This window comes from Grampus griseus, assembly GCF_964374135.1.
Source record: "Grampus griseus genome assembly, chromosome: 2".
In the NCBI taxonomy this organism is placed as follows: Eukaryota; Metazoa; Chordata; class Mammalia; order Artiodactyla; family Delphinidae; genus Grampus; species Grampus griseus.
In genome coordinates this window covers 14,243,839-14,820,554 of record NC_139018.1, presented here as the reverse complement: position 1 = coordinate 14,820,554, position 576,716 = coordinate 14,243,839, and the positions used below count along the sequence as shown (strand labels likewise).

Genomic DNA, 576,716 nt, shown 5'->3' with positions numbered 1-576,716 from the left:
AAGGATGCTGAGCGACAGAGGAGACGATGACACCAGCACTTAGATCAGACAAGACACTGAGACGCAGAGCACTGGGGCGACCTGAGTCACTGGTTTCTGCTATCCCTGTGTGCCCCAGAGCTTCCTGTGCACACCATGATGGGGGGGGTTGAATGAGTGAACTGACTGTGGTGTCAAAACAGAAGAAACAGCGCCATGCCAACATTCCTTCAAAACTCCATGAGAAAAGTAAGGCTGATAAAAGAGACTTTGTCAGTGTCTGATGTCACAATGCAGATCATTCCACAGAGCACTGCCTGTCACTCCCTGCTGCTGCTTGAAAAGAGATATTGACAAAGCATGGCATGATGGTCATTAAATGTCAGTGCCATACATACTCCCCAAGAAGTGACAAATGCCACCCTCGGCTCAGAGAAGCTGCTGCGCCAGGAGTCTTCTTAGCAGTGACGATAACACGACAGAGCTTTTGAGTTAAGACATCCTATTCTCTCCTCCAAACCTCCCCGGAAAATTCCGATTTGCACATTCACTAACGTAAAAACCAGAGCACCTAGCTCACCGAACAAAGAAAAGCAATAGTTCACTCTGTTTGCAAAAATTAAATCCATGTATGTCACTTAGCACAGTCCCTGGCACATGCTAAATGCCCAATACACATTCACTCTTTTTTTTTTTTTTTTTTTTTTTGCGGTACGCGGGCCTCTCACTGTTGTGGCCTCTCCCGCTGCGGGACATAGGCTCCGGACGCGCAGGCTCAGCGGCCATGGCTCACGGGCCCAGCCGCTCCGCGGCATGTGGGATCTTCCCGGACCGGGGCACGAACCCGTGTCCCCTGCATCGGCAGGCGGACTCTCAACCTCTGTGCCACCAGGGAAGCCCCACATTCACTCTTGTTCTATTATTATTATTTTTATGGAGTTTTCAGGGTAGCCATCGTCTAAATTCTCAAGGTGGGCAATCCTTTGGGCTGGATTTCTTTGGTAAAGATGAGTGGGGATTTTTATTGTTTGTTTTCGAAGGCTGGGAGCCATTTGCACAAACTACGCCCTGTGCACACAGCAGAAGTGAATTGCTCACCTGAGTTCATGGGCATGTATGTTGCTCAGGGACTGAGCAGGGCAGGTGCTAATCAATATTCATTTCTGAAAAGATTAGGCGCCCATAATGCATCGGGGCCATTCTAGATGCTGGGAATACAAATGTGCACAAGCCAGTCTCTGCCTTTGAGGAGCTCGGCCACTAGCAGAGGAGAAGGCAGGCTATAAACAGCCTTCCGTGGGGGTGTGGTGTGGACTGTGTGGACAGGAGGAGGGCTTCCCAGACAGAGGGCCATCGCTGTGGCTCTAGGAGGATGAGTAATTCATTAGACAGGCAGGGAGGGAAACTCTCAGAATCTGTTTCCTTAACTGTAATTTGAGAATGAAAAGAACAGCTTTCCCGCAGGAGGCAGTACCGTCTAATGGCCAAAGTTGTGGACTCTGAACAGGCCTGAGGTTGACTCTTGCTCTGCCACCAAGATTTTGGGAGATAATAACAACAACAACAATGATAATAAGTAACCTTTAAGCCAAAGTGGGTTTCTTTGTCTGCAAAAGAGGGACGACAACAACAGAACCTACTTTTTTTTTTTTTTTTACGGTACGCAGGCCTCTCACTGTTGTGGCCTCTCCCCTTGCGGAACACAGGCTCTGGACACGCAGGCTCAGCGGCCATGGCTCACGGGCCCAGCCGCTCCGCGGCATGTGGGATCTTCCCAGACCGGGGCATGAACCCGTGTCCCCTGCATTGGCAGGCGGACTCTCAACCACTGCACCACCAGGAAAGCCCCAGAACCTACTTTTAAAAAGACACACGTAAAGCATTTGACACCATACGTAGCATATATAGCTCACCCAGTAAATGATACTATTATTACTGTTACAGGGAGCAGATAAGGATCAAATGAGACACGGGAGAATAATTTGTGAAGCGAAATCTCTGGGATTATTATTCCAGGCAGAGGGACGATCTCAGGCAAAGGCAGGGAAATTAAAGGAGCACTGATTGTTTCTTAACAGCAGGTCTGTGAGTATGGCCAGGATGAAGGGTGTGTGGTAGGGAGGATGTGGTATTTGCATTGAACTACCAGCCCGTCAAAGGCCAAAGGTCTTGCTTTAATCAAGCAGGGATGTGATCAAACAAATGAAACAGAAAATCACAAGGGACAAAATTACTGTGACATAATTTTATTTGAGTTGAGATTTTTAAATAATAAAATATTTGCACAATTATAAATAACTTAATATCAATACATAACACATTTAAGAAATGTAAATAAAAAATGTAAATTACGATACCCATATATCCCCACACCCAGATTTAACAGGTGTTAGCATTGTAGTATTTGCTTCAGACCTTCAGGTTTCTTTTTTAAAGAAATAGAATCTTACGGATTCTGCTGTAGGGTTTGCCACCTCAAAATATGTCTCTTTGGCATGAGGATTAATTTGATTATTTTTAAGGCCCAAAAGACTTAGGAAGAAACTTTGTTCGACCTTCTCCCTAACTGCCTAAAAAAAATGTAGATAGAGGGCCTGCTTCCAGAATAGAGCTATCACCAGAGAAATCTGCAAAAAGTATGGGTAATGTGTATTGTGGGAAACTCTTAGAGATCAGAGTCCATCCTGTAGCCCATTGTCTCTGCAGGGCTCTGCAAACATTTATGTACCCAACATTTGCTTTTCCACCTTCATGTGAATTGCCTTTCTCCCCTCTGAAGTCCCAAACCACTACCAACATCCTCTTTTGTCTTTAGCTGAAGGTGAGGGCTTCAGCCATTTTGGTGATTTCCTAAGTCTTCCGGGATCTCTCCCATATATACATGTTATTATACTTTGATTTTCCTCCTGTGAATCTGTCTCAAGTCAACTTAACTCTTAGACCAGCCAGAAGAACCTAGCATTGTAGAGGAAAACCTCTTCCTCCCTGACACTCATCCTTTATGTGTATGTTTCACGCCGATTTCAGCCCATCAATAACCAATGTCATCACATTGGGCCAACCACTGGCCCTCAGTGGTTCTTATTCTGATTGCAAGACGCCCTTCAGCAATAACCATCAGGAAACTTTGAAAAAAATAAAGTTTTACTACTTGCAGGACCTGGAAATTACACAACACACCGGGAACAACACGGAGAAGTCCCAGGTGGGGGTGGCTTGGGCCTGGGGTTTCAAGGGCTCCCTCCTTCTGGGTGAATTTAGAACATAAGAGCAGGACTTTAAAGCACAGGAAGAGAGAAAACAAGTTCCCCAAATGGTTAGTTATCAAAATCAACCAAAAGAAAACTAAATCAACTAAAACAGAAGAGCTTCAGTAGGGGGAGGCGGGCTGGCTCTTTACCTAGCCGTGTGGCTGGCAATGTGTTGATTCGAGGTCGCCGTCTTTGAAGCGGATGCCTCAGCAATCAAAGCTTAAGTCAGACACTTGTGTTACAAGAAAAGAAAACCCAGTGTCAGGGCTTACACTACAGTGGATCACTCCCCTGTATGCTTTCACACTTTCACTACATGTGCGGTCCCATAAACAAAATATTCTTTGGCCCAGGAATGCTGCTTCTAGATGTTTCCCTAGGGAAAACTTCAGGTATGTGCAGAAAGTGATAGGTCTAAAGAAGTCCACTGCAGAACAGTTCATAACAGGGCAAAATGGGTAGAGGACCTGGTCCAGGCATTTACTGCTATCTAACAAACGTCTCCGGCTTAATGGCTTAGAACAACAATAATCACTTATTCTACTCATGAATCTTCAACTTGGGCAGAATTTGGTAGAGTCAGCTTATCTTTGCTCCATCAGCTGGGGGAGGCTGGAAAACTGGGGCTAGAGGCAGCAAGTTGCAGAATCACGTGTCCCGAGGCGGCAAGGCAGACGCGCATGGCGTTTTTCTGGTCCAGCCTCGAAAAACGTATATCGTCACTTTTGCCACAATTAATTGGTCAAGGTAATCACAAAAGTCCACTCAGGTTCAAGAGCAGGGGAGATAGAGAAGTTGGCCCAGGTCTACCCAGATTCAAGTGGAGTGCCCAGTTACATTTTAAGACCATGTGTGAGGGGAGGTATTGGGGTGACCACTTTTGGAAAGTCCAGTCTGCCACCCACCCTAACTGTTCCTGGTGTGGTACACAGAAATACACAGAAATTCTGGCTTATTTGATGTTGTTTAAAAAGCTATGAAAGTGTGGGTATTTTTTTTTTTTAATCAGGACAGCAACATAACTCCATGCAGAATAAAAAGACTGAAGTGTTTGGGAGGTTATAGTAGGAGACTTTGCGTTGGTCTCTTACATGATGTAGGATGAAAAGATATTACTTCCAGGCACAGAGAATATCTTCCTTCCATAGAGAAATCTCAGGAACAGACACAAGGGAGAATTCATTTTTAAGGTTCTCGTTTTTTTTTTCTCTTGAATGGTATGAACAGAGTCTCTTGGCTCTACAAACGGAGGACTTTGACAGAACATTTGCAGAAACCGTATTACCTTGAAGGCACAGTTTTGGTTTTTCTGGCTCCAGAAAATCCCTACCAGAGGCTCTGGATGTCTTCCACAGCAGCACGGTGGTTGAAGGCGCCAGGAACCAGGAAGGCTGGGTTTGAATTCTGACTCTGCTACTTGCTCTCGGTATGACCCTAGGCAAGAGAGTTAACTTCTCTGGGCCTCAATTTCCTCCTATGGACAACGAGGCTAATAATACCACTTATAATGTTGTCAACACTGCGATAATTCGCGGATTCTGTTTAGATTTGACAGGTGCTTTAGAAGCATTCGCTGTTACTAGTAGTCACAAGGGAGAGCAGATTCAGAAAGTTAAGTACATAACTTGCACCAAGTGCAGAGTTCATCACGATCACTATGCCCATGAGTAACCTCCAGAGTCCTTCCAGCAGGCCAAATAATTAACCTCAGGCTTTCAGTGGAAACATCTCTGCTCTACTCCTTCACGTGTGAGAGTTGAAATGGTCAAGATGGACAGCTGTAGGACAGAAGACAGACAGGTGGCAAGACCCCTCCTGTATTTGCATTTTGCAGAAGAAGCAGCTGCTCCAGGAGCTTCTGCAGGGGGCATGGGGGCTGAGGGAGTGACAGGAAGACCATTTCTTTCATTAGATGTGAGCTCTCTTCCCAACTCCCCAGGTTTCCCTGATTCGGCTCAATAAAAAGCCCCTCGCCCGCACCCAGGCTGAGGGTGCAGAAGCGAAAGGTGTCTCCTTCGAATGGTGATGGGCTTGGGAGAAAGGTGGACCGACCTGGCGTTTCTTGTCTGTTACTTACGAACAGGGTGACCTTGGGTAAATGACTCAGTCTCTTTTGGCCTCAAATGCCTCAGCTGTACTTTGTCAAACACCCACGAAAGATTACTTTCGGAGGGGAATTTAGCACAAGGGCTACGCCCAGGGTGAACCTCGATAAATAAGAGCTTAAAGTGGACGTGGGGGAGAGGGAGCCTCCCCACAGTGGCGAGGGGAGCTCGTCGCTGAATTATCTTCCTCTTGCGTCATCTCTGAGCTCAAAGGGCAAAGCGCTTGAAAACTCCGCTGTCTGGAGAGTGCGAGTGCTGGGGCGGAGACCCCTGGATCATTCCTGGAATCGCGGGTCCTGGGACAAGGTGGCACTTGGGACCTGGGAGGCCGTTGTTGCCCAAGGCGAGGCCCGGGTCCCCTCAGCTCAGGACGCTCGGGGCTGCCCTTCTCTAACCACATCCATCTGGGCACCCTCCTCGGGAGCTGCCCGTTATGCTTCTTTCCCCTGTGGGATCCAAGAGGAAAAGCAGAACCTGAGCCCCGGGGAAGGGGTGATCTGATGCCAGGGAGGGGGAAAGGCAGACGCGTGGCTGGGCCACGAACCCTTGACCCTCGCTTTACAAGACCAGTGCGCTCGAACCATGAGATACTGAGCTGGCAGCTAGATGCTAGCCTGTGCCGCCAGAATCCACATCCTTCTTCAGCTGACCCCGGTCTGGAGCGGGACCGTGTCTTCCCGAGGTGCCCTTTGCACTGGCGCCCGCCCCGCCGTACAAGCGCAGGGAGGGGTCACAGCCCCAGCTCCGGCCACTCTGCATGTGGTGGCGCGAACATTTCCGCAAGGGGGGTGGTGGGATGTGCAAGAAAACTGGGGTGGGGTGTGCAAGACCAGATGCTCTCCCCTTCGCCCTCGCTCGCACCAAGTCTCCCCGGCGGGGCTCCAGCTGGCAGAGCAGCGGCGCTTTGATGCAGCACGACCACACGGTGGCGCTGCCGCACCGCCCGCTGGCGGAGGAGCGGGACCAAGGGCTCCCCGGCGAGGGGATGCTCCCTTCTACCCCTCCCTAGGGTCTAGTCTGGGAACTCCGGCACCTGCAGGGTCCGAAGGCAAAGGGAGGGTCATTCCACCACCTCACCTCCCACGCCACATGCACGTGCTTTCTGGACATACTCGCTTACGTGGACCACGGGGCTGAGCCCCTTAGAAGTCTTCCAGGCTAAGGTGCCTTCCTTCACAAATAGGGAAACTGAGACCCAAAGAATCAGGAATCCTGGCTAACTTGGTCTCAGCGTAGAAGCCCCAGGCGAGCCACTCTCCCGTCCTAAAAACAAAGAGGATACGACTAAGGGGAAAGAAGGGCCCGCGAGGGATTTATTCCCGGCCCTGCCCTGGTAACTGCCACAGCCCAGGAGGTTGAAGTTAACCCGTTTTACATATGAGGAAATGAGGTTCAATACCGGCCAAAGACACGCTCTTCAGAGGTGGTTTCAACCTCAGGACTGTTTACCACCAAGTCTGTGAACTTCCTGCCACAGACCCTTGCTCCTACATCTGTGACTTTCAAATACCTTTGTATTTCTCGGCGACGACCTACCGCTACGCATCTATAGGTAGCTATGACTGAAAACAACTCTCACCCTCGATTAGAGTGATGCACTTTATTTTCTTTTTTTACTGTATGTCTTTTCTGCCTTTCTTTCAATGCTGGTTATGATCTGCTAAAATGATATCACTAGTGGGTCCTTAGTTACAGTTTGAAAAACAGTCATGGGTGCTGCCTGGGCTCTTCCAGCTGTAAAAATCAATGGAAAACTATCTACGTAAGAGGCCAAACTCAAGACCAGGTGCAGGGAGACTGTGCTTCTCCAGGAACTACCTGGGGGTGTTGTTAAAGGGCAACTTCTGACTTAGTGGGTCTGGGATGGGACCTGAGTCCTGCATTTCTAACAAGCTCCCAGGTGATGCTGGTCACCCCACGCTCAGAGCAGCCGGGTTGTCTCCACAACTTCACCATCAAGTATGTTACAATGAAAGGAATTCTGAGACCAAATCCTGCCACACATACAAACATTTATTTATAAGTAGACACCAAAACTAGTCAGCCTGTTCTTGTGAGGTCCCAAACCTCTGCCCTTTTTTTTGTTTTTGCGGTACGCGAGCCTCGCGCTATTGTGGCCTCTCCCATTGCGGAGCACAGGCTCCGGACGCGCAGGCCCAGCGGCCATGGCTCACGGGCCCAGCCGCTCTGCGGCATGTGGGATTTTCCCGGACCGGGGCACGAACCCGCATCCCCTGCATCGGCAGGCGGACTCCCAACCACTGCGCCACCAGGGAAGCCCCCCAAGCCTCTGCCCTTTTAAGCCCTTCAATGAGAGCCTTGAGGGAGGGTTCTGTGGCAGAGAGGCCAAAATCCGCTCTCCCTCCTTTCATGGTCATAGAACTGAAAGTACGCAGACGCTGTCGAGCCAAGGACCTCCCTTCTTCTCTCTAGTCCTTCTCTACCCAGGGTGAGCCAACGGGATGTGAGCACAAGGGATGTGTTCTACTATCTCCTGCGAGACAGCCCAACTCATCCAACTTAAAAGACAACCTAAAACTTCTACTCCAACTTAAAAGTCAACCAACATGCACCGAGTTTCCTTCTTTTCCCTTTCTACAAGTAAGAAAATGGAGATCCCACAACTCAGGTCTGACCCTGCAAGGCAATACCCTAGGGGATGACAGAGCACCAAGATGGAAGGAACCTGGATCCCTGAATCATTTCATGTAGCAGAGCTGCCCTGTCAACCTGGATCTCTCACCTTGATAGAGGTGTTTATTTGAGAGAGCAATCAAATTCTTTAAGCCACTGCATTTGGGGGTGGAGGGAGGGAGCTCTTGGTTACAACAGCGTACCCTAATTAGCTCAGGTTCATCTGAGGCAAACGCAAGAATATTCGCATGGCAGAACCAACTTTTTCATCTGATTAGGTGACAGAATCCTCTATGTGTGTTTGGGGATGGTGGGAAGGGGACGGGGATAGACCAAAGTTCTAGACCTAAAGCAATAGATTCTAATGCGACCTTCCTACAGGCATGGAGACATGCCTGTACGTATCTTTCTAGCCATCCACATACCATTAACACTGCTTATTTAGCCAAAAAACTTTTTTTTACTATTTCTTAATTAAACTCTGAGGAAGATTTAGGAAGCAATATTTGAAACTTGGGGTCCTTCACATGTTTACTAATTTCTTCCCTCCGCCTTGGTTAACTTGGTGGAGAAGTTAACTTGCGTGCACATATACTTCCTATATCCATACTGAGGTGTTTTAAAGAAAATATAGACAATATTTGACCTGTATTTTCTTATTCAAAGTGTTGTTACAGCCTAAGTGGCTATCACCTTCCTGGTCATCATTTTCTTTATTACATTAACGAAATTTGCCTCAAGCCCCATTTCACACTTGATGAAATCCAGCTTCCCCCTGCCCAGGATCTCCAGTAATCCTCTGTAGGGGAACTATCTTTAACCTCATCACCTCATACACCCATTTCTTGCTTCTCCTGACTTCTCTGGATCCTCTCTGGATCTCATGCCATGTGGTGGTGCCATGTCTCCGACCCACGTCCACACAGAAGTCATTTTGGTGAGGATTGGTGGGTGACAGGGTTGGCCTGGGGTTACACTGAGGTTTGGTGCTGCTAACTGCTTAAACATTTAACATTGGACTCCCTACTTGCAGAAGTGCTTCAGCCGTCCTCACTCCAGGCTATTCCTCACCTCCGTGCCTCCCCCTAGCTGCCCTCTCTCCTCCTAGATGGCTTCTGTCACTTCCTAGCTGCCTTCTCTCTGCCTTTGGCTGCTTACGTCTCATGGGGTCTCTCTCTCCACCATTCCACCCCTCCCACTGTTCCCCGGCCCCTTATCCAGAATAAAACCAAGCACCTCCAATTTTTAAAAAAATCTTCTATCACCCCGCTGCCCTCCTGCCCCATTCTGTACTCTGCCCCGGGGCCTATCTTTTCATATCACCTGTGCCGGGGGCAGTTTTGCTTAACACAATTAAACACACAAACACACAAATAAACCCACAAAAAAAGGTCTCTTCCTATCTGGCCAGCTCACAAAATAACTCTTTTTTCCTCCCAACTACACACAAATCTGATCAATGTTTTCCTTTGCTTAAATCTCTGCAGTAGCTCTTCGCTAACCTGTGCTCATCACCATTGCCATGGTTACGGGCCCCTTGGTGACCAGGTCCTGCCCCCTCCATCTCAGTCGCATGTTTTACTGCTTGCCCACAAGGCCCCCTGTGCCACTCGCGCCCAGCCGCTGAGCGTTCTCTGAATGGCCCAGCTCAGCACTCTCTCGCCTTCACTCCTTTGCTCCTGTGCGCTTCCTGCTGCCTGTGCCTGGACGGCATCTCCCTTAACTCTGCCCAACAGCTGCTGTCTCACCTCCGCTGAGAAGCCCTCCCTGACTTCTCGGGCTGGGGACAGAGCTGCTCCTCTGTGGTCCCTGAAACCCCCTCTGGATGGTCTATGCTAGTACTTAAAACTCGTCTAGGGAAGGTTAGCCTTACTTGTCTCTCCCCCACCAGACGGAACTCCTTAAGGGCAGGAATACATGGGCACAGTTGTGCATCCTGAAGACAAGCCCACTGATGTCTTCAATGCCTGTTTGTTAAATGACTGACTGAACACGTGAGACCCGTCGCTAAAGGACAGTCTGGAAGGGGTGATCAAGGGAAGGAGGGCTTGAGAAGCAGCATGGGGGTGCAGTGCTGCAGAAGGGGGGACCTTCTGGGCAGCAGGTCCTCCACGACCCTCTCTGGCTTTAATCCCTTTGTTTTCTTCAACCCCAGTAGGCCAGAGCCCTGTCCTCTTCTTCTTTTTCTTTGTCTGGGGCAGATCTGGGTGTCTCCTCCCCCACCCCCCGCCCCATATACCCATCATTGAGGCCGACTATGCCTGTCCTCTGTGGGAGGGGCCAGACTATGCCTGTCCTCCGTGGGAGGGGCCAGACAATGGTTGGGCACTGGAGGTGGGTTTGTCTTGATCCTGAGCCTCAGTTCCCTGGAGGGAGACCCCTAAGGTCTTAGGGGACCATGGAGGGGGTCCCCCTCAGCAGAGACGGCAGGGCCTTGCAAGGGTTTTGAATGTACATTTAGAGACATTGCTCTCCTGGCCCCTCTTCCAAACCATGCACCCCAAGAAGACTGTCCTCTCTCAGTGTGGGGCTGTATCACTCAGGACAGGCTAGGTCGAGTTGTGGCAACAACATCTACGGAATGGAACTGAAAGCCCGCTCAGTGTACTGCTGTCTCCCATGGCGTGACCATTAGGAGTCAGCAGAAAGGCCTGAATCATTCTAGTTACTGACGGCACAGCCACCACCTCAAGCCAGTCCTTCAAAGAATGTTCTGGAGAGCCCCACACTGGCAGTGAAATGCTGTGGCCTGGGAGTGACTCCCTTCACTTCTACTCACAGCTCATTGGCCAGAGTTGGTCACACGGCTGCACCCAACCACATGGGAGCCCGGAAGCACAGTCCTCGCAGAAGATGGGGAACAAGAAATCCCTAGTCCACTGTGCTAATGGCTACATAGAGGGTGAGGAAAGGAGTCTAAAATAGAGGACAAAAAGGGAAATGGAGGCTTTCAGAGAAGTAGGCATATCTGATTGCCCTAGAAGCACAACAACTCCAATTTTTGGCTGACCTTGAATAGAGCAAGGCAGCTGCAGGCATGAGTCCAGGTTTGATGAACATGGAGGGGGCAGGATGCTCATTGGGCCTCCATAGTATATTTCCCCTTCCCCAAATGCCTTTCTTCTGGGCCTGCTGGAAACCTAGTCAGCCTTGAAGGACCCTGCCGTTCCCTAGAAATTATACCTACTGAATGCAGCCACCCTCTCAGCTCCCATCCACTTTTCACTTTGGCATTTAATCGTATCTAACCTGACATCAAACTCTATACTGTCTGATGGGATTCTCCCATCATTTTTTTAACATCTTTATTGGAGTATAATTGCTTTACAATGGTGTGTTAGTTTCTGCTTTATAACAAAGTGAATCAGTTATACATATACATATGTTCCCATATCTCTTCCCTCTTGCGTCTCCCTCCCTCCCTCCCTCCCTACCCCACCCCTCTAGGCGGTCACAAAGCACCGAGCTGATCTCCCTGTGCTGTGCAGCTGCTTCCCACTAGCTATCTATTTTACGTTTGGTAGTGCATATATGTCCATGCCACGCTCTCACCTTGTCCCAGCTTACCCTTCCCCCTCCCCGTATCCTTAAGTCCATTCTCTAGTAGGTCTGCATCTTTATTCCCTTCTTGCCCCTAGGTTCTTCTGACCATTTTTTTTTCTTTTTATTCTTTTTTTTTAGATTCCATATATATATGTTATCATATGGTATTTGTTTTTCTCTTTCTGACGTACTTCACTCTGTATGACAGTCTCTAGGTCCATCCACCTCATTACAAATAACTCAGTTTCATTCCTTTTTATGGCTGAGTAATATTCCATTGTATATATGTGCCACATCTTCTTTATCCATTCATCTGTTGATGGACACTTAGGTTGCTTCCATGTCCTGGCTATTGTAAATAGAGCTGCAATGAACATTTTGGTACATGACTCTTTTTGAATTATGGTTTTCTCAGGGTATATGCCCAGTAGTGGGATTGCTGTGTTGTATGGTAGTTCTATTTTTAGCTTTTTAAGGAACCTCCATTACTGTTTTCCATAGTGGCTGTATCAATTTACATTCCCACAAACAGTGCAAGAGGGTTCCCTTTTCTCCACACCCTCTCCAGCATTTATTGTTTGTAGTTTTTAATAATGGCCATTCTGACCGGTGTGAGATGATATCTCATTGTAGTTTTGATTTGCATTTCTCTAATGATTAATGATGTTAAGCATTCTTTCATGTGTTTGTTGGCAATCTGTGTGTCTTCTTTGGAGAAATGTCTATTTAGGTCTTCTGCCCATTTTTGGACTGGATTGTTTGTTCTTTTGATATTGAGCTGCATGAGTTGCTTGTATGTTTTGGAGATTAATCCTTTGTCAGTTGCTTCATTTGCAAATATTTTCTCCCATTCTGAGGGTTGTCTTTTCGTCTTGTTTATGGTTTCATCTGCTGTGCAAAAGCTTTTAACTTTCATTAGATCCCATTTGTTTATTTTTGGTTTTATTTCCATTTCTCTAGGAGGTGGGTCAAAAAGGATCTTGCTGTGATTTATGTCATACAGTGTTCTGCCTATGTTTTCCTCTAAGAGTTTGATGGTGTCTGGCCTTACATTTAGGTCTAATCCATTTTGAGTTTATTTTTGTGTATGGTGTTAGGGAGTGATCTAATTTCATTCTTTTACATGTAGCTGTCCAGTTTTCCCAGCACCACTTATTGAAAAGGCTGTCTTTTCTCCATTGTATATTCTTGCCTCCTTTATCAAAGATAAGGTGACCATATGTGCATGGGTTTATCTCTGGGCTTTCTATCCTGTTCCATTGATCTATATTTCTGTTTTTGTGCCCGTACCATACTGTCTTGATTACTGTAGCTTTGTAGTATAGTCTGAAGTCAGGGAGCCTGATTCCTCCATATTTCTTTCTCAAGATTGCTTTGGCTATTCGGGGTCTTTTGTGTTTTCATACAAATTGTGAAATTTTTTGTTCTAGTTCTGCGAAAAATGCCAGTGGTAGTTTGATAGGAATTGTATTGAATCTGTAGATTGCTTTGGGTAGTAGAGTCATTTTCACAATGTTGATTCTTCCAATCCAAGGACATGGCATATTTCTCCATCTATTTGTATCATCTTTAATTTCTTTCATCAGTGACTTATAATTTTCTGCATACAGGTCTTTTGTCTCCTTAGGTAGGTTTTTCCTAGATATTTTATTCTTCGTTGCAATGGTAAATGGGAGTGTTTTCTTAATTTCACTTTCAGATTTTTCATCATTAGTGTATAGGAATGCAAAAGATTTCTGTGCATTAATTTTGTATCCTGCTACTTTACCAAATTCATTGATGAGCTCTAGTAGTTTTCTGGTAGCATCTTTAGGATTCTCTATGCATAGTATCATGTCATCTGCAAACAATGACAGCTTTACTTCTTCTTTTCCAATTTGGATTCCTTTTATTTCTTTTTCTTCTCTGCTTGCTGTGGCTAAAACTTCCAAAACTATGTTGAATAATAGTGGTGACAGTGGGCAACCTTGTCTTGTTCCTGATCTTAGTGGAAATGGTTTCAGTTTTTCACCATTGAGGACGATGTTGGCTGTGGGTTTGTCACATATGGCCTTTATTATGTTGAGGAAAGTTCCCTCTATGCCTACTTTCTGGAGGGTTTTTATCATAAATGGGTGTTGAATTTTGTCAAAAGGTTTTTCTGCATCTATTGAGATGATCATATGGTTTTTCTCCTTCAATTTCTTAATATGGTGTATCACGTTGATTGATTTGCATATATTGAAGAATCCTTGCATTCCTGGGATAAACCCCACTTGATCATAGTGTATGATCCTTTTAATGTGCTGTTGGATTCTGTTTGCTACTGTTTTGTTGAGGATTTTTGCATCTATGTTCATCAATGATTTCAATTTTCTTAAATTTACCAAGGCTTGATTTGTGACCCAAGATATGCTCTATCCTGGAGAATGTTCCATGAGCACTTGAGAAGAATGTGTATTCTGTTATTTTTGGATGGAATGTCCTGTAAATATCAATTAAGTCCATCTTGTTTAATGTATCATTTAAAGCTTGTGTTTCGTTGTTTATTTTCATTTTGGATGATCTGTCCATTGGTGAAACTGGGGTGTTAAAGTCCCCTACTATGATTGTGTTACTGTCAATTTCCCCTTTTATGGCTGTTAGCATTTGCCTTATGTATTGAGGTGCTCCTGTGTTGTGTGCATAAATATTTACAATTTTTATATCTTCTTGTTGGATTGATCCCTTGCTCATTATGTAGTGTCCTTCTTTGTCTCTTCTAATAGTCTTGTTTTAAAGTCCATTTTGTCTGATATGAGAATTGCTACTCCAGCTTTCTTTTGATTTCCATTTGCATGGAATATCTTTTTCCATCCCCTCACTTTCAGTCTGTATGTGTCCCTAGGTCTGAAGTGGGTCTCTTGTAGACAGCATATATACGGGTCTAGTTTTTGTATCCATTCAGCCAGTCTATGTCTTTTGGTTGGAGCATTTAATCCATTTACATTTAAGCTAATTATCGATATGTATGTTCCTATTACCATTTTCTTAATTGTTTTGGGTGTATTATTGTAGGTCTTTTCCTTCTCTCGTGTTTCCTGCCTAGAGCAGTTCCTTTAGCATTTGTTGTAAAGCTGGTTTGGTGGTGCTGAATTCTCTTAGCTTTTGCTTGTCTGTAAAGCTTTTAATTTCTCTGTCAAATCTGAATGAGATCCTTGCTGTGTTGAGTAATCTTGGCTGTAGGTTTTTCTCCTTCATCACTTTAAATATGTCCTGCCACTCCCTTCTGGCTTGCAGAGTTTCTGCTGAAAGATCAGCTGTTAACCTTATGGGGATTCCCTTATGAGTTATTTGTTGATTTTCCCTTGCTGCTTTTAATATTTTTTCTTTGTATTTAATTTTTGATAGTTTGATTAATATGTGTCTTGGCATGTTTCTCCTTGAATTTGTCCTGTATGAGGCTCTCTGTGCTTCCTGGACTTGATTAACTATTTCCTTTCCCATATTAGAGAAGTTTTCAACTATAATCTCTTCAAATATTTTCTCAGTCCCTTTCTTTTTCTCTTCTTCTTCTGGGACCGCTATAATTCGAATGTTGGTGTGCTTAATGTTGTCCCAGAGGTCTCTGAGACTGTCCTCATTTCTTTTCATTCTTTTTTCTTTATTCTGCTCTGCAGTAGTTATTTCCACTATTTTATCTTCCAGGTCACTTAACCGTTCTTCTGCCTCAGTTATTCTGCTATTGATCCCTTCTAGAGAATTTTTAATTTCATTTATTGTGTTGTTCATCACTGTTTGTTTCCTCTTTAGTTCTTCTAGGTCCTTGCTAAATGTTTCTTGTATTTGTCCATTCTATTTCCAAGATTTTGGATCATCTTTACTATCATTATTCTGAAATCTTTTTCAGGTAGACTGCCTATTTCCTCTTCATTTGTTAGGTCTGGTGGGTGTTTATCTTGCTCCTTCAACTGCTGTGTGTTTTTCTGTCTTCTCATTTTGCTTTACTTACTGTGTTTGGGGTCTCCTTTTTGCAGGCTGCAGGTTCGTAGTTCCCATTGTTTTTGGTGTTTGTCCCCAGTGGCTAAGGTTGGTTCAGTGGGTTGTGTAGGCTTCCTGGTGGAGGGGACTAGTGCCTGTGTTCTGGTGGTTGAGGCTGGATCTTGTCTTTCTGGTGGGCAGGACCGAGTCCAGAGGTGTGTTTTGGGGTGTCTGTGGCCTTATTATGATTTTAGGCAGCCTCTGTGCTAATGGATGGGGTTGTGTTCCTGTCTTGCTAGTTGTTCGGCATAGTGTGTCCAGCACTGGAGCTTGCTGGTCGTTGAATGGAGCTGGGTCTTGGCGTTGAGATGGAGATCTCTGGGAGATTTTCGCAGTTTGATATTACGTGGAGCTGGGAAGTCTCTTGTGGACCAGTGTCCTGAACTTGGCTCTCCCACCTCAGTGGCACAGCCCTGACGCCTGGCTGGAACACCAAGAGCCTGTCATCCACATGGCTCAGAATAAAAGGGAGAATAAAAAAGAAAGAAAGGAAGAAAGAAAAATAAAATAAAAGTTATTAAAATAAAAAATAATTAATAAGAAAAACACGGACAGACGGAACCCTAAGACAAATGGTAAAAGCAAAGCTATACAGACAAAATCACACACAGAAGCATACACATACACACTCACAAAAAGAGAAAAAGGGGGAAAATATATATATATATCGTTGCTCCCAAAATCCACCTCCTCAATTTGGGATGGTTCGTTGTCTACTCAGGTATTCCACAGATGCAGGGTACATCAAGTTGATTGTGGAGATTTAATCCGCTGCTTCTGAGGCTGCTGGGAGAGATTTCCCTTTCTCTTTTTTGTTCTCACAGCTCCCAGGGGCTCAGCTTTGGATTTGGTCCCGCCTCTGTGTGTAGATCGCCGGAGGGCGTCTGTTTTTCGCTCAGACAGGACAGGGTTAAAGGAGCCGCTGATTCGGGGGCTCTGGTGCACTCAGGCCGGGGGGGAGGGAGGGGCACGGAGTGCAGGGCGAGCCTGCGGCGGCAGAGGCCAACGTGACGTTGCACCAGCCTGAGGCGCGCCGTAAGTTCTCCCGGGGAAGTTGTCCTGGATCCTGGGACCCTGGCAGTGGCGGGCTGCACAGGCTCCCGGGAGGGGAGGTGTGGAGAGTGACCTGTGCTCGCACACAGGCTTCTTGGTGGCAGCAGCAGCAGCCTTAGCGTCCCATGCCCGTCTCTGGGGTCCGCGCTGATAGCCGCGGCTCACGCCCGTCTCTGGAGCTCCTTTAGGCAGCGCTCTTAATCTCCTCCGCGGCTCTGAAGCTTCCCCCCTCCGCCACCCGCAGTCTCTGCTCGCAAAGGGGCTTCTAGTGTGTGGAAACCTTTCCTCCTTCACAGCTCCCTCCCCGAGGTGCAGGTCCCATCCCTATTCTTTTGTCTCTGTTTTTTCTTTCTTTCTTTCTTTCTTTTTTTTTTGCCCTACCCAGGTACGTGGGGAGTTTCTTGCCTTTTGGGAGGTCTGAGGTCTTCTGCCAGCGTTCAGTAGGTGTTCTGTAGGTGTTGTTGCACACGTAGATGTAATTCTGATGTATTTGTGGGGAGGAAGGTGATCTCAGCGCCTTACTCTTCCGCCGTCTTGAAGCTCCTCCCATCATTTTGTTTTGATGCAGCCTCTCCTTCCGAATGGCAAATCCCTTGAGTTCAGAGTCAATTTCAATTCTTTTTCTCTACCTGCCCCCCTTGCATGGGGCGAGGCATTCACTCAACGTTCCTGGGTCCTCACAAGGTGCTCCACCCTGGGTAGACGAAAATGGACACAAAATGAATGTAAAGAGGAGGTTTAAAGATAAGAAAGATATGAACCCTACCTCAGTCTTATCAAGGTGCCCAAGAACAGTTTAAATTGAATCAGATCATCCTTGACACACGAAACAACATTTTCCATTATACATTTCTGTATCAGTGATGGCTTCATAGAGGTGACTCTGTCCAGCACCCTGTGTCTCCGTGTTGGCCAATAGAGCGGACTGGTCACATGTAGCTGTTGGGTATTTGAAACATGGCTAGTGAGACTGAGAAACAGAATTTTGAACTAAAGTGAGATATGCTACAAGTGTAAAAAGCACATCAGATTTCAAAGACTTTGTATGAAAAAAAGAATGTAATATATCCCATTAATATTTTGTTCTATTGATTATATTTTTAAATGGTAGTATTTCAAATCTAGTGCATTAAGTAAAATTTATTTAAAAAAATAATTTCATTATCTTTTTGCACTTTAAAGAAATGTGGCTCCTAGAAAAGTTAAAATTACATCTGTGTCCTGCAGGATATTTCTGCTGAGCATGATGGCTCAGGGTAGCCCAGGGCAGGATTTGTGAAAGATTAACCACTTTCATGTTGCCATTTCCAAATCTGCAAATTGTAACATTTGATCAAACCCTACTTTGCAAAAGTTCTCACAAGGATGGCATTTGAAATTTGGGACATTTATTTTTTTCTCTTTATTTACCTTCCTCCTTTTCTTTCAAACCTATGACTGCAAAGCCAAACTAAAATCATCTTATTTATTCCACAAAGAGATCTCCAGATCTTAGCAAAATAGCAATTACTGATCTGTATTTTACACACACACACACACACACACACACACACACACACCCCTGTCTACAGGGACCGACATTTTCCCATGTGTAAAGCGACATGCCTGTTTGCTGGATTAAGCAACGGAAATTAATTATTACAGTAATTATTCGGCCACTAAATATTTGAATGCCAGACCTGACATAGCCGTCCTGGGAGCCACCCTCAGCTTCCTGAATGCATTAGTATCGACAGGGCAGCTCAAGCCAATGTATTTTAAGAATTCTTTCTTCTGCTGTTCTTTGCAGTGTGCTCCAGGAGCATTTGTTTGGGGGAATAGGAGGCTAGACACATTAGATCAAAGAAAAAAAGAAAGACAGCTGGCTTCTGGCACCCATCTTTCCAGGCCAGGAGAATATCAAATGCTTGAAAATGAGAACTTCAGTCTTCACGGTGGCCATTCAGTAGGGTGTGGACACGTGCAGTGTGAAAACACTAGCAGGGCAATGGGAGAAACTGCAGTGTAGCTGCCAGGACGGCTCATACCCAAGCCACCATCCCTGGAGGAAGGGTCTGTCTCGCCTGAGAATTCTAAAGCTTCCGGGAGGAATTCCCTGGTGGTCCAGTGATTAGGACTCCATGCTTTCACTGCCAAGGGCCAGGGTTCAATCCTTGGTCAGGGAACTAAGATCCCGCAAGCCGTGCAGTGCAGCCAAAAAAAAAAAAAAACCCTGCAGGAAGCCACGCCCAGGTGCCTGTGGACAGTCCCCCTGAATTCCTTCCAAACAATCCTTTTTGTTCTCTCTCTCCATGGTATCCTGGACACACCAGCCATCCAGGGGGCCTCATCTGCCTTCTTCCCTGAGGCCAACTTTGTTCAGGGTGGAGAAGAGATTTCCTTTAGGGAACAGATCCAGGTCAGCATGGAAGCTTGCAAAAGCGGCTCTTCAGAATGCGGCATCTCTGGCAGTAAAATAAGAAATTCCACCTGTCCCTCCATTTCCTTCTGCCTCGGGGCGCTGCCTTCATTCAGGAGGTGTGTGATGGTTGACGCAGCTGAAGCTGGTCCAGAAGGTTCAAAGCATGGATTTACGGGGTAAAAACACTTCAGCCGCTTGCACCTTGGGGTAGGGTTTGAGTTCAATGGCGTGAGGGTGTCTGCCCAAGTTTTTGTATTTTTTTTCCACAAGGCATCCATCCAGTTAAACCACGATTTAGTACATCCGGGGTCACGAGGTAATTCTTCCTGACACTATCCTATGATTCCTGCTTTACAACTGTCAGTTTAACTCAGAAAACTATTAGGCCACACATCAGAGAGTATTAAAGGTGGTGTCTTCACTAAAAGCCAGATGAGAAACTCCAGTGTGCCCCGATCCCTGAAAGGTTGGCCTCACTCCTCCAGAGCTTTCATTCCGTAGGTCAAGGCCAAAACCGTTTCCATCTTCTCCAAAACAGTGAGTCCCCCAAGTAAACACTCAAGCCCAAATGTTACAGCGTGACCCCAAAAGATTCCCATTCCCCTTGGAAAGTATCACTGTCTATTAAGAAAAAGAAATGAATAATAACAATAATAGCAACTGGATGCAGCACTTGATTTTTGGGTACCGTGTTGAATATTTGAGAATACTATTTCATTTAATTCTTATATATTAATTCAAAATACATGTATTGAATGACTGTAGTCTTGACAAGTCCCTCTCTCATGGAACTCTCATTCCATCCTATAACCATGGAAATATTTGTCCACCTCTGACTGCAGCTGCGGCTGGATAGATGGTTCCCCACCTCCAGTGGCTTCCAATTTGGGGAAAGACGAAGGTAGGCCAGTCTTGGAGAGCAGGGGAGTTTTCCTGGAAGTCTGGAGATGGGATGTGGTGGAGAGATGGCAGGCCTTCTGAGGCAGGAGATAGATGGGTCCCAGGCTGAGCAGCTGGAGTTTGTCCCCTGTAGACAGATACTCCAAGATAAAGAGGAGGAGAAGCTAAGCCCTGCCCAGATAAGAGACCACATATTTCTCATTCTCAAGGTTGAGGAGACCTTCCCAACTACACACGCACAGAAAGGCTCCTCGGAGGTCAAAAAGGGAGGGACGCACCTCATAGTAAGTGACGTCAACCTACCCATAGCCCTCTTCGCTAGAATCCATCTTGGCTAAGAGATGCATGTACACACACGGGAGGACCCTGAGATAAACCAAATATGGACTTGGAACCAGGCAAAGCAAGATGATTGGCTAAAGGAAACCTGGAAGAAATGCCCCATATAAATGATTCAAACTACCACGAGGGTGTGACTCTCTCTCTGTACTCTTTTTCCTCCTAATAAACACTTTACTTGTTTCACTACTTCCTGTTTCTTTGTGGAAATTCATTTTCTGCAAAGCCGTAGGGGCCAGGGTCTTGTCCCTGGCCACTGGTCTAGCGGCTAGGATTCAGTGCTCTCACTGCTGTGGCCCGACCTCAATCTCTGGCTGGGAACTGAAATCCTGCTTCAAGCTGCTGCAGGCTGAGGCCACCCAAGATCATTTTCACCCGTCAGAGAAATGCATTCCACATAATTCCTCCAAGACTTCCCAGTGGGAGTGAGCCCCGCCTGCCGGGCAGGGCTTAACATGGCCCTCTTGGTAGGCTTTACCTGCTTCTCTGTCTGCCTCTCACTGCTGCCTCTCCTGGGTTTCCTAGATCACCTCCCATATAAATGCCCTGCGCTCATACCTTTGTCTCAGGCTCTTCTTTAAGGGAACCCAAAGTGGGTTATTACCCCCATTTTACAGATGAGGACATTGAAGGCACACTGCCTTCAAGTCTCACACAGCCACACGTAGCAGAGCCAGGACTCGCACCAGATGTGTCTGACCCCAGAGCCCATGACTCAACATCGGTCTCCCATCACCAAATGCCTTTCGGCTGCTGCAGCCTAACTAGAATTTGTACCAATGAGTTGCTGATCCTGACTGGTGCTCTCCAAGGCAGTCAGTTCCATCATGGGCAGTTCTAATGACTAGAAAGTTCTGATTGATACTCAGCCCATGTCTACATCCGTGAAACTTCATTCACGTATTTATTCTTCATCAGCAAACATGTCCTCATCCATGTCCAGGGCCGGGCATGGTGCTAGGCACTGGGGCACAGCTCCAGCGAGCCCCTTGTGGTCCCTTTGGCCCCAGAGATTTCGGCCCATGAATGATGAGCACCAAGGGGAGATCCTGGCGGGGTACTGTGGGAGCATGGAGTGAGCAAGGGGAGATCCTGGCGGGGTACTGTGGGAGCATGGAGTGAGCGCCTCACCAAGCCAAACTGCCCTCTGCCGCATCCTAGGGAAGGATGCTCCCTCGTCCACACAACAGTCCTGCAGGGCATGGCTGCAGATATCACATGCCCTGAGACTTGCCCATGCTGTTTGTCTCCATCAGCCCACCTTTGGATGGGCCTTGATGGCAGAATGGAGCCCACACCCCTGATACAATCAAAGAAAACCTCAGTGCAACATGCCCTCCCACAAGGGGAGAAGAGTCCCCGCCACTGGCAGGGACTGTGGTAACCATGGCTGAATCCTTGAACTTGTCCCCAGGTGTAGTCTTTGGAAGACCCATTGGGGTTTTCCTGTTGTTGAGTCATTCACGCCCCATTCCCTAGCTCTCCTGCTACCAAAAAGTTGGCAGCGCAGGCCTAAGATACCTGATTAGATTCTAGAGAGCCAAAAACAATATTATATTCCATTTTCCCTTGTGTTGCAATTGACACGCGAAGTAGCAATTTACATGGCCAGTTAGAGGGTAGACGTCTTTGGAGTCTGCCACGTGTATGTAAAACTAGGCTGTGAAACTGCTAGGCTCGCCTGCCTGCTTGGACTTCAGAAGGTCCCAGGGCAAAGCAACATATCGTTTGGCAGTTAGGTTGAGTGGTGCGCTGGAATGGTGCAAAAGCAGCCGCACAAGAGCTCTGCTTTCATCTGGCTTTCCCTGCAACATGAATGAATGCTCAGAGTATGATTGCCTTCCCTCTGATCTATTAGGTTCTCACTTGGATTTTTCCTTTTTTAAATAACATTTTAAGGAATGGAACTTTAGAAATTCACTTCTGGAGTCTTGGAGAGGCGAAGCTCAGATTGCTGGGAAATGAAGCTACAACCTAGGACTCCCCAACCATCTATCCATCCATCCTCTTCTCCCCACACTCACCTTTTCCTGATGATATGAAATCCACAGGCTTTATCTCTTCCATTATGATTAGTAAGCGGTTAAAATCAACTTTAATCTCAGAAAGTCCCAGCCAGCCATCTATCCATACATACATCCATGCGTCACTCTCCCCTTCCATTTATTAATTTATTCAATATGTATTAAGCACCTACTACAGGCCAAGAGCTGTGTTAGGGACTGTGCTAAGACCTTGAGACACTGCAACATATATGTGTCAGATCTCTTCTCTCAGGGCTTACAATCTAGCAAGGAGTAGACATTATGCAAATAATTTTACAAATAACTAGTTACAATTATGATCTATGTCCCTAAGGAGAGTATAAGGTGATTTGTGAAACTATAACAAGTAGGACCTAATCTTGCCTGGGTTCCCCGGGAGGTGATATTCAAGCTGAGAAGGGGTAGGAGGTAGGTGTTAGCAAAGTAAAGAAGGAAAGGAGAGGAAAGGCGGGTGATTTAGGGGAGAAGGGTCTGCATGAGGGCCCCAGGGCAGAAGTAGTACTTCAAGGGGCCACATAAAGGCCAGTGTGGCTACAGGGTAAGAGTAAAGGGGAGAGGAGCATAGAGAATATGGGACAGAGAGGGAAGTGTGGCTCCAAGTGTGGGATTCAGGAGAAAAATGGGAAGCCCCAAGGGAAGAATTAAGAATTAAGAATTAAGCCCCAAGGGAAGAATTAAGTGATGATGGAGTCAGAATTGTATATTAAAAGATCACTCCACTAACTATTGTTTGGAGAGGGGACTCCAGAGGAGAGGGGTGGGAGTGGGAGGGTAGGGGGACAGATGCAAGGAGAGCTGTTAGGAGGCTAGTGCACTGTCCAGGGAGAGGTGACCATGGTCAGGACTAGAACAGGGGCAGTGGCGATGAAGAGAAGTGGGAAGTTCAAGGTACATTTTGGGAGGAGCCCACTAGGACTCCGTGGTGCTCCGTGGCCATGTGTGGGGGCCCTCAGGACAGGGTGCATGGCTTCGGGGCTGAGCCAGACTCTCAGCAGCTCTCCTCCTGATCCATGGCTGCACGAGGGTCTACAGGGCTGGAGGGAGATGACCCTGGCTGCTCCACCTTCTGCCCACCTCCCCTTCTTCTGAGATTGTGGTGTGCAGCCAACAGCACTGCTCTCTAATTCCTCTTGTGGGTCAAGTAAATAAGGAGAGTGTAAACTTGGAATATTTTTGTACCCATCTCTCTTTCTCTGCATACCCCTAGCACTTACCAGCCTAGAGGGTAGCTAGTCAACATTCAGTTAGCACTTGGGAACTAAGCCTACACTCTATAATCTCAGGAAAGGTGAGAATCAGATGCCTTCTCACCTCCATCCTGTTATTATTCCACATCAACCTTCAAGTCAGCTGAGACATTAGGCAAACCAAGCAGGGAGAAGATGGGAGCAGTAAGTACCCTGCCTCCTAGTACAGCAAGTTAGAAAAACCACACCGTCCTGACAATCCCTGAATAGAAGAATGACCAAAAACAGCACAAAAACTGAGATGGCTTAGACTTCTTAATAATTAATATAATTATAGTTTGTATAGTACATTCTCTCTTCTTCTTGCCTAGCTGCCATGCATACCACCACTCCGTCCTGTGCTCATGGCAGACATCACTAATTAATCATGATACTTTTCCTCCAATTGAACCTTCAGGATCACTCTCAATGTAGTGTGTCAGGCTCTTCAGTCGATAAAAATTAGTACATAATGTTAAACCTATTTCCCATTCCTGTTCTTGACTTTTTAATCAAACTAGTCAACCTGGAAAGATTCTTTAAGCAACCATTTTCTTAAAGCTTCTAGGTAGGTAAGCCTCTTAGTTACCCCAGGGTAGGTGATGGTCAATTCTTCTTTTAATGAATGGTTCTTGATACCCACATCATATTCCAGGGCCCCCCTGGGTTGGCTGAGAACAGATTCTTTTTCACATTTACCAAACTCTCTGCTGCAACTTTCAGGGAAAGATCTACGGAATTATGAGGTAAAATGAACCTGTTGTTCAGATCTCCTCAACCTTCCACAGCTGGTCTGTTGTTTGGGAATCATGGTCTTAGGGTGTCCCTGTACCCAACAGAATGAGTACATATTTTAACAACTGTAGCAAAACATATGACTTTGGACTTTCAGAGTTTCTTAGAGAAACTATTACATTACTTTCTAATCTTACAACGATTAGGCTTCTGCACATATTAACCACAAGCCAAGGCCACTCTATAGCTTCTCAAGGAGACAAAAGTACTTTGACTGCTTGGTCCTCACTTCCCCTCAGTAATGGAGGCACAAAGAGCCTCTGGCTTCATAGCCAACAGAAGAGAGATGAGAATAAGAAGAAAACATGGGAGAGAACTCAAGAAGGACAATTTGCTGGGTCATGAACTGAATCAAGAGTGTAAACGTGGTTCCCTCTTACCTGACCCAGATCTCATGGAATTAGACTCTCCTGTCCCAATCACTCATAAATCTCTACCATCCCATTTGCCAGGCCTGGCCTCACCCAGACGCAACTTTGAATGGTGTTGGGCTCCTGTGTACACTAGGGGGTGCAAGCGGGCTTGTTTTCCAGCTCGGTCCTCAGAAATTTTCACCAGCGGAGAGGAGAAAAGGTGATGGCGGCCAGGAACAACTCTTCCGCTCTGGAAAGTGCTGAGAGTGGAAGGGGGTTTGGAATAGGGTCGAGGAGGAGCACAACACCCTCGTTAATTGCTGCAAGTTGTTTTCTGGTTTTATTTTCAGAGCAGACCTGACTCCTGAGGACTGGGGACGAAGGGAAGGTTACGTAAGGTGGCAGGCGGGCTCCTCGGCGGGGGCTGGCAGCCTTTCAGCTGCCCGGGGTGAGTCGACACCTGGGAAATGGCATCCAAGTGTGGCTCTTTCAAGCTGGCTGGAACTTTCTACCATTACACTGAGGCCACTGTTTGACCCATTCCCAGGGCAGGGAGGCAGGAGCTGATAGGTCCCTAGGTAGTGCCTCTTTCTGGTGCTAGTCCATGAAGGAGGCTCACAAGTTTCTTTCTAAACTTTAGTGCTGGCTCTGGGGCAGTGGCGCAGCCCCGGCCCATTTCACGTAATAGACTTCTGCTCCACTGGCCTACTTTTATCGTGGAGTGGACAGAAGCCAGCTCAAGGAGCGAGGAGCCTTCCTCTCTGCCCTGTTCTCCGCCCCACTCTTCCAGAACCTTCAACAGAGGCCTTGTTCTCCAGGGCTGGGGAACTACTTCTGGTGACCATAGTTTCCCAGCCTATCAAGGGGAGATGAGTTGAGGAAATCAGCACAGGGTTTTTATTGCCAAATATTTCTTTCCCTAGGAGGACAACGCACTCAACTCGCCAAGTGGAGACTGGAGTTGGTCCAGCCATAAACCAACTTAATGAACACTAATAGAGAACTGCAATTATTGTCGACTTCAAAATGCAAACAAGAACTTTAGACACTGATTCCTATCAGCTGGTCAGACCGGCACAGATGCTGCACACTGTTTTTGCTGTTGCTTAGCAATGGGAAATGAACTGTTCCTGTCTCTTATCACTGGAGGTAGAGGTGGGAGAAAGCTTTTTATTGGACTGAATAGGTATGAAATCAGTTTATTCTTTCTCACTTGGAGAAGGCAATTGGCAGCAAAGAGAGTCACTCGGACAATGGGCAGTTTCAAGGTTAGGATGCGGCCTTCCTTTCCTGTTATCTCAGTAAATCCTAACCGTTGTGTTTTTCTCTAGAGATAAAGTTTGATCTTTTGCCGGGAGTGTCCGTCCAAAACTATCATTAAAGAAAATAGCTTCACGTAGAGACCCACAGACTAGAGTGAGAATTAGGGCGAGGACAGTGAAGTCGAGGGTGCACAATTTAAGGGGGTGCGCCTCCAATCAGTAATCAAGATGAATCACATTTTAATGCAATATTTTTGCTTAGAATTTTTTTTTTTGGCTGCGCAGTGCGACTTGCAGGATCTTCCCTGACCGGGGATTGAAGCCCGGGCCCCTGCAGTGAAAATGCCAAATCCTGAACACTGGACCACCAGGGAATTCCCTTAATGCAATGTCTTTAAAAAGCCAAGTTAATGAATAAAGTTCCGTGGTGAATAAAATATCAAAATTTTAAATAAAGACAGAACCAGCATCCCTGATTTTTCCCTTTGGCCTCAAGTTCAAGTTCCACCATGGCGTGGCTTGGCACTGCCACAGACTTCGGCCCTTCCTCACACATATTTACGACATGGAAGCCTTTGGGAGCTGCTTTTTCCTCAAAAGAATGATTGTGCTGTGCGGTAGAGGATTGTGTAGCCGGGGAGAGGGCTTCCCTTGCTCTGTGGGAAGAGGACCTTTCTGCAGTCCTTTATCAAGCCCTCTTCCAAGAGAGTGGGGAAGCAAGTGGCCTTGGGGAGGGGGACCTACCTGTGCTTCCAGGGCAGTGACACAGTGACTAAAGATCCAGGGCCCTGCTGCAAGTTGTCCAACTATTCCTAAGACAACAGGGACAGGCCTGGAGCTGACAGTTTATGGTAAAATCATCTCCCCTTTTGTTTTTAGTATTAACAGTAACTCCTTTATATTGGGAGACTTTAGGTTTAATCACATGGAATTACCAATATTCAACTTTTTTTTTCCACCTCAAACACATATGGTTTGGGCTTCCCTGGAGGCTCAGTGGTTAAGAATCCACCTGCCGACGCAGGGGACACGGGTTCCAGCCCTGGTCCGGGAAGATTCCACATGCCGCAGAGCAACTAAGCCCGTGTGCCACAACTACTGAGCTTGTACTCTAGAGCCCGCAAGCCACAACTACTGAGCCCACGTGCCACAACTACTGAAGCCCGTGCACCTAGAGCCCGTGCTCCAAAACAAGAGAAGCCACCGCAATGAGAAGACTGAGCACCGCAACGAAGAGTAGCCCCCACTCACCGCAACTAGAGAAAGCCCGCATACAGCAATGAAGACCCAATGCAGCCAAAAATCAAATAATTTAAAAAAACACATATGGTTTAATCAAATACATGCCAAGAACGGTAACTGAAGAATGGACCCCAAAGATGTCCTAGTACTAATCTTTGGAACCCATGAATGTTACTTTATATGGCAAAAGGGTCTTTGCAGATGAGAACATGCTCAAGAGAGCGCCACCCTGGGACTTTTCTGGTGGTCCAGTGGTTAAAACTCAGCACTTCCAAGGCAGGGGGCGTGGGTTCGAGCCCACCCTGGTCAGCGATCCTGCATGCTGTGTGGTGCAGCCAAAAAAATATATATATATATATATGTATATATATATACATACATACATATACACACATATATGTATATATAAAGAGAGCACCAGCCAGGAGCAGCTCTAACAAAAGATGTGTAAGTCTTTTGTGGAAAAATTATAAAATTTTATTGAAAGTTATAACAAAATAGTCTACAGACTCAATACATTTCCTATCAACGTCCCAATAGGCTTTTTCATGGAATTTGTCAAGATGCTTCTAAAATTTACATAGAAAAGCAAGGGACCAAGACAAGTCAACACACAAAAGGGGAGACTTGCCTTACTAGATGCCAGACTTACTTCAAAGTTATAGCAATTAAGACAATGTGGTGTTTTCATAGATCAACAACTAGATCAGTAGCAGGGAATAAAGAGTCTAGAAACAGATAGACCCATTCTAAAGATGAGGGATTTAAACCCAGCACTGACATTGCTGATCAAACGGGAAGGAATAAATGAATCAATAAGGAAATATTGTATACAATATAAATAAACACGCATTGGTTGATAAAAGACAAAAATGTGAAAGATAAAATTTTGGAAAATTTTAGAAAATCTAGAAAAACCTAGTTTTCTAACCTAGGTTCTACAGACCCCCCAATGCACCTGTAGAATTCAGTATGTTCATGAACATAGATGGGAAAATAATTGATATTTCTTTTCACTAAATCTAACTAAAATTTAGAGATTCAACTGTGAATGTAAACAACAGACCACAGTAGTCTTTTTGTACCTGTAACTTTGTCACTAATAAGAATACAGGTATTTTCATGTTATACTACAGTTGTTGCAAGTATCTGAGAATATTACTTACGCTCATCACTACTTGGAAATGTATAGCAGCTATTAGATTTCGTGCTAACTCTTGTTATTTTATTCATTAAAAAGATGCACATTTATTACATATCATAATATATCATAAATTTTAATTGATAACTGAATTTTAGTATAATTGATTTTCTTTGTAATTTATAATTTTTATCTTATCTATTTAAAACCATGCCAAAGGGACGATAGCATAACAATGGTTAGAAACTCATACTCTAGAAGTATATCTGTATGACTTCAGTGTGAAGAAGGATTTCTTAAACAAGACAAAAGTGCAAGCCATGAAGAAAAAGAATGATAAATTTGGCTAGACTAGAAATGTAAACTTTTCCCATCGAATATACTAAAGATGGTCCTTGAATTACTGACTTATGGTTTTTTTACTTTATGATGTCGTCATCTTCACTTTCCAGGAGACTCAGAGAAGGCCACAACATTGCTTATTCACAGAGGCTGGATTTGAACCACATTTTTAATATCACATCTGCCCATTTAATGATAGCAATCAAAGTAATAATATTCAGAACACTCACTAAGATTTATGGAGGGCTGACCACATGCCACCCACTTAACATTCAGGTCCTTATTTAAATGTCACCTTTTCAGAGAGGCCTTCCCCTGACCAGCCAATTTTAAAATAACACGTAGCCCCTGCTCTCCAGCCCTCTCTATCCCCTTATTCCATCTTATTTTTCTTCGTAGCACTAATCACTACCTGATCCCACATTACATTTACATATATTATTAGATTACTGTCAGAGTCTCTCACCAGAATATAGGCCTGCTGACCCATGAGGCTGGACCCCACGTCAGCCAGCTCTGCGTGCCACAGTGCTGTTCTAGGCCTTTCAGCTACTGTGTGCGTGCCCACTGTGTGTAAAGGCAGCACACGTGCCAGTTTCTCTTCTTCAATTTATACATGAAGATGTATCATATACATTAGTTTCCCAGGGCTGCTGTAACAAGTTATCACCAACATGGTGACTTAAAACAACAGAAATTTATTCTCTCACGATGTTGGAAGCTAGAGTCTGAAATCAAAGTGTTGGCAGGGCCATGCTCCCTCTGAAGGTAGGATCCCTCTCCAGGGGAGAATCCCCGCTTGCCTCTTCCGGGTTCCATTGGGAGCCTGAAATCTGTCATGTTCCTTGGCTTGTAGTTGCGTCCCTCCAAGCTCTGCCGCCTCCATGGTCAAAGGCCTTCTCCCCTGTATGTCGCTGTATCTGAATTTCCCTCTCCTTTCTCTTGTAAAGACACAAACCATGAATTTAGGGCCCACCCCAATCCAAGATCTGCAAAGACCCCATTTCCAATTAAGGTCATGTGCTGAGGTTCGAGTGGACGTGAATTTGGGGAGGACATTATTCATTCCACTCCAGATACTAAGGTGGGAGGAGTAACTTCTCAAGGTCATGGAGTAAGGAGAGGGACTGGGACTCAAGCCCAGGTCCGCTCTGCCTCCAAGCCGAAGCTCTCAATTTCCACCCTTTACTGCCTCTCAGTTGTCTCCATTTGTGGAATTGAATCAGAGTTTTATTACCTTCACATTGTTGGGTACAAGCATCCTAACAGCATTTCAGGGACCAGGGCCCCGGAAATCTCATTTCTGCTAGTCCGGGCCCTCCAGGGAGCACTGTTTTTTCACACTCTTCAGATCCTTGGAAATGTGCTTCCAGAGGTGACTCACTGGCCGGCAGGTCTTTCCAGGTCATACCCTCAGTCACTTTCCCTAATTAAACTTCCAGAGCCTGGTGTCTATCTTAAACCCCCAAATATGAACAGTTGTTTATCACTGGTGTCTAATAGGGAAGTTGGGAACAGGGTCCCGAGGCTCAATTACAAAATACTGAAAACAAACACACACAAAAATCCGACAAAATGTCCAACCAACCACATCCCACTGCTTTTATCGGGTCAATTCATTACCCCTTCACATTTGCTTAAAAACCCACCCCGTTTTATTCTGTTCCCCAAGCAAGCCAAACTCGCTTCTCTCCAGACTTTTGCACTAGCTTTTTCTTCTGCTGGGAACTCCTTTCCCTAGTGGATATATATTTTTTTTAATTGCAGTAACATTGGTTTATTAACATTATGTAAGGTACATGTGTACAACATTATATTTCTACCTCTATATACCCTACGGTGTGGACGCCACCACAAAGTTGGTTTCCACCCATCTCCATGCAGCTGATCCCCTTTACGCATTTCTCACCACCCTCCACTCCCCACACTCCTTCCCCTCTGGGAACCATTATTCTGTTCTCTGTATCTAAGTATTTGTTTTTGCTTGGTTTGTTCATTTATCTTGTTTTTTTGTTTGTTTATTTGTTTTTCGTATTCCACATATGAGTGAAGGCTTACGGTTGGTGAGGGTATGGGGAAAGGAGAACCCTCCTGCACCGTTGGTGGGAATGTAAATTGGTGCAGCCACTGTGGAGATTCCTGAAAAAAGTTAAGAATAGAGCTACCATGCGATCCAGCAATTCTGGGTATTTATCTGAAGAATATGAAAACACTAACTTGAAAAGACATACGCACTCTTACGTTCATTAGTTACAATAGCCAAGATCTGGAAACTACCTAAGTGCCCATCAATAGATGAATGGATAAAGAATATGTGAGATACACATATAGTGGAATACTACTCAGCCATAAAACGATGAGAGCTTGCCATTTGCAACACATGGATAAAGCTTGAGGATATCATGCCAAGGGAAATGAGTCAGAAGGAGAAAGATAAATATCCTTGTGGACTGTTATGGCTCATTCCCTCACCTCCTTCAGGTCTCTGTGCCCATGTCACCTTCACAGAGTCCCGCCCCTACTCTCTCTAAATGAAGCATGCCCCAGTGCCCACCACCAGCTTCTAGCCCCTTAGCCTCCCACTTAATGTCTCCTGAGTCATCGTATGTTGATTTGTTTTTGTGTCTGCTCCTCCCAACTAGAATATCAGCTTCATGAGAGCAGGACTGTTCTGATTTGTTTTGTGCTCCCACTGTGTCCCAGGGCTGAGAGTAGCAACAGGATCTAAGCTGTTTTAAGTGCTCACTTTAAGCAGAGTGCTCAGTACATATTTGCATAAATAAGTGATCTCAAATTTTAATATAAACAATAAGAGTCAACATTCAAATTTCTATCTTTTTATCTATTCTCCTAAGGGAGGCAAAGGATGCACTTTGCTTTTTTTGTCCTCAAGGTCTCGGGGTGGGGGAAGTCATTTAGCCGAGGAAGGAATTTTGACCGTCAACATCTACAGTAAAGCTTTCTTAATTTGGGGGTGGCATGAACCCCTTTCAGAGCCTGACACAAAGGATAAAACTTCTCTTTGGAAAAATGTGCACATTGGAGCATTTTGCACTTGACCGAGGGGGGTGGGATGAATCATGAGCATCCGCTAGCCCTCTCCCGCCTGCCTCTCTGGTTCAAATGTGCCTGCACCATAGCTAATATTTGTTGAATACATGAATAATATATATTATCAGTTCTCAGCTATATACCAAATGTATTCATTTCCTAAGGCTGTAACAAATTACCACAAATCTGATGGCTTAAAACACAGAAATTTATTCTCTTGCAATTCTGCAGGGTGGAAGTCCAAAGTCAGTATCGTTGGACTGGAACCTGGGTGTTAGCAGGACGCGCTCCCTCTGAAGGCCCTGGGTGAAAATCTGTTCCTTGCTTCTCCAGCTTCTGGGGCCTCCCGGCATTCCTCGGTTTGTGGTTGCATCACCCAGATCTTTCGTCCATGGTCAGGTGACCTTCTCTTCTGTGGGAGTCAAACCTCTCTCTGCCTCCCTCTTATAAAAATACATGTTACTGCACTTAGGGTTCACCCTGAAAATGTGGGGTGATAATCGTGCCATCTCAAGATCATTAGCTTGATCACTTTAAAAAAACAAAACAAAATTATATAAGGTAACATGTGCAGGTTCCAGGGATTATTACCGGATATCCATAATTATTATTCATTAAGGGGATCATTCTTCAGCCTACTACACCAAATAAAGAGAATCATAGCATAAATGAAAACACACACAGAGTTATTTGGGGATTTTCACTGTGTTCTGAGTGTGACTAAATTTCCAGTGTTCACGGTACTTAAAATAAGGAAGCCAGAGGGTGAAAGACAGACTTCATCCCCATCCACTGCTGGCCCCTGCTTCCTTCACCACCCCACCCCATGAGGCTTTCTTTAAAAGTCACAGGAGGAAATTCACTTGCCTGGGGACCAAACACAAGAGAGCGCAGTCAGAGTTGTTTAAACCGATCTATAACAGAGTGTGTCCACTACTGTCGATAGGAAGGTGAAAGCCAGTTTGTCTTAATGCACCAGTGCCCAATTCTATTGCGAGTTAACAACATGTAGAGGGTTCCCCACCTTCCAAGTGCCCCAAAGGCAGCACCGAAAATAATCTACTTGCAGTAAACCTTGTGACTGTTTAGGAGGAAAAATAGGATTTAAAGCCATAGCTCTGAGACAGTACCAGGAGCCCAGGCAGACTCATCCGGACTGAGTGGCAAAACTTTTCCGTGAAGGGCAGCTGGAGTTCCCTCAGCTGCCCTCCTGCACTGGTGTGTTAATTAAAATAACCAAGAGAGAATCATCAAGCTGGAGGGTCACAAGTCCCTTTTCCTTCTCGGCAAGTTAATGGGGCCTAATGTTTGTCTAACACCTACCTGGTTTCTTAAATAAGTGTATTATGACATTTTATTCTGCAGAGTTCTGACAACTGTCATTTATCCCTGATTCCTCTATGCAATCAAGCAAACTCTTTTCTTCTCTTCTGTCATACACGGAAAAGACTTTTCCAGAAGGCTCGCTGGATCTAGGCACTGTGCCTGGCACCAATATTTGACAAATGAGAAGCAGACCCTGTCCTCAAGGATCTCATAGGCTGCAGCGGGAGGAAAAGCACACACAGCTTTCCCTGTGTCTGGAATGTGACCTTTCCAGATGATTGGAATTCCGGTTAGAGCCTTGAAGTTGAGGGCAACAGGCAACCTGTACCCCGTATCCTAGGGAGAGGTGTCTCTACACAAAGTACTGAAATGTGGCAAAACCCATCCTATGACTGTAAATCCCCACTGCCCTTCTCCAGCCTATGTAAGATAAGACTGGAAATTTGAAGGAGGGTTCATGGAAACCATGAGATATGGTAGAGCAATGCTCCCCCAAAGATGTCCATGTCCTAAATCCCCAGAACCTATGCCTATGTTACCTTACGTGGCAAAAAGCACTTGGCAGAGGTGATTAAGGTTAAAGACCTTGGAGTGACGTTATCCTGGATCATTTAGGCGGGCCCAATCTAACACAAAAGTCCTTAAAATCAGAGAACCTTCCCCCGCTGTGTTCAGAGAGGGAGACGTGACTTTGGATGAAGGTCAAAGAGGCAATGTTGCTGGCCTCAAAGATAGATGAGGGGACATGTCCATCACCAAGGAATGTGGAGGCCTCTAGAAGCTGGAAAAAGCAAGGAAATGGATTTTCCCCTCAAGCCTAAAGAAAAGCAGCTCTGCTCACACCTTGATGTCAGCCCCACGAGACCTGTGTCAGATGTCTCCCCTCCAGAACTCTAAGAGAATAACTGCGTGTTGTTCTAAGCTACTAAGTGCAACTGTAATTTGTTACAGCAGCCATAGAAAACCAGCACAGGGGACTGGTGGGAGAAAAGAGCACTTTAGATTTCTGGGGGAACCCCTATCCTCAGCCAGGTGGGGACCCCGGGAGAGCTGCTCCTGGAGACTAGGAAAGGCTTCGAGGAAGAACTGAGCCCTCACTCCTTGGCCAGAGGCAGCTCACCGAGCCACAGACATGAAGGCCTGTGTCAGAGAGGCCACGGGGTTCAGGAAGATAATTCTTTGGAGAAGGCAACATGTCCCCAGGCATCTGGGAGGCATGAATGTGGAGTCGGCTGCCTCTCTATCGGCTGCAGGACAGTGAAGGCAGGAAGCTGTCTGGAAGAGGGAAGGCGGCAGTGGGAGCAGGGCCCAGAGAACTCCATGGAAGAACCTTCTCAAGGGCTGCTGCCGAGTCCAGAACCCTCACCCTAAATATCCTGTGGGTACAGCAGGAGAGGTGAGCATAAGAACTGCAGGGGGCTGCTGGGGGTCAGAGAGAGGGTGTATCACTCTAGCTGGGGAGGTCTCAAGACATTGACCAATGAACGCTTTGAGGGAGGGCCTGCCAGGCAGATCTCAAGAGCACGAACCCGGTCCCTGGAGTCCCCTCTCCCCTTCCCAACTCTGGAGGAACCAGCAGGAGGGAGGGAAGGAGTAGAAGAGCTACCTGGAGGAAGTGATCCCAGCCCTGTTCCCATCCATTCCCTTCATCCTCCAGCCACTGGCCTGAGCTGGGAGGGATGCTCCATGGAAGTGGATGTGAGATGGACGTTTTGATCTCTGCTGGGCTGGCCTTTCCACTACCCCCCAAATAAAACTGTCCTCATAGCTGCAGGTGACTGAAAAGCTATGGGGCAGGATAGGGAGAGACCACAGAGCATGTCAGGAGGCAGTGTGCAGAGAAAGTAGAGCTGTTTGCTCTGGTACCCACTGGGCTCAGGCTGCGGGATAACCTGGGTTTGCTGCAACCTAACGCAGTAAATCACAACAAATGTATCTCGACTTCTGCAGGAGACCAAGCAGAGACTTACATAGACTTCTCTGCTCTTGGTATATTAAAAAAAAAAAAAAGACAAAAATGCCAAAAAAGAGTTATACAATTTGTGAGATGTTTCAAATATTTGCAATTAAGAAATTAATGATTTTAACAAAAAATACAATGTAGTATAATTGTATCAGTCATTACATAATCACAGTTGGATATTTGAAAATTACCATGAATTTACAGTGCCCAATGGCCAGTGTGGTTGGGTAATGAGACACGTTTGAAGGCAAATGGTGAAGCTTCTTGTTCTTCAATGTGGTCCATGTATCATCCTGTGTATGTATGTGCGGACACATGCATCTTTTTGAAGATAACATCAAAAGTCCAAGTTTGAGACCATTCCTGAACGTGTGGCCCAGGTCAGATGACCCTCCTGCCCCCCCCGCCCAACCTCCTCCTCTGTGATTGGCCCTGGGAGGGAAAAGGTCCCCAAACATGTGATATCTAAACTAGGTCTTGAGAGATCAGGATGACTTCTCCAGGTAGAAAAGGGCATTCTGAGACAAGGGATCAGCCCTGCAAATCCCGAAGCTTGCAAGAGCCTGGCATGTTTGAAGAGCAGCTGGCATGTTGGCAGTGTCGTGGAGAGCAGCCAGAAGTGAGAGTGAAGCAATGAAGAACGAAATGACTCTTGACTGTAAAAGGCCTTCACCATCCAGCTTTGACTTGACCCTGGAACCAGAGGAAGCCAAGTGAGGTTTGAAACAGGGAAGGAGCAGGACCAGACCAGTTTTAGAAAGGAACTCAAGAGTGGGAGGAGGAGGGTGGAGGGAGGAGGCCTGACCCCACAGAGCGCTGGCGGCTGGAAGAGGAGCAGCCAGATAAGAAAAAGATTTCTGGAATGGGGCTTCCCTGGTGGCGCAGTGGTTGAGAGTCCGCCTGCCGATGCAGGGGACACGGGTTCGTGCCCCGGTCCGGGAAGATCCCACATGCCGCGGAGCGGCTGGGCCCGTGAGCCATGGCCGCTGAGCCTGTGTGTCCGGAGCCTGTGCTCCGCAACGGGAGAGGCCACAAGAGTGAGAGGCCCGCGTACCGCAAAAAAAAAAAAAAAAAAAAAAAGATTTCTGGAATGGAATCAGTCAGGGCACAATGGCCAGGCTGTGCTTAGGGACCAAGAAGGGCCAAGTATGACCATGAGCTCTCATTTAGGGGCCTGAACACCACCACTGAGCAAGACCTGGACCAGGAATCAAGATGGGATAGGTAGAGAATTCGACCGTAGATGTTTTAGATGTTTATAATCAGCGTGAGTTTCCTGAAGAGAACAGCTACCCAGGAGGTCCTCAGCGCCCTAGTCCCTTCTTGTGTCTTGAAATTCCACAACCTTGGGAGCAGGTGGAGGGTTAACCATTTTCTTTTCTACTTAGTCCTGGTGAAGTGTAACTGTGGGTCAGAGATGGTAAGGGGGGAGGAGGGAGAAACAGGCTGGAGCTGTTTTCCTCCAAAACATCTAAAATAAAACCAAATTTTATTTTCAAAGAGCACTCAGTTGAATCTGTAAGAAAAAATTGTGCGTGTGTGTCTGTTTAACGTATATGGGTATATGTTTATTGTGAAGTGATTCTATTCTTAGTTCTTCAATAATAATAGTGATCATGGCACCAGGCTCCGGCTAATTCTCCTGACCACAGTGGACCAGGAGGAGGAGGTGGACAGGAAGGAAGATGCTGTGGTCCATCTCACCACCTGCATGTTATATATATCTGTACGTAACCTGAGATGGTGAGGTGAGAACATGTTGTCTAGGTGGTAGAACTTCAGGTGGTTTTAACTTTCTCCTTAATGTTTCATATGAAATTAGGAGTTTTCTAATGAACACATTTTTCTTAAAAAAAAAAAAAAAGTTAGGGTAGGTAGCAAGGCTAAAGAGCACGAGGCTCACTCTGCTAGCACTGGGGACCCTAGTGAGCAATTCAGCAGTACCAGAGCCCAAAGGTAAAACATCCATTTGAACCGCAATATTTTTAGTCACTCCCAATGCCCCACCCCCTCCAAATCCCTGGCAACAACTCATCTACTTTACGTCTCTACAGATTTGCCTCTTCTGGACATTTCATATAAATGGACTACAATATGTGCCCTTGTGTACGTATCTAGCTTCTTCCTCTTAGCATAATGCTCTCGAGTGATCCAACAATTTTACTTCCAAGGATGCATTCTAAGCAAATGCTCTCCATCTTACTACAAAACAATAATCACATTCCTGAGTTTACAAAAATTGCTTTATTCACAACATTGTAAATCAACTATACTTCAATTTAAAATATAAATGTAGGGCTTCCTTCGTGGCGCAGTGGTTGAGAGTCCGCCTGCCAATGCAGGGGACACGGGTTCGTGCCCCGGTCCGGGAAGATCCCACATGACGCGGAGCGGCTGGGCCCGTGAGCCATGGCCGCTGAGCCTGCGCGTCTGGAGCCTGTGCTCCGCAACGGGAGAGGCCACAACAGTGGGAGGCCCGCGTACCGCAAAAAAATAAAAAATAATAAATGTAAAAAATTTGCTTGATTGAAGTTGTTGCAATGATTTAAAAGGAGGTGTGTCGGTAATAAATTCATGTTCACAGGTAAAAAGTGATTTTTTTTCCTGCAGGAATTTGGGTAATAAAATATATTTAACTATATGTGCATTTTTATTATTGCAAAATGAAGCAGTTGATCTAAACTGACCCAAAAAATCTGAAATCATTGAGTAAATCTAAACAGAACACAGTTGATCAGAATAATTCCTTTCCTAGACTACTTCTGCTTGAAACTGACTGCACACTAGAATCGCTGGGGAGGTTTGTAAAAATACTGATGGTTGAGCCCCGCCTGCAGAGGTTCTGATTTAGCTGATCTGGAGAGGGACTTACAGCAGTACTTTAAAAACATGTCCGCAGATGATTCTAATGTGCAACCAGAGTTGAGAACCACCAGACCATTGAAATAAATTGCCACACAGCACATAATTCATAACTGTCTTTAAACAATGCAGTGCCCACCGAGCAACCAGTACTCAGATTTACTGTGTTCTTCTCCTGCTGGCTTACCAAGTTCTCTCTCTTTTACTTTTTATTGAAATGCACTATCCATACAGAGATGTGCATATATCATAAGCTCAATGCATTTTCACCAACTGGACACAACCCTGTTACCAGCACCAATATCAAGAAACAGAACATTACCAGCACTCCAGAAGGACCCTTGTTCATTCCAGATTGTCCCATAGTTTTTTCCTTTCCATGTTTGGTGCTAATTCTCACTAGGTATTTGAGTTGTAATCAACAGAGTTCTCTACAATGCAAATAATTTTCCTTAATTCATCTATCACATTCTATCTCATTTGAATTAAGGAAACTTGTGTAAGAGGAAATAATTATGAACACATATTTAGCCACAAGAAGTTTACCACCCAGACTGTTTATAATAGAAAGGACTGGGGGAAAAGTACAACTAAATATCTAATCACAGGATTCAATTAAAAACCTTAACATCCACGAGACTGTCCAGTTTGTATGTTATGGAATAAAGTAGATAGGATAAAGAGCGGTCTTGTGCAAGAAAGAGATAATTTTTCCTAGCAGAACCCTAGAGTAACTCTGTTATGGGTGAATTTTGTCTACACCCCCTCCCAAATTCCTATGTTGGAGTCCTAGCCCCAGTACCTCAGAATGTTTGGAGATAAGATCTTTCAAGAGGTGATTAAGTTAAAATGAGGCTGTTAGGGTGGACCTTAAGCCAATATGACAGGTGTCCTTTTTTTTTTTGCGGTACGCGGGTCTCTCACTGCTGTGGTCTCTCCCGTTGCGGAGCACAGGCTCCGGACGCGCAGGCTCAGCGGCCATGACTCACGGGCCCAGCAGCTCCGCGGCATGTGGGATCTTCCCGGACCGGGGCATGAACCCGTGTTCCCTGCATTGGCAGGCAGACTCTCAACCACTGCGCCACCAGGGAAGCTCGACTGGTGTCCTTTTAAGAAGAGGAGATTAGGACACAAACGTGCATAAAGGGAAGACCGCGTGAAGACACAGGGAGAAGGTGGCCATCTATAAATCAAGGAGAGAGGTTATAGAAGAAACCAACCCCTGGCACTTTGATCTTGGACTTCTAGCCTCCAGAACTATGAGAAAATAAATTTCTGTTGTGTAAGCCACCCAGTCTGTTGTATTTGTGTGTATCATTTGACTCAGCAGTTCTCTCTCCAGGTATCAACTTTAGAGAAACTCTCACACATGCACAAGCAGACAAGCACATTGTGTTCTCTGCAGTGGTGTTTCTCACAGCACAAAACTTAGATACAACTTAAATATCCACCATGAGTGGAATGAATAAATGCATTGCATGTATACAAAGGTCTGTCACACTGTGGTTAAAATGAATGAACTAGATATGCAACAACCTAAATATATTTCCCAAAACTTATTGCTGAGTGAAAAATGGCTAATTACAGAAAGGTAACTCCAGTGTGATACTATTTATCTTAAAAAGCTAAAAAACAGACAGCGGGATGGTGGAATTACTGTGGGGAAGATGGAGAGAAACAGTAAAGAGGAGAATAAATTTAGTAAGGAGAGGAAGAAACTGCAATTTTATCAGTAATATTTAATGTATTTTATCAGAAAGGAACCAAAGCAAGTATGACAAAATGTTAATGTTTGTTATTTCTGAGTGATGGATACATGGATGTTGTTATGTTATCCTCTGCAATCTTCTATGGTTTATAAATTTGCCAAATGAAAAAAATCCCACAGTAGATGGATTGATGAATAAAATGCATACAATGGAAGAGTGCATTACGAAACTGGAATACAGAGAAGAGCAATCCACCCAGATATTAAGCAAAATTCCAGGTGTTGAAAAGAGGGAGATAAAAAAGTGAATTAAAAAAAAACAAAACAGAACCATGAGTTCCAACCTCTGTCTCAGAGAATATCCAGAAGGAGAATGGATAGAGAAAATAATAAAATAAATTATACCTCCAAATTTCAAAGCTAAAGGAGTCTCAAGTCTTCCTACTTTAGTATGAAGCCAAAAACTATTGAAAAGAAACATGAGAGAGGGGTGTGGAGGATTCAGCACTAGACATATTGGTAATATTTCCAAGAATAAAGGAAAAAAATTGCAGACAGGAAAAAAAATCCAAATAGTTTAACTCAAAGGAAGAAGAAACAGATGAAAATTAGACTTCTCAAGCGCAATGAGTATAAAATTCTGTAAGATATAGTGTCATAGAGTTCTGAAGGCAAAAAATTATTTAATAAATTAGTTTTGGGTGGACAAGGACTCAGAAGATTTCTCTCCATGAATGCTTTCTGAAAGATTCTTTACAGGATATGCTCCAACAATAGGAAAAATGAATCCACGAAAGAGAGAGATAGGATACAAGCAACAGCGGTGTACAAAGAAACTAATAAAACTAGTAAAGCCCAGATGATCATCAACAATATGGCTACGAAGTTTAATGAATTGTTGAGAAAAAAGTCCAACTGTTAAATTCCAAAAGATTTCAGCAAAACTTGGGAATGGGTGAACAGAGAGTTCATGGAGACGGAAGAAGACATGATAAAATGTTGAGGTCTAGCCTTCTTAATTGGGGGTAGATAATAAATATTGATTATTTTTCAACATCAGTGGAAATATATACATTCAAATATGCTGAGTAAAATGTAAAAAATAAATGCTTGAAGAGAAAAATGAAAACAGAATGTATATTTAGCAAACTACTAATGGATAAAAAGGAAAAAAAAGAAACCAGTCAATCTATTACAGTTTGACTCCTTCTACCCTCTGTCCTCAAAGTGAAAAAGCAAAAACAAATGCTCAAAACCAGAGTGATTCTGCAAAGGTAACTCAGGTTTGATTTTAATCACCCAGCAGCAGTGTCTGTAGTAACTGAGTAAGAGGAAACCCCTACGCCAGTGGTTCCCAGAGTTTATAAAAATAGAGATTGCTGGGCCCCACCCTCAGAGTTTCTGATTCAGTGAGTCTGGGTTGGGGGCCAAGAATTTGCATTTCTAACAAGTTCCCAGGTGATGTTGGTGTTGTGGTCCAGAGACCACACTTTGAGAACCACTGCCCACAGTGAACCAATCTGCCCCCATCACACATATCAATTGTCAATGTTTGCTCATTTTCCTCTTTCCTTTCATGCTTATCGAAGAGCACAGTTCTGGGACCCAGTGAAAGGAAGGCTGGTCCTACCAATTCCTGATTACCAAGAAGAGGTAATTTTTGATTCAGAAGAATATCTTTCAAGAAAGCCTGCTGCTGATGAAAGAACCCCCTAAAGTAATTGTTTTAAATTAAATAAAAGGAAGAGGAGAGCAGTTGCTGAAGCCAGGTCATTCAAGTGGAAATACTGGTTGACCATGCCTGGGAACAACCTTCTCTTACTCCACTTGGGCATAAAACAAACATTCTCTGAGATCATATGTATATTTCCTAAACCACTTAAAAATTTCTGAGATTGCCAAGTGTATTAGACAAAATTCTTTGTTTCAATTTTTTAAAACCCTAAATTAATAGACTCAAGCAAAAAAAAAAAAAAAAAGGGAGTTATTGATTCCGGTAACTTAAATCTGAAGGGTTAAGTTGGCTTTAGGCCTAATTGGATACAGGTGTTCAAATGATGCTATCAGAGTACCATCTCTCTCTCTCTGCTCTGTTTTCTTCTATGATGTTTCACTCTTGGTGGGCATTTACCTTTCAGTAGCCCCTGGGAGCTGGAAACTTATAATTGCCTTTATAGCCAAGAATCCTAGTAGGAAGAGAGCTCCTCCTTTCCACATCACCAGCCAGAATCCCAGGTTTGACTCCCATTGGCCTGTCTGCAATCAGGTGCTCATCATCATTGAACCAATCAGTGCCCAGAAGAAGGACTGCTCTGATTGGCTAGACCAGCTCAAAGAGGTGTGGCCAGCCCCACCCAAATCAGAAATACTGAGAGTGTGGGAGGGGTGGCTCAACAAAGGAATGTTGATATAATAAACAAGGGAGGATCCTGAGTAGACAAAAGTAATTTGTGAACCCAGAGCCGTTTTTATCTTGTCAGATTAACAATATGTTAAATAAAATAAGATAAATAAAATTACTATGTAATTTCATGATCATTTCCTGAAGGAAAGCCCATTTTAACCATGAAACAAAAACAAAAACAGAAAAGAAAGTATCCGAACAAAGAGTTCTCTTTTATTTAAATAAAGGTAGCTTTATACAAAACTCAATACATTTTCCCATTTTTATAAAAATGTCACTTAAGTAGAAAATGCATTTACTTTCCATAGCCCCAACTCCCACCCACCAACAGGCAGTGTGTCTAGAGGCCACAAAAATGTTTTAATTAATTTCTTTTAAAATCAGAATTAAATTAATGATAATTACTATTAATATAGAATAATGAATCCAAGTTATATTATATTCATCATTATACCAATGCAGTCATACAATAAAATTTAATTTTCTTTTTGGAAGAAAAGGCCCATGAAGGCAAATGTGCCTTGAGTCCAGGGAAGTTATAATGTGGTCTTACCGGCACCTCTTTCCCTCAAACCCATTTCTTAAATTTCTGAAGGTGAGTGTCATGTTCTGCCATCTCCAGAAAAAGTCAGTTCTGCACCTGCATTAGCACCCACTGTGCAACCCTCCCTGAGGAACAACTGATTCTTTAAAAGGCTTAATGGGGGGGACTTCCCTGGTGGTCCAGTGGTTGACTCCGTGCTTCCACTGCAGGGGGCATGGGTTCAATCTCTGGTCGGGGACCTAAGACCAGAGATTGGTGTGTGCCCACAAGCTGGCACAGTGCAGCCAAACAAACAAATGACAAACGAACGAATAAGGCTTAACAGGGACACTGGGGCAGCTACCGGGAGGTGAGGCAGGTGCAAGACATGCTTAGTGTGTGCTGGGAGGAATTCCTTCCCCCAGATCCACAACCCTGTTCATCGCATTCATTTCTCCTAATGCCTATATCTCATTCAGTGATATTGCCCTCTATGCCTGATACAGGCAAGCTAAGAGCTTGTCCATGCCTCTTGAGTTGGATCTCCCTCAACACCCAAAGACCAGCTGAGGCACTGGGCAGTGAGCTAACTCTCATGGTCACATAAGAGAGAAGGGAAGCTTGAACCCAGACTTGAGCCCAGGACTAACCAAATCCAAAGCCAGGATTTTAAATGCTGCACCACATTGCTTCTGACTTTTCTGAAGTCCTGGCTTCCGTGTTCTTCCTAGATTGGAAGGAGAGGCAATGGTAGGTGGGGTGCAGTGGGGTGGGATGGAAGACCACACTTCCCATGCCCACTGTCCTCTGCCCTCTACCAGATCAATGCATTTCATGGGGAAGAACAAACGTTTTCATAAAGCAATTACTCATAAAGTCGAAATTTCCTACGTTCACAGCCATATGATTTCCAGCCATATTTTTTATCCTTTCACCTGTGATTTAATTTTTCTGTCTAGCGACTCTACAGCAAGCTCCCATTAGCTCTGAAAGCCACCTACCCACTCAGTTGAGCTTGATTCACGCACCATATGTTTATCCACGTGGCTCCAGGCACTCACATTTTCCCCAAGATCTCATCGCAGGCCTCTAGGACACCGGCAACGGTATCCTGAATTCCCCTCCCATCAGCACTCCCGCCGCCACCGCCCCCTTTCCTGCTCACAGCACTCAGCCTGCTATAATTAAACAAACAGGGTTATTTGTGACATCCTGGTTTACACATCAACAAGCTATTTTCTCTGATTTTGCTATGGATGGATTTGCTCTGCTTACATCAAACAAAAACAGCTCACCCAAAAATGCAGAATGAGCAAGGGGGAGGAGACGTGGCCAGCAGCTGCCTCTTTCCCTCGAGGCCAGGCTGATCCTTCCCTTTCCCAGACTCCCTGCCTCAAAGGAGCCAAGCCAGGCGACTCTGGAGCAAACAGCCATCAAGCGTCAGAATTCTGAACAGGAAGAGAGGGCTCCGGAAACACGGAAAGGTCAGGTGGGAGTTTACTGTGGAGGATTCCAGACTAAGCAGCATAGGAGAGTAGTAGATGTATGTGGGATTCCCTAGACAAGTGTGTGCTAGGAAGGACCCCTCGATCTTGGTTTCTGGCAAATTGCTTTGTAGCTTGCGCTGTGAGGTCCATATCAGCTGGCAGGTTTGCGGGTGGGGTTCTGGTCCACGATCCACCACCTCTTCCATCTGCCTCCAGGATTGCTCCATCCCATCCCCCGCACAGCAGCCAGGAGGGGCTTCTGAAAGGTTAAGTAATTCATGCCACTTGTGTATTTAGATGGAGCCTCTTTGTCCCCAAGAAAGTCCTTAAATGGCTCCTTGGTTCTGCAAACTCCAGCCCCTGTCTACCTCTGCCCTAGATCTCACCACATTCTCTCGGCCCCAAGAACAGGAACACTGAAGCTTTGCAAATGCACGGTTTGCACAAATCCCTCCTTCTCCCTTGAACAGACTCTCTCCAGCCCCCTTTGCTTGCTTCCCCTCAAGCCCTTCCTTTGCTGGGCTCCTCTCCACCCTTGACCAAGCTCTAGCCTCTCTGTGTTCTGTCTGTCCACACACCCATCTGCCTGATAGACGGTCAGCTCCATGAGGACCTCGCTCTCTGTCGGGTCCCAGTGCTTTGTCCACATGCTGGCACGCTGGGGGCAGTCCTCCAAGATGTCGGCTGAATGAATGAATGACTCTCTTTTGTGTTCAGCGTCTCCTTCAGAGTAACTGGCCTTTTGCAAAGATCTGGTACAAAAGCAGAGGCCACATTGTTGCTCCATGTTGGAAACAACCCAAATGTCCATCAACAATAGAATTGATAAATAAATTGTGGCAAACTCACAACTAGAAAGGGGATGAGATACACATGACTGCATCCCCAAGTGTGGATGCATTTCACAAAGGAAATGTTGAACAAAAGATACCAAACACTAAGGAGGATAGCGTACGGGATCCTATTTACATAAAATACAAAAACAGGTAAAAGAAATGTATGCCGATAACAGTCAGGAGAGTGCTTCACCGGGAGGGGAGTGACGGGAAAGGGGGCTTCTGAGGGCTGGCATGGTCTGATTCTGGGTCTGGGTGCTGGGTACTCAGGCACATTCAGCTGTGAGAATTCACTGAGCTGTGCCCTATGAGGTGTACATTTCTCTCTCATATATATAGGAATACATATAACATATATATTGCATATCGTTCAATGAATATATTATAGATAATACTTGTGTATATGGATAAGTATTATATGATACATATACACCTATATTTACATATACATAAAACATTTGAATAAAAATTAAGCAAACAACTAGAGGTCCCTCTGGTGCTGGAGCAGTAGAACTGGGTTCTGCTTCACTCTGTCCTTCCTGGGGGGCCAACTTGGGTCTGTCCCTTCTCTTACTGGCTACTTCATTGGTGGTCAGAGGGTATGTCCCCTGCTCTCTCAGTCCCCGTCTCCTCCTCCCAGGACCACTGCTACTAGAATCTGCTTCCATCCTGCCCCTGAAGGCCCCAGCCCCGAGTAACACAGTCGACCTCCTGAAGGCCCTTTTGTCCCACCTGCCCCCTGATGCGTTTGAGCTGCAGAGGGGACTCTGGAACCAAGTACAGGAAGAGATGTGGGAGAAAGAGATGGCTCTGTAGAAGGAGGGTGAGGCCTCTGGATCCCAAGTGACGCTGGATCCCAGGTGACACAGAAAAGGAATCAAGATTGAGTGAGATGGGATGCGGCCAGGGAACCATGTGGTGACACCCGCAGACTCAGAGTGGCTGGGAGACTTTGATGCAAACATTCAATTTGACATTGTTGAAGTTTTGCAATGGAAACCCTTCCTGCCCCCTTCCTCCCAAGCCTCCAATAAAGTCTACTACTACTACTACACACACACACACACACACACACACACACACACACACACACACACACACACACGAGACTTGTCTGAGTGGGATTTTGGGGGAATCCAGGAAGAGACTGGGCTCCATGTCTGATTCACTGAGATAGTGAAGAGAGACACGTAGGTGGTCCTTAAACTGACCCACAGTTGGAGGCAGCGGGGACACAAAGCCGGCTGGGTGACTGAGAGGCTGTGATCCACCTCCAGGTTCTCACAAACCCTGGGATGACTTTGGAGTCACATGGAATACAGACTGAGAGCTTTAAGCAAATCTTATTTAGATTTTTTAAAGCTACGAGATCACAGCTGACATCGGAGTCAGATATTAGTATATTTAAGTAGCTATGAGAGGTCTTAGCTCCCTTACATAATTGCAAATCCCTCGAAGGCAGAAACTGCATTTATCTTTGTGTCTCCCAAGAACCCGAGGGCCAGGTCTGGAATGGATACATCCCTTGATGTCCCTAAGAGGGGTGGGTTGACTACACACTCACAATAGTTTACGCTGTATCCTTAGAACACACCCTCAAGCTGGTGCTGCCTTGTCACAGGGTTGCCCCCAAAGAAACAGCAGCCACAGCTCCTTCCTGTGACTTGAGAGCCCCAGTATTTTCATACCTGTGATTCCACCCGGTCTTCACAACAAGCCAGGGAGGGGGGTATGTGGTGATGCCCTTTTTATTATTGAGGAATCAAATTTCAGGGAGGGGATGGAACTTCTTCCAGGCACCCTGTTAGTAAATGGGGCAAATGGGATTCGAATTCAGAGCATCTGAGACCTTCCTTTTCATGTCATTCAGGACTGCAGGGCTGGGCTCCTTCTCCCAGGAATTAGTCTTTCTGTTGGCAATATCACGTTTCTAAATTACTTCCCAATCACTGAAACACCTTTGAGATGAGTGCACCCACCCCCATCCGTGGCAGGGCTTAACTCAGTGACAAGGGCAGCCGACAGCGGGAGGCATGCCCCTGCTCTTCCCCCCCATCACCTGGCTGGGGGTCAGCAGGCCCGAGAAGGGACAACCAGCCCGCCGCTCTCTTAGGGTGTGACTGTCCCCACAATGACCCTGTTGGGGAGCACCCTGTAGGCCCCCATTCATCCATTCATTGAGTAAGTGTTGTAGAATGAGAGAAACCCTGTAGAGGGTTCTGAGGGGAAGAGGTGAACTAAAGTCTCACTTCGGGAGTTCTTGGGCTGAACTGGGAAGGCTCGAGTCCTTGTGAGCCCAGGAGGGAAAACCGACTCGGCTTTTGGGATCCCAGGGAAAGTGCTACCTCAACCCGTGCTGCAGGGCTGGTTTGGGTTGGCCGGGAGAAGGGGTGAGGCAGGGTGTTCTAGGCTGGTTGCAGCTCCCCTACGAACAGCAGTGTGGGGGGCAGAGAGAACCCAGTGCACTTAGTGAGTTACAACTAGTTCAATCTGACTGCACTCGGAGTGAGGAGACGGGAGAGTGGAGAGCACGGCCCACCTCAGGTGGCCCACCTGTGTGGTCCATGGGCCACCTGCACCTTGGTCAGATGAGAACACAGCTACTTCCCTCTTACTCCTTAGCTCACTTCACCCACTGTGTCCCCCCAGTTCCAAGAGGCACATCCCAAGCCCTCCCAGCACACATTGGAGCCTCTTTCACCATATGGGAGATACGGGTAGAAACCTCCATGGGGACAGTGCTCTCCGAAGAAATCCTATCCCTAAAGCCAGCCAGCCCCTCTTTTGCCAGCGAAGGTCATCAAAGTGTCGCAAACTGGTTTCTCATCAGCCTGTAGGAATCCTCTGTAGTGGTCCTGGGATGTGGTATCTGTTGTCTGTGGTACGATTTCCATGTAAGACTGTCCAGGGGGAACCACAGAAAAGATGGGTAAGAGCTGATGGGACCAGGCGGCCAAGGGATGAGCCTGAGCTAGGGGAGGCCCGGCAGGCAGGGCATCCTAGGGCTCTGGGTGGGACTGCGTTGTGTGGTGGGAACATACCAGCCTGTGGAGCCTGCAGGGCTGGTTCAAATCCCCACCCCCATCAACTTACACGATCTCTTGACTCTCAGTTTTCTCACCTGTGATACGGGAATAGTAAGACTTAACTCATAGAGCAGGACCAATGACAAAAGGCATGTTTAGCTCTTTGCATGGGGCTTGGCACACAGTAGTGCCCCATAAATGGTAGTTCCCACTGTAGATGTCCAGGGAGAAATGCTCCAGTATTTCAAACCTTCAATATGTTTTAGCTTCCCTTCTGAGTTGGGTATCCCAAGTTGGTTTGAGAATTAGAAATATAAGCCCCTTATAAAGATAATGTGATGCAAACCCAGCAGCCAGCCCTCTGTGCAAACTGAGGCTCCCAGGGCCTGTGGTTTAGGCCTCAAACGTGAAAATCTCCCTTTGTACAGCACAACGAGGCTCTGAGATTACATCTCAAGGCTGACATTACAGCCAGCCAGGACTCCAATCCTTCCTCTCCTGAAAAGGTTTCAGCCATTTCCAGGCCAGGAGCATTCATTTTCTACTTACTGCTCCCGATTTACCAGGAATCCGAGAAGCTGGCTCAGAACACTCTGAAATTTGAGTGATGAAGAGAAGAATCATGATATAGTGCAGGAAAGAGCACAGAAGGACCTGCCTCTGCCCCAAACTACCTAGCTGTGCAGCCTTGGGCAGGACAGACTAACCTCTGGGCCTCAGCCTCCTCCTGTTAGAAAGCCAAGAGGAACACTGGGTTGTCAGGCAGGCTGTATCTTAACTAATTACATCTTCAAGGACCCTCTTTGTAAGTAAGGTCACAATCTGAGATGACCAGGAATTCAACGTATGAATTTGGAGGGGACACGATTCAACCTGGGACAAGGTAATCAACCCCTCTGACCTCAGTTTCTTTGCCTCTAAAATTGTTGATAATCTTGAGGGATAAATGGGACAAGGTGTGTGAAAGCCCCTAACACAGCAGAGGTGGCCAAAGCCCAATCCTTGTTCCTTTCCTCCACCTTTCCTCCCTCCCCACCTTCTTCTTGCCCGGTGGAGCTGACAAAGTGATTAAGCTTAAACTTGAGTTGAATCTATTCTCTAAAAGGAAGTTGGCTGCTGAAGTTTGTTTGGGGCATCGCTTTTGTACTTCTGAAACCGTGACACACGTGTGGCCCGCAAAGCCCTGCCTCGCCATAAAGATAAAGGATGTGACAGCTGCGTGGAGTGTGACCGCTCTTCAGGCACCTATCAGGACCATCGGCAGTGTACAGTGTGAATAACGGCACCCACCTTTCTCCCCTGCCGTCCCCCTCTTGTCGGCTTCGATTCACACGCTGTATAATTCAAGTCATTAATTTTTTACATTCAGCACGCTGCCAATTTCTTCTCATTTTGGAAATCTCTTGTGTGTGTCTTCTAAATTTAAAATAAATACACTGTACATAATTGGACGCTAACCAGACAACACTGAGGCAATCATACGTTTTCATTGATTCCGCAGATGTATTTGCCTCAAACTTGAGTGGGAAAGGTCTCTGTGTGTTCCGATGGGAATATTAAATGGGACAAGTTGCTCTTCTGTTCTTCGATATCAGTATCAGCCTTTAGAATGTTTCCTGTCGTGATCTTTCATGAGCAGTGAAAGGTTCTTGCACCAAAAATAGACATCCAAATTGCTCCAGTTGCTACCATTTTCGTGCTCACAGGGTGGAGTGGAAAGGGCTTAAGTACAGGCCTCAAGAGACCAGAGATCTGGCTGCAGGTCCACCACGAGGAAGGTATGGAATAGCAAATTAACCCTTACATTGTGGACTTCAGTTATGCAATGAAGAGATTGGCCCAGATAGTTTATTTTTTTCCAAAGCATGGAATGTACCCTTGAGATACTCTCAGGATGATTTTTTAAGCACAGGAAGATGACATTAAGTAGCATCAGATCTTGTGGAAGAGACAGAAAGACACTCTAAAGAATCCATTTGCTTACCCATGTTTCCCGGCCCTCTTGCTCTTGGGTGGGGCCATGTGACTAGTCCTGGCCAATGAGATGTGAGCAGGAATGATGATGTGTGTCACTTCACACGTGAGAAGTTCGAGAAGCCCATGCACAAGTCTCCAAACTCTCTTCCCCACACGTGGTGGGAGGCCACTGTGTATCCAGGTGATGCAGCTCCAAGATGGCGGAGCCTTCATCAGCCCAAGGCCCTGAGTGACTCGGTGGAGGAGAGCCCCTGGGGACCTGTGTGGGACATGGAGCGTGAGTGAGAAGTTAACCTTCATTATATTAAGACACTGAGATTAAAAAAAAAAAAAAGCACAGCATATTCCAGCCTGACTGATATAAATCTTATGGTGAAAATGTCATTTCCTTTTCAAGTCTACTTAATTCTTCTGATTTGTTGTCAAGGAGAAAGTCTCTGCTGGGGATCATAGGTCTTTAATACTCCTCTTACTCTTATAATCTCAGTTTTCAACTAAACGAGAGGAGACTTTGGGCTCAGCATCTTTAGCCAGCAATAATACCCAGTATATTAGTCTGCTCGGGCTGCCATAACGAAACACCATAGGCTGGGGGGCTTAAACAACTGAAATATATTTTCTCATAGTTCTGGAGGCTGGAAGTCCAAGATCAAGGAGTTGGCAGTGTTGGTTTCTTCTGAGGCCTCTCTAGTGGCTTGTAGGTGACTTGTCTTCTCGCTGTGTGTTCAGTTGGTCATCTCTTTGTGTGTCTGCTGTTTCTCTCTCAGTCCTAACCTCTTCTTCTTCTAAGGACAACAGTCAGATTGGATTAGGGCTGAATTTATTTAATTACCTCTAAGCTCCTGTCTCAAAATACAGTCACATTCTGAAGTACTGGGGGGTTAAGGCCTCAACATAGGAAAATGGAAGGGGGACACAATTCAGCAAATAATACTCAGCTAGATTTTAAAGATACTATTTAGTATTAACTGGTTTTTGGAAGGGTGGGGATTGCTTTTTTACTTAGAGCAAGCCATGCCAGTTTCCCATTTATGATTATATACACATTTTTCTTAAAAGATAAACATAGTAGAAAGGCTGATTTAAAGAAACCTGTAAGAATTAGTAGTATGCTAAAACTTGTGATGAGAGATACAAATGACTGAATTTTGAACATTCAGTCAATGTTTTTTGAACATTGCCTAGGTGATTTCTAAAGCCTGTCCCAATTCTGACAGTTTTTTTTTTTCTTGTATAATTTGGATTGTAATCATTTATGCATCGATTTAATTGAGTGCCTATTGTGTCTCATTGGTGTTGGACACCAGGGTGATTAGAGAGTCAAATGAATAGTGATATGAGAGCAGAGAAAGATAAAATTCAATTCTGCCTGGAAGAATCAGAAAGGCTTCCCAGAGGTGGTGACAAACATTATATTTTGGATTTTTCAGCCACACCCAAACCCACAGGTTGCAAACACCTTCTCCTCAACCTTGATCTGTATTTTCTGAATTTTGAAAGTGTGCATAACCCTGTGATAGACCCTATCAAGAAGATACTGTAACTTTAAGAAGAGGGGAAAAGCTAATTAGTAGCAGAGAAGACCATGCATAAAATTCATGACTTGCATTTCAGGTTATAATTCCCCCAGAGGTGATTTTAAACATATTTGGGTTTTTTCCCCCCTCGATTAAGAACCTTACATTTTCCTAGAGTCTAGCTGTCTGATATGAAATACAGATTGGAAAAATTCAGTCATAATTGTGAAAATACATTTCTTAATCAAATATAACCACAGGGGGAAAAATATTTCTTTGAATAACCTCTTCTGAGGACAGAGAATGTATCTGGGGGGTAATTCATTCAATGTTTTCATCATTGGTCCCTGATTTGGTCATCCAATGAAGTATAAATATTTATTGAGCGCCTACTAAATGGAAGACCGTTCTAGATGCTGCAGACACTGTGGGGAATCAGACTGGCTGGGTACTCTCTCAGGGGGCTTACATTCTAGCAGGAGAGACTGACAATAAGCAAACAAGTAGAAAAAGGAGAGGACAGCAGATAGAAATAAATGCTCTGACAGGATTACAATTACAGGGACAATGGGTGGGGGAGGTGTCTGCTTTGGATTGGGTTGTCGGGAAATCCTCTCCAAGGGGCAATTTAAGGTGAAATGTAAATGGCAAGAAAAAGCCAGTGGGAAGAGTGTTCCAGATCTAGAGGAGGGGTGGCTAAGGAAGCTAAGGTAGGGATGCGCATGTGCGTTTGAGGAACGGAAAGCAGACTTGTTTCTGCAGTGGGCAGGGCAGAGTGGTGGTAGCAGAGGTCAGGGAGGAGGATGGGGCCAGGATTCAGTCTGGTTGTTACTCCCGCAAAACGCATACAGATGCTACTTTCCAAAGGCCCCAAAAAACATTTTCAGGTATTCTCTCTCCTCTCATGCTAATCTCCTAGCCTTTAGCTTGTTTCCTTTTCCTTAAAAATGCGTTTACAGGGGCTTCCCTGGTGGCGCTGTGGTTGAGAGTCCGCCTGCCGATGCAGGGGACGCAGGTTCGTGCCCCAGTCTGGGAAGATCCCACATGCCGTGGAGCGGCTGGGCCCGTGAGCCATGGCCGCTGAGCCTGCGCGTCCGGAGCCTGTTCTCTGCAACGGGAGAGGCCACAACAGTGAGAGGCCCGCGTATCGCAAAAAAAAAAAAAAAAAGCGTTTACATAATTTTCCCTTCCAACTAAAATGTGCAATCCTTTCCTCTCTAGAGAGTAGTCAGCTACTAAACATGAGTTTGGAAAATGGTTCATTTGTCTCATTTCTGTTAGTGAAGCAGTTACTCCTTTTTCCTTATGACCACTCTTTAAAAAACAGTACCATAACCTTAATGTCTGTATTGTTATTTTTGCAGGGAAGATGGTGCCGAGGGAACCATAGCAGTGAACTGGTATATGGGACTGCTGAGATTTGGTAAGAGCAACTGATGAGCTGGGAACAGTGGTTGAGTGTTGCTCTTTTATTTCTTCAGCCTCACCTAGTCGCCTGTTTCTCTCCATTCCTACTGGCACCATCCCAAGCCAGGCCTCTTTATTTCACAACCGCATTATTGTAAGAGCTGGCCCCTATGCCTCTAAGCTATTTTCTTTCTCATTTCTTCTCTGTGCTACAATCGGATTCATCTTTCTACAACAGCTCTTCAGGGATATCATTCCCCTGCTAGCCAACCTAAAATGGTTCTCCACTGGCTCCCAAATCAGGCTTCTCTGTCTGGCACCCACCATTGCAAATATGGCCTTTTAGATTTATGTGAGTAAATATGATATTTCTTTCAAGGCAATGTGTCTCAGGTTCCAACAGAACACCTCTGATTTGTGTAAAACATTCCCCATCCTGAAAATGACAGCAGCACCCATAAGAATCCATGAAAGTGCAGAAGCAAACAAAATTAATAGTACATAAAATCAGGCTGTTCCGCTAAACTCACCAATCAGTTGAGACGCGCAGGACCCACACAACAAAGGTCCTACCAGGTGGATGGGGGTGGAGGTGGAGGGATGAAACTTGAACCTAAAGTTCAATTCACACAAAGCAAATATTCCACCCAGTTAAAAGGTTAACTGTGTGCATGTGTGAATCAGGAAAATACTGAATTCACTTTAAAAATATATGTTCTATTAATCAGCGTAACACAGTTGTTATAACAAATATATCTCCAGATTTCAGCAGCTTCACCTGATAGTTTATTTTATGTTCACGTAACAGTGAGCGGTTGTCCCAAGGCAGGTGATTTTGGTTGGTGGACAGCTTTCTTCCACAGGGCCATTCAGGGTCCCATCGTTGTCAGCTTCATCTGCTGGGGGAGAGGAAAGAGCCAGTGGGGGGAAGGCATATCTGCTTCTTAACAGTCCTGGCCCAGAAGTGATACCCATCATTTGGGCTCAATCCCACTGGCAAGAACTATGGCAACTGAACACAGCTGGGAGGCTGGGAAATGATTCCCTGGCAAGGTGGCCACATCCTAACAACAGCCCAAACTATGAGAGGGGATCAGGGTTTTTTGATGGACAGCTAGGTGCTCCTGCATATAGCTCTAGGCTGTTAATATTAAGCTCAATGGTAATTTGGTCCTCAGGCTAAATATTACCTTTCATTGTAATGGCAGTCAGGCAGAACCAGAAAAAAATTTTTAAAGTTATTATTACTAAAAGTTTTTTATTTTCTTATCACACTCCTTCATCTAGTTAACTCTTACTTATTCTCCAGATCTCAGCTCAATTGTCTCATCCTCTGTGAAGTCTGTCCTGGCATTTCTTTTTTTTTTTTTTTGGTATATCTTTTTTTTCATTTTGTACTCTTTTTTAACTTTTAAACTACGTCAGTATAGTACAATTCAAATTTTTTAATTAGAAATCAAATGAAGCTAGAAAATGTTTTTTTAATTGTTTTTAATTGGGGTATAGTTGTTTTACAATGTTGTGTTAGTTTCTACTGTACAACGAAATGGAGTTCCCTGTGCTATACAGCAGGTTCTTATTAGTTATCTATTTTATACATATTAGTGTATATATGTCAATCCCAATCTCCCAGTTCATTCCCCCACCCCCTGCTTTCCTCCTTTGGTGTCCATACATTTTTTTCTCTACATCTGTGTCTCTATTTCTGCCTTGCAAACTGGTTCATCTGTACCATTTTTCTGGATTCTACATATATTAGTTAATATACGTATTTGTTTTTCTCTTTCTGACTTACTTCACTCTGTATGACAGTCTCTAGGTCCATCCACATCTCTACAGATGACCCGATTTTGTTCCTTTTTATGGCTGAGTAATATTCCATTGTATATATGTACCATGTCATCTTTATCTATTCATCTGTCGATGGACATTTAAGTGGCTTCCATGACCTGGCTATTGTAAATAGTGCTGCCATGAACATTGGGGTGCATGTATCTTTTTGAATTATGGTTTTCTCTGGGTATATGCCCAGTAGAGGGCTTGCTAGGTCATATGAGAATTCTATTTTTTGTTTTTTAAGGAAACTCCATACTGTTCTCCATAGTGGTTGTATCAATTTACATTCCCACCAACAGTGCAAGAGGGTTCCCTTTTCTCCACACACTCTCCAGCATTTATTGTTTGTAGATTTTCTGTTGATGCCCATTCTAACAGGTGTGAGGTGATACCTCATTGTACTTTTGATTTGCATTTCTCTAATAATTAGTGATGTTGAGCAGCTTTTCATGTGCCTCCTGGCCATCTGTATGTCTTCTTTGGAGAAATGCCTATTTAGGTCTTCCACCCATTTTTGGATTGGGTTGTTTATTTTTTTGATATTGAGCTACATAAGCTGTTTATATATTTTGGAGATTAATCCTTTGTCAGTTGATTTGTTTACAAATATTTTCTCGCATTCTGAGGGTTGTCTTTTTGTCTTGTTTATGGTTTCCCTTGCTGTGCAAAAGCTTTTAAGTTTCACTAGGTCCCATTTGTTTATTTTTGTTTTTATTTCCATTACTCTAGGAGGTGTGTCAATAAAAGATCTTGCTGTGATGTATGTCAAAGAGTGTTCTTCCTATGTTTTCCTCTAAGAGTTTTATAGTGTCCAGTCTTACATTTAGATCTCTAATCAATTTTGAGTTTATTTTTGTGTATGGTGTTAGGGAGTGTTCTAATTTCATTCTTTTACATGTAGCTGTCTAGTTTTCTCAGCACCACTTATTGAAGAGACTGTCTTTTCTCCACTGTATATCCTTGCCTCCTTTGTCATAGATTAGTTGACCATAGGTGTGTGGGTCTATCTCGGGGCTTTCTATCCTGTTCCATTGATCTACATTTCTGTGTTTGTGCCAGCACCATATTGTCTTGAGTACTGTAGCTTTGTAGTATAGCCTGAAGTCAGGGAGTCTGATTCCTCCACCTCCTTTTTTTTTTTTTTTTTTCTCAAGATTGCTTTTGCTATTTGGGGTCTTTTGTGTCTCCAAACACATTTTAAGATTTTTTGTTCTACTTTTGTAAAATATGCCATTGGTAGTTTGATAGGATTGCATTGAATCTGTAGATTGCTTTGGGTAGTACAATGATTTTCACAATATTGATTCTTCCAAGCCAAGAACATGGTATACCTCTCCATCTGTTTGTGTCATCTTCGATTTCTTTCATCAGTGTCTTAGAGTTTTCTGAGTACAGGTCTTTTATCTCCTCAGGTTGGTTTATTCCTAGGTATTTTATTTTTTTTGTTGCAGTGGTGAATGGGATTGTTTTCTTAATTTCTCTTTCTGATCTTTCATCGTTAGTGTATAGGAAAGCAAGTGATTTCTGTGCATTAATTTTGTATCCTGCAACTTTACCAAATTCATTGATTAGCTCTAGTAGTTTTCTGGTGGCATCTTTAGGATCTTCTATGTATAGTGTCATGTCATCAAGTAAAACAGTGACAGTTTTACCTCTTCTTTTCCAATTTGTATTACTTTTATTTCTTTTTCTTCTCTGGTTTCTGTAGCTAGGACTTCCAAAACTATGTTGAATAATAGTGGCAAGAGTGGACATCCTTGTCTTGTTCCTGATCTTAGAGGAAATGTTTTCAGTTTTTCACCATTGAGAGCAATGTTTGCTGTGGGTTTGTCGTATATGACCTTTATTATGTTGAGGTATGTTCCCTCTATGCCCATTTTCTGGAGAGTTTTTATCATAAATGTGTGTTGAATTTTGTCAAAAACGTTTCCTGCATCTATTGAGATGATCATATGGCTTTTATTCTTCAGTTTGTTAATATGGTGTATCACATTGATTGATTTGTGTATATTAAAGAATCCTTGCATACCTGGGATAAATCCCACTTGATCATGGTGTATGATCCTTTTAATGTGTTGTTGGATTCTGTTTGGTAGTATTTTGTTGAGGATTTTTGCATCCATATTCATCAGTCATATTGGTCTGTAATTTTCATTTTTTGTGATATCTTTTTCTGGTTTTGGTATCAGGGTGATGGTGGCCTCGTGGAATGAGTTTGGGAGTGTTCCTTCCTATGCAATTTTTTGGAAGAGTTTGAAAAGGATACGTGTTAGCTCTTCTCTAAATGTTTGAGAGAATTCACCCGTGAAGCCATCTGGTCCTGGACTTTTGTTTGTTGGAAGATTTTTAATCACAGTTTCAATTTCATTCCTTGTGATTTGTCTGTTCATATTTTCTATTTCTTCCTGGTTCAGTCTTGGAAGATTATACCTTTCTAAGAATTTGTCCATTTCATCCAGGTTGTCCACTTTATTGAAATATAGTTGCTTGTAATAGTCTCTTATGATGCTTTGTACTTCTGAGGTATGCTTTGTAACTTCTCCTTTTTCACTTCTAATTTCACTGATATGAGTCCTCTCCCTCTTTTTCTTGATGAGTCTGGCTAAAGGTTTATCAATTTTGTTTATCTTCTCAAAGACCCAGCTTTTAGTTTTATTGATCTTTGCTACTGTTTTCTTTGTTTCTATTTCATTTATTTCTGCTCTGATCTTTATGATTTCTTTCCTTCTACTAACTGTGGGTTTTGTTTGTTCTTCTTTCTCTCGTTCCTTTAGGTGTAGGGTTAAATTGTTTATTTGAAATTTTTCTTGTTTCTTGTGGTAGGCTTGTATTGCTATAAACTTCCCTCTTAGAACAGCTTTTGTTGCATCCCATAGGTTTTGGGTCATTGTATTTTCATTGTCATTTATCTCTAGGTATTTTTTGATTTCCTCTTTGATTTCTTCAGTGATCTCTTGGTTATTTAGCAGCATATTGTTTAACATCCATGTGTTTGTGTTTTTACGGGTTTTTTCCTGTAATTTATTTCTAATCTCATAGTGTTATGGTCAGAAAAGATGCTTGACATGATTTCAGTTTTCTTAAATTTACCAAGGCTTGATTTGTGACCCAAGAGGTGATCTATCCTGGAGAATGTTCCATGTGCACTTGAGAAGAAAGTATAATCTGCTGTTTTCAGATGGAATGTCCTATGAATATCAATTAAGTCCATCTGGTCTATTGTGTCATTTAAAGCTTGTGTTTCCTTATTGATTTTCTCTCTGGATGATCTGTCCATTGGCATAAGTGAGGTGTTAAAGTCCCCCACCATTGTTGTGTTACTGTCAATTTCCTCTTTTATAGCTGTTAGCATTTGCCTTATGTATTGAGGTGTTCCTATGTTGGGTGCATATATATTTATAATTGTTATATCTTCTTCTTGGATTAATTCCTTGATCATTACGTAGTGTCCTTCCTTGTCTCTTGTAACATCCTTTATTTTAAAGTCTATTTTATCTGATATGAGTATTGCTACTCCAGCTTTCTTGTGATTTCCATTTGCATGGAATATCTTTTTCCATCCCCTCACTTTCAGTCTCTATGTGTCCCTAGGTCTGAAGTGGGTCTCTTGTGGACAGCATATATATGAGTCTTGCTTTTGTATCCATTCAGCAAGACTGTGTCTTTTGGTTGGAGCATTTAATCCATTCACATTTAAGGTAATTATCGATATGTATGTTCCTATTATCATTTTCTTAATTGTTTGGGTTTGTTTTTGTAGGTCCTTTTCTTCTCTTGTTTTCCCACTTAGAGAAGTCCCTTTAGCATTTGTTGTAGAGCTGATTTAGTGGTGCTGAATTCTCTTAGCTTTTGCTTGTCTGTAAAGCTTTTGACATCTCCATTGAATCTGAATGAGATCCTTGCTGGGTTGAGTACTCTTAGCTGTAGGTTCCTTCCCATTCCTCACTTTAAATATATTGTGCCACTCCCTTGTGGCTTGCAGAGTTTTGCTGAGAAATCAGCTATTAACATTATGGGAGTCCCCTTGTATGTTATTTTTTGTTTTTCCCTTGTTGCTTTTAATAGTTTTTCTTTGTCTTTAATTTTTGTCACTTTGATTACTATGTGTCTCAGCATGTTTCTCCTTGGGTTTATCCTGTATGGGACTCTCTGTGCTTCCTGGACTTCAGCAACTATTTCCTTTCCCATGTTAGGGAAGTTTTCTACTATAATCTCTTCAAATATTTTCTCTGGTCCTTTCTCTCTCTCTTCTCCTTCTGGGACCCCTATAATGCGAATGTTGGTGCTTTTAATGTTGTCCCAGAGGTCTCTTAGGCTGTCTTCATTTCTTTTCATTCTTTTTTCTTTATTCTGTTCTGCAGCTGTGAATTCCACCTTTCTGTCTTCCAGGTCACTTACCCGTTCTTCTGCCTCAGTTATTCTGCTATTGATTCATTCTAGTGTATTTTTCATTTCAGTTATTGTATTCTTCATTTCTATTCATTTGTTCTTTAATTCTTCTAGGTCTTTGTTAAACATTTCTTGCATCTTCTCAACCTTTGCCTCCATTCTTTTTCCGAGGTCCTGGATCATCTTCACTATCATTATTCTGAATTCTTTTTCTGGAAAGTTGTCTATCTCCACTTCATTTAGTTGTTTTTCTGGGGTTTTATCTTGTTCCTTCATCTGGGACATAGTCCTCTGCCTTTTCATTTTGTCTGTCTTTCTGTGATTGTAGTTTTCGTCCTGCAGGCTGCAGGACTGTAGTTCTTCTTGCTTCTGCTGTCTTTTCCTGGCATTTCTGCCTGTCACATTTCTATTTTCTATGTGGTTCTAACCCCACACACTTCCCATTTGTAGCACTTATCACATTGCCATTTTAAATTTATGTGTGTGATGATTAGATGAATACCTGTCTCCCCCATTAGACTATAAGTTCTTTGAGCACAAGTATATCAACTGTTTTTTCATCACTTGTTTTTTTCCCAGTATCTAGCACCAGGGCAGCACACAGTAGGTGATCAAAATATAACCATTGACTGAATGAATTAAATAACTTTTTTTTCATTGTAGAAAATGTGGAACTACAGATATATAACAAGAAAACACTTTTTTTTTTTTTTTTTTTTTTTTTGCGGTATGTGGGCCTCTCACTGTTGTGGCCTCTCTCGTTGTGTAGCACAGGCTCTGGACACGCAGGCCCAGTGGCCATGGCTCACGGGCTTAGCCGCTCCGCGGCATGTGGGATCTTCCCGGACCGGGGCACGAACACGTGTCCCCTGCATTGGCAGGCAGACTCTCAACCACTGCGCCACCAGGGAAGCCCCAAGAAAACACATTTTAAAAATCATCTGACACCTCCTATTTTAGTTAGCTATTGCTGAGGTAATGCTGTGTAAGAAACAATTCCAAAAATCTCAGTGACTTGCAACAACAAATATTTATTTCCTACTCAGAGGTTTGTGGGTTGGCTGTTGTGGCTTGGCTCAGGCTTCATGTCAAATCCAAGCCTAAGATTAGCCACTACCTGGCCACTTCTCACAGTGCCAGATCCACATAAGCAACATTTAAAACTTTTTGTTTGGTGTGGTCTGTGTTTTGACTTCACATTTTATCAGCCAAAGCAATATGGCCATGTGTGAAAAGGAAAGACTGCTTCAGGGAACTTTGGCAAGAATGGGGAGAAATGGAAGAATTATTAAAAAATAGGGTAATCTACCACATCCACCTCTTGACTTTTTTCTCCATATATATTTAAATATTATGTATATATATATATATATTTCAGACCAACATACTTTCTTCTAAAGAGAGAATATTTAAAGTTAGAGATATCCTGAGGGGAGGGGCATTATCAACATAAAAACTCCAGTAAATAAAAAGTATTTTATTAATTGCTCTAGTGATTTTCCCCAAAAATTTGCAAAAAAAAGGACAGAAAAAAAAAAAAACAAACCAAACCTTTCAATCTAAACAGTACTGGAACCATGCCCCGGCTTTATTTATAGCTCCTTTTAAAAATAAATGGAATGTGACTTGTTAATAAGTGTAGCAGGAATAAGAAAGCTGTGACTGACTTCCCACCTTCAAATATTGCTATTTCCGAACCATTCTAGAAAACATGCATACACAAAAGCATTTCATCACCACTCAAGCCGGTTCTGGTGATGAGAAGTCCTTTCATCTCTCAGCAGTTAGTCTTTTTCAGTAGACACGGAAAACAACAGGTCATCCCTACCATGAACCCTTCTTTCGACTCACCTTTATGTGCCTCGTGAGTGACAGTAGCTGAGTTCTTCCACAGATCAACAATAACCGAGTACTTAAAAGTCACTCTGTCTCTCTGCAAGCTCTTGGTGTATTCAAATACAATTGATGCCTTAATTCCTGACTTATTAAATAAGAAGGAAATGGTTTGCTGTGATGTTATGTTGAAGCTGCTCAGATGTCGGGGTGAAATGTGAATTACAAAATCAAGGAGGAAGGACGTTTTAAATACCTCTTGACATGTTTATATTTGAAGGGGGAAGATGTACTCGTTCAAACATTTATGTTGCTACATTTCCACTTCTATCAAAGGTAATAAATACTGCAAGTGGGTTCTTCGCTCCTAAGTTGCCTTTGTATTATTTTGGGCCATATTCTTTCTATCTTTAATTAAAAAGGCGCTAAGTTAAAATAAATATAACAAAAGACTCAAGGCTCAAGTTGATAACTATATATATAAATTACGGATTTCAAGCAACCAAAGGCCAGCCTGGGTGACCCAGTCTCTGTAGAAATGTGGGATGTGGTGTGTGGGAGAGTGCCTGGCCCAGTGCTTAGCATTTAAGTCCCTGCTCCATAAATGTTAGTCCAAACCATTCCCCTTTCCTGCCAGAGAGGGACTGGGGTTAGGGTCACATAATTCTGTTTGGAGACACTGACCAAAATGATGATGTAAAGACAATAACAATCACCTGTCTTCTCAGACACTCTTTGGGCCGTCTTTAATCCCACCAGAGGTAAGATTTGGAAGGACTCATTTTTAATACAGTTCCTCAGTGAATTTCACCTAGTCCTGGCCCTTTGTGCTTGGGCACCACTTTCTTGAGTGTACTCTTATTCTTGGCGTGATATTCTTCAGTATGTCGACATCACTGAGCACTTGGCCTCGTTAACCATCTTCACTACTCCATGCTTTCAGTTCATCAGCTGATGTTTCTTTTCCTTGAAAGATGGCAAGACCATGTGCACGTGTGAGTGTGTACACATGCTGGTGCATGCATGTGCGTGTGTGCTCATGTGTGTGTACAGTCACTAGGGAACAAACATCATAAATATATCAGGAGAGCAAAGCAGTTAGGTGGCACGTGGTCCTATTTGATGCTGCAGACTCTGGGATTTCAAGCTGTTTTCAGAGGTGATGTTTGTTAGGCCCATAAGAAAGAAACAACAACTTGAGAGATATACTGGGGCATTTTAGTCAGTAACTAACATGGCCCACTGTTTTCAGGAACTGTTTTGAGTGGAGAACATATTGCAAGAGGAAATTCCCATCTTGCCACTCTTTTCATCAAGCCTATTAAGCTAATGATTTTATTTTAACAACGGCTTTCCCCACAGCCAGCCTGTCTGGGGTATAGACTCTGCCAGACACGGTTACTAAACACCCAGAGACTCAAGCAATTAGAGAAGATGCTATTTTTAAGTTCTGTTGTAGAGTCTCCTGGGCAATAAGCCGGCTGACATCAGCCCCAAGTGTTCTGGAAGCTTCTGCTCTCACCATTGTGAGCTTTGACTTCCTTCAGGTACCTCTGGTCATTTCTGCCCAGGACTTATCCAAGAACTGGATGCCTGGGGGGCAAGGGGCATTGCTAATCCAGGTAGGACTCTCAAGGATCTGCAATAATGCAATAGTGCTCATAAGAGATGCTGTTTCTTTTCCCCAGTAGCTGTTGGGCTATTTACCGACATTCCCTTCCCTTGCCTGGTCCTGCTTGTGACCAAAGGTACACGTGTGTGAAGAATCTGAGTTTAAAGCTTCCATCTGAGCCAGGTGGCAGCCAATGCCCTTGGGCACATTTTCAGAGTAGATCAGCATAGTCGTTGGTAGCATCGCCCCCCTTTTGGAGGTCTTTTCTCCTCTGGACCTTCTCTCCCCAGAACCCTACTCGTTACCCCCAAACCTCCCCCACCCCCATTTTACTATGAGGCACAGCCCTCAAATGCTGTCTGATCATTTTGTCACAGTACAACCCCTTCCCTGTCCTTGTACCCTATCCCTGCTTCTCTGCCCTCTGTGGGCATTTGAATATGCAACCGGAGTTCAAGGTCAGCCTTCCTGCCATCCTTCTTGAATCCTACTTATACACAGGTCATTGGCTGGTTACAAGATTCCAGGGACAGACTTACAGGGTGAAAATTTTAAAGGGGGCAATCTTGGTAGGAGGAGAGAATGCTCCACCTGCTTCCCTGACCCTGGGACCAGCCCCACCTGGCTTCCACCCTAGGAACACTGACCACAATTCCAGTGGTAGGTAGTTATCCCAATCAACCCCATCTTAGCAAAAGGTGATGGGGAAATTCCCCTTGGGAAGGAGTCAGATCCACCTTCTCTCCGTCACACACTGAGACAGATGCTGGAACTTATTTCTTACAGAATTTGAATTCTCTACACCTCCTTGCTCCCACCCAAAAATACAGTGTTTATAAGGGCAGCTACTAGTCCAAAGGATGTCTTTCTTCGACATCTTCGAGATGAAGGCGTTTCTTTGGGGCAGACTCACCCCAAACCCAGGAGCATGAGCTCCAACCATCAGCACACCTCCAACCTGCCAGTGGTACCCTCTTACAGAGAGTATTCTCGCCGCTGAAATCACACAGCTCTGGCCTGATTGTTATATGGTTTGAACACAAGTTTATCACTTTTGTCTACATTCTATCTTGTTCCAGAGAGGACTTGTGGCAATTTACAGACACACGAAATCAAATTGAAAAATTACACATAAATAAAAATCAAATCCAAGGACAGTGTCGATAAATGTAAGCAATTTTTTTAACAAGGGAAAATCAGAATTCAGACATACAAGCTGGGGCAGGGTTCTTAAGCACAGCTGCACATTCTTTAAAAATAGGATGTCTGGGCCCCACCCCCAGAGATTCTGACTTAATTGCTCTGGGAAGTGACCTGGGCATTGGAATTATTTTTTAACCTTTTTTTGAAAATCAAATTTTTAAAAATACACCTTTATTTTATTTTTTGGCTGTGCCGTGCAGCATGCAGGATCTTAGTTCCCTGACCAGTGATCGAACCCACGCCCCCTGCAATGGGAGCATGGAGTCTTAACCACGGGACCACCAGGGAAGTCCTGGGCATTGGAATTTTTTAAAGCTGCCCAAGTGAGTCTAAGTGCAGCCAAGGTTGTGAATCACTGCTCTCAAGTGGAGCCTACCATGATTAAAATGAGAATACAAGCTTAAATCTGAGCTCCCCGGGAGCTGAAGCCAAAAGGGAAATCTGATAAGTTTCACAATACACATTATCTCAAAGATAAGAGAGCTTTTTCTGCCTCTGAAGTCTGAAGGAAATCGCTGAAATGAGAGTTCTTCCAACATTTGCTGCACAGTTGCGTGTGTGTGTGCACATATTCCTTGTGCGGTTTATATGCATTTGTACGTACCTTCCTTTTTATGCAAATGGGTCATATGCTCTCCTGCAACCTGCTCTCCTGTTTACAAGCCTGTGGGAACATTCGGATGTTCAGGAAACGTTTGGCAAACTTGATCTAAGAGTAACCCAGAAGAGCATAGATGGCATCTATCCTCCCCTTTGGTAATTAAAATAATAATAATAATAGTAATGGTAATAATAATGCTTCTATCTTTGTAAATGGTAAACTGCACTCTCACTCTCTCTTGGCTTTTCTCTGCATTTCTGCCTTCTCGGTAGCATTTGCAATCCTCGGAAGAGAGGGTGCCCAGACCAAGGGCGATGAATGGATGATGCTAGCAAAACCCCTTTTTATGGACAAGGGATGCCAACAGTGACCATGTTACAGTTCTTCCTTTCCAGAGACAAAACTGGACACATAATCTGTGACCATAATTCCAAAGTAGGAACCAGACCAGAAAGAGATCTAGTAGAAAAAAACAGCCCCTCAGTGTGCAAATTATGTCAGGCAGTTGGAGTTAGGGCTACCATAGCCCATGATTTTGGCCCTAAGAGAGGTAGCAAGAGGGGACAGAACCCGTCTCCTCTTAAGCGGTTGCCTGTGTACCTGGATACGTGGGCAGGCTTCGCTCACCTCTTTGGGTGTGGCGCCTATGACAGCGGTCTAGATGCGCCTCTAGCAGAAACAGTGAGGACACATTCCAGTGTCACTCAGTCTTGCCTTAAAGCCTGAGTGGCCCTGCTGAGCAACCCCTGTGTCTTCGTGACCTGAAACTTTTACCTCATCATTTTAAGAAGAGTCTCCTTGTGCCTGGCACAGAAAACGGAGCTGCCCCGACTTTGGGCAAGATTTTAAAACAACATCCCGGCAGTAAGTGTGGAAAAGACAAGCTAACTGCTTCTTGATGCTTGTAAGAAAGTAAACTCCATATGGGGGAGATTGTTGTGTTTTTGTTTTTTCAGCTGCCACTTACGGGTGGGACTATGACAATTGGAAGATGTTGAAATACTTCCAGACCAATTGACAGTCCCTGTTCTGAGACTCAAGTGCCCCCTACTGCCTAGTATTCAACACCTAAGGGTGAGTGCCTGGCCCACCAGGCCTCCAGGACCCTGTTCCAGACCCTGTTCTGGTTGGTCATCACTGGGGCTTTGCCAGCTGTTACTATGCTGCAGACCTTCCCTGTAGCAACTCCAGCATCTGGAGCCATGCTTGGCACCTGGTAGACCCTCCACAAGTATTTGTTGAGTGAATAAATGAAGGTACAACTGTATTCTGCCTGCCTTTTAGTAAATGGACCACAAGTATGAGCATGGGCCCTGGCTGAAGAACTGGGTCTTCTGCGGAGTGAAGGAGCTGAACTGAGAAGGGTCATTTACTCGTGAAGACATCGTTCGGGACCAATGGGCAGACCAGGCATGACCCACCCCAAAAGGATACAGCGCTCTGCCTGTGCTATATCTCAGGGTCCAGGGGCAGCCCAGATGCATCTCCAAGTTGCCCTCACCCACAACTCCAGGCTGAGCTCAGGATAAAAGGTGGGCACTGACAATGCGCAAATAACCACAAACACGCTGATATTAAAATCCCGTCCGGTTAAAGTTCACTCTGTGAACATTGATTTTTGCAAGGAAATAGGGAGGACTCCTGTCCCTCCCCCTCCCTTTCTCTCTTCTTTTTCTTTTTTAAAACACATTTAGAAGTGTTTTAATGGCTGTTGAAGGAAATTATTGCTGCCGCAATCACCGCTCTCTGTGTGAAACGCCTTCAATAGTCCGCAGCCTCCCTCCTGAGGGTGGGGGGGACATTTGTATATGAAAATGCCACTGAGCTACATCTGCCGACAAGCAGCCACTAATCATCTCTTAAGGCAGCGGGGGCAGCCAGATGGTGGTTTCTAAGGCAAGGACAGCAGAGAACAAGGAATAAAGAGGTGAAAAAGGACCTGGCAAGAGGCCAGCACAGAAAGAATCATGTGCTCATCCTTTTTGCTAGAGGTGAGAACAGACCTGCACGCCTGGTGTCTGGGAGGTCCAATTTTCAGTTAAGGGGTGCCTCGGAAGAAGCATGAGGACTTCTCGTTTGCAGTTACATCTACAGACTGTAAATTTTTTCTTTCTTTCTTTTCTTTTTTTTTTTTTTTTTTGGTGCTGCTGTAAGTTATGCAGCTTCATCCACTGGATTGGGGGCATATAGTCACTGGACCCATGGGCTCCCCTCTCCTGCATCAAAGGCCCTCTTTTCCTCTGTCTTCCTCTGGAGTCTGGAAGTGGGAGGCCACAGCAGGAGTTAGGAGGGTGGGAAGAGAGTAGGGTCGGAATCTATATTACCCAACTCACTGCCTGCAGAGACTCCACTGGTCCACGTCATCTGTCTGAGAACTGGCCGCCATTCCTGTTGGATGGCCCTCTCCGTCATGCCTCCTGGATGTAGCATGGCTTCTGGATTCTGATAACGGCTCCCTTCTCTCCCCTTTAGGCCTGGGGGCAATAACGGCTACTCCCCAACCCTGTACACACCATTGCTGCCCCGGGACTCGCTGCCCCGGGACTCACTGCCCCTTGTTAGTCTCCCCGTCCCAGCCACACCTTTGTAAATTGCCCTTTATTACACTCTTCCAAATCACCCGGCTTGACGTGCCATCTGTCTCCTGCCAGGCCCTGGCTGGCACTTGGTGCACTCAAGTCTTTATGTACCTTCTCACAGACCTTCATACCAATCCCACAATGTCATCATAACAATCTTTCCTCACAGAGAGGATGCTTCGTGACTCCCCCAAGGCCACTCAGCTGGAATTTGTGACTCTAGGCATCAAACGCATTTTGGTCTCACTTCCAGGTTTAGGTCTTACTCACTGCCCCATAGGGTCCCTCAGACTTCATGGGGCTCTGCCTGTGGCTCCCTAAACCCTTCCCTCAGTCTCCTCTCATCTCCAGTTGCTTTAGGAACTAAAATTTGCTTACCATCTTTTTTTCAAAGCACTTGAACACCTATACTTTCGTTTGAGTCTCAGAACATGGGCTTTCTTGGGTCCAGATCATTCCAAGGCATATGAAGAACCTACACGTTATAAGGTATCCAGCAAGGGAGGCCCTTGTATCATCTTTCAGTATCTGGTCCACAGTGGGTGCTCAGGAATGTCATGTGGAGGTGTGGCACTGTCCCAGCAAGCGGAGTTGACGCATCTACACAGGTAGTTTGAGAAGGACTGCACTAGGCCTCTGCCACCCTGTCTGATCAATTCTTCAAGCAAGAAATGGGAAAAGAGCATGGAAGAGGCACATCCCAAGTTTTAAGATGTCAGCCAGGGAAGGGAACACTTTTTTCTACTCACATTCCATTGATGAGGACTTTCCAATATGGCTGCCACCCTTGGCAACAAGGCAAGTTGGGAAATGTAGTCCCTAACTGGGTAGCATGTGTCCAGCTACAACAGTATCACCATGCAGGATGAGGAGAGTGGATTTGGGTGGACTATTAGTTTTCTTGTTTTTGGGGTTTTTTTTTAATCACATCAGCTTTCCTAAATACAATCTACTCCATCTCAAATCAGTCCCACCTTTTCTATAAGCTTGCCTAGTAGGCTTTCCTGCCCTCTCAAGTCTCAGTTGGAACATATGGGAACAATACCAGACCAGCATCCAAAGACCTGCATTCTATCCCTGCCTCTGCCAAAAATAGCTCATGATGTGGAAAAGGCTGCTTCAACTTCCTCCCCTGTCAACAAGGGATAGTGATATTTATCAAAGAAAATCATTGCTGGCCAAGCACACCATGCCTTATTTAACAGCCATAGCTAACGTTTATTGAGTGTTTGCTGTGTGCCAGGTGCTGTTCTAAGTATGTTACGTGTATTAGTTCATTTAACTTTCAGTAAGCCTATACAGAAGGTGCTATTATTATCTTCATTTTGCAACTGAAAAACAAATGAGGCACAGAGCAGGTAAGTAACTTGACAGGGGTTCATAATCAAGTTCATAACGACTGCTATCCTGCTTCTTTAATAGACAGGTAAAGGATTTTTGGAGTATTTTATCCTGTTTTCCTTGAACCTCCTGAATTTCCACTTTAATTCATGGGCCATCTGGCTTATCTCCCTGTGAGATGAAGAATTACTTTTATGAAGGAATCATTTATTCTTCATCCTCATGCCCCCCCATCAACTTTCCCAGCCTGGTGCTTTCACAGAGGAAACACTCTGTGAATGTGTGTGGATAATCTAGGTAAATATAACAATGCAGTTTTTATTGAACTCATGATCCCCTAGTGGAAATGGTATAAATTTGCCATCATCACACCTGGATTCAAATCCCTTCTCTCCTGGGTACTAGCTGTGCTAGATTGGGATAGTTCTTTAACCACCTAACCTCACATAGCAACCATTTTCTCGCCATTAAAATGGGTGTAATAAAGAGAAGTTTAGTTCTTGAAACCGAGGCTGGCTGTGGTAGCTTCTGTCTCCTGTGTGTGGTAGAATCATTCATAATAACACTGGGGAATAGATCATTAATCCATGCTTCCCCCAGCAGAGATGGGCGTGGCTGGGAGAAGGGCAAGACAAAGTGGAAAGCCAAGCTTGTTCCTCAGTGCCGCTCAAAAGAGGGACCCAGAGTGACTGTCCCGCTGATGACAAAGACGTTCACCAGCCTTCGGTTAAGCCCAGAACTTGGGTAGGGGTGAAAAACACTCCTTTGTTTTTGCAGAGTGACTGGAAATCGAGTTGGAAAGGGGAGAAAGAGAATGAGAGGGAAAGGTAGAAAGGGGGATGAACCTGAAGAAGTGAGTAATGAGGGATTTGGAAGAAGAGAGAGGGCTTAGCAACATGGCTGGGATGAGAAACGACACAAAGGAGAGAGTCTTCTTGTTGGAAATGGCCAAACAAGTAAGTGCAGAAGGAGGCATATTTGATTTCTTTTCTTACCCAGTCTATAATGTAATCCCCCTCCATCTCTCTAAACCTTCAGTAAAGTCTTCTACATACAAATGCCTTGTGTTAATATGAATTGTTAATAATATGGGGTGGGGGGGTCCACACCTGGGCAAGGTGATCAGTAACTCATAGGAGCTTGAAGCTGGGGAGAATAAGAAAACTGTGTAAGCCGCCATTTCCGCTCTCCACAAAATCCCAGAGAGAATAACACTGGCTGGCTGTGACCACACACAGAGTAGCATTGAATCAATTTAATTTGAATCTTAAAGGGCAGGGAGACTCTGCTGACACCTGGGATACAAGGAGATGATAATATCCAAGAGTCAGATCTAAAAACTTTAGCAGCCTTTATGGCATGGGCACCAGCCATCAGAATAGGATGCTGGTCTGTGCACCATCGTGGTAATACTGGGTGAATAGCAGAACTCACAGAGATGCAATAACATATGTAAAAATGGAGCATATGTAAAATGCGGCACATAGTAGGTCCTTAATTAATGCTAATGTCCTCTCCTACTTTAGGAAGGAAAGGGTCAACAGGGTCAAACAATCTGGGGGAGATGGAGTGGGAGGGAGCAGAATGGAATTTGGAAAAAGGGGTTCAGAGTTCTGCCACTTCTAATCCCGGTTAGCCCAGGTGGATTCTAGAGGCAGAGAGAGGAAAAAGAAGCAAGCGGGACAAGGCCTTAGGGATAGGAGGTGTCCTTTCTTAGTCCCATGGCAAGGAGTCACAAAGGACCTTCTAAGAAGAGACGAGAGTCAGACCAGGCCTCCAGCATGATACAGAGAGAAAATGATGCTTGGGTTATACGTTCTCCCTTTGAAGTTAGTATCAAGAAGCAGGACCCTTACGGCTGCAAGATTTATTTAGAAAAAAACATTCAAAACAATTTAAGCAAAAGGGAGGATTTACTGGCTCCCATAAACTGAAAAATCTAGGTGTTGTGAAGTTTTCCGGCTCAGTAGGATTAAGAGACTCAAACAATGTCACCTATCTCTGGGCCTCACTGGGCCCCATTTTGGCTTTATGCTCCAGCTCCATGAGGGGACAGGATGGCTGCTGACTACTCAGCCCATATCTTTATAGTCCATCCCTGAACCAATAACTGTGCCAAGGGAACTAAATATACTGGTTGACTTTGCCTTGCATCTGGCCCTTGACCTCATGGCATCCTACCTTTCCCCTTGCCTACTCTGTTTCAGCCACATTGGTCTCCATGTTGCCACTCAGACGCTTCAGATATGCTCTACCTCAGGGCTTTTTTACGTGCTCTTTCTTCTGCCTGAAGCACCCTCCCCCCAGAAGTCTATAGTGGCTCCCTCCTACATGTCCTTCAGGTCTTTACACAAACGTCACCTTCCCAATTAGGACCACTGGATTTCAAATTCACACTGTTACACCACCTACGCCTACATACTCCCTGTCCCTGTTTCCTGCACTATTTTCCCTAGGGTACGTTTTCACATCAGCCTATCACCAAATCAGTAAGTAAAAAGACATGTCAGTTTTCTCCCACCCACCCCAGTGGAAAGTGAATTCCATGAAGCCATGGATTTTTGTGCATCCCATTCATGGCTGTGTCCCCAGGACCTAGAATAATGTCGGGCACATAGCAAGTTCTCAATAAATTGTTGAATGAATGAGTAACAAGGTCAGAAACTCCAGATCTGAAGGCAGGATTGAGGTCAGGAGAAGTAGTTCCCTGACTAAATTGGTGGGAGGGGTATCTACTAGCAGGAGGGTGACTGGCAGCTTGGCCTCCAGCACAGCAGATGTCCAGTTTCCCTCTCTCTCCGCAATACACACGCGCACGCGCACGCACGCGCGCGCACACACACACAGGTGCGCACCATACCTCTGGCTTCCACTCAGTCACAGCTGGAGCATCCTTCAGCAATCCCACCTGTTAATGTAGCAACTCTGCACACAGACCCTGGCTGCTCTCAATCCCGTCCCAGAAACTAACCCTGGGAGCCAGGGGCAGAGCCATGAGGGCCCTCAGATGGCAGGGACAGGGATGTTTCAGCCCTACTCAATCAAATTCAATCCCTTTGTTCCCTCTTCCCCTGCACCCCACTCCCCTTTGTGTCTTTTTACATGACAATCAATAGACGCTGGGCTTTGGGGATATTATCAGAGCCCTGATTGCAACCTCTAACATTATAATCCACAGGGTTGCGGGGTGCATTAGTACATCGTGGATAAATTAATTCAGTGTAAGTAAGCACTTTGAAGCCGGGCACATCATTCGGCTTTTGCAGCTTAAGCCCTGTTTAGATTACTTGATTAAAGTGGGTCCAGAGCTTTGGCGATCAATATATTTTGCTTAAGAGCAGTGTTGCTACAGAAGCAGATTTAATTGCATCCGCGGTGCCCTGCTTTGTGCATAGCTCTTTAGAATATAATGAGATATCACCGAGCAAAAAATCAGGGTTGAGAGGGAGCAGAGAGGGACACTCATTCAATTCACCACCCTGAGAATGCACAGGGACACATATTTGCAGGACATGAGCATAAATAATCCCTGAAAATGAGAAGCTGGAAAAAATAACGATGATAATCACAGCTCCTAAAATCTTGGTGCACGAGACACACGAGGAAAAGCTTGGTTAGCTGGCTCTTTTGAGGATGGTTTTCTGGATTGTGATTGGGGATTCTATTAGGTCTCAATAATGGGACATTGTTAGGATTACAGGCTGACACTTAATCAAAGTCATTGTGGTTGATGAGGGGGTGGGCCTACCCCACCCCCGCAAGGGAGGAGACGGAAGGTGTCTCGAAGATCGGGGACAGTCACGCCAAATCAGCAGCAAGACGCGATGGGAAGAGAGGAACTAGCGCGTACTACGTGCCTGCCGTGTGCTAGCTACCGCTCTAGGGTTTCACGTTTTTATTTCATTCAACTGCTAAGGCAATGCTACGAAATGGAGGGGACTGTGCCCATTTTACAGGGGTGGGCCGTGTCAACGACGAATTGTCACTTGCCACCTACCTCCACAGAGATTAAACCATGAGCTACTGCAGCTGCTGACTTTCAACACCCCCTGAAAGGAGTTCAGGTGGAGAGCAGAAATGAAGCACTCTGTGCTCTGGGAAAAACTAGCAGAACAGGTCTTCAGATAGTTAGATACTTTCAGGAGCCAATTTCATGAGCCCAATTCTTATATGTCCTCATATCTAGAAAAGCACTAAAGTCCTACCTGGTGACGTCTGCTTCTTGTGACTAGCAGTAATCTGCACGAGACTAGCAGAAACCTTCTGTAAAAAATATGTGCTTGACTGCATGTATTCCCCCTTCACCAAGATCACATATATACTGACCTTCCCCCCTGCCTCTTTGGAGCAGTTTCTCAGAGCTCTCTGGGATGCTGTCTCCCGGGCTGTAGTCCTCATTTTGCCCCAAATAAAACTTAACTCACAACTCTCACGTTGTGCTTTTTTTTTTTTTAAGTCGACAGCTGGTTGGCAATGAAGCAAAGGCAGAATTTGAACCTGGTTTGTTTGATTCTCAAAGCCATAGTCTGTGCCAGTTCTGGTCTCCACTGGGCCACTAACCAGCTGTGCCAATGTTTACCAAGTCATTTAACCAACCTTGGCCATGGTGTTCTCACCTATAAAATGAGAGGGATTCTAAGATTCCTTCTGACTCAAAGTCTTTGGTCTAGGGCTTCCCTGGTGGCGCAGTGGTTGAGAGTCCGCCTGCTGATGCAGGGGACACGGGTTTGTGCCCCAGTCCGGGAAGATCCCACATGCCGCGGAGCGGCTGGGCCCGTGAGCCGTGGCCGCTGAGCCTGTGCGTCCGGAGCCTGTGCTCCACAACGGGAGAGGCCACAACAGTGAGAGGCCCGTGTACCGCAAAAAAAAAAAAAAAACCAAAAAACAAAGTCTTTGGTCTAGAATAACTCTGGCTTGGGAGGCAGGAAACTTGGGCACCAGTCTTTGACCATCAAGAACTAGCCACGTGATGGGCCAGTGGTCATTTCCCCACTTTGCTGAGTTTACCCATTTACGATTCAGGGTAATAACTTGGTGACAATGAGATGTCAGATGAAGGAGGCCTCTGACACATCATAAATACTACACAAGTGAACCTGTTTAAAATGTTGAACTCAGATACCCAAAAGCCCATCTCTTTAATGGAGCAGGAAACTCCCTGTGCTATCACAGACTGTCAACCCAGGACGTGAGTCACGGCAGAGTCAATAGAGCCATCGACCAACCAACCAACTAACCAACAGGTGTGGTTTTCTCCATCCTAAGTGTTCTCTCTCCTACTAGATTCCTGGAAAAGTCACACCTCAAACCAGGTGTTACCGAACCAAACTTGGGTCTGCTTGGCCTCGCACAGTAAACCCAGTCTACTGACAGCAGGCTGTGGTGAAGGAAAGTGCAGCATTTATTTCAGGCGCCAAGCAAGGGGGCCAGGCAGCGAGCGTTCAGAAGACCTGAACTCCCCGATGACTTTCAGGGAAAGGTTTTTAAAGACAAGGGGTGAGGGAGGGGGCTTGTGGGATGCATGATTGGCTCATGGACATTCTTCTGATTGGTTGGTGGTGAGGTGGTTGGGAGTCGACATCATCAGCCTTCTGGTTCCATCCAGTCTGGGGTCTAAGTGCTCGTGGTCAGCATGTAGTTAACCTCTGCCCCCTGGTGTGGGTTTCAGCATCTGCAAAACAACCCAAAGGACGTGGCTCAGGATGTTATCTATAGCCCTTGAGGAGGAACTAAAAGTCCTTGACTTTGTTTAATGGCTAAACCATTGTTATTTTGTCTTGCCTGACTGTTTTCCTTCCTGCATTTTCTCACTTCTCCGATTCAATTTTTTTGGAAATTCTTTTCTGGATTTTTTGAAACTCAGGGAAGGCATAGGAGGCTAAAGTTTTTCTACAGACAAGAGGCAGGCGGAGAACATGGGGTGGGAGTGGGGGGTTCCTGTCTTGGGAAGGCCCCATAGGGTCCTGCTCAGTTACACAGGGAGCCTCTGCCTTTCCAAGCCATGCCCAGTTAATTAATTGCCTTGGGGGTCAGGGCAGGGGAGGAGAAGGAAGACATGAGGAGAAAGATTCAAAACAGGCAGCAGGAGAGAGGCAGCCTGCCCCCAGCATCTTCCCACGGAGGCAGTGTGGACACCAAACCCACTCTTCCCTTTATAGCTTGAGGTCACTAATAGAGCGTGGGGCTCCAAGAGGCCTCCATCCCTTAAGTTTTTATGTAAAACCTTTTAATTTATGTTACAACAACATGATACAGTGCCATATGCCCGTGAAGCAGACCCAGTATAGAGGCTGCTGGGAGCTGAGAACGGCAGGCTTCGGAAAGCTCAGTAGAGGGCACAAGCTCTCAGAAGCAGGAAAGGGGGACAGATGGTATTTGCTTTTGTCTCCCAGGGTGAGGACTGGGGAACAAGTCAACAGTTCCTGAGGCAGCATTTACTCCCATTCAGAATTTCAAAAACACTAGCTCTGGCCATCAAATACTTGAATCCCCTTTTGAGGTCTGGGCAACTCACCACCTTTTCGAGTATTGGTGGGTGGCACGAGCGCTTCTCACTCGAAAAGCTAAAGTTGCCAGATCCTTACTTTCAGCCTCCCTTGCAGCTAGGACATGGGTGCATGACATAGGCTCCATCAATCACATGTACCCAACCAGACTTTGAACGCAGGCTTAGCAAGATAAGGAGGCAGGAACCATAGCACGTGTAGGAAAATGGAGTTACAGTGTGTGCGTGCACACGTGTGTGCATGTGACATCGGCCAGTGGCTAGGGGTGGCATCTGGTGCTGGTAGTTTTGGTGGTGCCAACTGCTGTGTCTGGTGCTGGGCAGTGGTGGAGGGGGTGTCCTGCCAGCCAGTTCTGCAGCAGTTCGTGCATTGCTCTTACCACATAACCCCCGCCTGGTTCTCCAGCCTCTCCAGAAATTCTGTAAGCTCTCCTTTCATTCATTCCTTTGGTTTGCATTTCTGTGGCTTCCTCTTAGAAGCTCTAGCAGGTGCAGAATGGAAATCAGAAGGCTGGGGCTTAGTCTTGGCTCCACTGGGCCTCAGTAAGATGGGGGCAGTGCGGGCTTCCCTGGTGGCGCAGTGGTTGAGAGTCCGCCTGCCGATGCAGGGGACGCGGGTTCGTGCCCCGGTCCGGGGAGATCCCACATGCCGCGGAGCGGCTGGGTCCGTGAGCCATGGCCGCTGAGCCTGCGCGTCCGGAGCCTGTGCTCCGCAACGGGAGAGGCCACAACAGTGAGAGGCCCGCGTGCCGCAAAAAAAAAAAAAAAAAAAAAAAGGGGGCAGTGGGACCCTACACTTTCTGAGTCCCATCCAGCTCTACCACGTCATGAGAGGCAAGGAGAACATGGAGAACAGAAGCAGCATCCCCAGGTGTGACACATGCAGGATGTTCAGACAGACCTGAGTATTAACCTCCTGCCTCCGTTACCTACTATCTGTGTTCTTTGGCAGAGTAACTTGCATGCCTGAAGCCTCAGTTTCCTCACCTTTAAAATGGAACTAATAGTAGTGCCTACCACCTAGAGTTAGGTAATAATTAAATAAGATAATCCATGTAAAGTACTCAATAAATTCTAGATATAAGTCAGCACAGGAATAGACTTACTTAAAGAGGTGTCTGGAACACGCTTTGAAAAACGAATTCCTGCAAAATAAATTAGGCTTGTATGTTTACTTAAACCAAAGATAATATACATGCCACTCAACTTGCATTTAAATTACTTTTTAAGGCTAGCAGAAACTTTCACATTCTTACCTCTTTTGAGCTTTTCAATCACCCTATGCAGAGCAAATATTCTCATCTCCCTCTTAGAGAGTTGAAAGCCAGGACTTAGAAAAAAGTGATTCACCCGAGGTCAATTACCTTGGAAGGGGAGGGCAGGATGAGAAATCCAGGTGTCTTTTGACACAGAAACTTACTTCCTTTCTGTGCCTGCAGAGGTGTGGACCCCAAACAAGAAAAATAATTTTTTGCTCCAGTGGTTTATGCTCTCATGGTTTCCTAGAGACCCTGGAATCTAGTCATGGCTAAAACCAACTCCACCACTGGACTTCTGGGTTATATGAGCTAGAAACTCCCTGTGTTTGCTTAAACTAGTTTGACTTGGTTTCTGTTGTTTGCCACCAAGTGTTCCCACTGGTACAGAAGTATCACCACTAATGTTTCCTTTTATCTCTTCCATTTGACAGCTCTTCCCTGAGTTTTTGTGATGTGTCAGGGACTATGTTGGGCTCTGGGGATGCAACGATGAATAGGGTACAGTTCCTGACCTCAAAATACAACCACCCTATGAGCTATAGGGGTTGTCAGATGCTTCTGCTTCTGTTTTCTAGAACAAGAAACCTAGTCTCAGAGAGATGGAAGGACTTTGCTCACAGTCATAGTTTTTTTGGGGCAGAGCCAAGGAAAGAACCCCAGCAGAGAATTTTCTACAGAGAACATTACTTCACAATTGGAGTCCACAGCTGATGGATGAGGGCACAACTCAACCACAAGTCTCAGGGGTCGCCTCTATCATTTGGAATCCAATAAAAGCTGAAAGAATAAATAAGTTTCAGCAGGGCTTAGAGGAGCTCACATGAATGATAGAGCCAGAATGAGTTATTAAGGGCAAGTCAAAGAGGCTCACATCCCTAACCTTAGGAAATTGACTTCACTGAAGGCAACTACTGTGTCTTTCCCATAAAGCATCTCTTGCTACTACTGCCAGAGACAGAACAAAGGGACAGAGCAAACTTTATTCTGTTCTTGCTTAGTGGTTTTTTTTTTTTTTTTTGCGGTACGCGGGCCTCTCACTGTTGTGGCCTCTCCCGTTGCGGAGCACAGGCTCCGGACGTGCAGGCTCAGCGGCCATGGCTCACAGTCCTAGCCGCTCCGCGGCATGTGGGATCCTTCCGGACCGGGGCATGAACCCGCGTCCCCTGCATCGGCAGGCGGACTCTCAACCACTGCACCACCAGGGAAGCCCGCTTAGTGGGTTTTATATTTCAGATTTTGTCCTCTGCTTCCCTCAAGAAATAGGATCCAAGTGCCTCAGAACTATTAATCAGGAAATGGAATTCCTTGGAGGAGAGAAGCAATGGCAGGAGAGAAATAGATTTGCTCCTGAGGTGAGGCAAACAGGCACAGAAATTCCCTACTTGGGCCCTTTCTTAGAGCCCCAGAGGTGGTACCTACAGTCGGGATGAGAACAAAGAAGCAAGTGGTCACAGCACAAAGCTACACATCGCACTGCCTAGCTATCACCATGGTAAAAGCAAGTCCCCTCCGAGCTGGGAAGAGGAAGCGGGTACTGCGGCCATTTTCTGCCTCATGGTCTGAGTGGTAGCCTCTAGGTCATGGGGAAAAATGGGGACAGAGCTACCAAGAACCCAGGCTCACTTCTGTCTCGAGGTCCCTGATTTCCCTAAGTGTCATCTGACCTCCCCTGTTCCCTCTCCAAATCCTCCCAAGGATTATTCCCTCAATTGGGATCTCCTTACTTCTCCCTCCCAGCAGCCAATCAGCAAGCTACTTTTCAAAGGTATCATTTCCCAGACTATCTGAGCTGGATGGAGCCTCAGGCATCATCTATTTCAGAACGCTTCCCCATTTTTCATGGGAGGAGATGAAAGTCACCACATCATGTCCTACTCCATCTTGTTGCTGGAGAGCCATGACCGGGGCACACTTCCTGGCTTCTGTCACTGTGATCAGGACCTGTAACCTACATGCCTCCCTTTTTCACACCCCCATAGCTTCCTGTCTGCAGAGTTATCCTTTTCCTTCTTCCCCCAGCAGGTCTCCTTAATGAGCAAAGCCGAGAACGATGGTCCAACGACCTCGTCCTCCCACACATGTCCCTGTGCCCTGCACCTGCCCTGAGGGACCTGACTCCTGCTTCCTTCCCAGGTTTCTCCATGGCAGTGATTTTAGAAAAGAAGCCCCCTGAGGGGAGTCAGCTGGACCACAGCACAGAATCACATTTTCAGAGTCTCTAAAAGAACTCTCTAAAAAGAAATGCAACTGTGAATTTTTAAATGTTGATTTACTAGAATCAACTTTAAAGTATTTCAACATTTAAAAACTCTCCCTATATTCTCCTCTGTTTAACAGAACAACTATTTATTTTAATTTCATCTCTTCTGCATTATCCATAGAAGGCCCTGTAAGCAGATGATGTGGCAACTGCGAGCGTAATAATCTCAGTCGTGTGACAAGCCCTCTCCACTGAAGGATCCTAAGCACAGAGAGATGGGCCCCCACGGCCCCTTGCGAAGGAGGGGCCCCTCCCTTACTTATAATTTGTGATGATAAACACCTGTCAGAGCTTGAGGCTGAGTGTGCCCTGGACCAGTGGTTCTCCACCTTGATGGCACCTGTGAATCAGCTGGACATTAGTATTTTTTTAAAGTTCCCCAGGTGATCCCATGTGCAGCTGAGGTTGAGTGCTCCAGGGGTTAAAAATGGTTCCACCAGTTCCCGATCCTCAGGTGATGGGGGAACTTGAGGGCCACCCCTCGCTTGTCAGACACAGCCCCCCTTGTCTGCTACTCAACCCTTGCTTAGACTCTGCCTGCAGCGGGAAGGATGTTTATGAATACAACTTGTTATGTGGGAAGATTACAATGTGGCATATGCTTTTATTAGTTTTTAAAGTATATTCTATTTTCTAATAAAGATTTTTTAAATTAAATTATTTTATTTTATTTATTTTTGGCTGTGTCAGGTCTTCCTTGCTGCGCGCAGGCTTTCTCTAGTTGTGGCGAGCGGGGGCTATTCTTCGTTGCGGTGCGCAGGCTTCTCATTGCGGTGGCTTCTCTTGTTGTGGAGCACGGGCTCTAGGCGCGTGGGCTTCAGTAGTTGTGGCACGTGGGCTCAATAGTTGTGGTGCACGGGTTTAGTTGCTCCGCGGCATGTGTGATCTTCCCGGACCAGGGCTTGAACCCGTGTCCCCTGCATGGGCAGGTGGATTCTTAACCACTGCGCCACCAGGAAAGACCCTATGTTCTATTGTTATAGAGTACAATAAATTTATATTTTAAAGTATAACAAATAAATTATAAAATAAATACATTTATTGTATTTTAAATTTTTATGTTTTTGTTATTCTTTTTCCTTTATTACACCCACATCTATAAATAAGTTCGTGTTTGTAAGCTGCCCCCCTACAGGCCCTGCTATTTAAAATGTTGGCACGAGGCCCTGTCCTGACATTTGAGTTGCTGCGTGAGACTCCTGTGTGTCCTGCAAATCGTGATAATCGGCACAGAACTGTTGTCTGAGAAGACTCAGGATGTTAGCTGGAGCCCTACTGACTTTGGTGTTCCACTGGAAGTTTCCTTTCTTTTCCCACATCTCATACATCTGCATACTTTGTTACGTATGTCCTTCGCTTGAAAGAAGAAGACTGAGGGAAATGTTTGTAGCTGAAAGTTCAGGTGCAATCTGTCTTTGCACCAAAGACACAGAGATGAATCATGGTCCACACACTCAGTCTAGAGGGAAGAACAGACATGTTCATTCAACCTTCAACACATAATTATTGAGCACATATTAGCTCACTTTATTCACACAGCAGTAAGTAGTAGTATTATCCCTATTTAATAGAGAAGGAAGCTGAGGCAGAGGAATTTAATAATTTGCCCAAGGTTACAAAGATGGTAAGTGGAGAAGCTGGGAGAAACGTGGAGGTCAGGCAGCCTTGGTGATGCCTCACAGAAACAGTGTTTTGAGCTAACAGGGTGAGTGATCCAATGGCTTCCAAGGTGGCATTTTGAGGGGAGGAGGACACAGAGTCTCGAGTTTGGAAGGAGCCTTTGAGAACATCTGATCCAATTTCCCACTGAGGCTCAAAGTTCCCGTTCAGATGCCTTTACAAGTCAGGAAGTTCTGCTTTCTATTGAGTGAAAAGAGCATCTCCCACAGAGGGATATATTCTTGGGACCAAAAACTCTGCCAAAGCAGGAAGGCACCCAGGGTAGCAGGCCCAAGGCCAACCTCCCAATGAAAGCTTTGTATTTTTCTATTCCTCTTTTCTCACCCCTGCGGGGAGGGCAGGTGTCTCTGGGTCAAGGTTCCATACTCTCTGGCATGGGGGAGTCTAATCCAACACCAGTTACCACACATTGAAGGGATTCTATCACCACCAACAGCTCGCCCATTCCCCCATCCCTAAACTTTTGCCTTTCATGCCGGTCTAAGACTAGAGAGGACCCAGCAAGGCAGCCAATGTTCATCCCGATGCACAACCAGGGCTCCTCCGCCAGCCTGGAAAGCTCGGATGCAGGCAAGTGGGACAGGTGAGGCACAACCGCACTGCATGCAGGATGGGCTGGGAGCCAGTTACACAGTCAGCCGGTGTGCCTCCCTCCTCTGCATGGTGATCTTTCTTTCCATTGCTCCTGGGGCCCTGCATCCCTGTCTTTTTCCTTTGGATGAACTCCTTAGCCATCACTAGGCTGAGTCACCTTTACAAGCCAAGAAAAAATTTCCGTGAAATGTAGTCCTGGACTCCGTTCTCCAGCATCCCTAAAATCGGGGGTTCCTCGAGAGCATGGACCAAAACCTATTTACATTTACATTTCCTACAGCAAATTAAATATCTGATTTTCTTTAAAAAAGTGAGGCATTTAAAAAGGGAAAAGTTAACTTGGAAAGGCAAGATGAATGAAGAAGCACAAGAAAGTAGAATTTAAGACTCGGAAGGGGTCTTAGAGATGCTTGTTCCGGGTACAGCAACTAAGTTGCAAGAGACTGGAGGATTTGGACTCTTATTCCTACGGCAGACATCAGTAGTCAATCACTGCATTTCTTCCCATGGTAGACATTACTAGTCAATCACAGAAGTCTTTCCAACATTTCAGATTCAATTTTGAATTAAGATTCCAACATTTTCTCAACACAGTTCCCCAGTCCAGCAAAGTTAATACTTGAGTTGAAATCTAATGCCATCTCTGATTTCTCATTACAAAAATGAGCAAACGGGAACCCAGAGATTTGCTTCAGATGGTTAGTTGCAGACTGATCCCAGGACTTGCCTCATCCAATGATTGAGCTCCCGACTCCCCACCCTGGTTTTCAAATGTAACGACCATGTGGGGTGAAAGGAATGGTTGGACGATAGCAGGACAATACATATTGGCCAGAACACCAGGATGAATTTTGTTTGCTTAGAAAAAAATTTATTGTTTGGGTGTGTGTGTGTTTAAAAGTAATGGATGATTCTTGCAGAAAATTTGAAAACATCATAGGTAAAAGGAAAAATAGTAAAAGTCATCTATAATCCCACCTCTCAAAGGTAACTGCTATTAACATTTTGGTTTATAATTGTTATGTCTTATGGGAGCATGTATGTATGAGTATATAAACATTAAATATTTTAACAAAATTGGGCTGTAGTTATACATGTATATGTATATGTGTGTGTGTATATACAGGTATATATCTTTGTTATCTGGCTTCTTTTGCTGTTATCCCAGCAACCCTGCTGTTCAAACAGTGGTAGAGTGAGATGCAGGATAGGGACCCAGCTTCAAGCGTCAGGGAACAAGATAGATGCATGCTACTGCCTTGTACTTTGGTAGTGTTCTAATTCCCCATTCTAGGACTGTTGAGTCAGAACCACATATTAACATATCAGTGTTTTAGCCCATTAGCCAAAGACATTTTAAAATATTGGCATCCGAATATAGGGGTGTGTGAGGTGGGGGGAAGCCAGTGCTCTCACATTTGGCTTGAAGAAGTATACATTAGTACAACTTGTCCAGGTGGGTATTAGTCAATATGTATCAAAAAACTTGAAAATTCAGCACACTTCCTTCGCTTTAGAAATTCCACTTTAAGAAAAATCATTTAGAGGAAACAGGGAATATACAACTGAATATTAAATACATAAATATACATGAACATAAAATATATAAATGTACACTGAAGCAGTCATTCTGATAACAAAGAGTTAGAAATAATTTAAATATCCAACATACGCTAGAGTACAATGCAGCCATTAGGAAGATATTAACTACTAACAAATGCAGCAGAAATTAGCACAACATTGTAAATCAACTATACTTCAATAAAAAATAAATAAAATTTTTAAAAAATAAAATAAATTACTAACAAATGTTGGAGAGGATGTGAAGAAAAGGGGACCCTCGTGCACAGTGGGTGGAAATGTAAATTGGTGCAGCCACTGTGGAGAACAGTATGGTGGTTTCTCAAGAAACTAAAAATAGAACCACCATACGACCCAGTGATTCCACTCCTAGGTATTTATCCCAAAAAAACCCCAAAACACTAATTCAAAAAAGATACATGCACCCAATGTTCATAGCGGCATTGTTTACAATTGCCAAGATATGGAAGCAGCCTAAGTGTCCATCGACAGATCAATGAATAAAGAAAATGTGGCACATATATACAATGGACTGCTACTCAGCCATAAAAAAGAATGAAATTTTGCCATTTGCAACATGGGTGGACTTGGAGGGTAGTATGTTACGTGACATAAGTCAGAGAAAGACAAATACTTTCTTTGATATCATTTATATGTGGAATCTAAAAAATAAAACAAACTAGAAATATAACAGAAAAGAAACAGACCCACAGATATAGAGAACAAACTAGTGGTTACCAGTGGTGAGAGGAAAGAGGAGAGGGGCAAGATAGGGGTAGGGAATTAAGAGGTACAAACTATTATATATAAAATAAGCTACAAGGGTATATTGTACAACACAGGGAATACAGTCAATATTTGATAATAACTATAAATGGATAGTTTATCCATTTAAACCTCTAAAAATTGTGAATCACTATGTCATACACCTGAAACATAAAATATTGTACAACAACTATACCTAAATGAAAAAAAACAATGAAAAGACATTAGCTAAGAATATCTAAAGAACATCTAAAGTGTTTATAACATATTGCTGAGTTATGGCAGGCAGATTATAAAGCAGTGTGCGCAGGCTGAGCCTGTTACTGTATACATGTGAATGTGTCTGGGTAGGTGTGTTCACATGTAATTATGTCTGTATGTCTGTATGTGTATATGTGTGTGTGTGTGTGTGTGTTAGGCTGGAAGTAAATACCTCAAATGAGCAGCTTTTTCACGAACAGCATGGCAAAATGATGGATGATTGTTTTCTTTGGGCTCTTCTGTATTTATCATATTTTCATCAATGAATATGTATTACTTTGGTAATTTGAAATAAAAAAGTGTTTAAAAAAGCACCAGCCCATTTGCCACCTGACAGATGGGAAACTGTTCAAGCACAGAGAAAAAACAATTGCTTTAAAGTTTTAAAATTAATATTTTTTTAAAAAATCAGATTTGAGTCCAAAGAGTGAGCCACAGACAAGATAATCGAGGTGCCCCGTGGTTTCCAAACTCGTGTAGTTTTAGATAAACATCAGACTCATTTCAACTCACTATTTGCTAAAATGAATGTTTTTTGAAACAAACTCTTCCGATTCCAAATCACATTGATTTAAATGAACATCTTTGCTTTTCAGTCTGTTCTCTTTACCAGGCTCTCCTCTGTGATCAGATGGGCCCCATCTGCCATTCTGCATCAGGCCAGCTTAGGACAATTGCCTACAAAACTTGTAAAATACCTAATAAAATCTGATGAACTGAAAACCTTAATTAATTAGACCTGTGGGGCTTTGTTTTTAGGAGAAAGATCAAGGGAAGAGAAAATAAAATATTAGGGCCTTAAAACCAACAAAAAGCCCCTAAAGCCCAGCTTTGCACATGTGCTTTTTACCTTCCCCACTTTCAGACGAATCTTAAAATCCAAGCAGAAAGAAACCCCCAAAAGCAAATAAAATTAACATAGCCTACAATCTCTTCACTTTGATCCAGCCACCATTTGTGATTCTGCACGTTACCCATGTTACCAGTCTTCAATGCATACGCAAAACACATGCGTGCACACGCAAACTGTCGACTGAAGAGAAATGCACAACATGAGAGTTGTGAGTTAAGTTTTATTTGGGGCAAAATGAGGACTACAGCCCAGGAGACAGCGACTCAGATAGCTCTGGGGAACTGCTCCAAAGAGGTGGGGGGAAGGTCAGTATTATCTATGATTTTAGTGAAGGGGGTATGTTCAGTCAAGCACACATGTTGGCAGAGGCTTGGGGCCAGACACAAGGAGCAGACGTCACCGTTAATGATTTTAGTGCTCTTCTAGATACGAGGAGGTGCAAGAATTTGGGCTCATAAAGTCTCCTGAAAATATCTGTCTGGAGGGCCTGTCCTGACAGTTTTTCCCTGAGCACAGAGCACCTCATTCCTGATCTCCGCCCTGAACTTCTTTCAGGGTGTGTTGAAGGTCAGCTGCTGCAGTGTCTAGTGACCTAATCCTCACAGAGGCAGATGGCAAGTGCTAATTTTTAGTTGGCAACACACACACACACACACACACACACTCACACATCTGGTAGTAGGGTGATGGCTGGGGGTGCTCCCTTCCTGGTGGAAGTTTGTAACTGGAGTATTATATTTGAAATGTGTCTGGAGGTGGACACATAGTTTCTCCTTTGGAGTAGACTTCTAATATTTTCAGAAGATGTCCCAGTCTGGGCTCTTCAGTTACACAGATGTAAAGAACTTACCCAGGATACTGAGAGAAAATGGCAAGGTCACCATATGTGACTGCAGCTGTGTAGTGTGACATGGCTACTGATGGAAACAAGACCATTCTTTAGCCCTTAATGCATCGGAGAAACGATTTTTATTTAAATGACAGTTTGGGTTGGACTGTTGGTGTTCCTTTCTCTGTGTTATTTATAGTTATATAGCTGGCTTTAGGAGTTGTGCTGACAACCGCTGTTCTTGTTTTTTCTGGGTCAGAGAGGTCAGAACAAACCCTGTGTGCCCATAGACATGTGGGGTGTGAGTGCGCGGGTGGGTATGTGCGTGTGGGGTGGAAGCCCAGAAGGAAAGAGATCCCTTCTCTCAGTCATCTGGGGTGGGCGTGAGAGTCAGCTCTAGCACCAGGGAGGGGCCGCCTTACCTCATTAGGGCTGGAGGAGGGCTGGGCTGGTGGCTGCCCTGGGCTGGTGCCTGTGGGGCCTCCCAGGCTCTAAGCACAGACCCTGAGGCGGGCTTTGGGCCAGTGAATCCCAGTGGGCTGTAGCGCCCTTAGCTGCCAAGGCTTTTGCTGCGCTTGTCTCTGGGTTATTCCCCCAAGCATTCAGCAAAGACTTGCTGAACACCTGAGCTTGGATTTAGGCAGATGGAGCAGCTAAGGGAGGGGCCCTGCTTGGAGCTAGTGGCTTAGAAAAGAGAGCCACTTCCCAAAACAGCTGCCAGAGGTGACCTACAGGGCTTCGAAGCTGTACTTAGTGCAGCAAAGCAGGGCTGCCACAGGAAGAGCAGGCAGGTCGGATTTGTGACCTGCCAATCATTCCCTAGCTCTTGAGAATGACCTTGGAAGGGAACAGGAAAGAGAATGGATTTCCTGTGATCTTTGGGGTGGGGAGTCTGGGATCATTATAATTTGGATATAAAAGGAAATGTAAACGACTTCTGTGCTCCAGCTGGGAAGTGGGTGGCATGTACTAATAATATGCATATTCTTATAAAAAAAAAAAAGAGGGAAACACATTACATTGTATTTTATAACCTGATTGTTTTGCTTAAGACTATGTTATAAAAAATTTCCCATAACATTAAATATTTTTACATGACATTTTATAAAATGGCTGCCACGTATTCAAATGCACGGAGGTACCATGATTTATTCAAACAATTTATTTCGTGTCATTATTATAAGTGATACTGCGATGAATATCTTTACTGCTAAATCTTTAAATACACCCAGGCCAAGCTATTTAGATTAAAACCTTTGAAGCAAAAGTTTTAGGCCAAAGGATAGGCACTTTCAACATTTGGCCACGTTGTCCTGCGCAAAGACTGTATTTCCACCGGCAGCCCTGAACCCTTAGCAATTCTGACTATTGCTTCATTAAAAAATTTTGTGACTTTTGATGGCAAAATTAAAAGGGCATCTCCTGGCAGTGGTGTATGTCTTCCCAGATGCAGGCAATTGGCGGTGCATCCTCTGTGGAGAATTTAAAAACAATAATGCAATATGCTTTTTATTAGCACCATACGTCAGCAATACTAAACATTATCATGGATAAATACTCCTCAAAGAGTTTTTTGGGTTCTACTTTCTAAACAATTGCTATGGTTATTGTTGTTTCAATACCTTATATGTTACCTTAAAATTAGTGCATTTTTATTACTTATCCTTTAATATAACTTGTATTCTATATGGGAGTTAATTTGGAGAACTCCTGGTTATGTGATTGTTCCCAGTTTGGGACACATGTCGGGCAGCTACTCAGGTTCCTTTCAAGATTAAATTCATGATGGCTTGCAGTCCTTCGAGTGTACTTGGGGCACAGTTCCTATCCCCAGCCAGATGGCTGGGTTTGAACAGAAGTTTGAAATAATGATTTGAAATAAATAATGATAGCACAGAACTTGAATGATTTCATTCTGCTGTGACCACTTGGAATTTGCATTTGTGTCTAAATTTAAAAGGAAACAAAGTACAGTGTAGTAATTTAATTTTGAAAGTGCAAATTTTAGTTCGTGCTTGAACTATTTCACTGAATTTAAATACGATCTTTAAAATCTTTGAAATCTGTTCTCCTTTGTACATTGTTCATTGTTTAGAAATGAAAAAACAGGTCAAGAAAATAAAACATTACTTAACAATTAGTTACTGGACACTTATTTTCATAAAACATTATTAGTTCAAACTGTTAGGTAAATATAAAAACTGTTGAATAAACAGTTGAGCTTTTATCCATTTTTGTGTTGTAACACTTTAAAAAATTTTATTTATATATTATACGTACAAAGTTCAATAAAAGAAAAATGTCAATGTCTGCATTTCTCTTCTGGCCATTGTTATTATTCATTTTATTTCATGACTGTTACTGAAAAGAATTTTGCCCTGTAAAGGGGGTTTAAGTAGTGGCCTGCTTCAAGCAGGACTGGCTATACCACTTCAACGGCCTAGTGCAAGATCCTTTGCTCAAAAAATGATTAAGAATTTCAAGATGGAAACAGTAGTACAGCATTAAACCAAGTTTGGAGCCCTTCTGAACATGGGCTGTGTGACTCAAAGACCACACACCCACGAAGCTGGCCCTGACTCTTGATTGTCCAGTATGCTGGGAATGCCATTGCCCCCAGGTTGGTTCCCCTCCTTGACTACAGGTGAGGCCCCCATATTTGCTACCCCTCCTCCCAGCCATCAGAGCAGAGCTGCAGCTCAGCAGGATGGCTCCAGCACCCTTCACATTCTCCATCATCCTGAACTTGAACGGGACTCTGGGGGGCTCCTAGGCATGGACTCGTTGCTGTGTTCCCTGTTTCTTATTTGTAGGGAATAGACTCCAGCCTCCATGACCTTCCCTGAATTCCAAAGGGCAAGTTCGAACAGTTGCTAATCAGGGAAGGGAGGGGATGCACAGACAAGGGAGGAGCAGTCAAGAAACAATAGTGCACCATATGGTCACCTAATTTATGACAAAGGAGGCAAGAACATGCAATGGGGAAAAGACAGCCTCTTCAATAAGTGGTGCTGGGAAAACTGGACAGCTACATGTAAAGAATGAAATTAGAACACTCCCTAACACCATACACAAAAATAAACTCAAAATGGATTAGAGACCTAAATGTAAGACCAGGCACTATAAAACTCTTAGAGGAAAACACAGGAAAAACAGTCTTTGACATAAACCACAGCAAGATCTTTTTTGACCAACCTCCTAGAGTAATGAAAATAAAAGCAAAAATAAACAAATGGGACCTAATTAAACTTAAAAGCTTTTGCACAGCAAAGGAAACCATAAACAAGACAAAAAGATAACCCTCAGAATGGGAGAAAATATTTGCAAATGAAACAATGGACAAAGGATTAATCTCCAATATATACAAACAGCTCATGGAGCTTAATATCAAAAAAACAAACAATCCAATTAAAAAATGGACAAAAGGGGCTTCCCTGGTGGCACAGTGGTTGAGAGTCCACCTGCCGATGCAGGGGACACGGGTTTGTGCCCCGGCCTGGGAAGATCCCACATGCCGCGGAGCAGCTGGGCCCGTGAGCCATGGCCGCTGAGCCTGCGCGTCCGGAGCCTGTGCTCCGCAATGGGAGAGGCACAACAGTGAGAGGCCCGCATACCGGAAAAAAAAAAAAAAAAAAATGGACAGAAGACCTAAATAGACATTTCACCAAAGAAGACATAGAGATGACCAACAAACACATGAAAGGATGCTCAACATCACTAATTATTAGAGCAATGCAAATCAAAACTACAATGAGGTATCAACTCACACCTATCAGAATGGTCATTAACAAAAAATCTACAAATAATAAATGCTGGAAACGGTGTGGTGAAAAGGGAGCCCTCCTGCACTGTTGATGGGAATGTAAATTGATACAACCACTATGGGGAACAGTTTGGAGGTTCCTTAAAAAACTAAAAATAGAACTACCATATGACCCAAAAACCCACTACTGGGCATATACCCTGAGAAAACCACAATTCAAAAAGAGTCATGTACCACAATGTTCATTGCAGCTCTATTTACAATAACCAGGACATGGAAGCAACCTAAGTGTCCATCAACGATGAATGGATAAAGAAGATGTGGCACATATATACAATGGAACATTACTCAGCCATAAAAAGAAACGAAATTGAGTTCTTTGTAGTGAGGTGGATGGACCTAGAGTCTGTCATAGAGAGTGAAGTCAGAAAGAGAAAAACAAATACCGTCTGCTAATGCATATGTATGGAATCTAAAAAGAAAAAGTGGTGCTGATGAACCTAGTGGCAGGGCAGGAATAAAGACGTAGACATAGAGAATGGTCTTGAGAACACGGGGGGAGGGGGAAGCTGGGGTGAAGTGAGAGTAGCATCAACACATATACACTACCAAATGTAAGATAGATAGCTAGTGGGCAGCTGCTGCATAGCACAGGGAGATCAGCTCGGTGCTTTGCGACGACCTAGAGGGGTGGGATAGGGAGAGTGGGAGGGAGGCTCAAGAGGGAGGGGATATGGGGATATATGTATGCATATGGGTGATTCACTTTGTTGTACAATAGAAACTAACACAGTATTGTGCAATTATACTCCAGTAAAGATCTATTAAAAAGAAAAGAAAAGAAAAGAAACAATAGTGCAGCCTTGGGACAGGATCCTGGTTCTACCTCAAGGGATACACATAACAATATCTTTGACCTCTTCTGCAGAACTAAAACCCCCAACAAATGGAAGATGTCAGCATTCTTCATTCCAGAGAAGACCACCTGAGGCCAGATTAAAGGAGCCAGAGAAACTCAACAAGAGAACCTGAGGGACTTCCCAGGTGGTCCAGTGGTTAAGACTCTATGCTTCTACTGCAGCGGGCATGGGTTCGATCCCTTGTTGGGGAACTAAGATCTTGCATGCTATGCAGTGTGGCCAAGAAAAAAAAAAAAAAGAGAGAGAGAGAGAGTACCTGAGACCAGATTAAGGAGTGCAGGCCCTGCACATACCTTAATCTTATCAGCAACTCTGCCCTTGAACTATTGCTATAAAACTCCTCAGCAAATCCTCCCAGGTTTGGACACACAGATTTCGAGGGCAGAAGCCCACTCTGTCTCCCTTTGCCAAGCAAAGCAATAAAGCTCTTCTTTTCTACTTCACCCAAAACTCTGTCTCTGAGATTTGATTCGGCACCAGTGCACAGAGGCCAAGTTTTCGGAACCAATCCCCCACTGATGAAATCAGCGCATCCTTCCCACCCCAGCTGCAACCAAAGTGCAGAGACAACCATGAAACTTTTGAAAAGTTGATTTCCCAGAACTGCCCACTCCCAGATCTTCTTGAAAAAAAAATTATTATTTTACCAAATGAATAGTTCTTACTCTATTGCATCTCTGGAAAAACTGTTGGGTAGTTGTTTCCTTGTCTGTGATCTCTTTGGGGATGAGTTTTATGCCAAATCTGTGCTGGGTAGAGAGAGGTAAAATTTGACCTACTCATTTCCTTGCACACCATAGTAAGAAAACACTAACGACGGTTTGGATGTCACAAAACTGCGACTGTTTGAAGATAAAGCAATGGTGATGAAGGTAAGAAATTTTTATTTCAGTGCATATTGAGGTCCAATTCCCAGACATAGGAGGGAAACAAAGACAAATTAGCACAGTCCAGCCTTCCAAGGCACAGAGGGCTCCTTACACAGTGGAGGGATAGCCCTCCTCAGAAGCAAGCAGAGACTCACTGGAGAAGGGGCAAGGGGGAGGTGGTGGCTTCTCTGCTGCCCCGATTTGATGGAAGAGGCCGTGAGACAGTAAATGTCTCTTGGCCTTGATATTCCTGTCTGTAAAAAAAGCATCTATAAAATACTCCAAACTTCATAGGTTGCTAGCGAGAAATAACTAATAAAAACCCACTTGTGATTCTTAAAGTGCATTTGACACAAACAGAAACTATACAAAGGAATGTGCTTCTTGGGTTTTCTTGTGAAAGGCTGGGAGTAAGTGAACCGTAGCCTTTGCAAAGAGGCCACAAGAGTATTTCTGAGACAAGAGTCTTGTTTTCATGTACGTAAAGGGATCATCTCCTTGAAGTCAAGAATCCCTGATGTGCTGGATCAAGTGCTGCCGATATGCCCATTTGGAGCTGGTAAGACTCTGCCACTCAGACATTGGTCTGTCCCCGAGCCCAGTGTGCCTCTGGTATATGCGTGAATGGGCCCCTGCAGCCATGCAGTGGGAGTTGATTTCAGGGATGTCTGCTCCAGGCCAAGAAATACCCTTCTAGTGGAAGCCCTTACAGAGAGGTGAAGTCTGTGTGATTTGGGGACGCTTCATCAATGAAGCTCAGAGCCTGGCCCCATAGGACTAAATCCTGAGCTCACCACCATACTACCCTGAGACCATGGGCAAGTTACCTTCTAAATTTCACATTCCTTGCCTGCAAAATGGGTGTAATCATAATATCTACTTCAACACCTGACATGTAGTAAGTGCTTAATAATTATTAGAAGAAAAGTAAAGCTTTTTTTCACTTAAAACTAAGGCAGAGGAAGTGCACTTAATGCCACTGAACTGTACACTTAAAAAATAAGTAAAGTGATAAATGTTATGTACATGTTACCACAATAAAAATTGTTTTTAATTAAAATTTTATGGGAACTGATGCTTTCAGCTATGATACTGTAACAAGGATTGGATTTGCTCTCCTTCCTTAACTAAAAATATGGATAAAACATATGAAAAAACACTTTTCAGATGTTAGACAATAGGCAGTACAGAAAGTGATTCCTGAGAGAAGAGAAATAAATAAGGAGAATGAATTTCAAGGTACAGCCAGGGAGGGAAGCCCAAACAGAGCCTGATGGTCTTTCTGAGTTGGGAGACAGAGTTGAGAATTCAAGGCTATTATAGCCTCTAGAACTCACAGGGCAGAATACCTGAGAGAAGAGAGCTGCATGGAGAGGAGAGAGCTACAAAGAGAAGGAGTGTTGAGGACCTGCAGTGGTTCTCCTTGAATGGCTGCTGATCATTGTATGATGTGAGGAGACTACCTGAGGCTGGAAAAAGAACCAGCAAACAGAGCAGACCAAACACTCCATGGGGCTCACTCAGGGCTAAGTAGTGCATGTTCCCACGAGCCAGAATGGAAAACAATGTCACAACACACAGGGCGAAGATAGAGGTGCTCAGAGGGTCTGTTTCAGTAGTGGGAAAAAATTTCCCTAGTCTAAAGCATGTTCTGGTCTCACCTAACAAAGCTTAAAAGCAAGACTCAAAAGGGTTAAAGTAACTTAACTACAGCCCAGAGCAAAGTTTGAGAATATTTAAGGAGACATAAAAATATCCTGCACTCAACAACGTAGCATCTGGCATTCAATTAAAAAGAAAATTACTAGACATGTAGAGAAGCAGGAAAATGTATATAACCCAAAATGAGATGAAAAATAATTCAATAGAAACAGACATGACACAGATGATATAACTAGTAAACAAGGACATTAAAACAGTCATTTAAACTGTATTTCATATGTTTAAGAAGGTAGAGGAAAGCATGAGCATGCCAAGGAGAGACACAGAAGATGGAAAAAAAAAGACCCAAATAGAGCTACAAGAGATGAAAAATACAATGTCAGCAATAAGAAATACACTGGGTGAGAGTTACAACAGATGAAACACTGCAGAGTAAGATATTAATAAACTTGAAGACATAGCAATAGAAATCATCCAAAATGAAACAGAAAAAAAGCAAATGGGAAAAAGCCAGCAGAGCATCAGTGATCAATGGAACAATTTCGAGCAGTGTAATATGCATGTAATTGAAGCCTCTGAAGGAGGGTGGGAGGAATGGAAAGAAATATTTGAAGAAATGATGACTAAAATTTTTCCAAATTTGAAGAAAAGTATAAACTCATACATCCAAGAAGCTCAGTGACTCCCAAGCACAAGAAACATGAAGAAAACTATACCAATGTAAACAAAAATGGAATTGTTTAGAACCAGTGATAAAGAGAAAACCTTAAAAGCAGCCAAAGGAAAAAAGCACACATTACATACAGAGGAAGAAAGATAAGGATGACCGAAGTTTTCTCACCAGAAATAATGTAAGTCAGGAGACCACAGAGACATATTTTTAAAATAGTGAAGGAAAAAAAAAAACCTGTCAACCTAGAATTCTATACCCAGCAGAAGTACCTTTCAAGAAACAGAAGCTGACATACTAAAGCTGAAAGAATTTATTCCAAGCAGACCTGCACTACAAGAAATGTTAAAGGAAGTCCTTTGGAAATTCGCTAACAGTTCAGTGGTTACGGCTCGGCACTCTCACTGCCGGAGCCCAGGTTCGATCCCTGGTCAGGAAACTAAGATCCCGCAAGCTGTGTGGCTCAGCCAAAAAATAAAGGAAGGAAGGAAGGAAGGAAGGAAGGATGGATGGAAGGAAGGAAGGAAGGAAGTCCTTTGGGCAGAAGGAAAATGAGACAAGATGGAAATATGTATATTCACACAAAGGAATGAAGAGCACTGGAAATGGCATCTGTGTGAGTGAATATAAAAGACTTTCCCCCTTACTTTGAAAATATGTTTAAACATTAGAGCAGATGCTCTCCTCTTGCCATTTAAATTGTCCGTTTTCTGGAGCAGATAATTCACAGGATTGGGACACACAACATGAGACTCTTCCTGCTTTTTCCTCTAGCAAATGAGGTGACAATTGGCCTCTTCGGACCTTAGTTTCCCTCACTTGTCAAGTAGGGGATCCTTTGTCTCAGCCTGTTTTACAGGTGGTTGTGAAGATAAAATAAGCTAATAAATCACAAACTTTTGTAAAATTAAAGCAGCCTACAACATGACTGGTCTTGTTTGAATTTTGCAGCCCCTTCCAAGAAAACAGCTTCTCACGGTGAATCTGCCCAACTGATGCTGAAACCCATTTCTAGGGCAGCAGATCTGTGTCTCCTCTCTCTCTCCATGGAGATTCCTCCTCCATTGTTTGGGGTAGGTGAGATCCCTCGAGAACACACCTTCCCTCATTCTGGTCAAGCCCACCCAAGAGTCCCGCCCAGTCCACTCACAAAGAACAGCAGCGCCCTAGTGGTTCCTGCTGGCCCTGCCTGGTCAGGCTCATGGAATAATACTGTTTCCAGGCTGGGCACGGTGCAAGGAATGGAGCCTCACTGGAGTGGCAAGAAGCCAGGTCTTTCTGACTGTGGACTCTTCCTGCTTGCTCAGGCCAAGGTGGCACTGGGGTGACCTATGCAGGGGCTGCACCAGTGGGCAACGGATCAGACCCATGCTGAGGTTTAAGAGCGATGAGTCATGCTGGGATGGTGCCCTGGGCAGGGAGAGTTTCCTCTACTCCAGAAGATTGTTCAGAACGCTGTTCCTCCTGCTTTTGCTTCAACAAGCATTTGCCGAACACCCACCACGTACCGGATTCACGGCCACAGGCAGTCTACACGCCATTTAATTTCTTCACAACAGCCCTGGGAGGTTGGTATTTACATCCCCATTTCACAGATGAGCCAACTAAGGTTCATTTTCCTTAGCTGGTGGTACAGCTGAATCCAACCCTTTTCTCCTATCTCAAGTCCAAAGCTCTGGTCACCTTCCTGCATGACCTGTATGTTGGGGGCTCGCAGAGCACAGGGGACTGAGCAGGCTTCAGAAGAAGGAGCACGAGAGTAATATTGGCTAACATTTATGAAAAGGCTAGTCTGGGCGAGCCACTGTGCAAACTCTTCACAAGAACCATCTCATTTAATCCTCACAGGCATTCTAAGAACTAAATACTAGTTTTCTCCCCATTTCACTTGCCCAGCTTGGAAGGGGTCGACTGCTCTTTGCAGCACTTCCATTATTTTGCTCCAAAGAGGCCATGGGCCTTAGGTTGGTTCCGGCAGGAGCAGATCTGGAGACAACATAGTTTACTTGGCAGGGGGTCCCAGGAAGCAGTGGGGGCAGGGAGAGTGAGACATGACAGTGTAGGAAACCATAAAGGTATGGTATGGAGAAGGCAAACTCTATGGGCAACCAGGCCTTCCTCCCTAGGGAGAACTTTGAAACAGCAAAGGACAGTGCTTTCCAAACTTTAAGAAGCACACAGATCTCCTGGGACCCAGAAAAAATGCGGATTCTGACACAGACGTTTGGGGTGGGGCCCGAGAGCCTGCACGGCTCACAAGCTGCCAGCGATGTGGATGCCGCTGGGCCCCGGACCACACTTTGAGTAGCAAGGGTGTAGCACACACATTAGAATGACCCCAAACCGGAAGGCGGAGAATGCTGGGATGTTTAACTCCACTTCCCATCCAGCATCAGCTGAGGGCTGCCGGGGCCCTTCTGACCAGCCCTGGAAGGGCGCTTTGCTGCTTGAGGCCCTGTTGGTGGGGACAGGAGCCTGCATGCTAAGGGGGCCGGGGTAGGGGACACAGACAGCTTCATGACATCCTGGGATTGTCCTGATCACACGTCCTCCCCGCCCAGGTTCCTGCCTGCTGTCTGTGGGAGGGAAGCCTAATTGTGCCCATGTGTGTAGATGCCGGGAGCAGCTGAGGCATCAGACAGAGCCACCCTCCAGCAGGGGCCCTGGGCTGCTTCCTAGCCAGTCCAGACCCCAGAATTCCTTATGGGGGCTCCTCCCCACTCCCTCAGTCACTCTGGGGCTCCAAAATACGGGGCCAGCTTTAAAAGACCCTCCACTGATGAGTGGGGGGCTTGGGAGGGACTCAGGCCAGGATCCCTGAACGCAGTCCTGCTCCGCCTGGCCTTTGTCTTGGGCCTGGCCCCCCTGCTTCTGGTAACATTGTGACCCCAGGGACTGGGCATGGTGGCCCCTCCCCACAGGGACCCAAGACCAGTCCCAGATGGGCACAGCACACGGTGTTAATGGGAATGCCGGGGACGGAAGCTGGCTACTTGTAGAGCTCCTGGAGCAGGCTTGCTGTTTATTCCAGATGCAGAAAGGAGTACGTAAGATGATTAAACTGGGTCGTTGCAGAACTACTTGGTTCCCCATTTAGCAGAGACGTGAAACAATTGTAGAAAAGTTGTAGGGCAGCAGGCTCCGGCGTCAGCTCGCAGCTCTTGATGGGTTACTGAGAACATTCCCCTCCATTCTCTAATTCATCTCCACCTTCTGCCACATGCCTGCAGTGCATGTCAGGGGGCTGAGGATTGTTCTTTTGTTTTGCTCGTGTTTGGGTGTTTTAAGACTGGGCTCCTGGTATAACTACCCCTCCTCCTCATCTCCCCAAACGTCATCGCTTTGGGTCTTTTATCTTAATTGCAATGTGTTGATTCATATCTTGCTTGGTTCCAAAAGGGAATTGAGGTCGTTTATTTTCATACTAAAGGAACAATAAAACAAGCCATCGTGAGGCATAAGAGAAGAGGAAAATGTAACAAAGAGAAAGGAGAAAAAGTACCAAAAACCCTCGGCCGAGGGAAGTTACAGTAGTGAAACCCAAGCTTCCTTGCTGCCTGAAAAACAGGGAAGGAAAATATATACCATGTATATTTCATTGTATACAAGTTCATGGTGGGGGGAATAAACAAACACTCAACTGATTCTTGGCTCTGAGCTTTGAGAAGATTTTATCATCGTGGGGGTTTTGGCCGGGGTCCTTGAGTAACTTAAGGAACAATACCTTAAATGTCATTCTCAAACACAGAAGAGTTCCTTTTATTGACAGTTTCTTATATCACTTCTTAAAACAAGATGACTGCACAATAAAGTAAGGTTTCCTTAAAGAAATTTATGAAGCTATCTTATAATAAATAAAGCCAAGAATTTAAATGTTTTATTTATAAAGATTTTGTTCATAATACTAATAATGTGATTAGTACATATGTGTGATAGCCAGATAATCCCCAAAGCCTTATTAAGTTTTTTTTTCAAGAGTGAAATTAGGAAGCGTTTCCACACAGTGGCAGCAAGATGGGCCACCAGTAAAGAGGCAGCCCAAGTGGTTGATGGCTGTGTTGGTTTCCTAGGGCTGCCACTACAAAGCACCAGTGACTTAAACAACAGAAGTGTATTGTCTCACAATTTCAGAGGCTAGAAGTTCAAGATCAAGGTGTCACTAGGGCCATGCTCCCTCTGAAGGCTCTAGGGAAGGATGTGCTCCAGGCCTCTCCCCAGTTTTTGGTACTTCCTTGGCTTATGGCAACATAACTCCAGTCTCCACATGCTGTTCTCCCTCTGGGTCTGTCTCCACATTTTCCCTTTTTATAAAGACACCAGTCATGTTGGATTAGGGGCCCACCCTACTCCAGTAGGACTTCACCTTAACGAATTCCATCTGCAATGACCCTATGTCCAAACAAGGTCACATTCTGAAGTGCTGGGAGTTAGGACTGCAACATATGAATTTTCGTAACTGTGGCCAAGGACATGGGTGACCCTGAAATCAAGTCACAGGGACCAGGCTGTTCTCTTGGATGGAAAAGCTGACATGTTACTGAGCTGAAACCGAACTGAACGTCTCATGTCGAGGCTGGAGGGAAACCTTATAATCGAAACTGCAAGATTTCTCCTGGAGCCTGGAAAAAGAGAAAGCCAAACAGCAAGAATCTGTCCGTGTTTATCCAGCCCCAGCCGAGAGGGAGAGTCAGCAAACCTGGGGACTCTAGCAACCTGGCCTCCAGAGTGCCCACCAGGCTTTTCCTTGGTTTTGATGAAATCTCTCTCAAGATCTTCTTGGTTCTAGTTTTGAGCTCATCAAATTCACTACTTCACTTTCTCAGGGACCCTAATACACGACCTACAATATGGATCTGGGGTCAGGGTTCTTTGGACTGCAGAGGGAGTATACAGTCTCCCCCCTCCCCCCACCCCCAAAACGACTCTGTTGTCAATTCACTTTTTTTTTTTTTTTTTTTTTTTTTTGCGGTACGCGGGCCTCTCACTGCTGTGGCCTCTCCCGCCACAGAGCACAGGCTCCGGACGACAGGCCCAGTGGCCATGGCCCACGGGCCCAGCCGCTCTGCAGCATGTGGGATCTTCCCGGACCGGGGCACGAACCCGTGTCCCCTGCATCGGCAGGCGGACTCTCAACTACTGCACCACCAGGGAAGCCCTCAATTCAGCTTTTGACAGTATGGTTTATCCATCAGTCTTTTGTGACCTTAGTTAATGTTAGTCTGTCCTGCCCCACCTCTCCCCTGGGAGCAGCTACCAAATCCAGAGACCAATTCCCTGGAGATGCTAATTCAGAGAATAGAAAGGAAAAAGCAAGGCTTGAGAGGAGGGGGGAGGAGTGGAAGGACAGAGAGAGAGGGCACTGGAGTAGAGCTGGTGGAACAGGTGGAGAGAAAACAAACGTCCTGTGGGCTGAAGTGGAGAGATTGTTCATGTGTACGTGGCAGTGGGGGGCAGGGACGTGGCAAATTAAAGGCTTTAAAACAGCACTGGTTGCAAGAAAATTGGGGGGAGAGGAAAGGTGTTATGAAAAGCATTAATGCCGCATATATTTTGCTTGTTTGTTGTTGTTTTTTAAAGAGATACAAATTAAAAATTGGAATTCCTAGGGGTTTTGTTCGTCGCTTGCTTTTCGTTGTTGTTACTGTTGATGACTTTTGGCTATTTGACAGGACTTCTTTGAAAGCAACTCATAGGACAGCACTGTGCAAGAGAAATAGAACCTGAGCCACATGTGAAATTTAAAATTTTCTAGTAATAGCCACTTAAAAAAAAGGTGCAAGGAATTTTAATAATATATTTTATTTAATACAGTATATCCAAATATTACTGCAAAATGTAATCAATATTTTATAAGATATTAATGAGATATTTTTACATCCTCTTTTTCATATTGAGTCTTTGAAATCCAGTGTACTTCGAGCACATCTCAATTTGGATTCCACATTTCAACTGCTCTAGAGTGGCCATATATGGCTTGTGGCTCCTATATTTGTCAGTGCTAGCACAGATATAGAGGCTAGACTGTGTAGTTCTGGGATTCCTATAATAATAGCAATAATAATAGTCACTTCTTGAGCCTCTTAGATGTGACACATGCTATATTAATCCTCTTTGTCATTCATCATCTCACGTAATCCTTTTAACAGCCCTACATGGTGGTACTGTTATCATCCCATTCTACAGATGCAGAAACAGAGCCTCAGAGAGGGTGAGTGATTTGCCTAAAGTCACGCAGCTGGTAAACAGCAGAGCTGGAATGGGAAACCTAGTTGGCTTGACACCAGCCACTTTACCTCATTTGCTCAGGGTCAACAAAGAGGCCAACCAGCGGCCAGGTTGCCCCAGCCCTTCCTTTAGAGCCTGGGCACAAGGGTTGACTTTCTTTTCAGATTAGTGGAGCTGCCACGTTGACTAAAAAAAGACCAGTAAGAACATTAATTGTACAGCAGAGTGTTCTGTGTGACTGAGAACAGAGCAGTAACAAGATGTCCTCACTCTCATCAGCTGGAGGAAGCTGCAACTTCAAGGCCTGTGACCAGGTTCCCACAATGCAATTGTTCTCAATGACACTTACTTAGCAAAGAGCCAGAGAGACAATTGATCGTCATTAAAAGTTGGACAAGAGCGTTGATTGTCCCCCAGTGATGATTTGAGGATTCTGACTTAGCGATGCCAAAAGCATCGGTGCAGAGACATTTGTGACGTGATTTCCCCCATGGAAACGGGATCCGATGTGGCCAGTCAGTGTAAAAGAAGCAGGAAACTGAGGCCAGGACAAAGGACGGGTGTCCACGTCTCCCTCCTCCATCCCATCCCCCACAGGCAGCAGGAGATGACTGGCACGTCTGGTCTGGGAGGTGGGTGATCCTATGGGGCCTGGGAGAGGGACCGTCCCTTTCCCACTGGTCCTGTTTGCCTGGATGCTCTAGGAGCCCTTCGAGATGTGACATTTCTGGGTCTGGGGCTCCATGGGAAGAGAATGGTCCCCTCATCCTGTTGGCCACAGGGGCAGCACGATCTGAAGATGGAGGACCTGGCCATGGATGTGGTCAGGACAAGCCAAGCCAAAGCACCATCTATTTACTCCCTGAAACCCCAGGCAGGGTGGTCTCACGCCCAGGAGCTCTCTTAGGCGGGAGGCGATACTGTGTTCTCAAGGGCTCCTGAATGCATTTCCAGCTCTCCTTCGTTCTGCTTCTTGCTGCAGTTGGAAGAGCACATGCAAGGCTCTCCCACAGAGCATCTGGGCTAAGATCCCAGTGACATGTGCTCCTCCACCCATCCACCCATCCATCCATCCACCCACCCATCCACCCATCCATCCACCCATCCATCCATCCATCCATCCACCCACCCATCCATCCATCCATCCATCCATCCATCCACCCATCCATCCATCCATCCATCCACCCATCCATCGATCCATCCATCCATCCATCCACCCATCCACCCACCCACCCATCCATCCATCCACCCATCCATCCATCCATCCATCCACCCATCCGTCCATCCATCCACCCATCCATCGATCCATCCATCCATCCATCCACCCATCCACCCACCCATCCATCCATCCATCCATCCATCCATCCATCCACCCACCCATCCATCCATCCATCCACCCATCCATCCATCCATCCACCCACCCACCCATCCATCCATCCACCCATCCATCCATCCATCCATCCATCCATCCATCCATCCATCCATCCACCCACCCATCCATCCATCCATCCACCCATCCATCCATCCATCCACCCACCCACCCATCCATCCATCCACCCATCCATCCATCCATCCATCCATCCATCCATCCATCCATCCACCCATCCACCCATCCATCCATCCATCCATCCATCCATCCATCCACCCATCCGTCCATCCATCCACCCATCCACCCATCCATCCATCCATCCACCCACCCACCCATCCATCCATCCATCCATCCATCCATCCAAGAAACACTGACCAAGTGACCACTGCATGCCAGATGATTTGGTAGACCCTGGGGATAAAGAAATGTGCAGGGTGAAAGGCTTGTCCTTTAGGAGAACATGGCACAGACAGACCTGGAAATCAATAGCTACAAGGAAACATGGCAAGTGCTAGAATACAGGAATTTTCACCACAAACACCTTGGTTGCAGAGACTATGGAGGTTGAATGCTTAGAGAAGACAGGGGAAGGGAGTTTTGCAGGATGATAGGCCATCCCAGAAAGGCAGCGAAGACAGTCTGTGCAAAGGGACAGGGGACACCAGGAGGCATTCTAGAAATTGCAACTTACTGAGCAGCAGCTGGAGCTCAGAGTGGGCATGGGAGGGGTCGGGAGATCAGGCTGGGGGTCGGTAGGGGCCAGGCATGCAGGGCTCACATGCCATATTCGGAATCCGGACCTTAGTCAGAGCTCAGGGTACATGGGGGGATTTTAGGCAGGTGAAGTGTCAGATGGGTGATCAGGACGGTCAGCCTGCCTGTTGTAGTGCAGGGGACACACAAGAGGGGCAGGACCAGAGTGCGGCCAGGGGCCTGTTGCCCCCAGTTTCATTGCTTGACCTTCTTCTGCTTGGCTCTGCTCAGCTCGGCTAGGCATTGCCGCAGGGCTCACCCTGGAGGCTGTGTTTCCTGCTCTTGTGCCACTTGGCTTCCCTCAGGGTTTGTCCAGTGGGAAGCAGTGACAGGTGGGTGGAGGAAAGGGCTTTTCTTTCCAAACTTCTCTACCCAGGTGGTCTGTCCGTGGCTTCGACTCCACGGCCGCTTCCAGCTAGACAGGCCTGTGCAGCTGTGCTTTCTAGTAACCCTGCCTCCCGCCGGCCCCTCTCAATTCTGGGGTGGTGACGGCTCTCTGCTCTTGCTGGGCCGCCCCACTGCCCCCTCAGAGGGCCCAGCAGCCCCCTCAGCTCCTCCATCACCAGCACAGCCAGCTCCCCCCGGGGTCTCTCCCTGCTTGGACTTGACTGACACAGTGAGGAAGGGGGCTGGTGGGTGCCAATTATACAAATTCTCTCACCACAAAAGTCCGAAGGAGTGATGACAAAGGTCTGAACAGAGGTTACGACTGTAGTTGGAATGGAACTTAGAGACACCTGATAGGGCTTGTTGACACAATGCGGGAAGCGAGGGCTAAAAGAAATTGTGGACCGCTTCAGGGTAATACAGGGGTCAGCAAACTTTTTCTGTAAAAGGCCGGATAGTAAATATTTTAGACATCGTAAGTCATTGGTCTCTGTCTCAAACACACAATTTTTGCTGTTATTGTGCAAAAGTAGCCATAGACAATGTATAAAAGAATGGGTAAGGCTGTGTCTCCCAAAAACTTCATTTATAAAAACAGAGGGAGGCTGCAATTGGCTCGTGGGATGTAGTTTGCCGACTCCTAAGCTCGGGCCTTAGGTGGCTGACGGAAGGACTGTAGTGTTGGGAACACAATAGGGCATCCAGGAAGAAACACTGATGTGGGACAGGAGTCAGGAGGAGAGCTGGGAGAGGTATAATGGTGTGTCCTGCATCCATTAGGAATTGTATTTCACTGCAAGTAACGGATCTGAAATAATCATGTTTTAAAGAAGACTGGGTTTTATTTTCTCTCATGGAAAAGAAGCCTGGAGGTTGGGAGTACAGGGCTGCTATGACAATTCCATGGCACCAGTGTTGTCCCAGGCTCCTTATAACTTTCTTCTCCACCATCCTTAGCACCTGGTTTTCATTTTCAAGGTCATCTCAGAGTTGCCTCGTGGTCAACAAATGACCTCTGCTCTCCGGCTATCACATTATTTTTTTTTTTTAAGATTTATTATTTATTTATTTATGGCTGCATCAGGTCTTAGCTGTGGTACACGGGATATTCATTGTGTTATGTGGGCTTCTCTCTAGTTGTGGCGTGCAGGTTTTCTCTCTCTAGTTGTGGCGCACAGGCTCCAGGCACGTGGGCTCCGTAGTTTGTGGCACACGAGCTCTAGCTGAGGTGTGCAAGCTCAGTAGATGTGGCTCGCGGGCTTATTTGCCCTGCGGTATGTGGGATCTTAGTTCCCTCACCAGAAATTGAAATCACTCTCAAATGGTTGGAGCCAAATGTGAAGATGGAAGCTCCCTGGGAAGGGGCTTACTCTTCCCTCTGTGGACCCCAGTGTCCCACCTGGAGAGATTTGGTGCAATGACACACAGGCGGTTTCCCATTTGGGAATTCTATCTTACTATACTGCGGCATTGCAATGCCTTGCAAGCTTCCTATGGGCGTGCATCTTGTCTTAGTCATTCTGTATGCCCAGGGCCTAGCATGCATCTGACCCTAGAGTCCATGCTTAGTATGTGTTCGCTGAATGAATAAATGAGCCTTTTTAAGCTCATGCAGACCCTTGGGGATGGGAGGTCTTAGAGGACCCAGGGGAGAGAATTTTCAAACGTAGATGGTAATCTAGTTTGCAGATCTAGGGTCAAGAACATACCTTATCCCAATTTCTGGTCTGGAAATGACACAACACCTGCTTTGGATCCCTGACTACACTGACTACAGAACCACTTTCCCTCAGACTCATTCTACCTTTGCTTAACAGCTTGGCTAAGGATGAATATTAGGCAACTTTCTTGTGGAAAAGAGACAGAGATGCAGCATTGGCTCAGGATCAAAGGAAAATTTGGGTGGACTGACATATCATTGCCAACTATCAGCTTAGTCAAATGAGGACATTAAAAACTAACATCTCCATCTATGATCACCATAATTTTATAGAAGACAGGACATTCTAACACCAAGAGAGCAGAAGAGATGTAATCTTAGACTAAAGGATAGTCTTTTGAATGGAATAATTTGACCTTTTTGAAAAATTCCCTCCATCATTCAACTATTCTTGTCTTGCCAACCGCCAAGAACTTTGTCAGGAGCTGTTGCTGGTTCACCAACCAGCCATCAGAACTGATGAACAAGGCCACCCTACACAAGTTAAGTGACGTTCGCAAAGCTGGTGGAGATGGAATCAAAACTTCGTTTCCTGCCTCACTGAGTAAGACACTCTCACAAAATAAACTGGCTGAACGTCAGTGAGTTCTCAGCTTACTAATCAGCATATGGCAAAATATCGTGACAGAGTTTACCTTTTGATTTTAAATAGATCCTTGTAGACCAGCAAATAAGAGCTTCCAGCTATTCCGGTGGTCTCAAGTGGGGAGAAGTTATCCTCATTCCGGGTCCAAAATTCCCTTGAATGGAGTGTGCCAAGTGAATTTACCGACCTGTAAGTTCTTTTGAGAGCAGTGGGACACTGGAACCATCAAGTAGATAAAATGGGATGAGGCTGAATTAAATAAAAATGTTTAAAGTATCCAAGTGGCAGCGACTGTCTTGGGGGTTCAGTGTAGAACAAGATCTGATGCGTACCTTCATCCAAGGAGCTCCCCTCTAGGGAAGGGAGCTGACAGGTAGATGACGAATCTTACTTTCGTGTGATGGAAGCCACCATACAGGCAGGACTTTGGTGCTATGGGGACATGGGGAGAGAATAATTTGACTTAGGTCTTAAAGGATTGACAGGGATTTTTCTGGAGGAAAGAGGTAGGGAGGGGGGAGAGCATACATTCCAGGGAGAGAGAAAGAACATGAGGAAGCCCAAGCCAGGAAAAACCTGAGGAATTTGGAGGCTGGGGTCACCGAGGGTGGCCACAGTCCACGTGGGTGGAGGGGCTCAAGATTAAGTTGGAAATTTGGGCTGGGGCTCCTTTCGAAGGGCCACCTTGTGGGATTTGGCCGTTCTCCTGCAGGCAATGAAGCCAGGTGTGAAGATCTGAAGCAGATGATACAATCAGAAGTGACTGGGAGGGACTTCCCGGGCGGTCCAGTGGTTAGCACTCGGCGCTTCCACTGCAGGGGGCACGGATTCGATCCCTGGTGGGATAACTAAGATCCCACATGTCGTGAGGTACAACAACAACAACAAAAAAGTGACTGGGAAAGATGATCCTCGTGGCTCTGTGGGGAACGTGTGGTCAGGGGAGGCTCATGGTTATGGCTGACGTCCAGACGAGAAGCAACGGAGATTGACCAGGAAGGTGGTCATGAAGGTGGAGGACCAGAAAAAAGCAAAGGTGAGTTTGAGGTGCAATTGACCAAATATGGTGCTGGATTCCCTGGAGGAGCTGCCAGAGCAGAAGGGATTCAGGATGACTCGGGGGCTCTTAGAGAGGTTGGTTTGGGATGGGTGGGTTGCGTTCTTGATGGCACCTTGTAAACACTAAGGACCAATTTCATGTGCAGCGTGTTTATGTTATTATTAGGTTATGAGTTCTTAGATATATGAAACGAGTTCCATCCTCAAAGTGTAAGAATGTTAACTTAAGCGTGAGTATAACCTCCTTCTGAATTTTCTTAATTGGCACTTGAACTTTTCACTCCGAAGGGGCAAGTTATTGCCAATAAAGATGAGAAAATACCGAGTAGTTTCCCTGCCAATGGGTCAGGATGGGTTAGATGACATTTTCAGTCTGAAAGAAATGGTCTAGTAGAAAGGATTAAGCATCAAAAAGTCATGGCTTTTGTATTGTGTGACTAGAGCCCCTGATAATCAGTGTGCATGGCATGCCCCCTCTGAGCTCCGAGTGGAGTTTGCTGCCATGGTCCACCTGTGGGCAGGAGGCTGAACACAATGAACCTTCTCAGGTCTATGGGTCCATGTTCAGTGAGGAAGAGTTTCAGGGAAAGGACTAGACTGATAATCAACTGAATGCTTCATGCATCTTTCTGCACATCCTTGATCGCCCATAATGGTGGCAGAATTACTAAAATAAAGCAAGAGGATGCTGTGCCGCTTGGATTCTCCAATCTTCGCTCTTACAGCAATTTTGAGAAGGGAGTGATGATGGCTAGGTAGTGGGGAGAGAAAGCAGGGAGGGGGGCAGGGTGAGGTTGACTGCTTGCTTATAAATCGAGAACTTGAAGCATTGTGTGGAAGAGAAGGACACACCCAATTATTTTATCATAGAGCTGGTAACCAGTAGCAAGGATCAATTCAGTAAGAAATCATTCTCCCACGGGAGGGATGGCCATGTCTGCAAATGGCAAACAGGCTCTTATCTAATTCCTCACCAGCCAACAGAGGTGAGAAGAGGAGACATGAGAGGAAGAGGAAGACAAAAGCTGTATTGATCTTCGCAACAAGTATTTTTACGTCTTGAAAAGGCCACCCACTACTGAGAAGTTTGGGGAACGATATATCAGCCACCAGTGAGATACCCATTACTTGATACAGCTGCATTTTTGGAGGTGATCATATTTGAAGGTAGGAACCAGATTTTTCGTCTTCATCCCCAGAGCCATCAGGATTGGCAAAAAGTTGCTGAAAAACACGGGTGGGTTGACTATGACTGTAAAGGAGAGAATCTATTTTAAAATTTCCTTAACCTATTTCTTCTGTATCCTTTCATGTTTCGGGCAGCCTTCTCAGACTACTGAAGTTCTGCGTGCTTAACTATATATGCCATGCCGGATAGTATTTAAAAAGAAATAGGTGCCAGAAGTAACCAAACTCAAGTTCTGAGTTTTGTTTTAAGAAGGAAGACCATTATTTTAGATGCATTTGACTATGTTTAGAGACTCACTACCGGCTAGATATGGCAGTGCTCTAAACGGGCTTGCACAAGGAGTGAAGAAATACCACCAGCATTATGCTGAAACTTCTTGATTGTAAACAGGAGAAGACTGTCTGCAAACTTCAGATCTATAGTCTCAATGCTGTCCTTGGGCAAAATTCTGGGACGGATTATTACAAGAATGGTTTGTAAGCTCTTGGCAAGGAAGCTAACTTGAGCTCACTAAGATATAGTAAGTGAACGGACGGATGAAGATGTGGATGAATAAATTGGGGCTGCTTTTCATATGAGGGGTATGTTCCTTAAAATCTCATATTATTTAATACATGCATAAATCAAGACTAATTCCCCCCGTAGGAATAAAGTAGGATTTACATTATTTCAAGGTTTGTACATTAGGTGAAACTTTATTCTTCTCCGTTGCCTTATTTCAAATTTGCATAATTCACATTAGCATAGAGTAGGACTTTATTTCTTTTTTTATAAAGGAAGACTATGGACTTATACTTGGAGATCAAGGGTGTGCTTGACAAACTTTTGACTGGATGGAGACATGTAGGCTTCATATATCTTCATAAAGCCAGGTATACGTATAACTAGTTGAATGATTGCCCTCTAAGGGGGATGACAAGGGGGTCTCCAGAACCATGCTACATGGCTCCAGCTTTGTCCTAATCAGCAAACAAAAGACATTTTCAAATTTGTGATCCAATGATGCCTGGAGGGAAAGCAAGTTTTTCCGATGGCCCCTCATACCCCCACCCCACTGCTAATCTCAACTGGCCTTGAACAATGGACCAAATCTAAGGAGGTGACATTTAATAGAGATAAATATAAAGTCCAGCACTTTGATCCAAAATGAACAACTAGAGAAGCACACCAACAGCTGGGACTTAGTTGTTTTAATTAATAGCAAGTTCAACGTGAATCCGCGGTGTGATACTTCTGAAAAAAAAAAGAGTTTAGCCTTTGGTTACATTAATAGAGGATCTAGAATGAAGAAAGTGATAGTTTCTCATCATCAAACTGTACTCAGTTCTGACTACAAACTGGAACATGTCCAGAAGAGAGAAAGAATAGACAGAACTTGGAATATTTATTCTGGAAAAGACTTTGGGAAGAAATTATTCAAACATATAAATGGTTGCCATGTAGAAGATGAGTTAGGTTTGCATCTTTGTGGCTTTCCAGGCTAGTCCATGGAACTTCAGCCAAACGTTTTAGGGGGTGGAATTTGTCTCAATATAAGGACAATTAGTGTCTGAAGAAAAGAGGGCCATCTGGGGACAGCTGACGTGTTTGGTCATCATGGCGCCATTTAATGGCTAATCAGGAGCACTGCTAGAAAAGAGACTATGAATCTCATTTCTTTCTCCTCTACTCTTGAAGAGTCAGTTACAGATGATTCAGAAAGAAGAAAATAAATGGCCAGTAAATGATGGGAAATCATGTAACTTTGCTAGTAATTAAATGAAAACTCACACAGTAATAAATTGTCAATTAAACCTCAATTTTTAAAAAACAGCAATTTAAAAAAACAGCAATTGTCTGGTAGCAAAAATTAAGGAGAAAAATAAATTCCAACGTTGGTAAGGGTGCAATGAAATTGGGGTTTTCATTCATTGCTGTTGGCACTGATGCCTTTTGGAAAGCTGGTATATAAAGTGCTGTAACATTGGTAATACTTTTGTTCCAATAGTACAACAGGCTATCTACAAAAGACAAGTTGAAAATATGCAAATAGCCACTTGCCTGAAGATCTTCATTGTGGTATTACTTAAAATAGAAAGAAACTGTAAGCAATTTAAACAATGAAAAGGAAGGTAACAGTTGAAGGTGACAGGCCACCTACTCGATAGAGTGTTATATATCATTTACAAAGATAGTCATTTTCACTACAGCTGTAGGCAAAATGCATAGGACATGATATTAAGTGTGTATGTGTGGGGAATTGTCAGCTATGAAATTCTAGAGATGTGATGATTATAATTACATACCAAATAGATGGATATAGCAAAAGATAAGAAGGAAAATTTCCTCTTGAGTCCAGGTCTGCCACTAGACAGCTGTGTCATCTTGGGTAAATCCCTTAACTTTTTTGTGCTTCAGCTGCCAGGTCTATAAAACAGGGTGTTTGGACTCAACGGTCCCCAATGTCCCTTCCAGTTTTATGATGTGACTAGAATGGACCCATTTAATGAAGAAACTGCATCCCAGTGGGATTAAGACATCAGCCACTGTCTTGTTTTCAGACTTCCCTCATCATACAGTGCTTCATCCATATTACATTTTTAGAAATCAGTTTTGAGATGAGTAACAGATGAGAAAAAATAGAATTCCTTGATTCTTCTCAAATAAATTGCTGCATTTTGAAGGAGATTTAGCCATATGTTCTGTAAGTACTTTACTATGGAGTAACATAAAACATTAGGAAACTCTATCCCAAAATGCCCCAGAATGACTGCAACTCAAGATACCGTTGTTTGAGTATTATTTAAAGCACCGTTCTGGGTTTATTCACACGAAACAACGGGAAGAGGTGGACGTCCAATAAGCTGGTTTATTCACTTATACTTGAGTATCTTAAAAAAAGGTCCTTTAGGTGGTCACAAAGCACCTAGCTGATCTCCCTGTGCTATGCGGCTGCTTCACTTTGTTATAAAGCAGAAACTAACACACCATTGTAAAGCAATTATACTCCAATAAAAATGTTAAAAAAAAAAAAAAGCGGTCCTTACCAAGTTCCTGAACCCCTGGTTTTGTATCCCAATCGACGTTATAATGGTCAGAACACATTTATGTTTGTGTACTTACAAGACCATTTGATTCCTAGGGGATCTGAGAAGCAGGGTGACAGACATGAGCTTTCAGGTGATAAACAAAAGCCTCCTAGTCATGCCAGACTCCCTCTGAAATTGCCCTCATCTGTTCAGAACTTTCTAGAAGGATGGTGACTTCTTAGTTCAGAACACTTCCTTTCATCAGGCAGAGCAGGCAAGAGGCGAAGAGAAACTGGTCAGGGGCAGCAGCACCGCTCACCTTCACTCATCCCACCGGTGCAGCAGCAACACGCCAAATGGCCTTTGTGGTCCCTGAGGTACTGGGGCGCAGGTGGTGGGTGGGTAGTTTCACTGCTCTGAGGATTCATACAACTTTGCAGACAGTGCTGTCTGATCTTTTCAGAAAATATTCCATTTTCAATTGTCCAGGAAGAATTTTTAAGTAGCAGAGAGAGCCCACATCTAGATTACCTAAACATTAGAGGAGAGCTTGCGTTTTACTTAAATATGCAAATGAGGCATCTATCCAGCGCATAATTACATCCTCAAGGCAGAGTCCAGAATCTTGTAGTTTTGCTCAAAGGAAACACAAAACGTTAGACATACAGTTCCGCAGCGAAATGCACAGCACAGATCGCAAACGCGGAATACAAGTCACTGAGGAGTGTGTTTTATTAGTACTTTTGATTTCCTCTTTCTTTGCATTTATACCAGGCTGCTTTTAATAAAATGAAGACACTGGTCATTCCTTTGTTTACTTCTTTTGGAGGAACTGGAGAGTGAGTTGAAGAGGGAGGCTGTGGCCCCATTTTGATGAGCGCAGAGGACACAGACGGAGAGGCACGTGAATACAAGGGAAGGAAGTAAAACTGCTTGAACACACGTAGAAGCAGCTCAGAGACATGCGAGTGCTGTCCTTTCAAATCAGTCGCCTGACAATACTCTGAACTTATATTTGAGTCTTTTAAAAAACGGTCTTCACTGCAGGTTACGAACAACTACCAGATTTTTTTCCCTCTCTTCTGTGGAATGGTCAATGTCCCCCGGAGGTCAGATCAGAATTTTGGAGGTGTTATCATCTTGACAGAGTTCCCTCAGATATTCTGATAATCTAACTGGCTGTCTTGTCTTCAGACACCTTGAGAATCACTTACGAAATGTTTGATATGGGCTTTTTATGGTGGGTGGCCACACTTTATGTTTGGTATTGTCATACCCAACTTGGTCAACTACCCGATTCATCAGATTTGACCCAAATGACTTTCTGCTATTCCTCCCAATCAATTCCCCTGAAATACTGAAGATCTGTCAACCAGGAGGGAGCACCACAGCTTTGAAGGTGATTCCAACAGTGCAAATGGACATGGCTGCAACCCTGGCAAACATACTGGATCCTGGAGCGACCACTCTGAGAAGCCTTGCTGGGAATCCATTCCAGCAGGCCCACTAGAAGTGATTTTGCAGTAACACCTTGACCGCAGGAGGTACAGCCTGGGCACCTAGAAGACACCCATGAGTATGAGGGTCCAGCAGAAGGGTATCGGTGGAGACCAGATCTACGAGGGCTGCTGCTGCCACTGTGAGATCTACAGATGGACATAGTACACTAGAACAACCATCACAAAAGGAACCAGAACTCCGAAAGAACAGCCTTTCTACTCCTCCAGCACGGTGACTGGTGCCCTGGGACCTATTACTTGTCCCAACCACTCCTCTCCCAACCAGCTCCTTCGTGCCTCTTAGGGCGTGTGTGTGGCCCTTGAGTGGTGATGGATTAAATCCTGGAAGGTCAGAGTCTCAGGGTTAGGAAAGTTATCCTAAGAAGCCCTCGGGACCTGGGATAGGCTGGCAGGCTCCAGTCCCATTGTATAATTTTAATATATCGTTTGACAATTTCCAAATGAAAGGCACACTCTTTCTTAACCATAAGCTCTAAGGTTCGTGGCAGGAGGCCTGCTGTCCAACAATTCTTCAGGTCAGAGTTGGAATTCTCCGGGGTTCCACAGGTGAGCCCACCCTTAGGCTGTGAATCTGTGTATTTGCAAAAGATGTGTGATTTTCTACTGAAAAACAAGCATGCGTGAGGATAGGCACAGATAAGTACAGTGGAGACTCTAACACCAGACCGTAAAAAACAGAACACATACCCTAGTGCAGGTAAGAAATAGAAATGATTTTACTGCTCAGCATTTGCACGTGGAGACGCAGTGCACACAATACTACGTGGCATTTTTCTTCAATTGATGCAACTCAGTAATTTTTATTGCAACTGGAAGACAATACATCACAGAAACTTTATGGTAGGTCTGGGGAAAAGTGTTATTTACAATAAATGATGAAATAGTTTGTCTTTGGCAATATGATTACATACGAAGAATGCGAAATGCAAGTATGAATGCCTCCAAAGCAACACCATCAGGTCCCTAAACTTCGGCGGACTGTGCCTGCTTCCACACCGCTCCTCTAGGTAACACAAACGCAACTGAACGTCACTGTCTCCTCTATGGTTCTCCCTTTCTAGTCATGATATTGGCAGTTTCATACAGAAAAAAATACCGAAAAAAATTGGCTTTTGAAACCTTATTACTCTAGTAAATGAATTTGGCCATCGAGGTCTATTGGCCAGAGGTCACATGACCCTAAGTATTGAGAGTAAACCTCTTGTCTTCTGATTGCTTTATCACTGTTATTTATTTATTTTTCTGTAAAACAAAAGCAGAACTCAGAAATGTTACAGAATCAGAGTATAAAAAAAATGTACAAGTGTATAATGCTTCCCAGACATACACGGATACTTGTTTCTTCCACATTGTTACCATGGCAGTATAAGTAGTGAGTGTGAATGACAGCAGGAAACTGGTTACTGAATCAGCTGTGAGCGTCGATGTCTCAACATACATACTCAAGAAATGCTGAGTGTTTAAATAACTGAAATTGTGCTAAGGGTTTCATCTAAAAAAAAGGGAGGGGTTGGGAACTCAGGCCACAGTCATGAAAGGATGAAAGACAATTTCTAGGTTTGATAGATTCACCATATCGAAGTCTTTGAGAATCCAATATGGAATATTAACTCTTTGCAAAAAGTAGGGAAGGCTATTCTCAACTTTTGCAAATGAAATACAGTGGACAACACTGTTGCATCTATTCCAAATAAATAGTCTTGATTTCAACACTAACAAAACGAACAGGAAGGGTACTTGTGAGCATGATCACAGTAAGTCAGAAGTGATCTTTCACCCAAGTCTGATTTCAAAAGTAGGACAGACAGCAAAATGCAGCACCATAGACACATTGGTTTCGGCTGTTAAAAGATGGATCGTTTTAAAAATCGGATTTTCCTTCCTTAATTTTTGGTCAGTGAAGCTAGCACTTGTTTGCTGAACTGTGGAAGAATTGCAAGGTCACACGCTATATTCATGATAAAGCAACGGAGCTGATGAGTCTGTGCTTAATTCAAGACTAACCAGTAGGGGAGAGAGAGAGAGAACAGGAGTTGACCACCATCACCGGCTCTCTCTCAAAGGAAGAGGGGTTGACAGATGAATTCACAAAGGCAGGCAGGACTATACAGAACACTGAATGCCACGTGTAAATCCTCATGGGATTCCAGAAGGGGGAACACCACACAACGTATATACTTTGATTTACACATTCCGTTACGAAGAAAAGAAAAAAAAAGACACCATTACAACTTTGTAACTGTGTTAACTGCAATATAAACCAAAGTCCCGGAGTTTTGGCAGGTAACTAAAAAGAGGGTTATCACTTAGGTTATATAGCAAAAGTGTTGATGTATATTATATATAGTAGTATAAATAATAAAAAAGTATTATTTAAATTAGATCACAGTGCTGCATTATGTGCATAACAGTGTTTGATATAGTATTCGAGCTGGGACCTACGACACAAAGGATTTAACTGTCAACACTGGTTAAGTCACAATCAAGAGGGGACACGGAGTTCAAATGTGTTCTTTTGGTGGCAAAAAAAAAAAAAAAAAAATCCTGAAGATGAAAGAAAAGTACTCCTCTACAGAAACATAAAAAAGAAAAAGGCAACATCTGGGCAGCTGTGATCCACCAGAAAGAAACGAGTCCCAACCTGAATCAAGTTTAAAAGGGAAAGAGAAGTCACATTGAGTTGAATCCAATCCCATATGGAAAACCCTCCCATGTAGGTCACTTGTACATAACTCTGATTCCTTCTCCGAGAGCCCTTTGATGACAGAGGCCAAGGGCCCACACACGTGGAGTGGCGGTCACTGAAAGGAGGAACTGGTAGCGCTTGGTGCCGAGCAGTCCTGCCGCGTCCCAGGACTGAGTTGGGCGCAAAAGCCATCCGGACGGTTTTCACTCTACAGAGCCCACAGCCTGAAGCCGTCCCGGGTGAGACCAACATTCAGTGCGATGGCCTTCTCCAGTGGCCCCGTGGTATTCACAGCTATGCCTAGCAAGGGCTAGACATGCTGAAAATCAGCTCTTAGGAAAAGCCTCCCACACATCCCTTCTAAAAACTCAGCCCCAAGACTAAAACCTGCTACAGTTGTCTTGGCCAGGGTTTTCTCACACCACCATCTCGATGTGGGTTGGGTTCATTTTAGTTTCAGATAGACAGTTTTACCAAAGAACTCTTGAACGTATATGTACTGCTTAGAGAGGGGGAAGGGAAGTAGGAGCTTAGGGTATATCATAAGGCTGGGAAAAATCTATGATGCAAACTTTTTCCACATAATACTAGGTGAAGATAAAAGACAACTGTAGAAGCATAAAAATAACTGTCTACGTGTATATCATTTAAGAAAAAAGAGCTTACAATCTCCTTCTCTTAAATGTGTCCGAGGACCAACAGCAAGTAACTGTAGATGTCATGGTGCCGACGGATGTGTTCACGTTTGTTTTCCAAAAGCATCTTCAAATATTGCTATAGTTCCCCATTTTCCCCTCCCCCCTGCCCCACGTGAGTATGTGAGATACTGGAATGACACATGAAACGCCACTTCTCCCAGCAGGAGAAATGAAAGCAAAAACACCACACCCCTTGAACGGTGCTCAGGCAATTTTTGTCAGACTAATGAGTACATAGGCTAGTTTGGAAGCTAAAAGAACACCTGACGTTTGGGAAGAAATTCCAAGACTAAAGTGATTACACTTGAGCAAAATATTCTTTCACAAATAGGCTTGTGCTTAAATTCTCTACTGCTCTTGGAGGAGGGGGTGAGAGAGGGTGCCTCCTGCCCCTTGGCTTGGCAAGGACATGGACAACCTCATTCTGCAATGAATTCACTACAAACGGCCACATACACATCGATACTTTTTTTTTTTTTCTCAACAATCAAAATACAAAGTTAAACACAATTGAGCCATTGTTTTGGTTATGCATAATGTGTATGCCTCCAAAAACAGAAGAAAAATAGAAGAAAGTACCCTCACTAAAGTTTCCCCCAGGTCTCCCAGCGGCTCCTACGGAGGGACTGAGGGAGACTCGGGAAAAATAACACTTAGAAAGCTGCCCGATGAGGTATTTATGCAAAAAGAGTGGTTCTGGAGTTAAGAACACACTTTTATAAGATACTTATCTATTTCTCAAAGAGATCAGAAAAGTAAATCACACACATTGCATTTTATTATTTTCTAAAAGAGGCCTTTGCTCCTTTAGAAAAAGGAAATGAGGGGAGACAGCCCACGGTGGGGTTTGAATTGGAAGAAATCCCCTGCCAGAAACAGTCCTGGATGTTTACCTCTGTCTTTCAGAAGGGAAGTCTGAATTTGACCTTGGGGGTGGGGTGAGGGTGGGGGACTGAGGTGGGCTCAGTCAGCTGACAACACAGAAAGTGTCACCCAGGTTCCACAGCTGTGGATGGCTTTTGGGGTGTCAGATGTTTGGGGAGACAGAGGGAACAGAGCACTTCAAAAAGACATCCTTATTCCCATCTACACCCTGAACAAGTATGCTGGAAGTTTTCAGGTTCAGGTAATGAATCTGACCTGTGTAGGGGCGTAGATCTTTTTTTTTTTCCCCTCAGGTTCTCTCAGCAGCAACCCAGAGGAATACAATGCACCAGTTAATTTTCACCGTCCTGGCTGATGGAGCTTCTGACAGTGCCTGATGCTGGCAGATGGGCTCCACAATGGCCCACCCTGTCCTATCTTAAAAATCAAGATCACCCCAGTTCCCTCCCTCTCCCTCACCATCATATCTTGAGCCATGGGAGTGGGCATTTTTGTTTATGTTTTAAAATTCCCTTCCATGTGGGTGGAAGATCAAATTCTTTTAGAGGGTTCTCTGGATCTCCCCAGATCATTTCTTTTAGGCAAAGATAACAGGAGTTTCTGGTCTGCGTGGCATCATCTGGTTGTCTAGATTCAGCGCTCACAATCTAGGTGGGCTTCATTCCAGGTTGGCTCGTGTGCCCAGGTGGTAGAGACGGCCAGCCCCTCCTTCCCACCATGAGATGGCGTCACGGGAAAACATCTGGGGCTGGTCCTTCCAACACCCGTGTCACTTCCTCCTTCACGTGTACCCTAACTCACACCCTCATCCAATAAGGCCCATTAGTGTGTTTCCCCTTCTCCTGGTGAATTTGCATAATTATTCACTGCCTTTTTCCTCGAAACCAAATCATGGTCATGGTTTTCTCAAGTCAGCGTCCCATAATTCTCTTGATTCTATCATACACACTCACTACTAAGTTTGCCCTCAAATTATTGCGTCATGGTAAACATGTACAGACAAAGAGAAAGGACACACTTTTCAACAGAGAATCAGAGGGGGTCGGGGCTGAAGTGCAGACAAGGCAGTGCAGAGCTCCACCATCCAGGCCCTACCAGAACATGAAGAGATTTTGTATTGCAGAGTAAGCTCCCCAACAGTCAGAATTTGTCCCTGAAGAAGGTTAAACCTTAAACACCTGCTTCAAAAAACAAAAACAAAATAATTGGAAAAAAGGGGGGAAAAAAAACAACGAAAAAAATTAAAGGAAAGGAAAATAAAAGGAAAAAAAGAAGAAAACCAAAAGAACCTCTAAGCCTAAGGGCTTAAAAATTAGAGGCATAGCCTTTTCTCTATTTTCTATATTTATATGAAAATAATTCATGCTTCATGCTAAATACATTGTTTACCTTACAAGAACTTTATTTTTGAATAAAAAAAGTTTGTGTTTTTGTGATTTTTTTTTCTTTTTTTTTTCTTTTTTCAAAGGAATTCCATGCATTGTGGATCAGAAATTTCTGCTGGCTACACTGGCTGAATGTGGAAATCATTGATTTTCGCAAAGATGAACCTTGACTGACATTAATTGCAAACTCCATTTTGAGGGCAGTATAGGAATTTGTTTTCCTTTCTTTTTTGCCATGTTTTACTTTAGTTGTCCATCAATGTGCCTTTCATCTTTTAAAAATACACCACAATACTAATGGCAGGTTCTGTAGCTTTTTGTTTTGTTTTGCTTTCACTTGGATCAAATGGTTTTGACAGACAGAAAAAGATTTGTACCATGATTTCCTTTGTTAACAGCTACTGTAATTTTTTGGAACTTGATTTTCACTTGGGCAGTTAAGAAGACATAGCTTGTTTTTTGCATCAGTTTTTTTCTTTTTCTCTCGTGTGTGTGTGTGTGTGTGTGTGGTGTGTCTGTGTGTGTGTGTGCACACGCGTGTGTGCAGGACCAACCTTCAGGCTTATGGCTTGTGGAACCTTCTCTTCATTTAATGTAGAACAGAATTCAGTGATTAGCAACATCACTAAAAACTGACCCAGTTTCTTCTCATGAGTCACTGACACCTGTTGAACATGAATGGTCCAGTGTCCACCCCGGAAGATGCTACTAGGCTTCACGGTTAAGAAGCACAGAGGACTGGTGACCGCCTACCCACCCCTGCATCGCACGCTTGGGGCAATGCCAAGGGTTTTCTGGCACAATTTGATGCCCAGCGCCACGAACTTGGGTCTGCTCCTTCCTTCTCCTCAGTTGCCTTACGTGCATTCACTCAGCGAACCCAACTGGGTGCACATCCTGACCTTTTAAACCTAAAGGTTGGGCCTGATCGATGGTTACTCTGCACACGTGCCTTCTAAGTGCCAGATGTGTATCCCCGTGGCATTATTGTTGCCATCCCTGTGGATTCAGCCACGGGTTTCTGACAAGCTGGAGGAAGCAATGGTAATTTTGGCTTTTTCGGTTTTGTCTTCAGATAATGAAAAGCTTTTGTAAAACAGCTGAGTGTCAATATGAGTTCTATGGCTTCAATCTCCTTTAAACATAAAATTCTTAAGGGTCCAAAACAAAGGAGGGGGGCAAATTAAAAAAAAAGAAAGAAAGAAAGAAAGAAAACCAAACCAAAAAAAAAAAAAGAAAAAAGAAAAAATAATAATAAATTGCTGATATTGCCACAAATCATTAGAAATCTCCTGACATGCTGAAACCAAATGGCCGTAAGTTCAAAACAAATCAGTGACTTGTTTTTAATTTTTTGTGGTTTCCTTTTGTTCTTTCTGCCCCTTTGCCGTCCGATTGGTGATGTTATTCAAACAGGACCGAATCCCCGCCAAGTGCAGGAGTGACCCCGCCGCCTCTTTCATCTCCTCGTCATCGCTCTCGGGGGGCTTTTCCGTGCGTCTCTTTTTGAGGGGCAGCGTGTCGCTGGGGACCTTCCTTGCCTTGGCGAGGTGCTGGCGCTTCTTGTGCTGGGACGCGTAGCCGCTGTCCCCCAGAGCATCCTTGGCCTCCTTCGGGCTGCGTTTCCTGTCATCATCCTCCGTCTCGCTGTGGCTCTCGTGGCTCTGGAAGCTGCCCTCGCTGCCCTCGCTGCCCTCCTGGCTCCCCTTGGTGGCAAACTCGTAGTGGTCGTCGGCCGAGGAGGAGGAGACGGAGTCGCTGGCGGGCGAGGTGCTCCTGGCGTTGGAGGACTTGGCACTGCTGTAGTTGTGATCCTCCTTGGGGTCTCCACTGACCACCGGGGAGCCACACGAAGGCTCGCTCTCAGTCCGCATCCGGCAGCTGGTGAGGCCATTCCTGCGGGGCGGGGACAGCGGCGGGGAGAGGGGCGGGGAACGGGAGACAAGAGAGGACACGGATTAAACCCCTGTGACGAGACACCCAGCAGCCCACTGAGTTGCCACAGCAGACGCTTTGACATCCAATCCGGCGATGCCCCAACAGGTGGGTCCGCTTTGAAGACAGGGTCCTAAATCCTGACACCTCCGTCTTCCCTGCTTATCTCCTATCACTGACATTTTCACTCAAGTTGTGCAGCTCAGACATCAAAACTACACTCTTTTGAAGTGACAGCGGTGGAAGCGCCATCTCTTCTATTAAACCATAAAAATCAAGCTGTGCTTGGTTTCACATACCCATCAACACCGCGGAGGAGACACCACCGGGCGATGCTGGCTGGGTACTTCAGAGAAAAAAGCCCGCTCTGTTCTAAAGCGGCTCTGGTAGGAGCCTTTTGTTGGAGGACTAAATCTGATGTTCAGGAAAAAGAGATATCTGTCATGTGGTGACAGCTACTCACTCCTGCGTCCCTTCCCTCATTCATTCATTCCACAAATATTCACTGCACACCTAATAGAAATGCACGGCCTTAGGGAGGGTGCCGGGGGGAGGCATCCGAGGTGGAATCAAATCCAGACTGTCACAAAAATGTGCACAGATGAACAGAGAAGCAAGTCATGGTTAGATCACAGACGAGACAGCAATAAGCTACCATCTACTAAACTTACCACCTGCCAGGCGCCCTGCTGCGTCTGCACAGATGATTGCGTTTAACTCTATAAAGTGGTTATATTAGCATCCTTATTTTACGGATGCTGGAAGTGAGGTCTGGAGATGTCTGGTAATTTACTTAAAGCCACACAGCTAATGAGTAGCAGAGCTGGGATGAGAACCAAAGTCTTAAGCTTGAGCTCTTCGTAACATCATCAGACCGACTCTCACTCTTTTCTGATTTCCCTACAACTAGGTCACCTGCTATATATTCCCATTGGGACCCGACAGCACCCATCACACCTCTGATCATGTTATTGTGTCCACATGTCTGAGCAGTGAACGGACCTCCCTTGTGCTTCCTTACTGGCAAAGTGGGTATAGTACCTGCCCCCTGCTTCACGGGGTTGTTGGGCTGAGGATGTGGGCGAACGCCTGCCGGCACCTGGACCAGCGCCTGGCATAGCGGCAAGGACGGTGATGCTTATTCCTGGTTCGGCCATACACTCTGTGGAATGAGCACCAATCCTGTCTGCACGGCAGCTGTGGTTCTGATGGTGCCTGGCACACAGAAGGTGTTCATAAGAGGCAGTGATCAGAGATGAAGACACACAGGTGGGGAGGGTTACTTACAGCTGGAGGGGGCAGAGGGAGGGCACAAGGAGGTTTGTGGAAGACATGGCCTCCCTGGCCTTGGATGGGAGGGCCGGAGGTTTTGGGCAGGGAGGAGGATGTTCCACTGTACCATGTTGGCCCCATTTCCCGTAGACTCATCCACGGGTAATATATTTCTAGATCTTGGGAAGATGGGCACACTTTTCCTTCCTACACAGCCCCAACTGTAAGCACCCTACGTTCCCTCCATAGACAGCACTTCCCACCATAACTATGATCGTGTGGTGATGTCCAGTGTCGGTGGTTCCTGTTAAAGAGTTAGCACCACAAGGCAGGGCCCAGTGGTGCTAGGCCCTGTCCTCAGGGGCTAGCACTGTGCCAGGCACGGAGTGGACCCACAACAGATACACCGAGCAAGTGTCGGAGCAGATGGGATTCTTTGGCAGAGAGTAGGAAGTCTGGGGAGATGGCTGTGGGTCTCCACCAGCACGTCTTCCCAGACACTCCCTGAGGAAGCGGCCCCGGCAGAAAGGCTGTGGGGTGGGCCCTCCAATGAGAGTCAGTCTGGAGCCCCTTCCCTTTCTCTCCTGCCACCCCTGTGGGCCTCGAGGCTCAGGGAGATCCTGTTGCAGGCCAAAGAGAAAGGAAGAGGCGAGGAGAGTCCTTGGTGTAAACGGTGTAGCAGGCATCTCCTTCCTGCTGGTGCTCCGTTAAATTTAAGCTGGTGGAACTTGAGGATACGGGGAGGGGGAAGGGTAAGCTGTGACAAAGCGAGAGAGAGGCATGGACATATATACACTACCAAACGTAAGGCAGATAGCTAGTGGGAAGCAGCCGCATAGCACAGGATGATCAGCTGGGTGCTTTGTGACCACCTAGAGGGGTGGGATAGGGAGGGTGGGAGGGAGGGAGACCCAAGAGGGAGGAGATATGGGAACATATGTATATGTATAACTGATTCACTTTGTTATAAAGCAGAAACTAACACACCATTGTAAAGCAATTATACTCCAATAAAGATGAAAAATTAAAAAATAAATAAATTAAAAAAAATAAAGAGCCCAATGTTCAATTTTAGATTATCTGACCAAAAAAAAAAAATTTAAGCTGGTGGTGAGGAACCCCCCGCCCCCATAATGTGCACCAGCAAAATTCATGAGGGCCGTTATCAAAATTCCATCCTTGCCAGATGCCTTACGATCATCACGATAAACCGTGACAATGACAATGTGTGCATCTGTATGATAAAGTCCTAGCAGGCTCCGGAAGGATCCCAGCAGCTGCCTTGCACTCTGTGATCCCAGACCGACACCCCCTCCCCAAAGTCCTTATAGAAACAGCCTGCCTTTCAAGACAGACAGACTTTGGGGTTCACATCCCAACACTGTTTATTAGTGAGACCTTCTACAGGCCCCTCATCTGCCTTACGGGGCTATGTGACGATAAAATGAAAAGTTCCAAGCACAGAAGACGGCTCTTAGGGGTGCCTGAGAATTCTGACACCGTCCCCTCTCTTGCTGTCTGCCTGCCCAGAGCTCTCTCTGCTGCCCCAAGCAGTCCCATTTTCCTTCTAGGCCAGGTCAGCAGGCTGATGGGAATGCAGCATAAAGTAAGAGGGAAGAGGCTCGGAGACAGAAGTTCCTCACGGGCTTGCCTGTACAGACAGCCCCTGTGCTTTGGGGTATGGTCTCTGCGATACGTTTTCTGCAGACTTCCTGTTTTTTGGCTGTGTTTTGGATGCACAAAAGTGGCCAGGGAAAGATTCCTGTGAGGTGTTACCAAACATGAAACTGGGTAAATGTCATAAACTGTACAGGTAGCTATGAAGAGGTATTAAAGTGAATGAAAATGAAAGTCCCGTACAATGGTTCTCAGGATTGCTGCTGTTGCCGGTTAACTCTTGTGAAATCCCCAAATAATTAGTCTACTGAACTAACCTAAGAGGGTTCTGAATGAACCCAGCTATACTTGGATGAGTTGACTGGGCTATGGTTGGCTTTTAGAAAATCAATTCAGTTCTGAATCCTTATTTTTTTTTTTAACAACATGGGCCTTATGATTCACTTCACTACCACAGTTAAGCAGAATTTGATACATCTCTGAGCACGTATGAAGAGGGAGACGGAGCGGGAGAGGAGAGGGAGAGAATTCCGGGAGCAAAAGAGTAAGAAAAAGGCAAGTGTTGCAAAAATCTAATTCTTAGTGAATCTGGGTGAAAGGTATATATGGTGTTCATTGTGCTTCTCTTTCTTTTTTTTCCACAGGTGAAACATATTTTTAAGTAAAACGTTTGGGGTGCAGGGTAGAGGAGTGGGAGAAATACACCAGAATGAAAGCAACGGTACATTTCAGTGCCTTGCTGTCATAAGAGGGAACGTTCTGAGCCTGAGAGCTTCTTTTTGTCTCTTTCTCTTTCAAGGATATAAGCAAGCATAAACCATAATGGAAAAGAATATTTAAAAATATGTATATATGAGTATAACCGAATCACGTTGCTGTACAGCAGTAATTAACACAACATTGTGAATCAACTATACTTTAAAAAAAAAAACCACAAGGATATAAGCAAGCATGAGAGAAGCACTCAAGACACACCAGAATCACACTGAGACCTTCTTCTTAAAGGCATCATAGAAGTGAAGGATAAGAGAGAAGCAAATCACTTCCCTAGCTCATGAATTCAAGGCTGTGCAGTGCAGGGTCTCTGGTTCCTCCTGGAAACACACTGCACGTCAACAGGGATTCCACAACCCACACCTTGCAGCGCCGGCCCCACACAACCACTTCACAGACAGACAAAGAGAATAAACTCAGGGAGCCCCGTGACTCATCCGAGGTGGCCCTGCTAGATCTCAAAGACGGCTCAGGCAGGAAACTGAAATGTCTCCGTCCCCCCCAGGAAGCAAGCTTACTGTGATGAAGACAGGAAACAACTTACCATTTGACAATATTTCTGGGTGAAAACAGGTACACAGACGTAACTTCACGGAGTCAGAATTACAATATAAATACATCTCTCTCACACTCGATATTGATACAATTAGCTTTCCCTGAGATTTTAGCATGGGCTCCTGATCCATAAATTACACACAAGCTCAGCAGGAAGAGACAAGCTCCTTCAATTATTAATCACTCGATGCAATGTTGTTCATGGTGGGACATGCTGGCTGCACTGACTTGGTGTCAGAGACCTCCTGCTGCAGGGGCTGTCATTCCGGGGAACCAATTACTTTAAAAGAAGAAACCGGGCAACCTGGACATGTTGGAAGGGGGATTTCTAACCACCTCCTTAAAAATCATTCATTAAAATGAGCACTCGATACATCTGAAATGCCTGCCATTTTTCAGTTTCAGCTGAGTTTCTATGTAACAGTACTCACAACACTCATGTGAGCATAAATTAAAGCCACCTGATTCTACTAGGATGACACAGAACCGCATGTTATTCATCTCAAATAAAAACCTGGTATTCATTCTCTTGTCAAATTGGCCGGGGGGGTGGGGGTGGGTGGGCAGGAAATACTGAACATAAAAGGTGAGAAATCACATTAGTTCAGGCCGACAATGAGCAACGCTTGCAACTAACAAGTTAAGGTATAGCTTCTGGTCAGACATGGCCATTTTGCTCGTTTTTTTTACGGGTTCATGATTTGTTCCATTATCGTATCATCAGTATTGATTTCATCAGTGTTGTCTCCACCTTTCACTTGTGTACTAGGGTTCTCTCTCTGGAGCTGGTGGTTTTAAACCTAGCTAGCATTGAGGGTGAAGTTGTCCTCCTTAGGGATTTACTTGAGAATACTGGTCTTTTGCCAACTGTGAAAAGAAGGTGCAATTAATGGGATTATAGAAGCAGCACTCGAAGTGCGGCGCTTCTGTCCAAAACCGACTGTAGGTAGAAAGACACAGAGGACAAGAGATGACCTGAAGCTTCCATTTCCAGCCAGTTGGCAGAGGAGATATTTAGAAGGCATTCTTCCAACTATCATACAAAAGATACTGGATAAAGGGCAGCAACATATTTCTGAGTCATTGTTGGGTTCCCTGGAAAATAAGGGTACTCTTAAAGCTCTACATAAATGCACATGTACCAAAAGGACTTCACACACACACCGACGAAAATCTAAAAAAAAACGGGACAGAATCTGAAACGTGAGCAGTAGGCAACCAAGAAAGGCAGGGTTTTCATGAAGCAAATGCCTCCTCTAGCCCTGGGACAAGAGCCCAATCTTAGGGGGAGGGAGCGGCAGGAGGATTGATTTTGGCAGCTCCCGGGTTTCTGTGGCCCCTTGAGGGGGTTAAAGTGGCCTTGGATGCATTGGTCCCCAGGCTACCAGCAGAAATTTTAAAAGCAAATGCTCTCTTGAAGAAAGCAAGCCACATTGAGGCCATCAGGATTCCTGTATATCAAGTTTAATCAAACATTCAAGTAGAAGCTCATAACCTAAAATCACCAAAAAGGCCACTAGGAACGTATAAATGTAAAAATGCCACATAAAAAGCTAGGACCCTTGAATGATGACGCCTTCAATGAGATCCTAGGGAAAAATAACTGCCCCTCACAGGCAGACAATGGGGATAAAAGCCAGCCTTGACCTCAGCTCCAGATGGAACTGGAGACAAGAAAAGCCTCCCTTGAGAATTTTTAACCACAAGCCTGAAGTCTTGCGGGTATGAGGCCAGAATTCTACTGTGTGGACCAAAAGACCTTAAGCTAAATTTAGTTTCAAGTGCCCAATTGTGCCTACTAGAAGAAAATACAAACCCTTTTTGGAAGAACATACTTTAAACCCAGGCCACAAAGAATTCCCACAGATAAGATTTTAAGGAACATATGTTCACAATTAAAAAAAAAATCATTAAACACAGAAGAAATACACCAACATAAAGAGACAACAGAAAAAACATCCTATAGAATCTGAACTGCAAAGTCTGAAAATATTGCAATAATTAGGCACAGAATGTAAACTATGTATAAAAAAATAAAAGAAGGAATTGACAAATATTAGAAAGAAAGACTGGATTATTAAAACCAAGCAGACAGGTTTTGGAATGCATCAAATAGAATTTCTAGAGCTGAAAAAATATAATCCCTGAAATTAAAAAACTCAATGTAATTGAGTTGTAAAACAAAAAAAGTAAAAAAAAAATTGGTGAATTGAAAGATGGAGCTAAAGATATGATAGAAAATGCAGCAGAGAGAGATGAAGAGATTGAAAATATGGAAGAGAGATTGGGTAATAACGGCACACAGTAAGAAGATCCAATATAAATCTAACTGGAGTTCCAGGGTGAAAGGAAAAATGGGGAAGATCCAATCCCAGAATAGAAAATGGCTGAGAATTTTCTAGTTTTGATGGAAGTTACCAATCTTCAGATTCAGAAAGCCAACAAATCCCATGGAGGATAAATAAAAAGAAATGCATATCTAGAGACATCATAGTCATCACAGACAATACAAAGAAAAAAAAAGGAGTAGAAAGGAAACACATTACCTAAGGAGAAGTAGCAATTAAGATAAAACCAGTGACACAGATGAAAGCGGAACAATATTCTCAAAGTGAAAGAGAAAAAAAATAACTGTCAAACTACAATACTATTGTCTAAGAATGAAGGCAAAATAAATATGTTTTCAGACAAAAATTTAAGACTTTAATTAAAAGCAGATACTCATCTATAGGACCTTCTTAAGAATATTTTTCAGGAAAAAAAAGAAAATGATCCAAAAAGAAAGGTCTGACTTAGAAAACAAACTTATGGTTACAAAAGAGGAAAGGTGGAGGGGAGAGATAAATTAGGAGGCTGGGATTAACATATACATACTACTATATATAAAATAGATAATCAACAAGGACCTGCTATATAGCATAGGGAACTTTACTCAGTACTCTGTAATAACCTACATGGGGAAAGAATCTGAAAAACAATAGATATATGTGTATGTATAACTGAATCACCTTGCTGTACACCTGAAACTAACAACATTGTAAATCTACTATACTCCACTGTAAAATAAAAATGAAAAATAAAAACAAGAAGAAAGGTCTCAGATGCAAGAAAAAAAATGATAAGCAAAGAAAATGTATTCAGGTATTGACCAGACAATACAATAGAGTCGTCCCTTGGTGTCTGTGGGGTTTTGGTTCCAGGACCCCCACAGGTACCCAAATCTGCAAACGCTCAAGTCCCTTATATAAAATGGTATAGTATTTGCTTATAACCTACGCACATCCTCCCATATACTGTAAATCATCTCTAGATTACTGATAATGCCTAATTCAATGTAAATGCAATGTAAATAGTTGCTGGTGCACAGGGCAAACAAATTTTCATTTTTGGAACTTTCTGGAATTCTTTTTTTTCCCCGAATATTTTGATTGAATCTATGGATGCAGAATCTGTGGATACGGAGGGCTGACTATAATAACAACTGACTTAAAAAAAACAAACAAACGAGAAACTGAAATAGAACTAAAGTCCTCGACAAATGTAGCATATCATTTGGGAGGTGAAGAGAACAGAAGTTAAAGCATTCCAGGGGCCTTGTATCGATCAGGAGGTTAAAGATACTGATTAACTCTACACATTTTAAAATATTCATGTTAAAAGTTCAAGGATCAACACTAAAAGAAGAGAAAAATATATATAATTTCTAAACCATCAGAAGAGGGGTAAAAGGAATGAGGAGTGGAAGAATCATGATCAATTTAAAACAATGTTAGAAAGGAATCTGGAAAAGGGGGGACAAACAAATGCAAACTAAGATGGTAGAAATAAATCCAAATATGTCATTTAAAATGGGCTAAAAATCTTCATTAAAAGGTAAAGATCATTAACACAGACTTTTTAAAAAGCCATATGCTGCTTATAAGAGATGAACCCAAAACATAAGGATTAAGAAAGGTTAAAAGTAAAAGGAGGAAAAACATCGTGCCATGCTGGTGTAGCTACATTAAAACCAGATAAGATAGATTTTTAAGGCAAAAATCATTATTACAGATAAAGAGAGTCATTAAACATTCATAAAGGTTCAATTCACCAGGAAGATATAACTGTTCTAAACATGGAGACCTCCAATAAGATAGCTTCAAAATACACTCCAAATTGGAAGAGCTATAAGGAGAAATGATCAAACCCACATCTCCTTCCTTCCCTCCACCAGCCCCCTCCCAAAACACACACAGACATGGTTAATAGGTAGATTTGATCTAATGGACATACATAGAACATGTGCTCATAATGGAGAAGGTATATTATTTTGAAGCACACACAAAATATTTATAAAAACTGATATACACTACTAGACCACATAGCAAGTCTCCACAAATATCAAAAAAGCAGTATCTTACAGGTCAATTCTCTGACCACAATGTATTATAATTAATAATCAATGTTGAAGAGGTAACTAAAAGCAAAAATAAGAAATAACCATCTCCTCCTAGGTTTGAAAATTTAAAGACACACTTTTAAAAACATGTATGGGTCAAAGAAGGAATCAAAATGGAAATTAGAAAATACTTTGAACCTGTAACAATAATAAAAATAAAAGATATCAAAACTTACAGATGCAACTAAGCAGTAGTTTGAAGGAAATTATAACCTTAAACTTTTATATAAAAAGAAGAAAAGTTTAAAATAAAAGTATCCAATCCAGACCAAACAACAAAAAAGAATAAGCTCAAAGAAAGAAAGGAAATTATAAAGTAGCAGAAATCAATGAAATAGAGAATAGATACAACCTTATGCCAACATATTTGAAAACAGGTGAAATGGACAAATCCCTACAGTTACCAAAATGAATTTTAAAAGAAATAAAAAATAAATTATACTATAATCATTAAAGAAATTAAATCAATAGTTAAAAATCACCCCACAGGGGCTTCCCTGGTGGTGCAGTGGTTGAGAGTCCGCCTGCCCATGCAGGGGACACGGGTTCGTGCCCCGGCCCGGGAAGATCCCACATGCCGCGGAGCGGCTGGGCCCGTGAGCCATGGCCGCTGAGCCTGCGCGTCCGGAGCCTGTGCTCCGCAACGGGAGAGGCCACGGCAGTGAGAGGCGCGCGTACCGCAAAAAAAAAAAAAAAAAAAAAAAAATCACCCCACAAAGAAAACACCAGCTCCACAGTGTCTTGCAAGTAAGTTCCATCAAACATTAAGCAATAGATAATTCCAATCTTACCTAATCTCAGAGAATCTAACAGCGAATACTCTTTAATTCATTATATGAGAATAATGTAATCCTGACATGAAAACTAGATAAAAATAGCACTAGAGGAACATGGACATGGACAAATATGCAAAATTCATACCTAAGATGTTAGCGTACCAACACTAGCAATATGTAAAAAATATAATGTATCATAAGCATATCAGAAATGCAGATTTTACTCAAAATTGGGAATTTATAATGTAATTCACCAAGTAAAAAACAATGAGAGGGTTGATCGACTTCCCTGGTGGCGCAGTGGTTGAGAGTCCGCCTGCCGATGCAGCGGACACAGGTTCGTGCCCCGGTCTGGGAAGATCCCACATGCCGCGGAGCGGCTGGGCCCGTGAGCCATGGCCGCTGAGCCTGCGCATCTGGAACCTGTGCTCCGCAACGGGAGAGGCCACAGCAGTGACAGGCCCATGTACCGCAAAAAACCCCCAAAAACAAAAAAAACCAATGAGAGAAAAAATTTATAGTTATCTTAAATGATGTAAACATTTCGTTGATGAAATTCAACAACCATTTATGATAAAGTATCATAGCAAGCCAAAAATAGAAGGAATTTTTTTTGTTATGATAAAGTATATTTCCTAAAAAAACCTATAACATTCTATCAATTGTTCAATAACATAGCTCCCTTTAAAATAAGACACAATATAAAGATGTCTATTACCATTACTTTTACTCAGAGGTCCTAACTGCAATAGGACAGGAAAAATAAAAGATATAAGAATTAGAAAAATCCACACCATTATTTATATAAGATATAATTTTATACATAGAAGAATCTACAGATAAATTATTAAAGTTACTAAGCCGGTTTATTTTATTTAGCAAGGTTGCTGGAAAAAATCAATATACAAATAATTAACTCCACATGGATTATAGATTTAAATGAGTAGGAAAAACTTTTTAAATCTTTTAGAAAAAAACTATAGAAGACCATACGATCTTGGAACAGGGGCTTTTTAAAGACACTAGATTTCATTACAAAATGATTACTAAGCATGAAAATTAAGAGTTTCTATTCATCAAAAGACATTACTATGGACCGTGAAATGACCATCCACAAACTTAGAAAAGTTATTAGTAACACATATAGTCAATAAAGGATTAATATCCAGAATATACAAAGAACTCCTACAAAGATAAGAAAAACAGAAACAACCTGATAGAAAAATGAATAAAAACGTTGAGCAGGCAATCCATCAAAGAGCACATTCAAGCAGCCAATTAAATATATGAAGAACTGTGCAATATCTTTAGTAAGAAGGGAAATGGAAATTAAAATGCAATGAGATACTGTCACATATTCACTAGATTGGTTGAAATTGCAAAGTATGACAATTCCGAATGTTTGTGAAGATGAAGAGGAATGGGAAGCATCATACTCTGTTGGTAGGAGTGTAAATGGATACAAGCACTTTAGAAAACAATTTGTCATCATCTGGTAAAGCTGAGCATGTTCATACCTTACAAACCAACAATTCCCACACCTGGACATGCATCTTAAATGAAACTGGAGCCATGTATAGGAATTTCCATAGCGGCTTTGCTTGTAACAGCAAAGAACTATAAACAATTCAAATGTCTTAAAAAAAATTGTGGTATAGCCACAGAGTGGAATATTATACAGCCATGAAAATCATCATCAGTTACAACTATATGCAGCAAACCAAATAAACTTAATAATGAATAAAAAGAGCAAGTTGGAAAGAAGACATATAGTATCATTCTAGTTATATAAAACTCAAAACCAAGCAAAACTAAATACAGTATTTACAGATATCAAAAATACTTTTAGAAACCTAGGAACAGTAAATACAAAATTTGGGATTATGGTTATCTTTCAGATAGTGGGTGCAGGGGCCTCTGATGCTTGCTCCAGCTGGGTAGCCCTTGCCAGGAAGCATATGGGTCCAACAACTCCAGGACTTCTGTCTCAGTGGTCACCGCCAGGGCGGGGGCAGGAAGGAGCATAATTTTCTCCCATGAGCTGCAAATCGTCCCCTTAAAAGACTGAGGTAAATGTGACTCCCTCTCTGTACTAGATCGCAGAACACAACAGGAGTGATCCTAAAACTCTCCTCTATGAACCGTTTTGCATTTGGCACAGGTCTGCATACCGGGAGAGCAGAGGATTTTTAGATACAATAGGAAAAGCCCCCTGGACTTTCAAACCAATGCCATTGATTTGAAACACGAGGAGCAGCTCCAGAACGCTGATCAAATTTTACACAGGGAACTTGCAGGTCATTGTTTAGATTTCTGGACCAGAAGAGACAGAAGTCAAGACAAAAAGCCGAGCTGGCAGCCGAGCAGGAACTCTTGTGCATCCTTTGTCCTCCTGGTACTGTTTTTTCCTTTTCCCTTTAACCGCTCCCTTTAGTAATATTTCCTCCTCTCCTTCCCACCACTAAGCATAACCTCATACTGAGTTTTAGAATTGCCTTCAAAGACCATGGTTTCAGAAGATAAAATCTGACAGGTACTTGGCTTTTAAAAAACAAAACAAAATACAATACAAAAGAAAGAGATCAGTGGCAAACTTTCCCTCCAGTTGTATAACTGGTCCCCACCTTATCTTAAAACTGAAGGTTGCAGGCTTCCTAAACTCCTGTGACAAACACCTTCTCCAAGGGAAAGACAAAGAGAATGACAAGGAGTAGATCTAAAGCTGATACGTAGGTTTTCCTGGTGACTCTATATGGACAGGACCTTACGTATTAATCTTTTGTATGTATAGAACCATTAATTTCTGACTTGCTTCCTGTTCCACGGGAAGTACAGTTTTCACTTGAGGTTCTTAGAGATCCAAATGAAATTAAGCAGCCTTAGGTGGTGATCAAATGGAGCTTCCTTATAATTTTACAACAGGCTATGGTTTAGACTACTGTCATGACTCCTCAAAACCATGGCTTTGCCACAAATGTGCACTGTCCTCAAGGTGGCACAGAAGCCCAATCTAAAGCCTTTTCTGGCGGTTGGGACTGAGCTTCAGATACCCAGAAAGGGGGCCTGGGAAGGTCTGTGGAGGGCAGGTTGGATGAATCCATAAGGCTCTCCCCATTACTCATTTTTTTTTCCTTTTTAAAAGTTTGTGATAAAATACACAAACAAAAAACCTTACCATCTTAACCCTTTTGAAGCATACAGTTCAGTGGCATTAAATACATTCATAACATTGTGCAGGCATCCCCACCATTCATCTCCAGAACCCTTCATCTTGTAAAATTGTAACTCTGTCCCCATTAAACAATTTACCTCCCCATTCCCTCTCTCCATAGTTACTGGCAACTACCACTCTACGTTCTCTCTCTGTGAATCGGACTACTCTAGGTACCTCATATAAGTGGAATCATACAGTATTTGTCTTTGTGAGTGTCTTATTTCACTCAACATAAATGTCCTCAAGGTTCATCCATATTGTAGCATGTATCAGAACTTCCTTCCATCTTAAGGCTGAATATTCTATTGTGTGTATATATACCACATTTTGCTTGTTTGTTCATCTGCTGATGGACCCTTGAGTTGCTTACACGTTTTAGCTACTGTGTGAATAATGCTGCTATGAACATGGATGTACAAATATCTCTTTGAGAACCTGCTTTCAATTCTTTTGGGTATATACCCAGGAGTGGAATTGATGGCTCATATGTCAGTTACTATTTTTAATTTTTGGAGGACTGCCATCCTGTTTTCCACAGTGGCTTCACCATTTTACAACCCTACCAACAGTGCTCAAGGGTTCCAATTTTTCCACACCCTTGGCAACTCTTGTTATTTCCTGTTTTCTTGACAGTGCCATCCTAATGGGGGTTAAGTGGTATCTCACTGTAGTTTTGATTTGCATTTCCCTAATGATTAGTGATGTTGAGCATTTTTCTATGTGCTTATTGATTACTTGTGTATCTTCTTTGGACATAAGTCTGTTCAAGTCCTTTCCCATTTATGAATAGGGTTGTTTGTTTTTCTAATTATTTATTTATTGAACACCTGTATAATGTTTACTGTGCGCCAGGCATGTAACTGTGTGTTAATCCTAATAACTCATGAGGCAGGTGCTGGTTTTCTCTTGAGAAGCCCAGGCACACCTGGCCCAAGGTCACACAGCTGCAGGCTATGGACCCAGGAAACTTGGTTCCCAAGTTCATGCATGCAATTTCTGGGCTCTCTTGACATACGAAGGATGGCCCTTCCACCAGTTCTCTCTCAATCCTCTGGCAAGCCCTGGACATTTAATTTTCCTCTGCCACCTGAGAGGTCACTTGGGGTCAAAAAGCCTTAAGAGTTGAAAACAAGGTGGCTCAGACCCAGGAGAGTGCTACGGCCTGTACCTGGGAAGCAGCCCATAATTCTATGAATGTAAGAAGTCTTATGCTCCCATTTGCCAAGAGTTCCAGAAACAGTTCTTCTTGGACTAGAATTGTTTGTCCCATTCAGTGTATTCTCTGCAAGAAATTTCACTGGAGAAGCAGCAGAAGACACGGGCATAAAACTATGAGACGTGGGAGCAGTTATTTTGAGGAAAATGTGTCTTGAGGACTCTCTGCCCAAGCAAATTTAAAAATAAGCAGGTTTCCGATGTCTAAGGATGGGCCGATCCCTGAGGTTATTGAGTAAAAAGTCAACACTGTAAAGTCAATTATGCTATTGACAGATACTCTTACAAGGAGATTACACATCATAATTATATGCAAAGGAACCCAGCAAATACAAGCTGTGTAATGATCAGCTAATAAAAGTAACACTTCATCTATGTCAATAACAGTTTCAGAGTTAAGACAAACAAACATGGCCTTTGCCACTCAGTGGAGGAAAAAAAAATCCCTGAAAGACAAATATTTTCACTTAAGGAGAAGTTGCTTAGACTCACACAGAAAACCTGTCACACAAAGCAGGGCAGGAAACAGGTCTTCAGGGGGTGCTAACGACTTTCTGGCCCTCCTGCCAGCCCCAGCTGAACTGATGGGGACAGCAACCCCTGTAAACATGTGAACACCCCCAGGGACCCTTGGTCACTGCCACGTGGTCTGGCGGACGACGTTTGCTGTTGTTCTATTCTCTGCTGGACTGTTTTCCCTATAACCTTAGTTGAATTTAGGTTCAACTGACAAATGGCCAAATTTAAAACAATTGCAATTGCAATGAATGTGAAAAAGCAAAACAAGATCCCCCCCTCCCCTCCAAACACTTCTTAATGGGTTTTACACAGTCTCTCCCGCAAATACCCACCTAGCTATGTTTATATTCATTTTTCCTGAAAGTGTCGCACTGCCTCCTATTTGGGCCATAAAGAGGGCAAAGGTATTATAAGCAAGGGTCCCTGATCTTCCAGAGCCTGTGACATTCCTCTCCCTAATGTCTCTTAAACTGAGGTGGAAAGTGCAGAATTGGTATTTGGATAATGGACTGCTAAGGCACAATGGTTTTCTTTATCTCTATTTATGCAAATGGGAACTTGTTTAGTTTCTGCAAACTGCGGTTGTACATTTCACTGAAATGATTCTGCTTAAACCTCCTGTGATGTTGAGGAAGGTCACTCTTCGACTATGAGTGCTTTTGTAGGGGGACAGGCGTTATGAAGCTACTGTCACTCAGCCCCAACCCCAGACTACTGTAGTGTTTCGTAAGCTGGAGCAGGCTGGGCTGGGGCAAGCCACATTTCTGCAGCACTCCTGGCTCTGCCTTCGAGAGACTGGGAAGGGGGTGGAGGAAGAGGGGACACGCTCCTTCCTGTGTGCTTCCTGTTCCTGCGTCACCCCAGCAATGCCTCTTCCCCTCTGCAGCGCCAGTTCATTCCTATAGTAGGTGCTGAATCCAGTTTGTGATTTTTCCAATACTGGAGACCCAACTTCTTCACGTTCCCTGAGAGGTACGTGCCCTAGCAGGAGGAGCTTTCTCCTTAGAGATACCTCTGGTCCTTCCACGGGTCCCTCCTCTGAGCTCAGAGATTCCAGCCCAGCTCAGTGGTACCTCCTAAGAGGTCTGGATCCCAGCCGCAGCCCCTCCTCTGAGCTCTGAGGTCCAGCTTTGAGAGGCAGTCATTCCAACCTCACCCGAGGGGATGTGGCTACTTCCTACAACTGTTTCCTCCGTGATACCCTGAGTTCTCTGTTACCCTTCCAGTTGCCTGGTTAATAACGTTCTACCTGGTTAATGGTTCTTTATTTTGAAGTCTCTCTGTTCGAGTACCTAGTGTGGCTTCTGTCTCCCAACTGGATCTGACTGATGCACAGGTCTAGCCCTGAACCTGTTTTGTGGCCTTTTACCGTGGAAGGAGCCTGGGTGAGGCACTGGCTGGACTGCATGAGTAGCAACTCTTTTACCAGAAAGAAGACATCATTGTTTTGCTGTAGTGCTATGTTATCTTCTAACCAGAACATAACCAGTTAAAAAAAATTATATTTTACATAATGCTTCTAGAGGCTAATCAGTAAATTTTTGCAATAATATATGCCATGAGGGTAATACTTAAAATTAGGAATTAAAATTAGGAGCAGCTCCTGCTGAAGGCCAGCCCGGTCTCAGGCCTCCCTTCGCTCTGCCTGGCTCTTCCCTTCTCTGAGGGAATGGCTGGAGCCACGTGGAGAGCTTCGTTCGCTTTCAAAGGCACTGAAAAGATGCTGAAGACGACAAACTGGAAGTCTGTACCTAGCTTCCGCCCAGAAAAGCAGATCGTTGCTCCCCGTAAGAATAGTCTACGGTCTCAAAGTCTTCTCAACCAAAAAGGCAAACTAGGAGGTTAGGCAGAAACAATTTTAAGAAAGAACGGAAAACAGAATGTCTCTCTCATAATGTGAGGTCAAGGCATGGATATATCGGCTTCATGGAAGAGGCTTACCATTTATGAATTCAATTACTGATGTCAGGATATCTAAGAAAAATATGGGAGAAGTACAAGAAAAAGAACCTTCCCATACACTTTTGGAAAGTGTCACCATGTCTGGGTAATAGAAATGATAAGTGGTTTTTATCATTCTATGACTCTTCTAATTCCTACCAACTTTCCTCCTTAGCAGGTTCCAAATGCCAGCGCCTGCCCTGAAGATTAAGGACTTCCATCCTGGCAGAAGTAGTTGGTTTGCTGGGAGGATTAAAAGACACAAGTGAGTGGAGAATCTCCACATGGTTGATTCACATCAGGGAGCTCGACCCTACGTGTCCCTCAGGGCCCAGTTAACAGACTTCCTGGGATGGTTTCCTTTGGGACATGAAACACTATGAAAGCAAAATCGCCATTAGGTGTGAACTTGATCCAAAAGTGCAGGAAAGAAGCTGGAAGGTGATGCTGTGAAGGGATGCAGCTCAGCATGGCAGGCCTTTTCTAAACAAGGAGCTGTGCAACATGCAATGAGACATCAGCCAAGTGAGTGAGACCCAGCCCCCGTCCTCAGCGAGCAAACCACAGAGGACAGAGGGACACACACACATAGGGTCACTCATCAAAGGGTCACAACCAAAGCATGGGCTTATGGGTTCCAAGAAAAGAGAAATTAATCTGATGTTGGCTCAGAGGCCTGTGCAGAAAAGCTTTGTGAAGGAATCATTTTTGTGATGGGCCATGAAGGATATGCTGCCTTGTATATGGAGTCTGAGGGAAATTGACAGAGAGGAAACTGTATGAATAAGATGGGCAAACATTGGATGTATGCGGAGAACAAATTTGGCTCAAGGAGATGGGAGGACCAGGGGGACATCAGGGTGGTGTGGTGGGAGCCAAGGAGGATGCTTTTGCAGACAGCTGGAGAGGCACATTTTAGGAAATCAGTCTGGCGATGGTTGATGGATGGGCGAGGGTGGGCAGAGAAGCAGCAAGGAATAGGAGGAAGGCATTCAAACTGGTGCGTGTGAGGCTTCCAAGCTAGCGACAGACCCTACTCTGGGGCTGGCAGAGGAGGTGAGAAGGATGGAGGAAAGAAATTTCCCAAGGAAGAGTTCATGTGGTTTGGCAACTGACTGGAGTCTCAGAAGCAGGAGACTGATGCCACCTGGTATTTATACATCACTTACCAAAGCACTTTTCACACACGATTTTTTGCATGTGAGTTTCATCGCAACCCTTCCCAGGACTAGAGGATTTCGTGGATGAGGGAACTGAGGCCCAGAGAGGTCAGACATCCACCCAAAGTCAAAGGACTGGGAAGTGACAGGGCTAAGTCTAGAGGTCGACCAGCTAGAGGTCGACCAGCCTAGAATCTAATGACTAACTTGCCCACCATTTCCTTCTGTTCACCTTACCCCACCTTTTTAGCACAAAGCAACTTAGTTTCATCTGTCTTCATTTAATCTGCAAAGAGACCAGGATAATTTGATGGCCCAAGAAGGAGTAGTTGGCACTTGGATTGGGGTCCCTGGGAGCTACTGTAACTTTTTTGAACACCCGTACTATTTCTGTCTTTACTACTTGAGGCTGGTCTTCTCCATCCCCTCGAGTAGCCCCGTGGGACACACAATGTCCTTCCCACTCCTCAGGTGGGCTTTGCCCAGCAAGCTTCTCCCTTACCTCACGGCTGCTGTCATTCCAATGGGAGTGATTGGCAACGGCCGGACTCCGGGAAACAGGCCTCGGCTCAGAACCCGCGTTCCGTTTTGTATCACTCCTGGAGGAACTGAAAGAGCAAAAAGGGAAAAGACACCACACATGAACCCAACTGTGAAGATTTCTGCTCTGAGTCAGAAATTTTGGATACACCAGAGAACGAGAGAGAGAGAGAGACAGAGAGATAGAGAGAAGGGAGAAAGAGATAGTCATAGGTACATAGAGCAAGCAGAGACAGAGAAACACACACAGACACACACACACAGACAGACACACACAGACACACACACACACACACACACACACACACACACAGGGAGACAGATACAGAAAAAAATACCATGAGAGCGAGACAGAAAGAGAGAAAGATACCACACCTCAAGAAAGGGACTAGTCAGCCAAGTCAGACCAATAGCTTATTATTGATGCCTTGGTGGGAAAAAAAAAAAAAAAAAGATGAGTTTTAAAAAGTGGGCTTCAAATATTATTTTCTTGCATTTATTAAATATAATCTTTTATCTCTAGTCAGACCCTAAAACGATCTTAAGAACCTGACACCACCTGACAGCAGATGACCAAACAAAAGCATTTCCTCATGCTTCGCTGTTCATGGTCAGAATTGGGAACATCTTTCTAAGCGTCCTTAATCCAACAAGGGAAAAAGACAGCCAAGAGAACAGCAGAGCTGATGTTACAAACTACTCAGCACCTCAGCGCTCACAGCATCATCTCATCATCTCAGAATCCTCACAACCATCTCTGTTGGGAGTGAAGGGTTGTCAGCGGCGTGGATCTGGCTCCAGCCTCAGAATCACACAGCCCGCTCTGGAGGGCCGCCTTCCTCGTTCCCAGAAGCTTCCTCTAAGCAAATCTCCTGAGAGCTCTCTCATCATCCCATGGTCCCCTATACACACTCACCCCTGGATTAATCCTGAGCCAACCTTTCACGCCAGTGACCATCAGATACTGCCCATGCTGCATATAAACTCACGGTGGCCTTACATGAATCTGAGGATGTGCAGAAGAGGGGAACCACAGGAAATCCCCGATATTCGATCTTTTTTGACCTCCCAAACAGCAGTTTCTTCTGGTTCAAGCTAATATTCTTACTGCACCATCAACACCCCTCCATGTGTGTGTATATGGGGTCAGGCATGCATCCTGTGTGAGCACACTGACACAGGGCTTGTACACCTGGGTTTTAATCTTAGTTCTTCTGGTAGGACTTCACGCAAGCTCACGGAATCTCTGTGTCCCTCTTTGAACGGTGTTCTCTAAGACCCCTTCCGCTGCCAGCATCCGAAAGAGTCCCCAGAGCCCTGGCTGTGTTCATGCAGCCCCTGGCACAGTCTCATCCGGGGGCAAGGTGGACAAATTGTGCTTTCTCAAACAAACACCTTACCAAAAAGACTCTAGAAAATCATACCTTCAAAAATAAAAACCACTCTGGATATCAAGTTTTTAAAGCTGACATTATTTGTGTAGAATAACTACTTTTCCCAAAATACACAGCATATACTTTTTACTCCTATCATTTTCAGGTCTCTAAGAGCACATTTACTTATATATTCTGAACCTTTAGTCAGGTCCTTCACGTAGGATGAATGTCCACTCTGGAACATGGGATTAAGTTACAGACCGATTCCTTGGGCGTTCTGTAGCTCCTGCTAATATTTTTTTGCCATTTCTCATCCAGGTTTGTGTAAGGCCCTAGTTACTAGGCTTTATAAAAGGTGGGATGGGAGACAAAATTGAAACCAGTGCCTGAAGTCAGTACTACCAGTGCAGTCAGGGTTCCAGAATCCCCTGTCTCTTCCCATATTTAATTATGAAGGTAGTTTGAACTAGATCAGGAATTCCTACCCATCCCATACTATCAGCCTGATTTCAGATCATCTGAGGCAGGTATCTTAAAAGCATGAAACCTGTTATGATGTGATATTGCAGCTAATTATCATAGTTTGCCCAGTTGATGAGTTTTCTAGAACTCTAGAAGAGTGTCTAGAATTTATATTTACCTGAATTATTCCTATAAAGCTACAAGACAGTGTGGTATTGGTGTAAGTGCAGAAATATAGATCAATGGAACAAAATAGAGTCCAGAAACAGACTCATGTGTGTGGTCAACTGATTTTTTGACAAAAAATATGCAGACAACACAATGGGGGAAAAGAGAGAACAATCAGAGATCCATTTGGAAAACAATGAACCTCGGTCCTAACCTCATACCATTAGGAAAATTAATTAGAAATGGATCATAGACCTAAATGTAAGCACTAAAACTACGCAACTTCTAGAAGAAAATACCAATAGCTTCTGCGGACAGACATATGTAAAAACCAGTAGAACTATGCAGTTCGTAGACAGATGCTTCAGGTTGCTTGAAAAGAGAGGTGTTTTTGGTTTGTCTCTGTTTTGGGGATAGTGGGAAAGGGTTTTTCAATTATTTTGCTGTAGGGTACTCTCCTCAAAATGGTCAGATGACCACAGGTTCAGTTTAATTCTGATAATACTATTTAATATACCAGGCACTAGGGATCTCATCTAGAACAGCAGGCAAATCTCACAGAATGGTACCCCCCCAAAAAAACTTAAATATTTAAAATTTATACCATGGTTATAATTCTCACCAGTAAAAATTATTACAGTCCCATATACAGATTGTATCAATTAATGGATTAAACTACCAACTGCCTGCCAATGTATGAGACGAAGGGGACACAGGGTCCCCACAGCTAAGTGGGACAGACAGAAAACTGAAGAGGCAATGAAAATATACTATGGCGAGTGCTAGGGCAGGGGGCCTATAGGCATGAAAGATGGAGACACCGAACCCCCAAAAAAAAGCTATCTGGGAAGCCTTCCTGTAGGAAGTGCCGTCGAAGTTGGGATTCAAAGGCACAAACCAGGCCTAGAAGTGATAAAAATCACAATGTGCACACGAACTAAAAAGTAATTTTGATAAAGCACATAATCCTAGCAGGCATGAGATGCCTTTGGACTTCATCCCACGGATATTGGGAAAACCATTAAAGGGTTTTGAGCAAGGAAGTGGTCTGCAGCATAGCGGCTGAGAGCCAGACTCTGGTGTTTCCCATGCGTGTCCTTTACTGCCTGTGTCCCCTGACAAGCTACTTAAGTAAGAAGGAGACAAATGGTATTTATCAGAGTATTTAGAGATTTAACTGAATTAATAAAGGCATTGCTATTTTGAAAATACCTGTTAGCCATCAATCATCATCATCATCGTCATCATCACCAACATGCTCAACATTCCCAGAGCAATCCTGGGATGGCCTGTGTTGTCTCCAGTCCAGCTAAGATGAAAGCCCGTAAGAATGCGTAAAGACAAAACCAGACCGCATTGGAAGACCTTGACCATCTTTCTGGTCACAGACTTAGCCGGAAGAGCAACCACTGCTCTCACGGTGCTTCTGTTCTCCTTGAACAAATCATGTCAGAGTCACCATTTTGGCAAAAACACCGGAACCACCTAAAATCCTGGGACAAAGACTAGGGAGCCCTGGAAAGTGAAGAGGGCGGATGAGAGTCATGGAGCGTGCATTCCCCTGGCCTCTAGTACGGCCACAGAATCACCTGCCAGTCAAAGGAGAAATGCAGCCCCACTTTTTCTTTTGCCCAGAGTCCTCTGCCCAAGTGCCTAGAACCTCTAAGCACCAGGGGCGCACCTGGCGTGAAAGGAAACAGAGAAAGGAAGCCAGCCCTCACTGAGCACCTACTGGAGACTGGGTTCTTTTGACCCTCTTGTCGCATTTAAGTTTCAGGGAAGAAGCCTCCTGCATGGTTACAAGTCATGGGGTCACATGGCCTCCATTCAAAGTCTTGCCCCACCGCTAGCTCTGTGGCTTTGGGCAAGTGCCTTACTCTTTCTGTGCCTCAGTTTCCCCACCTGTAAAGTAGGCATAAACGTACCTCAGAGGATCATTTTGAAGATTAAACAAGACAAAGTACACAAATTGCTAGCTCAGTGGCTGGCCCATTATATAAGCTCATCATCACCGTCACCACCATGTTCATCCTTCCACCATGCCATCTCACCGCAACGGCATCTTCTTACTAGTTATCTCTGAGGCATAGGACCTAACGGGGTCAGGACACAGGGAAATTCTTTCAGCCTATTATGCTTCTTGTAGCTCTCCCTAACTCTGCACTCACCCCCGAAAACATCTTCCTGGTTAATGAACTGTATTCCCTTCAAAGACAATCTCACGGACGGAGCTATCCCTCAGCATTAAAAGGTTTTCCCTGAGCTATTTTCTGAACCTCGCAAGACTTCTGGCGTGCAGACTAGGCTCTTCTTCTGAATCCTGGAGCTCGTTCTCAAATGAGCTGCCACTGAACGCTGCCTCGGCCAAGCCCGGCATTTCTCAGTCCTCAGCACTGGCAGTGCGCCTCACGTGCGGCGGGCGGGTGTGCCCCTCTCTGCTCACAGGCTGCCAGGAGCCCGGCTGTGACACTTAACTGTCCTCCCATCTTTTCTCCTTTCTGTCTCCACCCCCAAGTTTCAAGAATGTGGCTTCTGAAAGATGAATCACAGCCAGTCTAAAATGTCTGAGAAAGGCATTCTGAGGTCCCTATTGCATGGCTTTTTTGACTCTGGGCTCTGGAGGAACCCGAGTCCACCACTCCTCAGTCCTTCTCCTATCAGCAGGTCGACGTCCTTTCATTTCCTTTGCATTTCCCTCAACGTATTTCAAAGCACGTGAACCCCAGTGCACCCCACCCAATGTGCTGAAATTATACCTAGGCTCCAGCTAGAGAAGAGATGTCATAAGAAACTGGACATTCAAAATCAACCTTAAACTCAGATTTGTGGCTCTCACTAAATCAACTATACTCCAACAAAAATTAAAAAAAAAAAAAAAGCACGGGCCTCCAGCATCATCCCCTTCTGTTAGATCAGTTAAATATCTGGTTCTTCACAGGGAACTCTGCCCAATACTCTGTAATAACCTAAACGGGAAAAGAATTAGAAAAAGAATAGACACATGTATATGTATAACGGAACCACTTTGCTGTACACCTGAAACTAGCACAACATTGTTCATCAACCTACTCCAATATAAAATAAAAATTTTTTAAAATGGCTTTTATAGGAGAGAAGACATACTTCGGAGACTCTCAAATCCTGGGATGAGGTCCTAAGGACATCAGCACCAGGGCTCCCAGCTGATCGACCACTTTACCGTAAGTTATACGGTGACCCTAAACTTTCTTACTTTTAACCAGCAAGAAAGCAACACACACACACACACACACACACACACACAGTCCAATCAAGCAGCACCGCTCACTGTGATCTAAATGTGATCGTCTCCAGAACCTAAAAAAAAAAAAGTTGAAGGCACAAGAGAAACCTTCCTGCAGCTCCGCCCCCCTCAGCTCCGCCCCATCCTGGCTTCCCCAGCTTCCCTCCTGATGCTCAGTTTCCTTGATTTTCACAGCTTGTGAAAGTAACCCCTGCGCTCCTGCTGCCGCCTTTGGAGAGCAGCCCTGGCTAAGCTACCAGAGGCCATAAGCTGAGCAGCAGGTGATTCCGCTAATCCTTCCCTTTCCTAAAATTGGCCTTTCCACCTGCTTCCTTGGAAACATGCTGGGGAGGGGGCTGAGAGAGGGGAGCCTGCTTCCTGGTTGCCCTTCTTCGCCGGTGGCTGGTGCATCTATACACAGCCTAGTTCTGGGGAGGGGGATGCAGAACTCCGCCTCCCCCCTCCGTCCCATTTTGTTGTTTTGTTTATTACCTAGAGTTCCTCTCTGGAACATTCCAACCAGGGATCATGCAAGCCTTTGAAGATGAGTAATGGTGATCTGACTTCTCCGGACTTAATAACAATTCCTCCACTGGGGTTAAAGATGACTCACAGGGCTTGTCGAAGGGGAACTGCAAAGCAGGTATTTAAGTAGACTCTAGAAGCTGGAATTAGTCTACACAGACACTTTTTATTGGGGGGGGGGGTAGGTGGATGGACTTGACCAGAAGCATAATCCAAAGTTAAGAGATAAGGAGGAAGCAGTGTCCTGCTTGGATTTTTCTGGAAGTAGTGTTTTTCAGAGCACCTGAGACACGATGGCACACCTTGTAGAATGTTCCCCATAAGGCAATCTGGGAAAGTCTGAGAAAGATCACATTACCGCTGGTGCTACCAGAGGAGACAAAATGCTGTGGCCTGAGGTTTTGATTAGATGTGCACTGCTGCCTCACAGAAAGAGAAGCATCAGAGCACAGGGAGGGGCTGAGGGGACCCACAGGGAGTCCAGCTCAAGCAACACATAGTGCAGCGAGCACCCTTGGGGCAGGATCAGGTCCCCCCAAGATAAGCGTCTTGGCTGACTGGGGTTCTTGTCAACTTCTGGAGAAGTTTCCTTTCTATGAACTACTCAGCTCAGAGCCAGACTGAGGCCAGTCTGCACCGAGCTAGCTGTGCAGATGCTGAGCAGGGAGGATGAGTGGAAAAGACCTAAGTGGCTGCCATCTGGTGACCTGAAGTGAACTGGCTACGAAGGGCAATGACAAAGGAAAAGGCTTTCAAACCATCCAGGACAGCCTCCGACTGCTGGGAGTGCCAGTGGCAGACAGACTAGGTTGGTGGCCGGTGGCCCCCATTCAAAGAGGGGCATCACACAGCCTGGGAGGTGAAAACAAGGGGCTATAAATAGCAGCACACGAGGAAGCTCTATAAACAGAGCCCAGCCACAGAGCAACACGGGGGAGAACACAGGCAGGCGCCGTGCAGACAGGAACCCACGCTCCCCACGCGTGGGCAGTGGCAGGACCCCCGAACCTGGGTGATGCACACACACATCCTCACCGGGACACAGGCACACAAACACCCCTCGGGAGGCTGCCCACACCCCATCACTGCCTGGGCGTCTGCTGCCTTTGAACCTTTTGGTCGAGGGGTCACCTCTCACTTTTTCCAGGCTTTGCACAAAGCCGGCAGTGTAGGGCACGGTGGCTTCACCACCGTATGTATGGAATGCGTCTCCCTTCAGGAGGCGAGGTACTGCATCACTTCCCAGGACAAGAAACATCAGGCAGGGAGGGGAAGGGAGAGTGAGGCAAAGAAGAGCTAAGTGAAAAGAGAGGCCTGGCGTCGGAGACACAAACCTCGGACTGCGTTTCTCAGAAGGCTGAGGAGGGACCCCCTGGCTCCCCTAAGTGCCTGGAGCGGACGCTCAACAGACACTCACTTCCTTCCGATGGTACTGGTCCAATTTTGGGGGGCTTTACATCCGGCCCACTGAGTATGCCCTAGCTTGGCCTCAAGGGGATTTTACAAGGCTTGGGGTCAGACAGGAAGGTGAATATGAAGGTGATGTTCTACCCTCTGCCCAGTCCTTAAATTTACTTCTCTGCTGCTCCTGCCAATGCGTCTCCTTCCACGACTTTTATGGGCTTCCTTGTTCCTTCCTTCCAGGACCCTGGGACCCCCTCTTGGCGGGGGCCTTCACGAAGGCTACAGCCAGGTTTCTCACAGTGGTGAGAGCGCGGTAGGAAAGCCCTACATGACTCTACAGTTGAAGACGTGAACGCGCTTTGAAAACTCAAATTCAGCATTTCAATGTAAATAAGACTATGGATGCCTTGAAAAAAATAATTATTACAGTTTGTGTTACAGTAAGGGAGAGAAGAAGTTCATTTAGCCATGAGAACATTAAAACAATTCACTTCTCAGCTAATCAGGATCAACCCTTTTCCTCTTCTATCTGTGGTCAAGAATCTAGTGATAATGGATTTTTATAAAGCTGCTGTCAATGACCAATCCCTTTGCCTTTTCCTGCTTAACTCCATTATTCCAGTTCATCAAGTTATTTCTTTTTTTGTGGTATGCGGGCCTCTCACTGTTGCAGCCTATCCTGTTGCGGAGCATGAGCTCCGGACGCGCAGGCTCAGCGGCCATGGCTCACGGGCCCAGCCGCTCCGCGGCATGTGGGATCTTCCCGGCCCGGGGCACGAACCCGTGTCCCCTGCATCGGCAGGCGGACTCTCAACCACTGCGCCACCAGGGAAGCCCCAAGTTATTTCTTTAAACCAATGATCACTGCGGGCGGCGGCTGGGTGCAAAGGAAGGTGCCTGAACCATACACAGCTCTGATAAAATCAGTACGCCTGCCTCATGATGAATTACGCAACTCGATTTCAGAAACCATTTCAGACCGTAACTGAATTACAGTCTGGTCTATACTCTTCCTGCAAGAGTCATCTGAGAATGGAGGGTTTTTTTTTATTTTTTCTGATTTTGCTTTTTTCATTTCCTTTTAACTTCAAACATCATTTGAAACCCACACTACAGGTTAGCCGCTAGTGAGAGGACTGCACCGGTACACATCTGCTTACGGTGGTGTTTCCTTCTCGGAGGTGTGGGCAGCCGTTATGTCAACTGCCGGCAAGCTGAGTTTAGCAAAGAGAGAATGAGAATTCTGCGCCTTCAGGATCAGGTAATGGCAGCCCGCGGCACAGGGGTGAGTCTCTCCCGAGAACGCCTGGCTGCATCTCTTGGGTCCTTTAAAAAATGGACCAGGTAAGGAAGGAGCCAAGTTTCCTAAAGCTGTTGGAAGGCTGTGACGAGTAGAAGGCTAGGAGGGATGGTCTGGAACTCCGCATCAAAAGACACCTGGGTAGGGTCTGGGAACAGATGTTCTCCTGTGGGAAACCCTATCAGCTCCAGAAGCGGGGGATTCCCTTCGCTCGGGAGGCCATGCAGCGCTCAGAATGAGGCAGGCGGGCGCCAGCCCTGGTGGGCGTCGCGGCGGGGTGTGCCGCTTCACGCCGCCGTCTCCACGCCGTGAGTTTCATGCACAGGAGGCGGCGATGCAATTGTCCTGCCAGCGAGCTGAGCGGCCCGTGGTGGCTATCTGCTCAACAGGCTTCTGGTGGGGGGTGGAATGTGCCAGAGAAACTAGCCTCAAGTTGGGAGGAGGAGGGGACAGATGTCTGCGTTTGGGTCATTTGTCATCACTTGGGAAGGAGACCTTTCTAACAATGTTGTACCGCCAGAGGTGGGGAGAAACATCCGATGGTGGAGAGAAGAGAGTTCAAGTTAGGAAAAGAGTTGTCTCAAGCTTGACATTGCTCAAGGGCCAACAGAAGATGAAGACAGGAGCCCTGCTTACGCTAAACCAGCCCTGCCCTTCTGTCTGTGGCACCCTGGAAAGCTGGTGGGGAAGACGCAGGGTGGGGGGCACCACAGTGTTTCCATTTTAAGGCTGTTCCAAACTCCTGCATCCCCGCCTCGCCATATTTTCCTCTCCTCTCTCTTAAATGGTAGCCTGTTATTAATGAGGTCCCTAAGGGGAGAGGAATGTCTAAAAACGGACACTGCTGAGTTCCATGACTGTCAGGCTGGCCCCCTGTAGCCTCTTCTAGCAGAAACTACAAACTCACGGGAACAATTCCTGCAGGACAAAGGGTCTCTCCTCTGGGACTCATTACAGGGTCCACTTCCCTGCCCCCAAGTCTTAAGCCCTGAAATTATATTAGAACTTTCTCATCTTGGAAACACACCTATGCATTCATTCATACATATGCGTAGCTGCATCTCTATGCGCACATGTATGTAGTCATGCACTGAGGTAGTTTAAAGTGATTCTATAAGGGAAGGTTGGCTTGAGCATTAGTTCTTCCTATGGCCTGGTATATAAAGGAGAAGGTTAAGTTCACAAACTATGGTGCTGTAGGCTATAGAAATATCTACTCACAACCTGCTTGTATCTCAGGGGGAGTATTCAAAAGCATCATGGCACTGGCAGCATCAATGTCAGGATCTGGAAAAATCAACCAATAAACAACATTATTTACAACGGGGCCGGTGTGTGTGGGTGTTTTTCCCCCTGCACGTTACAGTTTATGAATGCAACAGAGAAAAAAAATTCCAGGAACTAGAGGAGCTATCCCAAAGGTGACTTTTCTTCCCATTTGGATTTGCAAGGAAGAATGTTATTCTAGAGTGAGACTTAAGGGGCATGTTAGCAAGTTTTTCAGATAAAGCACGGCTTTTTTTTCGCAGTTTGCTAATTTCATAATTTGCACTGTATGTTCCTGATAAGTTGCTGATCTTTTCACCCGCACAGCTTTGTCCCCGGGGGTGGAGGAGAGGAGAGTGGGGTGACAATAGAAAGTTCAGCCACCGGAATCTTTAATGAACCAGGGAAGCTCACAGCACCAAGAAAAGAAAGCACTAAATACACCTGCATCTAGTGAGATACAAACAAGATATTCGGTCATTTCCATTTGTCAGCAGAATGTAAACTGTATTTTATGAGGTTGTCGCAGCAGTGGTGGAGGCGGTGAAGGCATTAAACACACACATACATCAATATAAAGAAAAAAATTAAAGTTCTGATGTTGAGGGGACAACATTTGTTTCCACATCTATTATTGCTTTTAATATGGGACAAAAAAAAAAAAAAACAACTCATCACTTCATTGCTATCAGTCTTAATAGGTTTCTGAATCCTTTCTGATCCACCGGTTGACAGATGGCAGGTTATATACAGACAGAAAAATATTATCCTTTTATAACTAAATTCATTTTCCTCTGAGAAACAGCAGCTCTGCTGCTATGGAAATGAAAGTCACCATGGCAACAGTAAACAACCCCCAAGAATGGTCACTGAATAGGCTGAAAAGAACATCTGCCCCAGCCCAGCGTCCCAGCTGCCCTGGGGTAAAATTCGCTAATAGTGCAGCGAGGCCGAGTGACAGGAGCTGCCGCTTGAGCCCGGTCCAAATAAAGGAAGTCTACATCCAAATGCCTGCCCTTGAAGATTACTACCTCCGCGTCCACTAAACCGATGACTAATGACAGGGTGCGGGGTGGCGGGGTCGCACTTGTCAGTTTTCGTATAAATTACATACCAAAAAATTCGATTTACTGCTAATGGCTCCATGGCACTTTATCTGGGGTTTTATGTTAGAAAATAACTTTTTTACCGTTTAAAAAAGTACATGTTTCATAACTTTATATGTGCAGTTTAATTCCAGGGGAGTAACGTGATACAGTATAAAGCCCTACCAGTGATTAATAATACGGTTGACTCTGGTTTCAGAAGACAGTGTCTCAAAACAGAAAAAAAACCCAAAAAACAAACAAAGGCAAAGGAACTTGACTCCTCAGGTCTTTTTCTATTTTGCCTGCAGGAGGTCCATTACTTACACTTCATAATGGAGTGAAATTTTATTTTAAGAAGTATATTGTAGGAGAAACAGGTAGATTAACTTATTTGACAACTCCTGGGGTGAAACTCCTAAAACAGTCATCGATTCCCACTGATGTTAAAATATATATATATTAGTTGAACGATGAACCAAAAAACTTAAAGTTCCACTCAGTGCTCCCAGGGTTGCCGCTGTCCCTGCCCTCTCATGTCCCCACCAGGACAAAGGGCTCGCAGTGTCAGGGTACTGCTGGTACCCCACAAGCCATGGGCAGCAAGGCTGAGGCCTTCCTCTCCTAGTCCCTCTCTTTGGAAAGGGCCTTTCCTTTCTCAGGAATGAGAAAACGTGCCTGTTTCCCCTCGCCAAGCAAAGGTTCTTTGCCATCTTCGAGAATGCAAGTGCTGCAGGCAACCCAGGTTTGGCCTGGCTGGATGGTCCCCACCTCCCCGGGCCACTCTCATTGGAGTTTTCCTGAGTGACCAGGAGGTTTGATGCGGGCAGAACGAGAGGAAATATAGTTAAGAAGTCTGGAGTCTTTTCCTACTTATTTTGCCAGAAAACTAAAGAAAGTAGTTCCGTACTCTTCAAAAACACATTCGACCTCAGGAGGAAGGTGTAAAGGGCCACAGATAGAAAGATGTAATGAAAGAAGGAAAAAGAAGGGAGAGAAAGAGAACTTTAAAGGGCAAGAGTATTAACATCACGTGGATTTCACCGAACCTAAGTGGGGCAGCCCCAAGGGCAACATGGGAACATCCACCCATGACCCCTACCCCCACCCCACCCAGCCAAGCCAAAGAAACATATAATCTAAGTAAAAATAGGATGCTTTAGGACAAGCCCTCCAATCCTTCCTTCCAACCAGATCTGCCATGCCTGAGGCCTCCACAGATAAGAATTCTGTTGCTACCTTGGCACTCCTGCTGGTCTCCAGGCAACTGGGGCAAATGTAACACCCAGTCTTCTCATTATTTCATTCATAATCAATTCCTAAGCCCCACTCTCCATTCTGAACGGGTCAGTTCCTGCTCATGAAGCCCCAGGAGCAGAATGGAATGGAGGGCAAGGCACGGGATTCCTCCCTCATGCTATCTTGGTAGGTGAATCGGCAAACATGAGAACTGTAAATGGTATGAGAAAACGTGATCACGAGTTTGTGCAGGTGTGTACACCCTGGCACGACAGTGCCAGCCCTTCCCTGGGGGATACAGTGAGTGTCATCCCTGGCGTACTGGTTGATGAGTCTGACAAATTTTATACCAGCGCTACCACCACCGTAATCAAGGTAAAGAGGAGAGTGAAGATACAGATTTCCATCACCCCGAAGTTTCCTTGTGCCCCTTTGCTGTCATCCCTACCCTTGCTCTGGGCAACTACTGGCTCGCTTTCTGTTATTCATCCAGGCTGTGGTGTCAGCAGTTCATTCCTATTACCGTCACTGTCAAGTAGTACCCCACTGTATGGATACACTACAATTTGTTCATCCATCTACCCGTAGAGGGACATTTGGGTTGATTCCAGTTTGGGAACTTACAGAAAAAGCTGCTGTGAACTTTTCTACCAGTCTTCTGAGAACAGCTTTTCATTCCCTTGGGTAACCGCTGGTAAGTGTACGTTTAACTTTACAGAGGATTGATTCTCTTTTCCAAAGAGGCTGTACCACGTATGAGTTCCAGTTACTCCACATTTTTGTCAATCTTTTAAAACTTGAGCCTTTCTAGATGTGTCGTGGTATTTCCTGGTGGTTTTAACTTGTATTTCCCTACTGACAAACGATGCTGAACATCTTTTCATGTGCATAATGGCCATGTGTAGATCTTCTCTTGTGGAAAGCCTGTTCAAGTTTGTGCCTGTTTTTTCATTGGGTTGTTAAATTTCTTACGATTGAATTGTAAGGTTTCTTTAAACATTCTAGATAGAAGTCCTTTGCAAGATATATTTTTCTGAGTCCACGGCCTGTCTGTTCAGCTTCTTAATAGTGTCTTTTAATAAGCAGAAGTTTGAAATTTTTGTAAAATCCAATCTATTGATTTCTTTTACAGCTCAATGCTTTTTGTGTCCCAACTAAGAAATCTCTGCCTACCCCAAAACTGCACAGAATTGTCTCCTGAGTGGCATCTTTTTGTCTCATTTGTTAGTGTATCATATGTAACATTATCTGGGTTCAATACTCAGATACAGATAAATGAAAATGGAAGTAATCAACCAGACCTCTTTCTTGATCCAGTAAGCTGCTTAAGCACAGATCTCCCAGAACTGTACAGATCAATGCTAGAAGGGCCAGCTTTGGCTCCAGGTGTGTTGAAGAAACACCAGACAGCCCGAAAGAAGCCTCAGTCAGCCTTGTTTCTATGTCAAAAAGTCTCTCGGATCCTCTACTAAACATCTGACACACCTTTACACTTGTCACACCCAGGCATCCTGTGCGTGCTTCAGTCTTCAGAGCCGAAAACCACCCATCCCTCCTCTCTAAAGAGATGCTACAATATTATTAAAATGTCTAAGATTTTTTCCCTTAAAAAAAAATCAAGAAAGTAATGCATGCCCACTGTGAACAAAAAATATACACTGGGGGGCTTCCCTGGTGGCGCAGTGGTTGAGAGTCCGCCTGCCGATGCAGGGAACATGGATTCGTGCCCTGGTCTGGGAAGATCCCACATGCCGCGGAGCGGCTGGGCCTGTGAGCCATGGCCGCTGAGCCTGCGCGTCCGGAGCCTGTGCTCCGCAACGGGAGAGGCCACAACAGTGAGAGGCCCGCGTACCGCAAAAAAAAAAAATAAATAAATAAAAATAAAATAAAAAAATATATATATATACACTAGGTGGATATAATTTGAGAAATAAATGCCTTCCCCATAGACCCACTCCCAGATTCACATTTTCTTGTACATATGTCCAGAAACTGTCTATACAAATACAGGTGTTTATATATATTCACTGAAATACCAGCACACATACGCTTACACATGCACACATACCTATTCTTTAAAAATTGGTTCATGTGGAAAATACTCTTCTGAAGATAACTTTGTCCCCCTATTTTTCACTTAATGACAGATCTTGGCACACTGTCATATTAGTATACATAAGCCGAAGTTTTTTTGTGGTGACTTTTTCATGCATAAAAACACACCACAGTGTTCGTACCGACATTCCCTCGCCTTTAGACTGCAGACTCTCAGAAGGCAGACACAAAGCGTTTGCAACAGGAAACCTGCGCCCAGCACACTGCTTTCTCCCTACAAATCCTGAGCCCCTGAAGACACCGCCTTAGCACAGCAATCCCCTCCTTCTCTCCCGGCCCCCATCTCTCCCTCCTCTGCCATGCACAGCTCTTACTTCTCAACCTCTCTCTGGGGCTCACCCCCAGCTGCCACCTTGGTGACGTGTTAGTTTTCATGAGCACACTTTGGGTGTCCCTAAAAGCCTCTCAATCCCTGTGCTCAGGAGAGAGCTGGCAGTGGCCTGTGTCCTTAGGCAGCCAAGGGGCTTTCTGATGGAAGCACATCTTCCTGGTGGGATGCTTTTGACCAAGGATGCTTGTTCTGGAGCTCTTTGGCTGGGGCTGTTTTAGGGGACTGGGCAGCTGGTCTGGAGCCAGGGATGCTCTGCTTCGGAGGCATGGTTGATTCCGACAGATGAAAGGTCCAGGACCAGATTCGGGAAGGAAGAGCTGCATGTTGGCTGCGTCAAATTTTTCCCTGGGCTTAAAAAAAAGGAATTCTACCCCCAAGATGGTTCAATCCAGCTTACCAGCATAAGAAAAGAGGAAGAAGATATTTTGGCCAGGAACTCTTTTTAGGAAAGAAGATCCACCTGGCAGAAGTATCCTTTATGTTGTATCTCTAGGGAATGTGCGTGAGGCAGAGGGGGACAGGAGAACAGAGCAGCACAACCCTCTTTACTTTTGGAGGGGGTGGGGGCGTGTTTCACAGCAGTACCGAGTTCAGCGCCCTAATACCAGAGGCCGTATCATTTACCACTCGGTTAATTCAGTAAAACATCAAGAGTGCCATCACGGATGCTTAATGACCATCCTTAAAACCCAGCGAATCTCAAATCCCGTATTTAAAAAAATTCCTCCTTTCTCATGCTTCAGTAACAAATGTTACTTCTCCTCTGGCCTGGCTCCCAGCGGCCCATTTCAATTTTCATCTTTAATACAGTTGTCTTATCACATTGCCTCTTCTCTGTACTATGAGACTGAAAAACGGTCACACATCTTAAAGAGGTTTTCAAATCCTCTTTCTCCTGAAGGTATATAGACAATTATGTTATCCTGCAGTGAAATAACAGGTAACACAGTTTCCAGAACCAACGGTTCAGCTGTTTGGATTTAAAAAAAAAAAAAAAAGATTGTGCTTCATTTTACCAAAATGTGGAGACAGTTCCTTCTGGGCACCGGGAGGAGGCTTTTCCTGTGCGAGTATCACGGGAAGAGCACAAGGCGAGGCGTGAGTGTTCTGGGGTTTGAGTCTTGGGGCTGCTGCTAATCAACATGTGACTTTCACTTTGCTGGGTCTGAGCTCATTCCTTTTAAAAGGGTGATGGGTGGCTACAGACATGGGAGGGGCTGAACTGGTTTTAAATCTCATTCCACAGAGTTCCTGGCTCCACCCATAAGGCCCCATAAAGTCCCCTGACTTTTTCCTCCCTTTCCAGCTCACAGCTGCCAGAACTATGGACTCCAAGGAGTATCTACCAAATGGGGCATCTGCTCCAAGGCCTCTGGAGGCAGTTAACACTCTTAGCAAGGCTGGAAGACTATCCTAGTGTCCCTGGAGTGTGGTGGGCGTCTGCTGGGTCCACTTCAGAGCAATCCATTCGGCCTGGCATGGGTATGTTGTGGGTTCTTGGTGCGGCTTCTGTTTATATCCATGCCCCTTCCTCTAGGATCTGGGGTCATAGGGAAGTGACTGCAGAGACCATCTGTTTTAACAAACTAAGAATACAAAAGATGGCCAGAAACCCCTGGTTCAATCCTCACTGCTACAGAAAGGCTGCAAAAATGTGAGTACCACCCTTAGCATCTCTGAGTTGACCAACCTAACAAAACAGTGGTAATGAAACTTTTCCCATAGATAAAGCCTGAGAACAACCAACAATCATAGCTCTCTTAGAAATCACGGTTTCTCTATTTCTCCCTGCTCCCTTTCATATCTGAAATGTTTTACGGGATGATAAAAGGTCTTTATGTAACTGAATAAAAGAGATTTAAGAAGCATTAAAAAAAAGCCAAACAATGGATGACAAACACTCGGCCAAAAAATTACTGGACATATGGACACAGTACACATTCAATCAGATACACACACCAAGGTGCTCATATTCTCTCTGACATTCTTCACAAGAAAGTGAGCCCTGCTACAAGGGCTCCTCCCTCTCTGCCTTTTCACTGCTGTACCCCCAGCACCTAGAACAGTGCCTGGAGCACAGGGGGTGCTAGAAAAATAGATGTTGAACATTTGAATGCACACCTCATCCAATCCAACTGTCTGATGCTCCCAGGGCATAAGCCTCTGGATGTGCAGTGGAATCCCCAGGAAACTCCAGAAAACTAAATGTCAGGCCCCATCCCAGATGTTTTGTAAAAATTTATCAGGGGGTTCTGATGTGCAGGAAAGGGAAAGAGCCTCCTTTAGTAGGGGATTTGAATTCCATCCAAAGCACTTGAGGATGGCAAGTGCTCCCTAGAGATCCTTTATCATCTATAACTTTCCTAGATCTCTTTGCTTTGAAATATCTTTATCCATTTTCCTGTAACTCTGCATGAGAGTGACATCTGAAAGTATTTAATGAATCCCTGAAAATGGAGGAAAAAAATACTTGGATAACTTTTAGGGCTAAGGGAACAAGAAATAGATGAAAGCAAATACACAAGCAAGAAAAGAAAGAAAAATCTCAATAAGGTGTCCACTTCCTGGGGCATTCTGAGTAGATACGCATGGTTTCATTATGCACATTCCGTAAACTCCATGAGTCAGTGGTTCTCAGTCAGGGATGATTTTACACCCCTTCCCTCTTACGGCAATGCTGTCTGCCCCTTGTATGGCAACGTCTGGAGGTGGCTTTCATTGTCATGACTGGGTGGGACGGGGAGGGTGCTACTGGCACCTAGCGGCAACACTTAACCCAGGGATGCTATCCAGCATTCTACAGTGTACTGACAGTCCCCCACAACAAAGAATTATTGGATTCAGAATGGGAATAGTGCTGAGGTTGAGAAACTCTGTATTAAGCTTACATGTACATGTGCTATGGTCAGGAAAAACAGTTCTTCGAGCCAAATTATCTCAAATAGAATACATCAAAAGTCAACAAATAGACATGAAATTCACTCTGTTGTTGATGTCTCTTTTTCTCCCCTTTTTGCAAAATCCCTAGGTGTCGGTTAACAGAGATGGGATATCTACATTTGTGGCTTTGAAACCACTGAAGTAGGAGTCACACGCTTTGGCTGCTGTTGCAATCGATCAAGAGATCTGCACCAGCCGCCTCTGATCTCAAAGGCAACAGAACGGGCTGGGGCGGGCCGGGGGCGGGCGGCGGTGCTGTCAGATCTACTGAGGTCATTTACCAGGAATATTTTTTCCACCTCCCTTCTGGCTGGAGGTGATTAAGATGGTATTCACCACGGCTACATATCTGCGAGGCTCTCACAGCCAGACGAGGGAAAGTGACACCAATGAGCCCGGTGGACGATCTTCACGATGGATGGGGTTTTAGGGAATAACAGCCTCACACAAAAACTGACTCCAAGTTGTGACTTTTAAAAAACTATCTTTAGGGGCTTCCCTGGTGGCGCAGTGGTTGAGAGTCCGCTTGCCAATGCAGGAGACACGGTTTCGTGCCCCGGTCCGGGAAGATCCCACATGCCGCGGAGCAGCTGGGCCCGTGAGCCATGGCCGCTGAGCCTGCGCATCCGGAGCCTGTGCTCCGCAACGGGAGAGGCCACAGCAGTGAGAGGCCCGCGTACCGCAAAAAACAAACAAACAAACAAAAACTATCTTTAGGATGAGAGTTGGAGCTAGAGAACACCAAGAGTAGTCCTGCTTCTCCAAAAGATTAAGTGAAAAAACAAACAAACAAACAAACAAAAAAAAACAACCTCCAAACTTGCTACACTGAAGAAATGAATTGAGTTAAAACTAACAATTAAACAAGTTGAAACTAACAGTTGTTTGTTGTCACAAAAGAGAATCTAAATGAGGTCGGGGCGAACTACAGGATGGATAAATTCTACTTGCATTTTAGGATTATTAGGCTCCCATTCACACAGCTTCTTCCTCAGCTTAAACCCAGTGACTGGTGAGCTCTAAATGAGGGATTTACTGGCTCTGAGGGGCAGCATCATGGTCAACTCTGCAAATCAGGACCACAGTTCTACAAGCCAGCTTCCCAACCAGGGACATCCTTCTAACGCCTGTAAATTGCCCATTGATTACGCTGATTCTATTTCATGCAGAAGGGATTGGAGGGAAAGCACCTGGAAGGTTAAGTGCTGAGCTCAGGGTGCACCCTGGGCTGGGAGTCAGGTGACACGGGCTGTCACCTCTGTAAGTCTCAGACGCCCTGCTTCTAATGTGATGTTAGGGAGGCTGAGCTGCCGGCCCTCTGGGGCCTCGAACTCTCTGCGAGTCACTCACTTTTGCTGCTGCTTCCCTCCCTGCTTGAGAAGTAAAAGCAAGCTCCTTGACACTCCTCAGGCCAGACGCTTCCATCCTTCTGCTTTTCTCTGGAGAACAAGAAACACTTTAACTTTGTTGTGTTCTGAGTCGCTTAATTCTAAAGTCTCCTTTGCTTCTTCAGAGGTCCGCGTTTCATTCCCTACTTTTCCAAGTCTGTGCTTCCAATGAAAGCAATGCCACCACCCTCTCCTGGCTCACTTCAGGTTCACCCCTCTCCTCTCAGCCAAGACACTGTCACACCAACACCTCACATCGGCGCTCTGAATTTTCCCCACGATGAATGTCTGCCTCTTTAATATCTTTGACGAGTTGATGGAACTCTTTCTAGCAGCTGCCTGGGAGCGAAGGGAAAGGAACCACGCGGACCAAGGTGGACAGTACAAAGGGTTCAAAATTCTAGAACTGGAGCATGTGGGCAAAGGTGACAGGAAACCCAGAACGGGTTATGACTTCTGTCCTGTGAGATGTAACCACTACTTAAGAGGCAAGGAGTTCTGGTTTGGTTCTGTTTGGCTTGTTCAACTGTTCTACAGCTGCTTGTCTGCTGGGAGTTTCTAAAAAAAACTCTTTTTAAACTTCTTGTAGGTGAATGAGAAACTACACATTCCTCGGAAGTGCCTTCCCCTTTGCGCCTCATTCAGCTGTAGATCTCTGCTTACTGCATGCTCTGACTTTTGCCTCTCTGGGGATGCTGTACATGACAACCATGAGCACAGGAGACATCCGGGGATTCTGTAGAGGGGCTTCTGATGCTGGGAGGGAGGACTGAAGGGGATACATGCTGCAGCCTTTTAGACTCTGGAATTCTTTGCTTTGAAAACCTTGTGTTTGCTCCTGGCTTCTTCAACCAGGGATAGAGCAAAAGCCCACCACCCAGCTGGGACCAGGAAGACAGCCCTTGGGTATGGAAGGCTTCCAGGGGCAGGAACGGGAATGGGGTGCTCCCAAAAGAGCCCTGAGAACCGGAAGGCCTGGCCACACTGATGTCTCGGAGGAAGGAGGCACCAAGTCCAGAAACCAGAGGCAGAACCAGGCTGGGGATCCCTGAGACAGGAGCTAAAGGCCCAGTGGGACAACAGGAGCCCCAGAGGGCTGGACGCATAACAGGCGGGAGGTGGCAGGGGAACTCCAGGGCATCTAGCTTAGCCGGTTTCCCCCCTCCCCATGCTGCGAGCTTGTCTTCCCCAGCTATCACTTCTTCCCACCTACTGGAAAATCAGCTCCTGCACAGTCCCCACCCTAGAAACCACTTCCACCTCTAGGAAAGGTCACAGGATTTCTGGCAGCTCCTGCACAAACTCTTCCACGGCTCCAGCCGTTCTCATGGTGGCCCGGTCCCCACCAGGCATGCAATGCTTGTTGTTGCTGACAATTGAATATTTCCATTTGCACGGCATCTCCAATTAGCTGTGTCTTAAACTGGGTAGATGTGCAAAGCCCCTTTTCCAGAAGCAGAGATTCCATCTCAGAGTGACACCGGCAGGTGTGTTAGTGAAAGTAAACATCACACAGAAGGCTGACATCAGTGTTCCAAGGCACAAAGCGACTGCTTGCCCAGCTTTCAACTGTCTTCCTCCCTAATGTTCAAGGGATGAAGAACCGGAGGAAGTTAACTCTAAACACAAGGCTTACTTTGTCTGGGAATGTATGTATTATGCTGACTCAAAAGAATTTCAAAAGGAACAGGGAACCATTGATTTTCCCAGATCTGACAGGCGACTGTCATCAGATAGGACATGTCAGAACTAAACCTTACCCCTCAGGAATTCCCTGGTGGTTCAGTGGTTAGGACTCCGTGCTTTCACTGCCGAGGGCATGGGTTCAATCACTGGTCGGGGAACTAAGATCCCACAAGCAGTGCGGCACGGCCAAAAAATAAAATAGAATAGAATAGAATAAAATAAAATAAATAAACCTTGCCCCGTGCTTTCCACATCAAGTCTACCATATTGAGTCGCACACACCATCCCATGCAATGCGTTACCATCTGTGTGTTCCTGTGCCATAAACCAGTGGTCCCCAACCTTTTTGGCACCAGGGACGGGTTTCATGGAAGACAATTTTTCCACGGACTGGGGGGTGGGGGGATGGTTCAGGAGGTAATGCGAGCGATGGGGGGCGGCACATGAAGCTTTGCTCGTTCGCTCGCCTGCCGCTTACCTCCTGCTGTGCAGCCCGGTTCCTAATAGGCACTGGTCCGTGGCCCGGGGGTTGGGGACCCCTGCCATAAACGATCATTCAGTTGAGTTGAAAAAGGGTTTTCCCATGCTGAAATCAACTTCCTTACCAGAGAGCTGCTCCTCAAGAACCTGGAAGAGGAGACCACTGCCACTCTGGACCCTAATCTCCACCATCAGGTTAACTCCACAGCTGGGCAACGGTTATGCCCTGGGAGCGATGCCCAGCATTTCCCTTTCTTTTACTTCAAGACAAGTCGGAGGGTGTTCTAAGAACCCATCTGCAGTCAGAGGATGTGGGTAGGGGCGAGGGGAACAAATTAAAAATAAAATAATTCACCTGCCACAGCCCATTGGTTACACCATCCTCAGAGAGGGATTCCCTGGGAGGCTGGAACAGAGCCTGCGGTAAGTAGTGATGGGTGGCTGGACGAATGTGGTGGCGAAGGGCCTTCAGAGGGACACGCAGTCCCCCACCGTGACTCTCTGCGTCTGCACCCCAGGGGTTGAGTTCAAGTGCACATCGTAGAATTCTCTCACTTTGGTACAGTGGATTTCCAGATGAACGTTTAGGGTATTCTCTGGGGAGAGGCCTAGCTATCCACCAAGGCCGGAGCACTCTCCCTTCCACCGTGCCCTGTGTCCACGGCAACTGAGGGAGGCCAGCCTGCCAGGCCCGGGTGTGTAGGAGTACTTGCCCTCTTCTGGGGGGAGGATGGAGGGCAGGAGAGCCAGCACCCGGCCCACAACCTCAAGTGAGAAAACTGAGCAGACAAAGCCAACCGACAGGAAGTCAGGCAGTGGGGAGGCGGAGTGAGATTGGGAAGGGCTACCGAGCGTGGTTCAGACACTGGGATCTCAGCACGGGGCAGGCAGACAGCAGACACGCGGATGCGGACAGGGCTGGGCTGCAGGGGGCGGGACAGGTCAGTGGAGGGCAAGCAGAATCACCGCAGGCTCGTGTAACCGTCTATGGTTTTCTCCTAGCTAGTCTGGAGGGCTCCGTCCATCCACAGTGCCCCAGAGCTGGGCAGCTGACCAGGAGTGGGCCAGCAAAGCAGGGACTTCTGCACGCTTTCAGCTCCAAGAAAGGAAATATGTTAGTACTCTTTGGCCACCCTGTTTCCAGATGGAAAGTCATAAGAATTTACTACTAAAACCCAGTTACTTAAATCCTATTTGGGGCATCTTAATAAAAGACGTGAAGGAAGCAAACAGGCTCCCTCCCTGACACACACATACCCACACAACAATCACCGGCTGACACCATCCTGCTTCCACTGGGGAGGGGGTCCTGGGAAACCCGTCTCTTTCTCCCTTAGAGACCTGAGTTTCAGAAACAAAGAGGAACCAGAACAGGGGAAGCACATTTCCCATCAAAGACCTTGAAGTCCTTATTCCTGCTTTCGTCTGTACACACCAACCTAAAGACTCCACATCGCTCTTGGGGGACTGGAGCGCGTTCTTCACCAGGACTGATGCTGAACGCTGCCCAACCGTCTCCTCCGCTATTTTCCCAAAGTGAATCAAGGCTGCTGATTCTTGCAACAGGATTACTGGTCACTGAGCTCTGTCTGGGCCTCAGTTTTAATGCTTCGCCTTTTATGCTTTCTGGTCTAATCCTTACCCCCAAATACATTATAAAAAAAAAGATAAAAGCACATCTGTTGCTTGGTATTTTGTGTGTGTGTAGTTCTCTGAAACATGTTTATTCAGAAACAACTTACACTATGAAATATACTGATTGAAAAATAAAAACAACGCACTTGTTTTCCTTTATCCTACAGGGGAACTTTACCTAATGTGTCTCTCAAAGCTGGCTCCTGGGATGTCCTGCACCTTTTAGGGGTTGCAGAGAAGGTGGATACAATGAGGGGGCTATAATAATGTAATTGTCATTGATTCCATTTTCACTGCATAGTGTCTACTCAACTGCATACAAAGAGACTGGCCCCATCCATTCATTACTGAGAACAAGAAATAGCGTGAGGCTGTTAAGAAGTAATTCATTTTAGACACAACTAAATATGGAAATATATGGAAATGCAGATTCAAGATTAAGACTACAAATGAAAGTATCATGGAAATAAAAGGATTAAGTTTTCTACCCAACAAGATTTACATATAACGCTATGCTACTGGGAGAGAAATCCTGAAGGAGATACCAACCAGCTGAGAAGGCTACAGACCCTAAAAGGGTGGAAGATCCCTGCACTCTGAGAGACCATGGGTGGGGAGGGTGGGAATGACTGGCGTGGGTTTAGACTTTAGTCTAACCATGAAGCAATGAGCTGATCTTCTGGTGGGAAAATGGGAAACTGGCTCTCAAGACAACCTCCACAGAAGTTTCCAGAACAATTTTTGGGAATGTCTTCATCCCTGGAACAAGTATTTTGCCTTGAGTCTACTTTGAAGGACCTTTTTTGGATGTGCTTGAAAGAAAAAATTGAGCTCCTTACTTCCCAGCCACATAGCGTACATGAGTAAAACAACCAGCACATAAAAACACTAAGTAAATATACTGTGGAATAAGGTAGACCAAGTGCTGAGGGCAAGAGCTTGGTTAGGGAAGCATGCTTTTAAAGGAGGTGAGTTCAGGCCAGAGCTGATTTCCTTTTGCAGATGCTATGTATTCATTCCAGAACTATAAATGCTACGCCAAGAAAGGTTTTCAGCTTGTGTCTGGGGCGCACTTGTCTTCGGAAAAACCAAGAGAGAGGACGGTCATCAGACAATATGATGAACAGACCCAGGTAGACTCTGAAGGTAAAATGGACAAAAGGTGACAGTGCGGGTGGGGTAAGGTCTGTTCCCACTGGGGCTGCGTAAGGGCAAAACCATATGGAGACGGCTTTGCAGGCCAGCGCAGCAAGCAGGTGGATCAGGTGACTTCACGACAGCAACTGCGTTCCTTCTCTTACCGTGAAAGGCACATTTCATCTTTCAAAAGGAAAAAAAAGTTACAGCAAGTATTCTATGAGCAAAACCAAAGAATACTGGAAAACAGAGATGGGAAAACCAGAGCAACTGTCTCCATGCTGGCACCTGTGGTTTTCTCTTCCCTTTCAAGATTCTTCTAGGAAGGCTTTTGGTATATTTTTCACTGAGCTGGAGCCCTCAGACCTGCCTGTGCCTCAGGTCAGTGTGGCAGCGGACCCCCAAAACCCTGCTGCTGCCAGCTCTGCCCACCAAGGTGCTTGGTGACAGGCATTCAGCCCATCCTGCGAGGCCTCCTGTCCCCACCAATGATTACTGCTTCAGAGAACGTGCATGTGTGTGATGGGGCACGTCGGGTGTGGGAGGGAGAGGTAAGGACAAAACTCACACTCTAGCAATCTGGGCTTTGGCTTGGCTTACGACGGAGAGAAAATGCTGAGCAGCCGAAGTGTTCCCTCCTTCCCTCCCCCACTTAGTATTTAGGTCTTACTGTTTCTATTTTTTTTTTTTGGCCGCACCTCACGGCTTGCAGGAACCTAGTTCCCTGACCAGGGATCGAACCCAGAGCCTTGGCAGTGAAAGTGCCAAGCCCTAACCATTGGACAGCCAGGGAAGTTCGACTGTTTCTCTCTAGATAAGACAAAGAATTTGTTTAAAAAAGGTGTTTCTGCTTTTTATTTAAAAAAGTACTTCACAGAGCCAATCTCACCTAAAATTGAACCCACATATTCAACACGGTATTCCCTGAATCCTGCCGACTAAGCCGATAAAAGGAAACATCAAAAAACCCAATGAAACAAAAACAAACAAAATACACGGTAGTCCCTCAAAGTTACGTTTCACCCAGTCTGCTGTAATGTGTGTGTAGACTGATGGAATTGATGGCGAAAATGGAATGAATGAACCCAGATACCAGTGCATCCACCTTCTGAGCAATGCTCCTCTGAGATCACCAACCTGTTGTCTCCTGCCAAAGAAGGCTCCCGAGTCACTTTTAGAACTTGTCACCTGGTGCCTTCATAGCCAGGTGAGGGTTCATGGGATGCTAGCAGCAGAGGGATGACAGGCCATGTCTGAACGCACGGAGGCAAGGAGTACCTGGAACTGCCAAGTACAGCTCTGCCACTAAGCCTCCTCTGAAACTCCCACCCACAGCGGTCTCTCCCTTCCTAGACACCTAGAGCTCTCCTTACTATTTCCTGTCATCTGTCTCGGGTTATCTTCTAATCATGTCTTGTACGCTACATGCCTAGGGTCTTACCAAAAAGATGCAGAGAGGGTCTTCCCAAAGCTAGTGAGCATTCATTCACCTTCTGGACAATATCTCACTTCTAACACACTTGCCTTATTTGCATTATGGGAAAAACAAGGAATTCTTTTTGCCACGGAATTCTTGGGAAGGATGCTTGCTTCCAAAGCAGAAGACATGCTGAGGCACACAGGTAGCCAGCCCATACCTTCTGACAGTGAGCCACAACTTCAGGTGTCTGAGTAGCATGAAGCGGAACCAGGAAGAACCTGTTCTTGAAGTTCCAGGCAGGGTGTGCAAATTGCAAAGACCGTGACCCTCCTAGGTTGCTAAGACCTGATCAAGAGCTTGCAATCAAGGGTCTTCTGGTCCTCAAGAGACGGACTTTTAAGGATGTCCCATTCATTCCTAAGTAACTGATCAGTTTCTAGGCTCTGCTACTTCTAGAACCTACTACGTGACTCAACCACAAAGGCCTCCTTGGGCTTGACCTTTCCATATACTGTGATCTCACCCTGTAACACTGATTTCAAAGGCAAAAGAAACATTAGTCTTATTGGTCTCAGAGGGGCTTATATGCAAACAAGAGGTGCTTCTAAGCAGTTTATAACCACTCATCCAAAGAAGCTATACAGATTATCAAGGTGCTGAGAACTTAATTGGGTAGAGTCCGAGATCCATAACAAACAGAAGAACTACATGGTTAGAATTACCGGTGGCAACAGACTGTAGTCTCCACCATTTCCTGGGAAAAGAAACCAGGGCTTCTTAGAGAAATGGCTGACTCCTGGTCTGGAGCAGGAAATATACACAATGAGCTCAGAGTGCCCTGTCATATCAGAAGAAGACACTATTGAAGTCTATGGTCTTCATGTCAAAAAGACTCAGAAACCTACCTGAAGCCTCTCCCATTGGCCAAAGATGGGACAATTTGAGCTCCCATAAAGCTAATAACTGCGTTAAACTGAAACACATCAAATACGCTTAAAGCCAATAGTTCATAATGATATTTTTAAAAAACTGAAACTCACTGGTCGACTTTGGGAAGTGCTGTGGAACTGACTCATTCTTTGAGAGCTAATAAAAGAATCAAGCGACTGCTCCTTTCTTATAGGCAGCGTACCCAGATTAGCTAAGGGATTGATGAGGAGACGTTTCTCTTTAAAGAAATATTCAAGATTATACATGCAGAAGGCAAGATGAGAGTTTGCATCTACAAAATTTTGCAAGCCTCTGATGAATAACTTTATCTAAGCAGTGATAATCAACAGCTGCTAACAACACAGAAAAGAAACAACCAGACACAATATATTACCTGACAGAGGAATAACACTCCACTTAGAAGTCGTCCTACCAAAACAAATCAGGGTTCAGTCTGAATCTCTTCAAGCCTCCATAAGCGGTGGTTCTCAACCAGGGAGTGCCTGTGGCCCCCTAGGGATACTTGGCAATGTCTGGAGACATTTCGATTGTTGTAACTGGTGTGTGTCTGTGTGTCTGTGTGTACTGACATCTAGTGTGTGGAGCCCAGGGACGCTGCTAAACATCCTACAATGCAAAGGATGGCCCCTCACAGCAAAGAATGATCTGGCCCCAAACATCAAGTGCCAAGGTTGAAAAATCCAGCTCTCAACTGAGCCACCCATTTATAGAAAATTCAGGGGACAAAGGAACAAGTAAAAAGACAACCCAAAATGAATCTGTAGAATCCAGACTGTGGAAGACAAACAACCCAACCTCTTAAACAACAACAGCTGCAGCAAGAAAAAGAGACAGATAATTATGGAAGGGAACCTACAGATTGAAAGAGACTTAATCGATTACAATGTATGACCTTTATTTGCTTCCTGATTTGAAAAACAAACGGTTAAATAAAAACCTACAAGCAATTGGGGAAAAGTAACACTGATAAATTACTAAGGAATTATCCTTTCCCCTGGTTTTACTGAGATATAATTGACATACAACACTGTGTAAATTTAAGGTGTACAACATGATTTGAGATATGTATATACTGCAAAATGACAATTAAAAATAAACTTACCAAAATAAATTTAGTTAAATCCACCACTTCACACAGTTACAACTGTTTTTCCTCATGTTGAGAACTTTTAAGATCAAAGGAATTATCATTAAAAATTTTAAGGTGTATTATTGATATTGTGGTTGTGCTTTAAACGTTTCTACATTTTTGAGACAGACATAGAAGAAGTTACATGATATCCAGGGATTTGCTCCAGAATTCCCATTACTTGGGGATGGAAGTGGGAGAGGCACAGATGGAACAAACCTGGCCAGGATTTGAGGATCACTGGGTGAAAGGTAATAGGAGTTTATTATTCTATTCTTTGCAATATATCGAAATATTCTCTAATAAAAATTTCTAATAGTTAGAAAAAAAAGGTGGCAAAATACACCAGCCCAACTGTACCAGATGTGGAATATGCTCTTAATGAACAAAAACAGGACCCACGACATGAAGCTCCAGGTGAAGCTGGATTCTGAGAAGGCCATCATGGAAGACAGACTAAGGTCTAGACTCAACTGAAGCTTTAGATCCCTCTTGAACACGAGTTAAATTTGAACTTCCACTAGAATAACTGTTAAACAGTGGTTAAACCCAACACTTAAACAGCATGATAAAGCACAGCAGGCCCAATTTAGTTTTGTCTTATGGTGTATGCCTGGTTGAGGCTGGGGGGAAGAGAGAGGGGTCAGCACCCTCCTGACCCCTGTAGGCAATTAGCTTATACTTCCAAGCAGGAGGTGCTATTATCTTTAACTCAGCAGGCATAACTGTACATAATTAGAGGTCATAATTACGGTTCTCTTTTTAAAATGTGACCATAGTATCCAAATTGACCTCCCGTGGCAGCGCTGCCTACATGCTGGGAAGTACATAAAAGGAGGGTACAGGCGGCCTAGTGACGGGCAGCCAGAGTCCCCGCGCAGTTTCTGAGGTCAGGAGACCGTACTTATTCCCCATGGAACTTCGATCTGTTTGGGGTTTACGAATTACCATTTTTCACCGAGACACATTTTATTTCTTTAAATAGACACAGACGAGCCAGAGCATTCCACTGTCTTTTTGACCATGGGAAAAACGCAAAAGCAACCATGCAAATTAATATTCCAGTAATTATGTGCCTCGGCTGTCTAATTATCCATGTAACGACAAAGTTGAAAAGATCAATTCTGGATCATTTTTCCACTGTAGTGTTTTGTGAAGTTGCTACAGAGACCCCACTTCACTTTAAAAATTCTGATTTATTGTTATTTTATTACATCTGATAATCGGCCACACCTAGCAATATTTCTGGCTTATGTAGCCTGAATCATCATCGAGAACAAACCATTTTGTGGAGAAATAAAACCTACCTGGATTTTCATATAGCCAGACTTCTCTCAGTTCTAAGCAGAGAATGACAGAATTTTTGAGCTCAAAGAGACCCTGTGAAATCACCTAGGGTCTTCAGATTTCTGGATAAAAAGCCCGAGGCAGGTCCAGAAAGAAGGGGGAGCAAATGTGACGGCAGAAAATGATGGGCTGAGGAACTCACAGGAACATTTCAGGACCAACCGGTGGTCAGCATCTTATTTAGTGGTCAAGTTAATTCCAATTCCCGCTTCCAACACAACATCTAAGCAGCTATTCTGTCTCCTATTCCTTTCCTCAGGAGCATCTGATTCTTCACCCTTTACCAGAAGCCACTAAATAACCCTGACAAATAGCTGACTTCTTACCAACAGTATTTGAAATGCTCAGTCAGTGCCTGAAAAATTGGAAAGAGAGACGCAGTAGCACCAGCTAATCTCTTGCTGGCTGAAAAAAAGGGATCAAAAAATTCCCAAGTTTGATACCACTGGTTTCAAAAAGGATAAGACAATGTCAATTCACAACATTTACAGCCAAGTGACAATTCCCGCTTGGAGGCCTGAGAAGTGTACTTTTCCACCAATATATTTTTCTTGAATAGAACAGCCTGAGAGTGAATGATGGTTCTCTATATTTGTAGAAGCTCCTCTATGCAGAAAAGAAAAACTTAACTGCTATTCAGAAGTGTCCCAAACTAGAGTTTAAATAAAAGAACGATTGCCTGGGCTTCCCTGGTGGCGCAGTGGTTGAGAGTCCGCCTGCCGATGCAGGGGACACGGGTTCGTTCCCCGGTCTGGGAAGATCCCACATGTCGCGGAGCGGCTGGCCCCGTGAGCCATGGCCATTGAGCCTGCGCGTCCGGAGCCTGCGCTCCGCAACGGGAGAGGCCACAACAGTGAGAGGCCCGCATACCGCAAAAAAAAAAAAAAAAAAGAACGATTGCCTTACTGCTTTTATAGGCACGTCACTATGAAGAAATACTACTTTACTATTTTCTCTTGGTGCAGTAAAAGAAGTCAAAGGAACAAGTCTAAATACATCACAACAAAGGTATTTAATTGAGACTAGTTCATTTGCATCTCAGTGTAAAATCAATGCATGATATACTAATGCAAACACATTGATAAGGTGCATCCTACCATTGCAATGAAAAAGGGGAAATGGTTCAGTGGTAAATTCTTCAAGTTTACATTATTTACTGGAACATTTCATGTAGTTATTCGGCCCAGAAACTCCACTTCCATGCTTCACAAGGATTCTGCAAATTACGCGCCCTCGTGTCACAGTTCCAGAACTGTGGTTTGTCACAGTACCCAGTATACTGTTGTCACTCAAACATCCTATGAAAATAAAAGGCTTGGTTCCTTAGAGCTTTGCTTTACTGCCTAGTAAATCAGCATCCACCGTACTTATCCCTAAGTGCTATTTGCTGCATTAATTTACACATACAAGCGTCAAATTAAATACCATCATTTCCTATTTCAATTAAATTTTGAATCTGGACTGCACACTTCATTTAGCTATTTGTTGGCCCCGACAGTGGGGCAGCCTCAGCACCTAGTGACTGAAAGGGTTAAAAACATGGCCTGGTTAGGTCAGCCCCTTCCTGTGGGGGTCATCAGACTGCGCATGTTTCAAAGCAAAACATTCCTTCCACACTGTAAAATCCTGGCATCTGCTGAGTAGCAAATCCAGCTCATTCCGTTTTGCTTTATTTTATTCTCAAAAGAAACTATACAGTTTGGACTACAGAACACAATTTCTACATTTCTTCCCACTCTCTAGCTGCCTATTTTCTCCATCTAAGGACTCTGCAAAAACCCAAATAGACTAGCTAATGAATCCAAAGTGGATTTAATTTTATTGATTCCATTTCACATAAAATTGTTCATTTTTCTGATTCTTTTTTTTATTTCATTACCTCTCATCTGGAATATACTGTGTCCCTCCAAACCAGCTGATGTCATTCTATATGCTTCTCTCTGCGGTTTTCAGAGCTAGAGGGAGGAGAACCCAAACTTGAAGCAATTTTGGAGATTAAGCTTCCCAAGTAAATTCATTTTTATCACAATCTTCATGTTCCAAAGTGGCCAAGTCATCCTGGTCGTGTTTATTAACTAAAGGTAATAGCAAAGATCCTAATCAGAGCCTCAGTGTATGCAGCTGCACAAACTAATTCTCTCTCTGTGAATGTGAACAGATGGTTCTCAACTCCAACCACTGGATCCCATTAGTGCCCTGGGACTGAACGGCAGCACCTCGGATTCTTGATGACCACCCAAAGAAAAGCAGTTTGCAAGGAAGGAAAGAGATGCTTGCCCTGAAGACAGAGCAGGAAACCCCAGGGGGAGGGGCGAGGGTAGGTGGCCCTTCCATAGGAAGACTTATGTGGAACCTGCAGAAAGTGCATACAAACACTGGGATTCTGTGCATGTTTCTGGAGAGGGTCCATAGCTTTTATGCAGTTGTCTCAGGGATGGACTATCCAGAAAAGGGTAAGAATCATCAGCTCTACACTCGCTCATCAGAGATTTGAGTCTCACCCTGGAGTGCATCATTAGGACAGGACTAAATGCTCCCCTCTTGCTGAAAGGAAGCATTACGAGTCTTTGCTCCGGAATGATCCTGAAATATCTGCAATGCCAACAAAGATGTATTCTGTTAAGAACTGAACATTTGTGTCCCCCCCAAGATTCATATATTGAAGCCCTTACCCTCAATGTGATGGTATCTGGACATGGGGCCTTTGGGAAGGAATTAGGGTTAGATTTAGGCATGAGGGTGGCACCCTCATGATGGGATTAGTGGCCTTATAAGAATAAGAAGAGAGAGAAAAATCTCCCTCTCTCTCTCTCTCTCTCTCTCTCTCAAGAATGCAGGGAGAAGGTGGCCATCTGCAAGCCAGTAAGTAAGCTCTGACTAGACACCAAATCCTGCTGGACCTTGATCTTGGACTTTCCAGTTTCCAGACTGAGAAAATATATTTCTGTTAAAGCCACCCGATCTATGGGTTTTGTTATGGCAGCTGGAGTAGACTAAGACATGTTCCTTGGGGGTGTTGTATTATCAGAATTCAACAATTCACAAAGATTGTGTGCAGCCGACACTGGATTGCTCAGCCTGTAGCCCATTAGCCTTCTAGCTGGAGAGGTTGGGAAGCTCAACTTCTTCATTTTTCAGAGCGAAGCTTCATCTGCTGCTCCCCATTGCTCGCGTTACTGCCTGAACCATCCCTCCCCCTCCCTCCATGGAAAAATTGTCTTCCCCGAAACCAGTCCCTGGTGCCAAAAAGGTTGGGGACCGTTGGTTTCAGGCACTATTTCTTACCCCTGTCATAAAAAGCCATTACAGATCACCCTTGTTCTCAGAGTCAGGCACCTCACTGGTACGTGTGCTTGTCCTAGAAATGAGAGCTGTGTGTACCACATTTCGCTCTTTGCTCTTGCTGTTGTCAGAGCTGGGTTTTGAATCAATTGTTGTCATTTTCGTGGCCTAGGCTCTTGAAGTACAACCTCTAGGAGTGACCCTCCCTCCCTTTCCTTCCCATACAGCTACTCTTAAAAAAATCCTACATTAGGGACTGCTGGTATTATTGCTTTTTTGTGCTTTTATGATCATAAGTCACCTCCCTTCTTTTTTTGGAGATAGGTGAGGTATAGATAACTAAAATATTTGCTTTGGGCAAGCCACTGGTCTGAGGATATGACCCTGCCGGCTGACCTAAGTGAGGAATACTGAAGAAGGATAATAAATGAGACCCTTTCCCTTTTGCTCTGGAGGAGACGGGAAGACTGCCACCCAGAGGAAACTGGACAACTAACTGTGTTTCTAGAAAGAAGCAGGCAATTACCAAAACTTGTGATGCAGCTGCTCAAGGGCACACCTAATAATTTATTAGGCCATCGCTTCCAATTTTATACTCGCTTCGACAGTATTGAAGAAGATGCTACTATCGCTGCACTTTCCTAACTTACGGGTCTTTCCTCAATGAGCTTTCTCACGGATCCTTGAAGGCTGAAAAAACTAAGCGTTTCGGGGCAACAGGCAAGCACAAAAGGATTAAAACATTCTGGAAGAATTTAGAAAATCCCTAAAGATAACAAGTCAGCGTGGATGCGCTCCCAACTCTGATGAGGTGTCTTCTCTTTATTCTGTCCCAACCAGTCTGGGCGCAGGTTACTTAGCACAAATGGCTTCTGTCTTCTTATCTGTTAACGAGGGAGTTTCCTTATCTGTGAGCTAAGGAGGTTGGACTCAATCTCTAATTTCTATCACCGGTGAAGCAGGCTCAATCCTATTTTCCCCACTGGGATGTTGAGAAAGGACAAGGTTTGTCTGCGAAAGTCTCGACCAGAGCCCAGGCCCTGTGCCTTTTCCACCCCTCGGCCGGCCCCGCTGGCTGCACTTTCCAGGCTGGACAGAAAGGGCCGCCCGTGCTGGGCTTTCTTGTTTGGTTAATCTCTTCACATCTATTTGCTCGGCTGCCCGGACAACTCAACAGCAAACAAAGGCCTGGGCTTCATGCCGCTGGCTCCAAATTGGGAACCTGCCTATTTTGTTTGCTTTGGGGCACAAGGAGGGAGCAAGCGGCAGCTTTTGTATATCAAGCTGGTGATATTCTTCACTCAATTACGGCTGTGAAAAGATGGAGAGATGCAAAGGCCCCCTTCCAGGGCAGGCGCTTCACAGTGACCCCCACCCCCTCCCCGCAGCTCCTTCCCTGGACTCGCCCCTGAAGGTGGTTCAACTCTGATGGCAACCGACCATAGTTTCTGCATTTTGTCAGACTTTTTTTTTTCTTTCTTCTCAGCCCAGTGGGGATCAAGAAATGTGAACGCCTTCTAGCTAAGCAGAATATTTTCTTAAAAGAAAAAACACAGGCTACAACCAGCTTGGGAGTAACACGATTCCATCTTCTGATCTGTATCAGAGGGCCAGACGCTGCTTCTGACTGTTAAACTGTTTATCGGGTAAGGTGAGCCCGGCCAAGCCCTTTAAAAAAGCAAGAGAATTAAAAGAATTTGCCTTCAGATGGTTAACAAAAACGGGAGACAAGAACGTGAGGTTGAAGGTTAGTGGGGCATATGGAAAATTATTTTGCAAGGCGTCTACACCAGAGAAAAACAGGATTGGTTGGTTAATTATGTAATTAAACTGCAGTCAGCAATGGGCTGGGTCTTCTATCTTTCAAAATCCAAACCAGTTATTCAAGCTTTCATTGGGCACAGTTTAGAGATTCTATCTGGGGAAGGCACCCAATTTTTCTTGTCTGGATTAGAGTTAAAAAAAAAAAGTGCTGCTTTGCAAATCTGGCTTCCAGTCTCCAGGATAAAACAATCACAACCCCCTCCCCATTCCTCAAATACCTTTTTTTTTTGCTTCATTTCTTCAGAGTTAGAAAAATAGAGGTTTGTTTTGTTTTTTTTTTGGCAGAAAGCCAAAGTAATATCCCAGCAAGATATCTGACTTCTTCACAGAGACACATACTGTTTAATGTTTGATTTTGGTTTTCAAAAGCAGAACAATTTTCACATCACTATATAAAAGGCTTCCACTATTTAAAATGTCGGTTCTAAATTAATTTTATACTCCCGAGGCAGAATGCATCTGACCACATTGAATTCTATCCATTTAATAAGGTGAGAAAAGTTCGCGGACACGAATTTAGTGAAAGCGACAGTAAAAACTTTCAGTTTAGAACAAGAAGTTAAAGTCAATTGTTTCTGGAAGCTTGGTTTTGTTTTTTCATAGGGCATGCCGCCAGCTGTTTACCCCTGTCAGCCCAAATGCAGAAGGGAGGTAGCTTCTGTTGCAGGACAGTAAAGAGAATTTGCTGGACCAAGAGATCTATAGTGACATCCGATACATGGGTTGGGTGGTGGTGGTGGGACAGCTGAAAAATTCGATGACTTGCTGTCTTAAAATTTTAACAGCTGGGCAGATGCTGAGGGCATAATGAAATGGGTCCCTGTATCTAAAACTCTTCATTCACCTTGAAGACAGACCAGGATCTTCTTAAGAAAGTAACCTCAGTTCCTCTTGAAAAAGTTTACTCACTTGCTGAGAGTTGCAAAGGTGAGAAGTTGCAAAGGTGAGAAGTGGGACATTTTTGACAATGAGCAAAAAGATTAGGTGGGCAGCACAATGCCTTACTGGCTGGGGCACTAGGAACGGGTCGGGCTCACATCACCAGAGGCACCTAGGCTGACACACTTCCATTGATACGAAAGTTGGTTAACAGGCATTTACATAGGACTTAGTGTGAACAGACGCACAAGCAGTTTGTAAGTGATGTGTGTTTATTGAGGTGTTGTGTGTGGGTAGAACACTTGAGTCATAAAAGGCATTATGTCTTGATGGGGTATAAACTTTTCATCCTCCTTACTGGAAAAAAAAACAAAACCCAAATCTTTAAAACCCCAGCATTTTACCCAAGGCAAAATAATCTATGAGATAGGTCAAGGGTGGGGGGGGAATGTCTTGGCAGATAAGGCGTTTCTAACGTAGTCATATTGCAAATGCATTTAGAATGCACGCAGGCCACCACCCCACACCCCTAACCCAGTGTTCACCAGCTTGTGCCAGAACCCCAGGAACCACCTTCAACCAGGTCTTGCCGCCTCGAGCTCTCCCCTTGCTAAACCACTGTCCACGTGGCACCAGTCTCAAGAACCCCTTTCCTTCTAAACCTCCGCCAGCTCTTCTCCAACCTGTAAGACATGGTCCAACCCTCCTGCCTGGTACTCAAAGCCAAGTGAATTGCCACTCTCACGGAGCAGCCCTGTCCCTCCAGCCAGCCTTGGCACTCCTCGTGGGTGTTCTTATTCATGTCGCCGCCAACCTGAGAACCCTTCCCCATCCTTTCTTCCTAGGAAAACTGTACCCACCCCTTAATGAACATCCAACTTCTGCACATTTATTCCCTGTCGTGTAGAACGGTCAGTAAGGACTTCTACCCATTTGCTTTTCAATCTTCATGACCCTGCAACCAAGCTAGATGCTTTTTGGGGGCCAGGACTGTTGAAGTAGCATCTTACCATCCTTCGTATCTATCCTTCTCCAGCTTGGACCTTTTCTGTGCTGGTTTTGTTTATGAGAACACCTTCATTTATCTTTTATGAGGCTCCTGAGAAAATAAGATGTAAACGTCCTGGAAACTGCTCAAAGGGAGATCTCTAGATGCGTTCTCTTCCTTAGCCCCAGTTGCTAGTGAGAAGGGCACCCAGAAGTCTGAGTTCTGGAGCCAGACACACGTGGGTTCTAATATATCACTTCGTTGCTGTGTGACTTTGGGCAATTCACTTCACCTCTCTGCGCCTCACTTTCCTTTCCAAAGGGAATCATATACCCTAGGTTCATAGGGTGGTTGTTAAGAATTAAATGAAAAAAATATATAATAAAAAAATACTAAAATTTTTTGCTTAGTTGCTTTAGAAATCTTAGTTTCCCTCTTCTACTAATCAGTCCCAACAAATTATTGCTGGAAACAAAGCCCAGCCCTGTAAGCTCCGAAGTGACCTGTATCCCCTCCCATCTGCAGACCCCTCCCCTGCGCCGGGCCGGCAGCAGCACTGTGGGTCTGGCTCACTAAGCTGGTGGCTCCCCAAGGTGCCAATGCACTCAGGCAAAATGAAGCTAACATCTGTATTCTATTTGCTAATGAGCAATCATCATTTGTACCTTTCTCCAGCCTGGGATTCAGCTGACTGGAATACTAATGCCATTAAAAATTGGAGTCTTTTTTTGAAACACACACACTCATTTAGCAAAACCCGGTTTAACCCATTGACATGTGTATGGTTCCTGGGATTCGTAAACAATATCTGGCTGGTTACGAAGCTCTGGATTCCCCTCTACCCCACCTCTCCATGCTTGAATATTTGGGTGTTTGAGTGGGGTTTGGAAGCCAGGAAACTTGAGTGGTCCTAGACTTGCCTTTTCAACTAACTCAACATATGCAATCAGACAAGTCAATAGACCTTTCTTTTTTGACTTAATTTTTAATCACACGATTAATACAAGAATATAGTTGCTTATTTTTAAAATTAGGCCACTACTAAAAAGATCACCTAATCCTATGGCCTTGCCCCTTCACTGAAGGTGACATTCCCTCGGTGTGTATCTGACCAGAGCTTTTCCTTTGCAGACAAGCAGACAAGAATCTGTATCTTTCACAACAATATAGTGTTGCTGTCTTAGATGAATGGAGACAGACTTACACATCGCTTTGCAATGTGTTTCTTTCATTCATTCAACAGTAAGTGTTGGCCTCTCTCCATCTGGGGTACAGAGGGATGGAGCGCGTGTCTTTCATTGCTGCGTGGTTTATTTCAACATCTCCCTGGACATGGACATTTATTTAGGTTGTTTCTAATTTTTGGCTTTTATAAAGAAAGCTGCAGCAGAAACATGTGGACAGCTCTTCTAGGGAATTTGTCCTAAAGAAATTTTCTGGGCCTCACTTTCCTGTCTGCAAAACGAGAAGGTTGGACTGAACAGTCTGTTGTGACTGTACTTCCAATCAATGTTGTGTGTCATTAGAGGCAACTGTAAGAAGGCTGCGTTTCTACACACAACTCAATCCAGCCCCCAGCTAAGACTCTCCTATGCCTCTCCAAGGTCTTCCATAATCTGAACTCATTTATCCTTATTTTCTGCTTTTATCTAACACATCCAGTTGCTCCTGACCCATCTTTGTAAAGTCCTTCTCACTCCTAAGAAATTCCTGCCCTTCCTTAATACTCGACAGGCATCATTGGAGGTGCTCAGAGCTTATGACGCATGTGTGTGTGTGCACGTCTGCGTGAAGGCCAGCCCCTCGGGGAAAGGTCTCGTCTGCTTGCTCCTCACCGCGCCCCAGGAGTCAGGAGCAGTGCCCCTTACCCAGTGGGCTCTCATCAAATATCTGGTGAATGGATGACTGTTATCAATACCTTGGCCGTGAGCTAGGAGTGAAGTCTGGGGCAAGTTGACTTAACCTCTCTTTGCCTTTGTTTCCTCACCTGGAAAACGCAAAATAGCACCTCCCTCCCTTACAGGGCTGCTGGGCGGATCAAACAAGTTGATACATGCAAAGCCCTAAGAACAATGCCTGGTACAGAGACACAGTCAAGTAATATTAGCTGTTATTACAGTTATCACTGTAACTTGGGTAAGTGTGATATTCCACTTGATCAATGGGATATTGTATTCGGGCCACCCCTGAAATTGTGGGGATGCAGTGCTAGGATATCTGAGCCAGATATGCCAGAGCTGTGAGTGAGACAGAAGTATGGGGTAGCGTCCCTGTCACTCATGGTACTCGTATCCTGCTTACAGTTTACTATCCTTTTCTTTACAATGATGTATAATTCCATATTGATAACAGTTTAATGAACAGAACTTTGTGTTTTATTGTGCTTTTTGCAAGCGAGGCTTTCTCATCTATGTTTCAAAGTCCCCTCCTCTTCCTTGCTTATCACCACGTTTTTCTTCTTCATTTTACACCATTGATTCCAGTGGTTCCCCCAGGAGGTGCCCAGTTCTCTGGATGTATTTAGGGCCTTCCTTGGTTCCACTTTGGATCACAGAAGAGGCAGCACAGTTGGGAACACAGGCTCTGGGGCCAGCCCCAGCATTTACTAGCAGTGTGATCTCAGTCACGATACTTAACCTCTCTGTGCGTCAGGTTCCTTATCTGTCAATCGGGCTGTGGTTCTAGATGAGCTGATGTGCACAAATTGTGTAGGAGAGAACCTGGCACTCGGGAGTGCTGTATCATCATCATCAGACTAAAATGATGCAACCCAAGTACCATCATCTCGAGGTCCTGCTGCGCGAGCTGTGCTTGCGGGTGGTGTAATGGATTCTTCTGGACTGTGAACACACACACAACTCTTTCCACACTACCTACTCCATACCTCCCTGGGTGAAGAATGTGGATTCATGGGCTGGATGATGAAGAGGATACAGCCATGATGTGGCAAAGACGACCGAACTGGACTCACTGGTTCTCTTGGCCTTGGCTCCCTTTGAAACCCACCCAGGCAACTGAACATCAGTAGTTGTATCAGAGGAATTTCCATCAATTTCATCCAATATACACTTTGAAAGATGGGACAGACACATCAGAGACTCTGCCCTGAGAACCACCAGAAAGCAAAGATTAGCTTCAGTTCAGATGCTTCTTTCAGAGGGCTGTTCACTCAGGGTCTAACAAAATATAACAATGACTGAAATGTGACCAAGGAGAGGCAATCCTGACAGCAAGGAGAACCACTGACATTTATTACAGGCGCTACAGAGAAGGTATTCAAACTCTGAAGCTTAGTGAGTTGGGCCAGTGGCTGGAAGTGAGTTCAGGGAGGCATTCATAACGTAACCTATTTTTACACCAGCAATAGGCATAAAACTCTCAAGTGAAGGCAGAAGCCTGTGTGTGTAATACAAGCCCCTGGGATGGTATCAGGGCTACTCAGCATTATCACGAAGAAAGAAAAAGACTAGCATGGATTTTACTATTTGACAACAAATACGGAGCTAACAATGATGGTTTTGTTAGAACTGTAGTTCTATTCCAGCGAAGCGTCTTATGCCAGCATTTCCTCCCTTCTCCAGGATGGTGTTCTACTGCTATGACAACCAGTAACACTTTGCACACCACAGAGCACTATATCATGTATCACCATGGCAGGAAGGAAATGCCATACTGTACTTAAAAGCCACCTTCTCTCTCTCTCTCTCTTTTAAAGTCCGTTATCACTCCCTATGCATTATTCACCGCACCACATTATATATAACCTTTGGTTACAGTCAGGTTCGTGATACATGTAGCAAAAGCCAGGAAGCCTCGCAAATCCCTTCACACTTTAAATGATAACCAAACTGTATTATTCTGGTTTTTCTTCAACATAGTTATAAAGAACTTGCTTTTACCAACTTTCTCATTGGCTCAAGAACCTTTGTCAGACTTTTACAAATGTTTTTTTCATGAAGCAAGAACTCACTTAGCCACATTGTCGGGAAATACAGCACTCTCTTTAAGACAATTTTCCAATACATGAAGCACTGCCTCTGGGTGAAATATCTTTTTTTTTTTTTCCATTTTAACTATTTTAACAAAATTTAAGAATTATATTGTATACTTCCCTGTCTACACAATATTTTCTTGAGGACTGAGTTGTCACCATGGAAACCCATCACTGGGCACTGCTATAACACATGATGCTCTCCAGGACTGATGTCACTTGTGGAGTGGCCGGCTGGGGGGCTGGCCGCCAAAGATGAGGCTCCACAGGCCCACATTAGCATTTAGCATTACAGGCATACTTCATTTTATTGCTCTCCGCAGATGCTGCATTCTTCACAAATTGAAGGTTTGTGGCGACCCTGCATCAAGCAAGTCTATCAGCACCGTTTTTTTCCGAAAGCATTTGCTCACTTCATGTCCCCTTGTCACAGTCTGGTAACTCTTACAATATTTCAAACTTTGTCATTATTATTATATTTGTTATGGTGATCTGTGATCTTGGATGCTACTGCTACAACTCCCTGCAGGCTCAGATGATGGTTAGCATTTTTTAGCAATAAAGTATTTTTAAATTAAAATATGTACATTGGTTTCTTTAGACACAATGCTACTGCACACTTAACAGACTACAGTATAGTGTAAACATAAATTTCATATGCACCAGGAAACCAAATGTGACTCACTTTATAGCAATATTCACTTTACTGCGGTGGTCTGGAACCAAACCCATGATACTATATATATCTCAGATATGCCTGTATATGAAGATCGTGCACAATCCCACAGAGTTTCAAGGTCTCTGGACACTCATGGAAAGACATCTGCATATATTAAAATTTAGAAAATGTAAAATCCTTTCTGGTGACAACCAGAGGGTAGGGGATATAGATCTCGGTGAGTGGACAGAAGAATCCGTAATGTTTGCCTTTAATGTAAGGGATGGAGGACAAGTGAAACTTACCTCTTTAAGTTGCGGTCTCATTTACAGAGTGACTGTAAGAAGGGGCTCACCCAGCTGTCAGGGGCATATATATCCAACTGAGTGCTGGTTGATACCCACTGCTCATTAAGAAATCCCAGCAAGCTGAGAAGGCAGCTCCTCCCTCACCACTGCCCTGCCCCTGAAATTCAGTTAGGAAGGTGATGCTCAAAATTATTTGAGATGACCTCAAAGAACAATTAACTGTTTTTAAGTGAAGTAAGCATCTTCCCTCCCTTCCTTCTTCTTCTTTTTTTTTCCATAAATTTATTTATTTATTTATTTATTGGCTGAGTTGGGTCTTTGTTGCTGTGCACGGGCTTTCTCTAGTTGCAGCAAGTGGGGGCTACTCTTCGTTGCGGTGGCTTCTCTTGTTGCGGAGCACGGGCTCTAGAGCGCACGCTCAGTAGTTGCGGCGCATGGGCTTAGTTGCTCTGTAGCATGTGTGATCTTCCCAGACCAGGGCTCGAACCCGTGTCCCCTGCATTGGCAGGTGGATTCTTAACTGCTGCGCCACCAGTGAAGCCCTTTTTCTTCTTCTTCTTTTTTTTTTTTAAAGATGTAGACAACTGCTTATTTTTTATAACTTGTTATCTGGGGGCAAAAAAAGTTCTGTCGACAATATCTGAACAACGGAATGTGGTCTTATTATTTCTGCAGGGTGAGAAACTATTTGGGCTCAAATTTTTAAAAATGTGCACAGGGAGCCAGATTTGGTTTGCTACTTTCAGTAATTTGAATGATCATCATGGTTCTGACCCAGGCCCACACTCTGAATTCAACCTTTTACCACTGTGCAGATTTCTGCATGAGGAGAGAATGCAGGACTGAGGTGGGAAGGGAAGCTGCGGTGTGTGGTCCTGACGGCCAGCCTCCCTCGGGAAGAGCTCTGGACCGGGGCAGGGTACAGACCATTGACGTTGGTGCCATGGCCAGACCCTCGCTGCCTCCTGGCCCACTACGAAGGCGGCCGTGAGGACGATGGGCAGGACCTCTCGGGGACATCCAAGCACCGGCAGCTGATGGCTCCCCAAGAGTTTGGGTGGGGCTTGTCTGCCCATCTTTGGAAACCTCTTTGGGGTAAAGGAAGTGCAGACAGCCTGAGGATGGCGCGGTGCTCCCGAGCAGCTTCCGGGAGCCTCAGATTGCTCAGACTTTCTCTCTCAAAGCTGCCAGAAGGGGGCTTCCTTGGTGGCGCAGTGGTTGAGAGTCCGCCTGCCGATACAGGGGACGCAGGTTCGTGCCCCGGTCCGGGAAGATCCCTCATGCCGCTGGGCCCGTGAGCCATGGCCGCTGAGCCTGCGCGTCCGGAGCCTGTGCTCCGCAACGGGAGAAGCCACAACAGTGAGAGGCCCGCGTACCGCAAAAAAAAAAAAAAGCTGCCAGAAGTACATGGGAGGTCCCTCCAAGGAGCACCTGATGGGGATTTGTGGTAGTTCTTCCCCTGGACAGTCATGGATGGGAGGGGAGGCACTGCTGGTGAACAGAAGTTTCCAAAGATCCCTGACGTGCGGAAGGTTCTGGAAGGCAGAGGGGAGGGTGTCCTTCTTTTCCTTCTTGGACAATGTGAGTGAGCACTTTTTAACCCAAAGAAGATTTAGAATAAGGTACAAACATGGTTAAGAAAATGAGATCTGTCAAATTAATTATTTTTAAAAAGAAATCAATGTAGATCTAGTATTTTAAATATTTGCTACAACTAAGAGAACTGGCCCGTAAGAATAACGACCAGCCTTGAAACATCAACTTAAACTGTGGAATTAAATAACCAATTGAGACTTTGATTTTAAATCAAAATCTCACTGAAGTCACATACAGTAGAAGAAAACTTAAAAGCCCGTAGGGTGTAACATACTTATAAGCTTAATTAGATTTATAAGAATTGCTTAAGTGCTCTGGGCGGCTTGTTTGTTGAGTCAGGCAATTGAGTACTTATACATTTAATATGTTCGATTTCCTTTACAAATGTAGTTTAAAATGTTTAAAGGAGTTTAATTAACTAAGTTTGCAAATCAGACCGAGCATTAATAAAAGGTCCCCTTAAAAGTGATTGTTAAAAATTGCTAGAATAAATAAATTGAGATCTTCTGACCACCTCTTAAAAGCCTAATGAAAGGTAAGGTTTCAAATTTTGTAACTTTAATAAAAATTAATTTTAAAAAGGAAATATCAGAGGAATCTTTTTTGCTCAAAATGCTTTGAAACTCCACCCTGCCTAAAATTATTAGGCACCTAAATTATTATCTTACCTAATTACTGTCCACCTAAAAATATATCCTTTCCGGTTTTTCAGTCTTCAATACGAATTTGTTGGTGTACCTACTGTGTGTCAGGTATTGTGTTAGGCACAACTGGGTATGTCCCAGCTCTTACAAGCATCTGGTAGGGGAGATTAAGATATGTAAACAAAGTAGAATATGGATACAAATTGTTAGAAAACAGGTGACAAGTGACTAATGAAGGTATAAAATAATACTGGAATTCAGAGGAAGATATTGATGAAGGCATCATAACGGAAGTAATATTTAAACTGAATTTAGTTTGGAATTTTCCCTGAGTCTGTCATTCACATATTGATGCTTCCACTGTCCTGTGAACTTTAAAAGTCTGTTAGAATTATGTGCAGAGTAAAGGTTAATAGGATGTGAGCAAAAGTCTACAGGGTTCTCTTAAAAGGGTTTATTTTGTGACTGTTGTGACATCTTTGCTCATCATTTTTTCTGTTTTCTCTGTGACCTTGGTTTTCTATTCCCCACCTACCTTATAGGTGAGGTTGCCAGATAACTGACCTCTGGATAAGCATCCTACTACCAGAAATAGGGTTATGACTGATCAATTTTAGACGCAGAATGAGAGCTGTTTTATTTCTAAAATTAAGTCCAAAAGGCAAGGATGCCATTCTAGTGAGAAAATAGTAAACTCCCAAATGAGAGGGTGGAGGGAGAGAGGGGAATCTAATGATCTCTGACCATCGATCCACCAGGGAGACTTTGATTTACTTGCCAGAACAACATGACTATCAGGAAAATTTAAAATTATTCTTCATTAAGTGTTATGGGTTGAATTGTGTCCACTTCCCCCACCCTCACCCACCCAATTAATTAGCGTGTTGAAGTCCTACCCAGCATCTCAGAACATAATCTTATTTGGAAACAGGGTCATCACAGATAGAATTAGTTAAGATGAGGTCATACTAGAGTAGCTTGGGCCCTTAATACGATATGACTGGTGTCCTTATAAAAAAGGGAAATTTGGACGCCGACACAACAGAAGCACAGGGGAAATGCCATGTGAAAAGGGGAGTGATGCCCCCGAAGTAAAGGAAGTACCAGAAGCTAGGAGGGAGGCCTGGAGCACATCCTTCCCCAGCGCCTTCAGAGGGAGCACGGCCCTGCTGACACCCTGATCTCAGACTTCCAGCCGCAGAACCGTGTGAGCATAAGCGGCTGCTCTTTAAGCCACCCGGTTTGTGGTACTTTTGCTACAGCAGCCCGAGGAAACGAATACACTAAGAAAACAGAGCTAGAAGGAAGAGCAACTCTGGGAATTTCCCATTAAGTTCTACCACAGACCAACTCACATTCAATTTTGAACTTCTTTATTAACGCTGAATTAGACTCGAAATAAACCAAGAATCATCTCAGTCAACATGCAGCTACCCCCTCAGCACCCAGGAATGAGGAGTCTGAAGTTATTTTGGGGTCTGGCTGCCTCTCATTTGTCCAAACCATGATCTTTTTGTCTCAAAAAATAGAGCAAGCGTGGCCACGATGTTGACATAGGCCGTAATACATGTTTGCTGTGGGTCTTCTCCCACACAGCCTAGAATCAGCTCTTTTCTCTCACTTAATACTCCCTTCATGGCGCTGACTCGGTCTAGATAAAATAAGACTGATCAATTTTTCCCCATTCAGTCATGTCGGGTTTCTTCCCACGGATATGATGCGACTCCTCAGTGAACTAACGACGTGTTTGTAGGATGTCAACTGTGTCTTTTTTCAAAGATTCCAGAGCAGAGGTTCTTTTGAGTTTTCAGGAGGTGACTATGTCAGACAAAGACCAAGGAGACCCCCGGTGGGTCATGATCTTGTATAATCTCCTTCCCTTTGAGTACAGATGGAAGGTGTTACTTGCTTCTAGTGATAAAATACGGCAAAGTGATGGGTAGTCACTTCCTGGGTCACGTCACATCAGGTAGGACTGTGTCGCAGCAGACCCGAATAAGAGATTCTCTTGCTGGCCTTGAAGCAGCTGCCTGATTGTGAGAGTCTGGGAGGGGGCCACGTGGCAGAGACTATGTGGGTATCTACCCCTGCCTGAGAGCCAGCAAGAAAAGGGGACCTCCACCCTGCAACCACAAGGATCTGAATTCTGAATTCAGAATTCTTGAAGGAGGACTCAACTCCAGAAAGGACCACAGCCCTAAGACACTTGTTTGCTGCCTGGTGAGACCCTGGGCAGAGGACTTAGTTAAGTTGGGCCTGGATTCCTGACCCAGGGCAACTGTGAGATTACAAGTATGTGCTGTTTGAAGATGCTGATGTGGTGACCACGTCCTTTGAGGGTCTGATGAAAAAGAAGGCTTCTTTAATTAGAAAAGCTCAGGAAGGCACATGTTTTGAACACAATTTCAGGAATTTGTCTAGACCCCCTAAACCTCATCAATGAGCCCCAAGATGTTCTTGATCGCACGGTTATGAACCTATCTTTCTGTCTGATCAATACTATTTACTGCAAAACGCGGTAATGTCTGAGAAAATAACAAGGTCACAGTACGTAAGGATCACCTGTTAGTCTATTTCTACAGCTTAAAACGTGAATTTAAATAATCTGTGTCTCACTGTTAATCTGTAAGACAGAGCTATTCTTTTAATATCATCTTCAACTTGTTGGAGAGATAGAAAAGCACAGATTTGAAGAGAGAAGGCAATTTCTTATTTTACCAGGAAAAAAATCTTCATTCCTGCCTCTTCTAGCTTAATAATAGGAACCAAAAAAACAACCAACCAGCCAACCAGCAGACAAAAAACCTCGCAAACAAACAAACTCAGAAGCATGGCTTGCGGGAAGAAGGAAGTGTTTTTAAGTGTTTAAAAAAAGGACACTTTTTAGGAAGACAGGCTCAGTTCATTTCCCCACAGAAGAGTACTTGGAGTAGAAAGAGTATTGGAAAGAAAACACACAGAAATTTAAAAGTCTGCGTTTAAGTCTTGTTCTACTTGCTTGCGTGCTCTGTGCCTGGGAAGAAGTTACTTTATTTCTCCGAGCCTGGGTTTTCTCCACCCTAACGTGGGTTGTTTTGAGAACGAGGTGAAGTAACAGTCATACGTGCCAGGACTTCTCATAAGCAAGCAAAACAACCACCATGGGCCTAACGGAGGGAAATCCTTCAGCTGCCCTGAAGAGGGGAGGGCAGTCCCGATCTATGATGGATGTTCAATGTTAATGATCTCATCCTCCTGCACTGATGTCTATGAGAAAAGAGGTTAAGTGTGGTTGCCCCGGGGAAAGATAAGGGGGAACTTCCCCACGACAATACTCATCTCTTGAATCCAGAGCAAAAGCAAAAACAATTCACCTCTTCAGAAGACTTTGTCAAACAAAAGAAGTAAAGAAGCAAATATAACCTCAAACCAACAGAAACCCTACAGCACCAGAGCATGTATTAAGTCCTTGTGACTTTCAGCTCTGGGAATAAATAGGCTGTATTCGCTACTGACCCCTCACTAGCAGGAAATAAACTTGCAATGGCTTATCCTCAGTAGGCATGAGGTCTCCCTGGCCCACCTCTGCCAATGATGGGATGGAGGACCGTGGGCAGGGCTGGGAACAGGCAGGGGATGCAAAGGGTTGTCCCTCCGTGTGACACTCTCTGAGGTCAATGAGAGATGAAAGGAGGGACGGGTGACATTCAAAAGAGTGAACAACGGCTATACCACAGACACCAACTAAACAGACAGACATCAAGGGGAACTGAACTGGCCCTCCTGGTGCAGACAGGAGGGATCAGCTCAGGAAGGCCAAGGGCCTTGGCTTTGCGGCCTAGAGTCTAACCAAAGTAGCTATTGGCTTGATCAGCCTCTCATGCCTAGAAGTTCTGCAGGGAAAGAGAGAGTACGACACCACGATCAATGGTCTTTGGACAAAGGTAAGGCCGCTGATGCCATGAAATCACTAGGTGATCTGGGTCTGCTCAAATAGAATGCTTTTCCAGTATGGTACCTCTGCTGCCCTAGGTAACCAAGGAGGAAGGTATATCACACCACATGGTTTGCTCATATGTCTGTGTACCCCTAATCTCCCCTAAGAAACTGTGAACCTCTCCAGGGCAGGGATAATGCCCCTTGCATTTCTATATCCCAGGCATCCAACACAGTGCCAGGCACAGAGCACTCAGAAAATGTCTGCTGAATGGATAACCCCTTACCCCGTTCCGTTTCTTTCTCCACTGGCTTCTCACCCACGAACTTCCTCTGTGAAACTGATTTCCAGTGCCAGCATTACTAGCTGCGTGACCTTGGGCAAGTCACTTCACCTCTCTGTGGGTCATTTCCCCCCACCATGGGGTTGAAAATAGTACCTACTTCATAGAGTATTTGGGATTAAATATATTACATACATGCCTGGCACAAAATAAGCACTATTGGAGTGTTACTTACTGTTGTTATTTTGATGACCACTTCTTTTTAATTTATTAGATGTTTTTGTTTCTCATCTGTTTCCCTCACGAGGCTCCACGAGGCAGGGATTTGTGTCTGTTTTCTTCACTGATGAATCCCAAACACCAAGAACTGTTCCAGGCCCCCAATAAATATTTATCAAATGAATAGATGAACTTAAGTTCTTAGATCGTAACGGCCACATCTTCCCCTATGTTAAATTGTATAAACATCCTTACAGTGTTCTGCCTTGTCTCCCAATGTAGATGAAAGTTCTCTACTTTTTGTTGAAAATAATAGCTTCCATTTATAAAGTACTTTCACATCTATTTTCTCATTTGAGCCTCCCAACAACCCTGTAATAAATTCCCATGGTGTCTACTGGAGTAGGACATGCCCAGCATCTCTGCAGAAGTATCAGGACTGGAGGTTGATGGTAATGACGGTAACGTCCCACCTCATCTCACCTGTGAAAGGCCATTTATTACTTGATGAGGAGGAGCAAGGCTGCCTCATATTTTTGCACTGATTTACTTTGGGGTGATTTTACTGTTGTTGTTATTCTACTGAACAAAAAAGACTACTTGTTTTTATCTGCCATCTTCCCAACGGCTATTTTACAATACATATATTTTCTTTCCAGTTAAAAAACTAGTACATGTTCATTGTAGAAAATTTGATTTAAAGCAAGAAGGGTTGGGAATTCCCTGGTGGTTCAGTGGTTAGGACTCTGCGCTTTCACTGCAGGGGGCGTGGGTTCGATCCCTGGTCGGGGAACTAAGATCCTGCATACTGTGTGGCACAGCCAAAAAAAAAAGAAAGAAGGGTATGAAGAAGAAAACTGAAACTACCCACAACCCAATTTGATGTTAGTACTTGCTTCTTAGGAAGTATCTGAAGCAAAATATTACTGTTTTGTAGAAAGATGTTAGCGTGGCTTCTTGGCCACAGTGAATTCTGGGAGTCAAGAGCAGTCAGGCCTGGGGAGGGGGTGGCAGGGAGGTGGCAGGAGCTCAGAAGCCTGAGAGGGAGGGTGGCTGAGGATGAAAAGGAGTAGAGTGGGTCCAGGTCCAAGTGGTGGGGAAGGGCAAAGGTGGGGGTCGGATCTGATCTGCTGGCAGCGTGGAAGGTGTGTCCTTCACGGTTCACGGTTCCGACGACTAGAGTCTTGTTAGAGCAGGATGTGAGCACCACTCCCTGAGGACCAAGAGCTCTTGAGAAGGTCCCAGCCAGACAGTCAGGGTGCTGGGGCCCTGGAAGGGGCAGACACAGAACCCTCACATCTGGAGTCAGACGTACGTGAAGTAATAGCATGGCTGCCCCATGTGGTACTGTTTTCTGATCCGTGTCGCCTATTTAGGGGTGCCTCTGAGCTGGGGCATGGGACAGATGTGCTTGTTCTACAATCTTCCCAGGCTGGGTAGGTGGGAGTAGGGGGACAGTGGTGTAATTGATTTCTAGGTCTGCTCAAATCAATTGGCTGGGGGTCGCGAATTATTGGCTACTAAATTTATATTTGAAATAACTGGGAGGAGGCCAAGATAGAAACAGGTGATAGCAGTCACTTCAGAGATAGGTGAGCTCAGTGTTGCAGGAAAGTGTGAACCGAAGTCTCAAGAATCCTACCTGCCCTTAGGTTGTAACATCTCCTAATTGTATCTGGGCCAGGTCTGGAAAAAGTCACAGGGGTCACTCACGGCAGCCACAAAAAGTCCCTACCGTATTGTATGTTTCCATATCTAGGCTGGCTTCTAGTTTCTGACCCGCTAGAGACATGGGCTGAGACCAGAAGGTTCGTATAAGCCAGAATCTGAAAGTCAGTTCTTTTAAACTGCTCATCTGTAGGATATGTCTGAAACTCATTTTATATTTTTCATACACAAACTGTTCACATACACATAGTTCATCCTGTATATAGTATTACTGACAACCAATAGATCCCATGTGCTTTAATCAATAACATTACTGCCTCCGCTATTACAGGAAACTATGAACTGTTGTGATCTTCTATCCTTGTTTCAATCTTTATAAACCAGGGCAAGAAAAAACAGGACCCCAAATTATATAACCGGGAAGGATTATATAACAAAGGTCCTGATGCCACTTTAACTGTATCCGTGCCAACCAGGGCTGAAAGACCAACCACATCTTTTCAGAAGTAACGTGAGCTGCCGAGAGTTGTGCAAACCACCTTTCAATATTGGTTTAACAAATCCCACTTGCTCACTATCAACAAAAGCCTCTGCTCTTCTAACCTTGTTTTTCCACAGCACTGGATGAAGCAACCCTATTTCAGGGTGACAGTTTGTTAAAGTGACAGCGCACCAGCACTTAGAATGCGTACACGAAGATGGAAGATGAGAGTGTCAATTTCTCTGAGAGGTTGGTCTCCAGCTCCCGGCAATGATTATGTCATAAGGGCTGCTAAAGCCACTTCTGGATTTCAAAATGGCAGGACGCTGATCACTGGTGACGGGAAGCATTTGCACGGGGAGACTTTTGAAAGCCACACGGCATTTCTTTGTTGGAGGAACCCAAGAAACAATCAAAGTAACAACAAAAAATAACAATAACAAACTCCCCTTCCTTTCAAAGTGTGCTGTCAAGCAAAATGATTCCTCCCCGTGTCTCCTTTACGTCTTCCTGATAGAAATTACATTCCAGGGCACCCAACACAAAGGACACTCATGCAAGCAATGTGCCTTGTAAGTGACATTCCTCGGAACCTTTAGGAGAGAGATTGATTTAAAGCTACCACGATGGCGTGTGTGCATTGCTACTGCCATAATGAATCTACCTGGCAACCTGCACTCGAGATTTAAACCAAGCCTGGAAAGATGAGATCCATGGAAACAACATTAGTGGCTCTACTCCACCCTGCAGAGGGACAGGAAACTCAGAATGACGCTGAAAGTGCAACTTGTGGTGTTTGAGGTCATATAACAGTTGCTGATTTTATAAATTCTACCCTCTGCAACACGTGGGTCGGACGGTCAGTGAATGAACCTGTGAGCTGGAACTTCCCATCCACTTGAGGCTGGGGTGGATTTTATTTTTCAATGACACAGAGTAAAACTAAATACCCTTGGGTCTTTTATTTTAAAGATGCATAAACTTATTCTTTCAAATCCCTTTCCTGAAGGTCAACATGTTCCCCTTTTTTGCTTTTTCTTTTTTAAAGTGCCTCTTCTTTCTTCCCCCCACCAGCCTCTAAAGGCGTAAGTTAAAATTCTGTGACCCCCAAAAAACTTTCCGAAATCAGAACCACAGACTTTAGAGTCCCTGTAGAAATCTTAGAAGTCTGGATATGAGATTTAAGATCTGAATTCAAGTCCTTACTCTGTTACTAGCAGAGTGGCTCTTGGATGGGTCACGTGATACTTCTTTCCAGGGAGAGGCAGGAGGAAGAGTTGGTGTAAATGAACTCTGAAGTCTTTTGCCCTAGAACCCTTTAATTCCCATCTACTCCAATTTTCTAATGGGAACCACGTCACAGTGCCTGCTCACTCCACGCTCTGTCACCAGCTCACTGTCCTCCACGGAGATCCCAGAGACCTCAGCCTAAAGACCAGAAAGCCGAGGAGCCCCTCTGATGATCAAATTCCCCCTGCAAAGACCACCTATTAGCCACCGATGTGACCTCAACAGGCACAACTGAACCTCCCTGACAGACTGTAGAATCCAAGTCGAATTCCACGAGTAGAGGGCCGGGTATAAACTAGGTATGTTAGTTCCTAGGGCTGCCATAACAAAGAGCCACAAACTGGGTAGCTTAAAACAACGAGGTCCAAAATCAAGGTGCTGGCAGGGCCATGTTCTCTCTGAAACTCGTAGGAGAGAACGCTTCCTTGCCTCTTCCAGTGCTGGTCACCCATCCTGGCACCCCTTGTCTTGCAGCTCCAATCTCTGCTTCCATCATCTCGTGGAGTTCTTCCCGTGTGTGTCTGTGTCTAAATTTCCCTCTTCTAATAAGGACGCCAATCACAGTGGATCAGGGCCCACCCTAGTGACCTCATCTTGATTACAAGACATAAACAGATTCCATCTGCAAAGACCCTATTTCCAAATAAGGTCACATTCCCAGGTACCGAAGGGTGGGTTAGGACTTCCAACATATCTTGGGGTGGGTGGAGGGTGCAATTCAACCCCTAACGCTAGGTAGGTAAGCACACTTTGAAGTCTTAACTCAAGTGCACAAATGAATGAGGGGATGACAAAAGCCCACTTTAGGTAAAGTGGAAGGAAAAACATAAGTGGAAAGACATTACGGTTCTAACGGTCATATGGGGAAAAGATGTTTATTTTCAATGGTTGGGCAGGTGAGCGCTGGAGAGGAAAGTGCTGTTCTCTCTTCAGTCCAGCCCTACGTGCTCTGTGCTATGTTCCCTGGACGTGCCTATGCTTTCACCTCCTGGCCCACCCATTGCCAGCAGTGCCACCCTACCCCCAGCTGCTGAAATCCTCCTAACTCTGGAAGCACCAGCTCAAATTTCACCAGCAGAAAGCCAGGTTACCTGCCTCTGACCTTTGAAGGCATTTTGTCTGCTCCTTGGTGACCCCTGAACTACGGTCATTTGCACCCTCTCTGCCTACCACTCCTTGAGAGCAGGGATCATTTCTTACTCAATCACTGCACTCACAGGAGGTGCGTGCAAATATATGCTAAAGTAAACCAGCAGGAAGATAAGAGGAGAATGGAAAATATCTGCTGTTTTGAAAACTTCACCATGGAGAGGGACCTTTGAAACCAGGGGCTGTTAGAACTCCGTGGCTTATTGATTCCCCCACTGAATCTCTGTGACCTCTGCTACCGTGCCATATTTCTTGGAAATCATAAGAAAGGCAGAAAAATAAGCCAACCAATGAAAGCAAAGAATGGGCGCTCTTTTGATGCAGAAGAGATTCTCGCTGACCCTCTGAGAACTCATCTCCTTGACCAGTCATCATCTGTCTACAACAGAAGAAAAGTCCCCCTTGGCCTAAGTTTCAGGCCCCCCAACACACAATTATTTGGCAAATAACTGTTGATAGGCAACTGAGAGCATGCGGCAGTGCCTACAGCACCTTTTTGTAAATATCTGGTATTACCAACAGCTTGAAGAAAATGCAATTTTATTTTTTATAAATATTTATTTATTTGGTTGCAACAGGTCTTAATTGCGGCACACGAACTCTTAGTTGCGGCATGCACGTGGGATCTAGTTCCCTGACCGGGGATCAAACCCAGGCCCCCTGCATTGGGAGCGTGGAGTCTTAATCACTGCACCACCAGGGAAGTCCCGGAAATGCAATTTAAGTGAATGCTGTCGGCACGACAGTGGATTGAAGTTCATCAAAAGGCTTCTATCGGTGCGTGCCAATCTGCTGGGGTAAAAGCCTGTATAGTGTCCCTGACGCTTTGATGACCCTAACAGGTCTTTCTTCTGCTGGGAAGTACAGGAGTGATACTGAAGATCTGATATGTTTACACCTTTTTGCTCAGCCTAAATCTCTTTGTTCAGCTTCTTTAGAATCAAGCAAGTCAAACCAGTAACTTGGTCGAACATCTTTATTCATCAAGACCTGAATTCAGGATTTTCTTTTCTTCCGGTAGTAAATTATACAGCTGCTTAAAAGTATACCTAAAAATTGACCATCTGAAGGGACTTCTGCTTCCAGGAAATGGAATAGACATACTTTTCCCTATTCTTCCCACCAAACACAACAAAAAATGATGGACATTAAATATAAGACAAACATAAGAAGATTCTGAAAGGTAGAGAGAAGAAAGCAGAACAACTAAGGACCGTATAAAAAAGGCAAGGTACAGACTAAATTAACAAAATATTAATAAATATAATTCAGGAATATTTAAATAGAATTATATACTGTGACTAAGTGGGGTTTATTCCAGGGATGGAAGACTGGTTCAGTATTCAAAAATCAATCAAAGTAATCTACCATGTCAACAGGCTACAGAAGAAAAATCATATGATCATATCAACTGATGTAGAAAAGGCATATGAAAAATACATCTAATCATGATAAAAATGCCCAGCACACTAGGAATAGAAGGGGTCTTACCCAACTTGTCAAGGAGCATCTGTTAAAAAACCCTACAGCTAACATTATGCTTAATAAGGGAAGACTGAATGCTTTCCTCCCTATGATTGAGAACAAGGTGAAGATGTCTGCTCTCACCACTCTTATTTAACATAGTGTTCGAAGTTCTAACCAGTGAAATAAGGCAAGAAAGTGAAATAAAGGCATCGAAAGGGAAGAGATAAAACTGTCTTTATTTGCAGACTGTCTACATAGAACTTCCTACGGAATATACAAAAAACCTCCTAGAACTAAAATGTACCTTCAGCAAGGTCTCAGAATATAAGATAAGCATACAAAATCAACTATAGTCCTAGATGCTAGCAATAAATGAATGGATACCAAAAATTTAAAAATAATATCATTTACAATTGTTCAAGAAAAATGAAATATTTGGGTGTAAATATAACATGTATAGGACTTATATGTTGAAAACTACAAAAATGCTCATAAAAGAAATCAAAGAAGATCTAAACAAACAGAGAGGTATACCATGTTCATGGATTAGAAGACTCAACATAGTAAAGATGTCATTTGTCCTCAAACTGATACACAGGCTTAATGCAATTCCTATCAAAACCCCAGCAAGATTCTTTTGTAGATACAGATGAGATTATATATATTATACTATAGTTTTGCAAGATGTTACCATTGGGAGAAACAGAATTTCTCTGAATTACAATTGTTTTACAGCTCCATATGAATCTACAATTATCTCACAAGGTTTGTTAAAAATAAAAACTGTTCTTTGCTGCATCTACTATGAGAATGAAGACCATTCTCAGCAATCAGACTGCAGATATTCCAGAAAATTCTGACATCACACAATTACTGTGTGAAGGGCCACACAATTACTGTGAAGGGAACCAGAAAAGCCTTTTGGAGGGGCTTCAATCATATCAATGTAGAACTCAGTTTCCTTGGAAAGAAAAGAAAGAGGCTCCAGGTTGACAAATGGCGGGGATACAGAAAGAAACTGGCCACTTTTCGACTATCTGTATCACGAACAGAACATGATCAAGGGTGTTATGTTGGGTTTCCATTACAAAATGAGGTCTCTATATGCTCATCTCCCCATCAATGTTGTTATTCAGAACAGGTTTCTTGTTGAAATCTGAAATTTCTTGGGCAAAAAATAGATGCTCCGGGTTCAGGTGAGGCCAGACATCGCTTGTTCAGTACCTCAAGCCCAGAAAGGTGAGTTAATTCTCAAAGAAAATGACATTGAAACTGCATCAAATTCAGCTGCTTTGATTCAGCAAGCCACAACAGTTGAAAACAAGAATATTAGAAAAATTTTAGAGGGTATCTACATCTCTGCAGAAGGACCAGTTCGGCAGGTGATGAATAAGATTTAAGTTATCCAGCTACAGAAACAACAAGATGCCAGATGATTCCTAAGACCTCTCTGTGATATTTTAAAGAGTCACTAAAAGCCCTGTATTGATTTGGGGGAAGACAGACAAAACCAAAACACCCCAAAGGAACAAACTGTGACCACCCCTCCCCTTAATGTCTTCTTCTCATACTGAGAACTAGTGAAGTGCAAAAAACGACTAATAGAGTAGGATACCTTGATCACTCTATTCCTTTATCCCATTTATAATTCTTTGTAGCACTCACAACTGTACAACATTATATTATATTATATCACATTTGGTTATCTGTCCATCTGTCTGTCCTATTTGTCTGTCTTGCTTCCCCCAGTGAAATGGAAGCTCTGTGTGGGCAGGACCTCTGTATTGTTCACACTCTACCACATTCTATAAGTACTAAAAAAAAGTTGCTGAATGACTATGGGGAACTCAAGTCATATGCCTTTTTTTTTTTTTTTTTTTTTGCGATACGCGGGCCTCTCACTGCTGTGGTCTCTAGCGCAGGCTCAGCGGCCATGGCTCACGGGCCCAGCCGCTGCGCGGCATGTAGGATCTTCCCGGACCAGGGCACGAACCCGTGTCCCCTGCATCGGCAGGCGGACTCTCAACCACTGCGCCACCAGGGAAGCCCCATATGCCTTTTTTAGATAGAGCATTTCCAACTGCCTAACTTCCCCCAGATCCCTTCTCCTGTAAGCACCTGCTCTTCAGCATTACCCACCAGCAGGACCATCTCTTAAATCAGTTTCACTGAACCTTTAGTCTTCCGCTCCACTCTAGACCCTTCCCAAGTCCCCACCTTCTGTACTCATAGCACCAGAACAGCCCAGTCTTGGGAATCATTTCCAGGGGTCAGTTTCAATCTAGGGTGCTGGAACTTCCTGTGAGGCATGTGGCTTTAGGCAGTATCAACGGTCACTCTGTTTACCTGGTCCATACAGCAAGAACATGCCCCCTAATCCCAGACCTGTTTCTTGATTGGATCGATTGGATGTACCTCTAATTTAATTTGCACCCAGATCCTGGGGATGTCTGGAACTAATCTGATGATCTTTAAACTATTATGTTTTCCATGTATGTCTCAGCTGCCAATATCATATCGGGGGACTTTAATGTGAAATAATAACTTTAATCGCCAGTGGCTTCTAACTTCTTACCATGTTCCTCATTATTACAGTGCTGGGAACAGACAAGTGTTTGGCAGCCTAGGGGACACATAGCCATGGCCGCCAGCCAGACAGTGGCTTTAGGGGTCAGCTGGGCAGGCCTGTTACACAGAGAACTACAGAATATTTTATTTTGTCTGTTCTATTCAGAGAATATATCCCAAGCACCTAGTGTGCAGTGGGTGCTCAATAAGTGGCTGTGGAGTGAATGAATACACCAAAATCTTGGGAATCTCTAAGTTAGAGTACAGCGGCATTTCTTTTTTTTTTTTTTTTTAAGAGACGGGGTCTCGCTATGTTGCCCAGGCTGGAGTGCAGTGGCTATTCACAGGCGCGATCCCACTACTGATCAGCACGGGAGTTTTGACCTGCTCCGTTTCCGACCTGGGCCGGTTCACCCCTCCTTAGGCAACCTGGTGGTCCCCCGCTCCCGGGAGGTCACCATATTGATGCCGAACTTAGTGCGGACACCCGATCGGCATAGCGCACTACAGCCCAGAACTCCTGGGCTCAAGCGATCCTCCTGCCTCAGCCTCCCGAGTAGCTGGGACTACAGGCACGCGCCACCGCGCCCGGCTACAGCGGCATTTCTTAGCTTAAAACCTGATAATGAACATCAATAACATGGCATTTACTGAACTACATCTAGAATGTGAGTGAAACGTATCAATTTCTAAATGGTTTGGGGGGAGGGAATTATAAATTAAAATTCTTGCTATTGGAAGAGTTCTAGCTTACTACCCTTGCTGCCATGGAAATGACAAATAGACAACATAATTACAGACTGCCAGTAATTAACATACACCCAGCTAGAGCAAACATGAAAATTTAAAATGAACAATTATATACTAAAAAAGAGACTGCGAATGATCCACTGGGGGAAAAGGCAGAAATCTATGAATGAGATGGTGTTAAACAGTCAGATGTGGGCTTCCCTGGTGGTGCAGTGGTTGAGAGTCTGCCTGCCAATGCAGGGGACACGGGTTCAAGCCCTGGTCTGGGGGGATCCCACTTGCCACGGAGCAACTGGGCCCGTGAGCCACAGCTACTGAGCCTGCGTGTCTGGAGCCTGTGCTCCGCAGCAAGAGAGGCCACGGCAGTAAGAGGCCCGCACACTGCGATGAAGAGTGACCCCCACTCGCCGCAACTGGAGAAGGCCCTCGCACAGAAACGAAGACCCAACACAGCCAAATAAATAAATTAATTAATTAATAAAAAAAAAAGAACAGTTAAAAAAAAATAAGAAATAGTCATAAAAAAAAGAAAAACAGTCAGATGTAATTCATTCTACTTTCCTCCTCCCTAAGAGCTTTTCCAGCCAGGCGCAGTGACTTTTTCCTGTCAAACCAGTGAAACCAGAGCGCTGAACTGGTATCTCCAAGCAGGCAATTTTCCTAGTTGTAAATAACCAGCAGCTCTGTGGGAATCAATTAGGAGGCTCCCATTTCTTCTCGATGAGTCTTATTTCACTCTATCCATCTTCCTTCGTTAATTTCTTAAGTTGGGTTTAAGGGATGCAGAGAGAAAGATTATTTGTTTTGATCTCTCAGACTTCTTGGGGGAGGCAAGGGGAGGAGCAGAGTTTTCAGATCTTTCTCACTAAGAATTCAAGTAGAATACTTTCAAATCACTCTCCCTTTTCAAGGCCTGAAAACTGGATGGGCATTGAAACTACACGGGCATTATGTACTATGTCTAGCAACAGAGGCTTAAAGCCTGTAAGAAAATGATGGTCACAAGACAAATGAAATCAATGTAGGTGCAAATAAACTTTTATTGCAAAGACGCAGATGGTCTGCAAAAGTCACAATCTCATATAACATGGTCATCTCGTGAATCAATTGTTTAGTCTTAGCCCATGGCCCTACTGTCACTCGTTGGGTTTATGGTGATGGCAATAATAGTCCTGATCAGAACAATGACACTAATACAAGAAGCTGTCAATTACTGAAAACCTGTCATGTGCTCGATACTTTATTATGTTCTTTCTATTGCTCAGAACAGCCTGGCAACATCAGTATTATTATTCCCATATTACAGACGAGGAAACTGTGGTCCAGAGAGGTTTGCATGGCTTGCAAATTCTGGAGCCAAGAAGATTTGAACCCAGATCAATGTCTAGAGAACTAGTTGATCCCAAAGATAATCTCGTCCCACAATGCCATGTTCTCTCTTTTGTTCAACCGGCAAAAACTGGTCAAGCCCCACTATTGGGCAGGTATTCCCCCTACTAAGTCTGAGGCTTGTTGAGGAACTCGGCATGACCTCACCTCAACAACAATGGGGAGGAAGAAAGGGACCGGGTAAACGAAGTCGGCCTCCGCAGCTGACGCGGGGCCTTTTCCCAGGTACCCGGGCTTCTCAGTAAACATCCATCAGATCTCTCCCCTGGCTAAAATATTCCTAATTGTAGAAATGACGTACTTGGATCATTACCTCTTTGGAAAATGAGGTGCAGTAGGAAAAGAAAAATTCAGTGGGGGAAAAAAAATGAGCAGCGGGCACAAGGAGGGAACATACAGAAAAAAATATACATGGCCTTCAACCTCGCTCAATTAAGGAAATGAACCAACAAAACGCCACTTTGCAACCCTATCTGTAGAATGTCAAAGACCAGAGGATACTTTAATCCAGCCACACAGTGAAAAACTCCGGAGTCCCAAAAAAGGATAGCTCTATATGCATTGATACAGAAAGATCTTTATGGTCAGAATAATGCATATGGTATGTCCCCGTCTGCATACATGTGCACACTTACTCAGGTGTGTAAAGGCATCGGCTATCAAACGGCACGTAAGAAACTGATCGTGCCGGTTACCTCTGGGGAGGGGGACTAGAGCTGTATTTCTTTCACAGGAGGATGACAGTTTTCACTATATATCTTTTTGTACTTTATGATTTTTTTTTTTTTACAACATATTAAAAAGAAAGGGAGAAACAAAGCGGAGTGGTGAAGAGCAGGCAGTGACTCGCCTGGGGTCTCACAGATGGTCAGTGGCTGGCCCGGCCCCCAGAACCCTGACTGTCAGCCCAGTGCTCTTTCCATGGCAGCAGCATCTATATAGACAGTTTGATTCTCTACACCTCACTCAATACTCACCACCCACAATGATCACTCTTGGAGAAACTGCTCCAACCTCCCTGGCTCCATGATCTTGTTAGTTAGCACTGATAGATAAGCCACAGTTTTCCAATTAGCGCCGTCCCCCATATTACAGACAATGCAATCCTTTGAGCGATGAGTAGGGGATGACACTGGCTGGACCAGTCAGAACTCTATCCCTGTGACACGCTCTACTCAAAGTGATGCCCTATGGCTTGAAGTCCAACTAAAACATTTACATGGATTTTAGGTTTCTATATAGAAAGTTCATGCTGAGGTTAAGTCCTCACGATGTGCACAAATATTACTCAATATGGATTATTCCCAGCAAATTTTCCACTTCAGGCCAACGTGTAACCAGCCACTTCCCTATTAACCACCTACTGTCCTCCCTACATACCCATGAGGCATCGGCTGTCAGCTTGTAGAGATAAAGCCCAAACCTAGTACCATGGTTGGCTCTGCATTTTGGAGTCAGCCAGAACAAGTGACATGACAACAGGTGACACATTGTCCTTCCAGCCTCAGTTTCCCCATCTATAAAGTGGAGACATCAGTGGTTCTGTGGAAACAGTAACTGGAGCTACTCATACTGTTGATTCCTTTCGCCCAGCTAAGCAATAGGCAGTTGACTAGAAATTGCTTTTGGGGGTTCCCCTCAGAAACCCAAGCTCTGGAATATGCATTCAGATTCCTGCAGAAGTGTGTGGGGCATCCCTGAAGGCTGCATGAGGAGTCAGGGTCGCCGTCCTTCTCACAAAAATATACAAACACAGCCCTACTGCAGGTGTCAGGTCCATTCACACCGAGCCTCTTTCTCTGGAGCTGCGCCTTCCCTCGCCAACGGGGAGAGCCCCTGGTTGCCGTGATTCACGTCATGAGACGGCGCTCCTGGACCAGCTGACTGGACTGGGGTGGGGGGGTGTCACATGACTACAGTTGTTCCAGTCAGAATTCCCATTGCTCCTGGGAATTGGGAACTGAGACCAAAAGATGGCTGGTCCACCTGGGCTGCTCTCGTCTACAGAGGATATTTAGCTTGAAAGCTACCGATGACCACTGACCAATTCACACACAACGTTAGAGAAAACACAGAGGACGCGCAGAAAGAAGCAGCGAGGAGGCGAGCGCTGCCTGCGTTCTTGGCAGCCGTCTGGTTCCCGGTCCTGGTGCCTCCCAGCTACAAGCCTGGCCTTGGGGTCCTGAGACCCTTGGTACTGCCTCCAATAGGTCTCTATCTTTATATATATTTCTTCTTGAGCTAGCTGCTTTCTGTTACTTGCGACCAAAAGAGGCCTAAGGCATTCCTAATTCCATCTTTGCAGACCCCAATCAGCATTTCAGAACAGCCAGCAGGTGGCGCTTTCCATTCTGAGACAAAGAATTCTTACTCTAGAAGTGCTGAATTTGTGCTGTTACCTTTATTTTGCCTGATTACATTACTCAAACAGAAAGAGCTATGAAGAATAATAACAATAAAGATACCATTAAAGTAAAATATTTGACACTTATAAGATTAAAAGCTGAATACAATAATCTTCTCATAATCGTTGCAGGATATGCAGCACTTAATCAACAATTACACTGGGAAAATGCCCGAGACTTGATGCTTAAGTAGCAGGGAAAAGCAAAGGAAAAAGTCAGGAAATCACCATAAAAAGAGAAGGGAGTATTATCCAATCTAAATACTGCATGTATTAGTATAAGAGTTCTATCTTTTCCTATCAATGCTATACAAAAAAATAATAATAAAAAACAATCCAAGAATACACACCCTCAACCGAAACACTCTAGTGAAAGAGCTATTTTTAAAAACCACGCACAGTATTCACATAGTGATGGCACAGTCCATTAATCAGGGTGCTTGCGTGTGTGTGTTTTTTAATAGCTTTATTGAGGTATGATTTACACTTTCTCTATACAAGAGTTTCTTCAACCAGTCTTGCCCCCTGATGGGAGAGAGAAATGAAATGGTCCAAGCTGGAAACCAGAACCTGGTGGGGCAAGAAGCTGGGGTGAGGCCAATTCCGAAACAGGAGGAGACAAACCCTCCCTCCTAGGAGGTTTGGGGTTCACATCCCCGAAGAGTCATACAAGTGATTGTGAGGAAGTATGTATGTATTTTCACAGACAGAACATCGTTTTTAAAAGGCAAAGTACAGATGCCATGTCAAAATATCTCACGACCAAGAGGAAACCTCTGAGCCACCTTGGGAAACGAGTAGCCATTTAAGACACCCACAATCTCTTTGGGCTAAGTCAGATTTCTACAACATGGGTTTTATTTTTAACGTTCTTTTTAAAGAGCTGATTCTTCATTCAGGATGCATACAATGAAAGCAGCACGAATACCCGCACTGTACCTTAAACAGCCTCTGTTGAGGAGGGCTGGGAGTCTCACAACATATTTTAACCCAGATATAGCTTTGACAACCCCTGTATGTTCTTTCATAACCTCTAAGCATCAGCTCTGCTGTGTTATTTTATATGAATACATCCTTGATGGCCGCAGCGAGAGACAATGAGGCCATATTATGACTCCATGAACACATAATAATGCTGCCCTTTTCTTCTCTGAGAGGGTTTATTTTCCTTCTTCTACAGGTAAATGCAGTAAACCTGACATCATGGAATGCAACTGAAGTAGTAAGTGATCAATGTCAACCACAATAACAGTGCTTCAAAAAATTACCTCAACGATCCTACTTTTGCCATTTTCCATGACCTACGGAGGTGAGGGAGCGGCGCGAATGGGCTCCTGCAACTCTGAGGGAGGATCTAAACACAGCCGTGTTTGCCTTGCATCCGCCAATGGACCCATGTGAGCGCTCTCCCTGACACGCCTCAGTTCACATAAGAGCTCCCCTAAGTCCATCTCGCAGGAGAATGAAAACAGTAAAAAGCTATATGCAGCCCTGGCTACACAAGAAAATCTCTCTGCACTGATGCTATAACGGAGATGCTCAGAGAAAAAAGTTACAACAAACCAACCTGCAAAACCCAACTCATTGTCAACGAGTAGAGACATGCAGTTTATCTTCGCACCAAGTATCTAGAAATCCTATTTGTACAGAATTGAGGCAAAATCACCCTGAGAAACCAAGCAAAATGAAATCAAGTTTCAGCAAAAGCCGAAGTATTTTCTTAGGCAGAAACGTATAGTCTTGGTACTCGTCTTTCCTGACCTTAAATCTGACCTTATAATACAAAGGCAACCCAAGGCAAGGTCCCCAAATAATCCAGGAGTCTTGAAATATTTTCCCTTGTCTACCCCATACCTACAAATGCCATCTACAAGTCCTTCTACGAGTCCTACCTTCAGGAAGCAAAGACACACAGGAATCTGCCTATGGCCAAATATGTTCAGAGCTCACCTACCAGTTTCATGAAAATCTCATCAAGTGTGAAGGGTATGAAAAGGCAAATTTACTAGACTTGTTTTAGGTTTGTTGTCTGATTTCCCATTAGGCTCTGGGCATGTGCTAATATGTAAGCTGACATATACATACACAAAAAGAAATCTGCCCTTCAGGATATGATGTGTGTAAGCATTTCACTTCAAAGGAGACCATAGAGAAAAACACTTACCTTGTCTTCTTATAGCTACAAGAGTGAAGATGCCCCAGACTTAACTTTCTCCTTAAGATTACAGAAAAGGGAAACACACAAGAAGTTCAGATCAGGGCATGTGAAAATCCCGTTATCCTTCATACACATACAAAAATGTGTCAGAACAGCTTCCGGAGAGGGCTTTTGGCATGGATGATCAAATGTTAAAAACCAGAGGGGCCCTTCCGAATCATCTAAGTCCAACTTCCTGACTTCAGGTAGGAAGTCAGGAAGCGCTGAAGCACGTGCTTCCTAAATGAGCACATGTGTGCTCATTTCCTTTAACTCATATTAACGGAGCACCTAACGGAGCACCTACCATATGCCAAGTACTGTTCTAAATGCTGGGAATACAGCAATGAACAAAGAAGAAAGTCCCGGCCTTAAGGAGCTGATATTCTAGGGGTGTGAGGAGGAGATGGAAAATAATCAAGACTTAAATTGTCAGGTGGATGGAAGTGCTATGGGATACACAGTAGGGGTTGCTGAATGAACTTCACAGATGGGCAAACTGAAGCTTCAAAAGTTGCAAAGCTAGTCTGAATTCAAAGCAGCAGCAGAACTGGATAACCTAAGTTCTGGGCTTTTTATGTTTTTATGCAGCAAAGGAATACCAAAACGCTAATAAATACAAAGGAAAAATTAAGTGTAATGCACACACATCCTATTTTTGGAAGCACATGCAAAAGAGACGCAGGTGGGCATCGGTCACGTTCTTCCTGTTTCCGTCTTTAGGATGCTGCACTGATCTATCGACTGAGAGCTGACAATTTTCACCCTGCAGCTCGAAATATCAAAGAAGTGTTCTGGGGCATAAAATACTCCAGGGCAAGAAATGTTTTCTTGTTTGAAAGCAAGAAACAATAGTCACTACAGGTTTCTCATTTTAAAATTTTTTGGGCTTTTAGTGCTTGAAAAAGGCGCTGGAAGGAAAAAAAAGAGAGAGAGAAACAGGAGCTTGGTCTTTCTCGTCCCCGTCTCTTGAACTGGATATTTCTTGCGGTATACGTTTTTCCGCCATTTGGAGCGCCTAGCCTCAAGATTACAAATCACTTGTGAAATAAAGTAAAGAAGACTGTCTCATCCACTAGGGCCCTCTTCTGGAAAAGCAGTTCCGTGAGAAAGAAGCAATTTTCAGGGAAAAGAGACATAAGAGAATGCTTCAAAATTCACATTTCTCCCTCCTTCTCCCCCAAAAGTGGAGCTTTTCCCTGTGTGTGCTCTGTAAGTGGCCTGGTTAAACACACATGCGTGCGTGTGTGCGCATGCACGCACACACACACACACACACACACACACACACACACAAATTCTGGAGGACCCCAGCAGGGAAGGGGGCCCCCTGAGACACATGGTAAGCAGCAAGGGGACAGAGCCCCACCTGCCCTACCCATTCCGCATGCTGCAAGCCTACAGGCGCCCTCTCTGAGAGCTCACGATCAGAGCGCAAATTCCACCAGGCCAAGGACTTACAAATTTGATATAAAAAATGATCATTTTGGGGGTGTGGTGGCGGAGCGATGGCTAAAGGGTATGGGCTTTTTTTTGTTTTGAGGTGATAAGAATATTCTGAAATTAATGGTGGTGGCGATTGCACAACTCTGTGACTACACTAAAACCCAGTGAATTGTATGGTATGTGAATTACACTTGAATAAAGCTGTTATCAAAAAAAAGGTCGACATTTTCATCAACCCCAAAATATCAACAGTCTTTCCCATTACATTACCCTAATGGTAAGAGGCCACCGCTGACAGCTGCTGTTCACATTTTAATTGTTTTACATCTTTAAATGAAAAGATGTACTTTCCCAGGGCATGATTTCCTCCAGGCCTGGGTGTCTGCACTACAGCAGATCAGAGGCCCATGAGGAACATAGCCCAGGGCTGAGGTCCTTTACCCTGAAACGGTGGGTTTCACATATTCCTATGCTCAGTGCTCTGAAGGCCCCAGTGAAGGGCAATTAGAGAGAGTGGGGAGAATCTTGGCTTAGTCCCTATCCCTAACTCACATTGTTTGGGGAATGGAGCTGCATAGCTGAAGAAAAGAGAAGGCAGGACATGGTTGAAAAAGCTCAAATCTGGATTACTGAGAAAATCAAATTAAATGAATATTATCTCCTCTCCCTCCAATTTCAGGGTGTAGACTATAGGGAGAGACTTTATTTCCTTCCTTCCTTCCACTCGTCAAATATCCATCCGCCCAACTGTCCATCCATCCATCCACCCATCCTTTATCAAGAGTCTCCGCTGCAAAAACAGAGATACAAATAAGATAACTTCTGTAAATTGAAAAGTATATATAGAACTTAAGTATGATTATTGTAATCAAACCTGAAGGATATCCTTTTTACCTCTTTGCCCTCATATCCACGCCTGGGAACTAAGAAAACTTCGATGAGTAAAACCAAAGAAACTGGGTTATTAGTGGAGCTTTACGGAATCCAGGAGAGCTAGGAGAGGGCAGAGAAGAATTACTAGAAGATGTCAAATTAGATCGTACTTCCAGGTTCAATTAAACAGACAATTCAGTAAGTTTACACCTTAGGCTTGAATTATGTTAAGGAGAGAGAAAAAGTTGTATAGTTCAAGGCCTCTGCTAAGAGATTACGGTAAACAGCCATGTCTGACCACCTCTACTGCCAGCACCCTGGTCAAACTGCCGTCATCCTCACCTGGGTTATGAGAGTAGACTCTTAACTGAATTCCACTTCCACAGACCCCGCCACTTGCCCAGCTATTCTGTCCTCCACTCTCCAGGGTGATCTTTTGTTTGTTTGTTTGTTTTACAGTTTTTTTTAAAACTTTTTATTTTATATTGGAGTATAGCCGATTAACAATGTTGTGATAGTTTCAGGTGCACAGCAAAGCGACTCAGCCATACATATACATGTATCCATTCTCCCCCAAACTCCCTTCCGATCCAGGCTGCCACGTAACATTGAGCAGAGTTCCCTGTGCTATACAGTAGGTCCTTGTTGGCTATCCATTTTAAATACAGCAGTGTGTACACGTCAATCCCAAACTCCCTAATTTTTTTTTTTTAATTGGGGTATAGTTGTTTTACAATGTTGTGTTAGTTTCTGCTGTACAGAGAAGTGCATCGGCTATACGTGTACATATATCCCCTCATTTTTGGATTTCCTTCCCATTTAGGTCACTACAGGGTACTGAGTAGAGTTCCCTGTGCTATAAAGTAGGTTCTCACGTGGAATCTAGAAAAATGGTTCAGATGAACCTATCTGCAAAGCAGAAATAGAGACACAGATGTAGAGAACTAACATATGGACACCAAGTGGGGAAAGGGGGGTGGGATGAACTGGGAGATTGGGATTGACATATATCCAGGGTGATCTTTACAAAAAGCGTACCAGATTAAGTCTTGCCCCTCCTCAAAACCCTCTAACAGTTTCTCATCATAATTAGAATAAAACCCCAGTCTCTATTTCATGATTTATGATGATCTGGCCTCTGCTTGCTACTCCCAATCCCTTTCCTACAACCTTCTGTCTTGTTCATACCTCTCCAGCCACATTGATATTGCCGTTCTTTCAACAAGCCATGATTGTTCCTGCCACAGGGCCTTTGCACTTGCCCTCTGCCTAAAAAGCTCTTCCCCTACATGCTGACATGACTGGTACCTTCTCATCATTTTGGTTCCTACATCAATTATTCAGAAAGGCCTTTCCTGCCTACCTTCCCTGAAATAGCACCCTAAGACCACCACTCTATCCTTGCCTTGCTTTATTCTTATTTATGGCAAGTATCCCCACCTGAGATCACAGTACATATTCATTTCTCCATTTGTTTGCTTTCTGTCTTCCCACTAAAATATATATGTCACAGGGTAGAGACCTTAGTACTTATTCACTGCTGGTTTCCTGCGGGTCTAAGACTGTCACTAACATACAATAGGCATTTTATAAATGTGCAAATAGATGATTCTGATCTTAGTTCTACCCTCCACACTTCTGCATTTTAGTATTGTTTTGCTTTTCGTCAACAGAAGCAAATGATCTATAATCGGTGTCTAGAACAATTTTATAACTTCATTATTGATATTTTTCCCATCCCTATCTTCTCCCTTCCCTGATGGCTGGTTTTAATCAAAGGCAGCTTTCAGCTGATACGGGCCTAAGACCCTGAAAATGTAGCAACCATTGTATTTACAGATATGATGCCCATGGGGAAGAAAGTCAAAGCTGAAACCCTCAGCGTGTATCTGTGTATAGTGCGCTATGTGAAACTTGTGGAAAACTGCCTGCTTTTACCTGTTGGGGAACTGGCAGAAGTGTGAAACCTACTCTACCCAGAGGAATAAAATGAAAACTTCCTTAACTGTAGAACTCATTTTGGTTTGAAGGAAAATGAAAAGGCAAAAACTTCAATTAAGTAAATCTCGAGAGCAAATAATCCAAGAAACTGGTGAATTTTTTAAAAAGCCATTCTAATGGTTTAAACAGCTTATTCAAGTGGTCTACTTTAAAATGCCAGGAATCCAACCTCTTGATTTAAGAGCTCTGGAATTCAAGTGCTTCAAATTGAGAAAATAATACACAAGTAAATGGTCATAATTTCTTCTTTGTGCTTCCTGGCATTATATCCTCCAGATATACAGCTCTGTGCAAGAGTCATCTTCCCTAAGTGCCTCGCGTCTCTCACGGGCAAGTGGAAGCCAGGACAAACACCACCTTGCTTGAATACTGAACACCATTCCTTAAAGCTCTTGCCTTAAAATTACAAACAAGCGATAAAATAAATATTTCAGGGGCTCATTTAAATGAGCCTCTTGGGAGTCTGGACTCAACAGATGGGCTGTATTCTCAAAAGCTTGCCAAGGTGGAGAGGAAGGTATCTAGAAATTCCTGTGGACCCACATGGTGTATTTATAGAAGACCTGGGGCGGTCAAGGCCTCTGTTGCTGTCTTCCCTGTCACTGCTCCATCCTCCTTTCCCAAGCCCTTTCCCCTTTCATCTGACAGCATCTTCACTTAGTTGGAATCACAGACACAGAGCTCCTCAGCTGAGTAATTCTTAGAACAGAGGCTGTCAGGTAAGGAGAATTTATTTACAAGCATTGCAGCCTTTGAAATGCTAGGAGAGCCACTCAGCGATGCAGACAGACAATAAACACCTTCCAGTATGGATCTATCCAAACAGATGCTGCATTCTAGGAATGAAACAATAATTTCCCAATGTTTCATGTAGACAGAGTCATCCTGCAAGTGGGACAATGACTACACCATTCATTTGGAAAGCATTCGGCAAGCACCTACTATCCGCCAGGGACTGTGGCTGTGGAGAAAGGTCTCACAGTCCCTGAATAAGATGCTTGGGAGAAACACATGACGGTACAACGCCATAGAGGCCCAGAGGTGTGCGGGACTACAGCAGGGACTTGGATAAAATCCGACAGCTGCCGAGGAGGGGCAGACTAATTCGGAAGTCAGCCAGCTACAGACAGCCCATGGGCCAAATGTGTCTCTTTCTGTATGGGTGCCCTACGAGCTGACGATGGCTTATATATTTTTTAATTATTGAAAAAAAAATGAATATTTTGTGACATGAAGATTATATGAAATTCAAATTTCAGTGTCAGTAAATAAAACTTTACAGGACACAGCCAGAGTTTAGAAGCTGTAAAACCTAACTGTGTGATCTGCAGAGTTTACAATATTTACTATCTGCTCTTTATAGAAAAAGTGAGCTGACTCCTCCAGTCCACTGGACTAATGCCACTGAGCAGGACTGAGGTTTTTTGTTTTTAAAAGATATAAATGTATAACTAACTCCAGTGTACTGTGTGATGGTTAGCAATGAGACACTTTTGAGAGAATCCACAAAGACATCTGTTAGTTACAATGTAAAACAGCCTTTGATGTCTCCTAGACCAACACTCACATTTTTCAGGTGAGGAACTGGACCCCAAGAAGCCAAGTTACTCTGCCAGGCCCATAGGGAACGGCACAGTCAAGAAAGTGTCCTTGCTGTCCCCAAACTCATATATGTCCCATCCTGCTAACTGAAAGAAAAAAACAAAAGATCTTTACCGAGAACTATCTAAAAAAATAAAATTAGGCTTTGAAAGATTTATAGAAATATATAGATTTATATTTTTCCTAACTAAGCGCCCCTACTTGAGAACCTCCTTAGAACGCACCACCTCCTCCTTCTCTAACCTCTGATCTTCTTCCCACTGTACTCTCCACTTCCCAGATGCTTCCTGCAGCCCCGTCACACCTGATAAAGGCACCGTCCCGAAATACGTCCTAGGCCATCCAACCTCACTCACAAAACCACCCTTCTGCCTGGGATCCTTTTCTTAGTTGTCTGATCCATCAGGTCCCCTAATTCTAATGCTTTTGGGGTCCCCAAGCTTTCCAAGGCCTACAAAAATGAGACCTGAAAAGCAAACTCACTGCAAAAGCACCTTGTAAATTTAAAGAAAGAAAAAATCACTTAAATGTCTCTAAAAGTAACATTATACTAACCAGTCAAGAGCATAGTTTATATATAATGATATTTAATGTGGGAGGAGGTAGGTGTACCTTGTTAGTTTAGTAGGATAGAGGGGGCTGACTTGAGCTAAACAAACACTTAAGATGCCCTGCTGTCCTTCTCTATAAAGACCCCACCCAACTGCCATGTCCTTTATGAAATGTTTCTTCATTTTCAAGTTATTTTCTTTGTGTTCTAATAGAATGTGCTATTTTTGATCCATAAAATCATTTCTAGGCACAAATAATAGAATATACCTACAGAATACTACTGATATGCTATGAGAAGCATGAAGTCGTCTGAATATATGGTCTTTGACCTTGAAGCATTTACAAATGAGGGGACAGAGTCATAAAACAACTCAAAGGCATAAAGTAGTTTTGTGATACACTAGCTAAGAATTCACAGGTTTGGTTGAAAATGCTGGGGAAAAGTTCTTTGGAAGTACTGTATGTTGAACAGCAACCATTTACTGAGTATCTACTAGGCGTCATTTACATGCTTAGTCATTTGAATCGTCTCCTTTGCTCTTTGTAACAACCTAACAAAGCAGTGATCCTTATACCCACTTAGCAGATGAGGAAATGGAGGTTAAGCAACTTGACAAAGGACACTCAGCCAATAACCTGGTGAACTACAAGCCAAACCCAGGCTACAGAGCTTAGGATTACTTTTATGACATGAGCTTCTCAAACTGGGTCATGTGCTACCACCCACACTGCACCCCTGACACGTGATGGTATTTGAAAAGCCGAGATGAAAATGATACCTTTTACCTGAGCCTCATTTTATATGCAACTTTAGGGAGAGTTAAAAGTAAACAAAAACACTGTTACTCGACTAAATACACAGATACGGCATGAACAGAATATAAAATTTGCGGAGGTTTTCCATGAAAGAAATGGAAAATACAGCAGTGAATGTATTGCCCCAAAGCGTGGGGAGGTTTAGGACTGTGGAAACCATCCGATTTACCTGAAGAGGGCATCTCTTTATGGAGAGACAGGCGACAAGGTCAGGCAGAGCTTGGAAGGGAGCTGTCAAGGGCACTGAGTGTCTGTGTCTTGTCTCCGCATGGGTCTTGGTGGGCCATGCCAGCGAGAAGAGCGTGCCGCAGCGCGTTGGGCACCTGGGCCGCCACAGTTCAGCTATAAATGGCTTTGTTGCTGCCCCCGCTTGTCAGTGCTCATCGAGGCATAACACGAGATGGCCCAGGCCTGGGGGGACCAAAAACGGAGGGCACACGCGTGCGTGTGCAGGCATCCTCTTGCCTTACTCTCGTAAGGGTTCATGGGCATCGTGGAAAAGGGCCTGCAGCAGGAACCTGACATTCACGCTAGGGCTTGAAGGTTCTGGAAGACTGAATCCAAGGAGCTCCCCAGGGAGCGCTGCCCAGGGCTGCTACATGTTTATGCTGCCTCGGGGTGGAGAGGCGATTCCAGTTTTCATCACTGCATTAGGCCCGGTCCCTCCTGTTGGCCCTGAAATGCTGTCCGCGGGGGAGATCAAATGGTTCTTTCCCATGAAATAGACTGGGCTGCAGAAATCTCAACTGAGAGCACAGAAAAGATCAGATCTGATTTCACTCCCAGAGTCGTTTCTTAAGGTAAAAGTCTGGCTGGTGGGAGCTAATGCCTTTGGGCTGGAGCACCCAGAAACATGACAAATTACCAGAAGGGAACCGCAGTTCAACCTTGCTCCAAATGAAAGAGACTAAACAGAAACGTCTGTCAAGATCCTTCCTTATAAATCTTTTGCCTCCTCTTCCCTCTTTCCAGTTCCTCTGTTCCCTCTCATTAGCCATCGTTGTGTTTGTTGAGTCCCTCACTGCCTTCTTTTTTTTTTTTTTTTTTTGCAGTACGCGGGCCTCTCACTGTTGTGGGCTCTCCCGTTGTGGAGCACAGGCTCTGGGCGTGCAGGCTCAGCGGCCATGGCCCACGGGCCCATCCACTCCACGGCACGTGGGTTCTTCCCGGACCGGGGCACGAACCCGCATCCCCTGCGTCGGTAGGCGGACTCCCAACCACTGCACCACCAGGGAAGCCCCCTCACTGCCTTCTTGAAATCCTCTAGGATTTCCTCATTCTCCGGTCCTCATTCAAGACTCCAGCTGTATCCCTGAGGAAGTCCCTTATCCTCTCCAAGTCTCCACTCCCTCATCTGTATGTGTCCCAGAGGCTGTGCCAGACTCTGTGGCAATGGGCCACACAAAGCCCTGGGCACCAGTGCTACCCACACCAGACTCAATGATGGTCAATTTCCTTGATCCGTCAAGAGCGGCCCCAGGACCCAGCTTGTTTGGGTGGAAATCCCAGCTTTGTCACAGAAGAACTGCTTGCACCTGAGCAGCTAATTCCAATTATGAAACTTGTGCTCTGGTCTCGCCATCTGTCAGAACAGGTTATAACAGTACCTGCCTGCATGGGTTTCCATGGGGTTGAGTGAATCAAAGCCAGCGCAACGCTTAGAAGAGAGTCCACTCATAGCGAGCAGTTAGTTCCAAATGTTTTAGCGGCCATCGCCACCATCCTATCCTCCCTTTAGCAGGGCTGCGTTAATTGCCCAAACCTGGACTATTTCCCCAGTAGAACTGGGAAGCTTGCTCTCTAACCAGTGACTCAGAGGCAAGAGCCCGAGTGAAGCAGGGTGTATGGTGCTAAGAACCATGAACCCGGACATCACGGAGCACGGCCACTCAGGTCCAGCCAGCTCCTGGCCCGAGGCAGGGTGGGCCCCGTGCTGCTGTATCTCCAAGTTGTCAAGAGGAGCCAGAAATCTGAACACTGCTGGGAAAACTCCTAATTTTAAGCATTGACGATGAATTTATATGTTCAAAGTCACTCTGTCTGACAAACAAAACCCATCTGTGTGCCAGACCTGCCCTCCGCCCACCCCTCCCCGGCCCATCAGTCTGTGCCCTCCGCTGGGTGGGGTCATTGACAAATTGTGCTTCTGAACATACGTCTCTTCCTAAGGGGCCCCAGCAGAGCTTCTTGTCCTCACCTCCTCAGACCCAGAGCCCTCAAGGCCACCTTCTTTGGCCACACCCTCCCAGCTGCCGCCCAAAGTGGACCTTCTGTTGATCCCCCCCCCCCACACACACAGTGCATTAGAGGCACTTAGCGGGGATCCGCAGGAGAGCTAAGTGCTTTAATGACACTCCTATATCGATTTAGAGCTTTTTTTATTCCTCCACTTGGATTTCCTGAACACAGTACATCTGTGCAGTGAACTGTCCTGGAGGCTAGGTTCCCAGAGGCCAGGGGCCCCTCCATCAGGTTCTCCCCCAGCATCCCACCCCCTACCCCGCACACAGGGAGTGCGTGACTCTGTGCCGCCGAATCCTTCTCCTGATGAAGCCCAGAAGGCTAAGGGCACAGTGCGTTGTCCAGTGTCTTTGGAGAAATTCACACAGTCACGCCAACGCTTCTGTCTCCACAAGCCACCTGCCCACGTTGCCACTTTCTGTTCTCCTTTCTACAAATGCACAGTTTCAAGTGATGCCCGAATCTCCAACTGTGTGGACTCAAGTCAAACCCAAGGAGCCTGAGCTCTCCATATTTATATCAGGCACAGGCGGTCTACTCAGATGAGTACTGCTGGTCTGCGTTCATTCATTCATCTACTCATTCACCAAGCATCGACTCACTCCAGGTCAGACACAGCACTGAGCACGAGAAGAGCCAGAAAAATTAAGTACAAAAAGTCCTACGGCTGGGCTTCCCTGGTGGCGCAGTGGTTGAGAGTCCGCCTGCCGACGCAGGAGACACGGGTTCGTGCCCCAGTCCGGGAAGATCCCACATGCCGCGGAGCGGCTGGGCCCGTGAGCCATGGCCGCTGAGCCTGCGCGTCCGGAGCCTGTGCTCCGCAATGGGAGGGGCCACAGCAGTGAGAGGCCCGCGTACCGCAAAAATAAATAAATAAATAAATCCTATGGCAAAAGTCTATTCCTGTAAACAGAGGTTAGATGGGACCTTAGGAAATGATGCCACCCAACACTCCCATCCGGATGAGGTGCAGAGTTGAACACAAACTCTACACGTTTGGCTCTGAAGGAGTGGTACAAAGATCAAATCAGAAGTCCTTGTTCCCGGTCCAACACTCTTTTCAAAACAACTTACAGAATATTCTAAACGGAATTCGAACAGAACCATTAATAAGGCCTGGTGTCCAAACTCAGATGTCAGCAAACTGGGATCTTCAGGGAAACATGACCCTCATCAAGGTCCTCAAGAATTCATCAGCGAGATTCCATCAGTGCCTTCTGCATAGTAAGCCCTCCCTACACATTCTAAAACCATATCGAGTGGTCCTCATGCTTTTTTGGGTTAATGTTCCAATGCACCGAAGGCACAAAACCCGTCCATGGGTGATGGAGATTCACAAGGAGTCTGAAGGGTGTGTGTGTGTGTGTGTGTGTGTGTGTGTGTGTGTGTGCGTGTGTGTGTGTGTGTGTGTGTGTGTGTGTGTCTGAACACTTATCCAACGGGCACACCTGATATGCCTTTAATGAAAGGATTAAGTCTGGTTACCTGCCAGGCAACTAAGTAGAATTAGCTGGCACAGCCCTGCCCTTCCTGCCAGCCATCCCCACATCCTCCCGAAGGATGCCTGCTATCATTTTCAAAGGGGAGATCGAGTAGTCTTTCATGAACAACTGGCATTGAAAAAGGCTCTCCACACCACGAGTTTCAATCTCCCTCAAACTAAAATCAGTCCATCAGCAAGACAGTGCCTCCTGTGATCCAAGCCTGTTTTTGTGCGCCCCTCCTGGGGTGGGGCGGGGGGCTGCACCTGAGCAGACGGTTGATGGGCAGCTCAGCACCAAGGGAAGCAGGGGCAGGGATCAAGGATGTCTCTGCAGACCTCGCGGTCTTGCCACGTTCCTCGCAGCCAGGACAAACAGGCCGTGTGTGGGTCTATTTTGGTCACACAGCTGCACACATGGGATTTATGAAGATGTCTGGTGCTTGGCTCCCGGGAGATCTGCGCACCAAGCTGCTGCTCTATCGGCAGGAAAGAAGCTGAGCTCTGGACCGTCTGCTCACGTTTCCTCATTCCCACTGAGCAAGGTACATCCCAAGTTCTGATCCCTTACGACTCTTCCCAGGTCACGAGCCTTCTGTTTTCTCTTTCCCCAGCTCGCAAGAGGGCAAAGCTGTGCATTACTGTGTTTGGCACCCAATGGCCTCAGTGTTCTCTATCAGTCCACTGCCGGGCTGCCTCTTCTTGGTGGGATTTAGCTCTATTGATTTCTATGTCTGACTTGCTCGACACTGCCTCATTCATTATTCAGGGAAAACCTGGCGATGAGGCCACAGTTGATATCCTGCCAACAGAAGCCTGAGCAGGTGGGACCTCTGTGAATCTTCAAAGAATCAGAACCTATAAAAAGCAGTGTAGTTTAGACTCCTCGAGTTATTCATTTAAGACCTGGTCAATCTGAAAACTAGATTGTTTTCTGTGTGAGTAGCAGGTTAGGTGAGTAGGAAAACACACGGGGTTAACCACTGAGGCCAAAGGTTCGAACCCTGTATAAACCAATATAAATCAGTTATCTTCGAGCCGAGAAAAACTCCACTGTTTAGTCGGAAAATGAAGCACTCCTTGGCCACCCATACTGCAGGTATGTGGTGGGGGTAACTGGGGCAGGGGCTGGAGGTTCCCATTAATCACCATCATCAATTCCTCTGCTGACTCACGGGCACACGGACACGTAAGGATACACACCCACCCTACTGCTAGAGGCTGAGTCCCGCCATCTTCCCACAGGGTTGATGGGTGTTGATGGTGAGGGCAACACTTCCAAGGTGTTATAATAATAAGAGGCAGGGGACCAACCCATTTTGTTGTTTTGTTATTTGTTTTCTTCTTCACAGAGCACAGAAGGAAATTATATTTAAACCATAAGAAGAGAATTTCAAATTAAAGAGTGGGAAGAAGTTCCTTCCAGAAATTCAGGCTGAAACGTACTATTGAAGAAAGTAGTAAAATTATCCTCTAGAGAAATCTTTTAAGAACAGAACTAATTACCACCTGTAAGTACCAATTTGTGCGTAATCCGATTCTGGGGGAGGAGGCTAGATGAGAAAATCTCTCAAAATCCCCTCTGGGCTTCCCCATCAGGTTGAATTTTCACCACAAAAAGTTTGAAACGCTGGAGCCAATTTCCGTTTGCGGCCCTGGTGTGAGATGCTCTCTGGTCACATGTCTTCGGCCGATTTGAACCTCAGCGTTACACAGTGTGCACAGCCTGGGTACCAGTGAGAACTCTCCAAGGGGCAGGGTTTCTTCAGAACACACAGATGAAAAGACAGTGGTGTGTGCACTTGTGCCAAACTTTGGGCATCGTATCCTAATACCATGATAGAGACTCTGTCTATTTATTCTTCTAATTTGTAAAAGTAAACGAGACTTCATAAAGAATGAAATAGGAAATAACCATCTGTCCTTTGGCTGAAAATTGGAATGTCTTTGAACACACACACACACTAGAGCCATGACAAATGGGGCTTAGAGTCACATTACAAAAGCGCTGCAGGCCACAGCTTGGGATGCCAGTGAGATCCTGGCCCAGTGGCGCTCTATGGCCTTTCTGAGAGGGTGACACTGGGGTTGTGAGAGAGGCTGAGGCAGGGGACTCTTGGCCCCTAACCCCTTAGTTCAACCAGACACTTCTGATTTCATGTTTGACCTTATTTCAGCAAGGGGGTCAGGGGGAAGTGAGGGGAGGGGGAGGAGAAGGAAGAAGAAGGAAAAGAAGAAAGGAAAAGAAAAAAGAACACTTAACCACAAATGGAGTGCCAAGTTTCTGGATTCTCCTGGAATGGGCAAATTTGGAGCAGATCCCAGTTCCTCTGTTTCCTTCCTTAGTTGCTCGCCAGTGACTGGGAGATGACTATGATGCCTCTTCCTCACAGGGCTACGGTGAGGTCTAGCAAGGGGGGGGAGCAGGTATGGCCCAAGCTCGATGCCGAGCACATAAGAGGCAAGTTTAGTAAGTGGCAGCCCCTGTGACAAAGCCAATACCACTGGAGCCCTGTTTACTGGTAAATATTTTCTAAACCTTATTATATTTTCTAATTTAAAGAATTCATATTCAATAATGATAAGTATAACTAATAATTCAAGTGATCCAATTTAAAGATATATTCAATGTGCCTTACCTTCAAACGTCTTTATTCACATTACAGTATACCTTCCCAACCTGTATCGCTTCCCTTCTAAACTCTACCTCGAAAAGGGGTGGAGAAAATGTGAAGAGAGGTCTGCCATGGGAATGCGCCCCGTTCTCCCCTCCCTGTGTCCCTTCAGCTCCTTCGCTCTCCCCTCCTTCCTCTCTAGACTTACTTCCACAGGTGAATTTGGGCCTCTCACATGATTGGTCACTAGCAACTCATCAACCCAGTATTTCTAGCTCTGGACACTTACCTGGTTTAGTTACCTTTTTCTCAGTACCTAAAACAGAAGCTATCAAGTCTGTATGAACATGAGCATCACCTGGAAGCTTTTAAAAGTACAGATTCCATGGCCCTACCCCAGCCTAAAGATGGCAACATCCCTGGGCTATCACTGAAGAACTGGCTTCTAAACGCCTCGTTGCCATTGCCCTGCCTGAAGAGATGTTACAGAAAACTGCCCGTGAAACTAGGCATAATCTTCAGGATGCATCTTGCTACATAACTAAGGATTTCTCTCAGTCTGATGATCTAAAGGACAAATTAGTACCAGGGACTTCTGCATTCCTCTTTGGTAACAAGCTGATTTTAATCTGAACATTTAAACTATACAAGTGATTGTGTTTCTGTCGTTGCCCTGGCTACCGGGAAGCTTAGAGCCACATTCATGACTGACCGCTCTATCCTTTAAACCAATACATAGAACCTAGGATATTAATTTTATATATTAATGTTATCTCCTAACTTTACCTTGGGTATCCTACCCTTCCTTTCCCTTTATTTTGATTGTTGCATGTCCTTTAAAAAAAATTCTAGTTGCACTGCATTTTCATAAGCTATTGCAAATTCTTTTTGGAACAAGGTAGGATATGTTAGACAAATTAATTAAATATAGTCATTGACATGCAGCCCTTTTCATCACAACAGCCCTAAAGCAGATGGTAACAAGCACCAGAAGTAGAGACTAGGGCTCCGAGGAAACCTTTTGGCTTTGGGGTCACTACCCCCAACAGAAACCTTCCAATGGCCCCAGTTGTCCCAGAACACCTGCAAACATTTCTAAACTGCATATTAAATATGTTTTAAGATTATGAATATTTTCAACAGCTATACACATTCAAAATCGGGAATCCTGATGTTCAATTCTGAACCTACTGTCTCTCAATCCCACTGAGCAGATCCACACATGGAATTTCTGGTCCTCATCGAAATGTACCAGGTTGGTCTGCAAAATTACAGGCAAGTAATAGATCCTGGAAGTCTGTGGCACTGTGTATCAGACAAGAAGAGATCATTCAGAAGACCGGAACATTATTCCAGTTGTTTAAAAACACGTAATAGTTTTTAAAAGTCCTGGATACAGCAAACAGCCTGCACCCGATGTCCCCACATCACCCTCCTTCATGCTTTCAACTGAGCTAACTACCCAAATACTACCTGTTCTCCAACGTGATCAAAAAGATTATTATCTGCCACTGAAGTGCTTTCCTGTATCGGTTAGAGACTCTGTTCTCCCGAGCACAGAGCCAGGAGCACTTCTGATGTGGCCAAGAATCTCGGGGTGGGGGGGTGCTCAGCCTGTGGGGCAGCCTGGACCAGAGCTCTGGGCTGCAGGGAAGACCTCCCCTGTGCTTGTGGTGATTGCCATGTACCGTTAAAATACAGAGGGGCTGCGGGTCCTTCTTAGCCCTAACTCTGCCCATCTGCATCAAAAGGGTGGACCAGAAAAGGTCTCCTGGCTGGCATGGTCTGGGTGCATTCCAGCTTTGCCCCGGGTCTCACGTGTATGGGCAACGAGACCTGTTTCTGTCATTCTGCTAGTTGTTATTTCTCTCACGTAACAATGTGAGGATATGGTTCATGTTTATTAAAAAGAAAAGAAGTCTCAGGTACATATATCAGGCACAAGGAGGGGATGAGATCTAAAGCTTCCCTATTCTCTAAGATTTAAGTAGCCCAGAATGCCTTAAACACTCCGCCATTTTACATTATTGCAAACATTGCTCGATTTTTGAAGATGTAAACTAACCACTAACGATAACCTAATGAACATAAACTAGCAGTTGTACAATTTATTTTATTCTTCTATATACTTTAGTTGTCTAACCAACACAACCTGATGGCAGCCAGTAGAAAGTGAATAAAAAACTACCCATGATCCCATGGCTCAAAGTAACTACAATGAAAATTTCAGTAGATGCCCCCTCAATCCTCACTTATGTATGTATCTTGGGCTCAGTCTGGGCCATACACAGAAGCAGTGCGCTGGATTCAAAGCCAGGGGCGTGCAATTTCTTTCTTTCTTTTTTGGCGGGGTATGGGGGGAGTAGAAAAGAAGAGCTTTATTGCTTTGCCAGGCAAACGGTGCCACAGCGGGCTCACGCCCTCAGAACTGCACGTTCTGACCTGCAGGGATAGCGAGGAGGTTTACGGTAATGGTTCAAAGAGGGCGTGGTCAGCTCGTGGACATTCTTCTGATTGGTTGGTGGGGAGGTAAGTGGGAGTCCACATGATCAACCTTCTGGTTCTAACCAGTCTGGGGTCTACATGCCTGTGGGCAGCAGACAGTTAACTTCTCCCACCTGGTGGGGGGTTTAAGTATCTGCAAAACAGCTCAAAGTTATTGTTATGTGTATTCCTTGAGGGGGAATCAGGACCCTGGCCGGAAGGCTGAACTATATTGTTTCTTTTTTGTTGTTGTTTATTGTTTGTTTTAAATTTTTATTGGGGTGGGGCGTGCAATTTCTAATTGCACCTAAGGAAACCCACCAAGCCCTCATGGTTGTAGTCGTTTCTAATTACGGACTGCTTACTGCATCCCAGGCATTGAGGTGACCCCATGTAAATCTTCCCTGTGACTTCGCCTGGTGGGTCTTACTTCGCATTTCACAGATGGAGGAACTGAGACTTGAAAAGATACAATACTGCTAGTGGGTAAAAAAGCTGGGATTCTCAACATCGCTAATTATTAGAGGAATGCAAATCAAAACTACTAGGTACTACCTCACACTGGTCAGAATGGCCATCATTAAGAAGTCTACAGATCACAAATGTTGGAGAGGATGTAGAGAAAAGAGAACCCTCCTACACTGTTGGTCGGAATGTAAATTGGTGCAGCCACTATGGAAAACAGTATGGAGGTTCCTTAAAAACTGAAAACAGAACTACCATACAATCCAGCAATCCCACTCCTGGGCATATATCCGGAGAAAACTCTTAATTCAAAAAGATACATGCACCCCTATGTTCATAGCAGCACTATTCACAATAGCCAAGACATGGAAACAACCTAAATGTCCATCAACAGATGAATGGATAAAGAAGACGTGATACCTATATACAATGGAATATTACTCAGCCATAAAAAAGAATGAAATAATGCCTTTTGGAGCAACATGGATGGACCTAGAGATGGTCATACTCCGTGAACTAAGTCAGACAGAGAAATATGATATCGCTTATATGTGGAATCTAAAATATGACACAAATGAATTTATCTATGAAACAGAAACAAAGTCACAGACATGGAGAACAGACTTGTGGTTGCCAAGGGGGTGGGGTGAGGGAGGGATGGAATGGGAGCTTGGTATTAGCAGATGCAAACTATTATATATAGGATGGATAAACAACAAGGTCCTACTGTGTAGCACAGGGAGCTATATTCAATATCCTGTGATAAAGCATAATGGAAAAGAATATGAAAAAGAATGTGTGTGTGTGCGTGTGTGCGTGTGTGTGTATAATATATATAACTGAATCACTTTGCTGTACAGCAGAAATTAATACAACATTGTAAATCAACTATACTACAATAAAATAAATTTAGAAAAAAAATAAGAAAAGCTGGGATCCGAGGCCAGGACTGGTGCCAGTGTGATAAGGAAGAAGCATCCGTTTTATATTACTGCTTTCGATTATGCAATGCCCTTTGGGATTTCTTTCCTTCCTTTCCATACCTCTGAGCATACCAGGAAGAGAAGGGGAGTTTACTCCAATTTGCAAGGATGGCAGAAAAGGAGAGCTGGCCTGGCCTGGAGAGGGCTGCTTTTTCCACCAATCTGCCCTGTGACCCAGAGATCCTGGACTCCCTGGGCCCAGCTTACCTGTCTGCTCACTGAGGGTGTGGCCAGCTGGGTGTCTAGGAAACCTTCCAGCTCCGAAATTCCATGACTCTAGTTGGTTCCTGCATAAACGCACCAAGTGCAAACTGGAGGCCTGTGTGATCTGTGGCACTCCGCTGCTATCGCCAAAACAACAGTCCCGAATACAAAATTACCTTGTTCCGAACAAGGAAGCAAGTACTTTTTAATTAGACAAGAGGGGAGGATGAGGACAAATTCGGACAGAAAACATATGCTAAGTCACGTAAGAGACACACGCAGACACTCCCACAACTTAATTTTGTACTGTGATGCGACCCCAAAACTAAGGGTGTGTACTTTCTTGCACTATCACTGAGATAAAAATAGCAGAACACCTGATGTAGGGTATGAATATAAGCCACACTACTGATACTTCAAAGCCTGGCATAAATGACTACAGGAGTGAAGAAAGTCCTTCAGAAATATTTATAGGCAGACGTCAGAGATACTGCGGGTTCGGTTCCAGACCACCGCAAAAAAGCTGATATCGCAATAAAGCTCAGTCACAAGAAGTTTTTGGTCTCCCAGTGCAGATAAAAGTTATGTTTACATTCTACTGTTGTCTCTTAAGTATGCAATATGTTAACTAAGAAATACTTTATTGCTAAAAAATGCTAACCATCATCTGGGCCTTCAGCAAGTCGGAGGAATAACATCAAAGATTACTGTTCACAGATCATCATAACATATATAATAATAATGACAAAGTCTGAAGTATTGCAAGAATTACCAAAACACAGAGACGTGAAGTGAACAAATGCTACTGGAAACAACTGTGTCAATAAAACTGCTTGATGCAGGTCTGCCACAGACCTTCAATTTGTAAAAAACACCATATTTGCGAAGCACAACAAAGCAAAGTATACTTGTAACGTGCAGACTCTCGACAGTTAAACTAATCACAATCAGAACGTGCAGGTACTTAAGCTTTGATGGAAAACAGAAAGCATACTGTAGTATTGCCTTAACTCTTTGGGGAAAGACAAATACAGACATATCTGAGATTCCCTCTGTCCCTGAAATAGGGGAGTATCACAGCCTTTGGCTTGGGAACACACAAGACAAAATCTAGGTCTGAGTAGTAACATAAAAATGACGCTATGGTTTATTATTATTATTACAACACATTCTTAGAAGATTTGAAAATTTAAGAGGCAGCAGTAGCCACTTAGACAGTATTTACAAAAGGGCCGATGTAAAGACTTAGAGTTTAATTGAAGATAACAAATGGTTCAGTGGTCTGACAGGCTTTCCTGAACACCTTAATCATTTCAACAAATGCTCCAGAGGAAGGGTCCTCTCTTCTAAGTCAGCCTTCAAGGTACAACCACAATTCTACGTGCTATCAGTTGAAAAAGATCTTGGTTATTTCCTATTCCACTGGAAGCTTACAAATCTCAGTGTAACTGGCCTGGCTTGTTTTTATTTTTCTTTTTAATTGAGATATAATAGATGTGTAACATTATATTCGTTTCGGGCGTACAATGTAATGATTTGATATTTGTATATATTGTGAGATAATCACCACAGTAAGTATAGTTAATCTCCATCACCACACAGTTACAGTTGTTTTTCTTGTGATAAGAACTTAAGATCTACTCTCTTAGCAGCTTTCAAACATACAATGCAGTATTATTAAATAGTCGCCACGCCGTACACTACACCCCAAGGCTTTTTAATTTTATAACTGGAAGTCTGTACCTTTTGACCCTTTCACCCATTTTGCACCCCTACCACCCTGACCCTGGCCTGCTTGTTTTTAAATCTCAAAAGTTTTCAAACACGTTTTCTCCACTAGCAAAATGCTTGCTAGGAAGTTTCAAGGTTTAAATAATGATTTCTAGATCAATTACTTTACCGACGTATTTATCCATCAAGACACTATGATGGAAAGAAAAACCACTTTTGTTTAGGTAAACTTTTACACTTTTACATGAGTCTCCTATGTGTTTTGGCAAAGACCTACTCAAAGTTTTTGATAAAGAGCTTTCATTTATTTTTCTAATGTCACTTATAGTCACATAGATTCATCTTAATCTACATTTAAGAACCTAACTCTCTGGTTATGAGTGTTAAAAAATAACAACCCAGTCTCGGAAAAGATGGACATTACAGTAATCTTTGCCAGCTGGCACGTTCAAAATGGAATCTAAATATTGTATTAACGATATCAATAAAAAGCAGGTTCAGTGGGCCTTAATAAAACACGCCTGAATTGTGAGAGAAATTCTCATTATTTTGTTTCACCCAGCTTTAATTTAATACATTGATTTAATAAAATCTATGACAATCTCATTTTTTGAATCATGTAAGAATTCTGAGGTTCACTACATATGCATAAAAAATAATCTGAAGTCAAGCAGGTGTAATGAAATTTTTGTTGCCGAATCATCTTTGAAACTTTTGACTGAAGTAACATATACCCAGCAAAGTCCACATCTGTGTCCAGCTCAGTGAATTTTTACAAACAATTTTCCCTGGTAACCAGCACCCAGGTAACCAAACTGGCACCTCAGGAGCCCCCTTCTACCCCCTCCAGTCACTACCTCACACCCCAAGGAGAACCGTAACTTGATTTCTCTCTGCCCACCTTCCCTGTGAGCTCTGGCTGGGGCAACACTGAGCCCAGGTGACCACACCGTCAGGACCACAAAGCACACTGGCTTGCACGTGATTTCATTTACTTCTTGAGAGCTAGGTGGTAACCTCCTGATCTTACAGATGGAGAAACAGAAGCTCAAGGCTGAGTATCTCAGCAAGCCAAGAAGAACATATGCAAATGAACGTGCAGCTGTGTGTGTGTGTGTGTGTGTGTGTGTGTGTGTGAGAGAGAGAGAGAGAGAGAGAGAGAGAAAGAGACAGAGAGCGAGCGAGCGAGAGATTGATTATGAGGGGCTGTCAGAGTCAGTATTCAAAGTCAGGTCCCTCCAATGCCAAGCTCAGTTTTGCAGTATAAAAGCTATTCTAGACGATCCCATTTTTCTCCCAATTCATTGATTCACATGTCCAACAAATGCCATTTGTAGTTAATGTCCTTATACAGAGAAGAACTATCCCACCCCTGAGCGCCCCCCTTACCCTCAACACACACACACACACACACACACACACACACACACAGTATGGCGGGTTTTGACATGAATCCATTTTCTCACTCAGCATCTTATCTTCCCCTCACTATATTTTGGATTTTGAACAATTTTGAGACTCGTTAGAGGTATCTTAATTTTAAAAATTAAGTTGCAAACCAGCAAGTGAAATGGAAGAGGCTCCATCTCTGGCTCCGAACTGGATTTTCATTACCCAATTACTCTTCAAATTATACCAATTTAAGATGCGATTATCATTATTTTTCCTAAGTAGACTGGGTAATGAGAGAAAATGCAAAGCATCCCAGCCTAATGGTATGTGAGGTTCTAACACCTCCCTCACCTGCCCAGTCGCCCCGCACACCTCACCTCCACCCAAGCTACTTCTGGGTCTGCCACTCTCCTCTCACCTCTTCAGCAAAGCTGCTTGCATCTTTTTCTGGCTTCAGCCCAGCGATGACCACTACGACCCAAGTCACCCTGACCACCTTCTGCTGTGATCGTGTGATATGATGGGTACCATCCTGCAGGAGCTTCCGGTGTTTATGACTGTTGGCTCTTAGTTCTTGACCCCTCCTTATACGGCTGGTTTCCAGATTTAAATTGCACCATCCAGCCCAATGCCACTATCTAGCCACTCCCTTCACCTCAGAGTCAAACCGATCTTCTACTACCTTTCTAAGAATCTCCCCACAATTCTGCCCGGAACACCTTTCTTTCACCTCCCCATCTTCTTTCCTGCAAGGAATTAGGAAAGCTACCTGAAACGGACATGGTGACTTTCCCATCTCCATCCTGGATCATCGTATCTCGCCACTGCTTTCGAAGCCACGCACGTCACATATGACTGTCTGTGCACTTGTTAATGACTTGTGCCTTTGGGGTGGGTTTCATGACTTTGTAAGCTTGGCTAAGTGAGCGTTTCCGCCATTGATGTAATGTGACGCATCTTTGGTACTGAGGCCCGGAGCAACACTGTGATGGAGAAGGGCACAGTTAACCGTGTCAAGGAGTCCATATGGGCAGATTTAGGAGCTGCAGGGCCAAGAGCCTTGCACTGCACGAGCAGCACCCCTCAGCGAAGTGTTCCCTGACTCCTGACTTCCTCCTCCCAGAATCTGAGCCCTTCTGCAGTGGCACAAACCACCCAGGCTTCTTAGTGGTTCTGTCTCCCAGCTAGACTGCGATGTCACAGCTAGGGTAGCTGGCACCCTACCCTAGAAAATCAAGGAATGTTCGTGAAATATATGCGTGTAATCACGCACAGAAAATCAAGGAATGTTCGTGAAATATATGCGTGTAATTCACTATTATGGGCTGAACTGTGTCTCCCTCCCCAAATTCTTATGTTGAAACTCTAACCCCCAATATGACTGAATTTGGATACAGAGCCTTTAAAGAGGTAATTAAGATTAAACGGGAAGTAAGGGTGAGGCTCTAAGGCAACAGGACCCTAACAGGGCCCAAATCCGACAGGACTGGTGTCCTTCTAAGACGAGGGAGAGACCAGAGGAAGCACACGTACAAAGAAGAGGCCATGTGAGGACACAGTGAGAGGGTGGCCACCTGCAAGCCACGGAGAGGGCCGGGAAAAATCAAGCCTGCCGACTCCCAGCCTCCAGAACGGTGAGAAAATGAATCTGCGTGGCAGAAGCCCCTCGGTCTGAGGTATTTTGTTGTGGCCGTCCTAGCTGATGAATACATGAACTGTCCAAGCATCTTGTATTCTGAAGTGAGGACCCTGGGGATCAACTCTGGCTGCTAAGAGAACTTCTCAGACATCCCGAGGTTGGTTGCTCAAGGTTAATCCTCAACAAAGGGAAGTTGTATCCCATCTTCTTCCTCTCCTTTATCACCAATGAGGCAAGTCTGGTTAAAGTAATGCATTCCACCGACCCCCACTTTGCCAGGAAAGGTGAATGTCATCATTGCCCAAGATCCTGGGCCTCTGTGAAATTACTTAACTTGACCGACACCACCATATGCCCTGAGACCTTGGCACCTGTACACCCGTGGATGATGGCCCTTCTCGTGCAAAGAAAGCTGGAAGAGTCTCAAATGGGAAGATGTGCACTCAGCCTTTGACCTTCCACTGGATGGCCACGAATACTTGCATATGTGACCTAACGCTTTCTTGTCCATTGCCTCGTTTTTTAAAATGGTTGTGCTGTTGTCATGGACAGTTCCTTTCCCCCTCTTTGGGAACTGACCCTGACTTGCAATCTGGAGACCCTTCCATCTCCCCATCCGTCCATGTGCTTCCAAGTGATGCTTCCACCCCCCGTGTAACCCAACCCGCGCCTCCCATTCCTCGGATTACAGTGCTGGTTCCAGGTGGTCATGTGATCCAAGCTGGTCTAATTACAGTGCTGTTCGTAACTTCTTCTGGGAACACTGGGAAAACGCTAGAGTCAAAGTTTGTAGCCCAAGAGGCTGCAGGCAGCCACTTTGTAAATTCAGTCTGAGCCTCTCTGAGCCTATTCCCACCAAAGGCAACGCTGAGTTGGGGGACAGAGAGAATAGGTATTATTATTACCACGATCCTACTTTGTTTGTTTAACTCAAGTCACCATCTCCGGAAAGCTCTCCAAGCTCATCTGCTTTCAAATGACAGCCAAACCACTAAGTGGGCCTCCCAGGACAATGGGGAGGTTGGAATTTCACTGACACACAGAAATCATCAGTGATATACATTTAGCTGAATGGATGCTATTCACTTATCGAGATTCTTTATTAGTTAGGACTCTTGGATGTACACATACACACACAGACAAAAACACCCACGTCAAGCTGGGTCAAGTAAAAGGGAGAATTTATGAGCTCATCTAATCGAACCACAGGAAGGACCATAGTAGAGTGGTCCCTTGTCTCTGCTTCTTTGCGCTGGTGCCATTTCTTGTACACTGGTCAATTCTATTGATACATGGAAGGCCTTGTGATGACAGCACATGCTTTAGAGCTCCCATACCCAAGAGAAGAAAGACCAGAGTAGAACTCTGGCCTGGGCTCGGTCATGTGCCTGTCTCTCAACCAATCGCCGAGGCCAGGGAGCTCCTGTAAAAAGTTGGCGCCTCTCATTTGTAATATTATGTTGCAATATCATGTTGGGGGAGCGAACAGTGGGCCCCACAAGAGAAGAAAGATGCCACTGATGCCCTGATATGGCTACTGGTACCCATGCCGTCCCCGTGAGCACCCCAATTAGGGCCCACAACAGCTGCAAAAGTTTAAAAGTGAAAACTTCATGCATAATTGTTTCATTTCCCAACCATGGCAAAACTTAAAAAAGGAAGTCTCTCAGTCTGAGAACTATGGTACACACAAATGCTAAATACAGAACTGGCCTTTCTACATGTCACAGGCTTTTGGTCTCTTGTCACAATGTCCTCAGAATCTTGTCCAACGTGTAGGAAATGACTCCATAGCCAAGACACTGGGTTAGAGTAGCCCTACTGGCAGGTGTCATCAGGCACAGACCTGTGGTTCTAACACCTCCCTGCAAGGTGTATCCAATAAGCAGAATGCGGTCATCCTGAGCACGCCGCATAAAAAAAATCACAGCCCAAAGAGGGGCCAACCATGTGCGCTACAGTGACCGTGGAGCAGGGGACAAGCTCAACGAGATCCTTTAAACGAAGTTCTAAAGTTCTTTATCACTGCAAGTACGTCTCTCCTTCTTTCTCTCCCTCTCCCTCCCTCCCATCTTTGAAACGCATCTTTGCGAATAGTTCGTATTCTGGCACCATCGAGACACTAAGAGGAAGAAACAGGAATACAGATCACAAACTATTCCAAACCATCCCCAAGGAAACTTCTTTTTCTGTGTCATATTTCTGCAAGATCTTAGTCACTCAAAAGCGTCCGTGAGAACAGCTGGTGAGGCCTCAAGTTCTCCTCCTCCTGTGCATATCTTGTAGACATTTGCCTTCATGTAGCAGGAGCTTCAGAGAGGCTGAAAACAGTCTTAAACATTCCTGAAGATATAACATCAGTGCAACTGGGCAAGGATTTTTTTTTTTATGTTGTTGTCTGGGGGTGGAAGGAATTGAAAACCTTAGGAAATCGCAGAAATGCTATCATAAACATAATGAATCCTATTTACTGAACACAATAATCACCAGGCCCTGTGCCAGCCCTGTACATACACTACTGTAATTCTCACAAAATCCCATGAAGCACTACTATCTGTCTTACTGGCTGGAAAGGCTCGAACAATCGGATAAGCTGCTTGAAATCACGCAGCTGGTGGACGGCAGAGGTCGGCCTTTGTACCCAAGACTGGCCAGCTCCGAGATCCATACTCTTCTCTCCCAGTCACGCTGCCTCCCCTGGAGGGAAAGTAGTGGCCGTGGCAGCTACACCTGCAGCACCTACTAAGTGCCAGGGACAATACGCAGATTGTCATCTAATCTTCACATATAATTATACTCATCTTGCAAGACTGGTATTTTTGCATTTTACAGCAGTTCAAAGAAGTTTACATAACTTTCCCAAAGTCAGACAGCAATTAGGCAGCAAGGCAGGGAATGGATCCAGGAAGGCCTGAATTGAAAACTGAGGTCTTTTATCCTCATACCATCTTTTGTGGGATGGAAACACCAGAGGAAGAGGGGCAGGGGGTTGGCAGGGGAGTCACATCTACACACACACACACACACACACACACACACACACACACAGCCATACACTCCTGACCTATCACATGCACTGCAGCCAGTACTACCCAGGAGTTCTGAGCCACACCTTTTGGTCGTCAAGGGAACCAAACAAGAACACAAACTTGACCTCTTGCAGTTTACAGGTGGATGCTTTCAAGTTCACTTCTGAAACTGTAATGTGAACATTTCCCTCAGTCTACTCTAAAAGATTCTTCATTGCAAGCCTCTTGGCAATTGTATTGAAATATTTCTAAACTTCCATCCACGCACGGTTAAACAGGACTTCAAGGGGGCTGACTTTTTCAATTGTATTTTAAGATTGAGCACTTTGATAAAAGCAGGCTCTACAGTACAATACGATCCAAAGTTGTCTAATCTTTTTATTTTATCATCTATATGATATAATTTAATAGACAAGGAAAACATTTTTAAATGCTCCAAAAACTAAACTATAAGGAAATATTCCTGTTGCTGAGTTGTAATCCGTGTAAAACTATCTTTATCTCTCTATTTCCTAGTACAAAATTCAGATACACTCAAATAAAATATTCATTCTGTTAAGAATTACGCCCTCTCATTGCATTAATCTTTGAATGACTAATTTCAGGATTTCCCTTTCTCTTTCCTCAGCCTTTAAAATACCTTAAAGTTAGCTGTTTACAATAGTCATGTGAGAGGACAAAAGAAGAAAGGAAGCCTCTTAACTACTCAAACAAAAGAAGACAAGCATTCACTTCCATCTTTTTGTCTCGTCGTTATAAATTGCTTTTAAGCATTATAACTGGATTCTCCCCAGCCCCAGCCTGCAAAACACAGCAGACTGTCTGTCTAAACACCTAAAGTGCAAAGCTGTTTAGAAATACTGATGCCATTTTGAGCCAAAGATGAGTGTGAGTCCAGGTTTCTGATCCTGGCTCTGTGACCTTGAGGAGCACAGTTGCTCCAGGCCTTATTTTTTCCATCTGCAAAACGGGAGTAATAATACCTAAGGCATAAAGCTAATATAGGAATAGTGTAAAGAATATATACAGCCAGACACAAAAGGTCACTTACTGTCTGATTCCATTTATGTGAAACATCCAGAACAGGCAGGTCCATAGAGACAGAAGATTAGCGGTCATGCCCCGAAGGCCCTAGTGCCACTTTAATCATCAGAGCCCACAGGTGGCTTTTCTTCAGCCCCATCCATCCCCCCCACGCCCCCACTGGCTTCTCTGCGGAGTGGATGCTCTTGCCCAGTCCCCTCTCTCTGAAACTCTTTCCCTTCATTTCAGTGATTTCCTCCAGTTTCTGACTGAGCGGCTTCTTTGATGCCATGGTTGCTTGCTGTCAGCTGCACTCCTCTTTCTATCACAAATCTAGGTCTTCAACATGGAGCTTTTCCCTCTTCTTCATTCTATAACCCCCTGAAAATCTCATGTAGGCTCATAACTTCCACGGTCATTTCTGGATTGACAACTTCTAAAACTCCCTCTCCGGCCCTGCCCTCCATCTCCTAAACTCCTGCCCCAGTTTCCACCTTCCTCTGGAAACAGCAGAACCAGGTTGCACCCACCCACCAGGCAGGGGCCTGGCCCAGAGGAAGCGCTCAATGCCAGGTCCCTGGTAAAGCTGGCAGTTCCTGCTGGCTTCCCTATTTCTGCCTACAGGGCCGAGTACAACACTGGATTTTCATGAAAAGGGTTTCTATGGACAATGGTACAGAGACTGGCTGAAATTAAAGTCAGATAGGAAAACACAGGCTATCTGGCTGGTGGAGAGTCCATGTCAGGCTGCAGACACTGGGAAGTTGGGGCAAATCTGGATTCCCAAGAGACAGTGAAGGGCTTCCCTGGTGGCACAGTGGTCAAAAATCTGCCCGCCAATGCAGGGGACATGGGTTCGAGCCCTGGTCTGGGAAGATCCCACATGCCGCGGAGCAGCTAAGCCCGTGCATCACAACTACTGAGCCTGCGCTCTAGAGCCTGTGAGCCACAACTACTGAAGCCCACATGCCACAACTACTGAAGCCCACGCGCCTAGAGCCTGTGCTCCGCAACAAGAGAAGGCATCGTGATGAGAAGCCTGCACACCACAACGGAGAGTAGCCCCCGCTCGCCACAACTAGAGAAAGCCCACACACAGCAACGAAGACCCAACACAGCGAAAAATAAATAAATAAATAATAATAAATTAAGGGGGAAAAAAGACAGGGAAGGTCAGAATTCTATCAAAGGCTTCTTTTAAAATTGCATTTCCTGAGTCAGACAAAGACAAATACTGTATGGTATTACTTACATGTGAAATCTAAAAAATACAACCAGCTAGTGAATATAACAAAAAAGAAGCAGACTCGGATATAGAGAACAAACCAATGGTTACCAGTGGGGAGAGGAAAGGCGGGAGGGGATTAAGAGGTATAAACTATTAGGTACAAAATAAACTACAAGAATATACTGTATAGCACAGGGAATACAGCCAATGCTTTATAATAACTATAAATGGAGTATAAGCTTTAAATATTGTGAAGCACTATACTGTGCACTTGTAACGTATAATATTGTACAACAACTACACTTCAATAAAAAAAAAACGATGGGGGTAAAAATAAAATAAAACTGCATTTCCTTACAGTTTTTAAGTAACTTAAGAACATGTTCTCCGTGACCGCACAGAACCTGAGTGATGAGAAGAACAGAGCAGCAACCGTTTAACTTCACTTGATGGTAAACAAAAATAGGCAGGTGACTTTACTACTGTATTACATAAATATCTTTACAAATAAGTCAGGGCAGAACAATAAGACAAACAGGCCAAGAGATAAGAGCTCCTCCGAAAAACCAAAGGGCTTCTGCAGGCCAAACAAAGACAGAAGGCAATTAGCACTAGGGGGGAAAGTAGAGAGGTTTTTTTGGTTTCCTTTCTGCTATTACTGTTGCTTTTTTTTTTTTTGAAACGGGTGTGCCTGGAGGCAAGAATCAAGAGATTTATGCATTAGGTGGATGCCCTCTTTGCAAAATGGACAAAAGAGTCAGCTTGTGGAGCAGATTAGATGAAAGAAGCCAAAGAGCCCAGAGGCGGCAACCAAATGGGAAAGCAATGTAGGGGAGGGGCAGGGTAAACCCGAACAAAGCCTTCAGTCTGCGTCTTGATGGACAGAAAGAAGGAAGCGCCTGGACTAGAGACCCAGGCCACGCAGACACCCTGGTTCCATCAGAAAGGAAACACTGGCGAGGCTGGCAGTGTGCGTGGACCTCATGCACAGGAGAGGCTTTTGTTGGGAGACCGCTCCTTTAAGGAATTTTGGAACCTTTCACCCTGAATACACCGGCCAGGATTAAGGGGCACAGAGTCAAAGGTTAACTCCACTCTTTATTAAGTGTTTGTGAGGTGCCAGGCCAGGCACTGGACTGGACAAATGTTTCCACGTTCACACCCTCCTTTAATCTCTGCCAAGATTCTGGGGAGCACAACTCGTAGCCCCGTTTTACAGACAACTGAAACTGAGGCCCAAGGTCAAACAGCTGGTGCCCAAAGAGAGAGGGATTTAAAGCTGGGCTGACGTGGTGCTGAATCCGTGCTTTTCTGCGTGGTTATCTATGCTCCTGCTGGGTATGTACAACCGTACAGCAAGGGGTATAACTCAGTCTTTGTGAGCTGGGGGAACCTCACAAGGAAGCAGTCCTATTTGAAAGGAATCTGATATAAAGAGTTGAACAAGTTGTCTTTCAGATCCACGTATAAATCCAAAAGGATCTGGGCTATCCCGTCTTTTGCCCTGTTCTGAGAATCAGTAGACCCAACAAATGGACAAGGGACATTTTAGCAGATAAGAGAAATAACACAGGGACACCACATTCAGAGGACGTTAGCCCTGCTTTCCTAAGATTCATAGTTTTGTAAAATGTTATAATAACTGACTCTGGGAATTTAGCCTGTTCTCAGGGCTTTACTGATATGAATTCATTGAGCCCTATAGGAACCCCATACGGCAAGCATGTTTATTATTATCCCCACAGAGAGGGTTAAGCCAGGTGCCCACGAGGCCAAGATGGGTCCTTTCCAAGTTGTCCAAATCTATAGTATGTTGCCTCCCTACGATCCACGAGAAAGGGTTTGTTCAAGGGTCAAGATACACCCAGGGAGCCGTCACCCTGTTTCCTCTCCGTGGGCCATCCGCTGACACTGCTGGCTGAAGGTGGCACTGCTCCCGCTGAGCTATGCCTCGAAACCATTTTGACCCACTTTATTTCATTTTTTCTTTTCTTTTTTTTTTTTTTTTGGTCGCACCACGCAGCATGCAGGATCTTCCCCAACCAAGGATCAAACCTGTGTACCCTGCAGTGGAAGCACGGAGTCTTAACCACTGGACCACCAGGAAAGTCCTCGACCCACTTTAGGGAAGTTGTTAGTATGGCTCATCAGAGCTGTAACCCACAGGAAACCCCTGCCACTCCTGAGGTCCGCTCCTGAATTCACAGGCAAGAACATGAAACCCTAGGGATGCCTGAGTTATGCCCAAGGTCAGAGTTTACCAAGTGGCAGAGTTGGGACCACAGCCAGGTCCCCTCACTGGTAATCCAAGGCTCCTTTCCACGAAAACTCGTTTCTGATATACTGACTACTTGCTGCTGAGCCTTTAACAGCCCCAAACACAACCAAAGGGAGGTACTGCATACATTTTACCAGAAAAAACCCACTGCGGAGCTGTGGGAGAGGGTAAGGCGTAAGGGTTGTGGAGAGTGGGCGGTACGTAATAGGACTCCCAGGAAAGTAAGTGCACGAAGCCGGCCTAGAACTTGGGAAGCGGGCATTCCTCAAAGCAGGCCATCTACTGGGCATAATCAACTTCCTGCATGTTTCACACCAGTGGCGAGCACATCTGTGCGCTCGTGGGGACAACGTGCATCTGACAGCAGAAGAGCTGGTTTCCTTTCCCCTATCTGCTCTCGGGCCTGCGGCAGCTCAGTCCTGCTCTGTGCACTGAAAAGGCCTGGAAGGTCTTCTTTCCATTTCATTAGCTCATCCAGGGGGCTGTCAGGAGTGAAAAGAAATAAGCATCTGCTATGCGTGCTAGGGAATTTCTTTGAATTCCACCCCTGCATCCTATGGGAATAGAGTTAATAATAATTAGTGGCCCCATACAGGAGGGATGGAGAGGAGAAAAGTGGAGGGAGGGCCCGGAAGGCTGCCAGGGGGTTGCTAACTGGGCAGGTCTGCATGACCTGTGGTGGCATCAGGGCTTGAGCTGCTTTGCAAGAAGGGTTGGGACGTGTGGTCTGACCCCGGGACGGGCGGTCAGTGGTGGAGGGGCAGTCCCTGGGCCTCCCAGGGAGGTTCCAGCCTAATCCAGTGCCTGACACACAGAGACAAAGACTAATGAAATGCTTGCAGGTGGGGCAGTGTGGGTAGGCCCAGATGGTCAGCTGGCTCAGAGCTGTACAGGCAGCAGCTTCTCTCTGAACAGAACTCCGTGGGGAGCTTGGAGGCCTATAGAGCCTATGAAGGCCAAAGTGGGGCAGACGTGGCGGATCGGATGGGCGGCAGCTCGTAGCAACTCTTAGTAGAAGAAATGATGCGAGCAAGAGCAGCGATGCCATGTGCGGCTGGGGGATGCACCCTCCAGGGGCAGACGCTGAAGGGTCAGACCAGAGGTGAGGAATGTCTTTAATTAGGAATCACTGACTCATTAAAATAATTCATCCAAGGGTGATGTTTAAATAAAGTAACCTAATTTTAAGTTTGATGGGTGAAGGGAATATGTGTGTCTATGTGGCAGAAGGAGAGGGGGGAGTTTGGGGCCAGGGAGTTTGGAAGAAAACTTACAATAGTTTACTCTTTTTTTTTTTTTTTTTGCGGTACGCGGGCCTCTCACTGTTGTGGCCTCTCCCGTTGCGGAGCACAGGCTCCGGACGCGCAGGCTCAGCTGCCATGGCTCACGGGCCCAGCCGCTCTGCGGCATGTGGGATCCTTCCAGACCGGGGCACGAACCCGTGTCCCCTGCATCGGCAGGCGGACTCTCAACCACTGTGCCACCAGGGAAGCCCAGTTTACTCTTTTAATTAAGAAAATAAGAGATATTATAACCTAAGAAATTTTAAAATGTACTTCACAAGGACAGTCTACTCAATACTCTGTAATGGCCTATATGGGAAAAGAATCTACAAAAGAGTGGCTATGTGTATATGTGTAACTGATTCACTTTGCTGTACACCTGAAACTTACACGACATTGTAAATCAACTATACTCTAGTAAAAATTAAAAAAAAAAAGATGGTTAAAAAAATGTATTTCGCACACAGAGACTGTCACCAAGACACACAGAGACAGGCAGAGGAGACAGTTGGGGACACCTGTCAGCTGGCCACTCCTGAGGCCTCTGAATAAGCCACACTCATCTGTTGGGCCCCATCCTGGGTCCCCTTTTAACGAAGGGTTTGTCCCCTTCTGGCAATCAGCTAGGTTACTATTGTACAAGATCTGAAGTGCTCTCTACCCACTGAAACTGCTAACATACTAAAATGTCTCTAGCAGCCTAAATGGCATTTAAAATAAAATAAATACTGTGAACTGATGAAATGACCAATTATGTTAAGTACCCATGCCTGGTGTAATCCAAACCAAATCTTACCCCATTATCCTCAAAACTGCAAGATGATTCAGCAGGCCCTCTTGCCAGTGAATCTGCAAGAACCGAAACCCAGAGGCCGCCCTCAACAGGACCCTGAGTGCTTCCGGTTAATTCTTGCAATTGGTTTTACGCTGGAAAAAAATAACTATACTACCTCTCTGCTCAACAGCTTATAAAGCAAACAACTATTAGACAATACACATCGGTTCCCCACTGTACCAATTAGGTCATTCTGTCCCACTGATTTCAGGTTTTACCTTCCATTACTTCCTCTTTGGAAATCTCAGCTTTCTTCTGAAAAACATCTTGGAGTGTGTGACGATGTCATTATTCCAAAGTGCCCGCAAAGTCCTCATTTCTGCATCCACCCCATAGAGTCCCCATCGCTCTCTCTACCTGTGGTCCTCTCGTGCCCGTGTGCTCTGGTTGTTTCCCTCCTGGCACCACCCCCATCTATTTACTTTTTAAGGCCTTGTACAAGTGTCAACTCTCCCAAGAAGTGACAGGCCCACGTTCCCTCCCTCCTGTCAAAAACAAGGCTCTGTCCTCGAAGCAATGGGGCACATCTGCTCATTTTGCTGCTTTTGGGTTCTTTTAGTCTCAACCCGTAGGGTGACTTCACAGAGCAGGTTCTCCCCGGCCCCGTGCAGTCCAGTTTCGCCAGTTCTGCTTGTGGTCAGGGCCCACGGTCGCAGCTGGGCTTTGCTGGCCGGTTGCTGGGTCCCTGTGTCACTGTGTGACCAAGCTTCACCTACTACCCTGCTTCTAGGAACTGGGTTTTTTAGGGGATCCTCCTGGCCTGCACTCCCAATCCTTGTGGCTGGAACCTACTAATAGAGCTCTTTCCTAGTCTGATTATCTAGACAAACATCCTCCTGCTCGCTTTAGACATAAAGAAAAAATGTGGACATACATTGAAAATACAAAGTATAAAGGTGAGAAAGTGAGCATAAATCAGCTACATTTTCTTCTACTTGATTCTAAACTAAACCTTCCTCTGCCATGACTGGGCAGCTCCCTTCTTTCTATGCCAGTATCTTTACTGTAAAACTTTTGTTCGTGGGCATCAGCAACTTCTTGATAAGCCAGTACTGCCCGCCAGAGGAACACAAGAATATGACACAAATGAACTTATCTATGAAACAGAAGCAGACTCACAGACATAGAGGACAGACGGTGGTTGCCAAGGGGGAGGAGGGGTGGGAGGGGGATGGAATGGTAGTTTGGGATTAGGAGAGGCAAACCATGATACATCGAATGGATATACAACAAGGTCCTATTGTATAGCACAGGGAACTGAATTCAATATCCTGTGATAAACTATAATGGAAAAGAATATAAAAAAGATATATATATATATAAAACTGAATCACTTTGCTGTATAGCAGAAACTGACACATTGTAAATCAACTATACATCAATAAAATAAAGTTAAAAAAATAATAATTCAGAAGAATACACACAGAGTTTAAAAAACCTTATTACAATGTAAGTGTCTCGTGAACCCTCTATACAGATACAGCAAATGCAGAAACACAACAGGAAAAAAAACATTAGCAAATCCCCACCCACACTCCAGAATTCTCACCACGATAGTTCTGATTCTAACATATACATAAAAAGTAAATGGGATGTATTGAATTGGATGTGGATTCAAGAAGCATCTGAAATCTGTAATAATTTAATTCTCAATGCCTAGAGTAATTAGGAGAATGTTTAACCCTATGTAGAAAAGAAAAAAAGTCTACCACCCATGAGACAGAATCTCATGGTGAAATCACTCAATTTCATAAACCTTATCAATTTTTCCCTCATGCTTCTGTCCTGCAGAAATAACCCAAAACTAATATGCTTAGAGCAAATCTTCCCTAATGTGGAACTTAATGAATAAAAATCCTATAAGAAAATGCTCTAAGTAAATAAAATGCCTTTTGTGAAAATAATCCAACCATGAATGATATTCATATCATTGCTACAGATCTAGAGGAAAAATAAGGATGCACATAACTTTGAAATCCACTTGAAAAAACCCAATAGGTCTCCATTTACACTTTCTGAAGGGAGAACAGAATAGATTTTTTTTAAATTATGTATTAATTTTTTTTTTTTTTTTTTTTTTTTGCGGTACGCGGGTCTCTCACTGTTGTGGCCTCTCCCGTTGCGGAGCACAGGCTCCGGCCGCTCTGCGGCATGTGGGATCTTCCCGGAGCGCGGCACGAACCTGTGTCCCCTGCATCGGCAGGCGGACTCTCAACCACTGCGCCACCAGGGAAGCCCTGTATTAATTTTTGAGAGTGGAGGGAGTTCCCTTTTTTTCTTAAATATTTAGGATATTTATGATGGTCATTAAAATTAGGATTAATCAGACCTACCTACCTAAATTTCACCTGGACCAAGCAAAGATGTAAAGGAATTCTGAAGTTCCCGATTTCACAGGCTATTAAAAAGACAACATACAATTGTATGGCCTTGAAAACAATAGCACAAATGTGATGACATCTCTCACAATTGTTTGAGCTACTCTGGAAACCTGAAGATAAATGCCTCTTTTCTTAGCTACATATATATCCTACTCCTTCACACACATGGCTGGCCCTGGGCGTGTAACTTTTAGGGAAAAGAGGCGTAACAGCTCTAAACCAACCAAGATGCACTGAAACTCCTCACCCTAAGCCCAGTACAGTTTCAAAGCTCTTGGCAAAACCAAATCCATCTGCTTTGGGCCAGTTGTGCCACTCTGACACCCAGCCAATCAAGAGAGGCTAATGAGGAAGGGAAGTCAGAAGACACTTGGGGGCCAGCCAATTCCAGCTGATCTGCAGAGCAGACATCTCCCCAAAGTACTTTCTCCAAGTAGTTAGAGTGCATCTCATTGCTATTTTTAGCTCTGTGTTCTTCTTCGACTTTGGCCATTTTTAAAGAAACTTGACAGCAAAAGTAGAGATGAAAGGCGGTTTGAATTCCTTGAGTGCATTGGACAGGAAGTCGCGCAAGGCAGCTGAGGATGGACTGGACAGCAGAAAGAATGCCCCCCTGCAAATGACGCCTGCAGGGATGAGGGAGGGCGTCTGAACTCTGAGCCTCAGAACAAACCGCAGTCACCCTTCCAGGCACACGTGGACGTCAGGGCACAGCAAGCAACACGTGGATCTCCACGATGACCCAAGTGCCAGAACACCCCCAGCATTCCTCACAGCCCAGGCACTGGAAATCCGCGATAGGGTTTGATTTTACCAGTCCAATTGATGCTATCGTTGCATCCTAACTGCCACGTAATTCCAATTTCACCAAAGCAAGCCGACCACTTCTGGAATCTGACCAGTGACAACAGACCAAAGAAGTCGTCTTATCTCAGATTAACAGTTCATATCAACCAGGAGACGTCAGTAGGAAGAAATAAAGAGAACTGGACAAACAGAGCCATCCCACAGCAGTCACAGAGGGCCCGCTCTGCAGCAGACAGAACTCTCCCGACGGACACCAGGAGCGAAGGAGTAGTGTGGGGGAGGGGGAGGGGGGGCTGTCAGAGACCTACCTTGTAGAAGGGCTCCATTTCTCTTGAAGAAGGTGCTGCCCGGCCAGAGGGGTGGACCTGATGTGCTAAAACAGAAGAGAAACCAGCGTGAGGGCGAGCTTGTCTACACTCACTCAGCAGCACTCAGAAAACAACGCTTCCTCCAAACACATCCTTCAAAATGGCCTCAGAACACTTTCCCAATTATGCATTATTTACACCCTCTGAAGATGTATCTTTAAAAACCGTTGGTCTTGTTTTATGGTGAATGGGCTTCATATTCCAACGTGCATAACCCGTCCATGTGGGTATTCAGGTTACTGTCCTAACCCTGCTCCCTCTTGGGCACTGAAATCATTTGCAGGTAAACGAAATGGTCACATCAGATGCTCAACATCATAGCTTATAACTTTCGCTAATTTCTTCATAATTTTATGACTTTATGAGGCAAAGAACTCCCATCCATGTCTTCTGAGATCAGCAGGTTTTTCACCACTTCCTAGTGCCACCTGCCCATTATAAATGCGAGCTTGCCTTTCCTGGCTTTTCTACCACCAAATTCTTATTATACAGATATGACCTTGATCAACGCCCTCCTCCCCTGTCTTCTTGTTTCATATCCCGTTTTCAATTTCTTGGCTTAAAATGTTGCACCCCATATCCCATAAAACACTTTTCAGATATGTTACCACTCACAGTCCTGCAACAGGAGAGGCAAGAAAAGACGAGAGATTAATGCATCACAATGACACTTTACTACATTTATAGACAAGCATTTTCACTGTTTTAAGACACCCAGTGAAAAACTTTATAACCAAGCCGGTCTTGCAGTAGAAAGGAGGTGACTCTAAATCAAGGATTGGTTTAGATTAATGTTAGAAAGCACTTAGTCAAAATTGTGCCTACAGCCAGCCCAACAGGCAGCATAAATTACTTTCTCCAAGATAGAACGTGGCAAATGATACCGGTTAATGCATCATCAATCACCTTCAGCGTTAAAACAAATTAAAAAGTTGGTCTAAATAATAAGTTTGTAAGTTTGGCAAACACGGACACACACACACAGAATAAGAAAGCTGAAGGACTACCCGATGAGTTTCTAGAGTCCGTCAGGGTCTCTAGTGATGCAGGGGAACAATACTGTTAACAGGAAGGACAAATGCCAGTGACACGTTCTGTTGACCAACATTTCGTCCCCAGAGGTACAAAGAGCACACCAGGTACGGGGACGTGGTACATGGCTGGTGAGGCGTAGAGAAGGAGGAAGAAAAGTGCTACAGCACACAAATACATCAAAAGGATGACAAACGTGTCAGAAAACACACAGTATGAACCTTGATGTAAATGATAAAACTTCTGTTTCATTGTGGTTTGGATCCACTCTACTCAGAGTAAGTGAGGATAATGCATCTCAGCTATGGCTTTTCCTGCAGCCCTGATCCTCAGCTCCGGCTGCTGTGGCCTCTGAGTGGCCAGGAGTTGCGCAGGACAGCAGGAGATCTGGCCGGGGTCTCAGGGCTGCAGGATGATGGCAGCAAGCTGAGTTCTCTTCTGTATGATTCCTGTCCTATTCCGATTTGAGGCTGTTAAGGCTCATAGCTGCATGAAGAATAATGTGCGTTAAAATGCTTAAGATTATCTTTGAACAACCCCAGCCAGCTCCTGGGATCTCACCATCTGATTTTTATAAGAAAGCAGGAAATAGCCAGCTGGCTGTGGCCAACGCTGAATCACCTGATTTCTAAAGATACTTAAAAACTGAGGAGTTCACGATAGAGGAGTTGGCGCTTCTGGAGAATTCGATAATTGACTATTACTGCAGGAGCCTGAATATCTAGCTTACTTCCCTCCAAATCTCCTCTTCATTCTGACCCTGATTTGCCTGAAAACTGAGTAGACGCCAGGGATGGAGTAAACGTGGGGAACGGAGGACGGGTAAATCCAGTGGTGTAGATAAGGAAAATTCTCTGTACGATAGAAATCTACTTCAAGATTTCTACAACATCCTTTGAATGTACCTAAGTCACCGATCGCTATTCCGCTCGTTCTGCTGTGCTGCCGTGTAATCCACACTCTCACAGTGGAGACAGATCTGGAGTGGCCCACCTACCCGCTCTGATGTAGCCCCTGTAGTGACTGATGCATTCACCTGTGGGCTCGGTTCCTGCCATGCTAATTGCAAAGCTTTTGAGCTCACTGGCCCCATATTCTACACTCTTCTTTGGTATGGTCCCTCCAAGTGACATCTTCTAACTGTTAGGAGATTCAAGGATTTATTAAGAGCTTGTTGAAAACTGTGCTTGGACATGGAGAGAAAAATTAGAAGCCATATTTTATGGCCTCTAGGAGCTTACTGTCATACTTAGCTAGCTCCAACCTCTTGTGACTCTATCTAAAGAGACTAGAAATGCTTGTGGAAAGGCCAACGGTTATGGGCCTAGTGGCTACAGGTTGGGGAGAGAGCAAACTGATTTTTTCCCTCCATCTGGAGATATCCCTGGTTCACCGGGCTTTAAAGCTCAAAGTTAGCTTTTAAAAGGTATATAAAATTACTTAAAAATGTATAGCAACCACAGTAATTCAGAGAAGCTAGTGGTTGAGATCTTTGTGGGAGCATCTCAGGCCACTCTGGAAACCACTCATTTGTGTGGCAAATCAAGGAGGGGAGGGTGGGTGGTCTGTGCAGAGCAGGATGGGGGACTCTCCACACTCAAGTCACCTAAACGCCAGTGAACTTGTAAATAGTCACTGTGATGGGAAGTGGCCACTAGGGCCCCCTTCAACCTACCAGAGCGGGTTTTAATCACGTTACAATGGTGCTCACACTGCTTGAAGACAGGATACCACATTACCATGTACAGAGCACAGTGATCAACACTTTTCCGTGGGATCCTCCAATCCCATGAGAGGGCAAGGCAGAACCCACTGTCCCCATTCTTCAGGTGATGGAGGGACTTGTCCAAGTCATCACATGGCTTGTCAGTGATCAGCCCAAGACCAGCCCACTGTACCACAAAGACACACGTCAACGGCCCCGATTTCATTTCTCATCATCCAGCTTTCTCTTCCAGTCTTTCGGCACCAAACCCTTAGCTATCCTCCTCCATGGAAGAAGGCTGTGGACGGTATTTCACTAGGAATCTCTCCAAGACAAAATCCCAGGCTAGAAAAAGCAATCAGGCTCACCAGATGCGAAAGACAGACACGTGGGCTCATATCAGCAGAAACAATACAGCGCGGATGCCACAACTGTCTCACTTCAGTAACGCTCTAACAAAATCTCATGACCTTCAGCACCAGAAGCCAAATCCACGTGTGGCAAAGGAAGTCGAGCAACAGGTTAAGAGGGCCTGGCCTGCCAGCAAAGGCAGTTTGTCAACTGGCATTTGAGAACATTGATCCAGCTGATCATTAAGACCAGAGCTGAGCCAGCAAATCCCAAGGGAAGTGCCCTACCATCCCACCAGCACCTGCCAGAGACTCAGAGCTCTGTCTCTCCCTGGGCCTCAAACACTCAGCTGCAGTTCTTCCAGCTCCCAAGGGGACTGTAGGTCAACAGGTCGTCCGGCCCTAAGGTGGCTCTTGGCATAATGATGCCATCTGTCATGCGACACCCATGAGCTGCCATCATTGTCAGAACCAGATGAACTCTAACCAAGACCCTGGGAGGTTCTGGCAAGATCCACACCTGTTTTCACCAGCCTGGACTTTCTGTGAGTCTAAGAAAAGAAAATTAGGAAAAGTCCTTCTTTTCTAAGTACTTTTTAAAAAGTACTTTTTGTCTAAGAACCCGGCTGCCAAAAGTGAACGGGTTGATCTGAAAGAGAGAACAGGGTACTGCAACACGGATGAACCCCAAGGACATCATGCTAAGTGAAATACACCAGTCACAAAAGGACAAATTTCAAGTTCATAGAGACAGAGTAGAAGGGGAGTTCCCAGAGGCTGGAGGGAGGGGGGAGTAGGGAGTTGTTTAGTGGGTACAGAGTTGCAGTTGTGTAAGTTGAAAAGAGTTATGGGGGTTGGTTACCCAATAATGTGAATGTACTTAACACTACTGAACTGTACACTTAAACGGCTAAGATGGTCTATTTTATGTTATGTGTATTTTACTACCACAACAAAAAATTTTTACTGTAAAATGATAGAGGGAGAGAGAGAGAGAGAAAGAAAGAATGAATACAGGAAGGACCCCAGAAGAAGTGAATCAAAGTCTAAAGAGTTTTGGGCAGTGAAAGATCAACCTACATGCTGCGTTTCTGAAGGTCCCCTGCAGTTAGCATCTCTGCCAGAGTGGCCCAAAGTACACTAAACAACAGAAAGGGATATGGTGAGACCAGCCTATCCTAACCTTGTCCTTACAGAGGCCAGAGCTTGTCTGGTAGTGTTCAGGCAGCTGAGCAGATCTCTGACATATTCTTAGCACTAGAAACAATGCGAAGGCAGTCCCCTTGGATGTGTGAAATCTACCATCAGACTGTGTTTCTCCAGGAATAAAACAGTCAAAGCAGTTGTAATGAAGGGGGAAATTCCTGAAAAAATACTTGGAATTCTACTGTTAATTCTAACTGTGGATTGATCAACAGAATGTCATAGAAAAACAAATACGACCTACACCACATACTAACACAGACACACTGGGTGAAAGATGCCAGTCTTGAAGTTTGGAATGCAGGAATCGGACGTGTGTGAGATGGTCTCAAGTTTCACAAAACACCCTTCATAATTTGAGACGCATCACTAAAGAGTCCAGTTGAAAGTTCAGAAATCTCAGGGACTTTTACAACCTTCCATACAAAACCGGACTATGCTGACGTTCAAAGAGATCTCAGTGGCCACCTGGCTCCATCCGAGCTGTGGTGGGGAGAGCACAAGATTTGGACTCAAGGAATTTGTCTGTTGAAAACACAAGCTGAGGGCTTCCCTGGAGGCGCAGTGGTTAAGAGTCCGCCTGCCGATGCAGGGGACGCGGGTTCGTGCCCCGGTCCGGGAAGATCCCACATGCCGCGGAGCAGCTGGGCCCGTGAGCCATGGCCGCTGAGCCTGCGCGTCCGGAGCCTGTGGTCCTCAACGGGAGAGGCCACAACAGTGAGAGGCCCGCGTACCGCAAAAAAAAAAAAAAAAAAACACAAGCTGAAAACAGGTCTCAATTCCACTCCTACAAACGGAGCAGTTACAGCATGTAGTGCTGGAGAATTAAATGAGATGATGCATGTACAAAGGACACTCTGTGAACTGCAAATATCCCAGTGGTTGTCTTGATTACAAGAAAACTGCAGTTCAGAGAAGTTAAATGATGTGCTCGGTGCCAACACTTCCTCCTACATCCTGTGGACTCTCCCAGTTAGGCTCTTGGCTTCACTTCTGTGACAGAAGAGCTAACCACACCTTCATCTTCCTCTTCCCCTTAAGGATGCTTTGAGATCATCTCATTTGCGAACGTTCCTCCACCCGAAGTAGCAATGAACACTTTCTAAAAATCAATAGGCTGGAAGAAGCAGCTTCACGGATGCCACCTACTCCAAAGAAAGCTAAAAAAAAGACAGCTCTGCCCAGAATCCTGCATAGATCCAAACTATTAAGTACGGCTGCCCACAGTGACCTTTCAGGGTCAGGCAATCAAGAGGCAGAAGAGACCAGGTGGAAACGTATCAGGACTGGCCAATTTTCAGAGGCTGACAATTACTGGGAAGGCATTACTGGAGTGATCAGACAATAACCAGCAAGGACCACAAAAGCCACAACGGAGAGTGTGGCAAGATCTCTCTGAAGGCAAAACTCGGATCCTGGTAAGAAATGGAATGGCTTTGTCACCTTCGCCAATGTTAAGACTGGAGAACTGGGAGATTGGGATTGACATATATACACTAATGTGTATCAAATGGATAACTAATAAGAACCTGGTGTATAAAAAAATAAAGTTAAATTTAAAATTTTTTTAAAAAGACTGGAGACTCATCCTGTCTCCAACTGGATCAACCCGCAAAGCATTCCTGTGTACCCATCGCAGCCAAGGGTACGCTAGGCTGCAGCGGATGGGGGGGAACGGCTGCGAGACTCGGACAGGGCTGGCTGCTCTGGAGCAAGAGCTACTGGGCGATTTTAAATACATCAATAATGTTCCACGAAGTATGCTATGAAGTTTAGGGTTTCCCTCCTCAGACACGTTTGAGATGTGCTGCTGACCTGTGACAGGGTTTCTCAACCTTGGCACTGCTGACCTTTGGGGCTGGGTCATCTTTACGGTGGGGGCCGTCCTGTGGGTGCTAGGGTGTTCGGCAGCCTCCCTGGCCTCTACCCACTAGATCCCAGCACCAACCCTCCCCAGCTGTAACAAATAAAAATGTCTCCAGAAACTACCATGTGTCCTCTGGGAGATAAAATGGCCCCCAGCCAAGAACCATTACCCGATGGTCAGCAACCCGACTAAGCTGCCCTCACTCTTCTCTCCACTCGCCAAGTCCCAACACCCCCCCTCCCCGCTCCATACCTCATCAGGCAAAAACGTCACCTCCTCTTTTCTAAAACCAAAGCCATTCCTCACAAGCTCACTCACCCTCCGTTATTTCTACCTGTGTCTGCACCTTCTTCTTTGCCAAAGCAACACCCCTACTGCCCTCTTTTCCTCTGGCATCTTTCCTCCTGCCATTATCCCTTGTCTCCCCTCACCTCCCCCTTCCAGGACTTCTTAGCTGACCCATCATCCAACATCACCTAGTGTCCAAATGCTCCTTTTGGCCCCCATGACCCTGCCATGCACTCACCAAGCACAGGAGCTGGGCGACAGTGCCCGACCTCCGCTCTTCTGCGTCATGGTGTCCCCGGACTGGCTGCGATCCCCTCACGTCTGGGTCATCAGAGGCCCCTAAGTCACCCCGCCATTCAGGGCTAAGGGCCTTGATGGCTCTACAGCCCCTCTCCCCTGCCCACTCCGTGCCCGCCCACATGCACGCATATGAGAGGCTTACTTTATTATTATTTTTTTCTAATTACATAAACTATCACTTTTGACATTATCTCTTTAAAATCCTTTCCAAGTTTAGCCTCACAACACCCAGCTAGCCTGGCTCTCCTCCTCCCACTCTCCTTTCTATGAAATCTGCTAGCTCTCTGTCCAGCCTTACCCCCATAATGATGGGTATTCCTGGAGTTGTAGCCCTCTCTTCTTCTCTATTCATTCTCCTTTGTTAGGAGAGTTCATAAACTCCTGGGGAATCTGGCTTTTCCAATTCTGTATCTCGAGCTGATCTTGCCTCCAGACTCTGGAATGTATTTCTGGCTGCATCCCCCCAGGCCACATCAATTCAAATGAGGGAGCCAGTTTCCCACCTCTGTTTCCCCTGCTGGTCCCCACGGGCACTTTCCACACTGCCCTGGATTTCTCAGTGTGTCTATTGGTTCTCTAGGGCTGTCATAACAAAGTACCACAGATAAGTATCTTAAAACAATAGAAATTTCTTTTCTCCCAGTTGTGGAGGTTAGGAGTCCAAAGTCAAGGATGGTTCCTTCTAAGGGCTTTAAGTGAGAATCTGTTCTATGCCGCTCCCCTAGCTTCCGGTGGTTGCAGGCAATCCTTGGCCTTCCCTGGCTTATATATGCATCACCCTGTCTCTGCCTTCATGTTTATATGGCATTCTCCCTATGTGTGCTTTCTGTGTTCAAATTCCTCCTTTTGATATTGGCTTAGGAGTCCACCCTACTGCAGTATGACCTCATCTTCACTAACAACTGCAATGACCATATTTCCAAATGAGATCATATTCTGGAGTGCTGGGTGTTAGGACCTAACATCAATATATGAAGTTTTGGAGGGGACAACTCAGCCGAACACAGTGTCTGTGATTGTCTCCCTTTACACACGGTGCACTCACACTCCCTGACACACTGCGACATCTGAGTCTGTCTTCTCCTAAATCCCTACCACCTACGGCAATGCTTGGAACTTGGCTGGTACCTGTCAATGCTTGTTGAAAGAATACAAGTTACCAATTAATTTAACTCAGCATTCCTCAAAAAAAGAAAAGAAAATGACCCAGCTTTTGGTGATTGCCTGTAAAATGTTCAAGTTAAAAACGCTGGTGCTCATGGAACATTCTACAGGATAGATCATATCTTGGGTCACAAATCAAGCCTTGGTAAATTAAAGAAAATTGAAATCTTATCAAGTGTCTTTTCCGACCATAATGCTGTTAAGACTAGATATCAATTACAGGAAAAAATCTTTATAAGATACAAACACATGGAAGCTGAACAATACACTACTTAATAACAAAGAGATCATTGAGGCAATCAAAAAATACCTAGAAACAAATAATAATGAAAACACAACGACCCAAAACCTATGGGCTGCAGCAAAAGCAGTTGTAAGAGGGAAGTTTATAGCCATACAATCCTATCTCAAGAAACAAGAAACATCTCAAATAAACAATCTAACCTTACACCTAAAGCAATTAGAGAAAGAAGAACGAAAAAAACCCACAGTTAGTAGAAAGAAAGAAATCATAAAGATCAGAGCAGAAATAAATGAAAAAGAAATGAAGGAAACGATAGCAAAGATCAATAAAACTAAAAGCTGGTTCTTTGAGAAGATAAACAAAATTGATAAACCATTAGCCAGACTCATCAAGAAAAAAAGGGAGAAGACTCAAATCAACAGAATTAGAAATGAAAAAGAAGTAACAACTGACACTGCAGAAATAGAAAGGATCATGAGAGATTACTACAAGAAACTATATGCCAATAAAATGGACAACCTGGAGAAAATCGGCAAATTCTTAGAAAAGCACAACCTTTCGAGACTGAACCAGGAAAAAATAGAAAATATAAACAGACCAATCACAAGCACTGAAATTGAGACTGTGATAAAAAATCTCCCAACAAGGGCTTCCCTGGTGGCGCAGTGGTTGAGAGTCTGCCTGCCGATGCAGGGGACACGGGTTCGTGCCCCGGTCCGGGAAGATCCCACACGCCGCGGAGCAGCTGGGCCCGTGAGTCATGGCCGCTGAGCCTGTGCGTCTGGAGCCTGTGCTCCGCAACGGGAGAGGCCACAAGAGTGAGAGGCCCGCGTACCGCAAAAAAAAAAAAAATCTTCCAACAAACAAAAAGCCCAGGACCAGATGGCTTCCCAGGCGAATTCTATCAAACATTTAGAGAAGAGCTAATACCTATGCTTCTCAAACTCTTCCAAAATATAGCAGAGGGAGAAACACTCCAAAACTCATTCTACGAGACCTCCATCACCCTGATACCAAAACCAGACAAAGATGTCACAAAGAAAGAAAACTACAGGCCAATATCACTGATGAACATAGATGCAAAAATCCTCAACAAAATACTAGCAAACAGAATCCAACAGCACATTAAAAGGATCATATACCATGATCAAGTGGGGTTTATCCCAGGAATGCAAGAATTCTTCAAATACGCAAATCACTCAATATGATACACCCTATTAACAAACTGAAGGAAAAAAACATATGATCATCTCAATAGATGCAGAAGAAGCTTTCGACAAAATTCAACACCCATTCATGATAAAAACCCTCCAGAAAGCAGGCATAGAGGGAACTTACCTCAACATAATAAAGGCCATATACGACAAACCCACAGCCAACATCATTCTCAATGGTGAAAAACTGAAACCATTTCCACTAAGATCAGGAACAAGACAAAGTTGCCCACTCTCACCACTATTATTCAACATAGTTTTGGAAGTTTTAGCCACAGCAATCAGAGAAGAAAAAGAAATAAAAGGAATCCAAATCGGAAAAGAAGAAGTAAAGCTGTCATTGTTTGCTGATGACATGATTCTATACATAGAGAATCCTAAAGACTCTACCAGAAAACTACCACAGCTAATCAATGAATTTGGTAAAGTAGCAGGATAGAAAATTAATGCACAGAAATCTCTTGCATTTCTATACACTAATGATGAAAAATCTGAAAGAGAAATTAAGGAAACACTCCCATTTACCATTGCAACAAAAAGAATAAGATACCTAGGAATAAACCTACCTAGGAGACAAAAGACCTGTATGCAGAAAACTATAAGACAGTGATGAAAGAAATTAAAGATGGTACAAACAGATGGAGAGATATACCATGTTCTTGGATTGGAAGAATCAACATTGTGAAAATTTCACAATTTGTGTGGAAACACAAAAGACCCCGAATTGCCAAAGCAATCTTGAGAAAGAAAAATGGAGCTGGAGGAATCAGGCTCCCTGACTTCAGAGTATACTACAAAGCTACAGTAATCAAGACAGTACAGTACTGGCATAAAAACACAAATCTAGATCAATGGAACAGGATAGAAAGCCCAGAGATAAACCCATGCACATATGGTCACCTTATCTTTGATAAAGGAGGCAAGAATATACAGTGGAGAGAAGACAGCCTCTTCAATAAGTGGTGCTGGGAAAACTGGACAGCTACATGTAAAAGAATGAAATTAGAACACTCCCTAACACCATACACAAAAATAAACTCAAAATGGATTAAAGACCTAAATGTAAGGCCAGACGTTATAAAACTCTTAGAGGAAAACATAGGCAGAACACTGTATGACATAAATCACAGCAAGATACATTTTGACCCACCTCCTAGAGAAATGGAAATAAAAACAAAAATAAACAAATGGGACCTAATGAAACTTAAAAGCTTTTGCACAGCAAAGGAAACCATAAAAAAGATGAGAAGACAACCCTCAGAATGGGAGAAAATATTTGCAAATGAAGCAAGTGACAAAGGATTAACCTCCAAAATTTACAAGCAGCTCATGAAACTCAATACCAAAAAAAGAAACAACCCAATCCAAAAATGGGCAGAAGACCTAAATCGACCTTTCTCCAAAGACATACAGATTGCCAACAAACACATGAAAGAATGCTCAACATCACTAATTCTTAGAGAAATACAAATCAAAACTACAATGATGTATCACCTCACACCAGTCAGAATGGTCATCATCAAAAAATCTACAAACAATAAATGCTGGAGAGGGTGTGGAGAAAAGGGAACCCTCTTGCACTGTTGGTGGGAATGTAAATTGATACAACCACTATGGAGAACAGTATGGAGGTTCCTTAAAAAAACTAAAAACAGAACTATCATATGACCCACCCATCCCACTACTGGGCATATACCCTGAGACAACCATAATTCAAAGAGTCTTGTACCACATTGTTCATTGCAGCTCTATTTACCATAGCCAGGACATGGAAGCAACCTAAGTGTCCATCGACAGATGAATGGATAAAGAAGATGTGGCACATATATACAGTGGAATATTAGTCATACAAAGAAATGAAATTGAGTTATTTGTAGTGAGGTGGATGGACCTAGGGTCTGTCATACAGAGCGAAGTAAGTCAGAAAGAGAAAAACAAATACTGTATGCCAACAAATATATATGGAATCTTAAAAAAAAAAAGTTCTGAAGAACCTAGGGGTAGGACAGGAATAAGACGTAGACAATGGACTTGAGGACACGGGGAGGGGGAAGGGTAAGCTGTGACAAAGTGAGAGAGTGGCATGGACATATATACACTACCAAATGTAAAATAGATAGCTAGTGGGAAGCAGCAGCATAGCACAGGGAGATCAGCTAGGTGCTTTGTGACCACCTATAGGGGTGGGATAGGGAGGTTGGGAGGGAGACGCAAGAGGGAGGAGATATGGGGATATATGTAGATGTATAGCTGATTCACTTTGTTATAAAGCAAAACTAACACACCATTGCAAAGCAATTATACTCCAATAAAGATGTTAAAAAAAAAAATCTGGGATCTCAACCAAGGTTCTCTCCTGAACCCCCATCTGCTGTCATCCATTCCTGCCAACCCCTTCTTTCAAAAGACTCTTGCAATTTCCCTTCCTTTGTGTTTCTACTCTACTGTGGCAACTCATATGCAGATGTTCCCACTAGCATCCTAATAGGTCTGCCCATCTCCAGTCTTTCCCCCAACCCCAGTTCTCCCTGCCTAATACCTTTACAGTCTTCTCAGAGCACAGTATCTTCCTGAGCTCTCCCCTTGGTTTGCAAACTGTTCCCCAGGGAACCCCCAGGGGGTGCCTATAGTGCTGCCAGTGGTGGGCGTGGGGGACGGGTGTCTAGGTGAGGTCCTGCACCAACGTCAACAAAGCATCTCATACTATGTATAAAATAGGTAACTAATGAGAACCTACCGTATAGCACAGGGAACTCTACTCAGTGCTCTGTGGTGACCTAAATGGGAAGGAAATCCAGAAGAGGGGATATATGTATACGTATAGCTGATTCACTTTGCTGTACAGCGGAAATTAACACAACACTGTAAAGCAACTGTACTCCAATAAAAATTAATTTAAAAAAAAAGCATCTCATTTTTCATGTGTCTGACGTGTTGAGTTTCCACATAATTTTTCATTTGAAGAGCTTGATGGTTATAAAAGTGGGTGAAAACCAGTAGCTTATAGTGCAGAGTTAAGTCCAATAGGTTCTCTGCCCCAAGAGGCCTTTCTATTCCTTCTCAAACGTTCCCCCTGATCCCCAACATACCACCTGAGGCAGGTCTCCAGAACACACTCGTACCCCATATATTTCTATGACCCATTCAAGCCAACTTGAAACAGGAGGGAAGGGGGCAGGGCACAACCTTTAAAAGAATGACGCAGCCATTGAGGACACAACATCAACTGGTTAGAACCAACTAGGTCCAAGATGGTAGAAGATTCGACTTCCAGTGGACCTTGAGCCTCATTATATGCTCATTGGAATCCATCAGCATATGCTAACTGACACACCCACCAGTGCCATGACAGTTCTGAGGCTAACCATAAAAGGTCAAAACGTGGGCCGTGGCACCATTCCTGGAAATCTCCACCCCTTCTCCACAATATCCGTAGTTGGAACAATCCTCCCACTCATCAGCCTATGAAATTACCCAGCCCGGAAAAACGAACCGCCCCATATTTCGGGGCCTCTCGCCTTCTGAGACGGCCCACACTCTGTCTACGGAATGTGTTTCTCTCTAAATAAGTCCACTTCTTACCTATCACTTTATTTCTCACTGAATTCCTTCTGTGAGGGGACATAAAAGAATCTGAGCTTCATTAAGTCCTGAGACCAAGTGTGTGATCTCAATGAAAAGACACTGGGTTCAAGTGCCAATCTGGGTTGTGTGGTTTCAGATTCTGTTCCCCTCTGCTGAAATGCCCTGCTCCCATGTTCTCTTTGCCTATTCAACTCCCATCCATCCTTTATGGTTCAACTCAAATCCCGGATCTTTTTCTGGTCACTCGTACACTGGAACCTCTCCCCACTCTGAATTTGGTAATTCCTGTATAGTACAGCTGATTGTACTATGTGGTATTTCCTGATCTGATGTCTTACACCTTTAATTCACTTTCCATAGGTGTGTGTCTTACCTTTCCAAAGGGCAGAAACCCCATGTAGGCAGAGACTAAAGGTGACTCCCCTCCTAGAATTTAGCCGAGTTCACTGAACACAAAAATTGTCGCTATTATTCTACTAAGTGATGGTGTAAAGCAGCAGAAGTGCTACCTGCATATCATAAACAGAATTATTTCACACAGTAGGATTTCTAAAAAATTCTCTTAGTAGACATAATTCTCTTACAAAGGAACTAGCCTATATAGTAACATTCCTTCTTCCACTATCATCATCTCAGACAAAAACTTAAAAATCTTTAAAAATGGAAACAAAATTACAAATCTCATCTTTGATGGTAAGTAATACGTGAGGTAATTTGGATTACTCTTTTCTGTGATTTTTTTGATTACGTAGGAATATATAAATAACTAGATAAGTACATGTATATTTTTGATAATATGGAATGCATGTTTGAGTATACCGAAGAAATTCTGCCTGAAGCCTGGGCTACAATTTTAGATGCATACAGCTCATGATACATCTTTTGAACAGATGCAAAGGTGTTTATCATTATCTTTGTGCTACACAGTTTCTAATTTTACATATGAAAACCAAGGCATCATTCAGCATAAAGTACATTATTTGCATGATATATTTGCATTTGTAAAACACCCACATTTACTTTTACTGCTTAATGGGCCTGGTTAAAATGGGCCACTCTATATAAATGGAGCACACTGGTTCGCAACTCAATGGTGCTGATAAGAAAACGACTCCTTTTAGATGCAAATGAACCTACTAATCACAATTAAAATGGTGGAGTTGAGGAAAGCTGAGCAGCTGTTCCAAGAGCTACAAGTCTAGGGCCAGTTTGGTTCCAGCTTAATCTCAGGAGCAGCCTGGGACTCCCCAGAGGACAACTGCCCAAGGGCCAATGGGATAAACTTAGCTTTTTCAAAGGTGGTTGGGAGAGGTTAGAGGTAGCTCCCGAATCTGGGCTGACTGTGCAACTGTGGTCATCCGTCCAGTTCAAAGGACATAAGTGGTGCAGAAGGGAGGAGGATTGCATTTGTAAGACTCACAGAGGAAAGGCAAGACACAAAAAATTAAGTAACTGAGGCATCCCTTTGAAACGGTGTAGTCGCTATGGAAAACAGTGTGGTGGTTCCTCAAACAATTACACATAGAATTACCACAGGATCCAGTCCACTTCTGGGACTATACTCAAAAGAACTGAAAGCAGGAACTCAAAGAGTTGCTTGTACCCCCATGTTCACAGCAGCATTATTCACAATAGGTAAAGAGCGGAAGCGACCCGAGTGTCCATCGATGCATGAATGGATAAAGAGTACCTGGTAAATACATACAATGGAATATTATTCAGTCTTAAAAGAAGAAAGAAATTCCAACACATACTATAACACAGATGAACCTTGAGGACATTATGCTAAGTGAAATAAGCCTGTCACAAAAAGACAAGTACTCCATGATTCTGCTTATATAAGGTACCTAGAGTAGTCAAATTCATGAAAGGCAGAAAGTAGAATGGTGGTTGCCAGGGTCTGTGGGGAGGAGGGAATGCGGCGTTGTCGTTCAATGGTTACAGAGTTTCAGTTTTGCAAGATGAAGTTAGTTCTGAAGATGGCTGGTGGGGACGATTGCACCACAATGTGAATGTACTTAATGCCACTGAACTGTACACTTAAAAATAGTTAAGATGATAAATTACTATTATGTGGATTTTACTATAATTAATGAGAACCTACTATATATAGCACAGGGAACTCTCCTCAATGCTCTGTGGTGACCTAAATGGGAAGGAAGTCCAAAAAGAGGGTATATATGTACACATATAACTGATTCACTCTGCTGTACAGTAGAAACTAACACAACATTGTAAAGCAATTATACTCCAATAAAAATTTAAAAAAATAAAAACAAATAGTAGCTAACTGGCTAGCTAGATAAGTAACTAAATATACAGCTATGCCCTAACGGCCAGCCAGACACTCACGTAGGGCAGGTGGAGCTTCTGCTCCAGTAATAAGAGCTGGGTTGCCCACCTTCCTTTCTCTGACTCATCCATTCATTGAATAACATGTCTTTACACCTGCTATGGGGACACAGCAATGAAGAAACTATACTGTCCTCCAAGAGGCAGGGTCATGGCTGGCTAAACAGATAAAATAAAGAATCCGTGCTTGTTCAGAGAACGACACACAGCTCTGGATCCTACTGCCCTTGGGTCCCTCAATTACTAAGCCATGAATCTGGACACTAGCAACTTCTGGACAACAACCCTCTTTTTGGGCAGAAATCATGGACAATTCCTCTCTTCCATGAGGCCTACCCTGATTTGATCTTTATCTGTCCCTTGTTTGAAGCCTGGCAGCCCCGCCATCAACACACAGACTTCAACACCAACTGTCCTGCCAGTTCTCCAGCTGCCTCCCCGGGGAAACTACAGACCCCCCAAAAGTGTCATCCATCTTGCTGGGTGCTCAGCACAGGGCATGGTACCTAGTACCTGCTCGATAAACACTGACTATTATCCCAGCCCAGAGAGCAGCCCCTCAATACACCCTTAGGTGCATTCCTGGGGGGTTGAAACCTGGAGGCTTTGTCATGGAATTTCTCTATCTCGGGGTCACTGCCCATGAATACAGACACCAAGATCCTTCAAGGAGCAGCTTGGATGAGGGCGCAGGTCTGGGATGCAGTGACTTAGGGTGGCACAGGGACAGTGTGGCCCTCTGGCCATGCTGGGCTGCAGGGGCATCGAGACTGAGGAACCCCAACCCTTCTCTCCTTCCCTTGGTGGCGGTTTTGTGGCGATCTTGAACAATTGTGCAAAGAGGCTCCAGCTTAACAGGTGGAACCAGCTGGGGACCTGAAACAGTATCATGTAGCTGGAGACAAGTGATCTTTCCCCAAAACCCACTCCTTTAAGAGGATCATCTCTTGAGCGAAAATATCATTTTGTTTTGAACTCAATATCATTTTGCCTTGAAATCCTTGGGCCATCGCCCGTCACCAAGAAGCAGGAAGGGTCGGCCACACTCCTATCTTCTGTCCCAGGACTGAAGGGTTGTCCTGAGGCTGTCACAACCACGCACTGCACAATACAGATAATGTTAATAACGTTACCCATCGCCATTCCATTGCACTGATACAGCTTTCAAGGAAAAACCTCAGTAACAGAGACAAAAGTCACTATGACCTATTTATCTTTCAGGCTTGTGGAGATCAAGAGATATAAACGTTTAGTCGAAGTTTTGGACACAGTTTGATTCCCAGTACTCCCTACAATGCTGAAAACTGGTCCCAGACAAGAAAATGACCTATTTGTGGCAAAGCTGTGGTTTACTTTGACAATTCATTTCCTCCCTTTGAGAGCCAGTCCCACCCCCGGACTCCACCGAGAAGATGAGAGACATAAATGCTGATTTTGGAAAGCTGATGCTGTAGAGCTGGACATCTCCATCTACACGTTCTATCAAGGGTACCAAATCCCGGCGTTCAAATGCTGAAGTTGTACATAACAGAAGTTGTTTTCTTTCTTTCTTTCTTTTTTTAATATTTCTCCTATGGTTTACTGGATCTAGTTATGGTTGGCTTTGAAGTGACAAAAAGCAATTTTCCATTTCCAGAAAGTAATCTCTTATATCTGCCAAGGCAACAAATATTGTGATTGGCATCAGCGTCTAAACTATGCCTTTGTCCTAATACTTCCAACTGAGCATAAAGAACTGGCTCTACCTTCAAAGATGCGCCCTCCACTCCTTCCTCTCCCTGTGATCCCTCGCCACCTCCCTCACCACCTGTACCAAGCCGTGACTTGCCTGTGACTCTCTTATTCTCAAATCGTCCCATGTGGACCCGGAGCCCCACTCAGGAAAACCAGAGAAGAAATGACTGGAAAACCCAAGAGGACTGGTCCTCTTCCCACACCATGTGGGCTAGAGCTTATATAATTGACTCTTCACCTAAAACTTCACACCCATTGGATTCTTCTAGAAAACCTACAGAAACATCCACTCCTCTCCTTAAAAGACAACGAAGCAGTTAGGGAGTTTGGGATTGACATGTACACACCGCTGCTATATTTCAAATGGATAACCAACAAGGACCTAGTGTACAGCACAGGGAACTCTGCTCAATATTATGTAACAACCTAAATGGGAAAAGAATTTGAAAAAGAATAGATACATGTATATGTATAACTGAGTCACTTTGCTGTACATGTGAAACTAACACAACATTGTTAATCAACTATACTCCAATATAAAATAAAAATTAAAAAAAAAAGACAAAGGAGCAAATAATGTTGCTAAACTTCCTTAACAGTATTAAAGTCAGGAGAATATAGTTTCAGAACAGTAATGTTACTTCTTGGCCACAGTTACAGAGATGGGGGTGTGAGGACTGTGCTTTACACAGTTCCATGGTACATGGTGACTGGTGGGAACATTTCTTCCTGGGTAAAAACAGTCGGTGTAGCTGTGTGAGAGGTTTTTTGTTTTGCTTTGTTTTGTTCTGGACTTCCCTCTTCTCTGACTTACCACAACTTAAGCGAAGCCTGAAGCGTATTCAGGAAACCCTTAGCTTCCTGAAAACTTTGGGAGAACTCGACTCCCATGTGTAGACCTGGTGCCTGGTCATCATGCTCTCCTGGGAGTGTCCACTGATCACACACAGCACACGCTTCACGTCCAAGGCTCACAGCATCCTCATTGGTGCCACCTGGCCTGAGAGCTCCTGAAGGACACGAGTCATGCCCCTGACTCGCTCGCAGAGCCCAGCACTGAATCTGGCCGGAAGAGGTCTTCCCACGGCGCTACCTCTGCACCTTCCACTGCCCTCCTTTCAAGGCAAAGCCCCACGGAGTCACGTGCCACCCAGTTTCAGGACCACTGTCCCAGGCTTAGCCTTTCCTGGGACAACGCTTTACGTTTAGGGCACCCTTATCACACGTATGTTATAATTGCCGCCACTTCATCTCCGCAGATGTACGGATTTCATTAGCCGTGACTCCATTGACTTTTTGTGAAATTCAGTCAATCGTGTGTTCAAAACCACTCCCTGGGCTCCCTGTGGGTTGTGTCACTCCCAATTTTCCTAGCTCTAAGCGACTGGCTCAGCCTGCTCCAGCTTCATCTCCTACCATCCCTTGTCTTGTTTTTGCTTGTTTGTGTTCATTTGTTTGTATTTTTTTTGGTTTTCGCTCTGGCAACACCAAGTTGCTCATGGGCTCCCGAACACACCAGAATGCCTCTCACCTCTGTCTTTGCTCACTCAGCTGCCACGCTGGAAACACCTCTCCCTCTATTGTCCTCTTTGCAAACTCTGACGCGTTCTCGAAAATTCTGCTCTTCCGATATCTCCTTCTTGTCTTCATCCATGCCCGGAGCACATCCGGCTCTCCCATGCTGTTCTCTCCAGGTATCACCCTGTATTGTAATCTATTTGTTTATGCGGCTAGACCATGAACTCTGGGAGGATGACGGCGACTCTTCTATGAGTCTAAAGTTCTCAGTAGCTGGCACAGAGCAGGTGTTCAGTAAATGTCTGCTGAAAAAAACTAGCCTGGGGGCTTCCCTGGTGGCGCCGTGGTTGAGAATCTGCCTGCTAATGCAGGGGACACGGGTTCGAGCCCTGGTCTGGGAGGATCCCACATGCCGCGGAGCAACTAGGCCCGTGAGCCACAACTACTGAGCCTGCGTGTCTGGAGCCTGTGCTCCGCAACAAGAGAGGCCGCGACAGTGAGAGGCCCGCGCATCGCGATGAAGAGTGGCCCCCGCTTGCCACAACTAGAGAAAGCCCTCGCACAGAAACGAAGACCCAACACAGCAAAAATAAATAAATTAATTAATGTCAAAAGAAAAAAAAAAAAAAAACTAGCCCGATGAAGTCTACAGAGCTGGTATCAGGATCCTCATTTTGCAGCTAAGGACACAATTCAGAAAGGTGAGGTCACGAGGGTCCTGCAGCTAGTAAGTGACTCATGTTCTTTCCACTGTACCATGACGTTGATATAACCCAACTCTCATTTCCTGTTATCTCTGGAGTTTTGTGACCTACAGGAAATAAAAGTTTACTGGATGCTCCTAAGCATCTATACATAGCCTTCTTTTCAGAATGGACACCTAGAAGGACAGTCCTATAATTCACCATTATCAGTGCATCTAGTTTAACTCAGAGCCCAGGCAGCCAAGCGCTAAATTAACATTACTCTTCTCTGCAGAGGTGATGGGGCTCTGAACAGGCACAAGACGCCTGCATAACTTTGAAGAAGAGATTTACACACCTCTTTGTCTCCCATAGAAATGGACTCAAGAGCTGCAGCAGTCCATAAATGATCCTTTCTTTCCACTGTTTATAGTTGAAAGCAGCCGTTTTCAGCTTCTTGCCGGTGATCACTCCACTAAAAATAGCTTTGATGCTGTCACATGCAAACTTAGGCAGAACCTGAAAGCATTCCCCGTTTAGTTCTGAGCAGGTTCAACTTTAAGAGAGGCAGCTGTTAACATACTCCAGCGTGTTTACATGATGCTGAAGTAGTTTGGCTCGTAGTGAAAAAAAGAAAAAAAGAAAAACACTAAAAAGGGACAGAAATGGGTTTGCAGCCTCTGGTGACAACACTGCTTTCTGCTGAACTGGAGCCCCAGGAGAACAGTGGGGTTGGCAGGGAAAATGCCCAGCTTCAAGGGGAAACTGACTGAAGCACAACTGTGGAGAAGACAGGAGAGAGACTGCTTCCTAAGATGTGAGATTCCCGACTATGCTTGAGGTAGGGGTGGGGAAGTGGCCAAGAAAATGGTACTTTTAGAGAAGAGAACTTACAAAGGAGGGGTACTTTTCTACCTTGTAGAGAACATCAAAGAGCTGTTTTTAGAAATCAAGGAAACAAAGAATGAAACATATTCAACATCTTGGCCATGCCTTGGATGCCTCATATTGGTTCACTGGGCAACCGGACCCAAACTGAAGGCAAAGCAGAGCATGGGCTTGGGAACCAGAGGAAACCTGAACTTTCATCCCAGCTCCTCCCCTTCTGGCCCAAAGGACCTGCTGTGTCTTCCCTATCTTCCACCCAGGGTACGAGGATTAAGTGAAAAAACGTACTCCGAAGAGCCTGGTGAGGTGGGCGACCCCTAACAGACAATCAACAGTGTCCTTTAGAAACATGTGACCAGAAGAAAGAGTGTCTGGGGTCAAGTCTGGAATACAGCAGTTTCATTCAAAAAAAAAAAAAAAAAAGCATCCACCAAATAAATTGTGTTTCTTTCTTCCTTCTTAATTCTAATGTCCAAAGGATGACTCACACCATATTTGCTTATGAAGTGAGAATTCATTTTCCAAGGGTTTTGTCCTAGAAAATTTGCACGGAGACTGGCTGAGCTTCAGGGGAACAAGGGCTCTGGCTGCCACAGGACTTATCACAGGTGCTGGGTGCTCACTTGCGGGCCACTGGGAGATGGAGACCTAGGTCAAGGACGGCGAAGTCCATCCTTGAGCCAGGGTCCTCACTTGGGACGCTTATGCTGGAACTCCACATACATTTCACAACCCATAATTTAACAAAAACCTCAGATTATTTTATGGAGACCTGGAGAAAACAACGCCTCTATTACATCACCGTCCCACTCTATGAGCTTCGGTGCTGTGAGTAGACGTCTGACTCAAGCACAAGAATGAACAGGCTCCCTAAACACACCATAAATTTTAGCTGCACCTCAAGGTTATATTAGTGGAGGAATTTATCAGCTAAGTTGCATGTATTTGAACAACAGAACAGACTTTATGTACTGCTGTATCTTTAACACTCATTTCTGGGTTAACAAGACAAAAGAATTTACAGTTACTGCCAACGGCTTGCTGGCAGCTAATACCCCCGATTAGCCGTTGCCTAGCAACAGTCAAGCATGCTTCCTCCCAAATCAGGAAGAACCACTGCTAAATCTAGACTAATTACAAAATGGGACAAATATTTAAAAGCTTTATATTTATTAAGGATTTGGGGAGGGCATCCTAATAAGAATGATTTCTATTAAACAAATTTAACTAAATACAACACAAATCTGTCTTTGTTTCGTTGTCCCACGTTATGCAGATCATTTTAGGAAAACTGGATGTTTTTGCATCTTTCCTAATTTCTCCAAAGATTGTACTAAACGAAACCATGTGCTTTTTATTTATTTTTTTTATACAGAAGGTTCTTATTAGTTATCTATTTTACACATTAGTGTATACATGTCAATCCCAATCTCCCAATTCATCCCAGCACCACCACCCATCCCCTTTCCCCGCTTGGTGTCCATACATTTGTTCTCTACATCTGTGTCTCACCATGTGCTTATATTTTGTAGAAGCACGTCTTTTGCTTACTACTCTAAGAATAAGGAGGAAATGAAGCACCAGAGACACCTAAGCCTTTTAAAATATATGTATCTGCAAAGAAATTAGGAGGCTACCATCACAATTCTCACAACTCTTACAGGGATATCTGGACGGAGAGCTCAGCAGCTTCCTACCTTCATTTCCTACATTTGCCTGCATTCTCGATTCCCTCTATTTCAAGAGCCACTCAGAGTTCTCTGCGTGGAGAATGAGCCCAGAGTTGTTTCAGAGTCCACCATGCTGGCCTCCCTGCCATAAAGGCTATTTTGCTGACAAAGTTCTGAGCAATCAAAGTTCTAAAGTCAAGAGACCTGGCTTCATCCCCTAGAGTGGAGGCAGGAGGATCAGGAGAGCCCAAAACACACGCACACGCATGCACGCACACACACGCACACGCGTGAGCACCAGAGTTTGGCCCCCTTTCACATGCCAATGTAAAAGGATTTCATATGTAGGAATATTCTCCCCAAAAGACAAGACACCAACCTCAAAGGCAGTATAGGAACTGAACGGGGTCTGCAAACTATGGGCCAAAGCGTACTGCCCCAGAGGTAAGAATGGCGTTTACATTTTTAAGTGGTTGAAATAAAAAATGAAATATGAAATCCAAATTGCAGGTCCTTCACTTATGTGTATGTCTGCTTCGTGTTAATATTTAGTATTTGGCCTTTTACAATGAAAGTCTGCAGATCTCTGAAGTGGAATAAAGACCAGGGACATTTTAGTTCTTGAAAAAGAAATTGATTTTGGATTAACTTTAAACGTGACCAAAACAAAGCAAATGAGCCATTTCCCACCAAATGGCCTTGAGTCCGGGCTGCTTCGTGAAGGCACTACCAAAATTTCCAGAAAACAGTTCCTGTGGAATGCTAATTTAATTAGTATTAAATTTAATCATCGTTACTTGGAATCTTTTTGATTTCAGCTAACCAACCCTCCCTCCCCTACCACACACACAAATTCTCTTCAAAATGTTTTTCTTAGATTGTTTCTCCTGTATCTTGTTATTAGTGGAACAATCTGAGTAACTCATCAGATGGTCTATGTAAATCTACACCATTTTCTAAACGGAAATAATTTTATTATTAAAAACAAACATGAGTACTGTTTTTGGGTCTGAGGAGAATATGGAATTAATTATATTTTGTGTGTAAATAAGCCTGCCCACCAGATAGTGCTGCGTCGTCCATGAACTTTGTTAGAAAGTGCTGATCCAGATTAAAACATGGATATGCTGCTTCACTCAAGTCTGAAACAGCCCAAGGACTCTTCGCTTTTGCTACCCTCTCCCTTGGGTTCTCCATTTACCAAGCCACAGTATTTCCTTGAAGCTCACTGGCAGCCTGCACTTCTGTTTATACTTTAGAGACACATGTTTTGCATCATATGACAGCCCACGGTTTTTGTACAACCGTGGTTTTCACCATCTAACCATCCTTCCAAATTCCACTATCAACCAAAGCTTAGAAAGAGTGCCATTCTTCCAAGCCTTCCAGAATCACTTACAATAAACCCTAAAGCAATCTTCCATTAATCTAAACGCAAGTATGTGCCAGATAGAAGCAACTTTTGGACACTCCGCACCTGACATAAGAAAGAGGAAAGACCTTCAAGTCTGGTCACTATTTAAGACAATGACAATTTTGGAAGAAGAGCACAAGAATAATTATCAAAATAAAAATAGTATTCATGCCCCGGTCCAGAATTAGCTCTTCTAAAATGAACTTGAATCTTCTGGAATTACCTCAGGTTGCGCTACACTGTTCTCTGCAGATGGACACAGTTGTAGGGTCACGAAGGCCCCCAGTTTTTTCTGAAAATAATCCTAGTATTTTCAGGCTGAAGTGGGTAAAATGTGTGATTGGGGACACCTGGTGAACTTGGTGGTCTGCTGGTACTTCTGGTCCACACTCTCCTCAGGAAAATGCCCTCCTCAGCACACGGAGCCAGGGTGGTCATGCTTTGCATCAATGGCCATGGCTGACAGGGCCGGGGTAGAACCTGACCCAGGTTCTGGGTCTAAGGGACATCAGTTTTAGGTGACCCTTAATCTACTTGGTCTAGCTCAAAACGAGGAGCTGAGCCATTCAGAGTCCTCAGGCCTGGAATTATAAGAATAGAAGCAGAAGTACACACACATATAAGTTAAGCTTGTTAATGTGACGGATGATAGCGATTTTCGAATGTTGAACCACTGTTGCATACCTAGAATAAATCCCACTTGGCCAAGGTTTCTAGTTCTTTTTATACATAGTTGGATTTTATTTGCTAATATTTTGTTAAGGATTTTTGCATCTATGTTCATGAGGGATACTTGTCTGTAATTTCCTTTTCTTGTAATATCTTCATCCATTTTTGGTATTAAGGTAATGCTGGCCTCAGAACGAGTTATGAAGTATTTCCTCTGCTTGAAAAAGACTGGCAAGAATTAGTATAATTTCTTTCTTAAATGTTTGATAGAATTCATCAGTGAACCCATCTGGGCCTGGGGCTTTCTGTTTGAGAAGGTTATTAGTTATTGATTCAACTTCTTTAATAGACCGAGGCCTATTCAGATTGTCTATTTCAGATTGTCTATTTCTTCCTGTGTGAGTTTTGGCAGATTGTATCTTTCAGGGATTTGGTCCATTTAATCTGGGTTATAAAATTTGTGGGCAAAAAGTTGTTCATAATACTCCTTTATGATCCTTTTTAATTTCCATGGGATCTGTAGTGATGTTCCTTCTTTCATTTCTAATATTACTAATTTGCATCCTCTCTTTGTTCTTCTTAGTTAGCCTGGCTAGAGGCTTCTCAATTTTATTGATCTACTCAAAGAACCAGCTTTTGGTTTTAGTGATTTTTCTCTACCGATTTTCTGTTTTCAACTTCATTGATTTCTACGCTCATCTTTTTTCTTCTGCTTACTTTGGATTTAATCTTCTCTTCTTTTTTCTAGTTTCCTAAGGTGGAAACTTAGATTACTGATTTTAGATCTTTCTTCTTTTCTAGTATATCCTTTTGATGTTGTAAATTTCCATCTAAGCACTGCATCCCACAAATTTTGATAAGTTGTGCTTTCGTTTTCACTTAGTTCAAAATATTTTACAATTTCTCTATTCTGTTTTAAAATTTCTCTTAAGAGTTCTTCTTTGACTCGCGTTAGCCATCAGTGTGTTGTTTAATCTCCCCACAGTTTGGCATTTTCCAATTAACTATCTTGGTGAACATTCCATGTGAGTTTGAGAAGAACGTGTAACCTGGTATGGTTGGATGAATTAGTCTACGGATGTCCACTGTATCCAGTTGGTTGATGGTGGTGCTGAGTTCAACTATGTCTTCACTGATTTTCTGCCTTCTGCATCGGTCCATTTCTGAGAAAGAGGTGTTGAAGTCTCCAACTATAACAGTGGATGTATCTATTTCTCTTTGCAATTCTATTAGTTTTTGCCTCACATAGTTTGACACTCTGTTGCTAGGCACAAACACGTTAAAATTACGTCTTCTTGTAGAACTGACCCATTTATCATTATGTAATGCCCTTCTTTATCCCTGATCATTTTCTTTGCTTTGAAGTCTGCTTTGTCTGAAGTTAATATAGTTACTCCTGCTTTCTTTCCGTACATTTTCCTCCATCAATTTACCTTTAATCTATGTGTGCCTTTATATTTAAAGTGGGTTTCTTGTAGACAACACGTCGTTGGGTCTTGTTTCTTAATTCACTCTGCCATTATCTGCCTTTTCATTGGTGCATTCACACTACTGACATTCGAAGTGATTACTGATACAGTTGCATTAATATCTAGCCTATTGGTTCGTGTTTTCTATTCACTGCCCTTGTTCTTATTTTTGTCTTCCACTTTTTTCCTGCTTTTTGAGGTTTTAATGGAATGCTTTATATAATACCATTTTCTCTCTTCTTTTAGCGTATCAGTTACACTTCTTTTTTTTTTTAACTTTTTAAGTGGTTGTCCTTTGCTCCTTATATTTAAGAGCCCAAACTAGAAGACCAGGTTTGAGGCCCTCCCTCCAATTTCACCCCTTATAAGCCCTTGAGCCTCACTAGGCCTTCTCCTCTGATAAGTGTAAGGGTTGGACTAGCATTCTCTACAGCCACTTTGGACTCACATTCTGGAAGCCCACTCCTGTGTTTTCAAAGGGCACCTAGCACCACCACTTCACATTACAGTGTACAAAACTGATTGGGAGAGGTTTTGCATAGCCCTGCACTGATAAGGAGCAGAGGGAGACCAGGTCACTGCTGTTTCCATTACATAGGCTGCCTCTGTTATTAGACTTAAAATTTTATTTTAAAAGGGTAGGGGGAATTCCATTTAAAAGTTCATGCTTTAAGCAAAGGAAAAGGAATTTAAGTAACACCTTCATTGACTGGGCACAGCTAACCATTTCAGTAACAGCAAAACCCAAGCAAGAGTGGGGAGAGATGCACTTTGGCCAAGGGTCAGGGTGGGCTCACGGGCAATGTGCCTCCTGGGTGTGCCATCTACCCCCCTGCAGCCAGCGGATGCTGGGTCCTTGGAGAGTGAGTCCCACAGTGGTGCTGAGGAACCATTTTCTGGCTTAATACTGAAATGGCAGGCTGGAAGCTCACCTCACTCATTAAAAAGACAGGAACCCCACCAAGGTCTGCCAAGAGTCACCGATGGCCCTGGCGTCCCCAGGCTCTGCAGATGGTCCACAGTCACAGAATTTACCTGAAAAGGGGATTCTCTTGTCTTCAAGTCACCAGACCCAGGGCAAGCCCTGTTCTCTAAACATAGCTCCCATTCCGAGCCTGAGGTCACGATCTTTTTTTTTAACATCTTTATTGGAGTATAATTGCTTTACAATGGTGTGCTAGTTTCTGCTTTATAACAAAGTGAATCAGCTGTACATATACATATATCCCCATATCTCCTCCCTCTTGCGTCTCCCTCCCTGCCACCCTCCCTATCCCACCCCTCTAGGTGGTCACAAAGCACCGAGCTGATCTCCCTGTGCTGTGCGGCTGCTTCCCACTAGCTATCTATTTTACGTTTGGTAGTGTATATATGTCAATGCTACTCTCTCACTTTGTCCCAGCTTACCCTTCCCCCTCCCGTCACAAACTTTTCTCACCGTGAAAATAAAGCGCCATGAATGTGGACGTGGTAGACACCTGCTGACATTCCTGGCCAGCCAGAATTTATTCCCTCTTCTTCCAGTAATCACTCCCCAAATTGCCTTGGGTACCAGTCCTCCCCTCGTGCAGGGTGAGCACAAGTCAGAAACATGTACACCATCCCCTGCTACAGTTACTGGTCGTTAGGCGGATGGCAGTCAGACCTACATTTTGGAGTAGGAGATCCTTTCTTTTTTCCACTGGCCTTGACCTTCAAGGATTCAAGTCAGGTTGGGCAGCCATCTGCCTCCACCAGGTGAAAGCCTGACTGAGAATGGAACCGACACAGAGAAGAAAAGCCAAAGGGTGGAAAGTGAGGAACCATGACTGTGTGACCCACAGAACAACCTCAGCCTGAAGTGAGACCTACTCTTGGACTCTATAGTCGCAGAAACCTAACAGATTTCCATTTGTTCTCAAGACACTCCAAGTCAAATTTTCTCTCAATTGCAAATTTAGTACCAACTGATACACCGATAATTCAGATGGAGATGAAGCTCAAAGTTCCTTCTCCCACTTCCTTTAAGAAAAAGGTCTGCCATGCAAATGAAGTTTACAGACAGGGCTGAAGAGAGAAATGTGCTTTCACTAGAGAAAAGTCACTGCTGGCACTCGAGCACCACAGACACCATTATTAACTGCTAACAAGAGAGTTTCACCTATTCTTATTTGGGGCTGGATGGCTTATAAATGTCCTGGACTTGACAACTCTTTAGGAAGCATCTAGCCGACAAAAGAAATCCTACAAGTTTCCATCTTTAAAAATGAGCTGTGTGGTAATCCAAAGAGTATCGCCCTAGCATAAGACTAGACAGAGAACTCAGTGAGAGTCTAGAAAGAGTGAAGCGTTGGGACGAAACAAGTATACTATAAACGCAGCATTTCCAATCCCGGGGACGGGGATCTGACAGTAGTCCAAAGGCGTCAAAAATGAGCACGAGGACTTAACGAAAAACTGGGCCTTGAGAAGAATACAGCTGGCCCAAATCACGGGGAAGGGTGTCCACCTCAGCAATAAGGAGAGAAAGGAAAATCAAGGCAAAAAGTCTCTACCAGTTGCATCAGCAGGTATTTGAAAGATTGACAAGACTAAGGTATGGCAGAACAGTCAAAGTGTTGGCAGGACTATAAATTGATACAACTTGGGGAAGGGGTGGGGAGAGAAACGTGGATATACATGCATTTCTAAAATGCCTATCTCTTGGGCCCAGCAATTCTGCTTCTAGGAGTTAATCAATACGCACCAGAGGCTACTGATAAAGAGCCCAGGCCCTCGTATAGAACAGACCCTTCCAAATCCCACCCACCCCTTCCTGACTGTGGAACACTAGGAAAGTTACTTACCATCATTCAATTTTAGTTCCTCATTTGTAGCACGGGGATAAGTGAGCACCTAGGCTGTTAAACGTGCATTTAGGTACTTAGCACAGTCCACGCAGAAAGAAAGCGCCACGACTGTTGCAAGCGCTGGTGGTGATGCTGTCCCATCCACAGCCTCGGAACCAGGGGCTGCCCCCCCCACCAGCCACTATGAGCTACACAAATAGCTCACACCCTGCACCTCCTCCAGAACTGCCCATGGCTTAGGGCCACGAGAGGCCTTCAAGTTACAGGCTGACAGCACCCCCAGACCAAAGAGGGGCAGCTCTGCCAGGGTGACTACACTCCAATCGGGCCGAGACTAAATTTGAGGACTTCTCTGCTCAGTTCCTTACTCATCCTGTTCCCCTCACTCCTTTTCCCCTGAGAATACCTTTTTAGTAAATCGCTTTTACCCAGATCCCCCTCTTGGGCTCTGCTTCTGCAGAATTCAGCCTAAGACCCAAATGTTATGATTTTTATTTCCAGGCAAGGGGGCAAACGTATAAGTCTCACCCTGCTTACTGAGGCACGGTTAGAATATCAAGAAATGGAAAACAATTTAAATGTCCAACCACAAGTAGGTACATCTATACAAGGGCACACACACCATGCACAGAGTAAAAAAGAGTACTGCCTGTCAATATGAATTGACAAGAGAAGAGGTACATGGCAGTGTGGAGTAAAAATGCACGTTACAAAGGAGCACCGTATGAGCCCTTTATAAATATAGTTTGGGTGGGTAAAGGGATATGTTAAAAGATGTTCAACACTCGTGTTCATAGCAGCATCATTCACAATAGCCAAGAGGTGTCATAACTCAAGTGTCCATTTACAAAGGAATGGATTGACAAACTATATATACATATATTGATACGTATATATAATGGAATATCATACAAAAAGAAATCTTGACACATGCTACAACATGGATGAACCCCAAAGACAGTATTCTAAGTGAAATAAGCCAGACACACACAAAAAAGACACATATTGTGTGATTCTATTTATATGAGATACCTAGAGTAGTCCTATTCACAGACAGGAAGTAGAAGGTAGAATGGTGTTGCCAAGGGTCGGGGAGAGGATGAAATAGGGAGCCAATGTTTAATGGGTATAGTGTCAGTTCTGCAAGATGAAAAAGTTCTCGAGAGTCTGGTTGTACAACGTGTACATACTTGCTGCCACTGAACTTTACACTTAAAAATAGTTAAGACAGGGCTTCCCTGGTGGCGCAGTGGTTGAGAGTCCGCCTGCCGATGCAGGGAACACGGGTTCGTGCCCCAGTCCGAGAAGATCCTACATGCCGCGGAGCAGCTGGGCCTGTGAGTCATGGCCGCTGAGTCTGCGCGTCCGGAGCCTCTGCTCCGCAACGAGAGAGGCCATGACAGTGAGAGGCCCCATACCACAAAAAAAAAAAAAAAAAAAAAAAAAAATTAAGACAGTGAATTTTATGTTATGTGCATTTTACCACAATTAAAATTTTTTTCATAAATGTTAACAATCTGGAAATAAGGGTACTTTTATTGAGTGCTTTACACTCTTCCATTGTTTGACCATTCTACATGAGTATGTACTAAGTTCATAATCAGAAAATACAAAAAAGCTATTTTAATTCTGGAAAAAGGTAAATACACTTTGAAAAGATGGTATACGTCTACTACCCTAGGCCGGTAATCCATATAACTTAGGTTCCTAGTCTTTTAGTGTGTGTTTATTTTTAATAGTGTAGAAATTTCACTTTGGTCCCTTGTTTTGTCAGCTTCCTTTCATTTCTTATCTCACCACCACCAAAACAGCTTAAAAGCCATCAACAGTCATTGTTCTGGGGCTGTTTAAAATGTCCAGGTTAATTATGTAAAAATTACTGCAAAAAGAAAGTAAAGATGCTTAAAAAAATTCCTCTTCCAGCTTTTCTTGATTTGTTTGTTCGATAAATATTTCTTAAGTGCTTAATAGACGCCTGGCAACACGCAAAGCCTTGGGGACACAGTGGTGCCCAGGATAAGCTCGGTTCCAGGCTCCCAGAGCTTAGAACGTAACTGGCGGAGGCAGACATGAGACAGACAGGTTGATAAGGCTCCACTTGTGTTTCCATGCTAGGCTATGCATTCACATGCATGCACGGGTGCGCGCGCACACACACACACACACGCACGCAGTCACCCGCGCGCGCGCACACACACACACACACACGCAGTCACCCAAGCAGCTTTCACAGTCAACGATACTGATGTTATTATCCAACCTAGAACCTGCACAGTCCCCACCAAGGAGGGCTCTTGACGCCCACTGACCATTAACAGTCGAATTTGCTGAACCTGAGATATTGTCATAATATCAGACTGAAAGAATGGAAAATTCATCCTTGCTCAAATTTAATTCTTCCCTGCTTGCAGCAAAAGTCATCTCCCCAGTACTCATGTCCCAGACGCCTAGTCATCTTGATTTCCCCAAATGCACTTAATAGAAGTTCTTTGATACCTGATCAGTCCCATCCCCTGTCACCTGGCCAAACAAGTATCTTTGCTGCCCAGGGCCCAGCCTCACTCTGGGACCCGAAGACCATCCATCCTTCTGCTCTCTTCCCCTACTCACTCCAGATTCTACATCCAAACACCTATCTGACCTCAAAATCATCCCTTTGATTCCTGTCTCTTGGCAATATTTCTCTAATATTTGCTGAATACAATCTTTATTTGTTTTTAGATCCACACATATATGAACAATTGATTATTGACAAAATACAAAAAAAATTAGTGCAGTAATTAATGATAGACTTCCACAAATGCTGCAGGAACAATTGAATACCCATATGCAAAAACGTAAAATTTTATCTATACTTTGCATCATGTGAATACAATCTTTAACATGAGCATAAACCTGAAAAGATACAGAACTTAAAATAAGATGATCAGAATGCGATGAAAGCAGCTGTCACGGAGGCCATCAGCCCGCCCCTCCACGTGCCCAGTAGTTCAAGTCTCCTGGCACTAAACCCAACTAACGAGTCTGGGTGTCCAGAGTCCCAGGCAGTGTCCCTCCTTCTCACAGCCCCAGACTTTCATCCATTGCTCTGCTGTCGTCACAGCACTATGAGGGCCACAGAGGACAGCTGCTGGCATTTCCTCAAGGATGCTCAAGAACGGAAGAAGGACGCGGCCCAGGCTCGGGGCAGGCTGAGGAGACTGTGGGGGATTTTAGATATTGCTTCGTCAGAACTATCTGCATGGGCTGTATTTGCTGTTAGCTTGGAGTTCCTTTTCAAGCACTGACGTCAGATTCGTGCTGATCCAGCTACACTCTCCTGGTGGGCCCTTTGGGACTGGGAGTACCCATCAATCTGTGAGCCAGATGGCTCGAGCCTTTGTAGTATGGCTGGGCATAGAGAGAATGGTGCTAAGAGGGCCCAGTGGACCAGGGAGCAGAGCATCTAATCCACTGACTGCATCCATCCCAGGAGACTGTCCGGAGGAGAAAGGCAAAGAGAGCAGACAGTAATACTGCTGAGGCAAAAAGAGCAGACGATAATACTGCTGCTTTCATTTCTGGCAAGACCCCAGCTAAACACCTTGATGCAAACTGCTGCAGCTAGAGCCGACAACCACCAGACTTTCCTGTATCCACACCCGCAGATGGGCCCTGCCAATGGTTCTGCCTTGGACTCATGGCTTGCTGTGGCCAATGGGACATTAGGAAATAGGACACCAGCAGAGACTGGAAAAGTCCTTGCATAGTGGAGCAATATGTTCTCTCTAGTGGCTCGGAACCCTTCTGCCACCACGTGAATAAGCTTGGAATAGCTTCCTCAACGATGTGAGAGCCCACGGAGAGAGGCCCCCGCTGTCCCTGTCATCCTAGCTGAGGTCCAAATACACAAGAGAGCCTAGGCGACACCACCCGGAACAGAGATGATCCAGCCACACTGAGCCCAGCCCAAACTGCCAACACACAGAATGATGAGCACAGAGATGACTATTCCTGTAAGTCACTTTCACTTAGTTTGGGGTGTTTGTTACGCAGCATAAACTAAATGATACAAAGATCTCTACAACAGAACCTGTACAGCAAACCACAATCCCAAGATTGTGATGGAGCTTCAAGATGCAGCTTTACATGACTCTAGTGGATGCCTAATACAAATAAGGGAAAGTAGCAACAGCAATCTTGGTAACACCTTCTGCAGCGTGGCCTCTGGCAGTCACTCAGGGAGCTCCTGGGACAGGACTGCTCCCATGTGGCACAGCTGCCTTACACCCAACAGCAACTTACACCAACCCTTTCTACCAACTCCATGATGCAAGATTCGGTGATGGCCAGTCCAATCCTCAGACATGTGTTAGGAGGCCAGGGTCCTGGGAGATTGCACTGGTACTGACATCTATTTTCCTCTCTCCCTGTGTCCCTTCTACCACAGAGAGCTGGGAGGAAATCTAGGCACCCTGGAGAGAATCGTTCAGAAATCACCAGACAGGGATCGTATCCTCAGAAGGGCGCACACCCCGTTAAGTAGCTCAAAATGTCACTCCAGAGAAAGACGAGTTTCAGCAGGAGTTAGAGTCTCAGGGTCCCGCGGGAAGACTTTGTTTTTAGGATTGTTTCTTGGAGGCACACCCAATCCTGACACTTCTCTGCCTCTCTCTGTGGGATCAGAAGTGGGGGTAAAGCATAAGTTTGGTAACTTCACTTAAACAACTTGGTGCGCCTCTTTTCCCACCTGAGCCCTTTACACAATGTGCCGCTTTCATCCGTGTTCCCCTCATACTCTCAGTTTAATCCATCAGAGCATCTTATATCCCCCAAGTAACCATAAGCTTCTTGAGAGCACAAACCCCTTTCTCATTCATTCATTCATTCAGCAACTGATTATTAAAGAGCCAGAGCCAGACAATGTCAGGCAGCAGCTCCCAGCCCAGAGGAAGCAAGTCAAGAGATAATTATAAAAACCAAGCATGAGAAATAGAGTTACAGATTCAGAAAACAAACTTATGGTTACCAGGGGGTGAGGGAGAGGGAGGGACAACTTAGAAGATCGGGACTGACATAAACACACTACTATATATAAGATAGATAACTAGTGGGCTTCCCTGGTGGCGCCGTGGTTGAGAGTCCGCCTGCCGATGCAGGGGACACGGGTTCGTGCCCCGGTCCGGGAAGATCCCACATGCCGTGAAGTGGCTGGGCCCGTGAGCCATGGCCGCTGAGCCTGTGCGTCCGGAGCCTGTGCTCCACAACGGGAGAGGCCACAACAGTGAGAGGCCCGCGTACCGAAAAAAAAAAAAAATAATAATAATAATAAAACTAAGCACAGCTAATAGTTATGGAACACTTTTCATCTGCCAGGCACATGTTCTAAGGTTTTTAAACGTATACTCATTTAAACCTGTACCAATCCTAGCAGGAAGGTACTGTTCTTATCCTCACATACAGATAAGGACACTGACGCACAGACAGGGTGTGTAACTTGCCCGTGGCAGCCAGTGAGGGGCAGAGCTGACAACACAAATCTGCACACCAACCGCTTTGCTGCGCCACTTCCCAGTGAAGGGCCCTGGAAGGCTGACCCGAGGCATTTGTGTTTTATTTCAATGGTCGCAGTAACTCAACCTAGGTTTTGGATGGAGGTGACACGAAGGACAGGCTGGACTGCAGATCAGAGGCAGAAAACCAGGACAGGGAAGCTGCTGCACGAAGTCCAGCAAAGAGCAGTAGCGCTAACACTGGGATGGTGGCAGGGGCTACGGGAAGGCTGCATTCGAGACACTTCAGAGGCAAAACTGACAGAATCTGGTGCTTTGAATGCAGGAGAGAATCAAAGATGATTCTGAGGTTTCTGACTATGAATACTGGGTTGAAGGGAGGGAACTGCTGAGATAGAAACAATCAAGAGGCAGAACAGGTTTAGAAGGTGTGTCAAGATACCCCAGTAAACATAATTGACTCAGGCCAAGAAATGATTATCTCAAACTGACACTGAATGACTATCCAAACCCCAGATAACCCCCAGGTTCGGTAACTTACTAGGAGAACTCATAGGACTCAGTATATAGCATAAATGTTCATGGCTACGATTTATTTCAGCAAAAGGATACAAAGTGTATTCAGCAAAGGGAAAAGGCACATGGGGTGAAGTCTGGAAGAAACCAGGCACAAGCTTTCACGAGTTCCCTCCCAGCGGTGCCCAAGGTTTTTACTGGGGACTGTGCACAAAGGCACCCCCTGCCTGGCTCGCGTGAAAATCCCAAATTTCTTCCATCATCACATACATTGTTTATACAAACAGTTGAGACACAGTGAACCACTCTCATTACCAGTTCTGGAAACCTCTCACAATCTAAGTACCCAGACACCAGCCGAAGGCCAGCTTGGCAAGGAACACTTGCTAAGAAGACGCCAGACAGGTTAATTTTTTTCTCCACAAAAGGACAAGTATTTATGTTTTGTACAGACGATGTTTTATTTCCAACGCACAAGTGCTCGAATTTTAGACACTAGAGCAATTCTTCAGTCATGTTCATATTATGAAACTGAAGTCAGTACTTTCCTCAGACCTGAATATAATACCAAAAGCAAACAGCAAATACAAATTCCCAGGCAGGGCTAGCAGGTTCCGAGCCTGCTTCTACTCCCCCTTGCTGTCCAGTTGGAGTGTGAGCTCAGAGATGACACTTTGCATTTCATTATTAAGGAAAGCAAACATGAGGTCTGCTGCAGAATCAAACACAATTAAAACTTTAATTAACTGAAACCCAGCTAGCCCCCGTCTTCAAATAAAAACATTTCCAGGTGGCAGGGAAAGCAGAGGATAGAGATTATTTCACTTCTAAGGGAAAGGGGCAGGTCAGATGCTCCAGTTGGGGATTTATTCAAAGCAATCATTTCTTGCCGCCTCTCGAGGGTGGACACGTATTTTACATCAATTATTACAAACCGAACACTGAAGGGCAAAATGCAATGTCCTCCAACACATCGAGTATTCGTTCAGCATATTCTAACTATTAGCAGAAAATCGACACACAGATTCAGAATAAATTTTTAACAATGGAAGTTCAAACACAAGGCGTGGTAGTTCTGTAACCAGGGTGCCGAGGTTTCCCAAACTCAGTGTTAACTCGGGTTCTGTGGTACGAAGAAAATCTCTTGAACGTTTCCTTCGGAATCACCCACAGACTTCTCCCCTCTCTGGAAATGGAAACTTCTGTGAGTGAGCTAATCCCCAACCATAATGCAAGAATCAAACCCAAGTATTATTAGCAGGGGGACAAATCCCTCGTGGGTCTCTCTGCTCACACCTGAAGGAACAGGAGGAAGGCCTGCTCTCCCATTGGCAAAAAGAAGCTTCATATCAATAAAAACTTTAGGTAAGGCAGGGAGGGCTAAGATTCAGGCACCTGGGCCAACAGCCAAGCAAAACACACCTCCAGGAAGCATCAGAGGTGAAGATGACTTTCAAGCACTAAGAGAATTGCTCTGACGGCTATACAGCCCACCACAATGGTAGAGAGCACAGTGAGTTGACTGTAACCCAGCCCCAACCAAACGTGAGAAGTTCTATGAATGATCTTACATGTAGGGAGCTGAGGTCAAGGGGCAAGGATCCTTCTTCTCCAGGTCCAAAACAAAGAAACTGCATTCTCACCACACTGCCCATTCACCTTCCAGACTTTGGCTTGAAGACACACTGACCAAATAGGATGTTCTTTAAAGGGAGGCTGTCTTTGTATGTTCTTAAGAGATCTGGTGTTCAATTTTCTTCATTTAGAGGACTTTTAATGAGCTTTTAAAATTTCTTTCCTTTCCTGTCGCTCTTCTTCCATTTTTTTTTTTTTTAAACAAGAAACCCAGTAAGTACAAATACAGATCAACTGATTTTTTCAGTATCTGAAGAATGCCAGGACATCGATCTACCACTCCAGGCCCTAAACTGGATTGTCTCGCTGCCTTAAAGAAAACCAATACCTTATTTCCTGAACAAAAGCAAGGAGTTTTTAGGCGCTATAATCTCACTGCAAAGCCTTTTACCCACTCCCTACGCTTTTGGCCCCAAGATCGCAATCCTCTTTGGGTAACAGGACGGTAGCAGGTGCCAGGGCGGTACCTGCCTTTGCCTTCCCGCCCTGCTCTATGGCACTGCTCACCAGGGGCTGTGGGGCGGGGGGCAGCGTGCCAGGGTTCAGGGCCCCATAATGGCTCTGTTCTTCCAGGGCAACTGTTAATAATTAGCAGGAAGCATTCTGTCTTTAAATCTCACAGCTTGAACAGTAAGGCCTCACAGTGCCAAAGAAACCCTGAATTCTACAGAAGTGAGACTTCCTTCTGCCCATAGAATTAAATGGCCCCATTCATCCTTCAATACACAGTGGTCAAGCGCCTGCTCTGTGCGGGGTGCTCAGTCTGAAGGTGGGAGAGCAAAGGGGAGCTAGACAGACGTGGCTCCTGTCCTCACATAACGTGGAGTCGACGGACATGACTGTGAAGTATGAAAGCCGGACAGACGAAGCTCAGGCCATCTGAGGACACAGGGCCCAGGTCTGCAGGGCTGGTGGAGGGAAGGACAGAGAACACAGGGAACGACGCGGCGGCATAGGCAAAGAATGAAGGAAATTTGGTAAGGGTGCAGGAAGAGGAGTTGTAAAGCTGTCAGGAGCCATAAGCACAGAAAGCCTCTGGAAGGAACCGTCAAGGGCAAGTAGACGTTTCAGGAGGCTCACTCTGGCCACCTGGAGTGGGGAAGCACACCAGGAAAGAGGCGAGGAGGAGACCAAGTGAGAGGCGTCGGCAGCTCTCCAGGTTAGAGAGCCATTAATTCATCCATCCATTCAAAAATATTTATCTTGGGGCTTCCCTGGTGGCGCAGTGGTTGAGAGTCCGCCTGCCGATGCAGGGGACACGGGTTCGTGCCCCGGTCACAGGAAGATCCCACATGCCGCGGAGCGGCTGGGCCCGTGAGCCATGGCCGCTGAGCCTGCGCGTCCGGAGCCTGTGTTCCACAACCGGAGAGGCCACAACAGTGAGAGGCCCGCGTACCGCAAAAAAAAAAAAAATGTATCTTGTGTTATTTGGGGTTGAGCACTGTTCTAGATCTAGAGGACACAGCAGTGAGCAAAACAAAGCCCCTGCTCTCAAGGGACATACATACAAATAAATGTATATGGTACAGGTAAGAATAAGAGCTAAGGAGAAAAATAAAGAAGGGCACTGGGAATAGAGAATGTTGGGGTGTGTGTGTGTGTGTGTGTGTGTGTGTGTACGCATTATTTTTTTTTTTACACGGGCCTCTCACTGCTGTGGCCTCTCCTGTTGCGGAGCACAGGCTCCGGACGCGCAGGCTCAGCGGCCATGGCTCACAGGTCCAGCAGCTCCGCAGCACGTGGGATCTTCCCGGACCGGGGCACGAACCCGCGTCCCCTGCATCGGCAGGCGGACTCTCAACCACTGAGCCACCAGGGAAGCCCGTGTGTATGCATTATTTTTGATGGAGCAGCTAGGGAAAGCATCTTTGAAAAGGTGACATCTGAGCAAAGACCTGGAGGAGGAGAGACCAGATGCAATGACATCGACACTCAGAGGGAAGCAGCACAGGGGATGTGGGAGATGGCCTGTTCCCGGCAGGGAGCAAAGGCAGGCGCGGGGGATGGCGAATCGTGCAAAATCTGGAACCAAACCTCCAGGGGTCACACTATGGCTCCTCATTTACCAGTGCTGTGACCTCGGGTCTGTTTTAGAGACATATTTTAGGGGCACGGAATCCTGGTGTGGTGCCCCTTCTAGCTCAGTGCCTCAGCTGCCTCACAGTGCCCTCGGCAGCTCCCAAGATGCAGCTTAATACAGTTTTGCAACCTGCCACCGACATCATATAGACAAACATCCGGTGGAGAGCCATCAGCACATCATGTCTGCGAGGATTCAAGACTGAAAAGAGGGCAGAATGAAAAGTCTCCATCAAATTCCCAACTTGGCTAATGTCAGCAATACCCAAGTAACATCCCCATTAGCCAAAGTGATCTGACCGTTGGATGTCAAAAAAATCTGCGAAGTTTTCTGTGTTTCAATTGGCTAAATCAGTCCCATTACAGAAGAGAAATTATTAATACTTTCAGACAGGTGGGGGACATTTCTCTCATTTCATGTAGAAAATGTTATTTATGCTTTTGAAATATTTATCAGTAGCCAGAGTGCTAGAAGCATTAAGATAACCACAACCTGAATGTACTGATTCGGTTTGAAACATCCAGAAAGTGAGAGAGAGAGAGACAGAGACAGAGAGAAATGCATACGTACATACCCACATCTTTACCAGTTTAAGGCAAAGTAGTAGGAAAAATAAAGCTATAGTAGGATGAGTGGGAAGATAAAAAGAGAGTTACCTTTTGGGGAGAGAACCTGGGAACATAGAGATTAAGAAGGTTTATGAGGAGGAATAAGCAAAACAGCATTGAACCCTGAGTTAAAAAAGCTACATAACTTGTTCCTTTGATCTCTCAACCACAGGATGCAGCGACCCACACGCTTGGGTCCCCTGGAGACTGCATTAGGGTGTATGAGTAGCCGAGAAGGCAAAGGTGACGGTGAGAACCCTCCAGCTCCAAGGGTCCAGCCTCCCTAGTACTACAGCTGCGTGGAAGTCCATGCAGAACACTGAGCAGCTCAGAGGCTAGCCCTGTGCTTCTTAAATCCAAATGTGCACGTGAACCACCTGTGCTGATTCTGATCTCGTAGGTCTGGGGTGATGTCTGAGAGTCTGCATTTCTCACAAGCTCCCAGGGAACGGACAGACCACGAGTCCTTAAGCCCCAGCAAGGCCCTAGAGCTGCGCCGTCCAATGCGCTCGTTACTCGCCATGCGACGGGTTTACATTCAAATTCAAATGAAGTGAAATGAAAAATTCAGCTCCTCGGTCAAACTGGCCACATCTCCAGTGCTCGACAGCCACCTGTGGCTAGTGACTGTGCCTGGGACGGCATGGATACAGAACATTTCCATCATCACAGAAAGTTCCATTGGACACTGCTGCTCCCACCTAGAATGAGTCCTTCCTGTACTCATGCTTTAGCCTCGAACTCTGCACCATATCAAAGATTCCCTAAGGAACCGAGGCTATTGTGGCCCTTTCTCCCACCTGCCCCATTTCATGCAAGAGGAAGAGGTAAAGCGTTCAGTACAGAGGAGGATGGAGAACACACCACTAGAAGATAACGGAATTTAAATGGATACATTTATTTAATATCTCAGTAAGGAGGACATCACCCGCTCCCTCGTTTATCACCCACCACCCACTCTGGATGGCAGGTGTCACTGGCCCAGCTTTACAGATCAATGAACAGACAACAGGAGAGGTTATACGACTTGCCCCATGTCAAGAGCTAGTGGCAGGTGGCTTTGTGCTTAGGTGTGTGTGACTCCCAAGCTCATGCTCTGTCCTCAGGGGCTGTGTTAGCTACACTGGGCGTTACCTGTGCCTCTTGGGGACCAGGCCTAGCCCCTGCCCTGCCAAGTTAGGCATCGGAGCTGCAGCCCTTGAAGACAGGTGTGGTCGTATCTCCCAACGCTGGAGAGCAGCCCCAACCAAGATGCTATTCATGGAGACTCAGAGACAGTCACAGAGACCCTTTAATCCAGAAAACACTTTAATCAATGATAAAAGGCAAAACTAGTTAGTATTTATCTCATGCATTCTCACTCAACAACTATTTACCACACAGCTACCAGGTACCAGGAACTGTGTGGACCCTGGAGGTAAAGAATGAACAAAACTATAGGTCCCTGCCCTCCTGGAATGGACATCTTCTTTTATACACGCTCTTGAAAGAAAAGGCCTCTCTTAACCTTTACATATTCTATACCTAACTTCACTTCTCTAGATTCTTTAAAAAAATATTAAAGAATGAGGAATGAGGGCTTCCCTGGTGGCGCAGTGGTTGAGAGTCCGCCTGCCGATGCAGGGGACTCGGGTTCGTGCCCCGGTCCAGGAGGATCCCACATGCCGCAGAGCGGCTGGGCACGTGAGCCATGGCCGCTGAGCCTGTGTGTCCAGGGCCTGTGCTCCGCAACAGGAGAGGCCACAGCAGTGAGAGGCCCGCATACCGCAGAAAAAAAAAAAAAAAAAAAGAATGAGGAATGAATAAAACACATGCATATTTCTAATCTCAAGAGTTGCAGAGCCTTTTAACTTTGCTCCACCTGCCGCCCTGAGGAGGACCATGAGTAAATCAAAACTTCTCTTTGGCTACCTGAACACTCGGCTCGTTTCACCATCCATAGCTCTCTCCAGCGGCAGGAAAATTCACCCAGAGTGGCGCGTACAATCACAGACTCACTGGACTTTAGTCAAAAGTAATGAATTTTGTGATAGAAAATTGATCTCTCTTGTTCACACAATACAGGCTCTGTCGAGAGAGCAAACAAATAGGGCTGTAAAAATTAATTGAAAAGAAAGGGTCTAATTAAATTTTTATATTAGTGTACATAATGGCCAGAAATAGTAAACACTGCTTTAAAAAAAAAAAAAAGAACCAGAGCTGTAAAACAGCTAAGAGCTCTACGGCTCTTCAGATAACAGCAACCACTGATCACTCTTCAGGGCGTACACACAGCTTCATCTTATTTTCTAACCCCCAGTAAATGGCATAAAGTAGAAAGACTAGAGAACTGTGAAATATTTAAGCACTTACCATTTGGTCCAATTCTACAACTATTTATTGAGTGCCCCCCAGTGCCTGACACCGAGATCCATCCATTCCCTCCGCTGATGTTTACTGGTGTCTAACGCACACACATCCGCGCACAGCCCGACCTGGGCTGTAGGGTCCTTCTAGGTGGTTAAATATAATCATGGCTCTGGGAGAGGATTACGATCTTTTAAGAGAAACGGCACATGCCCACACAGGACCACACTATAAGGCAGTATGTGCCAAATATCAGCCAGGTGGTTCGGGAAATTTATCCTGACATGCAGTGAGAGTTCAAAATTTGGTTTCTTGGAGAAGGTGAGATTTACCTGCAAGACTACACCTGAAAGGGCAATAAGTACGCAGAGCTGTCTTGGAGAAAGAGAAGGATGCTCCGAATATTTCTCTCCCGTTACATATGCCTAGAGATCTCATTCCCGACTGGGCGTCCCTTGCTGGGAGCTTGGCTATGGACACCTTTGAGGTGACCGACCCTGGAATGCTGGGGATGGAGCTTATAGGATCCAGAAGTGACAGGTGTGGAGACAAGGTTTAAACTGGACAGGAAATTTACCTACAGCTTCAGGTGCGGAAGGAGTGGGTCACGTGAATCGAATAAGTTTATAAAATTCCACAGGTGAGCAGAAAGATACTGGTAAAAGGCATCCCCGCCCCCAGAAAGCCCCGTGGAAAGAAGCCCTCTGAAATGGATGGGTCTGTTTAGAGATAGCATCTTGCTTCATGGAGCTTCAGGGCAAGCTTTCAGACTTCTGGTTTACCCCTTCTGTGGGACCTCTAACTGCTGCAAGGCCTCCGACCCCAGCAGAGTTGTGCAAGTCTCCCCACCAGGCACAAGTGAGCCGGGAACCCACTGTAACAACATAAAATAGGGCCTCCTCACAAAGGCTGGCTGATCACGAGGTTTCTAGCTCTGAAACCTATTATAATAGTATCTAATAATTCTAATACAATTACTATTAAAATAAGCATAGGCTGCTGGAGTCAGAGATGATCCAGCCCGTACACATCATCTTACACAGCCAGGAAGTGCGATCCAGAAAAAGAAAGTGACCTGGGAAAGGGAGCACGGCTAATCAGGACCAGTGTCAACATTAAAAAAAAAAAAAAAAAGCCAGGTTTTCAGACTCCCAGAACAGTGCTCTCCCAGACTGCATGCTAGTACCTTCCGAAATAATCACCACCACAATCAGTTCTTCAGACTTAGGCAGGAAGATTAAACCGCAGCACTTCGTACAGGTGATAGAAAGCAGTTCTCGTGACACATCAGATTTATTACAAGTCCACCTTTCAAACTAGTGTGATAGGAAACCAGCTTAGTCATCAAAGTGTCTCAAGTGACTTGAACAAAGCATGGCACGCGGGGGCTCCAGCAACAATGGATGACTGAATAGTGAAACATTCCAGCTTACCCAGCCTAGGGGAGGAAACGAATGCTTTGCTTTATGGAAGATGGAACCTGGGAACCCACTGGGGGCTCTGGAACAGGTAATGAAACCATGAAGAATTCCATGGTCCCAGACAACACCCCCATGAGGTGAGTTCAGCAGACGAACTGGCCACATCATGGCTATTTAATAAGATGAAGAGCAGGTATCCTCCACTTAGACGTGGAGGGAGAAAGACACAGGAGAGGAAGTAAATAACTTGCTCATATCATTCAGCCACGTGACTGGCATAGGCACGGAGACCTGGACTGAAATCATAACCAAATACCCATCACAGAACAAGCCCATGACATGGGTAATGGTTTCACCTCACAGCAGTGCTAGGTATTAATTTCTCACAGTTGATGACACTTTACACACACGTTAAAAATTGGAGTTTTATACAAATGAGGCAGGGCTCAAACAAACAAAAAAAACCCCAAGCCATTTCCCATTATTTCCAGAATAACAACTGACAAAGTCCTCAATGCCTAAAACCCTGAACATGGTAGAATCCTGGCTGCCAGTGGTCCTGAGCCAGGGGCGATTTTGCCCCCCAGGGGACACAGGACAATGTCTGGAGACATTTTTGATCATCAGGAGTTTGGGGTGGGGGGGGGCGGCCGGTGCTGCTAGCTGCTCTTGGCAACTGGTGGGTAGAGGGCAGGGATGCTGCAAACCATCCTACAGTGCACAGGACAGCCTCTCACAACAAAGAATTCTCGGGTCCCAAACATCAACGGTGCCAAGGTAGAGAAACCCTGGGTTTGATTTCAAATCACAAGGTTACGCTGAGTTTTGAGGTAAATATCATGATGTATTCCCCTAATTCAGGGAGATTCTACCAGCCTCACTCATGGTGAATTTCAGGTAACATAAGAATAAACTATTTCTGAAGTACTTCTGAGCTCCCAGTAAACCGAGTTAAATACCTTCACTGATTAAGTTCAGAGGCATTTTCTCTGTTTCCTTTATCGTGGATGCTGACTTAAGGGCCGCAGAGATTCCGATGGGGTCGCTGCAAGCACAGGCCAGCTGTTTGTCAATATCTGTGGAGGAACAGGAAGCAAAAGGGTGCCTGCAGGACAGAGAGAAATCTCCCAAGTCCTCAAGCAGAGCCAATCAGTGACTGCCATCTGCTGCAACTTTTATGGGCAGAAGTTGCCTTGCATTGGGAGTTGCAAAAACCTTCTTGGCTCCAAGGAAGAAGCACACATCCACTTTCTGCTATCTGGCCGCCCCTGGTCTCCCTTCTGGTTCACCGTGTTTCTTCTGATTCTCATACCCAAACATGTGAAGCATGAGCGAAGAATGGAGACAGTGGGAATCACTATCAGCAGCCTGTGGGTAGTAGCATTTCACTTAAATGGCTGTTTGCGGCGAGCCTGGCGGTCTTGTAAAGGAAGAGGGAAGAGGAAAGGAGAACAGGGTATTTGTCAATGGGTCAGGGCTAAAGGTCAACGGAGGAGAGGGGTGAAACCAAGAGAAAAACCATGATACATGTTTCTCCTTGGCCTTCCAAAAGAAAATTGTGGGTTTATCCAAATGTCGCGTTGGAAAATCAGAGCTATTAGACGGAAAAGGTCATCTGCTGAGCAGGACCCACTGCTGTAAAATGCATCACCTGCGAAAATGCTAGCCGTCATCACCTGCCAGGGAGTCTAGAATCAAGGCCACATGTGGCCATACTCTGCTCCAGGGATTCCTAAGCGCAGGAAGCCTGCCTAGGTGGCCTCAGAAATCTCAGTGCCTGGGCCTGCACAGGGGAAGGGCCAAAGGAAGGAACAGGTGTTAGAGTGTGAAATGAGGTCTGCTTAAAACAAGTGTTATGCTGCCTTTATTATTATTATTATTACTATTATTATTTTGTGGCTGGATTCTTTTAAATTATTATCGTGATAAAATATACATAACAAAAAATTTGCCATATTAACCATTTTTAAGTGTACAGTTCAGTGCACTGAGTACATTCACACAGTTGTGCAACCGTCACCACTATCTATTTCCAGAAGTTTGTCCTCATTCCAAACAGAAACTCTGTACCCAGAGTGGTTTAATATCACTACCTCCTGGCTGCCCCTCATCTCAACCCCGGGTAACCTCCAATCTCCTTTCTGTCTCTATTAAGTTTAAGTGGAATCATACAACACTTGTCCTTTCGTGTCTGACTTGTCTCTCTTACCATAATGTCCTCAAGGCTCACCCATGTTGTAGCACATATCAGAATATCATTCCTTTTAAAGGCTGAATAATATTCCATTGTACATATAAGCCTTGTTTTGTTTATCCATTTGCCTTTGACAGACATTTGGGTTGTTTCCACCAGGGCTGCTTTTTATTTGTTTTCTGTTTTTTGAATTTTTTCGCTGCGCCGCGCAGCATGTGGGATCTCAGTTCCCCAACCAGGGATCAAACCAGCTCCCCCTGCATTGGAAGCGTGGAGTCTTAACCACTGAACCACCAGGGAAGTCCAGGGCTGCTTTTTAAACAGGATGATTTATGGATTTGGTAGAGCGCTGGTGTCGCTGAAAGAGGATGAAGAGTGGACTCAGGTTCTGTCTGCCACTAACTCCCCACGTGATCTTGAGATCCACTCAAACCCTTGAGTCTCAGGGTTTTCACTTATAAAACTGAGGAACTGAAATGGACCAGTGATCTCCAAAATATTTTTGGCCATCATCTACAGTAAGGAATAGAGTTTTCATTATGACTGAGTTTACACAAACCCACATATATAACTGAAACAAAAGTTTCACAAAATAACATTTACCCTCCTATGTGCAACCCACTCTGGCATTTTCTATTCTATTATTTTTCACTAAAAGAAAAGAATGGCTGTAAGCCCTACATTGATTTCACAACCCAATAGCGAGTGGTAACTCATGCTTTGAAAACACCCTTATTTTAGATTACTTTTTCCCAAATTGGTGTTCCTTGGAACATGTTGGTAAGTGTGCCCCCCCCCAAAAAGTATCTGTCTAATAAAGTGCGGGAAAAGATCTGAATTAGCTCACTACAAAGTTATTATGAGCTGCATTTCCCAAATTTATTGGCCATGGAAAACTCCACACATATTCGATAGGAAAGTCCTAACATCTCTGGAAACTGTTCACTGTAGTACCCGTCTGGGGAAACTAAACTGGGTGGTTTTAGGTTCTTTTCTGCCCCACTTTCTATGACATGGGACAGTAATTCTCAGCATGATTTTCCTGGTGCACGCTATAGAGGGAGACAAGCACCCTTCACAGTAATGCTATACCTGACTCCCAGAGTCATGCCCTTCATCTATTCACATAAACGTCTGAAAGAAAATAATAGACTTTATTTTTTAGAGAAGTTTTATGTTCACAGCAAAAAGTTCCCCCAACACACACAGCCCACTGCACCATCAAGAGCCTATATAATTTTTTAAAATTCCCTCTAGTGATTCTGACACCCCACCTCTTGTTCCCTTAATGTTGATCTAGAGACTTCGTTAAAACTACATCTTCCAGGACTAACTGCAAAACAGCTCAATGGTCTAGCACATTAATATCAATTGGTTCTCTCAAATTTAGTATCATTCCTACACCTTTTTATATTACTGAAAATGTCCTTACTTGTTGCATTTTGCCACCCAAGTAGTCCACTCAACTTGGCGCATAGAAGCCAAAGTGACCAGGAGAGCTTTATCATTTTCAGCAATCTAAGTCTTGCCTTAGCAGCTATACACTTTCACAGCACTATTTTGATAGTTATTTACAGTTTAATTTGTATACACGTGGGTCAACCAGAATTAGCCAGGTATTTTCGGAAGAATCTTCACTTGCTTATTCTGTACCGAAATAAAGTTAATTCTGTGTCTTTCATCCATTTTATGATTTCAATATCAAATAAAGGATGCTAATTACATTTATTCATTTGATTTCACAAATATTTACTGGGTTCGTACATATTGGAGGTTCGGGTCAATAATTAGTTTTTTTAAAAGAATGTTTACAAAATATATTGCTTTAACAACCATGACCAAAAAAACTTAACCCCAAAAGGCAGTTAGCTCTTGTCAGTTCTCCCTACAAACACATTTTTTTTAATTACACATAAAAAATGATTAGAAAGATGGCTGTGTGGCCATTTATTCCCAAAGATGACAGAGTATTTAAGCAAGCTTAGAGGAAAAAACAAAACCTTAATGATCTCTGAGAATGGAATTCATCGGCAAGGCAAGTCCTTTTTTTTAAAATTTTAATTTGTTTCTACTGAAATTGAACATATGGCAGACACTGATTTTCTTTTCTTTTCTTTTTTTTCTCTTTTTCTTAGCCATGCCGCACGGCACTTGGGATCTTAGTTCCCTGACCAGGGATCGAACCCGGGCCCTTGGCAGTGAGAGCGTGGAGTCCTAACCACTGGACCGCCAGGGAACTCCCCAAGGCAAGACCTTTAATATGGAGAATGTTGAATTTCTTTATTCTTATTAAACAGTCAGTATAAATAATCTCCCAAATCATAAAACTCAAGCCACAAGTTTGAGCAAATATTGCATGATTCTCCCCCACCTCACATCTACATTTGCTTTTCTATTTTGTCTAAAACAGAAGCGATCCCTACACAAGCATGGAGTGTGCACGCACACACACACACACCCCACGGCCCTCACTCACTTCCCTCTCCGTTTCCCTCTGCGGTGCCCTCCTCCATCCACACGAGTCAGGCCCCTCTCAGCTGCCTCTCCACCCCGCTCCGCACCAAGTCCCAGGGATCTCCCTCCAACTGTCTTTGTTCCCTCCTCGCAAGCTGTTTCAGACCTTCATCTCCAAAGATGTGATCTACTGCAGGGGCCTCTGAACTGCTCTCACCTCCATCTGTCCCACCCTCATTACGTTACAGAACTGAAAATGCCTTTTAAAAAGGAATGTGCCAGGGCTTCCCTGGTGGTTCAGTGGTTAAGAATCCACCTGCCAATGCAGGGGACATGGGTTCGAGCCCTGGTCCGGGAAGATCCCACGTGCCACGGAGCAACTAAGCCCGTGCATTACAACTACTGAGCCTGCGCTCTAGACCCCACGAGCCACAACTACTGAGCCCACGTGCCACAACTGCTGAAGCCCGCGCACCTAGAGCCTGTGCTCTGCAACAAGAGAAGCCACTGCAATGAGAAGCCTGTGCACTGCAATGGAGAGTAGCCCCCGCTCACTGCAACTAGAGAAAGCCTGCGAGCAGCAACGAAGACCCAACGCAGCCATAAATAAATAAATTAATTAAAAATAAAAACTGATGTGCCAGTCTTCCTTTCCCAGGTTCACTCCTCCAACTATCAGATACTGGAGAATGTTTCCATAGAAGGAAGCGACCACAAGGTGCCAAGTTAAGGTGGGAAGAGCTGAGTCTCTGGAGTCACAATAGGGAGAGACTGCTGGCTCAAGTCCCAGCTCAGTCGTTCACGAGTGACCTGGGTGACCTGCCATTGGCAGGCACAGGATTGCCTCTCTTAGCCTCAGTTCTCTAAAATGTAAAACAGTGATCAAATCAATCTCATCAGATTCTTATAAGAATTAAGACAGATTACATACATGATGTCTGTTAATACCAAGCCTGGAACATAGTAGATGCTCAATAAATGCTTGGTTTTCTGCCTTGATTTAGGGTTCAATGCAGGAGGAACTAATTAAATTTTAAATTCTTTATATAGGCATACTTCATTTTATTGTGCTTCACGTGACTGCATGCCCAGATAATTGCATTTTTTACAGATTGAAGGTTTGTGGCAACACTGAATTGAGCAAATCTATCAGTGCCATTTTTCCAAAGGCATTTGCTCACTTTGTGTCTCTGTGTCACATTTTGGTAATTCTCACAATATTTCAAACTTTCTCATTATTATTATATTTGTTATGGTGATCTGTAATCAATGATCTTTGATGTTCGTACATACTATGACTCACTGAAGACTCAGATGATAGTATTTTTTTTTATCAGTAAAGAACTTTTAAGTTAAGGTATATACATTGTTTTTAGACATAATGCTATTGCACACTTACTAGACAACAGCAGAGTATAAATATAACTTTTATATGCACCGGGAAACCAAGAAATTCCTATGACTCACTTTATTGCAATATTCCCTTTATTGCAGTGGTCTGGAACCAAACCCACAATATCTCCAAGCTCTGCCTGTAATCCTATAGTGCTAAAGAGCTCACATCCATTACATAGTTTTTTCATAGAAGTTTGGAATATCGGGTGGAAAGAGATTTTTGTTTGACTCTGCATCAAAGAGTTGTATTAGAGAAATTCACGGTGGTTCTCCTATAACTTCGACTTCAACACCAGTGATGACAGAATATTCCGCATCTAAGAGGGGAGGGTAAGAGGGGGTTAGAAAGAGGGAACTTCAAAGGGCTTAAATAATAAAATTCCATTGGAGTTACCATACGCCCCACCTGCCTTTCTCAAGAACAGCCCATTACAGAGCTTGAAGGAGGCACTGCTCAAGTGAGGGGGTCCTCAGAGTCAGGCCACAATGTATGGCCAGAACACCTCCTGCAGAATCCAGGGCCTGTGGTATCACCTATTTGTGAGTTCTGAACCCAGATTTTCAAGTACAAAGAATCAAGACCATCTTTTAGCAGGGAGGGAGGGATAACATTTGGGTGACTTTCTTCTTGAGGGATGAAAGGGAAACAGTGAGATTTCCTGGGAGAAAGAAGCAAGATCTGGAGCAGGGGGGAGACGGGCTTTGTTCTCATCAAAGAAGAAAAGAATGTAGGGGGAAAAACTAATGAGTTACTGCCAAGAGATTTAAACACGGATTATGTATCTGGTAGAGAATGCACACAATTGAGTGTTTTGGCCGGCCTGCGGTGAAAACTTTTCCCATTATGATTAAGGAAGGGGGAGCCCAAGTGCCTTACCTTTCAAGTGCTCTGTTCTGCAGTTAAGTGTTCAGAGGAAGTTTCCTTTCAGTAAGGAGCAGAGGGAGGCTTCTTTTCAAAGGAATAATGAATGAGACAAAGCGAGAGCAATTCCTGGCTAGCACCACCTTACATGCATTTGAATTTTCTATGGCAGCTGCAAAATGTTTAGTCCTCTGACAACATTTGGTGCCTTGAAGTCAACAGCCTGGAATGTATAACCTTTCCATCACAGAGTCACCTGATGGGTCTCTGAGGCTTCAAGAATGACCCGGTCCAAAGAGTCAGGCTTTGTGATACCCAGAGGTACACCAGGGCCTTGGCAGACAGATGGGGAAGGAGATGGAAGGTCAGCGACACCAACACTACAAACCCGCTCAATTATCGTCAGAGGGAAAGGATACAGAGTGAGCTGCCCCCCCACCCATATGTCCCTTGCCTCACGACAGTAAAGGGAGGGAGGGCATTACAATTATTCCGGGGCATCCCTGAGCAACTAGAAGAATATGTTTTGCACTATTCTCATAATCTGCACTCTGCTATCTAAGGGAAACCATTGATAAATATCTATTGAATAACACCTATAGGCAGGGTTAAAGCACAGGGAAAGAGAACTCTAAAAGAATCCTGGTTTTCACAGATCTTAAATCTAGTGGAAACTACGGAAGATAATATATAAAAAGATGCCTTACAGTGCAAACCAATATTTAGGGGCCAAATTGGTAGGCAGCATGTGTAAAAACAAGACTGTACAACTACCAAAAGAGAGTCCTGCGAAGGTGAAGAAGGAGAAATTGAAATGCGTTGATTTCCCATGGGCACAGATGCACTCGATACAGTCCTTTACTTAATTTAATACCCATGGCACCCCTTTGAGACAGGTATTCTTTTTTTTCTTCTTTGTTTTTGGCCGCCATGCAGCATTCGGGACCTTAGTTTCTTAGTTCCCCAACCAGGGATCGAACCCACGCCCCCTGCAGTGGAAGCTCAGAGTCTTATCCACTGGACCGCCAGGAAAGTCCTAAGCTAGGTATTCTTATGCCACAACAGGAATGACAAAATGCAACTTGGCCAAGATCACACAGATAGGGAGTGGCCCAGGCACGGTTCTAACCCGCATCTTTCTGAGACGTACTGGGATTTGCTCTAGGCCTGGTTTGACGGTCAGCCTGCAGGAGCTGGGAGGGAGCCTGGGGATGGTCAAGTGGGGTTCTCAGGCTGTGCTCCCTGATGTGCCTTGTTGCACACGAGGAGCTGAGGCCCAGGGACGCAGAAGGACCTGCCCGAGGGCACCAAAGCTCATCAGAGACAAGTCGCCTTGTGTGACTTCTGGTCTACCACAGGGCAGGATTCTGACAGGTGGGGAGGGTCGGGGATGCCAGCACCCCACTCTGAGACCATAAGATCTTTAGCTCTTCTTCGTTTTTCTGCTTTCTTACTGTTCTTCCAGACTTGCCTCTTCCTCCTGAGGACGTCACAGCTACTGCACCCGTCCATCCGCCTGCAGGACCAGCTAGGGTCCACTCCCTAGCAAGTGCGGGCAGACATGAGGCCAGGCAGGGGGCTGTGGGCCTGAGGAACTCACCAAAGCCCGTCAGAACACCCATTCCAGTGGCTTTCTGCTGGAAAGTTTAAAAGGGGGGGAATCTCTCTATGTTCCTCAATTTCTCTACAAGCAAAAAACGAAATGGGGAGGGAAGGAGGGAGTCAATTTCTAGGTCAAAGGAATCCTAAGATACTAAACTCTGCTCTCTTTATCATTAAACAAAATCCTTTCACTGAAAGTCCCACAATTGCAGAGGGAAAGGGAGAGGGAGAAGAGAAGAAAGAGGAAGAGGAAAAGGAAGAGGGGGAGAGGGAGGGGTGGAGGAAGAGGAGAAAAGGGGAGGGGGAGGGGAGGGTGGAGGAAGAGGAGGAAAGGGGAGGGGGACGGGTGGTAGAAGAGGGTGAGTAGGAAGAGAAAGCCACTAAACTCCTTCTACTTGTTTCCTCTGAATGTTTTTTTTTCCACTCACTTTTATTCTTCCCAAGCTATATGGGGGTGGGTGGTGGTGTGTGTTTGCGGGGGTGGGGGGGTGGGGGGCGGGGTACTAGTGTGTTAGAGAGATATGGGTGGCTAACAGACTTTGACCAAAAGCTTCCATTTAAAATAGATAAACACACCGTATACATGTCTCTACTTGGACTACTGCGATTAAGCAACTCAATCTAAGAAGATAAGGATTAAGAAATGTGTCTAAAGGGTTTATGGATGCTGTCTCCAGATGAATGAAAAATCAGCAAGAGTTAGCAATTAATGTGGAATTAACGTGTGACGCTTCTCACACTCTTCCTGCACCTTTCACATACACAGCAGAGTCTCAAAGATGGTTTGACAAATAACGCGATGTGGTCCTTACGTAAGAAAAAACAAAAGGTTAAGAATGTGACCAGAGACCGGCCCAAAACATGTGATACCACAGAATAAAGACAGGGGTTTGGCTCTTCCACAGAGATTTATACAAAGGGTGGGTGTTGCTCTCGTTAATTCAGTGGATAAACAATAGGAGGAAGGTCTGGATGATTTGATGGACAGCTTTTGGAAATGATCTTCTGCTTGGCAAAACACCGCAGTGATAATTTTCTTCACACGGAAGGAAATGCAAAGAAGTGTCACTAAAACAAGAGAGGTAATTATAGGGCAGGAATCAAAATACTGGGTGACACAGAATGAAGAGCAACTAAATTAGTACCACTATGGCCTTGAAATCTGGACTTAACGATTTCAAGAGAAGAATCTGACCTCTCATTTCTGAGTAACAAAGCCATATCTTCCCTGTGTTTTGTTTCCAACCTACACTGTGGGCTTGGAGAACTACAAACACTGCGCTACCAAGTGATATTCCATTACTCTCCTGTGCTGGCAGCTCAACAGACTTAGAAAAAGAACATTGCAAGAGCTGGAAGGGATGACCTTGCAATTCTCCCAGCAATAATTAAATCTCTTCAAGGGACCCTGACAGCTGGTCATCTCAACTTGACTAGCATCCCAAGAGTAGCTGGTTCACACACTACCCGAACACTTACCCACCCAAACAGTTACCCAGCCAAACAGTTACCCATCCACCCAAACACTTACCCACCTAAACAGTTACCCACTCACCCAAAAAGTTACCCACCCAAACAGTTACCCATCCACCCAAACAGTTACCCACCAAAACAGTTACCCATCCACCCAAACACTTACCCACCCAAACACTTACCCATCCACCCAAACACTTACCCACCCAGTTACCCACCACCCACCCAAAAAAGAGTTACCCATCCACCCAACACTTACCCACCCAAACACTTACCCATCCACCCAAACACTTACCCACCCAAACACTTACCAATCCACCCAAACACTTACCCACCCAAACACTTACCAATCCACCCAAACACTTACCCACCCAAACACTTACCAATCCACCCAAACACTTACCCATCCACCCAAACACTTACCCACCCAAACACTTACCAATCCACCCAAACACTTACCCACCCAAACACTTACCCATCCACCCAAACACTTACCCACCCAAACAGTTACCCATCCACCCAAACACTTACCCACCCAAACAGTTACCCATCCACCCAAACACTTACCCACCCAGTTACCCACCCACCCAAAAAGTTACCCACCCAAACAGCTACCCATCCACCCAACACTTACCCACCCAAACACTTACCCACCCAAACAGTTACCCATCCACCCAAACACTTGCCCACCCAGTTACCCACCCACCCAAAAAGTTACCCACCCAAACAGTTACCCATCCACCCAACACTTACCCACCCAAACACTTAACCACCCAAAGTTACCCATCCACCCAAACACTTACGCACCCAAACACCTACCCATCCACCCAAACACTTACCCACCCAAACACTTACCCACCCAAACAGTTACCCATCCACCCAAATACTTACCCACCCAAACAGTTACCCATCCACCCAAACACTTACCCACCCAAATAGTTACCCATCAACCCAAACATTTACCCATCCAAACACTTACCCACCCAAACAGTTACCCATCCACCCAGTTACCCAGCCAAACAGTTACCCATCCACCCATACACTTACCCACCCAAACACTTACCTATCCACCCAAATACTTACCCACCCAAACAGTAACCCATCCACCCAAACACTTACCCACCCAAACAGTAACCCATCCACCCAAACACTTACCCACCCAAACAGTTACCCATCCACCCAAATACTTACCCACCCAAACAGTTACCCATCCACCCAAACACTTACCCACCCAAACAGTTACCCATCCACCCAAATACTTACCCACCCAAACAGTTACCCATCCACCCAAACACTTACCCACCCAAACAGTTACCCATCCACCCAAACACTTACCCACCCAAACACTTACCCATCCACCCAAACATTTACCCACCCAAACAGTTACCCACCCAAACAGTTACCCATCCACCCAAACACTTACCCACCCAAACAGTTACCCATCCACCCAAACACTTACCCACCCAAACAGTTACCCATCCACCCAAACACTTACCCACCCAAACAGTTACCCATTCACCCAAACACTTACCCACCCAAACACTTACCCATCCACCCAAACATTTACCCATCCACCCAAACATTTACCCATCCAAACAGTTACCCAGATCCTGGTATGTGTCTGGCATTGTTAGATGCTGTTCTGTTGGAGAGATCTTTTTTAAGTGAGCCCAAATCTTTCCTTCTATAACTTCAACCCACTGGACCCAAAACCCTCCTAGCAGAAGCTGAATACGGCTGGCATGCTGATCTTCTGAAAGTATTTTCTCCAGATCACACATTTCCAGCTCCTCCACCAGCTTCACTGCTTTTCTCATTATCTTAAAGTCCCCCTCCCACCTGGTCAGAAACATCGCAGTGAGGTCTGGTCTACAATGAAAGTGGGAATTACTGGTCATCATATCACTTGTTCAAATACTCACCTTTTATTAATATAACCTGAAACTACTTAACAGTATGCTTTTGACCAACATTAATTCACAGCTGACGCACTTATAGTACACGAATTCTCCCCACCCCCATTCTTCCTTCCTCAAATCTTTTGTGAATGATGGGTTCTACTGTCTAATCTAATTATATCAGGCCTCTACTTCTTAATCCCCCTCCTTTTCAGTCTATAAAATCCAGGAGTGTTTAGTGTAACCAGAAGTTGGAGAAAGAGGAGTCTTACAAATGGCAGTGGTTGCTTTTAATTTTCTATTGTGATGAAACATTTGCCGATTTTTAGATAACTAATGAGAACCTACTATATAGGGAACTGTACTCAATGCTCTGTGGTGCCCTAAATGTGAAGGAAATCCAAAAAAGAGGGGAGATATATATGTGGCTGATTCACTCTGCTGTACAGTAGAAACTAACACAACATTGTAAAGCAGCTATACTCCAATAAAAAAATTTTTTTAATTTGCCAATTTTACCCTCCTGCAAAACAGAGTGTGCAGTCTGTTGTCTCATGTTGTACATCACTGATTCCATGCGTTTTTGACAGCTCTTTCATATTTCTAACATGGAGATCAATTTCTCCCCCTCCGAGAAGGTGAGGGGGTTGACAAACATGCAGAATGCAGGTCGGCCCCTAAGATGCTCTGACCAGGAATCTGCCAGGTCCTCTGCTGGCTATTTGGAGATGCAAATAAACAGGAAGCAAATCGGTAAAGATCCCAGACTCCTGCTGAGTCCATCAACACTTCAACTTTCTAACCAGGAATCAGGGACACAGAACCCCTTTGTCATCCATTATCTCAGTAGTTAGATCAACAGAAATTTACCAGTAGCAGATTTAAAGAGATCCTAACACTTCTGCTGACAGAATACCAACCAGGGACTGAGGGCACCCCAAGAGTTCAGAGGATGAAAAAGAACTCAGCTTGGCTCTCTCTTGGCCATGAGTTTCACTCCGCACCTGAGTAAAATAGATAGCTGCTGAAACATTCAACTTTCAAAGTGAGTGTGAAAACAGGATGAAATTGGATGACTGGGCACTATATTCATACGATACACCTAGTACATAAGAGCTCAAAGATAACAGAGACTATTTTCCATTTAAATAAAATAACGGAGGATGAAATGTACAATGGACAGCATACTGCAGGTAAAATGCTGAGATTAAAAATATTCCGAGACAAACTCAGAAAATAGAATGGAAGTCAATAGACAATATGATTTGATATGCAAAGAAAATCATGGCTAACTAATGGATTTTTAAAGCTCACACTGTAAATGAGCATTGTTTTTTATATATAAGTGAACCCCTAAATTTGTAAGCCTTTTCTATGTCTCCTCCAATTTTTTAACAAAACAAAGTTTGTACTTCAAATTACTATTATTAGAAAATCTTGTCATTCAATCCCATATTCATTTTACCACATTAATTTAGCACATCCTTCAATATATTTAGCACAATGAAGCTTCACACTGATTTTAAAAGATTTTTAAAATTTAAAAGAATATTGTCCTTTAAAAAATTAAGCATAATGTTGCAGTTTAACGCATATGCTTTCAACATAGCTAATACCTCACCCTTTTTAATTACACTTACACAAGTAAGTGTATTGTATATGAGGAGCTTTTAAAAAACTATTCATGGTTTCCATCAAATATGTCGCTTACAAGTAAATATAAGGTGTGTAATGTGTAATAATGATGTAACTAATCTAAATCCTCACACTCATTCTTTATACTTGACTGAATTAAAAGTTGCGATGACACAACAATCTAACAAACCCCTTTAATACAAGTTAAAACTGATTTTATTTGGGCTTTGCAGTTCTTCTGCCAACAATTAAATGCATACCACTTTGAATAACTGGAATGAAAGATGTCTTATAAGTTAAAAAATTATTGGATGTTATCCAAGCAATGAATAAGCTATTCCTTGCTGTGTACAAATTCAGCATTTTAGTGGGGGAATTAACATGGTTATGTTAACAAGCTTAACATTGTTAGGATTTTCTAATCTTTTAATTGTCTAAAAGGATGAGTTCCCTAAACACCCCACCTTCCCTACCTCCTCCCAACGCAATCCCCCATCTGCCATCATCAGGTCTCTCCTTCGGCCAATGCTTACTTACCTGGTGAGGAATCCCTGATGATTTCCTTAATTCAAACATATACTGACCACTCTGTACAATTTCTATATCCTTAGCAGTATAGTTCTGCTATGTAGGCATTTTTAAAAATTATAAAGAATAAGCTCAAAGCACATGAATAGGGCAGCAGGCAGGATAAAAATAAAACCTTTTGGTGAGTCAGCACTAAAATCAGCCATTTTCATTAAGACCCTCAATATCTGAAAGGCCAAAACCTTTGGAAAGGTCATTAACGTATCTTTTGCGGCTCATTAAACTGCTCTGAAGAAGCAAAAAGAAACATAAGGAGCTAAATGATAAGCTTAAATGTTCGGAATTCTCTTTAAAAAAAAAAAAAAAAAGGTGAGAGCGACAGAAACTTTCTTGAAATGTTTTGACTCTGTAAACTTTAAAGTCATCCAAAAAATAAATCTTCAGACCTAGATCAGCAAATAAAAGTCTTATGGATTTTTCTAACTTTGTACATGTTAGGCTACAATACTGTATATAAAATATAAAATACACTGTCATTATTTTTAAAGATATTTAAGCAAAAAGTGAAAGGTGCATTGGGCAACAGAAGTCCCCTCAATCAGGGTTTATGTTCCTCCAAAGCCCAACCATGGCTGCCCCATCACATAGACCAGAGGCATATAAGATGCTGAGATTTCTTTGGAGGTACCAAGGAAGCATAAAACTATAGTGGCTCTGGCTCCCAAATTAGGTATATTTTACTAAATTTCCCTTCTCTGAAAAAATGATCATCCAAGAAACTCTCTATAACCCATCCTGTTTGATTCATCATAAAACCTGTTCCCGCCTATGGTGAGAGATGATTGAAACTTTTTTTCTGTCAACTGATTTTGGATTGGTGCCTATCCCAGAGAGGATGCTACATAAGACCCTATACATAACTTTTGAAAACAATCTGTTGTCATAAACATTGTTTTGGGGTACCCACTATTTAAGGGGTGTGAATTGAGTATTGTCAAGTTTAAGGGCCCCCACTATACAGTATCAAAATCATAAAAGTCAAGGCCACCCACTGGGGAGCTGTTTATTTAACCATCAGACACGGAGAAAGATTAGAAAAGGGAAAATTCCTAATAAGTTGGAGGGAGTGTAGATTGGAACAGAGTCTAAAATTGGAAGGCAAATTGGCAATATCTATATCAAAAGCACTAAAATGTGCATATCCATTAATGAGAAATCCCACGTCCACGAAAGAGGGGCATAGGCAACAAAACCATTAAACCAGATAATAGGACTTTTCTGAAGACGTATGGGCAAGAAACCCAACTACACCATCCTCCCTCCTCCTTCCAGACCTAGAGTCTGAAAGTCACACTGGCAAAAGCTGGGAACAAAAAGAAGTTGATCTGGCACGGGCAGCTTGACCTCGGGGACCCTACCAAGCACAGTTGAGCGTCATTTCACAGAAATAGAGTTCCAAGAACTGTAAGAGCCAACTAACAGCCAAGCCCCTTGTACGGCTCAGCAGATCCTAGGGAGAATGAGGTAAAAGCAAGAGCTCTTCAGTTGTCTCGTAACATGATAGAGACAGACTCCAAATGGGTCGGGCAAACCGCTCAGCGATGCAGTGATTTTCACTTTCCATTACAACAAAAGGGACATGGTTATTTTAAATTGATAAACTCAACTAGTCTGCGCATCGGGGACTGCTTTTTCTTGAACAGAAAAGTTACAGAGACAGTGCAGAGAGTTCTCACAGACCCTACACTCAGTTTGTCCAAGGTTAACATCTTAGGTTACTATGGTACATTTGTCACAACTAAGGAACCAACAATGATACGTTGCTATTAACTGCACACTTTATTCTTATTTCACTAGTTTTTCCCTAATGTCTTCTTTCTGTTCCAGGAACCTATCCAAGAGATCCCATTACCCATTTAGTCACCATGTCTCACCATGTCTTCGTAGCCTCTGGTCTGTAACAGTTTCTCAGACTTTCTTTGTTTTTGATGACCTGACAGCTTTGAAGACAATTAGTCAGGTATTTTTAAGAATGCCCCCCCCACCCCCGCCGCACCACCTTGGGGACAAAACCTTGCCTAATGTTTTTCTCTGATTACAGAGAAGTTAGGGATTTGGGGGAGGAGGACAACAAAGGTGAAGTGATAATTTCTTGACATCGTTATCACGGGCACGTCTTGTCAACTTCACATCACAGATGCTGTTAGCTTTGACCACCTGGCCAAGGTAGTGTTTGCCAGGTTTTCCACCATAAATTTCCTTTTCCACCCCCTTTCCACACTCTGCTCTTTGGAAGTAAGTCATTAAGTGCAGCCACTCAAGGGGTGGGGAGTTAAACTCCCACTCCTTGAATGGATGAATATCTACATAAATTATTTAGAATTCTTCCGTATGGGAAATTTGTCTCTACTCTCATTTATTTAGTTGAGCATTTATTTATATCAGTATGGATTCACAGACATGTATTTTATATTTGGGGTTATATCCCAATGCTATGTTATTTATTTGTTGTTCATATTGTCCCAGCTTTGGCCACGGGGAGCAAATTCAGGTTGGCTCTGGTAGGCTTTTTACATCCTTGTTTTCTGAACACTTCCTTACTTTCTGCTTCTCCATATTTTTATTAGTGAAATGCCTTACTTAAGAAAAGGGTTGTGATGGGATGAATTTTGTGTTCCCCCTCCAACATACAAAAAAAAATTCACATTAAAGTCCTGGTTACCAGTACCTCAGAATGTGATGTTATTTGGGAATAGAGTCATTGGAGATGTAATTAGTTAAGATTAGATCATACTGGGCTTCCCACGTGGCACAGTGGTTGAGAGTCCGCCTGCTGATGCAGGGGACGCGGGTTCATGCCCCGGTCCGGGAAGATCCCACATGCCACGGAGCGGCTGGTCCCGTGAGCCATGGCCGCTGAACCTGCGCGTCCGGAGCCTGTGCTCCGCAACGGGAGAGGCCACAACAGTGAGAGGCCCGCGTGCCACAGAAAAAAAAAAGATTAGATCATACTGAATAGGGTAGTCCCCTAATCCAGTATAACCGATGTCCTTCTAAAAAAGGGAAATTTGGACACGGCACACAGGAAGAACAAAGTGCATCACACAGTGAAGATGAAGACAGAGATCACAGTGATGTTTCTAACAAACATTCAAAAGGGCATACTGGAAAACAGAGGCACAAGCTCCGTGCGGCAGTACTGAGCATCATATTTGGACGTGAACAAGGTTTCGGGGTCAGTGTTTTCAGATGCTTCATTTTCCCTGCAGAGTTTCCAGCCACCTGCAGCTTGGTTCAGAGCACTACTTGCCAAGCACACCTGCAAGTACTAGCAATAACCACCCATCTAGTATAATCACCATCTTCAGCATGCTAAGTACCAGCTCTGTGAAATCCAAGCGCTTCCCAGGTGCCCCTCACAGCAATCCTGCGGGGCAGACAGGTGATTCCCTGCATCACAGAGGACCCAGCCAGATCGTGTCAGGTCGTCATTTGTGGTCCCTGTTTAATGACTCGCTTTGTCCCACTTCCACCTTCCCTAAGTCACGTCCACAAGTGGCCCAATGGCTTAGAACGGAACTGACTACGTCACTGTCAGCTATACGAATATTATACAATCATCCAGCATTTAGGACCCTTAGTACAATTTTACACACTACAGGATACTAAGCTTTCAGATGAAGGAACTATAGTCCCCGGGAAAGAGAAAGTGACTTGTTCTTAGAGTTAAGACATGGAAGAGGCAGGCTGAAATCTGGTCTGTCTTCTCACTCCACATCCAGTAATCTTTATGGAGGTGAAATCTAAGTTCCCGCATGCGCAGAGGCAGAAACTTTTTTTTCCCCCTCAGTCAACTGGGAGAAGAGGAACTGGATGTGACATACTGGGATCTGAAGTTTTCGTTTGGAAATTATTTTCATTACAAAAGTTCCAGTTCATCTGCATTTTTATTCCTATATTAAAAAATCAAATGAAGTCATTAGGCTTAGGCCAGCTCACAAAGCCCCTCGCCTGAGCGTGCATCCCTCTGGCAACCTCTAGAGCTCTACTCTAATCCTTCAAATTATTAAATAATTACTGTGTTTCCCTTGGGGTCGCGTTTGGCAACAAAATACTGGCCTAAATGAACCAGTGATGTGACCCAGTGAATAACACTTATGTTCTTAACTTCTTAGAAGCAAAAGGATACGAAATACTTCCGAGGTACAAACTGGGAGGAAAGTGAAGGGTTTTCTGTGGGGTGTGGAGGGTGAGGGGAGCAGGATGACAAAGGAACATGAGAATCTGGGAATTATTCCAATAATGAGGGTCATCCCCTTCCCCATCAACCCTGCACATCAGTAAGTCTCCACTCCAAACCCAGTTTTCTCCCATTTCAGGAGTGGTTACGGCCACAAGGAGAAAACCAAGCATATGGCTCTGCCCTTCTGGACATTTCTACAATGCTGGCTGGGCTGCTTTGGAAAATCCCATGTTATCTCCTACAGCTATATGACCTCAAGTTGTCATTTCCAATAAAGTATGCTTCCACTGATTTTTATGAACATAGACAAAAGCTGCTACAACCTTTTTTGCCCCCAAATCTTTCAAGCCAACTGTAGTTGCTATGTAGGGTTATTTGTTTCTAAGGCAACAGCCCATATCTAAGTACTAATGGCCTGTCCTTTTGCCAGGCAACAAACAGCCTTGTGATGCAACTGCACCTGTCTCGGCTACGTGTTACTATGGAGATGCTGCAGTTGCTATGGCTACCATCACGCTAATCGCCTAGCGAAGGCAGACATACAGCAGTCTTCTCAGAGAGCCCAGCTGTTCCTCCCCGTCTCTTGCTGAAGACTGATTGTCTAAGGCCTGTGATGGAATGCTTCTCAACTGAGATGTACAAGAACTTCATTAATGCTGTTTCAGAGGATCACTTTGTGCTCCCTTCTGCAGAACAAACACCAGACTAGGGAAAGAATCTGCAATGACACAGACTGTGAAACTACCGACATCTATGAATTCACGCCTTTCCTCACTGACGTAAACTTGTAGTCCAAGGATCATTCTCTTAACTGACTGGTAACAATAGAAACATCTCTATACATTAAAGAAAAAAACCCTTTTTTTGTAGAGTTGAGGGATAGATTTCAAACCCAAACACTATGCAAGAGAAAATCAATTTTAAAAATTGGTTCTGTTTTATAGGGCTATTTTTTTAGCCTAAATACTAAAAATAGTAACCTATTTTTTTGAGTGACAGGTTGCATATCCTCCCCTCCAATTCTATCTCTGTAAAAATGGCACCCGTGACCTCACTGTCTCAAAACAAATGGGCATGTGACGGGCAATCCTAGTCTCTACTGTTCTTTGCTGTTTTCCTTGAAGAGGCAAACACCAAGTAACCACAACGAAACGATCACTCTGGAGCACCGTCTACATGGAGACGGGGAGCGGCAACAACTCTGTGCATCCTTCAGTGAAACACCTGCAGACACTCTGGCTTGGAGGATGGGAAGTTGGAATCGCTTACCCGACGCGCTCCTGGACTCTCATCCCTGCAAACGGCCACACTCTCAGATGTTAAAGCTGACAGCTTTCCTTTGTAAATGTTTCTACCCAGGAAGACATTATTTCACCCACCATGAAGCCTTCTGGAAGGAGACACATTCGTCCCAAGCAGCAGAAGCGGTAAGGTTTGCCGAAAAAACACTTGGATATGCCTCCAAGAATACTTAACTTCTTTCTCATTTATCTACAGTTATTTTTCAAATCATACAGCCTATTAAATTAGTTTCAGTGCCTGTCTCTGCCAAAATAATGCAACTTCAGTAGACAACAAACAAACCAACCCCAAAACAAAAAAGGTCTGAATGGCTTACCTTTGATATGCCTGAGGAGAGGCGGGAGGTGTATTGAACACATTCGAGTGTGGGTGATAAGGTGTCTTTTTCAAAGCCTGAATTAGATTTTGTCTATACTCTGGGTCTATGCACCACAATGACCCTTTCCCGATACTCTGCAAAGAACAATAAAATACAACAGTGATTAATATAGAGACAGTACCTACTGTGCAGTAAGTAGATGTATAACTCTCAACATAGTTACTTATTTTGAAAAGCCTCTCACTTCTTTGTTAACTGTCTGCCAGCCTTAACTACTGTACTATTGTCCTCTGACAACAGAACACCAGGCAATGCGTTTCTGTGTATACACATTAAGTTTAACAAAATGAATATGTTATTTCCAGGTGATGTTGCTACAATAATATTGTAATTTTCATATCCTACTGACCAAAACCCTCAGTTCCCTTATGATTTTTCAGTGTCAACTTTGAAAAACATATGTATCCCCTTTAAAAAGTGAGTTTTAAATTTGTCAGGTATCAAGGGTTGAGAGAAAAAGAGGGCAGAGACACCCTCAAAACTCTGTCTCTGCTTTAAAAATTCGAGGGTTATGTTTTCAAACCCTATTACATCGGTGCCACTTTACAAAAACAAAAAAGTAATCCCCTTGTTTTTTCCTGCTTAACAAAAGAATGACATTATTTAAGCTTCCAATGGAATTCTGTAATGACCTTCCCAAAGAAACAAAAGAACTCAGGCAGCAGTGGTAAACCTTAGCCAGAATCCAGTACTTATTTTTTGATATCCTCCATTCTGGATTTTGCTCCAGACCTGAATCTTCAGAAGTCAGAAACTTTTAAAATACAAATTTTAACAAACTGGTTCCATGGAGAGAGGGAGACTTGCTCGGAGGCCCACTTTCAGCTGGACGCTTTCGTTCTGGGCGCGCAGCATTTTATAAAACACATGCAAGATCTGCCTCTGAGGCCCGCTGGATCTGGCGGCAGGCTGATAGGATAGGCAGTCACTGTTCTGACTGCTCGCTTTCAAGTGACCGAATGTACCCAAGCTGCTTGATAAGGTCATTTGTAAACATTTACTGATTTGGAGAGAAAAGAAGTCAAATTATATAAACCCACACCCATCCCATGCTTCCAGCCAACGACTCTCTAATTTTCACAACTATCATACTACAGATAGATTTAGAAAGCAAACAAGAAAATCGTTTAACTATTATGCAGGGGGCAAAGTCCAAGAAAATCCCCTAGAAGGAGAACTAAAAATAAATTATTCCTAAAATCTTTAAAGTTTTAAAAATTTGTATTTCAGTCATCAGCTTACCAGATAGTTTACTTACAAACTTATTCACAGAACCCCTTAAAATTCTTTACTATCAACACCACCAGTGCACTCAGCACAGGGAACTGCTCGAAGCCAAGATCCGGGGCTAGAGCCTCTGCTCCCCCTCCCCCACTGCTCCCCCCACCCGCCCCGCAAGTGCAGGCCTGACCCCAAACACAGTCCCAGTCAGGCCAACCTGCCTGGGCTAAACACCAAAGCTCCCAGTTTAACCACCCGGATGTTTAAAGAAATGAAACATTTCAATTTTAGAAAACTCAGCACCCTTACGTGGTCTTTCCTTCCACGCGTACATTTTCAAGCCCAGAAGGGGGACTAATGACACTTTCCGGGTAAAGCAGGCAGGCCACCAATGATCAGCCCTGGACCTTCCATTCTGTCCTTTGGAGAAAAGCTGTGCGGCACACTTTTTAGAAGAAAGCAAAAGCCAAGATGCTGAGAGGCGTGGAGGAAGACCAGTGACTACCAGATCTGGATAACGTAAAGCAAACCACAAAAGCCAGTCACCTCCTGGGCAGCAGGGGTCCTGGCCTGAGTCCATCAAAGGCTCCCTGTGGAGCCCTGTGCCAGTGGGACTCCCTTTCCAATCCCCTTGAAGACAAGGCTCCCAAATAGCTAGTTGGAGGGCCAGGGCCCAGGTGCAACCCACACGTTTCTGCAATGAGATCACCCTGGTTCTGGGAACCACACGGGGCTTCTGTTTTCATCAAGGTGGCTTTCAGGGTAGGGCCGTTTAATCTTACAGGGAATAAAAATATGACAAACAAATGAAGGGAAATAACAATAAGCCGAGAAGGCGGTTTCTCCTAATCCTTAGCACCTTGTTTATTATACTACGCTACTATTTACCAGAAGAAAAAGGGGGAAACCCCGCAGGATTGGGGTGCGGGGACGATCGCAAGCTAAGTGATCCAGGTACAAGAGGCAGGCCGAGCTACAGTAAGAACGGGAGTTCTAAAGCCAGACAGATGTTTCCTCTGTGGCCTGGGGCAAATCAGGGTCCCCTAGAAAGTCCAGGCTTCCTCAGTGGCAAAATAAAGACCCCCTTAGAGACAGGTGTGCGGTCCAGCATGACAGGAAACACCTAGAACAGTGGAGAACGTACAGGCATTGGATAAATGGCGGAGGGCGGAGGGGACCACGAACAGGTCCTTTTGGACAGAAGAAAGAAGGCAAAGCTGGCTGCACCATGCTTTCCACATCCGATTCTCCCATCATGAAAGAATCACCAAATTCCAACAGAGGCAGTGGGTGGGGTCCCCGGCAAGCAGACCTTCCACGTGAGGACTAAGTATTAATCTCCTGGAGCGCCACTGGCCCCGGCTCAGCAAGTGCGCTCTGGAGAGCTTTGCTACTCTCTAAGACGCCCCACTTTATTTCCACCCCCCCATCACCCTTCTACGAACCCCTCACTCCATGTTACTTCTCCCTTGCTCAGGAAGCCAATTCTGACTTCCCTACTAGAAGTTTTCTTTTGCTCGGGTCTTCGCACAGTGATCACCAAGCTAAGGTTTAATTCCACACTTGGTCAGCACACATTCCCAGTATCTTCACTGCAGGCAATGTGCCTGAGCTTGGGATCATCACGGTTCCTACCTTGATCAGTTCTGCATTTTATGGTGAGCGTGGTCTGGAACTGTGATAGATTTTCACAGACCAAACACTAATTTCAGTATCTCACACTCAGAATTTCCAGAGAGAAAAAAAATAAGCCAAAAGGGCATCTTCAGGACACACCTATGGGGACACTGGAGATCCCTCAAATCCCTCCAATGATTTTCCAGTGGAGAGCTCCAGGCAGAGCTTGGAAGGAGCATGAAAGAGGCTGGCGCCGCATCTTATTTGCAAGCATTCTCGTTGGTTTCATGTAACAGTTCAGAATAGTAAGAAGGTTGACATGAAAACTTTTAAAATGGAACTATGCAGAGCAGAGAATGCTCAAGTTTATTCGGCCAGGAAAAATTACATTTAATGCCCATAACAGGGGAGAAAAGGGTGTAATTTGATTAGAGTTGTGTAATAAGTTTGAGGGTCAGAGCTTTTAGAATTATCTGCATCTCATCTAAAGAATATGGATTTCTTTTGTTGAACCATAATAACTGTGAGGCTCGTGCACCATCAAATGTTAGGGAATTCAAGATAATAAGGGAAGAAAGATTTCTATTCACAGACACATTTTCATCTTTGAAAAATAGTTATATATATTTATATAGGTAATATATTTTTATAAAATATACAAATATACATATTTTCTATATTTATAAATATATAATATATAAAATGCATATTTATAAATATGTTTTTATATATTTTATATATATAAATATATATATATTTAAGACAAAAACATGTCTGTGAAGGAAGGGAGAGGTGAAGGAAGATCTTTCTCACATGAGCACGGGTGTGTGCGCACACACACACACAGAGTTTGAGAAAACTAATATGAAAAGGAAAGGGGAGTAAAAACATACAGATGAAGCCAAGTTGTTGTTGTTTTAATTAAAAAGCACCTGGGGAATAACAGACAATTCCTTGTTAGCAATAAAAATATCAGTATATAGCACGAAAAAAAGACCAGGAGAACCTATATTACAGAAAGAACTGATTAGTGAGAAGGGTTTTAAAAAAAGAGAGAGAGAAGAATAGCAACTAAATTAAATCTTAAATCTAACTTCTAAGGATTACTTGTTTTTCCCTGAGAGGTCTGGATCCAGGGGCATCCCTGGCAGGCCATGAATTTCTCCCTGTTCCCGGAACTCTGCAGACCCGCATGGTAGCACTAGTCAGTCTGCCGAACATCGGGCCTTCACTGCAGGTCTCTTCGCTAGGTTGTCTCTGAGGATAAACCGTATTTTAAAACATTGTTTACCAAATGTGGCCCACGATACATTAATGGGGCACGCAGTCAATGTAATCGGTCACAACCAGCACTGCCTTCATGGAAAGGACTAGAACCAAACAGAACAGCTTAGAAAGCATCTGTACTAAAGTAATATTTTGTGAAATGTGTGTGTGAGTACACCTGCGTGTTGGTGTACAGTGGATCACAAAGTAACATACACTTCTTACTGGGGATCTGGGTCCAAAACGGGTAGTAAACACCCTTCTAGAGCAATGGTTTCCATTTTCTTCCTTCTCGTCACTTCTGAAGGATAAAGCCCTTTCCCAGCTGTAACGGAGGACTCCCTCGATGTGACCCCCAATTCACAGGGGAGGGACCATGCTTGGGGATGGGGGTTAATGAGGCAGGACCCATGGCAAAATGGAGCAGGGAGCTGGATACGTGTTTCTGGTGACTCTGAAACAATGCCCCCCACTTTTTTTTTAACTCTTTGTTTTGTACTGGAGTATAATGATTAACAATGCTGCGTTAGTTTCAGGTGTACAGCAAAGTGATTCAGTTATACATATACATGTATCTATTCTTTTGCAAATTCTTTTCCCATTTAGGTTGTTACATAATATTGAGCAGAGTTCCCTGTGCCGTACACTAGGTCCCTGCTGGTTATCCATTTTAAATATAGCAGCGGTGTGTACACGTCAATTCCAAACAATCCCTTTTGATGCTTCTGATATGCCATTTCCACGGATGTTTCCAACACCACCCACCCTCTTCCGTTCCCTCACCCATATGGTACCCACTGTATGCCAGGCACCATGGGGGTACATGAGTGAATACAGAACAATACAATAAGGCAACTGCTCTCTTGAAGCTTGGATTCTGGAGGGGCAAGAAGACGGTAAGTAAGTCAAGAAATAAATAAGCAAGATTATGACAGACTGTACCGCCTGCTGTGAAGGAAATAAAGAGAGTTGTGAGTTGGAAGACAGGAACTTGCTGCTGTGTGAAAAATAAAAGGGTTGGGAGTGGAAGAGGACCTGCCGGGATCTATGATGAGCTGATGCCACAGCCCAGGCCCGACGTGCCCAGGTGGCAGCAGTGACGTAGAAGAGAGGGCAGCTTCGGGATGTAATCTGGAGAAGCAATGGGACCTGGCGATGGATTAGAAGTGGCAGGTGAAGAAAAGAGAAGAAGAATGGTTTGATCTGAGTAACTAGGTCAAAGTTTGGGAGGCGGGGGGAAATCCAGTGCTCAGGTGAACATACAACCTTTGAGTCTTTGTGTTAAGAGCTACTGATTAAGGTACTTGAAGGAACTTGCTGGACATATGCCACTCCCTTCCCTCTGCTGTCCCCTCGCTGACCCCAAACTTTCTAGCAAAAGCTTACGAACACAGAAAGGTAGACCTGAGGCGGTCTGGCTTTAGAGGGTCAACATTAACTGATCCTTCTACAGCAGGCACTGGTAAACGTTTCCTTAAAGGATCAGAGTGACCATTGTAGTCTGTGTGGGGACTTCCCGGGCGGTCCAGTGGTTAGGAGTTGGCACTTCCACAGCAGGGGCCACGGGTTCAGCTCCTGGTCGGGGAACTAAGATCCCACGAGCCACACGACGCAGCCAGAAAAAAAAAACTTTTAGTCTCTGTAGGCCACACGGTCCGTTGCAACTATTCACCTCTGCCGTTGCAGAACAAAAGCAACCACGGATGTAAATGAACAGACATGGCTGTGCTTCCACAGTATTTTATTTACAAAAACACAGGCCACTGTTGGCTGGTCCCTCTCTACAGCTTCTGCACTTGAACCCAGGGTTCAGACTCAAAGCTCCTGTAGTTTGGGAACCTAAAACCAGGTAAGGGGAGTCTTCAGGCGCTAAGAGAGTTGGGCTGGGTCCTGTGGAACCGGGGAGGGGATGCCAATGATGATCTAAGTGCTCCAAGGCAGGAAAGGGGCCCATCTGCAGGGATGCGGGAGGGAAGAGGTACGGACGCGCACTGGAGTCAGTATGCCCATCAGTGATGAGTACACGTATTAGTATTTGTTGAGCTGCACCTAACACCACTGCTTCTGAAAGTCAACGTGTATGTCCAGTTCACTTTCCCTCTCTGGGTCTCAAGTTTCTCATCTATAAATTAGGTGGTCAGACTAAATCATCCCACGGGCTCCTAACTCTATGCTTTGAGAATGTGTTACTACAGATTACTTAGTATACACGTACCTTCAATTCCCCAGCTCCTTCCTAGCTTCCCAACACTGCCATTTTTCTGTTCTGGGCACTTTGGGCAAGTTACTTAACTCCTCTGAACTTCAACGTCCTCATCTATAAAATGGGAGTGATATAATAATACCTGATTCACAGGACCGTTGCAAGGATTAAATGAGATAATCCTATGCGTGGCACGTAATAAAAGCTCCACGAACACTGCTCTCCTGATCATGATGGTAAAATATTAAATAGCCCGCTTTCCTTGACATCAAGCTCCAAAACACGCAGGCCCTGCCCCGTGAGGGGGAATACTTGCCAAATTGTGAAATAATGCGAATTTCGTCTTTAAAAAAAAAAAAAAAACACACATGGCTATTTGTTTTCCACTGTCTGATGGTACTTTCCTTGGTCCGAAGGAAGCATTTTATATCAGACGTACTAAGGTAGAAAAGAAAGGATCAAAACAGAACAAAGCAGAGACGTGGGCACTGGAGTGATGCCAGGAGGCATACGAGGCTCTGAGGATGCTCCTTGCTTTGAGTCGCTTCCTTGTGCATCGAGGCCCCTGGGCGCCAGGACCCTGTGGCAACCCAGTACTCCCCAAGGGAGGTCCCTACCCTTCAGACCTTAAACCTGCCACCTCCTGAGTGGAGAGGCCCTACCCTCCACGCTGCCCTGCTACAGGGTGGGGAGACAGCTGACTTAGGGAATAACGCTGTCGTGCCTCATTTTGAAGCAGGCCACTTAACAACACCTATAACCATGACGCAAGGCAGGGTCCATTTTTTAGGGTGCAGAACCTCCAGAGGAAGACAAACAATACACAACTATAAAGGACAGCACAAGCTGGCCGATGCAGTGTAGGTTGGCAGAGGAGGGAAAGGATGAGTCCTGCGGGGCACCAAGGTGCTGAAACCTCGCACTTGTGCACATACACACACACAAGCACACAACACACACACACACATATTCTGTCAGGCCAGCTCCTCCTATGGACCCACCCAACGCCCACGCCCCCTCCAGCTACCCCCCTACCCCAGGCTGCCCCCGCTAGAAACTGCAGCCCCTTGGAGACTGTGTTCTCCCGATCCCTCCTCTTACTTTCCCATCAAAGCCCCAGGACAGAGTCTGGCTTTCTGAGGTTCAGTCTCCCTGGGACTGTCAACAGTGAGAGGCAAACACTCCTCACTGACTCTGACCAGTGAGGGGGCAAGAGGCAATGCCAGGGCTTCCCAGGGAGAATTCCAGAATGCAACCACGCGCATGGCTCCCAAGCAACAAAGGGATCCGCCTGTGTGGATCTTGTCTACACCACTACCCTACTGTGGTGTTACCGGGAATAAACCTCTTGTCAGCTCTGACCGCCAGTTTCTTCACCTACGTACTAGACGTAAAACAGGCTTCTCCCAGTCTTGTTGGGCTTAAAGGTGACAACATATAAAATGCGCCTAACACCATACCCAGCGTGAAAAAGACACTTAATTTAATTCTACTTCCTGTCAAAGGACGTCACAGGAGAAGTTGGGTGAAACTGGAAAGAGCAAATAAAACAAAGAAAAGTTATTCTAACAAGTGCCAGTAACGTCATACCACAACAAGATGCTTAGCAAGTGAGTGATTCCTAAAGGCCCTTTTTGTCCTAAAATTCTATAATTTATAATCTAAAAACATCAAGGGGGATTTTTAAAATTTAAAACTGTTAAGAAAAGGATCTGGGGAATTCCCTTGCGGTCCAGTGGTTAGGAATCCACGCTTCCAATGCAGGGGGCATGGGTTCAATCCCTGGTCAGGGAACTAAGATCCCGCAAGTGGGTACAGCCAAAAAAAAAGAAAAAAGAAAGTAAAAAAAAAGAAAAGGATCTGAAAAATTAGCCAAATACATGAAACAGAGGAGGAGAGAGGGAAAAAGAACAAAACTGATCACAAAGAAGTTTTTTCTAGATACATCATAACAAAATAGACAACTACACCAGAAGAAAGATATTTTTAAAAAGAAATCACATCAGACAGTTGGGTTTCCCAAACTGTTTGCAGTGTTTTAAATGTCCCACTTTGCTTTCTAAATAGTTTTTTTGTTTGTTTGTTTTCCAAAAGCAGAAGGAGGAATGGAAAAGAGATATTACATACCTGGTCTAGACAGGAATCCCTCTCTCAAGACCCTGGCCTGGTGGGCCTCAGTCTAGCTTCATTCCGGGGAGCGGCCCTGCAGGCGGGGAGGGCAGCCCCGGCACCTGGAGAACCAGCCCAGCTTGTGGGCATCGGGAGCTGGACACAGAGCCCCCGAGATTCACAGCCTCTGACTATTTCGAACTTACTAACATTGCATCTTCTGAATATCAGATACACAAATCTCCTCCAGTCCCTACAGATGTATTCTAAAAGCTAGGAAGGCGGAAATCAAGATGAACGTGTCACTTGTACGATATTCAGACACGTGAGCTCTATAATGAGGCTTTCCCACAAGCGTGCCTCGGCTGTCTCTGAAAGCCTCCCTCCCTTCACCAAGCATCCATGGAGAAGGGGACGAGGGAATGCAGGTGGCACAGGTGGGGAAGGAACTTTTTAGGCATGAGGAAAATGCTTCACCTCTAGTGGAGAAGCTGGACAGATTGTGTGTGTGTGTTTAATCGGTGCAGGAAAAGTCAATCATTTCCTTGCATTAACACCTAAATAAAACCAAAATGGCTCCAAGATCTGCCTAAAACCAAATTGATCTCTAGGACAAACCTGGCAGGTGAAGCTGGGTCGGGGTGGGAATGGCAGAAGGACACCAGATGATTGGAGTTTACAACCAATGGCTCTTGCTCTACAGGAATCTCTCCTCTCTCACTCACTATGATGCTGACTTCCACCGCTCATCACTCTAATTTCCACCGGGGGTTAGGAGAGGCCAAAGGGAGAGAAACCGTGAAGCGCATCAGCTCACGGCGGCTGGCAAAGCTAGCAAGTGTTTGTTTGGGTTGAAATGAGTTATTTTTGGTACTCTCTAGACTACTGTTTTCCAACTACCAAAGGCAGTCAAGAGCTAGTGCACTAACAACAATCAATAATAAAATGATCACCAAAACACCTAAAAGACATTTACTTAAAAATACTGTCAAACTCTATGCTGGTAAGTTCTAATAAAGAAAAGGGAACACACACACACACACACACACACACACACACACACACACACACACACACAGGCAGGCACGCACACACGCACTCTGATACTCCAAGTCAGCAAGTCAAAGAATTGGCTTTTTTTTTTTTTTTTTCTGTACGCGGGCCTCTCACTGTTGCGGCCTCTCCCGTTGCAGAGCACAGGCTCCGGTCACGCAGGCTCAGCGGCCATGGCTCACGGGCCCAGCTCTCCGCGGCATGTGGGATCCCCCGGGACCGGGGCACGAACCCGTGGCCCCTGCATCGGCAGGCAGACTCTCAACCACTGCGCCACCAGGGAAGCCCAAGAATTGGCATCTTTAAAATCACTGCTTTTATCCAACTAAATCTTGGGATTCTCCCAATTAGTTTCACCAATCTGTCCTTTGGGGCCCTTTCGCAAATAAGAGTCAACTATTCTTCCCTTTCTGAAACCTCACAGTATTAGCTTAGGCAAGCTGAGAAGAAGTACAGACACAGAGAAGTTTACAAAAACTTCATACGCTCCCAAAACACACAGGAAATATAAAAAGCTGGTGGTTTTATATACTTGCAATACCAGCCGTGCTACACCACTTCAAAGAGTGAAATTACTACTCAAATGAAATCGAGATATTGTGGCATCAAACAGTCCTCCCTCCCTCTCTCTCTCGCATACACATACGCAGAGGATATACGGATAGATAAATAAATTCTACATGACCACTTAACTGCTAATAACTTTATTACAGAAACAAAGATGAGCAAATTTACAAGGTTTTATTTGTCACCGACATAAAACAGGTTATATATAAATATATAAAACAGTACGGTACGTGATAAAGTTGTTTGGAATGTGGATATATTCCGTTTTAAAATTCATAAATAACAGTTGTTTGCATCACATCTACAACCTTAAAGTTAAAACTGCATAAGCAAATTGCAAAGAGGCTACATGGGAGAATAAAAGACATATATTAACTTGCCTTTTTCAGGCCTTTTTTTCCCCCAATTTAAAAAGCAAACTGACTTAAAGCTAGTGGATAGGAGGGGAGGTAAAACTCACCATTCAGTACACGGACAGAAGTAAGAACTCAGTTATTTTAAAAGTTCAAGACCCAGGAAAGGATTTTTAATAAACACACTATGGAGAGGTGAGAAGATGACAGCCAGCTCCAACTCTGGACCGAACTTACACTCCTTCTGGTACCTCTACTTTTTAAAAAGTGATTCAAACGTGGCAAATGAGAATTACCACAGTAACGTTTTATGGAGGGTGACAAAGGCCCACGTGGGTCTGACAGAGACACCCGTGGTTGGATTACAACTGGCCCACCAGTGCCACTTTATCTTCTGGTTGTCCATAGTTACTCATCTATTTTTAAATGTTCCAATATGATCTTATCTAATTGGCACATATAATTTGATCACCTTATTTCCATAACTAAGTGTTGTTAAATGTGCCTGGCCAGGTAAGAGTTATAGTTACAGGCTGTGTGTCTACTGGGCTGGAGCTTAACGATTACGGCCTTTTATTTTTTTTAAATAATCATAAAGACCCTCTCAGTAGAACACGCACGCTGGGTTGGTAGTTTGGTTGGTTTGGTTGGTTTTTTAAAGAGTAGACCACTGGCCATGGGACCAACGAGTCACCCACTCTCCCTGATGGTTCGTCCCCATGGGGTCTTGGCTGGCAGTTCCTAGGCTGGGAATCCAGCTTCTCGCCACAGTATTTTGCTATAAGCAACTCGGCCCGCTTTGAAGGAGAAATTATCTTTACAGTGTCTCTAAATCCTAGCACAAGCACCCCAACAGCAAAGGAGACACTTTCAACAAATGGTATCTGAGCACAGCCTGGGCCCCTGACGTTGTAGCGTCCGCTACGAGGATAAATCTGAGACCATCCCTGACCCAGGTGGGGGAAGCAATAATGATCAAAGGACCCTGTAAGATTCCTTTGATATTACTGTGGGTGCTAGTCAGACAGAATCCACGGGGCCCTGGGAGCAGAGGGAGTGGCCGAATTTGTTGCGGGACAGGGAGAGGGTGCCCAGGACAATTGCAGGTAAGAGGTGGCTGGTCCAGGACGCCAAAGGAACACACGCCTGACAGAGCGCTAGGCAGAGAGGGGAGGGGAGATAAGAGTCAGAGGATGATCTGATCCTGCGATTAATGATGAAGAAACATATAAGTGAACAGAGTCCCCCAGAAAGACTCGCTGACCTGGACCCTAGGAACCACATGAAAACCTTGGTGAGGTCTGAGCTTCCTGGTGTCTAAACGTCCTCTCTTGGCCTCACACTGAGTCTCCCTGAGGCCCATTTCTGAGTACGACTGACCCTTGAACAATGCAGGGTTTGGGGGACACGGACCCCCAGGCCCCCATGCACAGTCAAAAATCTTTGTATAACTCTTGACTCCCCCAAAACTCAACTACTAAGAGCCTACTGTTGATAGAAGCCTTACCAATAACATACACAATTAACATGTGTTTTGTATGTTCCTTAATTTTTTTCGATATCCCTAGGCTACACAGTTCGCCTGCAAGTTTTTTCAAATGGTCACAAATGTCCAAAATGTTTTCCAATATATTTACTGAAAAAAACCTGCACAAAAGTAGACCCGAGCAGTTCAAACCCCTGTTGTTCAAGGGTCAACTGTATTTAAAAAGCAAATTACAACCTTAACCTCATCATCATCAACCTTAACCTCATCATCATATCATCCTCACAAATTGTGTTCCTGGGAGGTCCTGCAAAAGGGCAGATACCTCAGTATCTGCATGTCTCTCCCACAAACTGCTGATTTTGGTGATAATGGGATAGGTGTCACCCGGAAAGGCCAGTGTCAAAACTGAGCACTGGGCACTATGGGGATTCACCTGCGCCACAAGCACAGTGACCTAGAAGATTCGTACAGGGCCACAGAGGCAACCTGGGACAGCACACCTGCGTCTGGATGCTTCTCAGCTCACCTGAGAACTCACTGCAACCCGAGGGGCAGAACACAGAGAACAACCCTCTAGAGAGTCAACCAGAAGCTCATGAGGGTACCTAATAACTGACAATTACACAAGGCGACCTGATAGCCAAGCACAGGACCTTCGGAGAAAGTCTGCCAAGGGTTCTGAGTTACCTGATTACAACGCCTGGGTGGGGGTGGGTATCTCTGGCTTGCTACACAGCGCATTTCATCTCACGGTGTAAAAGTCCTCTCTGACCACCGTTTCCTCAGTCCCGAACTGGATCTCGGGAAGGACTCCTGCGGCCGGCATGTGATCCCCCCCACGGGGGAGGGGAGAAACAGGGACGCTAGGTGCGTTGCCCAGGGATACCCGGGGATTCCTACCAACCGCACTCAGACCATGCCACAATGATTAATTAAGGTTTCCCAAAACAGCCAGCCCTTGATTATCCATGGAAATTTTATACACAAGAAATTTTAACTCACTCAGGATCTTGCAGAGTCACTTGGCCTAAATGTCAGTCCAACTCGGAACTCAAGCTACACACACGTGAGTAGCGGCGGTAGTAACGGCAATGACCATGAACGCTGACCAAGAACTGACCATGTGCCAGGCACCAACCTAGCATTTCATGTGCATTATTTCGTTCAATTCACCCAACAAACCTAGAAGGTGGGTAGTGGGATGGCCCTACCGATAAGGAAGTTAAGGTTCAAACAAGTTAACTAACTTGCCTCAGTTTGACTCAGGAACCCGTGCGTGTCACCACCAAAGTAAGAGTCCCGTGACCAACATCAGTAGGTAGGTAACCAGATGCAAGAAAACCTATCACACATTTCCGAGTCAAATCACGAATAATTTGGGGATGATCTACTGTACGAAGTGATGTACATCCTTAAATGGGAGTGTGCATACAAATGCTTTCTGATACACACACACTCATTCACACACACATTTTCTTTAATCGTTCACGTCAGATGAAAAACAGTGAAAAAGTTACTATTGTTATTACGATGACTTTATATTTGCATTGCTGGCACGTGACCCTCTGCAGACAAAACATCACCTTTCTGTTTGTAAAGCAAATTTCGAAGGGCAAGCAAATATCTCAGGTGGCCCTAAACAACTCGATGAAGGAATCTGAGAAGATTCAGGTTGTTTATAGCCAAGAAAAACAGGCTCCGAAAAGACAGGGGCTTCCCTAGATCCTAACCAGCAAGAAGCAGAGCCAGCCACAGTCTTCTGAGCTGCCCCCATCTTTCCAGCAAATCATGTTGCTTCCATGAGAAAATCCAGCCTCCTGGAAGTGTTTTCAAATCTTTAGCATTCAGAGGGTTCCAACAATCCACAGAAAGGGCTGTACCAAGATAAACAGAATCCCACAAACTGGGGCAACTTGTGTATGTTTGACCCAGTGTTTTTTACATCCTCTCCCCTCCAGGTGGGACCCCACGTCTCTGAATTCACCCGGCAGGAAGGAGATTCTTAAAATCATGTGCTACTTTAAAGAAATTCTCAAAGGGAATTAGGAGACAAAGGGCTTTGGTTTGACGGACATGTTCTGAAATGGGTGAGAAAAAGCTAAACTCCAACATCCTTCCGCTGGAGTCATCTACACTGGATTCGTTTGGCAACATAAACACAGCCTTAAATTACACTCAACTTCTGGGGTAAGGTCTCCACGGCCTGTGGGGTCCACACACCATAGGGAGGATGTGATTTACATTTCTGATAAGTTATGTCCTTATAAGTACATAATGAGTACTTATAAGTACATCTATAAGACACTGGTATCAATCTTTTAAGACAACAGAAAGAAAAGTTGTACTTCGGGTGTTCCAAAGATGCAGCTGTTCCCCAAAACAAAAACAACAAAAGACAGCATCTATTCCGGCAGCACTTCCTTCCCCCACGTGGCAGCCCTGAGGACAACGTACAGCTTGCAGGATCTTTTTTTTTTAACATCTTTATTAGAGTAGAATTGCTTTACAATGGTGTGTTAGTTTCTGCTTTACAACAAAGTGAATCAGTTATACATATACATACGTTCCCATATCTCTTCCCTCTTGCGTCTCCCTCCCTCCCACCCTCCCCATCCCACCCCTCCAGGTGGTCACAAAGCAGGAGCTGATCTCCCTGTGCTCTCGAATGGAATGGAAAGCATGCTCTGGGCATTTAAGCTGTGGTGAACCTGTGCGGTGGGTCCCGGGAGTCCCAGCTCAGAGAGACTCTCCATATACACAAGAAGAGCTTGTGCGGATGCGTCCTGCTCACAAGGCCAGCTCTGTCTTCCGCATTCCCAAAGGTAGCCCTGGAGAAAGGGAAGCTCTCCTTTGGGAGAGATCTCTCCGGATTTTGTACCATCCTCCAGTGATGGGAAAGTAAGTATCAAACACTCGAAAATGAAGACTATTACAACTTAGCTGAAAGGAGCTGGGGGTCCTGTTTAGTGTGGTTTGCTCGTTGTTGTTTTATTTTTGGCCACGCCCCTGGCATGCAGGATCTTAGTTCCCCAACTAGGGATCGAACCCACACCCCCTGCAGTGGAAGTGCAGAGTCTTTGGACCGCCAGGTAAGTCCCTGTTTAGGTATTTTAAATTAAGGAAAGATCTTTAGATATTTTTTACAAACCTCCCATTGTGATCCACCCGACCACCAGGAGCCCCATTCCTCTCCGGCCTCTGCCAGGGCTAAGCACACACGTGCACTAGATATTCAGGGCACGTGAGGACCAACGCAACGGTTCTTAGCACCCCCCCCCCCACCCCATTCTATATCTTACAAGTGTGCTGGATAGACTCCCTCCGCTCCGCAGGACACTATACCCTCCTCTGCTCTGCTCACAACCCTCGGAGGCTGACACCTGTAGACACATGGACAGTCTCCCGGGCCCACTGACCTCCGGTCTGCGTCCTCCAATGGGAGGTACCGGTGAGAGAAGTTAGGGTGGGAGGAGAATGAGGGCAGGGTATTTATTCTCCTGGCTCTCCTAGAAGTGAGCTGCGTCCCGCGGCCAAAGGCCCTGCCCCTACTGAGGGTCCACAACCTCAGCTACTTTCTCCCCCGGGTTCCAGCTCTTGCTCCCTTCCTTCGCCACTGGACCCAGAGGTGAGGAAAGTTCCCCGGTGCAGCCAGCCATCCCCCCTCCTCCGGGGGTAGTGCACCACCCTTGCTGGTTTCTTCTATCCCTGCCCACTGCTGCCAACTAGTCTTTTATTAAACACTCCTTGGTTACTTCGGCTTGAGCGTGCCATCTGTCTCCTGCCACGGCAGTGACTGGCAAAAATAAAAACCAAACTGATCACCCTAGAATTTCACTCTTGGAATCTACGTGCCACAATATGTGCATGTTAATCCCCTTGCAATTTCTGCAAGGCAGAGAGAATCGCTATCAGGCAGGGGGAAAAAATGCCACCAATACTTCCATCATAATTTACTCTATTGTGTACCTTGAAAGAGCAGAATTCATCTTCTTAAAAAGTGAAGTAAGCTTTCAAACATGAAAACTCAATTACAGGATTAGAAAAGTATGTTGTTCCTAAAAATATTCTCTGTAGAATTCCTTTATAAGTGCATCATCAATGATTTCGACTATGTTTCAGAGTCACTTTAACCGTGCGTAAAAATTGCAAATAGGACAGCATTTGTCGGGAAGTTCCAGTTTTAGAACAGCAGATTGAAACTGCATCTTATCTAAAACGTTTTATAGAGTAGATAATAGCTCTATGGTATGAATTCAATGATTATAACAACAATAACATAAAATCAAAATTTCTAAGAATTTAAGACCTAACAGTCAACCTCACCCTGAAGACCCCTGGTGTTCTATACTAGGTCAGGGTGACCTAGGAAATCAAAACATAAACCAAAGTTTCAAATCTAAAAACTATGAGCTGTTTTGGGATGGGGTTGGGTTGGATGGGGATATCTAACAAACCTACTAAAAGAAAAAAAAAACAACCATTGATAACGTAACAACTGACATTCTTTAATCACTGAGAAATGGTTCAAATCCAGTGCCGGTATCTACAATGTTAAAAACTAAACTAAAAAGGGCTTTTAAGAAATTACATGTAAACCAGGTGTTAGCAATGTATTTTTTGTAAAAACACTGAAAGTCTGTCTCAACCGGGACTCTGTAAGGAACAAGCCCATACAACTTCATCTAAAACCAAATAGTTAAGTGAAGCCTTATCATGGTTCTTCCACAGACCTGGGTTCCAATAGTGGGGTGCTGGTTATTTTCCAAGGGTTGAACCTGTTGCTACAGATCCCAGAGTCACAGAAGGTTAGAAATTTTGCAACAGGTATTAAGGGAGGGAGCATGTAAACATCTTTTCTTGGGAAACCATGATGAAATCCAGACACCACAGCCTTAGCCCTCTCCTTATATCTGTCCTACAAAGCACACGGCAAAGTTACGATCTTACATTTATTTGTGAGGCTATGTGATAAATGCCTATCTCCCCTCACTAATATGTAAACTCTCTGAAGGTAGGGTCTATTTCCATTTCTACTCAAGACCCAGTGCCAACACAGATACAAGTGCTCAACAGATTCTCCAATCATTTAAACCACACCTCCCACAGGAGGATTGAGAAAAAATAAGCTTGAGACTTCACTAAATATACTTTTTCATAGAATTCTAATGTTGGAACTAAGAAATACTTTACTATTCAAAATAGAAATTCAATCAAAAGGAGAACAATGCAAATTAAAATGGTAAGATATGACAATATGCCCATGGGAATTGCTAAAATTAAGAACACTGACAATACTAAATGCAGTCAGGATGTGAAGCTACTGAAATACTCACAAATTGTTGGGCAGAATGTAAACCAGCACAACTGCGTTGGAAAACAGTTTAGCATTTTCTTACAAAATTAAACATACAGGGCCCTCCCTGGTGGCGCAATGGTTGAGAGTCCGCCTGCCGATGCAGGGGACATAGGTTCGTGCCCCGGTCCGGGAAGATCCCACATGCCGCAGAGCGGCTGGGCCCGTGAGCCATGGCCGCTGAGCCTGCGCGTCCGGAGCCTGTGCTCCGCAACGGGAGAGGCCACAACAGTGAGAGGCCTGCGTACCGCAAAAAAAAAAAAAATTAAACATACATTTACATGGGACCCAGCAAACCCAGTCCTAGATATTTACCCAACTGAAATGAATGCACCTATCCACACACAGACTTGTACAAGAATGTTAAGAGCAGCTTTATTCGTAATTCCTAAAAACTGCAAACAATCCCAAATCCATCAGCTGGTGACTAGATAAACAAATTCTGTATCTCCATAAAATGGAATACTACTCAGCAATAAAAAGGAGTGTATTATTGATACACACAACATTTGTGATTCTCAAAAACATGCTGAGTAAGAGAAGCCAGAAATAAAATATACAATTTATGATTTCATTAATATGAAATTCTAGAAAAAGTAAAACTAATCTACTGAAAAAGAAAGTACAACAGTGGTTGCCCAAGGGTCTGGGTGAGGGAGAGGAGATCGACTCAAAGGAGAAGGAAGCATTTCATGCTGATGAAAAGGTTCTGGTCTCCACTGTAACACCTGCTTACACAGGCGCATATATATTAGTCAAAATACTTTCAATGGGTGCATTTTATTATGAATTTATTAAATTTTGCCTCAGTAAAGTTGATTAAAAAAAAGAGCAAACCATAATTTTAAAATAAAATTTAAAAAGCAAACGAAATAACCTAACTAGAGGATCAAGTGGGCAATATAACCTGACAAGGAAAAGAGTTCGTTCACATGACTTTTGAATTCAATACTGGCTGTGCATTCTAGTGGAATGTATATTAAGGACAAAATGAACTACAAAGAAATACTATGTTTCCATCAGAATCACATTATTAATAGTAACAGACAATATGATGTTGAAACTATTTTATATATCTCGTAGAGTTCAGCAAAAAGTGCATGTGTTAACAGTATTAACAGTAGTGTTAGAAGCCAAGCAAAGAGCTATGAATACAAAATCAAAGACTTAAACCCACTAATGTTTAAAGTGATTTGGAAATAGCAATAAACGCGTGATTCTATTTTGCCTTAGTTCTGTCCACTGAAAGTAATAACACCGCAGCCACAGTGAACACCCCTAGCATACAGATTCGGTTTCTAAATACCATCCTCCACTAAATGGAATCGGAGCTTTTTTGGAGAAATGGATGATCCCATGCCTGGAAATGGAAAGTATAAGATGAGCCTAAGGCATTTCCGTGCAAGAAAGCAAGGTAGTACTCAAAGACTAAGAGGCTTGTTCAAAAGACAGAAAAAAGCAGCCTGAAAGGCCCTACTGGCCAAGTTTGGGATAATCTGAGCATCAAAACAACATCTGTTGCTTCGCTTGCAAATATTTTCTCCCATTCTGAGGGTTGTCTTTTTGTCTTGTTTGTGGTTTCCTTGGCTGTGCAAAAGCTTTGAAGTTTCATTAGGTCCCGTTTGTTTAGTTTTGTTCTTATACCCATTACTCTAGGAGGTGGGTCAAAAATGATCTTGCTGTGATTTATGTCATAGAGTGGATTAATCTCCAAAATATACAAGCAGCTCATGCAGATCAATATCAAAAAAAACATGAACAACCCAATCCAAAAGTGGGTGGAAGACCTAAATAGACATTTCTCCAAAGAAGACATACAGATGGCCAACAAACATATGAAAAGATGCTCAACATTGTTAATCATTAGAGAAATGCAAATCAAAACCACAATGAGGTATCACCTCACACCGGTGAGAATGGCCATCATCAAAAAATCTAGACACAATAAATGCTGGGGAGGGTGTGGAGAAAAGGGAACCCTCCTGCACTGTTGGGAATGTAAATTGATACAGCCACTGTGGAGAACAGTATGGAGGTTCCTCAAAAAACTAAAAATAGAACTACCACACGACCCAGCAATCCCACTACTGGGTATATACCCTGAGAAAACCATAATTCAAAGAGTCATGTACCACAATGTTCATTGCGGCTCTATTTACAATAGCCAGGACATGGAAACAACCTAAATGTCCATCGACAGACATATGGATGAAGAAGATGTGGCGCATATATACAATGGAATATTACTCAGCCATAAAAAGGAACGAAACCAAGTTATTTGTAGTGAGGTGGATGGACCTAGAGTCTGTCATACAGAGTGAGGTAAGTCAGAAGGAGAAAAACAAATACCGTATGCTAATGCATATGTATGGAATCTAGAAAAATGGTACTGATGAACCTAGTGGTAGGGCAGGAATAAAGATGCAGACGTTGAGAACGGACCTGAGGACACAGCCGGGGAAGGGGAGGCTGGGACGTAGTGAGAGAGTAGCACTGACATATATACACTACCAAACGTAAAACAGATAGCTAGTGGGAAGCAGCTGCATAGCACAGGGAGATCAGCTCAGTGTTTTGTGACCACCTAGAGGAGTGGGATAGGGAGGGTGGGAAGGAGGCTCAAGAGGGAGGGAATATGGGGATATATGTATGCATATAGCTGATCCACTTTGCTGTACAGCAGAAACTAACACAACATTGTAAAGCAATTATACTCCAATAAAGATGTATAAAAAATCTGCAATTGATTATAAAGCATTGATTTAAATAAAAACCTATGAGGCCACAGCAGTATTCACAGAGAGAAATTTATTTTGCTACCATTAGAGGTGACTATTACACCAATCCCTTTTTCTACACATCGGTCATTACAGTTCCTTTTTGGAACTTTAATGCCAACTAATGACAGAATTAGAAAAATCACCATTTTGCAACTCCCCAGTGAAAGAATTCAATCAAGCATCATCAATGGATACACACACAGTGCCAAACTATCTCCCCATCGAGTACGGGCTAATTGCAAAGCGAAAAACACAGATAGCGTTGTGATCACCCAGGAGAACATCTTTATTCCTAAGAGATTCATGCTGATGTTTTGATGCTACAACTTTCTTCTAACTGGGTCATATAATCTATACGTAAAGATGAAGCAAATACAACAGGTTAACAATTACGGATTCTAGGTAGTAGGGTAATGGGTCACTGTAGTATTTTTGCAGAGGTGTAAATCTCATCACGATCTGTAAAGTCTGGTCCCAGACAGAACCTATACATCTACAGGCACACCAAACATCTCCGTAAGCGAGCGGCGCTGAATTGTGACCCTAACCCCACAAATTCACATGTTAATATCCAAACCCCTAGTATCTCAGAATGTGACTGTATTTGGAGACAGGGTCTTTCAAGAGGCAGTTAAGCTAAAATGAGGTCATCAGGGTGGGCGCTAATCCAACGTACAATTGGTATCCTTATAAGAGGAGGAAATTTGGACACAGACACGCACAGAAGGATGACCACGTGAAGACCCAGGGAGAAGGCGGCCATCTACAAGCCAAGAAGAGAGGCCTCAGAGGAAACCAACCCTGCCGACACCTTTACTTCAGACTTCTAGTCTCCAGAGTTGTGAGGAAATACATTTCTGTTGTTCAAGCCCCCCAGTCCGTGGTACTTATTGTGGCACATCTGGCAAACTAATAGGAAAGATTTCCAGGAGAAGGAGGAAGCCTATGCCTCTAATTCAAATGGAGGAACAGTTTTTGCCACCTTGTGCACATCAGCCATTCACTGATATAGAAAATCAAGAGCTCCCAGGATACTGCGCGCGCGCGCGCGTGTCTGTGTGTGTGTAGGGGGGTGGGAGTTGAGATGGCTATCCAGGATGACTTCGTGTCTGCTGCATCAGCTGGGGAACACCCAGACACCCTGGAATCACAAGTTCTTGCACACTCACTGGACTCCTCTCAGAGCCAGACATGTCTGGGGAGGTCCCCGCAGCCGGGCTGTATCCCAGGAGAGACACTTAAAACGCACATACCTATCTGCTGTAAGTGATCAGACGTGGAATTTTCATCACTGAGCAGAAGTGTTTCAAATATATTAAAATCATTTCTCCTTGAAATAAAACAAACATTCTCATGTTTATCAGCACAGTCCTTCTTTATTAAAAAGAGGAGACATTTAAAATATGTACTTTTTATTACACAATTTTTACCTTTTCAGAAACAAACAAAAAAGCAAGTAAAAACTGGTAAGAAAGACTAAGAAAATAGTGTCTCATCAAATTTTTTTTTGCAAATTATTCAAATCCTGCTCAGGTTATAAGGATAGAGGGTCAGTTCTAGAATCTCGGGATGTGAGAGCTGGAAAGGGTCTCAGAGATCTGGTTGGCCCTCCTCATTTGCCATTTAAGGGACCCAAACTCTGATGGGCAAAACACACCGCTGGCGGCCTGGCCCCAGTCTCCTGGTTGCAGCCACGCAGTCTTCTCTCAACCAGACCTTCACTCTGGGACCCTCCTTGGCTGTGGTGAGAGCCCTGAGTCCTCCCCCGCAGACAGCGGTGAGGATAGGAAGATTTTGCTGGAACCGTAGCCCATGGCTTCTCAACCTCAGCCCTACTGGCATTAGGGGCAGGGTAATTCTTTGTTGTGGGGCCGTCCTGTGTGTTACAGGAAGTTCAGCGACATCTCTGGTCTCTACCCACTAGGTGTCAGCAGGACTCCTCCCCCAAGTTGTGACAACCAGTCTCCAGATATTGCCAAGCGGCCCCTGAGGGGACAGAACCACCTCCATTAAGAGCTGTTGCTCCAGAGCATAATACACTACTAAGTTCCGGCAGGAAGAGTACTCCCTGAACCCAGAACGCAGGACAGCGCCTTCTCCCACATCACTGACCTCCCCACTGCGGGTGGCTGAGGCCCTCTCTTCCCAGCCTCATTCCTGTTAAGGTCCTGTTTACCTGGGACACCGAAGGACTTCAGTCAAGCTTCACCTTCTTTTCCACGTTAACACCAAAACGCAGTCAGCTTTCCCAAGAAGAACATCTCAGAATGAGCTCTGCACTGACAGCGCTGCACCCCCAGTCCTTGCCCCTGCCCTTCCTGATGTGCCCAGAGCGCGGGCCCCTCGAACCACGTCCCTTAACAGCGCTACCCACAGGCAGGGCTGCTTCTCACTCAGCGCCATGGCCATGACCTCACGGGCCCCACAGACCACGAGCAGTCCTGGGAATCACCTTCAGAATCACTTGTGAAGATGCTCAGCTATGTGGACCAGAGGCAAAACCAGCCCTGAGATGCCTAAAGCTCTGCATGTAACTCTGAAATCAAGCTCAGCAACGGCAGGGGAAAAGCCCTGTTCTCAGAAAATCATCACAAAGACACCAGCAATGTAATTAACTGAACTGTCATCTGCAATTATTACTGATAAATACCAATAATAATCCTCCACTGTAGACTATTTACTCCCAGTATTCCTGAAGCGACTAAGAGGATTAGGCCTCGGACCAAGGCCTCAACCTACAAAACCACACGGATTATAGGTTTGCTCTTAATTTTATAAAGCCTTCCCACAACATCTGGTGGCATGACCATAACAGCCCAACTAATCCTACACGCCCCGACACCCCAGCCCTGGAGAGCATGCTGCCAAGTCTACGCGGCCCCAGCACACACAGTCCGGGAGGGGCTTCGCGACGTTTGCCTAAATGAAGGTAAAGCTGGCCCCAGGCCCTTTGCTTGACCCTCTCAACTCTCTCCAAAGCTTCACCTGGCCCGCCCACTGCCCACACATTGGCTGTCTACCGGCCACCCACTCCAGATGACCCTTGGGTGCCCAGAGTCTGCCATGGCCAGACCACGACCCATCAGCTTCCCCACGGCCCCCCAAAATCCACCATCTCCTCCTTGATGCCTGTCACGGTGCCCGATGTCACCACCCTCTCCTCTAAGCAGCTGTAAGCCTCGACTCTCACTCCGCTTCCATGTCTGCCCACCCCGCTGCCCCCAGCTGTCATCACAGCCTCACACTCTACCTCCAGGAGAGTTAGGTCTGGCATCACCTACCCCTTTCCTACAGCTACCAACCTAGTCAACTGCTCACTGCCCCAGCCAAACCCCTGGCCCCTAACACACCACGCTGCTCCCTCCTGCCAGGTGTAACTGCTCCAATCACCACTATTCCCCATGGCCAAGCCTTTGACAGCTCCCAGTGTAGACAGAAAACATCCCACCTTCCAGGCCTCACAGCCTGCACCTTCCTAGCTTCCTGACCTTCTCCTGTGCCATCCCCTTCCCTGTTCCCTCATCCCCCTTTTCCACCAGCTCCCTCTCCAAACTCATCTGTGTCCATTCCAAGTTTGCTCAAGCTACATTCCTACCCCTCCCACAGATGCCCTGTGAGGTGGGTTGGGAGGACATGGGTGTCAGAGTCAGACAGACCCCACCTCAGATTCTGCTCTGCTGCTTACCCGCTGTGTGACCCGTAACAGGCTACTTCGTTGTTCTTTGGAGCCTCGGTTTCCTCATCTATAAAATGGGACAACAATTCCCCACTTCGTGGCCTGCTGAGATCATTAAATAACAGAACATTTGATAAAGAAAGGGTAGCATCTGAGGCAAGGTAAACGTGGACAAGAGCTTACAGGTCACACCAAACAAGACAGGTAAAAGACAATGAAATGCACCCCCATCTAATGGGAGGGTGTCCTGCTGGGTCCCGAGCTGGGGGGGTGGGAGGCAGGCCCAGTGCAACACTGTTCCCCTAAAACCCAAGTGCTCAGAATGCTTGAGTCGTTTTGTGTTTTGCACATGGTTGCTTTTTCGTTTTTGGCTGGAGCCAGTACCATCTGTGAATTACACTGCAGAGGCCAGGTTTTCGATAATTTGAATAAGACCTCAGGGAGCCTGAACTAAACATATGTCCCACAAAAATATAAATTAATTTGTATGTTTTCATCTATTAATTGGGAAAAGGGGCTTTTTATCAATGTCTAAATTTTAGGAACAGTCAGAGAAAGGTCTGGTTCTTTCCATCACACACACCACCTGGCAAGAAGACATCTTCCAACAGGTCAGCCTTCTCTAGACAGACATGAGGATGGCATAGCAGCATTAGAGAGAGCAAACACAATGGATGGTTTTTAAATAAAAGTACCAGCAAGCTCACTTCATTTTGCTTAAATGAAGGTAAAGCTGGCCCCATGCCCTTGGCTTGACCCTCTCAACTCTCTCCAGAGCTTCACCTGGCCCACCCACTGCCCACACATTGGCTGTCTACCGGCCATCCTTTCCAGATGACCCTTGGGTGCCTGGATTCTGCTATGGCCCAGCCAGGACCCATCAGCTTCCCCACGGCCCCCCAAATCCACCGTCTCCTCCTTGATGAGACAAGTGTGAGTGTGCTGGTCTCCTAGAGATGTCATAATAAGTTACCACAAACTTGGTGAATTAAAACAAAAGAAATATTAAGTCACAGGCCCGAAGTCTGAATCCAAGAAGCTGACAGAACCACACTCCCCTGAAGACTCCAGGGAATAACATCCTTCCTGGCCTCCTCCCAGGCCTGGTGGCTCCCAGCCATCCTCAGCATTCCTTGGCTTGTAGCCGCATCCCTCCAATCTTTACCTTCCTTATCACTCAGCACTCTTCCCCGTGTGTCCGTGTCCTCTCTTCTTACAGGGACACGAGTCACTGGATTTAGGGTCTACTCAAATCCAGTACGACCGCATCTTAACTACTTACACCTGCAAAAGACTTATTTCCAAATGAGATCACATTCTGAGCTTCCAGGTGGACCTGAATTTGTGGGGGGATACTCCAACCCATTACAGTGATGATCGAGGAAAATCAAGGAATTTTCTAGAATCATGAGGGCAAAAAAGAACTTCAAATATAACCATGGATGTTAAATACGTTTCTTCTCTGATACCAACCCCAGTGGACTGGCGGTGGCTTCCAGGAGCGACTCTCAGAGACGGAGCCTGAGCCTGCATCTGCACATAGGTGAGAGCTGCGGCCGATGAGGGCTGCCCACCCTGGGCATGGAACGCGGGGCTGGAGATGGACTCCACACCTCTGCGCTCCCTGACCTGATGCAGCATGCTCACTTTGCAGGTGCAGAAGCCAAGCCTGTGAAATGTACAAGTTGCACCTCCACTTGGTAGAAGCATCAGGACTAGAACCCAGGTCACCTGACAACCACCACTTCCAACAGCTTCAATGAGACGGACAACTTTCCTGTGTCACAGACAAACTACCTACTACAGGCAGACACTAAAAATCAGCCAATGGCTTTCACTGCCAGAAATTGGTTTTGTCCACTTAGAAAACTTTCTAACCTAGACCAGTAAACTTCTTTCCTTCAGCACTGGCCACACACCTACCACAGTACTAGGAATGAGTCCTAGGAACACCTGGGCTAGTTATAAGAGACAACATAATGCAACATGGAGGGGCAGAGATAAAGATATGCCCACAGTATTATGGTTCCACTGAGGAGAGGGAGTCAGCCTGGCCTAGGCAGAGAGCATCATGGAAGACTTCTTGGAGGAGGTGACCCTTGTCAAAGACTAAAGGCTAAACAGGAGTTATCCAGGGGCAGATAAGGATAAGGCCATAACAGCATGAGCAAAAATCTCGATCACTTCTTGAACTATAGCTAGGGTTGCTAACGTGTTGTAAATTATGTGGTTTTATATTCCTTGGAGAAAGAGCCCCACAATGTATTCTTTCTACAAACTGGCACCTGAGGATTATGACTCTCTCCTGAATTGTCATCTTACCAGCGAAGCAGAATTACATAACCTGCTGAGTTTCCATTTTTGCCTTGGCTGTCAGGGTACTCAACTGAAATAAATATATCAGCTTAAGGATTTGGAATATGTGCTTTTCCCCCCTCTCTCTACAGGGTTTGTCTATTTTTGATTTTCACTTTCACAGCCTTATTGTAACACGTCTTCTATGTCTTACAGTAATCTTTATTACAAGGAAGTGGGGTATAAATAATAATCGTGCTGATAAGGTACATATGCCATTGTCTATGAACATGACCCTGGAAATCTAAAAGCTAGAAGAACCTCATCACCTCGAACCTAAGTTAGATTCCACACGGCTAACTTTTTTCAGAGGCCCAAACCCATCGAGTTCTGAGAGGAAAGGGGCTAATTAATTACTAACAAAGCCATCTGGGTCCTGAGGAGAGTGAAGCAAATTTCTCTTTGAATCACAAAGGCTGAGGCAGGGGAAAGGAAAAAAAAAAGAGTTGTTTAATGTTCTCTCTGGTCTCTTAAATTTAACTCACACAAGAGAGGTAGAAGCAAGCAAAGGAGAAAAAGAACAAGACAAGAACTACTTATATTACCAACGTGTAAAGACACCTCCATAAGGGCCATCCTCACACTCACTCACTTCCCACTCACTGAGAGAATAAAAAACTGAAGGTTGAGACAAAGGTTTAATATCCATCCATCTATTGAAGACGTGATCCTCCTTTACTTTCTTCAGCTCTGCACCTCAACACCAAATGCCCTCACTGACAGCAAACAGCTCAGGAGATGCACACTGGAGAATGGGGGAGGGTGGAAAATTCCACTCTTTGCCCAGATGTAGGTGATCTAACAGTCTGGAGAAAATTAGCCAACCGAAAATTATTTTTTAATTGCTTCCTGTGCACATAGCACTTGCTAAGTGCCACTGGAGAGGAAACATAAGGCATCGCCCCTGACACCAAGGAACTCATCATCTGGACTCAGAGACCCATGGCCTCCCATCAGGGTCATGTGGGGTCACTGGCACACACTGCACAACTCCGGGAGGTGCCACTGCACAAAGGCTACAACGTGAAGTTGCTGTTCTAAACCTGGCACTGCTGGGCTATAGGAACCTCAGCAAGTTACATAACCAATCTCCTGAGGTGGTTATGAGAATTGAGAGAGATTAGACATGGAAGGTTAAATGAGAAAGTGTCTGACACATAATAAGTGCTCAATTAACATCAACTAGACAAATCGTTATCTAATTAGAGAGAAAGTCAACTGTATTAGTCTGCTTGGGGCTGCCTTCACAAAATACCACTGCCTGGAAGGCTTAAACAACAGGAATTTATTTCTCACAGTTCTGCAGGCTCTAAGTCCAAGATCAAGGTGCTGCCTGATTCAGTTCCTGGTAAGGACTCTCTTCCTGGCTTAACACACGGCCACTATGCACTGTGTCTTCACATGGCCTTTCCCTGGTGTGTGAGCATGGAGAGAGCGCTTGCTCTCTCTTCCTCTTCTTATAAAGCCACCAATCCTATCAGATGAGGACTGCAGCCTTATGACCTCATTTAACCTTAATTACCTCCTAAAAGCTCCAGAGTCACATTGGGGATATGAATTTAGGGAGGATACAATTCAGTCCACAGCACCAGCATAGGAGAAATGACCATCAGTATAATATTTATTGAGTACCTAGCACATTCCAGGAGTTGTACCGTCATTATATCACTTGTTCTTTAAGCAACCATGTAAGAAAGGCATTATTCTTCTCCTCATCACAGATGAGGACACGAAACTCATTAACAGTAATTAACTTGCTGAAGGACACACATCTGGCAGATGGCAAAACAAAGATTCATACCCAGGTCTCTCTGATTCCAAGCTCCTAAAAAATCATCTGCACTGCTCCTTATTTCATTAGATAGCAAACTTTGTTATAAAGTTTATTATAAGCCGCACAGACTTTAAGTGCCAAGGGCCAGAGAGTGTAATAAGATCAGGGGTAGATCCCATTAAGGACATAGGCTTTAAACTGAGTTCTTAGGAAAGAGCTTGGCTGGGCTGTACAGAAGGGAGAAAGAAAAGGAAGTCCAGGGAAAGACAACACAAGTAGTGGACCATGCACGGTGCGTTCTGTAGAGCAGGCAGGGGGCCCACCTGTCCCCAGCGGGGACAGAGAAGCAGAGAAGCAACAAGATGAAGACAGCTAAATGGGTGAAGACTCAGAAGGGGCTATAAAGTCAGGGAGGAGATGAGAACTCACTTCCATGGGTGGCAGCAACCAACGAAGACACCTGAGCAGAGGACACAGTGGTGACAGTATTCAAACTACAGGGGACAGAGCTGGGAGATGGGAAAGGCTGTACCTGCCACTCAGGGATAAAGGGGGTGGGGCCACAAGCAAGGTGTCCTCCAGAGGCCCAAGGAGAGGAGGAATCAAAGACAACAGCGGGCCTAGCACCAAGGGGACCAGGAGAATGGGGGTGCCAGTTACTCGTTCAGCAGAACTTCTGGAGTCCCCTGTGTAAGGCGCTGGTGCTCCACTTGGAGAAGGAGAGAGATGGTGAACAAGTAACATGTAAGAGTTTAAATACACCTGCGGCAAAGGGCTCCCTAGAGGAAAAGTCCTCATGGAGCCCAGTGGGAGGGCTTAAGCAGGACCTCTAGGAAGAGGTGTCATGAAAGCTAGAACCTGATAGTTAAGAAGGTGTCAGGTTGGGGGAAGAGCACAAAAATTTAAAAATGAGATGCCCAAGAGGCTGACAGCAAAGCCTTTGATGGGGGAAGACATGGTGAGACAGAACGGATCCCAGACATCAGGGAACACAGCTCTGCCGGTGGCCGGCTCACCAGTGCTAACAGAGTACCGGTCCCGGATTGCTCTGTGATGCCAGGTGGCATCCACAAAGGGATCCCGGAGAAATCGGAGGATCCAAAGTCAGGTGATTCAGAAAGAGAAAGTCCTGGGAAACTGCGCATCTGAAGCACTGGGGAAGGAACTAGGACGACTCGGGAAACACCGTAATATGTCTTGCCATTAAGAAAGGAAACACTTGGGCTTCCCTGGTGGCGCAGTGGTTGAGAGTCCGCCTGCCGATGCAGGGGAAACGGGTTCATGTCCCGGTTCGGGAGGCTCCCACATGCCGCGGAGCGGCTGGGCCCGTGAGCCATGGCCGCTGAGGCTGCGCGTCCGGAGCCTGTGCTCCGCAACGGGAGAGGCCACAGCGGTGAGAGGCCCGCGAACCGCAAAAAAAAAAAAGAAAGGAAACATTCATCCTGCGAGGCTCCAGTGGGCAGTTGCAGCTCGAGGGACAGCTTACAGGAGCTCTGTTTGGGTTTTCAGGGCAATCCTTTTCGTCCCATCTGGGATGCTTTCCTGAAATGGGTTCGAAAGTAAAACACAGGAAAGTCAACACTTCTCTGTTACCACGCCCACCTCACCAGCATAAAAGCGTGTTCCTTCTCAGAGTGCTTAAAACAAAACCAAGAAAAGAACAATTATGAAGTCCCTAAATACGCCCAACCTTTCAGACTCGCAGCATTTCACACACACTGTAATTTTCTCCTTTCCCTTCCCAGCCGAGGACTCCCACAGTTCCCCAATCAAGACCCAAGATTCACGCCCAAGGATTTCCAGCTCCTTCTCAATGGGTGTGTTTAGGAGAATTACGCTCTTCATAACTCTTATTATTAAATTTTTTAATTTTTAATTTTTATACACTGGCAAAGTACACAAGCAATCCAAATGATTGCATAAAAAAACTGTTGTGAAGAAAAGGATGGAAAGCTGTTGAAACTGACCATGTGTTGGCTGGCGGGGGTGGTAGGATGGCTAGAGGCATTTGCTTGTTGACGATGTACAGGAAGCCAAATTCGGTGCACAAAGGGCGGTCTGGAGGTGTCGATGCATGATATTAGTAAGCCCACCATGGAGGTAGCACAGAAATGATCCAGCTGGTCATGGCCACAGAGAGGACACTGCCCTTTGGCCCACCACCAAAGAGGGATGGATAAGGAATAAGAAGGGTCTTTCCAACCACCCAATTTTATAAAATTATGGCTTTTTTTTTCTGTTTTGTAAACCATAAAAATTCTGCACTGGGAATGTTTTCAGCCATATGTTTCAATAGCACTACACATATATATATATATGGTATATGTTTGAAAAGTAAGGAAAACTGTTACTTTAAGAAAATGATAAAGCCCTGAAATCCACTAATATATTTTTCAATCAGGAGACTATGTTCAGGGATTTTCTCTAAGCTGCTTTTTTTTTTTTTAAAAAAAGAGGAACTCCCAACCCACAGAGCAGACAATTTGCTTTTTCTTCCAACTGACAAGCAGTATCATTCTGTATTAGATACTAGAGAATTCTTCTTATTGAATGTGCTTTTATTCGGGGGCGGGGGGAAGCCTAGCAGGAATAAAATACAAGGTATTGAAGAAAATAAAAACAGCACAAGGATGCACCAAAGTAACTGAATCCACACGTATGACCCAAATCTCAGGCAACCCTTCTGAAGTCCTTGCTGTTCCCTGGTGATGCCATGAGAGGGGCTGTTACTTCCGTCCTCACATATGGGAGGGGAGACCCTCTCAGGAGTCCAGATCCTCTCAAGAGCTCCTGCCCTTAGCACTTAGGAGGTGGTATCTCCAGAAAGTTCTCTTTCCAGATGCTAAGCTTAAGAGTGGGTCCAGCCCACACAAGCCAGAGATGAAGAGGACTGGCATCTGTACAGGGAACTCTGTTTACTTACTTATGTCTGGTCTCCTGGGACCAGTTAAGGCCGGCGAAAACTTTAGGAAAGAGAATCACCTTGAACCCAAGGAGCAGCCCGACTGCCCATGGCCAGTCCCAGACCGACCTCAGCTCTCGAGGACGGCCAGCGAGTCCTCCTTCTGGCAAAGCAGCCCGGGTTCAAGGGCACAACTGTTGCTCAGAAACAAAATGTTGTTGCACTGTGCAAACTGAAGACACTCGACAAAAGTGCCTTCGGATGCTTAGTAGAACTGAGGTCATGCACACACTGAGTCATCGGGAACAAAGTAGCCAATACATTAATAATTCTAAGGGGATGCAGCCAGGCCCTCCGTACCAAGAACCCATCTGACGTGACCATTTGGGGTTGTGCAAACTGAGTCTCGTGATTTCATGTCTCAGTCAAAAGGATTTTTCTGCTGACCAACACGGTACTCCAAACAAGAGTCGCTCCTTCCGAGTTCAAGGTTTAGACAGATCCTAAGAAATGTCAGGCAGGTACGGCACCTAGTTAAACCAATTCAAGACGATTGCCAGGCAGCAAGGACCATCCTGTGGGTTCAGTGCATCTAAGACCCTGCCATGGGCACAGGGGCACGTGAGTGGGCCCCGCAGACAGACGCCCGGTGCAGGAGACGGCCCAGGACGGGGCGGGGAGCACAGGAGGGCTTGGGGGAGGACTGAGCCAGGCCCACAAACACCTCAAAGTAGGCAGAGATGAGCCTGCAAAGTCTCTGCTCTAACAAGGTACCTTCTGAAGAGGATGAGATGAGTGACATGAGTTGAAAACAGGCTGACATCTTTAAGGTTTTCACGTGTAAAGTTAAAAAGTTAAGCCCACTTCCTGCTCCATCACCCCATACTACCTCCACCTACTAGAAACACTGAGAAAAGCCTTTCAGAAAATGCTTCCATTCAGAGAAAAGAGGGGAGGTGAGAGAAAGGAGGAAAAGCAAAGGAGAAGCACATGGGCACTCATTACAATCCATTACTGATAAAGAAGAGAAAGTTCAAGTGCACGACCAACAAGCAACGGTCCCAGAAGAACGAGTCCCAGGCTGTCCTCTGGCAGTCTGTGGAGCAAATATGCCCGGAACCCTGTAAATTCCCCCCACTTGGTCGTCAAGACCCGTGGTCTCCTCATTCACCATCCAAACCCGAAGAGGAAAACAAACGGTTTGTCTCCTAACTTGGCTTCTTTTACTTTAATGTGAATGAGGTCAGCTTTCGAATGTCCTCAAATAGGCAGTGTTAGGAGTGGGAGAAGCTCTAAGCTCTGGAGATGTGGGTTCCGGATCGGAACCCATCACCAGTCCCCGCTGTGGGTCTGCAAGCACCTCTCCAACCTCAGTTCCCTCCTCTGTGAAAGGACACAGTCCCGCTGTATGATTCTTAATTATGTTTGGCTAGGGTTTACTCTTAACATCATTAGTGTAAGCAGAAACTCACTGCTACTTCTTTTTGCTGCTGTGTTAGTTTCCCATGGCTGCTGCAAAAAGGTGCCACAAACTGGGTCCCTTAAAAATAACAGAAATTTATTCTCTTGTAGTTCTGGCTTGAAGTCCAAAATCCAGGCATCAGCAGGGTTGGTTCTTTCTGGAAGTTCTGAAAGAAGATGTGGTCCATGCCTCTCTCCTAACTCCTGGTGTTGCCGGCAATCCTTGAGTTTCCTGACTTGTAGACACATCACTCCAACCTCTGCCTCTGTCTTCACCCGGCATCCTTCCCTGTGTGTGTATCTCTCCTCTTCTCATACGGACACCAGTTATACGGGATTAAGGCCCACCCTAATCCTGTCTGTCCTCGTCTTAACTTGATTCCATCTGCAAAGACCCTATTTCCAAATAAGGTCACACTCACAGGTACTGAGGGTTAGGGATTCAACACGTCTTTCGGGGGGGACACAATTCAACGCATAATGCTTGCTTAGACAGGCAAATGAAGGCCACCATGAGACGTCCAAAAATGACACCGTGTGAATAAGCTGCCATTTCTGAATAGATGATCTGAAAACCTTCACGGCCGTCTCCGAATGGCCGTCGATCAGCCATGGCCAGGAGACAGCCACAAGCAGGGCTCCTCACCAGACCCCATACCTCAGCACCGGGGCAAACAGATGGCTCAGACTGTGTACACCAAACACTCTGCACGGGGCAAAAAAAAAAAAAAGACCAACTGGGAGTACATTTCAGAAAACTCAACCGCTGCTAAGAAAATAACCATCTGGCCATAAATTACGCCTGCACAGGCAGCAGGCTTGTCCAGAGGGAGGCAGGACAGACGCAGTGATGGTGACAGAGGGGCAAAAGTGAAGCGAGAGCCCAGAGGTGTGGCTTGTCCAGAGCAGGAAGTTGGGGAGAAAAGATGGGGATGAGCACAAGTGCCTGTCACCGCCTCCGACATCACTGGGAGTTTATGAAATGATTTTTTTTTCCCCCCCGATACGCGGGCCTCTCACTGTTGTGGCCTCTCCCGCTGCGGAGCACAGGCTCCGGACGTGCGGGCTCAGCGGCCATGGCTCACGGGCCCAGCCGCTCCGCGGCATGTGGGATCTTCCCGGACCGGGGCACGAACCCGTGTCCCCTGCATCGGCAGGCGGACTCTCAACCACTGCGCCACCAGGGAAGCCCCTCAATACAGTTTTGATTTCGGCACGAGAAAGGGCTTGCAGATTACACACATCCCAGGTCTGCTGTTCCCACATGGGAAGGGTCTTCCACAGAGCTAGCACCGTGAGGGCAGGGCTTCTTCCCAACACTTCCTCAAGCCCTTTGGAAATCACATTTATGCACAGCACTGCTGTGTAAGCTGCCACATCCGGCTCCTGTGCTTTGGGCAGAAGTGTTCTTTCTAGGCACATCGAGTTGACACTGGTGATCTGACACAGATCAGAACCTGTGACTGGGGGTCACATCCTGTATGTGTAACAAAAGCATGGAGGAGGGAGGATAAGCAGTCCCCCAGCGCAAGTGGTTTGGGAACCACGGATCTAGGCCACCTCGGCTTACAGATGAATGACAACACACTGAATAAACACAGTGGGACCACAAGAGAAGGATTACTGAATCGCATGGAGAAATCTCAGGTTCAGAGAGATGCAGGCACACGCCTAGGTCACAGAGCTGGTCAGCTGACCCAGTTAGCTCTAGAACCCAGAGACCCTAAACATCTAGCTCAGTGCTCTGTGCACCATGCAAGCTTTCTACTAACCCTCTCTGTTCAACAGTTACCCGTTCATCAACACATATAAAAGCCAAGCCGCAGGCACCCCTCTGCTCTCCCACAGCACCTTGTATGGAGGTCACACACCAAGTTGGGCATGAATTTCTTTATATGCTCATCTCCCCCACAAGACTGGAATCATCCTTGTTTTCCTGATGCCTAGCGCAAAGCCTGTTTGTAAGCACGAAATGCCCACTTGCTGAATGAATGAATGAGTTATCAGAAAGTTTCAGGCACCAATACAGGGGTGGTAATGTATTAATATTATTTCAGAGAAACAACTCCCTCAATATAAACTGATCTCTAAGGAAGAAGGAAAAACTTTTCAAATACGTTAAAGGACCAGAGATAATAATTGTAGAGCTAGTCAAGACAAATACTTAAGTGGATCCTCCAACTCTCCTCTGATTCCATTTGTCCCTGCTTCTGGGCATTCTGCATTCTCTACGCATAACATACGTATCAACAAACAGGTCCTGTGCTCACCAGGAAAGATCTGGGTGGATTTCATCGATGGCTATAATACTAATGAGCAGGTAACTCAAAATAGTGCCTGTAAGACTTATCCAAAGACTAAAATTCAAGGACATTTTGAGTAATTCATGAAACAAAAATGTGACAGGCTGGAGCATATTTTCAAAGGTCACAAACAGATGATTTTTTTTATAAAAAAAAATTTACTACATTCAGTAACTCAAAATAAGACACATGAAGGAAAATAAATCCCATGTAAATGGCACAAGTTTGTGTCCATTTCCAATTAATCAGAGTCTTGAGGAAGGAGTGAAGCAAGGAGATGGTGCAGAGGAAAGAGCAGCCGACCTGGACTCTGCGCCCAGATACATGAGCTTCTAGCAGGTCACTTGCACTGTTTGGACCTCAGAATCTTCTACAAACCCCCACCATCTTCTAGAATCCCAGTGAAGAGATCCCTATCAAAGAATTTAGGGAACGGCAAGAACAAAGAAAATCTGCTGTGCTTTAACAAAAGTGACAGACTCTTGGGTGTCATCCACAATTCAGCGATTTCCCAGGGCAGGGGTCAATTCTCCCGTATCGCCTGAACCCCCTCTTTAGCTACCAACTGTCAAACACTCCTTGGTCAGCACATTCGGTGCTAAGACTCTTTCCCTTTTGTTAATTCTTGACAAAAGGGTGGCGGCTCTTGGCCACTGAAGGTAGACAGAGGCCGTTATCTGGGCAAGCCCACAGTCTTACAGTGGACTGAAAAAAAAAAATTGGAAGCAGTGTTCTTCCTAATTAAAGAAAGCTACTCATACAGGGTATACAAACCTTATTAACAGTAAATATTCGAGTGTTCAAAAAACCTAAACCTCAATTTATCTTAAAACACTTGAATTGGTGGCTTATGGCTCGTCCATTCTCTTATAAGGTATTTCAAGAATACCTACCATCGGGGCTTCCCTGGTGGCGCAGTGGTTGAGAGTCCGCCTGCCGATGCAGGGGACACGGGTTCGTGCCCCGGTCCTGGAGGATCCCACATGCCGCGCAGCGGCTGGGCCCGTGAGCCATGGCCGCTGAACCTGCGCGTCCGGAGCCTGTGCTCCACAACAGGAGAGGCCCCAACAGTGAGAGGCCCGTGTACCGCAAAAAAAAAAAAAAAAAAAGAGAGAAGAACTAGACAAAATATTTTGAAATGAAAAAAAAAAAAAAAAAAAAGGATTACCCACCATATACCAGGCACTCCCTTATTCCAGCGGGTGCAAAAGTAGATTCCATGTGATCCCTGCCCTCAGCCTCAGTGTGGGGAAAGGAGTGAAGCGAGAACACCACAGGGACAGATACTAAGGGGATGATTACACTGCAAAATAAGTGCTGAAAAATAATGGGCAAAGTGGGGAACAAAAACTAAAATGGGCAGGGATGGCTTGGAGAAGGTTTAGAGGGGTGCAGGTCACTGGGTCTTCCAAGGTGAGAATGCAGCGTCCAGAAGAGAAAAGAGGAGGAACAATCCAGGCAGAGGGAACAGTGTACGCAAGTCGAAGTCTCGAAGTCGGCATTAGAGCACAGGGCCTTCTGCAGGAACAGAGCCCAGAGATTCAGCAGAAGGACTGGAGTATCAGAATAATGACAGAAGAGGAGGATGAAACGGGAAGACAGCTTCCTTCAAATGATGAGGGGAAAAAAGGAAGAGGAAGGAGCATAGATTAAAAAGAGATTGAAGAGATTTGGAGAGATACAGGTATCCCCTGCTTTTCCAAAGTTTGCTTTATGCCACTTCCCTTTTACAAAAGACCTATTTTAGTACTTGTTTCACTAACAGAAAGAAATCCAGAGCTCTTTGCTTTTACAAGAAAAGGCAAAAAGCGAAAAGAGCGTTCATTTTTTTGCAGCAAATACCCCAGCAGCAAGGGAGGGGGGCCCCACCAAGCTCCTTCCCCAGGAACCACACTCAGCATCTCAGCATCAAACCGCTAGAGCTCTGAACTGTGTCTGTGTCTGTGCTTTACCCTAATTTACTTTGTGCATCCGTTAGCAAGATGCGTCCTACGAAAGGTTTCATAGGAATGCTCTATTTTCAGACAGTGGGGGGAAACCCTGTACGTCAACCAAATGTCACATGTGGACCTTCTTTGGACTCTAATTTGAAAAAACCACTGCTAATTTTTTTTTTTTTTAAACAGGCGATCAGATAAATTCTAAAACAGACTGGATTTTAGACATAGTAAAGAATCATGGTTAATTTGGTTTAGGAGTGATAATGGTTTCGTGGTGCGGGGCGGCTGTCTGTGTGTGTTTGAGAGTTCTTACGTATTAGAGATACATTCTGAAATATCTGTAGATACAACAATACACTGCCTGGGATTTGCTTTAAATAATGGGGGGGTGGGGGTGGCGTGAGAAGGGTCAGGATGAGGTCGGATGAAACAAGATAGGTCACATGTTAATGACACATACGGTTTGTGGACTCCCATGACGGTTACATGGTACACTGAAGTCCATTATACTACAGTATTAACATCTTCCAGAATACAAAGTATAAGGAAGGCAGACTTTATAAGCCCAGCTGAAGAGTTTGATCTTGGTCCTCTAAGCGCTGCTTCTGAAAATTTCAGTGTAAAAAAGAAGCATTTGGGGAGTGTGCTTAAATGCAGATGCCCAGGCGGCACCACCAGAAGTCTGGGCTAAGGCTCAGGAATCTGCATTTCTAATAAACACTCTAGATCATTCTAGGTTGGTGGTCAGAGCCACACTCTGAGATCAACCACTCCAGGTAACAGGAGCCACTATAGGGCTGTGAATTAAATAAGCCCTCTGGCAGCCCTGTTTCGACGGACTTGAGGGGACACAGTAAAGTACCACCCAGCAAACAACGAAGATCAGCAGTTGTAGGGTTAGAGAGGAAGGGACGGCCAGAGAGACTTGAAGGAGGCAGAATCAGGAGACGTTTGTAACTGACTGGGTACGGAGTTGAAAAAGAGGGAAGCATCAGGGATGACCCCAGAGTGTCCGCAAGGACCCCGTCTTATACCTCTGGGTCCCCCACAGCATCTAGCGCAATGCCCTCCACATTCCAAGGGCTCAAGGTAGTTGAATGAACAAAGGAATGAAAGAAATCACCTATTGGACCCTGTTTCCCATAGAACTAAAGGGTTAATATTACTGTGTTTACCTACAATGCCAAAGGGGAAAAGATGTTACCCCCTGAAACCAGAAGAGGGAAAGATCCACCCGGACACCAAAAAATGATTAAATCCACAGGGCAGTGCCGAGCGGGCGGGTCGCTCGTTTCATTCCTCTATAAACTCTAGGAATTCCAGAATGGTCAGGTCATTCCTAGGAACTGGTGGCACCAACAAATAAAAGCAAGGATCAGTGAAAACAGAATTCATTAAATAAAAATAAGAGCAAAACACTTAAAATGAAAAATAAGTTGCAGAGTGTTTGTTGTTTATAAATCTGGCCCAAGTTAGTTAAATCTACTGAAAATCAGTCAGAGCTGGCCATGGTCTTTTTCTCCATAAATCTCTGGGCAGCAGGAAGTTCTGCAGCAGAGGACAGGGCTGCTGCCAAAACCTTGAAGACATAAGCAAGAATCACTTGCCTCCAGCTTTGCATCTTTGTATATGCCCTGGGTTTGCTCAGAAATGTCTAAGGGCTCTCCCCCGCTTTAGGAGCAAAGTCCAGACTCCTTGGCATGGCACTCAAGACCCCCAAAGTCCAGCTCAACTGACCTTTCCAAATCTATTTCCCTCTCTATCCCACAGGAGTCCTCTGCTTCAGGCAAAAGCAAAAGCCCCAGATCTTGGTTCAACACCTGGCTGGGTCACTTCACTGGCAAGCCAATGAATTTCTTTGAGCCTCAGTTTCCCCACTTATAAATAGAACATAGTATCTACTTTTACAGTTGTTGGAAAGCTACAAGATCATGGATGCAAATGCCTCACACAATTACAAACAGCCCCCAAACAGACCTGTGAAAATGTCAGTTCCCAGTTTCAGATCCAGTCTTCCCCAAATGCATTCCCACCCCCATGTCCAACCTAACCCTAATGACTCCAGTGACCTCCTATCTCCCTGTTACCAGCCCCAGTCCTGGCCACCCAGCTAATGAAATTCCATCTCCTCTCTGGGATTTCTCCCATGGCTCTGCTAACCCTCAGGGATCATTTTCTCCTTTGGATTCCCAAACCATGTAATTCTGGCCATTGGACAATCAATCCCTTGGCAATTAGCAAATGATACTTTCCTGGTCTCTTTTTATCTTTGCCCAGTCTACTCCACCAGAGTTTCATAATCTCTTTGTATCTCCAGTCCCCGGCATGAAGTAATTATATTTTTCCCCCATTTTGAACATCTCAATGTGATGACAGGGGCTGGTAGACAATGGTTATTATTATTAGCAAGAACCATTACCCAATCTCTTGTTCTTGAAAATCAGGACAACTTGTGTTGGATAGATGACATTTACTCCTGTCTGGAACAGGGGGCTAGAGTTCATCATTTTTGGTAATCAATCAACCCTGTGATTACAGGCAATTTGAGGGCAGCTGGCAGGAAAAAGTAGCCACCAAAGAAAAACTTTGCTAGTTTGAGAACCACCAGCCCCAAATCTACGGAAATGAAACGCAAGAAAGATGAAGTCATCACAGAGACCATTAATGAAGGGAGGCACAAGACAGCCCCCGAATTCTCGGTGTGAAAATCTCCATTATCTGTTGGAGAGACGCTGAGGGGACACAAAGGGAAGTGGAAATCACAAAATACTTCAGAGTTATTTATTATTTTTCTTTGCATTATTAAAATGTTTCCAAAGACCAAAGGCTTTCCAGACAAGTTTTTGTTGCAGGCATGTTTCAAGCCCAAGCCCAGTCCCCACCCCAGATGAAGCGATGGTCCCAGCAGCTGCCTTGATCCAGGGGACCCTGCCCATGTTGTGACCAGGGCTGAACATCTGATTCAGGGAGGACAAGTCTGTGACTCTGAAACGATGACAAGGACACTGCACAGCGACGACAGGCACTGGGGCCATCACATCGCAAGGGTTGGTGTCAACACGCCACCTCATCAAGCCAGTGGTGTGAGGAAGCGGAAATCAAGAGCCTCACGGGGGAAGCCAGGCTACTAAGAGGAGACTGGAACGGATCCCCAGAGAATGGCAGGATGAGCATCCGTGTGGCCACAGAGGGACAGAGGGAGCAGTTCCAATCGCCATGGACCCCAGATGTGCTTTACCGCTTGTCACCACTGGTCCATGGGACTATTACGTCCTTGGGAGGACTACTCTTCTACTTAAGGCAACTTGAGGGACTCTGTTTGCCTTGCAACCAAATGCACCCTGACGAGGACATTCTCCTTAAATGAAACTAAATAAATTCCACCAGGAGATCCCTCTTAGAATCTATTTCAACTGACAGCAACTACTTTTGCCTGATTTATTACCTGGGTAAGCCCTTCCTCCTGGAAGCGGGAGGGGCAGCGATCTCTTTTAAAGCAGGACTGATTTTACACTATCAGGGCCAGCGTGTGCAGTCCTACAAATACAGCGCCCTACACGATACATCGAAACTAGTTTGGTCAGCTTATCCATTCCCGGAAAGCAGGGGAGCCACCACATCAGCAACTCCGTTGCTAAGGCAACTGCTTACTTACCATATCAAATGCAAACTCGTTGCTATGGAGACACATATACAAGAAAAATTCCTCTCTCCAGCCAGAGACCAGATGGCAGGGAACTCGCCAAAGCCATGGGTTAGGGGGCTCTACTAAATGGGATGTTTAGCGGAGTGCATTTTTCTCATCATATCAGAGATGCCACTGGCCCTGAACACATTTAGAAGTTATACCCTCGTTACAAGGAGCAAAAGTTGTTCTCTTCTGCCTACAAAACTACAGGCAGTAACTACCATAACTACAAATAAGTTATTTTTGAAATAATTCGGAGTTTCTCCCTCTAAATATAAACCGCTTTTGTTTTTATTCGCCATGTTGAATATACCCCAAAATGAATTTTCTTGTCAAACACTAATGGAAATATAATTTCCTACAGAACTAAACTAGAGGTTTGATTTCAGCTCCTCTCTGATGGAGAGGTAATCCAGAAATCCTCTTTAGTTTCCACCAAATAAACGCTAATGCGTCCCAGATTCATAACTCTACTCCGACTTCTCTAGTGAGCTTGAAACTCACATACCAAACTTCCAACTTGATAGCCCCACCTAGATGTTCAAAAGTCATCTCAAATTTAACATGGCCAAAATAGTATTTTTTGCTCTAACCCCCATCTCACTTCCCAACCCACGTTTGCACATACACCTTCATCTGCAAATCCCAATCCTGGTCTAAGCCAGCATCATTTCCATCATCTCTAACCTGTACCACAGGAACAAGCCCCAAACAGATGTTCCCCCTCCAGTCCCTTTAAACACCTCATTCTCCCCTCACTGACGTACTTCCTACAGGCCTTCTTTCTGGTGCTTGTACATTTCAAGCCACTGCCACCTCAGGGCCTTTGCACATGCTGTTCTCTCTATCCCAAGTTTTTGCTCGGCTGCATCCCTCTTGCCATTCAAGGCGTGGCCCAGTCAGCTCCTCCAGGAAGCCTGCCTCTCTCCTCCCCACCCCTCTCTGGTACGTTATCCCATTTTACTGTCTTCACTGCATGTATCATCATCTGATACAGTACCTACGTGTCCACGTATGGATCTACTGTTTAACACGTGCCTCCCTGTCACCCTCCCTGTCCCCACCCCATGGATGGTCCAGGAGAAATGTGAGGGACCATCACAGGTCACCACTGTGTCCCCAGCACCCAGAACAGTGCCTGGCCCTCCACAAACACATGGCACAGATGAACCACTGCTGAAAATACTTCTACGATGAAGGAGAAGTACTTCTACATTTTTGTGAGGAGTCTATTTTTTACTTTGCAAAGTAAGGCTTCCGTAGGGTCTCAGAACTGTGGCTGCGAATGCAGGTTCTCACTTTACATGATTGCATCTAGGGAAGATTCTAGAAGGAACTCAGCATTCCGTGAAGTATTCCGGGAATACTTAGCATGACTCTGCACCCCAGCTCTGTGCCACACTGCCTGTCCTCTGGTGCCAGGAGACTGGATTTTCTTCTCCTTCCACGACAGCCATGATTGGAGTCAGTGCTCACCTGACTTGGCCTTTTCTTCTAAAAACAAAGTACGTATGTACAAGTGTTCTGCTAGCTGACTGTTTTCTATCTAATGACATCAGTTAAATCATTTATGGGTCCTGTCCCTCAAGGATGACAGTCACCGCTTTCTATGAGGCCCTTCACAGAGTTCCAATAAGTGGAAGGCAACACTGACCTTGACCTCACTGGGCCCAGAGGGGACCCCGCACAAACCCTGTGTGGACAAAAGGAGGAAAAGGAAGGGTAATTGGAGAGCCTGTTCCCCTGAGCAGCAGCACAGTCCCTCTGCCAGTATTTACCGGTCTCCTGCTGAGTTCACAAGCAAAGGTGCTCAAACAGCACGCGTGCACACACACACAGACACAGACACACACACGTAAATCAAAGACTTCATTCTCTTCTTGGAACTGTCAGTAACCTCGCACAGCAAACCATCAAGTTATTATTAAAAGAACTACTTTACGTTCCTCCCTATCTTCAACCATATATTTCCCTTGCTTTTCTTCTTATCACACCTGCCACAGACTACATCTTCACCTCTATCAAGCTATTGCTTTTGAAGATATTAAATGCAATTTAACCAGAATATCTGGAAGCAAAATGCTGATTAACTGGAATATTTGAAAAACGGGTCATCATCTCTGCTTTAAGTTACAAGAGCAATTTAAATTTCCCCCTTTAGCATCCTAGCTCCCCACCAATTCTTCATACTCATTTACATAACCTCTCCGACCACCCATTTCTCTCTTTCCTTTTCTCTGATACTGTTCCAACACATCCCTTGGGTCCAGCAACATGCATCTCCTAGACCGCCTAGACTTCTGTGACAGAAAATCTCAGGCTTGCTTAGTAAGAGAACCAGCATTTTATTTGCGATTGCAATGGGCTCAGCTAAAAGACTACATTCCCCAGCCTTCTTTGCTGCCAAGAGGGGTCATGTGGCCAGGTGCTAGCCAATAAGATGAAAGCAGAGTGCGGCGGCGGCGGCGGCGGCGGCGGCGGCGGCGGCGGCGGCGGCGGCGGCGGCGGGGGGGGCGGGGGGGCTGTTTCTGGAAAAGGTCCTTAAAATTGGTAACTCAATGGAATCCCTTTTTGTCCTTCCCTGCATACCCCTTTCTGCTTCCTAAAATGAGAACAAGCTAGCAGATGCCATCTTGGACCATAAGAAGACTTTGAGAATGGAAACCAGCAGTGTATTAAGCACAGTAGAGCAGAAAGATAAACGGAATGTTGATCTCTGTCCAATACCTCAAGACTTACTTTATGTGACAAAGCAATGCACTTCTAGCTTAATTCACTGTTATTTGGAGTTTCTATTTATAATAGAAACAGTCAAACCTCATCCTAACTACTCCATTCTTGGAGGTCTCATGTTCATTCATGCTTTGTTAACAATTTATTCAAGTGCCCCCCACCCCGCCCCCTCTAAGGAATATTCAAACCTTGTCCGTTACTGTCTTTTATCTCAGCTCCAAGTGCCCCTCGTTGCGGAGGGGAAGCCTCCTTGACTGACCTCAATGACACCAATCACTTACTGATCTGGTACACTTCTCATATCTGTGACGGTTTACTCTTCTTTATTTATATTTTTATAATGTCTCCTATTTCACTGGAATGTAAACTCCTAAAAGGCAAGAACCAAATCTCGTTTTCAATTTTAACCTTTGATATCACCAAACAATTCTATTGAATAAAGTAACTAATAAGCAGAAGGTGCTTGAAGCCCCTGAAATTATAGGCAATGAGATACTGGTGTCCTACTAACAGGGAGGCATTCCACAGGAGCGGCGGGATGCAATTCCTACTGTCTGAAAACTTTAAGCCAGTGTTGAAGCAAATGTAGCCAAGATAAATTCTTACAGGGCTGGTTGGATGTATTCATTGAGAGAAGCCGCAAAAAAGTTAAAAGCGACAAGGGTGGAGAACAAGAATTAAACACTTTAAGGGGTCCACGAATCCCAAATCTGCAAACAAAAGACCAGCCTAATAAACACAGTATCATCGAAACGAACATTACATTAGCTTTTAAATATATCATCATCTGTTTCAAGTGCAAAAATGTCCACTGGGAAGGAGACAGAATTTTCTAAAAAATCTACAATCTGCCATCATATTGCTAAAGCTTAAGAGCATTAAGATGGCCAAGGGCTCCATGAGAGGATACCGATTAATCCCAACAACCCATCACTATTTGTGAAAGAAGCGAAACACATGACTTTCAAATAGGAGATCGATGTGCCAACTTCCTATATTATTTAGCACAGAGAATTATCCTGCAGCTAAAGTGATTTCAAAGGGAAATCCTAGAGCCTCTTCAGCTCAACAGGGGAGGTTCTGAGAATAATTTCTTGCTGGTTGCATATCCAGCCAGTACGTCAATGAAGAAGCATCTCATAGACCTACCTAGGGACTACCAAGCCCTACTTTGCAAAATGATATTGGACAGATACATTAATGGGGCCCTGTGATCCCAAAGAACCAAGCTTTCCAGAACACGTGTATAGACCCTCATCAAGGTCAACAGCAGGGGAGTCACTGTGAGGACTAGAAAAGCAGGGTATCCTTGAAATGGAAGGGCCAGAAAAGCAATGATGTGAGAAACCAGAAACAGATAAGTAAAAGGGGGAGAGAGAGCTGAAAGAAGGGCTTCTGCTGGTGAATTCCGTTAGCCAGAAGGAATTTCTGCAGGTGGGGCTCACTGGACCACGAAGTCTTTCTAGGCCATGGCCACATACATTCAATCTTGCACCCTTTTAGCACTTCGTATAGTTAAGTATAGTACGTACTGAGCACAACAGGTGCTTTAAAAAGTTTGTCGAATGAATGAATGAGCAATGAACAGCTGGCAAGAGCAAGACAACAGAAATGTCCCCCCAGCCAAAGCATCTATGCCTGGAAGAATCAAGACAGAGCAGTGCCTGGAACAAATGGGCAAGATCGGCGGGGCAGTGTGGCCGAAGGCAGTACATAGATTTTTTGGCCTCACTGAGGATGCTGGTATGAAGTACTTCCTATTCCAGGGCCTGTGACATGGGGGTATGTTTATTTCAGGGCCCCCAGAGACGGCCTGAAAGGCTGGTAACGTCTCAGCCTTCCAAGGCTACACAGCCTATAGCATAGACAATGGAAAGCAGCCTGCCAGGGAGTGGGCGCTGGTGAGAAAGAGGCTGTGTTCCTACTGCTGTCCAGGGCAGCGCCAGCGCAGGGACAGACGGGACCGTCACTTGCCCCAGAGGCCACGGAAGAATCTTATACACTTCATCTCATTTTTGCATGTCCTACCATCGAACATTACCCTGATTTTTAGTAATTTACTCATCAGGACAGAACTGCACAGTTTTTCAAAGAGCATCATTTATCCCCACCCCCCAAAACATAATAACAGTAGTAGTTACGGGCTTTCTTCTTACTAAAATGACCATCACAGGAATGGGGGCCATTTCACGGGAAAGGGAAATGCTGTGGTCGCACCCCCAAGAGGAGGGAATGAGAGCAACTGTGATATGGGGGTGTTGCCATATAAGAGGTGCTCCATTTTCAAAACTGCCTTTGAAAAAGAATTTCATCCACCAGGATGGAAAAGCGAACACCAAGGGGGCTGGGAATTAGAGGGAGAACTTGTATAAACAGTGTCTAGGCAGGGAGAAGGGGCTTTGAACTTGGGCCAGACCTCAGTGGAGGGGACCTGGGAGGCAGGGGGCCTGGGAAGAGCCTGGAAACAGGGAGCTGGAGGGCCATGATAGGCTTCGTGCAAACGCCGACACCCTTCCAGCTGCTTGACAAGGACAGAGCTTGGCCCCGTCCTGACAGCACAAAAATATTCTCTATATTTACCCTTCTCTATCCTGTACCTGCAGAGTAAATTCTGAGTTTATCTGGGTTATTTTAATTCCCCTATAACTCATGATCATAGGCTACTTTGGGGAAGCACATAGAGATCATCTACAGCAGCGTCTACACTGAGAACGTGTGCTCAGGCACCAGAGTTAACTTCAGCACATGCCCTTTAGGTTTGCAGGGAATTCAGGTGAATTCCTATTGTGCTACTTACGAGCTGCGTGACCTCCAGCAAGTTGCTTAACCACTCTGAGCTTAACTCATCATCTATTTTAAGAATGAAACTAGGGCCTACCTCACAGGGTTGTAGTGAGAAAGAAATGATATATTGGGAAAGCACAAAGAAAGTGTTCCACAGTAAGTCCACTATTGTTATTATAATACACCAGTGGGTCTGCACCTTTCCAGGGTCAGAGGTCCCATTAAGAACCTAAAAACTGAGCAAACAAAATCTTGAGATCCTCTAGGAAAATGCATAGTCACGTGACATGTTGTCAATAATTTCAGGCTGTTTGCAAAGCCTCTCACATTCACAGAGCCCAAATTAAGAAGCTTCGGGTAACAATAAACTCTTGCTTCTATAGCTGAGAAAACTGAGGCCCAAGACAGCCATGTATCTCCGGCATCAGAACTAGAACCAGGTATCTTGGCTTCCAATCCAGGCCTCTTTCAACCAAGACAAGCTGCTTATATTTACAAGCTAAAACTGTACTTAAAGCACTCAGCCCTGGATATAATAAACATATTTCTGTACACTGTTTCCTTTATAAACCCTGTTATGACAACAATGTGTTTTGTTAAAGTGTCAAGCGGGGAAGTAAAGAAAAAGCAGAGAAACAGCAAACACACACCCCTGAGCCATTATAATCCAGTTTATAAAAAAATAAAAAGTACACTTTACTTCTCATTTACAAATACTCGGAGAGGTTAGTACATGCTAATCTTACGGTTCCAACTGAGAACTGTATTTAGGAAATAACAAAACTTAATCCCAGACTTTGGACCTCAATCTTGATTGATGTGGGCAAAGGGCATCCACAGATGAAACCGTAAGATGAAAGGCTTACGGGGACTTTGCAGAGGAGGAAGCAGCCGACTCTACGTGAACCCACAACACGAGCGCAGCGTCCCCAGGAGTGGGTCAACCAGCCTTCCTGATGTGAGGAGGCACGAGACTCGTCTATAAAGTATTCCTGAGGGAAAACAGCCGGAATGGGATCTAGCCTTTTAGCACTTACTTCCATTTCACAGAATATATGCACGAGGGGACAGAGGAACAAGCTTCACGAAACCCCAATGAAGCAGACGTATTACGTGGAGGGGTCTATTGGACAAGGAAGGGGCAGGGGTCTGCCGTGGATGGAAACAGGCTGAAGAAACAAAGCCAAATGCAATGTGTAAACAATGTTTGGATCCTTATTCAAACAAACATTTTGTAAGCCATCCAGGATATCTGAACACGGATCTGCCTTTAGGTGATACCAAAGAACTGTTCACTTTATCAGAGGTAACACTGGCATTGTGGTTATGGAAACCGTTCTTACGCACACTAAAATATGTTGGGATAAAATGACATGAGGGCTAGGATTTGCTTCAAAATACTTAAGCAACAGCCAAAAAAAAAGAAAAAATGAACAAAGTAAGAGAGGCAAGCCCTTGTTAACTACTAAATCTGGTGTGGGCAGTGATGGTGGTTATACAGAGTCACTGTACTACTGTATGCAGTCACTACCATACAGTGACTGATTCTCTCCACCGTATATGCTTGAAATTTTCCATGATTGGAATAAAAACAAAAACAAAACAAACAAACAAAAAAAACGCTATCTCTCAAAGTCCTATTAGAGATAAAACAGGAAGAAAAAAAAAAAAAAAACCTCTCTTCTCACCTAACTTACCCATTCATGAGAATATGTCCTTGACGAAATCTCAGCACTGGAAAGAACCCAAAAGGGGATCTAGTTCAGGGATTCCCAAATCTGGCTGTAAGTCAGAAATACCTATGAAGCTTATGAGAATTTCAGTTTTCCCCAGCCCACCTCAAACCCACTGAATGAGAGTCTCCAGGAAGGGGCCGAGAAGCGGCGGTGGTGTGTAAGTGCCGCAGGTGATTCCGGTGCCACCCAGGTTGCTCCCTCTCTAGCACCCCACCAAGCAGCCGTGCAGCAGGGGACTGTCCTGAGCCCCCAGGGACAAGGATCACACCACATTCTGCATTCTCATGCTTATGCCACGCTTAAAACCGTGTCCCACACTTTTAAAAAGAAAACAAAAAGCGGAATGGCTAACTCTGCAAACACAGCTCGCAAGGCTTCCATCCTCCCCTTCCCCTGGCATCTTTCTCACCAACATTTGGGCACATTTAGTCACTGTGTTGCAGCAGAACCTCAGCATGGGAGCTACAGCCAAGTAAAATCCTCTGGGAAAACATGAGCTTACCTGAGAGCCCGAGGAGCTTCCCCTGGGCAGAGTGTGAGGGAAATGCCTTTGCCTTACTCAGCTGGCCACCGGAGAAAACCACAAATGAAAGGGGTCGAGACCAGTGCCTGAGGGTACCCGGGAGTCTGCCCCTCTCAGGGCAGCCAGCAGCTGGCCCCAAGGTTATCCGAGGAAAGAGGAGTAAAATGGGGAGTTCACACACCTTGCTTTGTTCTCACAGCATCACAAACCCCGGGAACAAACTCCCAGCCACACAAGTGACTGGCATCTGATCAGAAACATGTTAATACAGGTCGGTACGCCCAGGAAGCCAGAACTCAACATTTCACAAGATAAACAAACTCGAGCCCTTAAAACCATTCCCTTTCTACAGGCGCTATCTGCAGAATGAAAACCATCACCCCAGGAAAACACGACTCCCAGAGCGGGGCAGGGGGGTGCAAGGGGGTGACGGCGCTCCTGCCAGAGTGCTATCCAACGCCCGCCTGTCACTCCCCAGGCTGATGAATAATACTCCCGAGTCTCTCTGCATACTTTGGAGCTGGTCTTGTTTAACATTTCAGAGTGTGCATTTGCTAAATTACTATTATGTGCCCCGGCGTGATGACAAACACGCCGACCCAGGCATGTGGTAACTTGCAGAATCATTTCACACCAACTTAAAGCCCTGATCATTGCTTCATCAGGGACGTGCTGCTCTGGCGGACCTGACAGCCCTTTCTTCTCTACCTTCTAACCCTGGAATTGCTTCCCAAGATTTTCCCTTTCTTGAGCACCCACCCATATGGAAGTTTTTAAGACCACAGACTTGGTTCTTTACAGGGGAGAGACGAATTTTCTCTAAGTTCAAGGAATGATCTTAAAACACTCAGCAGAGCCAAGTCCGGAGGTCGGTCTTAGGATGCCCATGCTCGGATGCGGAGGGGAGGAGAGCAAGTGATGGACACCTGGGGACAGCAGCAGTGCCCCGCGATTGTTACAGTTACATAAAAATAAGGACGTAACTGGGAAGGCAGGGCCCAGAGCACTCAGGAGTGTTCACACTTGCACGCTGGATCCAGGCACCACCTGCACCCACGATCAGCGGCAAAGCTCCGCAGTTTCCACATCTTTCCTCTTCCTGGGCAACACCCCCCTCAAACCCTGCATGCCCACACTCCATCTTTTTTTTTTTTTTTTTTTTTTGCGGTATGTGGGCCTCTCACCGCTGCGACCTCTCCCGCCGCGGAGTACAGGCTCCAGACGCGCAGGCCCAGCAGCCATGGCTCACAGGCCCAGCCGCTCCACGGCATGTGGGATCCTCCTGGACCGGGGCACGAACCCACGTCCCCCGCATCGGCAAGCGGACTCCCAACCACTGCGCCACCAGGGAAGCCCCCACACTCCATCTTAACATAAACTCTGGGTGAACAGCATCTGCAGACAAACGTGTCCAGTGGCAGCAAGGAAAAATAGGGCTTCACCACTGCCACAGTCGTAGTCTTCCAGGCCAAGGACAAGTAGAATCTTCTCAGGCTCAAGATTCAACTGGAAGCACATACCTGTTCCTGGAAAGAAAGAAATGAAAGGCCCCAACCCTGCACAGCTGCTGAGCCCACTCCAGAGGGGTCCTGAGACCGAACCTGAACTTTAAAAAGGTTGGAAAGCAGACCGCCAGCTCCACACCACAGCACCACTAACACGGAAACCAAAACCGTGAGAACAGGGCAACACGAAAACTTTGTGGCGAGTACGTTTTCTGGCAAGTTATTTTAACTGTTGCTACGTTACTTTTCAGAACCCCAAGCTAGGTCACAATTTTGATTTCCAGCTCTAACCGTCAATCCTATTTCTACCGTACCTATTGTGTTCCTTACAAGAAAAATAAAGCAAATTATTAAAACTGTCTTTCTTTAGCGAACCACGAAGCTGGAGCTTTAAAGGCTTTAAAGTCAAAATTCCACCTTCTGAAAGTCAGTCTTACCCTCAGCCCACCTTCCACACTCAGAAGGAGTTTCAAAGTTGCCAAACACTTTGTAGACACCCGATTTCAAGAGAGTCACCTGGGCAATTCGTGTCTTTGGTCTTGGAGTATAGAAGGATGCTCAAATCACCCCCCGCAATGTCCACCACTGTCCATTTATTCCAGAATCCCGGACCAGCTGCCTTTCTCCAAGTTAATATTCAGAACGAAAATAGATGCCATTTTTTTCTAGCCCTCAGTGGCAACTTTCCTCAAATATACAAACACACACACACACACACACACAGACATATATATATATGTATGTATGTATACACACACACCTCATGGTTCATGGCTGCCATCAAAATACAGACTTTTGTTTGGTGTCCAAAACCAAAGGGGGACCCACCCACCGACTCTGAAGGACAATGATACTCAGAGCCAATCAAGTCTGTAAACCACCGTTTTGTAACCATGTTCCCCAGTGGGAAACCCTCAATCTGGCTTTAGAAACCCCAAACACAGGAAAAGGAAGTTCTTGACAATTATCTAAATGAATGAAATGAGATCGAATTACCCGCGTTTCTGACTGCTACTTCCCTGTGGTGAATTTACATTCCTGAACATTTTTTATTAATGGAGAGACAGGTTTAATTTCAAAAAGAAAAACGTGAGTTCCAGACCCAGAGGCTTACCTGACTCCTCTCTTTGTCCACTTTCTTAAAACACTTATTCAAGGACAAATTATGTCTCACTGAGTTTTTCCACCCAGTAGGTGCGTTTGCAAAATACGGAAAATGTTCCAAGATCCAGTTGTAGATATCCTTTACCGGCAGGCGCTTGGTTGGAGAGTCCTCGATGGCCATAAATATGAGGCAGCTGAAGGAGTAGGGGGGCTTGCAGTTGGGGTTCTGCCTGGCATCGTAGGGCATGTCGGAGTGGGCAGGGGATGGGGGCGTGTCATCGTCCAGGTCCTGGACGGGGCTGACGCTCCGCAGGACAGAGTCCCCGAAGCTCTTCAGCAGGTTCTTGCTCTCGTGCAGCCAGTTCAGGTTGGTCAGCTCTTCATCTTCCATGGCCCCTTCTTCTAATCGGATGTCAGGCAGAGAAAAGTCGAGGTCATCGTCTTCCTGAAGGGCCTTGGAGAAACCGCTGCCCCGGTAACACTGACTCAGCCCACTGGAGACACTAATTCCTGAGCTTTCTGGCTTCTTACTGGGAGGCATGACTGGACCCATTTACGTGAAGGCTCCTGGGAAACACACGACAGAGAGAAGACGAGGCGGTGAAACCCAAAACAGAGAGGCAGCCATGCCCTCCCTAATGATTATGCCCCCCTCCCACCCCTGCCACCTCTGGGGACCCCCTACCACTTAGGAACATCCCCTCACAGCTCCCACACTGAGTGACATTAACCCACATTCCACCACACAGAGATGCCCGATTAACAGTAGTAAATTCGGTCTACCACGCACATAGCACAATGACCTGTTAGCCCTTAGGTACAAGACAGGAAATGTTCACAGCACCTTTAGCGTGCACATACCAAGAAGAGAATGGGAGGGGGAGGGGTGGATTGGGAGTTTGGGATTAGCAGATGCAAACTATGATATATAGAATGGATACGCCTACTGTATAGCACAGGGAACTATATTCAATATCCTATGATAAACCGCAATAGAGAAGAATACAAAAAAGAATATATATACACGTATAAAATCACTTTGCTGTACACCAGAAACTAACACAACATTGTAAATCAACTATACTTCAATTAAAAAAAAAAAAAAAAAGAATGGGAAATTCCACAATACCTTCTTCCTGATCTATGAAGACTCTCACTGTGACCCTGGAAAAATCAGTTATTGCCTGCTGCCTCAGTTTACCTATTATACATGAATATGTACAAATTCTTTCAAGCTGCACAATAACCACAAAATAAGTGCAACCACAGCCCATGTCACTTTGGGTGACAGGTCTCACTGTTTATCTTTCTCAAGAAAAAAAAGGGACATACCTATAAGTTTAAGGCCAGTTGGTTCAGATTAAATTCAGCTCTTTCCATACAAAGACCACTGCAACTGCCTAGGAATCAAAACTATGGCTATGATGAGCATAAATTTGGCAATGTTTTATTTGATTTTTTTTTTCCTTCTTTCTCCACAAGTCATAACCTAAAACTGAAACTTTAACATTTGGCAAGTCTAAAGAGCGATGTCAAGGAATTCTGTGGATTCAAACTGGAGGAGGAAGTACATTTAATTTCTCTGGGACACTACAAACTGAACAAAAAAGTGAGTAACGTCAGACACCACACAAATACATGGGAATGTGAAGATAAGCCATTAACTGAAGTTAAAGTCGGTGAAAAAATTCAGGAGAGCAACCACGAGCTTCAAGACAGGAAGGCAAATCCAACAAAAACTGCTACAGAATTCTACTCTACCCCTCCCCCATTGTTATCAATGACCTAGAACAGGGAGTAAAGTATCTGATGAGGAAAGACAATGGGGGAGGTGACAAGTCCACAAAAAGAATGACCCCGACAGATACAAGGCACATTCACCCCTGAAGCACTCAATGTGAGACGGAAAGAACAGTAAGATAATGAAAGAGGTCTCCCACTCTCCGTCTACAGTGCTCAGACAATGCGCTTGGTGTCTGTTTTATCCTCCACCCCACCCCTGAGTAAGATCAAGCAGTCTATCTAGAAAAAAGAATGAACACATCAAGAGCAAAGACATGATCATTCTAAGGCTCAAAATGCCCACTGATAACATGCCTAAAATAACTGCCACTTCAGCTAGGGAAGCTCTAGAATGAGATTCTAGAAAGCATAATGTGGGGCACTAAACAGCTAGTCAAAGGTGCCTGAGAACGGTAGCAGGCCCCCTCCCCAGAAGTGGACAAACAGAACCTACAGACCGAAGGCCTGAGGGGGAGCTCTCTGGAGCTGCTTGTAGATGTCCAACGCTAAGGACGGAAAACATCCACAGAGACCAAAGTCCCATGGAAGCAGGGCAGTTCAGATACCTACCTCGGGTTCATCCACAGGGAATATTTTTTCATCAAAAAAGGAGGCTAACCTGAGTAGTACAGGACACATTTTAAAGAATAATCTAGTATCTTAAATTTGGGGGTAAGACAGAGACCAGCCTGATTCTTTTACCTTCTTTACGAACAAATCAAAATTAGGCTTGTCTCTCTCAAAGTTTCGACGTACCCCCATCAAAAAACCTAATTTTCTGATAACCAGGAATATCCACATGGTCGAGTACAAAAGAGAACAACGACCCAGCCACTGAAGTCAACTTTAGCTCCAGAGGAAAGTTTTATGTCTCCTGAGCTTCCAAACAGGAAAATTATATCATGGCTGACAGTAAAGTAATTTAATTGCACTGTTGCTATGACAACATGCTGCTCTCTTTCTTTTTAATTTGCTTATTTGTCAGTAGCTTCCCAAAGGAACCAACACTCTATTCTCCACGTTTTCTTTTGTTTTAAACAAACATTGCCAGCTATATGGTTTTATTAGAAGAACAGCACTGTCAAGAAAAGAGGGTTACCGGGGCCCAGCACCCTTGGATCATTTGTCTGCTTTGTGTTTCTGTGCCCCCCATGTTCTCCAACTGTTAACTACATCCCTAGAAATCCCGCATTTTATAGCAACGGTATCAAGAGCTGCTGATCACTACAGTTCCATTTTAAAAAACAGTTCCCAGAAACCACAGCTGAGGAGTTTTCCATTATTATACTCTAACTACATAATTCACCAAATCTTTCTTTCCTCCTATTTTAGAGGGGGGAAAAAAAAAGAATCCGGATCATGTGAGTCTGCAGTTAAGCAAACATTTTTAATCTGCTGCCAATAAGGTTGCTCCACCGGATCCGCAAATAGTTATTCACTAGTGACCTCCTTAACAATTTTTCGGTTTGCTATTGGTTACGTCCCCCACACGCACATCCTCTTCTTGTTTTTTTATGACTTGCTGTGTTTTCTTATCTTTTTTTCCTTTTTAACGGAGAAAACGCAGCAGGAAAGCTAGTTTCTTGCCCACTACCAGAGGGCTCCAAATAACTGACAAAGACATTACTGGCCCAGCTCTGAACAGATGCTCAATGTGAACTTTAAAAAGTTGAGAAATCCTCTCCAAGCCGAGCAGGGCAGTTGCGAGTTTGGTGGGGGGGGGGGGGAGGGCAACCCCCCCCCGCGCGCGCGCACGCACGCACGCGCTCCACTCCAGTCTACTGTACTTGTCAAAAACATTTCAAGGGGACCTGCGGGAGCGGCGATTGGCTGCGTCCCGCGTCAATCAGCGGCGTTGCCAGGCAACGGGGAAACTGCTCTTCTGCCCGTATACAGGGCAATTGGGAGCTCGCATACCTTCACTGCCGGTCAGATGTCATAAACCTTTTATTGGCCGCACCGCGGCGAGCCTTAAAAACACATCAATAAAAGCCCGCCGTCCCCCAACTTCTCCAGGACCCAAGGAGGGTTTCAAAGAGGGCCGGGGTGAGGAGGAGTCAAGCCTCGAGAGTCTCCGGAGACTCTCTCTGCCGGTGCCAAGCCTGCACAGTTTGGGGAGGGGGGGGGAAATCTTTGTTAGGAGGCTGTCTGTCGTCTTGGGGTCTCCCCTTGATCGGCACCCCCTGCCCCGGCCCGAAACGGCGGGGATCCAGTCCTTCGCGGACAATACTAACTCTGTTCCTTTAGGGCGGCTTTTCGGAAATCGAGGCACCGGGAAACAGCCCGTACGTCGGGGCAGGAAACTCTTCGGACTGGGCAACTTCCCCGCTCGGGGGCTCCCGTCTCCCCGCCCGGCCAGGCCCCCCAATCCCGGGACCTCTCCCCCAGGAACTGCGGAGTCCCCGGTCAGCCGAGAGCGGCGAGGTCGCCTCCTGGACGGCCTCGAACAACTGCCCCCGCCCCGAGTCACCCAAATCCCATTCGGGCGCTGGCGGGAGCGGGGAGCAAACTCACCTGGCCGGAGCGGGTCGCGGGGACGCGGGGGCGCCGCTGCCCTTCAGCGGGAGCCGACAAACTTTCGCAGGCGCCCAGCGGGCATAGCTTGGTGGCCCGGCTAAGGACGCGCGGACGCGGCGCGGCGAGCCCGGGGCGGCGGGCGGCAGGGGCGCGGGGGTCGCGGCGCGGCATGGGACCTGCGGCGTCCGCCGGGCGCGCCGCGCGTCCTCCCGCCGGCCCCGCCGCTCTCCCCGCCCCGTCCCGCCTCCCGCTCGCCTCCGCCGCGGCGCGTCGGGCCGGGGCGCGCCGAGCGGCGAGAAATTGTTTCCACTGCAAACAAAAAAAGGCGACACATGACCAGGCAGGAGGAGGGGAAGCGCGGGGAGGGAGGGGAGCGGAGGGGAGGGACGGAGCGGAGGGGGCGGAGGGAGCGGGAGAGAGGGAAAACGTGGGCCGGGCCGCCAGCGGCCTGGGGCGCGGGGCGCGGACCCGCCGGGGCGGCCCTTGCTGGAGCTCCCCACGCCACGATCGGCCCTGCTACCCGCGCCCGGGCGCTCCCGAGGCGCAGCCGGAGCCGAGACCCGGCTGGGCCGCGCGGACTCGCTTCCCGCGGACTCGCGGAGCGGGGGTGGCCGGCGCGGGCTCTGCGACCCCGCGCAGCCGCGACCGCGATCGGCGGGTCTGGTGGGGCGGGCGGCGCGCGGCCTGTCCCTTCCCCGGGCTCTGGCCACGCGGGCCGGCGGGCACCGCGCCTCTGGCAACGTGTCCCCGGAACGCTCCTACCCATCCGCATGCCTTACATGGCTCGAAAGTAAAAATAAAAAGAATTACGATGCGGGCGAGGCTTGCGAGGGGGAGAAGAGATTCCACTTCTCCCCAACTACGGCGTCCTGGCGGGACTCCCGGGGGCCATCCCAGCCCTCCTCCAGCTGCCACCTCGTGCCCCGGGAGGAAAGGCACAAAGGCACCGCAGCCTCCCGCCCAGGTGGCTGCTCCTCTCGTCTGTCCGCAGGCGCGTGTCTGCCGGGGGAGGGAGGGTGGCCATTACAGATTACAGAGCAAGAGGCCCGTCCTGAAGGCCAAACCGTGGGGCCTCCAGTGGGTTGTGCTCAACGCCCCAGCCGACCTCTAAGCCTCCAGCGAAAACAAGCCTCATGTCTTTCATATTTAGAGCTTCCACGAACCCCACCGACAACTCGCAGGGCCACCACTCCAAGTCTTCAGGCGCCTGCAAAGATGGGCCACCCGCTGCTGAAGCCACACCAAGAGAAGATGAAAGGAGAGTCCAACGGGACACCCTGGTGGTGACATAAATAAAAATACGATTTTACACCACGCCCAGGTAACCAAATCAGCAGGTTCCTGCGCAGAAGAGAAGCCCAGGTCATTCTGCCGGCCACCACCTGAGCCAGAGGACAGGCCCTTTTGAGCTCTCTGAAAACCGCAGGAAAACCAGTGAGAAGGCCCAGAGTGATCTCCGTCAGAAAGCCCTCCAGGTTGCAGTACCTTGTAACCTAGCCAAAGGCGGAGAAAAATCCCACTGGGTTTCTGAGTTTTTTAATTTCCAAAAATAAGGAAACCTCAATCGATCTGAGAGTCGTTCCACTTCACAAAGCTCCAAGATGGTGGATGGTAAGTTTTCATCAGGGCACTCACCACAGGCCTTCTTACTTACCAGTGCCAAGGCAAATCCCACCCACCTGGGAGATGATTCAGAGGTGAAGGCCCAGGGGCAGCCTGAGGTCATCCAGCCCCACCCCTTAAATTACTGAACACTTGACCTACCCCAAGTCACTAAGCAAAAAGCGTGAAGCAAGAGGGACAAACGAGATATATCTGAAGTCCTGAGTCGAAGTTTCTAAAGGTCAGAGGTGGTAACAAAGCCAGGACAGGAGCTCAGTCTATTGCAGATACCTCCATCTGCCTATCAGTTGAGGCTGGTGAACCTCTCATCAAAGGAACCAAGGCCAGAGACCTTTGCTGCCTTGGGGAGGAAGAAATAGTCCTCTTCCGTCCTCCCCTTCAACTGCCAGGTCCCAAGCCTCCGCACCCGACCACACTCACACACCGTAGGTGGAAATCTCCATGTTAAGTAGAGGTGGCAGTTACGTTCACCCCTTGTCCTTTCCTTCTTCCTCAGAGCTCAAAAGGACGCGACGTAAGCGCGTGGTTATTGTACAAGGACTCTGTGTAAAGCAGCCATCCTACGTGAACAGAAACTTAAAGACACAGCAAGCTTAGGGCCAGGAGCAGCCCCTGAGCAGAGGGTGGAGTAAGGTGAGGTAAGCTGCCTTTCATGAGCTCACCTCTCTTCCCCTCTGCGGCTTTTGGTTTCTTCCATTCTCAAACATATTTCTGAATTTCTCTCTCCCGTTACCAATGCAGCAAGAGTTGTGAGAAGGTATCGTCAACCTTAAGAGGAAGTGGTGGACCAGCCCTGCCTGATGTGGAGAGCGGGGTACACGTGGTTGCCTGTCTGTCTGAAATGGGGAATACAGACCTTTGCTAAAAGCCAAAAGAAGGCTTAGAGTGGTCTTTCCACCTTATAATTCCATAGACTCCTATCTCTGGGACCTGCTGCCTGACAAACGGGGGCAAAAGCCAAATTCGCTTAGGAACAGCCTAGTTCTCAATTCCCCTCTTGAACTTGCAGGAAGGACCCTTGTGCCTTAGAGCCGGAGAAGCCTCAAAGAAACAAGTGGAACTGTTTAAATCATTGTTTTACAAACACGTTTGACAGCAGAATCCCAGGTGTGCTCTAGAACTCACTTTGGGCAACACCTACTTCCTGATTGGGGACTTGATGGGACCGTTCCACGGCCCTATCTGGGCCTGGGCTGAGAGTACTTGTATCTGCGACCGGGAGAACCCAGATTCTAGCCCAGTCAGTCCGCAATCAGCCTGGGACCCCAGGTTCCTCCTCTGTGGAGAGGACTGGCCCTCGCCGTGGTGTTTTGCGCTTTCTTCTCCAACATGCCCTGGAACGTTAAAGCCCCGCCCTCATCACTGGTTATTTAGCCAACGCGATTATTTATGAACAGTTCAGCGTAAAGCCCCGCGATCCCTCTCCAGGCCATCGTAACAGCTGAACTGATGGCAGTGAGAGAGGGCTGCAGGTGAGAAGACCTGAGGGATTTTCAAAGACGAGGAGGAATCTGAGGCAGGCCTGGAAAGACGGGCTTCTGAACAGGATCCTTCAAGTTGACTCCAGAGAAAAGGATACCCAAGTGGGAACTTGGGTCAAGCCTGGGACAGGAAGCACAGCTGGACTGCGTGGAACTGGGGCATCATTAGGTGGTTTTCCTCTCCATTCACCTCTTTCCCTCTGAGACCAAGTTGTCTTTCCTACCTCCCTCTATATGTCTGTCCACTCTCCTCCCTGAAGGCCGGCTTCCTCTACTCATGTATCACCACACATGGCTGCCAGCGGCAAGTGCAAAGGACCTTCTGATTGCCAGCACCCACCACCTTCAGACTGCCTCAGCCTTCCGCTACATAGTTCAGATTCCCAGGGAAATAAACTGATCGGCTTGGCCTAATTCAGGTAACTCTTCCCTTCTCCCCTCCTAACAGCAGGAGGCATAGTAGAACCATCTGGTACAACAGGACTGGGGAGGGGAAGGGAGGTGACTTTGGAAGGAGAATAATAAACATAGGTCCATAGAAACCGGGAAGGGACATTCTAGACCTGAGCTTCCCAACTGGGGATACCTGGGAAGCCACACCTAATAGATCAGAATCTCCTAGGACAGGTCCCAGGCATATGCACTTTGAGAAAGTGCCACGGCACAAACTGCTTTTCCAGGCAGGAGCCGTGAATGGCGCATACAGATTTATCAACTATGACTTGACTGTATTAGAAGATGCATTCAGGACTTCCCTGGTGGCGCAGTGGTTAAGAACCTGCCTGCCAATGCAGGGGACACGGGTTCGAGCCCTGGTCCGGGAGGATCCCACATGCCGTGGAGCAACTGAGCCCATGTGCCACAACTACTGAGCCTGCGCTCTAGAGCCCACGAGGCACAACTGTTGAGCCCGTGCACCACAACTACTGAAGCCCGTGTGCCTAGAGCACATACTCCACAGAGAGAAGCCACCACAATGAGAAGCCTGCGCACTGCAACGAAGAGTAGTAGCCCCGGCTTGCCATAACTAGAGAAAGCCCGTGCGCGCAGCAACGAAGACCCAAGGCAGCCAAAAATAAATTAAAAAAAAAAAAAAAAAAAAGAAGATGCATTCATTCCTTGAACAAATATATTGAGTGCCCACCAAGTACATGACGTTATTAGGTTCCAGGGATACAAAGTTTTTGTTCCTTATGGAGCATGCATATTAGTGGATAAGCGAGGAAACATCCTATCACAAAACTCCCTGAATGCTAAGGTAAGCAGTTTATGTACAGTAATCAGAGGGGAAGAGGAACTCATTGAGTATTTTTGGATCCAGAAGTTGCTCTATCAGAAATATGCTTTAAAAAAAAGAATAGCTTGCCTCTAGTAGATAAATAAGTCCTAGAGCCCTAATACACAGTATAGTGATTACACACAACAAAACTGTATTATAAGCATTAAACTTGCTAAGTGACTAGATCTTAATTATTCCCAATACTAGAAGAAATGATAATTATGTGACACAATAGAGGTATTAGCTAATGCTATAGTGGTGATAATATTTCAGTATGATGTATCAAACCAGTATGCTGTACACCTTAAAGTCACACAGTGTTATATGTCAAATATATCTCAATTTTAAAAAAGAAGAATGGGATCATGGACCCAAGATGAGTTTTGGGAGCGGAAAGAAGGAAATGGAAGACCAAAAGTAGACAGAACCAATCAGAAAGCACTGCAGTAATCCATACAGAAACAAAGATTATCTTTTTTAACATTTTTTAATACGAAAAAATGTTAAAATAGTAAAATAGTGTTTCCCTCTGTGGGGTTGAGTTATGGGGTAATTTTTTTGCCTGCTTCTTTCATACTTGTCTATATTTTCCAAATTTTCTACAATGAGTACCCAACACATTTATAATGTTTGAATAATAAAAGGGGGGTTCCATTAGAGCAGTGGTTCTCAAACCTGAATGTGCATCAGAATTACCTGTAGGGCTTACGTAAACTCAGCTTGCTGGCCCCCACCCCCAGAGTGTCTGATTCAGTAGGTCTGAGCTGGGGCCTGAGAATTTGCGTCTCTAAGAAGCTCCTAGGTGATGCTGTTGCTGGTTCAGGGACCACATTTTGGGACCCACTGAATTAGAAAGTAGTCAGTGAGACTGGAAAAAATGAATGCATGAGAGTCTTCACAGGAAGAACCAAGAGAATCTATCCAATGACTGAATATGAGAAGACAAGAGATTATGTTCAAAGATAACTCCTTAATTGTGGGTTGACTAAGTGTCTTTGAGATAACATGTGAGAATGCTGTCCATCGTAGTAAAATAGTTCCTCACTTCCTTCCCTCCTTTGCAGAAGGAAGAGACACCCAGGACCACAGCTGGAAGACCCTCCATCTCTTGGTGAGTTTCAAAGGCTCGTTCAAGCACCTTTGGGCTTTCCGGTTATCCCATCTTGGGGTTTTCCTCTTGTGCATCCTTGGTGTTTACCTGACAGGTTCTGAAGGGTGGTGCCTGGGAAAAGGCTTATTAGAATTTCTCCAGCAGGGATTAGAGCCAGGAGGCTTATAATGAAGAGGGAAGGAGGGCTGTGGAGTAAGGGAAGGTACAGCTGAACCCGTGGAGGGACATTCATTAGCTCAGGTGCCCTAGCCAAACCCGAGCCTATCAAGTCACCTGCTGGAAGCAAAATGGAAAATATAGAACCTGTCAGCTCCTCTTCGAGCATAAACAGAAGTGTGAGCTGATGATCCAGAAGTCAAAAAGTACTTATTAAGCATCTAGCCATACCACGCCCAGTACTGTGTGGAGGGCACTGGGAAGGAACTGGGAGAAATAAAAGATGTGGCACTTGCCCTCAAGGATGGGGAAGATTCAGTGAGCATTTAGGAAGCAACCACAATTAAACACACACAGAGAGCCTAATACCAAGACCAGAGCTGATATAGCTTAGTGGCCTGGGACTACGTTCGTATTCTCACTTCACCACATACTAACTGGGTAACCTTAATCAAGGTACTTAACTTCTTTCTCTCTACCTAGTTTCCTCATCTTTTTTTGTTTTAAATAAATTTATTTATTTGTTTGTTTTTGGCTGCATTGGGTCACGGGCTTTCTCTAGTTGTGGCGAGCGGAAGCTACTCTTTGTTGTGGTGCGCAGGCTTCTCATTGCAGTGGCTTTTCTTGTTGCTTTGCACGGGCTCTGGGCGCGCGGGCTTAAGTACTTGTGGCTCGCAGGCTCTAGAGCGCAGGCTCAGTAGTTGTGGCGCATGGGCTTAGTTGCTCCACGGCATGTGGGATCTTCCCGGACCAGGGCTCGAACCCGTGTCCCCTGTATTGGCAGGCGGATTCTCAGCCACTGCGCCACCAGGGAAAACCCTAGTTTCCTCATCTTAAAAAAAAAGGGGGAAAGATGGAGGATACAGCAAGACCCACTTCGTAGGGTGGTGATAAAGATTAAATGAATGAATATCCGTAAAACACATGTAACAGTGCCCTGGCACTTAGAGCTATTTTTGTTAAGTAAATAAATCATAAGGAAAATAATGACATATTTGACTACAAAACAATTTAAACTTTGTAAGACCAGAGGTCATAAATCAAGTTCAAAGACGACAAAAAAAAAATACAAGGAAGTATTTGTCATACATATGAAAAAGGGTTAATATTTTAAATCTGTAACTCTTACAACTCAATGAGAAAATTATCACCCTAATGAGAAATGGGGCAGATTCACAAAAGGAGAAACACAAATGGCAATATACCCATGAAAAGATGCTCAACCTCAGTAAAAAAAAAAAAAAAAAAAAGCAACAAAATCCCAGAAATGCCAACTCAAGCAATTGTGATATCTCATTTCATCCATCAGATTGGCCCAGACTTAAAAAGAATAACCACACCAATACTGGTGTGGGTATCGGAGGAACGTGACTTGGTATAACTATTTAAGAGGGCAGTCTGGTGAACTGAATTAAAACTTAAGCGAGCATGGTCATTGACTCTAAATTTCCAGCTTCTAGGAGTTTATCCTAAGGAGATGCCAAAGCAAGACAGTAAACTTCCCCACCAGACTGCCTACCCCCATGAGATAATAAGCCCCGTAAAACCAGGATCCATACCTGTTTTATTCAGCAATGTACACAGCAAAGTTACTCCAGTGTCTGACACACACAGAAGACACTCAGTATGTATTGAGTGAAGGCACTGAAATATGCAACAACGTTTTCAGGTGGATGTTTATTAAATTATATGGGCCACAGTTACCCATGTTCCCTTTGTTCCCTTCTACTTGCATTTTCCAGTCGTTTTAAGTGAAGCTTTCCCTTTTCTGAATCACTTTCACATTCTCATATACTGTATGTGTGAAACAATTTGCAAACATTTCATAAAGTAAGAGTTTGGGGGAAAATAGATATGTTGGCAAAACTTCTCACCAAATTGAAGCATTTTGTGATCTTTTCAATCAGAAGGGACAAAATGATCCCTTTCTGAAAAGGCTGGTGCTCCAAGCAAACAAGAGAATTGCTAAGTATAACAAACGTTATACCCTGCATAATGGGGTCTATTGTCTGCTTGTGGGAAAGCTTTCAATTTATTGGTTTTGAGTATCAAACGTTTTCTACAAACTCTTAGGTAGGTTCAAAGATGAGGGAAAATACTCTTGAATTAAGAATTTGTGGGGAAGGGGGAACATTTACTCTCCATTTCCAGATGGATCTTCTATGAAAACTTATGCTTCTAAGGGACCAAATGTGGTTGCATCTTTTTGGTTGTTGCTTTTTTCAATCTGCCAGAAAAATCTGTGCCCAGCTGAGGCACACCCTGCATGGCCAGAACTACTCCTGCTTCTCCCGCCCTCCCAGGGATACTCCCTGCAGTCAAAAGCTTGTCCTAAAGGAGGCTGCCCCTCTGAGTACTTGGATTCCATTTATCTGCAGTCAATTCTTACCATTCAGTCAAGCACTGAATTAGCAAATATTGAACCTCTGCTCCTAGAGGAAATCTAGGGTTAGGTTCCTGCGAGCCACCGGTCACAACAATTTCATTAACTGATCAATACATTACCTTATTTTCTCCGATTCCATTTAAAGATACCTGATGTAATATATATTGCTGATTCATTAACACTGAACTCACGGCCACCAGCACTAGAACTCATGTCTGAACAAAGCTTATCGAACACAGGAAAAGCTTGTCTTTTCTCCACACGGCAATCACAGTCTTCTGGCACTTAGGAACACAAGATAGCCCTTCAGCACTTGTGATTGGGTGCCATTTTAAACAGCAAAATCACCAACAAAAAGCACACCAAAAAAGTGACACTAAAGAGACATTTAAAAGGACGCTTGTTTACAGCATGAAAGCTGAAACAAAAAGGCAGAGAGTTGCTTTGTCTCAGCTGGGAATGTGTGTGTTGGATTACATATATATATATATATATATACACACACATATATATATATATTTTTTTTTTTTTTGTGGTACGCGGGCCTCTCACTGCTGTGGCCTCTCCCGTTGTGGAGCACAGGCTCCGGACGCGCAGGCTCAGCGGCCATGGCTCACGGGCCCAGCCGCTCCGCGGCATGTGGGATCTTCCCAGACCGGGGCACGAACCCGCGTCCCCTGCATCGGCAGGCGGACTCTCAACCACCACGCCACCAGGGAAGCCCCTGGATTACTCATATTTGTTGCCACTCTGCACATGTCCACGAATGACCATGAAAGCACCACAAGTATTGATTTTATGATTACAAATAAATTTTAGCAAGTAAGAGAATTTGCAAATATGGAACCCGTGAAGAATGAAATCGATTGTATTTAATTGGCCACTTATTCAGTGCCAGTGAGTGTTCTAAGACTTTGCAAATATTCACTGTTTCAGCCTCACATTAACCACGTGAGGTAGATAATGTTATTATGGCCATTTTATTAAATGAGGAGCCTGAGGCACAGAGAGGTTTAGCCACCTGCCCAAGGTCACACAGCTGGTAAGTGATGGGGCTGGGATTTGAACCCACACAGTTTGGCTCCAGAGTTTAGAGCCCTGTTCCTACCAAGGGAAGCGTCAGATCAATCCAGAGCATTTGGTTTTGTCTTAAAGAACCTCTTAGAGGTCGAGGATGTAAAGGCCGGAAGCGGTGAGGTTCAAGAAAGGAAAAACTGACCAGGAGGTAGAAGGAAAAAAGGGACTTTTAAGCTGAATGAAAAGGGACTACTTTCAAAAAGACAAAGTTCAGCTTCTATTTCCTAATCAACATGGTATGGTGTACCTTTGTAATAAAAAACAAATCAACTAGCTACTGAGTGTCAAACAGACTAAGTGCCTTGAGAGGCAAGGACCCCGTCTTACACTTCTCTTCTGCTCGTAGCATGTGGAATTAGTGGTAATCAAAAAAATCAATCACTTAACGGGAAAAAAAAAATGCTCTTTTTTTATTCCTCTCTCAAACTGGTATCTAATAACTACGGATCAGTGAAAGAGTAGCATCATCAACCTTTTCCTCCTCCAACGTTTTTAAGAGCATTTATTGTTTTCCTCTCTTCAGCAAGTACACCAAGTACCACAGTCTCATGGGTTTCGGTGACTATGTCTGCCAAAGTCTTAACCATGCCAAGAAATAACTTCTCTCATTTTACTTTTTCGGAGGGATGTGAACGAAAACAATCAATTCTTCTCCTGAAGATCTGTCTTTTTAAAACAAAGTAAAAGCTCCGAATCTGGTGAACTCTCTGGAGAGATTACATAGATTAAAAATATTATCAACTTATTTCCCTGCTGTACAAAGCCCTTTTATGAAGATAAGCAAGTTACTCAATTTATTACGACAGCCAAACCTGAAGTCTCTGCTCCTCTACTGGGCAGTGCAATTCACCCAACACGTTCAGTTTTTAAACCCTGCCTCCTTCCAAAAATAGCATCTCTTGTACCTTCAATATTGTGATTCAGATGCAAGCAAAACGTGCCCATAAAGTGTGAGGCATGAGTGCCTGTGAGTGATCCATCGCTAAGGGGTGGAGGCTGGGAAGGAAGTGGCTAACTGGATTGCTGTCTTTCGGTGGGTGCGATCAACAGCACCTCATTTCTCTGCACTCAAAGCCATGTGACTCTGGCTCCAAAGATTTGGACCCTAAACAACCAGGCGTTTCTTCTCGAGAGGAATACTGAGCATCTTTCCTCCTTGCCTCGGGGCCAGCTGTCTGACAATATGGATCCCAGAAGGGGGTGCTGCCCACATTGGCGATGGCAGCCATTAGTGCCTGTTGCTCATAGCTAATGTCAAAGAGGCCTCAGCACGGGGCGGCAGGCGGTTGGCTGGGACTCCCCGGGCAAGCATCCATGCACCAGGAGCGCCAGCAGAGGCGACCCGAAGGCCAAGGTGGGCATGCCACAGAGTCCTGGACTTCCAGATGGAGTCCAGTCCCAGAGAGTGGACATCAGAGCTCTCCGGAGGCTGCCCAGGCCAAGTTCAAAGGGAGGGATGAGCGTCATGACGTCCGTTCCAAAGCAATCCCACCTGCTACTGGCATGCCCAGGCTCATCTCCCCCTCATACCAGCCCCCAAGGCAAGTCTCCAAGGGCGCAGTAAGGAGGCAGCCGCAACCATTTGCTTTCTCTTAATAATCTGAACTGGGAAGACGTAGAGATGGGGAAGAAGTAATGGCCATTCCCAGTGACGGGGACCCTCCAGCTGGCTGGGCTCCTGCAAGGTCGTCTTGTCGATCTCTTTGTAGGAAAAACGTGGTTCTCTTTGGCCTTGGGAATCTGGCCAGGCAGCTTTGCTGGGATAAGTTTCTTCATCCACAGACACCCGCACCACACGGATGTTGAGGGCTGTAACTAACGCACACCTACTCCCAGACAGCCGGCCCCCTCCAAACTCCAGTGACATCTCCTCGCCTGAAACGCCTGCCACCATGCGACAGCCCGGTTCAGCCGCTCAACAAGGACCCCCTAGCTTGCTACTGTTGAAGAACCTGAATATCAAACCATGCACCAAGGGAATCCTACACAGGAGTTGCTAGAAAGAAAAGCTCACTCCATCTCCTTCATTCTTGCTGGCAGACGCAACTAAAAGATCATTTTTAACCCCCGAAAAACTCATTTCAACTTGGGGTGCAAGAGGCACCTGAAATGTGAGAGTCCCTGGGCCGGCACAGGAAGAGAAGGAGGTTTCAAGGAAACACAAAAGCAACGCAGACCTAATGGGTGAGCAGGCTGCCTGACAACAAGGCGGCCAACTGCCAAACTCTCATTGTGCGCGGCGGCTGAACAGAAGGCTCGAGTAATGACAACCACAAAACTCATTTCAAGTCTGAAAAGGTGACTAATGAGCTCATTCATGCTGCCTATAAATTATTCACTACAACACTGATCCCACTCAAGACAAACAGTAAAGTAAACTTTAAACACAGACACCTCCGGCCTCCGAAGTAGAACGAGTTAGGTCTGTAAAACTTTTCACAATGAGGGAGACTTGTCTCTCCCTCCGTCCATTGTCACATTCATTCTTCTGTTTACGTTTTTTTACTGCCTTTAATCAAGTTTAAGCAGACACAGCTGTTAGACATTTATTTCTCTGTTGAGTTTTTTCCATTAGTTATTACGAGCAATCATGATGCTCTAAAAATAGCAGCAAATTATATTCTCTCGAAATTGAAGGCTGACCTTAAAATGAAGCCCAGGTCTTCGGAAATAATATTCACATGCACATGTTGGGTGAGTGACAGCCCTGCACAAAGGCGAAACAAAAGTGCATTTTCCACTCTTTGAGAGGTTTGCAACTCGCTTCCAAATTTCCTTAGGTTCTAGTGGAAACCGGTTGCTTTAACATCTAACAAGACAGAACCTGCTTCCAATGGTCATGTTTTGGTTGAGATTGTCATGAAAACTCACCATCTTAACAGAATAAAAGGGGAAATGTCTCATTTAGGCTGTTCAGCACAGATAAACCCACCCGCAGGTTTGTTGGAAACCCACCACATTGCTGCAGACTGCTTTCAGTTTCCTGTTTAATATTAAAGAAAGAATTTTAGCTCTTCTGTTTTTACAAACTGTGCTGTTTGCAACTACTGTCACCACTGAAACCATTATGACTGTGGAGTAGTCCTACGTTTTTCAAACCTTTTTTAAATCTTAGTATCTATTTCTAAGACATAGTAAGAGTTAAAGAGTTAAAAATAGTCTTCAAATAAGTACTTACATTAGTTCTTGGTCAGATCGCTGAACATTATGTATTTTTAAACTGCTTTGAATACTTTGAACAGGAGCCACAGAAAAGCCACAGAAAACACTCACAGTCAAATACCGCCAGATGGAGGTTCTGAATAACCAAAAGTGAAAGCAGAAAGGTCTGAGGCCGAGTCGTGCCCTGTACACACCTCAAGATTACAGGAAAAAAATGAATGATTCCCCGGTCTTGGGCAGGGGAACCTTGCATATAACATAAGAGAAATAACACATGGAAGGCCAATTCAGACCAGGGCTTGAACTTCAACGTGAGACCAGGCCAAGCTCTGTCTCCATTTAAGGAAAATCTTTCACATTGTTTTCAGTTTCTTGCACATGAACTAAAGACTTGTCCAGCCATTTCTGTTGTCTGAAATGCAAAGCAAGTTTTTCTTTTAAAAGAAAGAGGAGTCCTGCAATATTTATAGCAAAGTACTTTGCCACCTACTGACAGCAATCTGGTGGTTCTTCACGTGTTTGCATGTTTTTTACCCAAGTTTCTGTATCGAGTAAGAAGCCATTCTTTCGGTCCTCTGTGCAAAAGAGTTCTTGCAGATTTGTTGCTGTTGTTGTTTGAATCAAACATGTAAAAACCCAATTCCATCCAAAGAAATTGAGACGTCTAAAATGGCATCCCGTTGAAGTCTCAGCTTCTCTACCACTCTTCGGAGACTGACTAGATTTCTGTCACCTCTCTGTGGAAGGGTGGGGACAAAATATTGCTTTGAAACCGAGCCACAGGGGGCTCTTCCCTAGTAACATGTCTGACAGGCAGAGTTCGCCTCTTCCTTCATTGGTGGGAAACCTGGCTTGTCCACAGACCACCGTAACACCGCCTTACTCCTAACTGTCCTGAGGAGGACCAAAGGGAATGTCAGTTTTGCCTGGGGAGGTTCAAGGCACCTAAATAACAAAAGCCAAAACAATGAACACCAAGTACCCAATTACTGCAATCCAAAAAATCAGACAGCAGACAAAACAACAAAAGCTCTCCAATGTTTCCTACATGCCAGGCACCATGCCAAGAGCTTTACCTGCGTTATTTATTTTCTCCTTCCACTATCCTTCCCAGGTAGGGGCCGTTGTCCCCTTTTACAGATGAGGACACCGAGGCTTAAAGAAGTTGAGTTATGGGAGTTCCCTGGTGGCCTAGTGGTTAGGATTCCAGGCTTTCACTGCCATGACTGGGGTTCAATCTCTGGTCGGGGAGCTGAGATCCCGCAAGCTGCGTGGCGTGGCGAAAATAAAATAAAATAAAAGTTGTTTGCTGGTGGTCAATAATCGGCACTAAGAGGTGAAATGAGAAGTTAAGACCCCAAGTCTCTTCGGCCTGCAGAGCCCTTCCTCTTGAGCACCGCACTCTCCGATCTATTTATACTACCCAAGATCTCATTTCTAAGATCACAGAGTGTAACTTGCTTGCAGTCTACGTCTTGGGCTTCTTCGTTGGAGGTTTATGGGTTTCTCTGATTTGGTTCTTGCGTAGCATTCTTCAAATGGACCACTAAACATACACGCCCTTCCTGCTTCTGCAGGCTCAGCTGCTTGTGCTCCCATAGACATGGACATCATTCAGTGAATGACAAACATCTACAAAAGGCCGTAAGACCCAGGGTAATGGCCACACACCAGCACTGAGCTCCTGCCTGAATTATAAAACACAAAGATTTTTGGAACAACAACAACAAAAAAAACCTCATGACAGCTGACAACTCCAGAGGCCGGGCCTGAAACTCCAAGCCTGTCCCTACCTCCCATCTGGACATGGACCCGCAGAAGGAACAAGCAGCTATGAAGGTGCCCATGAGGCAACTCATAAAACAATCTACTCTCTCTCCAGTCCTCATTGTTCCCTCCCCCCAATCCAACAAATGACCCACCACCACAGGGATAAAGATCTTATGGTTTCACTCCAGGCTAATGCTTCCAAGGCACAGACATCTGACCAGCAACCATTTTCGAATTCTTTCTCTTTCACTTTGCACACAGAGTTAGGTGGTAATTGTCTGCCGGTTTAGAAACACCACCGACCACCACACCAGAACGAATTTCCAAACGCTATATTGCAGGGAATTAGATTAAGGCACAGATCAACCTTTGCCAACTCTATACATATGTTCAAAAAAGAGCCAACCACAATAAAAATATACTGACTGTACTACTAATCAGATTAACTCTTCCCCATAGATCCTGGACAGGAGGGTAAACTCTCCGACTGAGGCAGCCCTGGGCCCTACAGGTCTTCAGAGTCTACACACAGCTCTGTACACTGGGAATGGAGGAAACAGGCCCCCACAGCTCACCGCCATCTCCAGCACCCATGCCACCCTCACGTCCACGGCACTCCCAACTGGATTTTGGTACCAAGGCCCAGGAGTTCATTCCCTCAGAAACCACCCTCAGATGCTTCCTTGAAAGCTTTTCTGGTGCCACTACTGGGATCTCATGTCCAGACTGGCCAAAGGCTCCATAAAAAGTGGATGCAGTAGAAAGCTGAGGTCTGTGGTTTCATTCTTGAGAAACCCTCAACTAACCACAGGGATCTGATTCCACTGCCATTTAGAGTCATTCTCTGGCTTCTGGCAACACCAGCTCCCTCTGAATCCAAATTAAACCTCTCTCGGCTTCTTTGTGATACCAGCTTCCTAGCAGAGCCTCCAATGGTTATGGTAAGAAAAATAAGCCGGGCCCAGACCTTCCCGGCTCTCCTGTGAACGAACATCCAAGTTACGTTTGCTGCGAACAAAATTATGCTTTGCTGCGAACAAAATATGCTTTACTAAGTCAAAGCAGGCTTTCTATGCTGTTTTCCGGGGCTCCTCCCTCACATCCTCCACTGCTCATTTTTCTAGATCAAAATCTGCAACTCATGGGTAGGAGGAAAGTTACTAAGGCTGACTGCCCTGACTTATCGAAACAGAGCTATTTGTTTCCTAATTACATTCTTAGCTCTACAGCACTGGCCAAAAAAAGGTTTGTTCATTCATTACGAGAACCAATTAGTAAAAATAAAATCATAAAGCTTACCCTTAGGAAGGACTTCACTCATGGATTCGGACAAGCCTCCAGTTTAATGGGACAACTGAGGCCCGGAGAAGTGAAGTGACTTAGGGCCACATGTCAGAACGCACACTGGTAGTTTCCTTTCCGGTGTCTGTTCTTCTCTCCCTTCTCAACAGCACCCAATTCCCCAGCCTGGTGGTTTGGGCAGGATTGATCCCATCATCAGCTCCAGGGGCAGTGGACTGGTGTAGAAGGACAGGCAGGTCCAGCCAGGACTCAGTGGATGGGCCAACACATTTCCTGTCTTGTTCGGACACTGAGCTGGATTTTCTGTTATTTGTAACCCAAAGCCTCCCAACACATCCCCCATGCAGAGTTAGTGGCAGATACCACTTCTTGACTCCCTGTCCACGGATGTTTCTGCCGGAGTAAAGTCTTTAACATTACAAAATAGAGAAAACTAATCTAAAAAAAGAAATACAAATGGGGGACTTCCCTGGTGGTTAAGACTCTGCACTTCTGATGTAGAGCACGTGGGTTCGATCCCTGGTCAGAGAACTAAGATTCCACATGCTGCGGAGGGCAGCCAAAAAAAAAAAAAAAATACAAATGAACTTATTTACAAAACAGAAATAGACCCACAGGCAAAACAAACCCCAAACATAGTTACCGAAGTGGAAAGGAAGGGAGGGAAGGGATAAATTAGGAGTTCGGGATTAACATATACACACTACTACATATAAAGTAGATAACCAACAAGGACCTACTGTATAGCACAGGAAACTATACTCAATATACTTATACCTTATAGGTAATAACCTATAAGGGAAAAGAATCTGAAAAAGAATATATATACGTGTGTATGTTTATGAATATATATGTATAACTGAGTCACTGTGCTGTACATCTGAAACTAACACAACATTGTAAATCAACTATGCGTCAATAAAAAAAATAGAGAAAACAGCATTTTGACAAATTTAGTGACTGGACTTAATAGGAATAAAAAGATTTGGGAGAAAAATGAAATTAAACATTATCGATGAGCACTTTAAAAGTATGGCTGAATGTATAAATTTGGCCATATTAATAGAGCATTACTGATGAAGGGAGAATTCATGAATGGAGATTAACTGGAAAGAATTCATGGCTAGAGGGAAGGCCAGCTCCACCTAGAATTTGATACAAACCATGACTCCCATTCAGGTCTCAAGAGTTTGACCCTAAGCTGAGCCCATACCAACCTCCCTGAGGGACAATATCTGAACTTTATATCCCCAGGTGCCCAGTTCCAGATCGGGTGCTGACAGGAAGGTGATGATGGTCATAGTGAAACGGAGCAGGACCCTGTGGTCCTCACCCGCCATGTCCTCTGCCTGCATTTTGTCTGTGGAAAAACTTCAGCCAAAGAATAAGTTTAATCAGAGAAGTGAGAAAATGCAGAAACAAAGGAAAACAGTCAGAGGAGACCAAATAATAATAGTTTAGTCATTAAGCATAGTCAAGGACCTTTAGTTCCTCCTTAAGGGCTATAGATAATATTCTGAGCCGTATCCCGTGAGCTGTCATATAGATACTGAGATCCCCACCAGGCGGAAGAAGTTACCTACATGATGAGCAGGCTGTAGCCATGACATCAGCTGCCACAATTCTGAGACTTGGCCTCAAAGAAATGGGAACAAACCGACCCTGGAACAGAAGATTAACTGTAGCTAAAACAATCAAGATGACGCTGGTCAGACCACAGATGACCAATTTCAAGATGACGGTCAGAGCTGACTGTGCTGTTTCTGCACGTAGCCCCTTCCCTACGTCTATAAAAGTTCTTGCCCCCTGATTGTCAGGGAGGGGAACTTGGCCTTTGGACAGGGGTCAGCCCTCCCCCTCCCCACTCCCGCCCCCAGCCCCCCGGTTGCAGGCATCCAAAGTAAAGCAAACTCTCCTTTCCACCAACTTGGCCTCTTTATTGGCTTTTGAGTGGCGAGTAGCCGGACCCCACTTTCAGTTACAATAGTGGCTTAGTTTATTGTGTAGTCACTACATGAAGACACTGAGCTGTGTGTTGCCACTCTGTCATCGAAGGCTCCCAATGATCAACGTGAGGTAGATTGATCAAAGTAGACAGTCAACAAATGATACTGAATGAACGACTTGCACAAATTCAACTAAATTAAGATTCTATTTCGTGTCAATGAGAATTCATTTTTAGTAAATCTAAAACTATAAAATTAAAAAGATGAGTGTCAGTAAATATAATAAAATATGATCTAGTTAACATTTATTGAGTACTCACAGGAAAATTTACCATGAAATACTGAAGCTTAAACCTCAACACCCCTCACTCACACAGGCCCCTTCCGCGGCCCAGGTAAGGACTCCAGAAATGTGTCTAATAGGCATCTTTTATATTTAAGATTAGACACTGCATACAAAAATTTTAAATGCTCTGAAACCTTACAGCTCACACATTGAAAGAAACTTGAAAGAGCTTTCCGCAAGTTTGACAATCCTAAAAATTTATCTGACGTTACCGACAACCAGTTGTAAAGCTAAAAAACTTTTTTTCTAAACTATCAACTGTAAAAAACAAACCCCAACCAACCGTGCTATAGGAACGGGTGAATTATCTTGCTATTCTCTAGAGAGAAAACGGCATTCCAAAATCATTATCATAGGAAGAAATGATCAAAGAGTACAGAGCCCAAAAGCTGTAGGAAGAAAAGTAACATAGACACATGTTAAACAGCTGATCAATAATAATATTATGTTATTTTGATTTCATGATGTTTAGGATGTCAGCTTTTTAATCATACACTTTTTTGTGTTTTCTTTTATCATTTGAAATAAATGCTTACTTATACCTGGTTCCATATTTGTAATTTTACATTCTTTTCTTAAAGAGTTCCCTCCTACCCCAAACTGAATAGGCTTCAGGCCACACACAGCCCGCATCTTCCCCATGTGCGCCTACTGTGTGCCAGGCTCATCGCTTCTCATGGACTCTCTCCTCTGTCGGCCAACAGCTCTTTGAGGAAGGTACGATTATCTTTACAAGAAACCTGGGCTTCAAGCTGGTTAAAATGACCTGCCACAGGTTACTCAGCTAAGGGGTGGCAGAGCCGGGAGTGAACCCAGCAGTCTGATCCAGCAGGCTCCGAGCCAGGGCGCCATCCGCACTCACCAGGTCTGCTTCTTGGCCTGCCCGCCCCCACTAAGGCGAGAAAGTTGAGGGCCACCCCCTCCTCTGATCGAGGTGTGCCTTCCTGGCCTCTGGCTGCTGCAGCAGCTTCCCAGTAGAGCTTGGGGAAAAGGGAGCACCTCAAACCTATGCAGGAGAGAGAGCCCTGTTTCAGTTCCCTGCAGAGCTGTGGGTTCAAGCCTTGTTAATGAGCAACAGGGGGACTCTGCAGCGGGTCACCTTTCAGCTACACCCTCTTGGTCCGTGACCAGCCCTTTCCTTTGATGTTATTGATGTTATTTATGTTATTAAGCTGCAGCAAAACAGATAGGGCGAGACTAGGTCCAGGTGTCCAAGCCTGGTTGAGGTCTGAATACTGAAGGATGACCGATTTAGGAAGGGGACGGGGAGTGGACTGGACACTGGTCCAGCTGCGGAAAAGGCAGCCCTGAATGAAGTGTGAGGGCACAGCTGAAGCTCCAGCTCTCCTTCCACTCCAACCAGGCCCCCTGCCCAGGGTCTCCGCCCAGCCTGGGCCATCCCTTCCCCTCAGTTCAAAACAGCAACTGCGCCCTCCAGTCCCTCCTCTGAGGCCTCTTCCCCAACTACCCAAAGCCTCTGCACACAGGACTGGACCTGCCATTTCTTGGTACCACTCCTTTAATGTTAAAAATGACGACATTGCAAGGCGGTGTGTGATTACCTTCTCCAAGGAGTGAGCTGGGAAGCCAGGAGGAGCCCATGGAACCTGTGCAAGTAGGCTAGACCTTTGATTTTGCCCTTAACCTAGTGTCACTGCTCATTTCCAGGGCTCTCAGTCACCCTCCGGGTCTCAGCTCTGTCCTACACACCCCACCGGCTTGAACAGAAAAAACTTTCCTGTGCTAGATGGGATATAGATATACAAAGTCCCAAAGGGAGAGACCACCCAGTCCCCAGTCTGCAGGGTGGGCTGCGTTAACATATCTAAAGAACTAAGTGTCCTCCTGAAAGGGAGGGAGGGGTGGGAGTTGGGTGGGAGGGTCAGGGTACTGGAGGCCCTTACAGATTCCACAAAGGTGGACCTTTTTCTAAGACCAGCCCGGTGCACTGGGCAGCATTAACCCTGGCCTTGAGGTTGAGGCCTCAGCAACAATGGCATCTAGCTACACAGGGGGCTGTGAGCAATTGATTTTGCAGTCGCACTCATTCAAATCAGTGAAATCATCCAAGCCTTCCCTTCCTGATTCCCAAGCTCACCAGACCACTTCTAGGCAGTGACATTTCTCACTTCAAATTAACGCACAGGTGTTCTGATTTGCCACACCTGTCCCGTGAGCTTAGTGAACAGGTGCGCCCTTGGGAAACAGGTTTGCAGCTTGGGCTGAAGTCCCTTCGTGGAGGTGAGGGCACACAGCTGGAGCTCTCCTTCACCTCACCCAACACTGCTGTCAGCCATCACCACCCACCGTCATTATGCCTGAGAAGCCAAGTAGACAGAGTCCTGCCCAGCAGACAGTAAACATTAGAAATCTTTGCTGAGCAAGGGATGGAATGAGGGATTGATCGATCTGTTCTAGGAAACGATGGATCCATTAGAAGGAATACACTCGTACTTTTTACTGCCACGACATCCATTTAAAAGACAGGCGACAGGAGGGGCAAGCACATAGGCTAGTCAAGCTTGCCAGCATGGCCAAGTCATTTGACCTCCTGGTACCTTACTACCTTCACCTGTAAAATGGGGGTATAATACTTCCCTCATAGGGCTGCAAGGAGGATCAAATAAAGGGACATTTGTAAAGCACCTACGGGGATGCATGGCACAGGGTAAATGCTATACAAGCGTTTACTATTATTATGTAAAATATAAAGAGAATTATAATAGAATGAGAGTTAAGAGCCAACTTTAAGAATTATTCGCTCATTATTTACATTAACTGTGCCTAATACCGTACATTTTCTCCCAAGCAGAATGATTAAACCTTTTCTTCTTTCCCCTCTTTATAGTTGAAGGTATCAATAAACCATTGAAATTCTTTCCTGGAATTAATTAGGATTTCTCGAAGTTTTCTACAACTCCCCGAAGATTTGCTGAAAAACTTTTCTAATCTTGGTCCTAGATCCCGTGCTGTCTCTGCTGAAAGAAAAATAGCACTCCCTCTCTTAACAGCAGAACCGGAATAAACTTTCCTGACCTTAATGACAAAATTCTCCAATCCCAGCCCAGTGTGCAGGACACTGTCCTTGGAGAATGCACGCTCCTAGGCGGGAGTGTTGCGGGTAAGCTGAACACATGGACAGCTAGTTTTTAAGTCATTTTCTTTGCAGACCCACCTGTTCCTCTCAGGGGACAGGTATCAGCCATCTCTAGTGACACTTCCGCACGATGTACCATTGCCTCGACGCAAATGCGTTACGTCACTCCCAGCCCTCTGCCGCTAATGAGAACTGCTCGTTGCTGCGGATGAGGAGGCAAACAGGGAGCTCATTGCAACACATTTGTGGTAATTAGGCCCTTCCTGGGGTCCACATTCTGATGGGAGAAATGGATTGTAGGTGTAGACTGTGGGCCGGATGGAACATTCTGGCCGTGCAGGCAGACGATGCAACTATGCCCCCTCAATAGCGGAAAACACCCCCAGGCTGATTAGTTCAGGGGTTCATGTGCCCTGAATTCTCCAGGGTCTCCCCAGCGTCTCCCTTGAGGCCACGCCCATGTTCATGGGATGAGTGGCCGTCTACTGCTTGTTAGGTACAGCCTATTGCTTGAACATACAGTTCTCAGTTTTATCCTAAGCAGCCAGCCTTCCCAGCCACGGACATAATTTACACATCAGCCTCTACCCAACTTCAGAGCCTGCTCAGTGTTCGAACTGAACATTTCTCATGGCTAACTTGACTTTCCCACCCAACATCAGAAATGAAGAAGAAGAAGCCTTCGATAGCAAACTACAGCCTGCCAGCCAATCACGTCCACTACCTGTTGCCTAAATAAAATTTTATTGGAACAAAGCCCCAGCCATTAGTTTATATATCACCGATGGCTGCTTTCCCGAGAAGGGGCAGGGTGGAGCGGTCCCAGCAGAAACTGTATAGCCTGCAAAGCTTAAAATATTTACTATCTGGCCCTTTAGAGAAAAGAAGAGAGGATGACAAAAGCCACCAGAGTATTTGTACCAGTTCCTGATGGCTTATGACTCATGGTTTAAATGGAACAGTAGCCTAGTGAGTTAGCAGAAGGGAACTTGGGTTCAAGTGCTGTTTCTACCAATGGCTCAGCTTTGAGAGGTCATGCAAGTATTTTCACCTCCCTGCTTTCATTTCATTCATAAAATAGGATTAGTCATGGGTGGCAAATGCATGACAAATAATTAGCTAATACTCCAACGTGTGCATTTTGAATGCACAACAAGAAGAATTGGCTGTTTGTTTTCTGTGTATAAGTTAGAGTTATACACGATCCCTCCCTATTTGCTGTTCCTCCACATTTGTGGCATCAACCACATGGAACATGCAGCACTACAGTATTTACTATTGAAAAAAGTCCACGTATAAGTGGACCCACATAGTTCAAACTCATGCTGTCCAAAGGTCAACTGTAGTACCTATCATATTAGAACATTCTTTTGATGTGGAAAATAAACAATTCCTTATCCTCATTCTAACTTAAATTGTCCTATCTGTGTGTCCCTGGTATCTCCTATTTGTCTTATCATCTTTTCTTTTATAAAGTTGTGGGGGGTTTTGATGTGGACCATCTTTAAAGTCTTTATTGAATTTGTTACAATATTGCCTCTGTTTTAAGGCCGTGAGGCATGTGGGATCTCAGTTCCTTGACCAGGGATCGAACCCACACCCCCTGCATTGGAAGGCGAAGTCTTAACCACTGGACCACCAGGGAAGTCCCTGTCTTATCATCTTTTAATACCTACTAATTAAGCAAAGCTAGAACCCAGCAAGGAAAGAATTTCAAGAAAAAAAGTCAACAACAAAGGTCAGGTCTTAGTATAAGTTATCACTCTTTGGGGAGGTATAGGTATGTAAGGTATAATAGCTGGCCTTTGATTTCAAACCACAAGCAGGAGGAAAGGTTATTATAGTGAGAATAAGGGAGGGTGGTTATTTCTCTCTCTCTCTCTCTCACTCACTCAGACCCCAGTTTCCTCATTTATAACCCTCCAGAAAAGGCAACTAAGAGTAACTTTCTCTTTCTGACTTACTTCACTCTGTATGACAGACTCTAGGTCCATCCACCTCACTACAAATATCTCGGTTTCGTTCCTTTTTATGGCTGAGTAATATTCCATCGTATATATGTGCCACATCTTCTTTATCCATTCATCCGTTGATGGACACTTAGGTTGCTTCCATGTCCTGGCTATTGTAAATAGAGCTTCAATGAACATTTTGGTACATGACTCTTTCTGAATTATGGCTTTCTCAGGGTATATGCCCAGTAGTGGGATTGCTGGGTCGTATGGTAGTTCTATTTTTAGCTTTTTAAGGAACCTCCATAGTGTTCTCCATAGTGGCTGTATCAATTTACATTCCCACCAACAGTGCAAGAGGGTTTCCTTTTCTCCATACACGCTCTACAAGCATTTATTGTTTGTAGATTTTTTTTTTTAACATCTTTACTGGAGTATAATTGCTTTACAATGGTGTGTTAGTTTCTGCTTTATAACAAGGTGAATCAGTTATACGTATACATATGTTCCCATATCTCTTCCCTCTTGCGTCTCCCTCCCTCCCACCCTCCCTATCCCACCCCTCTAGGTGGGAGGAGGGCCATCTCTATATATATGTATATGTATAGCTATACATATATATGTATAGGTATAGCTGATATATGTATATGTATAGCTGATTCACTTTGTTATAAAGCAGAAATTAACCCACCATTGTAAAGCAATTATACTCCAATAAAGATGTTTAAAAAAAAAAAGAGTAACTTTCTCTGCATCAACTTTCAACAGAAATGGGAATTCCCTGGCGGTTGGTCCAGTGGTTAGGATCACTTTCACTGCCGTGGGCCCTGGGTTCAATCCCTCGTCGGAGAACTAAGATGCCGCAAGACAAAAAAAAAAAAAAAAACACTTTTATCAGAAATAATCTTCTGCCCATTCTAAGCCTCTGCATTCCTCAGCTTCCCAGAGTCCTGCCACTTGATAGATTACCTCATCCCTCACACACTCCCCTGGCTTTAGACATCTGTTTCTATGGTTATGGTAGAGCTTGCCTCTTGGAGTGGAAGGCAGTACAGAACAGACGTTAAAGATGTTGCTTCGGGGCTTCCCAGGTGGTGCAGTGGTTGAGAGTCCGCCTGCCGATGCGGGGGACACAGGTTCGTGCCCCGGTCCGCGAAGATCCCACATGCCGCAAAGCGGCTGGGCCCGTGAGCCATGGCTGCTGAGCCTGCGCATCCGGAGCCTGTGCTCCGCAACGGGAGAGGCCACAACAGTGAGAGGCCCGCGTACAACAACAACAAAAAAAGATGTTGCTTCGAAGCAGATGGACTGGGGTTTGAATCCCAGCCTCTTCTACTCCAATGACCTGCTCCCGTTACCTGTCTTCTGAGCTCAAGGTCCCCACCTGTAAAATGGAGGCGATGAGTACCTACACTTCAGGGTGTATCATGAGCCTCAACGAGGAAAATGTCTGTGAAATGCTTTTTGCACTGGAACAGGCACCAGGCAAGGCTCAATCCATGGAGCTGCCATCCTTGTTTGCTTGGGGTGCGGGGACATTAGGCTGAGTTAGTGCAAGTCAACCGCAGCTTATTTTTTTTCACCAGGTGAGAGGCACTTCCTTAATTTAATTATATGACTAATACAGAAACTCTCTTCCCGGTTTGAGCACAGCCCCAGGTTCCTAGAGGACCAGAGCCCTGGAGACCAATAGTGCCCAGGGATCAGAGCTTCAGCAGCCCATCTGCTGTCTGGCTCCCCGGGAGAGCTCTGGTCCTGCCAGCCCTGCAGCAAAATCCCCAGCGTCCTCGGAAGAGACAGAGCTGCGATCTCTGTGTCCTGAGCTGGAGCCCTAGGAGGCCTCTCCGCAAGCCGTTCAGAGGACGTTCAGGACAGTTCTCAGACTCGCTCAAGGGCTCAGCACGAGTTTAAAAAAAAAGAGTTGGGTCTAGAAACCAGTTCTGCTCACTTCTCTTTCTCTCTTTCCTCAAAGCCACGTTTAAAATATATATATATATATATATATATATATATATATATACACACACACACACACTATATATATACATATAGTACATACAGTATATATAATAAGTTGTCACTGCAAAAAACTTGGAAACTAGAGAAAAATAAGAAGGGAGGAAAAGCTCGTCTATAACTTCACTGCCCAAAGCTTCTACACCTTGTTAATTCAGACAGTCTTCCAGAGTGTTTCTATTCATATGATGGAAATGAGATCCTGTAAATATACTTTGTACCCTGCTTTCTTCCACTTCACAATGTATGAAGTCTGTTTCTACTACAAAAGTTTGAGCTTCGGGTGGGCTTGAGACTGCATCATGGCACCTGCTGTGTGCCTGGCACACAGTAGTAGGCACTCAGTAAATGGTCGTGGCGTGCCCGTGTGACACTGTGATGACCCATGGCTTAGCCACCCTCATTCTACTGGACACTTAGCTTATCTGCTCCTATGAACAATGTCAGATGAACAGCCTTATTCAGGCATCGTGTACAAAGCTCTATGTCCTTGGAATGAATTCCTAAAAGTGGAATCACTGGGTCAGAGTATTCACATTATAAGGCCTTGGATCCCGGTTGCCGATCTGCTCTCCAGAAAGTCAATCCTAATTTACATCCTCCACTGGTGATACAGAAGACTGAAAAGCACAGTATTCTCCATAGAGTAACTATGTGAGTTAAGAGGAAACTGTAGAATCCCTCAGTAGGTATTTTAATAAGGAACTGAGGGCTGGAATTGAAGTGCATTCAATATCTAGCAGCCCCACACAGTATAGAGTTTCCTTCTGAACTTTCACCAGCTTCCCCCTCCAACATCCTCTACCATGTGGCACCTAATATTGCCACAAGGGAAATTATCAACTCCCTACCATCCAAACAGATAACTCTACTAGGAAACGCCCCCAGGAACACAGGAGGTTTCCTAGAACGCAGCACAAAAAAATCCAATCTTTCCATATAAACAGTGACCCACACCCAATCTGTGTCTCTGGCACCAAGTGTGTTTTGCTTGAGCTTGTCTATAAATATCTGCAGTTTAAAGTAAATGTCCACAGTGGTTTCCAAATGTCTTTTTGATTACACGCATGCGTTAAAGATACACAGCTAATCTCAAAAACACACTTTTAATATGTGTTTCTGAGAAAAAGTTCTGTTCTTCCTAATCTAAAATCACCAAAATAAATTCCAAATGAATGTATCTATCCATGTTTTAACTGATCCCCCCCACCCCCCCGCAGGTCAAGGAGGTCATTTGTGGACATGAAAACGGAGGTGTGTAGATCTGATCCAGAAAGCCCCAAGCCCACTCTCTCCACAGAGCCAGTGTTCATTCGGAAACTAGCAGGGGTACCTTGGCAATGAAGAGGGTCCAGTGTCTACAGGCGCTCTCTCTGCCTGTCCCCACCACGCTGGACACGAAGACCCTCGTGATACGATGTGATGATGAGCTTGATTCGCTGGCCCCTCCTCTCTCTCCCAGTCCTCTACCTTCTCTCTTCCCACAATGCCAAGAGTTGACTGTACGGGGAAATCACTAGCTTCTCTCCAAGGCCTTTTCAGACAGAGCAAACTAGGAAAAAATATTTATATTCTTTTTTTTGTTTGTTTGTTTTTTGTTGTTGTTGTGTTGGGTCTTCATTGCTGTGCCCAGGCTTTCTCTAGTTGTGGCGAGCGGGCGCTACTCTTCATTGCGGTGCGTGAGCTTCTCATTGCAGTGGCTTCTCTTGTTGTGGCACACGGGCTCTAGGGCACGAGGGCTTCAGTAGTTATGGCTCGCAGGCTCAGTAGTTGCAGTTCGCGGGCTCTAGAGCGCAGGCTCAGTAGTTGTGGTGCAGGGGCTTAGCGGCTCCGCAGCATGTGGGATCTTCCCGAACCAGGGATTGAACCCGTGTCCCCTGCGTTGGCAGGCGGATTCTTAACCACTAAGCCACCAGGGAAGTCCCAATATTTATATTCTTAACAAAAGAAACTCTAGATTCAAATCCCACCTTTGTCCCAGAACTACTGTGTCAGGTACCTTCTGTGTCTTCATTTCTGAATCTTCAAAATGGGTGGGGTTTTTTCCCTGCATCTCCCTTGTGGGTTTCACGAGAACTCTGCAGAGAACTGAAGCATAAACATTTTTCACGTGTTCCCGAGAGGCAAAGCACCTCTTTAAATTCAAGGTGTTCCTTTGTTAATTACTTCTGCTTTCTTGACTTAACCATCAAGCACAACTCTTCTACCCAAATCGTCCCCATTCCTTAGTTTCTGATGGCAATGTTATCAAGGTATCTCCTACCCTTTGAACCATCTCTGATGTTTTTTTAAAAATATCCATGTGGCTCTTCACAATCAATTAATATTAGCTACTCTTTACCTTATATCCTTTTCCTATAAACACACACACACACTCACTCACACAATATGGAAGTCCAGATTCTTTTCTTTGACTCAAAATAAACCACAGGCCTCCAGTACCCAACAGCTAAAAATCACAAAGTCCATGTCCACATTTATCCATGAAAGAAAATTTAGTAGTTCAGCATGTCACACAGCAAGTCAATCAGAGGACTGAGAAATCAACACAGAAGTTCCGCGGTCCGTGTTTTCTTATGATAGGAACAAGACAGAGTTTATTTGAGAAGGAAATGCCAAGGTGACATTTGGAATTACCACGTTTGTGGGGGCAGGAGGCCAAGTTCTAGGGCATTTTGCTTTCTCTTTTGGAGCCGTGGCTTTGCCGGATCCACACCCCCATATGCACACAATTCGGCCAACTCACCGTGGGAGCCCGAGAGCCTTTTGCCCAAAGACTTCTCCTCCGGCCACCAAAAGGGACTTTGCCATCAGGAGGCCTCTTGGGGAGAGAGGAACAGAGGAAGAGACCAGGGGGGCCAGAGGGGGAACTGAGTGGTCCAGCAGGGGGACATAGCAGAGGACCAAGATGAGAGCACCCCTGTCACTAGAGGCATACTCGCCACGTCCCCTTGTTCTGAAGCCCCTGACGGTGCTACCTTGACAGCAGGATCTGCTTGTTGCATGGGGGTAGAGCCAGTGGCCCCCATCCACTGCATCCACTACCCTGTGTGGGCAAGTGCTCTGAACCCACGCTGGGCAGGGGAGTCACCGGGCAGCTTCTGACACTCCCTGCTCTTGCATTACGGAGCCAGGGGATGGCAGGAAAGAAACTGCTCTAAGACAGCTGCCTGTGACTGTGCCCACCTATGGACCCAGCTCTAGTCCATTTCATGGGGCCTTCGCATTCTCCCAACCTTCCCAGAAATGTTTCTAGACCAGGAGTCAATGAAATGTGTTCTGTAGGATGCATTATTTTACTAAGTCCTAATATCCTGCTTCATGGAGGGCCATGTCAGCCAAGAACATTATAAGTAATTACCCCTTTCAGTATCTGTCCACCGAGGTGCAGATCTGTAAAGGTCCCTGGTGGCCCACAGCTACCATCTGCACCTTCCCCCAGGTGCCTCGGAGCCCACGGCCCTCACTGGCAGGATTCCCTTCCCTCCTCCTCTTTCCTCACATCTTGGTTAACACGCTTTGCTGAAATTTCCACAGTTCCCTGGATCCCAACCCAATCCATCATAAGTCTGCCTTAGAGCTCGGTCCTTTTGGATGAGCCTGGGAACCACTCTGGACCTCAGTGTCTTTTTCTGACAATGGCGGGGCAGGAACAGCTCTTCTCCAAAGTTCTTTCTAGCTGAGAAAATGAATATTCTCTATTTTTCTTCTTAAAACTTTGCTCCCTGTGCCTTTGACAGAAATAACTTTCCAGTCTCGCCTGTTAAATGAATCTGGAACACTGAGCCTGCCAGAGAAGTCCCCCAGGGCTAGCCTTTCCTTCCTTGGTATCTGTGGGACATTGCATGGCCTGGAGGCAACATCCTCCCACTATAGGTTTAAAGAAGGATGTTTCAGTTTTGGAATTTGCAATCGGTGGGGCAGACCCGAAGAATTCTAAGGTCTCTTTCAGAGTGAAGAGCCCAGGATTTTGCAAGTGGAAAGCTCAAGCTAACCACCAAAGGTCAAGACAAAAAGAGAGAAAAGCCGGTGTTGACTGAACACCTCGAAGCAGACCCAAACTTTAGCTGCCTCTCATTTTGCTCCTGATGCCAGGATGCTGATGAAATCCACAGAGGTAGAGGGTGAGTGAGCCCGATCTCCACCATCAGCCCAGCCCTGGGGCGGTGGGGGGCGGGGAGGGGGGGCGGCATCCGTGGCAACCAGCTCCTTTCAGGTAAGGCAAAGACGATCTGGCAACATTGTGCTCTAAACAGTCTGCATGGTTGTCAGGAAATGTAATGCCTCAAACCAGGACCCTAACCCTAAAAATGACCACCGGCCACCACATACTGCCACTGGGCCGAAAGTTCTGGAAATGGAACTTCTGGAGCATGTTATAACTTAACAAGGCTTTCCTTGGGCTGGCCTTTGGATTGATATGTTTTCAGCTCATCGTGTTACCTGTCAGTCATGTGTCACCATGCAGGTGTCAGCCTGAGCACAGGCCAGGAGGTATGGGATGCTGCCACATCTCTGTGTTCATTCTGGAGAATTACTGTAGCTTGAGGGTGACAGTCCCACAAGTTAAATCTTCATCATCCCTGCCTGCCTGTCTTAACAATGCAGATTCACTTTTTTATTTTTGAGTGTATTCACTCACTACCCATGTGAAAAAAATTGAAGGCTTGTGTGAGTATATTAAACGGTTTAAATGAAAAGAGCTTTTAAAAAACACAAAGTGTATTTTTGGAAGTCATCACTCAAGCATGGGTGGTTGGGGACCTTAGAGTGGCCAAAATCATTCATTTTTCTTAAGAGGACACTATTTCTTCACCTCCTACCTTGTCTAAATATCTCTGAATTCACTTGACACTCAAAAAAGGATCATTTTCATGGAGTGATTTCAGAGAGTAAGAAGCAGCCACACCTTAAAGCCCCTACCTGAAGTTCTTCCTCCCCCTACTGCCGTGTCCAAAATCTAGTACCCTAAATTCATACTAGTGTGTAAATGACTGATACCAAGGTCATCCCCTGGGACTGGCTGGAGAGAAAGCAGGGCTCCATGTGCCCCCAAGAGGTATAAAGGTGTGTTTTCAGGGTGTACCCTAAGGGGCAGGGAGGGAGAAAGGCAGAAAAACAGGCTGAGGGCACCCAGAACAAAGAGGCCACTGCACTATTTTCCCTAGAGTTGATCTTGCTTCTTCCTAATTTGGCTTTTAAAAGAGGGGCGTCCCGTAGCAGTGACCTTTCAAGGAGGGATAATTTATCCACCTGGGCTTAACTGGTGCCTGAGTGGAGCTGCTATGGAAAGGCGCCCTGGCCAAGCCCATTTCCATCTCCCCAGCACTCCTCGGGGATGGGGGGGAAGGAGCGCGGCTGAGACTGTCAGCGCCATCACAGGAGCATCACTAATGTGGACACAGGAGGTGCCGGCTCCTACTTCCCAGCCAGGTGTCCAGGCTGGCAAGGCCATCTGGGTTGGGAAATGTTGTTCTAAAGCCTGGTGGGGGAAGCCCGTTTTGATGGGAAGCTCAGCTTAAGAATCAGCCGGCTTCAAGAAGCTTCCTCAACCTGGCCCCCTGTAAGATGGGAGGCCTTGGAAATCAGTTATTTCCCCTCATGGAGCCCTGAGAAGGCCAGTGCATCCACATTCAACAACCTGCAGCCAGGGTCCAGGAAACGAGTCAGCTCCAACAGGAAACCCTGGGGGGAAAATGCCGGGAAGGGCTAAGACTTTAGTTTCAGGTTTCCAAAAGCCTGCAGATATAAACCCAAAATGAAAACCTTTTAAGAAATGCCTATCTAAAATGGAACCACCATACCTTTAAGCTCTTTGTACCCTGACGGAAGAGATAACAAACATTAGAAAATGAACTTAAATTGTACCAGATCATAAGATTGCCTCTAAAAATCTTTAGCTCCAGGGAATTCCCTGGCGGTCCAGCGGTTACGACTCTGCGCTTTCACTGCCGAGGGCGCGGGTTCAGTCCCTGGCAGGGGAACTAAAATCCTGCAAGCTGTGCAGAAAAGCCAAAAAATAAAAATTAAAATTAAAAAATAAATAAAATAAAAATATTTAACTCCAGGATTTAAAAGACCTGTAAAAACCCAACGGATGAAGATGTAAGGACACAGGCAGTCTCGTTCAATTGATGGGAATGTTAGTGGGTCCTATCATTTTTGGAGGGATATTTAGCAATATCTATTAAGTTTAAAATGCACGTCGGCTTTGACTCAGCAATTCTCCTTGTCGGAATCCATTGCCCAGAAATACACAGTTGTGCAAAAATATGCAGGTACAAGGATTATTTCAGCATTATTTATTATCGAGGAAAACTGTTTTAGAGGAAAAGAATTCCATGTCCATCAAAAAGGGATCAGTTAGCTAAATCCTGGTTCATTCATATAATGAAAACTCACAGCTTTTAAAAGAAAAAGGCTGACCATGGTGCTTATGGGAAAAGATGTTCAGAGAGAAAAGCACATTGCAAACCACGTATCAAGTCTGTTTTTTGTAAAATAGCATTAGATATATTAATATATGCATGAAAAAATCTTCCATGGGTGGATCATTAGGGACGTTAAACTTTCCTTGATAAGCACTTCTAAATTGTTAGGATTTTAACATTTATCTTTAACCTTAAACAATAACTTGTAATCAGAAGGGAAAAAATGAATGCCTCCATCTTCACGTTAATTATCTACAACCCCTTATCTTATCCTGGAGGGGGAGTGAGGACTGTGGTTGTTCTTGTATGTTCTAGAGAATGGTGGCTATGGGCTCTGTATTTTATCCCAGCAATTCCATTTGATAAATGGCTCAAAATCCCAACGCTTCAAATACTCTCACACTTAAGATATTTTGTGCTTGAGAAGTGGCCATTGTGATGAACAGAATGCACGACTGTGACTTGGGAATATCACCTTGGGCCAGTTTTCTTCCTGTGTCCCAACTTTTTCATCATAAGATAAAGGGTTTGAAGGGACCCTGACCAGACGCTCCATGGATGAAGTACTCAATCGGCATTTGTTGAAATACTGGAGGACAGAGACGGGGCCTGATATGGGGAAACGATGGGAAAAGGAACAGCTGAGAAAAGTCTTACCAGCATCATTGGGAGTTGGTGTAGAGTCAGCCAAGGGGGAAAGAACAAAAGGGTTTTGACGCAGGGGAAAGACAAGCACGTTTTTGAGGTTCTCAACTGGAGAACTGAATGTCTGTAAATATGTAGGTACGGTTTGAGTTGTCACACTAATGGGAGAAGGCAGGTGCTAGCAGCATATACTGGGTGGGGGCAGAGATGCTAAACTCGCCACAAGGAAAGGGACAGTTGCACCCCAGTTCCATCCATGCGGCCCATGGAGTAACATTGAGGGATGCCAGCCAGGCTGGTAGCCATCAGCTTCCTTCCCTGACACATGGCCCCAGGCTGGGGCTGGGTGCTGGATGGGTGGGTGGGTCTCAAAGGAAAGCAAGGAGGCAAGACCACTGGGATATCCACCAGACAGCCCACCTTCTGCAGCCTGTTCCCAAGTCAGCCTGAGTCATAAAACTGCAAACTGCCTAACTCCAAAATGGCCCATTCTGGATCTTTTATGATAATCGTACTTTCCCTTTAATAAACACTAATAACAAATTAAACCTCCCTGAAGGAGCCACATCTCTAGAGTCACGTGCCTGAATAAGTCCTAACCACAAGAGACTTTGGGCTCTGCAGTTCAAGGCCTTCCTATTACATTTTGGACCCTGGTCTCCCCCTTGCTTACTTTAAGTGGGGTCCCAGGTTCCGCAGGGCACCGTTGTCTGATGTACACTCCAAAAAACAGAGACCTGTCTACCTTATTCCTCACAACATCCCCAGCACAGAGAACAATGGCTGGCACATAGTAGGTGCTCAGTAAATATTTTAACAAATGAATGAAAGTGGAAACGGCATAATCTAAGGAGCGGGGTTAACTATTTATAAGCTGTGTGGCCTTGGGCAAGTCACTTAACCTTTCTGAGCCTTTGGTTCTTCATCTGTGAAGAAGAATAACAATAACCACCTTCTAGGGCTTCGGGGGAGACTGAAATGAGGTATGGGAGACATCCAGCATGGGCTTCTTAGTTCTCAGTAGGTTCTTGGAAAATGGGAACTAACACTGTGTCATTATTATTAATAACTCCAACTCACACCCTAGCCCACGCATCTCCTGCAGTCACAAGCATCACATAAAAGATACGCAGTTTGGTTCAGCTTGCCCTTTGTGAGCTACTAGTCAATAACCAACAAACACAGCAATAGCCTCTTCTTTAAACATGATGTTCTTCCAGTCTCCTTCAAAGAGCTGTACTCAGAGCATTATCAGTTGATCCATTGTTTCCAAAGACCTCCACGAAGCACTGTAAAGGTATACGTGCCAGAAGGACGTGAAGACCAGTCAAGGAGAACCAGCAGGTTTGTGGGCACTTCTGGTTCAGCCCTGGCCCAAACTGTTGAGGTTTGACTCTGATTTGGCCTCCTGATACCTGAGCCTGTTCCACTAAGGAAAATCCAACATGCCACAGTGGTTACAAGCATGGAGTTGGGAGCCAGAAGTTAAGGTTCAAAGCCTGGGTCCACCACTCTTAACCGTATGACCTTGGGCAAGTTACTTAACTAACTGAAACCTCAGTGCTCTCATCTGGAAAATGGGGGACAAAAATAGTATCTACCTGGGGAAAGAGGGGAAGAAAGGAATAGATTGTGCTTCTCTTGGTTTTGTAAGAAATCACGGAACTCAATCAACCCATTTGCAAAAACCCCATGGAGACTATCTTTCTTATGTTTTCTATTTTTATTAATCAATCATCTTGAATCCTCTCTGAAGGGTGGAGGAAAGAGCTTGCTGGTGATACACTGGCTGTCTCTACAGGAACACGAGCAGAATGCTTGACACACAGTAGGTCTTCAATAAATATATGTTGAATGACTGAATAAGTGATTCAGAAGTTGAAAAAGTCTGACAGTCCATCATACCTGTTTGACCTAAGAAACTAGGTGCAAACTAAGGTGAGGGAAAATCTTGTATTTTTGAAACCAAGGTCTAGAATCTGTATTAACGGAAATCTCTTCAACCCAAGCCCTCCAAGGCTTCTCCCCTCTAAAAAATATCGATCATTTTCTGTGTCTCTTGCCATCTGCATCTGTTCCCTTTGCATTGACCCAAGCCCACTCTCTGGGCCTTGGAGGATCAGCTCTAACTTGTCTCGTTCCTATATTAGAAATACACAAGGTACTTCTTTTTTTTTTTTTTTGGCTGCATTGGGTCTTCGTTGCTGCACGCAGACTTTCTCTAGTTGCAGTGAGCACTGGCTACTCTTCATTGAGGTAAGCGGGCTCCTCATTGCGGTGGCTTCTCATTGCAAAGCACAGGCTCTAGGTGCACGGGCTTCAGTAGTTGTGGCATGCGGGCTCAGCAGTTGCAGCACACGCGCCCTAGAGCATGCGGGCTTCAGTAGTTGCGGCACGTGGGCTCAGTACCTGTGGCACAGGGGCTTAGTTGTTCCGCAGCATATGGGATCTTCCCAGACCAGGGATCAAACCCATATCCCCTGCATTGGCAGGATTCTTAACCACTGCACCACTAGGGAAGCCCCAAGGTACCTTTTTAGAGACAGCCACTTGGGCGGCCCCTCCTAGTGAGTCGTGGGCTCTCCACTGAAGAACTTCCTTTCCTCCTGGGATAATAAGCACATTGTTCTCCCCAAAACTCAGCATGTGGGTCAACTGTGGACTCTAACTGCCCCTTGGGTGCCCTTTTACCAAGTGTCTGACAGTGCACTTCTCAGAAAATGACCCTATTCCTCCTGTACTCCACAGAGACATACAATGTGAACTGAGAGCTTGACGATTATGCTTGTGAATAATCTGAGTTTCAAGTGCGGCCTTGGCACGCCTGAGAAAAATAATTACCAAAAAGTTATCCAGCTGCCCTCACAATGTGCCGCTACTTTGTCTTGGGTGTGGAGCCCTGTTGGCTGGCCCCGTGGGAGCCTCAGTGAACAGAGCCATCAGGACCCTCTCCAGGTCCCAGTCAATGACTGCAGCAGAAAGTTTTGGCCGATCTGGCCCTGGAGAAGATAAAGCCCTTAAACTAAGATTAGCCACGCTCATTCCAGCCCCACTCACAGCCAAGAGTCAAAGTCGATATTTGCTGAGTGGAAAAGGACAAAAGGAAACAAATTTCGTTTGCAAGCTCTCCAAACAGACCAGAAAAAGTAATTATCTGTTGCTTACCCCGTGCGTCTCCTCTCATAGAAAGACTAAGCTAATATGTCCCTGCTTTGAGGGAATATCAACATTTTGGTCTCTGGATCACAGACGATCAGCCAGCTCTCCGAATAGGGTGTTCAGCAAAGAGTTGTGTGCAGGATGGATTCTTTAAAAAAGCAACAGAGCCAAAAAAAATTTTTTTAAGTCGGGGGAGGGAGACTTCCCTGGTGGTCCAGGGGTTAAGACTCTGCGCTTCCACTGCAGGGGGGTCATGTTCGATCCCTGATCAGGAGCCTAAGATCCCGCATGCCACGTGGTGAGGCCAAATTATTTATTTTTTAAATTTTTTTTAACATCTTTATTGGAGTATAAACACTTTACAATGGTGTGTTAGTTTCTGCTTTATAACAAAGTGAATCAGTTATACATATACATATATCTCCTCCCTCTTGCATTTCCCTCCCTCCCACCCTCCCTATCCTACCCCTCTAGGTGGTCACAAACCACTGAGCTGATCTCCCTGCACTATGCGGCTGCTTCCCACTAGCTATCTATATTACGTATAGATACGTAATATTGTGTATATATGTCCATGCCACTCTCTCACTTTGTCACAGCTTACCCTTCCCCCTCCCCACATCCTCAAGTCCATTCTCTAGTAGGTCTGTGTCTTTATTCCCGTCTTACCCCTAGGTTCTTCATGACCTTTTTTTTTTTTTCTTGGATTCCATATATGTGTTAACATACGGTATTTTTCTCTTTCTGACTTACTTCACTCTGTATGACAGACTCTAGGTCCATCCACCTCACTACAAATACCTCAATTTCGTTTCTTTTTATGGCTGAGTAATATTCCATTGTATATATGTGCCACATCTCAGACACCATCAAACTCTTAGAGGAAAACACTGGCAGAACACTCTATGACATAAATCACAGCAAGATCCTTTTTGACCCACCTCCTAGAGTAATGGAAATAAAACCAAAAATAAACAAATGGGACATAATGAAACTTAAAAGCTTTTGCACAGCAAAGGAAACCATAAACAAGACCAAAAGACAACCCTCAGAATGGGAGAAAATATTTGCAAATGAAGCAACTGACAAAGGATTAATCTCCAAGATTTACAAGCAGCTCATGCAGCTCAATAACAAAAAAACCAACAACCCAATCCAACAATGGGCAGAAGACCTAAATAGACATTTCTCCAAAGAAGATATACAGATTGCCAACAAACACATGAAAGGATACTCAACTTCATTAATCATTAGAGAAATGCAAATCAAAACTACAATGAGCTATCACCTCACACCAGTCAGAATGGCCATCATCAAAAAATCTACAAACAATAAATGCTGGAGACGGTGTGGAGAAAAGGGAACACTCTTGCACTCTTGGTGGGAATGTAAATTGATACAGCCACTATGGAGAACAGTATGGAGGTTCCTTAAAAAACTAAAAATAGAACTACCATATGACCCAGTGATCCCACTACTGGGCATATACCCTGAGAAAACCATAATTCAAAAAGAGGCATGTACCACAATGTTCATTGCAGCTCTATTTACAATAGCCAGGACATGGAAGCAACCTAAGTGTCCATCATCGGATGAATGGATAAAGAAGATGTGGCACATATATACAAAGGCCAAATTATTAAAAAAAAAAAAAAAAAGCAACAGGGCCGTTTTAAGCAACCTTATGATGACTTAAAATGACAATGACACTGTTGCTACTTTAAAAGCTTGAGAAAGCTTAGAAAGAAAGCTCCTCTTAATCAGACTGAATTTAAATCTGCATCCAAACCACTAGCCTTTGGTGTACAAAGACGGCATATTTGATCAGGAAGAGCCTTTAGGATTATCTAGGCCATTGCCCAATCCAGGTCCACCTCCCACCTGGGGCATCTGCTCCACACACTGTGTACACTGTACGCCACACAGCCAAAAGCACACCCCTTCTCACTCCCGTAAGCCACAGCTTTCCTGGGCTCTCCCGTCTGCGCAAGTGCCGACTGGATTGAGAAGGCAGGCCCATCACAAGCATCACGAGACCCAGAAGGCTTCGCCAGGAAGGGAATTGCCTGTATGGTATCAGAGTCCCCAGTGAGGGCTGCATTCAGCAACCCGTGCCCAAGACCAAACAAACAGCTCCATGGGGACCGTGGGGTGAGCGAGTGGGGTGCACATCTGCACGGGGTGACATCTGGTTCAGAACTGTCAACCTCACAGCAGGAGGGGAAGACTGTAAACTCTGCCGGACAGGGGCTAAGGGATGCTGAGAGGACCCTGGCAACCCAGCTCGGGCTGGAATTCCCGGGGGAGCCCACTGCACACTTATCTGGGGTCTACTGTTCACTTTCCTTTCTCTAGAAATCCAGGCTACTTCCTTTTTTTTTTTTTTTTTTTTTTTTTTGCGGTACACGGGCCTCTCACTGTCGTGGCCTCTCCCGTTGCGGGGCACAGGCTCCGGACGCACAGGCTCAGCGGCCGTGGCTCACGGGCCCAGCCGCTCCACAGCACGTGGGATCTTCCCAGACCGGGGCACGAACCCGTGTCCCCTGCATCGGCAGGCAGACTCCCAACCACTGCACCACCAGGGAAGGCCCAGGCTACTTCTTGATGGGGAGATGGGGGGAGCAGGGTGATGGACTTCTTTTTCTTGCATTTTGTTCTAAAAGAGGGACATCCGAGTTAGATCTTCTTCCTTGAGTGTTCCAGAGGAGCAGTGCAAGCTGTGTCTAACAGGGTCACCGCCCCAAAAGTACAAGTTCAAAAGGTCAGAGCCAAGTACTAGACCTTTTCTTTTTAATACATTTATTTATTTATTTATTTATTTTGGCTGCGTTGGGTCTTCGTTGCTGCGCACGGGCTTTCTCTAGTTGTGGCGAGCGGGAGCTACTCTTCACTGCGGTGCGCGGGCTTCTCATTGCAGTGGTTTCTCTTGTTGTGGATCCTGGGCTCAAGGCGCGCGGGCTTCAGTAGTTGTGGCACACAGGCTCAGGAGTTGTGGCTTGCGGGCTCTAGAGCGCAGGCTCAGTAGTTGTGGCGCACGGGCTTAGTTGCTCCACAGCATGTGGGATCCTCCCGGACCAGGGCTCGAACCCGTGTCCCCTGCATTGGCAGGCAGATTCTTAACCACTGCACCACCAGGGAAGCCCTAGATGTTTTGATTAAATGTGCATATTCCTTTTTTGGTGGGTAGGTGCTGTTTAATCTGTGTGGATCCAGGAATCAACAGGCATCTCTCTCCCTATTCAGATCGAAGGAAACATCTAAATAGCATCCAATACCTCATTTCTTCGTGTACAACAAATGTCAATGATATGCAAACACAGGCACTTCACGGTGAAAGAGCAGTTTGTCAGAGTGGATAGCGAATGGGCTTCTCTTCTTGCTTCTGGTTACTCTGAGCTCTGCCTGGGAGCGGGGATCTTGCCGGGCGGCATCCAGGAGGCTCTCCTAGGTCAGATCTGCACAGTGTAGACATTGCCTTTGTTGCTCAAAAGGATGGATCAGACAGAAAATAAATTAAGTAGAGTTATCAGCTGATTACAATCACTCTCTGAGTTCTCACCTCGGCTACACTGTGGGTAATCTGCAAAGAGGCATCGAGCCCCAGACCCCTAGCCTGGCACTCAGGGCCCCTCGTACTCTCAACCTGCTAACCTATCCTTGCTGACTTCACTCCCTTCTGGCCGCTGGCATTTCCAGGATGGGCCGTCCTTTCTCTTGTCCAGACCTCTCAGGCTCACTCCAACACTTTCTCTGGACAGCTTTCCCTGACCAATCACTGAGCCCCCTTGACACCCTTTACCTCAGTATCATTCATCCTGTATCTCCAGAACCCAACACAGAACTGATATGTGGCAGGTGTCTGATTAATGTTCATTGAATAAATAAATCAGATATTCCTGAAACAATCAGCAAACTAAGTTTAAAAGAGATAAAGAAATGTGCACATTAAAAAGGTAACACACACACACACAGACAAGTCCTTTATATGCAATGAATACGTAGAAAAGCTGGTGAAATCCTCTAAACAAGGTCTGTAGTCTAGTTAATAGTATTGTACCAATGATGTACAATGGTGCTTTTAACGATGTACTAAAGTTATATAAGATGTTCTCACGGGGGAAGCCAGAAGAAGGATGCATGGGTCCTCGCTATGTTATTTTTGCAACTCCTGAGTCTAGGATTATTTCCAAATAAAAAGTTTCATAAAATAAACGAAACAAAAGAGGCAAGAAGTTTCAGGTACCAAATGATCAGCTGAGGTGAGGGGTTGCAGCCTCCCTTTTGCGACCCCATCATGTTCCCACCTGATACTCTCAGGTTAGGGATGATTCCAGCCTCGCTTTCTCTCTCCCTTCCCTCCCTCAGGTCTCAGCTGCGATGTCCTCCCCACTGAGGGTCTTCCCAGACCACCAGCACCACAGCCACTTTCCCCCAAGCTTATTTACTGCCTTCAGTGCATGGATCGTAATCAGAAATCTCTTGTCTGTTTGTCGCCTGTCTTTTCCCACCAAAAGGCAGATGCCACAGGACCTGGGACCTCAGCTGCGTGTTTACCACTTTGTCCCCAGTACCAGGGCATATCCTGGCCCACATTGCTTAAGAAATACTTTTAGATGAATAATGGATATGTTAATTAATAAAGTTATTAAATTAACTTTAATAAAGTTAAATTAGTAAACCAGTAAATTATTAAACCGATGCTGAGTGACGTTATTAGCCTTAAAGCCTTTCTAATAAAAATAGTAAGAACAACAAGCAAGTTCGTTACAAAATATAGCACTTGAACTATGGCTCGCTGGAAATGACTTGAAACATACAATGTGATGTCTGGAGTAGGTGCCGGAAGGAAGCAGACACCCCTAGAGCTGGAGTAATCAGAAAGGATGTCCAGTGAGCAACTGTCTGGATGGACATGGAAAGATGGATAGGTTTTTAAAAGAAGTCAAACTAGGAAGGGAGAAAAAAGGGTGCTTCAGAATTGAGAAGCAGCATGAAAGAAAACCTTAGTGGCATCCAGGCCCACATCTGTCCTTGTAGGAAGTTGGTGACCCGTCATGAGCAGTGCTGGGGTCAGGACGGTGACCGGGAGAGACAGACCCTGCCGGAGAGCTTCCACTTTAATCAGCTTTCTATCTGATAAAATAGTATCCGTAAACATCTACTTTTCTCATTAAGGAAGGCTTCCTGCTTGTATGGCAGGGAGTATAGAGACTGCCTCGATAGTTCTGAATTCTTACTAGCTGGAAGAATAGCCAGGAGGCTATTTAACATTGATTGGGGGAAGTAGGAACCCTTGTCCCTTTGGGGCAGACCCCTCCATTGTGGGGAGGGCCACTTTGGTGAGCTCTCCCGACCGTGCAGACAGAAGTCCAGTTCCTCCTCTTTCTTCCTTACAGGAAACACTGATATTGGAAAATTCATCCAAGATCAAATGCATCAGACTGGGATGTTAAGGAATCTGGCTAATGATGTCAAAAGCCATCTCATGAGTGATACACTCCTACCTAATTCCTTTTTTCTGTCATGCCCACCACCAAGCTGGACCAGGACTGCTGGAGGAGAAGAGACCTGGAAAGTTATCAGGAAATTCTAGGAGGGCAGGTTTAAAACTAAAAATTTGCATGCCACCCCTCATTTCAGAAGGCCACAGTTTGGGCAGTCTTGGAGCAACCAGTTCTTACCCATAACGGGTCTTCCTAGCCAAGTACGCTGGGTTCAAGCTATTCCCATAGACTTTGGTTCTTTTACAGCACAGAGTGTATTTCAACAAAGTCTTTAACCTACAGAAGTATCCTGAGGCCTCTTTATTCTAGCCTCAGCCACTGGGGCAGGGACATGGCATCACTGCTCTAGGGCCATAAGAAGTTGGGGCTCCGCTGATGGTTTTGCCGTGGATCAATGCCTCCGGCATCAGAGATGTGCAGGGGTGTGTGTCTCCCAGTCCACTGTCCCCAGCTGAGTGTAGTGCAGATGGAACAGATCCCAGTCTTCTCCAGATTCCATCAGCTGAGTAGGCATGGGGGCAGCAAAGAATAAGGAAGGATCATGGAAGGGAGAAGGGACTAAGGAAAGGTCACGTGTGGGGCTATGAGATGCCTCCATCTTCTTACCGTTCCCCAGGCTTGCCCCGTTTCCCAGACCCGGGGAGCTCCTATGCTAACTTGGAGTTTAGAGGCAGTTCAAGTGCCTACTCTTCTGGCACTCAGCCTTTCTCAAATCATGGCCAAGAGCTGCCATCCTCCCAGACCACTAAACGGCAATCCTGGTGCCACATACCCATGGCTACAGTGTCTGGATACCTTTCCAGCAACACCCGTTAAACTTGAGCGATTCCCCCTTCCCAGAAATCTTGCTGCGAAAGCTTCCTCTGCTTAGTTTATGAAGTGGGCTCCACCTTCTTGCCGAACCCTTCAGTAAGTTCAGCAAGATGGCCACACGAGGTGTGTTTTATACCACCGACTACACGCAAAAGGGGCTCCCCCGGGCTTCCCTGGTGGCGCAGCGGTTAAGAATCCGCCTGCCAATGCAGGGGACATGGGTTTGAGCCCTGGTCCGCGAAGATCCCACATACCGTGGAGCAACTAAGCCCGTGCGCCACAACTACTGAGCCTGCGCTCTGGAGCCCGCAAGCCACAACTACTGAAGCCCGCAGGCCTAGAGCCCGTGCTCCACAACAAGAGAAGCCACGGCAATGAGAAGCCCACGCACTACAACGAAGAGTAGTCCCCTCTCGCCGCAACTAGGGGAAAGCCTGTGCACAGCAACGAAGACCCAACGCAGCCAAAAATAAATATATAAATAAATAAATTTAAAGGAAAAAAAAAGGTGGCTCCCTGAAACTCACAGATTTAAGCATTGCAAAGACTGTGAAGGGTGATCTAACACTTCCAACCTAAGCTGTTTATCATTTCAGGCCCTGAGAGGTCACATTCCATTTACTCCTGTAGATTAAGATCTGTTGGTGCTACAGACTGGAGGACACTGGAGATGTCCCACTTAAATCTCAATCCAGGAGCTACCTAGATATGGTAGCCTTAGAGCATCATTCTGGATTGTTCCTAAGATTAGTTTTAAATGCTATTCCAGCTTTTAGGTTTTCATGCAGTGTTATTTTTACAGGCTGATTATAGGGGTAGAACGTTAGGGTGGTCCCCTTCTCATTTGCTTTATTCATTTTTATAAATTATACGCGCGCACACACGTTTCTACCGGCTGCCCCAACACGAGTCTCAGTGTGAACACCACTGAGCACTCAGGCAGGGAGAAGTCAGGGAGGAGTCAGCAAGCAGGGCCTACGCCTGCCCCGCCCCAAAGCCTCCCTAGTGCTCCAGCTTCTGGACCATCACCTCCACTTATTTTTCCTCCTCTTCATCTCTCTTCCTCTGTGTCTGCACCCCTCCCCCTTAATCACAACACAGTTCACTGAGGCATACAAGTCACTCTGCTTAAAGCAAACTGAGATGGGAATAACCGACACATTCAGCCCCCCCGGGGCAGCCATTCTGCTACCAAACACAACTTCGCCAAACCAAATGGAAACCCCACTCCTTTCTCCTCTTTCTCATCTCTCTTCCAATTGATGGCAAGCGTAGGGGTTATGTTTTTTGAATGACTTGCTTTCTGGTGCCTCTTGACTGCTCAGACAACTGATTTGCCCATGAGCACCAGCTCTATCCATGTTGGAAATGTTCCTGAGTCTTAATTAAGGGCCAGTACTAGGCACTTGGATCAGCAGGATGAATCAAGACCTAGCCCATCAGGAACCCACACCTAGTGAAGGACACAGCCTATAACAGCAATTACTCTACAGTGTGGTTAAGTGCTGGGATGCAGGTACAAACAGAATGTCATGAGGAACTGCAAGATACAAGGTCCCCCCCAGTTAAAGCAAATCCTTTAACATGAGATAAAAAATTTACAGGGGGCTTGGGGCAGCTGACCAAGAATCTTGACCCCCTTCCTTGGTTTTCTCGGTTCAGTGATTGTTCCAGTCACCACGTTGAGGCCCCGGGGCAGCAGCATGGTGGGGAGCACACTGTTCTCATCACTGACAACTAAGGCAGAGGCAAGGGGGGCACATCTGAATCTTCATCTAAAGAATGGGGAGAAAAACAATGATAGAGATGATCACAGGCACAAAATAAGAGTTGGTGCTCATTGTTGGTACATCACTGCTGGTGGTGGTAATAATCCCGAACTCAGAAGAATCCACCCAGGCTGGACCCTGCCGGGGCTCTCAAGCACAAGCAGCTGTATTCACTGGCCACGTCTCGCAGGGGCTCTCACCACCCCAGCCTCAGACACGACTCTCTGCCGGAGAAGAAAATGAGTGCTGGCCAAGCTAGACAACCAGCCTCCAGCAGAGAATGGTGTGATCCCAGTGCTGCACCTGTTCCAGGTATGTTTATCGCCGTCCACCACCATCTGCTCCAATTCTAAGCGCCTTGCGGGCAGAGAACATGGTGTCATTACATGTTACTTAAGTAACAGAGCTGTGTTCACGCTCAACAAATGCAATCAGGAGATTTCTAATCTGGCAGGGGCTCTCGGAAAGAGTTACGTCCAACCTTTTCATTTAAAAATACAGTTATTGGGACTTCCCTGGTGGCACAGTGGTTAAGAATCCACCTGCCAATGCAGGGGACACAGGTTCGATCCCTGGTCCAGGAAGATCCCACATGCCGCGGAGCAACTAAGCCCATGTGCCACAACTACTGAGCCCTCGTGCTGCAACTATTGAAGCCCACGCACCTAGAGCTCGTGCTCCGCAACTAGAGAAGCCACTGCAATGAGAAAACCGCACACTGCAATGAAGAGCAGCCCCCGCTCGCGCAACTAGAGAAAGCCCACGAGCAGCAATGAAGACCCAAGGCAGCCAAAAATTTAAAAATAAAAATACAATTATTTACTAGATAATTTCTAAATATAGAAAAATTTAAGGAAAATGTAAATGGCCCCTAGTCACACCACCTAAACAAACTAGGCCCATGTAAACCTTAAAAAATAAAACAGAAGTGCTAGATGCACCCTTGGGTTTTTTTTTTTTTTTTAAGACAAAACAGTACAGGAATGTGTACAAAGTTGCTTCCCTCCTACCTTGAACCCTCAGTCCTCCCTACCTTTATCTTGTGTAACCTGCCAAAAATAAGTATGAAAATATAAGCACATATATGCATGCACATATATGCATATACATATATACACATATATGACTTGATTCTTTTAACATAAATAGGACCTGAAACTTGCTTTTTTTTCCACTTAAAAAGTTGCTACGGTCTGAATGATTGTGTCTCCCCCAAATCCTAACATCCAATGTGATGGTATTAGTAGGTAAGGCCTTTGGGAAGTGATAAGGTCATGAGGATGGGGCCCTCATGAATGGGATTAGTGCCCTTATAAAAGAGACCCTGCAGAGCTCCCTAGCCCCTTCCATCAGGTGAGAATACAAGAAGTCTGCAAACCAGAAGAGGGTCCTCACTAGATACCTTGATCTTAGACTTCCAGCCTCCAGAGCTGTGAGAAATACATTTCTGTTGTTTATAAGCCACCCAGTCTGTGGGATTTTGCTACAGCAGCTTGAACAGACTAAGACAAAAGGCAGTGGACAGGGACCTCCCTGGTGGCGCAGTGGTTAAGAATCCGCCTGCCAATGCAGTGGTTAAAAATCCACCGCCAATGCAGGGAACGCAGGTTTGTTCCCAGGTCCAGGAAGATCCCACATGCCACAGAGCAACTAAGCCCCTGCGCCACAACTACTGAGCCCACCCACCTAGAGCCTGTGCTCTGCAACAAGAGAAGCCACCGCAATGAGAAGCCCACACACCGCAATGAAGAGTAGCCCCCCTCACCGCAACTAGAGAAAGCCAACGTGCAGCAATGAAGACCCAACCCAGCCAAAGATTAAAAAAAAATTTTAATAAATAAAAAAAAGGCAATGGACAAAGTTCTCAAACCAAAATACTTGCTTCGTACTCCCCACGCCAGGCTACTTTCTGATTATATTATGATCTTGAGCAGTTTATTTAACCTCAGTGTGCCTTGGCTTTTTCAAGTGTAAAACGGGAATAGGTGAGTCAATACACGTAAACTTCTCAGAATGTAGACGGCACTCAAAAAACATGTATTATTGTTACTTATTATATCTTTGCACCCCTCCCACGTTATCCTATTTAAATGCTGCCCAGTGTGCCAAGGATATACACTGGTCTACCAAGGATAAACACTTGTCTACCAAGGATAAACACTTATTCAGTCCCCAAGGGATGGGTATTGAGGTTGTATCTAATTTTTTGCTGTTGCTATTATGAACAATATCAATATTCCCATTCACCAGTTTTTGATACTTTGGTGAGTAGATCCATGGGATACATTCTTGAGGGTGAACTTGCTGGGTCAATGCTTTTGATAGATATTGCCAGATGCCCTTCCAAGATGCTCTACCAATGCATCCCCCCAGGAAAACAGAGAGAGGGTGTCTATTTCCCAACTCCAGCCCAGAATTGGATATTCTCAAATTTTTAAATACTTACCATACAAGTGACGAATGGTATCACATTTGTAGTTTTGATTTGAGCCTCTTTAAATTATGAGTGAGGTTGAGAACTCTTTAATTTACAGATGAGAAAAATAGACACCCAGTGTCCCCTAACTGGCTTAAGGTCTAATCCTGAGCTAGTTATACAGACAAGCCTGGACCAGATCTCGGCTCGGACCACCCTAAGGATGCCCTGACCCCCAGCACCAGGAGGAGAGGCTGACAACCAGTGGACAAACTTCTTCTTTCTCCCTGCCGGGCACACCAGCTGGGTAGGCAGGTGGCTCTCCGATGCCTGGGTTAGAGTGAGAGCCTCCCTCGGTACCCGCAATCCCAAGGCATGTGCTTCCCCTGCCTGACAGGGAAATCTCAGCCTCGTCCTCGGCCCAGGAAGCAGGGCTGTGGGGCCTCTCCGATTGGAGAGCTGCTGACTGCGGCTCGAATACAGAAGGCTTTGCCTCCAAACTGCCTGAGGTTCCAAGGTGTTTTTTCTCCTGTTCATGTCATATCAAATGTTGTTCCATCTGAGAGCAAAGTGGTTCGTGCTGTGATTGGACCTTCACATTCCTCTGTCTCCTTCTCTGTGGAACTGGACTTTATTAACTGGGAAAGAAAGCTCCTTGCAGTAGGGAAAGTATCTCTGGCCACATCCCACGGGCAGGGACAGGGCAGGTGTTCACGGAGCAACACAGGGGTGCGAGTACCCGGTCTAGGTGAGGGGCTCAGCTTCTGGGTCTCACTGGTGCTGTGACCTTGGGTGCTTCTCTCTAAGCCTCACCGTCCCCACCGGAACGACGGAAATGACACCGATACCTGCTTTGCCTACCCTGCAGGGTTGTTTCAAGTTAAGTAGATCATGTGGGTGACACTGCTTTGAAACTGTGAGACTCAACACAAATGGGGGATCTCGGTGAATGTCAACCAGCTGGTCGCCATCGGCTTCCAGGCCAGAATGTGCCTGTAGGAAGCAGCCATCCTCAGACATGGGGTGGGGTCTGCCCCTGCTCCCAGATATGCCTGAAGCCGTCCACCTCACACCAAGCACACCAGAACCAGGCTGATCGTCATGACACAGACTGAGTCGAGGCTTCACCTTGATTGTGCAAAAAAGCATTTCATAAGCATCTGTTTATGCACCCACTAAACTAGGTGTTCAGCAAAGAGAACAGCCAGTAACTTCATATCCCTTTGGCAAATTAGGAAGCACAGCTCCACTTGCTGGAATTTCTCAGCCAACTGACACTCATCGTACATTAGAATTAAAAACTAAACATGGCCATTTTGAAAGGAATCGTCCTACAGTTATTATATATTTCCATACTACTTTCTTCAAAAAAAAAAAAAAAAAGAGTTAAATACAGTCCAGCCTGTCTGCTTATCTCACTGCCACCTTCATCAACACTGATTATCCTTCTAAGTCTCGAATCATAAGAACCCGTTCTACCACTCCTAGCTTTGAGACCTTAGGCAAATTACCTCTCTGTGCCTAAGTTTTCTCGAAAATCAGACAACCACGTTAATTAGGAGCGTGGCTACATTAATAACACAAAACCAGCAAGGATCAACTTAAAGTTTAGTGCATGGATTTGGAGAAAGCTCTTTTGTTCTCTGAGATATGTTTTGTTTCTCCCTAACTCCTGGCTATATTCCAGAGAGCTGAATTTGCTGGCTCCGTGAGGCTATCTTGTGTAGATATAAATTCCTTTTGGGGACTTGGAGAACATAACTAAGGCCCTGATGGGGATTGTTACACCAACAACCCAAGCCCAAACCCAAGCGTTCAGTTCCAAAAGGGAGACTTAAAGCCAGCACCCTGGAACAGCAGGGCAGAGATGAATAGAAGACACAGAGAGCACGGAGGCAAGGACAACGGGAGCCTCCTTGAGCCTGGAGAGCGAGGAACAACTTCCTTACTGTTGGCTGTACGCACAGACCAATGCCCCAAACAAGCGAGCTTCGTCTTTGTAAGAAGAAACCTTCAGGGACTTCTCTGGTGGCGCAGTGGTTAAGAATCCACCTGCCAATGAAGGGGACACGGGTTCGAGCCCTGGTCCAGGAAGATCCCACATGCCGTGGAGCAACGAAGCCAGGGTGCCACAACTACTGAGCCTGCGCTCTAGAGCCCGCGAGCCACAACTACTGAGCCCACGTGCCACAACTACTGAAGCCTGTGCGTGCGCCTAGAGCCTGTGCTCTGCAACAAGAGAAGCCCGCGCGCTGCATCAAAGAGTAGCCCCTGCTCACCGCAACCAGAGAAAGCCGGCACGCAGCAACAAAGACCCAAAGCAGCCAAAAATAAATAAATAATTTTTTTAAAAAAAGAAGAAACCTTCAGATGCCCACTTAGGAAACTGAAATATACAGGATGAAATATAAAAGTGAACACCCAAGAGGGGGAAACCAAGCAAAATGGCTGCTCCAGAAGGTCGGTGTAGGAGGAGCTGAGAAGGGGCACAGGGTTGGCCAGGAAGGGGATGGCTGCGGGACTCCACAGATGGCCCACCTGCAAAACAAGCACACGGAATGCTTGCTTGAGTGGTTTATGTTGTATGTGAGATGGAGAGTTTGCGAGGCTAGAGTCCCGAGCCACTCCCTGGTTCAGTCTCTGGAGAGGACAATAATGAAGAGATGAAGCAACTCCATTTCAGGCGACTGGTCCATTTTTCTGAAGGATGTAAAGAATTCTCTCATAAGCTCTGCTCACTTGCTTCCACTGAGCTAGGTTTCTAGAGTTCTATCTATAATATTGAAGTTGTACATTATGGGCATCACACAGCTATTTATAAATATTTCAGCTCTCTCTCCTTCACGTACACAGTTATATAACATCTTCCCACCTTGTTGAAGTTAGGTGTGGCCGCATGACTAGCTCTGGCCAATAAAATGTGAGCGGAAGTTGGATGGCTTTAAGAGCCAGCACGTGCTTCACCATTTTCTCCTTTCCCTCCGCCTTGGTGACAGGGAATGTTCCATTGCCTCCATCCGGGACTGAGGTCAAGGATGCCTTGAAGCACAGTCCCTAGCCAACCTCAATAGATACGTAGGGTAAGCAAGAAATAAACCTTCATTGTTTTATGCCCCTGAGTTTTGGGGGCCATCTGTTAACCTATCACCTAGTCTACCCTGAGTGATACACACGTACCACTTAGCCACCAGAACATGACCTTCCTCTAAATCAGTAACTGGTTGTGTACCCAGAGAATTCGCAGTACTAGGAACCTAGCTGTTTATTACAGACGTAGACACAATTTTTAATTATGAGAAACCAAACTCCTTTCCAAAAGGTAAATTTTAAAACTAAGCTCTCAGGAATTCCCTGGCGGTCCAGTGTTCAGGACCTCGTGCGTTCATTGCCAAGGGCCCAGGTTCAATCCCTGGTCGGGGGAACTAAAATCCTACAAGCCATGTAGCACGGCCAAAAAATTAATTAATTAATTAAAAATTAAAAGAAATTAAATAAAACTAAGCTCTCAAACAATCCCCCAAACCCTCTAACTCCTTTCCTGAGCCCCAGTGTACACGTCCCCAGGTGCAAGGCCAGACATTAAAACCTGCTCCAAATGCATCATCTACCAGCAGAGGAGAAGGCAATCATCTTAGGAAACTCCACTTTCCAATGTGGAAGATTTCCCGCACGACATTCTTGATCAACACGTGAGTTCATCCTCCCAGACGTCAAGCTGGACTGGCCAAATGGGAACTCCTCTGTGGGCTCTCTTTCCCTGTTGAATCCAGAGTTTTAAAATGCAGTTCCTTGCAAATCTCCTGGTGGTCCAGTGGTTAGAACTCTGTGCTTCCACTGCAGGGGGGGGCGGATTCAATCCTTGGTGGAGGAACTAAGATCCCGCACGCCACACGCATGGCCAAAAAATAAAATAAAATAAAATGCAGCTCCTGGAACATCACTATGGGTTGACACCCCCCAGAGTCAGGTTCAACCCAATTTCTCATGCCTCCAAAGGCATATTTTAATTCACCACTTTATTTAATATATAAAACATGAATGAAGACAAAACTTGCAGTACTCTCCTACACTAAAAAAAAATCCACAAAGTTTTTCTACAGCAAACGTATCAAAATATACGTCTCACACAGTTGCAATGTAGTCCAGGTACACTGGCTAAGTTGCGACCAATGAAATCTTCCCATTTCTAAAGACCAGGACCAAAGACACAGCTTCTGTTTATATGAAGCCACTGATTCAATCATTTGGGGTCGGATTTATTGTTTTAGCCATCATTACCTTTTTCACTTATAAATCAGTATCAATCTAGTCATTTTAGTGACCAAAATAACTAGACCATGATCTAATTTCTTAGGTTGTTAAAATGACCAGATCAGAGTCACAGTGGGTGAATCAATAAAATGCCTGGAAATAAATATGAGGGGAAATGTATAGCCACCCCACTGGATGTCAAGGTCGAAAGGCCTCTGCCCACCACCCGTACCCGTGCCTCAAGCCTTGCAATTTATGTCTATATTCTGACCTCCCAGGGTGCCGGGGCCAACCTCTAAGAATCTCGATGTGCATTGCAGAACCACTCGGATGTAATAGTCAATTAAATTATTAATGAAAGAACTATACAAATAAAACATCATGCTCTTTTATGCAGTAATAATTATTATCATAAGCAATGCAAATTGAATAATAAGAATCATCAGGACAGTTCGGTGATAAGCTAACAATTTCTGGCAATCAGACCAAACATCTCTGCTCAAGCTGTTTAATAAAATAAATAGCAGGTTGTTGACATTTTTGTTCAGTTAAACACACACACATCCAGAGACTACTTATGTGTCCCGAGTAGAAGAGCTAAAAAAGAAGTGGAGACTGACTAATACAAAAGTGGAACCACTTACAACGGGGATCATTTAGATATCTCCACAAGAAATCAATGAATCCTATAAACTGTCCCAGAATCAAATGACATCATGTGCTCATTTATACACACATTGCATACACATATATTTACATATACATCTGCATTACATGAATATGCATATATATACAACATTATAAGAATCTTCTTATAATGTTTCAGGTACTTTCACGTGACGGATAAAGTTAAATGCCATAAGAATACTAGGCTGTCACTATTTAGAAGCATTTACCAAGCACCTAACTTCCTAGCACACAGGCACACACCACTTTGCAAAAAAACAAACCTTTTCCTTCTTTACCTTAGAGGACCCCCGATGCTGGAACCCTCTAGAAATCATGCAGTCTCAAACAGCATTGCCCAATCTTCTACCAGTTCACCGAAGACTGATTCAGAAGAGAAGCTGTCCTTTCACAGACCAAACTAACCACAGAGAAAGTCTATTAAATTCTAATTGGCAAGTCATTTGGACCTTCCAGTAGCAACTACAACCAATTTCCTGCCTCTTTTTGTGCATCTGGAAAAATACGTTTTCTATCTGAGGTAATGATATCCTCTGGTATTCAGAGGAAAAAAGTCAAAGGCAGTGAAGTCTCCTCAGCTTCCAGCAAGAAGAAAGAAATGCTAAAGAGTGAGCTGAACCTACCTGCCATCAGATGTGTTCATGTCACAAACAAACTCATCTTCTCCTAGGCTGGTTAAAAGTCCAACCATTCAGAGGCCACTTGACTGGGCTTGGGGGTGTGTTACGCCTTTTACAAAAGCGCCTTCCTCATGAGCTGCCATAATAACGAGACCAATTTAGATGCCATTCTCTTTCAAGGGGTATCAACTTCAAAACAGCTCTACCTCTTCAGACTCTGGGAGATGCCCCTGCTCTGAGTTGCAATTATTCCTTTGAACCTAACTCTATCCTAAAAGCCAAAAACCTCTCACCTGAGCTACGTGGCTACCACCACTGATGGAGCTACGAGACTTGAGCACAGTTCTGAGTTTGGGCTCAAAAGACTCGGTCCCTGGTTAACGCCCAAATATCCATTTGGGGAGTTCACATGCATATACCAGAGTGAGAGTAAAATAAACGTGGACACATAAATATGCCCACTACAGGGAAACGGCAACCAGGAGTAACAGTTCACCCTCTGCCTTTGCAGGGGGGATGGGGTCTGCCGATTTCCACCAGGAGACAAAGGTGTGGCTGTGTATTCTTAAGCCGGAGTGCTGTGGCCAGATGTCTGCTCATCGTTTCAAATGCCTTTCTTCTCTCCTCCCTAAAGCAGGAAGAAAGTCTTCATTGATGCTCTGTCTCTAGCGCTTGCTAATCTCCTGTTTAATAAGGAAGACAAGCCCCAGGCTGCGGACCTCCAGTAAACAGTAGTAGAAGCCAGTATGGAGGAGAGAGAGGGAGGTGAGAAGGGAACCAAGGAGAAGGGGCGAGAGAAGCCAAGTCAGGGAGGTTCCCAGATCGTGATTTTGCACCACAATAAAATTTCAAAAATAGTTTCGGAGAGGCGTAGGTTGCCAACTTTTTATTTTTCCAAGTAAAGAATACTGAACTCACTATCTTGAGTTTATTTTTCTCTTTGCCTTGGACTGGGGAAAAGTTCATCTTTGAACACTTATTTGTACATATCTGTTTGCTCCCCCCTCCTCCCCACACCCCATCAACTGTAAACTCAAGCAGCCCCCTCAGAATCTCTCTACCTTCCACACAGGAGGGCCCCTGGTGTCCAGGAACCACTGAAATAGACAGATTGGATCCCGAATCTGAGAATTATTACTTACTTTCTCATTTCACTTCACAATGTTTCACATTTCCTTATCTTCCTTCAGAGAATTTCTGTGAAACACTTTTTTTCTAAGGTGACATAACTATATGGCCATCTCAAAAAAAAAACAACACATTTTACATCGGATCCAATTCAACCCTTGATAAGAAAGCACTATGCATGCTTTTAATGGAAATGAATTCTAACAAAAGGGTGTATTCACACTTTCAGCCTAGGGGCCTGACCCACCAGGGCCAAGAACACATGTGCAAGGAATGTGAATGCCGTCTTTTGCAGGCAGACAGCAGAAGGAGCAAATGACCAAAGATTTCCATCCATTTATTTTGACACAAACCTACTCTTCCGCCAGCCAAGACGACGGTTCTGAAGGGAACCAACTTGCAGAGTCTGGACCCGAACCAGGGCTTTCAGCAAAAACTAAGGATTTAGACCAGCTTAATTTCTGAATTCTTGTAAAACAAAGACCATATATGTTAAAGTGGCCAGCTCAGGGCCTGTGTGCAAAAATCTCCCTCTTCCCTTGAGACGAGAGCTCTGTATCTGGCCTCTCTCTCCCTGGCAAACAGCTTGCAAAGGGCTTTCAAACATGAAGAACTCTTTGTTGAAAGAGCTCTCATATCTACCTTGTTATCTGCAGTACATAGGAACAACTGACTTAGAAGTCTTTTCAATTCATTCTCATTAAATAAAAGATGGATTTTCATCTCATTTCCAATTATCAGTCAGGAACATACATTCTTTTTTTCTGGCTGCATTGGGTCTTCGTTGCTGCGCTCGGGCTTTCTCTAGTTTCGTTGCGGTGCATGGGCTTATTGCAGTGGCTTCTCCTGTTGTGGAGCACGGGCTCCAGGTGCACGGGCTTCAGTAGTTGTGGCACGTGGGCTCAGTAGTTGTGGCGCACAGGCTTAGTTGCTCCGTGGCATGTGGGATCTTCCCGGACCAGGGCTCAAACCCATGTCCCCTGCATTGGCAGGCGGATTCAAACCACTGTGCCACCCGGGAACATACATTCTTAAGTAATGACAATTATAATCACTTTAAGAGCTGCCATAAAATGAGCGCTTACTGTCTGCCAAGCACTGTGCCAAGTATTTTACTTTTGTTTATTTATTTTTTTATTGATGTGTAGTCGACATACAACATTATGTTAGTTTCAGGTGTACAACATAGTGATCCCACAATCGAATACATTATGAAAGGATTACCACGACAAGTAAAACCATCTGTTCCCATGCAAAATTATTACAGTACTATTGACTCTATTCCTTATGCTGTACTTTACATTCCCAGGACTTATTGATTTTAGAGCTGGAAGTCTGCATCTCTTAATCCCCTTCACTCAACCCTCCTCCCCCTGTGCCAAACATTTTATAAGAATTATTTTATTTAATTCTCACGCCAACTCTATAAGTTAAATATCATTATCCCCCTTTTACAGATGGGGAAATGGAGGCTCAGATACCTTCCATTATTTTCTAGGAATACACAGCTCAGAAATCACACCCCAAGTCATTCAGCTGGAAAGAGGAGGGACAGAAATCTGAAACTCTGGCTGATATGCTAAGCCTAACATCCTCTGCCTCTCCCTGGCACCCTTGGGTCACTCACTACAAGCAGCCCTGCCAGAAGCCACAGCCTTTACAGTGCATGCACTTTAACTAGCACCGCTAAAAACGCAGGCCATCCCGTCTTTCCTAGAAGCCAGCGTTGTTTTCACTCTGCTTTCAAGTCCTGTTGAGGCTTTATGCCTGCTCTCTCAGGCCTTGGACCACCACAGCAGTCATTCAGTCCCATCAGACAAAGCCATTTCTCTCAGGAGAGCTGGTGTCATTCCACAATGGTTTATGAGGGACCAAAACTCTGATCTTGTTTTAAATAAAGCAAGCCCTCCAAAGTTCACAAATCTCTTTCATCTGCTTTAGTTTGTGATGACAACGAGACGAACGTTAGTGGGGAAGCTGTCCCCTCCCCCACCAATGTCTCGCTTTGTGACCTTCCTTGGAGGTTCTGCGGCCCCTCAGTTTCTCTACATACAGAAGACAAACTCTTACCTTCTTCACAAAAATGAGTGTGGCGACCAAGTGAGATAGTAAAAATACTTGGAGAAACAAAAAATTAAATGCCGTCTACAACCAAGGTGTTAATGTCATATCTTTTCCAAATAGTACAGGTTCTGGCAAATTCCACTGGGCATTTATGTACAAGGCCAAAGCACAGATCCAGAAACTCTCTCTGTTACATATATGGGGATTTCCATGTAATGAAATGTTTCTGGGAAACACCTTAGAGCCATAAGCAAACGTGCTAAGCGGGCAGCCATAGGAAAACTCCCCATAGGTCTATGAATCAGTCCCTGGGAGAGTTTTCTCTTTTGTTTATTAACATTTGGGCCCCATGTATGACTCCAGCATAACTTCCCTTGGCATTAAAGTAACCGGGAACTGAGATTAATTGCCCGATTTTAACTACATTTGGCCTCTTAGCACTTCATGTTGTTAAGTACCCTGCCTCTCAGGGCACGCTGACAACAAGTGATCTGTCGTCGGCTATTCTGAAAGGCTTTGGTGTCTGCACAGTTATGATCACTAAAATAAAGGGTTCTAGCCTTCTAAGAATCTAACACACACACTCTTTGTATGGCTTTACAAATGCCTCAACTAATGAGACCATCACAGGAACACATATTGAATTGAGTTTCTCGACTATTTACACACCCCCTAACCTGTCCAGCTGCCTCTGCCTCTTCTGGCCTCAGACTCCATTTTGAACATGGATTTCTGTTGTCCTTTCTGGAGTCTCTTATTTTCTCCACTGTATTCATTCAGAGGGGGGAAAAAAAAGACCTCATAAATGTCATTTCATATTCCAAGCAATTTGCTATAGGCAACTACACCATTACGTTGTACAAATAAATTTACATAAATCATTATTAGAATGTTTTATCTTAGCAAGATTATTTGGTTCCCAGAGCACACATTAAATGCATGCTTAAAGCAGAATATTTAAAAGTTATTCCTATATTGTTTATGAGATGGGATTAGAAATTTCCATCTAATTTTTCTTTCATAATGGAATTCCTTTAGTTTTCTTTGTACATCTAGAAACCACATGTATAATTGTCTGGGGGGTTTCTTGAAGCAAGCATTGCAATAGGTGCTTCTGATACATTTGGTCCATTTTTCAGAGACTATTCCCTTTGATTCCATGGGGTCAGTTCTGAACAGTGATTAGGAAGGCCAGGAACCAGGGAAATTAAAACCATCTCCTGAGTAGATGGGTTTTTGTCTGATATAATTCTTCAAGCAAACTGGTCGTTGGTTCTGGTTTGGCTTTTTTTTTTTTTTTTTTTTTTAATAAACAAACTTGTAAACAAACTTCCTGAAAATGGAGCTCAGTTTCTACTCACTGTTTAAGTTGGGAAGATGCCTGTTTGGATCAACTGCACAGCACATGGCAAGTCTTCACCGGCTGGAGTTCTACTCCACCCTAGATCTCAAAATAAAATCTTTTCTCCCTATATATAAAGGTGGTGCCCATTTTTAAAACGAGCTGCAGTTGTCAACATTAAGGAAGCAGGCAGAAAGGGACCAAGTGAAAGTCAGGAGCAGCGCTTGCCACCCTGAACCTGTTAACTGCTGGCTCCGGAGAACCCCTTCATGATTCCATGACTTGTCTTCTCATCGGGGTCAAAAAGGGCTGGACTCACCACTCAGAGCTGTACCCTTCTCCCCGTGTGCGGTCTGGGAACAGACTCCCAAGCCAGTGTCAGGGAAGGGGGGCCCCACGTGGTCAAGGGCACAATCCTCGTAAAGGATGAGTGAGGCAGTCACGTGCAAGAGCTGGAAAGAGCAAGAAAAAGCTGGGTTCAAAGCAAGCTGGTGCCACTCTCTAGCTGTGACCACAATTTAAACCTTTCTGCATCTGTTACCTCATCTTAAAATGACATTACTTGTACCTACTTTACAAGTTTGTTTGGGGAATTAAATGAAAAGAAGGCAGGCAGAAGCTGAGGACAGTGTGACCTCTGGAAGAGGCTCAATAAACAGTAGCTAACATTAATCTTCAAGGATGACCAGTGGGGTGAAGCTGGGGTGAGCATGTCATGTATTGTCCATACCAGCATATTTCCAGGTGTGAAAGGAAGGGCTGTATTATAATTCTGTTGGGTCAACTGGCAAATGCTAGGATGCTTCCAGGCACACTGGGGCACGTGTGACTATCCCAACTCCAGCCCATCACCATTCAAACCCGGTAAAGAAGTTAGGTAACGATTATATCTTGCATATTTTACAACTCGTTATACCTTTTAGAGATCTTTCATACATCTTTTTAAGCCTTTCATAAACTGTGTGAAAAAATGTAGGTCTGGGTTCATTACCCTTTAATCATGAGCAGACAAAAGCACAGATAAAAGTTTGGGCTTTCCCACAGTGCTACAGTGTTGCAGGGGCAGTGGGAACCCCAAACGTACCTCACGCTGCTCCCTACTTCCTACCCTCCCAGCAACGAGACAGGGTCATGTGACTAGTTCTGGCCAATGGACTGTGGATGTGGAATTGGTCTGAGTCACTTCCGGTCTAAGGCACCTAAGAATTGGTGTGTGTTCTCAACTCTTTTTCACATATTGAAGCAACCAGGAAGCCACAGTTTGAGACGTAGGTGTCACAGGATGGGGGAGGCAGCAAAGCCACACTCGTGCAATCCAACTCTGGGTGAGTGAGAAATACACTTTTATTGCACTAAACCCTGAGATTTGGAGTGTACTTTTTACCCTAGTATCCCACAGCCTGCCCTGGCTCAGCTAGCTAATACGATTAGAACCCGCATCTCCAACTTGCACCAGTTTTCACTCAACAGTATCAAAAATCCCCACCAGACTGGGAAAATGCTGCGAAGATTAAATGCCATAGCTTACTCATGGCAAACCTTCAATGCTTACTTGATTTAAAACAAAATGCTTTCTTGGTTTAAAACAAAATAGTTCACACCCAGTGCCAAGTAAAAAGAAGAAAGTTCCAAAATGCAGGCTATATTTTAATTTGGTGCTGATTTGTTCCAACATTTACGTTCACCTGAGAAGCCTGGATGCCTCCTTTTAAAGACGACCCTAATAATTAGATTCCTGAAATGAAATAGCCTCAGTGTCATATCTAGCTTTAACTGAAAGTTAAATAGATGAACAGAAAAATCCAACTAGACTAGGACCAATTCTCTATCTCAATCTAGAAAATGCCTCTCTTCCTCTCTTGCTTATTTAAATCCCACTCATCCTTCAATCCTATTTTCTTTATGAGGGAAAAAGTTCCACACCTCAAATTTTGCAAACACTTGTGTCAATCAATTGCCTAGGCCAGAGGATAGCACCTTTTTTTCTATAAAGGGTCAGAAAGCAAATACTTTATGGTTTCTGACGCACCTATTCAACTCTGCCCTTGTAGCGCAAAAGCTGGTATAGACAATCTGGAAATAAATAAACATGACTATGCTCCAGTAAAACTTAATTTAGCGACATTGAAATCTGAATTCTATATCATCTCTACGAGGCAAAATATACTATTCTTCTTTTAATTTTTTCCAGTCATTTTAAAATGTGAAAATCATCTCAGCTTGTCCACCCCAGACAAGCAGTGGGCCACGCCTGGCCGGCGGGCCGTAGTTGACCCACCCCAGGCTTAGAAGAGGCAGGGCAACGACAGATTAGGCAGTCGCTTGTGTGGGAGGGGAACACAAATACTGTTATTCTAGTTCTTCCACTTCCTGGTGGCTGGTGATCCAGGGCTCTGACTCCAGGAAGGCCTGAGCTCCTGGATGAGCCAGGCCTCAGTTCCAGAAGCACTGGTGCACGCTAAGGAAGGTGGTGTGTGGCCACGCAGACCTGATGGGCTGGGCGGGGGCCTCGGCCGGCGACCCTCACCAGCACCCTCAAGACCCAGGGCAGGAACGCCGCCACTGCTTTATCCAAAAGCGCTAGGTGTGGGCAGGATTTGCTGGGCCATTGCAAGATGAATCAGCACACTGGGCTCCCACCCCTGACTACGGCCCCAGCTTCAGCCTTGAGGCCCTCCCGGAATTCTGGTTTTCAGAACTCGTGATACACTCTTGGCATCAACGTACAAACTCACGTTCCTGGCTTCTTCTTCCTACCCTTCCATTCCACTTCTCAGCTCAGAATCACCCATTGTGAATCACCAGGGACTGACCTCACACAGCACCTGGTTCATCCCGGGGCCCTGTCAAGCCACACCCGCCAGGCAGAGTGCAGAGGGGAGGGGGGCAGGTATGTGAGGATAAACAATCAGGTAGAGAGGCAGAGGCCAGGTATGGGCAAGCCCAAGGAAGCAGAAGGCCAACCAGGTAGCCAAGCCAGGGCTGGGGCACCACAGACTAGGGTCCCCTGAAGGAAGCCGTCAGCCAAGGTGACTCTGTAACAGAGCAGGGAGCGTGTCCCCAGGGGAACCTTAAGGGACCCAGGCCCTGAGGAGGAGCCTGGCTCTGGCTGGGATAGAAGAGGCTCGGGGTCCTCCAAGCCCTGTGTGGTCCTCACTGGCTAGGCTCATGGCAGGCTCGTTCCCGCCTTCCGGGCCAGACCAGGCTGCTTCTCTTCCCTCTTGGCTGTGACCAAGCCCGCCTTCAGCCCTCCCTCTTCCATGAACTCTCCGATTATTTCAATCCCAATCCTCAAGGTCTCTTAATTCCCTGAACCAGAGAGCTACCATAGTGCACGGCTCCGGCCGGAAGCTGAGCGCCATCTGCCATTTTCTTATGAGTGAGTCGTGGCTCCTTTGCTAAGGTCTGAGCTGCATGAGGATGTATCTTATGTTTTTATACGTCTTATAGTTTTTTATCCCCATCTGCCCTGAGGACACATAACAGATACTCAATGATACTTATTAAACTCAATTAAAAGGTCCAACATTAGAAAGATTAATACAATTCAAAAGAAATATAGGGGCTTCCTTGGTGGCGCAGTGGTTGAGAGTCCGCCTGCCAATGCAGGAGACACGGGTTCGATCCCTGGTCCGGGAGGATCCCGCATGCCGCGGAGCAACTAAGCCCGTGCGCCACAATTACTGAGCCTGTGCCCTAGAGCCTTCGAACCACAGCTACTGAAGCCTGCGCGCCTAGAGCCCGTGCTCCACAACAACAGAAGCCACCGCAATGAGAACCCGCGCACAGCAACGAAGACCCAACACAGCCATAAATTAATAAATAAATAAATTTATAAAAAGAAATACAGTATTATGGGAAAGAAAATGACTTAGAGAAACTAGGTACGGCAGAGGCTAGTTTCTATACAAAAATTCCCAGCAATGTGCCTGTTGCTTTGTGTCTATGACACACACCAAAATTTTAAATAAAGATGTGACTCATTATCTTAATGCCTAAATTCACTGACCACATTGTCAGTCTGATCAGCTGTATAAATTGATCATTAAGAAGACGCGGGGAAAAAAAAAGAAAAAGAAGACGCGGAGGGGGCTTCCCTGGTGGCGCAGTGGTTGAGAGTCCGCCTGCCGATGCAGGAGACACAGGTTCGTGCCCGGTCCGGGAAGATCCCACATGCCGCGGAGCGGCTGGGCCCGTGAGCCATGGCCGCTGAGCCTGCGTCCGGACCTGTGCTCTGCAACGGGAGATGCCACAACAGTGAGAGGCCCGCGAACCGCAAAAAAAAAAAAAAAAAGACGCCAAGACGCGGAGGAAGAGGAGGAGGATTTCAATTGCTGGAGAAACAATCAATTTGGCATTTGCATTTAAATATAGCTTTGGTATTTCATTTATTCAGTGCAATCTCCATGAGGTGTAAGCCAGCTTGGGAAGGCAAAGCTTGGTTACCTGAGTCAGAATGGGTCCAGGAAACCGAGGTCAGCATTGCTCCAGTCACAGAAAGGACAGAGAGGCCTCCATGATCACGAGAACGCTGGTCTTCTAGGAGATGATGCGTCTAGTGGCTGGTGGAGAGGAGCAGAAGGACGACGGGATTAGAGCAGAGGAGGAGAGAGAACCCTCTCAACCACGGTGGATGTCACCTCTGGCCTGACTCTCTAAAACATGACATACTTCAGCGAAAAAGTCAATTGCAACGGTACCTCTTTATTTCTTGGCAAGTTATTGAAGCACTGGGTCTTTCGTGATGGAGTGTTCTTGAAACTGCCTCATGGGGCATAAAAGGACCCAGAGATTTGAAAATACATGCCATAGATATTATGAGATTATCTTATTTTACTCTAGCTGCCATTGAGACATTTGTGAGATCATTTTACTTTACTTCAGCTGCCACTGAAACACTTGTCTATATAAAGGAAAAACATCAGAGCGCCAGCAAGCCTCCAAGGCCGGCCTTCCACCATGAGAACCAGCCTTGATCCTCCGGGTAGACCAGGTATACGGGCTGCAAAGTCAATGACTCCCTAGTCTGTTGTAAAATAAAATTACGCTGGCTCTATTCCTGGAGAAAAAGATGCCATCAAGCTAAAGCTCACTAAATGGGCTACAGGTTTGGAGAACACGGTTAACCTATAATCTTACAAAATAGAAAAGTTGGTACACGGGATAGACGGCATCATAATTTCTAATGGAAGATATTTTTTTGACCTACACATCAAGGAAGACACAGCAGTAGGCTCTCTAATGAAAAGAATGGTGTGAGCCTATGAGCTTTAGTGCGAGAATGTTAGGAAACAAATTCATTCTATCAGTGGTTCTCAAACTGTGGTCCCTGGAAGGGCAGCATCGGTATCACCTGAGAATTTGTTGGAAATGCAGATTCTTGGCCCAACCCAAGATCTACTAAATCTGAATATTTGGAGGTGGGGCTCAGGGATCTGTTTTAACAAGCCCTCCAAGTGATACTGATACATCTTAAATCATTAATTTATCCACCCATCCAAAGACATTGGGTCCATTGTTAAAAAATAAAATTACCCTACTCTACTGCATGTTAAGCTTCAATTAAGGGCCAAGTATTGGGCTAGGGATTGGGGAGGGAAGAAGGGTCAGAGAGAGAAGATGATGAAATCCCTGCCCTTGAGAAATGTATTGTCCTCTATGGGAGATAAAACAGGTATACAGGCAACTCAAATACAGACCGTGTTATTTTCTCTAACAAAGAGTTAGAAGTTTTCAAAGGAGACATTTGTTTCTGATTGGTGTGGGGAGGCAGGTAAGGGAAAGCATCAAGACAATCGTAATGGGACTTGAGATCTGCACAGGATTTTGACAGGCGGGAATAGGGAAAAGCTGAAGCAAAGGCCCAGAGGTGAGAAAGCATGAGGGCTATTCAGGTACATGGAGGAACCAGGTCTGGCTGATACGTGAGAAACTTGGAGGTGATCTCGGTGAGACAAGGTTACTGCCAAGCACAGACACGTAAATGCTAGGGGCCCGTTGCTTCTCTTTCTTGTATGAAGACTACTTAGCAGCACCTATGGCTTATGTTTAGAAACTGACGTCTGGTAAACCAGGTGATTTAATAATTTCTAAGTCTAGTCTGCTTTTCTGTACGTTTTGAACTGCTTTTTCTAGAGGGGAGCACCTCAGCTGCTTCAAGGATTAACTGCTGAAGGTTTGCCCTGGAGGAAGACACACAAAAGGAAATTTCAAAGCAGGCATAAGAATCTGGATGTCACAGTAGCCTCGGGCCATTCTGCAAAGGGGCAAAATGTTACCACACCTAAAAAGCCCCTGAAGGCACTGATGGTGTTAGCTTTATAAAATAACTCAAGTGGAGAGGGGTGTGCCTCAGTCAAAAGGAAGAGTTAAACCAGGGACTGGGAGAAATGGGTGTAGGGATCAAAGGGTACAGACTTCCAGTTATAAAGTAAGTCGTGGAGATACAGGATGACTATAGTTAATAAGACCGTATTGCATATTTGAAAGTTGCCAAGAGAGTAGATCTTAAAAGTTCTCATCACAAGAAAAAAAATTTTTTTGTAACTATGTAAGGTGGCGGATGTCAACTCGACTTATTGCGGTAATCATTTTGCAACGTATACAAATATTGAATCATTGTGGTACACCTGAAACTAATAAAATTTTATGTCAATCATACCTCAATTAAAAAAATTAAAACATGCCCTAAAAAAGTTAAACTAATACTCAACACTTCTCATTAGAGAAAAAACTACTTTTCATGATCAAGAAGGTATGGCTTTTGCTTCTAGAAAACTGACAGAAATAGAAGGCTTTATTTCCTGGTGCTGCTAGATGAATGATGAAAAACTGAAAATGTTTTTGATGTCATGCAAGGCTCTGATGGAAATGAAGCTGGATTCCCAATCCGTTGTTCATCCCAGTTCTGCAATTTAGCCATCTGTGTCATTAAGGGCAAGGCACTCAACTTCCTAAACCTCACTTTTTCATCCATCAAGAATTAGAGGGCTTCCCTCGTAGCGCAGTGGTTGACAGTCCGCCTGCCGATGCAGGGGACATGGGTTCGTGCCCTGGTCCGGGAAGATCCCACATGCCGCGGAGCAGCTGGGCCCGTGAGCCATGGTCACTGAGCCTGCGCGTCCGGAGCCTGTGCTCCGCAACGGGAGAGGCCACAGCAGTGAGAGGCCCGCGTACCGCAAAAAAAAAAAAGAATTAGAGACACTGACATGTCCCACCTTTGAAATTTAAATAAGAAAACAGACAAGAAGTTGCTCTGAAAGTTATAAGGTGCAATATTACACAGGGGTATATTTTTATTGTATATATAATTATACTATCCTACTCACTGAGACATTTGGGTACTAATCAATACTTGTTACTGTATTGGCCTTTGAAAATATAAAAGTAAAATGTTTCTTATGCCCAGACTCTCCTTTTAAATATTTGCAGATAGAGCAGTTCTAAGGCACAAACTTGGCACCAACCAAACCATCCTCCCAAAACACATTTCAAGGTAAATTTTTTACTTCTAATTTTTTTTTTTTTAACTTTTATTCCTCTGACCTCGCTAGAGCATCCAGATATCTTTCAGCAGCTCCTGGTGAGCACGACTCAGTCTGCAGCAACACAGACATATGATGGCGATAATTTATCATCTCTGCAGTAGTTTAGTCCCAGATGGACCATTTACTAATTTATTTCCATATGTAACTGGCAGAAAGATTAATCAGGCTTCCAACTCAGAAACCTGAATTGTGTTTCATTCCCTGAACAGGCTAACTCTGGACCAGAAGAAGTACACCGTTTACTTAGAAAACCAAGAGTTTCTCTTAAAAAGCCTGTCGACCTTAGACACAGGCCTTTAAACACACACACACACACATACACACACACACACACACACACACAAGGCCTGCTCCTTATGTCAACTTGGAGGGTTGGTTCTTTCTTTATATACTAATGGACTTCCCATAGGAGCTGTGTCTGATAGAACTGCAGGCAGAAGTAATGCCAAATCAGGCCCAGTTGCAGCTACAGTCCCCTCCCTGTGTGCAAGCACGGGGTCTTGTATTTCTGAAACTGAACAGATCTTTTTGCCATGGTGCTACACCCAGCTGGACGGCTGTGCAGTGCCCAGGCACTGGAAACTATGTGCTTTCTTTTTTCCACTCTTTTTAAGGGTCTGAACTTGACTGAATCCAGCAGCTGCCGTAGCTTTAGCAAGGCAATGGCTAATGAACTGTTAGCATTGCTCTCAGTCCCCCTGAGTTCAACTCTCAGTTCTCTTTTGTTTTTAATTCTATCCCAGTGATATCAGCCTCGAGCAAAGAGTTAATGGAATTATTGTTGGATGACGGTGTGTATAGACAGAAGGCCAGCCAATCCCAAAGCGGGGCAGAAAGGAAATTGACTGGTTGTATCTTCAGTGGAACCCAAGGCCACAGCCAGGAAGGCTCAGGAGGCAGGACCACGTAGAGATATTACCGGCTGGATCCACACACGTGGGTCACTAAACAACCACGTGGCTTTGGAAAAGTCACTTACCGGTTCAAGCTCACAATTCTCTCCTCTGTAATATGATTTTAGCTCCCTAAAGTTCCTTCTGGCTCTAAAATCTTTGATTCCATGAAGATGAAAAGAATATCAGCCATTCACCTGGCTTCCGTGTTTAGATGATGCCAAACAGCCAGAAGTTTGGAAGCATCCGAAAGTAGCTGAACTGGTCACGATGCTTGGTTCTGGGGCAGACATAGACTTAGGAATCTCATATCTAACAGTCTGTCTTTGAGCAGAAGACTGTTCAATGATGTATACCTTTGCAAGTGTTTAAGAATTCAATGAAAAACAAGTTTGAAGTACTGTTCTAGGTATGGCAAAAGCTACAGAAGTACCTAAATCAGGGTCCTGTGTCTTTTTTTTTTTTTTTTTTTTTTTGCGGTACGCGGGCCTCTCACTGTTCTGGCCTCTCCCGTTGCGGAGCACAGGTTCCGGACGCGCAGGCTCAGCGGCCATGGCTCACGGGCCCAGCCGCTCCGCGGCATGTGGGATCCTCCCAGACCGGGACACGAACCCGTGTCCCCTGCATCGGCAGGCGGACTCTCAACCACTGCGCCACCAGGGAAGCCCGGTCCTGTGTCTTTGATACATTTACATCACAGTTCAGAAAAGATACAACTCATCCTAATAGAGTGAAATAAGTGCTATAATTTGAAGACCAACTGCTATGGGAGCATGATGGAAAGGATGGAAAAGTCATCCCAGGGAGGGTGACAGGGGGAGATCTGTAAGGTTTTTTGGAGGAATTGGAATTGAAGCCGGGAAAGTGGGAGGAAAGGAATCCGGGCAGAGACAGCAGCAAGAGCAAAGGCCTAGAAACTTCCCCCACGAGGCCAGGATATAGTATTTATTACCCTAGGGCAGGCCCCGGGATGCTCAAGAAAGAGACCTAGTGACAGAGAAGGCTGGAAAGAGACTAATGGTGGAAAGCCCTGGACACCAGCCTGGGGATTGGCTCTTACCCTGTGACCACTAAGAACCTTCAGAAACAACCAGGCAGTGGAGACTCTATGCCCAGAAAGTTTATTCTGGCAATTCTATTACCATTTACGATTGGTAATAAGATCAGTCTGTACCTTCATTTTTCTCTTATTCATTTCATGCTGCCACTATTTGGGAATCCCTCAAATTTACTTTTTTCCAAATCAACTTCCTGGCTCTTCAGATGGAAGCAATTGAGTTTCCTACAAGCACTGCCAGGATTTTACATTTGAATGACTGGTGCCGCCTAGGGCTTTATGTTTTGGTTTATGTGTTTTTCTATTTTTACGAAAGAGTTAACATACCATGGCTTAGACTGGTGTCTTCTGGAGATTTTTTGTTTACACTGGAAAGTACTCTGGGACGATGAAAAAAATATATACAAACGTGTCAACTGTTGGAAGGGCTTGCACTCCCCAAACAGGCAGAAGTTGAACTATCATCCAAAGTAGTTCATTGGCACTTTTTTGATTTCCAGTTTCAGAGCTCAAGGGTAATGACCCAAGGCTTCCAGGGCCCCTCAAATGTAATAGCAGAACATCAAGTAAACCCTCACACCAATAGTATTTGGTCTCTCTGCCTCGGGACCAAGCACAGGTGGCTTCCTGCAGCTGTCACAGAGAGAGGCTGCCCACCAGGATACCTGGGGCCCGCCGGGCAGCTCAGGCCATGGGGGAGGGGGTCTGCAAGCCTGCCCTCCCGTCGGCCCCAAAGATGGGCTGGGGTCCCGAAACTACAGAGATGAGTGTGAGAATAGGCAGAGGGGCTCCCCGTCTGAGAAAGGAGCTGCCTTTAGTATGAGCCACCACAAAAAAAACAAAAGCAAAACCAAAAATTCCCCTTAGAAGACACAGACTTCACTTCCCGTCTCTGGGTGGCTCAGGCTACAGATGGGCATTGCTGGGAGGTTTCAACACTAGTTTCACTTTGGATCACCTTATTTAGAAGGCAAATCGTATCTATCCACTAGGGTGTCAAACATTCTAGGGTTCCATCCCTGACTCACAACCCCAAATCTCTCCCAGCCCCCCACACCCCCAGGTGTGCAGGAAGCTCCCGAACCCCCTCCTCCCATAGGTGTTCTCTGAACATTCAATCAAATAATTACTGTGAAGAACAGTGTGCAGTAGACGTGGGAGACAGTTCCCTGTGCACATAAAAAACAGTCTCACACACACAAGAGTTGCGTTTCTCATACCACTTTTTGTAAAAGTCCACCTATGGTCAGAAAACAAATCCTCCTCAAATGAATAGATTGGCTTACATTACCATGCCATTTTACATTCTCTTTCCTGATACATAAATAATAAAACTGTAAGGTAAATGCAGGCTTACGTGGAATAATGGGCATAAATAAAAATATTCTGACATGAAAACCTCAGTATAAATTGAACTACAACATACTTGAAAGCTCCCGCAATCATAATGTGCACATCAAAATCCATTAACCTAATACCTAGGCTACTATTCACAAGCAGAGGTCTAGCCTGTAACTAAATACTCATTTCAACAGTTCTCCTAAATTACTGTACAATTTGACTGCAAAGTCACACACTTACAAAGTCTATCATCTTTACTTGGGTGCTCTCTAACCAACACTCAAGTCTTATCAGGCTACAACGTGGCAGCATAACACAAACACACAGGACAGTAAATGGTACCAAAAAGTAGCAGCGAATGTGAAAGACAAACCAGGGTCATCCTGGCGAGAAGGGAGATATTTACATAAGCATTCAGAAAGACAACGGAGCCCCAATTTCTCTTTAACTGCATATACCCAGTCAGCCTCTCTGCTCCTCACCTGATCATTTTTATATAAAAGCAATTTTAGAATGATACATTCAGATACCTTAGTTACCATAAACTCAGCAGCAGTTAAAGATTCTGGTGCACATTGATTTGCTTTAAGACTCAGCTATTTTCAACCAAAGCTTACGTTCCTTACCCATCACTACCCGCCCTCCAAAAAATTAGCTTCACTGACTATATCCTTCTGAAATATGTCATCTACAAAAGCCATTTTCTTACCTTTGTAACTCACTCACATTTGTTTCATTTGATGATATTTACCCAAGCAGGGATAATTGTTTGACTGGAATCTTGCAACTTTCAACTTTGCCCAGATTTTGTTGTCATGAGGAAGGGGAATGCCGAAATCCCCAATACATCGCCTAGCTGAGCTAATATACATCTGAATCAGAGCTATATTTTAAATTCTTTTACACTTACTTAATATAGTACGTGCTGCCTGTCCACTGATGCGATATCAGAAACCTGCAAGCTACTATTTCTGCAACTGTGTCACTGTAGATAGTCTGAAACATGTACGTAGCTGTTGCCATGGAAACAAACACAGCTAGGGTAGAGTGCCACGCTGTGTTAATTCCTTCACCCATGAACCCCAGGGGAATGCTAACATTCATCTTCTTTCTCCTTTAGTCTCACACTGCTTTAATATTTTTTTAGCATTATCAAATGATGTACTAAATACATATGGTACACCTGAAAATACGGATGGCTGAAACGAGCTGTGTGCCAACCTTGCCTGCTGGGTACCTGCTTAAGGTGGTGCAAATAGGCATGGATCCTTTCACTAACTTCTCCTGAGAGAAATGGAGAACTTTGTTTCTTTCTTTTAAAATGGTGTGCGTAGGACAGAACAAGGTGAGCATCTCGTCTCACCTAAGAACAGTTATCATGGAATTGCACCACAATAAAGACGCTATCAGAAATGTGCCACCTCAGTTCTGTGAAAGGCAGGGGGAGGTTTTGCAAACTTTCCGAAGTGGATCCAAGCTGAGAGTTGTTCTCCCTTCTAACTAGAGCTGCATTAGCAGGCTGTGAATCCAATCGTTTTAATTAGGCAAAAGCATAAACCCCAACAAGGGCTTCATCTGTCCCCAGTTGGTCTTTGTTCCTAAACCCATGGAAGAAGGTATTAGAATCAGTGAGGGACTAACAAGGTGGAAATCTGCCATCGTTCAGAAAGAAATGTGATTTCCCTGGAATCTGAACATTCTCGTATTTGCATCACGTTCAAATCGCTGCCCTCATCAAATGTGTGGATCGGTGAAGAAAACTCAAATTCTTTCGTGACACCTAAAAGCCAAAACATGTAGATACTGTCTTGCTGGGCCATCTTCCCCTTCTTCAAACTGGTATGCCACTTTCAATACTGGGGTTACTCATCACAGTCAACAAAAGTAAGCTCTTCGAAATCTTAATTACAGCCTATCCCTTGGGCTACTTAATAATATTCAATCTAGATGAAAATGGCCACACTTTAGATCTACATGCTGATGTGTTTCACTGGAATACAATTTTCACACTGAACAATCAATTGCAGGCTTTAAAAATGCAGATCCGTGACTCTGAACCGGCATGTTTTAAAGAAACCACTACTTTATTTGCAAGGGCTATGGCAAAACCATCCTACAAAAGACCAGCAAAGTTTTGACTATTATTTTCCTAAACTGAATCATTCTTGGCTACATACTATGATAATAATGATCAACGCATCCGTAAGATAAGGCAAAACAGAAAATAGGCACGTGTATACACTTTACTGGCCAAAGAACTATGTCACTTTTTGAAAGCCATCTCGAGAGGAGTCCAGTATATTAAAGTCTAGTCTTCGAGTACCAGCAGGGCAGGTAGTGATGACTCTTTAACTAATCCTGACCAGTACTTACAAACTTAAGGAACAGAGTCACAGTAGTAAAAAACAGTCATTTCTTACCTTTACTTCACCCTTCCATATTTGTTGAGTATTATGAAGTGTTTTCATATAGGTCATCTCATCTGACTATGACAAGATTACACTATGAATTAGTGTGGCAATTATCTGCAATCTCATCTCCTATGGGAGAGCACTGAGATTCCAAAGTCCGTGACTGGCCTGGAGTCAACACATTCAGAGGCACAACTCTGCCTGCTGTTAACTGATCTCATGCTCTTTCCAAGAGCCACACTGCCTCTAGGTGTGCTCACAAATGTACTGGCTTGTAAAGGACTTAAAATAACTGTAGCAACAATACTTATAAAAGGACAGATACTAAGTATCAGATAAATCGGTGTGGGCATCAATTACGGCTGGTGGTTAAAGTTAGGCAATGCTCCTCTCGGCCCTCGCCCACCTATATTCTTCCAAGGGTGGAAGGAGATGGGTCAGCCTTCAGGCTGAGGTCAGCCCCTGCCCCCAAAGCACATCCTCTCAGCCTGCTCCCACGTCCTGAACCCTCTTCCTTCCCATGTGTCCCACCCTAAATCCTGGCCACTCCTCAGAGAGGGCCTTGGAGGGGAAAGATGATCAGAGGCTCCTTGGGCTTTGGACGTAAAAGGGGGATTGGAATCAGCAGGAAGCAGCAATAAATTGGTTAGCATCCTGTGATGGTTAATTTTACGTGTCAACTTGACTGGGCCACAGGGTATCCCAATACTTGGCTGAACGTGATTCTGGGTGGTCTGTGAGGGTATTTCTGGATGGGACTTGAATCTGTGGATTGAGTGAAGCAGATTGCCCTACCCAACGTGGGCGGGACTTAGCCAATCCCCTGGAGGCCTGAACTGAACAAATGGCAGGTGAGGGTGAATTCACTCTTTCTGCCTATTTCTGAACCGGGACTTTGGTTTTCTCCTGCACTTAGACTGGAATTTAGACCAACTTTCCTGGTCCCCAGCCCCTTGGACTTGGACTGGAACTGCCCCACCAGCTCTCCTGGGTCTCCAGCTCAGAGGCAGCAGATCATGGGACTTCTCAGCCTCCATAATTGCATGGACCAATTCCTTAATAGAAAGATATATAGATATAGATACACACACAGACATACACATGCACTGTTGGTTCTGTTTCTCTGGAAAATCCTAATACGTCTCCTTAAGGAAGGAAGCCATTCTGGACCAGCAGCCACCAGCTAATCCAAAGTAGATTTCACGGTGATCTGGGCTATTCACGACCTCCTACCCACATCACCCTGCACATCAAGAATGAACTGGGCACTTTCGAGAGGACAACCTGAGGCTGCAGGAGTCCAGAGTGCCTCCGACAAGCTGAACAAGTTCATGGAGTGGGTCTTCAACACCACCGACATGATCTAGGCCGGGAGAGGGGGCCGCGGGGGCGCCTGCCCCCTTAGTCCTGCCGGTGAAGGCATCCTCCGAGCTGCCGCCCCAGCTCCCAACTTTGCCCCCTTTCGGGGAGTGCACAACACGGTAATTGCAGATCAACGATCATTATCTGCCTTTTGTAGAAAAGAAAAAGAAAAAGGTAAATAAAATTTAAGTAAAATAAAAGTTTAACTGCTAAAAAAAAAAAAAAGAATGAACTGGATTTGGTCATGCTACATCGTTTTGGTGAAAGAGGACTTCTCGGAGTGAAATCTTCCAGGCCATTGGATTTGTTCTAGTTTGGCCTGGGGGAGCTGATGAAGCAGCAGAAGGCACCCTTAGGGGCAGCGTTCTGGGGAGGCTTCTCCCAGAGGGCAGGGGAAACTGGTTTCTTCCAATGGGTGTCCCAATTCAAGAGTCAATGATTTGGTCCCTTTTGACGAAAACCTTTCTAAAATGGATTGTATGAGAAAACGATGAATGGGGCAAAGTGGATAACATGTGATTTAGCCTGTTATAAATATTTTTCATGATTTGGCTGGCATTATGCGCATTATAATACAGAGGTGCCCTCAGAAGCCAGAGAATCTTGAGGCAGGAGGGCAGACGGGGCAGCACACAGGACAAGGCCCCTCGCTAGTGCAGTGTTCTCATCCCTGTACTTGCATGTTCATTTTCTCTGGCCTCCACCTGCCCCTCCCTGGCTGTCAGGGTATCAGCGGGCCTTCTGAACACACCAAGTGGTCTGGTTCTGGCTGTTCCCTCCCTGTTCTGATTCACATCTAATATGCCAGGGGCTGGGGAACCAAATAAGAGAGTTGATTAGAATTTTGTCTGAAAGAAGATGAATACAGGCCTGAGAAAGTGTCCCTGAGCACAGAAGTGTCGACTTCTGCATGCCCTTGACTCTAGACCAATTAGCCTAAAGCGAGTCACCTGATGAGCAATTTGCCTATAATTTGAAACCTTTTTGAATGTTTTTACATAGGAATGTCCTTTGGTTTGTTTGTTTCTTTCTTTTTGCCATCTCTTCGGCGTTATAGGGTTTGTAAATGAAGGGCACATCCAGCTTGTTTTTCAATTTTAGTTTACGCTTCATTTTAATTTTTAAATTAAATTTTTTTTTGAGATAGTGGCAACAAACACGAAAAACACTCCACACGGAACTGAATTTCTGGTGAACTGGTGATTAGGCAAATTGATAAGAGAACTGGTGTTTTAAAGGAATTTTCACTTCTCAGTTTCATTTTTTAGAATTCAAAAACCCATCCAAGGAAACTCGCGGTTCAACCAGCCCAGAATGCACACACTGCCTGCTACCCGGACCTCGTTTTCTTCTCCTTGCACAGGACCCTCTGCACTGTTGAGTTTCCAGCCTCCACAGGAGGGAAGGAATTCGGTATTGCTTGACTTTGTTTTTTCCCACCGTGAATTTACTTTACGGGCAGTACTGAGTTCAGCTTAGCTTGTGGGTGTCAGCTAGAGCAGTGCTCACCTTGTTCTCACTCAGGCCAGGAGCCTCTGTTGTGCGTTTTGAAGCAGTAGGCACAGACGGCGTAAGTGGAACCCAATATCTTTTGCATCAAAGCAACGCGTAGACTGCAGAAGTCTGAGAACCACTCACCTGACAGCCCAAATCTTTTTTTTTTTTGATGCTGTCTTTTTTAAAAAAATTATTGTATTCAAGTATAGCTGATGTTGTGTTAATTTCTGCTGTACAGCAAAGTGATTCAGTTATACACATATATATATTCTTTTTCATATTCTTTTCCATTACAGTTTATCACAGGATACTGAATATAGTTCCCTGTGCTATACAGTAGGACCTTGTGGCTTACCCACCCTATATATAATAGTTTGCACCTGCTAATCCCAAACTCCCATTCCATCCCTCCCCCACCCCACCCCCTTTGGCAACCACGAGTCTGTTCTCTGTGCCTGTGAGTCTTGGGTAGATAAGTTCATTTGTGACAACCCAATACTTAATGCAAGAGGGGAAAAAGGCCCAAGGTCAAGGTACATCCAGTATGACTGGAACGGATGGCCCCAGACCCATCCAAAAGGAGGGGCCAGGTGCCTTGCCTCACTCTGTTGCAAGTGCCCTTTGAGAGGGAAACCAAAAACCAGACCGGCCTTTAAGGCCAGAAGCCAAGTTGACCCAAGAGATCAGGCACAAGCTAGTGCTATCGGACAGCATCCGGGCTGCAAAGAGGGACAGGAAAGAATTAGAGGTGGTCCCTGGACTCCCCTATTATCCACTTGTGGCTCTGACACAAACATTGTCCCTCTGGGCAGAGCTCCTGAGCCGCTGAACCACTCTGCAGAGAGCAAGCATTCCAACCAGCCTGGTACCCTGGCTGGAGCTGCAAGGATGCGGGCCAGCAGGTGCGGGTCGCCTTTTTCCTGGAGCAGCTGCTCTGCTGTTTGTGCTGCAGCAGTGAGGAGTCCCTGGGGCCAGCTCTTGGAGAAGAGAAACTGACCAGGAAGGCCTCAATCTTAAGATGCTCACTTGGGTACTGAGTCAGGATTTGGGAAGAAAATTCTCCTGAGAATGGAAACTTTTCCTTTTCATTCTCAAATTACCATTGTGACATTTGCTCTATTGGGGACAGAGCAGCTAGCTGTCCTAAGTGTGTATGAACTTCCTCTATCTTTATATGAAAGATAAGGAGCTCAGTTCACATGCCCTCGATGGGGTCATGTCCACTGCAGGACTGGACACTAATACCTAGTCACTGGGGCAGCTGTAAAATGTGTTCTTTTCCTTTTTTAATCTGAGGATGCAATGAATTACATGAAAGTGTTTTACCCTAATCCTCCCTGCTTAAGAAAAGTGAAAGTCTTTAATACAGTAAGTCACTAGTAATGTACATAATCAGAATGTAAACCACTCCTATTAGAACATTTTGGGGTCAGGGACTTCCCTGGTGGTCCAGTGGTAAAGAGCCCACCTTCCAACGCAGGGGACACGGGTTTGATCCCTGGTCGGGGATCTAAGATCCCACATGCTGGGGCAACTAAGCCCGCGCGCCGCAACTACTGAGCTGGCTCACCTCAATGAAAGAGCCCGCGTGCCGCCAACTACAGAGCCCACGTGCCCTAGAGCCTGTGCACCACAACTAGAGAAAAGCCCACACGACGCAACGAAGAGCCTGTGTGCCGCAACGAAAGATCTCGTGTGCCGCAACTAAGACACAACGCAGCCAAAAACAAATGAAGAACATTTTGCGGTCTGTTTTCATAGTGATCAAATAACACTGACTTAAATAAAAATATGGTTGTTTTTTACTTCTCATGAAACAGCCTGAGATGGTGGGCAGCCCGGTGGCAGGGCAGGGGGTGAGTGGGATGTGTTGGAGCAACGGATACCCTGAAGCCCACTAAGCCCACTGGATTTTTTACTTCTTTCTATTTAACCACATAGCCAGAAAGGAAATGACCCAGGGACAAACCAACCCAGAATTTTTCCATCTTGTCACTCTGCTATCTTCTTGTGTGTCTCCCACATTTGTATGGGCTTAAGTAGCTCACTACCACCTCGCCCCTGTCCTAATTAGAAGCAAAGAGGAAAGAGAACGTGAAAGACTTGCTCCTTCATCTTAAAGGCAAAGTCCAGATGTTGTATCCATCCCTTCCACGTTCATCCATCAGCCAGAACTTAGTCACTTAGTCATCGCTGGCAGATGGTGTTCAGCTAGCTAAAGCTCTGGGGTTCTAGTATTAAAAGGAAGGAGGAAGGGATGCATACTGGTGGAAAACTAGCAGTGTTTTTAAAGACCCTAAATATATGTATGGACACAAACATATATAGTAAAAGTTGACAAACATGCACGGGAATGATAAGCACCAAATTCAAGATGGCGGTTACATGGGGGCACAAGGGAGAGATTAGTTCTGGGATTGGGGAAGGGATACTCAGAAGTCTGTAATCATATCTTCAATTTTTTTTTTTAAAAACGTATTTGAAGTAAAAATTGCAAAATGTTGAGATCTACCAAAGTTGGATAATGGTTACATGGGTGTTTTAGCTTTCATATTAGAAATAAATTATAATAAAATCCACAAAATTTAGCATTAGCTCAACGACCTGACTGCAACTCAACTTATAACTAAACTGTATTTCATCAATTCTAAAAAGCACATTTTTCTACATTTGAACTCTCTGAAATGAGTGCATCTAATTATATTAGGCAGCATTTCTCTTAGTGGGATATAATGTTTTACTTTACAATGAATGATAAGTTAGATTTGAAGATGTACAATGTATAAGTTCTATTGCATGTGGTCCGTGGCGCATTTTAGTATGTTTGACAGTGGGGGAAGGGGGACTGTTTCCACAAGAGGGCATCACAAAGCTTATCAATCTCTTCAAGCCCCACACCTGGGCTCTCTCTGTTAGGTGGTTTTCCGACTTCCAAGCCAACGTTCCTTCCAATGATAGTGCCTCTGATTAAGGTCGTGTGAAACACAAACATTTGGACGAATTTTCTCTGCAACTGAAGAAACTCTGGCAGATAAAAGCCCTCCTTCATTAGTTTTAAAGTGCTTGAGAATCTCCTACCTGGTAAGTAACAAAAGCATAAATGGCACCTACAAATGAAACTCCTCCACATGGGAAGAAATCAGAGTCAGGTGATTACTGGACCAAAATTTTGGACAGGCTGAGAAGGCACAGCCATCTGAGGACAACAAAGGCTTCTCCATCCACCCAAAGCGAAGTCCATGCTCCTGGCCTATAGAGGTAATGGGCAAGACCACCGTAGTCCCTTTTCCTTTGATATATGCTATTGTAGAACTCTCTTGTAGAAAATTAGCTAAGAATACACAGGCAACATTGTTCCTTCCATATTATCAAGATGCAAATAAACCAGAATGGGAAAAAAAATCCATACAGCTGGTTTATTTGAATGCAGAATAATAAATCACCATTTTTTTTTAATTTATGAAAGTTTTCTTCATTTCTCACATTCAGTTAGTATACAGTTGGCATTTTCAAAATTCAAACCTGATGTGGGTTTGGAATTCAATGAAGCACACTGGAAGACATCTGAGTGAAAAAATAAGAGTTCTAGCCATATGCCACTGGTGCATGCATTTGAATATTTGAAAGGTAATCTAGAAATGAGAATGTTTCCAGCTCTCCTTACCAACAACAGTCATTCACAGCAACAACACATTTTATACATGGAACCACTTCACCATCTGAGAGACAACAGGAGGACAGACGGAGTCTGGGGCTGGGGTTCTGTCCCTGCCTAGTGAGTTCCAAGCCTGTGATTTTCACTAGGTCTCGACCACTCTGAAGCCCTGCTTGGTCGATGATTAGGGTGCAATAATGATTCTTGCCTCACTGGACATATTAGCACATAAAAGAGCTGCTAAATGTTTCAAGTTTGGTTAACAATTGGGTGAAAAACCAGAAGACCATGCACAATGGCTCCTTCCAAAAGCCATATGTGACACCATGAAACAAGCTCTAATATTAAGCCCACTGGATTTTTTACTTCTTTCTATTTATCCACATAGCCGGAAAGGAAATGACCCAGGGCCAAACCAACAGCAGGGGCTCTCCCCCTTCTTGTTTGTACCCATGACTAGGATGGCAGGAGCCCCCAGCCCTAGCTGGGAGGGTTTCCTGACAGTGCCCAGCTAGCCTTGCTCATTCTGTCCCCGGGCCAGGCCTCTAACTGGGTCACTCAGCCAGGGAATATACAAGCCAAGGGATCACGTGCATTGCTAATCAACTCACGTGCATTTGGGGAACGTCAACCGTGCAAGACTGGAATCTGAGGTATTACGTTAGCCCACTTCCAAAACCACGTGTCAAGGGTCCAACCCATGTGTTTGCAGGGCGGCTACAATGCCATGGGGTTGTCCAAATGCTGAATGTGTTGATTCCTACGCACCCATCTCACTTTGTGACAGAAGTGAGCGATCTTTTTACCAACCTATTGATAAACTGAGAGGACAAAATGATAGCATTTCTTCTGGATCTATCCTGGCAATAATTCCCAATGGACTGCCCTTCAACCTGCTCCAGCGTATGTAGGCCGGTGCTCTTCTCAAGGGCATTCGAGAGGGCCAGAGCGGGGCAAAGAGACACAACTCCACGTGAGGAGACAGAGTGTCCATGACAACCTGGGCCAGCCACCAATGTGTCTCCCCAGCTCCCCCTGCCACCCCAAAACCCTAACCTTGACCAGAGCCCCAGGTCTGGGGAGAATCTCCGACCAGTGGCTTCACACTGCTTGGGGAGAGAGCCTCTTCTTGGCATGAACTCTCCGGAAGATGACACCTTATGATACTACCAGACCAAACCGCCTCTCACAGCAACCATGGCCCACGAGACCAGGTGTTACCACTTCCCAATCTCAACGAACCCTTCTAGAGCTCCTGGATCTAATCCCCACTCAGCCCAGCAGCTTCCAAACCAGACACGACCTTGTCAAGAAGCGCTTTGTTCCTGGACAGGCCTCCATGCACCCTAGAGGTCTAGAATGATCTCCACCCCCGGCAAAGAAACAGAATATCAATGGGGTACAGCCAAGGGCTGGAAAAGATGCATGATCTGTGACTCAGCTCCCTGCATGGTTTCTGCCCGGCTAAGCTGTGATGGTTGCATCTTATCTCTGCAGCCTGAACTTGATCACAGCTTGACCAAGGGAGTTTTGGTGCTGGTTGTTAATGTGGTGTTTGCTCACTTGCTTTCCTCTGTGGGTTGCCTAAAATTACACAGCTAATGAAACACCGTCCCTGAACCCACCTGCTTTACGCAGCGTGGACAGCAGATAATTAAGCAGTCAGTCAAGTGAGCCCAGAAGTCTGTCTCACGGCACGATGGCAAAGATCTGAAAATACCCGATCCCAGCAAGCACTGGGCTCATCTGGACCTCCGAGGTGGTAAGGTAAGACGCAGCTCCATCGCAGCTATCGGGTGGCCCCACCAATGGAAAACAGCAGCGACAAATGAAGACGGTTTTCTCCTAGAGTCCTCGGCAGGCCAGGAAACACCTGAGAAAGCTGAGAATTTGACCACATCCAGAAACCGACGTTCAATAATAATAACTCCCTAGTTGGGCAAGTGCTTCGCTGAAAAGGTCTGTTTGCTTACAAGCCATACATCAGCTTGCCTTAACTTTATCGTAAGGAGAAATCCAAAACGTCTTCTGAAAGAGATCAACCCTAACTTTGTTTAGGTCACACTGCGGACATACACAATTAACGGGAAGTAGGGGAGGTCAACGCCTAGTTCATTCCTTAACCCACAGTGGTCCGTGAGTAACATTAATAGGCATTTGCCACTGTTTGCTCATCAATGCTGTAGTCATTAAACCAACAGGAGTAGGGAGAGGATTTCACACTCATTAAAAAAAAAAAAAAGAGTATGCTAGTATGTAGTGACATAAGCATGGAAATCACACATTTAAAAACTGCTCTTGGGACTTCCCTGGTAGTGAAGTGGTTAAGAATCCGCCTGCCCATGCAGGGGACACGGGTTCGATCCCTGGTCCAGGAAGATCCCACATGCCATGGAGCAACTAAGCCCGAGCCCGAGTGCCGCAACTACTGAGCCCATGTGCCACAACTACTGAAGCTCGCGCACCTAGAGCCTGTGCTCCGCAACAAGAGAAGCCACAGCAACGAGAAACCTGCGCACTGCCACAAAGAGTAGCCCCCGCTCACCACAACTAGAGAAAGCCTGCGTGCAGCAACGCAGCCAAAAAAAAAAAAAAAAATCTTAAAACAGCTCTCAAAGCATTTATATAATAAAGTCTCAATACCCTGCCTGTGAAGTAGAAACAATTATGACCCCATCTTATCAGTAAGCAGCCTGATGGCCAGGCACCTGAAAAGTGATTTGCCCCAAGCTCCTCAGAAGTTAATACAGGCTCACCTCAGAGATATTTTGAGTTCGGTTCCAGATCACTGCAATAAAGCGAATATCACAATAAAGCGAGTCACGGGAAGTTTGGGTTTGCCAGTGCAGAAAAAGTCACGTCTACACCATGCTGTAGTCTATTTAGGGTGCAATAGCATTATGTCTAAAACAAAATTTACATACCTTAATTATTGCTAAAAAAAAAGTGCTAACCATCACTGGAGCCTTGAGTGAGTTGTCATCTTTTCGCAATATACCATTAGAGATCACTGATCACCATAATAAATATAATAATAATGAAAAATTTTGAAATACTGTGAAAAATACCAAAATGTGACACAGACACATGAAGTGAGCAAATGATGTTGGAAAAATGGCTCCAACAGACTTGCTCGTTGCAGGGTTGCCGCAAACCTTCAATTTGTAAAAAACACAATATCTTCGAAGCGCAATAAAATGAGGTTTGCATGTAATAGCCAGGCCAAAATTAGATCGTCAGGATTCCAGGCTCCATGCCCAGGCCACAGAGCTGTGTGTTCTGCCTCAGAAGGGCAGGCTGAGTCCATGACACCCGATGCTAGCGTGGACCAGTCAGTATATCATCAGAAGCAACATTTCCATGTACCGTCAAAGGCAACCCCCTTTCTGCACCTGGAACCACTGGGGCCATAAAGGGCCTGGCCAAAGATAATAGGAACTTGGTCTACAGATTAGCCACCCCACCTGTGGCTCTGTTCAAAGCATACGCCCTGCTGAGGGTGGGGGAGCAACGTTATATGCACCCACAGAAGGCAGCATCGTCCCCTGTGATGGGACAGAGCGTGGGCATCTGTAACACTAAATGTTAAGAGGACAGAGCACATCCTAGAAATTCCACAGCAGGACTTTCCTGACAGTCCAGTAGTTAGGACTTTGCGCTTCCAATGCAGGGGGCGTGGGTTCGATCCCTGGTCAGGGAACCAAGATCCCACTTGCCGTACAGTGCGGCCAAAAAAAAAAAGAGAGAGAGAAAGAAATTCCACAGCGCACAGAGTATCAGCTCCCCAGGCACCTTCCCGTCCTATACAACCCCAGAGAGAGTTTGGTCTGATGGATAAGGAACGTGATGGTAGGAGAGGCGCACACTCAGAAAAAGAGAGGAACTTGGCCAGAGCAGACAATGTCAGCATCATTCTAATCTCTTCATTTCACTCAGGAGGAAACTGAGGCCCACGGGCAGTAAAGCGCCCGCCCAAGGTCGCCAGATCATTAGCGGACATGCTCTGAGCAGACTCCCGGGCTTCTGATGCCCAAAGCCACAGACTTCTCTCAGCTTGTGCTTCTCTGACGTGAACCTGCCATCGGACCACCTGCAGGCCCTGTCAGGCGCAGGTTCCGACCCCACAGGTCTGGGGTGGGGCTGAGGGTCTGCATTTCTCGCCAGTGCTCAGAGGATGCCACAGCTGCTGGCCCGTGGACCGCACACGGTAGCAGGATTTGAACACCGCACATTCTGTGACCTTATGACTTAAGGCATCCCCCCGACCACACTGCTCAAAATGATAGGTTTTGTACGTGGCGAAAATAAAATGATCGCTATCAATTGGCCCTTTAAAAGTATACGTCCTTCTCGGGAGTTCCCTGGCGGTCCAGTGGTTAGGACTCTGCGCTTCCACTACAGGGGGCACGGGTTCAATCCCTGGCTGGGGAACTAAGATCCTACAAGCCGCACGGCATAGCCAATTAAAAAAAAAAAAGTATATGTCCTTCTCCATAGCACTTACTACAAATTGCAAATGATATATATTATTTCCTGTGTCCATTGTCCATCTCCCCACTAGCATGTCAGCCCCAAGAAGGCAAGGATTTTGTCTGTTCTGTTCACTGCTGTATCTATTCCAGTGTGTGGCACCTAACAGGCATTTAAATATCTGTGAAATGAAGAAAGAATTCAATTTTTAGCGGAAATTTTAAAGTGCCAACCATCATTCTCAAAAGCTTCAGTGATTGTTTGCATACTTCTAATAGTATTTTTCAATCTGAAGAAACTACTTGGAGATTTCAAAAGGATCGTTGTTACAGATTGTGGGAGATATTTTTATCTTGTCATGCAAGCACGGGCTTCGTGGAGAAAGGCATTCCCCGTGTTTTTCAGCTCTCATTCACCATTCAGCCTGGATTCCTCCTCCTTCCCTCTCACAGGACCCATACAAGAGACAGATCAAAATTGGCAGGCAGACGTCCCCATGAGAGGGGCCTCCCATTCCTACACACAAATGGGGATGAGTCGAGAAAAGCTGGAAGCAGGATGGGGAATTCCTCGGTGTGCACGTGGAGATGCTGACACTTGGGGAGGTATGAGACAGTGACGGTCTCACTGCCCTTTGATGGCAGGGCTGGGACTCGAACCCATGCCCCCTAATTCCCAATACTCTTTACACTGTGCTTCTCCTCATAAACAGAACCTGGGACCTGGTTTGAGAATGACTTCAGCTCCAAGATCCGTGACAGGGATCCAGAATAAGTCTCATGATATCCACGGAAGCAGAGAGAGTCCTGCACACGCACCGAAGGTGGCCTCAGCTGAGCAGAGAGGGCTGTGTGTCCAGCGTAACCCCAGGACCCACGCTGCCCTCTGACCTGGCCCTGCATCTTGCCAACACACATCCCCAATCACACAGACAAGGATGGGGGGCATGAGCAGCCCCCCATAAACTTCCCAGAGATATAGGATCATAATCACCATCACATTCAGAACGAGAGGACATCTTTGGAGCTTGGAGGTTGCAACTTTGAAGTCACAGATTGAAATGAATGACCAAATCCACTGCCACCTGCCTTTTCCCAAAGGCTACTTCTTTCTGCTCCCATACCATCCCAAATGTGCACACCTAGCCGGAACAGGCCTAGAGGCGTTCATGAGTGTGCAAAGAGTTCCTCACCTCACAATCAGATCACCTTAGGAGTCGGGATCCTCAGAAAACCTGCCTGGTTTATAATTCACATGATAACTCATATTCGCTCAGAGTCCAGAAGTCTAAAGGTCATCCCCTAAAGGCCCTGGACCCAAAGTAGCCCAGGTTTAATGAGGTTTTGCAGTCCTGATATGAACGATGCAGATTCACTAGAGGCAAGAAGGGCAGTGTGCTGCTTTCACAAAACAGCAAACCCCTGTTCTCAGCCATCTGCCTACAACGTAGAACAAACAACTGTGTCTACATCCCTCCAAAGAAGGACAGGAAGACGTACTGAGGCAGGGACTGGGCAGCACGACCAATTGCTTGGCAACTCTAGGGGAGGAAAGACTTCTCCTCTACCCTCTTAGGTTCTGTGATTGGAACCTGTGGATTAAACTGACAAAAGTCAGATTAACGGAAGAAAAAACTTACACATTGTACTTGACATTAATATTTTTACGTGGAATAGGAGACTTCACAGAAAGAAATGAATGTACCACAATGTTCATTGTAGCACTATTTACAACAGCCAGGACATGGAAACAACCGAAATGTCCACTGACAGATGAATGGATAAAGAAGATGTGGCACATATATACAATGGAATATTACTCGGCCATAAAGAGGAACGAAATTGAGTTATTTGTAGTGAGGTGGATGGACCCAGAGTCAGTGATACAGAGTGAAGTAAGTCGGAAAGAGAAACACAAATACTGTATGCTAACACATATATGTGGAATCTAGAAAAATGGTACTGATGAACCTAGTGGTAGGGCAGGAATAAATATGCAGACCTTGAGAACGGACTTGAGGACATAGTGGGGGAAGGGGAGGCTGGGACGCAGTGAGAGAGTAGCACTGACATATATACACTACCAAACGTAAAACAGATAGCTAGTGGGCAGCTGCTGCATAGCACAGGGAGATCAGCTCAGTGCTTTGTGACCACCTAGAGGGGTGGGATAGGGAGGGTGGGAGGGAGGCTCAAGAGGGAGGGGATATGGGGATATATGTATGCATATAGCTGATCCACTTTGTTGTACAGCAGAAACTAACACAACATTGTAAAGCAGTTATACTCCAATAAAGATGTATAAAAAAGAAAGAAAGAAAGAAATGAAACCCAAAGAATTAGACCCAGGGGTTTATATATCAGTTTAACAAAGAGTGATAAATTGTAGAGATGTGACATACTAAAGGAAGATGGGTTTATGGGAAAGTGATTTGGAAGTACACAGGGGAAACTAATGGGAAAGAAGGGTTATTCTAGTAAAAGGCGTCTTTGGGCAGACACATCTCAGCTTCAACTCCCCTTCTCCAATGATAAGAATATTTTCCTCTTCCTGGTACAGAGAGGACACCTTTCTCACAGGAAATTTATGCTCTGCTTGTAGGCAGAGAGGGAAGGGCAGAGAGCCCTCCCTGAACCTGCTGATTTCCAAGTGCCTTCAGCTCAAAATAATGAACAGGCCGACGTGGCAGCTTTGGGGATGGTATGTTCAGGACGGGGAAGCAAGGGCTGCCGGGTGGCTTGGGGAACGACTCTCACATGTCAAAGGTGAGAAGAGTGAAATATAAGAGAGAAACTAGGCAGTCACAGCTTCCCCAAACCCTACTTCCCAAATGCAGCTTGCATGGTGTCTAATGCTGTCGCCAATGCCACCATCTTTGAGTTTGTTTGTTTGTTTTTGTTTTGTTTTGTTTTTGCGGTACACGGGCCTCTCACTGCTGTGGCCTCTCCTGTTGCAAAGCACAGGCTCCGGACGCGCAGGCTCAGCGGCCATGGCTCACGGGCCCAGCCGCTCCGCGGCATGTGGGATCTTCCCAGACCGGGACACGAACCCGCCTCCCCTGCATCGGAGGCGGACTCTCAACCACTGCGCCACCAGGGAAGCCCTGTTTGTTTGTTTTTAATCTCAAAACACTAACCACTGTCACACCAACTGTAACCGTCTCTTCTTTCTCTCCTTCTCTCTCTTACACACACACACAGACACACATACACACTCCTCGACACTTAGAGGAAAGTTGATAGCATTTCCAGATGAACTAGAAGGGAGGGGACATGGCTCTATCTCGGTTTTCTTCCAGGATGTCAGAGGCTAATGTGAAAGGGCTGCTTGAGGACCAGGTGATGACGCTGATAATGGAAAACAAGATACTAAGGAGACAAGCCAGAACAGAGGAGAAGGTGTTAGAAAAAGGGAAAGAGGTGAATGAGGGAAGAAGAGGATGGAGAACGGGAGAAGCTGTCCTAACAGCCAGGTAACCAGGCACTACCCCACTCCCAGCGCACAGGCCAACTGGGCCAGAACAATGGAGCAACACCTGCTCCTATAGAGCTTTTCTGCTGCAGGTCGCAGAGGGAGCCGGCTATTGTACATGCATTTGCCCTTGGCCTCAGCATCAATCAGACTTGAGACCCTAGCGTCTGCAGTTGTAAGCTCTGGCCTGTCCTCACCTCCTCCCTGGGGCGAACCTCTGTGTAAATCACATGTCAAGACAACAGCAATGTTACCTCCATTAAGTGCAATTAAATTGCCAAGGAATGTCCCTTATCACACGATCGTAGAGCTAGCGTCTTAGACCTTAGAAACAGACATCAGCTACCGTAACCCAACTTTATTACAGAAACTGAGGCCCCGAGAAGTTGGTCAAGGTCATATAAGCTGTGAGGAGCAGAGCCGGTGCCGACTGTCAGGACAGCCCTCTTTCCACCCCCACGCTGCCTAACACACCACAGTTAATTTTAGTTCATCAAACATTCGGCTTGTGCTTTCGAGGAATTTTACAGTCCCCACTCCATCTGTGCATTTTGTCATTCTACTGGCCTCACGTTATTCAGTGCCTCCCAACTATCTATTGATATCTGTGGCACTCTCCTTAAAAAAAGAGGGGTCCAAGAGTTTAAATTAATCGTCATCTGTTTGTCATTTCGACAGCACAGAGATGGCAAAACGTTCACAGCTGAGTGTGTTCTGTGTTATTCTGAAGGGCCAGTTCTAGACGGACAGTCCACTTTGGGCAAGGGCGAAAAACATTTCTTCCAAGATTTACAGCCACTAAGAATAAGGTCACCACTGTCTACGTGCGGCATACACCGTCGCTTCGGAAGGTATTAGGTTTTACTTTTCAGGATTGTTTCAAATAGAGTGAAGACCATTTAGGTGGAAACCTGCCGGTCAGAATGTATTCTAATGTGCGTAACTGTTAAAATAACACATGTAATGAAAAGTTAAAGGCCTGGTTTTTAGAATGACCAGTCATGAATGTTGAGGCTGTCAGGCTGCAGCACAAACCATTTCTGCGGCTCCTGATACCCAAGGACCGTTTGAGGAGCCACCATTATGACAGCACGGTCGCCTCTGGGACCTAGGAGCAGGTGTGCCCCTCATCTCTGTCAGAGCACCGGTCAAAAGCCACACCACTTGAAACGGCTACAGGGTTTTCAAAATGCCATCGACTGTGGGCAAAAAAAAAAAAAAAAACAGAATCCAAATTGTCCAAATTAAGCATCCAAATTGTTACAGAAAAGTAGTTTATTTCATCTGCAAGTTGTGCATCTCAGGGAAGCAGAGACACAGCATTATTGTTTATGAAGCACCTACACACAGAATAGCTTTTTATTTGTGTGCAGATATCGTACGTACAGAGATGGCTATCTGTGCAGATAAATGCTTCAGGGACTTTGAACTTTAGAAAAATGGGATCTGGCTAAAGTTTCTCCTCCCTCTGCTCTCTCTACTGCTTTAATCTTTTACATCTGTACATAAGCCAGATGGAAATGGAAGCCTCTACTTCTCTAAGGTGTAGAAGTAAATAAAGGAAATGAACGTTCAAGGATGAACACACACTTAGTATTCTACATGCAGTAACTTGTCTTTCTGCTGTCACCTAAGTTCTGATTTCTGTAATTAAGATGCCACTTAGGACTCAGGAAAATACAACAGTATTCAATGGCCTCCTAGTGCATTCAAAGCTCTGGGGTAGGCACCAAGGGTCAGGCTTCCAGCAGCTCTGTAAAGCAGACACCTGCCCAATAACACTGTTCGTAGTCTCAGTCCTGAACTGCTCATTTTGACCTGTCCACGGAGCTCACCTGCCCTCTTCCACACTCTCCCCAGCACTGACTTGACCCTTTGACCTGCTGTTTGCACTGCTTCTCTAAAATCAGTCACCTGTGGTCATCTTCTCGGCCACCCAGGCTTTCCTGAAACACGACTGCCATCCAGATTCTGCTCCTCCGGTTCACCTGAGAACCAGCTCTCCACCTAGCAGGCGCCCCAACCAAAGGGGTTCGCGTTCTCTACTCCCTGGGCAAGGCAGGGCTCTAGCCATGTGAAAGATCAAAGAAATGGATGCCATATCCCAAGGCTTCCAGAAGTTGACGGTTTCAGTCGGAGAATAAACATAACCACGTAAGATGGCGTGTCAACGCTTGGCATAGAGGACCCTAGAAAAGACTAAATGAAGACCCGTCAGGGAGATGACCTTGCATGAGCAGATTTCAGGCAGATGCAGGGCATTTCAGAGAGGAAAAAAGCATTCACTCATTCGTTCAACAAACATGGCTTCCATGTGTAACAGGTATAGGGTACTCCAGCTAATACACAGATAAATACGCCAAGGAGCTAACACGAGATGGTGCGCACACCAACATCTCTAATGCTTAAATGGCTGTGACAAGGGCTGAAGAGTGATTGCAGAAGACCCGGCTTTCCTTGGAGACTGTCTTCTTCTCTTTCCAACAGCCCTCCCCGCTACCAAGACCAACAGCGGTGCTTCTGAGTGTCACATAAAGGAGCCGAAGATGACCCCTGTGTATTGGCCCCTAAGCTGTTTATTTCTTCAGTACACTCTGAGACCCATTAGCTCAAAAGCCGGCTGGTGCGAAACTCAAATTTGTACACATCCAATTATTTTAAAATAGCCCAAACAAGATTTTTAGTCATTTAGAATCGACCTGCTTTGCATACCCCACAAAACTACACCCAGAATTTGTTGGTCATTAATAAGACAGAGGCTTATGGTTGTAAGACCCTAAGCCACTACCTACTGCCCTTTGGAGCTCGCTGACCTATAGACTCCCCAGCATGCTGCTGGGTGACATCACCTAGACACATGTAAACCCCTTCTTCCGGTACCCTCTCCCCTGGAGCTCCCATGTCCTCTTCCCCTTCCGAGTACCTACCCTCAACCCTCTCGCTGTAATCCACAAGCCCCCGCCCCCAGAATACTGCCCTGAGGGTATCTACCCTCCTCCCCATGCAAACCTGCCTAAGTATTGCCCAATAAAGCTTGTGTGCGCTACTGCCGCCTTGTGGTCATGTCTTTCCCCTTGATCAGCCCTCAAATCACTGGAATCTCCTCCACCAGGCTGCCATGTTTATAATCATGTGACCTTGCTCTCCAGGCCTGGACTGACTGGAGGAAGGGGTACATACCTGACCCAAGCTACGTGCCTCAGATTATCTTTCTTGGGAATATAGAATCGGGATTTAGAGAATAGGAAACAGCAAGTTAGACACACAAGTTTCCTTAAAATATATTCTCCCCCACTCTAAGAACAACTAAGTTTGTTTGAAGGAGGTCTCTGTTACTTGTATTGAAACCTTGTTAAATAATTTAAAAACAGATACAAAAGAGCCCAGCACAGGGCAAGATGAGTTTCAACCACTGGCAATCAGGAAAGACTTCACGTAAGAAAAGAAATAGGATTGGAATTAGGCCTTCAAGAATGAGTTCTTCACAAGCATTCATCCACAGGCATGTGAATGAGCATGGTGCCTGCTCAAAGGGACGGTGGACCAAGCTGGAGGAAATCATGAAGCTGGAGGGGAGGGGAGGATTGAGATCAGACAGGTAGGCTGTACCAGCTGTGGACGCCTGTGGACACTCAGGCTGCAAGCCAGAGGAGGCCAATTTATCTGAAGGAAAACCAGGTTTTTTTTATTTCCCTGAAGTTCTGAAGTTGTGCTACATTCTGATAGTAAAGTCTTGGAGTGGAGCTGAAGTGACATGCTTCTATTCACTCTGTCTCCTTTACCTTCAGGAAAGTTAAAAATTATGGAGAAAGGGTTGCAAAAATGAATGCAAAGGTAGCTGGCTTCCTCCAGAACTACTGATCTATCACCATCTGTGAGTGAGGAGACCCCATCATAGGCAATGGAGATCTACTGGCAATGTAGAAACTGGGAATGTGATACATTAGGAAGTTTTAGGCAAAGGTGTTGAACATGGTTTAGAGGAGGAGAGCCCAGAGCCAGAAGGTCAGGTGTAAAAGGATAAAGCCTGACCTGGGATGATGAGGCCAATAGGAATAGAGAGACTAGAGCCCAAAGTCCCTCAAGGAAAAGCAGGAGTTAAGATTGAGACTGACTAGGGTAGGAGGGGGCAGTCATGCCTTCTCTGTAGGGGTAAAGCCAAGGGAGATTTAAGAACCTAGAGCCATGGATAAAACTTTAAAAGTTAGGGAAAGAGGAGAGTTGGTTTCTGATAATAGTAGAAGGGTATCTAACAGAATAATACTCTTGCAAATAACAAATACTAAACTTTAGATTTAAAACACAAACAAGGGCTTCCCTGGTGGCGCAGTGGTTGAGAGTCTGCCTGCCGATGCAGCGGACACGGGTTCGTGACCCGGCCCGGGAAGATCCCACATGCCGCGGAGTGGCTGGGCCCGTGAGCCATGGCCGCTGAGCCTGCGCGTCCGGAGCCTGTGCTCCGTAACGGGAGAGGCCACGACAGTGAGAGGCCCACGTACCGCAAAGAAAAAAAAAAAACACACAAACAAATGTGCAAACAAACGAAAATACTACCTGAAAGCATTAGGAGTCACAAAAGTGGCAAACACTGTCTACACCTGAATGAAGGAAAAGGCAATAGATGGAATTTCTGCTTTTTAAAACTTCACTAGTCAGTGCTGCATAAAGCACTTAAAACTTGGATGGAAAACCTTCAAGGCGTTACTGGCTTAAAGAACCAGAAAACAGAGTCTAAGCCATCCACAGCAGCTACAAAGTGAGGGTGAGATCCCAGAAAGGGAGAATCTGAGAAGGGGAAGCCCCAGTTTTTGTGTAAAAACTCTGCTCAAATCTTTGGCTATGTGTGTGTGAGGAAGATTACAAGCTTTGAGCAAAGGCTAAAAGAACTGAAAAGATTTAGGTGCTGCCCACCACAAGAAAGACAGGGCTTGGAATCAGAATTCATTCAAGATAACTGCCTGACAAAACAAAGCAAATCAACATTTTTCAAGAATAACAGAATCCAGAGTCTCTAAAATGTATCATCCACAACATCCAGGTTACAATCCAAAATGAGTACACATATGAAGAAACAATAAAATCTAACCTGTACTCAAGAGAAATGTCCAAAGCAATCAGAAAGACTGAACCTGGGCTTCCCTGGTGGCACAGTGGTTGAGAGTCCACCTGCCGATGCAGGGGACGCGGGTTCATGCCCCGGTCTGGGAAGATCCCACATGCTGCGGAGCGGCTGGGCCCGTGAGCCATGGCCGCTGAGCTTGCGCGTCCGGAGCCTGGGCTCCGCGGCGGGAGGGGCCACAGCAGTGAGAGGCCCGCGTGCCGCGAAAAAACAAACAAACAAACAAAAAAACTGAACCTAATAAAATCCAGATTTTGGAATTACAGACAAAGATTTTAAAAGCCTATTCAAACTAGTCACATGATATTTTACCACCAAAAACTCTACTCATAGCATAAACAAAATATGCTCATAATGAACACGAACCAAATGCAACCAAATGAAAAATAAAAATCTGAAATTAAAATGTCTCCTGAATGGCCTTAAGAGCAGAATGGAAAGAAGAGAAGAGAGTATATGAACTTGAAGACAATACAGATTAATTTAGTCTGTAAAACAGAGAGAAATAAAGACTGGAAAACATTAGAACCTTGGGTACCTATGAGACTATCTATCTATCTATCTATCTATCTACCCATGTATAGCAATTAAAGCCTGAGAAGGAGAGGAGAGGAGGACAGGAGAGAAAGAATGAGGAACAAAGATTACTTAAAGATATAACATCCTAAATTTCCCAAATTTGGTTAAAGACAAATTTTCACGTTTAAGAAGATCAGTAAACACCAAGCAACACATAGACAACCAAACCACACTAGGCACATGACAGTCAAACTTCTGGAGGGAAAAAAAAATTAAAAACAAAAACAGAAAAGATGGTGAATGTACCCGGAAAGGGTAGGAAGCCTGTTAGGTAGAGAAGACCAAAGATAAAGGTGACAGCAGATTATTCATCAGAAAGAATGCAAGTCAGAAGATAGTGGAACCATATCGTTAAAGTGTTGAAAGGAAAAAAACTGTCAGACTAGAATTTTATACCCAGTGAAAAATACCTTCCAAAAACTAAGTGAACTAAAGACTTTTTCAGACATATGAAAGCTAAAAGAATTCATCACCAGAAGACCTGCATGATAAGAAATTTTAAAGGAAGTCATTCAGGAGGAGGGAAAGTGATACCAGATAAAAATTTGGATATACACAAAAGAATAAAAAACACCAGAAATGGTAACTATGTAGGTTAACATAAAGATCTTTTCTTCTGGGCTTCCCTGGTGGCGCAGTGGTTGAGAGTCCGCCTGCCAATGCAGAAGACATGGGTTTGTGCCCCAGTCAGGGAAGATCCCACATGCTGCGGAGCAGCCGGGCCCATGAGCCATGGCCGCTGAGCCTGTGCGTCCAGAGCCTCTACTCCACAAGAGGAGAGGCCACAACAGTGAGAGGCCCGCATAACACAAAAAAAAAAAAAAAAAAAATCTTTTTTTTTTTCTTATTATTTAAATCCCTTTAAAAGGCAATTGAGGGCTTCCCTGGTGGTGCAGTGGTTGAGAGTCCGCCTGCCGATGCAAGGGATGAGGGTTCGTGCCCCGGTCCGGGGGTGGGGGGTCCCTCATGCCGCGGAGCAGCTGGGCCCGTGAGCCATGGCCGCTGGGCCTGCGCGTCCGGGGCCTGTGCTCCGCAACGGGAAAGGCCACAACAGTGAGAGGCCCGCGTATCGCAAAAAAAAAAAAAAGGCAATTGACTGTTTAAAGCAAAAATAATAACAATGAATGGTGAAGTTTATAACAAACATAGAAGTAAAACTTATGACAACAATAGCATGAAGACCAGGAGAAAAGAAATAGGAATGTACCCTTTTAACATTCTTATACTATATATTAATTAGTACACTATTATTTGAAGGTAGACTGCCGTAAGTTAGATGTATACTACAAATATATACTACCAATAAAGCAACCACTGAAATACTACAAAGGGATATAACTATTAAGTAAACAAAGGAAATTAAATAGATGAAAAAGAATGTGCAATCCAAAAGGAGACATAAAAGAAGGGCAGCAAAGAACAGATTCAATAAACATAAAGCAAATAACAAAGTGGTCAGTTTAAACCTAACCAAATCAATAATCACATTATAAGTAAATAGTTATAGTTATATCCCAATTTAAAGACAAAGATTGTCAGATGAGAAAGAACAAGACCAAATCACAGGCTGCTTATAAGAAACCCACTTTAAATATAAAGTCACAAAGTCAAAGGATGAAAGAAGATACACCCATACCACAGTAACATTAATCTAAAGAAAGCTGGAATGGCTCAATTACTATAAGACAAAGTAGATTTCTAATCAAAGAATGGGTAATTTCATAACGATAGAGGAGTCAATTAATCAAGAGAACATAACAACCCTAGATGTTTAGATATCTAATAACAGAATTTTTAAAAACATGAAGAAAAGTGATAGAACTGCAAGGAAAAATAGGTAAATCCACAATTATAGTTTGAGATCTCAAAAACTGATAGAACAAGTAAACAGGAAATCGGTAAGGATAGAATTGAACAACACTATCAACAAAATTGATCTAATGTCAAGAACACTATGCCCAACAACAGACCACTACACATTCAAGTGCATATGGAACATTTACCAAGATAGATCACTTTCTGAGCCATAAAATATACCAATATATGAAAAGGACTCAAGTCATATAAATATGTTCTTTATCCATAATGGAATTAAATTAGAAATCAGTAGCAGAATGATATTTGGAAAAGTCTTAAATAATTGAAAAGTAAATAACACATCTCTAAATAACCTATGAGACAAAGACGAAACAAAAAAGAAATCAGAAAGTATTCTGAACTGAATGAAAATGAAAACACAACATATTACAATTTGTGGGGCACTGCTAAAGCAGACTTCGAGGAAAGTTTAAAACACTGAATGCCTATATTAAAAACAAAGTTCCCAAATTAATAACTTCAGTGTCTTCCATCTTAAGAAACTAGGGGAAAAAAAAAAAAAAAGCAGATGAAACCCAAAGCTAGCAGAAGAAAGGAAATAAGAAAGAAAATAATAGAATCAAAAATAAATAGGAAAAAAAACAAAAAATGAGAGAATAAATCAATGAAACTAAAAGCTAGTTCTTTGAGGTCAATAAAACTAATAAATCTCTAATTAATATTATCAGGGAAAAGGAGAGAAAAAAATAAATTGCCAAAATCAGGAATGAGAATGGTGATGTCACTACAATTTATAGATATTAAAAGTATGTTAAGTAAGCATTATGAACAACTTTATGCCAATAAATTCAGTAATTTAAATTAAGTTGACAAGTTCCATGAAAGACACAAATTAACAAAAATCAATAGAAAAAATAATCTGAATAAGTTTACATTTATTAGAGAAACTGAACTTTTAGGTAAAAAAATTTTCCCATGAAGAAGACTCCAGGCCCAAATAATTTCAGTGGTGAATTCTACCAAATATTTAAGGAAAAAAATAATACTAATTCCTCACAAACACTTCCAGGAAATTGAAGAAGACAGAAAGATTTCCACTATATTCTATGAGACCAGGATCACTCCAATACCAAAACCTGACAAAGATCACAAGAAAAGAAAACTAAACACCAATACCCTTCAGGAACATACATGCAAAAATTCTTAACAAAAATGTTTAACAATTAAATTCAATGTTAAATGTAAAAGATAATATATATATGACCAAGTGGGGTTTATTCCAGGAATGCAGGGTTGAAATAACATTAGAAAAATCAATCAATATAGTTCATCATAGTAAAAACTAAAAAATTCATATGATCATCTCAGTAGACACAGAAAAAGCATTTGACAAAATCCAGTATCTTTTCTTGGTAAAATCGGCAAACAAGGAATAGAAAGGAACTTCATCAACTTAATTAAGCGCACCATTTTTTTTTAATTCTATAGCTACTATCATACTTAAAGATGAAAGACTGAATTCTTTGTTCCTATGATGAGGAACAGGCAAGATTTTCTGTTCTCACCACTTCTATTTAATATTTCATTGTAGGTTCTAGCAGAACTTTCAGACAAGAAAAAGAAATAAAAGGCAATCAGGTGAAAAAGGACAAAGTAAAATTGTATTTGCAGATGATGTCATCATCTTTGTAGAAAATCCCAAACAATCTGCAAAAAAGACCCTAGAACTAACAAGTGAGTTCAGCAAGGTTGCAGAATACATCATCAGTATACAAAAGCAGTTGTATTTCTATATCTTGGCACATAATCAGAAGTGAAAATACAATTTATAATAACATATAAACATTAAAATACTGAGGGATAAATCTGACAAAAGATGTGCAAGACCTGTATGGTAAGAACTACAAAAAATTACTGAGAGAAATTAAGGACCTAAATAAATGGACAGAAATACCATGTTCATGGATTGGAAGACTCAATTCATTAAAGTGTTCATTCTCTTCAAATTGATCTAAAGATTCAACATAATCCCAATCAAAATCTCATCAGACTTTTTTTGTAGCAGTCGCCAAGATGATTAACAATTCACGTGTAAGTACAAAGGACCCAGAGTAGCCAAAACAACTTTCAAAAAGAATGAACTTGGAGGAACGGCACTACATGACCCTAGATTTATTATAAAGCCACAATAATCAAGACCGTGTGGTACTAGCATCAAGATAGACAAATAGATCAGTGAGACAAAATACAGAGTCCAGAAATAGACTCACACGTATTTGGTCAATTAATTTTAAACAAAGGTACAAAAGTAATTCAATGGAAAAAGGAAGTTTTTTCAACAAATGGTTCTGGAACAATTTGAATTCCATATATTTAAAAATGAACTTCAACACATATTGTACCTTGCACCACATACAAAAAATATTCAAAATGAACCACAGAAATATATGCAAAACCTTAAAACTTTTAGAGAAAAACATAAGGGAAAATCTTTGTGACTTCGTGTTAGGCAAATACCTCTTAGTTATAGCACCAAAATTGCCATCCATAAAAAAAAAAAAATTTGATAAATTGGACTTCAAAATTAAGAAAGTCCGCTCTTTGAAAGAAACAGTTAAGAGAATGAAAATACAAGTCATAGACTGTGATAAAATATTTGCATATCACATATCTGACCAAAAAAACCCCATATCTAGAATATATTTCAAAACTCAGTAATGAGTAAATAACCAACCCAACAATACACTAGGCAAAAGACTTCAACGGACACTTCACTAAAGAAGATATATTAATGGCAAATAACATGAAAAGATGCTCAATAACATTAGTCAGCAGAGAAATGCAAATTAAATCTATAATGAGATATTACTACCACATACCAATTAGAATGGCTAAAATTTTTAAAGATCATACCAAGTTTTGGCAAGGATGTGAAGCAACTGGAACTCATACAATGCTGGTGGGAATGTAAAATGGTACAGATACTTTGCGAAACATTATGGAAGCTTCTTAAAAATTAAACATACACCTATCATATAATCCAGCCATTTCAATCTTGGGCATTTACCCAAGAGAAATGAAAACATATGACCATACATAGATTTGCATACAAATATTCACAGCAGCTATATTTCTAAAAGGCATAAACTGCAAACACTCAAATGTCCATCAAAAGGTGAACAGAAAAATAAATTGTGACATGTCCATGCAAAGGAATAATGCTCAGCAGTAAAGAGATTGAAGTGTTAACACACACTACAACGTGGATGAACCTAAAATAATGATCCTGAATGAAAGAAGCTAGACCTACCTCCTCGTACTATGCTACACACTCACACTAGACACATCTACATCCTATGTGACTCCATTTATATAAAATTCTAGACAGTGTATCTATAGTGACAGAGGCAGATTAAAGGTCACTTGCCTACTTGAAGGAGGGGTGGGATGAAAGGAGAGATTACAGAGGAGAAAGAAGCTTTTGCAGGTGATGAATATCTTCATTACCTTGATTGTTAGATGGATTCACAGGTGTATACATATGTCAAAATTTACCAACTGTACACTTTGAATATGCACAGTGTACTATGCATCAATGATACGTCAATAAAGGTATTTTTTGAAAAGATTACCTAATATCTTAAGACATGCTTCTTAATGTTTTCAAACAACGTATTTCTATAGAATAAAAGGAATCAAACCCTAAGGGCCTGGGGATATAACCCACAGTGGCCAGCTACAAAAATCTAATTTCTTTAAGTCTCATGCTATACCTTAATTTGTACACATGTTACTGCCTAGTCCATAAATAATAATATGTTTTAATATAAACATAATGTTTAATATTACTTAACTAGTCAGAGTATGTAACATTGCCCGCCCCCTCAAATCTTCAGGTGAAACAGATACCTCAAGAAGATGTACCCTGTTTTCTTTGTGGCATTGCTTATCCCGGCACATGACTAAAAGGAGTATAAAAAAATTTCAGTAGCACAACTGTGACGTCTAGATGCTTTGACTGTCTTCCTGTAGTGTTTCTCTCCCCCCACAAGTTCTCTTTTTTCTACTTGGAATCACTGGAAAACAAGGACAGAAAACACACTTGCCAATGTTAGGCACTACTCTCCTCTTTAAAGGAAGTAGCACCTAAGAATTCCAAATGTTTGTCACGCAATCAATTTGAAAGAAAGAAAAATACTTTAGACTCTTCATTTATCCAGGAAGGCGGCACTTTGGGTTCTGAATAACTGAAAATTCTAGATATTCCAGAAAATCTTTTTCTGTTGTTGTTTACTTTCCACTGGATTAAATAAAGCCTCCAGATGATAATTATGCACTTTAGGTTTCATTCCACAGTCCTGTGGCTGTTGAGAAGGATGGAGAAGAATCTGCAGTGGAGTGGCCCTCTGCCCCAGTCTCCCGGGTCTATAGGCTCATCTGTCTGCTGTGGTCTCCTGAGTACTTGCAAAACTTGTGGGCAGAACATGCAATGAATGAATCTGATTAGGTGAGCTCACTTTTTTACGATAAACAATTTGTAATTTTACGATGCTTTTTAAGTAAGTGATTTAAAATAAGTCATTTTCTCTAGAATTAAAGAAATGATTAAAAATTACTTCTTGGAATAATACAGAATTGAGTTCAACTATGGCCAGGTTGACCTCAGCTTGCCAGAGAAGATGCTGTCAGAAAGATTAAGTACCTAAGAGTTCTAATTTCTTTAAGATTTTCTCTTTCCCCTTCACTCAGTGCTTATGAAATCCCAATGCTAGTAACATCAGAGCATTAATGATGTTGCAAGTAGCTTAAAGCAGGGCTTCTCAAACTTGCATGTGCACATAAATCACATGGGAGCTTGTTAGAATGCAGATTCTGATTCAGTAGGTCTGGGCTGGAGCCTAAGACGCTGCATTTCTGAAAAGGTCCCAGGTGATGCGTCAGCCAAGTACAACATACATGCTGCTGGTTCCAGTCTACACTTAGCAAGGGCTGAAACTGCAGTGGTTCTCAAAATGTGGTACCTGGATAAGCAGCATCAGCATGACCTGGCAACATAGGAGAAACGCAAGTCCTCCAGCCTCACCCCAGACCTCCTGAACCAGGAACTGGTGATGGAGCCCAGCTGGCTGTGCGTTAATAAGCCTTCCAGGTGATTCTGATGCACACTGATATTTGAGAACCTCTGGCTTAGAGAAAAGAGGGAATAACTGACTGCAGCTAGTGAAAACCAGGTCCATTTCAACAGGCCTGCAGTTCTAAGAGAAAGCCATGGAAACTTCCAGAAGAAGCCCAGTTATAGAGGACTATTTTAAACCAGAATGCGTTTAAGTCTTCCAGGAGACATCATCAGCTCTAATTTTTTTTTAAAGAAAGAAAATACCATGTGAAATTACACAAACATAAAAGCTTTCTTGTTGACAAGGTACTATATATATATATATATATATACCACCAGCATAATCACGGGCTCCATTTTCACTTATTTATAATAAACATGTCACAACCATATTTTTTAAAACCCTCTTCCCTTTCCAAATTCTATGTTTAAATTAGAACACACAAAACTACATCTATTCTTAAACTTTACAAACCTTAAATAATGTGTGAGCACATTATGAAACGATCAGGAAAACACGACACAGCCCCCAATTTAGAGTGGCAAAACAAAAATCTATCCATCGGGCAAACAACATAATCAGAGGATCTTATTTAGATCAATGTTGGCAAGTTGATTTTACCCCAACATTTCCACTGATAACCCAATGAGGATGAGGTCAACCAGATTATTTTGAATAATTTTGCCATTTACCCAGAGATTTTTTAAAAATCACCATGGTAGGCACCAGATAAAAGAGAACTAGCTGTATATGTAGGTAAGAAAGACTCAGAAGATAAATTAGATTGAATCACAAAGAAAGGTAGTAGGCTGACATACCAGAATTCGATAAAAACAGGAAAAAATTAATGGAGAAAGAAACTAAATTTGGGGGACTTCCCTGGTGGCGCAGTGGCTAAGAATCCACCTGCCAATGGAGGGGACACAGGTTCGATCTCTGGTCTGGGAAGATCCCACATGCCACGGAGCAACTAAGCCCTTGTGCCGAAACAACTAAGCCTGCACTCTAGAGCCCACAAGCCACAACTACTGAGCCCGTGAGCCACAACTACTGAAGCCCGTGTGCTCTAGGGTCCGTGCTCTGCAATGAAGAGTAGCCCCTGTTCGCCACAACTAAGAAAACCTGCGCACAGCAACGAAGACCCAACGCAGCCCCCCCAAAAAAGAAACTAAATTTTTATACTCAGGTTCCCCTCAAGGTCATGTAGAGAATGGAAAGCATATAAAAATTAGTATCTATAAAAAGAGCAGTTGAGAACATAGACACTGATCATACCAAGTTGCTTGGGGCCACATGAACTCAAAGTCAAAAAATTATTATTGTGCCTGTGCTTCACACATCACCTGCACAGAGGGCAGCTACACACCAGTCTTCTCCATCCATGTCTTATTCTCTTCCAGCTGCCCTAAGAAAAGCATTCACACCAGCAGATGTACTGGACTGATGTGCCTCTCAAAGTGTGAGCCGGGGGTCAGAACCATCAACATCACCTGGAAATGCCGACTCTCTTGGGCCCCTCCCTGGACCTGTTGATTCAGAATCTGCATTTTAACAACATCTCTAGATTTGTGAGCACATCCCACTTGAGGAGAGCTGCTCAAGCCTGCTTTCGGTCTCTTGGACCCACCTGTGACCTCCTGACTTTTTTCTGGTTGGTGTTGAGGTGAAGACACCCCTTCTCAATCACCCCAAACTCAAATATTTGCTCAGTAGGCAGTTCCTTGTAAAGAAGTAAATGTTCTTTATCAAACTGGAGTACAAGCGATAGTATGACTCCTGTTCTACAGACTGAGAAAAACAGAGAATGATTGAAGGTCAATGCTTAGCATTAGCGAAGTACTAACTAAAAGTCATGTTTCTTCTTACTTATGTTATACCGTACTGTCTGGTATTTCCTAGAAATCCCAAAAAGAAAAGGAAAAATCCCCACTTAAGTCAGGGAATGTAGTTCTGACCACCGGACCTATAATCAAGAAGGTACTCTATTACTTTTCTTTTCTTTCCTTCTTTCTTGTTTTTTTTTCCCCCAGCGGTAAATTAGGGTCAAGTCTCAGTGCCTGCTGATACCTTGATCAATATCACTTCACAGCATCTTCCCACTACTTGGAAGTCTGCCTGCACCTGGATGTGGTTGTTTACTTTTTTCTTTTTCCTACTTCGGAGTTCAGAGAGAATATACTTATACTTTCTCTGTGATGGAAAGAAACCCCAGGATTCATTTTTCAAAGGAACACTGGAATTTTACTTTTTAGCCCTTAAAGAGAGGAATCTATCAAACTAAAGACTTAATCAAGTGCTCTCTGGGTTGGCTTTGAAGGTCTCTGCTCCCCACTCAGGATGGAGGCTTCCAAACCAAAGTCCCTACAAGCAAACCGCCCTAGCTGCAAAGAACACGGAAAAAGAAGGAAATCAGTCATCTCCTAGGCCGATGGTTTCTCAATCTTTGCTGAACGTCAGAGTCCTCTGGGTAGGTTTTAAAAATCCCCATGGCCAGGCCACACCCCATACCAATTAGGTCAGAACCTCTGGGCACAGAACCAGGCATCATATATTTTTCAAACTCCCCAGGTGATTCCAATGCACATGCAAGTCTGAGAACCAATGAGCCTGGCAGTGACACCCACAAAACCTCACGCTGACGCCATGAGGTCAGTTCTATCCGTGGCTCCGCACCTCCTATATTTTCTCCATTCTTCCTACGAGCCAGGCAGCAGAATCTTGGGGGATATACTTTCACTCACGTTCCAGAACGTGCTCTTCTGAAACAGCTGCTTCAATGGGGGTATATTTCTTTGCAATGCTCTTCCATGTAATAGAGAAATTCTTTCTCATTCCCTTAATATTGCTCCCCATTAAAGCATAACCTACAAACGGATGAATTATACTTATGCAGTGAGTATAAAGGACAGCTGTTCTATCTCAATGCAGCATTTTCTCTTCGTGATTCCATTATTTTACTGTGGCATGACATGCCTAATGCTTTAAGTAAGGCTCAGCTTTTCTTTCTTTCTTTCCTTTTTTTTTTTTTTTTACTGGAGGTGAAATTTCAGCTGGAAATCTACTCTAAAAGATCTTCAAGAAACAGTCCGAGTAAGAACACAGCCGTATTTATTTTTTATGAGTAGCTGAAGGCTGATCAAAACGTTCCTCCCAAGCCACAAAATGTGTAACCCTGGCATTTTTCTGGGCTATTTTTTGGCACACTGAACACAGGTCGAGACAGCATTTTATTTTAATTCTTCTTCTTGAACCTCCTGAATCTTCAAGCAGCAATTCTTAAAGAAACTCATTCATGGTTAGCAGATAATGCAGCCTTTTTTCGCCCTGCAGTGACCTAGTACAGAGAAAATATAGTGAATACACTTCTTTTCTTTTTTTACCAAAGAGGTGCCGTTAACTTGTCCTTGAATTGCGACTGCCTGTGTGCGAACTTCTAGAATATTTTCCAAATTGTCGTTTCAACAAGCAGAGCTTGCTGAGTTTGCCAAACCTACTTCCTTACCTTTGTCTGTTCTGTTCTTTGGCAACTCCTTTTGACAGGCTACCCCATTCAAGGTCTTTCCCCTGCTCTAATCCATCTCATTACATCCTCTTCAATTTTACGTTTACCTATTCATAATATGGATCTTCAAAGGAACTCCCCAAAAGGAGGGTGTCAGAATCACGATCAATTTTCTGTTAACATCGGAAGGAAGATTTATGTATATGCCCGTAGAAACATACGTTCTTTGTAACTCCCAGTTAGTATAAAAGAATTGAAGTCACATATTCTACTCCGTAAACTTGGTTCTATTTAAGATAAAAGACTACATGATTAAAGACAAAAATTAAACAGTTGCAAATAATGGCACATTTGTTTGGTGCTGATTTTGAGTCTTTCCAATACATCAACACTCTTTGCTAAAAGGTCACTGGAGGCAAAATACAGCGACCAGCCAAAATGTTTCAGGTGAGAAATGAAGGGCAAGAGAGACATGCCAGCATCTTAACAGCATCGATAGTGGGCTAAGGGCACAAGGGCTCCAAGTCTGGCAGACCTGGGTTCAAATCCTGGCTGTGTCTCCCTGGGCCGGATAGTCAGCCTATGACCATCCCCATCTCTAAAATGCAGATAATGGGAATTCCCTGGTGGTCCAGTGGTTAGGACTCCGCACTTCTACTTCCGAGGGTGCAGGTTCAATCCCTGTTTGGGGAACTAAGATCCCACAAGCCGCACCGCACGGCCAAAAAATAAATAAAATAAAATGCAAATAACAGCAATAATGACCTTCACAGGGCTGCTGTGAGGATTAAAGGGCTTAGAAAGTAGTGAGTACAGGTCAGCTATTCCTACTGCATTTTAAGGAAATGCAACCCAAACAAACCCATGAGGCAAGAGGAGTGGGTATTATCTATATGCATCTTACTGCTGAGAAAAGTAAGGTTCCCAGAGACGAAATAAACTCATCCTCCTCACATAGCTTTCTAAAACACAAAAATGACTATGCTGTTCCCTGTTAAAAACTCTTCAGTGGCTCTCATGACCAGGAAATCAGAAAGAGGCATAAAGTCCAAACTCCCTATCATGGCATAATCCCTGGATAAGATTTTTTTTTTCCCCAAAACTCAACCCCAAATCACTTCTGCCACTAAGCATTTCTGCAGCACCACAGAGAGTGTTGCCCCTCCCTCCTTTGGGCTCCCACTCTACCTGGACACACTTTTAGCAAAGAACCCATGGCATTTTTCTGAGCACGTTGGTTTATGCTTCTGAATCTATACACTAAACAGGAAGTTCCTTAAGAACAAGAACACTGTCCTATTCATCTCTGTAGCCTTAGCATCTAGCCTAGCACCGAACACCTGGTAGATAGCCCATAAAATGCTTGATGAATGAATGAATGGTCCAAAGCCATCCAACAAATAAACGGCAGGGCCAGAGAGGACCCCACATCTTCCAACTTCCTGTTGGGCCACCGTTCCCTGAAACCACACTGCCTTTGTCAACGTGTGGGTGACATCTCAGAAAAGACCCTGAGGCTCAACCTCCGTATTCAGAATGGACTTGCCATGTAACCTGAGGCCACGCATTAAAAAACAAACAAAAATAACCACAAATCTGCATGCGTCGATTTGTATCTGTAAAAGAGGGCTCCTGCTTAACACTGGACTTTAGAATACACAGGAGGTGGGGGAAGAAGAAGAGAAAAACCAATCAGATAACACGAGGTGCTCCTCTTGAAAAGTGCCTTAATTTAAAACTGCCACAATAGTAAATATAATTAGATAACAACAATAATACCAAACACCACAGTTTACTACAATCCTTTCTTCTGAGGCTTTCAATTGCAACTGAAAACACAATTACTAATTAAATTGGACAAGGGGAGGTATCATTTTCCAAATGGAACCCTAGTGATATAAATGAGTTACTGCAGCTTCTCGAATTTCTCACTGTCACTCAAAGAGGGGGTTCTTCACTGGGCTAGAATAACTCAGAAAAACAGAGCCATATCCTGCATTTTTATTCGAAATACAGTTTATTTCTATATTTCCTATGTAGTTACTGAGCCACTGTAAGACCACAAAGATGCTACAGCCCAGGTCCTCCCCTCAAGGAGCTTAATGTACACTGGTGGGTGGAGTGCACGGATGGCGGATGGCGAAAAAAACCTAGTCGAGACCTGGGCCAAAAACAAAAGTCTCAAGGCAGGAGATAAAGACCAAGGGACTCACATTTCCTGCCTTGGAGGAACCTGGGTGAAAAATAAAAACAGTTTTAAGGTGGAACAGGGTGAAACAGGAGGCTGTGAACTTTAGAGGGCCTGAGAACATTCTGTTTTCTCTTCTTCTTTTCCTTTTTTAAAAATTCAATTCTATAGTGGAATGCCCCAAGCTCTTTCCTTGCCTTTTACTTGAAGACTTTTCCAAATTATGCTTTTAAAGGCATTAGGAGAAAAAATAAAGGTTCTGTAGTCCAATGGAAATTTGGGGAAATTAAATTAAAATTTTAAATTTTAGAATAAAAATACATTTTTGCTGAAGGACGGCACAGACCTCTTAATATGCAAAAGTGAATTCAGAATCACCTAGAAGGGGATTTAATATGCAGTTTTGACCATATTAATTTAACGCAAGACTCCTTTTTTTTGGTCTGTTTGTTTTTTAGAAACATCTAACATCTTGCTGGCTAGTGTTCTGTTAAAACACATAGAAAATACTGGTCTAGTAAAAATGACAAATAAATCACCTTCCCTTCTTGTAATATTACAGACTTTGTCACAGGTCTAAAGAAAAAAGTGAGTGCCTATAATGGACAAATAAAGGGGGCATTATAGCTAGCACCTACAGCAGTAGAGGGGCTTTAAAATTATGTAAGTCCAACTTCGGATCATGCTCACCACTTATACTATGAGACCTTGGTTTAAAAATTGCTCAAACTTTCTTGGCCTCAGTTTCCACATCAGTCAAATGGGAATAATGGCATTGCCTGCCCCTAAGGGTGAGTGGGAATATTTGTGTACTCAAATCATCCAGCAGAGCGCTTAGCACAGAGCAAGCTCTCAATGTTCAGAAACTATCGCATGAGACACTCCAGGGTGGCAGGGAGGCCCGTTAAGGTCAGTCTGCTGTAGCTGTGTCTTCTTAGGCTAAAACGAAGATGCTTTCAACTTGAACACAAGTGAAAGACTCAACATCGGCCACACGGGCAAGAAAAGATGCAAGAAAGATGCCAAAATGGAAGAGAAGTCTGAAGGAAAATCCTCTCCAGCCAAATTTTCAAGGAAATGAATTATATGAAATTACAAAAACAGTGCCCTCGGGGCTGCTTCTACTTTTCTCTGACATCTGATACGCAGATATAACGAAGTATCAGGAGAACAAAGAAAATGCACAGAACAGCATGATAAACGCTTTTAGTCACTTTCTCAGTCAGAGCCTTCGAATCAGTGTTAGCAGCATGGCCGGGGAAGGAAACACAGGATCCATGTGTGGTAAATTTACAGCAGATTTTGAGATCCAGGACATTTCTGAGGAAATATATGGAGATAGTGGCAAGGCCAGCAACAAATGACCATGTGATTCGTGGAAAGATCCAGACTTTGAAACAGATCCTTCACTTGGCCAAGTCCATTAGTTCTCACCACTGCCCTCTAGTAGACCTGCTGAATACAGACCTACAACAAAAGCAAATCCTCACACTAGAGTTTCATAGTACTCATTAAAAAAAAAAAAAAAAAAAAAAAAAAAATCTTGCATGTAAAGTTGCCTGGAGCACTAAAGCAACCAGTTAGAAAGAAAAAGAATGAGCTATATGACTTAAAAATCCAATTTGCTAGGATAAAATGTCCCAAGATCGCTGATAACAGGAGTTTGTATGGAATATTCCTTGATAGAAGTGTGCCAGATTAGGTCTTGGAAACATTTTTGTTGTGCAGAGACTTTCGGTAGCAAGTGGGAAATACCTAATAAGTATTTGCCACATGAAGGAATGGAACGAACTGATGAACAAACAAAAGAACAAAGGGGCTGAATCCCAGCATTCATGAATTGGAAGAGTTCTAAGATCCCTACCAATTTCGGTTTTGGTTTGTACACTGTCTTGGGAAGCTCACAATCTCACCAGGCAGACCTCCCCACTGGAACAACATAATGGGTGACAATGAACCCTTCCAAAGGTTTCAGTTTATCCAACATATTTTTTTTCCAACATATTTTCTGTTAGTGGTAAGAATGCAGGTGTTCCCAAGGAGTTAAGTACTTCAACAGATAATACTTCTGTTATCTAATTGCCAACAACATTCCTCTGTTCCCCTTATATCTTAGCTAAGTACTTATCACAACCTGTAATTTTCTTACTGTTTCACCGCTGACTGTGGGCATCTCCCACTTCTAAATGTAACTTCATGAAGGTAAAGACCGCGCCTTTCCCCGGCACCTAGCCCAGTACCTGCACATAGGCAGAAGGTGTGCATTAAAGATCTGTTGGTTATACAGATGGAATCAGCGCTGTGGAAGTAGGAGCTTTTCCTCTCTCATTTCCCTTCAGAAGCATCGTTTGGGTGGTCCTGTCATTAGAGTCAACTGGCTGGCCACTCTCAACATAGCTGTGTATCCTTGAGCAAACTTCTTCACCTCTCTGGTTTCCTTCTTTGTAAAGGAGGATTTTGGGGGCACTTGAACTACTCTCTCAAAGGTCCCTTGCATCAGTAACATTCTAAGATTATTTGGGAAAATAAGCCCAAAACACCCGCATTTTCATAATTAATAAAGTTTACAATGATCAGAACAAATAAACAAGTGAATTTCAAGATTGTTCTATAGCGTTAGTCATGGTTTTCTTCAAGTTAGCTCATTTCTCTGCCAGGTCACACTCTGTATTTACCTTTCAGCATTTGGCCCTTAGAAAGGGCGAAATTGATGAGGTGGCTAAGGTCCACTTTCTAAAAAAAGAGCAACCCCCTTCCCCCCTGTCCAGATAATTTCTGCAGCCTGTTTGCAAGATTTCTAATATGAGGTGCAACTGTCATTTAATTAAGTGGTTCTTAGAGATTTTGATTTTTCCTGCCACCAACGGGTTAATGCGCTGAGATCTTCCTTTGTTTTACAAAGGGGCAAGAAAACACATTGAGCTGATACAGTCCATTATTAAAATTGCATTTCAGCAGAGGCAAATAACTCCAGCCACCTGACGCTGGGCTTAGCCATCATCTTCTCTTGCTACAACCCAAAGCTATTACATTAAAAGCATAAGCAAAACAATAGAGCTGACAGCAATGCAAGCTCCCCTGGTAGACGGAAACCATCAATCCTGTTGGTGAAGTATTTAGCTACAGAAGTATTTAGCTACAGAAGGAGAAAAGACATTCTTTGACTGCAGGATAAGAGGAAGGAATACACAGCCACTTTTCAATCAGAGCTAGATCGTGTATACATGAAGAAATAACAGCTTCGACAGCCAGACGTTAAGTTTGCCTCTAGAAAGTGGGAGCCAGCAAGTATACCTGTGAAGGCTACGAAAAGTCTGGGGTTGAATGAAGTCGCTCTTACCTGCTCCACCTTCACCTTGGATGCTCACAGCCCCCACCCATTCCCTGCGTGGTAGTTTCTACAGAAATTAAACAAAGAGCTTTTTCAGGGGCCAGGCAGGCAGAAAACAAACTTCTTTAGCTTGGGCAGTGTTAAGCGATCTTAATAAGCTCTAAATCTTTACTTGGAAGTCAATGAAATTAGCAGCAGAGTTTAGAAGCCAGAAACACCGGGCTGGATTATTTTAAAAAGCAAAAACAAAAAACTCCAACCATTCTTTGCAGCTAAACTCCAGCTCCGGTTCTCTGGGCTAGAATAGTAGTGTTAATAGATTCTGCCTCGACTAAAAAGGGAGCCAGTGGCAGAAAATCTATTCCTCCAGCAAGGTTGCCGGGCAACGAGCAAGCTTTTGGCATGTGGCTGATGTCTCCCGGCAGCCCGGACTACACAAAGTAAGCTCTTCCATCACTTATAACTAACTTGATTTTGATGGATTAAAACCAAATCAAAAGGTACTGTAAGTCACTCGTTTCCAAATTCAGGAATCTGGGTGAGACAGAAGACATCCCAATACCAAACATAAGACTAACTGATCAGGAAAAGTAGAATCCACTAAAGGTCATTCTGCTGGGTGATACATCTCTTACACATCCTAGTATACACACAATGTTATTTTAAGATGAGAATATCCAAAAGCAATGGGAAAAAACAGCATTCAAGAATATTTGGGGGTGGGGGGATGAGTGAAATAGGTGAGAGAGATTAAGAGGTACAAATTTCCAGTTACAAAATAAATGAGTCACAGGGATGAAACGTACAGCGTGAGGAATATAGTCAATAATATTGGAATATCTTTGTATGGGGACAGATGGTAACTAGGCTTATAAGGGTGATCATTTTGTGATATACAGAAATATCGAATCCCTATGCTGTGCACCTGGAACTAACAGTATTGTAGGTCGGTTATACTTCCATTACAAATATATATTTTGGAAAAATATTAACGTTATAAAGATGGAGCCTCAATGTTACGAGGAGTTGTGGATTCAAATGCATCTTTGTGTCTCGCGTTGGTGAAGGTGTTTGCACATCTGAGCACATTACTCAATAATCGGCGAACCCTCGCTAAGGGCTCTGAGATCCCACCCCTGTGCTGTAGGCGTGATGGAAGAAAATGTAAGACTTTGGGCCAAGGCCTCATTCAGAACACATTTACTATTAGGACATAAGGTAAGATGGTTTCTCTCACCAACTAAGTTCTTCCGCAAAAGGCTAGTTTTGGCACTGATTGTGTTTGCTTACGAAAACCACCTCCAAGACATACTGACCGAGCTGACTAGACTTCCCAAATGATGAAGACGGCACTGAAGGCCAGGCCTGTCCTTTCCCAGGGTTCTGGGGTGAACCAGGCCTACCTGCCAGGGCTCTGAATAGCATAAAATATACTCACACTTGATCCCAAACTTTTCTTTCTCTTTTAGAAAAACATCCTTCACAACATTCATAGTGTATCTCCTTTCATTTAAAAAAAAACTCCTTTTGGGGACTTCCCTGGCGGTCCAGTGGTTAAGACTCCGCGCTTCCACTGCTGGGGGCACGGATTCGATCCCTGGTCAGGAAACTAAGATCCCACACTCTGTGCGGCGTGGCAAAATAAAAAATAAATCCTTTCGGGGCTTCCCTGGTGGCGCAGTAGTTGAGAGTCTGCCTGCCGATGCAGGGGACACGGGTTCGTGCCCCGGTCCGGGAAGATCCCACATGCCGCGGAGTGGCTGGGCCCGTAAGCCATGGCCACTGAGCCTGCGCGTCCGGAGCCTGTGCTCCGCAACGGGAGAGGCCACAACGGTGAGGGGCCCGCATATCACACACACAAAAAAAAATCCTTTCGTTCAGAAAGTTGCACATACTCGCATGGACAGAGGCATCCTCTTCTCGTGCAATCCTGAACCTGTGGTCATTAGCAGCCACAGGCCCACCACAGGGGATGCTGAAGGCAAAGGCAACCGGATGAAACAGCCCAGCAGAGGTGCCCACACATTTCCTTGGAGTTCCAGGCAAAACCAGCTTGTGCCCATCGGCCCCTTCTAATGTGGAGAATGCACGTGACACCAAGCGAAGCATTCGTGTTCCAGACGTGGCATGTCCCATTTGTGGCCTCGTCAGCCCCTCGTCCATTATGGATCCATTATGCCTTTCGTCAACTTCCATGTTTCTTGCAACACATTCAAATGCACTGCAGGGACTAAAAGCAGCCTCCTCTGTAACCATTATGATGATAAAATGCAACTTGATGGAAATCGATATATTATCATCGCTCCCTATCAAGACATATGCCCTCAGGAAACAAAGAGTTGTTAGTTTTAATATGAAAAAGGCTTAATGGGTCTTCGCATGAGCTTGGCAGGTGGCTGAGCAGGTGCACGGCACTGCCACTCTCCACAAGTCTAATGCTTGCCCACTCTTTAAGATCGAGTCTGAATGCCACTCCAGCAATTCTTAACTGAGCCCTCCACCCCTACACTCAGCCCTTCCTGTTACCTGCAGCTCTGCTCCTGCACTGAACCTTTTCTACTGTATATACATCCTGTGCATACAACCATTCTCTCTCCTACCAGGTGTATGTTCCCCAAGAGCAAAAGCTCAGGGCCTTATTCAGAGCCGATGTTCAGTGTTAGGTGATTTTGGTTTTCATTGGAAGAAAACAAAACGGTGGGTAAATACAGCCCCCGAAAAATTAAAATTTTTTTTTTTTAGTTTGTAGGTAATCTGAGATACCTGGCCAAACCCTTAGTGCTGTGTCATGGAAAGAAGAGCCTGTGGTCTGACTATTAAGTCAGCCAAGCAGCTCTAGCCTTCCTATTGGAGTACCTTGTGCACCATGTAAGTAATCTAGTACACTGTAGTTTTGCAGAGGAATTATTCAGTAAGCAGAGGCCATGAGAAAATTAAGAGTTGATGAAATGTTTTCCTAATGTTTTCCTTTCTCGAAACAATCTCCTACGTAATAAAAGCCTTACAAATGTATTATATAGCCTTCGTCTTTTTCATATATATATATATATACACACACACACACACACACACACAATATCAATTGCTGATTGTCAAATTTTCACTTTACCTGATGAGTTTGCAAGATGGCTTCTTCCAAGTTTATTGATAATAGCACCTTGTATGTTTCTGATCCAGGATTCATTACTATTTGTAATTTATTATTTGTTGTGTCCTAGTTTGTCTCCCCAATAGACTGGTAGCTCCCCAAGGGTAGAAACCATTTTATCTTGAGTTCTATTAGTATCCCCACTGCCCAGCACCAAGTATGACATGGATGAGGCACCCACACACCTGCTGAACGATCACTGCCTGAAGTAATTAACTGACCGATAAATTCGTGCCTAACTGAAGTTCTGGCTTGGTTGAGGGTCTTCAAAATAAGATCGCGATTGGGCAACCAGTCTACTGGTCCTGCAATAGATTTTGCTTCAGAGAAACTCTTGCAAACCAGAATACCGAAGCTAGTGCCCTCCTTCAGGGAAACTTAGGGAGCCTGAAATCCTAGGAGAGCCAGTAGGAGCTGGAAGGAGAAGCTGGCAAAGGGAAAATATCTGTTATTTTATTCGAAGAGAACATTCAAAATCAGAAACACCTACATTCAGATGTTCAAGACAGAGACACTTGAGTTGAAGTCAAAATACACATTTGTTTTGTTTTTTTGTTTTTTTGTTTTGCGGTACGCGGGCCTCTCACTGTTGCGGCCTCTCCCGTTGCGGAGCACAGGCTCCGGACGCGCAGGCTCAGCGCCCATGGCTCACGGGCCCAGCCGCTCCGCGGCACGTGGGATCTTCACGGACCGGGGCACAAACCTGAGTCCCCAGCATCGGCAGGCGGACTCCCAGCCACTGCGCCACCAGGGAAGCCCCACATTTGTTTTTAAATACAAGTTTGGGACTAGAAACACCCCTATTCACTAAGAGTAAAAATTCTCTCTCACTCGTCCACCCTCTCGTCCTCCCCTGCCTGCCCCCCTTAACCCCTGCCCCACAGAGTCCGCAGATTTTTCTCATAATGTATATCAGATAATTTAATTTTTCCCCAATTTTTCACTGTTTATTTATGTTCATCAAAATACATGCTCTGATTTTTTTATTCAGAAAAGAAATCATAAATATATGTGTGAATGCGAGTAGGCTATACATAGGTTTCTAAAGATGTGTGCATATCATCACAGTATTATCTGTTTCTTTACTCTCACTAACATAGCAGAGTAGCAGAGACATGGAAAAATCAAAGCAGTAGATAATTTTTTAAATTATTCATATTTGACTCTAGGACAGTAACAGTTTAAACATTAGACTTCCCTTCTGTTCTTAATTCTATTTAGCTTAGGCTATTAAGACTAATTTATGTTTTAAAGGCATACACTAACAGACCATATGAGATAATATATGTAAACGTACTCTGTAATTAACATGTATTACTCTGTAATAATGCAAATGTGTTAGTATCATAATAATTATGATTTTTCCTTCAATTTGTATGTACGTGTATAAGTCTGTTTATATAGTATATATGTAGCCTAACAGCCTAACACTATAGTTTTCAAATACCTGTTCACAGACCAATACTGGTCAGTGACAAAGTTTTCACTGGCCAGAGGCAAAAGGAGAAAAATCCTAACAATGTATTACAGATTTTAAAAAATACAATGTTAAACGTATTATATTTAAAAGATTGCTTTTATTCTGAAATTAAATTCTTACTGATTTTTTTTCCTGGTTTGTTCCAAAGTCCATTGCTTTATCGAATTATAGTGCTAACGAGTGGTAATTTTTAAAGCCCTTACTTGCCAAAAAAAAAAAAAAAAGAAGAAAATTTTCTTTTGAAATGTATTAATCCATGGAACCTAAAAGTCTGAAAAAAACTGATTCAGGCAACAAAAACACCAACATTTCCATAGTCTGTTCAAGAAAAGAAAGTGAGGCTCCCCTTTACCTGCAGCTTTAGTGCTTCTAGTCATCCAATCCCAGTAACATCTGGAACGTCCCAAAAGATCCAGCCTCTGAGCTGAGCCCTCCCAGGCTCCCAGCAGTCCAGCACCCATTCGGCTTCTGCGTGATCACTTCATTTTCCCCAGCAGCCTCAACAAGAAGCACCACTTCGGAAGAAACCCCAAATCTTAAACCAGTCCAAGGTGGGGGCAGGCTGAGGGAGGCACCGAATCCAATTTTTTACAGGCAGAGAGACTTCAAAGTCTCCATCCGATGGCTCAAACATCCATAACAGAATTGGTATTTCTTCTCGGATTCAAGGCATGGCCAAGTCACACAGGCTCACTTCCAGGGTCCAGTTTTCACTTGGAGGCTGCAGCCCAGGCAGGCTCACTGCCCTTTGATCTGGTTGGAACCGGAGTGTTACAAATATGCTTGTATTAAGCTATCTCCAGTCTGCCTGAGGGCCTCGGTCTGGAATGCGAGAACGGGAGCTTCAAACAGTGAGGTTCCCAAGTCTTCATTTACGTTACATTTTTTTCTGGCCGGCCGGCCGGCCAATGCTCCTTCCATGGCAGGCAGCGATGGGGTGCCCGTGGAGTGCAGTAACGCAGAATGGCATCATAAGGCAGAACTAGAGAGTTTTGTCTCTATTCTCTGGGCCAGCAATCCAGGCGAAGAACAAGGGAAACTACAAGCAAGCACCAGAACCCTAAATTATACTTTTATTAAGCCACCCACAGGCATTTGTAAAGCACCTAGGAGCTCCGAGCGCTGTGTTATTAAGACGCAACGGAGGCATCACCATCTTTGGCCATCAAAGCATCCATGTTCCACCAGCCAGTGGGTAATGAATCATGGCAAGAGCTCCATCCCTTCTACCCCGGGGGCCTTCTCCTCCTAGACTTGACAGTGCAGGCCTCCATTTTCAAAATCAGAATGTATAAAAAACCCGTTTAGCTGGAAGATATCCTGTGTGAAAGAATGTGCAGTAAATAGCAAACATTTCCAACAGCACAGCCAGTATTTTCCTATTTCCTGGACAATTTACTAAAAATCTTCCACCCCTGCTTTCATAGGTTGAGGGCATCTGCTGTGCCAAACTGCCTGCTGGTGACAGAGAGAAACCAACACATTCTGCAGTGCCCAGGGATAAAACTGAAAAGCGAGAGAGAAGTGTCCCTGACAGAAGTAGACTCTGAACTTCTCTTGAGTCACCTGTTACCGAGAGACTTTAAATGCTGGATGATCAGAGATCTTTCACCAGCTTATACCACGCCAGTCATAATCCCCAAAATATCAAGAACCCCCAAGTCCTTGAGTGACTGCTTCATGCAAACATGGAAATAATGCAACAGAACCACTGCTTCTTTGATTCCTCCAGACGGAAAAGGTAGTGCCTTTAATATCATGCTTACTGGACATCCATCATCCAACGCACAATGCAACCATTGTAGGGCAGAGAGAGAGAATATACTCTGTGGGGTAGAGGCATGCGGCGGAAAAAAAACCCAACAACACGAGAGCCTCGACGCACTGAAGAAACGGTCTTCTGCTTCTCATTGGAATAATGGTGGGATGTGTACAAGAATGTTTCTGGCTGGCCTTAAAAGAAAGAAACTCTTTCAGAGAGCAGCGACCTTAAACATCTTATCAGCCTTTGAAGTTATGCACAATGACATCCTTTGGTTCCTTGCCCAGGGCAGAGGTTTAAGCTTTAAGACTCCATTTACTTACAAAGAACTGTAGAAATATTTTTGCTGCGGCACAAGGCAAAAGAGCCAGTTTTTGAAAACAGCAAATGATAGAATGGTGAGGTAGAGGGGAAAACACCCTTTATAGGGGGCACCGCACTGTGTTAAGGGGATCAAGAGCTATAGATCTAACTTTCTGGGGTTAACCTCCTTTATTTTCAATCTTCTGTACCATTCAGATCAGTTTTGTGAAACTCACGTCAAAGTGATAGAAGCAGAGTAGGTTCTGATGCTGCCACCCGCCTTCTGACTCATCCCTGGTCCAACGTGCCCTACCAATGCCTGTGCTTCCTACCAACACCACTATATCTCTGTAACCCATCTCCCCTCAACCCAAAAGAAAGGGTACCCCCTGCTCCCTCCAATGCTACCTCTTGAGTAGGAGTCCAAGGTGGGATAACGTCCCCCACAGGGTGGTGAGGAGGAGCCTTGTGCCCACTGCTGCCTCCACACAATTTTCTAGGGCATCTAGACTTGTGTTTCTTCCTTATGGTGGGTCCCGTCTATCTGGTCAACCACTGTATCCCTGCACGCTGTGTGCCCAGCCAGCACAGTGTTGAGTATATAGTAAGTACTCAAGACACGCTTGTAGAAGAAAGGCCCAGTGACCTCCACCCCAACGTTTTCTCTTTCCTTTCTGCCAGATATCTTCTGTCTTGGGGTACACTCTATTTTAGGGTCTCCCTGATGATTCAATCTTGGGCACAAGAACGTTCACTTGCCAGAGCTGTTTGATTTATTTGCTTTTGCTTTAATCTCAGGTCATGGCAAAAGTTCTTTTGCAAGACCCCGAAAAACTGGGAATCCAGAGATTCTGGGAATCTCCTAATAGTCACCTAAGAAAAGGTAATAATGCTGTATGCCATCATTTTCATGATTTGATAAGCTACATAAAACTCATTACTGAACTGGAGCCAAACACTTGAAGGAAAACAGAAGGAAATCTGTTGCCTTGAGATTTATCTTTCTTCTTCAAAGAACTCGGAGTTGCTTCTATAGTACATGATGTTAGGATAGGCCTTGGGCCAATCATTGTAAAGAGCATCTGAAAAATTACTCAGAATTGTGTGCTCGGTTGTTTTGCAAAGGATATCGCTATTTGTTTGCTTAAGTGAGGCTGTAAGGATTGCTGGAAACGTTCTGTGAAAATATTAGCTAAACTCAAGTCCCTATCAGCAAATACACGCATGCAGTTCACACATGTGTCACACCACACGTATGATCTCTGACTTACAGGTATGAATAACGTATAAACAAGCTGAACCCCATTCCAACAAGCAAGTGACTTTAGTTCACAATGGAAATGTAAACATGACCCTTAGTTGAAGATAGCCTTTAACTCCAAATTGTCCATATACACAATAAAACAAGCTCTTTACTGGGCCTGGAGGGCGACTCCACGTGGGCTGTGGTGAATTCTCCTAATTGAAAGCCGTGATAAGTCAACATGAAGGGGCTCTTTCCAATGTTGACACGTGTTCATGGAGGGCCTCTTCATTTGAAAATCTTCAAGAGACCCCACCTGGTCCACGGGGCTCCGTTTGGTCTTCATAGCAAAGAGAACACACAGTTCTCCATAATTACACAAAGGGGACAATTTGGTAAAGAAGAACTAACTCTATGAAGTAGTGCTTCTGAGTTAATCAAGTCAAAAGACAAGCCCAATTAAAAGAGCCTTTTGCTTAAATAATATATAAAAATAAAGAAAGCAAAACTCAGGAGGTACAGTTCCCAGATACACAACTTGTAATTTCTAATAAAGCAGGAAGGCAGAACTCCAGTCACTTAACAAAATGCTCAATACCCAATTAGGATCCACAGTCCCTGAACAGCTATCTGATTACCCCGGAGATTAATTCCCTGGGCGGCAGGCCCCAAGGGTCCTTTCTAGCCAGCTCCATCACTCATTGGGAAGTCAGGGAAGATGAATATCTAGGTTAGGTTTGATGCTCACAACTTTTCAAGGGTTACTCAGATCTCAGAAATAAAGATTGGCAGATCAAGGAGAGAGCACAGACACGATCATTTGGTTCATTAGAATCGTGAAACTAAAATCTCCTTTTGCAGTTGTAAAGAGCCAGCTCAAGTTAGTTTTCCAAATAGTGAAAGGAAAATACTCTAACAAACAAAGAGGCATATGAAAGTCAAGCATGGTAAAGGGCAGGAAAAAAAAAAAAAAAAAAACCCCGAGTAATTCCTCTTAAGTGCCTTTCTTCCTTTCATTTTATTTTACTTTATTTTAGCAAGAAGAAAGTAGGAGAGTTGGGACTTTGTCATTATTTTTTTGTTGTACACTTTGATTTTTTTGTTTACTTTTGTTTTGTTTCGATTTTTAAAATTTGTTGGTAATAGCTACATATAGACAAAATTCAAAAGGTTCAAAAGGATATGTAGTGAAAAGTAATCTTATCACCCCCCTGTCACCAGCCACCCAATTCTACTCCTGGGCAGGGCAGTAAACAAACAAAAACCAGCAATGACCACCAAAGTGTGTGTGTGTGTTTGGGGGGGTAGGGTGGGTGGCAGTAGACAAAGAAAATAAAGAAAAAAACCCTAAAACAATGATCTAAATCTGGTGTATCCTTTCAGATATAATCTATGCAAATATTAGCATTTCTTTTCTTTGTGAAAAGACAAAAGCAATGTTTTTTATAAACTGTTCTGTACTTTGCATTTTTCTCTCAACATAGCTTCAAGGTCAATCCCTAACAGTAAATACAGAGATGCCTAACTTTATATAAGTGCAAGTACATCTGTAGGATAAATTTCAAGAAATGGAATTGCTTGCCCCAAATATATGCATCTTCTATTTCAATTAATGTTACCAATGTGCTTTCTCTAGAGACTGTATCAATTTATACGCCCCTCAGCAACGTGAGTGTCTGCTTCTCCTCACCTTGGCTAACCCACGGCACCAACCATGACAGGTAAACATGATCTCTTAAAGTTCTAGTTTATATTTCTCTTATTAGGAGGAGGGCAAGTATCTTTTCATATATTTAAGAGCCATTTACTTCCTATCCTGTCAACTGCATGTTCATATCTTAGGTGACTTCTACCACCTTCTTTCTCTTCAGTAAAGGCAGTGTCTCTAGCAAATGATATCCAAGCTGGTCTTTTTTTTTTTTTTTTAATTTTTTTTTCTTGGCCGCGCTGCGTGGCCTGTGGGATCTCAGTTTCCCAACCAGGGATCAAACTCGCACACCCTGCATCGGAAGCATGGAGTCTTAACCACTGTTACCTCCAGGGACGTCCCCTCCAAACCGGTCTTTTGTATAGTTCTTCAAGCCCGTGCATATATCATCTAATTTAATAATTGCAATAAGCCAGTATGCAGGCACAAAAATATTTTCTCCATTTTATAGGTGAGGAAGCCAAGGTTTTGTTTGTAGGTTTGACCAACAAGCTCACTGGAAGTTTGTAGCCAGAACTAGAATTCACGTAGCTTACCTTTTAGTCTAACGATTTGTGCGTGCGTGCGTGCATTCCGGTGTGTGTTTACTGCATTAAAATGCCTCTTAGATTGTAGAAAGGATGAGAAAGGAAATATTCTCTTTTTCTCTAATGATGAATTTGCATTTTCTATTTACCTGGCCAGTTTTCATTGTATAGCAAATAAAGGAAACTAAAACTTTATTTGCTCTCATTCTGTTGCTCAGGCCAAAGCATGGACAAGCATTGAGTCTTCATGTATCGCACATCACCAAGCTATCAACCTTTTATTACCAACCTGGATGGACCGAGTACTGGGTGGAGGGGAGATAGAACAGTACTGACATACATCCTCCCCAGGAAGAGGGGGACCCTCGAGAGGACTTCCCATGTTGAATGTCCTGGGGGAGAGCATGAATACACGAACTCCTATGAGGGGGCAGAAGGAGAAGTCCCCAGGACAAAGGAGAAGAAGGTCATAAGCCATAGGGGTCTGTCAACTTGGTGCTATTGACAAGGAACGCTTCTGGGTTCAACCTAGGATACTGATTCCCAAGTATTCTCCAGCCCGTCCCGGGGGAGCTGGTCTCTAGTCTACCAGGAAGAGGCTGTGGGGTGGAAAGTACCCAGCTAATTTGGGAAAAGGGACAGGAAGGCTCTAAAAGAGCTGGAAGACCTTCTTCTGCCCCATCATGGGGCAGGGGATGGGGGGCAGTGGGGCAAGGGATCCAAAGCTGTGAGTGATGGGGACAAAAGCATAATGAGGAAAAATACAATCAGAGCTGCCACCAGACCCTACAGGGCAGAAAAGGGCTCACTGGGCCCAGCAGTAGTTCAGGTGCTAAGCTGGGGGAAACACCAGCAGTAAACTGCACTAGGTGGGACTTGGATGCAAAACCCTGAGATTGTCACCCAAGCTCTCGACTGTCTTCAAAGCCGGTGTGTCCAGAACATATGATGAGCGATATTTCATAAATCTGAGCCTTTAGTGAAAGGTGCCAATTTCATCCTTAAGTTTAGTTACTGCTTCATTCATTCATTCCCTTCAAAGGCAGTCCTTTCCATAAAACTCTCCTCCTAATTTCCACTCGAATCCTGGCAGAGTAAGCATGTCAGGACTGTGCAGAAATTCCACGGCAGTTTGCTGGAGCTCCTGTCCCACATGTAAGGTGGGTGATACGTGCAACGCAGCTCAACACGTGAAAGGGACCATTCCAAGAGAATCTAATTCATTCTCAGTGGCGCCCCTACTGGCTTCAGCCAGCCAGCCCCAAGAGCTGGCTGAGGTCCCACCCTACAGTGGGACTTCGCCTGGTTAGCTGGTTAGACAGGGGCCTCCTGGCAGGTCTTCAGCAGTAGACCTGCTCGCTGAGGTGGGACAGGTGCCAAAGGCAAAGATTCCACTGCAAGCATGAAGGTCTTTGACATCACACAAAATGTGATCTCATGTTAAGCAGAAGTTAGGTACTAAAGCCAAAACATAAGGCAAAAAAGCAAGTGTAGACAAAATACTTTAAAATTTTAAAATTAAGATAGAGTGTGACTTCCCTGGCAGTCCAGTGGTTAAGACTGCGCTTCCACTGCAGCGCGCACGGGTTCGATCCCTGGTCAGGGAACTAAGATCCCACATGCTGTGCAGCACAGCCAAAAAAAATTAAGATACAGGAAACTTATAGATGTGAAACAGGAGGGAAGGGGGCAGGGCACAACCTTTAAAAGAATGACATAGCCGTTGAGGACATGACAGAAACTGGTTAGAACCTACTAGGTCCAAGATGGCGGGAGACTCGACTTCCAGCGGACCTTGAGCCTCATTACACGCACACTGTAATACATCAGCATCTAAATGACACACCTACAGGCGCCACGACAGTTCTGAGGCTCATTTCCAATTCCTGGAAATCCCCAAAACAGTTGGAATAATCCTCCCCCTCATTAGCCTATGAAATTACCCAGCCCATAAAAACTAACCACCCCGTATTCTGGGTCCTCTCACCTTCTGAGATGGCCCATACTCTGTGGAGTGTGTTCCTCCCAAAGCCGTTCTTGCCTTTTGAGATGGATGGCATTCTGTCTCTGGAATGTGAATCCCTCTAAATAAATCCACTTCTTACCTAATACTTTGTCTCTCACTGAATTCTTTCTGCAACGAGACATCAAAAACCTGAGCTTCATTAAGTCCTGAGACCAGGTGTGTGATTGCAATTAAAAGAGAGTGGGTTCAAGTCCCAATCTGAGTTGTGTGGTTTCAGATATAAAAATTAACAATGTGTAGTTATTGATGGGACAACGAAGATGGATATTAAAGACTTGCTTCTACTTCTCCAGACAACCTCTCCCTCCCTCTCCCTCTGTCTCTCTCTCTCTCTCTCTCTCTCTCTCTCCGTTTCTCTATCATCTATCTTGTCCAGGAGCATATCTTGGCCATGCAGTATCTCCACTGTATACAAAGGGTAGGGGGCAAAGAACAAGTGAATTAGTACAGGAAAGAGGCAGATGAAGTCAGAAACAGGGTGACTGAACCGGGAAAGGAGCAGTGCAAAACTACAAAGCTGACAGGCAGACGGTGGGTAGAGGGGAGCAGAGCCCCCATCTGCTGGGCTGGTACTGAGAGGCAGGCTCTACTGCAGGGACAGGGCAGGGTTGAGCACAGGCCTTTCAGTACCTGTTCTCAGCCAGGTAAACAAGGCAGGAGGTTTGGGCACAGAAACAAGGTAGGGAACAGTTTGCAGAACCTATAAAAAGAACCAAGACCCAAGGTCAAGGTTGGACTAGGCAACAAGGATTCTGGAATGGAGTTCCTTAAACCCTGCCTCCGATCAAGATTTGTCCTAGGAGTTGGGCAAGCCCGTCCCTCAGGGGAGGCTGAGCCAGCTTTGGCCGTGCAGTGAGGAGAGATGCCTAGGTCTGGAGCCCAGGGGCCCGGCACATCCGGCCACATCAGGGGTAAGGGAGGAAGCAGGCCAGGCGGACCAGCATGGGGGCTCCAGCAGGCCCTGGGGAGCCAGCTGGAAAGCAGGGGTGACGACAGGGCGAGATGGGTACAAGTTAGTTTTCACTACCTGGCTGAGATGCTCAATGCATTCCTGCAAACCTATTCACATCTGAGCAGGCTTAGGCCTCTCTTAACACAAAACTTCTTCCTATTTATCACTTTAAGATTCTCACTGTCCTTCTCGGCACGGGAGGAAGGCACAGCAGTACCAAAAGATAGCAAAGTGCAATTACAATACACAGTGTATCAGAACTTCTCTGTACGAATAGCGTCCGGTAGCCAAGTTCCTCTTACCACTGAGTGGAGGATGTCGGGAAAGAGTCAAGTTATTCTCTGGGACCAGGCAGCAACAGGGAAGGGAAAGAGGCAGCTGTATTCACTCAAATATACACCCTGGGGAGAGGGAGTCTGCCCAGAGCAGTGAGGGTCTGCCAGGCTAGTCTTCCTTACACAAGTCAGTAACGAGCATTGGCAAGGAGCTGGACCAGGTTGTGGCCACGTGCAGCCCCAGCGTCACTGGTGAAGGAATGGGGAGAGAAACCAGGAACCACCCTCACTCCACCTGTCCTGACTGGAGGCAAAGAGGGGGAAGCATGCCCCGCCCCCAGTTACCCATACAACTCAGTCCTGGTACTGAAGCTTTGGGCAGCAAAACTCTAGCCCTGGGATGCACTGGCTTTATGAAAAGTAGTAATCTTGTCACTGATTTTATTTATTTATTTATTAAATAATTTTCTAATTCTGTCATTCCTTCTGCATTTATTTATTTATTTGTTTGTTTATTTATTTTATTTTGGGCCGCATTGGGTCTTCGTTGCTGTGCACGGGCTTTCTCTAGTTGCGGCAAGCGGGGGCTACTCTTCGTTGTGGTCTGCGGGCTTCTCATCGTGGTGGCTTCTCTTGTTGCGGAGCACGGGCTCTAGGCTTGCGGGCTTCAGTAGTTGCAGCACGCGGGCTCAGCAGTTGCAGCACTCGGGCCCTACAGCACACGGGCTTCAGTAGTTGTGGCTCATGGGCTCTAGATCGCAGGCTCAGTACTTGTGGTGCACAAGCTTAGCTGCTCTGTGGCATGTAGGATCTTCCCAGACTAGGGCTCGAACCCATGTCCCCTGCATTGGCAGCTGGATTCTAAACCATTGCGCCACCAGGGAAGTCCTGTCACTGATTTTAGAGGTGACTCCAGAGCCGGTTTACAAGTCTGGGTCGCATTACTTTACAATGACTTATCGTCATGGACCCAAAATTACATTACCCAGCAAGTATTACCTGCTTGCAAGTGAGTTACTTTTTGTTATCTCTGAGGATATTCGGAAAAAAAATAAAACCAGCTACACCACTTACTGAATGTGTCTTGCATGCCAGTTACTGGCATAAGCGCTTTACACACATGGCTCTGAGGCCATAACTAACTTTCTCAAGGTCACACAGCCAATTACTAGACAAGCTGACATTGGAAACCAGGTTTCCCCTTCCCAGCTTTGCTCTGTGGCATCCAGATACAGTCTCAGTTCAGAAATTTCCAACAGAGGTCCTCCAGATTATTGAAAACATGTAACAACTGCCATGCCCATGCCTAGACCAACTGGAAAGGACACGCAGTGAGTGACAGGTAAGGGGCTCCATGTGCCTTCCGGATGAAATCAGCTCTGAGTGTGAGCTCAGGGGTACAAGAGGTACAGCCTCAACCGAGATGACAGGGCTGCTACCCTACACCAGACGCGGAACCAAAAATTTTCTGCCCCACCATTTTGTAGAACAATACCTTCAAAGGGTTACTACGAGGACATCACACAAACCCTGACACTGTCAAAACTATGCTCAATTAAACTAATAGAGGTTGTTCCATTTCAAAACATGCCTGTGTTACATCCTGATAAGGAGGTATCAAAAGAAAATGAATTTGGATCACTTTTGAATGATGACATCTGCATTACCACGGCAATTCACCTATCAAACTAATTTAGGCTTAGAGCCCAAATCAACACTGCTGTCAGAGAGTTGATTTCTATTCATTTAAAAACTTCCAGGCTCAAGAGTGATCAGTGGGAATTTTAATGTCTTGGGAAAAGGGAGGAAAAAGAGAATGTGAGTACCGCACACAGCAGCAAGACTGGAACTCACAGTTCAGCCAGTGTTTATGGAGCATCCAGTACAAGGTTCCATCCTAGGCATGGAGGAAATTCTAAGTCACAACCTCTGTCCTAACAGGGCACACAGTTCCATCCAAAGATGCTGACAATGAGGACGAGGATGAGTGTCTTACTAGACGCCAGGTACTGTCCCATGTGCTTTACTAAATTAATCTCCACCAGATACTACTGATTAATAGGTCCATCTTACAGATGAGTAAGTTGAGGCACATTAAGTAGTAAATGTTTAAATAGTACTTCTCATAGATGAGTCTTAAATAATTTTAATGTTCTATCTCATCTGATCTTCATAGAACCACAGTGAGAGAGGCAGCATCAGACACAGGCACACAAAGTGGTAATGGCAGAACCTTGAGTAGAAGGCAGGGCTTGTGGCTGCCAATCCATAATTTCTATAGAGAGAGAGCGTTAAAAGGCAGTCGTGTGAGATCCAGAGGAGGTACTGACAAGGAGTTCTACAGGACTGCACTCAGGAGGAGAGCACTTCCTATCTGGGCAGCATCCACGGAGAACAGGGATGGATACAAGCCTTTGAGGGTAGGTTGTGTTCAGAGGAGTGGAAAGAGCAGGGGCCACCACTGCAGATGCAAAAGGAGCCAGAGCAAAGCATGGAGGTGGACAGGTGCAGTGTGTACGTGGAGATCAGGAAGTAGATCATGTTGGTTTGAAGGACGCTCCATGGGGCGACCACAAGGAGACAACAATGGTGGAAATGGGGTGCCATTATGAATTTTGTCTAGAGCACGATAGGACAGAAGGAATTAAAATGTCAAGCTTTCCAGAAGGTGAATTTAGAGTGAGGGGATAGTGAACAAATAATAGTTAAGGAGACAAGTAGACAATGGTGATTGCTGAATAAATTATAGAATAAGCAATATAGAATAAATTGTATATTCTAAATTATAATTATTCTAAATTACAAATAAATATAGAACACGTGTAAGAGTAAAAAGAATCAACTCTCCAAATTGAAGGCTCTAATGAGACAGAAAAAGAACTCAGAGAATCTCTACAATAATGTCTACAGCTCAGATCTTGTCTCTGAATTGTTTCTAACTTTCTCCTTTTTCTGTGGCTAATCCTCGGGTTGACTCACGTGCTCTCACTCCTCGCTAAAAAGTGAAAGCTACGCATCATCCTCATTAATAATAAATGGAAAAGACTCAGGTTCCTGCACTTGACGGGAAAAGCATCAAGACAGAACAAGCTCTGAAAGTACAGTTGAAGGTGATAATGACTCATCGCAGTTCGACGTCTCCAGAAACCCTCCATGGAAAACCTTACCCAAGCCCACCTGTTCTGCGTTGAATTGCGTCCCCTTGAAAAACTACGCTGAAGTCCTAACTCCTGGAACCTCTGAATGTGACCTTATTCGGAAACTGGATCTTGTAGATGAAATTAGTTAAGATGAGGTTACACTGGAGTAAAGTGGGCCCTAAAGCCAACATGACGGGTGTCCTTATGAGGAGAAAAAAGACTCAGAGACACACACAGGCAGAAAACCACAAGATGCTGGGGGCAGAAACTGGAACTATGCTGACACAGCCACAGAAAGGTAAGGATTGGCAGTGCCACCAGAAGCCAGGAGAGAGGCACAGAACAGTTCCCCCCAGAGCCTTCAGTCTGCATAGCCCTGCCAATACTTTGATCTTGGATTTCTAGCCTCCAAAACATACGAGAGAATAACTTTCTGTTGCTTTAAAGCCACTCAGTTTGTTGTATCCTTCGTTATAGCAGCCCTAGGGCGCAAATACGCTGGCTTCATTTCAGCTTCTGGGAGGTAGGACAGAAAAGGAAAAACCAGGCACATCTGGGGGCTTGGAGACTTGAATTCCAGGCTCCATTTTGCAACCACCTCCCAGGTGACCCTCCCTGGACCCAGAATCCTCGTTTTTGAAATGAAGCATTTAGGCTGGATGAGCCCTAAGTCCTCTTTTGGTTTCAAACTCTGTATCTATCACATCATAGCCAAGAAAGTCATCTGCTCGAACATCTACTGAAGGTGAGAGTACGACGGGGCTGAAAAAGGAAAATTCGAGAAAACTCCCATCACCAGTAGAAGTCAAGGAGAAAGGGAAAAGAAAGAGTAATTAGCGGCGGTCCTTGCATTTACCATATGCCACATTATCATTCCATCTTCATGTCAAATCTGGCCTGCAGCCCCCATGCCATGGCGACTTAATACAAAGAGACACTAGGAGCTGCCAGATGCAGAAGGTTAATACAGGGGATAAGAGAATCTCGATGAGCGACACTCCATTTCCCAAACCTGCTCGTGTCAAGGTCATTTAACCCCAGAAATATGAAACCTGCTGCCTGGAGAAGACAAAAAAAAAAGAAGCAGAAAAAGGAAGGCTGGCATTGAAACTGTCCCCTCAACCCTCACCCCAGTCATACAACGTGCTTTGCAGCTGGGGGGGCTCTTCGAAACTGCTAGAAACTAATGATTATGAAACAAACCCCACTAGTAAAGACCAACAAGAAATTCCTGTAAAAACCTCATACATACGCACTATTCTATTGTACCTTTTTTTTCCAAGAGTAAATCGCGGCTGTCAAATTACACCCTTTCATTACTGTCATGGACTCCTTTAAGAACAGCTCATCAGAAAAGCCTACAGAGGTATTTAATCAGATTTTTTTTTTCTTCCAATGACCTAATGTTTTGGTATGAAACTGCCGCCCGCTCACGCAGCGTAGAAATTTAGCACTGTCAGCATTTAATTATTATTTTATCACGGATTTCTTTACTTTCCTACAGGGAAGAAATAACTTAAATTTTTAAAAAATCCAACAAGCGCTTAGCTTTTAAAATCGCCAAGACGCTGCCCTCATTATTTTGCTTTGTCAAAAATACTAGGTGTGGAGATGGGATATATCACAGAAACGCACTTCTGAGTTAATAAGAGCTACCACTATCACCAGCTTCGATCTTCCAGAACACCAAGACAATGTGGTGAAAATTATGTACATCGTGCTGGTTTCCAGGGGATGAAATACTCACGACTCATTCAGGTTTGTATGTGACAGCAGCTCCACGTTCCAAACAATATCCCTGCCCCTGGACACCTGAATGAAGGCCTCGGCTTCACTCTCCCCTTCCTCTTCCTCCAAGTAAAACTTTGCCGTGTCTTCTCTAAGGTGGGAAAAAGAGAACAGGGAGGAGAAAGGAAGCTGAATGGAAAAGGGGAGAGAAGACAGGTGTGCAGGTGTGACCCTGACTCCAACAACAGCTGACCCAAGACTCCAAGTCTAGAGGCCAAGAAAGGGAGCATCAGGGCCAAAGGTCTAGATGTGTTCCTCAATCCGGTTTCTCTTTCGTTTCTTCCTCCTCACTCATCTGAAGTCTCTTTTCAGAAAAGTAGCCATTTCATCATCAACACCACAAAAAAAAAAGCCTCTTCATTTGCCTCTCTTCCCCTTTACCCACAGAGTTCCTGCTTCAGAGTCGAGCTCTGTGAACAAGTTGGGGATGCTTGGTGCAGGCAAGTCATCTCCAAATATTTATTGAGCACCTACTGTAAGTGAGCAATGGTGTTAACTACTGAGGGGGCGATATGGTATAAACATAGGTAAAAAGTGGTACCCAGGGAAGATCCATGTGTAGGAAGAAAGCCAGTCATTTATCAGAGCGTGGTACAACTCACGAGCAGTGAGGACAAGAAAGGTTACACTGGTTCGCGCTTACCAGCTCCAGAAGGTTCTTGTGCCACCCATGCACCTAATTTCAAAGCAGAACTTGAGACCCTTCCCCCACCCACATCTGTCCTCCCACCCCTCCCCCAAATTTCTCCCATCTCAGTAAATGCCACCTCCTAGATGTCAGCATCCCGGGACCTCCTTGCCCCTCCCCACTTCTATTCCAATCCACCAGAAAGTCCTCTTCATCGTCACTTTATTCTGTGTAGTCCAGGGACATCCCTCACCTGGCCTCTAGGACTGCACTCTCACCCACCTTGGAACTTCTCTATACACAACAGCAAAAGTGATGATCTAAACAGAAACTTGACTGTGCCATTCGCACTTGTGAACCTGGCCAAAGGTTTCCCACGGCACAAAATAAATCCAACCCCCTCCCAAAGCAGCCTGCCCCAGATCCCCTGCTGGGCCTCCACCGGGCTATAACCCTAACAACTAGCGTAAAGCCCGGCACCAATCAAAGATTCAATGTTTGTTTAAATGAATGAATCAAGTGTTCGTTATTCATTTCCCAACAAAGACGTAAGTAACACATGGGGACGATATACATCAATATATGTGTTTACACATGGCTTGGATCATGGATGGTTTGGCCCTTTCTAGGATAACCTTCAAGCTGAGTTGTAGATTAGTCTTTCTTTTCAGTTTCCACAGTTTGATCCAGATTATCCGTGGGCAGCAGAGGGGCAAAAGGGATGGAGGTGAGGAATGGGTGGCAGCCTCCAAGTCAGGGAAACAGCAGCAGTGGTGGAAAGCCTTGGTGATCTTGGGTGAGTAGCAGGCTGAGATTTCAGCCCAGCTCTGCTGCACCTGTAGCTGTGGCCTGCCTTCTATTTCTATATCCTGAGGGAAGGGCTACTTCCTCCATCAGGTGGCTGTTTGGACACTTAGCACTTTATGGCTACTACCTAAACATACAGTTAGCACAGTCAACCTCAAAGAAATCTTTATGCCATCAGAAACTCTTGGTCACGACAAATCAATTCAACATATATATGTTGAAGCCAGGTATCGTTCTAGTCAATGGAAATTTGCAGCTAAAATTAAAAGAATAGTTCCTGCCTTTACGGGACTTACAGACCAGAGTGGGAGGCAGTCATCTATACATACATGGCCTCAGATCCACGCCAGGAAACAGTACTCTCAGCAGCAGCTGATAGGAATCGGGGTTGATGCTATTACAACAGGGACACAGGAATGTCTGCATCTTTCCCCTAACCCTAACTCCTTCACTTTACCACCCATGGAGCTATACACAGGAACAAGGGCCTAACAGGAATCAAAGTTTGACTATATCAAGAGCTGAGCCAATCCAGCACTCTGGCAAGGGTTACTCACCTGGCCTTGTAGACGAGGGCAAACACTTGGTAATTTTTAAGGCATAGTGATCTTGCCCACCATTGCTGTGGCCCATTTCATATTCTATATTTGGCATATCAGTTTCACACCTGCTCCACCCAAGTGGCGGGAAGGGCAACTGAGGGAGGAGCTGAAACACATATCCCTTGCAGCACACCCTATGATGTAGTTAATATCGTTCCTGTTTTACAGATGAAGAAACAGCCTTGGGGAAGTAAAGGGAATGACTGCCTAAGACCATACAGCCACGGGACAGCTGAGGAGGGTCTAAACCCAGGTCTTTTGATCTCAAGTTCAGATCACTATTCTGGCATTGAGCCTCGCCATGATAGGAAATGCCACATGTATGAACAGCATGTCTATGTAGGAAGCAGATGTTACGGCCAATCCATAACCACAGTCAGCAACCTAAAAGCAACTGTTTCTAGAAATTTCAAATTGTGGTAAGACTTCAACCACCTAGAATAACTCTCCAGAGTAACCCAGAGATTTAAATAAGAAGGATCTCTCAGTAGGTAAAAAGCTCACACCCTCAACACTGCACTCAGAGATTGTGCCCTTGAACTTTTGTTCAGAAACCTATTAACTCTTTCTTTGAACACAATTCTAATCACTTGTGTTCTCTGATTTCTTAGCCTCTGGCCTGGGAGACGTGGTCAATTAAAATGGATTCCTGGAGGGAGAGAGAGTGATTACGATGAAAAGTGATAGAGAGTTAAAAAAAAAAAGAAAAGAAAAGAATAGGGCAGAGGTTGGCAAACTTTTCCTGTAAAGATAAAGATCAGAGAGTAAATATTTTAGGCATCATGGATTATACTTTCTCTGTTGTGACGACTCAACCTCACCCTTGTAGCTCAAAATAAGCCGCAGACCAATGTGTAAATGAAGGAGCATGGCTGTGTTCCAATAGACTTTTATTTACAGAAACAGGTGATGGGTCAAGTTTGGCCCAGAGGCTACAGTTTGCAAACCGTGGAATAGAAAAAAGCTTCAACGCCAACACAATATCTAGAAAATCTCAGCAGTCTGGGACCATAGCTTAAAGAAACAAATAATCCCAACATCAACAGCCCTTAGGACAACCGGCATCACAGAATATCATGGTCCTTCATCATAAGATTATAGAAGTTTAGAAATCTAAACAGCCTTGGGAATATTATGGTCCGACTTCCCATTTTTACACATGAGGAAATAAATTCTCAGAGAGGTTAAGGGACTTGCTAAAGGTCAAACAGCTAATTAATGATTAAACTTAAATTAGAAGCAGGGTTTTGATTCTATGTTTAGAACTCTTTCCATTATTCCATGTCTATTATTTTAGCCTTTCGGTAACAATGGATAGAGGAAATGCTCATTTAATTAAAATACTACACCCTTGAGATTGTTAAGATTCTGAAATCACTAAAATACACAGTTCTAGATGTTTAGAAAGATGACTGTGAATCATCAAGACAAAGGTTAAATTAGGTTTAATGTCCTCAGAGAATATAATTTCCGAAGTAGGGATAAAAAGAATACATTTCAAATAATTAAAAAGTTAATATACGTGGAAATTTCTATTCTCCCTTGTGCATGGGGAAATGAGGTACCACTTGTCCATTAGTAGGAGCAGAAAAGCGTGCCATCGTATTTGATCAGTTTAGACCTGTTCATAAATTCTGACCACTTCCAGGACAGCCCAAAAATCACCAAGGCACTGGCAGGCCCCAAGTAATTTCTCAAATTGCTGGATGCCCATATTCATTCAATTCTAAGTGAAAAACAAAAGCCACCCTCAGTCCTATCTGTCCCTTTCTCTTTTCTATCATTAGCAATGTCTTCTGCTCCTTTTCTGAATTAATTAGGAAATAATTAATTTCCTGACATGTTTATAAAGATTCCAAATGCTGGTTAAACATGAAAGAACAGAGGTTGGGAACACGGAGGTGACAAATTTTATTTCTGTGATGACAAGTTAGAGTACTCCTGCCAGCTGGACCTTGCAGCAGTCAGAAGCACGCACCTGTCTATGGGGAAGTCAGAGAGGAGTGGGGGAGCAGAAAGAGACTGGGGGGTCAGTGGCCTGCCACACCATGCAAATGAGCTCTAATTGCTCAGGGTCACTGAGGACTGCTCATCTTGGGGAGGTTCCTGACAGCTCCTGACACCGGGGAATGCAGGGAGACCACTTCTCTTCTCCTGACCACACAAGTGGTCCTGTTTCTGTTTACAGACCCCAGAGCAGGGCTGTGGTTCAGGGAGTTCACCTTCCTCTAAACAGGAGAAGGGCGAAGGGGGTGGGTCGACTACTGCTTTGGAGTGTCCCCGAGATGCACTTCCCGGTTTGACAAACCTGCCAAAGGAAATGAGAAGCGATAAGTGATTGGGCCCCGATTAGATCAGCCACCTTGGGAAAGGTGCTGAGCCAGAGATACTGCACTGAAATAAGGAGACACCTGGGACTAGATTTCTAGCAAGCAATCCCGAAGTAGATATGGTCTGAATTGGAAATGGATTTCATGGGCAGATAAAGTCTAATAAGTGGCAGGTCCCTCAAAACTCATATATCATCCAGTCTCACACAGTGTCTGTGAAGTTTGTTATCAATAATTTAACAACGGGAGAACCTAGCCCTTAGCAAATACTTAATTTCAAAACATACCTACTGATTTACTCAGATACAGCATACATAGTATATTAAAAATATATTACAAGGAGCCAAATGCCAATAAAGCTGCACTTGGAGAAGACCAGGGGCACTGGTGCGTTCCGAACATTTCCGTTAAAGGAGGAACTGGACCCTCCGTCCAAAGAGCTAGTCCACTTAGCAATTTCTAAAGTGTGGCGAAGAAAGCTTGCCTGTGAGCCCTGCTTCAAACAGCACGGACATCACCTGAGCTCCTATTCCCAGCAAAGCAACAAGCCAGATGCCACGTGTACAAGTTCTGAGGGACAAGAATCAGGGGGTCCCCTCAGGAACAGCTCTCCGTGCCAGGCCTGAAGGCTAAAGGAAGCGAGGGCATTTATACAAAGCAAGGTCTTTAGTAGCAAAGAGGGGACTTTTTTTTTTAATTGATGTAGAGTTGATTGACAATACGTTAATTTCTGCTGTACAGCAAAGCAATTCAGTTATATATATACATATGTGTGTATATATATGTATATGTATATATACACACATACATTGTTTTTTTGTATTCTTTTCCATTGTGGTTTATCACAGGATAGTGAATACAGTTCCCTGTGCTCTACAGTAGGACCTTGTTCTTTATCCATTCTCTGTATGATAGTTTGCACCTGCTAATCCCAAACTCACCCTCCATCCCTCCCCCACCCTGCCATCCCACTGGCAACCACAAGTCTGTTCTCTATGTCCGTGAGTCTGTTTCTGTTTCATAGATAAGTTCATTTGTGTCATATTTTAGATTCCACATATAAGTGATATCACGTGGTATCCGTCTTTCTCCTTCTGACTTACTTCACTTAGCAGGATATTATCTCGGTCCCTCCATGCTGCTGCAGATGGCATTATTTCACTCTTTTTTTATGGCTGAGTAATGTTCCATTCTCCACATCTTCTTTATCCATTCATCTGTCAATGGACATTTAGGTTGTTTCCATGTCTTAGCTATTGCGAATAGTGCTGCTACAAACATAGGGGTGCATGTATCTTTTTGGATTATAGTTTTGTCCAGATATATGCCCAGGAGTGGGATTGCTGGATCATATGACAACTCTATTTTTAGTTCGTTGAGGAACCTCCATACTGTTTTCCATAGTGGCTGCACCAATTTATATTCCCACCAACAGTGTAGGAATGGGTTCAAAGAGGGGACATTTTTAAGGGGACCGGAGGCAGAGGGAACTATCTCCATGGTCACTGTCTACAAGAAGTACCGTTGATCTGAGCCACTCCCCCTGCAGCACCCCCAATCATCCAGTCCTCTCCACAACAGACCCTCACCACTTGCTGGCTGGAAGGTGTCACCCCTTGCTATGGTCTGAATGTTTGTGTCCCCCTGAAATTTCACCTGTTGGAACGCTAATGCCCAATGTGATGATGCTAGGAGGCGGAGCCTTTGGGAGGCGACTGGGTCACAAAGGCAGAGCCCTCGTGAATGGGATTAGTGCCATTATAAAAGAGGCCCCAGAGAGCCCCGGAGCCCCTTCCACCATGTAAGGCTATGATGAGAAGTCTGCAACCCAGAAGAGGGCTCTCCCCCAACCACACAGGCACCCTGATCTCAGACTTCCAACTCCAGACTGGGAGAAATACATTTCTGTTGTTCATAAGCCACCCAGTCTGTGGGATTTTGTTTTAACGGCCTGAACAGACTAAGATGCCCATGGGCAACTGGTGTCAGCAGCAAAGAGGTCCAGAGAAATGGCTGTTTCCTGAGGGAATGGTGGTTCATTTAACCAAGCTTAAAATGTAAGCAGAGGCTCAACAAGGACAGATTAGTTCCACGGTAAACACTCCCCTAAGAAGGTTTTAGGCCTTTTGGGGGGTTGATTAAGGCCTGGGAGAGAGCAGAGGAGGAGGAAGAGGACAGAGAGAGAGAGCAGGTGTCAGTCAGTGGGTGCCTCTAATTCTCTTGCACCCAGAAAGCGTTGACGGGGATAACTGAACTAAGGGCTCAAAGGAGCCAGGTGTCAGTCCTGGCTCTGCCACCCAGAGCTAACGGCCTCAGGATTTGACTCTACAGTCTTTTTTAAAAAAAATATTTACTTATTTATTTTGGGGGGCTGCATTGGGTCTTAGTCGCGGCATGCAGGATCCTCTGCTGCGGTGCTTGGGCTCCTCGTTGCAGCACGCGGGCTTCTCTCTAGCTGTGGCCCGTGTGCTCAGTAGTTGCAGCGTGCAGGCTTAGTTGCCTCGGTTCCCCGACCAGAGATCGAACCTGCGTCCCCTGCATTGGAAGGTGGATTCTTAACCACTGGACCACAAGGGAAATCCCTGACTCCACAGTCTTGAAGGGCCCCTTCATTCTAGGGTGCTGGAACATAACTGTCATCAGCTCTCAGCAAGGGTATTCCCACCACTTTCCATCTCACTACGCTGGCATTGCAATGGGAAGCTTCTCTGATCATCCTACAGGCTGTGGCCAGAAGGAGTAAAGAAGAGTGGGGAACTGTCCCAGACCTGGCTCTTAACTCTCTGGGTTTTTCCACACATGAAAGGTGGCCCTTCCAGCTCTCAAAAGCTCTTCCTGTGAGATCCAGAGCTGCCTTGATAGCCAGAAAACTATGAATTTCTTAGTTCTGTATGCAGTGCCTTTAAAGGGGTTAGAAGTGCACACCAGAACTCCAAAACAAAACACACACACACACACACACACACACACACACACCCACCCCACTGCCAGAGCTCACCCTGTACCCAAACAACCTAGCAACACAAGCCAGAAGCTTAAGCAGACGAGATCAGGTGAGAAAATCACAAAGTCCTTAAAGCCAACGTGAGGTGCCGAGAACAAAGTTATCTGAGCTGACAGTGATGAGGTCGACCCAGACTCAGTTTCTCCTTCACAAACTGCAACCCTCCTCTTCTCCTTCCCTCATAAAATCCCTACCTTTCAGAGACATGAAGTGGCCAGACCACCAAGGGGACCCCGGGGAGATACTGATTCCAGAAGGTCATAGTTAAAAGCACTCAAGTGATGACCTTGAGGGACCCGGGCACCTGGACAGGCTTGCAGGTCTGCTGGTCACCAACCGCTTGAAGACAGCATGGAGGGGGGGACTCCAGTGTTTGTTTTGGGTCAGTGAAGCCTGGCAGGGCTGGGGGACGGGGGTGTAGGGGTGAACACTGGAATGAAAAAGAGTGAGGGGGCTAGACAACCTGCCCACCCCCACTTAGGATGCCAAAGGCCGGTCCTCTCCACCGCTGGTGAATTCTCTGCAAAACAAAAGCCCAGTCTGCAGTTCACCGTTACAGCCAAGCACAAAGCACAGCTCGCGAACACACAAACCACAAAGTATGTAGAAGTCAGCATTCTGGAACCAAAAGGAACTGCCACGTTCAGTCCCTTGGATGTTGATTACAGCTGACTCCTTCCCTCTCTCGAGGCATCCACGGACTCGAAATTCAACCTAGACCCCAAATCGGAGGACGGCCAGGTTCTCTAACAATCGTTTCTTGTTTAGGGTTAACAACCCCAGATCACGCTTTTGTGTACCTTTGGAAGCGCTAAGCGATGCCCCGGCCACGTGGTCCGAGAAATAATATAACTCTCGATGCCTGGATGGGGCTCCCAGCTGCCCTCCTGCCTCGGCGGCAGCCGTTGATAAAACTCTCCACTCAGCAGAACTGGGAGCTGGACGCGCCATGTTTCACTGATAAACTCCTCACTCTGAAGTTAGCACGAGTGGGAGAAGAATCAGGTCTTTGATTTTTGCAACTTCCACTCCTGACACCATAACAATTTATTTTCAGCCCATTTCCTTCCCCTCTGATGACTCCCTAGTTAATCTGCCAGACACGATGTCAGTGAACTCTGGGAACCCCTGGAGGAAAAACGTTAGAAATATCAAAACGGCCACGTGCACGGGCACTTGGCACTTTGTTGAGCAACTTGTTTAGTGCTTTAGACCACTCCGCGTTAACTAATTTCGAACATTTTGCTTTCGCACTTAGCTGACTGCTTTTCACTGCCAAACTAAATACTCCACTTTAAAGCATACCCCCGTGTTCGCATGTGATTTCTCCTTTTAGGTGAGGAATGTAATGTTGACATAAATGTCAAATAAAATTAATGAGAGAATGGGCCCTCAGATGGGACTCCGGTGAAGGGAATTTGTTAGACGGGGACCTTTGAGCCCAAATGTATATATAATTATATAACACTCATATGAGGAAAGAATCTGAATGTTAAGCTTTAGCAAATTTATCACCTTTGGCAGAAATGCTGTTACCTACAAAAAGCAGGATGCAAGTAAATTAAGATGAAAATACCATGAGATTAGTCTGTCACGGCAAGCTACTGTAGAATTAGCAGGGTGGCCCAGCTGCCGGTATCAAATCCTTGCCTTATCTATACAGAATTCAGGTCGGATGTCTGCTGCTCTGCCTGAATACTTCCGCTGTTGACTTTGCAAATGGACTTCCTCCTGCTTTATCCAGCTCCTTCCCCATCCCTTATCCCACCGGCCACTTAGGAAGAGTAAAAATGGCAGTTAGAGCAATAACAGGTATTTTCACTCAATAGTCAAGGCACCAGATTCTAAGCAGAGTGGCTGCCTCCGTCCGTACACTGATATAACTACTGTCTTTTATTTGTAGTCTCAAAAATCTTCCCCAAGTACGGCAGAATCACAGAAAATCACTCTAATCATTGAAAAGAGCCCTGTTCCCAGTAAAGCAGCAAGTCTTCTCTTGTCAGAGTAAAGGGCATGGAGTAAAATTTCCTCCAAACACGGGGGAACCTGCATTTACCCCCATGCCAAGGAAAATGGCCAGCAGGACCCACCTGCAGCCGCAGGATCATTTATGCAGAGAATCTGCAAAGGTCTGGGGTGAGCGGATGCCTTAGGAGGAGGAGTTTCAAAGAAAACAGTGATGGTGTTTTGTTTTTCACACCTCAGACTGAATCCTAAGGACCAGACAGACAGCACCCATCATGCTCCTCTCGGATACACTGATTTCAAGTACAATCACATAATTTTGAAAATCCATGTGCTTTCCCTAAACAAAATGAAAAAGGAATTAGGAGGATAGGTTTCTATTTCTTTGCAGTTACCTGGATACCCTCCTTCTCCTGGAAAACCCCCCAAAGAATAGCACACTAATTATGATGGTTCTAAGAGTGGTTCCTCCAATGATGAGAATCACAGCAGAATCAAACAAAACACACAAATTCCTTCTGATGCTCATGCATCTTTAAACAGTTCACAAAATCCATATATTTGGGCCAGTCACACAGAATCTCTAATTAATTTACAGCGAGGGAAAGAGAAAGAGAAAGCATTTGAGGACCAACTTCAAACAACTCACACTCTGTCCATGTACTATGAAGTCACCCTGACTCTGGATAATTTGAAATGCCTGCACAGGACCCAGGGAACATTCTCCTTTTTATTCTTCTCCAGGCTATCAGTTCATAATGAACAAATATGGAAATTTTTCTAAGGGGGAAATCCAACTACCAAAATAACTCCTTCATAATTCATATGTGCAATCACAACGGTGATTAATAAAAATCCTGAAACGGTTCCTAAAAGCCTAAAGCATTAATTACTCTGTTAGATGTCAGGACTCTATGAAAACCTATGACAGCAGGTTACTCAGGCAAATTAAATCATGAGAACTTAAGGCGGAAAAGGAGAAATCTTTGCTTGGTGGATTTGCAAGCTGGTAAATGGATGCTTTCGAAGAGGGGTAACCAACCCACAGCTCTTCGGGGCTCCACATTTCAACCTTGAAAGACATATGAAAGAGGTAAAAAATGCCATTGCAAATTGAATTTATGCTGGGATGAAAGGTAATATTAGATCCTTTGAAAGACCTAAAGTAAATGAATGATACTATTTCCATTAAGGGGAAACTAACTTTCATTGAGCGCGTCCAGCGCCGGCTAGTAGATACGATTCTTTTCTTGCTTCTGTGACACCCCACACCCAATTCTTCTCCAGCTTCAATGAAAGCTCCTTCTCAGTTATCTTTGCTAGCTCATCTCTTCTTGGTCGGATCTCTAAACTTTAGTGCTCAGGGCTCTGTTCTGGGCCCTTTTCTCTTTTCTGCCCCTTCTCTATGGATGATAGCACCCAATCGTATAGCTGTAGACACCACCTACGTGCCAATGACCGCCCCCCCAACCCAAGTTGTAGATGTCAATGCCCAGTGCCTTCCTGACATGCCCAGCAGTCATCTCAAGCCTAGTGTGTCCAAAACAGAACTCCGGATCTCCGCTCCCTACCCCAGGTCTTTCCAATCTCCAGAAACGACACTGCCTTCCAACTTCCTCAAATAATCCTCCATTGTTCCTTTCCCCTCCCCACACTTCCAATCCATGAGCTCTACTTCCAAAATACATCCTGAATCTTTTTACTTCTCACCGTTCCAATTTACCACTGTAGTTGAAGCTCCTTCTCTCCCAGAAACCATCATACCTCTTAAATGGTCTCTCTGCACCCATCCTCCACACAGTAGGGAGAACGTTCAAAAAATAAATCATACTCGGCAACTCCTTTGTTTACAATTCCCTGGTGGTTTCCCAGTATACCCAGTATACCAAGTATAAAGTCCATACTTCCCTTGCCCATAAAACCCGACGAGATGAGGCCCTGACATTTCATCTCCTACTCACTCCACAACTCACCAACCCCCAGCCACACTGGTCCTTCTTCTGGTTCCTCAAATGTGCAAGCTGTTTCCCACCTCAGGGCCTTTGCATGTACTGTGCCCTTTGGCTGGCCCTTTATTACTAAAGAACTCTTCTCTGGTCACTCGTATCAAAGTGGTCCCACCAGAATTCTTTCCCATTCTTTACCTTGTATGGTTATTTTACAGCCGATAGTATCTTATACATTTATTTGTTTAGCTACTTATTGTTTCCTTGTCCCTTCAATCAAATGTCAGCTCCATGATGGCAGGAACACTGACTATCTTCCTCACTGCTACAGAGTAGACACCCAATAATCTTTGCTCAGTAAGTACATAAGTGAATAAATATATTCCCCTAACTTTATGAGATAGATTATTCCTATTTTAAAGCGGAAAAAATTGAGGTTTCCAGGAGTACGTCCAAGGTCATTCAGGTAACTGGAGGCAAAATCAGAATCTGAACCTGAATCTATTTGACTCCAATGACCATCTTTCCAGATACCAGATTAGTATTTCTAGACGAGTCTTGAAAATCCAATCAAGAGGGACTTCCCTGGTGGTCCAGTGACTAAGAATCCACCTTCCATTGCAGGGGATGCGGGTTCAATCCTTGGTAGGGGAACTAAGATCCCACATGCCATGGGGCAACTAAGCCCATGCACCACAACTAGAGAGCCCGCGTGCCACAACTACTGAGCTCACATGCCACAACTACTGAGCCCCCGTGCCCTGGAGCCTGCACGCCACAACTAGAGAGAAGCCTGCATGCCGCAACTAAGACCCAATGCAGCCAAATAAATAAATATTTTTTAAAAAAATCCAGTCAAGAGAAACTCTGCTCCTAAGATTTTCCAGAAACAAACTGCCTGGGAAATTGTATTAGACTCAGAATTTCTTCTTCTACCACAACTTTGCCATCTATAAAATGGGTGAACAAAATGAGTTTCTCATGGAAGTATTAGAAGACATAATTTCCTTGCTGATTATAAAAAGTTTTGTAAACTCTCAGATGATTGTTTTTCAGGACTACCATGCTGAGCAGTTTTAACTAAAATGTGTTCTGTGCAGACACCCCTGTGCAGGGTTCTCAATTACATTGAGTAATCATACATATACAGGCCAGAGTTATAGACCACAAAATACTGCCAAATGTGGAATCCACTTTCCCAAAACCCTTTAAAGGGGAGGTGATCTCATCCTACTAGAGGGTTTTAGGCAAGAGAAGGGAAGAGGTGGTTTCTAGAGGGTCCCCCACACCAGCCCCCATGTGTATAAGCGTTTGTACCAATACCTGATTGTGTAATCAACCCTCCAGAACTGGGACTGCTCTCCCCCAATATACTCTCTTTCTTTCACTCAACAAAATCACTTTGACATTCATCCATGACGTTGCATGTATAACAGTTTATTCATTTGTATTACTGAACAGTGTTCTGTTGTACGGATGTATCATCGTTTGTTTCGCAATTCACCTGTGGAACATGTGGGTTGTTCCCAGGCCGGGGTTATGCTAAACAGAGCTGCTGTGGAGATCTATATACCGATCTGTGGGGAATGTGTGCTTTTATTTCTCTCAGGCAAATACCGAGGACTGGATTGTTCACAAGCCACCTGGTCTACAGTGCCTTGTTATAGCCGCCCAGCAGACAGATATACTTACCAAATGCAGGAGGTGGGGAGGTGGACTCAAACTAAACATGGTAACCAAATGCCCTCCTAGTACAACCTGAATCCAGTACCCCTACCACCATGGCCTTGGTGTGCCTCTACTACCAGTGATGTGCCGTCTGTATCCTTCGCTATTTACTTGCTAAAGCTGTTAAAGCTAAGACGCAGACTAAGTTCTAAGCTTTTCAAGTCAATGCAAAAAGGGAAGTATCTTCAGTCACATGACTCAGTCACCGTAAGACACAAGCAAACCAACTGTCTGCTCCTGTAGTTCTCTATAAAGACCTTGTTACGTATACTAGTCAGGGATCTCCAGAAAACAGAACCAATGGGTGAGTGTGTGTGTGTGTGTATATATATATATAGAGAGAGAGAGATTTATTTTAAGGAATTGGCTCATATAATTATAGGAGCTGACAACTCCATATTCTGCAGTGAAGCTCAGCAGTCTGGAGAACACAGGAAGAGCTGATGTTGCAGCTCGAGTTCAAAGACAGTCTGGAGACAGAACTCCCTGTTCCTCAGTGGGCCTCAGTCTTTTTCTCCTAAGGTCTTCAACTGATTGACGGAGGCCCAACCACATTATGGAGGGTTATCTGGTTTACTCAATGTCCACAGATTTATATGTTAATCTTACCTAAAAACACTTCCACAGCGACGTCTAGACTGGTATTTGACTAACTATCTGAGTAAGGTGGCCTCTCCAAGTGGCACACAAAATTAACCATCACACTGTGCAAAGGAGGATTTGCACACTCAAATTCCCACAGGAGCCAAGCAGGCAAAGTAACTGAGTGAAGCTAGTGTCAGATGATAGGGAACGGTGGGGTCTGGGGACAGCTGGAGGGTGTTTGCTTCATCCAAAGACAATCAAATTCGAAAATTTTAAAACCACGGTTTGGGAGAAGCAACAATCATCTGCAGGACAAATAAAACCTAGGAATCACCTAGGCCACAAACACACCAATGGGGTCCACAGGGGATACTGCCCAATGGCAGTAGGATGAAACACAACTCCATGAAAGTTCCAGGCTAATATTATATCAGATACGGAGCTTTCTAGTAGTCAGGCTGAAATTAGGAATGGGTCAGACAACCAACAATCCTTCATAAACATGGTCCTGTTCAATCAAAGGTTTGATCAGTGTTGAAGAGCATATTTGAGGTTAAATTCCTGGTTGGCATCTGTGCTGCCTGTTAAGTATGGAGAGGTGTGATTTAAGACAGAGCAGGGCTGTGGGGTAGAGCTTCCATCTTCAGGAAGAAGGACCTGGCAAAGCCTAAAGGCACTCAGTACCCGTGGGCAGAGCTAACACTCCCCTGTGCAACAAGGATTTCAGGACACTTTAATATACAGACAAATGGGCAACCAAGTTTCCACGACTGAAATACTTCTAGCCTGGAATTTTGTAAAACATAATCAAACACACATCTTGGAAAGGATGTACCATGCCTATCTCCCAATCAGAAAACTCCTTGGCGTGCCCTCCAAGATTAACTAGCTGCAAAACATACACCACAAATTTAGTGACCCGATGTATGATATTATTAACTATAAACCAGTTTAAGATGGGGAAACACCTACCAAAAAATTAAATCACTTAAGAGTATTTGAACTGCAACCATTTTTTTTCTGGCAATAACTAAAGAGCAGAGCTGACTGCCTACCACAGACACTTCCAGATAATGAGACTAAAACCATAATCTGTCTTTTTTTTTCTTTTGGCTGAGCCACACGGCATGTGGGATCTTAGTTCCCTGACCAGGGATCAAACCCGCGCCCCCTGCATTGGAAGCGCGGAGTCTTAACCACTGGACCCAACCCAAGACATATCTGTCTTTTTTTTTTTTCGGTACGCGGGCCTCTCACTGTTGTGGCCTCTCCCGTTGCGGAGCACAGGCTCCGGACGCGCAGGCTCAGCAGCCATGGCTCACGGGCCCAGCCGCTCTGCGGCATGTGGGATCCTCCCGGACCGGGGCACGAACCCGCGGCCCCTGCATCGGCAGGCGGACCCTCAACCACTGCGCCACCAGGGAAGCCCCATATCTGTCTTTATATAAGACGATGTGTTCTTATAATCTTTAGGAAAGAGGCACTCCTCCCTCCAGATCACTGTGAAACCAGACTTACTTAAGCATTTCAAGTTTACCTATAGGTATGGGCCATTCAAAACACAATACTCTTACCAGAACCTTTATTAACTTCTTCCAAATCAAATTACTGATGAAAGTCAAAGGAGTCTCATTTAAAAATCTCAAGGTAGCTAAAGAAACTGACCGTGCTTAAACAATTTTCCAGTTACTAAGGAATAAGGGAGAGGGAGACGGACCCTACTGACCACTGGGCACGGTCTCAATGCTCCTCATAATTGGAGAATCCCATACCCATGCAGCCTATTTCACATTCCCAGCTTTGGATGCATGAGAGGAGGGAGAAAAAGCCTACTCAGCTGAGGTCTACAGGAGAGGAGTTGCAGAGTGCCATGCAGCATCAATCAGAGATGCTCTGAACACCAGCCTAGGACTGGAAATTGGCTACCCTGAAACCACTTAGCAACAGCGGTCAAGATGCAGCTTCTAAAAATCTGTCATGAGAATGGAGTGTGGCATGCGTATTCCCAGAGACTTTTATTTTCAACAATAAGCCAATCCTGAGAACGGCTGTGTGGCTGTATTCACATCACAAAGCTTCGAAGGCTATTTTAAGAGCACCTCGTTTCTACTTAGGCGGGGGAGAGAAACTCAGCCCCTTCGGGCACCTCAGAGCTATTCCCCTTCCCTTTCCTACTCCTCGTTTCCAGACAGTTTGGAAGCAAAGACAGCTTGGAAGGAGGCAGAAGTGCTGGGCACATGTAATGGGCTGATGCCTGGCAGGGTCCAGGTTTGCTGGGCACCCAAGAGACAGAAGGAAGGAAGAACCTACCAAGAGTTGGATGCAGCACCCAAGTAGATGCTATCATTTGCATCTACACACCGGCAAATGAGAAACAAGAGAGAACATGGGGGAAAGGGTAAAGAAAGCAAGAAGACGGGGCTTCCCTGGTGGTGCAGTGGTTAAGAATCCGCCTGCCAATGCAGGGGACAGAGGCTCAAGCCCTGGTCCGGGAAGCTCCCACATGCCGCAGAGCAACTAAGCCTGTGTGCCACAACTACTGAGCCTGCGCTCTAGAGCAGGGGAGCCACAACTACTGAAACTCGCGCACCTAGAGCCCGTGCTCCACAACAAGAGAAGTCACCGCAATGAGAAGCCCGCACACCGCAAGGAAGAGTAGACACCTGCTCACCGCAACTAGAGAAAGCCCATACGCAACAATGAAGACCCAACGCAGCCAAAAATAAATAAATTTATTAAAAAAAAAAAAAAAAAGGAAAGCAAGAAGGCAGAGTACTGCAATGATTAGGGAGGTCGGCATCAGTCAGTCAATCAATGTTTCCTAAGCCTTAGTGCTTGCGCCTGCAAGTAAACTAAAGATGTGTAAGTCATGGTTTCTGTCCTTAAAGAGTTAACACAACCCACAAAGACAGAAAGAATGAGAGAGGAGACAACAGCAGATGAGAGCTGTCAAGCAATATCTAAAGATAGAGGAGTGATGGCTGAATTTAGGCATATTGAAGAAAGCTGAGACGAAAATTCCAGCAGAGGGAAAACTGATCAGATGCTAGTGGATTAGCCTCACAGAATCCCACAAAGGCTTTGGAATTGCAGGCGTCAAGCACAGTGGACTACGGGAGTGAGATGTGGAGGTTAGTGAGACTCTACAATGAAAAGTTAGACCTTCACATTCTCAACACTTCCTGGGGGCATAACCAGGTGATTCCCCCTCCCCTTTCCCGTACAAGTCAATTTTAATGCTAGATAAATTGAAAAGAAGAGCACAGGGGTAGGACACCAGGCTAAAAACAGAAGGTGAAATGGACAACAAGAGTCTGTAGCCCCTTGCCCAGCTGGGTATCAGAATACCAACATCCAGACTTACATCCCTCCTACAGGATTAAAAGATCCTTCTCTGAAGAAACGGAATGGCCCCAGAAGGAAACCTCCTGAGAGATACCGAAATTTGAAAAAACTGGGTCCCAGCCCAGCCACTTCCACAGGAAGCCCGCTCCTGAAGCACACAGCTTCCAAGAAGCTATTCAGAACCTTCCATTTAAATATGAAAGGGCATCCAAGGAAAACCTACACTACAAGTCAGAAACCTAAGCAATCAGGAAAAACAATAAAGTCTGAGGAAACGGAGATAATGCAGGAAACAGAAGAAAATATCAAAAACACGAATTAATATATTATGTAAGATAAGAAAAGGCATTGCTTTAAAAAAAAAAGCGCAGGCTGTTGCAAAAACAAACATTCAAGGAAAAATGTAAAGTTCTTGGAAATTAAAAATATGATGGACAGAATAAAAAATTCAATAGATGACTTGGAAATAAAGAAAAGGAAACCATCCAGAAAGTAAGGCAATAAGACAGAAAGATGATCAAGACAAAAGGGAAAAAAAAAAATAAGAAAATTTAAAAATCAGTCTGAAGTTCAACTATTGGAGTTTCTAAGTGTTCAGAGAAAATGGTGAGAGGAAAATGATTAAAAACAACACATAAACAAACAAACACAAATCCGTAAGAACCTTTCCTAAAACAGGAACATAAGTCTTTCAGTTGAAAGGTTTGATTAAATCCACAGCAAAATGATTTATAAAGACACAACAAAATTCTAAAAGCTTCCAGAAAGAAAAAAATCTGTTTACATAGAAAAGATGAACAATCAAAATGGCATATGACTTCTCAATAGCAACAACAGAAGCTAGATGTCAATTAGTATTACCTTCAGAATATGGAGGGAAGATGATTTTCAATCTAGAATCATATATATACCCAAACTGCTGACTAAGGAAGATGGTGAATTAAAGACATTCCCCAAGATTAAGTTCTTTGAGAATTTATCTCCTATGTTTGTGCATTAGTAAACTGTTACCACATATGCTCCACCAAAAGCAGCAAACCATAAAAGAAAAGACATGGGATCCAGGAAATGGGAACCATACAGGACACAGGTGAGAAAGAAATCCCTGCACAAAACCTGTTCTAGAACAGGCTATAGAGCAACCACAGCAGATGACAGCAGGAAAAACAAAACAGAAGGGGTACATGATCTGATACGTTTGGCCAAGAGCAAAATGAGATTGAGAGATGCTATTAGAAGGCATGGGAAAAATTAAAGAGAAAGAAAAAAAGAAGGAAGGGAGGGAGGGTGAAAGGAAAGTGTATGTTTGCATATCTACAAATATATACACAAATCAAAAAGAAGCAATATTTACTAGTAGGAAAAAATGAAAAGTTGCACAAGAAAGGATTTGTAATCATAGTATATCATTGGTCTCACTGATTCATAGTGTTTACGTAACAATATAAACGGTGTCAATTCAAAAGAAGGGAAAGGGAAAAGGTCTTAATTATCACAGTACCAAGTCAAGGGGTAGTATTTAGATTGATTAAAAATCAAGAAAATGATGGTAAAGGTACATTACTGATTTTTTAAAATTTCCATCGTGAACTATAACATACAATACATAGAGAAAAGTGAACAAAAGAAAATGTACAGCTCAATGATTTATCGAAAAGCAGACATCCAGGTAATCATCACCCAAGTCAAAAAATAGAACTTTGACAGCACCCCTGAAACTCTCATCCTTCTCCTCTTTTTTTTTTTTCTTTTCCGGTACCCAGGCCTCTCACTGCTGTGGCCTCTCCTGTTGCGGAGCACAGGCTCCGGATGTGCAGGCTCAGCGGCCATGGCTCACGGGCCCCGCCGCTCCGCGGCATGTGGGATCTTCCCGGACCGGGGCACAAACCCGCGTCCCCTGCATCGGCAGGCAGACTCTCAACCACTGCGCCACCAGGGAAGCCCATCCTTCTCCTCTTAATTAGCACCCTGATCCTCCCCAACAACTATTATGTTAACTCTGATAGTAATCACTTCATAGTTTTGCTATCTAAGCATGCATCCCTAAAGACTATAGTTTCATCAAGCCTGTGTTTTGTGTTTTATATAAATGAAACACAGAGGCGTGTGTGTGTGTGTGTGTGTGTGTGTGTGTGTGGCTTCCTTCACACATTAATGTCAATGAGACTTATCCAGGTTGTGGTGCAGTTTGTTTTTATTGGTTTTTTTATTTATATAAATATACCATAAAGCGTGTGTGCACATACACACACATGCACACATTATATTATACTCCTGATGGATACTGGGTGGTTTTCAGTTTGGGGCCTTTATGAATACTGGTGCTATGACATTTTCTCTCCATAATTTTTGGTATATATGTATTCACTTTTCCCTTGAAACTGTACATCAGATTAGAATTGCGGACTCACAGAATATGCCCTTGTTCAATTTTATTAGATAATGCTAATTAGTATTCCAAAATGGTTGTACCAATTTAGGCTCACCAGCAGTGTATGAGAATTCTCATTTCTCCAAATCCTCACCACCTGTTAGTATTGAAAGTCATTTTTAATTTTAGGCAGTGGGTGGAAGTGTAGTCACATCTTATGTGGTTTCTAACTTGTATTTCCCTGAAGGCTTACGAAGTGGAACCCTTTTTTCACAAGTCTATTGGACATATGGATAGCATCTTCTGTGAAGCTCCTGTTTAGGTCTACTACCCATTTTTCTATTTTATCTTTCTTTTACCGATCTGAGGAATTCTTTGTATATTCTTCCCACAAGCCCTATGTAAATCATAGATATTGCAGATACCTCTAACTCGTCTCTCATTCTCTTAACTATGTCTTTTGATGAATGTAAGTTCTTCATTTTAATACAGTCCAACGTTATTGTCTTTTTTTATGATTTTTTTCTTTGAGGTCCTGTGTAGGAATTCCTCTCCTAGCCAAAGTCATGACTATATTATACTACGTTATCTTCTGGATATTTTATTATCTTGTCTTTCACATTTAGATCTTGAATTCACTTGGAATGGGTTTTGGTGTAGGGTGTAAATTTAGGGTCAAGGGTGTATGTTGATATCTAATTGTTCCAGGGCTGTTTATTTAAAAATGGCCATCCCATCCCCAAGGGGATGGGATTTTTATCATTGATAGTATGTCTGTATATACACAGGTGTGTCTGGGGACTCTGTTCTTTTTCACTCATCTATTCAGCTATGCTTGCACCAGTGCCACACTCCCCCAGCTACTCTAGCAGGACAACAGTAAATCTTAATATCTGGTGGACCAAGTCCTCTTTCCTTATTCTTCTTCAACAGTATCTTGGCTATTCTTGGTCCTTTGCGTTTCCATATAAATTTTAGGATCAGCTTATCAATTTTCACAAAAACCCTCTTGGGATTTGATTGAGATTTCACTGACAGTTTGAGATTGACATCTTTTTAAAAAAAAGGAGCCCTCCATTTCATAAACATAACATATCCCTCCATTTACATCTTCTTTAATTTCTCTCAATAATGTCAAATGGTTTTCAACATAGGTCTTCATAACTTTTGTTAGATTTATTCCTAGGTATTTGATTATTTTTATTCTGATGTAAAGTCATTGTATATCTGTTTATTGGTAATAAGTAGAAATAGAATTTATTTTTTCCTATTTACTTTGTATCCGGCCAACTTGCTAAATTCACTTTTAACTTCCAACAATTTATCTGAAATTCCTTTTGAATTTTCTATATACATAGTAATTTCATCCCCCAATAATTATAGTTTTATTTATTCCATTTCAATCCTAATATCTTTATTTCTCTTTTGTGCCTCATTGCATTAGCTGGGATTTGTCATACAATGATGAACAGAAGAGGTGATAACTGACATATGTCTTATTTCTTACTCTCAAACAAAGTTTTAACATTGCATCCATTACTCATGATGTTTTCTACTTTTTAACGATACGTGGTATTTTTTGTAGATACTCTTCTTGGAGTAAGAAAATTTTCTCCTGTTTATTAGTTTGCTGACCCTTTTAAAAAATCATGAATAAATGTTGCATTACATCACATACTTTTTCTGCATTTATTGAGATGATCGTATGATTTTTTATTCTGTTATATACTGAGTTACACTGATTGATTTTCAAATATATGACCTCAACCTTACAGTTTTGGAAGATAATCAACTTGATCATAATGTAGTAATTTATTGCTGGATTCACTTTGCCAGTGTTTTGTTTAGGATTTCTGAATCCATATTCATAAGTGAAACTGGCCCAGAATTTTTCTTATTTATGTCAGGTTTTAGTATAAGAATTCTGCTGACCTCTTAAAACAAGTTGGGAGTGTTTCTTCTTTTTCCATTACCTGGAAGAGTTTGTGGAAAAAAATGTGTTATTTCTTCCTTAAATATTTAATGAATTTAACAGAAAAACCATCTGGGTCTGAAGTCGTCCTTGTGGTAAGGTTTTTAATTGCATATTCATATGAGTAGATATAGTGCTACTCAGACTGTTATGTCTGTTTTGATAAGTGGCGTTTTTAGAAAATTTGTCCATTTCTTCTAAAATTTCATTTCATAATTTGCCATGGTGTTATTCATCATATTCTGTCCTTATCATTTAAATATAGTGATGTCCTTTGCTTCATCCCTGATATTGGCTATTTGTGCTTTTTTTTCCCTTGATTAGTCTCACCAGAATTTATTGATTTTGAAGGTCTTTTGGCTCTGTTGATTCTGTCTTTGGGATGTCTGTTTTCTATTTCATTACTTTCTTCTCTTATTTGTATTATTTCCTTCCTCCTACCTTTTAAAAAAATTTAATTGCTTTTCTTTGTTAACTTCTTGAAATTAATGCTGAGGTTATTTATTTTTAAACCGCTTTTTTTTCCCTAATGTATATATTTGAGGCTGTAAATATTCCTCTAATCATGGCTTTAGCTGTATTCCATGTCTGGTATCTCATATTTCATTGTCATTAATTTGTAAATATTACCTAATTTTCATTGCCATCTCTTCTTTGACCCATGATTGCTTAATTTCTAAACATATGGGGATTTTTCAGGTATCTTTTTCATTGTCGAATTCTAGTTTAATGTCACTGTTATCTGAAAATACACTCTGTATGATTTCCATCCGTTGAAATTTGCTGAGTTGCTTAACGACTCAGACTATGGGCAATGTCGACAAATATTTTCTGTGCCCTTGAAAGAAATGAGTATTTCATATTTGTCAAGTGCACTGTTTTTTTTTTGGTGGTATGTGGGCCTCTTACTGCTGTGGCCTCTCCCGTTGCGGAGCACAGGCTCCGGACGCGCAGGCCCAGAGGCCATGGCTCACGGGCCCAGCCGCTCCGCGGCATGCGGGATCCTCCCAGACCGGGGCACGAACCCGTGTCCCCTGCATCGGCAGGCGGACTCTCAACCACTGCGCCACCAGGGAAGCCCGAAGTGCACTGTTTTATAATTAGATCAGGTCTGTTAATTAACTTTGTTCAAACTATATGCTAACTGATTCTTACTGTCTGCTCACTGTATCAATTACCAGGAGAGATATGTTAAAATTTCTAACTATATCAATATCTATTTCTACTTATAGGTCTTATAATTGTATGTGTATGAGAATATGTGTGTGTGTTTTAAAAGTGCGTACAAATTTAGAAATATTTTATTTTCCTGGCAAATTGAATCTTTTTTGTTATGAAATAATCTCTCTTCATCTCTGACAACACTTTTTGCCTGTTAGAGGGTCTACTTTATCTGACATTCATTTAGCTACAGAATCTTTCTTTTGGTTAGTGTTTGCATAGTATATCTTTTTACATCCTCTTATATTTGACCCTTCCATATATTTTTAAATAATGTGTGTCTCTTTAAAGCAGTATATAGGTTTTTTAAAAGTTCAATCTGATAATATTTGACTTTTAATTAGGGTATTTACTCTGTTTATATTTAATATAACTGCTGATATATCTGGGCCTAAACCTACTAGTTTTTATTTGTCTCATAAGATCCTAGTCTAGGATCTTAAGATCCTAGTCTAGGATCCTTTTTCTCCCATTTTCCACCTTCTGTTGAATTATTTGAGTATTTTTTATTATTCTATTTCCCCCTTCTCTTAGCTTATTATTTATATATTCCTTCATCATTCTTTTAAAGATTATCCAGAGTTGAAAGCATGCACCCTTGACTTATTAATGGCTAACACTAATTAGTTTTTATCACTTCCTTTACAATATAAAGGGCTTAGAACAATTTCATTTCATTAATCTGTCCAGACTTGAGTTCCACTTTGATCATATATATATTTATTCCCTATATATTTTAAACTCCACAAGACAAAATTATTATTATTTTGTATGGCTAGTATTTATTTATATTTAACTAATTATTATTTCTATTGCTCTTCATTCCTTCCTACATCTCTGAGCTTTCATCTGGGATAATTTTCCTTCTGTCCAAAGGATGCCTTTTAGTATTTTCTTTAGGATAAATGTGCTCATAATAATTTTTTAAAATATTTTTAGTTTTTTCTGAAAATCCTTTTAGGTAAATATAGAATTCATGGTTAACAGTTGTTTTCTTTCAGCAACTTGAAGATATCGTCCATTCCCTTTTGACTTTACTGTTTCAGTGAGTCAGTTGTCAATCTTATTGTTGCTCCTTTGAAGACAAAAGGTACCCACTCTTCCAGCCCTGACTGCTTTTCAGCTTTTCTCTTGTTTTGATTTTCAGAAATCGCACTGTGTTGTTCCTAGGTGAAGTTTCTTTATACAGACCCTGCTTGGTGTCTTAGGGCTTCTTGATTCTGTGGCTCTGTGCCATTTGTTCGTTTTGGAAAATTCTCAGTCATTTTTTTCCCCCAATTATTTCTCCTGTTCCATTTTCTCTCTCCCTACCTACTGAAACTCCAATTATTTGTATATGAGGCCTTTCTACTATATTTCACAAATCTTTCAAATTACTTTCCATTATTTTGCCTCTCTGTGCTTTATTTGGGTATTTTCTTCTGCCTTATATTCTAGTTCACTAACTCTCTCTTCAACTACATCTGGTTAATCCATCCATTTTTTAACAACTTTATTAAAGTATAATTTTCATACCATAAAATGCACCTACTGTAAATGTATATTCAATGATTTTAGTATGTTAATTCAGTTGTGCAACCATCACCATCACCATAATTCAGTCTTAGAGGATTTCCATCACCCCAAAAAGTTCATCTATTTAGATTTTAACTTCAGTAACTATATTTTTCAGTTCTACGTTTTTGCTTGTAATTTTCAGTTCTCTGGCAAGTTTTTAAATCTTTTAATTCTTTGAATATATTAATCATAGTTATTTTAGAGACTATATCTAATTAATTCACTATGTGGATCCCTTGTAGGTATATCTTAGTTGTCAAATTTTTTTCTTGGTTTTTGATTATGTCTCATTTTCTCACATATCTAGTTATTTTTCATTGGGTGACAGATATAGTACATGAAAAACTCTAGTGAACATGAGGCTCTGGAAGATGTATCTTCCTCCAGAGAGGATTTTTGCTTTGGCTTCTGGCAGGCATCTAAGCTAGTGACACTAATCTGAAAATATTTCATTTTTGGCTTCAGTCCCTGTGAGAGTTTTTCTATTTCTGGTTCATCTTGATTCAGAGCTCCAAATGAAAACTGAGGTTGTTTACTAGGGTTTGTGCTCCTTGTCAGGACTTGACTACCTAACCCCATGAGTTTGTTGAAAGCTCTGTTAAGTTTTTAGTCTCTTAGCCACTACTTTTGCAATTGATAATTGTCTCTAGAAGAAGATACAAAAGCTGGGCTCACCTCTTAGATGAAGGAACTTTCCTGCCCCCAAATCTTAGCTCTGCTATTCCTCATTGCCTTGATGGCTCTCCAATGCTTCCAAACTGACTTCTTTTTTTTTCTTTCTTTTTAATTTTAAGCATCTTTTCTCAGCAGAAGAGTTGGTCTCTAAACAGACTGGATCTACTACTGCTAGACATATTGACTACCATTGTAAGTAAGGTGGCCATAATTTATCGTACAAATCAGGATGCTTTTGAAAATGAAAAGAGGTAGTATTAGTCATTACACTGGGGCAATAGGCACAAACCCAAACTATCACAAACAAATCAAGATATATGGTCACCCCAATAATAATGCATGGAGTACTTTGCTTAAAAAATATAAATTAATTTAAAATTCACATTGGCCATATCAAGAATGTGGAGATTTTGTCCCTACCCTTTGTTGTGACAGAATATTTGGTATTAAGGATACAAATGAGCCCTTGTTCAATATGAGAAGACACCATTCAGTCGCTCATTGTATCAGTAGAAGAACTTAACTATCCTACCCAGCCTGCTAGTTCATGGGCTCTATATCTTATTAATGTCCTTGGCTGAGACTTGGTACCTCTAAAAGAGCAGTTTTGGAAACTCTTCCAAACAAGAGAGCATTTTTCCTAAAAAGATAAGAGAGAAGCCTTAGAGTTGAGAAGAAAATAAACATAATTTTCAAAAAAAGCACTGTGTACCCCCCCCAACTTCATCTCTCTTATTAGAAATTCTGTCCTCTACTCTCATCTGCCAGAAATTCTATGCCCTGTTCCATGAAGGAAACAACATAATAAGTGAAGTGAAAGGCTAGCTCTGCCTTGGCTTTTGAGGGAGCTATATTATCCACCTAGGTCATCTTCTACAGTGAACTCCTTTGGGCTGGAAAGCTATTCTCTGACCAATGTCAGAGCTAAGCCCAAGAAGCTGCTCAGTCGAATAAAACATGGTCAATACCTAATTACAGACTCACCACATCTTGTATTTTGCAGCCTGACCCTTCCTGGAATTTTGTTGTATTCAGAATACACTTCCTTTTCTTCATCTGCATATTTTAGATGGCTTGATTCAAAACAATGTTTTGTATATAAACAGCACAACATTTTTCCAAAGCACAGGCTTTATCAGCATATAAAGTAATTTGCCACATGCATTGTGTTTGCATCCGAGCAGATGGATAATAGATTAGTTAGAGTTTCTAAGATGTCAGTGCATTTTCCCATCCACAGTACAGTGCAGTAGAGAAAGAAAACTACTCAATGAAAGCAAATTATGATTCCAACAATTTAACTCAGGTCCATATGTCATTCTCATTTACTAAGACCAACAGCAACAGAAAATAAAATGAAGCATTGAAAACATCGAGCCTAGCAACAAAGTAATGAGTTAAACTCAAGTAAAGAGTGATACTGAGGCCAATAACCTAAGGCCCAGTTTAGCTGAGATTATCTGTGGCTCTGAAGAATATTCAAGAGCTAAATTCCTCTGCTTGTTGTTAAAATACTAGCCTGGAGAAAGGTTGGTCTCCTTAAGCAAGACCTAAAGCCAAAGGAAAAGGGAGGGCAAGGTCTCTACTTAAGGGCTTGAGACAGCACCAAGCCTTTTTTTTCCCACATCATACAAATAACTAGAACCTCACCATCACTATATCAATCACAAAGCCAACTGTAAAGGTCTTTTTCCACTCAAAGCAGTTTGTCTGCAACTCCTCATCCCACCCCCTATAGGGCAGAATCTTATCTGTGTTGCTCATCTCCCAATGCCCTGCCTCTCAACAATATCTAGCACTCTGTAGACCTCAACAAATATTTTCAGAATGACTGAATGAATTCTCATAACAACCCAGAGACAGCTGAAAAGGCTGATTTCAACAGTGCAGAAGAAGCTACCGAGACAGATTAAACTGAACCCCCATGGAAATGCAACTATTGTTTGTAGTGCCCCCTCCAGACTCCCGACGTTTGGGGGTTTTTCCAAATTTTTATTTCAACATATTTCAAATCTAAGAAGAAAAGTTGAAGGCTTAACATAATGAGTAAGTTGCAGACCACAACGCTACACCCCTAAATATGTTACAACAAGAACCTTCTCCTTTCATTAAGAGGTTTAATTTTTTTTTTTTTTAGAGCATACAGCATGTTCAAAACTGAGCGGTAGGGGACATTTTCAAAAGTTGAGCACAGGGCTTCCCTGGTGGCGCAGTAGTTGAGAGTCCGCCTGCCGATGCAGGGGACACGGGTTCATGCCCAGGTCCGGGAAGATCCCACATGCTGAGGAGGGGCTGGGCCCGTGAGCCATGGCCGCTGAGCCTGCACGTCCGGAGCCTGTGCTCCGCAACGGGAGAGGCCACAACAGTGAGAGGCCCGTGTACCACACAAAAAAAGTTGAGCACAAAATTCACACCTTCAAGGAAGTTATTATATAGCTGGGGATTTAAACTGTACAAACATGAAATAATTCAGGATAATTAGGTCCTAAAGTTGGTGACCTTGATTATAAGTGAAACAGGAGCTCAGAGAAGTGAGAAATCAGGTTGGGCTGAAGTTTCACGGAGGAACTACATGGCAGAGACAGACTGGTTATTTATTAAACCTGTTTCTTCTTTGTCCTAGACACACATCCAGACTACTTTTCCCAGCAACCCCTCTTTGCAGTCAGATGTGGCAATCTTACCAAGTATTAGCTAATAGAATGGGAAAGGAAGTGGAATGTGCCACATCTAGGGCTGGCTAGTAAAAACATGCCACTCATGAGTCTACACATTCTTTGCTTTTTTGCCAGTGTGATCCAAATAAGCACAATGACCTTGGGAGCCATAGACTGACAATGGCAGAGCCATAGGAAGGAAAGTGGCTCATTCCCTAAATCACCACCTGAATCAGAGCCATTCTTTAATCAGGGATACCCATTTTGGACATATAAGGAATAAACATGTATTGTTTTGATTCACTGCACTACGTTGGGTTTATTGAAGCAACTAGTGTTACCTCAACTAATACACGTTAGGGCTTAAATTACCCTGGAATATGTGTGTCAGGAGGTAATATTTTGAAAATAATGCTTTTCCTCTACTGTTTTTTGCACATCCTAGTTGCCCAGAGACATTCATATGTTTTTTGCACACCCTAGTTGCCCAGAGGCATTCATATGTTTCAGGGACTATTAGGATTATTAAATAAGGAATACAAAGAGAAAGAATAGTTCTTTTTCTGGCAATATGGCAGAATAGATACCTTTAAAATCTTCTGAAAACAATCAAAAATGCTGGACAAAACATGTCCTCAAAAATAGTTTGAAATGCTAACTTAGGCTTCTGTTTTTACAAGTTAGCAGGGCATAAGGGTCAGTGATAAAGTTGCTGGCACTGACAAAGCCAGGGCCCACCAAGGTACAAAGTGTAATAGGAGGTGTCCTGCTAAAGATAGGACTCCAAAAGGCTACCAGAATTGCCTGTCTCAAAACTCAGTGCTCAGTAGAGGGGAGAAAGTCCTTACTGAACATTTATAACCATAAGACAATCCTTACATGGGTTTTGAGTATGAATTGATTATGTGGTCGGTCCCCAAACCTCTAGTTGAGAATTTTTAAGTCCTTGCTTTGCAGATTGGTGATGATCCCAGGCACCTGGGAGAAACAAATGCAAAATCTAGTGAAACTCACCTTCAATTCAAACCTCAAATTATTCTCATTGATAAAGTAAAAAAAATAAGGTCACAGTAAAATAAAACAAAGTAAAATAAAAGCCACAAATACACACATGCATATAGAAACAAAGCATCATGAACAAAAACTAGCAGAAATAAGAGATAGTAGAACTGAACCCATAGACATCAAATTTTTAAATTATCAACTAACAATACTGTATGTCAACTCTATTTCAGTTTTTTAAAAGTCTAAAAAATTATCAGATGCACAATATAAAATAAATGTTTAAAAAATAATAGAAGGACACAAGTATATAAACTATGAGCAAGATTAGACAGGTTAGATACAAGAAACAAAAAGGACTGAAAAAATTATCGACTGTAGCATATAAAGATATTATATAGACAGAAAATATGAAAAAGAGGTTAATACATAGAGAAGACAACAGAAGTCTAACATATATCTAATCTAAAATCCAGAAGTAGAAAAAAGAGTACTAAGCAGGAACAATACTCTGAGAACCTTCCAGAATTGATGAAAAAAATCAATCCACAAATTCACAAAACAAAATATCCAAAGCAAAATAAATACATAAAAAAGAAATTCACATCTATAGACACTTTATAATAAAACTGCAGAATGCCAAAGATAAAAAGAATACCTTCAAAGCAGTTATAAGGTTTCCTTGAAAAACAAATACCTTCCAAGACAAATGGCAATTAGATTCAGTATTGATTTCTTAGCAGCAGAAGTCAGAAGACAACGGAACATCTTTAATGTGTTGAAAGAAAGTAACCAGAATTTTATACCTAGCAAAACTATATTTTAAGGAAAAAAAGGAAAGAATTAGAATTTTCCAACAAACAGTAAGTAAAATAGGTCTCCCTCAATTGATCCTCACTTAACGAAATCTATGAAGAGAAGTGATGGGTAGGGGAGTACAAGTAGGGGAAGAAATTATAAGCGAAGAAAGTATAAATATGTGGGTAAATCTGAACAAATTTCTATTTTTAAATGATAATGTCTAACCCACGAAGCTAAAAAAAACCCACAAGATAAAACTAAAACACTGGGCAAAAATGGGACCCAAGCTAGCAGGGGCAGGTGTGAGAGGTGGTAATGACTGGAATTAAATGGTCTAAGCTCCTTGCATTGTTTAGGAGGAGAGGAAAGATAATGATTCACTTTAGACTTTTAAGTATGCATGCTTAAATTTCTAGAGAACCGCTAAAAGAATAATAATAGAGTGTAAAACTTCCAAAGTACTATAGAATAATACATGAAATAAGGAAAAAATGTTAATCAATTCAAAAGAAGGCAAGAGGTGAAAGAAAAAGAAACATGAAGAGGTGAAAAAAAAGAAACATGAAGAGGTAGGACAAATGGAAAGAATAAAATAACATGAAAGAATAAATTGAAATCAATCTGAAATTACAATAAATATAAATGCTTACATATTTCATTTAAAAGATATGTATGACTGCATAAAAACAATACCCAGTGTTATGTCATTTACAAAAGATACATCTAAAATACAGGATGTAGGGACTTCCCTGGCAGTCCAGTGGTTAAGATGCCTCACTTCCACTGCAAGGGACATGGATTCGGTCCCTGGTCAGGGAACTAAGATCTCGCATTCTGTGTGGCACGGCCAAAAAATAGAAAACAAAATAAAATAAAATACAGATGTAAAGAGTTTGAAAAAACAAAGAATGGAAAACAAAGAGCAAGAACTAATAATGAAGAAGCTATTATATCCTACTGTTGACTAGTATTGTTGCATGGACACCAGACAAAATATGCTTTAAGACAAAAAGCATTATGAGAGTTAAAGTGCACTACTTCATAATAATAAAAAATTTGATTCTCCAAGAAGATAGAAGAATTCTAAATGTGTATATACCAAATAGTGTAACTTCAAAATATATCAAGAAAAAAATGATAATCTACCACTTTACTGAGAGACTTTTAATACACTTCTCTCAGTAAAAAAATAGATCAAATTGGGATAGGGACTTCCCTGGTGGCACAGTGGTTAAGAATCCGCCTGCCAATGCAGGGGACATGGGCTTAAGCCCTGGTCCAGGAAGATCCCACATGCCACGGAGCAACTAAGCCCTTGTGCCACAACTACTGAGGCTGTGCTCTAGAGCCTGCGAGCCACAACTACTGAGCCCGTATGCCACAGCTACTGAGCCCACATGCTGCAACTACTGAAGCCCGTGTGCCTAGAGCCCATGCTCCACAATAAGAGAAGCCACCACAATGAGAAGCCCGCGCACTGCAACGAAGAGTAGCCCCCACTCACCGCAACTAGAGAAAACCCATGTGCAGCAACGAAGACGCAATGCAGCCAAAAATAAATAAATAAATAAATTTATTTAAAAAAAAAAAAATTAGGATAGTGGTCATCTTGCAAAAGATAGTGCCTTAGGGGCATAAGGGGACTTCTTGGGTGAAGCTAACATTCTATTTATTAACATAAGTGCTGGTTACATAGGTGTGTTCACTTAAAAAAAATCCATCTGTTTACAGATGTAACTGTAGACATAAATATACACACAACATACGTTTACATATATATAAATACATAGGTATCTATACTATATATCTGTATATACTACAAATGGTGTGTGGGTGTGTATATATATATAATGTTTCCATCTATATGAAATCGTGTGCAACTAAACTATATACAGTTTCAGGATTTAAAAAGTATGTGATAAAATTATAAAGAAAAACAAGGGCACAAACCAGAAACAACATACTTCACATCTACTCACATCCAAGTGGCTAGAATTTTGCCATTCTTTTTTTTTATAAATTTATTTATTTATTTGCTTTTATTTTTTTGGCTGTGTTGGGTCTTCAACGCCGTACGCGGGCTTTCTCTAGTTGTGGTAAGCGGGGGGGGGCTACTCTTTGTTGCGGTGTGCGGGCTTCTCATTGTCGTGGCTTCTCTTGTTGCAGAGCATGGGCTCTAGGCGCTCGGGCTTCAGTAGTTGTGGCACACGGGCTCAGTAGTGGGGACTCGCGGGCTCTAGAGTGCAGGCTCAGTAGTTGTGGTACACAGGCTTAGTTGCTCCACAGCATGTGGGATCTTCCCGGGCCAGGGCTCAAACCCCTGTCCCCTGCATTGGCAGGCGGATTCTTAACCACTGCGCCACCAGGGAAGCCCAAATTTTGCCATTCTTAGCTGCAAGGGAGTCTTAGAAATGTAGTTAATGGACATAGGTGGGAAACTAGTTCACTCTGCCATAGGCAGAAATTCCATAGCCTTGAAAGTCAGGCTTTCTCCTGGGACAGGATTTTCACCTATTAGCAGCAGTCTGGAGGACCCAGCTCAAAGAATTGACCTGAAGGCTACAGAAGATACTGCTTTCTTCCATGAGTGACAGTGAAGTTGCTAATCTTTCTGCCTGGATGGTAGAAGGATGAGATGGTGGAGGGGAAGTGAAAGAAAAGCCCACCTCTTTCTGGGTCCAGTTAACGATGGGCAGGAAAAAGGAGATAAGAGAAGAAGACAGTGGATTCTGCCTCTTGATAGAGGAGCTACCCCTGAGTGCAGAGGGATGTGTTTGTGTCCATCCCCCTCCATCATCCAGAGCCCTAGGAAGAGAGGGTCTGCACCAGCCTGGAACACAGCTTCCTCAGCCCAGCACTGCAGCCTGATCAAACAGAGGGAGCTGTGTGGTGGAGTGCCTCGGGTAGACTGTGGACTGAGTAGTGGACCCCTTGCAAGGACCACCAGGCCAGTGGGCTTGATGGATGGTGTCACACATACTCACGAGTTTGCTGCCAGTGGGAGCTAAGGGTGGACCCAGCCAGCAGGGGATGACACGTCAGGTTCTCATAAAGCCAAGAGGATGACCAGATCAACTTTTTTTGCAAACTGTGGGTCACTTATTGGGTCCCAAGTGTGGTTTTTTGTTTTGGGGTTTTTTTTTTCATTAAATAAAATAGAATGGAAAAGATCTGAGTACATCAAGTATAAAAAGGATAACAATACCTTGTAAAATTTCTATTTCAGCTATACAGGTTATTTTGTAAAAACTTTTGTATCACCTGTCCACATATGCTTACTGGAATCTCATGAAAATGTATCTGTGTTTTACTTTGAATCTTTGGAAACCACTGGACTGGACTATGTGTTATAAGAGCCACAGACTTCATCTGCTAATACAGAACAAGCAACACCATGGCAAGAGACCCAGCCTCTGAGAGTCAAGGCCACCGTAACTAAGGAGACAGATTTGCTAGTCCTCTGTAAGAAATAAAAGTACACGAGACACCCCTTCCTCACACTCTGACATCACCGGCAAAGAAAGGGAACAACAGGAAGGAAGGGATATTGTTTTCCTAGGAAGACTGAGAATTATCTTAAAGGACTATTTGGATTATCAGATCAAACTAAGTTTTTAAATAGACGGGATCAAAAGTTATTATTCTTTTTCCTGATAACCGAAGGGTGTTTGCTGGGAGGAAGGTTTGCTGCAGACAAAATAGACAAATTGCATTTTTCTGCACCTCACAGTTGCAGAGTGGGTGAAACTGGTGACCCTACAACATGTGAAGCGGGGAAGAAGAAGGTTGTGGTCAGGGAACAATATGAACAAAGTCAGGGGAGCTAGAAGGAATAAGGCAAGTTCAGGGATGAATGAACCCTGACCAGATCCGGGGGCATTTCCTGAGCACTAATGGGGACGGCCAGATTATAGAAGGTCTTGAAAGTTAGGCAGAGGAGGACAGACTCGGTAAGGAGAGCAACAGGGAGCCCGCATAGGTTCTTAGTAGATGAGGGACATAACACAACAATAACAACGTAAAAATAAAAATAGCTACAATAATTTAAGTTGCAACTATGCATCAGGCTGTCTGTCAACGGTTTATCATTAGCTTTCACAAGCATCCTTTCAGGATTTCCACATTAATGAGTCTTATTTCACATTACTGAGCCTGAGGTTAAGGTCACACAGCTGTAAGTAGGTTTGAAAGCAAGAAGTCTAACTTCAAAGCCCTTAACTTCCAGAGTGGTTTAGGGACAGAAGTCTTCAGGAGGACAGAGGAAGGAAAGGGGCCAGGAGGGACAGAGCACCTCGGAGGTTCCCAGCAGTATTCTCAGAGTGAGGCACTAGAACTCAAGATGAGGAGATGACCATGAGGTGGATTTCAAAGAAAGCAGCAAGGGGCCCTGGTGATAAATGAGATACCTGGCATGTAAAACAAGTGGCTGTCCAAGTTTCCCAACCTGGGAAACAAGGATAATGGTTGTAACAGAGAAAAACCAAACCAAAACAAAAACATACACAACAAAATAAGTGCCCTTATTGAAAATTTCTGCCTGAATGCTTAGACTCAGAGCTTATGTCCTTCTCTTGTTCCCATTTCTCAGACCGAAAAACCACTTTCTCAGGATCTTCATTTTGAAGTTCAGAGGACCACTAAAAATGACTCTTGTAAAGCATTCTCAGTTCCAAGATCGTGGAAGGAGCTGAGAAGTGGAGAGCACTGTAGAGGCTGCTGGTACCCGGCCCACGTCCCCTTCAGGCCTCACTACTCAGCGCCACCAGTCCAACCTTCACCTCGACCAGAGGTGTCAAGAACCTCCCTGAGCACCTTGTCTGGCAGAAGCTCACGCACCAACCTTAAGTGCTGGGAATCAACGTCTCCTGAGTCATCAGCCAGTGCCTAGAAGCGACATGCTGGACACCAGCTCTCAGCGCGCCTAGGCGCCCCTCGCAGTGTAACCGGGGATGGAGGTGGAGGGGGCGGGGTGTGGGGGCATAGACGAGTCTCCCACTCGCGCCCCCTACTGCTGTCCTCCTGGGATCGTCTCCCAAGTAAACTACCCACCCTGGAATCCTCCTTGCACTTACACCTGGAGAGAGGAACTCAGGGAGGGCGTCCCTTCAATCTGTCGACATCAGCTTAGAATATAAACTTCAATAGGGCCAAATTTGGGGATACTTACAGTTTAAGAAGCCACTCAGAGTTAGGGAACAGACGGTTGACTCTGCCGGTGACTTCTTCCCCTTTAGTTCCCTATCACAGGGCATAGTCGCTTATATGCAGTAGGCACACAATAACTGTTCATTGAATGAATGGGTGGGTGATTCGTTCCCCCAAATTGGTGCATATATATATATATTGAACACGTCCCTAGATCAATTCTTTAAAATGACTTCACATGTGAGATCTGTGAAAGGACACGTGTGAAATATGAATTAGTTCCATTCAAGTGCTGATCATTTACCTGAAGTCTTCCAGAGAATTAGAAAGTACCAGGCACCTACATCACTGAAAATGTCCACATCGGTTCCATTGCTAGTTCCAACTGGTCACATACATACCAGGCATAGTGGGGTGCCCAGGTGAAGATTTAACTTGTCATTTTCCCCTTTGCCAGAATGAGAGCAGAGCTCCTGGCTTAGATGAGAAAGTCAGACTAAACCAGTTTCACTTGGTCTATATAAACCCATGTGGAGTTTGTTTGATTTACAGGTAAGGGGGTCTCAAGAAGGAGATACCCAACACCCTCCTAATCTGACAACTGAAGCCACTTGTTTTTTATTCCAAAAAAAATAAAGGCGGTATCATTGAATTTGCATCTCTGAGTTTCTTGAGCAGTTCTTATGAATTATAAAGAGAACACTGTCTAGGAAATCTGTTTTCTGGATGCCACCAACAGAAATTCTAAGTGTAATATTTGGGTAATTAAAGAAAATCATATCCCTGTGGTAAGAGCCCTTTGTTCACCAACTAGGTGAATGTGCTCAGGGATGCATGAAGGGAATTTCAAAAGATGAAGATGGCAACTTCCCTGGTGGTGCAGTGGTTAAGAATCCACCTGCCAGTGCAGGGGACACAGGTTCAATCTCTGCTCCGGGAAGATCCCACATGCCACGGAGCAACTAAGCCCGTGTGCCACAACTACTGAGCCTGCGTGCCTAGAGCCCGTGCTCCGCAACGAGAGAAGCCACCACGATGAGAAGCCCGCGCACTGCAACAAAGAGTAGCCCCCGCTCGCCGCAATTAGAGAAAGCCCGCGCGCAGCAATGAAGACCCAACGCAGCCAAAAATTAATTAATTTAAAAAAATTCATTCAAAGAAAGAAAAGATGAAGATAAATTAAGGAAGGTAACTCTGACAAGGGAACTAAAAGTTTCCTCCCATCACTGATGGTCAAACATGGGAACACAGAATGTCAAGAAGCAAAACCCTACTTCTTGCCAAAATCACAATATTTTTCCCGCCCCTTGCAATTTTTCCCAGGAGGAGACGCCATTTCAAGCATAGAAGGGGGAGTTATCAACCCTGGAATAGAAACAGAGGAGCAGTTGTAAGGTAGCCAGTGGGACAGAAAATGACTGGAACTTGGAGTCAGGGGGCCTGAGGGTGGGAACTACTTGTACCAAAGAGTGTGTGGCCTGGAAACATAGTTACCTCAGTTTCTTCATCTGTGAAGGGACATTACTGCATATTATCATTATTTAGTAGTAGTAGTAGTAATATTATATTAATACTAGATTATTATAATAATTAATAGGGGCAGCACCTGATAAACAAAAACCCCTTATCAGTTGGATGTGACTTTTCTATATTATCCAATATTGCCAAACTTACCATGAGCAACTTATTTCTTTTCCGAGAGACCATTCTAAATGCTAAATCCAATTCCACGAAACAATATGACTGTCTTAATTTAGAGACCTTATTAACTAGTCATTAAATGGTAACTGTTTTCATTTTACAGCCTGCAAAAATGTTAAGTTTGCCAAATGAGAACATTTCAGACTTTAAAGAGAAATGTGAGGTTATCTAAAATCTAACCTTGTATAATATTCTAAAATCACCTCTTCCAGTAGGACTTACTACTGTCTGAATCTTAAGAAAGTGACATCCGCAAAGGTAGCAGACACAATCTGTAATATGTGGAGCCCTCCATTAACAACTGCAGCAAGGTCCTGGTAATTGGAAGCATCCTTGAGTTCCAAAACAAAGTCCCCAAGAACATCGGAGTATAAGTGCTCACTCAAGGAGAGTCACTGGTCTATTATTATGAATACGCCTTGGGACAGCTCCGTTGGTTTTCTATGGCTGTACACACTCATTCTTCTTTGAAATGCAGGTGGGAGGAGGAATAAGATAGCTTTAAACAGCCTAAACGTGAAAAGCTTTATTCAACCCAATTCAACAAACAAAAGTTAACCACAGTCATTTTCATCCACTACCACGGCCAACTATTTTGTGCTTATACTAGTTTTATCTTTCTACAGGAAACATTTTCTTTAAAGAAAGAAAAAGTTCCGGCACAAATTGTGAGAAGATCTGTGGCTTCCCAGAATATTGATTATTTTAATCGCCATCTCTGACCCACACAGGTACTAGAAGCATGGCAAGCACAGTGGAAGTAATAGGAGCATGTAGACAGGAGGCTGTCCTTTCTACTTCTATAAACTCCCCAACTGTGCGGCCTCCAAGAAACAATGCAAGGAGGTTTGCTGTGACCCTAAGAAGCACAATGCTGTTGATACCGTTTGCGTGAAGTCCCTGCTGCTTGTAACCGAGCACATGTGAATCAAGGGGTTGTGAAAATTAGGAGTGGAAGTGAAGGGGATCCCTCTGTCCGCCACCCCTAGAAATCTTAATATTTATGGCCTCTGGGATGTAAACAAGGGGAACTGAACTCAATCCCAATACTGCCATTTCAGTAAATCTCATAATAGAAGAGATAATCTGAATATGTTTGATGATATTCAAATATCATCCATGTGTTATCATTTTACTCAACACTCAAAACACTACCGCGTCTGCCAAGCAGATTATATAGCTTGGCAAACTTTCGTTTCATGAATGACACTTAATATGAAATAATTTTCACTGACAGATAGAGTAACAGTGATATAACAGATCCTGAGGTGGTACTAGAATAAATCCACACATTCCAGGACAATGAGAATTGACTAATCTCAAACACCTGCACATGATGTTCCTGTAACTTATGAGGAAAGGGGGCCCTTTAAAAACGTCCTTTCCTGGGGATATATGTATATGTATAGCTGATTCACTTTGTTATAAAGCAGAAACTAACACACCATTGTAAAGCAATTATACTCCAATAAAGATGTAAAAAAAAAAAAAAAAAAGTCCTTTCCCCTTCCCTTATTACAGATGGAACCAGGGCTCTTTCATACTTATAGCCAGTCCAGCCTAGCGCTATATACAGAATGTCTTATTAGAGCCCATTGTCTGCCATTCCTTCTTCCTCCTCTGAGCACAAGTGCCCTCTTAAACTGTCAAGGCAAAAGTTCTCTCTTCAGCTCAGAAGTTCCAGGACTCTGCAAGCAATTCCCTCGGGGCCTTCCTTAGAGAATATTTGGGGCACTTTAAAAGCAGTGGTTGTCAAACAGTTCACAGGGATACTAGGGTCCTAGGGTGTGCCCCAGGCACAGCCCAGGAGAAAAGAGCAGATTCTGGGTTCCCGGCTCTTGGTTCCCCCAGAGCAGCTCTGTGTTTATTCCACTCGTATATTAGGGTCTTGCATAAGACTCCATTTGGTGCTAAATATAAAACCAAAATGATGTCTTCAAAAATGTGTGAAAACCATCGCAACAAATGGTGCCCTCCCTTAGGCTCTCTTAACCCCCTCCCCCGGCTGTTCCCTTCAAGGGGAGGTTTCTGTACTTATTTTCCTTTTAAGAACCTCACCCTGTTTCCTCTTCCAGAATTTGAAACATACATGAACTGAAACTATTAAATATATTTATTTATAATATTCAGAAAGTAATCCAGAGTTTTGCACAATAACTCTTTTCAAGGTTAAGATTCGTTTTTCTCATACGGACTCTAGCCTGGCTTTAGCTATAGCCCCTCCCCAAATTCCAACTCTCCCCCACTCCATCAGCAAAGGAGGCATACACCTGACATGTAATCTTGATGGATTTTACTATCACAAGCCAAGAGAAGAATGAAGCTGACTCTTTACCTCTCCACAGAACTGGCATTTGGTTGGTATTCTGGGCTAATTATTAGAAATTTGGCATCCTCATCAAAAAACGCCAACTTCAGTTAATGTCTATATCTCTGACAACTGAAAATGAATTGGAATTTTACTGAACATCTTGTGTGTTGGTCAAATAAGTTGTCCATAGCAGTATAATGACCAATGTTTCTAATCTCAGAGTCAAAAATAAATGAACAGAAATGCCAAAGATTTGGAGTAATTTAATTGTACTCCTCCAAAGTCCATTTAAAAATGAACTGTTCTGAGCAAACTATTTGACAGACAATGGAGCATGAAGGCAGATTCTAGAAACTAACAAATCCCATTCATTTCCTTCAGTTTGTAAAAACAAGCAACTGACATGTTTCCTGCCAATGAACATAGTTGAAGATAAGAAAGCTCCCTACAGGAAATCCTTTGCTAAAAGAGAACAGTTGTGCCACTAAGCTTAACCTTTTTCACCGAATCTCAATCAGTTAAATATTTGACAAGAGGGGATCATGAAGTACATGCTAAATCACCCCAGTGATGCTCTATTGCTTCTAACGTCTGTATTTCCTATGGCATAGATGCAGGATATTAAATAAATATTACAGTATAGTTAGGATTCTTTCTACCTCCTCTCCCCTGCCCCCATGCAATTAGTTTATGAAAACAAGGGAAATCTTCTGCTTTTTAAAAAGACGAAAGTGTTAGTTAAGTGAAATGTAAAATTGACCATTTTCAGTTAAGACTAAGCAATACCATGCTATAAATCGTCACGATTATAAGAAGGATATTTCTAAATGAATATCAATCGCTTCAAATTTAAAGACTACCATTGACAAGATTAGAAAAATATAAGAAATGCACCGGTTTTATATTTACAAGCTTCAATGTTGACCCTCAAATTCAAAATTTAGCCTCCTCAGTTATTTTTTGCTTAGCAAAGTGAAAGGGGGAGATCTCCAAACTTTTCTCCTTTCTTTACTCTCCTCACTAAAACCACTACCAAGATATTGAAAATATTCGCAACCTTGAGGTGGGGAACCTCTCAATTATCCTAAAAACTAAAGCACTCTTCTCCATCCACAGAAGAAGAGGAAACTTTTCTCAGTTAACCAAAATAATAATAATTGCAGTTTTGAAAGAGCCCTTATTTCTGTTTAGGATTATCCTTTCCCTGCTTTGCTACTAAGAACACCCTTCCTTATACTTCCCAAAGCACCAGACAGAGTCTTCATCTATCCTGTACAGGCAGCCTTAGAGCAAAGCTCCAAAATGCCACAGTTCTTCAAATTCAATTGCAACAGTTCAAGTTAGAAGCCTCTTGCAAACAGAAACTCTTCATTATACCGTCCCCAAATGACTCTTCAGCCACAGGTAACAGCCTAGTCTTTACAGCTCCACAGAGTGTTGTTCTAACAGTAGACTTACAAATCAGTTCGCTTCTACAATTAAGTGATCAAATACATTCTTCTTAGCCTTCCCTGGCGCAACTCCGAGGTAGCAAAATGCAAAGTAAGCACGCGTGCTCCTCCTTGCTTTAAGCCCTTTTCCTCACATCTTTTCAGTAAAAATACAGTTATGAAATCCAGGAGACTGCATTTTTGGTTGTTGTTGTAAAATGACCTTGATTTGACAGGCACGGTCTCAGGTTTCAACAGATGCTGTGGGAAAGCTTACAGAAGGCAACATGTTCTCCAGGCATCTGTGATGACATGCAGGTTTTGTTTTTTTGTTTTTTAAATGGTGGTTATGATAGTGTACGTGTGTTGGAGGGGGTAACTCGTCTCAGTTTCCATGACAACCATGTCTCTACTCATCGGTTGTTAGATACCATCCACTTCCTGTGTCTAAATTTTTAAGCCAATCGGAAAAGTGTTTATACATTTAACAACTTCTGGGACGGTGCTTCTTTAATTGGGGTGTTTTAAGGCTCAAATGGAGTTGTCCACCGGCCTTATATTTTTCCGCTTATGTAGAACATTTCACAATATTTACCAACTCATTCTTTTAAGGTGAAGAATGCCCTTTTTTTTTTTTAACTTGAAATGCATTCTCCTCAAACCAGATGCCACAATTTCTTATAACAGTCTGCAAGCTGATTTTGATTGTTGGCTCTTCGTGGCCTTTTTCTTTCACTGTTACAGACTTAAATTTAGTGCAAGATACATGCTAATAATGCACAAGACACATTATCAAAGTAAAGATACAGTTAAGCACCATCTGCTGACAGTGATATTTAACTCTTCAGATCAAAAAAAAAAAACAAGGAAAAATTATTCTAAGTTGAACAACTTTGCATTCTATAACTCCCAAGGAGAAACCATTGAGAACGTATTGTAAAGTGATATGTCTATAAAAGCTGATGTCTGCAAAGAAATTTGTCACCAGAATGGCCTACTTTCTTTGGATAGAAGCAACAACAAAAAATTAAACACAAAGGTATCTCAAGCAAACTGCACCCAAATTAAAAATCAACCTTGCAGAAATCTGGGCACGAGAAGGCTACTCTGAAATTACAGCATGATTTTCAAAGAAGGTTTTGGGTGACTGTTTCCCTAAGTCTTCATCGAACTGACCAATCAGTGTGAGAGCAGAGTGGGCTGGAGTCATTTGTGCAGTCTTCCGAGCTCTCCAAGCTGCTCTCCCCTCTCAGGCAGCGCTGGCGATCAATGAAAAACAGGGAACAAAAGGAATATAACAGGATGTCTCCTTAGCTAAGGAAAATGATTCCCTTTTTCCTCAATGAGCCAGCCGCACCCTGCCCACAACAGCTCCACATGGGAGCTCCCAGCAGACCAGACCTTTCGGCTGAAGCACATTTTACACGTGCAAATCATGTGTCCCAACTGCTGGCAAATGTGTCACCTTAAGCACATCCTGTGACAGAGGGCTCCCCGAGCCCAACCAATTGAAACTAATAAATTAAATAAATTAATATTCCCACCATTAAAAGCTACCAAGAAAGACTGTGTTTCCCTTTCCCAAATGTCAAATCCGAGAGTATAAACAAAGCATGAAAAATACTCTCTTCAGCCTCCCCAGCCAGTAATCATGGTTTTCTCCTCAAAACCAGGTTTCTCCAAAAAGAGAAATATTCTGACTGCCCTCAAAGGAAACTCTCATCTGTATATGTCATATCAGGATAACCAGTTACAGTATTTGAAAAGAGGTTTAAACTGCCCACAGATTTGACACTGTTTATAATTGATAGCAAAACACTTGACTGTTTATAATTGATAGCAAAACACTTGCGACAGCAATGCTGTAAACTCTGCCCGAGCCAAACTCCACATTTAACACGTTAGTTCCTTGAAAATAAAAGTAATGCCTGGGGAGCCCACAAAAGTAAAGACCTAGGAAGTAATTAACAGAATTACATCAATTATTTCATAATTTTTAAAAATTATCCATTTGTCTGCTATTTAAAAAAAACAAATTTAAAAACTACTATCCTCAAATTCCTGAGAAACTTTTTTTTTTTTAAATGAACTTACTTTTGAGACAAAACTAATGAAAATATGCAACTTGCCAGCCCTGGATCTCTCCCATTCGGACTGCATGCTATAAATCAATCTGAAACCAGGTGGAAATACGGGGGCGGACACCTTAAAAAATCAAAGTGTGCCCCCAAATGCAGCAGCCTGAACAGTGAGGGCTTCTCGTCACAATGCTGAACCAGAGCAGAAGGTCAGGAGGCAGGAAATGAGCCCCATTTTCGTTACCTTCGATCGCCTGCCCCCCCTTCTGCTTCTCGCGGCCGCATTGGGGGGCTGCGGCGGCGCTGGACTCGCCGGTGGCCCCGCCGCCGGGTCGCGCCGTCTCCCGGCAGAGCTGCAGCCGATCGCGGCCGGAACCCCGGCTCCAGCCCCGGCGCCCGCCCGGGGTCGGCGGCGCGGCTCTCACCCGGGCCCGGAGCCCTGCTGGGTCCTAGTGCGCGCCGCGCGCCTGCCGGCGGCCAGGTCTACAGCCCGCACGTACGGCAGGCGGCTCGCGAGCACCGTGGTTCCCCGGGAAAACCGAAAACCCCGTCGTCCTCTTTCAAAACCAGACACGGTAGGTGCGGATGAACTGGAGCTGAATGTCAAATCCCGGCCTAAGATGTTAAAAGAAAAACATTGGGGACAACTGAACTCATTGAAGGCGGATATTAACATCTGTAGCCCCAGTGTAAAGCGTAGGGCAGTAACTGGTTTCCGTAGGTTCTCCCGGTGCACTTGTGATATTGTACATTCACAGACGGTAAGAGAGAGTGCGGCATCAGTAATGATACGTTCCGAAGATATAACGGCGCCCCCGAGAAGAAAAAGGTTGAAAATTGTGTGTTTAAAACAATGTTTTAAACAGTTTTCCAATGATTTTTTTTCCTAACACGTCCTTCTGCATTTTGCTTTCTCTTACTTTATCATATGCTATTTTAAATAACAAAGGCCCATATGGCAAAACACGCAGTCATTTGATTTTCAAAAGACCTCAACAATTGCATCAGAATATGCACTCATGTATCTCCTAAGAAATCAACGAGCAAGAATTAATGGTGGCATATGGTGTGCTTCATGGAGAAAACTGAATTACAAATTAAAACAAATGCAAAATTCACAAATTCAGTAAACTGAAAGTAAATTATGACCCTAGATATATACACAAATCAGCTTATGTACAATTAGGGGAAATGTAAGTTCTAGATTTCTCTAACTGCAGAAAGTGTGTTACATGAAGAGATTCCCCTCATTTGCCCCCAAAAGGGCTTTCAGCGCTCTCTTAACACATTTGTTTACTACAGCCCACCTGGAAGGCAACTTTTAAACTTGCAAGTGCTCATTTAAGAGGACAATTCTGTTAGCTCTTAATTCAAAATAAAAGTGCTTTAGTTTGAAAAGCCTGTTTAAAAGGCTTCAAGACTGGGAGCTTTACTTTCAGTCTTTGATATCACCAAGTTTGAAGGTCACAATTCTGTAAAACTGCTAATAACAATGGCGCTGTGGTTTGACACCAAAAGGAAAATCAAATGTGTGTTTTCTGAGTTCTATTTTTGGAGCTCAAAAAGTCCCTTTGAAAATTACTCTTGCCCTCCTCCTTCCCAATTATAGCTAAATAAATGTAATAGAAGATTTTTAGTATTAATTAAACATCAAAGTCACCTTTCCTGCTGCCTGATGTCCACGCAAAGAATCAGTTGTAGTATGTTACACTTGTCGATCTTCAAAGCCCTCGCACAAACATCTCATGTGATCTTTACCATACTTCTGTGATAAAACAGACACTATAATCCCCGATTTTCAAACGAGAAAGTGGAGGTCCCAAAGGGTACGGTGACTTGTCCAAAATCACACAGCTGGTCCTCAGAGCAGCTGGGATCCCCAACTCAGATGCCAACATCTCCAACAGACTCCTGTTTTTTCAAGTGCCCACCTGGCCTCCCAACTATTTCTCTACAAATACTATGGAAAATGAGGTATCCAAAACAAAAACTCAGTTATGTTCCTGTAGTCATCATTTCTTACCTGTTTTAGAGCAGCGATTTACCAGAATGGAAATAAGAGGGTAGTTGCAAAAGTTTTAGTCTCTGCTAAATGAGAAAGCTGGCTGGTCGGACTTCTGTCCTGTGGCTGTCTGGGGCACCCTGGCAGACTGAAAACTTGAAACTCTGGGGCTAAGCAATGTCCCTGTCACCTATACACCTTTTTATTCTTTATCAGAGACTAGAAACTGACTCCACTTGACACATGAAGGAAAGAGGTTTTCTCAAGTGGAACTTGGTTTTCTATGTGCAGTCCCAGCACTGAAAGTCCACAAGAACCCTAGAACCTCAAAAGTTCCAGATACCTGGTGGCCTGTTCGTGATATCCAGGGCATCCCTGCCCAGACCTGGTGATAATCGAGGTGTTACTTCTCAGCCCTCCTGCACCCCTGGGAAAGTCGCGAGTCAGTTCTGTTTGTAGCATTCTACTTCCTCCTCTCCTCTGCCGAAAGGAAATGTAACTTCTCTTATGATGTGGCCCAAACCAGCTAAATACCGGCCAGGTGAGTGCTGGGTGACATTTAACTGAAAAGACAGAAATATCTGATTCTTAAAAATGATTCATTCCTGGGCTTCCCTGGTGGCGCAGTGGTTGAGAGTCCGCCGGCCGATGCAGGGGACACGGGTTCATGCCCCGGTCCCAGAAGATCCCACGTGCCGCAGAGCGGCTGGGCCTGTGAGCCATGGCCACTGAGCCTGCACGTCCGGAGCCTGTGCTCCGCAACGGGAGAGGCCACAACAGTGAGAGGCCCCTGTACCGCAAAAAAAAAAAAAAAAAAAAGATTCATTCCTTTCGTGGGCAGCTCATAAGGAAGAGTCTGGGCGTGGCAATGTCCTCAAAAGATGTGGACGACCTTCCTGGGGAACCACTTGGAAGGATTCATGCAAAACTTACGTGGTGAACTCGTGTGATTCCTTTGTTGAAAACTGGTCTAATTATAATCACACCATCCACTGTGGCCTTCAGATGTTGTACGTGCTAGGCTGAAAGTCATCTTAGCACCAATAGGAGGTGATGAGAAGCTGAAAAGAAGAGCTGGTGGTGAGCAATTCCTCAAAGCAAGACTGCACCAGAAGAGGGACTGGCCAGAAGAAACCATCATTCATTCATTCATTCATTCTGTATACCTCAAACGTTGAAAACCTAATGTTTTCATGTTTAATGTAAGCAAGGTACTGTTCTAGGCTCTGGGTATAAAATATAAATAATGCATTATACGGAGCCCTCAGACAGTCAAACAGTTGCAGAGTGGTGGTGTAAGTGTTGCAGTAAAACCATGTTACAGGCACTGTGTGTTCGAATGCCAGTGGTTCCAGTCCTGGGCCAGTTTGACTTTAGAGCCATTCTCAGCCTTGCCTCTGCTCTGTTTTGCTAGTAGCTGACTCGTGCAGGCCAAGGTTTACAGAATCTTGGTCAGTTGGCTAATAGCTGGATATGGTCCATGAGAGGCACTGGAGGGAAAGTGGAGGGTGGGAGGAAAGGAGAGGCCGGAGAATTTCTTCACCTCCCTCTTGCCTCTGACAGCATCTCTAGCCATGACTGCATCTAGCTGGGGCTTCTGCCAGGTGACCCCAGCCCTTGGCTCAGGTAACACTGTCACTTCCTGTTAACTCTCCAGCTTAGTGATATTAATGGCTTTCTGCTAAAACTAGTTGCTGGGTAACTTCACCTTCCTCTGTTTGCATCTCACATCCTCCATCACCTGTGGAGCAATCCCCTGCATTAAATTCCTTCTGTGCACATCAGCAAATCCCAGTGGAAGGGCAACTTACAAAATACCTGAGCAGTACCCCTCAAAAGTATCAAGGTCATTAAAAACCAGGAAATGCTGAGAAACTATTACAGCAAAGAGGAGCTTTAAGGAGACATGACAATTAGATGTATTGTGGTGTGCTGGATGGGATCCTGGGACAGAAAAAGGACATCAGGTAAAAACTAAGGAGATTTAATAAAGTATGGATTTTAGCTGGTAATACCGTATCAATACTGGTTCATTGATTATAACAAATGTACCATACATTAACATGTAAGATGTTAGTAATAGGGGAAAGTAGGTGTGAGGTAGGTGGGAACTCTCCGTACTATCTTCTCAATTTTTCTGTAAATTTAAAACTGTTACTTTTAAAAAGTGTATTTAAAAAAAATTCTTCCGTGGTAAACATTTGAAGTGGTTTTGTTTCCCTACTACCGAAACCCCACTGCCTCCCTTCCCAAGCAGGGGCTAGGTCTGATCCAGCAGGTCTAGGGCTTTTTTACAGGGAACTAAAACAGGGGGTTTCATGGCCAAGACATCAAGACAACCCAGCAAGGGATCAAGTAGCTCTGGGAAGCCAGGAAAAAACCTGAATCTGAAGCCAAAATGTGGTCTGGGCAAGGATGATGAGAGGCGGGAGATGGCTGTGAGTGAGGAAAGCAAGACAGCCAGCCTGGGTGTGGAGCCAGGGTCCAGGGTGATGGCTGAGAAGGGAGGCTGCTTGAAAGACTATGGGGTGTGGGAAGGGCTGGGCCCGGCCTCTCTGGGTGAACAGAGAGAAGAGGAAGAGGGGAAAAGGAAGAACAATAATAATAGCAACTAAGAGTCACTGAGTCATTTTACCTGCATTTTCTCATTTCTAGTCCCTTATAAGCAGGGTACTCTCTTTATTCCCATTTTACAGATGAACAAACTTGCCCCAAATTGCACAGATATTTAGGGGCAGAATAACAGCTCAAATACAAGTCTGTAGGACACCAAAAAAGAGTCAACAAGTCACCATGCTGGGCAACCTTGGTAGAAACCATGAAGTTGAGTCTTCGAGGACAAGTAGAGGTTAAGATGTGAGCAAGTGTGGGGAGAAGAAGGACTTCACGGAGGGGACATCCTAGGTGTGGGCAAGGGCATGGAAGGATGAGAAAGCCAGGCAGGTCAGAGAGCTGCACGGAGAGCAATGAGGCTAAAACAAAGGTTTCAAGTGAGGAAGTGCCTGTAGGTCCCACTGGAGATGCTGACAGGGGCCAGTGACCACCCAGGTTTACACTTTATCTTGACTTGCACATGGCAAACACATTGATCTCCCTTAAGCCTTTGCTCAAATGTCCCCTTCTCAATGTCTCTTGAGCCTCCTCATCCTGCTGTACTTTTTCCCTTCTTCCCTTGTACTTACCCCTTACTAATTTACTTATTATTCATTGTTTGTCTCCCTCCACCACCAACCCCCATACAAATAAAAGTTTCACAAGGCCAGGAATCTGTTTTATTCAGTGATCATTTCCAAGAACACAAAACAGTGTCTGGCCCACAGGAGGTGCTCAATGATTTTTTTTTTTAATGAATGAATGAATGAAGTTAGTAAATAAGAAAGTATTTGTATCAGCCAGGATACTTCAGAGAAACAGAACCAATAGGATGTGAAGATATATAGAAAGCAGTTTTTGTAAGGCATTGGCTCACATGATAAAAGAGGCTAAGTCCCAAGATCTGCAGTCAGCAAGGAGAACCATTGGTGTGATCTCGGTCTGAACAATGGCAGGCTCAAGACCCAGGAAGTGCAGATGTCTCAGTTGGAGTCCGACGGCAGGAAAGAACTGATGTCCCAGTTCAAGGCAGTCAGGCAGGAGGAGGTTCTCCTTACCCAACCCTTTTGTCCTATTCAGGCCTTCAACTGATTATATGAGGCCCACCCACGTTAGGGAGGGCAATCTGCTTTATTCAGTCTGCCGAGTCAAATATTAATCTCACCCAAAACACCACCACTGATGTAACCAGATATCTGACCAAATATCTAGGTACCCCATGGCCCAGTTAAGTTGATACATAAAATTCACCATCACAGTTTTGAAAGGGACTCGATCATTTTAGAACCTGTAAGGAGAATGATTTACAAGGGAGCAAGACAAAGGCAGGGAGACTCATAAGGAGGATGTTATTATACTAGCTCAGGCAAGAATTGATGCAGACCTGCAGGAAGCCATCATTGGTAGCTCCAGATGACCCTTCTGTGACCCGTGGGTGATATGTGATGTTACATACCAAAGGTATCACATAGACACAATGCCAGGAGGAATCAGTCAGAAGTGCAATGTCCAGAAAAGAACAAACTGGAAGACTATGGTGGGTCCTGGTCATTGAGAAGTCCCCTTGCGGCAGGCTGGGGACAAGAGCACCTTCTGGCCTCTTTAACGGCTCAGTTGGAGTCGACATAAGTGGGGGTGGCTACTTGGCTCTCCTTTTGGGGATTTTCCACTCCACTAGATGGTCCTGGTGTCGAATGGGAGCAGGCATCTTATAGTGTGACCATCACTCTCTGACTGTAGGATTAGCCCCACACTGGGCCCTTGCCCCCATGCCAGGCTGATCAGAGTCTTCTGGAATTTTCTAACTGAAGTCAGGGGAAGCGGGCTTCCTTCTGCTCTGGTTTCCAAGCTGTAGGGTGCTGCCTGCAGCCACACCCTCAGTTTGTGGGCTCAGGAGATGGGTCACAACCCAACTATTAACCCAAGCAGGACATAACATGATGAAAGCATAAAATAAACTTTGGATTCTCCAAACAGACCTTTTCCCCCTCTATCGTCATAAACGGTTTAGAAGAGGCTGTATACATAGCCACCGTTTAGATACACACAGAGGTGCACAGAAACCCTCACTCAATTGGAAATTATGTCATAACACTAACTTTCTAGATACAGGTGATGTTGAAAGGCAGATTTTCCACTTCCTTCTTTGGATGCTTTAAATTGCAATAAAATGCCACCTGCCTTTGCCCTGTGAGGTCACAAACCTTAACATCCTCCATGAAACCAATGGTGTCACCCTTCTACTAACACACTTAAGAGACGGTGCACTAGCACGTGACTCAGACTTCATTATCTTTACCCACCACTTTCTAAGGATTTAATGCCTCCCACAGGTGACAGCACTAAATCACTACTGTGAAGCCATGCTTGTCGAAAGGAATGAACAAACCTCACTTCGCTTCATTCATGTCTTTGATATTTATCACATTTCCTCCTTTCTATCGACCAAATCCGGTAATTTGCAGGTGGTCCTGCGTTGGCAGTAGTGATGAGCGGGTGGCATCCCCTTCTCTGTAGGACCAGTTACAGAATTGGCTGCAATTCGTGTCCTCAGACTCATTTCCCTCAGCTCTGGCTCAGCCCTCGTGGAGTGATTTATCCTGGGGTCTGACTCCTGAGCAGAGCTTGGGGCAGAGCGCTGCCAGAAACAGGCCGGCCTGGCTCCAGGCCAACCAGCCGGCTTCTGAGCTGAGACTCTCCGTGTCTCCCCAGATCCGCTTTGTCTCCCTGGGCCTCGCTCTTTCAGCTGTCTCGCCTCAGGTAATCATCCACACTCTGCAGTTCCCCAGCTCTTTATATCCCCTCATTTCAGATCACTTTACACATGTTAAGTAAGCCTTGAAACACCCAGGAAAGAAAAACAAAAGGCTCCCCCCAGCAGGAGGGCAGCCCCCACTCACCCCGAGGAGGAAGGACCCTGTTCCTTAGAGCAGACAGGGTTGGGGCAAAGAGGGTTGCACCAACTCCACACATCACAGAAAACCCCATTCACTTTACAGTCACATGTCAGCATCACAGAACAACCTCCCACCTCGGGGTCACCCGCCACAGTCGATCCAGACGACCTTGGGAAGGTGGGTCCCAGGCAAGACTCTGATGGAGAGGCAGTATCTGTATCACGCCTGTGATGAATGCCCTTCAGTCTGTACTGTAGTGGTGACGGTCACGGTCATGGGCTTTGGAATCAGAGAGGCCTTATTCCACACCACGGCCCTGCCACCTCCCACCTGAGCTGTCTCGCACACGTGGCTTGGAATCCTAAGTCCCACTGTCCTAGTTGTAAAGAGGATATGACAGCATCCAGCAAACCCCCTCCTTGGTTTCTGAGGAGGATGAAATCAGATCATGCGTGCAAAATATTGGGGGCCAAAATTAAAAACATATTTATTTTTGGCACATAAAATGGTTTGTTTCGAAACCATCTCTCTATCTAATCCCAGTCCATCTGAATTAATGTAGTTCTCTAGCTGTGTTGGAACCTTTAACCTTTATCTCAAATTAGCACTGAAGTGTCTCATTGACAAGAGATGGTGCAGAAATCCAAATGATGTCTGCAGTTTAGTTGAGAGCTTATACCATATTCAGTGTCTTAGTTTTGATAAATGTATCCTGGTTATTTACAATATTGACATCCAGGAAGCCGGGTGAATGGTATACCGGAACTCTTTCTTTCTTTGCAACAAATGCTCATCTGACAACAACGATAACGTTATTAAAATGCATCGAAATCAGTAACACTCACACATAGGTCTAATACTTCACCTATACTTTTAGTACACTATAGTAAAATATCTCCTTAGGGTTCAAAAAAATGCCAAGTTTTTTTGTTACCAAAAGGAGAGGCAATTTAATGTTATCTCTAGCTGTTATCACCACCAAGAAAAATTCCTTGAGTTTCCAGTGTCTGCAAGGCACCATACTGTACGTGAAAACTGCAAACATTACTGTCAGGAAAAAAACGTTGCCTGCGTGGAAATCATTTGAAGGTAGCCGTTCAGATGTAAGATGTTTGATAACTTTACCATTTAAGTCCCCAGTGCTTCCCTTATTTCACAGAAAATGGATGACTTACCAGTCAACCAGCTCCACGCTTTCCCTTCCAGTGGGCAGTGACTACCAAGAACCATCTTGTCAAATAACGCCGTAGATTATACTGCTTGCCACCCTGAGTACAGTTTTTGAGATGTTCATCTTAAAGTGCTGAGATCTTTTCTCTCTCTCACTTAAAGGAGACCAGAGGCTTTACATACTTTTATTTCCTTATTTCTTGTACCATGCACATTGTGAGACACTCATGGGGGTCAGAAGGAGGTTTGCCAAAGGCAGAGGGTGAGTTTTGTTAATGGCTTTGACGTAGATCCCATCAAAGAATGTGAATATCCTGTGGCCACATTACAACAGGTTCAGGAAAAGAGCCACTGCTTTAAAATGTGAAGATATACATGCTGTCAGGTTGCCCAGCTCTCTAGGCTATTAGGAATCCGTGAAGGGTGACTCTCTCCTGAACGTATGTTGGCAGTCTCTCATAATTGAAAGTGCTGTTGGCACCTACTATGTGCAGGCATTGGGCTGGGTCTGGACCCATAGAGTAGATGAAGACATGGTCCCAGTTCTCAAGTGCAAGAACGACATTTGTCACTGTTTTTAGTTGCCCAGGATGTGACCTCCTTCCTGTGCTTGGGGGAATCCCCAACCTCGGGAGTCAAAGCTAAAGACCGGAAAGTCCCCTGGAAGTGCCAGAGACAGACTTCCCAGCCTTTCTTGCAGTTGGGGGGGGGAGGGGCATGACCTAGGCTCCCCCTGCAACCGGCGATACCAAGGAGTGGGATGGTGCAGAATTCTGCAGCCGTAGGGGCGGTGGCAGCCTCCAGGGCACAGTGCAGCATCTTTGGGGTCCATAGCAGGGTCACCGCCAGACCAGTTTGCAGCAAAACTGCAGGCTTTGAACCAGGCTGCATCACCTCATTGCTGATCCCACCTCCAGCCCACCTGAGGATTTCTGTGGGCCACCTGCCATGCTGAGCATAAATGCCCTTTCTGCTTAGACCATCCAGACTCAGCCTCTGTTGACTGACACAAGGGCGCTGCCCCCAGTCTCCCTAGTGGATACCAGTTGAGCCAACCAGCCATTATTTTTCAAGCCGCAGCATTGGGTTTGCACTGATCCCTCACTCTGTCACCAGACTCCTTATAATAACACGCACTTAGGTACGGGGCTATTTGTGGTCATGGAATAAGCCAGTTGCTCCCATGGGGGATTTAACTAGCTACCTTGGCTGCTGGTGCTAAGCGAATCAACCAGAAATGTAAGCAAATTTAAGCTCAGATACATTTCTGCATGGATAAAATGAGACATGTATTGTACACATATTTCTGGTACTGTAGACAGGGCAGTCTCTCTTTTTTAATGACACTAAAGAATGTAAGACACTAGAGTTCTGGGCAAAAACAAAACATAAAACAAAATAAACCTTCATAGTGACAGAGAAAACATCATTTTTGTTGTTGTTTTAAATAGAGAAGAAACAGTTTCAATATTCCGTTCATCTTCCTTATTCAGTCTCTCCGTTTGTCTTGTACAAATCGCATTGTGGTGCATACTTGTAATTCATCCACTGACTCTTCTTGATGACATTGAACTTGGCAATAAGAAACTTTCAATGTGAGATTGGATCATTTTGTCTCAAAGAGCAAAGAATTGATTCCTTAAGAGATTGAGAAAATACGAACTTCCGCTGATGAAAACCAGGAATGCAAGTCTTTCACATTATTCTCCCAACAAGTTAAACGTGGAAGTGGGCTCATTTCTTAACAAAACGAGAAGGCAGAGAGATCATTAAGCTTCCCACTTACACTTACTTTGAGCAACTAAGCCCCGATCCCTCTCATTAATGCACTAACGAGTCCCCCACGGCTCACTCTACCCCCTGTGCCGTGTGACGCTGCTGCTTCATTTTCTGGGAACTCTTGCTTTCCTGGAGCTCTACTTCCTTCTGGTTTTCCTCCTACCTTTCTGGCCAGTCCTTCCCAGTTTCTCTCCCTGGCTTCTCCTCTGCCTGCTTTCTGAGGCTGGTATTCTATCATGGGCTTTTTTCTCTTTTCTTTCCACTTGCGCTCTCTCTAGGTGATCACATCCACGTCTTTGCCTTAGAATGATCACCAATAATCCAAAACCAGCACCCAGCTCCCTCCGGAGTCTCTGTCTCCAATAAGCTCCTGGACCACTCGACCCTGTATATTTTGCTGTCACCTCGAATTCAACATCCGTTATGTCCCAATCTGAATTATTTATCCACCTGCTCTAAACCTCTTCTTTCTGTATTCCCATATTCAGCATCCAGAAACCACAACATTATCCTTAACACTCTCTTCCCGCCTGCTCTACACTCATTCACCGAATTCTATAGATTCTGCCTCAGAAATTGTTCTTAAACTTGGCCCCTCCACTCCGTCCCCACGGCCTCTGCCTCGGTTCAGCCCCTTCATCTCTTGACCACTGCTACTGCCCCCAGCGTACCCGGCACGGCTTCCCAGTTATCCTCGCACCAGATGAGATGTGCTGCTTGGGCAGCCAAGGGAGAAAAGCCCATCAGACCTGGGAATCCAAGCAGATGGGAGCGAGAAAAAGAACAAAGGTTTCTCGGGGGGTTAGGACCCTGGAGGATTCTGAGGCTTGAAGGGAAGAGACAGTTATGAAACCTCAGCAAGTCCTGCCTCTACCAGTGACCAGGCTAATCCCTAGAGCCACTCTCAGGGTCCGTACATGGCCGCTTGCCTCCACCCACTTCCTACTTCCAGCGAAGCTGCCCATGGCCATATAATTACTTATCCTAAAAGACCACTTTGGTTCCATCACTTTCTGACCCCCATCTTTGGTGACTCCCCATCAGCCATAGAATACACAACACAGAGTTTCCGTCCTCCTCTCAGCACCCCAGAACCCCTATAACTCTCTCATGGCTCTGTTCCCCTGTGTATCTTCGCTTTCTGAAAGTAACCTTTCTCCTCTGAACTACTGACCGTGATTTTTCAATTGCTGAAATTTTGTCTACGCGTCTTCTCTTCCTAGAACCCTGTCATATAATTCCTCAAACTTGTTTGTTTCGATCACACATGATTATTCATTTGCTCAACCAATATTTATTGAGAGCCAACTATGGGCCAACTGGATTCCAGTGAAGAAGGCAAATCTCTGTCCTTGAGGAGTTTCTCATCCACTGGAAAGACAGACAGGCAAGGGAAAGGAAGTTACATTACAATGTGATCAATTCTGCAATGGTGCTACCAGATGATGACCTGGGAGCATCCTTCTGGGAATCTCTCACATCTCATCATCACAGAGACAATCGGGTCACCTTATGGAGGAAATACTGTCTCTCTTTTGAACTCCAAGGGTGTGATTCTCAACTTTGTGGTACAAAGATTCATGTGGAGTGCTGTTTAATCACACAGTTTCCAAGGGTCCATTTCCAGAGACTCTGTTTCAGTAGGTCTGGGCTTGGGACTAAAAATAAGCATTTCTAGTAAACCCCTCAGTGAACTTAATAGATGAGACCACAGTTCACACTTGGGAAAATCATTGCTAAGGGGTTTACTGTTTTCGCAACTCACAAAACATACCAGATACTGCCTTGTAATCTACATGCTTACATGTATGGCTTCTATAGTTTGCTAAATAATAGCTCTTTAAAAGTAGGGTCCTTTTCTTTTTTTAACATATTTATATTTTACAGGGCAAAAGAAATTGCATACCTTTTGTACCTTCATAAGTCCTTAATAATTTTAGTTAAGTCCTTTATTTTGTTTGAATTTTTATAAGAACTACATATTGCTTTTAAAAATTAAAATAAAAAAAAGATTGATCTGAGGATGTATTGCTGCTGAAGGGTGAGTTATTAGTGACAAGATGGGGTGGGCAGGGGGCTTGCTGCCGTATCCCTGAGGCCCAAGCCCCTCACCTGGGGGCAACAAAGCCAGGGTACCCGCTGCACATGTCACTCAGGGCAGCTAACGCTGCAGTAACATGGGGTTAAGTAAATGTTTCGGAAAGATGCCATTGGGCCTTGGAGGAGGGTGTTCTTCAAAGCTAATTCTGATCTCCTGCAGCACAACTGTGGCAAACCATTCTTTCAAACAAGTTTTTCAGTGGCCTTTCATGAAAATGTGGAAGGAGGCCCAAGATTCCCCGGCCCAGCTGGAGGAAGTCAGCCTTCCTTTGCTTGCAGCCTCCAGCAGGCACTGCACCTGACCATCCCTGCCTGGAACAGCTACAGGACCGCCGGACACCCTGGGGTTGGTGTACCGAGATGCTGGTCCCAACCAGTGGGTCTGACTCTGCCCTCTCTCTGCTCCAGCTGGATCCTTTCCTAGATGTGAACATGACTGTCCGCGATGCCACACGTGCTGGGCCCCTGGTTGTGGCAGCCTCCATGGTTGTGTTTCTTGGGGTGCAGTCCCTGGACCACCCACATCAGAGTCATCCCAGGTAGTGAACCTGAGCCAGAGCAGGGCCTGGGAATCATCAGAAGAGAAACAAAAGAGGAAGATTAAGCTGGGATTAATATTCTCTTTACTGTTTTTTCCTACAATTCTCTTTCCGTTCTCAGGAGAGGCTCATTTACTATTCCCTGAGAGCCTCCACTTGCCCCAGCTTCCAGCTCGCCTCTCCCCACAGCTGAAACCATTAACCCACCTATGCAGTATTAGCCCTACTCCAGTCTTGAGATTCTAGAAAGTTCAAGAATCTAGAACAAGTCCAGATCTTGGGCAGGGGAGTTTTAACAATCTACTCTTTAACTAGGCATATATTCTACCTCAGAACCCAGTGAGATGTGTCTTGGGCTCTAACAGGACAAGGAAGGTTGGGAGCTATCAAGACCCAGAGCAAGACTTAAAACTGGACCCAGAACTGGACCAAGATGGAGCCAGCCCAGTCACAGGTGCTGGTATTGCACCCACTGCAGCAGGTGCCCTACTCTGCAGTAGGGACAATTGCAGGGCAGACTCACATGCTCAGGAATGTCCCAGCAAAGCAATAGGGACCCAGAGGTATGGTCAATAGCCAGAATTAACATAGCCCACTGGTGAACAAAGGGCCCCTAGCTTTTAGGCTGAGTTTGACGAGCTTCTCTTAGAGGACCTGTGCTACTAGGTGATTTAGCAGAACAGGGAAGCAGCACAAGAATCCAGTTACCAATTCGGGGTGGGGTATGGCAAAGAGCGTACCATGGCTTTGGAGCAAAGCTAGCTTTGCTAGTTGAACAAAACGAAAAGGAAGAGGGACATATGCAGAGGGCTGAGGTCTGGAGACGGGCTTCAGAAATCATCTCTATGTTCCCCTTTATAGGATTCAGGGAGTCAAAAATACCCCATCACAGGGCTGAGGTAGAAGGCAAAGAGGGTAAACAAGGCAGCCCTGGACAATGTCCTGGGTCCAAAAGCCAACCACTGCCTCAAATACATAACATTTCTTTACTATAACACCAGCATCCTTCCTATCCTCACATGCCCTGGTTCATGCTCTCTGAAAATCGGGATTGATCATCATGTGTGCCCCTTCAGAACATCTGCTAAGCAAAATGGGATTAAAAACAAAGTTAGGGGCTTCCCTGGTGGCGCAGTGGTTGAGAGTCCACCTGCCAATGCAGGGGACACGGATTCATGCCCCGGGTCCGGGAGGATCCCACGTGCCGCGGAGCGGCTGGTCCCGTGAGCCATGGCCGCTGAGCCTGCGCATCCGGAGCCTGTGCTCCGCAACGGGAGAGGCCACAGCGGTGAGGGGCCCGCGTACCACAAAAAAAAAAAAACAAAGTTTGGGCAGTGTTTCCTTTTCATAAGCATTTAGTAGAAGTGAGAACCTTTAGAAGCACTGATTTAGTCCAACCCACTGATGTAATCTAAGGCTCTATATAATCCATTATTTTAATTTCTAGAACAAAATTCCAAGGGCAATTCTACTGGTGTTGCCACAGAAAATTAAAAAATGGAAAGCTCGTCACGTCTTGGTAGTTATAAGTGTAACATCTCAGGATGCGCTTTATACTTTTTTATTGGCAGGTGGTCTTATAGGCGAGACCACGTGGTGGGGTTTGCCTTTACCAATGGCAACATAGGAACATCAATTTATTTGGGTGGAAGTGTTCTAACATTGCTCTAAAAACCATGGATGTACGTCACCAGATAATCCCGGTCTCAACTCTCCTTGGTGGCCTACCCTTACTATCGTCACCCAGCTCGTGGATTTAGGAAGATGTGCCTCCCTACCTTCCCACTTCCCAATTCAGCTCACCCTACCTTATATAAGCTCCTTATTCTCCCCACCCCTCCCCTTCTCAATGGCAAGACAGGGGTCTGGTCATTCCTTCTCCTACTGTATCTTTGAGATTATGTCAACGTGGTCTTTATTTCAATTTCCTTTAAGATGTTTGTTTGTGCTAAAGAATCCATACAGAGATTTTTTTTTTTTTTTCCTCCCAGGGGATTAGCATTTTAGTAAGAGCTGAATAATAAAAGTGGATTGTAAAAGCCTGTCAGAAATGTAGTGGTGCGTGTCTTACTTCTCATAATTGCCTCGGAATGATTAGGATTGAACTTTGTTGTTGCTGTGTTCTTGTTCCAAAGTGAAAACAGGCACTTTTTCTCTGCCAGGTCTCCAGAATGGATGTCAAGGGGGGACTGACCTGTGATGCCTTATAAAAACGTAAATTCTAATTTTCTAGATAAAAACCATGTGGAGCAACTTAAGATGGGGCATTAAGGTGTGGACCACTAGGACTGCTTTGAATGGTTCTTAACCTTTTGCGGATGTCACTCACACTCCTTCGAGAATTTGAAGCAATTGCATACGTACACAAAGATATATAAAATACGGCAACAATTTCAAGGGAATTGTGGACTTTATGTCCCTCAGATGAAAAAGATCCTTGTGGGGTCATCAAAATATTCTCCCCCTTCTTCTGGTTCAATCTTAATCCAGAAGTTAGAATAAATGGATGAAACTTAGAGTCCAATTAAGTTGCAAATATACCGTGATGCTTAGCATTGTGCTGGGTACAAAGAACCCAGAAGAATGTAAAACCTCATCCTTGCCCCAGAGTCTCAAGACTTTGAGATGACTATACAAACTTACATGATGTACCTTTCAACAAGACCGTGTAGAGTTCAGTGCTCATTTGTGAGGTAGAGAGTCAATGGCTTAATCAAAGAAGATCTCATAGAGGAAGAAGGATTTCAGTTGCACTTGACAGGATCTGTAGGGCTTAGATAAACGAAAGGGAAACGTGAATGTTTTCCGTGGAGACAATATGGTTCAAGAGAGAGAATGTGAGCTTTGACATCTGATACATCTGGGTTTGAATCACCACTCTGTTGATCACAGGCTCTGTAACCATGCTAAATCTATTTAATATCTCTGGATTTACATTTCTACATTTGTAAAATGGGCATTTTTGTAGAATGGATGGGAATCATAAATGAGATAATTTTTTAAAAGCATATGGAGCAGTGCCAAGAAGGCAACAACTACATTTCTCTTGTTTGTTACCATATCACAAGTGCACAGCCCACGGGCTGGCACATAGAAGGTGTTTGGATAAATATCTTCGAGAATGTTAAATGGAAGAGTGAATGAATGAATGAATGAATGAAAAATATGTTGAGTAGTAGGCAATAACGATGAATCCAATGTGTGGCAATACATAATTTATTTTTCAAATATATTATAATAAATAAAATTATAGGATAGCTCTAACTAAAATGGATTCACATTGTGTCCTAGATTCTCCAAGGACAAACTCTCCAGTGTCTGGGTTATTTAGGCCCTTTACAGCTTCGTTGCCAGCTTCACAATTCTGGCTGATTTTAATGAATTTGTTTTCCTCCGTCTTTGGTTTTCAGTTTTCAGCAGTTTACTATGATGTCCCCAAGTGTGATTTCTTTGTATTTAGCCAACTTGGGGCTCAATGACCTTGAATCTGGAGGTTGATGGTTTGCATCAGTTTGGGCAAATCTTTGGCCAATACCCTTCAAATATTTTTTCTGTCCTATTCCCTTCTTCTCCAAGTCTCTGATCACCTACGTGTTAGACCTTTTCACTGTATCTCATATATCTTTTACCCTCTTTTCTGTTGTTGGTTTTTTTTCTCATTCATTTGTCTGTGCTTCAGTTGAACGTTTTCTATTAACTTGTCTTTCAGTCACTAAGTTTTGTTCTTTTGTACCTAATCAACCATTAAACCCATTTAATGGGCTCTTAACATCAGATAGCAGGCTTTTCAACTCTAAAATTTTTATTTTATTCTTTTTAAATAGATTCCTCTCTAGTAAAATTTTCTTTTATTTTCCTGAATGTAGTAATCATAGTTATTTTAAAGCTCTTATCTGCTATTTCCAATGTCTGGGTTACCTATAGGCATATTTCTATCGCTTATTTTTTCTCTTGGTTTTCAGTCTTATGGTACTTCATATGGGGCTTGTATCAGCTGTATCACTTTTTGTGACCACCTCTATTAGATAAATCCTTAAGAGATCTCCAGATATTTATAATATGTGTGTAAGGCAGAAGCTTCTTTCCCAAATCACAAAGACATCTACTTGTGAGCAAATATCTAAGGGGACAGACATCACTATCTGGTTAACAACATCTAGGTTTCTTAGGGTTCTGAGGGATTTCCTTCATTCAACAAGTATTTGAGATCCTGTTATGTGCCAGCACTATTCTTGTGCTAAGGCTATTTTGGTGGTCAAGATAAGGTCTCTGTACTTATGAAACTTGCATTTTATGGGGGAAAGACAGCAAAAAATAAACAAATAAACAGCAAGAAAACTCTCAGAAAGTCATGAGTATTCTGCTGATAATTAAAATAGAGTGACCTGATAAATAGTAACTTTATGTTGGATGGTTAGGGAAGGATTTTGGGGGAAGAAGGTGACTCTCAAGGTGATAACTGAATGACAAGAAGGAATCAGCCATGTGAGTACGAAAAAGGATTTGAGGCAGAAGGGAGAACTAGCACAAGGTCTTTAAGAGAGGAATGAGGTTGACACATGTGATGGTTAAATTTGTGTGTCAACTTAACTGGGTCGTGGTATATTTAGTTGCTCAGATATTTGTTTCGACATGATTTCTGGGTGTGTCTGTGAAGGTGCTTTCAGGTGAGGTTAGCATTTGAATCCACAGGCTGAGTAAACAAGACTGTCCTCCCCAGTGTGGATGGGCATCACCCAATCCACTGAGGGCCTGAATAGAACACAAAGGTGGAGGAAGGGAGAATTCACTCTCTCTGCTTGACTGCTTGAGCTGGACCACTGGTCTTCTCTTGCCCTAGGACTGGGATTTATCATTAGCACCCCGGGCTCTTAGGCCTTCAGACTTAGACTCATATCATCAGCTCTCCTGGTGCTCAGGTCTTCAGATTCAGACTACAACCCACATCACTAGGTCTCCTGAGTTTCCAGTTTGCAGATGGTAGATGTTGGGACTTCTCAGCCTCCATAGTCATGTGAGCCAGTTCCTTATAATAAATCTCTTTATGTATGTAAATATAAAGATGCTATTGATTCTCTCTGGAGAATGCTGACTAATGTTCAAGGAAAAGAAAGGTCAGAGTGACCGGAATATAAACGGGGGAAGTTGAAAGTGAAAGAAACGAGGCAGTGGACAGAGACTGTCCAGATCCTTTAGAGCTTTATAAGTCAGAGTAAGGAGTTCAGATTTAACCTAAACTGGTAAGAAGCTACTGAAAAGCTTTAAGTAGGAGAGGAACAGGGTCCGATTTATATATATATATATTTGTTTCGGGGGGGCGGGTACGCGGGCCTCTCACTGTTGTGGCCTCTCCCGTTGCGGAGCACAGGCTCCGGACGCGCAGGCTCAGCGGCCATGGCTCACGGGCCCAGCCGCTCCGCGGCATGTGGGATCCTCCCGGACCGGTGCACAAACCCGCGTCCCCTGCATCGGCAGGTGGACTCTCAACCACTGCGCCACCAGGGAAGCCCTGTTATATTTTTAAAAGCTCACTTTAGCTTTTGTGTGGAAAGAAGCAGTTTGCAGAGAGGCAAGATTGAAATGGAGAAACAAGTTGGGTTGTGATTGCAGTGGTCCAGGAGAGGGATGGTGAGGACTTGGATGAGGATGATGCGAGTGGAGATGAACAGGAATGGAAAGACTCAGGATTGCTTTTGAAGGTAGAGTCCACAGAGCTTGCCAACAGCTCGATATGAGTGAGAAAGGAGAGATAGTTAGAGAAAAATCCTAGATTTCTGGCATAAGCGACTAGGTGGACAGTAAAGCCATCCCACTGATTTGGGAAAACTAAGGGAAAGCTCATTTGGAGGTCAGTGGGGTGGATTGGGAATTCTGCTTTGGCCACGTTAAATTAGAGACGCCCACTCACCATCCAAATGGACATAGCAAACTAATACTTTGGTACTTGCCTCTAGCTTTTCAGAGAGAAGTTCAGCACAGATAAAGAGCGGGAAATCATTCACATGTAGATGCTATTTGAATCAGCCTTGGGACTAGATAAGACGTCTATATTTCTTGGCCAAGTATATAGAAACATGACATCTCAGACTGGAAGAGACATTAAAGGTCCTCTAGTCCAATCCTATTCTTTTTTTAAACAGGAATAATGAGGCCTTGTGAGGTGAAGTGCTTTTTTCATAGTCATACAGTCCATCAGAGTCTAGGATTTCCTTACTTGGTTCAGTGCAGTCTTATTTACCTTCTGCTTCTAAAATAGTGCAACTTAACTCCAAAGTTATAGCAAATATTTGTTGAATGAGATAATTACACTCTGTGCAATATTGGATTTTAAATGACAAAAAAAAGTTTAAAGGGAAAAGAAACCACAAATAGATTGCTTTAAAATATTTCACTATCAATTTGAATTCAAATAAAGAAGCAGCTTGGTTGGCAGACTGGTTGGCTCAGTGAAAAATGAATTAGCAGAAACATTTTTATCCAGAATTTATTGTAGCTGAGGCAACCTTTTTGAGAGAAGACTTTAAATTAAAAGGCCAATCGTTTCTTCATCATATAGAAGAAAAAAACTTGCAATGTAAAATCCCATGGCCTGAGTTGTTAAACTGGGTAGTAAAATTCTTTAGACCGCTGGCTGTGACACACACACAAACACACACACATTTACAATTTCCTTAGATAAACAGCAAGTGTGTGTCCTCCTGCTACAGCAAAGTGGTACAGAAGGAAGCTGTGAGATTGAAAAGAACAACCGTGGACATTTTGTGTTGGCTCACTTAGAATGAAGTGAAAGAGGCAAAAAGTTGAAACTGATGTTAACTGCCTTCCAATTTAGCAGCAAAAAGCTAACCTAGGCACTGCAGATAAAAGAACATGGCCATAAATCATCAATAATTCCTTGTACAAATGTACCTCTGACTTGTTTATGAAACTCTCGATAACTATGGAAGATATTCCAAATAGAATGTTCCAGATGTTGTTCTGCCTGAGAGACTTTTCTTTCTTTTTTTGAATTTTATTGTATTTTTTTATACAGCAGGTTCTTATTAGTTATCTATTTTATTCATATTAGTGTATACATGTCAATTCCAATCACCCAGTTCATCCCCCCAACTCCCCAGTTTCCCCCGTTGGTGTCCATACGTTTGGTCTCTACATCTGTGTCTCTATTGCTGCCTTGCAAACTGGTTCATCTGTACCATTTTTCTAGATTCCACCTACATGCGCTAATATACAATATTTGTTTTTCTCTTTCTTACTTAGTTCGCTCTGTATGACAGTCTCTAAGTCCATCCACATCTGAGAGACTTTTCTGAGAAGAAAGCAACATCTGTGCCTTTCCCCTGTGTCTGTATCCAGCAAACTTCCTGCTACCAACGCAAGAGACAAACATAACCATCATTTAACCTCTTTGAGCTTCAATTTCCTGGTCAGTAAAATGAAGCAGGTGATTGCTTGAGAATTCCCATGGGCTTTGAAATCATATTTCCAACACTTGCCAAGGCCAAAATCAATAAAAAGAAAAAAATAAATTCTAAGGTCATGTGAGACTAACTTTTTTTCTATGCTGGAGCACAGCTGTGCCCAGCCACTCGGTAAGTCACCTACCTTTGACCCCCTTTCTTTATGCCCCCAGTTAAAATACCTTTTCTTTGGTATTTTATTGAGTCTTTAAAGTAGTAAACACCATTTTATAAATAAAGTCATAGTAACTTCTCTAGTAACTACAACATATAAATCCAACTTTCAAACATGATCTCAGATGAAATCTTCAATGCAAATATAAACGATGGATTCTTTTCAATGCCTGAAGATATGGTAGAAGACTAGCCTAGTGTGAAGACGTGCTCTAACGTTAGGTTGGTAAACAAGAGACCACTTGTCAAAACCAGGGGGTGTCGCCTTTCAGTAAGGAGGACTTTCTCTCTTGTGGATCCCATCTGTGAGGTCTTTGCAGGGGCTGATGCCACACCAATGACCGACAGCTGAGTGCAACAGGAGTCTTCTGCTTACTGATTGCCCACGCAAGATCAAGGCCTCTCTTCCCATATCTTGCTTCGTTCAGTTAATTCTCTATGTGTGGGGGAAATAAAACTCGACATTAACCCTGATTGCCTCTGTCACCACTAAATGTTGACCCAACTTAATGTCAACTCAAATTTGACGTGTGCCAAGTTTCATAGTGGGGAGCTTCCAAATTTTCCAGGATTTTGGTGGTGGTAGAACAGGAAACATTCCTGATCGTCTTCTTCTTCTTTTTTTTTTTTTTTTTTTTTTGCCGTACGCGGGCCTCTCCTGTTGCGGAGCACAGGCTCCGGACGCACAGGCTCAGCGGCCATGGCTCACGGGCCCAGCCGCTCCGCGGCATGTGGGATTTTCCCGGACCGGGGCACGAACCCGTTTCCCCTGCATCGGCAGGCGGACTCTCAACCACTGCGCCACCAGGGAAGCCCCCTTCTTCTTCTTCTTCTTTTTTTTAACAACCAGTTACTTTCACTACTGTATCCCCAGCAATTAGTGCAGTGCCTGGTATGTAGTAGGCACACTGTATTTGCTGAAAGCTGAGTGAATGAATGAATGAATAAATAGAAGAACTTTACGTGATGTGAAGGCGGAGAGCAGGACTGCATTTACAGTTCACTTTAAAATTTCCCAAACTGGCTCCATATCATATGTTATCAGGGAAATGCAAGTTAAAACAATGAGATATCACTCTACACCTAGTAAAACAGCAAAATTGGAACTGACATCACCAAGTGCTGGTGAGGATGTGGAACAAAAGGAATTCTCCTTTACTGCTGGTGGGTATGCAAAGTGGTACAGCCACTTTGGAAGACAGTCTGGCTCCTATCATATGATCCAACAGTTGCGCTCCTTGGTATTTATCCAAAGGAGTAGAAACCTATATCCACACAGAAACCTGTCATAGATGTTTAGAAACAGCTGTATTCATAGTTGCCAAACCTAGAAGTAACCAAGATATCCTTCAGCAGGTGAATGGATAAAGAAACTGGTGCATTGAGTCGATGGGATGATATTCAGCACTAAAAAGAAATGAGCTATTGATCCATGAAAAGACATGGAGGAACCTTAAATGCATATGACTAAGTGAAAGAAGTCAGTCTGAAAAGGCTACAGACTATATGACATTCTGGAAAAGGCAAAACTATGGAGACAGTCAGAAGATCAGTGGTTGCCAGGGACTGGGGCACAGCACAGAGGATTTTTAGGGCAGGGAACTACTCTCTATGATACCATAATGATGGACACATGTCCTTGTATATTTGTCCAAACCAACAAGTAGAGTGAATCCTAATGGGAAGTATGGACTTTGGATGGCAACAGTGTGTCAACGTAGGTTCATCAGTGGTAACAAATGTCCCACTCTGATGGGGGATGTGGATAACAGGGGAGACTGTGCATGCGGGGGTGGGGGGGGCAGGGCCATATGGCATATCTCTGTTCCTTCCCCTCAGTTTTGCTGTGAAACTTAAACTGCTCTAAAAAAAGAGTCTACTTTGAAAAAACCATTCTAATAATATTCAGAAAAGGGGAATGAGGTGAAATGGTTCCTACACTCCCTCTTCCAACTTCAACTCTGAGCCCAGTGCAAGCACCCAGTTTCCCCACTCCATGTATAGACCTCAGTTAGACTGCAGGAAGCAGCAAGATCTGTTTTACTCTGCAGCCTGTCCTCTTTCCATTTTACCATATCATCTCATCATCCAAAAGCCTCCTAAAGTGTGTTGTATACCTACCTCATCTTAAATGAAAAATACTGAATATGAAATCGATGACTTAAAGATGTAGTTGGGGGCTTCCCTGGTGGCGCAGTGGTTAAGAATCCGCCTGCCAATGCAGGGGACACGGGTTCAAGCCCTGATCCAGGAAGATCCCACATGCCACGGAGCAGCTAAGCCCTTGTGCCACAACTACTGAGCCTTGCTCTGGAGACCACGAGCCACAGCTACTGAGCCCATGCGCCTCAACTACTGAAGCCCACGTGCCCTAGGGCCTGTGATCCGCAACAAGAGAGGCCACTGCAGTGAGAAGCCGGTGCACCGCAATGAAGAGTAGCCCCCCGCTCGTTGCAACTAGAGTAAGCCCGCGCGCAGCAACGAAGACCCAACGCAGCCAAAAATAAAAATAAATAAAAAAAGATGTAGTTAGGAACATAATTTCTAGGGTAATGGAGATTGCTGCAGAATGTAGAGCTATTTGACAAGACACAAACTGGTTCCTCATTGCTGTAATTTTTTTAATGAATTTTTATTGGAGTATAGTTGATTTACAATGTTGTGTTAGTTCCTGCTGTACAGCAAAGTGAATCAGTTATACATATACATATATCCACTCTTTTTTAGATTCTATTCCCATATAGGTCATTACAGAGTATTGAGTAGAGTTCCCTGTGCTCTACAGTAGGTTCTTATTAGTTATTTATTTTATATATAGTAGTGTGTATATGCCAATCTTTTTTTTTTTTTTTTTTTTGCGGTACGCGGGCCTCTCACTGTTGTGGCCTCTCTCGTTGCAGAGCCAGAGGCTCCGGACGCACAGGCTCAGCGGCCATGGCTCACGGGCCCAGCTGCTCGGCGGCATGTGGGATCTTCCCGGACCGGGACAGGAACCCACGTCCCCTGCATCGGCAGGCCGACTCTCAGCCACTGCGCCACCAGGAAAGCCCTATATGCCAGTCTTAATCTCTTAATTTATCCCTCTCCCGTGCTGTAATTTTTGAATTACTGAGTCTTGGTCTTTTTCTATCTTCTCCTTTGTCACCAGCCATCATGTCAATTTCTAGAAGCCTCTTGATCTTTTTTGAATTAGTTGTTTCTAATCTTCTGTGGGCTAAGAAACCACGTAACCAGGTTTATTAGGATCATGTCTAAAATGGGAAAAGACAGTTGCTGAATGACAGAGTAAAAGGATGGAAATCAAATTCACGAGCTTAGCGAATGAGCTCATGGTGTTTATTTTAACTTCTCAGAGGCCTTTTTCTTTGAGCTGTGTTCTCAGTGACTGACATTATTGGAAAAATGACCTCTGGGTAGGTGAGTTATTGCTACAAAATGGCATTGTTTCCTTTAAAATGAATAAGAATGGCAGCTAATACTATATACCATTTTCTTTGTAGAATGGATTCTTTGTTTAAAAAGAAGAGAGCAAAAAACCCAACAACAAAAAAAGGTGGAGCGATATACTCTGGGAAAGAAGACCTAAAGTGAGTCACATTATATGAATAGCTAAGTTGATAGGAAAATAAATGTTGTTTTGCTCATACACTGAGAAGTCAATAAGCAGAAAATGAACTTCAGAGTAGCAGGGCCGATATTCATTTAGATGTCCTTTGTAATTAAAAAACAACACCCAAACAAAACAAAGCATAGTGTAGGCACAATGCCTGGAAGGGTTACATATGCAGGGGAACAAATTGTTGTGTAAACAGATTTGTAAAACTTATTCATGAGACATCGATAGCTCATTAATGGAGAGGCTGATTCCTTTATTCAGAAGAGGTTCCATTATCTTTAAATTCCGTAGTTTATAGTAAGGGATTTGAAAATGGAAAATTCTAGTAAAAAGGTTTAGAACACCAAAATGGGAGGAAAATTCCTAAGAGCTCAGAGGTTTATACTCTTGGAAATTGTTCAATAAAGATTTAAAGGCCTTTATCTGGTTTTAATGCTCCTCGTTCTTCACCTGCCTCATGACAAATACCTCTCCTTTACCCCTACCCTTCTTCTTAAGACTATCTTCAGGTGGCCATGAAGGATATTTTATTGTGTCAATAGCCTATAAGCAGCTTCTTATCTTTTAACCACAGTCTTGGACTCTAAACTCTACCTTGTATACCAGAGATGTTATATAGGTTTACCTTGTATGCAAACTCTAATCATTTGATAGTGCCTTCCTAGAGGGTTACAGTTAGAAAGTTTCTGAGCTCACATCTGTGCTCAGCAGGAAGGAATGTAGTGGTTGATTAGTGATGTCTACCATGGGCAAGACAGAGGTGATGGATATATGCATGCCTTAAAATTGCCATCCCACTCCTATATCCTGCCAACAGTGAACCAAGAGAGGCCGGGTTCACGCTCAGTTTCTCTCTTGGGCACTGGACTTTCTGTTAATTAGAAAGATCAACTCCCTATATCCAATACCAGCTTGTGGAATATGCAAGTATGTTGTTTCTGCATTTGAAGAGGATGGGTGTATATGGATTTGATTCTTGGCCACTTGGTGGGTGGATTATATAAATTATGGACATATTTTAAGTCGGTTGAAGAGTATTTAACACAAATATACTTTAAATATGACAAACACACACAGAGAGAGAGAGAGAGAGAGAGAGAGAGGAAGAAAGAACAACATCTATATCCCAATGAAGTTTTTTTCCATTTCTTAACCTAGCACCATTTCTTAATCTCTCTCTTCTGAATTTAAAAAAAATAAATAAATCAAAGAGAGCAAGTTTTCAACCAGATCATTAAAAAGGGGGAAAACTGATAACATTGATCAACAGGAAATATGACAATTCATGGCATAGTAACAAATTAGCCATATAATTCCATATACTTGAAGGTACATTTGACTGAAAACTAAATGGGAGGGGGACAGCTCTTGAGAAGAAATCAAAGGAGGAAAAAAAAAAGAGAGAAGGAATTCAATTCATTCAAGGAATGTTGGGCTCCTGCCCTCAGGGAGTTCCTGGTCAAGTTTACATTGGCCCATACGCATTCCTGGGTCATGGATGGAGACCTGAAAGCTAGTAGCTGAGTCTGTCATACAGAGTGAAGTAAGTCAGAAAGAGAAAGACAAATACCGTATGCTAACACATATATATGGAATTTAAGAAAAAAAAATGTCGTGAAGAACCTAGGGGTAAGACAGGAATAAAGACACAGACCTACTAGAGAATGGACTTGAGGACACGGGGAGGGGGAAGGGAAAGCTGGGACGAAGTGAGAGAGTGGCATGGACATATATACACTACCAAACGTAAAATAGATAGCTGGTGGGAAGCAGCCGCATGGCACAGGGAGATCAGCTCAGTGCTTTGTGACCCCCTGGAGGGGTGGGATAGGGAGGGTGGGAGGGAGGGAGACGCAAGAGGGCAGAGATACGGGAACATATGTATATGTATAACTGATTCTCTTTGTTGTAAAGCAGAAACTAACACACCATTGTAAAGCAATTATACTCCAATAAAGATGTAAAAAAAAAAAAAAAAGCAAGTACACAGGTATTTCAAAACTGAAATTTCCTCCTATCTTCTTTTCTCGGTAGCCCTGTTCATGACCTTGTTATGCTCTGGCAAGTGGACCCCTACCAGGCTTTTCCTCCTGTCCACCATCACTGTACATTTTCATACTCAGAAAAGTGCAAAATAATAACATCAGTATATAAGTATTTAAGCAAGAATTAAAGTCTTTCAGAAGTCTTTCTTACCTTTGTGAGACCTAAGTAATTTTAAAACTTGAATGAAAGTTGAATGAACAAAGGAAAACAAATATAAAAGAATGTAAAAGAGCATCTGCTTTCCCTTGCTTCTAGGCCTGCGCTGAGCAACACAGTAGCCACTAGCCCCAGGTGGCTACTGAGGATTTGAAGTGTGGCTAGTCTGAATCTAGGTATGCCATAAGCATAAAATATATGCTGAATTATGAAGACTTAGAACAAAAGAGAATGTAAAAAATACCATTACTAATTTTGTCTACTGGTTACATATAGGAATGATAATATAGTGGACATATTGGGTTAAATAAAATCTATTACTAAAACTAATTTCACCTGTTTCTTTTTACCTTTTTAATGTGGCTACTAGAAAATTTTAAATTACCTAAGTGGCTCACACTATGTTTATATAGGACAGAGCTTCTCTAGGTAATTTTTTCTGTAAAACATTCAAGATGGATGGTGGTGTAGTTTATTTTTGAAGATTACAGAAATAGAGGTAAGTAGTCTATGCTGATTTATCCTTTAAGTCCAGAAAATCCCTTCTAACTGCCTAAAAGGACAAAAATATTATGAGTGTCTATAGCAGAGGGTCACAAACTCTACAAGGCACAGATAGTACGTATTTCAGGTTGTCAGGACTAAATGATCTCTGTCATTTTTGGTCTCTCTCCACAGCTTGTGGAATCTTATTTCCCTGACGAGGGATTGAACCCAGGCCAGGGCAGTGACAGTACGGACTCTTAATCACTGGACATCCAGGGAATTCCCTGTTCAACTGTGTTCTTACAGTGTGAAAGCCACCATGACCAAGATCTAAAGAATGAGTGTGGCTGTGTTATAATAAAAGTTTATTTACAAAAGCAGGTGGAAATGCCACGAGGCACTAGGAATTTCTAAGTACATAATAGTAGGCATGACAAAAATACCCCATAAGTTGAGAAAATTTGACACAAGTGGTCAACTTGCTTTTGTTCAAAAATAGGTATTTTCTTTTGTAAATATTGGAATAATTTGGCACGGGGAGACACTAGGTCTGAAATCATGAAAAGTCTGCATTAAAGATGATTTGGTTTTCTTTTTCGGCTGTGCCATGTGCCATGCGGGATCTTAATTCCCCAACCAGGGATGGAACCCATGCTTCCTGCAGTGGAAGCCAAGAGTCTTAACCACTGGAAGGCCAGGGAAGTCCCAAAGATGATATATTTTAATACAAAGTAATTTTTCAATTACATGTACACTACATTTAGTATTACCTTTTGCAGCAATAATTTGTAATAAAGCTACTTGTCTCTGAAATGATTCCATATTCATAAGTTAAAGAAAGAAAATATGTATCTTCACATACGATTCATTATAGTCTACTGCAATGTCTGTTTTCCCCAAGCTGAGGAGATCGTGTGTTCTCAGCCAATGAGACAGGATGTGACAGACTCTGCTGTATGCTGCTGTCCAATAAGCATTACTGTACTATGAAGCATATACTCTCAACCAATCAGCTTTCTGCTATGCCACTTAAATGGGTTTTGTAATGTGTTGCTTAGTTTAGGATGGCCTCTCTTTTCGACACTTAATTTTGTGTTCTGGATAGTTTTGAACCCATCAATGACTGGCAATGTGTACGTGTGATAAGACTGGACTTGATTTTAAGGGAAGAGTATCACCAGGGATTTTAAATATTAATTTTACAATAGCTTGGGACACCTTCATGGAAATAGTTGAGGAAACAAGAGTAAAGATCAACAGATGATTGGGACTGGTGGAAACTTTTGATGCTGTGAAGGACATCATGAACATCCCTGCAGGCTGGGGGTGGGGTGGGGTGGGGCGGTGGCTAGGGAACCATGGTGGGAGGCTTGTGGCCTTTATGGGGATTTGGAAAGAATAGACATGAGTTGGCAGCATAGCGATGTGAGATGCTGAGCATATAACTCCATAGGGATGGGGCTTCCCCAGTCTACTCCGGTACTGGTTTGGGAGGCAGTCCCATTTCTAGAAAAGCAGCCCTCATGATAAATAAGTTTATGAGTGACACAGAATTCAAAGTAGACTTAACATAGTCTTTTCAAGTTTGTTTTGACAAATAAGACATCTTGGGACCTGCTTTAATAAATCTATTTTAAAATGTAGTGTAACTTACATGTTTCATTAATTATATATTCAACCACCTAAACAGCTTGAAAACAGTTTATTTTGTAAATTGGGTTTAATATTTTCCTCTGAAATATTTTTAAACCATTCATTTCCATTACAAACTCTGTAATACAAAAGTAATCTCTGAGCTGATCTCTGACCAAATCATGACAAATTCTCAATCAGCAGCATCTAAATTAGGGCATGCACCAGCTAAACAGTGGCATCAGTCGTTAATCTCTTTGTAAAATTGTTTATTTTTCTGTTTAAAAGAGATAGTAAAATCGTGCTCCTGTAAGTTATGGTTTAAAATTGGAAAGGGATATATGATCACTCTAAAGAAGATAGTCTGCTTCAGAAAGCAGTCTGTATTCCATTCTGGGTTAGAGATGGTTACCAAGGAGACAGCTCAACTTCATCAGTAGGCTTCTAGGATCAGGAATCTAGTGGGCTCTTAGAAAGTGTTTGTAGAAAGAAAAAGGAGAGAAATAAAGAAGGAAAGAAAAGAGGGAGGGGGAAGGGAGGGAGGACAGGCTTTTTCTTATTAGGAAAGAACATTATGATGGTTAATTTCATGTGTCAACTCGGCTAGGCTACAGAAGCCAGATATTTGGTCAAATATTATTCTAAATATTTCTGTGAAGGTATTTTTCAGATGGGATTAACACTTCAATCAGTAGATGTTGAGTAAAGCAGATTGCCCACCATAATGTGGGTGGGCCTCGTCAAATCAGTCGAAGGCCTTAATTGAAAAGCCCTGACTGCCCCCTTAGAACAGAGAATCCTGCCAGAAGACTGCCTTTTGAGGCAAACTGTAGCATCAACTCTTTCCTGGGTTCCCACTCCTGCTATAGTACCTTCTCTCTCCCAGCCTGCACCTATAACCTCATAGGGAGTTCCATATGATCACTTGGAGAAAGAGAAAACTTGGGCCTTGTTTACAATAGTCCTGTGTGATAGGCAGCCACCACCCCAAAGTGCACGGCTACAGCACTACAACCCTTTCTGGGATATCACTGAAGGACAGTGGTGAAGTGAAATCCTCCCGGCGGGTAGAATTTTGAGCAGTGCACCTGATTGTTCATTTTGCTTGTTAGGAGAAATGGCCAGATTAGATAGCAATTAGATAACAATTCACAGTCTACGGCCATGTGAGGTCTGTGGTTTGACTTGGAAGGAACACGACTGGAAAATTGGTGACAAGGAGGTCTAGAGAAGATATATGTGGACAGACCTCTCTGAATGTGAAAAAAATGTGAAGATATCTGTGTCCCATGTGAATGCTTGCCAAATGGTGACCCCAGAAGAGGAGGATTTTAATAATCAAGTGGATAGGATGACCTGCTCTGTAGACACCAGTCGGCCTCTTTCCCCCTGCCAGCCCTGTTATTGCCCAGTGGACTCATGAACAAAGTGGCCATAGTGGCTGGGATAGACGTTATGCATGGGCTCAGCAACATGGACTTCTACTCACCAAGGTCAACTTGGTTGCAGCCACTGCTGAGTGTCCAATCTGCCAGCAGCAGAGAATAATACTGAGTCCCTGATATGGCATCATTGCCTGGGGTGATCAACCAATTACCTGGTTAATTACATTGGACCACTTCCATCATGGAAGGAGCAATGTTTTGTTCTTACTGAAATAAACACTCTGGATACAGATTTGCCTTCCCCTACACACACTGCTTCTGCCGAAATTACCATCTGTGGACTTACAGAATGCCTCATCCACTGTCATGGTACTCCACATAGCATTGCTTCTGATCAAGGAACTTGCTTCACCGCAAGTGAAGTGTGCCAATGGGCTCATTCCCATTGGAATACACTGATCTTACCATATTCCCCACCATCCTAAAGCAGCTGGCTTGACAGAAAGGTGTGATGGCCTTTTGAGGACTCAGTTACAGCATCAGCTGGGCTGTAACTTGTAGGGCGAGGGCAAGGTTTTCCAGGAAGCTGTATATGCTCTGAGTCAGAGTCCAATATATGGTGCTATTTCTCCCATAGCCAGGATTCACAACTCTGGGAATCAAGGGGTGGAAATGAGAATGACACCAGTCACTATTATCCCTAGTGATCCACTAGCAAGATTTTTGTTTCTTGTCCCAAGATCTTATTCTCACTGGCCTAGAGGGCTTAATTCCAGGAAGAGATTCTTTTACCAGGAAACACAACAATGATTCCAGTGAACTGGAACTTAAGACCACCACCCAGGCACTTTGGGCTTCTCATGCCCCTGAACCAACAGGCAAAGATGGGAGTTACTGTGCTGGCTGGGGTGATTGATCCTGATTACCAAGAGGAAATTGGACTGCTACCCCACAATGTAGGTGAGGAAGAGTATGTATGGGACACAGGAGACCCCGTAGAGTTTCTCCTGGTATTACCATGTGCTGTGATGGAAAACCACATCAACCCAACTCTTGCAGGACTACTAATGGCCCAGACCCTTCAGGAGTGAAGGTTTAGGTCACCCACCAGGTAAAGAACCATGACCAGCTGACGTGCTTGCTGATGGACTTCGGAGTGAAGATGGTGTGTCAGTGCAGGTTCCTCAACTGTAACAGATGTACAGCTCCGCTGGGGCATGCTGATGACTGGGGAGGCTATGCGTGTATGGGCACAGGGTGTATGCGGGAAATCTCTATTTCTCTAAATTTTGCTGTAAACTTAAGCTGCTCTAAAAATAACGTCTATTAAAAAAAAAAAAAAAAAGACTGAGGTACTCCAAGGAAGAGGTAATTCTGTCTCCAGACTGCTATTGAACTCAAGCTACAAAATCAGCTATTCCATCAGTCTCTAGTCTGTTAGCCCATCCTTCACAGCCTCCAAAATCACACGAGGCAATTCCTTAAAAATCTCTCTGTATATGTATATATGTATATGTACATGTATATGTATTTGTATATGCATGTGTATGTATATGTGTGTGTGTATACATCCTATTGGTTGTGTCTCTCTGGAGAACGCTAATATAAACATCATATAAAGTAATATTATGCTGATATAAACACCTTCTACATGTCTCTAAATTTTTTTTTTTTTTTCTAAATTTTTTTTTAATTGTTGCTGTTACATGGAGACAGAGATGGTGTAAGTCAGAGCTTGAGGAGATGTGAAGCTTTAGCGGGTGTAGCGGTAAGCAGTCAGAGGCAGGGCTCTCCTGGCAAGAGTCATCCCAGTCTCCCCTGAAGAAGTTGAGGGTGAGTCTTTTAGATTTTTAATAAAATGTGAGATGGACCCGATGGTCTTAAACTCGCAGTTGGTAGGTGAGAGCAGAGGGGCCACCTGAACGGAAAAGTCCATTTCTTTAATGAATCCTACCAGACCTACAAGCAGATCCCATCCTAGATTCTGATTCTGAGAGCCAGGAGCTTTGATGACAGCTATGGTGCTAGTCAGACAGAACAGCCAGCAGCTTTGATTGGAAGTATAAGGATTCCAATGACTGAAAAAGAAGTTTTCTACAGAGCTTTAAGAATAAAACAGAGATTAACAGTGGCTGATAAGCTTCAAGGATGGATGAGAAATGTAGCAAATGTACTTAGGTATGTATTTTTTCATAGTAATTTGCTCTGTGGAGCTATCTTGCTTGCTTTTTTAATATTTATTATTTGTTTTAATAAAGAGATATATTCTCTGTAAAAAGAAATTATAATTAGGTTATGAAATAAATTAATCTTTTGACTAATCATACCTTTGGGAGATTTGGGTTTTTTAGACTGCAAAGCTCTAATGTAAGAATCATCACTTACATGGTGGCCAGTACCCTAATAGTACGCAAAGCACCAAGAGGAACTAAACAGTCTTTTGAGTGCCAGGCTTACAGACTCAACCCCATAAAGAGAAAGAAATATCGGAGAAGCAAATCTATATTAAGATTTCCATGTCTGGGTGAACTTCAAATGCTGTACCAGGCCTCCATGGCCAATAATTATAGTAGAATAGCACTCAAGACACCCTATCTAGGTCTGGGGTTGTGAACTTTTTCAACTATGAGGACTCTCTATAATATTTCCAAAATCACTGGGATCCCCTATAGAATGCTAGCCATATTTTAGTATCTGATGCAAACATGCGTAATAACAAAAAAGTTAGTAAGAACTTGGAAGTTATTTTAAGTGAATGTGCCTGTTCATTCATATGAGCTCCATGATTTACTTAGTCTAGGCAGGTACATGGATTCATAAGCCCCGTGTAGTAATTCTTCAGTAGCCTCAGGGCTCCTCTGCCACTGATTTAGATAATGAGATGCGAAGCATCTCAATAACCTATACACCTTTAAAGTCTCTGCACCTTACTGAGAACAAAAGCAAGGTTCTCCCTCTGGATTCCTTATCACGGATCTCACTGATGCTCTGAATAGCTCCTTAACTGGTCTCACTGCTTCCACTCACCTCCACTCCCTCTCCCAGTTCAAATCCATCCTGCACATCATGGCCAGAGATACCTTTCTAAAAATCTAGATCTGATCCAGCCACTTCCCCACTCAAACACATGCATGGCCCCTCATCACCAAGAGCAGTGGTTCTCAATCTTGAGCACACATTAGACTCGTTTGGAGGACCCCTTAAAATGCAGATCATCATGGAGTTCCATTCCCAGAGTTTCTGACTCAGTAAGTCTGAGGCCAGGACTAACGATTTGCATTTCTAAGAAGTTTCCAGGTGATGGTGATGGTGGTGGGCTGAGACCACATCTTGAGAACCACAGCCCTAAGTGTAAAACCCAGACCAAAGCAGGTCCTCCACTTCCTGGACCCTGACATCTCTCAAATGTCGTCTCCTGCCTAGTCTGCCCTTCACCCTTTACCCACTTGTCAAATTCCAACTCATCCTAAGCTCGAGCATCACCTCTCTCTCAGAGTGCCCTCCAGGAAAGTATCAATTTCTCTTTCAAGTTCCCACTGACTGTGCCGAGCATCTCACCGAGCATCGCACTTTTACTGAGCATCGCATCTCTTTGCAACCATTTGCTTACACATATCTGCTTCGCCCACTAGATTGGGTGCCCCATGAAGAGGGGATCTGGTCATACAGCTTAGAGCTTCCAGCACCAGAAGATAGTAGGTGCTCAATAAGTATTTATGCGGGCTTTTAAATCCGTATAAATAGCAAACGCACAACTTTAAAAACACACTGTTTCTCTAAGACGTTTAGAAACCCTGCACCCTGCCGGCTAGCGTCAGTAGGATTAGACTGTTGTCAGTGACTCAGAGTTCAAGATGCTGCTTGCAGCAAAGAAAGTAATACGTTGCTAACACCCTGTAGCTATTTGTGATCCTGATTAAAGAGGACATGTGTACGTCATCCATGCAAATAGAGTGAAGAAACATCTGAAATCTTTATTAGAATCTAGGGCCAACTAGACTGACACCAAACCAAAAACTTGTGTTTGTCTCTGAAACTCTGTAGGATTCAGTGAAAATCAAAGATGGTCCCATATTCCTCCCAGCAAAGAGCATCAGAGAGAGGGAAGCTCTATTTCAGTGATCTTTTCTATGTATCTTTTACAAACACAGCTGAGAATTCCCAAGTAACAGACTAATTGGAGGATGGCAGTAAGAGACGAAGGAACTTGAAAAATGTTTGAGATTCTCTATAGTCCGTGAGGTAAAGAGAAAAAATAGGGTCTATAAGAACATCTGATATGGCTGCTTATAAACAGTGGACTATATGCGTACTGGGTCTAAAGACTACTTGTGGTACAATTGCCTGTGGAGGGATACCTGGAGAACTGAAAATCAGCATCTTCAAATGTAAACAATATTATATACATGGAGTCTATTGTTCTGTTATGAGCTCCTACATGATGTATATTCTGGTTGATTACTCATTGATGATTAGGGGATTTTTGTGTTACTCTTCCAAGGGTAGATATATCTGGTCAGCGACTGCTTTAACCTGTCAATTACTCCTTCCTTCCTTCCTTTTTTCCTTCCCTCCTTCTCTCCTTCTTCTAACTCTATTGCCCTTATATATGCATACACATACATACAAATTTTATATGTATATGTATACACACAGACATACACACACATTCTCCTATTATTCAATTACTTCTCTTGATTTTCATGAATTAATATGACAACTGATACCTCCTCATGCTCTGATAACAGCTACCAAAGTTTGCTCAACCTTTAACTAACTGTTGTCAGATCCTGCTTATCAGAACATATTCAGCTTTTAAAATGTTTTTCAGATATTCTGTTCATTTTTATTCAATTAAATAATTGAGTGTCACAGGTTCTGGTGACACTACAGCAAATAAAATAAATATGATTCCTGACCTCATTGGGCTCACAGCGTTATGAGGGAGACTGTCAGTAAACAAGTAATCTCACAAATAAGTAAACAATTACCAAGTACAAGTGCCTTGAAAGAAAAGTCTTTCCTGAGACATTAAGAATGAAGAACCTGGACTTCCCTGGTGGCAGAGTAGTTAAGAATCTGCCTGCCAATGCAGGAGACACAGTTCTATCCCCGGTCTGGGAAGATTCCACATGCCACAGAGCAACTAAGCCCTTGTGCCACAACTACTGAGCCTGCGCTCTAGAGCCCGCGAGCCACAACTACTGAAGCTTGCATGCCACAACTAATGAAGCCCGTGCTCTGCAACAAGAGAAGCCACTGCAATGAGAAGCCCGTGCACCGCAACAAAGAGTAGCCCCCACACACCACAACTAGAGAAAGCCTGTGTGCAGCAACAAAGACCCAACACAGCCAAAAAAAAAAAAAAAAAAAAAAGAGAGAGAGAGTGAAGAATCTAATTTAAATGAAGCAAATATGGAAGATGTCATCATTGACCCCCAATTCTTCTTCCTTTCCTGTATCCAAGCCTTTTGTCATGTGATTGTTCCAGCCTCTCCCACATAAGGGGTGGAGTGCACTTCCCACCTTTAATTCTGGCTTTGGCCTTGGAATTTGGTTTGACCAAGAGAAGGAGGCAAAAATGATGTTGTGCCAGTCTTGAGTCTAAGTCTCAAGAGTTCACCTGTATTTATATTTGCCTATTGTACTTCTACCATTGCTGTGAGAAGACTATACCCAGATTAGCCTGCTGGTCCCAGAAGGAGGACAGACACTCAAAGCACCCTGACCCTCCTAATGTGCTCCAGTCAATCCTGGCTTAAAGCGAAGCCTCCAGCCATCCCACAGGCTCATGTGTGATCCCACCTTACATCAGATGACCCAGCGGACCTATAGGTGCATGAACTACAATAATGAGTGATTATTTTTTGAGCCACTGAGTTTTGGCTTGTTACACAGCTATTGTTAGAAATAGCTAACTGATGCAGGGCATCAGAGAATTCTCTCCCAGACAGTGACATTTGGACTGAGACCTAAATATTAAGTAGGTATTAGACAGATGAAGAATGAAAGTAAGAATGTTCTTACAGATGGGAGGCTTCAGGGGAGAAAGAACTTGATCACTCAGATGATTGGAAGAAGGTTTAGAGAAAAGGATGAGCAGAAGACAGGGAGCAGGGGCTAGATTATGCATGGTTCCTCATACAGTCTTTTTAGAGAATTTCAGATTAAATTTCAAAAACTGGACTCAGAGGAGAGCTATTGGTAATCAAGAACATTAAAATCAAAGGATTGCTGTCTTCATTATTATTAATCTAGAACTGCACAGTCCATTAGGGTAGCCACTAGCCACATATGGCAACTTAAGTTCAAAGTAATGAAAATTCACTTCCTCACATGTACTAGCCTCCTTTCAAATGCCCAGTAGCCCACGTGGCTAGTGGCTACCATATCAGCTGCACAAATACAGAACATTTCCATTATGATGGAAAATTCTACTGGACAGGGTCTTAGTTTCTTTTTACTGTGTAACAAATTACCATAAACTGAGTGGCTTAAAACAGCACAAATTTATTATTTCAGATTCCATAAGTCAGGAATCCAGGTACAGCTTATGTGGGTCCTCTCCGCAGGGTCTCACCAGGCTGCAATCAGCCTGTAGCCTAGGGTCTCCTCTGAGGTTCGGGATCTTCTTCCAAGCGCCCTAGCTGTTGGAATTCATTTTGTTGTATCCACATAGCCAAGAGGCTGCTTGCAGCTCCTAGCGACCACCTTGAGGTCCTTACCATGTGTCCCCCTCATCTCATAACATGGCAGTTTGGTTTTTATCCTTGAGGCCAGCAGGATATTGTTTCTTCTCTGATAATTTCCCTTTTGACTAACTCAGTCAACTGAAGAGTAGCCAAATCAAAGGAGGGATAACATATCATACTCACTGGTTTACACACATTCAAGTGGAGGTGATTATATAGGGTGTATATGCCAGGGCATGGGGGAACCTTCAGGGCCACCTTAAAATTCTGTGTACCACAGACAGAACTGACCTATAAAGTGGGAAAAGCTTAAATAAATTAATAAATAGAGAAGGCAAGTGGCAGGAGAATTTAGAATGATTAGCACAGGCTTGGACCACAGGTGTAATCTCTATTTAAATAATCTCTACATCACCGAGGTCTGTAACAGCCTTCTTGTAATTAAAGACTGGCTGCAACCAGGATCAAGGTTTATCCACAGTAATTTCACCCTCAAAGTAGCTGTAACCACTACTCTGCCTGCAACTGGGAAGCAGCATAAACAAGACCCATAAAAGCGAACACAAATAGATGTTACCTTAAGAGCTGACATCCCTAGATTCTATTTCCTTGCTGTTACTAACCTCCAAGAGTTTCTGACCTTCTGCTAGTCTTGATCTTCAAAACCCAATTGCTCCTTCTCAGATTTACTGGTTTACTGGCTTGACAGAGTCCAGCCATGGCCTGAGCTCCCTGGCTTCCAGACCCTTGGCCCCTCCAACTGCAAACATTCTTGGGCACAGTCCCCTCCTCTTGCAAGCCCTGTCTAGCTGCTGCCCATCCCCCAGGTGACTTGGGTTTCGGAGGAGGAGAGGACTTTAAATATTGATTTTCAGGGAGAGGTGCGCTGGCAGAAAAAAAAAGCATTTACACCATTTGGTTTCTCTTTTTTAATTGAAGTATTGTCGATTTACAATATTATATTAGTTTCAGGTGTACAGCATAGTGATTTAGTTTTTTTACAGCTTATACTCCATTAAAAGTTATTACCAGATAATGGCTGTAATTCCCTGTGCTATACAATCTACCTTTGTTGCTTATCTATTTTATATGTAGTAGTTTTTATCTCTTAATCCTGTACCCCTCCCTTGCCTCTCCCCTCACCCCTCCCTTCAGGTAACCACTAATTTGTTTTCTATATCTGTGAGTCTGTTTCTGTTTTGCATACACATTCCTTCGTATTATTTTTTAGTTTCCACATATAAGTGATATCACAACAGTATTTGATTGGTTGCCCTGAAGGTAAACGTCAACCATGAATTATAAGGACTATGTAAGACTAATTATTCATTTTAAAGAGGTGCTAATTAAAAATCATGTAAGGAATGTATTTACCATTTTGATAAAATTGTATCTACATAATTTTAAATTTCACAAAGAAAGTGGGTTTTTTTAAAATGTTGCATTTAGTTATTTTAAGAAATTCTATTTCAAAGCTGTACCTGATTCTGAAATGGCTTCTGTAGTAGCACTTCCTTTAAAAAAGTTTTTGTCTGTTACCAGTGAAGAATAAGTGTTTGCATTCTAACTACAATCAGTATTTCAACAGTGGAGATATTTTAGTGCCTTCGGTGGGCATTTATCTTCTTGCCATCAGCACAATAGAACAAAAGAGTACCCATATTAGCATTAATAATAAAACCAAGTCCATTATGCAGATTTTCTTGTCAGTTAAATTTGTTGCAGGCTCAGTTTTGGATTCAATTTCATACATTTGGAAGTACTTTTGCTGTCAAGCACATTTTTATCATTTTAATTTTGGAGGGTTTTTCTTCTTTGTTTTTTTGCTCTCCTGTGTCTAAATTACCTTTTTAGAGGTTGGCAAATGGTTCTTCCCCACTGATATAGGAAGGGTTTGATTTGGCAAACTTAGGTATTTTCCCTGCCATGTGAATAGGGTTAATTTTAACAGAGCCGTTTCATTTTAACAGCCTCAACTTGCTCGGTGTATGTCCTGCCAAACAGCTTTGTGTATGATTGTCGACTGATGTCAGCACAGTTCTAGAAATAGTATTTGATAGTTAACAGCTGCCACAGAGCCAGAAGGGGAACACGAGACATTGTATTTCAGGAGGGTTTACGAAACTGGTGGCTATTGTTTTTATTTATTTATTTATTTGATTTCTTGACAACAGGAGAGTTTAAGATACCATGTATAGGCTTTTTAAAAAGACTGATATTCCTAAGTAGGTCAAGTGGATCCTAGGACCTTGACACTATATACCATTTAAATATTCTGCTCTCAAATAATATTTGATTAAGAGAGGTTTTTACTCATTTTGTGATGACGTATATGGTCAACAGGTAGGTAACAAAAAACAGGTAGGTCGAGACTTGGCAAACTTTTTCTTTAAAGAGTCAGGTAGTAAATATTCTAGGCTTTCTGGGCCATGCAGTCTCTGTGGCACCTACCCAGTTCTACTGTTACAGGGCTAAAACAGACAATTTGTAACAGATAGGAGTGGCTGTGTTCCAATAAAACTTTATTTACAAAACAAGCAGTGGGCTGGATTTGGCCATGGGCTATAGTGTTTCCACCCTTGTTTTGAATACTAAGTGGGAATATTCCACACAATTCCATGCAGCATTCCATAAAGGTTAAAGGTACTTACACTCTCTTACAGGCTTCTGAATCAAATTCCCCATGCATTCCCTGTGGAAACACGTGCAGTTCTTTTATGGACACAGAGGAGTACTTAATTACATATGTATATGTGCTCTACAACCACTCTAATAATGGTCTGAGAGTAACGTGAGCAATAGATATGCTTTAATGAACCGAGAGGATAAAGATCATGATCTCTGGTGTACAGTGAACCTGATTTTTTCCTACCTTTCTTATTTTATTTAATATCACCCTTAAAGTTTGAATTATCCTGCAAGAATGCAGGTTCATTAACTCCAGTTCAGCTTGTGCATCATCTTAATGGGACATATTTTGTAATGATGTAAATCACAAAACAGTTCTGTGCTCCAAATGACCTGCATATTTCATTGAAGTCATTACAAGCAGTGCATACTAGTAAGAAAACGGATGTTATTATTTAAAGATAACTTACACAGAGAAAAAAATCCAAGGAAGAAAAACTAAAGCATGGTCTGAAAAAAGAAAGTCAAAGAACATGCTGGTTGCAAAATGTTATCTCGAAAGCCTTTATATGCCTTGCCCGTGCCCACTCTCCACCATGAACAGACTACCATGAAAATTACCAATTTGACCGTATACAAAGATGGGGGGAAAATGTAACAATGCCTTACACTTTTTATTTTTCCGTATTCATGTATCACATTTGTTCTAGAAATGCCATTTTCGCCTTTGGCATCTCAAAGGCAAATTGATGGTCCCAAGCTGGAGAACGTCTACTTGAAGAGGATCCCATGCACTAGCAACTTCCTAAAAAATGATCACTTTTTCCAAACATGTCTCTTGCTCGAGGCTACATTTTCTTTTCACAATAGTTTTTGGAAACTTTCCCTCTCTTAATGTTACCACAGTCTCTTTGTTGTCTTGTTCTTTCTTGTTTTTCCTATGTGTTACTTTCTAGAGATGGGAATGTCATCTATTTGTCTAATGGGATTCAGAATGATTTTAATACTGTTGCTCTTTTTAGCTCAGTCTATTACTTGCCTTCAATATATATATCATATAACACAATAGTGTTGCACCATGTCAAAAGCTATGATGCTTTTTCTTTAATGGGTTATCTTATAGCAATTTAAGTTGAATAAGTAAATCATGACACTCTCAGTTATTCTTATCTATGTACATAATTTATAAAAACTATGCCTGTTATTGTGTTAATCATTTCCTAATTGAGTTAGGACCATCTGTAGATCTCTTGGCTCTAAGATATCTGAAGGATGCTGTGTTGTCAGCAACCATTTTTCAGTTTACTCTGCCACTGTCATGAGTAAACATCACTGGTCTCAGTACTGATTGTTAGAATATCTCAGCCCTAGCTCATCATCATGCTCTTCAAATGGCATAGAAGTGTTTTTTATGGGCACTCTTCTCTCTCCCAAACTCTCCATTTTATCCCCTGGAATCTCTATTAAATGCTAAGCAAATTTCCTAACATATTCCATCACTTCACAAAATATTCCCTCCACTTCCTAATTATAACTGAAATCTGCTCTCCCTCGAGGACATGGGTGTTCTCTATAGGACTCTTAAGCAGCTGTTCATTCTCACAGGATTGACATGGAAATAGGCCAGGAGCTGGGGGTGGTGTGAGTGCAAGAGGGCTTGATATTCCCTTAGCTTCTCATTGTGGCAGCCGAGTCATTACTTCTCTACCTTCATCTGGGCTTTGCTTCCTCTCTGAACCTCGTGCCATCCAATTATGTAGCATTTTACCACCCCTCATGCCTGGCATCTACTGGTCCAGAGGTTTGCATGGTAGAGGCACTTCACAAATAGGGAAGGAATTTATGAAATAATCAATATAATTCCCCAGATTAATCAAAGACAATTCAGTCCCTCCATCACAGGTACCACAGTCATTTCAGGGGTTCTTGGTTTCCAAGAGGGTAACCTGTCTAAAATGCTTACCTCACTCTTTTTTTACACCTCAACTCCAAAGATTTATACCCCCACACTCATGATTGTACTACGCTTTACCATCATCTAGAGCACTTTACTAACTCAAACACTTTAAACAATTTAAAATTCTTGAAGTGTGCTCCAAATCAATCCCTTACTGTCCTTACTTTGTTCCCTATCAAACCATCTACCTAAGTGTTTCTCTGAATTTTGATATCTGCAAACAACTTTATGGCCATTTAGAACACATGTGGATATTCAAACGTAGGCAAATTGTTTTTTAAAAGATTAATTAAAACTTTTAGAGTGACTAATGAGGTGTTTTATACCAATGCTCCTTCTGAGAAAAATCAGAAAAGCTGAAGCAAATATTAAACACAGACACACACACACACACAAACACACACACAAAAAAACTCTAAAGATATCATAGAAATATCAAAGCAGAGATAACTTGTAGGATCAAGATTTGAATAAGGGAAAATCCAAAGAGGTAAGTCTGGTATTTGGAGTGGAATGTGGCTGAAAAAATGAGAAAATAAGCAGAGATATTAGTGGTCTCATAGATTCAAGAAGTGCTATGAATACCCAAGCAGTATGTATATACATATGCTCGATAGTAAGGCTGCTAAAATACAAAGACAAAGAGATAACCTTAGATGTCTCCAGAAGAAAAATTATATATGAGCTTCAAAGAAGCAATACTATAGGACTTACAGCTGACTTCTCAAGAGAAGCAATGAATCCAGAAGGCAATGGAATCATATCCTCCAAGTACTGAAAGAAGATAGCTACCAACCTAGAATTCTATGTCCAGCAAAAATATTCCTCAAAAATGAGGATAAAATAAAAACATATTTAGGCAAGTGAAAACTGAGATTTTTTTAGCATCAAACATTCTCTTTTGCAAATGTGAAAGAGAAAAATTTTAGGAAGAACTATGATCCTAGATGGTATTTGCAGAAAAAGAATGAATGATAAATATGTACATAAATTTAAATATTTACTCTATGAAGCAATAGTTATAATGTCCTGTGGGGCTTGAAATATACAGATACAATTAAGGTACATTACAATAACACCCCAAAATGTGAGGGGTAAATGGACTTAATGCATTTTTAGTTTCAAGTATTATCAAAGAAGAAATAAAGCAACAATTTATATCTTACTTTTTTTAACATCTTTATTGGAGTAAAATTGCTTTACAATGTTGTGTTAGTTTCTGCTGTATAACAAAGTGAATCAGCTATATGTATACATATATCTCCATACCCCCTCCCTCTTGCGAATACCTCCCACCCTCCCTATCCTGCCCCTCTAGGTGGTCACAAAGCACGGAGCTGATCTCCCTTTGCTATGTGGCTACTTCCCACTAGCTATTTTACATTTGGTAGTGTATATATGTCCATGCCACTCTCTCACTTCATCCCAGCTTCCCCTTCCCCTTCCCTGTGTCTTCAAGTCCATTCTCTACGTCTGCGTCTTTATTCCTGTCCTGCCCCTAGGTTCTTCAGAACTTTTTTTTTTTTTTAGATTCCATATATATGTGTTAGCATATGGTATTTGTTTTTCTCTTTTTGACTTACTTCACTCTGTATGACAGACTGTAGCTCCATCCACCTCACTACAAAGAACTCAATTTCGTTTCTTTTTATGGCTGAGTAATATTCCATTGTATATATGTGCCACATCTTCTTTAACCATTCATCTGTCGATGGACACTTAAGTTGCTTCCATGTCCTGTCTATTGCAAATAGAGCCACAATGAACATTGTGGTACATGTCTCTTTTTGAATTATGGTTTTCTCAGGGTATATGCCAGTAGTGGGATTGCTGGGTCATATGGTAGTTCTATTTTTAGTTTTTTAAGGAACCTCCATACTGTTCTCCATAGTGGCTGTATCAATTTACATTCTCACCAACAGTGCAAGAGGGTTCCCTTTTCTCCACACCTTCTCCAGGATTTATTGTTTGTAGATTTTTTGATGATGGCCATTCTGACCAGTGTGAGGTGATACCTCATTGTAGTTTTGTTATATCATACTTTAAGTAAACCAGGAATGCATGTTGTAATCTATTGGGCAACTACTAAAAAGAATAGTTTAAAATACATAGATAACAAGAGAACTAGAAAATGTAATAACAAAAATGGAATTAATGAATAATTAACACAAGGAAGAGAGAAAAGGGAACATAGAACATGTAGAACAAATAGAAAACAAATGGTAAGATGGTAGATTTAAATCCAGATACATTGGTAATTACATTAAATGTAAATTGCCTACATTTTTCAGTTAAGAGACAAAAAATTTGAGACTCGATTGAAACAATGACATACTGTTTACACTAGTCACATCTTAAGAATAAGGATACAGATAAGTTGAAAGCCGAAAGATAGAAAAATATATACTATGTGAACAAAATGAGAAGAAAACTGATATACTATTATCAGTCAAAGTAGACTTTAAAGCAGAAGCATTACTGGCGATAATGAGGGATATTTAATTATATATCTCTACAAGACAAAGTTAAAAGCAGAAATAGATACATCCATACACATAATGAAAAATTTTAATATACTCCACTCAGTAACCTGATAGAGCAACAGACAAAAAAGATCAGTAAGACTATAAATTAATTGAATAGCATGAGCTAAGAAATTTAACATAGAGAGAACACTTTACCCAACAACTGTAGAATATACATTCTTATCAAACATATATGGAGAATTTATTATCCATATGGAGAAAATTGTCCATATGTTGAGCCATAGATTTAAAATAATTAAAATCATACACAGCTTCTCAGGCTGCAACTGAATTTAATAGAAGTTAATAATAATAAAAAAAACCCTAGAAATCCCCCAAATATTTGGAAATTAAAGAGTATAGTTCTTAATTAGCATAGGTTAAAAATAAAGCATAATGCAAAAGAGAAAATATTCTGAAGTGAATAATAATGAAAATACAACATATCAAAACTTGTAAGATACAGCTAAAGCAGTGTTTAGAGAAAATTTTTATCATTAAATACATAGGTTTGAAAAAATAAAAAGGCTAAAAATGAATTAGCTAAGCAACCTCTCAAGAAGTTAGGGGGACATAGCATAATAGACCCAAAGAAAGGAGAAGGAGGGAAATAACATAAATAAGAGGAGAAATTAATGAAATAGAAAACAAAATCAGCAGAGTTTACAGAGTTGGGTCCTTGAAAAGTCCAAAAAATTTGATAAAGCCCTAGAAAAACTGGATCAAGAGGATGCCAAAAGTAGTTCTACCAATTCACATACTCCACCAGCATTTTCTCAGAGGATCCATTGCTCTAATTGACACTCAGTATTGTCAGGGTTTTTGGTTTTTCCTATTTTAGGCATTTTGGAGTGTATGTAATGGTATCTTATTATGGCTTTAATTTTAGTTTCCCTAATGGCTCACTTTTATATATTTATTTACAATTTGTAAATCATAGTTATTGTTTATGTTTTGTTGCAACATTTAGATGTTGGATGTGTTTAAAACAAACATACCCAATATTGTAACTTTTTCTTATGTCTTCAACAAATTTTTTTTAAAAATCAAGTGTAAAATTGAGAAATCTTCAAACACTGTGCTGAAATCATTTGGACTTGAGTTTGTATTTCTAGAAAAATCTGTCTGGTCCTCTGCCTTAAGAATTGTGGTGATGGGCAATGAAATGATTAGTGAGAAAAACCACTTGGTAATGTAAAATGACTTCACTGGCACTATTACTGTCATAAAGAAATAACTTTGTCTCATCCTTCATTTAAAAATGTTATGGGTACCAGCCCCCCTTCCGGCCCGCAATGGCCTACATGCTTTCACGTGAAAAGCAGAATCTCTATTCACTGTCTATTTTTTGTGTTGCCTGACAAAAAGAAGCTTGTACTCAGTGGGGTCAAATAAATCACATTTATATTTTTCACTATTTTCTTCAGCATTTAGGCAGTTGGGTTTCCCTCTTCTTTGGGGGCAGAAATTAGCATGTAGGAGATTTATTTGGGGAGTACTCTTGAGAGGAACACCTGTGGGGGGAAGGGAAGGATGGTAGACTGGGAAGAGGAGAAGCTGAGCTGCAGTGTAGCCACTGCTAGGTCTCAGCCGACCCCGCCGGGAGCTCTGGAGATGGGATAGTCATTCAGAGTTGTTCTGAGTTGGGGCACTGGGGTGGGGCCTCTGTACCGTGGTGACCAGCCATTGGCTGTGGGCTGACCTGGAAAAGGACTATGACTTTAAGTGGGATAGCTCTCTCCAACCTCGGCTATTCCATCAGGGCAATGCAGCCTGTGGCCACTGCCAACGCTGATCAAATTCACGAGGCACATTATTGAACGTTCAAACACTCTGTGGATACAGCGGTGTTTGGGATGGCCTTTAGGAGCTGCATCTTTTACTTGAGTTGTCCAGCTCTTTCTTTGCTGCGCTTATAGGCAGTCATGTATGAATACTGAGCCCAAAATACCTACCCTGTTGACATGGTGGCTTATGGAGTACTTCACGTGCCCAAATGTAAGGCAATTGTGTATATAGGCGATACTCTATGAGAAAATATGGAACAAAAGCCTTTTGGCGATTTGAATATAATATAAACTTTCAGGAATGCAGATGCAACAGCCAAATAGCTATGCATAATATTTACTTTAATTGTGTATATTTAAAGTCTCATGTTATAAACTCTCATGCGACAATTTTATTCAAAGTCTTTATAGGCTTTACCATATCTGTCATCACTGGAGTCAATTTCTGAGTTTTCTAGAGTTTTTTAGAACACATCACCTTTGTTTCCTTCTAAATTGCTTAAGATACAGTACTTTTGGAATCTCTATATAATAATGAATGACCTTGGAAATTGTACCCTAAGTTAAAAGTAGCCATTTAGTATTTGTGAACTCCATAATCACTTACTTTATTACTTCTTGAATTGTTTGTCTTTTATTTTCTTGAAACAATTGACATATAACTTTGTATAAGTCTAAGGTGTACAATATTTTGATTTGCTACATTTATATATTGCAATATGATTACAACAGTAGCGTTAGTTAACACCTCTATTATGTCACATGATTATCGTTTCATTTTTACGGTGAAAAAATTAAGATCCAGTCTCTTAGCAACTTTGAAGTTTATAACACAGTATTGTTGACTATAATCACTATGCTGTGTATAGATCCCCAGAACTTATTTATCTACTAGTTACAAGTTTGTTCCCTTAAACAACATCTCTCCTACCTCTCCAGCCCCAGTCCCTGGTAACCACCACTGCAATCTGTTTTTATGAATTTGCCTTTTTGGATTCCACTTATAAGTGATATCGTACAGTATTTACCTTCCTCTGTCTGACTTATCTCACTTCTTAAAGTGTTTTTAAAAGGTTTATTCTCAACAATTTCCAACACACATGATCGAGAGATCATTTTACTATTAATAATTACTAACTCTGTGTTAAAGTTTTCTTTTTAACTGATGCCATAGCTTACCACTATAAGAATATTAAAACAACGTCTTCTCCCAATGGTGTTATTATTGAAAATAAAGCAACTCAGACAGCACTCTGTAATATGAGTGACTTTGTAAAGATTCTAACTTAAGGCAACAGCTTCTTTTCTGAGAGATCATCTGTGGGGAAAAAAGACCTTGCATTATATTTGTGTGTGTGCAGCAACCATGAGCTAAATGAAAACCTTTTCCTCTGTATAATGGTTTCCAAAGATAAACAGATTGAGAGCTACCTTAAATTCCCAATTCCACTCTTAAATTTATCTTTATCACATCTTCCCTCTAGCCTCAGAGGTAACTTACTGAAGGTAGGAAAAAGAAGAACAGATGCGTCATTCAAAGTTGCAACTTGTGGCAAAGACAGTCTCTTTATTGCAGTGAAGCTGGGAACGTGGTAAAACCAAATAAACGAAATGACAAATTGCCAAGGAAAAGAAAAAAATAGAGTGAGCGAGTGGCAACATTCCTTTATCAGAGATATCAACGATGTGTGCCATGTCAGTGGCCCTCCGCAGGGGGAAGGCCAGGTGACCCAGGCTTGGTTGAAAGCCCATGACTGAGCCCAAATCCCTTCCCACAGCGACCCATCTGCTGAAGCTCCTCTTGAAGACATCTGCATGCCCCCAACACCACCCCTGGCTCCTAATTTCAATATTCATGTAACATTCTTGCTTCACTTGGCCTCCCTGCAAAGGTGAAGGATCTCTGGAAACATGCTCCTCCCTTGAATTCACTAACTCACCTTCTACACAGCTTTCCTCTTCTCCTTCTGAACTCTCCCTTTCCATCTTTTCCAAGGAAATCTCTTATGATTTACTAGTAAAACTTCTTGTTCCCTAGAATTCCACTGTCTGCCCTCTGCTTAAACTGCATACTCTGCCTAAGCACACTCACTTATCCCTGTAGCTTTATTTGTTGCCTGTAAACTGAGATCTTCCAGCCAGATTGTTTGGGTTTAAATCTCAAATGAACCATGTTTTAGCTGTAGAATCTCAGAAATGGGTATAATAAAATGACTGATCTCACAGGACTGTTTAATGATTAAATGAGATCATACATACAACATGTTTAGTACAGTGTCTGGCACATGGTATAAAAACACATGAAATGTCAGCTGCTCTTCTTAGTGTCTATTTCCAGCCTATATCTCCAACCTGAGTTATCTTGCATATTACCATTTAGATGTCCCATAAACACTGCAGATGCAACAGGTTCCATTTAAAACTCATCATCCCACCCTCTCCATCTCACTGTCCCTGCTGTCACCCCATACACACACCCCTAAATATATTCTTCCTTCAGTAACATACCCTAATGTCAGATAGCATCCTTGAGATGGAGAGCTCATTTGCAATATTTCATTTTGCTAAGTTATTTTGTTATTTCATTTAATGCGATCAGTATCCATACACGTGTTTGAGCCCAAAACCTTTGCCTGATTCTTAACTCCTCTTTCTACCTCCACCCAACACCCTCCCCTTGCTCCAAATTAAGACTTAAGGTAGCAGAAGAGCCACTCCAGACAGAAAAGACAGCGTGTGCAAGCGCTGAATGGGTGCCACATGCTTGTCTGACTTTCAAAACTGTCTGCTGCCAACACACAATTTCAAGAATGTGTGTGGCAGAATTACAGGCCAAATAAAGTAATACCTAATATGTTGTGTCTGTATGTGGTCATTTTTTAATGTGCTTGAATACATTGTCTTATTTGATATGCACAAAAATCATGTGAGTTGGGCAGGGAAGATATTACTTTTCCCATTTTAAAGAGGAGGAAATTGAGCCCCAAAGGGGCCTCAAAGACCTGCTAGAGGTGCATGATCTGAGATCCATGAACGGAGGAGCAGCTCTATCAGTTTGTGGACCTGTGCTCTGTGCACAGTGTGGCCACCTCATCCGACAGTGATCAGGGTATCAAAGCTCATATCCAAACCACTGCCTCCAAATCAAGGGCACTTGCTGTATTACTCAGGGTTCTCCAGAGACACAGAACCAACAGGAGATACGCATGCATGCATGTGCACCGTGCATACACACACGTCTTAGAAATGGGTATAATAAACACATAGATCATATAGTATAGCCAATGTCTCTCTCTCTCTCTCTATATATATATATAGATAGATGATAGATAGATATAGATATATACATATATTTATTGAGAGAGAGAGAGAGAGAGATTGATTTTAAGAAACAAGTTCATGTGATTATAGATGCTTGGTAAGTCCAAAATCTGCAGGGTAGGCCAGTCTGGAGACCCAGGGAAGAGCTGATGTTGCACCTCAAGTCTAAAGGCCACCTGCTGGCATAATTCCTTCTTGCTCATGGGCCATCAGTCTTTGTTCTATTAAGACCTTCAACTGGGACTTCCCTGATGGTGCAGTGGTTAAGAACCTGCCTGCCAATACAGGGGACATGGGTTCAAGCCCTGGTCCAGGAAGATCCCACGTGCCGCAGAGCAACTAAGCCCATGCACCACAACTACTGAAGCCCATGCTCTGCAACGAGAAGCCACCGCAATGAGAAGCCCGCGCACAGCAACAGAGAGTAGCCCCCACTCACCACAACTAGAGAAAGCCCATGCGCAGCAACGAAGACACAATGCAGCCAAAAATAAATAAAAATTAATAAACAAGTTCATTAAAAAAAGAAAAAAGACCTTCAACTAATTGGATGAGCTCCCCCGCCCCGGCACCGCTCCATGATGGAGGGTAATCTGATTTACTCAAAGTCCACTGATCTTTGAAAAGCATAAATCAGATCTTGCCACTTCCCTGTTGTAGATCCTCCAGTGCCCTTCCAACACTTGAAGAATACAATCCAAATTCCTACAGTGCCCACAAGGTTCTCCTTGGGCTACATTCCAAACTCTATTAACCTAGATTATAAACCTTCTCCTGAGTCTGTCCCCACCCAGCTGGCTAATCCCACCAACACCACTCCCCATTCCTGCTTCTTCCCTTTCAGGAATCCCTGCACATGAAATTAAGATAATTCAAGGAAGGCTTAATTGTGGGACTGTGTACAAAGCGTTGGGTGGGGTGTAGGAAAACCACAGAGACAGTGCCACGCCTCAGGGCTGTTATCACCTGAAGGAGGGAGCAGTTACAAGATCTTGGAAGAGAAAATGGAGAGGTGTCCCAGGACACCACCAGCCAGCCAGAAACCCCTCCACAAGGACCTGAACTCACTTCAGGCCCTTCATCCAAATCTCCTCCATCCATATCTCCTCCTGGAGCTCCCCATTGGCTTAACCACAACTGGCAGCCATAGAGCACACTGGTGCTCACCAATGTAGTCCCTGCAAGTCAGTCTCCCTTCAGAGAGTAGGAGGCAAAGGGTGGAAGGTAGACCTCAAGGAGCAAATGGAAGGAATAGGGCACAAGGTCCTTAAACAGGTCCAGCGATCTCTCCAGAGGATGTATCATATGAACATCCTTCTATCTGGGTCACCTTCCTCCTTCCTGCCCTCTCCCTTACACTCTCTGCAACTCTGATGTCCCTTCACTGGGCTATGTGTCCTTGCCACGTGTCAATAACACCCTGAACCTCCCCTTATCACACTGAATAGTAATTATGTTAATTATCTGTCTCTCCTACCCTGTACAGCTTGTTCATAATTATTTACCCAGCAAGTTGTCTCTGGGCCCTGCACATAGGCACTCAATTTCTGTTGTTGAATTGAATTAACCAGAATTATTTTATGTTCTTTTTTAAAAAAACTTTTTTATCGAAGTGAAACAGGAGAGAAGGGGGCAGGGCACAACATCTGAAAGAATGGCATAGCCCAAGGACATGACATAAACTGATTAGAACCAAATGGGTTCAAGATGGTGGACAAGTCGACTTCCACTAGACCTTGAGCCTCAGTATACACTCACTGTAACACATCAGCAAGCTAAATGACACACCCACAGGCACCATGACAGTTCCAAGACCGACCATAAGGATCAAAAACTGGGCGGTGGCCCAATTCCTGGAAATCCCCGCCCCTTCCCCAAAGTAGCTGGAATACTCCTCCCACTCATTAGCCTATGAAATTACCCACCACTATAAAAACTGACAACCCCATACCCTGGTGGCTTTCTCGCCTTCTGACTTGGCCCACGCTCTGCTCTGTCTGTGGAGTGTGTGTTTCTCTCTAAATAAATCCACTTCTTACCTATCACTTTGTCTCTCATTGAATTCTTTCTGCGATGAGACATCAAGAACCTGAGCTTCATTAAATCCTGAAACCAGGTGTGTGATCTCAGTTGGAAGTCTGTGGGCTTAGGTTGGGTTCGAGTCCTGCCACGGAGGTTCAAATCCCAATCTGAGGTGCACAGCTTCAGAAGTACAGTTGATTTATTGTAACATGTTACAGAAAATTCCGAACGAACTTTTTGGCCAACCCAATACAATGTTGTGTTAGCATCAGGTATATAGCAAAGTAATTCAGTATGTATATTCTTTTTCAGATTCTTTTCCATTATAGGTTATTACACGATATTGAATATAGTTCCCTGTGCTATACAGTAGGTCCTTGCTGTTAATCTTTTTTTTAACATAAATTCATTTTATTTTATTTATTTTTTTATTTTTGGCTGCTTTGGGTCTTCATTGCTGCCCGTGGGCTTGTCTCTAGCTGTGGCAAGCGGGGGCTACTTTTCATTGTGGTGTGCGGGCTTCTCATTGAGGTGGCTTCTCTCGTTACGGAGCATGGGCTCTAGGTGCGCGGGCTTCAGTAGTTGTGGCATGTGGGGCTCAGTAGTTGTGGCTCGTGGGCTCTAGAGAGCAGGCTCAGTAGTTGTGGCACACGGGCTTAGCTGCTCCGCGGCATGTGAGATCTTCCTGGACCAGGGCTCGAACCTGTGTCCCCTGCATTGGCAGGTGGATTCTTAACCACTGTGCCACCAGGGAAGCCCCTATCTATTTTTTATATAGTAGTGTGCATCTGTTAATCCCAAACTCCTAATTTATCCCTCCCCCCACCCCATTTTATGTTCTTAACCTCTATTTTAGCCGTAGTTATGTGAAATAAAATTCATATTTTATGGCAAGACAAGACAAATTTAAACACAAATTCTTCTCTGCTCTTTGGCCTCCCTCTCACCCCACTGTGCATTGTGTATCTTCATTACCCGTGGACCAGACCACCCCCGTTGGCAGAAACACCTGCTCAGCCATAAAGAGCAACATTCTCCCAGCACCAACAATAAAACTCCTTAAAAAATAACATTCCTCCTTAATCTTGTAAGAGGTCACGTGACCCACCAGGATGACGCTTAGATCTGGATTATGTGAACTGTCAATAATACGTCATTTGACATACAGCCCTCTGTCTCAAAAAACTTATGTAACTGTGCCTTGATTTCTAACCGGTGGAAGACTCCTCAGAGCTTTCTGAGATGCTCTTCCCGAGTTATAATCCTCAAATTTGGCTCGAATAAAATTTTCCATTTCTTTCTTAGATTGACTGATGAATTTTTTGTCGACATATATAATACCCACTGACATGCATATTCTTATCACATGTTTGAGAAAATAGGCCAAAGTATTAATTTATACATATTCAAGCCACAAAGATCCTGCAATGTTATTGTCAGCATTTTAAACAACCAATTCATTATCTTTATGTATACTCTTTTCTACAATATGCACTGAGGATAAGACACTTACCCTCTTTAGGCCACTGGTTTTTTATCTGTGATAAAAGGGAATTTGGCCAGATGATTTCCATGGTATCTTCCAACTCAAAATTTCAGAGGTTTTAAGTGAAGGGCTGCATAATCTCCTTAAACTCGGCACCCACGTCTTACCCGTGGTTGTGTTTCCGGCACTCAGCCGAGGGTCTGGCATGCAGCAGGGACTTGAGAGCACAGCCCAGCTGTGGGGTGTCTGTTCAAACCCAACTCTGCCACATTCTGGCTGGGTAAACCTAGGCCGTTACCTTAGCCCTTCAGAGCCTCAATCTCCTCCTTTGAAAAAGTGGGGCTAATAAATGGGATAATGTTGGCAAAGAGCTGAGCACAGAAGCCAACTCACGGTAAACCATCATGGAATGTGGATGACTGTACGAGCCAGTGAATCTGGGATGCTAGACAAATTGCCTAGATTAAACTGTGCACTATTTCTTCAGTATCATGTTCTCTAAAATACTGAGTGATTAACATAACTGTTCCCACTCTCTAGTTCGTAAGTAGATGTAAATTAGTTCCTGGCATTTGTGCCAAAACACCAAATATTACTAAGATGTATGCTTAGTAATTGTATATACATTTACAGTAGGAGGCATACATTAAATTTATTTATCTTATTTTTTATGTATAAATAGATACATAAACTGATTATTACACATTTAAATGAACAACAGGCCAAACATTTGCTGAAACTTTTTTGTGGGCAAGAATTTTGTTTCTAATAAAAAGAACTGCTCTATTATCATATTGTTACCTAATTATTCCGAACAAAACAGTCTGAACTTTTATTGAGTTAAACCAGAGCTCAGGCGTTACATTATCTTTCAAACCAAGTTTCTGACTATCTCAATAAATAAGAGGAGGTGTGACGACAAATGTAATTAACAAATGTGACTTTTTCTGCCAATTTTTTCCCTTAACTGTTTATGCTGTCGGTTTTGCCCATCTGGTTTTCATTTGAGAATAGAAATCACTAATCCCACAAACCATCCACTGATTTCTAATCCTGGAAAAGACTGGTATTACTTAGCAGCATAATATGTTTTTCTTTCCTCCTGTGGAAATAAATGTGCAGCTTCATAGTGGATTAAAAAGACAATTGAGAAATTTCCTATTATAAACGTATGGTATCTTAATTTCCTAGTATAATAGCAGACAGACGAACATAATTAATTATATTTTAAATGCAAATTGTTGACAACTGTTCATCTGGTTGAAATTATTTAAGCCACATCAACTCTAAAGAAAGTCCTACTTTCTAATTCCCATTTTTTTATAAAAATAATTCCATAGGCTTTTCAATACCCAGCAATCTCTTAAAAATTTCACATGATATTTAAAGCACCATTGCTGCAACCCCCATAGAGACATCTAGGCAAATATAAGTGATTTATATGCAGATTTCAACCTATTTACCGAGCTTAATAGTGAGAGACAAAATATTATATGCAAAATGCGTTCATTTAAATTTTTGATCAGATCTTTCTGCTGCTTGATGAAATGAGAAAGTTATATCGGTATAGGAGTAAATACATTTCAGAATAGAAGTCTCATACCACGTTTATCTGTAATGAAGGACCTGGACAACAATGTGGCTAGATGAGCCATCAGTTTCACTCGTCTTCTTGATTGACAAGTGTCACGGCAATGCGACTCAATCCTGAGATTTCCATAGTAAGCACTAAAGTGGCTGAAATTATGACAGCTCTCAAACCAGCAACGCTGTGGGACCCACAGAGATCACCTCATCCACAGGATGCCAGCCACATGTGGTATACAAGATAATTTTAGGAATTACACACACATTGGTTGAAGTTACAGTTACGTTTGTGTATCTTAGAATGTGTATCTTAGAATGTGTATTAGAAAAAAACATAACTAGCATATTGAAGCTATGATTTCATAGACGGTATTACTTAGGAAAAGGATCAGTAATTAAGCAAAAAGTGAGTTGATTAAAGAAAAATATTAACAAAATAATAGTGCAGGTGGCATATGGAAATGACAAAAATAGTGATGGCCATATGTAAGAATGACTAAAATTTAGAAAATACTGACCTACTCCAACCCCTAATTGTGTAGGTGAGGAACGTGGGGTCCTGAATCGTTTTAAAGGTTTCCCCAAGATCCTATGGCTTGTCAGAGGCAGTTTGGATTCTACAGTTTACAGCCCCACACTCTATGTATTGCATCTAAGATTGACTATCTTGCCTTTACAACATCTATTTCAGCCTCATGGAGCACACACATCTTTTTCCTGGAAGAATGGGTCAATGAGAAATTCAGATAAATTCTCAAGCTATTTATGTATTTGATGTTCTTCCTTTTTATGGAACAACGGTTGTCCGATGACAACGAGTCCAGTTGTCATTGGACCAGAATAAAAAGTGCTAATGAAAGCTGATCTCACTTTCAGCTACATTTTTTTAATTGAATCAATTTGACACGTAACACTCTGTCAGTTTAAGGTGTACAGCCTGTTACTCTGATATATTTATATCTTGCAATATAATTGCCATTGTCGCCATATTTATCACGTTATGTAATTATAGTACAATATTATTGTCTATATTCATCATACTGTGCATTAGCTCCCTAGGGTTTATTTACCACTCCTTACAAGTTTTGTACCTTAAACATCGTCACTCTTATCCCCGCCTTACCCACCAACCCCTGGTGACCATTATACTCTCTGGTTTTTCTACAGGTTTAACTTCTTTAGATTCCACATATAAATGATATCATTTAGTACTTGTCTTTCTCTGACTTATCTCACGTCTCACGGTGAGCTACATTTAAACAGAGTAATATTGATTAGGTCTGTGTTGTTAGTTATGAGTATAGATGTGGACTATAAGAATGGTAAGTTTATAATCCTCTATACATTTTGTTAAATTAACTTGTGAGCCTTCTTACTAAATTCAGCTATGCTTAAAATTTCACTTTTATCCAACACACCAAGGCCTTTGGACATTTTTGCTTTGTATGTGAAGGATATTCTAAGATACAGATTCTACAGTTTCCTGAAAATGAGGGGGGTGGAAGTGGGAGGAGTCCACATAAATGTCACTGTGCTTCCAAGTGATGTGCTGGAGCCATTTTCTACCAGACCATGAGCATCACTCCCCACCCCCCTCCAGCGTTCAGAGATGTCATATTGGTAGCTTGAAATCATTGACCACAGTGGGAGTATTTACACCACAGTAGTTGGCAAATGCTACAAATCAGTGTTTCCTTGTTGAGAGAGTTGACTGTCAAACATTTACAAGGAAACCACTTTTTTGAGGGTGAGTGGAAGGCAGGCCCTTTTAAAATGAGGCTTGGTGGTCCCTCCTTTCAGCGGTGGTGTGAGAGCAGAGTACGAACTGCAAACTGTGGTGGCCAGAATCCTGGCAAGACAGCATTTAGAAAGTTTCTTCCCCTCTTTGACTGAGTACTAGTAGAAAGAAGTGCAGCCGAAACTGTAACCAAAGGAGGTATTACGCTTCCAGAAAAATCACAAGGAAAAGTATTGCAAGCAACAGTAGTAGCTGTTGGATCAGGCTCTAAAGGAAAGGGTAGAGAGATTCAACCAGTTAGTGTGAAAGTGGGAGATAAAGTTCTCCCAGAATATGGAGGCATCAAAGTAGTTCTAGACAACAAGGATGATTTCTTATTTGGAGATGGTGACATTCTTGGAAATATGTCGACTGAAATATGTCACTATTGAAATGGCATCACGTGAAGCTGCCCATTCCACTGAAGTTCTGAAATCTTTCATCATGTAAATAATGTTCACATTTCTCTGTGTAAAATAAACTAATGATATCCAAACTAATGACATCCAGTGTCTCTAAAATTTAGTTTCAATGTATTGATATAAACGTTTCCAAATAAACGTATATAAGTGAAAAACAAAAATGAGGCTTGGGTACTTTAAGAAATGATACGCAAATTAACTTTTGCACCTGTTAGGGAGTAACAGAGGCAGCACCACCCCTGCTCTAGGCAGCAGGTGAATGGAGGATGCAGAGAGCCTCTGACCGTGTTTGCTTTGCTTTCGGGGGACTATGGTATAATTTGAGCCCTGAGGACAAAAACACAGGTCCAAATAATCAGAAATGGCTTTTCTCATTATTCTGCTGACCAGAAAGACCCTGCCTAAGGCTCTTTGGAAAGTAAACATGACAGGTAATGTCTTCTTCAGAAAAATATTTCTACATAAAAATCTTCATGGGGCTTCCCTGGTGGCGCAGTGGTTGAGAGTCCGCCTGCTGATGTAGGGGAGCGGGCTCGTGTCCCGGTCTGGGAAGATCCCACATGCCGTGGAGCGGCTGGGCCCGTGAGCCATGGCCGCTGAGCCTGCGTGTCCGGAGCCTGTGCTCCGCAACGGGAGAGGCCACAACAGTGAGTGGCCCGCGTACTGCAAAAAAAAAAAAAAAAAAAAAAAAATCCTCATGAATGGGCTAGATGTGTGCCATCCCATAGAACTTTCTGCAGTGATGGAAACGTCCTGTATCCATGCTGTCCAGCAAGGTAGCCACTACATGCAGCTTATTTAACCCTTGAAACGTGGCTAGTCTGAATTGAGACACGCTGTAAGGGTAAAATACACACTGGATTTCCAAGACTTAGAATGAAAAAAAGAATGTAAAATACCACATTAAAATGTTTATATTGATTACACGTGGAAATGACAATCTTTTGGATAGATTATTAAATATTACATACTATTATTAAAATTAATTTCACCTGTTTCTTTTTACTGTTTTAACGTGGCTACTAGAAAATTTTAAGTTTAAATGTAATATTTAAATTAATGCACACATCATATTTTTATTGGACACCACTGAGCTAGATCATGAAGTTCTGAGTCAGGTGCTGTGGAAGACAGAAGGGTATAGAGAATCAAAAAGGAGGGGCAAGGAAAAACAAAGCTAAATTGTGCACACCTCAGCAGACAGATTTTGTAATGCAACTTCCCCTTCCACAGGGAGTGTTAGAATGTTGGGAAAATGCATCACGAGTTGCCTGTATGTGGCCTAGGAGGAGAGGGAGACACACTCAAATATTTGAAACCATGAGCAGTACGTCTGAGTGTCAAGCATGACCTATATTCCCCTTAACCCTCCTTCCTTTGGTGGATGGGATTAGGACATGGTTTGAGAAGTTTCTACAGAATTCTGTGAGAAACTAGGCTCAAATTTTCAGTCCTGCTTCCAGTAGATGTGTCCTATTTCCAGCCCCAATCTGAGAGAAAAAGTTGTCGTGTTTGTTTGAGAATTTACGTCAGATCATCACCTACCGTGAAATCCAGAACCTCTCTTTTAGATGGGGAACCATAAGGCGTAGACTGAGGTGTAAGCACCCTGAGTAAATCGGGAGGGCTGAGGCCATATAGGACTCAGATTTCATTATTTTGATCTCAGGTCTTCCCTTTCTCAAGAAGATTTAAGAAACACAGCACAGTCATTCCAATACACTTGATGTCCAAGACCTATTTTTTGTTCTGTTTTTCAGAAGTAGCTTCTGAATCTGTCATCAAAAGCATCTCATGGAGGGCAAATGCTGCAGCCAGCAGAAAAAAGTTTAATTTCAACATATACAAAAAAGGAAAGATGGGGAAGGGAAATTTTTTTCCTACTGCATAGAAATCCAAACTTTCAAGCCTTCAGCCACAAAGGATGTGCACCTTAGTGAGACAAAAGTCATGTTCTAATCAGGAAACTTTGATCAAGTAGAAGTTAAATAACTTCCCACCTGCAAAACCGTGAAGAAGGAAGCACAACAGGAAGCCCTGAGCGGTAGCGAGGCTGGTACACAAATCCTGACTGTCTCTGCACGCGCCTTCTGGGACTTTAACATTCACCCAGAGAGTGGGAACTATAAAAATAGACGACATGTTTCTGAAGAAGTGAAAGACTTATTGCATAATGGTGGCAAACTCTGTCTGCTAGAACAGAACGACTGTGCATGCAAACAGAAAACTAAAAAATAGCTACCACTCTAGACAAATGTATTTTTGAAATATTCAGCCTCCAGAAAAATGTATGGCTGCATTAGCAGAGTGAAAGCCTCGTCACCTGATATTGGGGAAATGGAGTCACCTTCCCTAGTCCACAAATCTGGCCCATAAATCTGGCTAATCCATGTTGACCCCTCCTGAACTGTAAGTCTCAGAATTATTTCTCTCCTCTTTTCTTCCTTTTCTCTGTAAGACTTGTACATCAATAGAAAGGAAATAATTTGTGAACAGAAAATATCGATTTTGGCAGAAGCCCTGTAAGGCAGAGATCTACCGTTTCCTTCATTTTCATCATGGGGAACGAGAGGAACGAGGGAAACATCCAGACGCAGACACAGCTGTCAGGTTGAAGAGGCATCTCCTCTGGTGTCTCCTTTGCTCTCTGCTCTCCCTTTTTCCGTGTCCCCTCCAGAGTTTCATGCCGACTGCATGAGTCTCTGCCCAACCCCTTCTTCCTTGATGACTACCCATCTGCTGATTCACCGACCCTTACAACAAATATTTATTAAGCAACTAATATGTGCAAAGCCTGGATTAGATGCTTAGAGAGGGGGCTTTGGGGAGGGAGAGAGAGATGCAAAGACAATTAAGATATAATAACTTTCTTAAAGGAATTTAAAATCCAGGGGAGATAAATATGAAGATTGTAATAAAATACTGAGTATATCACGTGCTGTGATTGTGTGGCAGGAAACCTGAAAATGCCCTAGGATAGGGCTTGTCTCAGAGTGCCTGGAAGTCCCATGGGATGCAGGTGGAAGTCTAAATGCCCCATGAATTGAGAGGCCTTTTGGGAAAAAGTAAGGGGGAGAGAGATTAGAGGTGCATAAGATGGCTGCAAATTCAGTGCTTCCAGGTCAGAGTAATGAGACACACTCAGTGTAACAGGGCTGTCAGCTGCATCCCTGAGTCTTACAGGGTGAGGCCCAAGTGGACAGAATCCTTCTATCAATGACATGCCCATGGGGGTATCTATGGCCCACGGTTACATTGTGTCCTCGCTGATAGACCAACTTCATCTCCCTCTGGAGTTATTGTTTGAGCCTATACAGACATGGCACTGACCCACTGTTCTAAGCAGCTGGACAGTCCAGCCAGGAGCTGGACCAAAGAAGATGTGTAAGAGGACAATATGAATCTGCCATTGTGATTGTCAGTAGCAACCTGGTGGCCTCAGAAGATAGTTCCTTTGAAAGGCTTCTCTTTGGCAGGCGTCAGCAATTGTGCCTTCATAGCATCACAGATAGCAGAACAGGAAGGGAGAAAATAAGAGACCCTGGAGGGCAAGGCTAACTGCAGATGAACACAACTCAGGTGCCCCATGGAGCCTGTGTTCTTTACAACCTGAATGTTTATTGGGCATCACCCATGTGCCTAGCATTGGATTAGACCCTAGGGCCACAAGGACCAACCAGTCAGACACTAGCCCCTGCCCCAAAGGGCGGATGGTCTGCTGGGGGCAAACAAGTATTAACTCATACTTGCATAAATGATTATTTCATTGGGTAAGTGCTCTGAAGGAAAAGCATCAAATTGGGAAAGTATAAAGAAGTTAGGGGCAAGGTCATCTGAGGGGTTATAAACGCTTCCTTGAGGCAAGGAGTAGTTGGGCAAAGGGAGTTGGATGGAGAAGTTCCTACAATTGCAGGCAGGGACAGGACTGGAAAAAAGCTGGTTGTGACTGGTGTTATGGCTCTGTTATTCTGCCAAGTCTGGGTACCCTGGAAAAACAGG

At 44.2% G+C, this 576,716-nt stretch overlaps 1 protein-coding gene and 1 pseudogene across 9 annotated transcripts; one reads left to right on the top strand and one right to left on the bottom strand.

The window, feature by feature from the left end:
• Window positions 1-111,105: 111,105 nt before the first annotated feature.
• Window positions 111,106-516,855, bottom strand: FOXN3 (forkhead box N3). Of its 8 annotated transcripts, none has more exons than XM_082647216.1 (9): window positions 516,724-516,855; window positions 411,355-411,470; window positions 347,087-347,643; window positions 296,519-296,655; window positions 234,282-234,346; window positions 145,707-145,772; window positions 135,951-136,056; window positions 119,009-119,182; window positions 111,106-117,928 (listed from the first exon to the last, which is right to left on the bottom strand). In XM_082647216.1, exons 3-9 carry the CDS (start codon window positions 347,627-347,629, stop codon window positions 117,379-117,381), a joined length of 1,641 nt encoding a protein of 546 aa, XP_082503342.1. In that variant the 5' UTR covers window positions 347,630-347,643; window positions 411,355-411,470; window positions 516,724-516,855; the 3' UTR covers window positions 111,106-117,378. The 8 variants fall into 8 exon arrangements, with proteins under 8 accessions (XP_082503342.1, XP_082503345.1, XP_082503344.1 ...); XM_082647219.1 differs by having other exon boundaries at window positions 145,710-145,772; XM_082647218.1 differs by lacking the exon at window positions 516,724-516,855 and adding an exon at window positions 461,247-461,263.
• Window positions 190,088-190,677, top strand: LOC309818476 (large ribosomal subunit protein uL6-like; annotated as a pseudogene). The gene has a single exon. The product of its transcript is annotated as a large ribosomal subunit protein uL6-like (transcript).
• Window positions 516,856-576,716: the final 59,861 nt, after the last annotated feature.

Coding starts and splice junctions, on each gene's coding strand:
- FOXN3 (XM_082647216.1), bottom strand. CDS start 347,629: ATGGGTCCAGTCATGCCTCCCAGTAAGAAGCCAGAAAGCTCAGGAATT. Junction 296,656..347,086: donor TGGACAAAGAGAGGAGTCAG/GTAAGCCTCTGG, acceptor TGTTCTTTGCAG/AGTATCGGGAAAGGGTCATT. Junction 119,183..135,950: donor GGAATGACAGCAGCCGTGAG/GTAAGGGAGAAG, acceptor TCTGTGTGCCAG/GCACCATCAGAACCACAGCT.